At 42.1% G+C, this 487,587-nt stretch overlaps 16 protein-coding genes across 27 annotated transcripts; 12 read left to right on the top strand and 4 right to left on the bottom strand.

The window, feature by feature from the left end:
- Positions 1 to 7,748: 7,748 nt before the first annotated feature.
- Positions 7,749 to 10,557, bottom strand: LOC106569222 (putative G-protein coupled receptor 141). Of its 2 annotated transcripts, none has more exons than XM_045694129.2 (3): positions 10,284 to 10,557; positions 9,909 to 10,003; positions 7,749 to 9,803 (listed from the first exon to the last, which is right to left on the bottom strand). In XM_045694129.2, the coding sequence occupies exon 3, from the start codon at positions 9,779 to 9,781 to the stop codon at positions 8,876 to 8,878; it is 906 nt and encodes a 301-aa protein (XP_045550085.1). In that variant the 5' UTR covers positions 9,782 to 9,803; positions 9,909 to 10,003; positions 10,284 to 10,557; the 3' UTR covers positions 7,749 to 8,875. The 2 variants fall into 2 exon arrangements, with proteins under 2 accessions (XP_045550085.1, XP_045550084.1); XM_045694128.2 differs by having other exon boundaries at positions 7,749 to 9,806.
- Positions 10,558 to 26,394: 15,837 nt separating this feature from the next.
- LOC106569221 (retinol dehydrogenase 12) lies at positions 26,395 to 30,380 on the top strand. The gene is made up of 7 exons (XM_014140368.3): positions 26,395 to 26,579; positions 26,857 to 26,972; positions 27,115 to 27,270; positions 27,420 to 27,524; positions 27,677 to 27,886; positions 28,267 to 28,459; positions 28,593 to 30,380. The coding sequence occupies exons 1-7, from the start codon at positions 26,557 to 26,559 to the stop codon at positions 28,693 to 28,695; spliced, it is 906 nt and encodes a 301-aa protein (XP_013995843.2). The 5' UTR covers positions 26,395 to 26,556; the 3' UTR covers positions 28,696 to 30,380.
- A 7,796-nt stretch (positions 30,381 to 38,176) lies between these two features.
- Positions 38,177 to 40,384, top strand: LOC106569220 (protein transport protein Sec61 subunit gamma). 4 transcript variants are annotated; one of them, XM_014140367.3, is made up of 4 exons: positions 38,177 to 38,360; positions 39,294 to 39,405; positions 39,814 to 39,916; positions 40,055 to 40,384. In XM_014140367.3, exons 2-4 carry the CDS (start codon positions 39,312 to 39,314, stop codon positions 40,062 to 40,064), a joined length of 207 nt encoding a protein of 68 aa, XP_013995842.1. In that variant the 5' UTR covers positions 38,177 to 38,360; positions 39,294 to 39,311; the 3' UTR covers positions 40,065 to 40,384. The 4 variants fall into 4 exon arrangements, with proteins under 4 accessions (XP_013995842.1, XP_013995839.1, XP_013995838.1 ...); XM_014140364.3 differs by having other exon boundaries at positions 38,186 to 38,360; positions 39,291 to 39,405; XM_014140363.3 differs by lacking the exon at positions 38,177 to 38,360 and adding an exon at positions 38,620 to 38,890 and having other exon boundaries at positions 39,291 to 39,405.
- Positions 40,385 to 56,153: 15,769 nt separating this feature from the next.
- Positions 56,154 to 143,085, top strand: LOC106569219 (contactin-associated protein-like 2). Of its 2 annotated transcripts, XM_082960879.1 has the most exons (25): positions 56,154 to 56,645; positions 86,689 to 86,799; positions 86,961 to 87,154; positions 88,675 to 88,822; positions 91,315 to 91,518; positions 91,976 to 92,160; positions 92,960 to 93,103; positions 103,776 to 104,034; positions 119,577 to 119,726; positions 121,577 to 121,739; positions 123,200 to 123,306; positions 123,550 to 123,669; positions 123,932 to 124,047; positions 124,389 to 124,473; positions 127,596 to 127,752; positions 127,957 to 128,084; positions 128,220 to 128,390; positions 130,633 to 130,851; positions 131,203 to 131,439; positions 131,632 to 131,862; positions 132,269 to 132,402; positions 133,147 to 133,240; positions 135,436 to 135,666; positions 138,834 to 138,908; positions 139,000 to 143,085. In XM_082960879.1, exons 1-25 carry the CDS (start codon positions 56,564 to 56,566, stop codon positions 139,197 to 139,199), a joined length of 3,945 nt encoding a protein of 1,314 aa, XP_082817005.1. In that variant the 5' UTR covers positions 56,154 to 56,563; the 3' UTR covers positions 139,200 to 143,085. The 2 variants fall into 2 exon arrangements, with proteins under 2 accessions (XP_082817005.1, XP_013995837.1); XM_014140362.3 differs by lacking the exons at positions 56,154 to 56,645; positions 86,689 to 86,799; positions 86,961 to 87,154; positions 88,675 to 88,822 and adding an exon at positions 89,865 to 90,448.
- A 767-nt stretch (positions 143,086 to 143,852) lies between these two features.
- Positions 143,853 to 159,844, top strand: LOC106569218 (cullin-1). 2 transcript variants are annotated; one of them, XM_045694131.2, is made up of 23 exons: positions 143,853 to 144,067; positions 144,943 to 144,996; positions 146,133 to 146,490; positions 146,680 to 146,857; positions 148,653 to 148,820; positions 148,921 to 148,971; positions 149,081 to 149,171; positions 149,285 to 149,448; positions 149,577 to 149,739; positions 154,970 to 155,100; positions 155,242 to 155,349; positions 155,468 to 155,574; positions 155,824 to 155,872; positions 156,122 to 156,253; positions 156,458 to 156,575; positions 156,777 to 156,853; positions 156,949 to 157,080; positions 157,310 to 157,402; positions 158,058 to 158,105; positions 158,242 to 158,324; positions 158,470 to 158,575; positions 158,794 to 158,907; positions 159,116 to 159,844. In XM_045694131.2, exons 3-23 carry the CDS (start codon positions 146,351 to 146,353, stop codon positions 159,194 to 159,196), a joined length of 2,334 nt encoding a protein of 777 aa, XP_045550087.1. In that variant the 5' UTR covers positions 143,853 to 144,067; positions 144,943 to 144,996; positions 146,133 to 146,350; the 3' UTR covers positions 159,197 to 159,844. The 2 variants fall into 2 exon arrangements, with proteins under 2 accessions (XP_045550087.1, XP_013995833.1); XM_014140358.3 differs by lacking the exon at positions 144,943 to 144,996.
- Positions 159,845 to 183,276: 23,432 nt separating this feature from the next.
- mcm6l (MCM6 minichromosome maintenance deficient 6, like) lies at positions 183,277 to 188,666 on the top strand. Of its 2 annotated transcripts, XM_014140472.2 has the most exons (17): positions 183,277 to 183,444; positions 183,529 to 183,675; positions 184,017 to 184,127; positions 184,229 to 184,478; positions 184,595 to 184,760; positions 184,910 to 185,058; positions 185,203 to 185,353; positions 185,438 to 185,579; positions 185,833 to 185,974; positions 186,095 to 186,202; positions 186,339 to 186,494; positions 186,619 to 186,747; positions 186,875 to 187,036; positions 187,269 to 187,374; positions 187,464 to 187,640; positions 188,141 to 188,280; positions 188,424 to 188,666. In XM_014140472.2, exons 1-17 carry the CDS (start codon positions 183,350 to 183,352, stop codon positions 188,544 to 188,546), a joined length of 2,454 nt encoding a protein of 817 aa, XP_013995947.1. In that variant the 5' UTR covers positions 183,277 to 183,349; the 3' UTR covers positions 188,547 to 188,666. The 2 variants fall into 2 exon arrangements, with proteins under 2 accessions (XP_013995947.1, XP_013995948.1); XM_014140473.2 differs by lacking the exon at positions 188,424 to 188,666 and having other exon boundaries at positions 187,464 to 187,705; positions 188,141 to 188,246.
- Positions 188,667 to 190,326: 1,660 nt separating this feature from the next.
- ahrrb (aryl hydrocarbon receptor repressor b) lies at positions 190,327 to 215,475 on the top strand. The gene is made up of 8 exons (XM_014140471.3): positions 190,327 to 190,388; positions 191,606 to 191,787; positions 209,245 to 209,378; positions 210,451 to 210,540; positions 212,131 to 212,266; positions 212,594 to 212,727; positions 212,993 to 213,195; positions 213,550 to 215,475. Exons 1-8 carry the CDS (start codon positions 190,327 to 190,329, stop codon positions 214,595 to 214,597), a joined length of 1,989 nt encoding a protein of 662 aa, XP_013995946.3. The 3' UTR covers positions 214,598 to 215,475.
- Positions 215,476 to 216,197: 722 nt separating this feature from the next.
- exoc3 (exocyst complex component 3) lies at positions 216,198 to 222,964 on the top strand. Its single transcript, XM_014140352.3, has 13 exons — positions 216,198 to 216,337; positions 216,872 to 217,036; positions 217,191 to 217,410; positions 217,547 to 218,228; positions 219,763 to 219,880; positions 220,084 to 220,209; positions 220,447 to 220,547; positions 220,690 to 220,800; positions 220,887 to 221,028; positions 221,135 to 221,257; positions 221,396 to 221,557; positions 222,005 to 222,126; positions 222,300 to 222,964. The coding sequence occupies exons 2-13, from the start codon at positions 216,893 to 216,895 to the stop codon at positions 222,502 to 222,504; spliced, it is 2,256 nt and encodes a 751-aa protein (XP_013995827.1). The 5' UTR covers positions 216,198 to 216,337; positions 216,872 to 216,892; the 3' UTR covers positions 222,505 to 222,964.
- Positions 222,965 to 223,986: 1,022 nt separating this feature from the next.
- LOC106569217 (zinc finger CCHC domain-containing protein 2) lies at positions 223,987 to 228,461 on the bottom strand. 2 transcript variants are annotated; one of them, XM_014140353.3, is made up of 3 exons: positions 228,064 to 228,461; positions 226,423 to 226,806; positions 223,987 to 226,094 (listed from the first exon to the last, which is right to left on the bottom strand). In XM_014140353.3, the coding sequence occupies exons 1-3, from the start codon at positions 228,155 to 228,157 to the stop codon at positions 225,817 to 225,819; spliced, it is 756 nt and encodes a 251-aa protein (XP_013995828.1). In that variant the 5' UTR covers positions 228,158 to 228,461; the 3' UTR covers positions 223,987 to 225,816. The 2 variants fall into 2 exon arrangements, with proteins under 2 accessions (XP_013995828.1, XP_013995829.1); XM_014140354.3 differs by lacking the exon at positions 228,064 to 228,461 and adding an exon at positions 227,052 to 227,455.
- Positions 228,462 to 240,140: 11,679 nt separating this feature from the next.
- si:ch211-106n13.3 (vWFA and Collagen domain-containing protein) lies at positions 240,141 to 264,391 on the top strand. The gene is given in 29 exon segments (XM_082960880.1): positions 240,141 to 240,272; positions 240,537 to 240,658; positions 240,856 to 241,416; positions 241,571 to 241,733; positions 241,851 to 242,082; positions 242,254 to 242,427; positions 242,591 to 242,669; positions 242,896 to 243,011; positions 243,158 to 243,211; positions 243,316 to 243,369; positions 243,463 to 243,516; positions 243,821 to 243,874; positions 244,177 to 244,227; positions 244,337 to 244,390; positions 244,978 to 245,031; positions 249,174 to 249,227; positions 253,778 to 253,822; positions 254,047 to 254,100; positions 254,736 to 254,789; positions 254,972 to 255,025; positions 258,539 to 258,610; positions 259,110 to 259,145; positions 259,245 to 259,289; positions 259,438 to 259,470; positions 261,608 to 261,754; positions 261,875 to 261,929; positions 262,487 to 262,681; positions 262,820 to 262,897; positions 263,111 to 264,391. Coding segments are annotated over 28 exon segments (2,904 nt in total). The 5' UTR covers positions 240,141 to 240,272; positions 240,537 to 240,564; the 3' UTR covers positions 263,299 to 264,391.
- Positions 264,392 to 264,543: 152 nt separating this feature from the next.
- Positions 264,544 to 266,987, top strand: ccr12a (chemokine (C-C motif) receptor 12a). Its single transcript, NM_001173762.1, is given in 2 exon segments — positions 264,544 to 264,633; positions 264,865 to 266,987. A coding segment is annotated over 1 exon segment (1,116 nt). The 5' UTR covers positions 264,544 to 264,633; positions 264,865 to 264,882; the 3' UTR covers positions 265,999 to 266,987.
- A 6,145-nt stretch (positions 266,988 to 273,132) lies between these two features.
- LOC106569213 (E3 ubiquitin-protein ligase HECW1) lies at positions 273,133 to 339,125 on the top strand. Its single transcript, XM_014140349.3, has 28 exons — positions 273,133 to 273,386; positions 284,673 to 285,006; positions 285,462 to 285,569; positions 288,240 to 288,334; positions 289,433 to 289,508; positions 290,635 to 290,804; positions 305,947 to 306,089; positions 306,428 to 306,528; positions 307,105 to 308,463; positions 308,556 to 308,657; positions 315,719 to 315,869; positions 317,565 to 317,689; positions 317,899 to 318,032; positions 318,254 to 318,439; positions 318,680 to 318,814; positions 318,964 to 319,069; positions 319,181 to 319,277; positions 320,097 to 320,180; positions 320,280 to 320,383; positions 320,544 to 320,658; positions 320,827 to 320,940; positions 321,231 to 321,383; positions 321,725 to 321,823; positions 322,727 to 322,856; positions 323,041 to 323,187; positions 331,032 to 331,146; positions 334,034 to 334,232; positions 334,427 to 339,125. Exons 1-28 carry the CDS (start codon positions 273,357 to 273,359, stop codon positions 334,536 to 334,538), a joined length of 4,824 nt encoding a protein of 1,607 aa, XP_013995824.3. The 5' UTR covers positions 273,133 to 273,356; the 3' UTR covers positions 334,539 to 339,125.
- A 12,078-nt stretch (positions 339,126 to 351,203) lies between these two features.
- On the bottom strand, positions 351,204 to 356,083 carry coa1 (cytochrome C oxidase assembly factor 1). The gene is made up of 5 exons (XM_014140348.3): positions 355,995 to 356,083; positions 352,731 to 352,884; positions 352,439 to 352,590; positions 352,251 to 352,327; positions 351,204 to 352,130 (listed from the first exon to the last, which is right to left on the bottom strand). Exons 2-5 carry the CDS (start codon positions 352,822 to 352,824, stop codon positions 352,013 to 352,015), a joined length of 441 nt encoding a protein of 146 aa, XP_013995823.1. The 5' UTR covers positions 352,825 to 352,884; positions 355,995 to 356,083; the 3' UTR covers positions 351,204 to 352,012.
- A 16-nt stretch (positions 356,084 to 356,099) lies between these two features.
- LOC106569211 (biliverdin reductase A) lies at positions 356,100 to 363,485 on the top strand. 3 transcript variants are annotated; one of them, XM_014140345.3, is made up of 7 exons: positions 356,100 to 356,237; positions 358,641 to 358,761; positions 359,909 to 360,028; positions 361,153 to 361,250; positions 361,418 to 361,525; positions 362,504 to 362,672; positions 362,865 to 363,485. In XM_014140345.3, the coding sequence occupies exons 2-7, from the start codon at positions 358,643 to 358,645 to the stop codon at positions 363,142 to 363,144; spliced, it is 894 nt and encodes a 297-aa protein (XP_013995820.1). In that variant the 5' UTR covers positions 356,100 to 356,237; positions 358,641 to 358,642; the 3' UTR covers positions 363,145 to 363,485. The 3 variants fall into 3 exon arrangements, with proteins under 3 accessions (XP_013995820.1, XP_013995821.1, XP_045550088.1); XM_014140346.3 differs by having other exon boundaries at positions 356,108 to 356,233; XM_045694132.2 differs by lacking the exon at positions 356,100 to 356,237 and adding an exon at positions 356,324 to 356,344.
- A 5,801-nt stretch (positions 363,486 to 369,286) lies between these two features.
- Positions 369,287 to 404,217, top strand: LOC106569210 (WW domain binding protein VOPP1). 2 transcript variants are annotated; one of them, XM_014140344.3, is made up of 6 exons: positions 369,287 to 369,636; positions 372,800 to 372,858; positions 373,068 to 373,132; positions 381,060 to 381,137; positions 402,864 to 402,994; positions 403,903 to 404,217. In XM_014140344.3, exons 3-6 carry the CDS (start codon positions 373,104 to 373,106, stop codon positions 404,100 to 404,102), a joined length of 438 nt encoding a protein of 145 aa, XP_013995819.1. In that variant the 5' UTR covers positions 369,287 to 369,636; positions 372,800 to 372,858; positions 373,068 to 373,103; the 3' UTR covers positions 404,103 to 404,217. The 2 variants fall into 2 exon arrangements, with proteins under 2 accessions (XP_013995819.1, XP_013995818.1); XM_014140343.3 differs by lacking the exon at positions 373,068 to 373,132 and having other exon boundaries at positions 369,355 to 369,636; positions 403,903 to 404,215.
- A 7,804-nt stretch (positions 404,218 to 412,021) lies between these two features.
- On the bottom strand, positions 412,022 to 471,906 carry LOC106569209 (TGF-beta receptor type-1). Its single transcript, XM_014140342.3, has 9 exons — positions 471,745 to 471,906; positions 431,895 to 432,149; positions 430,264 to 430,500; positions 427,936 to 428,166; positions 427,301 to 427,468; positions 426,928 to 427,084; positions 423,459 to 423,583; positions 423,014 to 423,144; positions 412,022 to 416,908 (listed from the first exon to the last, which is right to left on the bottom strand). The coding sequence occupies exons 1-9, from the start codon at positions 471,818 to 471,820 to the stop codon at positions 416,783 to 416,785; spliced, it is 1,506 nt and encodes a 501-aa protein (XP_013995817.1). The 5' UTR covers positions 471,821 to 471,906; the 3' UTR covers positions 412,022 to 416,782.
- Positions 471,907 to 487,587: the final 15,681 nt, after the last annotated feature.

Below are 487,587 nucleotides of genomic sequence, written 5' to 3' on the forward strand. Positions count from 1 at the left end.
ATGCTGGTATCGACTAACAACGGCTGGCTGGCTGCAACCAGAGTATAGCCCTATTCGCACAGGACTAGTAATATTAGAGAATGTTGGTCATGTACACACACTACCGTTCAAAAGTTTGGGGTCACTTAGAAATGTCCTTGTTTTTGAAAGAAAAGCAAAACAAATTGTCCATTAAAATAACATCAAATTGATCAGAAATAAAGTGTTGACATTGTTAATGTTGTAAATTACTATTGTAGCTAGAAACGGCAGATTCTTTATGGAATATCTACATAGGCGTACAGAGGCCCATTGTCAGCAACTATCACTCCTGTGTTCCAATGGCACGTTGTGTTAGCTAATCCAAGTTTATCATTTTAAAAGGCTAACTGATCATTAGAAAACCCTTTTGCAATTATGTTAGCACAGCTGAAAACTGGTGTGTTGATTAAAGAAGCAATACAACTGGCCTTCTTTAGACTAGTTGAGTATCTGGCGCGTCAGCATTTGTGGGTTCGATTACAGGCTCAAAATGTCCAGAAACAAAGCACTTTCTTCTGAAACTCCTCAGTCTATTCTTGTTCTAAGAAATGAAGGCTATTCCATGTGAGAAATTGCCAAGAAACTGAAGATCTCGTACAACGCTGTGTACTACTCCCTTCACAGAACAGCGCAAACTGGCTCTAACCAGAATAGAAAGAGGAGTGGGAGGCCCCGGTGCACAACTGAGCAAGAGGACAAGTACATTAGAGTGTCTAGTTTGAGAAACAGACGCCTCACAATTTCTCAACTGGCAGCTTCATTAAATAGTACCCGCAAAACACCAGTCTCAACGTCAAAGGTGAAGAGGCGACTCTGGGATGCTGGCCTTCTAGTCAGAGTTGCAAAGAAAAAGCCATATCTCAGACTGGCAAATAAAAATGAAATATTAAGAAGGGCAAAAGAACACAGACACTGAACAGAGGAACTCTGCCTAGAAGGCCAGCATCCCAGAGTCGTCTCTTCACTGCTGATGTTGAAAGTTGTTGACATTTATGCATGTTGCCTTTTATTATTTTGTTCAGTTTAAAAATGACCGACATGGCAGATTTGGACGGGACTTAAATGAAGGATGTTGTGATTTGTCCTCGTGCACAATCTCCCCCATTAAAACTAATCCTGTGCAAATAGGGCTTATGTCATCGACGGCACCGCATATATATACTCTTCGCCAAACCCACTGGCTCAAGGTCATCTACAAGACCCTGCTAGGTAAAGTCCCGCCTTATCTCTGCTCGCTGGTCACCATAGCTGCACCCACCCGTAGCACGCGTTCCAGCAGGTATATGTCACTTGTCACCCCCAAAGCCAATTCCTCCTTTGGCCGCCTCTCCTTCCAGTTCTCTGCTGCCAATGACTGGAACGAACTACAAAAATCTCTGAAACTGGAAACACTTATCTCCCTCACTAGCTTTAAGCACCAGCTGTCAGAGCAGCTCACAGATCACTGCACCGCACCTGTACATAGCCCATCTATAAATAGCCCAAACAACTACCTCTTCCCCTACTGTATTTATTTATTTTGCACCCCAGTATTTCTACTTTGCACACTCATCTACTGTCAAATCTACCATTCCAGTGTTTTAATTGCTATATTGTATTTACTTCGCCACCATGGCCTATTTATTGCCTTTACCTCCCTTATCTCACCTAATTTGCTCACATTGTATATAGACTTATTTTTGTACTATATTATTCACTGTATGTTTGTTTTACTCCATGTGTAACTCTGTGTTGTTATATGTGTCGAACTGCTTTGCTTTATCTTGGCCAGGTCGCAGTTGTAAATGAGAACTTGTTCTCAACTTGCCATACCTGGTTAAATAAAGGTGAAATAAAAAATAAATAAAAATATACTGCGCACTGTATTTTTCAAGGACGTGATTCGCATCAGAAATCCTGATCATGTTTGAAGCGGTCTTTTGAGTATCAATGATGGATGAAAGTTGTGCATCATCTGCTATAGACAAGCCCAAAAATGTGTGCAGCGAGTGCACCTTTACCTTATCTGTTTGAATGAAATGTATTATAGTGATATATTTTCTATTCATTGATTAAATTGTAAAATATCACCTACAAATCATTAAAAAAAGGATTGGCACCTTTTATTTCCCCTGCAAAGGTTTTCAGTCCAATCAATATAACTCACTCACACTTTATGACCTCCATCCCACTGATGTAGCTATAACTGATGAAGGCCTAGCAGCATACAAAATATAAAGTTTATTGCTGATTGTAACGACATTCAAGTCAATGTAGTACATATTTTCACTACTATTTCTTCAGTGTTGTGAATGACACTTGTGTTTCCTTGTTTTACGAGTGGCTATGTGAACATGTCAGTGATGACAGAAGTTAAAGCTGCGTGTGCAGACTTCATAGCCTTGTTGAACTGCATGATATCCTTCAAAGCTCCACTGACACAGATTCCTGGGATCTCCCCCTTAGCCTATCTCAACTAAACATCAACCCAACCGGTGAGTTATTCATTCAAATGTTCCTATTTCATTGGCTACATTATAGTGGTTATGCCCTATAGTGCACTACTTTTGACCCAGATTCATATGGCCCCTGGTCAAACAGTGCATTATATCGGGAATAGGGTGCCATTTGAGACGTAGCCATGATGTTTCAACACAAAGAGCTATCACCATTGTTTTTTTTACTATATCTCTCACTGTGTTGCAGCATGTAGATAACATATTCTTTAAATTCTCCATAATCTTTCTATTGGAGTAGGAGCTGACATGGAAGAAAGTCAAGGCTCCTCCTCAAGTGCTCTGTCAGAGCAGAAGTATAACAGTTAACTTTCAGGCCTGAACACTGAGCCTGGCCTGCACTCACCACCACACAGTCTCCCAAAGTCACATAAACTTGGTGTAAAAAAACTGGAGAGTCAACAGGAAAATTCAAAGCAATGGTTCCTTCAGCCTTTGGCTGGGACTGGGACAGACACCTGTTTTTAATATGGAAATTGGGGCAGGCATCATGGTCTTTAACAATGGATGACTCTGACATGGGCTAAAAAAAGCCAGACTGGTTGGCAAATTGTAATTTTTTAGGATGCATCTAACAAGAGGATGCAAGAAACTGAAAATAACATGTGAAGATCTGGTTATATGTTTCACGGAATCGTAGCTGAATGAGGACATGGATATACACTGCACCGGCAAGATAGAACAGCACACTCCGGTAAGACGAGGGGGGCGGTCTGTGCATATTTGTAAACAACAGCTGGTGCACAAAATCTAAGGAAGTCTCGAGATTTTGCTTGCCTGAAGTAGAGTATATTGTGATAAATTGCAGACCACACTACTTGCCTAGAGAGTTTTCAGCTATACTTTCCGTGGCTGTTTATTTACCACCACAGACGGATGCTGGCACTAAGACCGCACTCAGTCAGCTGTATAAGGAAATAAACTAACAGGAAACCACTCACCTAGAGGCGGCACTCCTAGTGGCCAGGGACTTTAATGCAGGGACACTTAAATCAGTTCTACCTAATTTCCATCAACATGTTAATGTGCAACCAGAGGGAAAAAAATTCTAGATCACCTGTACTCCACACATAGAGACGCATACAAAGCTCTCCCTCGCCCTCCATTTGGTAAATCCGACCACAACTCTAGCCTCCTGATTCCTGCTTACAAGCAAAAATTAAAGCAGGAAGCACCAGTAACTAGGTCTATAAAAAAGTGGTCAGATGAAGCAGATGCTAAACTACAGGACTGCTTTGCTATCACAGACTGAAACATGTTCCGGGATTCTTCCTATGGCATTGAGGAGTACACCACATCAGTCACTGGCTTTATCAATAAGTGCATTGACGACGTCGTCCCAACAGTGATTGTGGGGAAGCCATGGATTACAGGCAACATTTCCACTGAGCTAAAGGGTAGAGCCGCCGCTTTCAAGGTGTGGGACTCTAACCCGGAAGCTTGTACGAAATCCTGCTATGCCCTGCGACGAACCATCAAACAGGAAAACCGTCAATACAGGGCTAAGATTGAATCATACTACACCGGCTCCGACGCTCGTTTTATTTGGCAGGGCTTACAAACTATTACAGACTACAAAGGGAAGCACAGCTACGAGCTGCCCAGTGACACGAGCATACCAGACGAGCTAAATCACTTCCATGCTCGCTTCGAGGCAAGCAACACTGAGGCATGCATGAGAGCATCAGCTGTTCCGGACGACTGTGTGATCACACTCTCCGTAGCCAACGTGAGTAAGACCTTTAAACGGGTCAACATTCACAAGGCTGCGGGGCCAGACGGATTACCAGGACGGGTGCTCCGAGCATGTGCTGACCAATTGGTAGGTGTCTTCACTGACATTTTCAACATGTCCCTGATTGAGTCTGTAATACCAACATGTTTCAAGCAGACCACCATAGTCCCTGTGCCCAAGAACACAAAGGCAACCTGCCTAAATGACTACATACCCGTAGCACTCACGTCCGTAGCCATGAAGTGCTTTGAAAGGCTGGTAAGGGCTCACATCAACACCATTATCCCAGAAACCCTAGACCCACTCCAATTTGCATACCGCCCAAACAGATCTACAGATGATGCAATCTCTATTGCACTCCACACTGCCCTTTCCCACCTAGACAAAAAGAACACTTTTGTGAGAATGCTATTCATTGACTACAGTTCAGCGTTCAACACCATAGTACTCTCAAAGCTCATCACTAAGCTAAGGATCCTGGGACTGAACATCTCCCTCTGCAACTGGATCCTGGACTTCCTGACGGGCCGCCGCCAGGTGGTGAGGGTAGGTAGCAACACATATGCCACGCTGATCCTCCACACTGGAGCTCCCCAGGGTGTGTGCTCAGTCCCCTCCTGTACTCCCTGTTCACTCACGACTGCATGGCTAGGCACGACTCCAACACCATCATTAAGTTTGCAGATGACACAACAGTGGTAGGCCTGATCACCGACAACGATAAGACAGCCTATAGGGAGGAGGTCAGAGACCTGGCCGGGTGGTGCCAGAATAACAACCTATCCCTCAACGTAACCAAGACTAAGGAGATGACTGTGGACCACAGGAAAAGGAGGACTGAGCACGCCCCCATTCTCATTGACGGGGCTGTAGTGGAGCAGGTTGAGAGCTTCAAGTTCCTTGGTGTCCACATCACCGACAAACTAGAATGGTCCAAACACACCAAGACAGTCGTGAAGAGGGCACGACAAAGCCTATTCCCCCTCAGGAAACAAAAAATATTTGGCATAGGTCCTCAGATCCTCAAAAGGTTCTACAGCTGCAACATTGAGAGCATCCTGACTGGTTGCATCACTGCCTGGTACAGCAATTGCTCGGCCTCCGACCGCAAGGCTCTACAGAGGGTAGTGCGTATGGCCCAGTACATCACTGGGGCTAAGCTGTCTGCCATCCATGACCTCTACACCAGGCGGTGTCAGAAGAAGGCCCTAAAAATTGTCAAAGACCCCAGCCACCCCAGTCATAGACTGTTCTCTCTACTACCGCATGGCAAGCGGTACCGGAGTGCCAAGTCTAGGACAAAAAGGCTCCTCAACAGTTTTTACCCCTAAGCCATAAGATTCCTGATCAGGTAGTCAAATGGCTACCCGGACTATTTGCATTGCCCCCGCACATTGGCTAACCGGGCTACCTGCATTGTGTCCCACCACCCACCACTCGCCAACCCCTCTTTTACGCGACTGCTACTCTCTGTTCATCATATAGGCATAGTCACTTTAACCATATCTACATGTACATACTACCTCAATCAGCCCGACTAACCGGTGCCTGTATGCAGCCTCGCTACTGTTATAGCCTCGCTACTGTATATAGCCTCGCTACTGTTATTGTTCACTGTCTTTTTACTGTTGTTTTTATTTCTTTACTTACCTATTGTTCACATAATACCTTTTTTGCACTGTTGGTAAGAGCCTGTAAGTAAGCATTTCACTGTAAGGTTGAATTCGGCACACGTGACAAATAAACTTTGATTTGATTTGATATAATGGTGCTGGTTGACAGTGGGATCCAGGTAGTAGATTGTACAGTTGGGCTATAGTAAATGGGGTTGCTGTAGCGACAAAGGAGTTGAGTAAATTTGGATCTCCTACTTCCTTCAGAAACAATATCCAGACACGGCCCCATTTCTATTTTTTGGACCCTAAAATAAGTATATACGTTATACAATATATATCACTGATCACAGGTTTTTGTTGAACACCGTTGCCTAGGATCTAAAACGTCTGATACCTGATATCGGCATTATTTACACTAGGTCTGTCAACATCCTAATTTGTGCAGTGTTTCCTTACACACTTCTGCAATGTACTTTCACTATTTAATACATTTTGTGTGCTTTGTTTGGAGTTGTATTTTTCAACCGAGACTGTATCACTATTGATGTCAACCACAGATGTAGCAACCAATACTTTATGGCAAGTTAAGTTAAGTTAAGTTATACTTTATGGCAAGCAACTCCTCCGCTCTCTCCACTGGCTTCCAGTTGAAGCTCGCATCCGCTACAAGACCATGGTGATTGCCTACGGAGCTGTGAAGGGAACGGCACCTCCATACCTTCAGGCTCTGATCAGGCTCTACACCCAAACAAGGGCACTGCGTTCATCCACCACTGGCCTGCTGGCCCCCCTACCTCTGAGGAAGCACAGTTCCCGCTCAGCCCAGTCAAAACTGTTCGCTGCTCTGGCACCCCAATGGTGGAACAAGCTCTCTCACGACGCCAGGACAGCGGAGTCAATCACCACCTTCCGGAGACACCTGAAACCCCACCTCTTTAAGGAATACCTAGGATAGGATAAAGTAATCCTTCTAACCCCCCCCCCCCCCCTTAAAAGATTTAGATGCACTATTGTAAAGTGGTTGTTCCACTGGATATCATAAGGTGAATGCACCATTTTGTAAGTCGCTCTGGATAAGAGCGTCTGCTAAATGACTTAAATGTAATGTAAATGTTAATGTAACAGTTTGCAGTGCTGTTGTTGAAGCCAAGCACCACTGAAGTGGGAACTTCATTATGAACTGTGCATGCCTACTCCTTCTATGTAATGCTTTAAAATGTAGCTGATGAGCGTTTTCAATGATTGAGCAGTATTGCATTAATGGAAACCAAGACTGTTCTCAGGGCAGGTCTGCCGGTTTTGACTAGCATAAGTGACTTTTCGCAGCAGGTTAGGATAATTAACGTGGCAGGTTAGGAGAATTAGGTTAAGGTTAGGAAAGGGTTAGCTAAAATGCAAAAATAGTCCCAACGCCACTCAAACATATTTAGCTACATCCAGGCCTGCCCTGAGAACAGACTTGGTTTCCACTAATGTGATGCTGCACTAATTGCAGTCATACTATGTAGATTAATTCTTATTATAAACTGGGTGGTTCAAGTCATGAATGCTGATTGGTTGACAGCAATGGTATATCAGACTGTATACCACGGGTAATACAAAACATTTTTTTTACTGCTCTAATTACATTGGTAACCAGTTTATAATAGCAATAAGGCACCTCAGGGGTTTGTGGTATATGGCCAATATACCATGGCTAAGGTCTGTATCCAAGCATTCCACATTACATTGTGCACAAGAACAGCCCTTAGCCGTGGTATATTAGCCATATACCAAACCCCCTATGGCCTTATTGCTTAATTATATTATTCCTTTCTAAATAATATGGACATGTCTTCCCAAAAGGGAGGGAACTGTGAACACAAGAAACATTGAACAAACAAAGAGTAACATTTTAATCAAATATATGATTCACTTGAAAATGTAGTTGTAAAAAATATGATAAAGATTGCATGATTTATCAACATGTATATGTTTGGTACAAAATGAGCATAAAATAGATGTAAATGTAACAGTATGACACACTAGGTGACTGGTTATTTCGGAATCAGTTTAGCTAACATGTACAAACCCATCAATGTGGAGTGGAAGTGTGCAACTACTTTGTATAATGTTCCAGAACTTTACAACAGTTAGCAATAAACACAGTTCCACTATTTGTTTTCTTGTCTTTTCTGATTTGACCAGTTTGTAGAGCATGGCGTCCACAATGCCAAGATAGTGGGTTCAATTCCAGGGACAACCCATATGTAAAATGTATGCACACATGTCTGTAAGTCACTTTGGATAAAAACATCTGCTAAATGGCATTATCTTATCCTACTTAGGAAAGTGCTATAACGAGTAATTTACCTTTGAGAAGAGTTATAACTCTTTCGCTTTGAAGGATATCAAAGTATATACACTAAGTGTACAGAACATTAGGAACACCTTCCTAATATTTAGTTGCACCCCCTTTTGCCCTCAGAACAGCCTCAACTCATTGGGCATTGACTACAAGGTGTCGAAAGCGTTCCACATGGATGCTGGCTCATGTTGACTCCAATACTTCCAAAAGTTGTGTCAAGTTGGCTGGACATCCTTTGGATGGTGGGCCATTCTTGATACACACAGGAAACTGTTGAGCGTGAAAAACCCAGCAGTGTTGCAGTTCTTGACACACTCGAACCAGTGCGCCTGGCACCTACTACCATACCCTGTTGAAAAGCACTTAAATATTTAGTCTTGCCCATTCACCCTCTGAATGGCACACATACACAATCCAAGTCTCAAGGCTTGAACATATTTCTTTAACCTGTCTCCTCCCCTTCATCTACACTGATTGAAGTGGATTTAACAGGTGACATCAATAAGGGATCATAGCTTTCACCTGGATTCACCTGGTCAGTCTATGTCATGGAAAGAGGGGTTCCTAATGTTTTGTGCACTGTAGTTTTGTACATTTGGTTAACATGGTGCAAATAAGGTGCAAATAGAATAATATTTGACTCAATAATCAGTATTGATAATCATGGTACACAGCATATTGTATCACAGGGTCTGAATGACCCTCTCCCTATAAAAGTCAGCATGTCAAAACAGCTGAATGTTGTGACAGCGAGGGCAATCTCATTCTTTACCTGGAGATTGGCATTAAAATGACTCACATAGTAAATCCTGAATGCATTGTATGGAACAAAGCATACTATAATGGTCAGCATAAAGAAAATACTTTTGATCTGAGCCCAAAACTCCTGTTGCGAGAAGATCATCGCCCTGTGAGTCCGGTACACACACCACAGAATACACATCTGACAACAGGCCAGAGCTAATGTAAGTATGATGATGAGAGCACTGAGGATGTAGTTCAGCACAGCCACAGCATGCTTCTCATCAAAAATCGCTCCAAAGTTAAAGCACTGATTGTCACTGGTGGTTGTGTCACTTTCTGTAGATGATCCATATTTCACAGCAGTTAAAGGGACCACCACAATGAGAATGAGGCCCCAGACAGCAGCACTGGCCCCTAGGGCATGTAGCCTCCGGTAGAACACCTGCTTAGAACTCCTGAAGAAGTCGAGATAGCGGATCACCAGAATTATCACGTAGAAGATGAAGGCTAGGTACATGTGGGCGAGGATCATGGCACTGACCACCTTGCAGAAGTTAGGACCGAGATGCCACTCGCCGGCCGCGTAGAAGTAGAGGCGGAAGGGCACGGTCAGGAGAAAGAGAATGTGGACCATGATCAGGTTCAAGACGGCTGTGGTGGTCACCGAGCAGACGTTGGACTTGATGTTGTTGATCATAAGGGACATGCTGATGATCCCTCCAATAAGCACAATAGTGTATATTGACAGCAATGCATATCTGTATGATTTAGGTATGACATTGTCATCTATGTTGTCGCAAGATGTATTGCTCTCATTCCCCATCCTCTCGTCTTGGGGCTCTGAACTGCTAAATAAGGAGTAAGTTTGAAGTAAGACATTTAACACTATTATTTAGATACATAGAGTATGCTTATAAATTCACTGTTTGGTTAGTTGGTGGTCGTCTTACCTTAGTTGAATGCACCAACTGTGAGTGGCTCTGGACAAGAGCGTCTGCTAAATGACCAAAATGTGAATGTAGATGTAAATGTAGAAGATAAGAGGCTGTGGAAGAAAAAGTGTGTCAATAGTACAGTATTGAAATACTGTAGTAGGCAACTGTATAGAAAATGGACATTGATCTATCATACCCATATAATCTGTACATAGCTAAACAGCACTGACAAATAACAGTCATGATCTAAGTCGTCTGAAAAGCTCACTAAAGAGATCTGGCAAAGGGAATACATGAGAATATAGTAGAATAGACAAGATCTGAATAAATAGAAACACAAAATCAGCTGACCCTCTTCTGAAGCAACACATGAGAGAAACACAGTCATACCTTTGACATAACATAAGGTTGTCCGTTTCAGAGTATTCACTGGCTGCACACACACCTTAGAACTGGCCTCTCCAGGAGTCATTGGTTTGCAGATACGACCTGTCAGGTGGTACAATTGGATAATTATTGACTCCAATGACAATAGTTTTCCTGCGTGTGGCTTGTAGCCGATACTATGTGTGGAGATCTCATTTCACTGTTTATCAGATTTCTAGTAAAGTACAGTACAGGTCATAAGTTTGGACACACCTACTCATTCAAGGGATTTTCTTTATTTTCACTATTTTCTACATTGTTGAATAATAGCGAAGACATCAAACCTATGAAATAACACATATGGAATCATGTAGTAACCAAAAAAACTGTTAAACAAATCTAAATATATTTTAGATTTTAGATTCTTCAAAGTAGCCACCCTTTGCCTTGAAAACAGCTTTGCAAACGCTTGGCATTCTCTCAACCAGCTTCATGAGGTAGTCACCTGGAGTGAATTTCAATTAACAGGTGTGCCTTGTTAAAAGGTAATTTGTGGAATTTATTTCCATTTTAATGCGTTTGAGCTAATCAGTTGTGTTGTGACAAGGTAGGGGGATGGTATACAGAAGATAGCACTATCTGGTAAAAGACCAAGTCCATATTATGGCAAGAACAGTTCAAATAAGCAAAGAGAAACAACAGTAAATCATTACTTTATGACATGAAGGTCAGTCAATACAAAACATTTCAAGAACTTTGAAAGTTTCTTCAAGTGCAGTCGCAAAAACCATGAAGTGCTTTGATGAAACTGTCTCTCATGAGGACCGCCGCAGGAAAGGAAGACCCCGAGTTACCTCTGCTGCAGAGGATAAGTTTATTGGAGTTATGAGCCTCCGATTGCAGCCCAAATAAATGCTTCACAGAGTGGTCAAATTGCTGCAAAGAAACCACTACTAAAGGAAACCAATAAGAAGAAGAGACTTGCTTGGGCCAAGAAACATGAGCAATGGACATTAGATCTCTGGAAATCTGTCCTTTGGTCTGATGAGTCAAAATGTGAGATTTTTGGTTCCAACCGCCGTGTCTTTGTGAGACGCAGAATAGGTGAACGGATGATCTCCGCATGTGTGGTTCCCACCGTGAAGCATGGAGGAGGTGGTGTGATGGCGTGGGGGTGAGTGGCTGGTGACCCTCTCAGTGATTTATTTAGAATTCAAGGCACACTTAACCAGCATGGCTACCACAGCATTTTGCAGCGATATCCCATCCCATCTGGTTTGCGCTTAGCGGGACTATCATTTGTTTTTCAACACGACAATGACCCAAAACACACCTCCAGGCTGTGTAGGTGCTATTTGAACAAAAAGGAGAGTGATGGAGTGCTACATCATATGACCAGGCCTCCACAATCACCCGACCTCAACCCAATTGAGATGGTTTGGGATGAGTTGGACCACAGAGTGAAGGAGAAGCAGTCAACAAGTGCTCAGCATATGTGGGAACTCCTTCAAGACTGTTGGAATAGCATTCCTCATGAAGCTGGTTGAGAGAATGCCAAGAGTGTGCAAAGCTGTTATCAAGGCAAAGTGTGGCTACTTTGAAGAATCTAAAATCTTAAATATATTTTGATTTGTTGAACACTTTTTTGGTTACTACATGATTCCATATGTGTTATTTCATAGTTTTGATGTCTTCACTACTTTTCTACAATGTAGAAAATAGTACAAATAAAGAAAAACCGTTGAATGAGTCGGTGTGTCCAAACTTTTGACTGGTACTGTAGATCAATTTATCTACGACGGAAGTATAACCAAATACTTCCTATTACTGACAGGCGAGACATGAAAGTAAATATTGGCTGAATATCAAAGATAGGGTTACAGTAATTCCCTTTGGATTTATATAATGTCAATGCTAATTTACCAGTTATTGAGAGCAGGAGGAGGAGACTCTGGATGCAGTAAATCTGTCTGCCCGGAAGATACCCAACATTCTATGTAGATCATGACACTGATACACTCGTCTGAATCTTAGGAGACATATTTCATAATCATTTATTAGTGCAGAATAGAGAACTGAAACAAGGAACTAAAACACCTTTCTAATCTACAGCATCACTAAATGGAAAGTCAACAAATACCCTTAAATTTTCCTCCCACTGATAAAGCATGGACTGAAGAAACTCCAAACACTTCCTGATTCCTTTGTACTGCCTTTGTAAACCGGCTTAATTTAGCTATTGGTGGTACTGCATAAAAGTTATTTCCAACATTGCATCAATTGTACTGTATGCACAGCACATTCGCACAACCTCTTCAATTTTGAATTGTGTAGATATATACAGTACCATTTCATTTTTAAAGGCAATATAAAGAAATCAGGAAGTGTGTGGGGCTTCTCCAGTCCATGCTTTATCAGTGGGAGGAACATTAAAGGGTATTTGTTGACTTTCCATTTAGTGACGGTGTAGAGTAGAAAGGTGTTTCAGTTCATTGTTTTCGGTTCTCTTTTCTGCACCAATAAATGATTTTGAAATATGTTACCTGGAACCGGCTCCTGCACCTTGGGTCAAAGTGAGAGCCAGGTGAAACCAAGCTCCAGCACCTTACGGATCCGAAGAGAAGTAGGATAAAAAGGAGGATAAAAGTACGATAAACTAAGGTTAGGTCTAGGGTTAACCCTAGCTTCATGTCCACATCCTGGTTCAACCCTAACCTTAGCCTCAACCACAACCCTAAACCTAGCTTCATGTCCACATCCCGGTTAAAACCTAAACTTAGCCTCAACCCTAACTCTAACCGTAGCTTCATGTCCACATCCTGGTTCAACCCTAACTTAAGCCTCACCCACAACCCTAACCCTAGCTTCATGTCCACATCCCGGTTCAACCCTAATGTCCACATCCCAGTTCAACCTTAGCCTCAACCACAACCTGACCCTAGCTTCATGTCCATATTCCAGTTCAACTCCAACCACAACCCTTATCCTAATCTTGGCATAACCCTAACTAGGTTTGAATAGCAGGAACCGGGGTACAGATATTTTCCACCCAAACCCACTCCCCTTTTTCGGGATAAATAACTGCAAGAAACCGGTAAATTCTAATAAATTATTTATATTAACACTATGCCGTGAAATGGAACTGTTAAATGATATGTGATGTCTAAATCTGTCTTCTCTATGGACCACGGCCTACTCTCTGCTATCTGTATGATCAATCATCAAAGCTCAGGGTGGGGACAGACGGTGCATCTCAGTATAGAGCGCAGCACACGATGCATGTATCATCTCATCAGGGTAACTTTTTTTCTTATGAAAGGTAGGACTACATTTGCTGCAGCATAGCCTTTGCCGCAGTAATATAAAGACTAAATGCGCGTCTAATTTACATATCTCAATCTGGCGATTTGTTTTATTTTATTGCAGCTGCAGAGTTTTAAAACAGCATATCACGCAAATATTGTTGCTTTAAATGACTGCACTCTCACAATCTTTCTATCTCTCCATCAATTCTACTCAAATTGCTTCCAAAATGGACATTGATCTATCATACCCATAGAATCTGTACATAGCTAAACAGCACTGACAAATAACAGTCATGATCTAAGTCGTCTGAAAAGCTCACTAAAGAGATCTGGCAAAGGGAATACATGAGAATATAGTAGAATAGACAAGATCTGAATAAATAGAAACACAAAATCAGCTGACCCTCTTCTGAAGCAACACATGAGAGAAACACAGTCATACCTTTGACATAACATAAGGTTGTCCGTTTCAGAGTATTCACTGGCTGCACACACACCTTAGAACTGGCCTCTCCAGGAGTCATTGGTTTGCAGATACGACCTGTCAGGTGGTACAATTGGATAATTATTGACTCCAATGACAAGAGTTTTCCTGCGTGTGGCTTGTAGCCAATACTATGTGTGGAGATCTCATTTCACTGTTTATCAGATTTCTAAAATAACACATATGGAATCATGTAGTAACCATGTGCATCTAATTTACATATCTCAATCTGCTGATTTTTTTTTATTTCATTGCAGCTGCAAAGTTTTAAAACAGCCTATCACGCAAATATCGTTGCTTTAAATGAGTACGTATGCGGGGACTCTCACTATACAGTCGTGGCCAAAAGTTTTGAGAATGACACAAATATTAATTTCCACAAAGTTTGCTGCTGCAGTGTCTTTAGATATTTTTGTCAGATGTTACTATGGAATACTGAAGTATAATTACAAGCATTTCATAAGTGTCAAAGGCTTTTATTGACAATGACATGAAGTTGATGCAAAGAGTCGATGTTTTCAGTGTTGACCCTTCTTTTTCAAGACCTCTGCAATCCGCCCTGGCATGCTGTCAATTAACTTCTGGGCCACATCCTGACTGATGGCAGCCCATTCTTGCATAATCAATGCTTGGAGTTTGTCAGAATTTGTGGGTTTTTGTTTGTCCACCCGCTTCTTGAGGATTGACCAGAAGTTCTCAATGGGATTAAGGTCTGGGGAGTTTCTTGGCCATGGACCCAAAATATCAATGTTTTGTTCCCCGAGCCACTTAGTTATCACTTTTGTCTTATGGCAAGGTTCTCCATCATGCTGGAAAAGGCATTGTTCGTCACCAAACTGTTCCTGGATGGTTGGGAGAAGTTGCTCTCGGAGGATGTGTTGGTACCATTCTTTATTCATGGCTGTGTTCTTAGGCAAAATTGTGAGTGAGCCCACTCCCTTGGCTGAGAAGCAACCCCACACATAAATGGTCTCAGGATGCTATACTGTTGGCTTGACACAGGACTGATGGTAGCGCTCACCTTGTCTTCTCCGGACAAACTTTTTCCAGATGCCCCAAACAATCGGAAAGGGGATTCATCAGAGAAAATGACTTTACCCCAGTCCTCAGCAGTCCAATCCCTGTACCTTTTGCAGAATATTAGTCTGTCCCTGATGTTTTTCCTGGAGAGAAGTGGCTTCTTTGCTGCCCTTCTTGACACCAGGCCATCCTCCAAAAGTCTTCGCCTCACTGTGCGTGCAGATGCACTCACACCTGCCTGCTGCCATTCCTGAGCAAGCTCTGTACTGGTGGTGCCCCGATCCCGCAGCTGAATCAACTTTAGGAGACGGTCCTGGCGCTTGCTGGACTTTCTTGGGCACCCTAAAGCCTTCTTCACAACAATTGAACCGCTTTCCTTTAAGTTCTTGATGATCCGATAAATGGTTGATTTAGGTGCAATCTTACTGGCAGCCTTATATAGACTCTGTCTCTTGCACAAAAGAACCTGCGCTCCACTGGCCTCTCTCCTAAGAAAACGCTCCTTAACTCTTGGAGTCCCAGGAAAAGCTAGACTAGAATAGCTTGCTGAAAAATGTGTTTTTGCATTTCTTATACTAATAGACTATTCCAAGGGGGATGCAAGCTCTTGTTTGCTGAATGTTAAATACAGCAGCCAATATAACTCACAGGGAGAGAACCGCAATGGTGGTAGACTATAGCAGCTATTTATTCAGACCCATAACCATTCAATATACATGAAGAGAAGTGATAGCCATCTGCATCTTATTCTATATCATTACAATGATGAAGATAAGGACAATACATTTATTTCATTTAACTGTTGAAAGCCAGGAAGGAATGAAGTAACAATAAATATATAGAGAAAGAGGAGGTAGGCTATGCAAGTTGCACAACATTAGGGGAAATATTATGAAAGGTATATACAGTTGAAGTCGGAAGTTTACATACACCTTAGCCAAATACATTTAAACTCAGTTTTTCACAATTCCTGACATTTAATCCTAGTAAAAATTCCCTGTCTTAGGTCAGTTAGGATCACCACTTTATTTGAAGAATGTGAAATGTCAGAATAATAGTAGAGAGAATGATTTATTTCAGCTTTTATTTCTTTCATCACATTCCCAGTGGGTCAGAAGTTTACATACACTCAATTAGTATTGTTTAACTTGGGCCAAACATTTCGGGTAGCCTTCCACAAGCTTCCCACAATAAGTTGGGTGAATCTTGGCCCATTCCTCCTGACAGAGCTGGTGTAACTGAGTCAGGTTTGTAGGCCTCCTTGCTCGCACACACTTTTTCAGTTCTGCCCACAAATTTTATATAGGATTGAGGTCAGGGCTTTGTGATGGCCACTCTAATACCTTGACTTTGTTGTCCTTATACCATTTTGCCACAACTTTGGAAGTATGCTTGGGGTCATTGTCCATTTGGAAGACCCATTTGCAACCAAGCTTTAACTTCCTGACTGATGTCTTGAGATGTTGCTTCAATATAGCCACATCATTTTCTTTCCTCATCATGCCATCTATTTTGTGAAGTGCACCAGTCCCTCCTGCAGCAAAGCACCCCCACAATATGTTGCTGCCACCCCTGTGCTTCATGGTTGGGATGGTGTTCTTCGGCTTGCAAGCATCCCCCTTTTCCTTCCAAACGTAAACTTCTGACCCACTGGAATTGTGATAGTGAATTATAAGTGAAATAATCTGTCTGTAAACAATTGTTGGAAAAATGACTTGTGTCATGCACAAAGTAGATGTCCTAAACCGACTTGCCAAAACTATAGTTTGTTAACAAGAAATTTGTGGAGTGGTTGAAAAACAAGTTTTAATGACTCCAACCTAAGTGTATGTAAACTTCTGACTTCAACTATATCAGTTTACAAACAATGTACAATTTTTTATATATCATTGAGTTAATAAAGCCGCATACACACATGGTCTCTTTTGTTTTCTTGAGTAAGGCAGCTCCAAAATGCAGGTGTTTCAGCCTAGCTCAGTGCTTTCTGTGGTGGTGGTGCGAGCCAGCAAAAAATAGGAGCATTGCGCCGTGATTGGCTCCGAGTTCTGTTACTCATGGGGACACTACGTCATCGTGAAGTTTATGTCCTTAGTAAGGATAGACATCCAAAATTTCAGCCCTTTGGGTCCTGCCATAGAGTTATATTACAAGTGCCCTTCTAAGAAGGCTCAAGGTCATTGGCCACAGATAAAAGTATGTCAAATCACGTTATATGTACAGTAGCTTTGATTGGACTGATCATGTCAATATCTTACTTTCAAAGTCTTATCTAGCAGTCGTCATGAATCAAGTCGACAATCTACTGGCAAATCCTTTTTAATCCTTATCATATGAAGATAAATAATTAAGAGAAATTATAGATAAAACGTATCGGTGTTCATCGGCCATTGGACATGAAGATTACACAAGTTGGAAATCGCAAATTCAACAAGGCCCCAGTCGTTCATTCGATTAGTTTGATATGTATGGACGTGAAACCAGACATTCGTCCTTGATGTTCCATTGCCATGCTCGCTGGCAACATTCTTATCCCTTGCTTGCTAGCTAGCCAGTCACGACCTCTATAGAATCAACTCGGGGTTACATTATTTTCCAGAGAATGCATAGAGCTTCGAGTTGATTATCCCTTTTATACCATGGCAATAATTTAACACATTTACCAATATAAATGTGTTCATTTGCAGTTAGAAATGTTTTCCACATCCACTGAAGTAGCTAGCAAGTTTACTATATACCGTAGCTACAGTATTTGCCTTGGTAACCAAACAAACAGACCTGTTAGTTAAGCTAAGCAAACCATCAGTCCTGGCTTGCTATTATGAAAATCAAATTCAACAATGCCAATAATGTTTTTGGATTCGACTTTTGCTTTCAAAAGCAGCTCAAACATAGAACATGTAAGAATTAACTATAGCCATTCAATTCTACCGTGCTGATATACCGTGCGTTTTAGGTAAATAATGTACGCTCTAGAATGCCCTTCAAGCCAATCAGAAATTAGTATTCAATAATGCCACGGTATAAAACCAGATTAAGGGACAGTTGGGAAAGATAGATCCTGAGGGGCTTGTGCTGATTGTGACAGCCGGTTAAATGGCGTCCCTTGACAAGGCAAGAAAAAGATGTTTGTCAGGAGAAGTGCAGTATTATCATAAGGAGACGTATACTTGGAATATGGAGGAGTAATTGAGGGAAAAAGAGACGTCTACGACAGAAAGGGAGAAAGAGGGTAAGCTTGAGTCTGTTAAAAAAGGGAGTTGGTTTGCTAAAGAAGAATGGTACAAAGTGTAAGCAGAGTGAGCTGAAGACAGGAGGAGAAATAGAAGTGAATGAGGAGGAAGTATCAGGATAAAGATGAGTCTGTGACAGTAGGAGTGAAGTTTTTGGGAAAAGTGGACCCTTGCCTTTTGGGTGATCCATTTGTGGTTTCAGGGTGGGTGAAAACAGAGTTGGGTGCTGTGGAATTGGTGAGGGTAACCAGAAGTGGTCTTGTGATAATTGTTTGTGTTTCTGCTGTTCAGAGGGCGTAAAGTGAATGGGGGCAAGAGATGTGAATTGTTTTGCTCTCAAGAAAAGGGTGCCATTGAATGGAGTGATTACTGGGGTAGCGGTAAATGTGAAAGCTGACCAACTGAAGGGAAAGATTCCCAGTGTTTGTGATGCTCGTCGTTTGGTGCGACGCAGACAGGCTGGCGTGAGTGGTGAAACAGAAGAGTCGTTGTCTGTTCTTTTGAGTTTTGATGTTGAGTCTTTCCCGACAAAGTGATGTTAGGTTGTATAAGTTATGCTGTGCAAGCTTTTGTGCCGAATACATTACGTTGTTACAGGTGTCAAGCTTATGGGCATATGGCAGCAGTGTGTAGGAGAGAGGTTCCTAGGTGTGAGAAGTGTGCAGAAGGGCATGAAACAAAGGAATGTGTAGCATTGTGGAAAGTGGAAGAAGATGGGTCAAGTGGAAGGGATCCTGAGAGGAGTGTTGTAAGAAGTAGATCTGTACCAGTACAGCGGGATAACCCAACAAGTGCTATATATTCCGGTAAGATTGGATTTTTAGCATTTATAGTAATGGTTATCAACTGTATTGCAGGGATGGAACATAAGTCACAGAAAATTGAGGTTGTGGTGGCAGTTGCAGAGAGGTATTTGGATGTGCGAGACATGACGTCAGAAGAGTTACAGGGTGTGTTAAATGGTGGTGTTCCATCCTTTCAGGCTGTTGGCCTGAAGTACGACTAAATACATTTAAATAGTGGAGTATGGTGTTTTCCTTTGTGTGAGTGTAGTGTTAGATGGTAGGGTATTTGTTTATTATTATTGTTTTTTTTAGCAAAGTATAAGGGATAAAAAAATATTTTTAAAAGTCTGGTAGGTGGCGGTAATGCAACATTTATTGGATGCCAACCGCCGTTAAACCAAATCGAAGAAGAAGAAGAACTTGGAAAAGCTATCTGGCCGAGACACCTTGCAATCGTGACGCAATATGCGCCTGTAACCGATGTGAAATGGCTAGTTAGTTAGCGGTGGTACGCGCTAATAGCATTTCAATCAGTGACGTCACTCGCTCTGAGACTTGAAGTAGGGTTTCGGGCCGCGGCTTTTGTGGCGCGATGGGTAACGATGCTTCGTGGGTGTCAGTTGTTGATGTGTGTAAGGGTCCCTGGTTCGAGCCCAGGTTGGGGCGAAGAGAGGGACGGAACCTACACTGTTACACGCCTACACATGCAGAGACCATACTTAATACAAAGTTACAGAAAGCCAAACCAACAACTACACAAACTGAAATTGGATACATTGTAAACGCAGGTCCAACGAGGAAAGAACGGAGCTAGCATTGACTTGTTTTTGCAGAGACATTTCTTTGGAATACCTGGGATAGGATAAAGTAATCCTTCTAACCCCCCCCCTTAAAAGATTTAGATGCACTATTGTAAAGTGGTTGTTCCACTGGATATTATAGGTGAATGCACCAATTTGTAAGTCGCTCTGGATAAGAGCGTCTGCTAAATGACTAAAATGTAAAAATGTTAGGCATGCTGCAAGGAGGCATGAGGACTGCAGATGTGGCCAGGGCAATAAATTGCAATGTCTGTACTGTGAGACGCCTAAGACAGCGCTACAGGGAGACAGGACGGACAGCTGATCGTCCTCGCAGTGGCAGACCACGTGTAACAACAGCTGCACAGGATCGGTACATCCGAACATCACACCTGCGAGACAGGTACAGGATGGCAACAACAACTGCCCGAGTTACACCAGGAATGCACAATCCCTCCATCAGTGCTCAGACTGTCCACAATAGGCTGAGAGAGGCTGGACTGAGGGCTTGTAGGCCTGTTGTAAAGCAGGTCCTCACCAGACATCACCGTCAACAACCTCGCCTGTGGGCACAAACCCACCGTCGCTGGAATGAACATTACACCACGGCCTGTACTCTGGAGCGGGATCGATTTGGAGGTGGAGGGCCCGTCATGGTTTGGGGTGGTGTGTCACAGCATCATCGGACTGAGCTTGTTGTCATTGCAGGCAATCTCAACGCTATGCGTTACAGGGAAGACATCCTCCTCCCTCATGTGGTACCCTTCCTGCATGCTCATCCTGACATGACCCTCCAGAATGACAATGCCACCAGCCATACTGCTCATTCTGTGCGTGATTTCCTGCAAGACAGGAATGTCAGTGTTCTGCCATGGCCAGCGAAGAGCCCGGATCTCAATCCCATTGAGCACATCTGGGACCTGTTGGATCGGAGGGTGAGGGCTAAGGCCATTCCCCCCAGAAATGTCAGGGAATTTGCAGGTGCCTTGGTGGAAGAGTGGGGTAACATCTCACAGCAAGAACGGGCAAATCTGGTGCAGTCCATGAGGAGGAGATGCACTGCAATACTTAATGCAGCTGGTGGCCACATCAGATTCTGACTGTTACTTTTGATTTTGACCCCCCCCTTTTGTTCAGGGATACATTATTCCATTTCTGTTAGTCTGTGGAACTTGTTCAGTTCATGTCTCAGTTGTTGAATCTTGTTTTGTTCATACAAATATTTACACGTTAAGTTTTATGAAAATAAACGCAGTTGACAGTGAGAGGACATTTATTTTTTTGATGAGTTTACTACTACTACTACTACTACTACTGAAGGAGGAGAGATTACTAGAAACTATTAGTTTTCCCTTTTATCTGTGGATTAATTGTCAGAGTAGAGAACACACGATTTTGTCTGACTCAAAATGGGTAAAAATTATATAAAGATCCAGGAAAAAAATTGACCTTGTGCATTTCAGGTAAAATAACAACCCAATATTTATTTCAACCCGCATGTCCTGATTGCATCTGGTATGGATGGACAAAAATCAACATGCGTGCGATGGAGCATGTGGACACATGCGTGCCCGGTCTAGTCAGCATGTAACATGCTGAACACACTGCTCGCGTTGAGTGCGCAAGTTCTGCTAAATAAATTGACACGTTATTCAATTATTTCATCTAAACTGCTCACGAGCGTCTGTGTAGCCAGGCGCTAGATGCTTGACGCGCTGCAAGTCCCACCTCTCCCATCTCCTCATTGGTTTTTAGGAGCATATACCCACATGGGTGATTGGAAGATGAACTGAGGTCCACACTACAGTCCAGTTTGTGGTGGTAATGCACCTTAAAGTTGGTTGCCAACCGACATATAAAGTCCACAGAAGAAGAACACTACTACTACTACTGAAGGAGAAGAGATTACTAGAAACTAACTAGGTTTCCCTTTTTATCTGTGGATTAATTGTCAAATTCTATAAAGATCCAGAAAAAAAGGACATTGTACATTTTGGGTAAAATAACAACCCATTCTTTATATCCCAGGACAAATAGCTAGCAACAGTAAGCTAGCTAGCTAAATGACCATGAATGTTCCATGTGTTTCGACCTGTCCCCAAATTAATATAGTTGGTTCAAAGTTTTTTTTTTTTATATTTCAACCTGTGTGTCCGGTTCTGGTCTGGTGTGGATGGACAAAATAAACATGCTCACGATGGCGCAAGTGGACACACGCGCATGCCCGGTCTAGTCAGCATGTAATGGAACGAACGACTGGGTGCCTTCTCTTGTAAGCTAAAGATGACAGAGTATGAATTAGCTTATACACAGTGGCTTGTATTCATGGACTCAAGGGAAGCAAGGCTCCCCCCAAAACAATCTAAAATAAAATAATTTAGTCTCTCTGTGTTTCATAATTTTCCTTTAATTTGCAAGAGGCTGAATGTGTCTCAGGAGAAATCGCGTTGCGTTGAGTGCGCAAGTTCTGCAAAATAAATTGACACATGATCGAGCGAAACCGCGCCCCTCTGTCTCTCTACGTGTAGGCCATCTATCTGATGCTGTCTGGTCCAAACAAGTATGACATTGTTGGCACCCGTAGCATTGAATGTAACGGAAGCCAGCGAGCAATTGGCCTCGCTTGATAATAACAATAAATAAAAAATGCCAATCAGCGTTGAGCTAAACTGAGCAAGCTCAACTGTTTATGGTCCTGGCGCACCAAAGAAAAGTGTCAAGGGAAGCCAGCTTGGATTTTGGCGTCACTCCTATCAAATCGCATTGAGAGCATACATCATTGACAGAAACAACTTGAATTGTTGCATCTCGTTGTGTTGTTGTCCTCCGGTGGCTAGCTAAAATTGGCACTTTCCTCAATTAGCCATGGATGGAGCTAGGGATTTGGACTTGTGGTTTTACTTAATTCTTCGTACTGGCCAATGATTCTGATCCAACCATTAATTCCTACATTGTTGTGCCCCCGACCTGAGAGGATGGAAGTTCAATATGTAGCTTGATGGAGACGGTAATGGAAGTTAGGCTAGCGAGCAAGCATTTTAGCCAGGTAGACAAGGACAACAACAATTGTTGTCATTCTAGAGCGTGCAGTATTTCCCTATAACGCACAGTATTTTTGCACGGTATAATTCAATGGCTGTAGTTAATTTTTACATGTTTTCTCTTTCAGTATTTTTCTCCGCTAGCATGTGGTGGAACACACCTTCCACGTCGTGCATTACTTTCCAGAGAACGCATATAGCCCTTCGTTGACTATCCCTTACTTAAAGTATTTTCTAGAATGCAGTTATAGCCAATCAGAAACGCGTATTCTACAGCGCATGTGTTAATCAACGAGGAGCTATGCGTTCTATGGGAAATAATGCAGTGTGTTCCACGACGGGTTAGCATTATTTTCCAGAGAACGTATAGAGCCCCGAGTTGATTATCCCTTTTATACCATGGCTATAATTTAACACATTTGCAGCTCGAAATGTGTTTATTTGCGGGTAATTGTGTTCAACATCACTGAAGTGGCTAGCAAGATACGAGAGCTACAGTAGTTGCCGTGGTAACCAAACAAACAGACTTGCTAGTTTGGCTAACCAAACCATCAGTCCTAGATTCTTGCCATATGAAAACCAAATTCAACAATGCCAATAACGTATTCAATTCGACTTTTGCTTTCAAATGCAGCATTACAATCATACCGTGCGTTTTAGGGAAATAATGCACGCTCCAGTCAAGAATGTCCTTCAAGACAATCAGAAACAAGTATTCAGCATGATGCAACGCGAAGCGCCTGGATACAGCCCTTAGCCGTGGCATATTGGCAATATACCACAAACTTCCAAGGTGCCTTATTGCTATTATAAACTGTTTACCAATGTAATTACAGCAGCAAAAATACATGTTTTGTCATACCTGCAGTATGAGATGGCTTTCAGCCAATCATTATTCAGGGCTCGAACCACCCAGTTTATAATGAGGTGTAAAGCATATTTATTACTTATTTGTTTCTTTGGGATTCATTTAACTCAGGAAACAGCAGAGGGAGCAGCCCCCTATCCACATCGACAGGACATTAGTGGAGGTGGAAAGTTTGAAATTCCTCGGCGTACACATCACGGCCAAACTGAAATGGTTCACCCATACAGCAGCAGCGCCTCTTCAACCTCAGGAGGCTGAAGAAATTTGGCTTGTCACCAAAAACACTCACAAACTTTTACAGATGCACAATCACCGCCTGGTACGGCAACTGCTCCGCCCACAACCCTAAATTTCCGCTCTCTCCACTGGCTTCCAGTCGAAGCTCGCATCCGCTACAAGACCATGGTGCTTGCCTATGGAGCTGTGAAGGGAACGGCACCTCCGTACCTTCAGGCTCTGATCAGGCCCTACACCAAAAAAAGGGCACTGCGTTCATCCACCTCTGGCCTGCTCGCCTCGTGTCAAAACTGTTCGCACAGTTCCCGCTCAGCCCAGTCAAAACTGTTCGCTGTTCTGGCACCCCAATGGTGGAACAAGCTCCCTCACGACGCCAGGACAGCGGAGTCAATCACCACCTTCCGGAGACACCTGAAACCCCACCTCTTTAAGGAATACCTGGGATAGGATAAAGTAATCCTTCTAACCCCCCCTTAAAAGATTTAGATGCACTATTGTAATGTGGTTGTTCCACTGGATATTATAAGGTGAATGCACCAATTTGTAAGTCGCTCTGGATAAGAGCGTCTGCTAAATGACTTAAATGTAAATGTAAATGTAAAGCTCTCCAGAGGGTAGTGAGGTCTGCACAACGCACCACCGGGGGGCAAACTACCTGCCCTCCAGGACACCTACACCACCCGATGTCACAGGAAGGCCAAAAAGATCATCAAGGACAACAACCATCCGAGCCACTGCCTGTTCACCCCACTATCATACAGAAGGTGAGGTCAGTACAGGTGCATCAAAGCTGGCCCGAGAGACTGAAAAACAGCTTTTATCTCAAGGCCATCAGACTGTTAAACAGCCATCACTAACATTGAGTGGCTTCTGCCAACATACTGACTCATCACTAGCCACTTTAAACAATGCCACTTTATATAATGTTTACATACCCTACATTACTCATCTCATATGTATATACTGTATTCTATACCATCTACTGCATCTTGCCTATGCCGTTCGGCCATCGCTCATTCATATATTTTTATGTACATATTCTTATTCATTACTTTACACTTGTGTGTGTGTATAAGGTAGTTGTTGTGAAATTGTTAGGTTAGATTACTTGTTAGATATTACTGCATGGTCGGAACTATAAGCACAAGCATTTTGCTACACTCGCATTAACATCTGCTAACCATGTGTATGTGACAAATAAAAGTTGATTTGAACTATAACTATGATCTTGATTTGAGAAAAAAAAACACTATAGCTATTATGTTGAAACCCCACCTCTTTAGGAATACCTAGGATAGGATAAAGTAATCCTTCTACCCCCCCCCCCCCCCCTTAAAAGATTTAGATGCACTATTGTAAAGTGGTTGTTCCACTGGATATCATAAGGTGAATGCACCATTTTGTAAGTCGCTCTGGATAAGAGCGTCTGCTAAATGACTTAAATGTAAATGTAAATGTAATGTTAACCACTAGATGGTGTTCTTGGTCAGGTTTTTAACTAAACTAGGGAAGTCCAGATACTATTTATTTAATATTTTGTCTACAATAGGCTAGATCTAATACAATTTTTTATTGGATGCTGTAATAGTCTTGTTTGTCATCAAATGACATGGAGAGACAAACCTACAAAAGAATAACATTGGAAAGTAATAGCAGTATCTTCTGATCAATTTAATCAGTTTATTAATCATATTTTGTACTTATTCAACTATCCAACAATAAGAAGCATGTTTATTTAAATAGTTAATGCCCTAAACTTCAGCTCAAACGACATAACTCTCATAAATAATGACAAATATTCCTACATACAAATATATGTTTATTGTCCCTCTGCATTCCTGACTGTAATAAAAAATTGATTGTTTTGCCTCTACTTCTTTTGAGGTTGGTCTCAGGATTAGTACAACCCTAATCTCGGTTAACCTAGAAGGAAAATCCTGCATAAATTGGTCAGCTGTACATGAAGAGTCTGCCCACGGGATATTAGTACAAATCTCTTCATTCAAATAACCATTCCTTCTAGCTGGTATTCACTTGAACCTTTCCAGTTTTAAGAGTGTTGCGTTTATAGGTCGAAACAATATGAATTAACTTTTCTCATTCGTAGTACGTTATCAATGGTACAATATGTTACGTTGTGAAAATTTTCTTTTCAGTATCATTGTCATCTCAATGTTCTCAAAATAGTATTATTTTGCTTTCTTTAAAAAAAAAATATATTGATTCAGCATGCAGTCTAAAATCAGAGCTCAGTAGTTTTCAAGAATTGCTGATATATATTGAAATGGTTATATGCACAGGCTCCTGCTGATCCTGATTGGATCATGTGACAGAACTTTAGCAGATTATCTAGGATTAGTTGTTACAACCCCAATCCCACCCACTACAATAATCCAGTTCTCAACTCTAACATAGCATACACTACACACTTACTCGATCAGCAATTCAACTAGTGTAATTCTTTTGAGAAAGGACATGCTGTGAGACAACACGGTAGGGAGTCTGTGTGGCGGCCATCAGCTCTAGAATGTCAAACATTTATACAATAAGGTAGGCTGTGCATGCTCTACTATCTACTCATTCTGTTGTTGGCTTATGTGAATGTTGCTTTACTTGGCTCAAGTTGCTGCATTGATTGTACATCATCAGCCAGCTCAGTATGTAGGATAGTGATACAACATAATTAAGGGGGGTTACACCTCCAAAGTATTATTTGAAATGTATCAAAACCATTTTAAAAGCTTTACTTATTCCAGGTCTGATTTAGCAACATATGTCCTTTTTACTGTATCTGCTCACAATCACACGTGTTTCTATGTTTCTCTAGAGATATTCTCTGTGGTCAGTGGTCATCTAGTGAAAGACTAGATGGCAAAACAGTTATCATTACTGGAGCCAATGCTGGCATTGGCAAAGAGACAGCACTGGACCTGGCAAAGAGAGGTAAGTACACTTGCACCACCATGTTATTATACAGTACATGTACCACCATGTTGTGGTGAAAGGATGGGTAGCATGATGCATGTTTGTTGACATATACTGTACATACTTGACATATACTCTGACATTTTTCTATAATCATCAGGGGGCAGGATAATCTTGGCCTGCAGAGACTTGGGCAGAGCTGAGGCGGCACAGAGAGAGATCATTGAGAACTCTGGAAACCCCAACATTGTGACCAGAAAGATGGATTTGTCCGACACAAAGTCCATTCGAGAATTTGCAGAGTTAATCAACAGGGGTTAGTAGAGACTTGTCACTCATCCAATCTCTTTATAATCTCAATGTGAGGACTTTGTCTAATGTAGAAATACGATATGGAATATAATACAAAACACAATCAGTCTTAACTTCAGTAATTACTATTTTTATTTGGAAATACTCTTTCAGAGGAGAAACAAGTGAACATTCTTATCAACAATGCTGGGATCATGATGTGTCCATACTCTAAGACCGCAGATGGCTTTGAGATGCAGTTTGGAGTGAACCATTTGGGTGAGACAGAGCAACCTAACACAAATGAAGAGATTCAAATAGGGTGAAATTATATATTATCTATAGTTCTTAACCTATGAAAATATTAGTCAGTAATACATTGTACAAGTAATCTACTGTAGAGTAGCATGTTAGAATATCATGTCTTTTAGGTCACTTCCTGCTCACCTTCCTGCTGATTGATCTGATAAAGAGATCCAGACCAGCCAGAATCATCAACCTGTCCTCCATGGCTCACAAATGGGGTAGGATCCAGCTAGAGGACATCAACAGTGAGAGGATCTACCACTCCAGAAGAGCATATGGACAAAGCAAATTAGCCAACATCCTGAGTATACGGTCCCTGGCTAAGAGACTAAAGGGTTTGTGTTACAATTTTTTTCTCCCATATTGGTGTTGACATTATCAGTGGACCTGGGCAAGCAAAACAAACTGCATTGAAAACACTGTGGTTTATGATAGAAGCTTTGCAAGATTGGCTGGCTTTGCATCATAGAAGTTTTGCAGCATTGGCTAGCTTAAAGATAATACTTTTCTTAGAACGCCTTATCTTGTTCACTAATAAACTTTCTAGCACTGCTGTTCTTTTTCAAACATCTAAGAATGACCTTTTTATGAGATTGTCGATCCATTCCCCTAAATCTTGTTATTTTGTGCTTATTCAGTAAGATAAAAGGTAATATGTGATGCCTGCACTATTTAAAAGAGGTTTGATTCTCTACTTCCATTTTTCCTTTGTTAGACACTGGAGTGACAGTTTATGCAGTCCACCCAGGTATAGTGAGGACTGAGCTAAAGAGACACATGAATTTAGCCCTGCTGATATCCTGGAAGATTGTCAGACCTTTCACCAAAACTATTGTACAAGGTGCCCAGACCTCCATCTACTGTGCTGTGGAGCCAGAGCTGGAGACAGAGAGCGGTGGATATTACAGGTGAAATCACACAATGAAGTGAATTGTTTTTTAGACCACAGTGACATTTTAGATAAATCATAGGTTTACATAAGATATTTAGTATATGATACACATTTTATTTGTTACTGAATTGTATTTGCATTGTTCACAGTGACTGTAAACCCTCCAGCTGTACCAGGGCTGCCAGGGATGATGAGATGGCTCAGAAACTATGGGAACTCAGCTGCCAAATGCTTGGGCTAACATGGGACTGAACATCATCCTTGAATATCATTATAGATAGGCTAGAATATGTCAATTGTTTGAAAAGTGCTTGCCTTGAATTCTTACACAGTAGGTTATACTATGGTATCTATAGTTATACTATTGTTATGCTATGCATACTATGAATATGAATGCTGTATACGCAGAGCTTGACTTGGGATGAAATTGGTCCATTAGACTATGTTCACAGAAATTCCCAAATGGCATTAGCCTATGCTATAGAGACCTGATGATTCAGTGTTAAGGGTTCATACTCAGTTTGACAGATGGAATTTCATGACTTTTCCGTTACTTTTAACAAAATTACCATGACCAATAATTGCTGGTATCTCTATGTAGCCTACATGAGCATTTGGACAGAGCAAATTAGCCAACATTCTCCATCTGGAAAGCAACTGGGTGTGCAGGCTTTTGATCCAGCCCTGAAACACACTCGCGTCTGCTTATCAAGGTCCTGTTGAGCAGCTGATGTTTAGGCTACAATCCCACTGGACACAGACGTCAATTCAATATCTGTTCAACATCATTTTATTGAAATGACGTGGAAACAACGTTGATTCAAGTGTGTGCCCAGTGGGAATGTGGTGTGTTAGAGTGGGGCTCGAACAAAAGCCTGCACAAGACATTAACCTATACAAGATCGGTGCCCCCCCCCCCAGGACGGTTGAGCTAACGTGCACTAATGTGATTAGTATGACGTTGTAAGTAACAAGAACATTTCCCAGGACATAGACATATCTGATATGGGCAGAAAGCTTAAATTTGTGTTAATATAACTGCACTGTCCAATTTACAGTAGCTATTACAGTGAAATAATACCATGCTATTGTTTGAGGAGAGTGCACAGTTATGTCTTTGAAAATGTATCAATAAACTAATTAGGCACGTTTGGGCAAACTTGATACAACATTTTGAACCGTAATGCAATGGTTCATTGGATCAGTCTAAAACGTTGCACATACAATGCTGCCATCTAGTGGCCAAAATCTAAATTGTACCTAAACTGGAATAATACATTGTGGCCTTTCTCTTGCGTTTGAAATTGATGGAACAAAAAAACAAATGTTTTTTTCTTTGTATTATCTTTTGTGTTATATTCTCCTATATTCATTACAGTAGCTATCACATTTCCACAAACTTCAAAGTATTTCCTTTCAAATGGTATCAAGAATATGCCTATCCTTGCTTCAGGTCCTGAGCTACAGGCAGTTAGATTTGGGTATGTCATTTTATGCGAAAATTGAAAAAAGGGTCCGATCCTTTTTTAAGCCTTGAAACATTTGAGACATGAGCTGTGTTCAAATACCCATACTAACATACTGTATACTACATACTTAATTATACTATTGGTTCATTTTAGTATACTGTAAACGAACAGTATCCTTTCAGTTGAGCGTACTAGAGCTACGCCTGTCTACCTGAAGTTGATGCTGTTGCTTTGCAACCTCTTGTTAGAATAACAAATTACTAGGTAGATACTTTATGACTTCGGGTGTGTTCGTAAATTCAGTCTGGAGTGCCAATGTGTCCCTTTGTTCAGGGACACATTATTCCATTTGTTAGTCACATGTTTGTGGAACTTGTTCAGTTTATGTCTCAGTTGTTGAATCTTGTTATGTTCTTACAAATATTTACACATGTTAAGTTTGCTGAAAATAAACACAGCTGACAGTGAGGACATTTCTTTTTTTGATGAGTTTATGCGGTTCGTAAGGATAGCGTAGTAAACAAATAGTCAGCAAAGATAACGTGTAATGTAACTTATTTGAAAAGTCATTACTTTATTACATTGCTCAACATGTTCTTAACATTTGTAATAATTAGTTAACACAATGAATTTGTATCTGCTGTTGTCAGGCTTCGGCTGCATATTTTCCGCCATTTTCTTCAAATCTGAAAACATTGTGAAGCCACGCCCATTTTCTGAAGAATTTAATTATGGGCCCTAAAAGCACGGAAATAGTATCCACTGCTTGTATACTTCGTATTTTGGCGAATGTAGTACGACATCCAGGAACTTTTGACATACTAACTTTATCCATACTATGACCAATAAGCATACTACATACTCAATTTAAGTCATAAATAGTATGGTTAGTATGAGTATTCGAACACGGCTATGGATTATGTGTGCCATTCCGAGGGTGAATGGGCAAGACAAAATATTTAAGTGCCCTTGAAAGGGATATGGTAGTAGGTGCCAGGCACACTGGTTTGAGTGTGTAAAGAACTGCAACGATGCTGGGGTTTTTCACACACAGTTTCCCGTGTGCATCAAGAATTGTCCACCACCCAAAGGACATCCAGCCAACTTGACACAACTTTGGGAAGGATTGGAGTCAACATGGGCCAGCATGCCTGTGGAACGCTTTTGACACCTTGTAGATTCCATGCCCCAACGAATTGAGGCTGTTCTGAGGGTAAAAGGGGTTGTAACTCAATATTAGGACAGTGTTCCTAATGTTTTGTACACTCAGTGTAGCTAGTCTATCATTATTTTATAGCAGGGGTGCTCAACTACTATTTGAGAAGGTCCAGTGACACAAATATCCTAGGTGGCAAAGGTCCGGAGGGATATCGTCCTCTATCAGCGCTGTGGTATGGCTTAGTAACAAACATAGTTGTCTACGACTTAGGAAACATGTCGGTATAGAAAATGTTCATTAAATACATTCAATAAATTAAATGAGACTAATAACTTGAATTAATTACAACTTCTTTTGAATTTAAACGTTTAACATTGCATCAACATTGCTAAAGAACAAAAGTGGTTGGATAATTGTCTATGCAAAAAGTGCACTCTGAACCATTGTACATAGGCCTTGAATGAATTTTTTGTATTATTATTATAACAAAGGCATGTTTCCTGGAGAACAAAGGAGGGTTTAACAAACATAATCTGAATGCACAGAATACCACTGTGGACCATGCAATATTTATATATAAGTCACTCTGGGCCTTGCCATTGCATCAATGAGAGAAATTACACTTTCTGTCTCCTGCCAATGCATTGAACTTTGGCACAAATGGTGTGAGAGCCACTCTGAGACACTGGTGCAGGTGTTCATTGGTGAGCCAGGTGAGGTATTTGTTTTTAATAAAGTTCATTGTGGAGAAGGCTGATTCACAGCTGTTTGTGGAGCCAAATGGTCAGGATGTATAGTGCCAGTCTCTTGAGCACAGGGACATCAGCTGCAGGCACCATCTTTCCCCAGAAAATGACAGGGTCACAATCACCAGCCTGCACGTTCAAAGTCACATTTTCTTGCAGCTCTATCAACTTCATTTATGTGATGTAACATCTACCCATCTGAAGATCTGTTTTGCTTCTGACAACTTTGTCACATTTGTCACATGCATTTCATTAGCTGTGGATGAATCAACAGATAACACTGATAATGCCCAGCTTCTGTGATGCAAGGTAAAGGAGCAATAAAGGGTTTATTGTTGCTCCAACCAACAGCGTTGTGATTAATGCCTTTTTAATTAAACCATCTCACCCAGCATAGCCGTGGGAAGTAGTGGTGCTGTGGGGGCTGCAGCACCCCCTGATAAATCAGAATAAATAGAAAAATGTAATAAGAGGCAGCAGCAGTTCTCTTCCAACAGTGAAGTCATCAAAGCGAGCCTTGAAGTTATCAATCAGCTTCTGGATGAAATCTACATAGTTGGGAACGTCTTTGTCTCCCTGCGTTTGCACCAGAAGATTGGGGAAGTGGACAAGTTCTCCCTGGAGATCATTCTTGAAAAGCTCCAATTTATTCTGGAAAGCCTGGACTGCTCTTATTATATCACACACTGTGTTTAACCGTCTCTGCAGCTTAACATTCAGTTGATTAAGATGTGATGTAATCTCTGTCAGAAAAGCAACTGTTTTAATCTTCTCCTCATCTTCCAAAAAGTCAGAAAACTGAGTTGCCTCTTTTGCTCTGATAAGAAAGTTTTGATTTCCTCCTAAATGGTCTATAAGCGTTTCAAAACCCTGCCTTTGCTGAGCCATCTGACATTATTGCTAGTAGTAAGTCATCAAAACTGGCATTGGCCTCTGTCAGAATGCCTCGTAGCAGGCGATGTTGTAGGGATGATGTTGCTCTCAAAAAGTTGATCAGTTTCATCATCGTTGTCACGACCGCAGAATACTATTTTCCCAGACTGGCATACAGGACAGATTGATGGATGATGCAGTGATATAATGTCAGGTCAGGGTGGTCATCTTTAAAACGTGCAACCAGTCCCCTCCCTCTTCCTATTATGGCTGGAGCTCCATCTGTGGTGATGGAGACCACTGACTTCAGATCTCTCCCCATTTTTGTCAGCATCCCTTTGATGGCCTCATGGATATTCTCTCCCGTGTGTGTGCTTCTAGATGTGTTAAGCCCAACAGCTCCTCACAGAATTCCTTCTTTGCTTCATTATAAAATCTGACAAACACCAGAAGCTGGGCATTATCAGTGTTATCTGTTGATTCATCCACAGCTAATGAAATGCATGGTGCATTCTGAATGGCCTCGAATTGTGAAGTTAAATCTATAGCCAATATTTCAGTTCTCCTCATTGCTGTGGAATCTGACAGTGGGATCTGTTTGATCTTTTCCCTTATCTAATCTCTTTATTTACCTTCAAGGAAGTTGTCAGCAACTCCACACATGCATCATTTTACCATCTCAGCATCTGAAAATGTTTTTGGGCGTTTTCCCAAAACCCAGGCTATCCTCAGTGAACACTCCATTGCATGTTGTTGGGCTGTCAGGGAAGGACTGTTGGGCTGATTGGTAAGGACCTCTCATATTGTGATTTGAGTTGGTTAGTCTTGTTTGTTAACACCTCCGTGTTCAGGGGATATATCTGATCGAATTTAATATGCCTGGTGTCATAATGGCGCTTAACATTGTAGCTCTTGTGAAAAGTGCCAATCTCGCTGCATATCAGGCACATTGGTTTTGTGCTAATTGTGGGGAGAATGAATAATTACTGTTCCGTCCACTCGTCTTTGAATATACGGTTTTCAGAGTTAACTTTTTAATTTTTTAACAAAGATACTGGTAACGAAGCTCCTTCTATGTCTGATATTAACAGTTGAACCGCGGTCAAATCTTTCTGTTTCTTACTGCCTGCTTGTCCCAAGGTTCCGCAGAGGATATTTGGATTGATGTGATTGGGTAAGACGCGGCCTCTGGTATTTGCATATAACCATGCGATTGGATTAGACGGGGCACTAGAAGGTGGGCGTTTCTTCTTCTTCGAGAGAGGTTGCTGAGTTAAATCGGATGGCTAAATTAGACCGCTGCGCCCGGTTGATTTTTTAAAAAGCTGTCTAACAAATAATGTACTTTTATATAGCAAAATGTGTCACGGACGTCGTAGTGGAGAGAAGACCAAAATGCAGCGGGTATGTGGATACTCATTCTTTTAATGAAAAAACTCAAAAAAGCCTCCACAGGAAAAACAAACAATAAACAACACTTACGACCAAACAGTGTGGCAGGCTAAAACAGCAGTGCTCACAAACAATTACCCACAAACACACAGACAAACACACCCTACTAATATAGGACTCCCAATCAAAGGCAACACAACACACCTGCCTTCAATTGGGAGTCCCCCCAATTAACTATACATAGAACAACCCAACCTAGACAGGACATAGACACACATACAAAACACAACTCCCTCTGCTACGCCCTGACCAAAACTTATACACTTACTCCCTCTGCTGGTCAGGACGTGACACAATGCAATGTTGTCCGGTACGGATTGACACTTCTCTGGGTCCGGACCCGGACCACGGTCCGCCAGTTGAGTTTAGCTGTTTTATAGGTTACCTGATGCTGAAATGTCTCTTTCTCTCAATTCAATTTAAGGGCTTTATTGGCATGGGAAACATATGTTGACATTGCCAAAGCTAGTGAAGTAGATAATAAACAAAAGTGAAATAAACAATAACAATTTACAGTAAACATTACACTCACAGAAGTACCAAATGAATAAAGACATTTCAAATGTCATATTATGTCTATATACGGTGTTGTAATGATGTAGAAATAGTTAAAGTACAAAAGGGAAAATAAATAAACATAAATATGGGTTGTATTTACAATGGTGTTTGTTCTTCACAGGTTGCAATTTTCTTGTGGCAACAGGTCACAAATCTTGCTGCTGTGATAGCACACTGGTATTTCACCAAGTAGATATGGGAGTTTATCAAAATTGTGTTTGTGTTTGAATTCTTTGTGGGTCTGTGTAATCTGAGGGAAATATGTGTATCTAATATAGCCATACATTTGGCAGGAGGTTAGGAAGTGCAGCTCAGTTTCCACCTAATTTTGTGGGCAGTGTGCATGTAGCTTTCTCAATAGCAAGGCTCATTGAGTCTGTATATAGTCAAAGCTTTCCTTAAGTTTGGGTCAGTCACAGTGGTCAGGTTTTCTGCCACTCTGTACTCTCTGTTTAGGGCCAAGTAGCATTCTAGTTTGCTCAGTTTTTTTGTTAATTCTTTCTAATGTGTCAAGTAATTCTCGTTTTGTTTTCTCATGATTTGGTTGGTCTCTCTCTCTCTTCTCGGCCAACGCCCCACTCTCACTGGCACACACGCAGATGATACACAGCACACAGAAACACGCTGAAGGGTTGGCCTAATTCTGATCATGGCTGCTATGTCGATTTTTAAAGCTGCAATCAGCAGAAGAAACAATAACAACGTGGCCTCCCTGCCCATGGTTCGGTAAAAAGGTGAGGGAAGGGGCTGGAGAAATGTAATCACTCTCAAATTCATAGATATAGCTATGGATGCAAGGATTGACCACCCATGATATCCAAATTATAATTTTAACTATGTTGAGGCTGCATAGTGTTTGTTTACATTTTCTTTGTTTACAAACATTGGAGTAAAATAAGTGTATTTTGGGTTCTTATGGGGTACGACAGTTGAAATAAGCTCATGAGGAATTTATAAATTATATTCGTCAAAAATCAATGGGTAGCCAGTCCATAAACTAATGTAGCAACTGCTGATTGCCCTTTTAAGACATTGATAATATATTTAAAAAGCAAAACACAATATTAAAATTCCATGACTTTTCCGGGATTTTCGTGACCATAAGAACCCTAATTTGATAACTTGGAACAGCGCAATGTGCACATTCAGGCTGACACATTCTCAATCTGTGCAATTTCAAATTTCACTCTGCTCCATTTACATCGTGACATTTTTATTTCACTGAGTCTTGCCCCGCCACTGAAAAGACAAGTGAAGTGTTTGTAACACAAAATGGAGGAGAGCCTGTCTCTCATCAGAGATCGTATTTATTTGGGGAGATTGCAGAATATGACCTTTTCATTCAAGAAACATATTTTCATTTTCTTCTGTGGTTTGGTAACTTCCTGTTCTTCAACGGCCTCTGGTTGGACTGAGGACAACACAATTGTGGAGCCTCTGGAGGAATGCAGAGGCCAATTGAGCTCCGTAAAAAGCCAATTTATGCTTGATCTGAAAATGTGGTTGGAAGCTCCGTATGGAGGGGGTGACATTTGAAGAGCCTCTGGAGGTCATAATGAGCTCCAAACCGCATCAGTGTGTGGCTCCCAAATTTTGTAACATTGCAGAGGGCTCTGTATAGCTAGCTCCTCATTGACACAATTGGTTGACGGTAGGTGGGAGCGGGAGGTATTAACACAAAGTTACTTCCTTGACAATTTCCTTCACAACAGCTCTGCTCAGCGAAGGCAAGAAGTATAAATGCCCTGACTTCTGCTGAGGCCGTATCGCAGTAAATGCAAAGCCTTGTACAAAATTTGGGAGGCACACTGCAATGTATTATGGAGCTTGATTTGGCCTTTGCATGCCTCCGGGGGCTCAGCAACTGCGTCACACCCTCCATACGAAGCCTCCGACCACATTTTTGGACCAAGCATAAATTGGCTTTAGTATGCCCCATTCGTCTCGCTATGGAGCCTTCAACCACAGGGTGGCGGTGCATTTTCACTCTGTTGTGGACGTTTCCATTGAAATACATGACATTCAGTGCAACTTAACAGAGTGCTTATGTAATGTGAACTAGGCTGGCATGCTGGATTCACAGAATAGCGGCAAATAAACTTGAACAAAGCGGAATCAAGATATGAATGCCCACTCCATTACAGTGGAGGCTGGTGGGAGGAGCAATGGGAGGATGGGCTCATTGTAATGGCTGGAATGGAATCAATGGAACGCACATGTGGTTTTCATATGTTTGATACCATTCCATACATTTCATTCCAGCTATTACAATGAGCCCGTCCTCCTATAGCTCCTCCCACCAGCCTCCATTGCTTCATTGCTATTCAATGCAGATCCCACCTTCATTCCACTTTGATCAACCTTTTTTTGATGCTGTGTGTGAATCCGGGCCGGTGATAGACCACTATGTTTTATAGATGAGCTGGTACCCATTTCCCAAAAAATGTGGATGCAGGTACAGCGCTCTGGACAGCTCAAGGCATTTAAACTGTTTTGGCAGCTCACTTTTAAGACACTTTATGTTGGTGTTTCCTTTATTTCGGCAGTTACCTGTATGCACTTGTGATAAAATATAATCAACAGTTGTTTTTTTAACTATTGATCCTCTGTGGCTAAATTATGCTCTCTGGTGTATTTTGAACATTGAGAGCTGGCTCCTGTGGTTAGATAAAAAAAATACAAAAAAAATACATTTATTTATTATGCATTTATTTTAATCATATTTTTATTAACCAATTACCCAGTCAAGGCATGGCCCCCCAGTTACCCACATTGTGTATATATATATATATATATACTGTATATATGTATTATTATCTATTTTTGTTTTGCTGCCTCTGTGCCCCCTTTTGTTTTGCTGCCGGTGCCTGGACCCAGGGGCTTCAGCCCCGGTAAGCCCTTGCATTATTCTGGCTCTGGCTCCGGCCCAAGTCGAGGTCTGTGTATACAGAACCTTTTGTACTGGACATGTATAGAAACAATGACTCAAGGTCTTGAATAAGGGGTTTTCTGAAACTGCTGCCACTGTTGTGAAATAAGACAGCCATCTGCAGTACCTTGCTGCTATGTAGTGAGTGAGTGACTGCAATCAATCGCGTACTGCTTCAATGCCTATGCTTGAATGATTGCGTCTAGAAATGGATTTCCATACATTATAGGGGAATAAATAAGTGGATCTATATTTGATTTAACTGTGTCTGGATGAGGGCGGACCTTTAAAAAATATGTTATGTTGATTTAAAAAAAAAATCCTATCTGGACAGGAGGGGATTTTAATTGTATTCACACTAACTGCTTACCACAATAAAATGATTGTTTTTAAACAGTTAATAATGCCCTTTCTTTTTTTTGAGCATTATGTTCACAGATGTAGGCTACATCATTAAGACATTCGACATTATCACGGGCACGGTGGGCCAATTTTAAACCACACCCTACGCTTGCTATTATGGTGGCAGAGATTGTATCCGGGTTATGTTTGAGCGCATGCGTATTAATGCGGAAGATCAATTTCTGCATACTTTACATCTCCTCCACCTGGCTTGGTAACATATTGGTGGCCAAAAAGCAGGGATCCAATTTCTCCTAAAATCGTTCTCCCACTGGGGCAGAATCATCTCGGGTGGTGAGGCTCGGGAGACTTCACACCTGTCGCAGCAGGTACAATAGGCTTTATCATCCCCACTCTCGTCAGGTTCGATTACTGAGCATTCACCAGCAACCGTCTCCATTTTGAGGTTATCAGGGGAGCATGTAGCCTAACCATTCCTAGGCATTAACGTTAGTTTATTCATAATAAGTATAGGTTTGTAGCCCAGTCAAGAGATGAAGGTTTATACCAAAAAAATGGTTGTCGCAAGTTGCCACAGTCATAAACCCCGACTATTTCAACAATTTATTTTTAAAATCCGATTTAAACCTTATGCCTACTCCTAACCTTAAGACCAAAAGGCTACGTTTTGTTTTCAGAATATTTTTGTTACGATATAGCTAGTGACAACCAAAAACGGTTTACATTGCGCCACTTTTCCTGTTTGCTTGCATCAAGAGTTTGCGTCATACTTCCCAATCCCGTCCGGGTTAACCTTTTGCGCATGCGCATTTACACGAAGTCGACGTAGGCTTTCGAGTTAGAACATACGTGGTCTTTACACAGAGCAGTCACAAAAATAAGTATTCAGAAAACTCCGGTAAGTCAACTAGAATTGCCCTATCAGATTAATTTACGGATGTATTTTTGTTCTGTTAATAGTGTTATTTTAAAGTTGCGTCAAGTCGCGCATTGTAATATCTTTACCTTGTATTAAGAAGAACAGTCGTTACAATGTTATATAACTTTCATTGGCAGAGTAGCATTATCAGCTACAATGTAACATGAGTATTACATTGTCTTCACGAAATGTTAAACATTGTTACAAATCAGTGTTTTGAAACATTTACCCAAGGCTGAAGTTTAGGGGACTGGAGGGTTACACTGGTGTAATAGGCTACCTAAAACACTTTTTTTTTCTTCTAAAAGCTTATACTGTATTATGTATATAGGCTGCTAAGTAAACATTAATTTATACATTTTATTTATTGTTCCCCCAGTAGGACAAAAACCTTTTCAACATGGACCAGGTAATGCAATTTGTGGAGCCCAGTCGGCAGTTTGTGAAGGACTCGATAAGGCTTGTGAAGAGGTGTACCAAGCCAGACAGAAAAGGTAATCTATCCTATATCATAGATATCCTTATAATGAATTGACCTCTACATGATTGGCTGTTGTGAAGGGCTGATATCTTACTCAAACACTGTACCCTTTTACAGGAAATTAAATGTAGTTACGTTTGAGGTATTCTCAGAAGCCTCTCTCACTAGCATGATGTGTCAGTATAGATGCATTGAACTGACTGGGCATATATTTCTCTGTATTATACATCATTATCACTCTTTTCTGCTTTATTAATCAGTTGACTGTCCAAATTCATATATTGTTTACAATAACAATATTGTACATTTATTGTATTTATTTAATGATTTGTTAGCTTCTGGTTGACCTAACTTTGTAATGTAGCAGCTATCTGAATTTGGCCATGCAAAATCGGATTAAACTTTGTTCTTTCTAATTCAGAGTTCTCGAAGATTGCCATGGCCACAGCGATAGGTTTTGCTATCATGGGCTTCATTGGTTTCTTCGTCAAACTCATCCACATCCCAATCAACAACATCATTGTGTAAGTATTCATCGATAATCACCTAGTATTACTGTTAATCAACCACTGCACAATGATGATAGATGGCAGTGTTCCTCAATGGAGATAGCTTTTTATATGAATGACTTTGCAATTAATTAATATAATTTTGTCTTGCAGTGGTGGTTGAATATCTCCCCTGGCTGACTGACTACCTGCAACTGGACATGGGATAAAAGTGCTGAAGTGTTAACATTTTTTTGTATATTAAAGTTCATATTTGTTTGCTTTGTAAATAAATTTGGATTAATAAGAGATCAAATCTCATGTTTATTTCCTCTAAATCACAGAAAATATTAACTCCGATCTAGGGCGTTAGCATTGGGCATATTGTTTTGATTAACACATTATTTGTTATATTTCCTGTAAGGATTGACTGATACTGTCTTCCATGACTGATCTGATTCTGAATGGACTGATTAAATAAAGTTAATTATCTTCTGTTTTCCATTTAATCTCCATGTTATTTAGGGTAGAGTTATTCAGCCTCAGTTTGTTTTGCACAACTTCATATTATAGTCAGATAAGATACGCTTGCAGAGCTTCTGCTGCACTTAACCTTTCTCCATTTACTATGTTCACTTGTGTAGCCCTTGTTCCCTTATAAGGCTAGCAGAAAACATGACCTCCCTGTACACTGCAGAATCAGTGAGTATCTCTAGGGAATTCTAAAGGAGTATTATGTGAGCCTGTGTGTTCCACATTCTATGGCTTGGATTTTCCTCCCCTTTTACTGCTATAAATAATGCAACACACATGAGGAAAACAAGTAGAGCTTTATATTTATAGGCAGGAGGAAATTAATTTGTAATGTGGTGTGAAAAGGTTCAAAGCCCAGTGTGAGTGAATATATATGACATTTTTTTACCAGAAGGGAAACCTGTATGGATTACATTTTGAAGAGGTGAGTAAAATCGTAAGCTTCATGTAATGAAAATCATCTCCAAGTATGAATCATTGATGCTGAGGTTGCATTGTCTGTCACATCGCCATACAGTGGGGTTTCAGAGCAATGGTGTGGGAAAAAACAATATATAATATCCCCAGAAAATAAAATGCCATTAGATTTCTATTCAAATCAGGTCATACAAGTGGTTGACAGAGGCACAGGGAAGAGATAATCACACTTCGAAGATTAACATTCATCCATTCACTCCCACAGTAGGTGTATTTTACATATTAGGTTTGCTTCAGTGAGACAGACAGGCCTACATCCGTCATTTTTAATTTCCTAACATTTGAACACAAAGGACTTCTCTAGTCATATAGTATATAATTCGGACAAGTTGAATGATCTGATGAGGTAAAAAAGTCAAGATTGAGTAGGCTAGTGTAGATTTCTTTGAAGTGTGTGCATCCACTGTTTGACTAAATTACTCATGGATAATGGATGAAAACCTGAGGCAAAAACAAATTAAACATTTAAATTTGAATTGTCCTGCACATTAGTGATTATTCTATGGCACTGGAAGAAGTACAGGATGAGACTATTATTCCTAACACCTTGTAGTATTCACCTCTGTATACAGACTAGGCCAAAAGCTGTGGCCTGCAGACTGCAACGCAGTAGATGTTGTTAGCACATTATAACTATCTATACATGTTAAGTTATGTCATTTCAGTAGTAGGCTATGTTCAAAATAATTCCTTGAAATAGCACATTAGTAATGAAAATAACAGTGCCGACAACTCAACATAATCATTCCGGGTAGCCTATAATTCAGAGATACAGTTGAAGTCGTACGTTTACATACACCTTAGCCAAATACATTTAAACTCAGTTTTTCACAATTCCTGACATTTAATCCTAGTAAAAATTCCCTGTTTTATGTCAGTTAGGATCACCACTTTATTTTAAGAATGTGAAATGGCAGAATAATAGTAGAGAATGATTTATTTCAACTTATATTTCTTTCATCACATTCCCAGTGGGTCAGAAGTTTACATACACTCAATTAGTATTTGGTAGCATTGCCTTTAAATTGTTTAACTTGTGTCAAATGTTTCAGGTAGCCTTCCATAAGCTTCCCACAATAAGTTGGGTGAATTTTGGCCCATTCCTCCTGACAGAGCTGGTGTAACTGAGTCAGGTTTGTAGGCTTCCTTGCTTGCACGTGCTTTTTCAGTTCTGCCCACAAATTTTCTATAGGATTGCGGTCAGGGCTTTGTGATGGCCACTCCAATACCTTGAATTTGTTGTCTTTAAGCCATTTTGCCACAACTTTGGAAGTATGCTTGGGGTCATTGTCCATTTGGAAGACCCATTTGCGGCCAAGCTTTAACTTCCTGACTGATGTCTTGAGATGTTGCTTCAATATATCCACATAATTTTCCTGCCTCATGATGCCATCTATTTTGTGAAGTGCACCAGTGCCTCCTACAGCAAAGCACACCCACAACATGATGCTGTCACCCCTGTGCTTCACGGTTGGGATGGTGTTCTTCGGCTTGCAAGCCTCCCCCTTTTTCCTCCAAACATAACGGTGATCATTATGGCCAAACAGTTCTATTTTTGTTTCATCAGACCAGAGGACATTTCTCCCAAAAAGTACGATCTTTGTTCCCATGTGCAGTTGCAAACCGTAGTCTGGCTTTTTTATGGCGGTTTTGGAGCAGTGGCTTCTTCCTTTCTGAGCGGCCTTTCAGGTTATATCGATATAGGACTTGTTTTACTGTGGATATAGATACTTTTGTACCTGTTTCCTCCAGCATCTCCACAAGGTCCTTTGGTGTTGTTCTGGGATTGATTTGCACTTTTCGCACCAAAATACGTTCATCTGTAGGAGACAGAACGCGTCTCCTTTCTGAGCGGTATGACAGCTGCGTGGTCCCATGGTGTTTATACTTGCGTACTATTGTTTGTACAGATGAACGTGGTACATTCAGGCATTTGGAAATTGCTCCCAAGGATGAACCAGACTTGTGGAGGTCTACACTTCTTTTTCTGAGTTCTTGGCTGATTTCTTTTGATTTTCCTATGATGTCAAGCAAAGAGGCACTGAGTTTGAAGGTAGGCCTTGAAATACATCCACAGGTACACCTCCAATTGACTCAAATGATGTCAATTAGCCTATCAGAAGCTTCTAAAGCCATGACATCATTTTCTGGAATTTTCCAAGATGTTTAAAGGCACAATCAACTTAGTGTATGTGAAATTCTGACCCACTGGAATTGTGATACAGTGAATTATAGGTGAAATCATCTGTTTGTAAACAATTGTTGGAAAAATTACTTGTGTCATGCACAAAGTAGATGTCCTAACTGACTTGCCAAAACTATAGTTTGTTAACAAGAAATGTGTGGAGTGGTTGTAAAACTAGTTTTAATGACTCCAACCTAAGTGTATGTAAACTGTGTTATTATGGAAAGGAAGAGCGTGATATATAGGAAGAGGAGTATACACAGTAATTCAAGGAGTTTAAATCACTACTCTACTGGAGTTATCTTTACCCTCAACAGAGTGATACACTCCCTGGAGTTAATGTTGATAACTAGAGTTGATTGGGACTGACTACTTTTAAGGCCAGGCATCACAGGCTAAGATTACATTTTTGCATCTACTATCACATATTTTGATTTATTAATCTTAGTATTTTCAACAAAAAAGTCAGTTGATAAATGTATATTTTCGTTAATTTATCATACTACATAAGTCATGAATTGTAAGCACTTTTAAATGGACATCCATCCATAATTTCTAAGCTAACTGCATTGAATCGCACATCATGTAAAGGTCCATTTCATAGAGAATGTTACAAACGGGACTATATGTAGTAACGTACTTTGAAGAGATGGTGATTGTGTCGAAATAGGTGTTTGGTAGTCTAAATTCAGTGTACTTGTCTTCAACTGACATTTCCAGAAAGTCTGACTTTTTCCTCATCATCAGAAGCATCAGCATACACCATGTTGTGGGGTTATCCTTAGACGTATTCTCCAGATTTATACATAGGGAATTGTTGATGTTGTCCAATTTTTATTCTAGATGACATTTTCCAAGAAATCCACCTAAAATGCATTTTGCACACTTTTTTTGGCGCTTTACAGATAGAAATATGAAAAAGTATTTATCCACAATCTACAAAATGTCCAGTCCTGGAGTGTCTTAACAAAATGAAACAAAAATATTTAGGCTGACTTCATCCAGTGTCCAGATAAATGTGCATTACATATGCAAATGCAGTGCATTCAGAAAGTACTCAGACCCAAAATACTTATTCCACATTTTGTTGTCTCACCCATCTACACAAATTACCCCATAATGAAAGTGGAAACGTTTAATTTTTTTGCACATTTATTGAAAATGAAATACAAAACATCTAATTTACTTAAGTATTCACATCTCTGAGGCAATACTTTGTTGATTCACCTTTGGCAGCAATTACAGCTTTGAGTCATCTTGGGTCTGTCTGTCTATCAACTTTGCACATCTGCATTTGGGGATTTTCTCCCATTATTCCTTGCAGATTTTCTCCAGCTCTGTTAAATTAGATTGCTGTTCACCGCTGCTCCCAATCTTCATGTCTTTCCACAGATTTTCAATGTGATTCAAGTCTAGGCTTTGGCTGGGTCACTCAAGGACTTTCACATTCTTGTTCTGAAGCCATTCAAGCATTGCTTTGGCTGTATGCTTGGGGTCAATGTCTTGTTGGAACGTAAATCTTTGCCCCCAGTCTGTCGTATGCACTCTGAAGCAGGTTCTCATCAATAATTTGAATGTATTTGGCTCCATTCAATCTTCCTGCTGCTGAAAAGCATCCCCATAGCATGCTTCACGGTAACAATGGTGTAAAACAGTTTTTTTTTCAGACATAGCGCTTTGCATTCAGGCCAAAGAGTAAAATGTTTGTCTCATCAGACCGCAGAATCTTTTACCTTATGCTCTGTCTTTCAAGTGCCTTTTTGCGAACTCCAGGCGTGCTGTCATGTGCCTTTTTTTCTCAGGAGTGCCATCCATCTGGCCACTCTCCTATAAAGCACATATTTGTGAAGTGCTGTAGAGACTGCTGTCCTTCTGGCAGGTTCTCCCATCTCACCCAAGGAACTCTGTAGTTCTGCCAAAATGGTCATTGGGTTCTTGGTCACCTCCCTGACCAAGTTCCTTCTTGCCTGATTGCTCAGTTTGGTCTGATGGACAGCTTTAGGCAGAGTCTGGTTAGTTCCGTATTTCTTCAATTTTCCAATGACCGCTATGCTCTTGGAAACTTTCAACACTACACATGGTTTTATACCCTTCCCCAGATATATGCCTTATCACAATTCTATCTTAAAGTTAGAAAAACAATTCCTTGGACTTCATGATATAGTTTCTGCTCTGACAACTGTGGGACCTTATAAAACAGGTGTGTTTCTTTCTAAATCATGTCCAAACAATTGAATCGGCCACAGGTGGACTCCAATCAAGTTGTAGTGACATTTCAAGGATGATCAAAGGAAGTTGGATGCACCTGAGCTCAATTTGAAGTGTCATAGCAAAGGGGTGTGAATACTTACACTACTGGTCAAAAGTTTTAGAACACCTATTCATTCAAGGGTTTTTCTTTATTTTTTGTATTTTCTACATTGTAGAATAATAGTGAAGACATCAAAACTATTAAATAACTCATATGGATTCATGTAGTAACCAAAAAAGTGTTAAACAAATCCAAATATATTTCATATTTGAGATTCTTCAAAGTAGCCACCCTTTGCGTTGATGACAGCTTTGCACACTCTTGGCATTCTCTCAACCAGCTTCACCTGGAATGCTTTTCCAACAGTCTTGAAGGAGTTCCCACATATACTTAGCACTTGTTGGCTGCTTTTACTTCACTCTGCGGTCCAACTCATCCCAAACCATCTCAATTTGGTTGAGGTCAGGGGATTGTGGCGGCCAGGTCATCTGATGCAGCCCTCCGTCACTCTCCTTCTTGGTAAAATATCCCTTACACAGCCTGGAGGTGTGTTGGGTCATTGTCCTGTTGAAAAATAAATAATAGTCCCACAAAGCCCAAACCAGATGGGATGGCCTATCGCTGCAGAATGCTGTGGTAGCCATGCTGGTTAAGTTTGTCTTGAATTCTAAATAAATCACAGACAGTGTCACCAGCAAAGCACCCCCACACCATAACACCTCCTCCTCCATGCTTTACGGTGGGAAATACACATGCAGGGATCATCTGTTCACCCTCACCGCGTCTCACGAAGACACGGCAGTTGGAACCAAAAATCTCCATTGCTCGTGTTTCTTGGCCCAAGCAAGTCTCTTATTATTATTGGTGTCCTTTAGTAGTGGTTTCTTTGCAGAAATTCGACCATGAAGGTCTGACTCACACTGTCTCCTCTGAACAGTTGATGTTGAGATGTGTCCGTTACTTGAACTCTGTGAAGCATTTTTTTGGGCTGCAATTTCTAAGGCTGGTAACTCTAATGAAATTATCCTCTACAGGTAACTCTGGGTCTTCCATTCCTGTGGCGGTCCTCATGAGAATCAGTTTCATCGTAGTGCTTGATGGTTTTTGTGACTGCACTTGAAGAAACTTTCAAAGTTATTGACTGACCTTCATGTCTTAAAGTAATGATGGACTGCCGTATCTCTTTGCTTATTTGAGCTGTTCCTGCCTTAATATGGACTTGGTCTTTTACCAAATAGGGCTATCTTCTGTATACCAACCCTACAGTACCTTGTCACAACACAACTGATAGGCTCAAACCCATTCAGAAGGAAAGAAATTCCACAAATTACCTTTTAACAAGGCATACCTGTTAATTGAAATGCATTCCAGGTGACTACCTCATGGAGCTGATTAAGGGAATGCCAAGGGTGTGCAAAGCTGTCATCAAGGCAAAGGGTGGCGACTTTGAAGAATCTCAAATATAAAATATATTTTGATTTGTTTAACACTTTCTTGGTTACTACATGATGCCATATGTGTTATTTCATAGTTTTGATGTCTTCACTATTATTCTACAATGTAATTTTTTTTTTAATGGATAGAACTACAGATTGGTTTCCACTAGTTACCACAGCCACAAAGTCAAAATTGACTATAGTAAATATTCATGAAAACAACAATTTTATTTTTGGTCTTAACTTAAGATGAGGATTAGGCATAAAGTTAGCATTGTGGTTAGGTTTCTAATCACATTTTAAGAAGAGATTTAGAAATAGGCAGGGTTATTCTTTTTTCAACTCTTCAATCTCTGTCAAGTTGGTTGTTGATCATTGCTTAAATGCCATTTTCAAGTCTTGCCATAGATTTTCAAGCCAATTTAAGCAAAACTGTAACTTGGCCAATCAGGAACATTCAATGTCATCTTGGTAAGCATCTCAAGTGTATATTTGGCCTTGTCTATTGGTTATTGTCCTGCTGATAAGTGAATTTGTCTCCCAGTGTCTGTTGGAAACCAGGGTTTCCTCTAGGGTTTTGCCTGCATTTACCTCTATTTCGATTATGTTTATCCCCCCCAAAAACTTCCTAGTCCTTGCCGATGACGATCATATCCATAACATGATGCAGCCACCACCATGCTTGAACATATGTAGTGTGGTACTCTCACCATCCAAAGCGTTATTAATAACTTTGCCATGCTCAAAGGTGTATTCAGGGTCTGTTTTTGAAAAATAGTATTTTCACCCGTCTACCAATAGATGCCCTTTGCGAGCATTGGCAAACCTCCCTGGTCTTTGGGGTTGAATCTCTACTTGAAATTCACTACTCGCCTGAGGGACCTTACAGATAATTATATGTGTGGGGTACAGAGATGGGGTAATCATTAAAAAATCATGTTAACCACTATTATTGCACACAGAGTTAGTTTTTACTCGCTTTACCTTCGTTTTTTTTTTTTCATTTTAGTTTTTACTCCTTTTACTCCTGAACGTATTTAGGTTTGCCATAACAAAGGGGTTGAATACTTATTGACTGAAGACATTTCAGTTTAAATGTTTTTATGAATGTGTAAACATTTCTAAAAGCAAAATTCTTATTTGACATTGTGGGGTATTGTGTGTTGATTAGTAGCAAAATTCTAAATTTGATCCATTTTAAATTCAGGCTGTAACACAACAAATAGTGGAAAACATCAGAGGGGTGTGAATACTTTCTGAAGGCAATGTAACCCCCAAAATAGTGTTTTTTGACTCCAGAGGAGTTGAATTAACTCTTGCGATTATATTGTGAATAAACATTACTCTAAATAATTAACTCTAGAATAGGCCTACTGAACAACACTGCAAAAAGTTAAAGAAGTAACAATTATTTTTAATTTAATACTGTACAGAGTGAAACGTAATGATGCAACACTAAATTGAGCATATAGAACTCTGAAAATATAACTATGTATGCTTTACTCTTTTAGACTTGGACCAAATGTTATATGTGGCAGAGTAAAATGTTCTCCGCCTGTGCTGCCATCCTGTTAGAAGGTAACAAATAATTTTATTACAATGGTTAAGATGGATTTTCATTGTGTTCCATGATGTTATTTGTCCCCTAGTGGAGCTTTCTGGTACTTATAGACTGTACACAAACAGGAAGTAGAGAATTCGTTCTGCACTCATAGAAGCAGCTAAAAACAACGCTACGGTGCAGGCCTTTCAGTGTAGCTATTTCTTGTCACGCTTCAGCTTCGGAAAATATTTGTTTGTAAATTCGATTCAAGCATTTAGCTAGTGATGATAATCTTGTTATTGATAGAGTTGATTACATATCGATGTTGGTTGGTTGTATTTACTCACACAAATTGCAATGCTTTTCATGTATGCCGTCAGCTCTATTACTTTGCTCGTGCGTCATATAAACGAATTTTTAAACGTACAATACTGAAGTTTTGTTACTGTTTCTAGTGTAATATGCTTTGTTATTCTACAGAGATGGTTGAACATTATTAGAGTAATGAAAGGAGTTAGCCAATTACCATATGAGTAACAATTAGCTACATGGTTTGGCGTCATTCCAGATGCATGGTACCCTAGGCACGTGTTTGTATTTTCATGCAATTTCAACTTGAAATGTATCATGTACAGCAACAGTATGTCGATTTGAATTGAATACTAAAGTATATTATTTTCTGTATTTTGCCGTTTCAAAACATAAACGTTTTCAATATATTCCTTTCAAGAAAAGTCACGCCTTGGGAGTTTTATTGAAAACTTAGTTGTTAGATATCTGTCTAGTTTTGCATGGGAACGCAATTCAAGGGCAGAATAGTGAAAAAATATCATCACGGCGGGCTCAAGCACAAGAATAACCGCACACAGTGGTTATGTTTCTACGTTCATCAGCCAACAAAGCCTCTTATCCTAGGGAAGACCAGCAGTCTACGATGCAACAAGCAGAGCCAGGTGTTCAACAGAGAGAGATGGAGGACCCTCTTCAGCACATTGGGACCAAGTCTCAGTCTACAAGATCAAGGTCATCAAAACAGTCAAGCAGATCCTCAAAGGCGAGTTCTGCAGCCATCAAAGCACGCGCCAAAGCGGACGCAGCGCGTGCAAAAGTCTCCTATGCTGAGAAGGAAGCTTCTGTGATGAAGCAAAAAGCTGACCTCGATGCAAGTTTATATGTTCTCCAATTTGAGAGAACAGCTGCTGCTGCTTTGGCTGAAGCTGCAGCCCTTGAAGAAGCTGTAGAAGCAGAACGCAGAGAGCTTCGCAAAGAACTAGACACAGGGACACAGCCCTTAAGTCCAGTCCAACGTACTTGTGAGTATGTGCAACATGCTAGGCCCTACTTTGCTGAACTTCCATTTGAAGTAGAGAAACAAGAGCTTAGTGTTGACCCAGCTACGTGCCATAACCCAGAAAGTAGCAAACAACAGAGCATGAGCAGAGACTCTCCATTCAAAAGAAATGAACAGCAGCATGGTGGAAATGGAAAACAAGCCCACTTCCAGTCACACACACAAAGTGGCACCAGACCTCATCAAGTACCTCCTACGCCGTGAGATGGTGAGTTCCGGACTCCTGAAGTTTGATGATCGGCCTGAAAATTATTGGGCTTGGAAAGCATCCTTTCTCAATGCGACCAGAGACTTGAATTTATCAGCCAGGGAAGAGTTAGATCTAATTACAAAGTGGCTAGGGGCAGAGTCGTCTGAGCAAGCAAAGAGAATTAGATCTGTCCATATTTTCAATGCATCAGCAACATGGTCTGGCAACGACTAGAAGAGTGCTATGGTACACCTGAAGTGATTGAGAATGCACTGTTGAAGAAAATTGCTGATTTTCCAAAACTGGCTAATAAAGACAATCACAAACTAAGAGAACTAGGTGACATTCTTCTTGAACTGGAGTGTGCTAAAGTATAAGGGTACCTTCCAGGCCTCGCTTATCTGGACACATCTCGGGGGGTAAACCCTATAGTAGAGAAACTTCCATTCAGTTTACAAGAAAAATGGATAGCACAGGGATCCAAATACAAGGAGGACTATCGGGTAGCATTCCCACCATTCTCGTTCTCCTCGAGATTCATCAGGAACCAGGCAAAAACTAGAAACGACCCCAGTTTCACCCTCTACACCTCAACTAACCAGGTGTCTATGAAAAGTGAGAAACCTGCCAGGTACAGCAGCAAGACACCTGTGACTGTATACAAAACAGATGTGTCATCTGAGCCCTCAGACCACCAAACCAAACCCAGTAAGACAAAGGTTGAAAGTCCTGACCATCACTGCCCAATACATAACAAGCCTCATCCTCTTAAAAGGTGTTGTGGGTTTAGATACAAAACTCTAGATGAGAGCAAATCATATCTCAAAGAGAATGGCATTTGTTTCCGATGTTGTGGGTCAACTCAGCACAGAGCTAAAGACTGTAAGGTGTCAATCAAGTGCCCTGAGTGCAACAGCGACAGACATCTTGCTGCTCTGCATCCAGGCCCAGCCCCTTCAAATACAGACACCGCTACAGCAGAGAAAGAGCATGGCGGGGAGCAAGGTCACGATGCTCTTCTATCACCTCAAAGTGTACGGAGATCTGTGGTGAGGCAGTCAATCCAAGATCATGTTCAAAAATATGCCTAGTCAAAGCAAATCCAGCTGGGAAAAGAGAGAAAGCTGTCAAAATGTATGTAGTGCTTGATGAACAGAGCAACACATCTCTGGCCAAGACAGAGTTTTTCAATCTCTTCAACATCAATGATAACTCTGCTCCATACACCATGAAGTCCTGTTCTGGGGTAACAGAGACTTCAGGCAGGAGAGCCGTCAACTTCATGGTGGAGTCTATAGATGGACACATGCAGCTCACTCTCCCTACTCTGATAGAGTGTGACATGATGCCAGATGATAGGATGGAGATTCCCTCCCCCGACATTGCGTATCATCATCCCCATCTGCAACCAGTGGCGGACAGAATTCCAGCTGTGGACCCAGACGCTCCCATCCTCCTGCTCTTAGGACGAGACATCCTAAGGGTACACAAGGTACGAGAGCAAATAAATGGGCCCCACGACACTCCTTATGCACAGCGACTCGACTTCGGTGGGTCATCGTGGGTGAGGTCTGTCTGGGAACGGCTCACCGATCAGCCAATGTTAACGTGTTCAGGACAAACATACTTCAAAACGGTCGCACATCCTATCTGAGCCCTTGCCCTGACATCATCCAGGTAAAAGAGAACTACAACAGCGTAGCTCAGAAACACATCTCTCCCTCTACAGTGCACTCGAGAGATCCAAGCACAACTGTGAACACAGACAGCCTGGGATGTTCCGTGTTCGACATAACACAAGACGATGATAAACCAGCACCATCAGTGGAGGACAAAGTCTTCTTGGACATTATGGACAAACAGGTTTTCCAGGATGATGGAAACAACTGGGTGGCTCCACTACCCTTTCGCCCCACTAGACGTCGCCTTCCTAATAACAGGGAGCAGGCCATGAACCGTCTCACATCACTTCGCAGGACTTTAGACAAAAAGCCTGACATGAAGCGTCATTTTATTGACTTCATGCAAAAGATGCTGGATAACAACCAAGCCGAACCTTCTCCGCCACTAGAGGGAGACAAAGAACGCTGGTATCTGCCCATATTTGGAGTTTACCATCCACTAAAGCCTGAACAAATAAGAGTAGTATTTGACTCCAGTGCTAAGTGTCAAGGCGTGTCACTTAACGATGTTCTGCTCAGTGGTCCAGACTTAAACAACACACTCTTGGGTGTCCTAATACGCTTCCGCAAGGATTGCATTGCACTAATGGCAGATGTGCAACAAATGTTTTACTGTTTTGGTGTACGTGATGATCACAGAGATTACTTAAGGTTTCTCTGGTATGAAGACAACAACCCAGATAGAAACATAACTGAGTACAGGATGAAAGTCCATGTATTTGGGAACAGCCCCTCACCAGCCGTAGCCATCTACTGCATGAGACGAGCAGCTCTACAGGGTGAGAAGGAACACGGGTCAGAACCCAAGCAATATGTAGTGAGGAACTTCTACGTCGATGATGGGCTGACATCAGTAGCTACTACAGAAACAGCTATCAACATTCTAAGAAAAACACAAGCAATGTTAGCGGAGTCCAACATGAAACTACACAAGATTGCATCCAATAGCAAAACAGTTATGGAAGCCTTCCCTATGGAGGACCTTACAAAAGACTTAAAAGATCTGGACCTAGGAGTGGATCCTCTCCCCTTTCAACAGTCTGGGACTTTCCCGGAACCTGGAAACAGACAGCTTCTCATTCCAGGTGTCCCACAAGAGGCATCCTGTCCACAGTGAATAGTCTTTATGACCCCTTTGGGTTCGTGGCTCCAATAACAATGCAAGGTAAAGCCTTAATCAGAGAACTCTCTTCTGATCAGAGTGAGTGGGATGCCCCTCTTCCCACAGAAAAAGAAGAGGAGTGGAAAATGTGGAAGGAATCTTTGATGGAGTTGGAACATGTGTATATTCAGTGGACCTACAGTGCCTTGTGAAAGTATTCGGCCCCCTTGAACTTTTCGACCTTTTGCCACATTTTAGGCTTCAAACATAAAGATATAAAACTGTAATTTTTTGTGAAGAATCAACAACAAGTGGGCCACAATCATGAAGTGGAACGAAATTTATTGGATATTTCAAACTTTTTTAACAAATACAAAACTGAAAAATTGGGCGTGCAAAATTATTCAGCCCCCTTAAGTTAATACTTTGTAGCGCCACCTTTTGCTGCGATTACAGCTGTAAGTCGCTTGGGGTATGTCTATCAGTTTTGCACATCGAGAGACTGAAATCTTTGCCCATTCCTCCTTGCAAAACAGCTCGAGCTCAGTGAGGTTGGATGGAGAGCGTTTGTGAACAGCAGTTTTCAGTTCTTTCCACAGATTCTCAATTGGATTCAGGTCTGGACTTTGACTTGGCCATTCTAACACCTGGATATGTTTATTTGTGAACCATTCCATTGTAGATTTTGCTTTATGTTTTGGATCATTGTCTTGTTGGAAGACAAATCTCCGTCCCAGTCTCAGGTCTTTTGCAGACTCCATCAGGTTTTCTTCCAGAATGGTCCTGTATTTGGCTCCATCCATCTTCCCATCAATTTTAACCATCTTCCCTGCCCCTGCTGAAGAAAAGCAGGCCCAAACCATGATGCTGCCACCACCATGTTTGACAGTGGGGATGGTGTGTTCAGGGTGATGAGCTGTGTTGCTTTTACGCCAAACATAACGTTTTGCATTGTTGCCAAAAAGTTCGATTTTGGTTTCATCTGACCAGAGCACCTTCTTCCACATGTTTGGTGTGTCTCCCAGGTGGCTAGTGGCAAACTTTAAACGACACTTTTTATGGATATCTTTAAGAAATGGCTTTCTTCTTGCCGCTCTTCCATAAAGGCCAGATTTGTGCAGTATACGACTGATTGTTGTCCTATGGACAGAGTCTCCCACCTCAGCTGTAGATCTCTGCAGTTCATCCAGAGTGATCATGGGCCTCTTGGCTGCATCTCTGATCAGTCTTCTCCTTGTATGAGCTGAAAGTTTAGAGGGACGGCCGGGTCTTCGTAGATTTGCAGTGGTCTGATACTCCTTCCATTTCAATATTATCGCTTGCACAGTGCTCCTTGGGATGTTTAAAGCTTGGGAAATCTTTTTGTATCCAAATCCGGCTTTAAACTTCTCCACAACAGTATCTCGGACCTGCCTGGTGTGTTCCTTGTTCTTCATGATGCTCTCTGCGCTTTAAACGGACATCTGAGAATATCACAGAGCAGGTGCATTTTTATGGAGACTTGATTACACACAGGTGGATTCTATTTATCATCATTAGTCATTTAGGTCAACATTGGATCATTCAGAGATCCTCACTGAACTTCTGGAGAGAGTTTGCTGCACTGAAAGTAAAGGGGCTGAATAATTTTGCACGGCCAATTTTTCAGTTTTTTATTTGTTAAAAAAGTTTGAAATATGCAATAAATTTCGTTCCACTTCATAATTGTGTCCCACTTGTTGTTGATTCTTCACAAAAAATTACAGTTTTATATCTTTATGTTTGAAGCCTGAAATGTGGCAAAAGGTCGAAAAGTTCAAGGGGGCCGAATACTTTCGCAAGGCACTGTACATCCCAGTCTCTTTGTCTACCACTCAAAGAAGAGAGCTACACATCTTCTCGGATGCCTCTACAGTAGCCATAGGAGCGATAGCCTACCTGAGAGTTATTGACTCGGAAGGTCAATGCCATGTTGGATTTGTCATGGGGAAATCAAAATTGGCCCCTCGTCTGGCCCACACTATCCCACGGCTAGAACTGTGTGCGGCTGTGCTAGCTGTTGAGATGTATGAACTAATTAGAGACGAAATGGACAATGATGTAAATGCGGCCAAGTTCTACACAGACAGTAAGATAGTTCTCAGTTACATTCACAATGTCACCAAAAGATTCTATGTGTATGTTGCCAGTAGGGTAACTCGCATCAGGAAGTCTACCCATCCAGATCAGTGGTGTTATGTAAACACTGACAGCAATCCAGCAGACCATGCAACCAGGCCCATACTAGCTGCGCTCTTAAAGCACACCAGTTGGTTCTCAGGTCCACCTTTCCTGACCCAAGCAAACTCAAGTGAGCCTGAGTCCATCAATTTTGACCTTGTAGAGCCTCACACAGATGCAGAGATTCGACCAGACATCACTGTCTTCGCCACTAAGGTTTCTGGAGCTCAACTCGGCTCTCATCGCTTTGAGAGGTTCTCAAGCTGGAAAGCTCTCAATCGAGCCACAGCACGACTCATTCATGTTGCCAGATCCTTTCATGACGGTGCGGACAACGCCAGTTGCAGAGACGCAGAAAATGGACAGCAGGCGCACAGGAATGACTGGCCAGTCGGGCTTGTGGTCAAAACCTTTACCAGTAATGACAAAAAGGTTAGGAAAGTAGAACTAAAAATTGTCAAGCAAGGAGCTGCTAAGGTTTTTCTGAGACCAATCTCAGAGATTGTTGTTCTTCTTTCTAAAGCATCCTAGAGACAAAAGATAAGAATAAAAGGACATTATCTGTTCTTAATACATGTTTTATTTCATAGTGGCACAATTTCATTATGCCATGCGGGGAGTGTGCTGCCATCCTGTTAGAAGGTAACAACTTTTTATTACAACGGTTAAAATGGATTTTCATTGTGTTCCATGGTGTTATTCGCCCCCTAGTGGGGCTTTCTGGTACGCAAACAGGAAGTAGAGAATTCGTTCTGCACGCATAGAAGCAGCTTAAACAACGCTACGGTGCAGGCCTTTCAGTGTAGCTATTTCTTGTCACGCTTCAGCCTCGGAAAATATTTGTTTGTAAATTCGATTCAAGCATTTAGCTAGTGATGATAATCTTGTTACTGTTTCTAGTGTAATATGCTTTGTTATTCTACAGAGATAGTTGAACGTTATTAGAGTAATGAAAGGAGTTAGCCAATTACCATATGAGTAACAATTAGCTACATGGTTTGGCGTCATTCCAGATGCAAGGTACCCTCGGCACGTGTTTTGCATTTTCATGCAACTTCAACTTGAAATGTATCATGTACAGCTACAGTATGTCGATTTGAATTGAATACTAAAGTATATTCTTTTCTGTATTTTGCAGTTTCACAACATAAATGTTTTCAATATATTCATTCAAAAAAAGTCACGCCTTGGGAGTTTTATTGAAGACTTAGTTGTTAGCTATCTGTCTAGTTTTGCGTGAGAACGCAATTCAAGGGCAGAATACCGCCGTAAATTTATTTCACCGACGCGTGTCCCCTTGTGTATGTTTGGTGGACGGTACCATCACCGAAATAAAGGGGAACAGCAAGACCATTTCCAATTCAGTACTTGGACAGCGGCGACTGTTTGTCCGGTCATAATTAGCAAGAGAGTATACGTCAATGCAGTTAGAGCTAATGGGGCAGTGCAGTGAAAAAACATGGTTCGTGAGGATATTCTTTGAAAAAGAGGACCGTTTTTGTCTAGTGTTTAGTTTTGCTGGGTGACACTAGAGGTAGCGAATAATGAGCACCAGCGTGTAAGCGAGCCATTGCTTGGTAGCAGCCACTTTCTATATAGCTAATAAAGCCCTATCTGGATAGCTGTCTTCAGCTTGCTTCCGCCTAGAGAGGCGGGTTACTATACGAAACATCCATAGGCAACGGAAAACAACAACTTGCCACAATTTTCTTTGTTTCAAGGTCTAATTGAAGATGCTTCCTGGACCGGAGTTAACATTACTGCTCTGGATCTTCAGTTGCATCAGCAGCCTCAGCTCAGCATCTTCAACACCCAGTAAGTAGGCTAACACACACTATGATATGTCCTGAGCTTCGTTGCTTTGTGTCCGTCTTGTGCAGGACAAGGACCAGGGTATTCATTGCAGGCTGAGTGTTATGCGTCAAAGTGTTTAACACTTCGACATCAGACCTGCTTGGAACATATGGCACTAGAAGAATACCGGTGTTTTCAGTGCTTATAACCGATAATCGTCTGTTATTGTATTTATTTATGGGGGATGGGGCTATGCTGCTTATTAGGCTACATTTGACCTGACTCCTTGTGTCGTTCGTAGATCCAATAGATGATTCTGAATGGCAGGCTACAGTATAGGCTACGTTTGGTCTGTGTCAAAAGAATCCCTTGATAGATGTTTCTGCAGTTTTGTTTCGGGAGAGTGCGGTTTTTATTACAGTGCACTGCAATATAGTTTATTTTTACTGAAGGCACATTTTAAGTCTCCAAAAAGTTTATTTAAAAATGCAATTTAAACGGTATAGATCAGGACACCTACTGTCGTTTTATTCTGTGATAAATCATGAATTAATTAAGCCTAATATTTAACGTGCATAAACACATGAAGGATAGCTATCGTAACAGCATGTGTTTTAGGAAGTTCTCTTTGCGTGATTTACTCTTTATTGCTAATCTAGTCTAAGCCAACATAGCAGGCATAAAATTAACTGGATTGACACAGCTGTATTGATGGCTGGGTGAGAGTGCTGGTCCCATGTGACATTAACTTTAAATGGAACTGTTAAACATTAAGATCTGTACAAGCAAAGTCATTATTTAACCAATATATCTATACTGAATAAAAATATAAATGCAACATGTAAAGTGTTGGTCCCATGTTTCATGAGCTGAAATAACGTGTTTCTCTCAAATTTTGTGCACAAATTTGTTTAAATTCCTGTTAGCGAGCATTTCTTCATTGCCAAGATAATCCATCCACCTGACAGGTGTGGCATATCAAGAAGCTGATTAAACAGGTGCACCTTCTGCTGGGGACAATAAAAGGCCACTCTAAAATGTGCAGTTCTGTCACACAACACAATGCCATAGATGTCTCAAGTTTTGAGGGAGCAGGCAATTGGCATGCTGACTGCAGGAATGTCCACCAGACCTGTTGCAAGAGAATTTAATGTTAATTTCTCTACCATAAGATGCCTCCAACATCGTTTTAGAGAATTTGGCAGTACGTCCAACTGGCCTCACAACCGCAGACCACATGTAACTATGCTAGCCCAGGACTTCTACATACGACTTCTTCAACTGCTGTCACGTCCTGACCATAGAGAGCTCGTATTTTTCTATGGTAGAGTAGGTCAGGGCGTGACTGGGGGATTTTGTCTAGTTAAATTTTTCTATGTAATGTTCTAGTTTCTTTTTTCTATGTTGGGGTTTTCGTATGATTCCCAATTAGAGGCAGCTGGTCATTGTTGTTTCTAATTGGGGATCATATTTAAGTAGTTATTTTTCCCACTTGTGTTTGTGGGAGATTATTTTTGAGGTAGTGCATGTTGCACCTCTTCGTCACGGTTTGATGTTTTGTTTATAGTATGTCTTGCATAGTTTCACATATAAATAAAGATGTGGAACGATACCCACGCTGCGCCTTGGTCTCCTTCATATGACGAACGTGACAGAATCTCCCACCACCAAAGGACCAAGCAGCGTGGACATGGGAGGAGATCCTGGACGGCAAGGGACCCTGGACGCAGATTGGGGAGTATCGCCATCCTAGGCAGGAGATAGAGGCAGCAAAGGAGGAACGGCGACGCTACGAGGAATTAGCACGGCAACAACGGAAGCCTGAGAGGCAGCTCCAAAAATGTTTTGGGGAGGCACACGGAGTGGTCGGCGGAGCCGAGGGTGAACCAGAGCCAGTTAGGGAGTCGAGTGAGGAACTTGACGAAAGATTCCAGAGAGAGGTGTTGGCGTTGAGAGCGCTGCAGAGTGGGCGTGCTTACCGTGGGGAGCGTGTGACCAGTCAGGCACCGTGTTATGCGGTGATGCGCACCGTATCTCCAGTGCGCATTCATAGCCCGGTGCGCACTGTGCCTGCGCCCCGCATTTGCCGGGCTAAAGTGAGCATTCAGCCAGGACGGGTTGTGCCGGCTCAGCGCTCCTGGTCTCCAGTACGCCTCCTCGGTCCAGGATATCCTGCGCCAGCTCTACGCACTGTGTCGCCAGTGCGCATTCACAGCCCAGTTCGTCCTGTGCCAGCGCCCCGCATTTGCCGGGCTAAAGTGAGCGTTCAGCCAGGACGGGTTGTGCCAGCTCTACGCTCCAGACATCCAGTGCGCCTCCATGGTCCAATATATCCTGCACCGGTTCTACGCACCAGGTCTCCAGTGCCCCTCCACAACCCAGTACGTTCTGTGCCTCCTCCTCGCACTCTCCCTGGAGTGCGTGCCCTCAGTCCAGTACGTCCTGTGCCTGCTCCTCGCACTCGCCCTGAAGTGTGTGTCACCAGTCTGGTGCTACCTGTCCCGGCTCCATGCACTAGGCCTCCAGTGCGCCTGCCCAGTCCGGTGCGTCCTGTGCCTGCTCTCCTCACTCGCCCTGAGGTGCGTGTTACCAGTCTGGCGCCACCTGTGCCAGCCCCACGCATCAGGCCTCCAGTGCGCCTTCCCGGTCCGGAGCTTCCTGGCGACGGTCCCCGGTCCGGAGGATGAGAGGGTTCGTCGTCCTGCACCAGAGCCGCCTCCTATGCCTCCAACACTAGACACCCCCCTAACCCTCCCTTTTGGTTTCAGGTTTTGCGGTCGGAGTCCGCACCTTTGGGGGGGGGGTGTACTGTCACGTCCTGACCATGGAGAGCTCGTATTTTTCTATGGTAGAGTAGGTCAGGGCGTGACTGGGGGGTTTTGTCTAGTTTAATTTTTCTATGTTATGTTCTAGTTTCTTTTTTCTATGTTGGGGTTTTCGTATGATTCCCAATTAGAGGCAGTTGGTCATCCTTGTTTCTAATTGGGGATCATATTTAAGCAGTTGTTTTTCCCACTTGTGTTTGTGGGAGATTATTTTGAGTTAGTGCATGTTGCACCTCTTCGTCACGGTTTGTGTTGTTTATAGTTTATTGTATGTCTTGCATAGTTTCACATATAAATAAGATGTGGAACGATACCCACGCTGCGCCTTGGTCTCCTTCATATGACGAACGTGACAACTGCGGGATCGTCTGTGACTAGCCACCCTGACAGCTGATGAAACTGAGGAGTATTTCTGTCTGTAATAAAGCCCTTTTGTCAGGTAAAATTAATTCTGATTGGCTGGGCCTGGCTCTCACCATGGCTGCACCCCTGCCCAATCATGTGAAATCCATAGATTAGGGCCTAATGAATTTATTTCAATTGACTGATTTCCTTATATGAACTGAACATCATTAAAATGGCTGAAATTGTTGCATTTATATTTTTGTTCCGTATATTTTGTGTGTGGATGTGTGTTTACACATGTACATGTGCAAGAGAGACATTAAGATGCCCTGAAATGAGTGCATAGATGTCCCAGGACAGCAGTAAACAGACAACCAGATCAACTGAAATAAAACAAGAAATGGATAACATAACTCAGTGATATTTGGCTATTTAACAGACACTACATAGTGGTGTACGTCTTCGCCACACACCCCTCCCTTCTTGTCTCAACATTTTTTATTATACACAAGATACTTTATCTTCATGCTTTTCACTGACAGCTGCAACTCAATAATAAGCTAGTCCTACATTTGCCGCATGCGCTGCCCAAGGGGTCTGAATACGAATGCACTGTAGACGGGAGTAATTAGGAATTTTGGCAAATGTATTTCCCTATTGGAGGCGCCGCCTATGCCTGTCTGTGATGCTTGGCCTTAGTGTAACGGTAACCCATGATCATATTTGAGGAACAGAGGAAGGGGTATTACATGTCATTTCTGTCATACTCTATAACTGCCAATAGTCTGCTAAGAGGGAAAGATGATTAGCTCCTCCAAATTAAGCCATAAAATTCTCTGTCACTGTCATTTCTGTGTATTCAAGAGGTTGTGTACATTGTGGTAAAGTGTTCAGACGTTATGCCCTCGGCATTCATTCAGTGCGCGAAATAAGTTTGTTTCAGTGGCAAACTATCTTATCATGCCTGATAGAAAATAGAGAAACACACAGACAAATTAGAAAAACTATGCCCAAACTCGGTGAACACAGCCTGACCATTGACACGACTTCACAGGCAGAGCTGACTGCAGGCTGAGCTCACTGAGGTAGACACTAGCGGTTTTGGGGGTGGGGGGGGGGGGTGACAAGACAACAATTGTGACAACAATTTTGGAGCCTGTTGTGGCCCCCCTAAATGTGGAGTATGAAATAATTTTTACAAAGCAAATTTTTGCGATTGTTCTTTTTTTACATCCGTTATTAGACAGTGGCAACGCGGAACATGGTCTTTTACCTGCTAATGCCTGAAATGCAGTGAAGAAAACGATATGACAACAATAACGTCTAATGTAACTGGCCCCTCTAACAGTACAACTGGCCCCAGCTTGCCCCCCCAGTTGAAATGGTCTAGAACCGCCCCTGGAGGTAGTGACCTCACTAACACTGTTTGAAAACTCTCTTGCCACACCATAAGGATACATTTTTCTTAACTCCAAATATACACGTCTTGTTATCATTATCGTCACAACTTGTGTTTGCAATGTTCCTTCAGTTTTCATAAATGAAAACGGAGGGGGAGAGAGAAACGGAGGGGAGAGGGAAACGGAGGGGGAGAGAGAAACGGAGGGAGGGTTTGTGTGTTTTTGCCTATTAGAGCTACGAAACACATTATTTAATTGCTTTCCTCCAGCCTGCACTGACCTTTCACTATTTGTATGAGTGGAGAGGCAGAAAGTTTAGATTTAATGAAGGTTGGATTTCACCATTCTGAACGTCTCAGATCAGATTAAGCTGTAACTACCTGGTTACGTTCTCTACATCTTTATACCGATTGTGTTAGACTAGATAAACATTGAAAGCCAAACTTCTATGGAAATACTATTGGATTTCAATTGTAGTGGTTTCCCTGACAGATGATCATGTTATTTAAGTGACTTACGTGGTTAAATAAGGGTTAGTAAATTAACACGGTTAAACCAGATTAGTTATTGTGCTAGTACCTTGTCAGTAGCTATATTTCCATTCATTTGTCCAGTATTTTTTTTTTTTCGACATTTAGAAAGTTTGCATAGAACATAGATGCGACAATTGCTTTCTAGGATGTGTTTACATTTACCCATCTTGTGTCAGTAAAAACAGCTGGACGTAATGACGTCACACCTAAAAAGAACACTTTCGCAAAAACGTACAGTGTCAAATAAAAATGTAGTGGTTGAAGTGTTTCCATTACTCATTTAGGCAAATTGCGCATTAATAAATTGGCGACAGCCTGTATGCCCTCCCACCTATCTGTTTCATGTCTCAGGTTGCCCGGGAAAGCCAGCATGGGTAGAATGCAACAATTTACTAATATTTGCCATATATTCTAATAATTATCCTGTGCCAACGTAACGCCACGGTCCGTGCCATGGTGAAACTTACACTCCTGTAGATCTGAATTAATTGGATGGTGACACTTGCCAGCCAACCAGAAAAGCAAGGCGATGCAATTCAGGCATTCTTGAAAGTCAGGACAATCCTTGTCCTGCAAAGAAAACATAATTTTGGTAGTTTTTATTTTGCAAGCACTAGACATTTGGATTGAAATGTGGAGTGGAGATTTATAGTTGTGGTGACATCACCATCAAAATGATTTGGCAATCATAATTTATTCGCATTTGTCTCAATAAAGAAAGTTACAAATCCATCCATGTCGAACAGATAAAAATTTATATATTTAGAAAATGTATCCTGTATCTGCTGTTTCCATTACATGACGCAATTCATTTTGCAACATTGCTTTTGTTGAATAAACCTGGGTCAATGGAAACCTGCCTAATGAGAAGAGAAGCCAGGGACCAATCGCCCTTGACTTCCATTGATGTCTCTGTGTTGACCTTTTGGTATTTGTAGTGACTGGGACATAAAGACCGACTCATTGTGGCCATGTGTCACATTTGTGTGTCAATGATTTCCTACAGTAAGATTCCATTTAAAGGTCATGAACAGTCAATCATGTTTTTCATGAAATTGGTTATTTGAAGGAAACCAGATCAAAGTATGAAAAATGACTGTTGCTTCTACATTGATAAAATTGATCATGAGGTTACTGGTCCCCTCCCCCATGTCAAACACTTGGATTCATTATTAGGAGGACAAGGTGACATCACCTTAACTCTCATTTTAATACACCAATGGTAACATGATATTCTCTTACCTAATTTAAATAAGTACTGCCTTGTAACCAACATCGGAGAAGGTGTGTTTGCAGAGGGGTGTGGTTTATATACTCGCTAGATAGCAACTCTAATGGTGCCAAAATTTGACTCTAGGGGGTCGGCAAATATAATTCAAAGTTTACCCTATTCATCTATGGCAAAGATACTTATACCGAACAAAAAATGTAAACGCAACATATAAAGTGTTGGTCCCATTTTTCATGAGCTAAAATAAAAGATCCCAGAAACAGGGTTTGTCCCACATGTACCTCCTTAGTTTAGAGGCAATGGGGCCACACTCAAATGGGTGCTGAGGAGTATTTCTGTCTGTAATAAAGCCCTTTTGTGGAGAAAAATTCTGATTGGCTGGGCCTGGTTCCCCAGTGTGTGGGCCTATGCCTTCTCAGGCCCACCCATGGCTGTGCTCCTGCCCACTATGTGAAATCCATAGATTAGGGCCTAATTAATTTATTTAAATTGACTGATTTCCTTCTATGAACTGTAGCTCAGTAAAATCTTTGAAATTATTGCATGTTGCGTTTATATTTTTGTTCAGTATATATGTTTCTTCTTTCAGCTGTGTCGGGTGTTAGCTAGTTACTGGCAAGCTATGTCTTCAGATAGCATGGAACAAAAGGGGGGGAAGGGTTGTTCAAAACTTTGCAGTTGTCAAGTCAATATCCGTCAATGCTGCTGTGAACTGCATCACAAGAGACATGTAAAAAAATATATAGATATCATAGGTGCAATTTCAGTGTTGTTTGAGTTGCTTTGTGTATCACCAAATTAGCCTGGGATGATTTTAATGCAACATTGCAACCAAGTTGCTTGACATAGGCGTTTCAAAGAGCTGGTCAGTCAAGGCAAGCTCATAAATATAAGTTCTCCACCCACTCGGCCTGTCTTTTCAAACTTCCTGGTAGTTAGACATGAGCGAAAGTTATTTTCAGAATGACTGTTCAGGACCTTTGAAAAAGTGGATTGATCAATAAAAAATGCAATGTATAGTTTAAATTCTTTATTTTTTTACACAAGAAATTAAATCTTAGACCTAATCGCTTAATTCATCAGACTCAATGTACTTTCCCTGGCTAAAAGATTTAAATAAATCTGAGTAATACAATTTGGCCAATTAAATAAGTAAATCCAATTGAAAAATGAACCCAGTCAACCCTCACTAAGGTAGCTTAAAGACCTGCATAGAGAAGTCATAGGGAATAGACTTAAACAAATCAGGTCTCTTTAGTTCACCAAACGAACTATAAAAACAGATGAATCATGCATATGAGGCATAAATACCTGCAATGGACTGTACAATAAACATATGGCACATATTACTATGTCTGAAAGAGAGACTACTCCTTACAAATGCTGTATGGATTTTATACTTGTGACCCTAAATAACTAAATGTTAACAATAATATTGAACTGAAGCTGCTGCGTGGGTCATGTAAGTAGAGGAATAATGATTGCGTCTCCAGATAATAATCTTGCTGCATATCCCATTTTGAGAATGAACCTCTAGATTGGTGTTTTTTTGTTAGGCAAATGAGAAAGCTCATTAAGATTCTAGACACCTGCCACCATCATTTGTCAAACCATGTGACGACCCTTACCGTGACCCTCCCCCCCATCCTCCAGGATCCTCCTTTTGTTCACTCTTGGTGGACACCTCCAGAACAAAGACCTGCCCAAAATCATCCCCCAAAATAACAATACCACAATGAACCACATTAAATCTCTAGTAAAATGTGGCCGTTATTCCACTGTCACTGGCATTGCACATATGGAGACAGCTTGGCCTCATGGCCTCTATACATGCATATCTGAAATGTTTACGTATTTATCACATTGTTGTTTGCATTTGGATTGAGATGGGGGATTAAAACCGTAGGAAACACACTCCCAGTCACAATGTCTTGCCATGGCTGATTGCTGGTCACAACTCTCTGTGTGTGATTGTGAAGTGAATCATTGGGGTTGGAGTCCCAGCAAGAGAAGATTAAAAAGGAAGCACTCATGCACCCGCTTTCAGGCAGCAGACCTCCCCGCGGATCACCAGCTTTTGACAGACCATGTTTTCGTAAAAAATCTGTATTCATTTGTGAGCAGTGCGGGCAGATGCTGTGTTCAGTATGATTGGGTCGAACAAAGAGAGGGAGCCGAGGAGGGAGCTATTCAAAGCCTAGCTCAGTCATTACCACTTGATGGGGCTGTGGGTTGGAGAGGCATAATTGACAGCGTTCACAACAAAAGTAATCACCAGTATTAACTCAACATATGGAGTGTCGGTCAGTCAGACTCCCAAGATGACGCCCAACACTGAAATCTGAGATTAAAATCAAAACTTTTTATCATTTTAGGGAGGTTGTAAAAAAATATGTTTTTATTGTAATTAGCTCCAGTTGAGTTAGCTAAATAGTGGAAATTGAATAGCTTTGTTTACCACAAGCTTCAGGGGCTTAACTTAAAGCCAGCTCCTGCTGTGAATAGAGGTATCCAAAAACATGGCCTTGTATGAAATCCATGATCAAATATAGCATGCACAATGATGTTGAACTGTAGCCGTTGTGTTCAGTATGATTGGGTCTGTATTAAACATGATCCTGTTTGGAACATTGTATCTATGCTACAGTGGGGATAGTTGAGTGTGTTTGAGTGTGGCCCTATTGCCTCTAAACTAAGCAGGTACATATGGGACTAACAATGTCTCTGACAGATCTTTAGGCACAGAACTCTTTAAAGCAACTGCTCTGGTTTACTGTTAAAAACAACCTGTCTCATTAATCACTGTCCCCTTTTTATTGCACATTTTAAACCAAATGTTGTTCATACTGTAGCAGCAGCATAGTAGTTTAATGTGATGCAGAAGTGGGCTATTTTTTCTATTCTTGTGTGTTAATAGATAGTTAAATGATGCATACAGATAATTGTATGAGAAGATGGTAATTATAGTTTGAATTTATTTTGTAGTTTTTGCACATCTAGCATTGGATGGGGGGCAAAATAAACGATAACTGAAAGAAAACATTCATTGAGCTTGCAAGACGGGGGTTCCCAAACTTTTTAACTCAGGCCCCCCTTCCAGTATTGGGGAACATACCGCACCCACCACGTTCATGACACAAACTGTTAACACGCCTCGTTGGTGGAGAGAAAAGTTTTACAGCTTTACCTGTAAAGCTTATTTCCTGAAATTCTACACATTTTATCATGGAGTGCAGAGAAAATTATGCAGTTTTAAAGCTCATTTTCTTGTAATTCTCTACATTTTGCCATGTCTAATGTGTGTTCATGTGATATTTGAATGACTCAACCATTACAACAAAATCTATGGTCCCCCGTGCCGATTTCCACCCCCCCCCCCCACCCCCGCGCCCCACAGTTCGGGAACCACTGATCTGAGATACTTAATGAGATGACTGTACTTGGTATAAACCTTGTCATATTTCTCTATTTAAATGAGCTTTTTGATTCACCTCTCCTCATATCCATTCAGACTCATATTCACTGATATCTCCCCCTGCATTACTTTCGAGGAGGAATTCATATTAAATTTAGACCCACCCAATTTATGTCTGCGATATTAACATAATTATTTTCCTGGTTATTCCAGTTCTTAGAAGGCATCCATTATTGATCAATGTCACATCCATTTCTCTGGCAGAATATCACCTGTAAATCAAATCAAATTTGATTGGTCACAAACACATATTTAGCAGATGTTATTGCAGGTGTAGCGAAATGCTTGTGTTCCTAGATCCAACAGTGCAGTAATATCTAACAATTCACAATACACACAAATCTAAAGTAAAAGAATGGAATTAAGAAATATATAAATATTAGGATGAGCAATGTCGGAGTGGCATTGACTAAGTGGCATTGACTAAAATACAGTAGAATAGAATACAGTATATACATATGAAATGAGTATGGTAGTATGTAAACATTCAAGTGACCAGTGATTCCACGTCTATGTATATTGGGTGCAGCCTCTAAGGTGCAGGGTTGAGTAACTGGTAGCCGGCGAGTGACGGCTATTTAACAGTCTGATGGCCTTGAGATTGAAAAACAGCTTCTGTCTCTCAGTCCCAGCTTTGATGCACCTGTACTGACCTCGCCTTCTGGATGATAGCGGGGTGAACAGGCTGTTGCTCAGGTGATTGATGTCCTTGATGATCTTTTTGGCCTTTCTGTGACATCGGGTGCTGTAGGTGTCCTGGAGGGCAGGCAGTGTGCCCCTTTAGGTTATGTCCTTATGGAAGTACTGTACATGAGAAGTAATGTTACCTATACCTCATGTGATATGGACGAATTTTAACTCCTTGGCAGAAGAATTGGCCTCATCAACTCAAAGTAGACATTCCAACAACTGTAGGTACAGTATAGAGTACCTATATAGCAGCAGTTACTGAATTCAGATGTAACAAATGTATTACCACTCCTGCAAATAAAGTCCTGTGTCTAAATTGGCAATGATCGAATGGTGTTTGTGCATCTAGCGTTGTGGTGTTAAGGAGCAGCATCTTGAGTTATTTAAACACTCAAAAATACCCATTTGCTTTGAAGGACGGCAGTAGGTGGAAGGAGCGTGTTTAATTTGATGCTTGGTTACTCTCTGCAAATCTCACAGGGATGGCTTCTGAAAGCTTGTTGCTTTTGTTCAAACTAATCTAAAAGGCAAGGAAATGTAAATATGTCAATTTGACTGACATGTAACAGAGCAATATGTCATTTGAAGCAGAATTGCTCCACCGTGAATAAAAATGTGTAAAATTGTGATTTGCTGCCACATTTCAATTTGGTATCACTGTTCTCTGATGTTTTAACGTGTTCTACAATACAGTTCAACATTCAAACATCACTCTATCAAACTTCCCAGCAGAATAAATTATTTAGCTTCTATAATTTCCCACTCAGAGAGCTAAGACTTGGTGCTCAATGAGTAGTAGCTAATTCATTATCACAGCAGAATGAAAGTACAGTAATGGTCCCACTGAGAATAATTATTCTTAGAGCTTAATTTGCTGATATAGTGAATTAAATCTGCTCCAACACTTTCTTTTTCTGCTTTTATATTCATCCTGTGAGCAAGTGTCCTTGCGACACTCATCGGCTTTGCAGGGGCCTACTGTACAGTTTAGTATTGTCTGCACGTGTGGCATCATAGCTCCATTCACTCATTGTTGAAAAATAACAGGAAGAGAAGGACAGAAGCCTATAAGACAGCTAATTTCCACTCTCTCTCCCTCTCTGGAATACCATCAATACAATAGCTACCTAGTTTGACTCAGGAAAATCTTTGAACAAGGTCAATATACATAGCCCATGTACCGCTGCATAGATCCATATCATTGAACACATACATTAGAGGTGACAAAACATGCCATTCCATTAGTTTAAGCGGAGGCTATGCTCCAATAACAGCTCAGCTGCAGCCACTGCTTTGGCTGTGCTAATAAGGCCCAGAAAGTCAGAAGCTCCAAATGTGACATTGAATCTAACCCATGACTTTTGCAGTGGTATAAAAAGTACCCAATTGTCATACTTGAGTAAAAGTAAAGACACAGTACCTTAATAAAAAAAAATACTCAAGTAAAAGTGTAAGTCACCCAGTAAAATACTATGTAAGTCAAAGAATTTGATTTTAAATATACTTAAGTATCAAAGTAAATGTAATTGCAAAAATATGCTTCAGTATTAAAAGTATAAATCATTTCAAATTCCTTGTATTAAGAAAACCAGACAGCGCTAGTTTCTAGTAAAAAAAATAATAGTAATATGGATAGCCAGGGGCACACACCAAGAATTTACAAAGCATGTGTTTAGTGAGTCTGCCAGATCAGAGGCAGTAGGGATGACCATGGATGTTCTCTTGATAAGTGCATGAATTGGACCATTGTCCTGTCCTGCTATGCATTTAAAATGTAACAAGTACTTTACACCACAGTACTTGTGTTCCGGTGTGACCCGTAATAAAAAAACTATTAGACTATTGTCTAAATACTGTAGTATTACTATATTGATTTACTATTCACTGTAGTGTTTCTGCAGACTTTACTGTATTGTTTTTGCAGATATGACTAGTATACTGCAGTATTTACTGTAGTGTTTTTGTAGACTAAGGGGTGTTTTTATACATTCCCTGCATGTCCTCCCCTAATAAGGGTTCCGAGGGAAACACTGAGAAAACCTTTGGTTCCTATCCGGTCACTCAATATTCTTCAGTTACAAGATTGTAACGATTGAGGTTTAGGGGAGAGTTCTGGTGATGCCCATCCACTGTGGGACTCCAGTTAAAGAGCAGGCGGAGGCAGTAATGCAGTTCAGTTTGAGGCTTTATAGACTCAGGCACTGAGATGATACATGGAATGATTTAGAGTTGAGACTTGTCTTGAGACTTGGTTGGCTTTGTATGGAGTATCGTTGATCTAAAAAAGAGACACAGCAAGGTACAAATAACATGCCATAACAGCAATGAACATTGTCCATTAATGTCAATAATCAATGACAATATGCAATAAGCATATACATTTGGAAAACTATGCATAAATATAGCAGCAATAAACAATGAATTTCAGAAAGGGGTGCAGTGGCATGCTGCATGGTAGGCCGAAGTTATACAGTAGCAGGATAGTTTAATCAATGGCTACATGCATAGCATAACAAACAATATAAAGCTAACAAAAGTGGCAAGCATAGCCATAAATCAGGCCAAATAAGCATAACAAAAGGCAATGCACAAAAAGTGCAAAACTTAAGCATGTGTCTATTAACACTACAAGTACCAAAGAGAACAGAACTGTGACTGAGCCGTTAGCATTTCACAGCCGTTAGTGGCCGATATGAACTATACAAAACAAACAATGGCGAGAGAGTCCTCTTTTAAAAGATAAAAGGCTTGTGCTCACATTTCGATGACACGTACTGGTTGTTCTTTGTGAGAGTTGTTTGTCGTGCTCAACTACTCAGCTCTGTCTGGGTGAAGGACCCGGATTGCACCTTCGAACATGCCCGTATAAATACCTTGCCATAGAGTTTTATAGAGTGCCCTCTGTCCTCCTGTGACTATAGAGAGGGTTAAGGGCACACCTGCCACGAATGCCCTCCCCCACATCCATGTCACAGAGCAAGGAATTCTGTACAAAGATTAAAAACCAACCGGCAGTTCATTTTGGCTTTACCAGTATAAATAATCAACAATCACCAGACAACCAATAATACATACCCAGATAGTGGCTAGCTCAACTTTTTTTTTTTTAACTAGGCAATCATACAATCATAAATATGCAAAGTATTTAAAATTATCCTCTTTGATGAAATGATATGTGACTTGAAGTCCTAAGTATTTATGATTGTCTGAGTAGAGCAAGGTGTTGTCTGGTCCGTTGCATTGCTTAGAACTGTTGACCCAACTCAATAGGTGGTCTGTCAAGAACCTGTGTCTTATGTTCTTGTCTGGTTGAGATGTTCCCCTCATTAAACAGTAACTCGTATAGTCTGGTAGTTATGCCATTTTAGTTAAACCTAGTCGGCAGGTGTTACAACAATATACTAGTCATGTCCGCATAACACTACAGTGAATACTACACTATACAGTACTACAGTCATGCCCACAAAACACTATAGTATACTAGTCATATCATAGTAAGCATTACTCAATCGAGGGATACTACAGTGGGTAGTATAGAACTCTCCAGTATACTACAAAATTATATAGTTAGCGCTACACGTTTGAGGGATACTACAGTGTGTTGCATAGAATTATATAGTATACTACAACATTATAAAGTAAGCACTACATGACTACAATGTGTTGTATAGTATTATACAGTATACTACAACATTCTAAGGTAAGTACTACCCATGATCAAGGGATAGTACAGTTTACTACATAATTCTATAGTAAGTACAATAGTTTTCTATAGTAAAATGAAGTCTTTTTTTATGTGGGCGAGCGAGCGGTCTGATTAACATGCCACACTTCTCAGGGTATTACACTGACCTTGGCGCAGCAAAAAGACATGGGTCATCAACAAATTAAAGGAGCATTACATGGTGGACCCAATTCATTAGCCTATCCCCATCAACATTGTCTTGCATATTTAGAAGGCTTCCGGCTTTAAATTGCTTCATAAAATGAAGAAATGTTGTGTCTGACTATAAGCCTTAGGCCTAGCTTGATGACAGCTAGTGGGTGTGTGGCTATAGTCACCAGTAACCACATTACCACTCATGTTTTGTGTAGATAGATATGTAATATAGGCCTAGTTCCATGTGACGTAAATAGAATAAACTGCCTATTCTCCACTAAAACAAAACTCAGCAGCTCATGCACTGTTAGACAAGAAATTACCAATAAGGAAAACATGCTGATGTACAGAATATCCAGTGGCCATTTTGAAACATTAGCTCCCCTGTAGTCATCGCGCTCAATTAATTTGTTTTCATGTAAGCCCAATGTTTGTTAATGTTGTGCTACTATAGCCACAAGGCTGCTGGAATTATTCTCCCTATGTTTAAGGAAAATGTGTACTGCCAGTCCTAGACATGAGATGAGTGGGCCTTGCTGCTGCTGATATTGAAGGTCTTCGTTGTGCTCTTAGCAGAAATGAGGCTATCACAGGAGACTGCACTTAGGCTCTGTTGCCAAATCAATAACATTGGACTGTCTACATCAGAGATGGGGAGATCTGGGCTCAGCCCACAGCTACAGTAGATGAACAGCAGTCTGAGAAATGAGCTGTCAGCATCTAAGCCATGCCTTTATGCGCCAAGGAATTCATCTGGTTCACTTAATGTATGTTCAACCATCTGGGACAATCTCACTACAACAGACGGTCATGATACAAGACTTGTCTCGGGGTGTGTGTGTGGTGGTGTGTGTGTCTGTGTGTGTGTGCATACAGCACAATATTTGCTCACAGATGATGAGTAAAACTCAGTCAACACTCAGTGTATGACTAATCTGGTGTATAGAAAACTTTCGTAATGCCAAAGCTACAGTATTGTGATGAAGTTCTCCCACTTTCAAGTTCTGCTCTCAAAACGTTGACAAAATCTGTCTTGGAAAGCAGTGGGGTATTTTCTAAAACATGGCAGTGTGTTTCAACATTTTCATCCACAAATAATTGTTAGGTTTCTTGGGTCTTAGAAAGTGTTTGTTGTCTGGATACCTTTATTCTGTTGTGAGGGGCTACACATTCCCTCTCCACCTGTCAAAATACAAAGAGGAAATTACGTGTTTGTTTGTTCTTTTGCATTTCTATCAAACAAAAAGCATTCCTTCTTTGTCAGTCTGGGCAGACACTTTGATGGAGGCAATTTTCTGTTAAATGTTAATTGAGGCAAATGAAGGGAAAGTAACAAACAATCAATATAACTCCGTAGGCACTCAGTGGTCCAGCAACATTCTTACTGTAGGTGATTCAGATGTCCACAATCACATTGGTCCTTGTCTAGTGTCATAAACCACGTTTCCATCCAGTTTTTGTGAGTAAACTCATATCGTATAAAATATATTTTATAAATGCCGACATCATTTGTTTGTTGGACATGGTGGGATCTTTGTGTCAGTCAAATTAAGTATACAAGAAATGGCGGTGGAAACGCCGCTATGCGCAAATATTCATATAATAACCATTATATCGAAGTAAACTTGGAGTCACGAGATGATATTGTGTGTGGTCCTCCCACTATGACTCGGGAAACCATGCAGTTTATTAGTCTACAGATGACATATCTTATGAACTTCACAGGGCGGTGAAAGTGCACGGCGATCTTGATGCTCCTTTCCAATAAATATTGAGGGTCTTATTCTGGTGACATGATGATTGATGCTTGACCGCCTTTTGACAAATAAAAATATTCTCATAATGTAGACTACCCTACTCGCACAGCCTACCCGCAATGTATCTACTATGTACGCACTGTATCTGCTGGCTAGAGCGCACACGCCAAAACCAGACACATTTGCTGTAAACGCAACAGTTTTTGTGACTTAACTATCCGTAGAGTTCAAAATGCAATGGAAACGCATTGAACTTTAGATTTTTATTCGGTATATGAAAAATTAAGCGAAAAAGTACATTTTGTATGCACTACATCACGCAAAGCCTTTTATCAAGTCAATTTGATATTGGCACTATTCTTGCATTATTTACCAAGCAGTTGGTTTGGTGTTTAGGGAAACCTCAGGAATGTAGACAGCGGAGTTATACAGATAGTTCCTCTATAACAAATTTGGTAGGAGGTAGCTACATCGTTAAAATCTGAATCTACATGTCATAGTTTGTTAGTAAAGGAGCAGTGTAATCTTTCCTTAAGTCTATAACGTTGCTTTTGAAGTCTATAAAATGTATCTGGCTTATGGCTACAGATTCAAGAGTGATAATTAACTTTTGGAAATGATGTTGACCTCTGCAGCTCCAATTAAACATGAGTGCATGGTGCATGTTGATTTGGAGGCCTGTAGTTAATGAGATTGTAGAGTGTGCAGTGAGTTTTGAAATGCAGCCCCGAATTCTAACCGTTGACCTCTGTAGCCAAGCAAGATTGAGCCATTAGCAAAAGTTACGCTAGGAGTCTGTTAGACAATAAGATGGCGCCTGAGAAGAAGGCAGACGTTTTACGTGTCCCCAACCGATTGTGTTTTTTGTTTGTTTATTTGCATTGTTTAAAAAAAAAAAAATCTATTTTATTTTATGGAATATCCGAAGCATACAATATACTTGCAGAGAAGCCACTCAACAACTACACCATACCAGTCATCCAACAGACTCCCATTCAGAGCGACACACAGAAGCATCCAGGTCAATGCCCTGCTCAAGGGCACGTTGACAGATCTCCCACCAGGCCAAAAAACGTGAACCCGAACCCTCCAAGATCCCCCCACAGTTCCCCAATAGCTGTCCCTCAACCATTTGAGACCCCTCCCACAGTCCCCCCCAAGAAGAAAAAAAAAATAAAAAATACAATTAATTCCATTCCCCACCCCCAATGCACCAACAACCAAGAGAATGAACTAAAGGGAAAAAAGAAAGTCAGAAAAAAGCAGCAAACAACAATGCACATTTTTTTTAAATTAAAAAACAAAGGACATCAAGGACAACTAAAATCATAACAGAAATGCCAACTGTATATGTTTGTGTGCATGTCTGGCACTATTACATGTATGTGTGTGTTCTTGTATGCGTTTATTAGAATGATGGTGTGTATATATGCACATGTTGAAACACCTGCACGGCATCAGCCTCAGGCAAACCAGCATTAGCTGTAAAAACACTGCCCATCAGTGTCATTCAAAGACACTTTTAATTCTGTTTTATTTTTTACTTTTATCTTTGACCATCATCTCCAGCAACTCCACTCAATCTCCAATTCCACATCCCAAACCTCAGCTTCCCTCAGCCCATCCCACCTATCTCTGCAGTTCACCCTCTTCGGATTTCTACGTAACATACATCTTTCAACTATGCTGTGATGTTTAACGTACAAATTCAATCTATCTAATCGAATTATTAGAAATTGTACGTTAAACATCACAGCATCCACAGATCTCAGAATCCACAGATTGCGAGTTGAAGATAAATACTTTTACTAAGAGTATTAGTAATTGACTGACCCGGTCTCTCCAGATCTCATAACAGTACTATTTCTAGGGTCAATTTTAGATCAATGCTATGCATTTTCAGCCATTCCTGAACCTGAGATCTTCATTCAGTGGGGGAGGATAAGACGGAAAAGAGAACATCTGCCTAAAATATTTAGCTTCCTCTTTTAAAATATAATTTGGAGGATCATAGATGTTTCCGTCTACAGTAACGAGCTCCTGCAAATTCTTTTGTTATCGTTCCTGTATTGGAGATTCAGGAAGAATTTTGTGCATTGTTCTCCATATTCCATCCAGTTTGATTTATTTTTGTAATAGATTACATTAGATTGTTCTTGAATAAGTTCCTCAAGTTCTTTGTTTTTCCTCTAACTTATTTTGCATCTATGTAGTATCGTTTTTATTGCTATCTACCTGTACTATTAGTTCATGGATTTCCCTTGTTAGTCTTGTCTCTAGCCAGAAACTGCTTTTTTAATTATTGATGAATATTGAATTGAATGACCTCTGAAGGTACATTTTAAAGGTATCCCAAACAATAAGGGGATTTCCTGAACCTATATTATACTGGAAAAATTCAGTTATAAATTATTTTGTCTTAGTTAAAAATAAGTTGTCCTCCAGTAAACTTTGATCAAATTTCCAATATCGCCGTCCACTTGGAAAATCTATAAGAGTTATGTGAATGCCAATTAGATGATCCAATCGCATTCTGTCTCCTATTAAAACTTTTTAAACCTTTGATGCAAGAGAGAAAGAGGCAAGAAAGTAGTCAAGACGACTAGTTTGATTAAGTCTCCTCCTAGGTTGGGGTTTTTTAGTCTCCGAATATCCGCTATTTCTAATGTGAACATAATATTTGTGAATTCCTTAAGGGCACTGTGATAGTTTGTAGAGTGATTACCTTTACAGTCCATTGAGGTACTTAACATTGTGTTATAGTCTCCTTGTCAGGGATTTCCTCGTCGGAGGACGATATAGCGAAATCATCGTCAGAAAAAGATGACCAAAATGCAGCAGGGTTGTGATAGTTCATTTTTGAACATTTTAATAAACTCAAAAAACGAACATACAAAACTCACTCACGATTTACAGACAGTCCTGTTACGCTTGCACACGCTAAACACGAAACAATCTCCCACAAATACACAGACAAACACACCCAACTAATATAGGACTTCCAATCAAAGGCAACACCACACAGCTGCCTTCAATTGGAAGTCCACCCCAATTAACTCAACATAGAAACAGATCAACCAGACTACACATAGAAATACATCAACAGACCATAACTCAAAACCCGGAAATAATAAATCAAACGCCCTCCTAATTAACACACCACCCTGAACCACATAAAACAAATATCCTCTGCCACGTCCTGACCAAACTAAAATGACAATTAACCCTTATACTGGCCAGGACGTGACACTCCTACCATAATGATATGATAATGTGTTGCCTGTAAGTTCAATAAACTTGTATAAATGTTTTCGAAGAAGTATGGATCATCCTGATTTGGACCATATAGATTAATGAGCCAAATCTTTTTTTTGACCACTTTCATATTCAAAAAGATCCACCTTCCTTACAAATCATTCCTGACTATTTGCACATTCAGATCGAAATTTAATATCACACCTTTTGAGTTCTTTGTCCAGTACAGAAAATTATTTCACCACCCCATTCCTTTTTCCACACAACTTCATCTAAGGATGTAGAGTGAGTTTACTGTAAACAGTATATGTTATATTCCTTTTCTTTTAGCTATGTAAAGACTGATCTTCTTTTTTAATAATCCGCTAAACCGTTACAATTATAACTGGCTATACTTATTTCACCCCTTACCATAACTATATACTATTCTCAGTCTAAATTGACCATAATTAGTGCTTGTAAAGTTACTGCCATCAGAGGTATTATGACGGTCAAAATTAGAGCTTTCAAATGTCTGATATTTAAAATTCAAGAAATAGGTTCGAGCAATATTTGTTTTATTCCCTTGCCTGTTTGCCTGTGCAGCCAGGATGCCACAGATGTAAGAACATTGAGACGAGATATTATGTGTGTAGTAAATCTGAGTAGGTTGATGTGTATGATATTGGATATGATTTAGTGAGAGTGTGTACGATGTCTGTATAAGAGTAAGACTATAATGTGTGCTGTCCAAATTAGAGGTCAACCGATTCTGATTTTTTTTTTTTTCAGCGCCGATACCGATTTATTGGGGGACCAAAAAAAAATAGCCGCTGCCGATTTAATAAATAAATGTTTTATTTGTAATAATGACAATTACAACAATACTGAATGAACACTTATTTTAACTTAATATAATACATCAATAAAATCAATTTAGCCTCAAATAAATAATGAAACATGTTCAATTTGGTTTAAATAATGCAAAAACAAAGTGTTGGAGAAGAAAGTAAAAGGGCATTATGTGCCATGTAAGAAAGCTAACGTTTAAGTTCCTTGCTCAGAACATATGAAAGCTGGTGGTTCCTTTTAACATGAGTCTTCAATATTCCCAGGTACGAAGTTTTAGGTTGTAGTTATTATAGGAATTATAGGACTATTTCTCTCTATACAATTTGTATTTCATATACCTTTGACTATTGGATGTTCTTATAGGCACTTTAGTATTGCCAGTGTAACAGTATAGCTTCCGTCCCTCTCCTCGCTCCTACCTGGGCTCAAACCAGGAACACATCGACAACAGCCACCCTCGAAGCAGCGTTACCCATGTAGAGCAAGGGAACAACTACTCCAAGTCTCAGAGCGAGTGACGTTTGAAACGCTATTAGTGCGCACCCGCTAACTAGCTAGCCATTTCACATCGGTTACACCAGCCTAATCTTGGGAGTTGACAGGCTTGAAGTCATAAACAGCGCAATGCATTGCAAAGGGCTGCTGGCAAAACGCACGAAAGTGCTGTTTTGAATGAATGCTTACGAGCCTGCTGGTGCCTACCATCGCTCAGTCAGACTGCTCTATCAAATCATAGACTTAATTATAACATAATAACACACAGAAACACGAGCCTTAGGTCATTAATATGGTCGAATCCGGAAACTATCACGTTTATTCTTTCAGTGAAATACGGAACCGTTCCGTATTTTATCTAACGGGTGGCATCCCTAAGTCTAAATATTCCTGTTACATTACACAACCTTCAATGTTATGTCATAATTACGTAAAATTCTGGCAAATTAGTTCGCGACGAGCCAGGCGGCCCAAACTGTTGCATATACCCTGACTCTGCATGCAATGAATGGAAGAGAAGTGACACAATTTCACCTGGTTAATATTGCCTGCTAACCTGGATTTCTTTTAGCTAAATATGCAGGTTTAAAAATATATACTTCTGTGTATTGATTTTAAGAAAGGCATTGATGTTTATGGTTAGGTACAGTCGTGCAACGGTTGTGCTTTTCTTTCGCAAATAAGCTTTTGTTAAATCATCCCCCGTTTGGCGAAGTTGGCTGTCTTTGTTAGGAAGAAATAGTCTTCACAGTTCGCAACGAGCCAGGCGGCCCAAACTGCTGCATATTCCGTGACTCTGTTGCAGAGGTGACACATTTTCCCTAGTTAAAATAAATTAATGTTAGCAGGCAATATTAACTAAATATGCAGGTTTAAATATATATACTTGTGTATTGATTTTAAGAAAGACATTGATGTTTATGGTTAGGTACAAGTTGGAGCAACGACCCTCCTTTTTTACGAATGCGCACCGCATCGATTATATGCAACGCAGGACAGGCTAGATAAACTAGTAATATCATCAACCATATGTAGTTAACTAGTGATTATGATTGATTGATTGTTTTTTATAAGATAAGTTTAATGCTAGCTAGCAACTTACCTTGGCTTCTTACTGCATTCGCGTAACAGGCAGGCTCCTCGTGGAGTGCAATGTAAAGCAGGTGGTTAGAGCGTTGGACTAGTTAACCGTAAGGTTGCAAGATTGAATCCCCAAGCTGACAAGGTAAAAATCTGTCGTTCTGCCCCTGAACAAGGCAGTTAACCCACCGTTCCTAGGCCGTCATTGAAAATAAGAATGTGCTCTTAACTGACTTGCCTAGTTAAAAAAAATTAACCATTTTTTTTTACAAAATCGGCAAATCAGTGGCCAAAAATACTGATTACCGATTGTTATGAAAACTTGAAATCGGCCCTAATTATCATTGAAAACATTACATTTTACATTACATTACATTTAAGTCATTTAGCAGACGCTCTTATCCAGAGCGACTTACAAAATGGTGCATTCACCTTATGATATCCAGTGGAACAACCACTTTACAATAGTGCATCTAAATCTTTTAGGGGGGGGGGGGGTTAGAAGAATTACTTTACCCTATCCTAGGTATTCCTTAAAGAGGTGGGGTTTCAGGTGTCTCCGGAAGGTGGTGATTGACTCCGCTGTCCTGGCGTCGTGAGGGAGCTTGTTCCACCATTGGGGTGCCAGAGCAGCGAACAGTTTTGACTGGGCTGAGCGGGAACTGTGCTTCCTCAGAGGTAGGGGGGCCAGCAGGCCAGTGGTGGATGAACGCAGTGCCCTTATTTGGGTGTAGGGCCTGATCAGAGCCTGAAGGTATGGAGGTGCCGTTCCCTTCACAGCTCCGTAGGCAATCACCATGGTCTTGTAGCGGATGCGAGCTTCAACTGGAAGCCAGTGGAGAGAGCGGAGGAGCGGGGTGACGTGAGAGAACTTGGGAAGGTTGAACACCAGACGGGCTGCGGCGTTCTGGATGAGTTGTAGGGGTTTAATGGCACAGGCAGGGAGCCCAGCCAACAGCGAGTTGCAGTAATCCAGACGGGAGATGACAAGTGCCTGGATTAGGACCTGCGCCGCTTCCTGTGTGAGGCAGGGTCGTACTCTGCGAATGTTGTAGAGCATGAACCTACAGGATCGGGTCACCGCCTTGATGTTAGTGGAGAACGACAGGGTGTTGTCCAGGATCACGCCAAGGTTCTTAGCACTCTGGGAGGAGGACACAAGGGAGTTGTCAACCGTGATGGCGAGATCATGGAACGGGCAGTCCTTCCCCGGGAGGAAGAGCAGCTCCGTCTTGCCGAGGTTCAGCTTGAGCTGGTGATCCGTCATCCACACTGATATGTCTGACAGACATGCAGAGATGCGATTCGCCGCCTGGTTATCAGAAGGGGGAAAGGAGAAGATTAATTGTGTGTCGTCTGCATAGCAATGATAGGAGAGACCATGTGAGGATATGACAGAGCCAAGTGACTTGGTGTATAGCGAGAATAGGAGAGGGTCTAGGAGAGGGTCTAGAACAGAGCCCTGGGGGACACCAGTGGTGAGAGCGCATGGTGCGGAGACAGATTCTCGCCACGCCACCTGGTAGGAGCGACCTGTCAGGTAGGACGCAATCCAAGCGTGGGCCGCGCCGGAGATGCCCAACTCGGAGAGGGTGGAGAGGAGGATCTGATGGTTCACAGTATCAAAGGCAGCAGATAGGTCTAGAAGGATGAGAGCAGAGGAGAGAGAGTTAGCTTTAGCAGTGCGGAGAGCCTCCGTGACACATTGAAAACATAATTGAAAAACACAATCCCAGCATTTCCATAGCAATTGACGTTTCACATGATCATGAAAGAGACCTTGCATTACTCTAGAGACGGCTTCACTACAGTACAAATGTATTCCGTACAATATTTTATTATTCCCCAATGCCGCTATTCTGATATCTTTCCCTTTCTTGTTGTAAACATATATAAACGTGTAGACAAATAAATAGACAAATAAGAAACATATTAAATTATAAAACAGTTCTCGACAATAGGGAGAGTGAGAGAAGAGAAAAGAGAGAGTGAGAGAAGAGAGCGAGATCAGGTGTGTGTGTATATATAAGTCCGTATGTGTAAGCGAGCATGTAATTGAGTACGTGTGTGTTCATATCCACTTCATAGTGTTCAGATTGTAACCTGAAGTCCCTGTAAAATGTAGTAAAGCGATGGTGTTATGGAGCTGTCTCGGAATAGCTGTCCATCTATAAAGAGTTTGTCCACATTGAGAAAGGCACACTTAACCTTCTCCCTCTGTTGCCTTTGTACCGGATACAGTCTCTTACGTCGTTCGTTTATCTCCCTTGGAAATTGGTCATTGAGACCGAATTTGGTCCCTTTAAACTCCCTTCCCCTGCTTTTGATCAACTCCTTTTGTTGGTAGTGTTCAAATTTTGCGATGATCGGTTGGGGACCCTTGGTCTTGTCGCTCCGATCTCCAAGTGTGTGTACTCAGTAGAAAGCCACCATGTTTCAAGGCGGATTGCTTGAATTCTCTGATCGCGCCCTCTGGATTATTGGATGTGTCCTCAGGAATCACAGAAAAAATATATATTTTCACGCTTGGTATGACTTTGTATGTCTAGTAGCGACTTCTTAAAGTCCTGTTTTCCGTGAGTAGACAATCCATGTTGGAATCGTTGATTTTTACCTTGGCTGTGAGTGCCTTGTTCTCGGAGAATGAGAATTTCACTCTGGCTAAACTCAAAACTCCCCCGCAGCCCTGCTACCTCCTCACACAACTTTTCCAGTGTTGCATGGATTCCAGCCAGAGCACTAGCCTCTACTTCAACAGTAAGTAAATTGTCCGTGTCTGTAGATTAATCTGTTTTTCTTTTTTGGGGGGGGGGGTTAAAGTTATTTTGAGGTAGTCGGATCTTTCCATGATGGAGTATGTTGTTCCTCCATAGCGTAAAGCTGTTGGTACTCATCGATTTCCCTCAGGATCTCCTTAGTGTCCAGGTTGGCTCTTTACTGCAACCAGTTGTTTTACGAAAAGATAAGAATGAGTCTTTCTCATGACAACGACAGGTGTCTGTAGTACAGCCAGCTAGCACTCGCGGAATCCACGCAAAAAATGGAACACAAACTTGCAGTCCCAGATGTAAAGGATAACCGCGCCATGGAATCCTTCGCAACAAAAATCGATTTAATGAAAAATATTTAATATAAACAACAAACCAAGTGTAGACAGTACAATGTTCTGTTGCGCGCTCTGATGATGTATATTGCATGTTGATGTCACCTTGTGTTTCTTGGCCCAGTTTATTTGCGTTGTTTGTAACTTATTTCTTTACTGATTTTGTACATAATGTTGCCGCTACCGTCTCTTATGACCGAAAATAACTTCTGGACATCAGGACTGCGATTACTCACCACGGACTGGCAGAATCCTTTTTTTCCTTTAACGTGTCTGACGAGACCGACATGAGCGATATACTGCTTTCTTGGAAACAGGACCAGATAACCGTGATTTGCGTGAAGAGGCGGAGAAAAGGGGGCCGTAGGGTGGGCTGCCTTCTGAGAATTCGTAGGCGATTGAATAAACCCCCACTTCCTTCCATTCTGCTAGCAAACGTGCAATCTTTGGACAATAAAATAGATGACCTACAGGGAAGATTAAACTACCAAGGGGACATTCAAAACTGTAATATCTTATGCTTCACGGAGACGTGGCTGAATGACGACACTATCAACATACAGCTGGCTGGTTATACGCTGCACCGGCAGGATAGGACAGCGGCGTCTGGTAAGACAAGGGGCGGCGGGCTATGTTTTTTTTCTAAATAACAGCTGGTGCACGATATCTAAGGAAGTCTCAAGCTATTGCTCGCCTGAGGTAGAGTATCTCATGATAAACTATAGACCACACTACCTACCTAGAGAGTTTTCATCTGTATTTTTCATAGCTGTTTACCTACCACCACAGTCAGAGGCTGGCACTAAGACAGTATTGAATTAGCTGTATTCTGCCATAAGCAAAAGAGAACTCTCACCCAGAGGCGGCGCTCCTAGTAGCCGGGGACTTTAATGCAGGGAAACTTAAATCCGTTTTACCAAATTTCTATCAGCATGTTAAATGTGCAACCAGAGGGAAAAAAACAGGACCACATTTACTCCACACACAGAGACGTATACAAAGCTCTCCCTCGCCATCCATTCGGCAAATCTGACCATAATTATATCCTCCTGATTCCTGCTTACAAGCAAAAATTAAAGTAGGAAGCACCAGTGACTAGGTCAACAAAAAAGTGGTCAGATGAAGCAGATGCTAAGCTACAGGACTGTTTTGCTAGCACAGACTGGAATATGTTCCGGGAATCCTCCGATGGCATTGAGGAGTAAACCACATCAGTCATTGGCTTCATCAATAAGTGCAGCGATGACGTCGTCCCCACAGTGACTGTACGTACATATCCCAACCAGAAGCCATGGATTATAGGTAACATCCACACTGAGCTAAAGGCTAGAGCTGCCACTTTCAAGGAGCGGGACTCTAACCCGGAAGCTTATAAGAAATCCCGCTATGCCTTCCGACAAACCATCAAACAGGCAAAGCATCAATACAGGACTAAGATTGAATCGTACTACGCCGGCTCTGATGCTCAGCGGATGTGGCAGGGCTTGCAAACCATTACAGGCTACAAAGGGAAGCACAGCCGAGAGCTGACCAGTGATACGAGCCTACCAGATGAGCTAAACTACTTCTATGCTCGCTTCGAGGCAAATAACACTGAAACATGCATGAGAGTACCAGCTGTTCTGGAAGACTGTGTGATCACGCTATCCGCAGCCGACGTTAGTAAGACCTTTAACTTTTTGAGGCTAGCGTCCCACCCACCGTGCACACTATTCAACAGCCAGTGAAAAATCAGAGCGCCAAATTCAAAACAACAAAATGTCATAATTCAAATTTCTCAAACATACAACTATTTTACAAAAGGCTTTATGGCGAAAGCATAAAGTTCGATTATGTTAGGACAGTACATAGACAAAAAATTACACACAGCCATTTTCAATGCAAGGACAAGCGTCACCAAAAGCAGAAAACCAGCTAAAATGATGCACTAACCTTTGACAATCTTCATCAGATGACACTCCTAGGACATTATGTTAGAACAAAAAATGCATGTATTGTCTATCAAGTTCATATTTATATCCAAAAACCCCATTTTACATTGGCGCGTGACGTTCAGAAAATGTATTTCCTCCAAAACATCCGGCACAACAATTTACAAAAATACTCATTATAAACGTTGATAAAATATTAAACTGTTATTCAAAGAATTATAGATTAACATCTCCTGCATGCAACCGCATTGACAGATTTCAAAATAACTTTACTGGGAAAGCACACTTTGCAATAATCTGAGTACTGCGCTCAGAAAAATACATCAGGCAATTACAGATACCAGCCATTTTGGAGTCATCTAAATGCATAAATAGCATTAGAAATATTCACTTACCTTTTAATAATCTTCATCAAAAGGCACTTCCAGGAATCCCAGGTCCACAATAAATGTTGTTTTGTTCGATAAAGTTCATAATTTATGTCCAAATAACTCCATGTTGTTTGCGCGTTCAGTAAGCTACTCAAAATGTAGGACGCACGAGGAAAATGTCACGACGAAAAGTTTTTAAAAAGTTATATTTACGTTCGTTCAAACATGTCAAACGTTGTATAGCATCAATCTTTAGGGCCATTTTAACGTGAAACTTCAGTAATATTCCAACCGGACGATTCCATTGTCTTGAAAAACGTTTTGGAACACAGCTAACTCTCACGTCAATGCGCGCCAATGAACTGATGTCCTTCCCTGGGTCACCAACTTCTCCACATTCTTGTTCGCTCTCTGTTCATCATAGACGCCTCAAACAACTTTCTAAAGACTGACATCTAGTGGAAGCATTAGGAAGTGCAAAATGAACCCTAACTCACTGTGTGTCAGATAGGCAATCACTTGAAAAAACTACAGGTACCACATTTTCATTTCCTGGTTGTATTTTTCTCAGGTTTTTGCCTGCCATGAGTTCTGTTATACTCACAGACACCATTCAAACAGTTTTAGAAACTTCCGAGTGTTTTCTATCCAAATCTACTAATAATATGCATATTCAGAGTAGTAACCTGTTTAAATTGGGAACGTTTTTCATCCGGCCGTGAAAATACTGCCCCCTAGCCCATACAGGTTAAACAGGTCAACATTCCCAAGGCCGCAGGGCCAGACGGATTACCAGGACATGTACTGCGAGCATGCGCTGACCAACTGGCAAGTGTCTTCACTGACATGTTCAACCTGTCCCTGACTGAGTCTGTAATACCTACATGTTTTAAGCAGACCACCATAGTGCCTGTGCCCAAGAACACTAAAGTGACCCTCCTAAATGACTACCGACCCGTAGCACTCACTGTAGCCATGAAGTGCTTCGAAAGGCTGGTGGCTCACATCAACACCATTATCCCAGAAACCCTAGACCCACTCAAATTTGCATACCGCCCCAACAGATCCACAGATGATGCAATCTCCATTGCACTCCACACTGCCCTTTCTCACCTGGACAAAAGAAACACCTATGTGAGAATGCTATTCATTGACTACAGCTCAGCGAACAACACCATAGTGCCCTCAAAGCTCATCAATAAGCTAAGGACCCTGAGACTAAACACCACCCTCTGCAACTGGATCCTGGACTTCCTGACAGGCTGCCCCCAGGTGGTAAGGGTAGGTAACAACACATCCGCCATGCTGATCTTCAACACGGGGGCCCCTCAGGGGTGCGTGCTCAGTCCCCTCCTGTACTCCCTGTTCACTCATGACTCCACGGCCAGGTACAACTCCAACACCATCATTAAGTTTGCCGATGACACAATAGTGGTAGGCCTGATCACCGACAACGACGAGACAGCCTATAGGGACAGGCTATATCAGAGACCTGGCCATGTGGTGCCAGGACAACAACCTCTCCCTCAATGTGATCAAGACAAAGGAGATGATTGTGGACTGCAGGAAAGAAAGGACCGAGCATGCCCCCATTCTTATCGATGGGGCTGCAGTGAAGCAGGTTGTGAGCTTTAAGTTGGTGTCCACATCTCCAACAAACTGACATGGTCCAGCACACCAAGTCAGCCGTGAAGAGGGCGCAACAAAACCTATTCTCCCTCATGAAACTGAAAAGATTTGGCATGGGTCCTCAGATCCTCAAAAGGTTCTACAGCTGCACCATCGAGAGCATCCTGACTGGTTGCATCACTGTCTGGTATGGCAACTGCTCGGCCTCCGACCGCAAGGCACTACAGAGGGTAGTGCGTACGGCCCAGTACATCACTGGGGGCAAGCTTCCTGCCATCCAGGACCTCTATTCCAGGCGGTGTCAGAGGAAGGCCTTAAAAATTGTCAAAGACTCCAGCCACCCTAGTTACAGACTGTTCTCTCTGCTACCGCACGGCAAGTGGTACCGGTGCGCCAGGTCTAGGTCCAAGAGGCTTCTAAACGGCTTCTACCCCCAAGCCATAAGTCTCCTGAACACCTAATCAATTTGCTACCCAGACTATTGCATTGCCCCCCCCCCCCCCTTTACACCGCTGCTACTCTCTGTTGTTATCATCTATGCATAGTCACTTTAATAACTCTACCTACATGTACATATTACCTCAACTAACCGGTGCCCACCACACATTGACTCTGTACCAGTACCCCCCTGTATATAGTCTCACTATTGCTATTTTACTGCTGCTCTTTAATTACTTGTTACTGTTATTTATTATTCTTAGCTGTATTTTTTTAAACTGCATTGTTGTTTAGGGGCTCGTAAGTAAGCGTTTCACTTTAATGTCTACACCTGTTGTATTCGGCGCATGTGACTAATAACAACATTTGATTTGATTTTGATTTGATCTTTGAAAGTTATTCGTCAAGATTGAGTGTGTCTACCAGGAACATGACAGGCTGAACGTTTGATTTATTTTTCAAAGCTATTCATGTATCGCTATTGATGTGTTCAATAATAACCAAACCAGACAGAAATTGGCCTTGCCAGTATTCATATTGTATTGAATGGCCTTTGCTTCCAGTCATTACCACCACAGGCCTGCTATAGAAAAGGATGTGAATGGTAAGAGACGTCACATGTGCTAGTCTCTCCAAAAACCTGTCTGTGGTAAGGAGCAGTAATGTAAAATACAATTGTAAGGAAGAAAAGAAAACTTAATCAAATACATTGTTAAAACACGCTGAAGTGTCATTTTATGGGACGATGACTCATTCCTCCATTGTCTGTATCTTGTGTTTTGTGTTGCCCTCCAGGGAAATGTGATGAAGTGTTGGCCACACCACTCTCTCACACAGCTTTTACCAGCTCCTCAGTGTACTCCGGTGGATATGGGGCTGGATACGCAAAGCTCAACAGGAGAGGAGGTATTAACTAAAATAATTCAGAATGAAAGCTTAACATCTCAATATTTTTATCTTTTGATTATTTTAAGCTGCAGTCTCATTCACTTCACTCACATATGTTTTGCCACATAGAAGCAGAGGATACTAACAGTTGCTGGTTTGATTGTTTCTCTCATCTCCAGGTGCTGGAGGCTGGTCTCCGGGGGACACTGACCGTTACCAGTGGCTGCAGGTGGACCTGGGCACCAGGAAGCAAGTCACCTTCATTGCCACACAGGGCCGGTACAGCAGCTCTGATTGGACAACCCAGTACAGACTCCTCTACAGTGATACAGGAAGAAACTGGAGACCGTATCGGCAAGATGGCAACATATGGGTGAGTGTGTTAGTTGTAAATTGTGTATCAGAAATGCCTACTTAATCAGCAATCATTTCTAAATGTCTGTACTTTGTTAATATAATTATAGCCCAAAGAGAACAATAGTAATGGCGTATTTTTGTAGGCACTAACGCCATGGTTTGTTGAACAAATCCTATGGGAACATCTTTTGTAGGGTTACTGGATAAATGCGGAAAATAAGGTCTGTGGTGAACACATGCTTAGGAGATCTTATACATTTTGTTCTATGAGATAATCTTCATCAGCTGATGGCACTTTTTGTAAATCTTTAAGCATTTACTGTATGTAATTTTTTTAAAAGCACATAAAAGGCTTCATAATTAATGAAGGTCATGTTAACTGACTGATATTACCTCATAGAACAAAACATATAATAAAAAAAAAAAAACTATACTTTCCCCATTCATTTTCCCCATAGCAATTGCTGAATGTACCAGAAGTAACTAATTTCCGGTTTTTAGGACGACAAACTTTTTGGTTGTGCACCTGTTATACCCCTGGAAGGGGGAAATATAGAAATAAATCACACAGATGTAGCTTCAGCTTCAAGTCACTTGTAATGAGTGTTTTTCATATAAAATCAACCATTTACATAGGTACAATATATATTTTTTTTACCAATGCACAAAATATATTCTCTTCAAATTACATAGCTGTTACAATTGTTCAATAAACCAATATTGTCTCATTTATACATTGCAATGGCTCGATTAATCCTTTATTATCGCTCTTTAAATTGACATTGAAATGCATGTATTCCACTATTTATTATCACCATTGATTATCCTTGTATATACTGTTCTTATATTTATTAGACACTGTATGGATGAATTCCTATCAGCATGCAAACTCCTCCTAATAACAAAAACATGTATAACCTTGAATTAATTCATATTTGGTGCTTTAGATTACAACAACATTCACATTTTCCCAAAGTTTTCCATTGTTCCCAATCACCAACCACACACACAGGAGCAGTGCTCGGTCTCTCTTGGGCACGCTCTGATCACGAAGTCACCTCGTGTCAGTGAGCAGCCTTCTAGCAAGCTAGCTAGCAAAACGGCTAATTTCAATGTGGTCTAAACATACAAATAACACATTTTATGTTTTAAACACCTTTGCTGCTGACTAATTAACACACAGTAACATTCTGACATAAACGAATATATTCAAAATCGCATTCATACCTGATAGGGGGAAATATAGAAATAAATCACAGAGATGTAGCTTCGGCTTCAAGTCGCTTGTAACGAGCGTGCTGGGAAGCCCCGTGCGCCCCTGTAGGAATTCCTAGGAATTCCTAGGTATAGCCTATCAAACTCACATCAGACAAATGAACAGCATATGACTTATTGGTCCACATTATGATTCTGTATTATTATTTCGTTATTAAGGCACTTTTAATTCTATCACACACCATCTAAAATGCTCCCCATGAACAGTAATTGGCTTCAAAATGTGGAACCTAAAGGTTATGTTTCTGTTTGCTTTCCAAGGCATTTTCAGGCAACTCCAACAGCGAGAGTGTGGTCCGCCATGATCTGCAGCATGCAATCATAACACGCTACGTCCGCATCATCCCACTTGAGTGGAGCGAGGAGGGGAGGATCGGCTTGAGAGTGGAAGTCTATGGCTGTTCTTACTGTGAGTGTACGACACTGTACATCCATGCACATCTCACACTACTGTACAAGAGATAGTATATGGGAACATCCTTTAACAGAAGAACATAAAAAGGAATCTCTTAATTCAAAACATCCTTTATTGTGTGCAGTTTGGATAATTTCTACATGAAGAAAATATGAGAATAATCAGGTGTTGGCCAATATGGGCTTAATTAATATGTAATACTGAAGGTTTTAATTATCTTGGTATCATATATCATATTTGTCAGGTGGGTGTATTAATATGCTCAGTAATGTAGATTCATTGAGTTTAAATAATTACATTACTGATCTATGTGCCAACAGCGACATTCACACAGCTACAGGTTTTTGATAGAGTAGGAGATAGAGAACAGCAGTTTACCTTGGCTGGTTTCTGTTGTTACCTTCTACTACAGAAAAACACGCTTTACTGATCAATTTCTTTCTTCCAAGCTTTCACCTGCCACACAACCGTTTGCTGTGTCCATCGTATGCTGTATTACACACTGTAGAAACTGATAGACAGGAAAAACTGACCAGGAGAAACTTGTTTGCCCTAGTCATTGAACAGTCTAGTTCCCCCTGGCCACTTGTCCTTACTGGAAGTACTCCATCCATGCCCTTAAGATTGAACAGCAAATAGATGTCGCCGACTGTCAGACCATTGAACAGCAAATAGATGTCTCCGACTGTCAGACCGGGTAAAGAGATGAAAGGAGAAAGTTGCCACAGGGTGATATCACAATGCCATGCTGCTGTCTAAAGACACGTAGGCTGGCACATCTCAACAGACAGAAACGTATTTGAAGTAGGCTTATATACCGTATACCGGGGTATTTCAATACCGCCGGAACTGTTTCTTTTAAGTATATTTATTTAATACATTTGAATATTTGTAGTTATTTTTTTAAGTAAAGAAGATTGCGTTCTTCATTTCACCTGTCACATAACTTTCCATAATGAAGCTTACCGGTAGTCCCCACTCACGTTGTTTGTTTACAAGTACAGAACGATGAGAGACCAGAGCCTTGTGTCACTCACTCTTGTGCAGCACGCGCCAGGTAGTTACAGTATGGAGTTCACAACTAAATGTTTGCCAGCTAGATATCTTATGACTATTACGTTAACTGTCTGAAATGTGCTGAATGCTTTACATTTGTGCATTTGGTTTGCTCATTTAATACCTGGTTAGCTATTAAGCTAAGTAGTTAGCTCTTGATTATGACTGTTCCATTCCATTACACATAAGTCATTGGACGAAGGCGTCTTCTCTTCGGGGGAGTTTTGTTAAGATCCCTGACGCTCAATCTGAAGATTAACACGCATCGCCTGCGGTAAAATGTTGGTAGAATAAGGACCTTATCTTTCATATCAGCAAGAAATAATAACAAAGAAATTAAAGGTTAAATTGATACAAATCTTGATAGGGTTAGTGTTCCCACACGGCCATAAGTCAATGTTGCAGCCCGTGTTTACGAAAATCAGACAGAAGACAAGAGGTGACCACCTGTACTAATTGCTAACTGGTGTGCTCTGAACAACTGTGTGTAAGCATAACTCGGGAAGTGTAGTTTCGTCAGATGGAGGCATCCATAGCTGTATGGAGATGTGCAAAACTGCTACAGTAAGTGTATATTTTTTATTTGAAGGATTGTTTCTCACTGATGAACGATAAGGCCATATGTTTCAAAAGCCGTACAGCAACGATGATTGTTGAAATTTCGAAACTTTAAAACGGCATCGGGATTGTAGTTCACATGAGCCAGTCGGAGACGAAGCTAATGGTTGAACATTTTAGGGAGAAGTCAGAATGCCGCCTAGAGCTTTCGAGAGCTAGCTAAGTGGTTAGCCTTCCAAAATCAAGCTTCACTTGGTAACAGCAGAGAATCCCCTCCTAAATCAAGAGCTTTGCTGTCTAATATTTGTTTTGTGCTTGCAGCAAACTGTGAGTAGCATTTTTTATGTTACTTGTATAACTTTATGAGCTGGGATGTCGTAATACTTTGTCAGAGACTGTATAAAATGTTCGCAATGCACTCATTAGCATTTAGATAGCATTCTCTATGGGATTTTAGCATGTACTTGTTAGCATTGCTAATTTTCGGATTAGAGTCACAGTGGTGTTTGAAATTAGCGCAATTTGCTTGTGTTCAGTGCCGGTATTACCGGATATCCCGATATGGCACACGGTCGGTATGACAATCTGGATACTGCCCAAGCTTACTTTGCAGCCATGGTTATATGTATTAGAGACTAAGTCATTTCTCCCTCAGTTGTTCTTTTCCTCCAATTATAAAAAGAGAAATCCGTATAAACTGCCTCACCTTTTTGACATGGCTTGTGATTGCAGTAGGTGATCTCTAAAGGTCTATAGGTTTGTCTCATTAACACTCATATTACCTTTTATGTCAAAAGCCTTGACACAGGACAGTAGAGGTAATTGAGGGGATATTAAGCTCTGTAACCTTTATCACTGTTCGGTGACCTCAGGGGCGGATGTGATCAACTTCGAAGGCCAGGGTGTGATCTCCTACCGCTTCAAGATGAAGAAGATGAAGATCTTGAAGGACGTCATCTCCCTGAAGTTTAAGACCACAGCCAGTAACGGTGTGCTCCTGCACGGGGAGGGACAGCAGGGAGACTATATCAGCCTGGAGCTGAAGAGATCCAAACTACTGCTCATGATCAACCTGGGTAATGGACCATTATCCGATCCTGTCTATGGGATATCTGGGTGCGTCCCAAATGGCACCCTATTCCTTATTTAGTGCTCTACTTTTGACCAGGTCCATAGTGCTCTGGTCAAAAATAGTGCAAGATATAGGGAACAGAGTGCCACATGGACGCACACCTACTGTAGTCGCTGATTAATATAGCTTCTTATGGCAACTACAGACGGCAGTTGATGAAACTTGATACAATTCCGGCATATTTGCTAATATGACTGGCCCTTATGCATTAATCATCTTCAGTTTTTATGTGATGGATTTCAGTAATGGTTGTTGTCAGAAAGATAATTATTCATCACAGTAGCCTACACAAATGAGCATTTGTAAAATGTTATCTCACTATGTCAGACTGTTGTTTATAGGAAAAATGTCGCCTTAAGCATTTTCTTGAATTCAATCTGTTTATGTCTTGTAAACTTCAGGCAGCAATCAGTATGGCTCCATCCTCGGGCACACCTCCGTGACAAGTGGAAGTTTATTGGATGATGACCATTGGCACTCTGTAATTATTGAGCGTTACCGACGGAATGTCAACTTTACCCTGGATCGCCACACGCAGCACTTCCGCACCAACGGTGAATTTGATCATCTTGACCTGGACTATGAGGTAGGCCACAGTTGTATTGTGTATTGTCTTAGGGAGGGACGCAAAAAGCGTCCCTCCCTATCAGGGTTGGGGTCAATTCCATTAAAATTTAAGTCAATTCAGGAAGTACACTGAAATTAAAGTTAAAATACATTTTCAATTCGGAAAATGTGACATTTTAATTTGATTCACTTTCTAAATTAACAGGAATTTTAATGACCCCAATCCTATGTAATTTGTATATTGTCATGGTTAATTTCTCTATCCATTCCTATAAAATTGTATTGTATATTGTCATTGGTGCATTTGTACAACCCTCCCAATAAAGTTGTATTGTATATTGTCCTGGTTCATTTTCTCACATACCTCCCTATCTCTACGAGGAGAGGGGATATGAGAGATTATTTAATTAGATCCTTTGGCTCCTGTGAGTCAGGTTACTCAGAGGTCTGTGTGAAGATGTGTTAGTTCACAGATGCCAAATCGGAGCAAACTCTCTCTGTACTGCGGCTCCCCTGTGCTTACAAAGCTCAGCTTTTAGGTTTGTCTGTGTAATTATCGGTGTGCGATACCGAAGGAAATTACTTTGGCTCCGCAGGGAAAGAGAAGGAAAAAAACACAACACCATACATACATTAATTATAAAGTGGAGATTAATGCAATCAGGCACAAGCGAAAACCAATATACTCTCTGAAGGGATGTATGCTGCTGTATTGATTTGATTCAAAGCGACAAATTGCTCTGAGGTGTGGCTCGTGCTGCAGAGCCTCTTCAAATAATACTTGACCCCTTTTCCTCTTCTCCTTCTGTGTCCTCTAGATCAGCTTTGGAGGCATGCCCTTCTCTGCCAAGCCCAGCTCGGGAGGCAGGGAGAACTTTGTTGGCTGCATGGAGGGCATCACCTACAACGGAGATAACGTTACCAACCTGGTCAAGAGGAAGAAAATTGATACTTCAAGTTTTGTAAGAACCTTTCTCTGTCATGTTTTGTACATCTGAGTAGCATCTTTTCTAGGTGGTTTGTGATTCACTGGTATACCTTGAAAACATACACGGTAGGAACAGCCATGTATTTGTGATTACTTACTTGGAAAGTCCAATGTTGCAACACCTCATTTCAATATAATGATCCTTTTTCACTGAGGCACTACAATAAAACAGTATAGTGCATCTATCAGTACACTCACTGTAGCATAAATCAGAAGAGAAGAACTTTTACCTTGTGGTGATTATGACAGAAAACAAATTAATTTCTTAGAAGTCACCCTATATGGAAACATTTTTAAAGTATTTTTAGCTAAGTATTTTAGGATATATGTGAAATATTTTAAATTGGCCAAATAATGTATAAAAACATTTTCATTCATACATTTTAAATAAATTACAACATATATTATGGAATGTATTTAAAGGCCTAGTGCAGTCAAAAATATTTTGTATATATTTCAACACTGAGGTCGGAATAATATTGTGAAAATGTGACCGACCAGCTCGATTCGGTCTTATCTAGCAAAATTTGAAATTATGTTTTTTACATTGGATAAAAGTAGACACTCCAAGCTAGAAAATTGTATATCATACATCACAGTTGAGGAACAATGGGAAAGTAATTCTGCTTTGAAAGTTGATAAACTTCTAACCTCACTTTTGAGAAAATGGCCATTGAATTTTTTGGTAAACCACTTCTTTCTCTACACCCATTCAGCATCGTTCACACCCTCCTAAGCCTTAGCCCCACCAATCTCTTTAAGGATTCACATGTGAACAACCAAAGATTTCAAGACTAAAGGCTGGTTTATTTTTATTTTTTTTCACCATTATTTAACCAGGTAGGCTAGTTGAGAACAAGTTCTCATTTACAACTGCGACCTGGCCGAGATAAAGCAAAGCAGTGCGACACAAACAACAACAGAGTTACACATGGAATAAACAAACATACAGTCAATAATAAAATAGAAAAAGTCTATATACAATGTGTGCAAATGAGGTAATACAAGTGAGGTAAGGCAATAAATAGGCCATAGTGACGAAATAATTACAATATAGCAATTAAACACTGGAGTGATGGATGTGCAGAAGATGAGTGTGCAAGTAGAGATACTGGGGTGCAAAGGAGCAAAATAAATAACAGTATAGTGATCAGGTAGTTGGATGGGCTATTTACAGATGAGCTATGTACAGGTGCAGTGAGCTGCTCTGACAGCTGGTGCTTAAAGCTAGTGAGGGAGATATGAGTCTCTAGCTTCAGTGATTTTTGTAGTTCGTTCCTGTCATTGGCAGCAGAGAACTGGAAAGAAAAGGTGGCCGAAGGAGGAATTGGCTTTGGAGGTGACCAGTGAAATATACCTGCTGGAGCGCATGCTACGGGTGGGTGCTGCTATGGTGAGCTGAGATAAGGTGGGGCTTTACCTAGCAAAGACTTATAGACGACCTGGAGCCAGTGGGTTTGGTGACGAATATGAAGCGAGGGCCAGCCAACGAGAGCATACAGGTCGCAGTGGTGGGTAGTATATGAGGCTTTGGTGACAAAACGGATGGCACTGTGATAGACCGCATCCAATTTGCTGAGTAGAGTGTTGGAGGCTATTTTGGAAATGACATCGCCGAAGTCAAGGATCGGTAGGATGGTCAGTTTTACGAGGGTATGTTTGGCAGCATGAGTGAAGGATGCTTTGTTGCGAAATAGGAAGCCGATTCTAGATTTAATTTTGGATTGGAGATTCTTAATGTGAGTCTGGAAGGAGAGTTTACAGTCTAACCAGACACCTAGGTATTTGTAGTTGTCCACATATTCTAAGTCAGAACCGTCCAGAGTAGTAATGCTGGACGGGCGGGCAGGTGTGGGCAGCGATCGGTTGAAGAGCATGCATTTAGTTTTACTTGCATTTAAGAGCAGTTTGGAGGCCATGGAAGGAGAGTTGTATGGCATTGAAACTCATCTGGAGGTTAGTTAACACAGTGTCCAAAGAAGGCCCAGAAGTATACAGAATGGTGTCGTCTGTGTAGAGGTCGATCACAGAATCACCAGCAGCAAGAGCAACATCATTGATGTATACAGAGAAAAGAGTCGGCCCGAGGATTGAACCCTGTGGTACCCCCATAGAGACAGCCAGAGGTCCGGACAGCAGGCCCTCCGATTTGACACACTGAACTCTGTCTGAGAAGTAGTTGGTGAACCAGGCGAGGCAGTCATTTGAGCAACCAAGGCTGTTGAGTCTGCCTATAAGAATGTGGTGATTGACAGAGTCAAAAGCCTTGGCCAGGTCGATGAATACAGCTGCACAGTATTGTCTCTTATCGATGGCGGTTATGGTATCGTTTATGACCTTAGGCGTGGCTGAGGTGCACCCATGACCAGCTCGGAAACCAGATTGCATAGTGGAGAAGGTGCGGTGGGATTCGAAATGGTCGGTGATCTGTTTGTTAACTTGGCTTTCAAAGACCTTCGAAAGGCAGGGTAGGATAGATATAGGTCTGTAGCAGTTTGGGTCTAGAGTGTCTCCCCCTTTTGAAGAGGGGGATGACCGCAGCAGCTTTCCAATATTTGGGGATCTCAGACGATACGAAAGAGAGGTTGAACAGGCTAGTAATAGGGGTTGCAACAATTTCGGCGGATAATTTTAGAGAGGGTCCAGATTGTCTAGCCCGGCTGATTTGTAGGGGTCCAGATTTTGCAGTTCTTTCAGAACATCAGCTATCTGGATTTGGGTGAATGAGAAATGGGGGAGGCTTGGGCAAGTTGCTGTGGGGGGAGCAGGGCTGTTGACCGGGGTAGGGGTAGCCAGGTGGAAAGCATGGCCAGCCGTAGAAAAATGCTTATTGATAGTCTCAATTATCGCAGATTTATCGGTGGTGACAGTGTTTCCTTGCCTCAGTGCAGTTGGCAGCTGGGTGGAGGTGCTCTTATTCTCCATGGACTTTACAGTGTCCCAGAACTTTTGGGAGTTTGTGCTACAGGATGCAAATTTCTGTTTGAAAAAGCTAGCCTTTGCTTTCCTAACTACCTGTGGATATTGGTTCCTAACTTCCCTGAAAAGTTGCATATCGCAGGGGTATGCCACAGGATGTTTTTGTGCTGGTCAAGGGCAGTTAGGTCTGGAGTGAACCAGGGGCCATATCTATTCCTGGTTCAATTTTCTTTTGAATGGGGCGTGCTTATTTAAGATGGTGAGGAAAGCACTTTTAAAGAATAACCAGGCATCCTCTGACGGAATAAGGTCAATATCCTTCCAAGATACCCGGGCCAGGTCGATTAGAAAGGCCTGCTCGCTGAATTGTTTTAGGGAGCGTTTGACAGTGATGAGGGGTGGTCGTTTGACCGCAGACCCATTATGGACGCAGGCAGTGATCGCTGACATCCTGGTTGAAGACAGCAGAGGTGTATTTGGAGGGCAAGTTGGTAAGGATAATATCTATGAGGGTGCCCGTGTTTACGGATTTGGGGTTGTACCTGGTAGGTTCATTGATAATTTGTGTGAGATAGAGGGCATCAAGCTTAGATTGTAGGATGGCCGGGGTGTTAAGTGTGTCCCAGTTTAGGTCACCTAACAGCACAAGCTCTGAAGATAGATGGGGGAAATCAATTCACATATGGTGTCCAGGGCACAGCTGGGGGCAGAAGGTGGTCTGTAGCAAGCGGCAACGGTGAGAGACTTGTTTCTGGAAAGGTGGATTTTTAAAAGTAGAAGCTCAAATTGTTTGGGCACAGACCTTTATAGTAAGACAGAACTCTGCAGGCTATCTCTGCAGTAGATTGCCACTCCGCCCCCTTTGGCAGTTCTATCTTGTAGGAAAATGTTAGTTAGGGATGGCAATTTCAGGGTTTTTGGTGGTCTTCCTAAGCCAGGATTCAGACACGGCTAGGCAGTGAATAAAACAAACTTGGGGAGGTGGCTTCTAATGTTAATATGCATGAAACCAAGGCTTTTACGGTTACAGAAGTCAACAAATGAGAGCGCCTGGGGAGTGGGAGTGGAGCTAGGCACTGCAGGGCCTGGATTAACCTCTACATCACCAGAGGAACAGAGGAGGAGTAGGATAAGGGTACGGCTAAAGGCTATAAGAACTGGTCGTCTAGTACGTTCGGAACAGAGAGTAAAAGGAGCAGGTTTCTGGGCATGGTAGAATAGATTCAAGGCATAATGTACAGACAAAGGTATGGTAGGATGTGAATACAGTTGAGGTAAACCTATGCATTGAGTGACAATGAGAGAGATATTGTCTCTAGAAACATCATTTAAACCAGGTGAGGTCACTGGATGTGTGGGAGTTGGAACTAAAGGGTTAGCTAGGGTGTATTGAGCAGGGCTAAAGGCTCTACAGTGAAATAAGGCAATAATTACTCCCCAAAACTGCAATGGACAAGGCATATTGACATTAGGGAGAGGCATGCGTAGCCGAGTGATCATAGGGGTCCAGTGAGTGGCTCAGGCGGCCGGAGACACGGCGATTCCGGCAGCTAGCGGGCCGGGGCTAGTAAGCTAGCAGAAGGGCCTTAGAGGGACGTCGCGACGGAAGAACTACGGGTGTGTTCGTAAATTCAGTCTGGAGGGCCAGAGTGTGCTCTGGGCTTTTGTAAACTCAGAGCGTTGTCGGATTGTCAGTTCGTAAATTCAGAGCATTTTGCTCTTGGCGCGTTCAGAGCGCACACTGGACGCTCTGGCAGAGGAGTAGGGTTTATCCGAGATTTCTGACCAAACAGCAGTCAAGCGCCCAAGCTAACGTTGGCTACTTCCAGACACAAACATTTTACTCACCCTAGCAGAGCTGGTTAGGCTGTTTTTATGTTATCCAGAGCGTTGGTGACTGTAACTATGCTGCTGGCAACAATTGAATTATGCTTTTTTTTGCCAACGTTTACTGACACCGGCCATATTCAACGGGTGTTGAGCGTTCGTAACTTCGTCAATTATTCTGCGCTTTAGCACACTCAGACAAGAGTGCTCTGAAATCGGTGTAGATAGCCAGAGCAAATTGACCAGCTACGTCAATCGACAGTTGTTTATTTATTTATGTTTATTTAACCTTTATTTAACTAGGCAAGTCAGTTAATAACAAATTATTGTTTACAATGACGTCCTACCAAAAGGAAAAAGGCGTCCTGCGGGGATGGGGGCTGGGATTAACAATGTAAAATAAACAAAAAATATAAGACAAAACACACATCACGACAACAGAGACAACACTACATAATACCACAACATAGCATGGCAGGAACACATGACAACACAGCATGGTAGCAACACAACATGACAACAATATGGTAGCAACACAACATGGCAGCAGCACAAAACATGGTTCAAACATTATTGGGCACAGACAACAGCACAAAGGACAAGAAGGTAGAGACAACAATACATCACACGAAGCAGCCACAATTGTCAGTAAGAGTGTCCATGATTGAGTCTTTGAATGAAGATATGGAGATAAAACTGTCTAGTTTGAGTGTTTTTTTGCAGCTCGTTCCAGTCTCTAGCTGCAGCAAATTGAAAAGAGGAGCGACCTAGGGATGTGTGTGCTTTGGGGACCTTTAACAGAATGTGACTGGCAGAACGTGTGTTGTATGTGGAGGATGAGGGCTGCAGTAGGTATCTCAGATATGGGGGAGTGAGGCCTAAGCATCAACCAGTGGGTCTTGCGATGGCTATACAGAGATGACCAGTTTACAGAGGAGTATGGAGTGCAGTGATGTGTCCTATAAGGAGCATTGGTGGCAAATCTGATGACCGAATGGTAAAGAACATATAGCCGCTCGAGAGCACCCTTACCTGCCAATCTATAAATTCCGTCTCCGTAATCTAGCATGGGTAGGATAGTCATCTGAATCAGGGTTAGTTTGGCAGCTGGGGTGAAAGAAGAGCTATTATGATAGAGGAAACCAAGTCTAGATTTAACCTTAGCCTGCAGATATGATATATGTTGAGAGAAGGACAGTGTACCAGCTAGCCATACTCGCAAGTACTTGTATGAGGTGACTACCTCCAGCTCTAAACCCTTAGAGGTATTAATCACACGGATGGGGAGAGCGGTATTATTCTTACCAAACCACATGGCCTTTTGTTTTGGAGGTGTTGAGAACAAGGTTAAGGGCAGAGAAAGCTTGTTGGACATGAAGAATTTTTGTAGAGCGTTTAGAATAAAATCTGGAGAGGGGCCAGCTGAGTATAAGACTGTATATAAATGGATTAGAGAGCTTCCTACTGCCTGAGCTATGTTGTTGATGTAAATTGAGAAGAGCGTGGGGCCTAGGATAGCGCATTGGGGTACTCCCTTGGTGACAGGTAGTGGCTGAGACAGCAGATGTTCTGATTGTATACACTGCGTTCTTTGAGAGAGGTAGTTAGCAAACCAGGCCAAAGACCTCTCAGAGACACCAATACCCCTTAGCTGGGCCACAAGAATGGAATGGTCTACTGCAGTGGTTCCCAAACTTTTTATAGTCCCGTACCCCTTCAAACATTCAACCTCCAGCTGCGTAGCCCCTCTAGCACCAGGGTCAGCGTACTCTCAAATGTTGTTTTTTGTCATCATTGTAAACCTGCCACACACACACACACACACACACACACAATACGATACATTTATTAAACATTAGAATGAAGTGAGTTTTTGTCACAACCCGGCTCGTGGAAAGTGACAAAGAGCTCTTATAGGACCAGGGCACAAATAATGATATAATAATCAATACTTTTGCTCTTTATTTAACCATCTTACATATAAAACCGAAAATTGTGAATATCGCACCACAGGTTAATGAGAAGGTTGTGCTTGAAAGGATGCACATAACTCTGCAATGTTGGGTTGTATTGGAGAGTCTCAGTCTTAAATCATTTTCCACACACAGTCTGTGCCTGTATTTAATTTTCATGCTAGTGAGGCCGAGAATTCACTCTTACATAGGTACAGTGTCTTAACAGCGCGATTTGCCAAGGCAGGATACTCTGAGCACAGCCCAAACCAGAAATCTGTCAGTGGCTTCTGATTTAAATAACATTTTCGGTAAGGCTCTCTTGTTCAGATATTGGTAAGTGGACTGGAGGCAGGGCATGAAAGGGATAACGAATCCAGTTGTTTGTGTCATCTGTTTCGGGAAGGTACCTGCGTAATTGTGCACCCAACTAACTCAGGTGCTTCGCTATATCACATTTGACATTGTCCGTAAACTTCAGTTAATTTGCACACAAAAAAATCATACAATGATTGAAAGACCTGTGTGTTGTCCTTCTCCAACTTCTTAATCATAGCCTCAATTTTGTCCACCACATTGAATATAGTTGTGGAGAGTCCCTGTAATCCTGGATTCAGATCATTCAGGTGAGAAAAAACATCACCCAGATAGGCCAGTTGTGTGAGAAACTTGTCATCATGCAAGCGGTCAGACAAGTGAAAATTATGGTCAGTAAAAACTTTAAGCTCGTCTCTCAATTCAAAGAAATGTGTCAATACTTTGCCCCTTGATAACCAGCGCATGTTGTGAAAGCGTTACATGGTCGCTGCCCATATCATTGCATAGTGCAGAAAATACACGAGAGTTCAGGGGCCTTGCTTTAAAAAGTTAACCATTTTCACTGTAGTGTCCAAAACATCTTTCAAGCTGTCAGGCATTCCTTTGGCAGCAAGAGCCTCTCGGTGGATGCTGCAGTGTACCCAAGTGGTGTCAGGAGCAACAGCTTGCACGCACATTACCACTCCACTATGTCTCCTTGTCATGGCTTTTGCGCCATCAGTACAGATACCAACATGAGCAATGGCTATGTTTGGCTACATACGGACCGTTAGTGGAATACCCGCGAGAGTAACGGCTAATGTGATTGGATGTTAATTATTTGACTAGGCTACCTGTATTTGACATTGTGTTTTTATTTTGCTGAACACTAGATGGTTTAATTTTATTTTTCGCAGTGAAACGAGGCAAGGAAAAAAACTTCACCCAAATGTATAGCCCTGTTGGAAAATATAAATGGACTGTTTGAAAATGTGAAGAAATATATATATTTTTTATTGTTAATAAAAAAAAATGTGAATCACATTTTTATTTGGCGTACCCCCGATGGCATTGCATCGTAGGAATAACTGGTCTACCATATCAAAAGCTTTGGCCAAGTCAATAAAAATAGCAGCACAACATTGCTTAGAATCAAGGGCAATGGTGACATCATTTAGGACCTTTAAGGTTGCAGTGACACATCCATAACCTGAGCAGAAACAATATTGCATACCAGAGAGAATACTATAGACATCAAGAAAGCCAGTCAGTTGATTATTGACAAGTGTTTTCCAACACTTTTGATAAACAGGGCAAAATAGATATTTGCCTATAACAGTTAGGATCCGCTTAATCTCCCCCTTTTTAAATAAAGGATGCACCATGGCTTCCCTCCAAGCAATGGGAACCTCCCCAGAGAGGAGAGAGGCTTTGCGATGATTGGGGCATCATGAACATTCTATTGAAATGGTTACTTGCATATTGGAGTCCTTAAATGAAAATGACTTTCTGACAAAATTAGAAACGTGTAATATCTGAAAATGTAGCTAGCTAGACTATCTTACCCGTGTACATGGATAGACGCTTCTTCCTCTCTGTCACGGATGCCATGGTTGCCCTTTAGTTTGAAGATGTAATCTGGAGACAGGTGTTTTATACAACAGCTTTCTGTGTGTTCTCTTTTCGATTCCTTTTGCATATTTACAATCAAACGGCAGAATGTCCTCCATCTCCCTAGCTATCATACTCTAATTCCACAGGGCATTCCACTAATTTCAAAACTCTGTCTTCCAGAAAGTGGAGAGCAACATTTTTGCAATTCTACTATGTTATATATTTTTAAAAAAGCACTGTTTACCGAATTACCTACACATACTGGTCAGCTCATGTTACATGGCAGACCAATCCGAACTCATCTTTCGGCATGCCTCATTATCTCAGACAATCATGGCTTAGCCTTTGTTATTTTGTTGCTTTGACAAAGTTATTTCGGGAAGATTATTATTAATTTAGTGTGATTAGTTAGTGATTAGATTCATTTACGTCTATCTCTCATTTTAAGGTCAACCCTGTTACTCAAACTAAACTCTTTCATGTGGTGAAACTATTTATTTTAAAATATTTATTTCAAAAGAAATATTGAACATCTACAATAATAGTCAAAAGAGTGTAAAACCAGGTCAGCTGGTTTTACTCTTTTTGGCCATTTTCTGGTGTTTTGTGGTAAAAAATATGAACGGGTCGAGCATAACACGTCAACCCATAGACAGGCAAGACATTTTTTAACAACTATGTTTTTGTGGTAAATCTTGCATTAATTTGCCCCTCCTTGTTGCATACAACAAGCTTTCAAGGGGATTCATGGCTGATTTAACTAGTAATTACCCGTTGGAGGGCCGTTCAAGTGGATTTTTCCCGTATGTGGTAAATTCCCACTTCCCACTTGGTTACGAATGCACCATAACACCGGTAAACCATCCACCGTAGAGCCGTATAATACACTCATTGGAAGCGCAAGATCTAGATCTACACTTTGACATATTGTGTCTTTGTTTAAATCGATAACTAACTAAAATAAAAACATATTAGGAAAAATCTCTTGAGATTGGACATGTCTTTTATTAAGTTAGACATGTGCTCTTTATGACAGAATGTTAAAATGAGGTGAAATCAAATGTAAAAAAATAAAAACATCGCTGGCTAAGTTTTGGCTTGGTGGCCCCAAAAAAAATTCTCCATTGATCAATACATAATTTAAGAAGCCGAATTAGGAACCACTTTGGCAACCCTATAGACTAGATGTCATAGCCATGCATTTCTGGAATATTGTCTGGCATGCATATGAGCAAAGATGCAAATGTATGTACATGCATCTCTGGAATACATTTTAAAGCATTACATTCATTTTAGCAAAGATGCAAAAATATTTATTACGTGTCGTTAAATATATTGCAATGTTTTTTTTCCTTTTCGTTTGGGAAATGTTGAATAAAAAAGTATTCCATGCAATGGGATCGAACCCACTAAATGTATCAAGCTTCAGAAGTCCTCAGCGCTTGGCACAGGACAATTACTGCTCAGTTGTCAATGGTATGTGATGGTGTGTGAGCCATTACTGTGCTGAAGTATGGATCCAACCATTTATTATTGATTTCACTTATGTGCCTCTTAGCTTTTTTTTATTTTTTATTCCTGTGAGCAAGTTCCTTGGTGTTGAATTGCATGCTTTGTGTTCAGCACAAGTAGCAGGAGAAAGGTCAGCTTTGATGATAAGAAAAGCCAAAATTGTTTTTTGTCAAGTGCTGCTGTATGATGAGTGATTTTCTGTGTCGCTCTGAAATAATGCAGGCGTGTGCATTTTCTCATGCATTAAACCGCAAAATGTACATTTAAAAAGCACCTTAGGTTTTCTGATGTTTATATGGTTGTGCCAATGTCTTGAGCTTAAATCAACAGGGAAAATCTACCCTAATTTATAGACCTGTTTGCTATCTAAAAAGCACCTAAAAAAGGGTATATATGCAAAATATATGCTAGCTTTGTTTATACGTTGTGTGAATAACATTTTTGTTGTTGTTGCTAAAGTCAAGAAGGAAAAGCTGCCCTAATTTGTAGACCCATTTACTATTATACTTCCTATTCACCTTACAGAGGAACCTGACATTCTCCTGCAGCGAGACACAATCCTTCCCCTTGTTCTTCAACGCCACCAGCTTCCTGCGTCTTCCGGGGCTGCTGGACAGTGACACCCTGTCGGTCAGCCTGTCCTTCCGAACGTGGAACCCCAGCGGTCTGCTCCTCTATACGGCACTGGCTGACGGTGTGGTGGAGGTGGGCCTCACCGAGGGGAAGGTCACTGTCTACATCAACGTCACCCAGAAGAAAAACACGCGCATAGACATCTCCTCAGGTACAGTCTAGTTCAGGGCTCTCCAACCCTGTTCCTGTCGGTTTTCAATCCAATCCCAGGTGCGCTAGATTAGGGTATGAATGAAAACCTACAGGACGGTAGATCTCCAGGAACAGGGTTGGAGAGCCCTGGTCCCGTTAGTACTGCCATGCTGGCTAATGCACTACAGTAGACCTGTTAATTTAGCATGAAGACCTTCCCCTCCCTTGAAAGCATTAATTGCTTCTCTCTCTTGATCTGGGGAGGCCCACCCCAGGAGGGACTTCTATTGCTGATTCTCTGTCTGTTAGGCCCTGTCTGTTGGGCCCTGTCTCTTAGGCCCTGTATATGTTTGTATTTTTGTCTTTAATATTATAGATAGACTGAAGGTTCTGTAAATTTCATTGTTTGCATAATTTATTTTCTCTATACATTTTTCCTCCTACCCTACCATCCATACCCTAATTGGAGTAAACTAACAACAATATTTCTACTGCTACTTACAGCTATTTTGCTCACATCTACGATACCTGTAGTTCAATAATTATACATATATTCCTAATATCCTTTTTCTTCAAGTGCTGGATTTTCACGCACAGCGGGCAATCCACCATTTTTATTTAAATTTTAACTCCAACCCTTCAATGTCCACAGATTAAACCATCTGTCCAGTATAATGCAATTTTGCTATTTACTTTTGCAATACAACTCTCCATTTTACTATCTCTTACAAGGCTCCTGAACCTTCCTATTTGTAACATTTCTACCGATATTGCCCTAAAAATAAATACTTTACCCTAGAGTATAATGATATTTCCCACTGACTGATTGTGGTTTTTCAGATCCCCTAACAATATGGTTTGCAGGTCCATCGGAACCCTGATATTGACATAACAACCATTCCTGGACCTGACTCCAAAAGCGAGCCACCAATGGAGAGTACCAGAAAATATGTTCTAATGATTCTGTTTCCTTGTGTCTGAACAGGGCTGACTGTTCAATGCCCCATATATTGAACATTATTTTTTGTATGTGTCTGCAAATTTTTGTTTTACAGTGCCTTCAGAAATGATTAACAGCCCTTGACTTTTTCCACATTTTGTTGTTTTACAGGCTGAATTAAAATGGATTTAATTGAGATTTGTTGTCACTGGCCTACACACAATACCCCATAATGTCACGTGGAATTATGTTTTATTTTTCTTCAGTCAATAAGTATTCAACCCCCTTTATGGCAAGCCTAAATAAGTTCAGGAGTAAACAGTTGCTTAACAAGTCACATAATAAGTTGCATGTGTTTTAACTTTATTTTTGAATGAATACCTAATTTCTGTACCCCACACATACAATTAACTATAAGGACCGTCAGTCGAGCAGTGAATTTCAAACACAGATTCAACCACAAAGACCAGGGAAGTTTTCCAATGCCTCGCAAAGAAGGGCACCTATTGGTAGATGGGTACAATTTTAAAAAAGCAGACATTGAATATCCCTTTGAGCATGGTGAAGTTATTAATTACACTTTGGATGGTTTATCAATACACCTAGTCACTACAAAGATACATGCGTCCTTTCTAACTCAGTTGCCCGAGAGGAAGGTAAGCGCTCACAGATGGTGACTTTAAAACAGTCCCAGAGTGTAATGGCTGTGATAGGAGAAAATTGAGGATGGATCAACAACATTGTAGTTACTCCACAATACTACTCTAATTGACAGAGTTAAAAGGAAGAAGCCTGTACAGAATAAAAATGTTCAAGCATAGTGGTGGCTGCATCATGTTATGGGTATTCTTGTAATCGTTAAGGACTCAGGAGTTTTTCAGGATAAAAGAATAAGTGGAATAGAGCTAAGCACAGGTAAAATCCTAGAGAAAAACCTGGTTCAGTCTGCTTTCCACCAGACACCGGGAGATTAATTTACCTTTCAGCAGGACAATAACCTAAAACACTGGAGTTGCTTACCAAGAAGGCAGTGAATGTTCCTGAGTGGCTGAGTTACAGTTTTGACTTAAATCTGCTTGTCTAGCAATGATCAACCAATGTGACTGAGCTTGAAGAATTTTGAAAAGAGCAATGGGAAAATGTTGCACAATCCAGGTGTGGAAAGCTCTTAGAGACTTACCCAGAAAGACTCAGCTCTAATTGCTGCTAAAGGTGATTGTAACATGTATTGACTCAGGGGGTTGAATACTTATATTGGTGGGGGGTTATTATATGTATTTTTCTTCCACTTTGACATGAGTATTTTGTGTAGAACATTGACAAAAAAAAGACAATCATATCAATTTTAATCCCACTTTGTAACAACAAAATGTGGAAAAAGTCAAGGGGTGTGAATACTTCTGAAGGCACTGTATACTGCAGTTCGTTGACCTGATGCCAAGGATTTGAGACAACAAAAAACCAACTGACTTGAATAGTATACGGTATTGCTGTCAAATCTTTACACTTTAAGTTAAACAAATATTTTGTATTTATTTATACTAAGCCATTTATGGTTTTTATTGGGTGGCACACTAATTCTTAAATTTCTTCTTTCATCAATTGTCTCTTCCAAATTTGTGGCTGAGCTTGGTTATAATTTTGTATTGAGCATACAACTCCATACACTGTTAGTTGCTTGTGTGCCAATTTACTGTTCTCATTTACAATGGCCTTCATAAATATTATTGTACATTTAAAACATTTATTTGTATTTTTTCTCTATCAGTATATTGGAGTTTAGACATATAATTTGTTGTAAAACTAGATCTGCCTTTTCTGGAGGAGGACATTTTAATTGTAGACAACTCTGTATGTGTAATGAATACTCGGGGAGAAAAATGTATAGATTCATGCGCAGAGGGCGGCACATGTTTATTAAGCCTTCGCCGAAGGCAGGAATCGTGGTCACAGGCAGGCAATGATCAAACACAGGTAGGCAATCAAAAACGGACAATACCATACAAACAGAAAGAACTGAACTAGATAGGGAGCTGATGAGACCAGGTGAGAAACGAACACAGGTGAAATCAATGAAAAAAGAAAAACAAATGTTGACTAAGAAAAGAAAAGCAGAACCTTACAGTATGACTTCATTTTAAAAGGAGCATACTTTAAACAGGGATCCATTGTCGATCCACTGAAAATGTAAGGTTTTAATCTGCAAAAAGGCAAAGAGCCCACTCTTAAACATAGGATGGACCTTTCTTAGTGTCTTGCTAGAAAACCAATTTGAATCTAGATACAATGGAGGCTTTGAGAGGTTTAATGCCTTAATATTAAATAGTTCTACCTTCCAAACTTATGTTTGTTATATAAATATGCTCATTTAACTTTATCTGGTTTGCCATTCCAAATAAAGTGAAAAAATAAATCTTGCATGATTTGAAAATGGATTCCCCTGGAGTCAGTAGAGCCATGAGTAAATATGTAAACTGCGATATCAGCAGAGAATTAACCCCTGTGCGGCCTGACATCCAGCGAAAAATCCTTTCGACATTAGCATAACCATTTTTTTGTCTTTTTTTTTTCTCCAAATTATATCGTTTTATAGATACACCTCTCCTGAATCGAACCACGTTGTCCGATTTCAAAAAGGCTTTACAGCAAAAGCAAAACATTAGATTATGTTAGAGGAGTATATCGTAAAAGTAGCCACATAGCCATTTTCCGACCAACCACATGCATCACAAATAACCAAAAAACAGCTAAATGCAGCACTAACCTTTGACAATCTTCATCAGATGACACACCTAGGACATCATGTTACACAATACATGCATTCTTTTGTTCGATAAAGTTCATATTTATATATAAAAACAGCATTTTACATCGGTGCGTAACGTTGACTAACTATTTTCCCTCAAATGCATCCGATGAAACAGCGCAACAATTTACTAAATTACTATTCGAAAACATATTTAAAATGTAATATTGTCATTATAAGATTTATAGATGAATATCTCTTGAAAGCACCTGTAATGCCAGATTTTAAAATAACTTTACTGGGTAATCACACTTTGCGATGAAAGGGGATGCGATACTCAGAACAATAGGCTAGCAATACAGGTCAGTGCCATCTTGGAACAATCGCATATCAAATCTAGTCTTGTATACTATTGTCAATAATCCCTTACCTTTGATTATTTTCATCCTTAGGCACTTCCAGGAATCCCAGGTCCACAACAAATGTATTTTAGTTCGAAAAAGTTAATCCTTTATGTTCCATTAGCTTGTTGTTGTTAGCGCGTTCTGAAGGCTGCACCAAAAGTTCCGACGTGCGCGGGGCTACTCTTTCATGTTCGTTCAAACATGTCAAACGTTGTATAACATAAATCTTTAGGGCCTTTTTCAACCAGAGCTCCAATAAGATTCAAGGGGGACGATTGCATTGTCTTTATAAACGTTTTGAAAGGGGAGGGTAGCCAGTGGCGCCGGCGTCATAATGGTGATGGCCCTCTCCGTGTGACCACGTTCCACAGCGTGTCATTCTGTCAGTTTTCACAGTAGGAGACTCAAATCACTTTGTAAAGACTGGGGACATCTAGTGGAAGCAATAGGAAGTGCTCAATGAACCATAGCTCACCGTGTGATTAATAGGCAACGTGATGAAGTTGAGTCCGCAATTCAGAATTCCACTTCCTGTTTCGATCTGTCTCGGGGTTTTGACTGCCATATGAGTTCTGTTATACTCACAGACACCATTCAAACAGTTTTAGAAACTTTAGGGTGTTTTCTATCCACAAGTATTAATTATATGCATATCCTAGCTTCTGAGTTTGAGTAGTAGGCCGTTTAAAATGGGCACGATTTCTTTTCAAAATGCGCTGTGGCGCCCCCTATCCTAGGCGACCGTCAAGAGGTTAATCAGGGTAAACTTCCTGTAAATGGATAAGTGTTTCCCTCTCCAGGGTTTCAAGGTTCTATATTTTTTTGCTAAGTTTTTGAACAAAGTTAATTGTTGCAAGATCGCTAAACTTTTCCTGGATATGTACATCGACTTCACCATCCGCCCATTTAAATCGGGAGACCATATGGCAATCTAATGTTTATCTTTTAGACACCCAATATGTAATATAGTACACTTATCATAGTTTTAGTACAGAGAAACTAGAGAAATTATCCAGGTCTTCATTGAGGCCCTGCAAGGTTGAAGATTGAGGATTCAAGAGAATCATCGGCGTACATTGATACTTTTGTCTCTAATCCCTTAATAGTTTGCCTCTTAATGTTATCATTAGATCTGATTTTTAAAGCTAACAATTTAGGGGGGTACCGAGTGGTCTAATGCACTGCATCTCTGCATCTACAATCCCTGGTTCAATTCCAGGCTGAATCACATATGGCCGTGATTGGGAGTCCCATAAGGCGGTGCACAATTCCTCCAGGTTGGATCGGGGTAGTCCATCATTGTAAATAACAATTTGTTCTTAACTGACTTGCGTAGTTAAATAAAGGTTAAATAAAATGTCCATAATAAATAGGTAAGGTGACACAGGGCAACCTTGTTTTACACCTGTTGACAATTCAAAGTTCTCCAAGAAGTAACCGTTATTTGTTATTTTACATAAAGGATTGTTGTACGTGACTTTTTTACCCATTTTATGAAAGATAATCCAAAATTGAAAAAATCCAGGCACTTATAAACAGATTCTAGACGTACTGTATTAAATGCTTTCTCAAAATATGTTAAAGGGATTATACCTGGTTTACTTCTATTCTCATAGTTTTCCATTATTTTTAGTAGTTGTCTAATGTTGTCTCCAATATATCTTCCTTTTAAGAATTCCGTCTAATTGTGATGAATAATGTCCGGTAGGACCTTTTTTATTCTATGAGCGATACATTCAGCCAAAAGCTTATTTCTCTCTAATTTTGTGCACACATTTGTTTATATCCCTGTTAGTGAGCATTTCTCCTTTGCCAAGGTAATCCATCCACCTGACAGGTGTGGAATATCAAGAAGCTGATTAAACAGCATGATCATTACACAGGTGCACCTTGTGCGGAGAACAATGTAAGGCCACTTTTAAATGTGCAGTTTAGTCACACAACATTATTCCCCATACAGTGAGGGAAAAGAGTATTTGATCCCCTGCTGATTTTGTACGTTTGCCCACTGTCAAAGAAATTATCAGTCTATAATTTTAATGGTAGGTTTATTTGAACAGTGAGAGAGAGAATAACAATAAATCCAGAAAAACGCATGTCAAAAATGTTATAAATTGATTTGCATTTTAATGAGGGAAATAAGTGTTTGACCCCCTCTCAATCAGAAAGATTTCTGGCTCCCAGGTGTCTTTTATACAGGTAACGAGCTGAGATTAGGAGCACACTCTTAAAGGGAGTGCTCCTAATCGCAGCTTGTTAACTGTATAAAAGACACCTGTCCACAGAAGCAATCAATCAATCAGATTCCAAACTCTCCACCATGGCCATGGCCAAAGAGCTCTCTAAGGATGTCAGGGACAAGATTGTAGACCCACAGAAGGCTGGAATGGGCTACAAGACCATCACCAAGCAGCTTGGTGAGAAGGTGACAACAGTTGGTGCGATTATTCGCAAATGGAAGAAACACAAAAGAACTGTCAATCTCCCTCGGCCTGGGGCTCCATGCAAGATCTCACCTCGTGGAGTTGCAATGATCATGAGAACGGTGAGGAATTAGCCCAGAACTACACGGGAGGATCTTGTCAATGATCTCAAGGCAGCTGGGACCATAGTCACCAAGAAAACAATTGGTAACACACTACGTCGTGAAGGACTGAAATCCTGCAGCGCCCGCAAGGTCCCCCTGCTCAAGAAAGCACATAAACATGCCCGTCTGAAGTTTGCCAATGAACATCTGAATGATTCAGAGGACAACTGGGTGAAAGTGTTGTGGTCAGATGAGACCAAAATGGAGCTCTTTGGCATCATCTCAACTCGCCGTGTTTGGAGGAGGAGGAATGCTGCCTATGACCCCAAGAACATCATCCCCACCGTCAAGCATGGAGGTGGAAACATTATGCTTTGGGGGTGTTTTTCTGCTAAGGGGACAGGACAACTTCACCGCATCAAAGGGACGATGGACGGGGCCATGTACCGTCAATTCTTGGGTGAGAACCTCCATCCCTCAGCCAGGGCATTGAAAATGGGTCGTGGATGGATATTCCAGCATGACAATGACCCAATACACACGGCCAAGGCAACAAAGGAGTGGCTCAAGAAGAAGCACATTAAGGTCCTGGAGTGGCCTAGCCAGTCTCCAGACCTTAATCCAATAGAAAATCTGTGGAGGGAGCTGAAGGTTCGAGTTGCCAAACGTCAGCCTCAACCTAAATGACTTGGAGAAGATCCCACCTGAGATGTGTGCAAACCTAGTGGCCAACTACAAGAAACGTCTGACCCCTGTGATTGCAAACAAGGGTTTTGCCACCAAGTACTAAGTCATGTTTTGCAGAGGGGTCAAATACTTATTTCCCTCATTAAAATGCAAATCAATTTATGACATTTTTGACATGCATTTTTCTGGATTTTTTTGTTGTTATTCTGTCTCTCACTGTTCAAATAAACCTACCATTAAAATTATAGACTGATCATTTCTTTGTCGGTGGACAAATGTACAAAATCAGCATGGGATCAAATACTTTTTTCCCTCACTGTATGTCTCAAGTTTTGAGGGAGCAAGCAATTGTCATGCAGACTGCAGGAATGTCCACAAGAGCTGTTGCCAGATAATTTAATCTTAATTTCTCAACCATAAGCTGCCTCCCAATGTCGTTTTAGAGAATTTTGCAGTACGTCCAACTGGCCTCACAACCACAGACCACGTGTAACTAAGCCAGCCCAGGACCTCCACATCAGGATTCTTCACCTGCGGGATCGTCTGAGCAGGGGTGGAGGTGCTGCGGAGTGTTTGTCTGTAATAAAGCAAACTGGATGGAATATGGGGGAAAATGCACCAAATGATTTTAAAATCTTTAACATAGAAATGCTACCAAATTGTTTTATTGAAATTTGTTACAAATGATGGAGTCTCGCATAATTCACAGAACAATATTTTGATAGAGGAAGTAAAGTACTTTAAGGATATGCTTTCGTTTCAGTCTCCTCCATCTCCACTAACCGAAGCTAATTGTATGGATAATAATGTAAAATTAACATCTGTACAGAAAGACTCATGTGAAGACCAAAATACAGAGGAGGAACTTCTTGATGTAATTAAAGCCTTTAAATCTGGGGAAAACTCCAGGGCTGGATGGCATATCAGTGGAAGTATACAAACTTTTTTGATATACTCAGAGGACCATTATTAGCATGTTTTAACCACTCCTATGTAAACGGTAGATTAACGGACACGCAACAAGAATGTCTGATTTAATTATTACTGAAACAGGATCCAAGTGGTGTATATATAAATATCCAGTCCGTTTAAAAAAATTGGAGGCTTCTTACACTTCAGTGTTGTGATGTAAAAATTCTAGCTAAATGCTTGGCACATAGAATTAAAAAAGGTATTGTCATATCATTAATCCTAATCAGACAGAATTTTACATGGATGATACTTTGGAGATAATAGAATACTATGAAATATTGGGGAAACCAGGCCTGGTTTTCATAGCTGATTTTGAAAAGGCTTTTGCTAAAATACGACTGGAGTTTATATATTAATGCCTGGAATATAAACATTTTGGAGAATCTCTTGTAAAATGGGTTAAAGTTATGTTTAGTAACCCTAGGTGTAAAATAGTAAATAATGGCTACATCTCAGAAAGTTTTAAACTGTCAAGAGGAGTAAAACAAGGTTGTCCACTATCGGCATATCTATTTATTATTGCCATCGAAATGTTAGCTGTTAAAATTAGATCCAACAATAATATTAACCTCTATGGGCAAGCGTCCCACCTACTCAACAGCCAGTTGAATCCTGTGGCGCGTTATTCAAATACCTTAGATATGATATTACTCCAATTTTTCAAAAATATGACTATTTTACACCATTTTAAAGATAAGACTCTCGTTAATCTAACCACACTGTCCGATTTCAAAAAGGCTTTACAACGAAAGCAAAACATTAGATTATGTCAGCAGAGTACCCAGCCAGAAATAATCAGACACCCATTTTTCAAGCTAGCATATAATGTCACATAAACCCAAACCACAGCTAAATGTAGCACTAACCTTTGATGATCTTCATCAGATGACAACCCTAGGACATTGTTATACAATACATGCATGTTTTGTTCAATCAAGTTCATATTTATATCAAAAACCAGCTTTTTACATTAGCATGTGACTAGCATGTGACTAGCATTCCCACCGAACACTGCCGGTGAATTTACTAAATTACTCACGATATACGTTCACAAAAAGCATAACAATTATTTGAAGAATTATAGATACAGAACTCCTCTATGCACTCGATGTGTCCGATTTTAAAATAGCTTTTCGGTGAAAGCACATTTTGCAATATTCTCAGTAGATAGCCCGGCATCACAGGGCTAGCTATTTAGACACCCAGCAAGTTTAGTACTCATCAAAGTCATATTTACTATAAGAAAAATGTTATTACCTTTGTTGTCTTCGTCAGAATGCACTCCCAGGACTTCTACTTCAATAACAAATGTTGGTTTGGTCCAAAATAATCCATCGTTATATCCAAACAGCGGCGTTTTGTTCGTGCGTTCTAGACACTATCCTAAAGGGTAAATAAGGGTGGCGAGCATGGCGCAATTCGTGACAAAAGAATTCTAAATATTCCATTACCGTACTTCGAAGCATGTCAACCGCTGTTTAAAATCAATTTTTATGCCATTTTTCTCATAAAAAAGCGATAATATTCCGACCGGGAATCTGCGTTTAGATAAACAGACAAAGGAAAAGAAAGCATTCGGTCGAAGCGGGCACGCGCCTAAGCCCATAGTACTCTGAGTGGCCACTTGCCAAAAGCGATAAAGTGTTCCAGCCAGAGCCTGCCTCGATATCGTTCAACTTTTTCCCGGGCTCTGAGACCCTATGGAAGCCGTAGGAAGTGTCACGTTATTGCACAGATCCTGAGTCTTCAATAAAAAGAGCCAAGATGAAACACTACTTCTCAGACAGGCCACTTCCTGCTTGAAATCTTCTCAGGTTTTGGCCTGCCATAGGAGTTCTGTTATACTCACAGACACCATTCAAACAGTTTTAGAAACTTTAGGGTGTTTTCTATCCAAAGCCAATAATTATATGCATATTCTAGTTACTGGGCAGGAGTAGTAACCAGATTAAATCGGGTACGTTTTTTATCCAGCCGTGTCAATACTGCCCCCTAGCCCTAACAGGTTTTAAGGGATTAGAAATCTGTGGCTTAAAAACAAAGGTGTCAATGTACGCTGATGATTCATGTTTTCTTTAAAACCACAATTAGAATCCCTCCACAGCCTCATAGAGGATCTAGATACTTTTTCTAACCTTTCTGGATTACAACCAAGTGTACAATACTATGTATTGGGTCTCTAAAAAATGTAACTTTTACATTACTGTGTAGTTTACCAATAAAATGGTCTGACGGGGATGTGGACATACTCAGTATACATATCCCGACAGAAAGAAATGCTATCACTCCAATACATTTTTATAGAAAGTTAGTAAAAATGGATAAGATCTTGCTGCCATGGGAAGGACAATACCTGTGTCACGACTTCCACCGAAGTCGGTCCCTCTCCTTGTTGGGGCGGCGTTCAGCGGTCGATGTCACCGGCCTTCTAGCCATCGCAGATCCACTTTTCATTTTCCATTTGTTTTGTCTTTGTCTTACACACCTGGTTTCAATCCCCCAATTACCTGTTCATTATTTAACCCTCTGTTACCCCATGTTTGTTTGAGTGATTGTTTCTATGTAGGAAGGTCCGTTATTGTGGGCTCTGTTTTTGTATTGCATTTGTTATATGTTGAGTAAAATACGGTTATTTACTCATATCTGCTGTCCTGCGCCTGACTCCTATACACCAGCTACACACAGACTTCCTTACAACCTGTATATTTGTGGAAAAATCACCCTGATTAACTCTTTAGTCATATCACAGTTGACCTCTTTCCTTATGGTTTTGCCTACACCTAGTGACCTGCTTTTTAAGTTATATGAACAAAAAATATTCCATTTTATTTGGAATGGCAAACCAGACTAAATTAAAAAGGTGTATTTATAAACTTTTGAACGGTGGTGTGTATATAGATATACAGTGGGGAGAACAAGTATTTGATAGACTGCCGATTTTGCAGGTTTTCCTACTTACAAAGCATGTAGAGATCTGTATTTTTATAATAGGTACACTTCAACTGTGAGAGACGGAATCTAAAACAAAAATCCAGAAAATCACATTGTATGATTTTTAAGTAATTCATTTGCATTTTCTTGCATGACATAAGTATTTGATCACCTACCAACCAGTAAGAATTCCGGCTCTCACAGACCTGTTAGTTTTTCTTTTTAGGAAGCCCTCCTGTTCTCCACCTGCACCTGTTTGAACTCGTTACCTGTATAAAAGACACCTGTCCACACACTCAATCAAACAGACTCCAACCTCTCCACAATGGCCAAGACCAGAGAGCTGTGTAAGGACATCAGGGATAAAATTGTAGACCTGCACAAGGCTGGGATGGGCTACAGGACAATAGGCAAGCAGCTTGGTGAGAAGGCAACAACTGTTGGCGCAATTATTAGAAAATGGAAGAAGTTCAAGATGACGGTCAATCACCCTCGGTCTGGGGCTCCATGCAAGATCTCGCCTCGTGGGGCATCAATGATCATGAGGAAGGTGAGGGATCAGCCCAGAACTACACGGCAGGACCTGGTCAATGACATGAAGAGAGCTGGGACCACAGTCTCAAAGAAAACCATTAGTAACACACTACGCCGTCATGGATTAAAATCCTGCAGCGCACGCAAGGTCCCCCTGCTCAAGCCAGCGCATGTCCAGGCCCGTCTGAAGTTTGCCGATGACCATCTGGATGATCCAGAGGAGGAATGGGAGAAGGTCATGTGGTCTGATGAGACAAAAATAGAGCTTTTTGGTCTAAACTCCACTTGCCGTGTTTGGAGGAAGAAGAAGGATGAGTACAACCCCAAGAACACCATCCCAACCGTGAAGCATGGAGGTGGAAACATCATTCTTTGGGGATGCTTTTCTGCAAAGGGGACAGGACGACTGCACTGTATTGAGGGGAGGATGGATGGGGCCATGTATCGCAGATCTTGGCCAACAACCTCCTTCCCTCAGTAAGAGCATTGAAGATGGGTCGTGGCTGGGTTTTCCAGCATGACAACGACCCGAAACACACAGCCAGGGCAACTGAGTGGCTCCGTAAGAAGCATCTCAAGGTCCTGGAGTGGCCTAGCCAGTCTCCAGACCTGAACCCAATATAAAATCTTTGGAGGGAGCTGAAAGTCCGTATTGCCCAGCGACAGCCCCGAAACCTGAAGGATCTGGAGAAGGTCTGTATGGAGGAGTGGGCCAAAATCCCTGCTGCAGTGTGTGCAAACCTGGTCAAGAACTACATTACATTTTAGTCATTTAGCAGACGCTCTTATCCAGAGCGACTTACAGTAGTGAATGCATACATTTCATACATTTTTTTTTCTGTACTGGTCCCCCGTGGGAATTGAACCCACAATCCTGGAGTTGCAAACACCATGCTCTACCAACTGAGCCACACAGGAAACGTATGATCTCTGTAATTGCAAACAAAGGTTTCTGTACCAAATATTAAGTTCTGCTTTTCTGATGTATCATATACTTATGTCATGCAATAAAATGCAAATAAATTAATTAAAAAATCATACAATGTGATTTTCTGGATTTTTGTTTCCGTCTCTTACAGTTGAAGTGTACCTATGATAAAAATTACAGACCTCTACATGCTTTGTAAGTAGGAAAACCTGCAAAATCGGCAGTGTATCAAATACTTGTTCTCCCCACTGTACATATTAACCACGAAAATATATGGAGTGTTGGAAATTATGCAGACAATTACATTGCTGGAAGCAACACTCTATCCTCAATATTAAAGTTGATCCACCACCTCAAAAGAAAAGAAGTAGGGGTGCTATACAGAAGATAGCCCTATTTAGTAAAAGACCAAGTACATATTATGACAAGAACAGCTCGAATAAGCAAAGAAAAACGACAGTGTATCATTACTTTAAGACATGAGGAACTTTGAAAGTTTCAAGTGCAGTCGCAAAACCAAACAAGCGCTATGATGAAACTGGCTCTCATGATGACCGCAGAGGATAAGTTCATTAGAGTTACCAGCCTCAGATTGCAGGCGAAATAAATGCATCACGGAGTTCAAGTTACAGACACATCTCAACATCAACAGGGCTCCTGAGTGGCGCAGTGATCTAAGGCACTGCTTCTCAGTGCTAAGAGGCGTGACTGCAGTCCCTGGTTTGAATCCACGCTGCATCACATCTGGGAGTTCCATAGGGCGACGCACAATTGGCACCAGCATTGTCCTGGGAAGGCCGTCATTGTAAATAAGAATTTGTTCTTAACTGACTTGCCTAGTTAGATGGAGAGAAAAATACATAAACTGTTCAGATTTGCATTTTTTGGTTCCAACCGCCGTGTCTTTGTGAGACGCAGAGTAGGTGAACGGATGATCCACAGCATTCTGCAGCGATACGCCATCCCATCTGGTTTGCGCTTAGTGGGACTATCATTTGTTTTTCAACAGGACTATGACCCAAAACACACCTCCAGGCTCTGGAAGGACTTTTTGATGGAGTGCTTCATCATATGACCTGGCCTCCACAATCACCCGACCTCAACCCAATTGAGATGGTTTGGGATGAGTTGGACCGCAGAGTGAAGGAAAAGCAGCCAACAAGTGTTCAGCATATGTGGGAACTCCTTCAAGACTGTTGGAAAAGCATTCCAGGTGAAGCTGGTTGAGAGAGTGCCTCGATTGTGCAAAACCTTCATCAAGGCAAAGGGTGGCTACATTGAAGAATCTAAAATAAAACTTTTTTGGTTACTACATGATTCCATATGTGTTATTTAATGGTTTTAATGTCTTCACTATTATTCTACAATGTAGAAGATAGTACAAATAAAGAAAAACCCTTGAATGAGTAGGTGTGTCCAAACTTTTGACTGGTATTGTATTTTTCAATTCATATATCAATTTCTCCATTATCATGCCTTAATTGGGCAAAATTAAATAAGAAAAAGGAAGGGAGAGAGAGAGAGCAACGGAAATAAAAGTACAGCGTGCTTACAATTTCAGCGTCTTAGGCTCTATAACATTTTATCTCTCCCAGTCTTTTTTCATATTTGGCCATTTAAATTCATCCCATCTACTCAGGCCTTTATAGCCTGTCTGCGAAGGGAACATTACATTTTTTTTTCTTCAGATCATAGCAATCATCATGTTGTCCTGTTCCCTTGTCAGTTCGTTACATAAAGAAATAGATCATGTCTATAGCCTACCAATGAATGGGTTGCCATTTAGGCTGCATAGCCAATAGTCATTGAAGTGTTATTCATTTAGACAGATCGCTTGAGTGGTACTGTGTTTGTCTTTTCAATAGGTGTGTGAGTGAAGGCATTAACAACACATACCTTTCTGTTTTGTGTTATTGAAATGACTAGTGTTCCATTATTAAAGTGGCCAGTGTGTATGTATATAGGGCAGCAGCCTCTAAGGTGCAGGGTTGAGTAGCCGGGTGGAAGCCGATAGAAGCTGTTTTTCAGTCTCTCGGTCCCAGCTTTGATGCATCTGTACTGACCTCGTCTTGTGGATGATAGCGGGGTGAACAGGCCATGGCTCGGGTGGTTGATGTTCTTGATGATCTTTTTGTCCTTCTTGTGACATCAGGGGCTGTTGGTGTCCTGGAGGGCAGGTAGTTTGCCCCCGGGGTTGCGTTGGGCAGACCCCACCACCCTCTGGAGAGCCCTGCGGTTGCGGGCGGTGCAGTTGCTGTACCAGGTGGTGAGACAGCCCGACAGGATGCTCTCAATTGTGCATCTGTAAAAGTTTGTGAGGGTTTTAGGTGCCAAGCCAAATTTCTTCAGCCTCCTGAAGTTGAAGAGGCGCTTTACCATACTGTCTGTGTGGGTGGACCATTTCAGATTGTCAGTGATGTGTACAGTGTGATTTTAAAGGTTATTAAGCCAATTTCAGCCTCCTCCACACGTTTGCCCAGTTCAGTCATGTCAGTTTATATTTTTTTGACATTGGATATTTTCTTCATATGCTTAGACAGTTTCTCATTGCCAGTGCAAATTTCTGTTCGTAGTGACTCTAAACTCACTTTAGTCGAGTCGGTAGCTACTTGGTCCATGGTCGTGTTGTTTCGTTGTGTTTGTTTGTCTCCATTTCTCAATATTTTGTTTGCAATAACATGCAGTTGCCAACATAACATTTCAGTTATTTCTGAACTTTAGAGTCAAGTTCTTTCATATTTAAGAAGGATGTTTTAGTAAAGAGAGGGAATGCCAAACAGATCTTTATATCATAGTCTTTCTCAGTTTTTCTGATGTTTCAGTAATTGCAGTTGTCTGCTTATCACCCACCGTGACTGTGATTCATGAAGCCATATTGTGGTCACTGTTAAGGTTCGGGGCTCAACGACGGCCAGTGGCATAACGTCTATCTCCATGCTCTGGAGAACTGCGCCATGCTGACCATCGATGGTGACGAGGCGTCCACGGTCAGAACGGTCATTCCCATTCAGATTAGAACAGGGGGCCAATACTACTTTGGAGGTATTTACACATATTGTCTATAACAGAACCATATAGCTCTATACCGGACAGGTATATGGCTCTGGGCCCGATTTCTCAAAAGCATATTAAGGCTTAATTCATCGTTAGAACCTTCGTAAGAGCATCTTTACATTCTCGAGCCGTTTCCCAAAACCGTATTTATTAAAGTTTCCCTTCATATCGCTTGTACTCTAACGCCTGCCTCAGACCACTTGTTGAACAGTTTAGTGCATCGTTAAATCCAGTTTGTCCTCCCTCGTTACTTTACACACAGGAAATATCTGCTAAACATAGCATGAAGATGTTTATCTGTCTCTCTGTGACCGCCGAAAACTTCCTAATTGAATATAAATAGCCTACAAAGTGTACATATAGATGCAGAAAGCATTATGCATTAGATATGCACAACTGCAACGCGTTTCGACTTCTAGTCGGCATCTTTCAGGCAGCGTGAGGAAGATTCTAGAAGTCGAAACGTGTTGCCGTTGTGTATCCTGATGTGCACTGCTGACTGCTCCTAAATGTATTATTTTGTAAGTATATTATGTTAATAGTTCACTAAAGTTTGTTGCAATGTAGTGGCCGCATACTCGTCTTTCTTGGATTACCTGCCATTTAGGGGCCTACCGCCCCACTGCCATATCTCACCCTGCGATGCATCGTTAAAACACTCGTAAGCGATGGAATTTAGGCTTACAAGTGTTTTAACAATGCATCGTTACTATAACGAACTCAGATGCATTTCCCAAAACACCTCGTAGTGAGAACTTTCACTTTCGTACAATCTTGTTTTGATATTGATGGGATTGAAACAGCGCTGCTATCAGATCAGCTGTCTTCATTCACATTAGAATTATTGACTATATGGCTGCAAATATTGAGACAGTTTATTCCAATGCTTAGCCTACCCTATAATAATAAACTATCGTAGATTTGGCATATGATTGTGCACATGTTGTTACAAATTAAATATTAAGGGAAACAACGACAGCCTACAGTTAGCAAAATAGAACCCAATGAAATGAACATGAAATTGATTTTAATATGATTTCAATATTGTCCTATGTAGCCTATAGTCCTAATGTATTCAACACTGCATTCATCTGTTTTTATTTGAAGCATGGTATTATCTTTTGCTAGTTTGTAACAATTGCAAAGACATTGGCAACTTTGTATTTGTAGTCAACTTCGTTCTGAAGGTATCTGCGGTCACAGAGAGACAGATACACATCTTGATTCTATGTTTAGCGGAGATCTTATGTGTATAAAGTGACAACACACTTAGCTGTTCTACGAGTGGTCAGAGGCAGTCGTTAAATAACACGCTTTTTCAAGTGCAACTTTAGTTAAGATGGTTTTAGGGAAAAGCTCTGAGATTTAACAATGCGCCTACGAAGGTTCTTACGATGAACATACTCTTTAAATGCTTTTGGGAAACCAGGCCCTGGCCTATAATGTGTAAACCCTCGTAGTGGGCTTGTTACTTACTTATTCATGATGACATTTCTATAATTCAGTCTGACAAACAGTCTTGTGATTTGTTGAGTGTACAGTACATGTTTTTTTGTGTTTGATGTCATGCTTTGTATGAAAATCCTCTTTGTTACTTTTGATTGGTTGCCTTTTTGTTTTCTTTGTGTTTTGTTAGCCTTTGAAGTTGTTTCCTTTAAGACAGTGTCTTAAATATTGAATGAAACTCTTCCCTAATGATTCAAACCAAAACACAACACTCAGAATTAATGTTGGTTAATAGTTGTAATGTGTCTCTGGAGTTTACTTTTCAAACAGAAAGCTCTGTCTTGATCATATGGTTAACTTTGGAACTCTTTGTCCCTCTTGTCCTCATGCAGGCTACTTCCTGCGTACCAACACTCCCCCTGCCCAGCGCTCCTTCCAGGGCTGTATGCAACTGATCCACGTGGACGACCAGCTAGCTGACCTGGTGGCGGTAGAGCAAGGCAACATGGGAACCTTTGAGAATGTCAGCCTGGATATGTGTGCCATCATAGACAGGTAATATTCTATACCATTCCCCAAAGATCTGATTGAGCTTGATAAACTAAGCAGCCTTTTTTCTTTGCTGTTGATCATGAAAGTGAACGTATAAACACCTACTGTGACATTACCTGAGGGGCTGGTTGCTCATGGGCATGCATTACACAGTCTTTTCATAAAGACGGTAGGTGGCCCATCAAGATCAAGAAAGCATCTCACACAGCGACACAGCGAGAGGCAGGAATCAGAGGATCACACAAGGCTTTGCTAGTAGATGTCTTAGTGTGCAATCTCTGTGCTCCTGCTGGTAAATGCCTGTGTACACCAGCACACAGCCAAACAGGCACACATCCCCAATGCAAAACTCATCAAAACAATGAAGTGGAAAAGCTCTGTTGCTTCTCCCGAGATATGGAAATGCAATTTTAGCAAAAGGTTACTCAGTCCGCCTAGAGAATTTGGACATGCGCTTACATTCTTATCAAGATAAGCACATAAAATGTATTCTCACAGTATGTTGGTTCACTCCAACACATGGTTCTGGTTCATAAATGGAATCTTATCTCTGCTTCTTATTCTCCGTTAGTGATTAGGAGTCAAACTGTAGATCCTGTTATTCCAACCTTTTGTGCTGGAATTGTTAACGACACCCTTTGTAATGTCAGAGGAAGACATTTTCAAGACCGCAAAAAAAAGTTCTGGACGGTCATGCAGATTTGTTTTCAGCTTAACGTCCTTAGTCAAATCAAACTATATGATTGTTCTAGGGACATTTGTGTAATATGTACGTATGATAAATCCATTTATGGTTGAATACTCTTGATGTGTAGTTCATTTGACTGATCTATTATGGCAAAGGTTATCCGATACACCAGATTTTCTCTCCCATTAAATAGGAACGTTCCAACATCTCTGCCCTGTGTACATTTAAAGGATTGTGGTGATGAAATCCTCATTCTAAACTATGATAGCAGGCGGGGGTTCAACTAACTTCAAAGGGAACTCCATGTTACCACAGCCCTGTGATCACACCAGCAGCTTTAAGGAGGTCCTGCACTGGAAATGGACTAAGAGAGTACAGTGATACACCCTAACGTTCACCATGAAGTGGTATCAAAAGTACATGAAACAAAGGTCACGAACCTCCTCACAGCACCGTGTGTTGGCTGATTACTGTCATGACACGGCGACAACACGGCAACATCCTGTTGTCTCACAAAGGTCAACATATTTCAATTAGATGTCTTCTTGTTGAATTTGATTTGAAGAAGTACCAAATGAATGTATCCATTCATTTCCAATGAATTTGCTTTTTAGCGTAAATTATATTTGAAATATGCACTCTATGAAAGTTCTTCCTATGTTGTCCTATCTATTCTCTTCTGACCCATCTGTAGTTTCACAAAGGTCAAAGTAGTAAAATTAGAGGTCACTTCTGCTTCTTCTTCATGTGAGAATGATCTCCCCCCCACACACAGATGTGTCCCTAACCACTGTGAACATAGAGGCCGCTGCTCTCAGACCTGGGATAGTTTCAGCTGCTCCTGTAACGGGACAGGATACACCGGGGCTACATGCCATACCTGTAGGTATCCTCCCCTTCCTCCTCCTCCTCCTTAGCCTATCAAGACATCTTCATCGATGGTCTGTCATTATTCATACCCTCAGGGACCCATCTGAAACATCACTCACATTTTTGCACATCATTCACCTCCCTTACAAATGGGGAAACACCTGGATTTGTAATGATGAATAAGTCATTCTACTGCAATGTCAGCTTCATAATACATCTAGTTTCCTCTCTCGCGTGTGTATTTCTCCTCTCCAGCCGTGTATGAACAGTCCTGTGAGGAATACAAACACCTTGGTAAAACATCTGGCACATACTGGATCGACCCTGATGGGAGTGGTCCTGTTGGCCCCTTCAAAGTCAACTGCAACATGACTGGTAAGAGTACCTCTCAATAAGACCCAAGATGAAAATCAACCTAACCTTCTCTGCGTCTGATAATTCTGTCCCATCCCAGCGGGCCAATCATGTTAAAATGACGTCATTATAACCAGATTACAACCAAATCTGGTATCTGGTTGGAATGATGTCATTGCAACCAGTTTTGACTGCTGGGATGGCTGACCCACATTTAATTATTCCCCTGTAAATATTGTGCACGGCTGACTGGTTTGTTGATGGTGTTGTTGGTGTGTTGCAGAGGACAAGGTGTGGACGACAGTGAGAAACAACCTGTCTCCCCAGACTTCAGTGACTGGCTCAGACCTGGAGGGGAAGGCTGTGCTGCAGCTCAATTACAACATGTCCACAGAGCAGGTAACCTTATGACCTTATGACATCTTCACCCATTGAATCATTCATGAAGGAACCATCTCAATGGGAAAGAAATCTGTATTTTATCAGTGGGTTTAATGGACCCGGATTAAGCCTAGTTTCATACAAAAAAACAATACTCAATGGAGAAACTCTATATTTTCAGTCTAGAGAAACCAGCCCTATGTGTATTTTCTATGTATTTTGATGTTACAGCCGAAGACACTAGCTAGCTACGTTGTTTATTAAAGGTGTTCTCACTGTATTTTCACTCAGCTCCACTAATATTACTAAACGTTATGCATTCTGCATTGCTTAAACCCTATTTTCTCTCCCTACGACAGGTGACAGCCATCACAGGCAGTGCGGAGTACTGTGAACAGCATGTTGCCTACGCCTGCCGAATGTCTCGACTGCTCAATAAGCCAGGTAAAGAGGACATTGGTGTTTGTATGTTAATTGTTGTGTACATCTGAGAATATTTTAAGGATCTGTTTCTATTGGACAATACTGTAGTATCCTTTCCAACAAAGACACAGAAATTTAGGCATCTGGAGAGAGAAAATGGCAATAATATGTTGTCTTCTCTTTCCCCTTCCCAGTGTTTGTTATTGATGAATGTCCATTTAGGTGTTGCTAGATTGTTTAGCCGATTGTTATTAGCATTATGACTACACGTGACGAATACTCTTATCTATTTGATTTGGCAAGTGTTTCACGAGATGTGTAGGCGAGCTGGCATACATTAGACAGCTTGTCGATGTCGTACATTAGACAGCTTGTCGCTGTCGTGCATTAGACAGCTTATCGCTGTCGTACATTAGACAGCTTGTCGCTGGCGTACATTAGACAGCTTGTCGCTGACGTACATTAGACAGCTTGTCGCTGACGTACATTAGACAGCTTGTCGCTGGCGTACATTAGACAGCTTGTCGCTGGCGTACATTAGACAGCTTGTCGCTGGCGTACATTAGACAGCTTGTCGCTGGCGTACATTAGACAGCTTGTCGCTGGCGTACATTAGACAGCTTGTCGCTGACGTACATTAGACAGCTTGTCGCTGACGTACATTAGACAGCTTGTCGCTGGCGTACATTAGACAGCTTGTCGCTGGCGTACATTAGACAGCTTGTCGATGTCGTACATTAGACAGCTTGTCGCTGGCGTACATTAGACAGCTTGTCGCTGGCGTACATTAGACAGCTTGTCGCTGGCGTACATTAGACAGCTTGTCGATGTCGTGCATTAGACAGCTTGTCGCTGGCGTGCATTAGACAGCGACAAGCTGACGTACATTAGACAGCGACAAGCTGGCGTACATAAGACGGCGACAAGCTGGCGTACATTAGACAGCGACAAGCTGGCGTACATAAGACAGCGACAAGCTGGCGTACATTAGACAGCGACAAGCTGGCGTACATTAGACAGCGACACAGCAGTTGTCATCCCTTGTCATTACTCATAGAATTGAGCCAAGCGTTTATTGCAGCGGCTCTGAGGAATACTACCTGTGATAAATGGAACTGGTTTATTCCCTTAAGCCAACCATAGGGAATATTAAAACTGAAATTCCATGACAGCCACAGAACCTAAAAGCTTGTCAGTTTCTTCCAACAATGTAGTGTTTTATTTTTTACCTTGTTTGATTTTTATCTCATCTGGCGTTATCAAGCAACAGCCGTTCCCCCTGAGGGTCCATAGAGTTCTGAGCCTGAGGTTTTGTCAGCAGCAGGGTAGCCCCAGCTCCCAGCCTCTAGAGTAGACACTGATTTGTGCATCACTCGGTGTATATGAGCAGCATAACAAGCTTTCATCATGTCCTTTGGATTTGTTAGGATCTGAGACAGGGGCCTGACTGGAGACGTTGACAGATAAAACCCACACATCATTAGTGTTCTGGTGAGCTCTGTACACCTTGCTGCTCGACAGCCGTTTAGCATGGTGAAAGGGAGCGTGTTGGTTGGCAGGATCAGTGAGCTGAAAGAGAAGAGGAGTCAGAAATTCCTGGTCAGAGCTGCTGGTCGGTGGTAGTACCTCTCCCTCATTTGGTAGTCTTATTGTGTTGGCCCCAGTGGTGCCCATTCATCCAGTATTGAGGAATATAAGCTTACTCTACCTCCCAGTATCACCGCTGCTGGTTTGTCTCTCTCCCCTCACACAGACGGGAGACACTTGGCCTCCAGGCCCTCAGCTTAGCCTGTTTCCCTTCTCATCACCATAAAGAACCTGAATTATTGATTACTCTATAGCCAGGGAATACCCAGAACCCCACAATGGTCCATACTGCTCCCCACAATCTCTCTCTCCATCCACCCCCTCTCTCTGTCTCTCTCTCTCCCTCTCTTCACCCCCCCCCCCCCTCCCCCTCCCCTGTATGTGGACCAGTGTGGAACATGGGTACCTTGCAGGGGAACAGCCTGTGTAACAGCCTTTGTTCTCTCCCTGGAGCCTCACCGCCTCACTCTGTGTCCCCTTGGCTTTTACCGAAACATTTTTAGCTGATTTCTGAGGCATGTGATGAACAGACTACCCCTGTGGCTACAAACAGCAGTCCCATTGTCCTTCCACTATTATTTCCCCATTGATGTAAATATTTCACTGTCAGTGGTTTGATACCAGACCCCTTCGATAATGTACTACCAGCCAATTATTATTTTTCATAAAATTATTATTTGTCATTCACTGGAGGGCAAATTCAGCCAGGTGCTGCTGATAAGTAACAATGACAAGATGGAAAATGGCAAATGAAATTATATTTTCTTGTCTTTCCCAAATTACCATCGTGTAAACATTTGTTTTTACCCACTGATTATTGTTAAGCATGCCTGTTGTTTGACTACTTGAAATTCAAAAGCATAATTCACATTGTAAACAGCAAAACACAAGAGTTGTTCAGAGATCCCACAGTAGTCAGTCTGACTACACAAGCATGGTGGAGATGTTGAACAAGAACAAATGCCCTGGGGAGTGTTTGTCTTGATAAATGATCTTGTTTGTCCATCTATACAAACAGACATTTCCACTTGATGTGATTCCTCACACCAGTTATTTTCCTGTTCCTTAGAGCAAGTCATTTTTGATTACCTGGAGTGCTGAATAACACTATCGGTCTGTGCTGCTGTTGGTGTGGGGGTGGAACAGGATGAATAGCTGATTAATAGACCACATAGCTTGTCTCAATCAATACAAAAGTAAAGTGTCAAATAGAGTGAAGGGAAATGGATCAGCTGGTTACACTCGTTTAAGGATCTTAACGTAGGACTGCACATAACATAAGCAGTATATGACCTCTGACGTATTCATCAATATGCATCAATAGACTCTTCATCTCCGTTTCAAGGCTATTTGCCATGCGAGTTTGGCATCAACAAAGGTAGCATGTTATTGTCTGTGTACCAGTAGAGCAGAGTACATAAAAAAAACTGCTTAGACTATCTATGGTCATTTGTTTACTGTAGATATACACAAATATTGTAGCATCATGCTTATGTATTGAGTATGTTGTTGTTTTGGTATGTTCTGTGCTGATTCATGTTGTTGTTATTTTGCAGAGGGATCTCCATTTACATGGTGGGTTGGCAGGGCCAATGAGAAGCATTTTTACTGGGGTGGTTCAGGCCCAGGGATCCAGAAGTGTGCCTGTGGAATCGAGAGGAACTGCACCGACCCCAAGTACTACTGCAACTGTGACGCTGACCAAACGCGGTGGTGAGTGACTGAACAAGACCATAGATTCGATGTTACAGTATTAAAACGTAGTTTTATAATCTAGTTATCCTGAAATGTCATCCATGAAGTTAATCAAGATGTAATACATTGTAGCACAAAGAAAATGTTACAATCTTACTGTTGTGCCTTTTGTAGTGAAAATATTCCTCTGTATCTCACATATTTGATTTATTTTTAATATAGGAGAGAGGACGCTGGTCTCCTGGTGTATAAAGACCATCTGCCTGTGAGTCAGGTGGTGGTTGGTGACACTAATCGTGCTGGCTCTGAGGCTAAATTGACTGTGGGTCCACTGCGTTGTCAAGGAGATGGTGAGTTTGTTATAATTTCCACACCTATGGTAGTATTTTGGGCCATCATTCTCTGCTTTGTATGACAAGAATGCACAATCAGTGATGTGGATAGGCAACACGCTGAGTGATTCATGTTTCCTGTCTGTTTCCCAGGTAACTACTGGAACGCAGCATCCTTCAACACGCCTGCATCCTACCTGCACTTCCCTACCTTCCAAGGAGAGACCAGTGCTGACATATCTTTCTATTTCAAGACTTCCTCCTCTTATGGCGTCTTTCTGGAGAACCTTGGCAACGCTGACTTCATCCGCCTGGAACTAAAAGGTGAGTATACCACTACTCAGTAACAGGTCGATGTACACTATCTGTAGACTTATATTATGGAGGTGTGTCTGTGCAGTTCAGTATCAAAGCTCTGGGTCCACATCTGCAAAAAATGATCCCATTACAATATATAATGTATAGATGCAGTATAAATTCAGTGGTTTTGGACAGTGTTGGTAAGGCTTATTCACAGTAGATATCGACTTTGACTTTCCACAATGACTTTCCACTATATAAAAAGGATCTTGTCTGTCTTGTGGCCACAAAACAAGAATCTCGTGTTCCTACTAAAAACAAACCACCAGCCACTAAGCAATTGTCACCTGCCATGTTCCCTGAGAGCTACCATTCAGTTCTTAGTACAGCTCCTCAGTCAACTCTTGAGGACTGTAACAAGATGGTAGATTGAATTTTGGGGGACAAGTGTGCGAGTACTGTAGAGTCTCAGTCTAAGAACATTGTGAAGGTGAAACCTCCCAAGGTAGCTCTAGGGCTCTCCATAAAGGCTGCCATCCATCTCATCGATCGCAGTCCATTCTTCTCTCAGCTTATATTCAACTTCAGTGCTTTGGAAATCTCCACTTAGAAATGGCTGGAAGTCAGTATTAACTTAAAGTTCACCAGCACAGTGGGAACCCTGTTTGGAAATGGTATTGTTAGATGAAATTGGTTTCCAGTGACATTTAAGCATGATTTGTGAGCTGGTGGGAGAGCAGTTTCCTTCCGCTGGGAAAGATCAATGGTCAGAAATATCTTTGAGCTGCTTCCGTCGCCTCAGAACCCATTGTTATTGTTTCTGACCCTTTTTCTCTGGCAGGTTTGAAGCTTTACTGACGCCATCTTTTGGTGCAATGCGTTGACAGTATTTGAGCAGTATTATTAGTGATTCAGTTGCTCTGAAGAAACACGGTCTCTTCTTTGGAGACAGAGACCGACAATTTTCTGTAAAAAAGACATTTCATATTTAATATTTTCCCCCCATTTTAATATTCACAAAGTATAGTATTAGTCTGCCAAGGGAAATAGATTTACTAAGCCTCTGGTGAGCTTTTGTATTTTAAACAGTTTTAAACACTCTTGAGTACTGGTACACATTAGAATTTCTCTTTAGAGCTTGGCACTGGCAGTTGTTTTAATGAGACTTGGCTCCACTTCAAAATTCCGCTCTGAGCTTCAGAATGTTCTCTGCCAGTCCTGCAGGCCAAGCATCTGCTCTGAACAGGTGGATCTATGATTGACAAGGCTCCCCCATGTCATCTCCACAGCTTCAGTACATGCTCTGAATGGAGAACAAATGCAGTCAGACAGCTCCTTTTAATATAGATCTATTGAGTCGGTTGGGAAATAAAATCAAATAATGATTCTCCCAATGTGGTCCAGGGTGAGACCCCTGGTAAGTGGAAAAGAGCTCAATCACAATCGCTGTGAAATCTCATTACTCGATGGCAGCCTGGAGTCTGTGATTTATGTGGATTAAGCAATCGGACAGGGTGTTGGGTGATTAGACAAGTTGTCAGTATGTAACGTACGTCTGTAGAATTGGACCCAACAAGGGGGTATGATGATACCTGTCAACAGGGTTTCAATAAAGTAAATGATGATAGAGGCGGAAATGAGAGAACTGTGTCGTTGTGAAAGGGAGAGCAATCTCACTGCTCCATGAACTATTTGTCTGCGTTAGACATTTATAAGTGTTAGTTGATAGGTACTTGTCAAATACACATCTAGAAAGTGATCAGTTTTTCAGAGCTGTGAATTATACATACTGTCATTCATTTTTATTTTGAAGTCATCATGATTTCAACATGAATATTTCAAATCATCATGATTTCAACAAGGATATTTCAAATCATCATGATTTCAACAGCAACGGAAATTATATAACAGTTTCCTTCGCATTCATGGGAAAAGTCAACACTTTATGTAAGCAGACTTTCCATTTCGGTAAAAAATGCTTGTTAGCTTTTCAACCACTCCGAAACAGACCAAGGTCTTTCAAATCTTCTGTATAGCCCAAGCCTAATCCTTGTTTCAAAAACGACCTCGCTGACACACATTTCCACCTCTTAATTCAGTTGATTCGCACCGAAAATTACTGACTTACACTCTTACTTACTTATCCTCTTTGTGCCCACCTGCTCATAAGAGACAAGACCTCTCCACTTCTGACGATCCAAAGCCTGTTTGGCAGCACCCAAAACCTTGTTATCTAACTCCTTGCCCTTTCTCCCCTCCTGCCCAGCTGCCACGGTGGTGTCCTTCTCCTTTGATGTGGGCAACGGTCTGGTGGAGCTGAGTGTGATGTCGTCCACTCCTCTTAATGATGACCAGTGGCACAGGGTGGTGGCTGAGCGCAATGTGAAGGAAGCTGTGCTGCAGCTGGATGGGCACTACAAGGAGGTTCGCCCTGCACCCACACAGGGTCACACCCGCCTGGAGCTATACAGCCAGCTCTACGTGGGTAAGATATCCTGCCTACCTGCCTCCCACCACATAGCTTAATGATGATCCAGTTTATATGTCTATGTGGGTTAGACTACTGCTGCTCAGCTCATGGTGTTTTGACCCGACTTATACAGGCTGCACTGTTGGATACAGGCCCACACAGTTTTCACATTGCACACAACAACAATGTCAAAAGGTATAAGGATGTCAATTCAACAACTTCAACAACAAAAAAACTTGCATTTAGGATGAGTTTAACTGTTTGTTTTTTTTTTGTTTTTTTTTTACCAGAAGTGTACTTTGTAACATACGTTGTTGTAAACCAAAATACCTAATACAACTTCTTGTCATAAACGTTATCATTCAGGTGCATCTGGTGGCCAGAGGGGGTTCCTAGGATGTATCCGTGCCCTGAAGATGAACGGTGTGACACTTGACCTGGAAGAGAGGGCGAAGGTCACCCCAGGGGTTAAGCCTGGCTGCTCTGGCCACTGCACCAGCTATGGGCAGCACTGCAGAAACGGTGGCAAGTGCATGGAGAAATACAACGGTTACTCATGCGACTGCACCTTGACTGCCTATGATGGGCCCTTCTGCACTGAAGGTAAAATACAGTCACAGTCATGTGAGAGAATAGTAACTGAATATGTCCGGGTATTCTTTTCTCAACTTTACACTGTGGTTCAACTATAACTTTACACGGTGCTTTAGGGAGGCTAATATCGATTCGCTTGTCAATCTCTCAAACTTATGCTGATGTTTTGTATTGCTGCCAAATGTCTCCTGTGTGTATCAGATGTGGGCGGCTACTTCGAGAGTGGAACACTCGTTCGTTACGACTTCCTTCCCGAGAGGGGCCTTCCAGCCATCAGGGATGTGAAGAGCCTGTCTCCCTTGCTGCCCACGGAGGGCAACCTGACCCAGGAGGAGCTGGTGTTCAGCTTCAGCACCTCCAACGCCCCGAGCATCCTGGTCTACATCAGCTCTAGGACCCAGGACTACCTGGCTGTGGTGCTCAGACACAATGGTGAGAGAGAAACTGCTCAAAGGGTTTGAAATGCTTGAAAGAACAAGAGAGCAACCCTGGCCGTCCGTTTATAGGGTTTGAAACGCTTGGAGGGTGAAGTTAATGGCTCGGTCAGCAAAGAACCACAGAATGTACTGTAAATTAGCTCAATAGCTAATTATATAGTGCAACACACAGGTTGGGCATGGTCCCAGGCACATACATATTTCACTGAAAAAGCAGAAAGAGAGAGTGATAGTCAATTTAGTATTTGGCAATGTAAAACGTCATTTAAAATACAATTTCCACTTGAGTTTGATACTCTTACCATGTTACTAAGCCAAACAGAATATGGACTGACAACCATATGAATTACGATGGTGATGGAACATTAGGACTGACTGTCCATTCCATCTCCCTCTGTCAGGAACACTTCAGATCCGCTACAGCCTGGGAGGCCTGAGGGAGCCGTTCACCATCGACCTGGACCAGCGCAACATGGCCAACGGGCAGCCCCACCACATCAACATCTCCAGGCAGGAGAGGAACATACGGCTCCAGGTAATAATAATGAGAACAGTAATGTGGTTTTATATCTCTATATAGCACTTTTCAGCTGCAGGTCCAGTATGACCCTAGTGTTCCCATGTCACAAAGGGGGATCTGACACACAGTGGGATTTGCTGAAGTCATGAAATTCAAAACGATATGTTTTATTTCCTCTCAGACTACGTTAGGCCGCAGGTAAAAATCATACCAATGATGTAGCTTTATTTAAAGAACTATTTTCATCAAGCAGTTGAAAGGTTGGACTTTAATGTTCTACTTGTCCCAGGGAGGGCACTGCTCTCAGTGGGAGATTTGCTGACGTCATGAAATCCAACAAAATCCAACCTTTCCCTGTACTCTGACTACATTAGGCTGATTGATAGCTACGTAGACAATAGATGAAGCACTTCATTAAGGAGTTGAAAGGTAGGACTCTAGTGCTCTCAGGAGGGGAGGACACCACTCTCAGTGAGAGTGTGCTGTCCTCTCAGACTGCGTTAGGCTGTTGACACACCTGACCCACCTTGTCTGTGGAGATGGTTTTTAGTGCAATGTGCTATTAGCACAGTTTCTTTCTCTGTGTATCTTATTTGGCCAATGAATGATACTGTGCACTGGCATCAGCTCGGATTTTCAGAAAGAGACTCTCTAAAGTCGACCACTAGGGGGCAGTAATAACAATACAGTACAGCTGAACTGGGTTTATAACTGACTGGAATACATCATGATTCATGACCATATGGTATTATTTTCCAGTTGGATCATTACCCCCCAGTCAGCTACACTCTGCCTGATGACTCTGACACCCAGTTCAACCTGGTCAAGACCATATTCCTGGGGAAAGTCTTTGGTAAGTGCAGATATAATCCATGTATTACTGGAGTGCAAATATAAGAAATGCCATCAGAGGTATGTGTACAGATCTCTTAGAATTCGCCCCTAAGTAATTTTAGGACTTTGCTTCTGTGTGTTCTGATAAAAATCAGAACCATAATTTGTGTTGCCCATCCGTGGCTAAAAAGTGATGAGTCCTGGTTTAGTCCAGGTGTATTAATATATGTAATGAGGGTATCAGTATAGATGGTAAAGGTGATGTTGCCTTGACAGAAAATCATGTGTTGATACAAAGACATGTACATGTATTTTAGTGGCCATATTGTCTAGGTCTTAATCTGACTGATGTAGTACACCTCCCCACACCACTCAGAAAAGCGCAGGACAAAACGCCTGTATCATAGGACCATCAGGAACCACAACACAACAGTATTCTGTAACCAGACGAGGGATGGAATAGGAACTGGAATAATGTGATGTGGCGTGGTGGGAGGGAGCAGTACTGTGTCTGCAGGAGTCAGACACCAGTACACTTGTACTGTTCTGAGAACAGTAGAATGCCACATTCCGCCTGGCTGGTAAAGCCTTACGACTCCCCAGAGTGCTTTGCTGCTGCACTCTGTGAATAAATTAACAACAGACCCACCGATCTCTGACATCATCCTCAGGGAGGGAGGGAGCACAGAGGCCCGATCCTGATCCCCCATCTTGCACTCCTGTACGCACATCCAGGTTTTCTCTGAGCCGCGCTGTGAATGTATTAGCTCACTGATCCATGACATCATATTTTCTCCATGTCTTCTCTGGTCTGGCTGTGGGGAAGGTAGGGAAAGGAGGTGGACTGAATCACTCGGGGTGCATTCATATTCAGAGCTCGCTGGCTAACCAAGGCTGCAGGCACGTAGACACCCTGGCAGGTACATAGACAGGCTGACAGACAGGTATACACACAGGAAAACAGACAGAGAGATTGATAGATGTATTGGCAGGAAGCCAAATAGACTACTAGCTGGCAGGAAGGCAGCGAGGCAGATACAGAGGTAAATGGACCTGGTGACAGACAGACACGGACAGACAGACACGGACGGACAGACAGACAGACAGACAGACAGACAGACAGACAGACAGACAGACAGACAGACAGACAGACAGACAGACAGACAGACAGACAGACAGACAGACAGACAGACAGACAGACAGACAGACAGACAGACAGACAGACAGACAGAGACAGACAAGATCATAGACAGGTGTACAGCGGCCAGTGGTAGCACTGTATAAGGCAAGGACTTGTGCTCTGGATAGAGGGTCTGCAAGGTGGAGGCAGAGCAAGCATCACTACATTCAGGGAGGACAACAGGGCAAACAGGTACCACTCTTCTGTATTTGACTAACTTGAGGTGGCATAGTGTTTTGGATAACAACATAACTGTAACTACACTAAATACATAGGTATTGGGGAGACTTATTGTAAACCTTGACCTTGTGATTTGTGGCTGCAAGATTTGTTTTAGATTGGCATTTCCTATACAGGATATACTGTAGGGTAGGTCTATGTTGCTTTTAACAAACCTTGCCACTGTAGTTTTATCATTGGTTTAAGATGGTGAATTTTCTTCTTGTAGATATTGGGATGTGTTCTCAAAAGTAAAGATCATGAATGGCACAATGCATGGCTAATGTTCCAAACTGGGTGTGTTTTGTATTTTTTTTAACCCGGGGGCATATGAAACATCCTTCTTACAAGTAACCTTAAAATTGTGAAATTACTCTTCTTTAGCCGCCTTTGGAGAATACGGTATTGCAGTAGAATTGGATACTTTGTTTTCCCTGGTCTATTGGGAGTATATATCTGCGGTAGGACCTTGTACAGTAGCTGCCTGTCTGTAATGTAGGGGGAGACTAGGGATTGGGAATACAGGATCACCAACCAGAGGCTAGATTCCAGTGAACATAAATCAAACTGGAGAGGCTTACAGTATTGCAGTGTGCTGAGTAGTAGTGCATCATGGTGGTAGAACAGTATTAAGTGGTCAGATAGCATCAGTCAGCAGCTCCACACAAGCAGAAGATGATAAAGCTCTACTGTGCACTGATACACTCAAGGTCTATACATTTCACATAGGTTGACAGGGATACCATAAGGAAGAACTCCTATCTAATCCAGAACTGCTGTTATGTTTTAAATGAATTTGTCTTGGTTTTGATCAGAAACTGGCCAGATTGATCCAGTCCTCATAGAGAAGTACAACACTCCAGGGTTTGTGGGCTGTCTGTCCAGAGTTCATTTCAACAACATCGCCCCTCTGAAGGCAGCACTGAGGTCTGGCATCGTTGCCCCGGTGACCACCCAGGGCATTCTAGTGGAGTCAAACTGTGGGGCGTCTCCTTTCACGATCTCACCAATGGCTGCTGCCAACGACCCCTGGCACATGGACTCAGGTACAGTAAATCATTGTGTATCTATCTATCTATCTATCTATCTGTCTATCTCCTTTGATTGTCCGACCAATGGAACCATTTATTCATAGTGTCATGGGATTTGATTCTATTCTTGTGGTTTTACGTCTTGTTCCATCATCTTGAATACTGCGTTTTTACGGTAAGCACTGTAAGGCCTTTACAGTATGTATAGTAGATGAATTGTCAGTGGTCAACTGGCAGCACCAGCGGTCCACTCAGTTCTCCAAAGAGATCTGATATTTCATAATAACTTCAAGCCGTTATATTTAATGGTGGTATTTTTCTTCTTCTCCAGCTATTGTACCATTTAAACCCATGTGCTGTGCTGTTTAGCTCCTGTGGATAGCTCTTCAGGGTGGTTATTACTGGGTCAGTGTATTGATCCTGGGTGAGCTTTTCCAGATACATGAGATATATTGCTGGGAAACACAAGATCTATCTCCTGCCTGCTCTGAGAATGGTCTGCTCTGTACTAGGGTATGAAACTCCATCTCTCAGGGACTCTGTGACTATGCTGTATGTCTAACCTATGGAGGCATATGTGAGGTTTCAATAGGTCAGATAAATCATTTTAGTGATACTGCTTTGGTAAGGATTAATATTAACAAGTTCAGTTGTCCTACAGCTAGGCCTAATGGAAGTAGTGGGTTGATCTTTTCAGTTATTGATTTTTACACCACAGTTAGTAAAAGACTAATAGAATTTTAGATAAAATATGAGAATAAGATCATTTGATCTTAGCCTTGCATAGTGCTCCAAAGGCGACAAATCAGCCTTTGTAAGCTCCCTGTGAGAGGCATCTGTGATCCCTGCCCCACGTGTGTGTGTGTGTGTGTGTGTGTGTGTGTGTGTGTGTGTGTGTGTGTGTGTGTGTGTGTGTGTGTGTGTGTGTGTGTGTGTGTGTGTGTGTGTGTGTGTGTGTGTGAGAAAAAAAAACAGTCTTTCATGAACTAATTCTTGCGCTTGATTTTTCCCCTACTAGCTCTGATTTTGCTGATAGCTACTTTATTGAAGAACAATGTACTTACTATGACAGATATGTGGTTGTCCCACCTAGCTATCTTAAGATGAATGCACTAATTATCTTAAGATGAATGCACTAATTGTAAATCGCTGGGAAGATATTTTTGATGTACCGATTCCATGGACAAGGTGTATGAGTTGATATATAAAACAACGCAAGATTCAAGACTTCATGCTTTTCAGCTAAAATAATTGCACAGAATTCTTGCCACCAACAAAATGTAGAATATTTGGGGCATACAATCATCGCAGCCCTCCAGATTTTGTTGTGAGGATACAGAATCAATAGACAATTTGTTTTGGTATTGCACTTCAGTAGCCTGTTTCTGGTCTCAGGTTCAGGAATGGCTGAAAATGCATAACATTTATCAAAAATGTACCTTAGAAATAGCATTGTTGAGAGATCTGGAGAGACCTGGTCAGTCAATTACTAATGTACTAATACTCTTAGTAAAAGTATTTATCTTCAACTCGCACTCTGTGGATTCTATTCGATAGATTCAAATTGTATGTTAAACATCACAGCATAGTTGAAAGATATATGGTGCGTAGAAATCTGAAGAGGGTGGCCAGCAGAGATGGGTGGGATGAGCTGAGGGAAGCTGAGGGTTGGGATGTGGAACTGGAGACAAGTGGAAGTGGAGTCGCTGGGTGGGGGATAGAATGATGGTCAAGGATAAAAGTTTTTTAAAAATAGTCAAAATAAAACAAAACAAGTTTGAATGACACTGACAGGCAGTGTTGTTACAGCTAATACCTGTTTGCCTGAGGCTGATAGCACACAGGTGTTTGTACACATGCATATACACACATACCGTCACTCAAACGCACACACACACTTGTAAATAGTGCCATACATATTCAGTTGGCCTTGCTGTTATGATTTTTGTTGTCCTTGATGTCTTGTTTTTTGCATAGAAGTTTTCTGTTTTTCTTTGTCTTTCTCTTCGCTTTTGTTCATTTTGTTGGTTGTTGAGGGGCTGGTGTCTTGGGGGAAAGGAATTATTTTATTTTATGATTTGTTTTCTCCAGGGGGGCACAACTATGGCGGGGTGGGGGTTTCTCAGGGAACTCTGTGTGTGTGGGGGGGTCTTGCAGGGGTGGTGGCCTGGGGTTGGGAGCTCAGTCCGGGGGCTGGTAATTCTCTGGTTCAGGTCCCCGTTTTTGACCTTGTGGGAGGTCTGTCGACGTGCCCTTGAGCAGGGCGTTGACCCTGGTTGCTTCTGTGGGTCTCTGGATGGGAGTCTGTTAGATGACTAATGTGATGTAAATGTTGAGCAGCTTCACTGCAAGTAGATTGTATGTTTTAATATTTAATAAGAAGAAGAAATACAATTTTTAAACTAAGTCGCTCTGGATAAGAGCGTCTGCTAAATGACTAAAGTGTGTGTGTGATGAGGGATTTTCACGGATTCTGCAGGATCCACTCAAATGGACTAGTGCTCACAGAGATGTCAGCTGAAAAGATTAGACTGCCCCTTTTGACTCTCAGCCCAAACCTACTTCCCCCATAGACTCACATACTGTGCATATACTGCATGCTATACACACAGTGTATACCAAACATTAGGAACACCTTCCTAATATTGCATTGCGCACCCCCCCTCCCCTTTTGCCCTCAGAACAGCCTCAACTTTTCGTGGCATGGACTCTACAAGGTGTTGAAAGCGTTCCACAGGGATGCTTCCCACAGTTGTGTCAAGTTGGCTGGATGTCCTTTGAGTGGTGGACCATTCTTGATACACACGGGAAACTATTGAGGGTGATAAACCCAGCAGCGTTGCAGTTCTTGACACAACCTACCATACTCCGTTCAAAGGCACTTATGTTTTTTGTCTTGCTCATTCACCTTCTGAATGGCACACAATCCATGTCTCAATTCTTTCAAGGCTTAAAAATCCTTCTTTAACCTGTCTCCTCCCCTTCATCTACACTGATTGAAGTGGATTTAACAAGTGACATCAATAAGGGATTTCATCTGGATTCACCTGGTCAGTCTGTCATGGAAATGTTTTGTATACTCAGTGTACATCTCCTGTCCTTTACATTTTTTTTAGCATTGTTGGATTATTTTGGGGTGGAGATATTTTGTAGCTGAGATTTGTTTTTGTTTACTTTTTCAGCTGGTGCTGTATTCCCATTCAATGAGGAAAGAGTTAGCCGGGATGGAGTTGATCAGAACTCTGCAGTTATCGGAGGTGAGTAGGAGCAGTAACCAACTCGCCTACTATACAGGGTTGTTGATGTTTTTAAAGGTCAAGTTGCTGATAATGGCCGTTGTACTTGCAGGTATCATTGCTGTGGTCATCTTCACCATCCTCTGCACCCTGGTGTTCCTGATTCGCCATATGTTCCGTCACAAGGGCTCCTACCACACCAACGAGGCCAAAGGGGCGGAGTCTGCGGACTGTGCCGATGCAGCCATCATTGTCAATGACCCCGCCTTCACAGAAACCATCGATGAGAGCAAGAAGGAGTGGTTCATCTAATCGGACATTCACATTTTGGTACTGGGCAGAGGTGTGCCCATTGCTCTTCGCTGTATGAAGGCAAGGCTTTCTTTGATGAGGGATGAATGATGTGTCATTGTGGACTAGGGAGATGTTCCCATGGACTAGATGTGTGCTTTGGCTGGCTTGTCTATAATGTATTTACATTGAGTGAGGAGTTTTGTCAACATGATATCAGTCATTCACATGGAGCCATTATTTCAATTACTGCATCCACTGAACTGAGAATGAGGGGAGATAAAGTTATTACTTTATTGCTTTTTGCATTACAGTTGATATGTCTTAATGATTTCAGCTTTGATTGTAGAGATGTTTATGCCTGCATTTAGTGGGTCAAGCACAAACTGTATACTTATATTTCCTTTGCTGCCAAAATGAGACCAAATGAGTTGCTTAGAGACAAGAATATCCCTACACAGTTTAAAAAACACAAAACGAAGGTTTATGTCATAGACATTGACATTTGATTGTATTGTAATGTGTTAATTTGATTGCACTGCAGTCCTTTTTTGTGTGTATAATACAATGGCATGCTTCAAGATAATGGCATCCCTTCATTGCACCATTCTACACAGTAGCACTTGTATTTCCTCACAAATGTGTCTTTTATCTTGCAAATGTTTTTTTTTTTGTACCAAATTATTCAGCGTGCTTTATCTGTTTTGCCCAGTCTTGCTACATGATGGTTCTTCCTGGAAAGATTGTAATCTGGTATGAGATGACAGGTTCACATTTGGGGACATTGTGACTTTTGAAAGGGAATCGCTGTAATATTGTTGTGAAAAGGTTTATAGCACAAACAAGCATATCAGTTATAGAAATGACAATATCTGGCTTAACCCAACGTGCCTTCAGGGTTCAGCCACTTAGCCTTCTGTTTTGGACTATTTCATTATGGGCCCAATATCTAACAATAGAAATACTAAGGCCAATAGGGACGTATTTATGATGGTTGCTATTTGCTAAAAGGAAAATTAAAGTACATGGCTTAAGTTCAGCTGTCTCCATGGACAGTGATACACTGCAGTCGTGGCCAAAAGTTGAAAATGACACAAATATTAATTTTCAAAGTTTGCCGCCTCAGTGTCTTTAGATATTTTTGTCAGATGGAATACTGAAGTATAATTACAAGCATTTCATAAGTGTCAAAGGCTTTTATTGACAATTACATGAAGTTGATGCAGAGTCAATATTTGCAGTGTTGACCCTTCTTTTTCAAGACTTCTGCAATCCGCCCTGGCATGCTGTCAATTAACTTCTGGGCCACATCCTGACTGATGGCAGCCCATTCTCGCATAATCAATGCTTGGAGTTTGACAGAATTTGTGGGTTTTTGTTTGTCTACCCGCTTCTTGAGGATTGACCACAAGTTCTCAATGGGATTAAGGTCTGGGGAGTTTCTTGGCCATGGACCAAAATACCGATGTTTTGTTCCCCGAGCCACTTAGTTATCACCTTTGCCTTATGGCAAGGTGCTCGATCATGCTGGAAAAGGCATTGTTCGTCACCAAACTGTTCCTGGATGGTTGGGAGAAGTTGCTCTCAGAGGATGTGTTGGTACCATTCTTTATTCATGGCTGTGTTCTTAGGCAAAATTGTGAGTGAGCCCACTCCCTTGGCTGAGAAGCAACCTCACACATGAATGATCTCAGGATGCTTTACTGTTGGCATGACACAGGACTGATGGTAGCGCTCACCTTGTCTTCTCCGGACAAGCTTTTTTCCGGGTGCCCCAAACAATCGGAAAGGGGATTCATCAGAGAAAATGACTTTACCCCAGTCCTCAGCAGTCCAAAATCCCTGTACCTTTTGCAGAATATCAGTCTGTCTATGATGTTTTTCCTGGAGAGAAGTGGCTTCTTTTCTGCCCTTCTTGATACCAGGCCATCCTCCAAAAGTCTTCTCACTGTGCGTGCAGATGCACTCACACCTGCCTGCTGCCATTCCTGAGCGAGCTCTGTACTGGTGGTGCCCCGATCCCGCAGCTGAATCAACTTCAGGAGACGGTCCTGGCGCTTGCTGGACTTTCTTGGGCGCCCTGAAGCCTTCTTGACAACAATTGAGCCGCTCTCCTTGAAGTTCTTGATGATCCGATAAATGGTTGATTTAGGTGCAATCTTACTGGCAGCAATATCCTTGCCTGTGAAGCCCTTTTTGTGCAAAGCAATGATGACGGCACGTGTTTCCTTGCAGGTAACCATGGTTGGCAGAGGAAGAACAATGATTCCAAGCACCAGTCTGTTATTTGAACTCAATCAGCATGACAGAGTGATCTCCAGCCTTGTCCTTGTCTACACTCACACCTGTGTTAACGAGAGAATCACTGACATGATGTCAGCTGGTTCTTTTGTGGCAGGGCTGAAATGCAGTGGAAATGTTTTTGGGGGATTCAGTTCATTTGCATGGCAAAGAGGGACTTTGCAATTCATCTGATCACTCTTCATAACATTCTGGAGTATATGCAAATTGCCATCATACAAACTGAGGCAGCAGACTTTGAAAATTAATATGTGTCATTCTCAACTTTTGGCCACGACTGTATACACACTCTTAATTAATGCCTGAACTTGTATGGCTTTGTTGGCATCATGTGGTACTATATGTAATATTTTACTGTATATGATAGAGTACAGTGACAAAATGTATGTTTAATGTCTAATTTGATTTCCTTATTTATTTGCTTATTTTCAGAATGCCCCACAATATTAAACGGTTCTCCCTTACAAGTGCCAACAAGACTCAAGTATGGTTTCTATGTCAGCCTTTCTCACGTTAAGATGCTCAAATTCACATCATGTGGGTTTGGTATTTATGTGATTAATTCAGAGGGGCATAACACAGACAACACAGTGTGTGCGGAAGACAAGAACTGGAGGATTAGAGAAGCTAAGGGGAATGTAGACAGCATGAGAGAGAGTAATGAAAACCTGTGCAATGAACATGAAATTATTAGCGGTTACTGCTGAAGGCTGTAACAGCATTCTGCAAACTGAAGGCATCCCTCCTTACATATAATGTCAGCGTTCCACATGCCCACAGCAATTTTGCACCACTTATTATTTGGTAATTGCTTCATTGTTTCTTTGTTGTTGATATTTTGTCATGTAGGCTATTATGAATCAACACAGAACCCTCTGCATCTCACAAGGGTACAGTTTGGTTTATTGTTGTAAAGGGGAGCAAAACTTTGATTGTGCTTCAGATAGTTTTGCTCATTTGAATTTGGGTATCACATACTTTATGTAGTAATAGTCAAGTTGCAACTGTATCACAATAAAACGTACTATTTTATAAGCTAAAATAGTCAGACATCATTTTACTGTAGAGCAACACTATGACAAAGCATGAGCTCACGCCAGACTATCTAACACTTCAATATTATAGCATACTGATATAGAGAATACACTTTTTATTTATGTTGCATTACCCATAGCATATGTGTTGCTGATAACCACTTTTGTCAAATGAAAGATTGGCATTGGATTTCAAATTTCATTGTTTGATTACAATTTTTTACTTTCATTTGCAGCATGATATGTAAACTAAAAACAGTACCACATTGCAGTACAATATATTTTACATTAAATATTTTGTATGTTTCTATCTGAGGGATGATGTGCAAAAGCCTTTTTATAATATATTTTAATTTATTTCATTATAATTAAATGGCAGTTTTCTTTTTATTACATTGTGTGAAAAACATAAATTGTAAAAAATTGTCTTTTACAGTGGCTTGAGATCAAGTCCCCCAAAATGCATTTAATTTATTGTTATTTATGTTCAGTATTGTATGTTAGGCCTGAGATTTCATACGTAATGTGATTTTGTCTTAATATAAATCATTAAACAAGCCTTGCCATACAAAGAGTGTGGTTGCTTTATCATCAGATGCCTCCCCATCAGAACCTTCCTCCCACTGACATTTATGGTAGACACTAGCCTGGTCCGTCAAACTATGCCGGACCTAGCCTTTTCTGCAATTCTATACATTTTGCCATGGGGCAATGATAAAATGTTGTAATTTTATAAAAATTCCTACAATTCTACCCATTTTACTATTGAGGGGATAATATATTTTTTTTCTTCAGTTTTAAGGCAAATTTCCTGCAATTCTACACAGTTTGCCATGACTTATACCATGTTAATATAATATGGAGTGAGAGTGACCAACGTGCCCGGTGGGTATTTGGCTATGATTACTATACATTTAGATAGCTGACTAGACTAATTTACCAATATAAACATAGTTAGCTGACATGGTTAATTGAGTGACTGACAAAGAAAAAATGCTGATACACAACCAAATGTCAGAATTGCACCTTGTGTATTATACTATTCTTACTCTCACTAGTAAGTTAAGACCGGACTGAATTCCTAAAATGAGGGGCCCTAATGTCACTTTGTGCTGGGGCCAGCCCTGCATAAAACCAATACTAATATCATTAATTGTAGGATGTTTCAGAATATAAGGACAAATTGTTTTCTGTTGTAGTCGCATGCATGATTATCAATCAGTTTTCATTAGAACCTTGACCTTCTCACAAATCATGCTGTTCCATGCACAACATACAGTATGTCCGTTATATATGTCCGTGTCCGGAACTTTAAATTCCACTCAAATTCCATGGGACATCTTTCTGCAAACACATTTGTAAAGTGTTATTTCTATGCACTGCCGCAGCTATTGTTGTGGCAGTGAAAAGTAAATAATTTAGAGGTAAACGGGGATGCGTCTTTGAAAAGGAGTATTCTAATACTTTACTCAGATTAAAAACGTAATATTTGTTTCTAATTGGTACTGTTTTGTTTCATTTGGAGCCAAGAACGAGCACTACTACTACACGATGGTAAGCTAACGTCAGCTAGCTAGTACAGTAGCTGAACTGACTGGCTAGCTAAGCATAACGACAAATCACCAGCTAACTTGGATATTATTCTAGCTAGCTAGTTATACAAAACACGGAACACACACACGACTATTGTGTGTTGTATTTATACAGAACACTGCAGGGCTGTTTATCCGTAACGTTAATTGGCGTCTGTGGTCAGGTAGCTTAAGTTAGCTCTAGCGTTGCGCCTGAACAACAGGCCTTATTTCTCACGGTAGTTAGCTAACGTTACCCTGATAGCTCACTGGCTAATACCATGTTAGCTAAGTTGGTTATAACGTTTGTCAATCCAAATTTGCAGTTTGTATTATCGACTATTTGGTTTATGTTGCTAGCTAACAGTACACCTAGCAAATAATGCTAACGTCAGCTAGTCAAAAACATTGCTAACTGCTATGTTTGCTTACACTGCACCACTAACCAGGTGAATATTTCACGTTTAGCCATGGCATGACAAAGCTAGATAGCTAATGTTAAGTTCAGAAGCTTCCTTGGCAAGCTTGTGCATGGAGACTACAGGTGTAGTAGCTAGCATTATTGCCAGATAAAGTTCATATTTACTGTACAAGATATTGCCTTGGGCTAGTTAGCTATCAATTTTAAGTTTTTCAAATAACAAAGCTAGCAATATACAGAGAATAGGTATGTAATGTTGGATTGCAAGCCAGGCATTACAGTCCCTCAAAGATTGCTACTGAGCTGGTGGCTAACAATCATTTTGGCAAAATATACTGTCCCCATCGTTGTAGCTTCCTCTTTGCTCCCCACTGTTAGGTTAGGTTACCTCTTTTCAGTGTGTTTGCTGCTTAATCTGCATATTTTGCCTTGGTTAGAGACAACACTGTCCCTGTGATAAATTGATGAATACTTGGGCCTGGACTGAAATGGTAATTATCTTGAACAGTTGGTTATTTAACAATTAGCCCCAAAACGTATCTTACCATCTCATGTTTGTCATTCATGCACAATACTTGCAGTATTCTCATAAGATATTTTTGACTTCACTATCCAAGGATATCATTATATACACTTTGGTTAGCCTATATCAGGGGTAGGCAACCCTGTTCCTGGAGTGTCGCAGGTACTGCAGGATTTTTTTTTCTCCCAACTAGGCACTAGATTTAACTACTTAACTAAATTATCAGTTCAGTGATTGCCTAAATTCAAACCACCTGGTCTTCCAGATCAGTTAAATCAAAAACATGAAGTGCCTGCTCCAGGACCAGGGTTGTGTACCCCATGTCTATTTTATGTCTATGGTTGTATTCTAAGACTTAGTAGAATCTAAGTTAACATATTTACATATAAACACGTAATGAAACAAGGTCAGGTTAGGCCTCATCTTGAAATCATAATTCTGCACTCTTGTCTACCCTTAAATTATTTATTTTTTTCTTTGTGATTTCTCAATCTTCAATGTATTATTCAATATCACTTGAATGATCTCCTGCTCCATGCCGGAAATCAGCCCTGCCTACCCTGCACAGGTTTAACAACAGAAGCCGAGGGCAGTAGGGTTTAGGTTTGAAGCTGAAGGAAAGCCAAATCCAGTCAGCCGTATTCCCCCAGCCAGGCTGCACTGGAGTGGGCAGACACACTCACTGACACTGTAATGTAGTTACAGTATTCAGGACCAGTGAAGGTCAGATCTCAGGCCCAGCTGTTGGGTCTTGATCAAGGGGAGGCTGGAGTCAATATAACACTCACTAGACTAATCTCTAACGATATGCCATACATTAGCACCTGGATAGCAGATACTAGCTTTATATGGCAGGGGAACTGTTCCAATCATTTTGCTGTATACTGTAGTCTACAATGGAAGCAGTTTCAAGTGCAAATATTGATGAGCTAGATACAATACCTGTTTTTGTCTAGCCAGGTCATGATTTTTTTCAATTGAATGTCAACATCAATTATTGCAATCCCAACATTCTACAATGCAAGATTTTTGCTTACACTTCAGGGCCTGCACTATGTGACTTATACAATGTGTTCTCCTTTCTTACAATGTGTTTGTTTGCAGGGTTCTTGGCAGGATGCTCTCCTGATTGCTACTTGAAGGGGGTCTTCCAAGATCGTCTGCCACTCCGAAGAGAAGACCCCACATTGTCCCTGTGTTACATTGTGGCCTCTCTCTTCATCACCTTATGGAGGAGTAGCTCTTGACGGTTTCATTACAAGCAATAAAAGAAGACGTGGCACGGAGCAACTGAGAGGAGAGCAACAACAAGCAAAGAGACAATGTCATCCAATAGAAGCCAGAACCCTCATGGGCTCAAGCAGATTGGCCTGGATCAGATCTGGGATGACCTGCGAGCAGGAATACAGCAGGTGTACACCAGACAGAGCATGGCCAAATCACGATATATGGAACTGTACACGTATCCTTCCACATAAATACACTCCCAGGCTTCTCTGTCTGTGTGCTTCCAAGTGTGTCTCTTTATTAAGGGCAGTTTTTATGGCTGACACCAGCACAGGTTTGCCTCAGTTTAAAGCATATTTGGGATAATCCATTGTCAGTATTTTAAGTTTCTACATTTATGTTGTTGCCTTTACCCACCACCCAGACATGTTTATAACTACTGTACCAGTGTGCATCAGTCCAATCAGGCCCGTGGGGCAGGGCCCCCTCCATCCAAGCCCTCCAAAAAGGCCCCCACCCCAGGAGGGGCCCAGTTTGTGGGCCTGGAGCTCTACAAGAGACTCAAGGAGTTCCTCAAGAACTACCTGACCAACCTGCTCAAGGTAATGCTCTGTTCTGTGCCTTTTTTAAACGGACTGAGGTCAATGAATCGATTAAATGAATTGGCCTGCTAGTTAATTCTCCATTAGCCCTTCCAGTAGAGGTTAAAAGGAAGCATATCAAATGTCCTACCATGTTTGCATGCTGATCTCTAACTACAGTGGTATGTGAACCCTTTTGAATTACCTGGATGTCTGCATAAATTGGTCATAAAATGTTATCTGATCTTCATCTAAGTCACAACAATAGACAAACACAGTCTGCTTAAACTAATAACACACAAACAATTATAATTGGTCATGTCTTTATTGAACACACTTGGTAAACATTCACATTGCAGGTTGGAAAAAGTATGTGAACCCTTGGAATTAATAACAGGTTGACCCTCCTTTGGCAGCAATAACCTCAACCAAACGTTTTCTGTAGTTACGGATCAGACCTGCACAACGGTCAGGAGGAATTTTGGACCATTCCACTTTACAAAACTGTTTCAGTTCCACAATATTCTTGGGATGTCTGGTGTGAACCGCTCTCTTGAGGTTATGCCACAGCATCTCAGACGGGTTGAGGTCAGGACTGACTGGGTCACTCCAGAAGGTGTATTTTCTTCTGTTCAAGCCATTCTGTTATTGATTTACTTCTTTCTTTTGGGTTGTTGTCCAGTTACATCACTTATCTTCTGTTGCGCTTCAATTGGCAGACAGATAGCCTAACATTCTACTGCAAAATGTCTTGATAAACTTGGGAATTCATTTTTACATTGATGATAGCAAGCTGTCCAGGCCCTGAGGCAGCAAAGCAGCCCCAAACCATGATGCTCCCTCCACCATACTTTACAGTTGGGATGAGGTTTTGATGTTGGTGTGCTGTGCCTTTCTTTCTCCATACATAGTGTTATGTGTTCCTTCCAAACAACACAACTTTAGTTTCATCTGTCCACAGAATATTTTGCCAGTAGCACTGTGGAACATCCAGGTGCTCTTTTGCGAACTTCAGACGTGCAGAAATGTTTCTTTTGGACAGCAGTGGCTTCTTCCATGGTGTCCTCTAATGAACACCGTTCTTGTTTAGTGTTTTGCGCATTGTAGACTTGTCAACAGAGCTGTTAGCATCCTCCAGAGATTTCTGTAAGTCTTTAGCTGACATTCTAGGATTCCTCTTAACCTCATTGAGCGTTCTGCGCTCTGCTCTTGCGGTCATCTTTGAAGGGCGGCCACTCCTAGGGAGAGTAGCAACAGTGCTGAAATTTCTCTATTTCTAGACAATTTGTCTTACCGTGGACTGACTTTTAGAGATACTTTTGTAACCCTTTAAAGATTTATGCAAGGAAACAATTCTTCATCTAAAGGTCTTCTGAGATCTCTTTTGTTCGAAGCATGGGTCACATCAGGCGATGCTTCTTGTGAATAGCAAACTCAAATTTTGTGAGTGTTTTTATGAGGCAGGGCAGCTCTAACCAAAATCTCCAATCTCGTCTCATTGATTCGACTCCAGGTTAGTGGACTCCTCACTCCAATTAGCTTTTGGATACATCATTAGCCTAGGGGTCACATACTTTTCCCAATCTACACTGTGAATGTTTATATGATGTATTCAATATAGACAAGAAAAATACAATAATTTGTGTGATATTACTTTAAGCACACTGTGCTTGTCTATTGTTGGGACTTAGATGAAGATCAGGTGAATTTTTATGTAAAATGTTTGCAGAAATCGGGTAATTCCAAAGGGTTCACATACTTTTTCTTGCCACTGGAAATATCACTCTTCTCCTCCCTCTGTCCCCATCATCTGCAGGATGGAGAAGACCTGATGGATGAGAGTGTATTAAAGTTCTACACACAGCAGTGGGAAGACTACAGATTCTCCAGCAAAGTGCTGAATGGCATCTGTGCCTACCTCAACCGACACTGGGTCCGCCGCGAGTGTGATGAGGGGCGCAAAGGGATATATGAAATCTACTCCGTAAGACGCCACTTTTATTTTTATTTTTTTACCATTTAAGAATATGAGATGTAGGTTTTCTCAATTGAATGCATTGCCTCATCCTTTCCTCTCCTTTCAGCTCGCATTGGTGACATGGAGAGAATGCCTTTTCAGACCTTTGAATAAACAAGTGAGTATCCGCTCAGATCAGCTGTGGAAAAGTTATTCCCAGTCTTAGTTGATTATGATACATTTTGTTGAAGGCATGATCCTAAATGTGCCCCCCCCCCCCATCTAAGGTCACAAATGCTGTATTAAAGCTCATTGAGAAGGAACGTAACGGAGAGACCATCAACACTAGGCTTATCAGTGGAGTCGTCCAGTCCTATGGTAGGTCCTGGCATATTTTAATGGTGTGTTGTTCAACCAATATGAAACTGTTGTGAGACGTGATGTCATGGCTCTGAAATTATGTTGGTTGACAGAGGTTGTGTGTCTTTCAGTTGAGTTGGGTCTCAATGAGGATGATGCCTTTGCCAAAGGTCCCACGTTGTCAGTCTACAAAGAGTACTTCGAGACTCAGTTCTTGGCGGACACCGAGCGCTTTTACACACGAGAGAGCACAGAGTTCCTGCAACAAAATCCAGTTACTGAATACATGAAAAAGGTGGGTTATGAAACCAGTGTATTGAGCCAAATAGATGTATCAGTAGCCTTTTGTTTAGTGTAAAAATTTACAGAATCCCTCTCTCTCTTTCGGTCTCTCCCTCGGCTCTCTTTCTGTCTCTCTCTCAGGCTGAGGCGCGTCTGTTGGAGGAGCAGCGGAGGGTGCAGGTGTACCTCCATGAGAGCACGCAGGACGAGCTCGCCCGCAAGTGTGAGCAGGTGCTCATCGAGAAGCACCTGGAGATCTTCCACACAGAGTTCCAGAACCTTCTGGATGCTGACAAAAATGAAGGTATGGAGGAGAGTCCAAATGACAATTGCCAGCCAGACATGCCTTTTTGCTATTGCCAGATTTGTGCTTTATGTACTTTTCGTAAATGTATACATTGCCTAGAGAAATTATTCATACCCACTTATTTATTCCACATTTTCTTCTTACATCATGAATTCAAAATTGATAAAATCAATTTTTTTTTACCCATCTACACAATACCCCATAATAACAAAGCGAAAACATGTTTTTAGAATTTATTGAAAATTAAATACAGATCTCATTTACATACATATTTACACCACTAAGTCAATACTTTGAAGAAGCACATTTGGTAGTGATTACAGGTTTGAGTCGTCTTTGGTATGTTTGTATTAGCTTTGCACATCTGTATTTGGGGATTTTCTCCCATTCTTCCTATCAGATTTTCTCCAGCTCTGTTAAGTTAGATGGGGAGCGGCGGTGAACAGCAAGTCTTTCTGACGATTTTCAATGGGAATTAAGTCTGGGGTTTGGCTCAAGGACGTTCACGTTCTTGTTCTGAAGCCATTCAAGCTTTGCTTTGGGTCATTGTCCTGTTGGAACGTACGTTTTCACCCCAGTCTAAGGTCGGTTTCAAGTTTTAATGTCACATGCACAAGTGCAGTGAAATGCCTCTGAAGCAGGTTTTCACTCTGAAGCAGGTTCTCATCAAGGATTTGCCTGTATTTGGCTCCATTCATTGTTCCCTCTATCCTTATCAGTCTCTGTCCCTGCTGCTGAAAAGCACTTATTTTTTTTCTCCAGTGCCATGATGTCCTTGAGCAGATTCAATGCATGAGCAGCACAGCCAATGGGTGTGATGTGAGGGTAGGACTCCTCCACTTTAGACCAAGCAGACTTCATGTTCGCAGCATTGTCTGTCACCAGTGCAAATACCTTCTGTGGTCCAAGGTCATTGATGACTGCCTTCAGCTCCTCAGCAATGTAGAGACCAGTGTGTCTGTTGTCCTTTGTGTCTGTGCTCTTGTAGAATACTGGTTGAGGTAGTAGAAATTATGTAGTTAATTATTCCTTGCCCACGAACATTCGTCCACCCATCAGAGATGATTGCAATACAGTCTGCTTTCTCTGATTTGCTTGACCTTCACTTGAACTCTGCATCCAGCAAATGAGTATATAAAGCATGCCTGGTTGGAGGTGTATGCTGGGCAAGGAACATTCAGAATTCTCTTCCAATATACATTGCCTGTGAGCATCAGAGGTGAACCAGTTGCATACACAGCTCGAGCAAGACATACATCAGCATTTCTCTGACTATGTTCCTCCATTGAGTAAAAAAAAACGTATGATTCCAGGAGGACCATGAGCTGTTGCTATCGATAACGTGTCTGATTCATCATTTTCACCTGGAATAGAAGTAGAGGGACTTTTGTCAGAGGTTTCTGGTGAGCGCTGAGGGAACTTTATGCCCTTGGCCAGATGATTCTGCATCTTTCATTATTCACATATGACTTGGCACAGTGTTTGCAAATGTACACAGCTTTTCCTTCTACATTAGCTGCAGTGAAATGAAATGACATCAGATAGTGCCCGAGGCATTTTCCTGTAAAGATTAGATTTTTTTTGTAAAAACCCTAACCCAAATACAATTCCATGTACAGATAAATAGTTACAGTTAGATTAAACAACTCCTTTGTAAGATAAATGTTTTAAAATGAAACGCATATGGAAACAGGTGAATTAACACTCCTCAGTTAGCAGGCTCAAGCAAGCTAAAACCCACATGGTAGCAAGAACTAACTAGCAGAAATTGTTAACAAGTTAAAAATGATTTAAACACACTTTGCTGTAGGATACTATTTACTAGTTAAAAAATCATGTATGTCATATAAAATAAATTCACCCCGCCCAGTATTGTGTTTCAAAACTTACCATAAAGCATGTGGTCCTTGGCTCAAACAGTGTAGTAGGTTGGGCTCCATAGCATCTCATTAGTGTGCAAGATCTTGAGAATCAGCTGTATATGTGAATGGAAGAGTGCACTGCACATGTGATGGAAGAATGCACTGTGCATGCAGAGGGTTGCAATTCCATTGAATTGGGGATAGTTTAACCAAAATATGCCTCAAGACTTAGAATTGCCTTGTGTATCCCACAGAAAAGGTTCACTGTTATAAGCTAACTTTTTTGATGAATTTAAGAAGAATTCCCCAAATTCCTTGGCTTAACTTCCCATGGAAAATTTTGGAAGAAATCCAGAGATTTCCCGAAACGTTTCCAACCCTTTGCAACCCTAACCACAACTACCCTCGATATTATTGGCCAACATGCAATCATTGGAAAACAAACTGGATGATCTACGATTAAGACTATCCTACCAATGTGACATTAAAAACTGTAATATCTTATGTTTCACCGAGACTTGGCTGAATGACGACGTGGATAATATAGAGCTGGCTGGCTTCTGTGTTTCGGCAGAACAGAGCAGCAACGTCTGGTATGACGAGGGTCGGGGGTGTGTGTATTTGTCAATAACTGCTGGTGCGTGATGTCTAATACTAAAAAAGTCTTGAGGTAATGCTCACCTGAGATAGAATACCTCATGATAAGCTGTAGACCAAGAGTTCACATAAGTATCATTTGTAGATGTCTATTTACACCACAAACCGATGCTGGCACTAAGACCGCACTCAACTGCTGTATAAGGCTATAAGCAAACAAGAAAATGCTCATCCAGAAGCGGCGCTAGTGGCCGGGGACTTTAATGCAGGCAAAATTAAATCCGTTTTACCTCATTTCTACCAGCATGTCACATTTGCAACCAGAGGAAAAACAAACCTAGACCACCTTTACTCTACACACAGAGACACATACAAAGCTTTCCCTCGCCAACCATTTGGCAAAGCTGACCATAATTCCATCCTCCTGATTCATGCTTACAAGCAAAAACTAAAGCAGGAAGTACCAGTGACTCGCTCAATACGGAAGTGGTCAAATGGCGCGGATGCTACGCTACAGGACTGTTTTGCTAGCACAGACTGGAATGTGTTCCGGGATTCATCATTGAGTAGTATACCACCTCAGTCACCGGCTTCATCAATAACTGCATCGACGACGCCCCTCCCCTGCCGCTTACAAGGAGCGGGACACTAAGCTGGATGCTTATAAGAAATCCCGCTATGCCTTCAGACGAACCATCAAACTGGCAAAGCATCAATATGGGACTAAGATTGAATCCTACTACACCGGCTTTGATGCTCGTCGGATGTGGCAGGGCTCGAAAACTATTACTTACTACAAAGGGAAACCCAGCCACGAGCTGCCAAGTGACGCGAGCCTACCAGATGAGCTAAATGCCTTTTATACTCGCTTTGAGGCAAGCAATACTGAAGCATGCATGAGAGCACCAGCTGTTCCGGACAACTCCGTAGCCGATGTGAGCAAGACCTTTAAATAGGTTAACATTCACAAAGCCGTGGGGCCAGATGGATTACCAGGACATGTAATGGCAAGTGTTTTCACTGACATTTTCAACCTCTCCCTGGCCGAGTCTGTAATACCTACATGTTTCAAACAGACCACCATAGTCCCTGTGCCCAAGAAAGCGAAGGTAACCTGCCTAAAATTATTACCACCCCGTAGCACTCTCGTCGGTAGACATGGAGTGCTTTGAAAGGCTGGTCATAGCTCACATCAACACCATCATGCCATGAACCCTAATCCCACTCCATTTCGCATACTGCTCTAACAGATCCACAGATGACGCAATCTCAATCGCACTCCACACTGCCCTTTCCCACCTGGACAAAAGGAACACCAATGTGAGAATTCTGTTCATTGACTACAGCTCAGCATTTAACACCATGGTGCCCACAAAGCTCAACACTAAGTTAAAGACCCTGGAACTAAACATTTCCCTCTGCAACTGCATCCCGGGCTTCCTGACTGGCCACCCCCAGGTGGTAAGGGTAGGCAACAACATATCTGCCACGCTGATCCTCAACACTGAGGCCCCTCAGGGGTGCGTGCTTAGTCCCCTCCTGTACTACGTTCACACACGACTGCATGGCCAAGCATGACTCCAATACCATTAAGTTTGCTAACGACACAACAGTGGTAGGCCTGATCACCGACAACGATGAGACAGCCTATAGGGAGGAGGTCAGAGACCTGGCAGTGTGGTGCCAGGACAACAATCTCTTTCTCTCTCTCTCTCTCTCTCTCTCTCTCTCTCTCTCTCTCTCTCTCTCTCTCTCTCTCTCTCTCTCTCTGTCTCTCTGTGTGTGAGCAAGACAAAGGAGGAACGTGGACTATAGGAAAAGGCAGGCCGAACAGGCCCCCATTCTCATTGATGGGACTGAAGTGAAGCGGGTCGAGAGTTTCAAGATCCTTGGTGTCCACATGACCAACAAACTATCATGGTCCAAACACACCAACACAGCTGTGAAGAGGGCACAACCATGCCTATTCCCCCTCAGGAGACTGAAAAGATTTGGCATGGTTCCCCAGATCCTCAAGTTCTACAGCTGCACCATCGAGAGCATCCTGATCTGTTGCATCGCTGCCTGGTATGGCAACTGCTCGGCATCTGACCGTAAGGCGCTACAGAGGGTAGTCCGTACGGCCCAGTACATCACTGTGGCCAAGCTTCCTGACATCAAGGACCTATATATTAGGCGGTGTCAGACGAAGGCCCAAAAAATTGTTTAAGACTGCAGTCACCCAAGTTATAGACTGTTATCTCTGCTACCGCACGGCAAGCAGTACCGGAGCGCCATGTCTAGGACCAAAAGGCTCCTTAACATCTTCTACCCCCAAGCCATAAGACTGCTGAACAACTAAACTAATCAAATGGCCACCTGAACTATTTACATTGACCCCCCCCACCCCCACCCCCCCCCCTTTGTTTTTACACTGCTGCTACTCACTGTTTTATTATCTATGCATAGTCACTTTACAAATTACCCCCACACATTGACTCAGTACCTGTACCCCCTATATATAGCCTTGTTATTGTTATGTAAATGTATGTTACTTCTTGATTAATATATGCATGTATGTATGTATATAGATATATATATAGATATAGATATATATATCTCTATCTCTATATCAATATATATATATATATATATATAATCTATATCAATATCAATATTTCATTAACTGCTTAACTTCTTGAACTGCGTTGTTGGTTAAGGGCTTGTATGTAAGAATTTCAGTGTTGTATTTGGAGCATGTGACATGCATCGCCATTCTCTGTCTGTAGACCTTGGGCGGATGTACAATTTGGTGTCCCGGATCACTGATGGATTGGGAGAGCTGAAGAAACTCCTGGAGACGCACATATACAACCAGGGCCTTGCTGCTATAGAGAAGTGTGGAGAAGCAGCTCTCAATGTAAGAACTACAATGGATTTAATAGTTAAATGTACGCATTGTGTTTTACCGGTTCACATCTTTATTAGAATAATCTGAGACCGTCCTCTCTCCAGTTCACTAGGGTGTTCCTTGACTTTGTTTTCATTTATTTCACCACAGGATCCCAAAATGTATGTCCAGACCATCTTAGACGTCCACAAGAAGTATAATGCTTTAGTAATGTCAGCGTTCAACAACGATGCTGGTTTTGTTGCTGCTCTGGACAAGGTATGTTCATATTTTACTATATTTTGTGGTGTTAGACATTTTCAGACGGTGTCACACACGCACTTACACTGTTGTTGTTCTTGTTAACTTTGAACACCCATTTTTGTTGTCTTCACAGGCCTGTGGACGCTTCATAAACAACAATGCTGTGACCAAGATGGTGCAGTCATCCAGCAAATCCCCAGAGCTGCTGGCTAGATACTGTGACTCTCTGCTGAAGAAGAGGTGTGCCTCTGCTCTGGCACATTCACTCAATGCATAACTCAGAACCACAGTTTGATATTCAAGTCTACGTACGGCTGAGACCAGTAGCCAGCACTCCAGTATTGCTATGGACATTTGTTCTGAAATGGTTCACATTGACTAGAGTCAATACGACATTTACTCTTCTTGTGGTTTTAATAGACACTGCTAACATACAAGAGCAGGATGTCTGATTTTAAATGAAATTATTTTATTTCTTTTTTTGCACAGCTCAAAGAACCCAGAGGAGGCAGAGCTAGAAGACACACTAAACCAAGTGGTGAGTTGGACTGATTAAAAAAATATATATATATTTTTTTTTCTTTTTTCTTTCTCAGCTGCCACACTGGTACTGCATTTTATACATTATCTGGTTGTCTGGAGTCGACAGGATGAAAAGTGGAGCTTCTGCACTGGCTGCCTTCCATTGTAGACCCAATCTCCTCCCCCTCCTTCAGCCCGGCGTTGTATTTTACGAGATGTAGTCTCTATTCACAACTCTCTAACTTTTATGTGTTCTCTTCCCTAGATGGTGGTTTTCAAGTACATAGAGGACAAAGATGTGTTCCAGAAGTTCTACGCCAAGATGCTGGCTAAGCGGTTAGTCCATCAGAACAGCGCCAGTGATGATGCTGAAGCCAGTATGATCTCCAAACTAAAGGTACTATACCACAAAAAATGACTTTACCTCCTCATGACCATGTTTTTAATTTGGCATTTTCAATGTGATATTGACATTACATTGTGATTGGTAACTAGAGTTGTGCAGTTTGTTTATTGTACAAATCTGGTTGCTCAGTCTTTGGACTGTGTTTTACCTGGGATCATCTGTCCTAATGGCATGTCCTGCCCTCTTTCCCAACAGCAAGCGTGTGGCTTCGAGTATACCTCCAAACTCCAACGCATGTTCCAGGACATCGGAGTCAGCAAAGACCTAAATGAACAATTTAAAAAGCACCTCACCAACTCTGAGCCTTTGGACTGTGAGTATATCTGTCTGGGACTCTGACATTCTGGGATTCATTATGTGATGACAGAAAGGAGTTTCTTAATCTCGGAAACCCGGTTACCTGGATTGATTTAGTAGGTCCCTGGTTTTTCCTAACCAAACTTTAAAACGATCACATTGAAACAAATAACTATTATAAGATTGCTCATCTGTTTTCTGTGTGTGTGCGTCTCAGTGGACTTCAGCATCCAGGTCCTCAGTTCTGGTTCCTGGCCCTTCCAGCAGTCCTGTACATTTGCCTTGCCCTCTGAGGTGAGAGACTAACTGATCCACTCCACAGTGACTCAATTTACTGATCACTGATTTACTCACTGTTCTCTCTTTTCTTCTCTCCTACCCTCATTCAGCTGGAGAGGAGTTACCAGCGGTTCACTGCCTTCTACGCCAGCAGACACAGCGGGCGCAAGCTGACCTGGCTCTACCACCTGTCCAAAGGAGAGCTGGTCACCAACTGCTTTAAGAACAGATACACTCTGCAGGTGATTACAGGTGTTGTCTGATCAGATAAAATATGAATATTTCCTCTCAGACTCTCATAAATTAGGGATTTTCATCAACCATCACTGTTGAACAAACATACTGGTGTATGCTGACTATTAACAAGAAAAAATGAATGAATCAACAATATGCATGTAGCGGAGTTGACATGGTATCCTCTACTATTGAATGGTTTTGACGTATTCCCTGTTGCTCCTCCTGTCCTCCCAGGCTTCTACCTTCCAGATGGCCATCCTATTGCAGTACAATGCTGAGGACGTCTACACAGTGCAGCAGCTCGCTGACAGCACACAGATCAAGATAGTGAGTACTGACAACTCAACGGTATCTAGTTGGCTACAGACAGAGAGACTATTCTCTTTGATCGATGGTCTTTCAAAGGAAGACTTTATGCTCTGATGGGAATAAAAAACATTAAGAACACCTGCTCTTTCAATGACAGACTGACCAGGTGAAGCTATGATCCCTTATTGATGTTAAATCCACTGATTGTAGATGAAGGGGAGGAGACGTGTTAAAGAAGGATTTTTAAGCCTTGAGACAATTGAGACCTGGATTGTGTATGCGTGCCATTTTAGAGCGTGAATGGGCAAGACAATATTTAAGTGCCTTTGAACGGGGTATGCTAGTAGATGCCAGGCACACCGGTTTGAGTCAAGAACTGCAACGCTGCTGGGGTTTTCACGCTCAACCGTTTCCCGTGTGTATCAACAATGGTCCACCACCCAAAGGACATCCAGCCAACTCAACATGGCCCAGCATCCCTGTGGAACGCTTTCGACACCTTGTACAGTCCATGCTCCAACCAATTTAAGGCTGTTCTGTGGGTAAAGAGGGAGAGGTGGGGGGTGCAACACAATATTAGGAAGGTGTTCCTAATGTTTTGTATACTATGTGTTGAAAGCAACAGCCCACTATCTGCCTTATACGTTGCCTGTTTTGTTTTTGTTCTCCCCAGGACATTTTGGTGCAGGTGTTGCAAATCTTGTTGAAGTCCAAATTGCTGGTAGGTTTTATGCCTCTTATTTTCAGATAATCTACCAAACAACTCCAGTTGCTAGGGTGCCATCAATTAACTATTCTGCACTGTGGATTTTCTCTGAAAGTTTCAACTTTGACCCAAGCAATGTTCTGTTGTCTAGGTCCTGGAGGATGAGAATGCAAATGTGGATGAAGTGGAGTTCAAACCAGACACCTTAATAAAACTCTTCCTGGGATACAAAAAGTGAGTAATTACACACACCATGTAATCAATATAGATCACAAACCTGCAAATTGTGGAACCAGATATTCCAAATTGCTATGATGTTACTGTACTGTAATAGATTCCATGAACTGTTGCTGATAGATTTTGATTTGAATCTATACAGCAAAAAACTTCGGGTGAACATTAACGTGCCAATGAAGACAGAGCAGAAGCAGGAGCAGGAAACCACTCACAAGAACATAGAGGAGGACAGGAAACTGTTAATACAGGTACACTGTACATCACGCTATTCTATTTTTTCCCCTGATCTAACTCACACTACATGCTGCCACTGTCAACATTACTCACCTTGTCAAGCATTCAGTCACACTCACAAAAATCTGTCTATTGTCTAGCGTGCACAAACAACCTCTCTGGTCTAGAATATTCACCCAGGATCATTTTGGTCTAAACCTGCTGTGTTCTCTCTTTCTCTACCCTGCTGTAGGCTGCCATTGTGAGAATCATGAAGATGCGCAAAGTGCTGAAACATCAGCAACTCCTGGCAGAGGTGCTGAATCAGCTGTCATCCAGGTTCAAACCAAGAGTCCCCGTCATCAAGGTAAATTAGGCCACGTTAGATGGAAATTTACCATACCCCAGAGGATTTCTGCCATGGTAGGAACCGGCTTTTTTGTGTCTTTCAGAAATGTAAGAAATCTGTATTCTGTTTTTACAATAAGGGTTATTTCCTGTAGGTTTATGGAAACCACTTTCTGTATGCAACATGTGCCATGTTAGTAATGGTCATGTATGTTTTTGTCTTTCAGAAATGTATCGACATCCTGATCGAGAAGGAGTACCTGGAGCGTGTCGACGGAGAGAAAGACACTTACAGCTACTTGGCTTAAAACCTTTTCATTGTTCTCCACCCTCCCTCCTTTCTTTTTTTAAAAGTTGTCTCTTGAGTAATAAACATCATTCCTTTTGACATTTGGCCAATGTTGTCAGGAATGCGAGCACAGAAGGAGAAAAAGAAGAAAAAAGTTGTCAATCATCATCAAGGTGGTTGCGAAAGCTGGACTTCCCTTTAAACTCTGACATTATGGGATAGCTGCTCGCCCAGTGTTTGTTTGAAGATCCCATCTGAACTGCTCAGGATCGACAGATACATTTTGATATGTAAATATGGACAGAGACCTTTACCTCTTTACTTTTATCTTGCAAAGTTAATAACATACAAAAAAAAACTATCAAAACCCTTCACACCGAGGGTTGCATGCTACTGCCTATCTGCATTTAAGAAGCAAAAAGACGTAATAGATGAGAAGCTATTAAGACACTGCTGCTTTATGTGGCAGTAGCAAATTAAGAACGTATGTTTAAAAAAAGATGAGTGCAATTTTAGCTGCACTTCCAGAAAGCGATCTGTGTTTGAAAAAGGCCCTTAGAAGTGTAATCTGCATTGTTACCAGCTACCAGAAAAACATTTGTATAGTGTGGTTCACTTTTTTTTTTTAAATGTATGGTAAATAAAAATTAAAGGTTTCTGTATTCCCTCTGATGGTTTTTATTCCTTCAAAGCTGATGTGAACGTTGGGCTGAGATGTTTACACACGCATCCGAATTCTAATCTATGTTCACTAATTGTTAGTGAAAAAGATCTGATGTGATTGGTCAAAAGACCAATTAGAGGGGGAAAATATCAGAACTGTGCAGCCTGTGTAAACGCAGCCCTGGATATTATAGATCATTGCTGGTTTCTTGATGTTACAATCCATGAATGACCTACTTAGCTGTTCATTGCCAGTCATTTGTAAACTGTAAAGCTTGTCAACAAGATGTATTGTGTGGGTATTAGAGCCGAAGGTTGCTACTTTCCCATGATCAGTTTTAATCAGAGTGTACATTAATGGCTGTGTTTAGACAGCCAGCCAATTCAGATGTATTATTTTTTTTACCACTAATTGGTATTTTGACCAATCACATCAGATCTTTTTTTTTTCTGATTTCTCAAAAGACACATTTTTGAGAGAGGAAAAAAAAAAAATCAGAATTGAGCTGCCTGTCTAAACACAACCTAAATCACTGAAAACGTTCACATCGTAGGCAGGATGCAGGCAGAAAATTTATGAGATTGGATCTTGGGGTTCTCTTGCCTATTTCAATAAACATTGTAAATTAGGCTATCATAATGCTGTTATTTTTACATTTTTTAATTATTTTATGAATGCAGACCCATTTCAACATACATTTGGATGACGGTTTGGCGGCGTTAAAGCCTTGTTCACATAGGTCTTACTGCTCAAATCAGTTTGGTTTTTCAAACATGTTTTGGAATACTAACTATCCAAACAGCAAATGACCAAATCAGATTTCTGTGTGTTCAGACAGCAGTCATTTGCTGACATGGCTATGCTATTGTCATAGTAAATACGGTTGTGTGTGCAGTGGTGGTGCTCGTGCTTACTATCACCAAAGATTATGGATATACTGACAAGATACATGTCTCTCTGGCCTAACAATGGGAGTCGTTAGGCACGGCGGGTTGTCTAGCCCCCACCTATCCTTTCTTTGGATTGGTGGATACATGTCATTATTGTAATCCTTTTTGAATATTTGATGAGGGTTGTTGACATCAACTGCCTGTAATGGAGAGATATGCTTTGCTATTAGCCAAATGCCAAGAATATACATAGCCATCTCGAGACAACTTCTATATAAAGTGTTTTTTCTCAAATTTGCCGAGATGTCACGTGTCCTACTTATATCAGTGCACTTGTAACAACTTAGGCATTACGAACTTCTATTTGTTCAAATAAACCTTGTGTAGCAAATAAGTCATACATTTTTTTGTTGACCAAATTCGACACTTGCATTGACCTCCGTACAAAAACGCCTTGCTTGCTGGGTGAAGCAACAACAAAAAATGCCACAAGCTGGAGGAAGACAGATTTTCTGCAGAGTTGGGCCTCTCTTCCTCTCTGAAATCACTCAGAAGTGTAGCAAGCTAAGGTGACAACAATGCCTGCCATTGAGGTTTCCCAGTTGCTTTGAATGTTCAAAATCATAGTGTAAGAACACTTTTAAAGCCTCAAAGGACAAAATGATCCAACTTTCAATACGATTCATTTTTGGCTAGCCACAGTAGTCAACTATCTAGCTAAGTAGCTGTTTAGCTAACAGAGTAGGTAGCAAGCAACAAGATGTGTCAAATAACCGTCTAAAAAACACTGGAGGGCAAATAAATCACATTTGACCGTTCAGACACAGGTCGCATGGCCAGGAATTAGATTTGAAATGTGGCTTGAAATCTGATTCCATGCTGTTTAGACTGCAGGAACAATAACAGAATCTAATCGGATATACAAATCCATACAGGAAGATTATATAATGGAATTTATTTAAAAAAACATAAACATTTTAATATATCAGGAAAATGTATTTATCAAATATATAATTCAATTAAATATATGTACTTTTATATGTACTTTTATATATATATATACAGTATGTGTAAAACACACACACCTCACAACCTTCTCTACCCCGATTATAATTTTGAGTCTCTGTACCTTATGCCTAGATCACACTGACAATGTCATTGCGCAAAATAGTATGCAGCATCATCTGGATATGTGTGCAACAAAAGTTTAACATTCACCTTCTGCTACCATTTCTGTCAAGCCCTCTATCCATACAGTTAGATGCATACATTCGATAAATCCAACATGTGCGCCACACAGAACGCACTGGAACTGCCTCTGCAACTCAATGCTGCAATGCTGACAGGCAAACAGAGCGTTCCATTGGAAAGGAATGTACTTCAGGAGTACCAAAACGCAATGACTCTGTGGGTGTGATCAAGGCGTAATCCAATGCTGCAAGGCAAACGCAGCGTTCCATTTGAAATGAATGTACTTCTGGTGTACCAAAACGCGATAACCCTGTCGGTGTGATCGAGGTGTTAGCATTTGAGCCAATTTATGCTTGATCCGAAATGTGGTCAGAGGCGCCTTATGGATGGTGTTATGCCATTGCGGACTCCAATATTTTAACCTTTTTATTTATTTATTTTATCAGGGAGTCATACAGAGACCAGGGTCTCTATTACAGATGAGTCCTGAATTACATACATTACAGAAAATACACACATCAATATAAATACAAAATGAAAGCAGAAAAACAAAACATTAATCAGTAATAAGGTCCTCAATCAGCCTTTTGAATTGCCCTAGAAGCACCAAAACATCAAATTTAAGAACAGTTTGAAGATTGTTCCTGAAATAAGGTGCAAGAAAACTAAAAGCTGATTTACCTAACTCAGTAGATAGAGACTGTCGTGGAAAATTGCAAGATTACGTTATAATGCTTGTATTGTATTATAATGGTTGTTTTATTCGACAGAATAGAGTATTCTGTTAACTATTGTGTCTGTTTTACTGAGGATGGGCCTCTATGAGATAGCACTGACAGAGGAGATTTACGATGTCTTTGGATGATAAAACCTAAAGAGCATTCCAGAATAACATGAGGTAATGTTTTTGTGCTATAAAGTCCCAGGAACGAGATTAGAACCTCGTCTTAGGGACCAAACTGAACGATAATTTATAGTGAATGCTATCTGGCTATGGGATACTCCTCTCTCAAGTAAAAGTCTTTCTTTGTGAACTGTTCCTAAGATCTGTGGTTCGTCATGTACGTTGAGAGGGGTGTATCTTGGCTATAAAAGATCTTAGTACTTTTGTGTTGTCACTTTTCAATGGCGCATCATTGAAAGTCAAGTGCTATTGCAAAGCTCTTATTATTAAAGATGTAGTTTAAGTATAACTCTGACTGGTGTGTGAAGTTTGTAACTCTCCCCATTTGGTAATGCAGAAATTAGCCACCACAAGACCAAAGGAATTTCCAGAATTAACCATCCCTGAGACCGGGTGTAGTAATTCCTATGTCTAAAGTTTAATAAAGATGTTAGGTACAGTGGCAGTTTTTGTAAAATGGCTATATAAATGAAAACATAACAATGTATCAATCTACGTGACGTCAAAGAGGGCCAACCAACTTTCTGCTAGAGAATGCAGTGATGAGTACTTAAACTGTCCCCCATAATAATGTGCAGTGCGCTGTGATAAACTGCATCTAATGGTTTAATGAAGTGGCAGCTGCATTCCTATAGATGAAGTCGCCATAGTCTAGGACCGATAGGAACGTAGACTGAATAATCTGCTTTCTACTATTTAGTGAGAGGCAGGACTTATTTCTATAGAAGAAGCCCATTTTCATTCTCAGCTTCTTAACTAACTCATCAATATGTTTTTTAAAAGACAGCTTTTCATCTATCCAGATGCCCAGATATTTGTAAGCAGGGACACAATCAATGGACACCATGGATACCATCTAAAGTACATATGCTTAAATCATCAAAGTTATTTTTATGCACTGTAGAGAACAACATATACTTCATTTTACCTGCATTCAATACTAACTTCAGGTCAATAAAGCTTTTCTGTAATACAATGAAGGCAGACTGACGTTCAGATAGAGCCTGGTCAACCATGGGGTTAATAGCGTCCACAACAGTATCATCGGCATACAAGTTTCTATTACAGTTTTTTGTCGATATTGTTAATGTAAACAGTAAAAAGTACAGGACCCAGAATCGACTCCTGCGGTTAGCTGAGAATTGATCAAGGATTGTAATATTTTAGCTAGGCAAGAAAGTTTAGAAATAGGGTTATAATTATTTAGGTCACAAGGGTCACCACCTTCGTGAAGATGGAGTACATGGGCCGCCTTCTAAATCTTGGGGATAGTACCAGATATAATCATCATGTTAAAAATATGGGTTAATGATTCAGCAATCGGGGGCAGAAAGCTGCAGCAAAAATGGATCAAGCGTATCAGCCCCAGTGTATTTTTTTTACATCAATATTAAGCAAAGCATCTAGCACATCACAGATAGTACATTGTTGAAATGAAAACAAAGATTCACTAGAAGTTGATAGGTTAACCGTTGAGTCAGCTAGAGGCTGGCAGAGGGAAGAGCCCTCGATTGACTGACCAGGGTCAATTAAAGCACCATTTCTCTCAAATAAAAAGCCTGCCAAGATAAAAATGATGATTAAAAGCAGCACTTATTCCATTCCTCTCAGTTATGATGCCAGAGTTAGACAGAACTTTCTTAGGCAGGGAAGAAGGGGAATTTGTACGCTTCCGTGCATTTACTGTTTTCCAAAATATTGTTTATGGATACATCTACAACCAAGAGCTCAAATTTCTTGCGAACAGAAATATTTAAAGATTGGAACGCCATCAAATTAGATTTTACATGTATGGCCACTCCTCCCCTTCCTGTAATCTGTCACATCTAAATTCATTAGAATAATTTACTTCAATGTCTTCATCAGATACAGAACCATTTAACAATGTTTCAGAGAGAACCAGAATGAGTCCTGTACCCAAATGTCAATTGTATCCATTTTTAAATCAGATTTCGTACATTTAGGTGCATTAGCCCAAGCCCCCTACAATATATAAAGTCAGAGGGGGAATTCAGCTCATTCCCATAAGAGCATAGGGTCATCTGCAGCTATTTGTTGAGTGAGCTGAGACTTTGCCAAGGTCCATGCCAAACACGTGAGAGCAGAGTAGATTGAGCATTTGACAGACTTCCTTCAAGTCGCTGTATGCAGTGGCTGGGGCGGGAACTGGGAGAGCAGTGTTGGCAGAGCTCTGTCCACCCAGCTGAAGCTCCTGCCAAAAGAGTGGAGCTGCTGCAGGGGATCGTAATGGCTGCCAATGCTCTATTCTGAGTGTGCACAGGAAGCCTTGGTGTGGCTCCTGTTGCAGGGTGGGGCTGCCATAGGGGGAAGGAGTGTCCCAGGCCTGTCCTGGGGATGGGACTGTCTGGACTGAGAGTAACCAAAACTAGCCTGGGAGGGAGGTTGTGGGGGGACTTGAGGAGGGTGGTGTGGAGGGCAGTGTGGCTGGTGAAGCTCCAAACTCTCAGAATACGAGGGCTGATGATGTGAATGATACATGGTGTGGACTGCATCATGTGGTGCACTACCCTCAACAGTGTTTTGCCAGACCCTAATGTAGTGGTCGGTGCTGTGTAGAGCTGGGCTGAGTTGAGGTGGGCCTAGTCTGAGAGAGCTGTGCTGTGATGGGCCGGGTCTGTTAGAGATGTGTTGTGTTGTGATGGGCCGGGTCTGGTTGAGCTGTGCTGTGATTGGCCAGGTCTGGTAGAGATGTGTTGTGATGGGCCGGATCTGGTTGAGCTGTGCTGTGATGGGCCAGGTCTGGTTGAGCTGTGTTGTGTTGTGATGGGCCGGGTCTGGTTGAGCTGTGTTGTGATGGGCCAGGTCTGGTTGAGCTGTGTTGTGTTGTGATGGGCCGGGTCTGGTTGAGCTGTGCTATGGCAGGCCTGGTCTGGTAGATCTGTGCTGAGGCGGACCTGGTTAGACCACCACCAGATGCAGGTCTAAAGGAGTGTTTGATATGTCTCAGGGAGTTGGTGGCTGTTCTGTTGCTCCTGTGGGGTGAGGTGGACTGGGAATCCTTTAACGTCCTGGCAAGGTGGGGACTGCCTCTTTGTAAAGGTGTGCATTGTCGTGAAGACAGTCCAGGCTGAGGGTGGGATGGTGGCTCCGTATGGCTCTCCATTGACAAGGTTGGTTGACGGTAGGTGAGGGCGGGAGGTCCTGTATAAACACAAAGTCAATTACTTGACAACTTCCTTCACAACAGCTCTGCGCTGCTCAGCGAAGCACAAGAAGTATGAATGCCCTGACTTCTGCAGAGGCCATATCACCATAAATGCTGCACGGCCAATGCAGACGTCGGATTGAAAATGTAGCGCCTTTCACACCTCAATGACAACTACAGCATTACGTTATTAGAAAAGGATACACCACATTATCTGGATACATGTGCAACAAAAGTTCAAAATTCACCTTCTGCTACCATTTCTGTGAAGTCGTCTACGTATACAATTTGATGCATTCATTCGATAAATCAAATGTATACACCACAGAGAACGCACAGCAACTGCTTCTGCAAAGCAATGCTGCAAGGCAAACGCAGCGTTCCATTAGAAATCAATGTACTCTATTTTTAAATGTTGATTACTTCACCTTTCCATTGTCAATCACCTGATGAGAAGATGTAAAAAAAAAATGTGTTATGTATGATGGGGTCCCTGGGTCGCCCGTTTCCTGGGAGGGGGTTCCTGAGCAAGGAAAGGTTAAATACTCCTGATTTGTCATTTTCACAGGAATTATACTATTGACATATTTTCACCTATTGACATATTTTCACCTCATCACTCCCCCAGTTAGGGGGAGTGATGAGCTCTACAGCAGAGTCTCACAACTCAATCGCTGGTTGAAAACTGTGTTCTGCCCCTCCCAAAAGATAGAATTTGTAGATAATTGGCCCTCTTTCTGGGACTCACCCACAAACAGGACCAAGCCTGGCCTGTTGAGGAGTGACGGACTCCATCCTAGCTGGAGGGGTGCTCTCATCTTATCTACGAACATAGACAGGGCTCTAACTCCTCTAGCTCCACAATGAAATAGGGTGCAGGCCAGGCAGCAGGCTGTTAGCCAGCCTGCTAGTTTAGTGGAGTCTGCCACTAGCACAGTCAGTGTAGTCAGCTCAGCTTTCCCCATTGAGACCGTGTCTGTGCCTCGATCTAGGTTGGGCAAAATTAAAGATGGCGGTGTTCGCTTTAGCAATCTCACTAGTATAAAGACCTCCTCCATTCCTGCCATTATTGAAAGAGATTGTGATACCTCACATCTCAAAATTGGGTTACTTAATGTTAGATCCCTCACTTCCAAGGCAGTTATAGTCAATGAACTAATCACTGATCATAATCTTGATGTGATTGGCCTGACTGAAACATTGCTTAAGCCTGATGAATTTACTGTGTTAAATGAGGCCTCACCCCCTGGTTACACTAGTGACCATACCCCCCGTGCATCCGGCAAAGGTGGAGGTGTTGCTAACATTTATGATAGCAAATTTCAATTTACAAAAAAAAAAAACAATGACGTTTTTGTCTTTTGAGCTTCTAGTCATGAAATCTATGCAGCCTACTCAATCACTTTTTCTAGCTACTGTTTACAGGCCTCCTGGGCCATATGCAGTGTTCCTCACTGAGTTCCCTGAATTCCTATCGGATCTTGTAGTCATAGCAGATAATATTCTAATTTTTGGTGACTTTAACATTCACATGGAAAAGTCCACAGACCCACTCCAAAAGGCTTTTGGAGCCATCATCGACTCAGTGGGTTTTGTCCAACATGTCTCTGGACCTACTCACTGCCACAGTCATACTCTGGACCTAGTTTTGTCCCATGGAATAAATGTTGTGGATCTTAATGTTTTTCCTCATAATCCTGGATTATCGGACCACCATTTTATTGCGTTTGCAATTGCAACAAATAATCTGCTCAGACCCCAACTAAGGAGCATTAAAAGTCGTGCTATAAATTCTCAGACAACCCAAAGATTCCTTTTTGCCCTTCCAGACTCCCTCTGCCTACCCAAGGACGTCAGAGGACAAAAATCAGTTAATCACCTAACCGAGGAACTCAATTTAACCTTGCGCAATACCCTAGATGCAGTTGCACCCCTAAAAACTAAAAACATCTGTCATAAGAAACTAGCTCCCTGGTATACAGAAAATACACGAGCTCTGAAGCAAGCTTCCAGAAAATTGGAACGGAAATGGCGCCACACCAAACTGGAAGTCTTCCGACTAGCTTGGAAAGACAATACCGTGCAGTATCGAAGAGCCCTCACTGCTGCTCGATCATCCTATTTTTCCAACTTAATTGAGGAAAATAAGAACAATCCGAAATGTATTTTTGATACTGTCGCAAAGCTAACTAAAAAGCAGCATTCGCAAATGGAGGATGGCTTTCACTTCAGCAGTAATACATTTATGAACTTCTTTGAGGAAAAGATCATGATCATTAGAAAGCAAATTACGGACTCCTCTTTAAATCTGCGTATTCCTCCAAAGCTCCATTGTCCTGAGTCTGCACAACTCTGCCAGGACCTAGGATCAAGGGAGATATTAAAGTGTTTTAGTACTATATCTCTTGACACAATGATGAAAATAATCATGGCCTCTAAACCCTCAAGCTGCATACTGGACCCTATTCCAACTAAACTACTGAAAGAGCTGCTTCCTGTGCTTGGCCCTCCTATGTTGAACATATTAAACGGCTCTCTATCCACCGGATGTGTACCAAGCTCACTAAAAGTGGCAGTAATAAAGCCTCTCTTGAAAAAGCCGAATCTTGACCCAGAAATTATAAAAAACTATCGGCCTATATCGAATCTTCCATTCCTCTCAAAAATTTTAGAAAAAGCTGTTGCGCAGCAACTCACTGCCTTCCTGAAGACAAACAATGTATACGAAACGCTTCAGTCTGGTTTTAGACCCCATCATAGCACTGAGACTGCACTTGTGAAGGTGGTAAATGACCTTTTAATGACGTCAGACCGAGGCTCTGCATCTGTCCTCGTGCTCCTAGATCTTAGTGCTGCTTTTGATACCATCGATCACCACATTCTTTTGGAGTGATTGGAAACCCAAATTGGTCTACATGGACAAGTTCTGGCCTGGTTTAGATCTTATCTGTCGGAAAGATATCAGTTTGTCTCTGTGAATGGTTTGTCCTCTGACAAATCAATTGTAAATTTCGGTGTTCCTCAAGGTTCCGTTTTAGGACCACTATTGTTCTCACTATATATTTTACCTCTTGGGGATGTCATTCGAAAACATAATGTTAAATTTCACTGCTATGCGGACGACACACAGCTGTACATTTCAATGACACATGGTGAAGCCCCAAAATTGCCCTCGCTAGAAGCCTGTGTTTCAGACATAAAGCAGTGGATGGCTGCAAACTTTCTACTTTTAAACTCGGACAAAACAGAGATGCTTGTTCTAGGTCCCAAGAAACAAAGAGATCTTCTGTTGAATCTGACAATTAATCTGGATGGTTGTACAGTCGTCTCAAATAAAACTGTGAAGGACCTCGGCGTTACTCTGGACCCTGATCTCTCTTTTGAAGAACATATCAAGACTGTTTCAAGGACAGCTTTTTTCCATCTACGTAACATTGCAAAAATCAGAAACTTTCTGTCCAAAACTGATGCAGAAAAATTAATCCATGCTTTTGTTACTTCTAGGCTGGACTACTGCAATGCTCTACTTTCCGGCTACCCGGATAAAGCACTAAACAAACTTCAGTTAGTGCTAAATACGGCTGCTAGAATCCTGACTAGAACCCAAATTTTTTATCATATTACTCCAGTGCTAGCCTCCCTACACTGGCTTCCTGTTAAGGCAAGGGCTGATTTCAAGGTTTTACTGCTAACCTACAAAGCATTACATGGGCTTGCTCCTACCCATCTTTCCGATTTGGTCCTGCCGTACATACCTACACGTACGCTACGGTCACAAGATGCAGGCCTCTTAACTGTCCCTAGAATTTATAAGCAAACGGCTGGAGGTAGGGCTTTCTCCTATAGAGCTCCATTTTTATGGAATGGTCTGCCTACCCATGTGAGAGACGCAGACTCAGTCTCAACCTTTAAGTCTTTACTGAAGACTTATCTCTTCAGTAGGTCCTATGATTAAGTATAGTCTGGCCCAGGAGTGTTAAGGTGAACGGAAAGGCTGGAGCAACGAACCACCCTTGCTGTCTCTGCCTTGCCGGTTCACCTCTCTCCACTGGGATTCTCTGCCTCTAACCCTATTACAGGGGCTGAGTCACTGGCTTACTGGTGTTCTTCCATGCCGTCCATGGGAGGGGTGCGTCACTTAAGTGGGTTGAGTCACTGACGTGGTCTTCCTGTCTGGGTTGGCGCTCCCCCTTGGGTTGTGCCGTGGCGGAGATCTTTGTGGGCTATACTCGGCCTTGTCTTAGGACGGTAAGTTGGTGGTTGGAGACATCCCTCTAGTGGTGTGGGGGCTGTGTTTTGGCAAAGTGGGTGGGGTTATATCCTGCCTGTTTGGCCCTGTCTGGGGGTATCATCGGATGGGGCCACAGTGTCTTCTGATCCCTCCTGTCTCAGCCTCCAGTATTTATGCTGCAGTAGTTTATGTGTCGGGGGGCTAGGGTCAGTCTGTTACATCTGGAGTATTTCTCTTGTCTTATCCGGTGTCCTGTGTGAATTTAAATATGCTCTCTCTAATTCTCTCTTTCTCTCTTTCTTTCTTTCTCTCGGAGGACCTGAGCCCTAGGACCATGCCTCAGGAACCCTGACCTGTTCACCGGACGTGCTTGTTGCACCCTCGACAACTACTATGATTATTATTATTTGACCATGCTGGTCATTTATGAACATTTTAACATCTTGACCATGTTCTGTTATAATATCCACCCGGCACAGCCAGAAGAGGACTGGCCACCCCTCATAGCCTGGTTCCTCTCTAGGTTTCTTCCTAGGTTTTTGGCCTTTCTAGGGAGTTTTTCCTAGGGAGTTTTTCCTAGCCACCGTGCTTCTTTCACATGCATTGCTTGCTGTTTGGGGTTTTAGGCTGGGTTTCTGTACAGCACTTTGAGATATCAGCTGATGTACGAAGGGCTATATAAATACATTTGATTTGATTTGATTTGACTGGGTGTTTTCAGCTTAATCTGTGATCAGTTGGACATCTCTTTTCTCCATCTCTAAAATCAAATAAGGGCTCTTCCATTATCTCTATTTACTACTAAACACCACATTTGAGTCCTAAAACACACATCCCCCAGCAGTGGGTGGGTATTGGCAGGTTACGTGCATGAGTGCAGTCCATCTCACTCCGATCTGAAGGAGGAATGTGAGGCCTTCAGATCCTTGTCCTTATTCCCACACACGCTACACACTTAAGCTTTTTACACAGGCAGAACAATTCAGTAATTCAGTCGTTTTTTTGACAGATCTGAAAAAAATCTGTGATTTGTCAAATGACCAATTAGTGGAAAAAATATCAGAATTGGACAGCATGTGTAGACAGCCTTACATGAGCAGAGTTCAGGATGGGGAATGATGTTTGTGACTGTGATGCTGGTGATCAAGGTTATACTAATGCTGGTGATCAAGGTTATACCAAAACGCAATGACACTGCCGGTGTGATCGAGGTGTTAGGTTCCCTAAGTGGCGTTTTGCATGTAAAAGTTTAATCATTGAGTTGATATGAAAATAACCAAAAATATGTGGACACCTGCTCGTCGAACATTTCCTTCCAAATTCATGGGCATTAATATGGAGTTGGTCCCACCTTTGCTGCTATAACAGCCTACACTCTTCTGCGAAGACTTTCCACTAGATGTTGGAACATTGCTGTGGGGACTTGCTTCCATTCAGCCACAAGAGCATTAATGAGGTCGGGCACTGACAAACCATTTCTGTATGGACCTCGCTTTGTGCACGGGGGCATTGTCATGCTGAAACAGGAAAGGGCCTTCCTCAAACTGTTGCCACAAAGTTGGAAGCACAGAATCATCTAAAATGTAATTGTATGCTGCAGCATTAAGATTTCCCTTCACTGGACCAAGGGGCCTAGCCCGAACCATGAAAAACAGCCCCAGACCATTATTCCTCCTCCACCAAACTTTCCAGTTGGCACTATGCATTAGGGCAGGTAGCATTCTCCTGGCATCCGCCAAACCCATATTCATCCGTTGGACTGCCAGATGGTGAAGCGTGATTCATCCCTCCAGAGAACTGCTCCAGAATCCAATTGTGACGAGCTTTACAACACTCCAGCCGACGCGTGGCAGATCTTAAGCTTGTGTGCGGCTGCTCAGCCATGGAAACCAATTTCATGAAGCTCCTGGCGAACAGTTCTTGTGCTGACGTTGCTGCCAGAGGCAGTTTGGAACTCGGTAGTGAGTGTTGCAACCGAGGGCAGACGCTTCAGCACTCAGCGGTCCCGTTCTGTAAGCTTGTGGTCTACCATTTCCCGGCTGAGCCGTTGTTGCTCCTAGAAGTTTCCACTTCACAATAGCAGCACTTACAGTTGACCGGGGCAGCTCTAGCAGGGCAGCAATTTGACAAACTAACTTGTTTGAAAGGTGGCAGCCTATGATGGTGCCACATTGAAAGTCACTAAGCTTTTCAGTAAGGCCATTCTACTGCCAATGTTTGTCTATGGAGATTGCATGGCTGTGTGCTCGATTTTATACACCTGTCAGCAACGAGTGTGGCTGAAATTGCCGAATCCACTAATTTGAAGGTGTGTCCACATACTTTTTTATATACAGTGAATTCTGGGAAGTATTCAGACACCTTCACTTTTTCCACATTTTGTTACATTACAGCCTTATTCTAAAAGGGATTAAATAAATACAAATCCTCATCAATCTACACACAATACCCCATAATGACAAAGCAAAAACAGTTTTATAGAAAAGTTTGCAAAATAAAAAAATACCTTTATATAAGTATTCAGACCTTTTGCTACGAGACTCGAAATTAAGGTCAGGTTCAGTTGAAGTCAGAAGTTTACATAAACTTAGCTTGGAGTCATTAAAACTCATTTTCAACCACTCAACAAATTTCTTGTCAACAAACTATAGTTTTGGAAAGTCGGTTAGGACATCTACTTTCTGCATGACATATGTAATTTTTCCAACAATTGTTTACAGACAGATTATTTCACTTATAATTCGCTGTATCACAATTCCAGTGGGTCAAAAGTTTACATACACTAAGTTGACTGTGCCTTTAAACAGCTTGGAAAATTCCAGAAAATTATATCATGGCTTTAGAAGGTTCTGATAGGCTAATTGACATCATTTGAGTCAATTGGAGGTGTACCTGTGGATGTATTTCAAGGCCTACCTTCAAACTCAGTGCCTCTTTGCTTGACATCATGGGAAAATCTAAAGATATCAGCCAAGATCTCAGAAACAAGTCTGGTTCATCCTTGGGAGCAATTTCCAAATGCCTGAAGGTACCACGTTCATCTGTACAAACAATAGTATGTAAGTATAAACACATGGGACCACGCAGCCGTCATACCGCTCAGGAAGGAGACGTGTTCTGTCTCCTAGAGATGAACGTACTTTGGTGCGAAAAGTGCAAATCAATCCCAGAACAACAGCAAACGACCTTGTGAAGATGCTGGAGGAAACAGGTACAAAACTATCTATATCTACAGAAAAACAAGTCCTATATCGACATCATGTGAAAGGCCGCTCAGCAAGGAAGAAGCCACTGCTCCAAAACCGCCATAAAAAAGCCAGACTATGGTTTGCAACTGCACATGGGGACAAAGATCGTACTTTTTGGAGAATTGTCCTCTGGTCTGATGAAACAAAAATAGAACTGTTTGGCCATAATGACCATTGTTATGTTTGGAGGAAAAAGGGGGAGGCTTGCAAGCCGGAGAACACCATCCCAACCGTGAAGCACGGGGGTGGCAGCATCATGTTGTGGGGGTGCTTTGCTGCAGGAGGGACTGGTGCACTTCACAAAATAGATGGCATCATGAGGGAGGACAATTATGTGGATATATTGAAGCAACATCTCAAGACATCAGTCAGGAAGTTAAAGCTTAGTCGCAAATGGGTCTTCCCAATGGACAATGACCCCAAGCAAACTTCCAAAGTTGTGGCAAAATGGCTTAAAGACAACAAAGTCAAGGTATTGACAACAGTCAAGGAGTGGCCATCACAAAGCCCTGACCTCAATTCTATAGAAAATGTATGGGCAGAACTGAAAATGTGTGTGCGAGCAAGGAGGCCTACAAACCTGACTCAATTACACCCTCTCTGTCAGGAGGAATGGGCCAAAATTCACCCAACTTATTGTGGGAAGCTTGTGGAAGGCTACCCAAAACATTTGACCCAAGTTAAACAACTTAAAGGCAATGCTACCAAATACAAATTTTTACATTTTTACATTTACGTAATTTAGCAGATGCTCTTATCCAGAGCGACTTACAAATTGGTGCATTCACCTTATGATATCCAGTGGAACAACCACTTTACAATAGTACATCTATATATTTTTGGGGGGGGAGGGTAGGGGGAGGGGGAGGGTTAGAAGGATTACTTAATCCTATCCCAGGTATTCCTTAAAGAGGTGGGGTTTCGGGTGTCTCCGGAAGGTGGTGATTGACTCCGCTGTCCTGGCGTCGTGAGGGTGCTTGTTCCACCATTGGGGTGCCAGAGCAGCGAACAGTTTTGACTGGGCTGAGCGGGAACTGTGCTTCCGCAGAGGTAGGGAGGCGAGTAGGCCAGAGGTGGATGAACGCAGTGCCCTTCTTTGGGTGTAGGGACTGATCAGAGCCTGAAGGTACGGAGGTGCCGTTCCCCTCACAGCTCCGTAGGCAAGCACCATGGTATTGTAGCAGATGCGAGCTTCAACTGGAAGCCAGTGGAGTGTGCGGAGGAGCGGGGTGACGTGAGAGAACTTGGGAAGGTTGAACACCAGACAAGCTGCAGCGTTCTGGATGAGTTGTATGGGTTTAATGGCACAGGCAGGGAGCCCCGCCAACAGCGAGTTGCAGTAATCCAGACGGGAGATGACAAGTGCCTGGATTAGGACCTGCGCCGCTTCCTGTGTGAGGCAAGGTCGTACTCTGCGAAAGTTGTAGAGCATGAACCTACAGGATCGGGTCACCGCCTTGATGTTAGCGGAGAACGACAGGGTGTTGTCCAGGGTCACGCCAAGGCTCTTAGCTCTCTGGGAGGAGGACACAATGGAGTTGTCAACCGTGATGGCGAGATCATGGAACGGGCAGTCCTTCCCCGGGAGGAAGAGCAGCTCCGTCTTGCTGAGGTTCAGCTTGAGGTGGTGATCCATCATCCACACTGATATGTCTGCCAGACATGCAGAGATGCGATTCGCCACCTGGTTATCAGAAGGGGGAAAGGAGAAGATTAATTGTCTGTCGTCTGTGTAGCAATGATAGGAGAGACCATGTGAGGATATGACAGAGCCACTAATTGAGTGTATGTAAACTTCTGACCCACTGGGAATGTGACGAAATAAATAAAAGCTGAAATAAATCATTCTCTCTACTATTATTCTGCCATTTCACATTCTTAAAATAAAGTGGTGATCCTAACTGACCTAAGACGGGGAATTTTTACTAGGATTAAATGTCAGGAATTGTGAAAAACTGAGTTTAAATGTAGTTGGCTAAGGTGTATGTAAACTTCCGACTTCAACTGTACATCTTGTTTCCATTGATCATCCTTGAGACATTTCTACAACTTTATTGGAGTCCACCTGTGGTAAATTCAATTGATTGGACATGATTTGAAAAGGCACACACCAGTCTATATAAGGTCCCACAGTTGACAGTGCATGTCAGAGGAAAAATAAAGCCATGAGGTCGAAGGAATTGTACGTAGAGTGCCGAGGCAGGATTGTGTCGAGGCACAGATCTGGGAAATGTCTGCATCATTTAAGGTCCCCAAGAACACAGTGGCCTCCATCATTCTTAAATGGAAGAAGTTTGGAACCACCAAGACTTCCTAGAGCTGGCCACCCGGCCAAACTGAGGAATCGGGGGAGAAGAGCCTTGGTCACTCTGAAGGAGCTTCAGAGTTCCTCTGTGGAGATGGGAGAACCTTCCAGAAGGACAACCATCTCTGCAGCACTCCAACAATCAGGCCTTTATGGTAGAGTGGCCAGACAGAAGCCACTCCTCAGTAAAAGGCACATGACAGCTGTCATGAAGTTGTCCTTTTGGTGAGGTTTATGACCCCCAAAATACCTTTCTCCCTTTTCTCTCTCTGCTCTACAGAATGGACTCTTGGAAAGCCCTTTGTTAACATAGAGAGAGTATGGTAACATCAAAAGGTTGGGAACGGAACAATATTTCGGTAATCCAACCAGTTGAAAGTATCCGTTGGTACTTAAAAAATATGATGTCAGATCAGTTGTCGTCGGAGACATTATTACTGATGATAGGACGACATAAATTGTATCTTGGAAAGTCTACACATTCTAGTTCACATGGAATTGTTGTGCAATTTAAATGTTTAAATATGAAACTATTTGTGAAAAAATGATATGTAATTTTATCTTTTAAAATGGGAGAATTGTTTTCATAAGTAAAATATGCTCACTCAGTGGCCACACCCACGTGAATAGGCATTGGTTGGAAATTATGAACCAACCCCTTTTCTACATTTCTATAAGAGACCCCGTGACCCAATTCACAGTGGACCAAACCAACCTCAGTGTGAGCTCTGGTTGCGAATGACTACAACCTTACGAAGTTAACATTGTGTTCCCGATGATGTGAGGACTGATGTACATACGTTTAAAAGGGCTAATATCAACTACAACCTTATGAAATTAACATTGTGTTCCCGAAGACGTGAGGACTGGTGTCCATACGTTTAAAAGGGTTAATTTCAATATGGAGGTGACGATCGCCACGCTGGAAGGATGAATTTCGACTATACCAGCCAGAATATAGCATGAGCTTATTATGGTAACTTGGTATGAACGTTGAACTCTTATTCACTAAAGAAGTGATACATCCTAGACGTTGAGTTATCAGCAGCAGCTGTAAACGTGCGTGGCCTAGGAAAGGACAGACAATCTCTTCAGAACGACAGGGTACTACAACGTATCCGTTCTACCACACGACGACAGGGTACCAAAACGGAACCGTTCTACGACTCAACGACAGACTACAACATATCTGCCCAGAAATATTCTTCAAAGGACAAGGGAGAGCTTTGCTAGGCAACCCAGCCTTCCATCTTCGACCAATCTATCGAAGCGCAGCTCAGAGTAAATATATTTCTTGCATTTTCCTTTTCCGAATGGGCAGTTATTTATAATACATACGATTCTGTATTTACGATAGCATAGCTTTATAAGGTCAGATAGAGAACCCATCCTTTCGTTCCTCAGTCTTCCCGCTTTTTCATTCAAACCCAACCCCCTTTCTTTGTGTAACCAGCCGTCATATTGGTTTTGTCCGCTAGGGACGTTTTCTTTTATGACATAATTAGTAATCAATGTTCCTTCCTGTGTATATGTAATTCTATGTGACTATTTAGGTATTTAGTAAATAAATAATTACACCAAATGTTGTATTGCTGATTCAACTTGTTAGCCAGGGTTCGTGAAGATAACCAAGATTTTTTACGACGTTCAGATGAGAATAAGGTGACGATTATGAGGTGGCGATTAAGGTGACGATTAATTTGACTGCTATTGATATAAAAGATCAGGTAATATTAATTACAGAGAATTGATTTTATAAAATGGCATGTCATATCATTTAATCCATAGTAAAGACACGACACAGCCTACTTTAAGTTTTCCAAAAGGCACCTAAAGGACTCTTAGACCATGAGAAACAAGATTCTCTGGTCTAACAAAACCCTAATTGAATTCTTTGGCCTGAATGTTTAAGCTTCACATCTGGAGGAAACCACATCATGCTGTGGGGATGTTTTTCAGCGGCAGGTACTGGGAGACTAGTCAGGATCGAGGGAAAGATGAATGGGGCAAAGTACAGACAGATCCTTGATTAAAACCTGCTCCAGAGCACTCAGGACCTCAGACTGGGGTGAAGGTTCACCTTCCAACAGGACAAAGACCCAAAGCACACAGCCAAGACAATGCATGAGTGGCTTTGGGGCAAGTCTCTGAATGTCCTTGAGTGGCCCAGCCAGAGCCCGGACTTGATTCTAATCAAAAATCTCTGGAGAGACCTGAAAATAGCTGTGCAGCGATGCTCCCCATCCAACCTGACTGAGCTTGAGAGGATCTGCAGAGAATAATTGGAGAAACTCCCCAGTGTGACGACCCTCCCACTCTGTCTGCCGTATTTTCTCTCTTTGTTCTTGTTTCCTTATTAGGATGCCGGTGGGCGGAGTTGGAAGGGTCGTCAGCTACATGGGAAACACCTGGGCTCGGGTGTGTTCCAGGATAAAGGCACCTCTTCCACATTCATTGGGGAGACTCTCTCCACGTAGACACCTTGTTGTTTTTGGTTGTGCTAGTTGTGGTATCTAATAAATATATATTTTTGATACTCCTTGTCTCCACGTTGTCTCCCTTTTGTTGCGAACTCTGAGCCGGTTTGTAACACCAGATACAGGTGTGCCAAATTTGTTGCGTCATACTCAAGAAGACTTGAGGCTGTAATCGCTGCCAAAGGTTCTTCAACAAAGTACTGAGTTAAAGGGTCTGAATATGTAAATGTGATATTTCAGTTTATTTGTAATTCATTTGCTAACATATATAAAAACCTGCTTTTGCTTTGTCATTATGGGGTATTGTGTGTAGATTGAGGGAAAAAACAATTTAATCCATTTTAGAATAAGGCTGTGTCATGACTGTCCTGTGAGGATCAAATGGCTCAGATCAGCTTGCAATGGTTGACAATAACCAAACCCTCTCCCACCCGCAAAGGGGGGAAGGAGGGAACTGCTGGGTTGACTGCTCACACTCGATTGTAAATGTAACTAGACTTTAACGTCCAAAACCTGAATACCGGAACAATATTTCTAACATAACAATGTGGAGAATGGTCAGTGGGGAACTATGGAAATGTAATGTAATAATGATTTTCATATTGTGATTTCATTAAAAACTGCATAACGGAAATACTGTAACTTGAAAAGAATATCCCCTTAATCTGTCAAGTTTTCATCCAAAATGTTGTGCATATACTACAGGGGCGAAAATCTGATATCAACTTTGGAGGGGACAATTACATTACATTTTCTCAAGAGCAATTCCTGAGGGGGACACCAAAAGTAGTGCTGTAACACATAGCCTACTTTTAATATGGTAAATGTATATTGAGGAACCAAAGAAATAAGGTGTTTGCCGTACTCCTAACTACCGGTACCCAAAACTACACAACTAATCACAACAGCAATACCATTGCCTTTAACAAATCTTAGTTCAGTCACCAGTTTAAGTTGAGAGTGGGGGTATCCATGGCATTTTCCAATTATGTTCCTATTTTACAAGTTAAAAAAAATTGAGAACCTTTCATAATGTTGCCAAACAAAGACTCAACAAACTTACCTGAGACTCCCTGTCTCTGCCAGTCTCTCCCTGCATATCTGTCCCCAACTCTGCTGTCTGTGTGCCATCTGTTGCCTGCTCTGCCGAATGACATCATTGTGAAACATTTCCATTATAATTTCATTTCTTTCTTATGAACATTTTATCAACTAGTCTTTGAGATATTAGGCTACTAGGGTTCTTACTTTGCGTTTTGGTGTACTGAAAAATACTCTGATGTCCGTCTTTTTTCTGCCATTTTTCTACCTGGTTGGCTACACACACACAGTATGTAGGTTATTTACAGTAGGAGATGGGCTTCTATCATCTTATCTTCTATCATTCTATATGGGCTTCGATCTAAAAGGTAGCTAGCAAATGTGAAACGGATTGCAGTGACAAGAGTTGACAGCTGTATGAGTTCACCATTTACACAACATATGCTGCAACCTTTTGTAATTTTAATCGTTTGTTTCATATTGGCTGGCTTCCAACAATAGCGGAATTTGCAAAGCTAGCGAGCACCAATTCAGTGGTGTTTGCTATTATCTTTGCTACCCGGGTTAAATAAAGGTGAAATAAAATATACAAACAAAAGTTCCCTTGCGACAATTTAGCTTTTGCAACGAGACCATTAAATATATTTAAAACAATGGTAGAAGAGAGTGTAGTTCTGTTCAGTTTATCGCTAACCTTATCACAGGGACTTTGAAGCACTAACTTACATGCATGCTGATCTTGGAATAAATTGACGATAGCAAAGATTCCATCTTTGACGACGCCACATAAATGGAATAGGTACTAGCTAGCTTAATAGTTAATATTTGCGCGCTAGCTCTGCATATTCAGCTAGTGTGTGTGCGCGATTGACTGGATTAACCTCACGTCAGTTACGTGCATTGAGTGCCTTTCAGACAGTAGATACGACCTCTACGTTACCTCGCAAGCTAAGGAACTGGCAGTGGATCAAACCATTGTGAGGCAAAGGGTGGGGGGGTCGCAATCTTTTGAAACTTAAAAACGAGCTATTAAGTGTCTATAATCAGCACAATTGCTTTCATTGCGTATTATTAATATTATTTAAATTACATAGTTATGTTTCAGTGATATATTGGGGGGGACAAATCATATTTTTCCCAGGATGGGGGGGTCGTGTCCCCCCCGTCCCCCCCGGGATTTCCGCCCCTGATATACTATGACAAATGAATAGAATATTTTTGTTAAGATAGTAATGTGTGTGGAAGAGAAATCAACCTTTAGACCAAAAAAGTGTGGAGCGGTAGCTACATGTTTGAAATTGTTGGAACTTTGAACCTCAACACAAGGTGAAGAAATAAACTTACCTTTCTTTAGATGTAGAAGACTCGAGCTGCAGTTCATGTCTCTAGTGGTTAGAACCCTGAGAATCAAGACGAGGTGGAGACGATAACTTCGCCTCCCTAACAACCACAGTTACAACTGATTAGCTGTCGGTATCTAGGAAAGTACGGTATCTAGGAAAGTGAATTTAAGTAAGACCATCCTATTACTCTCTTCAAACCATCATCTACTACACTGCTCTCATCACCCCACTGGGGATCATCGACACGGCTTATTAGCCTGTCTTCAGAGGACCAATCTTCCAGAACGAGTGGAAGTTCTGCTCCAGACTACATGACAAGTCATTGAAGCCATGGACAACTAAAAAGGACATTGTGACCTCTTGTGGACAATCCGAGCCTTACAGCTCATGTCCATTGTGGTCTGAATCCTGAACCCTGAATTATCAACATGAGGAGGAAGAGGCGACAAACTCCCCTCTCAGACAATCACTGGTACAGCTGATTAGCTGTCCTGAGTCAAATATCTTGAACTTTTCAAACCATCCCATCCTACTAGGAGTCTCAAATAACCATACACTACTCTCATCACCCCACTGGAACCATCGGCACGGCTGGCTTATCTTCAAATAAGCAGCTTCAGGAGCAAATTGAAGAGTGAACTCTGTAGTTCTGTTCAGGACAACACGACGGACAAAGCCAACCATACATAAATACATTAATGATTTCTTTTTCCAAATGGTTTGTGTGCAAAGTATATGATTAATGTGAGAATAGTTATAGAATGTCGACGATAAGTGTCTTCTTCTCTCTCATTCTATGTCGTTGGGTAAAATGCTATATTGTGTCAATCCGCTAGGGACCTTTGTCTCATGTAGTAAGTGTGTGTGTTTGTATTCTGTGTTATTATTTCATTAGCTAGTAAATAAATAATTAAACCAATTTGTGTAATACTGAATTATGAGTGAGACTGGGGATTTTGCAGATCCAAGATGGTTACGACTGTTCGGAATTATACGACAAAAGGTAACGAACAATACTTTGACTGTTTTATGGATGTGATAGGTAAAGACCTTTAGAGTTTAATTCTTTAAATTCTTTGCCCCAAATTCCTAATGAGTTTATTGTTATCTGATTAATTTGATCAGCTAACAATTAAACATAGTTACTGGATTAAATAAATAACAGTCATCAGATTAATGAAAGTAAAGTCCCGACAGTTGTAACGTAACAAAAATGTAAAAAAAGTGAAGGGGTCTGAATACTTTCCGAATCTGTGACCGACAGATGCATATCTGTATTCCCAGTCATGTGAAATCCATAGATTAGGGCCTAAGGAATTTATTTCAATTGACTGATTTTCTTATATGAACCGTAACTCAGTAAAATCTTTGAAATTGTTGCATGTTGCATTTATATTTTTGTTCATTATACAATGTTGTTGATCCATCTTCAGTTTTCTCCTCTCACAGCCATTAAACTTGTAACTGTTTTAAAGTCACCATTCGCCTCATGGTGAACTCCCTGAGCTGTTTCTTTCTCCTCTGGCAACTGAGTTAGGAAGGACACCCGTATCTTTGTAGTGACTGGGTGTATTGATACACCATCCAAAGTGTAAATAATAACTTCACCATTCTCAAAGGGATATTCAATGTCTGCTTTTTTTTTTTTTTTACCCATCTACCAGTAGGTGCCCTTTGCAAGGCATTGCAAAACCTCCCTGGTCTTTGTGGTTGAATCTGTGTTTGAAATTCACTGCTTGAGTGAGGGACCTTACATATAATTGTATGCGTGTGGTACAGAGATGACATAGTCATTTAAAAATCATGTTAAACACTATTGCACACAGAGTGAGTCCACTTATGTGACTTTAAGCAAATGTTTACTAAGGAACGTTAGGCTTGCCATAACAAAGGGGTTGAATACTTATTAACTGAAGACATTTCAGCTTTTCATTTTTAATTAATTTGTAAAGATTTCTGAACATAATTCCACTTTGACATCATGGGGTATTGTGTGTAGGCCATTGACACAAAATCTAAATGTAATCCAATTCAGGCTGTAACACAACAAAATGTGGAAAAAGCCAAGGGTTGTGAATAGTTTCTGAAGGTATCGTACACAAGGCTCAAACATATATTTAAATATCTGTAATTTACATACACGTAAATACATGTACATGTTAAAATAATGTATTTGTCAGTATTGACTGTCTGTTGGAGGCTTGAAATACTCAAAACTTTTAACTCTGTCTGAAAATCATAGTCTAGACTCCAGATCATATATCTGTATTGTTTGATTCTTGTTTGTTTTGCTTTTTCAAGCACTGTAAATGAACAGCATCATAGAAGTTGAGTAAATTATTATTATTATTATATAATTTTTCATATGAGAAAATAGTATTTGAGTCACTTCAATCTGCCAGTGTGAACAAGGCTTTAGACAGGCAGCCCAATTCTCATATTTTTTTCACTAATTGGTCTTTTGACCAATCAGATCAGCTCTGAGAAACATCTGATATGAAAAGATCAATTACTGAAAAAAAGATCAGAATTGGGCTGCCTGTGTGAACGCAGCTTTAGTTTTTTCTCCTCAAGAGGTGCAGTTGTGGGCGGAGCTAAATGCCAATTATACTCGATGGCACACCTGTGTGCATTGTTTCTCCATCAGCTTGCAGGTGAGGTTGGCAAGTGAAGTTCCCTCTTCCATCAATAGAACTGTCATAATTGTTCAGGATGGAGCCTGCAGCTGAGACCAGCACTGCAGGATTTTCAGTAAAAGATGACCTTTCAGAAAAATGTCAGAAGTTATTTCTTGAGTTCTTGGAGGAGTAAGTTGTTTGGACGAGCCCAATAATAGTGCTTAATATCAGTGATAATCAATGCGTAAACTCACCCCTCACTTTTACACACAGGTTTCAGGACACAAACGGGGAGATTTTGTATCAACCTGATGCTGAGGAGCTCATTCGACCAGAGAGAAACACACTGACTGTGAACTTCACCAACATTGAGCACTTCAATCAGCAACTAGCTACCACCATTCAGGAGGAGTATTACAGGTAATTGAAATTCTAATTCGGTAGGCCTGGCCAAAAAACTAATTCTATTTCTCCACTGAACCAGCAAGTTACTGAACATTTCAATTTTGTCCAGTCAATCCTCGAAGGGAATACAATTGATCTTTCATTTTCACACGCCAGATAGATGCAGCGAAATTTGGTGTTTTACAGTGTCTGCCATAGTAGTGTGCCCCTGGAGCAAATGAAGGTTAAGTGCCTTGGTCAAGGGCGCACAGACATTTTCACCTTGTTGGCTCGGTTATTCGAACCAGCGAACCCTTTCAGTTACAGGCCCAACACTCTAACCACTAGGCTACTTGTCCATGTTTTGTCATCCCCAGGGTATACCCATTCCTATGCAGAGCAGTGCGTTGCTTTGCAAGAGATCATGGGAACATGCCAGTAGCCAAAGAGTTCTATGTGGCCTTCTCTGACTTTCCATCAAGACAAAAGTAATGCTCAAACTACTGAACCAGATCTCTCTGAATACATTACACTTAATGAGATTATTACTTACCTTAAGTGTTAAGTTGATTGTATTGTCCCTTGACAGGATCCGAGAGCTCTCCACGGCCCGGATCGGGTCCCTACTGCGTATCAGTGGCCAGGTGGTGAGGACACACCCAGTGCACCCTGAGCTGGTCAGTGGTACCTTCCTGTGTCTGGAATGCCAGTCGGTTATGAAAGATGTTGAGCAGCAGTTTAAGTACACCCAGCCAAACATTTGTAAGAACCCAGTCTGTGCCAATCGACGTCACTTCATGCTGGACCCCAACAAGTCCCGTTTTGTGGACTTTCAGAAGGTACGAAGAGGTTGGACTGCATGAGTCCACCAGGCTAGATTGACCCTCCAGCAGATAAGAAAACCATAGCATGATATATCAGGTCTCTAATTGTGTATGCATGTGTGTTCATATAGGTGCGTATCCAGGAGACCCAGGTGGAGCTGCCTCGTGGCTCCATCCCCCGCAGTGTGGAGGTGATCCTGAGGGCAGAGGCTGTGGAGATGGCTCAGGCAGGGGACCGCTGTGACTTCACCGGCACACTGATCGTCGTACCAGACGTCGCTGCCCTGGCTGTGTCAGGTGAGGAACTTCCCTCCACACACCATGCCTTTTCATACACACAAGATGGCCTTCTGAGGGTCAGTCATACCTGACCCTGAATAAAAACCATTGTGATGGTTCATAATAGTAACATTCTCCCCTGTACTTTCTCCATATATGCACTGCAGGCACCAGGGCAGAGACCAGCAGCAGAGTGACTGGGGGGAGGCAGGGCTTTGATGCAGATGGGATCCAGGGACTGAAGGCTCTAGGTGTCAGGGATCTGTCCTACAGACTGGCCTTCCTAGCCTGCTACGTGGCCCCCACTAACCCTCAGGTTCATCCATTAGTTAAACATTTATTTAGATTTATTTAAAATGGATTTAACATGGGAAGATACCTCAAGTTGGATACCTCTAGCGAGGGAGATGGATCTAGAGGCTATGTATAGTAAACCACTGAACTGTGTTCCTGTGTGTAGTTTGGTGGTAAAGATCTCTGCCAGGAAGACCAGACTGCAGAGAGTGTGAAGAACCAGATGACTGTTCAGGAGTGGGAGAAAGTGTTTGAGATGAGTCAGGACAAGAACCTCTACCACAACCTCTGCACCAGCCTCTTCCCCACTATCCATGGTGTGGAAATTGAATAGATTTGTCATGTAAACTGTTAAAACATCTGTTTTGAAATGCACTGCCTAACCTGAGAAAATATTTCAGGGAATAATGAGATCAAGCGTGGAATTCTATTGATGCTCTTTGGCGGTGTTGGCAAGACGACCATGGAAGGCACATCTCTGAGGGGGGATATTAATGTTTGCATCGTTGGGGACCCCAGTACCTCCAAGAGCCAGTTCCTAAAGTAAATCACCAAGCACTATCCTATTTGTGTAACCTACATATGTTGTATTTGAAATTGAACTCAAACCAGTTTGAAAAAAAAAAAGTTTTAACAGAAGCATTTCGAGTTGCACAGCCTGTGTTGCTAGTCTCTGGAGGTCTCATTATTCCTCATAGCAATGTAGCCTACTACATGATGGAAGCAGGAGTGGTGTGGCTGTTTTGATGGTAAAGGTTGGTGTTTAACTCTGGATGTGTGGTATGCCCTACCTCAGACACGTGGAGGACTTTGCGCCCAGGGCAATCTACACCAGTGGGAAAGCCAGCAGCGCGGCCGGATTGACGGCAGCTGTAGTGAAAGATGAGGAGTCCCATGAGTTTGTCATTGAGGCTGGGGCCCTCATGTTGGCGGATAACGTAAGAATTGTGTTCTAGTACGGGACAGTCATCTTATGCGTTTCAGTTCGTTCATATGTCCTCTGGGGGGCACTGTGCGCTTTGATCTAACTTTGTCCTGTTCTTTATCACCATCCACAGGGAGTCTGTTGCATTGATGAGTTTGACAAGATGGACCTGAAAGACCAGGTAGCCATTCACGAGGCCATGGAACAGCAGACCATCTCCATCACTAAGGCTGGAGTGAAGGTATGCTATGTGGGAATAGTGCTGTAGCTGTACACAATTTATTTCCCTGTTATAATTCAGCAAGACTTATTAATACTCAGCGCAGAGGGAGTATCAGTGGTTTGAGTTGTGAGCTGTTTGACTGTGTTGTGTTCAGGCCACTCTGAATGCTCGCACCTCCATCCTGGCAGCTGCTAACCCCATCGACGGGAGATACAACCGCTCTAAGTCTCTGAAACAGAACGTCAACATGTCAGCACCCATCATGTCCAGATTTGACCTCTTCTTCATTCTGATTGATGAGTGCAATGAGGTAAGAGGGAAAATGGAGGGTTTCACTAACTTTTTCAACTCCTACAGTAAGCCCATATTGAATGGAAATGTCTGTTTTGGAAACTTGACACATTTTGCATGTTCACCTTTGTCTTGTGGTCTAGGTGACAGATTATGCCATAGCCAGGCGTATCGTAGACCTGCACTTTAGAAACATGGAGTCTGTGGAGCGAGTCTACGCCACTGATGAGATTCAGAGATACATACTGTTTGCTCGGCAGTTTAAACCAAAGGTTATAATTTCCCTTGTTGCATTGGTGTTCCTCGTGTCGGGCTGCTTAGATGCAGCGTTCAGTAAGACCTACCTACCGTAACATGCTTTCTGTTCCCTGTCGTTGGTGTGGTGCACTTTGACCCCAGATCACAGCAGAGGCAAAAGAGTTTGTGGTGGACCAGTACAAGCGCCTGCGTCAGCGGGACAGCAGCGGCAGCACCAAGTCAGCCTGGCGTATCACCGTCAGGCAGCTAGAGAGCATGCTCCGACTATCTGAGGGCATGGCCAGGCTCTACTGCTCAGATGAGGTTGGTCAGACACCTACTACTGAAGTATACATCCCCATGTGGGCCCCTATACATTGTAGAATAAAACTGTATTTTTGTCTTCATTACTTGTTAAAAGCTAATAATTATGGTTGTTTGTGTAACAGAGGTGGTTCAGCAATTTTGCTCATGTAATGAATAAGCTTGCCTGATCTCTGAAGTTAAATTGACTGTACAACACACATCTTAACCCTTTCTTTTGTCTTATTTAAAGGTGCATCCCAAACACGTTAAGGAGGCCTTCCGGCTATTGAACAAGTCTGTCATCCGCGTCGACTCCCCAGACATCAACTTCGAACAAGACAATGGGGAAATGAATGGTAAGAAAAGGTCACTTTCACCTTTGTGCAATAATATATTTATTGAAAGTGATACACGTATACATTAAATTGACACCCTCACTCTCCAGATCAGAACGACATGATGGGCACTAATGGCAGTCATGCAGAGGAGGCTATGGACACAGAGCATGGGGCAGGCAGACCGGAGACGACCAGCACTGCCAAGCCTGCCCTCAAGATGACCTTTGCTCAGTACAGAAGGGTCTCCAACCTCATTGTTTTGCACATGCAGAAGATGGAAGATAGTAAGAGCTTAAAGGGGCCATCTACAGTTGAAAGAATAACAGAGCTCCATCCTGCCACTGTTTTGGTAAAAAGCTGAGGGATGGGGATGGAGAAATGTAACCACTCTCGGAATTCATAGAAATAGCTATGGATGCAAGGACTGACTGACCAAGATTAAGACAAAATGATATATAGATATAAAAAATACAGATTAAGAATGTTTTGAGGATATACAGTGTTAGTCTACTACAATATATTACAAATATTGGAGTAAAACAAGCATATATTTTGGGTTCTTATGGAGTGACATGGAATTAAGCTCATGAGGCATTTCTAAGTTATATACTTCAAGAATCAATGTGTGTGTGTGTGTATATCATTAAGTCAAAAAATAGATGTCTTAACTGCAGATTAACCATTTTAACAAACTGAAATGTTACTTTGCAAAGTTTTTTTTTATATCATGAATTCAAAAAGATACTCGTTTTGCCAAGGTTTAACAAATGTTTCACTCTTACAGTTGATGAAGAGTCATCACTGAAGATGAGCGAGCTGATTAACTGGTACCTGAAAGAAATGGAGAGTGAGATCGAGTCAGAAGCTGAGCTTGTTGCCAAGAAGAATCTTATAGAGAAAGTGCTTCACAGACTAATCCATTACGTAAGTAAAGCTTTGGAAACGAGACACACCAAGACCATAAAATATTTGACTGTTTGAAGAACATTTATGATTTTGATCTGACAACAAAGCAGTGTGTTTTGTAAAATTGGTGAGTGACATGCTCTGTACTGTGTTCATTTCAGGACCACATTATCATAGAGTTAACGAAGACTGGGCTGAAGAAAGTTGGTGATGAGGGAGAGGAACCTGTGATTGAAGAGGACCCTTTCTTAGTGGTCAACCCCAATTACATCCTGGAAGATTAGGTAGGGTCCACCTCAGCCATAGATATTGTGGAAGTAATTGAACGCAGGCTTATCTGTAAGGAATTTGTGATTGCAGCTACAGTAGCCTACTGTCAACTTGTTTTGCTGGCATGTTGCTATTGACTATCAATGTACTGTCTCTAAAAAAACATTGAACACTTGTCATACTGCTCATGTCTATGCATTTCAATAAATATATTTTTTGCAATGGTTGTGCTCACTAAATGTTGCACTTTCCCCTATCATTGTACTGGTGGCCCAGAGTTCAGGCCAATGGTTCATGCTCATGTCAGTGGGACATTGAGGGGAGCGTTTTTATTATATGCAAGAATATTAGCATTTTTATTATTAATTGCCATTGGTTCTAAAGAAGTATTAGTACGAAATTCTCTTGTTATTGATGACAGAATATTATACCCTGAATAACATTATTTTTGTATATTTTCTTAAGGAAGGATTTGTCTTATTAAGAACCCATTGAGCCTAATTCTGGGTACATTCATGCAGAGTTTAGGCATAATTCTACTGTCCCCCTCGTTTGATCTCGACTATGCAATACATTGAATAGACTTTAGCATATCCTAGATGCACGCACACACACTATTTTAAGAAGTTATCTTTAACAGAAGTTCGTTTACATTGGCTACAATAGCAGTAGCCCATACATAGACTCTATATCTCCGTTAGTACATTCTTGGGCTACAGTAGCGCATCCAATGACAATTTTGACATTTATTCCAGAAAAATTGGCTACTCACCCTGTATTTAATTCGGTGTCTTGTACCGTCCTCTACATAGGAAAGTGAAGTTACATTTTTATTTTATGTGAGAACATGAGAATGTTGGCTATTGTCCTTCCGGAAAATTGCTGCGGCTCTTTCCATTCCTCTCCCTTTCCAAACGTCAAAATGAATGCTAATGGTGGATATAACCTACATTAATACTATTTCGTTTGTAAATGAACGTATGCCATTATATGTAAATATGAAATAATATCCATAATAAGAGACCCTCGCTCACTGGCTTAGGCTCTGAGAAGTGCGAAACTGCTTGTGGGTCCCAGTCCTGAAGAGCATCCCGGAGAGTTGCGTGCGAAGGGCATGCCAGGTCATTGGGATGAATCCGCCACCTGAAATAGCCTACGTGGAATTTAACGCCACCCAATCGGGTATATAACATCAACCACATCCCTGACAAGAAGACCGCCGACTGATAAAGCACATTTACTGAGAGCTGTATTGTATGCAATAGTTTAGTTTAAAAAAAAAAAACTTTATTCACAAATTGTACATTTACGGGGCTCTAGACGGTTGATGACTGCCTATTAACTTGGATTTGCAAATTGATTGGAACAGCCTTTAGGTGAGTTGTTACATTTGAATACAATATGTAAGCTAGTAGATGTGTTAACTTCACTATTTTATCAGCAAAGGTAATTTCACTTGAATCGATGGTTTACTATGCCTGCGCTTAGGCTACTACACATTACACTTTTCAACGCTATTATGCCATTGGTCCCGAAATGTAAACAAAGGTACGCAGGTTGATGCGTATATTGTGAAATAACGGGATGCTAAATTCGTTTTTTCATTGTGGCACAACTTGCCGTTGTTTATTGTGATAGATGAATGAATAAATATTAAACACTAATCAGTATTGTAGCTTGAAGGGGACTTGTAGAATTATATTTTAATTGTCGACCTCTTTATCGTAATATGCCCTTTGTGTAAGTGTTGTCTTCGTGAGACCGGTAATGTATTCATGTTAATTGACTCAGATGATGATTCCACCTGGGGACTGCTTATATGCCGGGAGGAAGAGAAGGAAGCCTATCCAAAAACAGTTGAGTACCACTACCAGATATTGTCACTTATGTATTGAATGTTTTATTTTATTTGATAAATTAAATCATCATTGACCTATCTTATCAAGCTATATCATTGGAATAATGCAACCATATTTCTCATCTGTTGCACACTACTGATCATGAATGAATGATTCTAATTGACATGTGCAAAACTGGTGCAAAAGTGACTTGTTACATTCAATAATATATTTTTTTTAAATGTATTTATCTAGGCAAGTCAGTTAAGAACAAATTGTTATTTCCAATGATGGCCTACCAGAAGGCAAAAGGCCTCCTGTGGGGATGGGGGCTGGGATAAAAAAAATATATAATAAAAATATAGGACATAACACACATCACAACAAGAGATACCACAACACTACATAAAGAGAGACCTAAGACGACGACATGGCATGGCAGCAACACATGACAACACAATAGTAGTCATGAGTTCTTAGAATCAACCTATTTGATTTTAGTAGTTCATCTCACATGAAATGCATACCTGTTGATTACATGTGCAAACTAAAATATATTCTACAATGACAACCTTGTTCATAGTCTGGCATTGATAGATATTCCACACATTTGTAAATTAATTGACCAAAATAATTTATGTTCAAACATAAGCTACAATTTAAACAGAGCATCAAACCCAAAAGCATTCATTGTTATATTGTGTTTATTTCCAAGGGTATTTGGTTACACTTTGAATTGTGGTGCTAATACCATGTATTTACATTGTTATTACATTGGCGAGTAAGATTTGGTACAGTACACCTATTATACCAGTTTATTTGATATAGTTCATTTTCAACTGTGAGCATTTGTCTCTTCAGCATTATCCTGTTGAAGGACCTGCAAGCTACAGCTACAGAGATTTCCCCTCTTCATTATTTAGTCATTATTGTTTTGTTTACTTTTTACTCAAGGAATGTACTGTTTCTCAGACCCCACAGACCACCCCTGACCTTTCTCAAAATATCCCCTTAGACATGATACAGGTTCCAATAACAATTGATTAATATACCAGAGGAGACCAAATGGGATTGAAATGTCATTAATGCATGCTTGCTTATTGAATAAACCAGTCATCATTGGGGCAATAGCACTGTATTTTTGGCCTCAGGAGATTGATCTAATACTTCCTAGATTGTTACTTTTTCATAACATCAATTAACCTTGCTAAATTATTTGGCTCTATATCCGACAGAAAACAGACAGCGGCCAGCCAGAAGACCAACCCATCTAAGAGGCACCGTGACCGTCTGAATGCAGAGCTGGACCGGCTGGCCAGTCTCCTACCCTTCACCCCAGACATCATCTCCAAACTGGACAAGCTCTCAGTGCTGCGTCTCAGCGTCAGCTACCTCCGGGTCAAAAGCTTCTTTCAAGGTACGGACAGCACAGCGTCCCTATGTGGTGCAGTTGCACCCTATACAGTCTCTCGTGACAGCAGTTACACCTTATCGTGACAGCGAGCATGTGGGATTTGCCCCTGAATGCTAAGATTACAACTTATAGTGTAGTATGAAAATGATTTATTTTTACTGCAGGAACTGTTGTATATTAGATGTCACACTATATGGTGCACTAGTATACATTCTATATCATATGCATACAGTACTGTGCAATTCATTATCACAACCTTACAAAGTTTATTTGTTTTTATAATGAAAATATTGGTTTATACACTTGAGGTGCATCACATCCACTGTGCTGCCACACTTATTTTACCCTAGTGCTGCTTCCCTGCCATGAAGCTATAATTCTGTTAACATTATTAATGAGAACATTTAGACAACATTTTAGACAACATTGAGACAGCTGAAAGAATGTTATTTATCATACATGGATCAAAGTAGAAGGCTGGTATGAATCATCAGGCTGGGTGTAACACATTCAGACAGCTAGATAGATAAGAGCTGAAGTTTCTGAAGTAGTGCTGAACTAGGTTCAACATGTGCTCTACTGTTTATCTCATGGACCGCTACAGCAGGCAAGACATCACGAGCCTATTGATGTTTTCACCACGCACACTCCTACCTCTCTCCTACTTTTCTACGTATTTGACAAGGTTTATTACGTTGAGAAAAATGAAAATGGAAAACATGACCAAACAGAGATTTTACCCATGCATGACACCACTGTGGCACCCTTGATCATTCAACCAGTTTGTAATGGATCTACGTGCCTGGTAGCCTATATGAACTATTGCAATATACTTATTTATATGTTGGTTAAATGTACCTTATTTTTTTCTGTGTCATTTCCAGTCCCTTCTGTAATTAAATATGGTAGGTCAAGGTGGTGTTGCAACATGTGTTAAGTTAATTTGATTATCTGATTCAGAACAGGTTTTGACTCAAATGGACACATGTCAAATGAGGTGTCAGCCATCAGCTATTTATGTCTTCTTTGCAATATACTGTACATCTTTATAGCTTTGAATTGCATCAAAGGCAAAGCTCAAACTGGAGGTAGCTTACCTGTTTTGAATATCGAAAAGGATAGATATGCTTTCTAATGAAGGAAATTAGTAGCTCTGCTCTTTTCACTACTATCAGTAGCTACAAACTTAAAGTAATTGTATTGTCCAATTGAAATCTCCCATCTACAGTTACAGCACAACAGAAAACAAATATTAAAGCATTTTCCTTCATTAGAGATGTAATGAGCTTGTCTCTTTCTGTGGGTATCTTTGCATGAATAGTCTCACGTCAATAATTGCGTAGATTGGCACTGCACAACGAAAGGCGTGAGTGGCAGACCCCAAACCACCAAATATTTTGTTCCAACAAGGGCAAGCTGAGAGCACAGCATGCAGCAGAGCGAAATCCTTTGTTTTCCCAACACTATTGTTGGACTGTTGTCGGGCACAATTACGCTCAAATTTGATCACCCAGAACTTAACTCCCCGAGTTGATCACCAAGTCTGATTTTTTGACCCCTGGATAAGACTAAACGAAGCACTACAAATATTGGTTAAGATTTGACCCTCAAACACAAGAATATATTCCAGTTTCAACAGGTGGTTGTTTTTTATAGGTCTTCAGCACCCTACAAACCTTCAAGTTTAGAGCAGATGTTATTTACAACTACAGGCAATGAGACAATGCTGTAGCTGTTACACCACTAACACAGGATGTGTGCCAGAACTGTGGTTTTCTTGTTTTTCAGTCATCTCTCATTTTGTGTGCTATTTGCTAAGTACATTTGTGAATAATCTGATGACGTATCTCATTCAGCTGACACAGTGTATGAGTAAGGAGGATCGATGCTGTTCTTTTAAAGGATACTGTATAAGGATATTTTATAAACTGGCTGGTTTGAGCCCTGACTGCTGATTGGCTGACAGCCGTGGTATATCAGACCGTATTCCACGGGAATGATGAAACATTTATTTTTATTGCTCAAATTACGTTAGTAACCAGTTTATAATAGCAATAAGGCACCTCAGGGATTTGTGTTATATGGCTATATAACCCTCCCCCCCAGGCCTTATTGCTTAAATATATGCAATTTAGCAGACACTTTGATCCAAAGCGACTTAGTCATGTGTGCATACATTTTTATGTATGGGTGTTCCCAGCGGGAATCGTAAGTCCCATGCTCTTCCGACATAGCCACACAGGAGCATAATAACGCTGTAAACCCCTATGGCCTTATGAATGGGTGTGCAGTACAAGTTGTGCCATGTACTGTTCCTCCTTTTTGTCAGCGGCTGTGGTTCCCCTTGCCAGGTTCCGTTCATCAGGCCCATTTAGATATCACGCACTCTTGTACGGTCTTCACTGCTGATCGCAATAAGCTCACAGAGTGGTTAATAGGATTGAGGCATGCACTTCACTTCATTGCATTGAGCTCAATTATAAAAGGGCAGGTAAAGTGATGGGGTGGCAGGTAGCCTAGCGGTTAAGAGCATTGGGCCAGTAGCCGAAAGGTCACTGGTTTGAATCCCTGAGCATGGGATGTGCCCTTGCGCATGGCACCTTAACATAAATGCTCCTGTAAGTCGTTCCGGATAAGAGCGCCTGCTAAATGACTAAAACTTCAATATAAAACGATAGAACTAATACAAACTACACGGCTCACTATGGTTTGAGGTACGTGTCCTTACAGGTAGGATCACAGTGTCAATGGTAAATAATACCATGGTTCTGATACTGCCTGTTGCACATTCATCATGAAAAGGCTTCTCTTTGAAGTGATCAGACAAGAATAGGATGTGATGTATTCATAAGAATCCCCAAAAGTCCATAGAAATCATGTCATTTTCCATGCTGCCTGTTCCTAAAGTGTTACCTGAAGCTTAATGTGTGCTGAGCGTCTTGTCAGCGCCAGCTAACTTGCCTGTTTGATTTCTATGAGCCGACATGACAGTGTATTTCTGTGGAATACAGAGTAACGGAGGAAAAGATCATGAAAGATATTAGGAAGCTGTGATGTGCTCCAGCACATGAGGGAGTAATTGTGCACTAGTGAAAGTGTCAGGGAAGGCATAGTCAGATCAGAGAGTTAATGAATGCTCCACTTTCTCCCGAGTGCATCGCGTGACTGCTCCCCGGCAAGGCCCGGGGCCGCCCTCAGGGCTCATTGTAATGCACAAGAAAGAAAGGTATGTATCAAGTGCACTATGCCACAATGTTGGGTTTTATAGATCAGATTTGCTTGGTCGGAATCTTGATGACTTCACATGACACGAGGAGGAGGCTGTGTGTGAATATGAATGCTGGATTTCAAATGTGATTATTTTCTGATTTTGTTTATGATCTATCACGTATTGTAAACACAATTTGAATTAGTTATAATCAAATCAAATAATAATTATATACTGTACCTAAAATGTTGAATCAGAGCCGACTTTCAGGGAATTATATCCCAGATGTGGCCAAATTAAGTAATTAAAATGAAGCTAATCCGAGCTAATGTATTTGAGACGCTGCCAGGTGAGTGGATTTGACCACGTGAAAGCAAGAGAGGTAGACTGGGTAATCGTCCATAACCTTTAAATGCTCTTCTGGAAACGCACTGTATGTACAGAGTGATTGTCTTCATAGGGAAATGCAGAAAAGGTTCTAGGGTTGATTTAATGACATTGAAAGTGATGAGTGACAAAGGTTTTGAAATGTTATACAGTTGGTACAAAGAGAGGCAAATTATGATGTACCATTGAGAAAGCATTACTTTAATGTAAAACCTTTTGGTGTAAGTATTGTAAATTCTTTGAATTGTGCTGTTTCACAGTGCAGTCTGGCTACAGTTCCATATTTCCCATTCCAGTTACATGCAGTGTTTATCATCAAGGGGCTAAAATGGACACAGTAAACAGAAGAGGTCTTGAGTTCTCCCATCTCCATGTTTACTGGGTGCTTTGAGTATAATTTTGAAATTGGCCCTCGGAGGGCAGAGTGTTACACTGCTGTTCGGCAGCTGCAAAACCTTCTCTGGCAGATTTCCTTCAGCTTGCGTGCAGAACGGGGAAATTCCAGTTCCCCCTTGTTTCTAGTCATCATGTTTGAATAGACTGTTTTTCAATAAGGATCAGAAACATTCCTTCCAATGGATCCAAGCAATTAACTCCTGATTCTAATACGGGCCAGGATAATTTACAATCATATAGATTTTCTCATCCCATTTGTTATTACACTTAATCCAGAAAGCTATTGTTCCCTTCATTTGTTTTTAGAAAAAGGGTACAATTAATTTAGCTTGTTCTGTTTGTACCACATCATAATTACTATCATTAAAAACGATTGATCTCATTCTTTACAGATGTCATATGATATCATATAGTATGTACAGTATGTTTGATCCAGTGAATGTCTTTTTTGTATGCTTACTGCTTTTCACTGATATTCAGTCACCAGATTATCGGTTAAAGTGTTCAATCAGCTCAAAGGCGACGTTCACGGAGCGAAAATATATACTGATTTATCTGCACGCAATAGCGTGAGGTAGTGACCCCAATATGTCATAAGGCAGGGGAACTACTCTTGGTCTTATTGCACAGAGACTGCAGTGCTAACTGATTTGGCACAAGCCCTTTTTGTCTAAACTGTGATTTTTAACGTGACATCAGATCATAAAAAACATTCCATCAACTTAATCTCTAATCTCACTCTTTTAAAAAGCATTTTCACCACTGATATTGTGATGCAATTTGGCATGATAACAATGACAGCTGCAAGACAACAAATGTGTTAATGGGGTCCCGTGTGGCTCAGTTGGTAGAGCATGGTGTTTGCAACGCCAGGGTTGTGGGTTCGTTTCCCACGGGGGACCAGTACGGAGAAAAAAAAAGATAAAAAAATGTATGAAATGTATGCATTCATTACTGTAAGTCGCTCTGGATAAGAGCGTCTGCTAAATGACTAAAATGTAAAATGTTAATGGAAACAGACAAATAGACAAATGTTCAAAAGTGAAGATGACAGGGGTTGATAATCTGTAATAGCATACAGTAGTAGCATACATTACCATCTTCAGGGCTTCTAGTGCTACAACGGACATGCTTTTCTACAACAACAAATCCAACTGCTTTTCGGACTAGTCACTCTACCACTTGTCACTTCATATAAAACACTATTGACTCAAGAATGTAATCTCTCATCCCCCCACAAAGGCTATTGTCACCAAATTATTTTCATGTGAACTCGCACTCCAAGCTTTGTCTATAGCAGCACCGTCGTTGATCATCAATGCACTAGACACGATCTCATGGCACAACATAGCTAGCACACACAGCCCTGGTCACGCAGGTCCATAAGAAAAGACAGACTGTTTATTAATGATCCCCCCTCTCTTTTAATCTAGGGGTTAGAACTAAGACGATAGCTAAACCTTTCACCAGCTCTGGCGCCCTCGTGAGACAGACGCACAATTGCTTCCATCAGCTTGAGTGTCACTTTGGCCTGTAACCTAATTGGTGTTGGAAGAGCTACCATTACTAGGGATACGTTGTCCATCTGCAGACTGCAGGACAGCACCATATGTATAGACGTGAACAAACCCCTGAAAACTGAAAGATAAGATCTCGGACTGGGGATTAGTGGTCTAAAGAGGGTTTAGGCAGTAACAATTGAGTTGAATTAATTTGTTAATGAAGCTTTTAAATTAGGCAGGCATATTATTTCATAGGATGTAGTTTCAACATGGCTGTGAAAGTAAGTAGTCTTATTTAGATTTCAGATTTCGCTCCTCAAGTAACTTTACTGATGTTTATATAGGCTACTCTTTATTTTGGAGATTTGTTTATTGATTTAACCTTTTATTTAACTATCCAAGTCAGTTAAGAACAAATTCTTATTTACAATGATGGCCAAATCCTAACCCGGATGACGCTGGGCCAATTGTGCACCACCCTATGGGACTCCAAATCAATGTTGTAGTACAGCCTGGAATTGAACCAGGGTCTGTAGTGACGCCTCTAGCACTGAGGTGCAGTGCTTTAGACCGCTGCGCCACTTTTCTTGAGATTCCCAGTGATTTATCCTCTCCTCTGCAGCTTATTTATCCTCTCCTCTGCACCTTACACTGACCCTCTGAAGACTTGCATTACTGTAGTAGCTACTCACAGTAATGTCAATCAGCAAGGGTGAAATGTTGCAGGTTGACATTTATTGGGATGAGTCTAGTCCTGTAGGCAGAACTGAGTGATTTCCGCTATATGGGCCAGCTGCAAAGTCAAAATTGGATATATTGTAAAAATGAAGGAAAAAAAATGTAAGGTTATGTTTAGGTTTAAAATCCGATTTTACAACTTTGTGTCTGTGCCAGCTAGTGACCACTGCAGAGCTGCCTCCAGAACAAGATTCATGACGAAAGACACTAACCTACAAATCAGTCCTAGAAATGAAAACCTACTCCCTGCCTCTCATCTAGTTCACCTCACAAAACCCAGTGAAAAAAAAATACAAGTACAAGAGGTGAAAATGTTTGCTCTTAGAGCAATTGAGGAGGAAAACCGCACCGTGTTAGTAACAGTAGAGCCCTCCTGAAACAGGTAAGTACTGTAACTACTTGTGACTGAGGAAGGACTTTTAGCCTCTTAGGAAATCGGCACACTGTCTCTTTAAGAGGCTCTTCGTGTAGTAGTGGTGTAGTTAAGCTCACCAGCCGAGCTGTTGCGTGACTGCAGCAGACTGGGTTCTGACCTCAGAAACGGTTATGAAAACGATCTGTAGATCAGTGCAACGAGTAGAAGACCAGCTCTGCAGAAATGAGTGACCCTTATTGCCTTTACAGCACTACAGAGAGACCAGGACATATGTTTTTACAGATGTTAAGATTGATTCACATACCCAGTCTAGAGGTGGTATGGAGCAGGAAGCTCCATTGACTTCAATGTGAGTTATTATACTGTACCTTCCCTATAAGCTTTCTATGACATTTATAGCGTAGTTAAGTCAGAGTTTAGAAGGTTGATATATTTATTTGGTGTCCTTGATGTCATTATTTCGTATACGTATTACCCCTCCATAGCCACCCAGACCTTTGTGCTTTGTGTAGTACTGCTGTATACATGCTCCAAGCCAATGAAATTAAAGAATTAAAGGCTCTGGTCTGAATGCATTAGTCATGGCATTGCTTATGCTTGGCAGCTGCATATTCCTCTTGTCTCATTCACTTCTCTACCTCATTACTCTACTGGCAGATGTGTTTTAGAGAGAAATGCTCGTGGGTAATTGTTATTAGCCTACATTTGCTGGTTTGTATGACAATCTTTTGAGATAAATCTTGCTGTTTTATACTTACAACTGGGTCTGACAAGACAGTGTGACAAGGTCAATTGAATGGTATTAGTCAATATGCGGAGGGAGAAATCCTGTGTATTCTGCACCAGGATCAGGGAACTCCCGTTATACATGGGACACCACTCTGACATGTTTGCAAAGGTAGCCCCATTACCACCAGACAAAATGGCGATTAGGCACAGTATCTGTATTGGCTGGCAATGACAATGAAAGGTACACATTGCTACAGTATATTAGTAGAACACTGCTTCTATGGTATTATGTAAAGGGTTGTTTATTCTACATGGACCTGTTCCTACATTTGAAAGTTAGCAAAACACTTAGTTTAGAATATCTACATAAATTCAACAATTACATTTTGCTCATATTAATCTGTAGGCTATTGACCTATTCAAAGATCATTTGCTGTCATTTGATTGCTGTTTTGTTTCATATTGTGTTTGATTGTTGCGTTGCTGTAATCAGGGCACCCTTGTGAATAAGACCCTGGTATCAATGAGAGTGTCAAATTTGGTTAACACAAAATGTAATGGCTTATTTGCTGCGTGTGGCCTATTTGATCAAATAGATGTTTCATAATGCTTAAGTTGTTACAAGTGTACTGAATGCCCCCACCTGATCTTGCCTCCTCCCGGTATAGCTAGGGCTTTTTAGTCTCAAACACCCGTGACCTTTGAATGCGTTGGGGGCGATGAAACAACAGAGCCCTACTCAATGAAGGGACGCAAAGTGGAGCTTGGCAAAAGGGGGCATGATTTGTTGACATTATTGTAATCCACACCCATCCTTAACTTACTCGTTGTGACGCACTGAGATTCTAAACTCTGTTTTAGACAAGTCTGACTTCATACCAAAATTATTTTATTTATACTTTTTGGTCAATTTTGATACTAGAATAAAGGTTTCTGACTCAAATCGATGCCACATAAGCCATTTTCAAGAGATTAGTTGGTTTCAGGGGCAGTCGCTCTTTAAAGGTCAGTGGGTTTATGTTGGATTTGATTAAATGCCCAGTGCAGTCAACAATATGATTTTCCTGTGATTTATATACACTGAGTGTACAAAACATTAGGAACACCTATTTCTATGACATAAATTGATTAGGTGAAAGCTATGATCCTTTAGTGATATCACCTGTTAAATCCACTTCAATCAGTTTAGATGAAGGGAAGGAGACCGGTTAAATAAGGATTTTTAAGCCTTGAGACAATTTAGTCATGGATTGTGTATGTGTGCCATTCAGAGGGTGAATGGGCAAGACAAAAAATGTTTGTGCCTTTGAACGGGATTTGGTAGTAGGTGCCAGGTGTACCAGTTTTTGTGTCAAGAAATGCAACACTGCTGTTTTTTTTTCACTCAACAGAGGTTGGAATAATATTGTGAAAATTATGATAAAGCCCTTTTAGATAAGAGCTGTTTGAAAAGACTGCCTGAAATTATAGCCTGTTTGGGTGGGATGGAGATTTGGGCTGCCTGGTGACATCACCAGTTAGTTCAGTTTCCCCCTCCCCACTCAGACCACTTCCAGACAGTCCAAACAAAATTGCTTGAAAAACTGTTTTAGTTTCTTTTTGACAATTTTAATTGAAAACAATCACAGTAAGGTACTTACCCAGGAATTATTTCATGTTGAGGTAAAAACTGCTGCATTGGACCTTTAATGCAAGGTGGGACAAACACATTCTACTCCACCACGGCTTGGTTTTTTGTGTGCTCAGTTTTATTTTGCATGCAGGCAACCATACAGAACATCACATAAACCAAGATTGGTATTAAGATTATTTTCGGCTCTTCTTTATGACTCCCATGATGTCACTTGGCTTTTATGCAATCTGCTCTATGGCTAAATTGCTGTCTCTCAAACATAAAACCTATAACAATGGCATTATAAATAGTTAATGGAACAACTACGAGGGCCTGCTGGCCTGGAATTCTGAAGACTGATTTGGAAAGTGGAATGGAATTGAGGGTATATAATTTGGGTAATTGTACTCATAGTTGGTTGGCTATAGCTCAAAATCTGATTACATAAGCAAATGAGATCGCTAATAGTTCCAAAACCTACAAAGGCATTATTTTGGGAGTAGGTGTCCGTTGCTCTCCTTGACTCATTGTCAGTGGATTAAAATGATTGCCTTGAATCCAGAATTGAGAGTTTTTTCCCCCTTCAAAGGTTGGAGGTAAAGAGTTATGATGGTCAATGTTAGTCCAATCACCATGGTTCCTGAGATTGGTTTGTAATTCTCATGTTTTTAATATTACAAAAATATGTTTTATAAAAAGATCATGAACCAGAGCATTTGGCAGTCTTTCCATTCCCGCCGACACCATTTCCCCTGCATAAACACACATCTGGTTGTAAATTTAACGTTGACTGTCTGTCAGGGGAGTGTCTGGGTTTGGCTGAGGAGCGTCGCTGGGGGCTCTTGGCTGGGGAGCGTCGCTGGGGGCTCTTGGCTGAGGAGCGTCGCTGGGGGCTCTTGGCTGGGGAGCGTCGCTGGGGGCTCCTGGCTGGGGAGCGTCGCTGGGGGCTCCTGGCTGGGGAGCGTCGCTGGGGGCTCCTGGCTGGGGAGCGTCGCTGGGGGCTCCTGGCTGGGGAGCGTCGCTGGGGGCTCCTGACTGGGGAGCGTCGCTGGGGGCCACGGGCTGAGGAGCGTCGCTGGAGGTCCGATGCGTGGGACTGGCATAGGTGGCGCCAGACTGGTAACACGCACCTCAGGTCGAGTGCGGGGAGCAGGCACAGGACGTACTGGGCTATGGAGGCGCACTGGAGGGACAGTGCGAGGAGCAGGAATCGATCTCACCGGACTGGGGAGACGCACTAAGGGCCGAGTGCTCACTGCAGGCACTGGCTGTACCGGGTTATGGATGCGCACTGAAAGGAGAGTGCGAGGAGCAGGCACAGGACATACTGGACTATGGAGGTGCACTGGAGGGAGAGTGTGAGGAGCAGGCACAGGACGTACTGGGCCGCGGATGCGCACTGGAGGTCTGGAGCGTATGGCTTGCACAACCCGCCTTGGCTGGATGCTCAACTCAGCTCGACAACTGCAGGGTGCGGGCACAGATTGCACCGGCCTGTGAATGCGCCCTAACAACACAGTGTGCATCACCGCACAACACGGTGCCTGCCCTGTCACTTGCTCTCCACAGTAAGCACAGGGAGTTGGCTCAGGTCTCCACCCTGACTCTGCCAAACTTCCCATGTGCCCCCCCAAAAGGTTTTTGGGAATGCCTCTCGTGCTTCCTTCGTTGCCTTGCCTGTTGATCTCGTCGCTGTATTTCCCTCGCTGCTTCCACCTGTTCCCATGGGAGGCGATCCATTCCGGCCTGGATTTCCTCCCACGTCCAGGATCCTTTTCCCTCCAGTATGTCCTCCCATGTCCACGACTCCCACTGCTCCATTCCACGCTGCTTGGTCCTTTGTTGGTGGGTTATTCTGTCATGGATGTTTGAAGGAGCGGACCAAAATGCAGCGTGTTCGTAGTTCCACATCATTTATTAAACGTGAAACTGAATGCAATACACTTAAATACTTGAAAACGTAAAAACAACAAACCATGACGCAGAGATGACAACACACTACTCAAAAGGTAATAACCCACAAACAACAATGAGAAAAACCCCTACTTAAATATGATCTCTAATCAGAGGCAATGAGGATCAGCTGCCTCCAATTAGAGATCAACCCCAAACAATCCCAACATAGAAATAGAAAACTAAAACTTAAACATAGAAATAGAAAACACAGAACAACCCAAAACACCCCCTGTCACGCCCTGCCCTACTCTACTATAGAAAATGACATCTTACTTGGGTCAGGACGTGACAATGTGTATTTGGAACCAACCTTTTTCTGTGGGGAAAAATATTATTTTCAACCACAAATTCAGATACTGTTGAAATTAACAATGAACTATGCAACTCTTCAGTTCAGCGACATTACTTAGTGGTCCTCTTTGAGTATTTTTACAATAACCTGTAGGAATTTTATTTGACAGTTGCTGAACTGTCCTCACTATTACAACAACGGCTCTATAACTGAAAACATTCTTGTTGTATTTTACTCTTTATTTAAAAAGATGCAGCATTTGGATGTGCAGCATGCCCCTATAGTAACGAAGCTTGGTTTATGGAACTTTTGTTTTCATTTGTTCCGTGGCAATGCGTGAAGTAGCAGACATCTGCTTTCCTTTTAGACGACAGATTTCAAGATTCTCTCCACCGTGTTTTTCCAGTCAAGCACTGAAAGCTGCACTGGCTCCAGTCAGTGGATTGCGTGTAAATTACAGTATGTATATGTGTGTGTATATGAGCCATTGTCTGCTGTGAAATTCTCCCCATTTGGGCTCGGAAACACAGCACAGGCGTTGAGTGTCATGAGGGTGACAGATTAAAACGTCTGAACACTGTTGGGTCTGTCACACCGCAGGCTTTTAACCTGAAGTCTTCAGGCCTCATTGACCCTGTCAGGGCCTGTTGTGGAGTGATGCTGCACACCACAGAAAAGTGTTGGGATGTTACTGAAAGAGAGCACGCTCAGAGCCAGGCGGGAGGAGAGCAGGAGCGGGAGCCGCCAGAACCCCCCTCACGCAATGCCTGGGATTCCGTGCAGGTGAAGGATTTACACAGCACGCTTTGGGAATCCCACAGCTTCACACTCTCTTCCCCTCCTTTTACCTCCTAATTCCCTGCTCTGTTATTTTCTGTTCCCCTCCCCATTCTTGATAGGAAGTATTTACTCAGCTGACACAAAACAGGTGAAATCACACCCACACATTCTTCTGTTTCTCTCACACTGGTACAGCAGAGGCAATAGTCATGCAATGATGTGGCTTGCTATCTCTTTTTTTTTCTTCACTCTCTATTTCTTTCCTCTTTGACTTATTCCCATAGAACAAAACACTTTTGAGTTTCCAAATCCCCTATTCTTATATCACCAGGTAGCTTTGAGTTATTATGGGGTGTTAGCTCAGGTCAGCAATGACATAGTTGAAGCTAGTGGGGAAGGGGTCCGTTGTGTGATGGTAGACAATAGGATTCCTCTGCTACTCAGCAAACCGCTCAGACAATCTTACAACCGCTTCAATGTTCATGTATAAAGGATGGTATTGTTTTTCAGACACAGTCAACGTGTCATCAAGTCCTGGCACAGAAACTGTGGGATCCAAGCGTGCTTTTAACATCTTTAAATGGGTTGTTTGTATTCTCATATTTTCTAGTTTGACCTCAACAGTTTCACCATGTTAACATTCAGCTGAATTAAGTCCGGTCCACTAATAACAATGCCTTCATTTTTATGGTCTGTGGACAATTTACTTTGTCCTCTTTTGTTTCTGGTGAGAGTCTGCCAGTATAGCAGCAGTGACCACCCCATGTCAATAGTCACCAGAGGGACATTTTGGCAACTAAGAGTACAACATCCAGCCATAGATATTGTACCTCTTAAGACTGTGTTAATATTGGAGCTTCCTAACACAAGTGCATCATTAGTTTTCCTGCTATTTCCTCCAAGGCAGCATCACATCAACATTAACATGGATGCTATTGCTAGCTACAGTCATTTGACTTACAGTACCCCTCAAAGGTTTGGACACTCCTACTCATTCAAGGGTTTTTCTTTATTTTGTATTATTTTCTACATCGTAGAATAACAGTGACGACATCAAAACTATGAAATAACACATATGTAATCATGTAGTAACCAAAAAAGGGTTAAACAAATCAAAATATATTTTATATTTGAGATTCATCAAAGTAGCCACCCTTTGCTTTGATGACAACTTTGCACACTCTTGGCATGCTCTTAACCAGCTTCATGAGGTAGTCACCTGGAATGTATTTCAATTAACAGGTGTGCCTTGTTAAAAGTTAATTTGTGGAATTGATTTCCTTCTTAATGCGTTTGAGGCAATCAGTTGTGTTGTGACAAGGTAGGGGTGGTATACAGAAGATAGCCATATTTGGTAAAATACGAAGTCCATATTATGGCAAGAACTGATCAAAAAACCAAAGAGAAATGACAGTCCATCATTACTTTAAGACATGAAGGTCAGTCAATCTGGAACATTTCAAGAACTTTGACCATTTCTAAAAGTGCAGTCGCAAAAACCATCAAGCGTTATGATGAAACTGGCTCTCATGAGGACCACCACAGGAAAGGAAGACCCAGAGTTATCTCTGCTGCAGAGGGTAAGTTCATTAGCGTTACCAGCCTCAGAAATTGCAGCCCAAATAAATGCTTCACAGAGTTCAAGTAACAGACACATCTCAACATCAGCTGTTCAGAGGAGACTGCGTGAATCAGGCCTTCATGGTCGAATTGCTGCAAAGAAACCACTGCTAAAGGACACCAATAAGAAGAAGAGACTTGCTTGCGCCAAGAAACATGAGCAATGGACATTAGACCAGTGGAAATCTGTCCTTTTGGTCTGATGAGTCCAAATTTGCGATTTTTGGTTCCAACCGCTGTCTCTTTGTGAGACGCAGAGTAGGTGAACGGATGATCTCTGCATGGACGAGGTGGTGTGATGGTGTGGGGGTGCTTTGCTGTTGACACTGATTTATTTAGAATTCAAGGCACACTTCACCAGCATGGCTACTGCAGCATTCTGCAATGATACGCTATCCCATCTGGTTTGCACTTAATGGGACTATCATTTGTTTTTCAACAGGACAATGACCCAACACATGGCCAGGCTGTGTAAAGGCTATTTAACCAAGAAGGAGAGTGATGGAGTGCTGCATCAGATGACCTGGCCTCCACAATCACCCGACCTCAACCCAATTGAGATGGTTTGGGATGAGTTGGACCGCAGAGTGAAGGAAAAGCAGCCAACATGTGCTCAGTATATGTGGGAACTCCTTCAATACTTTTGGAAAAGCATTCCAGGTGAAGCTGATTGAGAGAATGCCAAGAGTGTGCAAAGCTGTCATCAAGGCAAAGGGTGGCTACTTTGAAGAATCTCAAATATAAAATATATTTAGATTTATTTAAGTAGATGTTTCCAAACTTTTGATTGGAACTGTATATGTCACGCTATTCTGAAGTCCTAAGCAGTGGTTGCCTGCCCGTGCCCACTCCCCACAGCCTGGGAGTGTTGGACAGAACAGATGGAATGGCTGGTGATGTGAGTGGTGGTAGGTAATTGTTGGCTTGCCACTTGCCACTGCTTGACTCCATCTCCAGTCGTTCATTCCTTCCCCTCCACAGCTACACATCCCTTCTTTCCTCTCTCTCTCCCTCCTCCTCTAGCAGGTGTATGCCTTTGCCTCTGCCTGATTGCTGGGTGGGTGGGATGTTCTGTGGCCTTTAAGGTGATCTGTAGTGGTGGTGGATGCTGGGATCCATTCAGCAGCAACCCCACCCCTCCTACCCCAACCCCCACGCACCACTCCCAGATTCCCCCTTCAGGCTTGCGTGATGAAAGCTGCCGTTTGTATTGATGATGGTGAGCCAAACCTCCAACTAGAGCACGTGATAATGAAATCATGCCCTGGATTAGCGTGCTGATTCGCCCTGCAACCGATCCCATGAGGAATCCTTGCGATGAGTCAGATTTCCATGGACTGTGGAGGGAACATTCATTAGAAATACCGTGTCACAGGCAGACCGATGAAGTCAACTCTATCTGCTTGAATCACGCCATGAGACGAGCTATAGAGAGAATAAACTACGTGGAGTAGAGGGAATAGCATCCAGGCGATTCAATGTCACAGTCAATTTGGGTGTACTTTCAAAAGCTTCAGTCTCCTGATGAAGAGTGATTGGTGCTGTGATGTGGTTATGAACCAGAGCCACTTTAGTGGATTCCATTGTAAATACATCAGTGTATTAAGAACTAGCGAGCACACCATGTACTCTTCCGTTGATGGTAATAGGTCCATTTTGGGCATACCTAGTTAACTAGTATGGCTCCTCTCCATCTCATGTAACAATGCGTGAGTGTACCTTTGACAAAGATCACTCTCTCCATATGATCCATTTGATCATACTTATTGTATACAGTCACATGCAGTGCTTAGTGTTCATCTCATACAAGCTGCTGAATAAAACATCTAGAACAGATCCAGTAGATACTCATCACAAGCCTCTGAAGGAAGAGTACAGTAAACGTGATTAAAGAACGAAACGTCATCTGAATGATTTATGCCTTGCCCTTGCTGTGACTGTGAGGACAACAGAAGCAAATATGAATGACTCATTGTGTGTTTGAGGGCAAGTGTATTAAAGGAAGCTTGTGTTTACATTTCACTGGATCAGCTGTGATTGAGGCGTAATGATCATTGACTGTAACAATGGCACTTCTCCCATTGAGTTCCTGTGGTCAGTTCAAGCAGTTTGTCTGAATGTGGAAATGTCAAACCAGTGGTAATCTAACTGGACATATTGTGCAAACAATTTTCTCTTGTTTTCACTGGTTCTTCCAGATGAGGCTCAGATGCTTTGTACTGTATGTGGTATCATTATCTTAGGAAGGACAAAGATGTGCGTGCTCTTCATCATTGCCCTTATGTAAGTTGTGACCTCTGTGTTGTAAGTGAGCATTAACATCCATTGTGAGTGGGAATGATATTGAATGTGCTTTCTATGAAACATACCAAGTTGTCAGTAGTAATTCCCAGCAAAGCATATGCTGGCTGTTTCCGACCAATAGGGAATGGCTGGAAGAGGAGTTGTTGGCACGATTGCGATTAATACTATTCTGGGTTTTTTCATATCATCCCCGGAGGTGTGTGTGTGTCTGCCACCAAGCGTGTGTGTGTTAGCTCATGTTCGTGCATGTGTTTGTGGGTGTCTCCATTAGCTCACTCCTAAAAGTGGAAATAATACAATTGATAGAGTGCATTTCCATGTTATCCATGCTTTCACCAATGCAGTTGTCATGGCATGCAGTATAGGCTGTTGATGCTAAAAGGTATATCAACATAAGGACATGATGTTTGTACAATTCCATATGGAATAATGCCATGGATTTCCCGCAGTCTTAGTTATTACCTTGACAGCGTATGTTTGTATGTGATACTATACATATAAATGTAACTGCATGCATTATTTATCCCATCTACTAGGTATGTTGTTTCAGTTGCATTGTGGGCCTTATGTTTAGGCAGAGAATTCTGTGAAAGTTAGGTGTCATCAATATTTAACCGCTGTAGGTATTATGAAATTCTTTGTAGGCTAATATAGCTTGCCACCTTACATGCAATGGCTTGAACAGGCGCCAGACCACTGTTAGGGATATGGAGGAGATTGACAGACGTTTTAGTTGCGTGACAGTGTCACCTCAGCCAGCCAGCTCCTACTCCCTTGCTTTTTCTCTCCCCCTCTCTCTCTATCCATTTCTCCCTTCCTCCCTCTGGTGATCCTGACTTGGATTTCCTGGTTTAGTCATGGAGGGGGCAGCCAGGGAGCCAGGAGGGTGGGAATACGCTAATAAGGTGGCTCGGGGCCAATTTCCCGCCCATTTTCCTCCCCGACCCCCTCGTGCCGCTGGTGAATATACTGTATCTTTGTGCTGTGAACACACAAAGGCTGTCAGACAGCAGGGACTCTCACACGCACTCTGGCCACAGTCACTTCTGCTCTGTGCTCTCCCTCCCTGGCCAACCGGAAGATGCCACAGCACAGGGAAGCAGCAGAGCGGACCAGGAGCAGGGGCAGCCTGGTACTGTACTGCCTCTCTCTCCTCTGTGGTTCCCAGGGAGACAGGTGTAAACACTGCCTCTCTCTGGACACAGAATGTAGGAGCCACACACCATTTAATCATAGCTTGAAGAAAAAGGGAGATGGGAAATGATGCTGTAAAAAAGTTAAATACTTCATCAACTGAAAATATGAACCCTTTAGGAACATGTCACCACAGTGTGTGTGTGTACTGTACTGCCTCTCTCTCACTCTCTGTGTGTGCATCTTGCAGTAATGAGTTCATATCAGTATGAATTGAAATCTGAATTGTGAGAATTGTTCTTTTGGAATGGAGAATGTTACCTTTTAAATGTACCCTAATCGACCGATTACTTATCATACACTCCACATCTACAGTAGTAAACCTGTTAGTCCCTTGAAAGTTTTGTCTTTTTTTCTCACATCCAGCCATCCAGGAGAAGCCATGCAGAAAGCACATCATGGAGCCACCTGTGAACCACCAAGATACCAGGAAAGAGAGCCTGTCCATGGGGACCCCGGGGACCAGCAGCAGCATGGTGGAGAGTGACCTCTTACTGGAGGTGAGACAGAGTGGAGCAGAAGTGTCAGGTTGTGGTTTGTCCTCCCAAGAGATCACCGATGAGAGTACTGATACGGCTGGAAAACAGAAAGGAATGGGACATCGTAGTCTTGTGCCCAATTGGTGAAAGACTAACAAACCATAAATACAACATGCTCATTAAACAGAATTAAAAGCAGTCTGCCCTGACTGTGTTTTTTCTTAAAAGACACAATAAATAAAATTGTTGAATGAAAAAGGACACAAAGTTGAATTTAGCCACATTGATTATTTGAGGTTCAGAACATGTCTTGATGATATCGTGGCACAAAAGTGGAGCTGCTTGGATGATGAGTAAGACCAACCCTCAGCCCTCCCTGTCTCTGAATACCCCTCCTCCCCAAACCTCCGCCCTCCCCGAACTCCTGCCCTCCCCTCCCACAATAGCGTGACACCAAAGCAGCCGACCATGATGCTGCTGAATGAAGATGGTGACACGGTTAGGTCAGTATCACACCAGAGAGTGGGAAAAGAGGGCCCAGCTGACCTGGGCTGACTTGAATTAGACCGGAGGTGACAGGGCCTGCCAAGGAGCAGGCCAGAGTCACGACAATGTCAAACACAACAGCTCCAGCACCAGCCAACACATGGAAGTCAATGAGGAACTCTGTGTGTTGTTTCCTCCCGTTCTCCCCGTTTTTCTCTTCCAATCAGGAGGCATGAAGAGAATATTTTGTATGTTTCATTCCGATATCCATTCATTATCGGAAATAGTGATGTTTTATCAAAAACATGTATCAACAAACTACTCATCAATCAAGTGCAACTGAAGTTCGTCCCCTGTGTGTTCTTAGTACATACATACAGTATGAATGACATTTATTATTTAAGTTTTAAGGCAAACAAAATGTTGACTTTGGTAATACTGAAAGTTTTGGAAAAGTATAAGAAATACAGAAGACAAATATACAGAACATTTTCTGATTCAATTAAGAGGTGATATCCTGAATTCATGCTCAGGCATTTAACATTACTGTTAATGCCGTTGTGTTGTGTATTAATTAACATGTGGGCCTGCCTCTTGTCTCTTCTAGTCCCTGACTGGGTTTGCTTTGGTGGTGAGTACAGACGGGTTGATCTTCTACACCTCCACCTCCATTGTTGACTACTTGGGCTTTCATCAGGTATGTTTCAATCACACCTTGTATTCTCAAAGTCATGATAAATCAGAATTCACTTTGTTATTGAGGGTCAATGATCAATCAAGCTGTAATAAAGGTAGTTGAAATACAGTACCATTGTACAAGCCTTTCATAGAAAATGACATTCTGTGGAAACGTTATACAGCCTTGTAAACTGTTTTATAGTAAACCACCAACAAAAGAAAACAAAACAAAATGTACATAGAATTGTTTTTTAATACAAGGCCATGCCCTTTTAGTAATTAAATGAAACAAAACAGATATCAAACTGTGGTTGTATAAAAGATTCATATGACCATCCATGTCAAAAGTTGAAAATAGCCAATTGCGTAGTTCACTGGAGTTTAACAACTATTTTTTTGTTCTAGAAGCAAACAGAGTTGGAACTTTTCCATTTAATTTACTTTGCAAGTTTGTAACTGAATAGCTTTCTATTAGGCCTAATTAAAGCTGGGGTTTTAAGATGGGAAGGAGACTAAAGAGACAGTTGATCGTTCCTCTGATGGGAATTGAGATGGTGTTGCTGTGTGTTCAACAAACGGGGTGCTTCACAGGGCAAGTGTTCAAAGCGTTGCATGCAAAAGAAGCGGATATTATGGGAAGGTTGAATATTTTAGTGTTAGTCTGTCGTTTTATGAACAGAGGGTATAGCTGAGATGGAAAAAAGAGAGGAATTACGAGTGTGGGGTTGCAGGGTTTTTCATCAGGATAGTGTTGCGTCTGTCCTCGTGCAAGCAGCTCTGGTGTCACGCAAAGCACAAACAAGGCAGTGAGGAGGGCCGCCCATCATCCCACCGACTGAGGAGAGGGGAGGCCGGTATCTATATTATACATGCAAACTGCAGGGAGTCATAACTCATTACTCACCGATTCAACTGTTGTCACCAATTACCCTGCTGTGATACACATTGTATACAAGTCATTACTTAATGCTTTCACTATTTACTCCTCAGTTTTATTGATTTAAGTCATAATTTATAGATCTTTGACTGGCAAACAGTTAAACAAAGCAGTTTGAAATGTTTCAATCACACCTTGTATTCTCAAAGTCATGATAAATCAGAATTCACTTTGTTATTGAGGGTCATAATTTATAATAATGATGATAGCACAGTTACAAAATCTTTATACATTCTGACTTTCCGTTTCACATCTAAGCTTTTCTTCTACAAAAACAATTATTTGGAAAAAAAAGTTTATGCCATGTTTAGAATCAAGATCTCCCACATAGAGGGAGGGATGCTGATTGAACCGAGTCAGTCACAGAAGGTCCTCCCTCCCTCCCACACCCTCCTGGTCAGCGGTGGGAAACCGAAAAACCGAAGCGTTAAGTTCTCAGTGGGCTCACTGCAGGCTGACACTTGCGGTGTCTGTCTAGAAACCTCCATGGCGTCTGACCATAGATGTGTTTCACCCGACCGTGACACAGGTTAAGTGGGGAGGTCAATGCGTTGACCAAACACAATGGACGGGTAACTGTGGGGTTTAATTGGTTGGAGGGCTGAATGTTTGATGACTCGTTTCTCCTCCGTTCCTCCCCGTCTCCTCCCCTCTGCCTCTTCTCCTCCGTAGACGGATGTGATGCACCAGAATGTTTTTGATTATATCCATGTGGAGGAGCGGCAGGAGTTCAGAAGACAACTCCACTGGGCCATGAACCCCGGGACCCAGGGGGCCTCCCTGGACCAGCACTCAGCCACAGGAACTGGTGTGTAGATCATTACTATCAACAGAACCTTTGTCACTCTGTGGAACTGCTAAAGGATGCAGGAAAGCCCCTCATCATCACATGCAACTTGTCATTTACATTAGTTTCCATTCATGACCATTTTGTAGAGGGACAAAGGGATTAGTACATTAGTTGCTGTATACAAGACACAGAAAGAAAGAAAGGATACTGTATTTTATTTGTAATTTGCAATACTATCTTAAAACCCCTCACTGTAATATTGGTGGTTAGAAGACCAAAACAAATTTAAAGTAGGGCATTTATTACATAGGTTGTACTAACAGAAATGCTGTGGCTGTCCTGTAGGTGATGACTTTGTGATGAGCAGTCTCTTCCACGCCCAGGAGCCTGATGGTGTTCCTCTAGAGCGCACCTCCTTCCTCACTCGCTGTTTCATTTCCCGTGTCCGTTGCTTGCTGGACAGCACCTCAGGCTTCCTGGTGAGTGAGTACCTCGGCTCACACAAGTACCTGACAATATCGTTTTACAAACGGCATTAACCGTTATGCTCCACACAGTATGAAGTCAGTTCTGATTTGTGGGCGTTCTATTCAGTAATGTATGTGCACTTTCTCCTTGGGGGTCTAGGTTAGGTTACTGTTACTGTGAAGCACAAATACTGTGAAGATATCTGTTGACATAAAAAGGGCTTTATAGTTCACTTTGATTGATTGATTGATTAGTTGATTGATGAATGTTTGGCAGAGCATGCAGTTCCAGGGCAGCCTGAAGTTCCTGCAGGGCCAGAAGAAGAAGACAGACTCTGGGGAGCTGCTGCCCCCCCAGCTAGCCCTGTTCTGTGTGGCCGTGCCCCTCATGATGCCCTTCATCACAGAGCTGAAGATGAAGAGCATGACGATCAGGAACAAGAATAAGGGCCCCGTCATCCCCACACCAGATAAGCACAGGTAAGCAGTACTGTGGGAGTGGTGAGCATGGGGAGAGCTGAGCAGTGAGCATTCTTTTTTAAATACTGTGTGTCTGTCTATATCATGGTTTTACTAAACACTTTTTGAAGGAGCCAGCCATGTACACCCTTTAGTTTACAATCAATTTACAATTTAAGACACAGGTTTATTACAGCATCAGTTTCAGAATCCAATCACTAGGTATGCAGAATTCAGGCAAATTACTACTTCATACTGTAAATGTACACAACTAAAAGATTATATGATGCATAAATGACCATGGATATATTTTCCTTAGCCATTTTCCTAAATAAGGGAATGCTGTCTGTAATATCTTTGTTTGTGTTCCCACAGTGACAAAAGGCATCGCTCCACCAGAGGTTCATGTGACAGCAGTGACTTACTGCTTCTGAATTGGTCCAGCAGCTCAACCAGAGATCCCTGCCACTACACCCCATGGACACCCCTCTCCAAAGACGGCATCAGGTATAGGAACAATGGTTACTACACCCAGGAGGAGCCCATCAACTTCTGCCTGTCTTCCATGGGTGGTGGGCCCAAAGCTCAGAGCGTGAATCATCCATGGAACATCCGCACCGGGCCCACCATAAGAAAGGACCCCAGCAGCAGCTACATACCAGGCAGACAAAGCCAGTACAACAACCTGGGGAAGTCTGGAGCTTACAGGATGTCTCCAGGATATCATGCTAAAAGACAGGATGCCTCTCAGAACAAACTGTATGGAGGCCTCCACAGCCCAGAAGTGGAGAGCTTCTGTGAGGACGGCATGAAGGCAGACAACAACTACATTGGCGGCCATCTTGACTGTTACAATGGCATGGTGTTGCCTGAGACAGCCATAAAGACAGAGCAGGATTCTGACTCTGAGAACGGTTGCAACATCTACAGCATGCCCCACAACGGAGCCTGGGTGGGGAACGAGAAGCGCTACAGCATGGGCTACTCAGAAGAACCACAGGTGAAGTCAGAGGCTGACTACTACGACCAATACACCACCTGCCAAAGGAACAAGTCCAGCATGAGCCCAACGCTCAACGGATACCACAAATACTTATATCCAGTGGGGAGCAGGGCTCAGAAGGATCATAGGATACCTCACTCAGACCCTCTGTGTAGCAGTCAGGGAGCAAACTGTATGGACAGCAATGTATATGGGAATGGTACTGTGGAGCATAAAGGCTACATGCAGCAAGACAACAAACTGAACTACAAGTTCAGGAATCATCTGGTCCACTCTATAAAGAGGGAACCCATGGACTCACCTCCTTGGTCTGACAATGGACATGACATTAGACAAATACCCCTGCAGAGAAATATGATTCACAACTGTGCATTGACTGATATTGTACACAAACCAAACCCATATATCTACATGCAATGAGGTCAATGGAAAATCTCATAAACCATCTGGGCACCACCTTGCTTCTTTATTGTATTGATGCATAATATGGCAGGGTGGGTAGTTATTTATACTCAACTCAGGTAATCAACAGTGTTACAAAGCGAAAATATATGGACGCAAGGAGAAGTGTTTTTATAAGGACTTTGTACATAAGACACACAAGATAAATATAACTTTTTTCAGATTTACAGTACCAGTCAAAAGTTTGGACACCTACTAATTCCAGGGTTTTTCTTTCTTTTTTACATTGTAGAATAATAGTGAGGACATCAAAACTATGAAAGAACACATATGGAATCATGTAGTAACCAAAAAAGTGTTAAACAAATCAAAATAGATTTTAGATTTTAGATTCTTCAAAGTAGCCACCCTTTGCCTTGATGACAGCTTTGCACACTCTTGGCATTCTCTCAACCAGCTTCATGAGGTAGTCACCTGGATTGCATTTCAATTAACAGGTGTTGCTTGTTAAAAGTGAATTTAATTAATTATTCTTTGATAGGTTGAATTCATGTATTATTTTAACAGTGAGTTTGTCATTTGTGTTTTAAAGACAGTGTTATAAATCGAGATTTAACAAAGCGTCACTTAACAGCTATTTACACAGATTAATGTCTAAGATGGTATTTGAACATAATAATGTCCAAATGTATTGCACAGCAATACTGTTAATTTATGTTCGTGGTCCATTGTTATGTTTTTGTAAAATTGTAGTACATTCAAAAGAAATGTTAGGAACTGTAGTTCTGTTTTATGAAGCCAATGTTTTATTATATTTTGAAAAGATTGAAAAAAATACAGTATGTTAAATTATGACATGTTCCCTTACATATTCCCTAGCTGCACAGCTGCAAAATTTATACAGCATTCCATTATGCCGTTTTTAAAATAAATAAAAAATCTGTAAATTAATTTATTTCTTTCAAAACTATTCTACAAATTGTAATAATTTAATTGCAGACTTGTTTCTAAACAACTTTTGGTAACACTTTTTATTGTGTATTTTTTATTACTGGTCTGAAAATTGACCAGCCCTTCTGGCATTTGCCCAGATGGCCAGTCCAACCGACATGAGTGTAACAATAAAAGATTTGTAGTGATACAGTGTAACAATGAATAAATACAACAGCCTACTTGTTGCACTGTAGGCTACATTTTTCAGGAAGGATTACAGTCATACACATGTTTCAGATATCAATTAAATTCAATAGGCATCTAACATAGAATATTACGCTATTTGGCACAATATCATAAAACGGATAATACTCTTATTTGAACACTGAAAACAATATTGTTCTCAGTGTTAAAATAAACGAAATAGTATCATCTGTTTTATAATTTCATTGTGCCAAAAAAATAAAAATTGTATGTTAGACGCCTATTGAATTTAATCGATGCTGGATGCCGGTCTAGAAAGCGATGCTATTTATTATGAGAATGTGTCTGCAAATAAACTCTTTGCATTTAGTGCTTAGTACAGTTGGGGAAATAAAAACATTTTATGCGCCTACACATAGTAGCTACTGACTTGTAGAAAAATCAAAGGGATCATAAAATGAAGTATTGAGAAATTGCATAGTCTGCCAAAAATTGCACACAGATGATCCTCTCGAGCGCGCGCTCGGGAACTGTCAACCAGGAAGAGCAGTTGGTGGTGTTGGAATTAATATCATATTAATCGAACGACTTCTTACTCATTCAAACGGATTTTTGGAGTTGGTAAGATATTGGATTTGTTCATTTTACATCTCAAATGTGTTTTGTACACGGGATAGCGTTGTGTTTACTGATTGGGCCGTGTGTGTCCTTCCTCTCGTCGACCTCGGTAACGTTAGTTAGAAAGCTAGTTGTCTTGCTAACGTTAGCTAGTTTGGCTGCTAGATGGCAAGCCTACCATGATTGCAAATGGGCCGCTGCTTGCTAGGTAGTCAATAGTTACTGTACTCCAGTAAAATACATTTTATGAGAGACAGTTGTCTTTGCTTCCAGCTTGTAGTAGCTAGCTAACGTTTTGCTGACATTTTATACCAGCAATATTAAGTAGCATTAGCCAAGGCTGCTAGCGTTAACAAGCAGGCTAGCTAACTGTTGGTCTAGCTAACGTTACCCTGCTATGCAATGAGCACCCGCCCCACACACTGTCAGTACCAACGGATTAATAACGTCATCGACCTATCAACAGGGCGTTTCAACATTTTGGTCGTAATCACAACGTGTAAAATTCAGTTTCGTGAACATCTTGATCTTTGATAGACACAACTTGCCGTCGTTGTCATGGAGGAGACGAACAGGGAGGCGGTTGCTACGGCCGTGCAGAGAGTGGCAGGGATGCTGCAGCGCTCAGACCAGTTGGACAAAGTGGAGCAGTATCGCCGGCGAGAGGCCCGCAAGAAAGCTTCAGTAGAAGCCCGACTGAAGGTAGAAAATGATGACTCTAAGAAGACATAATACATTCTGTACTGCTCTATTATTCATAAAGCCCTAACTATTGTCTGAATGAGAGATGTATATTTATTGTAAATACATGGCTCTGGCCTGAAGCACCTTACATGGTCTGTATCACTCTCCCCAGGCTGCCATCCAGTCCCAGTTGGACGGGGTCCGCACAGGTCTCAGTCAGCTCCACAATGCCCTTGGGGATGTAAAGGACATCCAGAACTCCCTGGCAGACGTCAGTAAAGACTGGAGGCAGAGTATCAACACTATTGAAAACCTCAAAGATGTAAAAGACGCCGTGGTCCAACACAGTCAGCTTGCCTCAGCCGTCGAGAACTTAAAGAATATCTTCTCAGGTACGCTACACAACTACATACCTCAGAGATACCACTTAATTAGAAACTGTTATTGTTGTCTCGCTGTGCATTTGTGTAATTACTGACTGTATTGTTACAATATCTAATTAATGTATATCATCCCCTTCCTGTGCAGTGCCTGAGATAGTGGCAGACACCCAAGTGCTGATTGAGCAGGCCGAGCTGCTAGAGGCCCACCGTAAACTCATGGATCTTGAGTGTTCGCGGGACGACCTCATGTACGAGCAGTACCGAATGGACAGCAAAAACACTCACGACATGAACCTGATCCGCAACTACTTTGGCGCGGTGCAGGGCCTGTCTGACGACCTGGCCAAGCAGCTGTGGATGGTGCTGCAGCGCGCCATGGGCACGGTGCGCCGCGACCCCACCATGCTGGTCTCAGTGGTGCGCATCATTGAGCGTGAGGAGAAGATTGACCGGCGCATGCTGGACCGCAAGAAGCAGACAGGCTTTATCCCCCCGGGCCGGCCCAAGAGCTGGAAAGAGAAAATGTTTGAAGTGCTGGAAGGCACAGTCACCACGCGCATCGAGGGCAGCCAGTCGGTGACGCGCGAGGCAGACAAGATGTGGATGGTGAGGCTGCTGGAGATCACCAGGAAGTACGTGCTGGATGACCTGATTGTGGTGAAGAACCTGATGGTGCAGTGCTTCCCACCACACTACAACACCTTCGACAGGTTCTTTAAGCTCTACCACAATGCCGTGTCCATGCGGGTGCAGGAGCTGGCTGCAGAAGACCTGGAGGCCAATGAAATTGTGTCTCTCCTCACCTGGGTCCTCAACACATACAAAAGGTATCCTGTCTTGGCCTGTGTTTACAGAGTTTCAAAGTAGGAGTGCTGATACATGATCAGTTTTGCCTTTTAGATAATAGTGAATAAGATTATATGGACAGGGGGAGCCTGATCCTAGATCAGCATGCTTTTTGAATACAGGTGAGGCTCTGATCTTCCATCTCTGTGACTGCTGTCGCATCAGTGATAACTGGGCACCAGTCCAATCATAGCTGAGTGCAATATGCAGGAGTTGTAGTACATTAGCTCTGTGCTGCTGCAACCAGTTTAGGCTGCTGAATATCTTTATGGACCTAGTTGTCATAGTTATACTGTTCATTCCATTGTAGGAATATCTTGTTTGAATTTACAATGTGAAGAGTTGAACACTAAGGAGAGAGAGGAGGAGGTATTCCCATTGTAAAAATGTTGGCCTGCACCATTTTAACCTCTCTCCTCATGTGTCTATGGAGAGGTAACTTGTGTCTGTGTGGAGAGGTAATTTATCTCGCGTGTGTGTGGAGAGGAAACTTATTTCACTCTCTGTCAAAATCATTAAAATGATATAGGGGGAACATAGTCACGGAAATACTGTTGAACTCTCCTTATATGAGAAGGACTTGTAAGTGCTGCAAAGAGCAATTAACTCAATATTTAAAGCTAAAGTCCCCAGGCACAAGAGGTAGGGCATGGCATGTGATTTAAGCAAAACTGGTGTGGATAATCCAATGAATGCACATCGCATGCAACAACAGAATTGAACAGAGAAAGATTAATGAACAGCTAGCTCCCTTAGGCACATTCAAAACACAAATAACTAGCTTTCTATCCAATTATGACTTGAGCATCAGCCTGCTGTGCATTAGGCTACCATGGAAACCACAACCACCGATTGGCTGATGCTGTTTTAATTATAGATATTCACTCTGATTTTCTGTGAATTTGTGTGTGTTTCTGAGTATGTGTTTATGTGTGACTGCTTGTGAGTAGCCTATATTTATGGGTATCTGTGTATATCATTTATATTCAGGCATTGTCGTAAGTCAGGGATCGTCAACTAGATTCAGCCAAGGGCCAATTTTAAATTTTTCTGGAGGGGATGGTCAGGGGGCCGGAACATAATTACAAATCATTTGTGGACTGCAATTTGTCCGCAAGAAGCCCAAACAGATATAATGTTTGATTAAAACATAGTCATTTCAAATCTTGCTTACATTTGTATACGGTTACGTCTCTATTATGCGTGCGAATACTTGGGAACAGATGTCTTAAAATTAAAATCACTTGGAGCTGATTTCTTGGTGTTTTTACAGTCTTAAAATGTCCGACAAATAAAAATTGCACATTGTTCAAAAAACTTGGGGGGGGGCAATTAAAACCATCCCCGCCAGCCGCCAGGTATGTGCACGAGCATGCCATGGTGTGTAGGTCTGTCTGTAGCTGTCTGTCGGTCTGTTACGTTAAAAGACATGCAACATATGAATTTCCACGAACAGTATAGTACAGTCAGGGTTCTCTTGCAGTATTCCTACACCCCACTGTGTTTGTGTTCCAGTGAGGAGATGATGGGTCACCCAGAGCTGCTGACAGAGTATGACATCAACCTGATGGATCCTCTGCTGCCTCAGGAGGTGGTGGATGAGCTGCTCAGCAAATACCTCCAGACCTTCACTGTAAGTCCAGACAACACACTATGATAACAGTGACATACTCTACGACAGCTCTTGTCAGATATACAACCTAGTCTCCGCGTCTGTAAACCTGGATTTGCCATTCGAAGTCTTTACAAGGGAATCCGCCTTTAATGAAATGTTTCATGAATTGTTAAAGACAAAGGTAACAGGGCTCTGGCTGACCCTCTCTCACCCTTCAACAGTCCAACATCACTGGCTGGCTGCGCAAGGCTCTGGAGACAGACAAGAAGGACTGGTTTAAAGAGACAGAACCAGAGGCGGATCAAGACGGGTACTACCAGACCACCCTCCCTGCCATCGTCTTCCAGGTATAACCAGTATCCACCTCTCTGGGGCATCACCCTGAGTCCAGTTGTGGGTTAGAGGTTAAGTGGACTAGTTGCTACTACAGTAAGGTTACTATACCAGACAATGTGTGTATATAACAAAATTGGGATCTTAGAATTGGCTGAATAAATACTACAGTGAGTCACTAGTGTGTACTTTAAGTCTATTGGAAGGGGGGGGGTCATCATCTGACGTGTTTGTTCTTCTGTCCTCATCAGATGTTTGAGCAGAATCTCCAAGTGGCAGCCCAGATCAATGAGACATTCAAAGAGCAGGTCCTGAAGCTCTGTTTAAAACAGATGAATTCATTTCTCGTCAGGTAACGAGGGTTTCATAATGTTGTGTTAGTAATTGTGTAGTGTTTAGTCGTTTACATTGATGGCAGTAAAGGTGCGTTACAAAGCATTCCATCCCTGATATACTGTATTTGACATCTACAATTGTCTTGTATTTCTGTTCAGGTACAGGGAAGAGGCGATTGCCTACAAGGAGGACCACTTGAGAGACCGGCTGCTCCCTCAGTGCTACGTCCAATACATGATCGCCATTATAAACAACTGTCATACATTTAAGTGAGTCCCATTGATATTTCTCTGTAAATATTTCAGTCTCTAACCTAATGTGGCTAATGTGTACCTAACCATACTTCTGCTCCTAGGGAGTCTATTAACAGTCTAAAGAAGAAATACTTTAAATCTACGGAGCCCACCCAGAATGACGCTGCCATAGAGAAGACCCTGAACGACGTGGCCAAAGATGGCTGCCAGTTTCTATTGGATGAAGTCTTCCTAGATTTGGAGGTCAGAACTTAGTCTAATATTTATAGACTGTCAGAATGTTTGCCATGAATCCGGTTATGTTGTATGTAGATGTTGGGGTAACGTTCCATGGTTTTGATTTCAATAGCATCATCTCAATGAGTTGCTGACCAGGAAGTGGTTGACTGGGACCCATGCAGTGGACACTATCTGTGTGACAGTCGAGGATTACTTCAACGATTTTGCCAAGATCAAGAAGCCTTTCAATACGGTACATGGTGAAATCAATCAATTGATATCATCAAATTAAAGGCTTGGCCAATTGATTGATATGGAGAAATCCATACCGAGAGAAGTTTGGCATGTACATCCTGTGTATGTGACTGAGTGTGTTGTGTGATATGTTTAGGAGATGACCAGCGAGGCCCATCGCAGGGTGGTGGTGGAGTATATCAAGGCTGTGATGCAGAAACGGATCACCTTTAAGAACGCAGATGAGAGGAGGGAGGGAGCAGACAGGATGATTAAGGAGGCTGAGCAGTTCAAGTTCCTCTTCAGGAAACTCACTGCTGTGAGTGGTTTTACATCAACCTGCTACTGGAAGATTTTTTCCCCCCTAAAGAAATCTGGATTAGAAATCACTGGCATCTTGATACTTTTTTAGTCAATTATAACCCTGGTCCTCCAGTACCCCAACAGTACACATGTGTTTTGTAAAGCTGGACAAGCACACCTGATTCAACTAATCATCAAGCCCTCAATGAGCTGAATGAGGTGTGTTTGTCAAGGGCTACAAAGAAACTGTACTGTTGGGGGGACTCCAGGACCAGGTTTGGGAAACACTGAATTAGAGTCCTAAATTCCCTGACTCTTGATGTTTTACTGTACGTTTCATTCCTTCAGTCATTTTGATGTAATGAAGACTACTTTTCTCTGATAATTTCATCCACTGTTACAGTAATTAGTATAAAAGTGTGTGTTTGTAATGCTTTGAGTTACTGTCTCTGTCCTCTTCCAGGGTGAGGAGACTGACCGGCTGTGTGATGCCATCGCTGCTATAGCCGAGGTGTTCAAACTCACAGACCCCACCCTGCTCTACCTGGAGGTCTCCACGCTGGTGTCCAAATACCCTGACATCAGGTCAGATCATACCCATCTAGCCTGTGTGTTCAGTGGGGTATCATGGTTTTCGATAGAACAATTTTGGCTGTAGTTACTCCAGACGTATACGATGTTTCGTTACTACTATAGATTTTCTATGATAGCCATTGCTATCATAGGTGTCTGATTGTCTGTCCTCTTTTGGCCCATAGGGAGGAGCACATCGTGGCCTTACTGGCGATGAGAGGGGATGCCAGCCGAGATATGAAGCAGATGATCATGGAGACGCTGAACCAGAATAAGCCTACCTACGCTGGGATCACCCAGCCCATCTTCAAGGACATCACCGTCCCCACCGTGACCATGACCTCCATGTCCTCCTCTATGGCCGCCACTGCCAACAAACTGCTGAAATAAATGACCAGTCTGGAGAAAGATGGAGAGATACACCTGGGTCGTATTCATTAATGCACAACGTAGCAAAATGTTTTGCAACAGAAAACGAAAACAAGCATTCCTTTTTGGACAAGTTCAGATAGTCCCTCCCGGTTTGTTGTTTGGTGCCTAGAGATTACGACCCTGGCTCACAAGGCACAAAGACTGCAGAAAATCACCGAATCCAGATTTGTCACTTTTTGCACTTGTGAATCCGATTCCACTGACATCCGATGAAAGGCTTGGACTGTAGTCCTTGAGGATCTGTAAGCGTATGATACTTGATGAAACAACCGTCGAACACTAACAAGCGGTTTTGTTACTGAAATGGGAACTTACCACCCACCCCTCCATGTACAGAAATTGTTCCAGTAAGAAACGTTGTCAGTGCGTGATGCTGAATGTCTGTTAGAACATCTGTTAAATAAATCCTTTCCCGTCAGTCTGTTTTCCTAATTTACTCTTCTGTCAGGGAGAGGTGTTAACACGCTGAAACATGCCAAACTACTGCACAGTGCACTCACACATGGAAACCCTGAATTGGTTGGCTGAGCTCATTTGAGGCCCGCTGTGAAAAAGCTTCAGTTAAGACATTACTTTGCAGAAGCACCTGTCTGCCTGCCCTACTGCATCCTTCCTCACAACAATACGATCGAGATCTCATTCATTAATCTTGCTCCCTCTCCGTGTGTGACTCTGTTGCAGCATGCTGCCTCTTGATTTAAGAGGTATGGGTACTCTTTCCCTGCCTGTGTAATATCTCTAAATGTTTAATCAGGCTGCACGCTATCTGTTGTGACTAACCGAGCAGCAGAAGGGGAAAGGCACAAACAGCCAGAGGGGACACATCACCCTGGGTAGGGTGGCACATCACCCTGGGTAGGGTGGCACATCACCCTGGGTAGGGTAGAACATCACCCTGGGTAGGGTGGCACATCACCCTGGGTAGGGTGGCACATCACCCTGGGTAGGGTGGCACATCACCCTGGGTAGGGTGGCACATCACCCTGGGTAGGGTAGCACATCACCCTGGGTAGGGTAGCACATCACCCTGGGTAGGGTAGCACATCACGCTGGGTAGGGTAGCACATCACCCTGGGTAAAGGTAGCACAGCCTAGTGGACGGAGAGGTGGGAACCACAGTGACAGCTGCAGGGGAGGGGTGGGGCCAGCTTTTCAGTGGTGTTAGTTATCCCATCAGAATGTTGTGTGACCATTCCTAATTACTATGGGCTCTGTCCCATTGGCTCTGTGAGCTTAGAAACACCCATTCCAAGCTGTGATTGGTGTTAGATTTGAAACGGGTAACTTTGTGATATTGAGATATAAATGTCATTTGTATACTTCCATTAGAATTAAAATGAGGTTGTCCCACACTTAACATTAAGTTTACAGTTGATACGGGATCAGGTATGATGGGGATACTAAACATGTCTTTCCGTTTCCTCCATATGCTTCAGCGTGGTCCAATAAGAGGGCTGTGTTTGCCATGCTGTGACTGGAAACAAGACTATGCAGGGCTGCAGCTGACTGGAGCACGCCAACCTGTGCTCTTGCATGGCACACGCATCAGCAACCCGAAAAACCCTGGATGACATACACGCCGGGTTCAAACGAGACTACTGGGCCGAACGTTCTCGAACGTTGCAGATAGAAAGGCCATGAATAGAGCTGATGTGATTCTTTACTCTACATAGCCTATTTCTATCTGAACGTTCCATCCTGCTGAACGCGCCCCTGGCAGCTCTATCACGGAGTCATCAGTCACTCAACTGATCCACCACTCTTCTTTACACACTGCCAATGGCTGGCTACTAAAACCTTGCTTTGACTTGAGTATTCCAAGAAAATCTCCTAGTGCTAACAGTATACTGTGTCTGGTCAACAGGGTTTCACTGGCTTCAGTCATGATCTAAATAGGCTACAACAGATGAATTTAAGTGACAGACGAAGCATGATCAATGCATTTGGTATACAGAATACATTTTCAATGGTTGGCAGGTTGATTCTGTTTTCTGCTTGTTACATTGAATTGTTGCCAATGTAGTGAAATAAGTAATAGCCTTAGTTATATCTAGATGTCTCTGGCTTACACATTTTACTATGCTCCATAAATCTGCACAGAATATTGAATATATGGGATTGTTCTGAGATTAAATAAGATTTCTTCCCCTAGACATTGATGATTTGATATAGTTCTATGCAATGTTAAAATGCAGAAACCCCTCTTTCTGATCAGTATTATTTTCAACCTGGACTCAATATAAAAAAAATAATTACTGCTCCTACTATAAATACTGTTCTCATCAAATACAGGTTCTTTAAGTACAACATTGATATCTACACTTGACATACACTGCCACCTTCTGGCCGGTGACTACAGTTGATTTGGACCTCAATAAATCTCTTCCTAGAGGAGAGACGCTCAAGGGATACAACCACAAGAGTCCTCTCATTGCCTGAGAGCATTGGGGACATGACCCACTCACATACACACAAATTAGTGCATTTTTGCCCCCAGGAAACAAACCAAACAGCAGTAGCATTAACATCATGAATGAGACATGATTGACTTAATACACGCTTCACATTATATCAAGTGGTAACAAACGGCAATAAAACTTACTTTTTTCAAACAAAATTTCCCTCAAATGGAATACCATTAGCTTGTAAAACAAATCAAATACAGCATTCAGCATATTCTGTCAAAAACCTAATTATGACATACATACTTTATCTTATAAACCATGCATCATTTCCCCGCTTTATGACAATCCCCCAAAAATAAGAGCGTGAGGTTCTTCACATATTTTGTTCTCAAATAAATAAAATGAAAATTAGCTGGTTAACTAGGAGCTGCTTTGAAACTGTATCTTGCATTTTGAACACCTATGAGATAATACAAAAAAGTAAGAAACTGTATGTCGCGCTGGATAAGGCCGTCTGCTGAATGACTCAAATGTAAAACCCTCTCCATCTTTTCTCTGTGAGGCACTAAGGTATTGTCCAACCACCTTTTCTACCTTCCCTCCCATTACAAGTGCTAACCTATGAAAGAACTGACAGGGGGAACCGAGACTTGAAGACATAAAATGCTTTTGGTGATATAGGCTACTTAGCCTAACGTATAATGACTTGAACCAAAGGCAGATTCTGTAAGAATTGAAATGTACTAAAAAGACCTGCTTTGAAATGTGGATATAACAACCTTCAGTCAATCCATTAATCCTTATTAAATGCAAGTTTACCACCACACCATTTAAAGACGTGGGTCTCTTTCTTTAAAGAAGTGGACTAGTCTGAAAACGTGAGCCTGTCTTGTACTTGTCTCCAGTGCAAAATACCACCGTCCTCTGAAAAGTCTGAGAATGATACAGGATTCCATTCTCTGCAGAGAAACAAGTCAGCATATTTGCAAAGTAATACAATTGGTGAAAAACTCAACCCATGAAAACATTTTCTGGAATCTTTACTGTAGTGAGAAACAAAGCATTGCCTCGGTCCCCTCTCATGTCCGTCAGTTTGGTCTGCTTCAAAGGAGTGGGGGTCCGTGTACTTCAGCCGAAAGTCACCTGAAACACACACACACAGGAGTCTGTCAGTGTCGCATGCCTAACAAGTAACCTAAAGAAATAAATGTGATGTCTATAGTCTATGCTAGTCTTTCAGATTCAGAGTCAGTCCTATCAAAATATGGTTTAACACTTGGCCTGGGTATTTAGTAGAGCTCATTCAGACAATCCAGCTTCAGACATAAAAATGTTGGACAGTGCAAAACGCTGTGTAAAAAAAAAACAGGTTACCAAATAAAGCTTTGCCTTCCTATGCTGAAACTAAGGATGAGGAATCTCCGTGAGAGACTTCACCTCCTCTCTCTGCCACTAGCCTGGCCAATATTACCTTGCTGCCAGGCGTCCATGGAGGGCTGTTTGCAGTCCTGGGCATAATGCCCGCTTAGTCCACAGTTATAGCAAGAGACGTTGGCACTGCTCTTCATCGTGCCCGTGCCCAGTCCCAAAGAGAACATGGGCATGTAGAAGCTGTTGAAGGGAGCAGCTGTCATCTGCTGCAGGTTGTATCCAGCCTGGGTGGCCAGCATGTGGTGGGAGTGGCGTGGAGGTGGCGTGGAGGTGGCCGTGTGAGGTGGAGGGGGGTAGAAAGGTAGCTGGGTGGTGGCGTGGCTCTGGTGTTGGACCTGGCTGTGGTGGCTGGGATATCCAGTGCTGCACATGGATGGGAGGTGGAAGAGAGGGAGGTGGCATTGCTGAAGACCTGGCGCCCCAGCTGGGGAGGGAAGGAGAAGTTGGGGTTGGGGGCAGCAGAGTGGCTATTACCATCATAAGTATGCTTTACTAAACACACATCTGATACATTGCTTTTGACAGCATGATGCAATAGAGTACCACAGTATGAGTCATAATACCCATAAAACCTAGCGGTCAAATATGGAAATGGCTCCAATCATACATTTTTCCCATAGTGTATTTTAGAAACACTTAAAGTAAAGTCTGTGTTTCATGTAGGCTTACCCTGGTGTGACGTTTTCATAAGCGTGTAAATCTCTCTCGGACAAGGTCACTTTTATCAATATATTCGGCTCTATTTACTCTCAGATTTGAAAATACTAATTAGCATTAAAGTAGACCATGCAAAACTACAAATCCCTGCAAGCTCCTGCACGTAATCTCTAGCTGACACCTTTGCTAACAGGTATTGTGTCAATTTAAAAACAGCTCTTTCACAGACTGGCAGTCTCTACTCTACCCTGTACACCACAGAGTAACAATATTTTTGGTTATGGAAAAGATATTTCCCAGCGGTATAGATGGTACAATGATTCTCTACACTATACTTGCTTGTTTGATCACATAAACGGAAATCAGGCGAACTATTAGAATTTTAGCATCCAGGAAATGGCTGAGCGATTTCTGCATAGTGCATCTTCCAAACAAAGTTGAATTACTGTTTAACGGATGCCCTACCTCACTTTTCTCTACACACCAAAAAAAAAACATTATAAAATATATATATATATATATATATATATATATATATATATATTATTTTTTGGCCAATATATGCGTCTCTTTGTTTATAATGCACTGTCTGCTCTCCCTTGAGGCTTTCCCAATTTGATGCCCAAGAGACCAAACGGCCTCAGATCATGTTCGAGCCTGGGATTGGACAGTGAAACACACGCTCGCACCTGCAGGCGACGTGCAGAAGTTTCATTTCTCTCTCATGCAGTCATGGCTGAAGCCAGCGCAAATTCCTACTATTTGTGTGTTCAGGTTAAACGTCCCTCATTATAAACAAACAGTCGGTTGAATTCATGGTTATTGCATCATTTCAGGTCTATTAGAAGCGATTAATAGACGAAACAACAATGTCATTTAACCAATTGACTGGCCAGAGATCAGGACAATCAGCAGCAAAGACGCAGTGCAAGCTGATAGTATTTTGGACAACCAAATTGAACTAAAAATGATTGATGATATCAAAGTGTGTCAGCTGTATGGTGATTTACGATTCATAACTTACATTTTACCGGTACTACTAGTAGTAGTAGGCCAACCGATAACACCACGACGGAATGCGTTTGAAGTGATGATGTGCCGCCGAAAACAGCTAGCATGTCCGGCAAAGTACATCCCCAGTGGCACGCACTGTGAGAGGTAGCCTAGGCTTAGTAAATAGACAAAGCCTAGGCTACCTCTCACAGCATTGTTTTACACCAAACTCTGTAGAGCTCAGCACAGGCATGCTCTAGTTGTACAGGCTACTCTCAACACAACACAACGAAGATTAGCCTGTACAACTAGGGCAGGCCTAGAGTAGACAGAGTGACGTGCATCCTGTGCTGAAGATCATGTTCTCGTCTCTTTAACATACTAATACACCATGCCCAGCGGAGCAGATGGCACTGCCCAGCAAGCCACCCCTCTCTCTAGTGTGTGTTTGTGTGTTTCTAGCACTGGCTGGCAACATTTTATCACTGTCCCCTCCCCTTCCACATTTCAGCCAAGAATGTGCCAGTTGATTTCTAACACAGGCTGTACAGTGCCTCTTAACTGCTATATTAGTGCATCCTTTTCAAGTAGGCTATAAGACAGTAGGGTTCAATAACATTTTAAACCCTACTACTTCTATACCACCCATAAAAACTGGAAAGCGAGGTTCTATCTACGCCCTGTTGGACACAATCCTCTCGACTGACAAAATGTCTTTCCCATAGACCAAGGGAAATCCCCTATAAAAATCCCTCACTTCATTCAGCCCATCCACATAGATAGACCATCATCAACTAGCTTCGACATTCATATCAGTGACACACCTCCACACAGTCACACTAGTGCACACTCAGTACCACTGTCTCTGTAGAGCAGACTAAGCAGAAAAATAAAATTCATTATTATTTTGCATCACGACACAAAATGCATCATAAAGGGATGATTTCTGTATTTTGAAAGTTGTACATCTTCAACTTGATTGGTGACATACAAAAATGTTTGGGACTATGTCAACAATGGATTAATGAAACAAATACCAAAATATAGTTTTTGTGTGGGCTTTTCCTTTAACTGGTGTTATTCAGAAGTCTCCTCAATATAGCCTATCTTGCTATCCACATAACGCAGATCTGATCTGAACCGTTTAGTTTGTTCTAGCTACTCAACAAGCTACATGACTAGTCCACAGATAAGGACAACCTTGGTCAGATATTAGTCTATTTTATTACTACTACGGCTATCTGAGCGAAAGCAGTCAAGATGACCCCTCTCATGAGTAAAATCTTGGAGCTAACCTCAAGTCCTTCAACCCTCTAGTCTAAATTGAAGACTTTACGTTTTTACAGGCTGATATGATGCCGCCGCAGGCTTGTAAAAACAGTCACGGCAGATGTTTTAGAGTGGCAAACGATCTAGGACATATTTCCACCAGATTGTGTTCTCATGCAACGGAGGACAGCATGCGAATAGGAGGGTGCAATCCTTCCTGCTGTCCTATTTAACCTGGCTCTCTGTCTTGCTCTCATCCTCCCCCTCACGGATTCCTCAGCACAGTCCTGCCTGACATAATGATGCCTGGCCATACAGTCCTGACTGTTGATTTTTATTTGACCTTTATTAAACTAGGCAAGTCAGTTAGAACAAATTCTTATTTACAATGACGGCCTATCCCGGCCAAACCCTAATCCAGACGACGCTGGGCCAATTGATTAAGGGCCAGGCAAAGTCTTAGATCTCTGCCTGTCCAGATGTTGTAAGAGAACGTTGCATGATTTACAGAGAAAAAAAAATACCCCAAAAATATACAATATTGCATGAACAATCTGAAGCTCAGGACAAACGTTTTGTCAGTGCCATCATTTGAATGGGAGGGAGCACGAAGTAATCTGGTGGCCCACCATATATACGCCTAATAAAAAATAAAGTATACCTAGATCCTTCAGCGGGTATGCCTCAAAATGTATAAGAATAAAATACACAGGAAAATAACATACCAAGGCACAGAGTCCAAACACAAACCTACAGTAAATACCTCAATACTGTATTCACTGTTTACTCGGTTCCAAGATATCCTCTTTAGCACAATCTTGTCAATGTGAACTTCTGCAAGAAGAGAGAAGACCAGGGTTATTTTCTTGAGCAATTAATTGCTGTTTATCCATACACCTGCAAATTATCTTTAAAATTACATGTAAAATATTCTCTCAGCCTCATGGCAAAATGTGTAAAATAGCATGAGATTAGCTATAAAACGGACATTTTTGGGTCCTGGGCTTCAGATTGCCATGGGGCATAAAATATTGCATGAACAATAAAAAACTTTTTTTTGCAGGAAATTTGCTTTAAAACAGAAACATTTTGCAAATTTTTCTCTTTGCCCCATGACAAAATGTGTAGAATTGCAGGAAGTTATCCGTTTTCCACAAAACTGCAGTATGCCACTGTGTTCATCCAAATGTCATTTTGATTACTGTTCAAAATACAGAAATGTAAAATGTATCCTGTCTATTGTATCATATCTGATAGTTTGGGTCTCTTGTTTCACCTCAAATGCACTAGGCTCAAATACATCTTGCTTTGAACACTCCTCTCAACATGGGAATGAGAGACCTCAGAGGACACCATGACAAACAGGATTGAGACTACCTTCTCTCTGGGATGATGTCCTGTTGGGGAGCTGATTGGGAATACAGCAGGCCGACTGACCCATGTCAGTGCTCCTGGGGCTGAGATCCTGCCTTCGAAGGGCATGCTGCTTCTGCTGCACCCAGGAAAGTGAAGAGATTGATGGTTTAGCATGCAATTGTGCTTTCTCCCCCAATCAAGTTTCAATGTCACATGCACAAGTACAGTGAAATACCTTTCAAACATAGTCCCACCAAACAACTGTCCCCTTACAGCACTGAACTGGAACCAATACTAATTTCCTCCTCTCCGCATGCTTTGAGAATAACTTTTTCTTTTCAGTTTAATTTCTATTCATAAATCATCTCCATTTGGATTAGAAATACTGCCAATCCACAGGAAAGTGTAGGCTAACTAACTGTCTGAACGAGACAAGTCATTATGCTGATAGCCAGCCAAAACGGAATTACAGAATGCCCCTTTAAGAGAGCAGTCAGCCAGCCAGACATGAGCAAGAGGGTGTGTGTCTCATTAAAACTCTTGGCTTTTTCACTGGATGACAGAGAGAGAGAGGTTTCTCCAACACAATGCAAAGTTAGATCACAATGCAATCATAAACAAGAATGCTGGGTGTTCCCATTCATATAGGCTACTGTAGCTAGCTGCTGTGGACAAGATGACAGAAGACACAGTAGCCATGGCCAGAATGTCTGCTAAAGCCAGATAAACTCTCTCTCTATTCTCCTGGTGCACAAGGGGCAATTACACGGTAACGGAATTACAGAGTCAGATGTTTCACTTTAAAATGTATACCAAACCAACACCATTGATTTCAAAGTTTAACCAACCATACAACTCTATGCACAAGGACTACTTTTGACAATTTCCACTGAACATTTTACAAAAACACAATTACAGAAAGAACTGTGATACAAAGTTTGGTAACAGAATAACAGAGGGATATTTTACTGCAATTCTGTTAACTTTTTTGGGATAGGGGGCAGTATTTGGAAGTTTGGATGACTGAGGTGCCCAAAGTAAACTGCCTGTTACTCAGGCCCAGAAGCTAGGATATGCATACAATTGGTAAATTTGGATAGAAAACACTCTACAGTTTCCAAAACTGTTAAAATAATGTCTGTGAGTATAACAGAACTGATATAGCAGGGAAAACCTGAGAAAAGTCCATCCAGGAAGTGGGATATTTTTGATGTGTGTAGTTTTCTATTGAATGCCTATACAGTATGTAATGGGTTAGGACCCAGATTGCAGTTCCTATGGCTTTCACTAGATGTCAACAGTCTTTAGACATTGTTTTAGGCTTGTTTTCTGAAAAATTAGGAAGAATGAGACCATTTTGTAAGTGGACTGTAGAATGAACCAGAGCTGGTTCGCGCACGCGACAGATGCGTGCCGTTCGTTGTTTTTCCTTTCTATTGAATACGCTATTGTCCGGTTGAAATATTATCAATTATTTAGATAATTGACAACCTGAGGATTAGTTATAAACATCGTTTGACATGTTTCGATGAACTTTACCAGTACTATTAGGATGTATTCGTCTGCCCGTTGTGACCACCTTTGAGCCAGTGGATTACTGAACAAAACGCACCAACAAAACGGAGTTATTGGGATTTAAAGATGGACTTTATCGAACAAAACGAACATTTATTGTGTAACAGGTACTCTTATGAGTGCAACCATATGAAGATCAAAGGTAAGTGATTAATTTTATAGCTATTTCTGACTTTCATTACTCCTCTACTTGGCCGGAAAATGTTTGTATGCTTTTGTAAGCGGGGCGCTGTCCTCAGATAATTGCATGGTATGCTTTCGCCGTAAAGCCTTTTTGAAATCTGACAAAGCGGCTGGATTAACAAGAAGTTCATCTTTAAACCGATGTATAACACTTGTATTTTTTATGAATGTTTATTATGAGTATTTCTGTATTTTGAATTTGACGCTCTGCAATTTCACCGGATGTTGTCGAGGTGTACCGCTAGCAGAACGCCTAGCCATAACATTAACAAACTTTGCATCTGCACAGTTTTTCCAGTAAATGTTTTTGTTTGCTTTACTGTGTAAATTGTTCAAATTAGTCATTGTGCATAGAGTTGTATGGTTTTGTTAAACTTTGAAATCAATGTTTTTTGTTTGGCAAACATTTTAAATTGGTAAATCGGAGTCTCAGCATAATTCCATTATGTGGAATTGCCCCAAGGCAAATTGAGAAAGTGCTCTTCATTCAAAGTCTATGGTGTCTGTCCTTTTTTGACAGCGCAATGAACTCAGTCTGTAGTCATATGGCCATGCATTCAAGACTGTTCTTGGAAATGAAACAGTACTTTGCATTACTACTTGGCATGAAAGGTTTGAACTTCTTTACTAAACCTACAAGCCTATTCACAGTACATGTTATTACAGTATATTCCTACATCAATTATTTGGCCCCACTTTACCAGGAATAAAATGCTACATTGTGCCATCTAAACTAAGATGGCTGAAATGGAGAATATTTGATTCTATTTAGACTAATTAAAACGTAATCTGTTCATTCCTATGGCTAAAGTGGCCAGTAACATTTTAGAAAAAGGGGTGGTCCTTGTTTAATAATACATGTAGTTAATTCTTGTCAAAGTAACTGTCGAGAAAGTCTTGAGGCCCCCAGGGGATGCATCTCAATAGTCACAGTACCAGTGCCTTCACTGGCTTTCTTGTCGTTTCCTCACCTGTAATGATCTAATGACATTGGATAGTAAATGTGGTGGAAGCCAATCAGGAGTTAGCTACTTTCACCTGCCCAGTTACAATCAGGGCCGTGACCATAAGGAGTGAGGTAGCTAAGAAGCTAATTTAAGGAGAGGTGATAAAATGAGGAAGCCACCTTCAATTCACTCTTGAGCTGCACTTCAGTCAATCACGGGAATACGCGTAATCCGGAGACTATTAACTCTAATTACAAGACAGCCCCCCCTCCCGCGGTCGCAAACACTACGAGTTTGTTTACAAAGGCGGTCACTATAAACATGCCACTGTCAAGTGGTGTTTACCTGGAAACTCATGCCTTTGTGGCAATCCATTCTCTCCTCTATGACCAGTTACACATTATCCAACTGGTGTCTGACAGTATCCCTCTGCTAAAAAGGCAACGCAGGGTATAGTGAGGCCATGGTGAAAAGCAGCGCCAAGTGCTCCAGGGAACCCGACTCTGTCTCCAGTGGAGTCCCGCTGGGATGCACCAATCTCCCAGACTCCATTCCACCCTCGCGAAGGCAGTGTTGATCAGGTCAATTCTCAGTGTTCCCACCACGTGGAGATAATGGAACGCCATGATAAGTATTTAAGTATAGCACTGGATCTATATGGCTCAAAGCACCGTACAGTGTGTCCGCACATTCTGTTTCCAGATCGCAAAAGTGACAGATAGACAAGTAGTTTGGAACGCACAACAGGGTCGCCAACGTCCTTAAGGAGGGCCAAGTCGGTTTGACAGTTTGCTGTTATCTCAAAGTCCCGGAAGACGTGGACCTCTTTCCGTGCAAGATCCTCAAGACATGATCCCAAAAAGCGAATCTCAAGTGGTTGACACATATGAAGTAGTCCGTACATAAATTATATCCGCTTCGCTGGGCTGAGGTGCAAGCTGAACCACTCAAACACAGCCTTGTTGTCAATTTGCCACTGGCGATTTGACTCCCACGTTGAATGTTTGAACCTCACACCACAATATGGAACCGAATCAACAGTGTGACTGCTGCAATCGGTATTTTCCTGCTCGTCTTCAACGGTATGGTCTCCTTCCGCCGTTCGAATGGGACGCTTCATTTTCAGCATGATCAACTCTCCGGCAGGACTTGTTAGCAATTATCAATTCATTCAAATGTGTCAGAACTTTACATAATCGTTCAGTTCGCATCCGTACATCGCAGGCGAGTGGTTATGTGATATTCGACGAGATTATAGCAGGCTCAGTAATTCATTTTCAAGACTAGTATTCTGCCAGCAGCACAAACGATGACGTCACTTTGTACTTTAATAAAATCCTTCAGATTTTTAAAAATGTATTTCACCTTTATTTAACCAGGTAGGCAAGTTGAGAACAAGTTCTCATTTACAATTGTGACCTGGCCAAGATAAAGCAAGCAGTTTGACACATACAACAAACACAGAGTTTCACATGGAGTAAAACAAACATGCAGTCAATAATATAGTAGAAAAATAAGTCTATATACAAAGTGAGCAAGGGAGGTAAAGGCAAAAAAGGCCATGGTGGCGAAGTAAATACAATATAGCAAGTAAAACACTGGAATGGTAGATTTGCAGTGGAAGAAAGTGCAAAGTAGATATAATGGAGTGCAAAGGAGCAAAATAAATAAATACAGTAGGGGAAGAGGTAGTTGTTTGGGCTAAATTATAGATGGGCTATGTACAGGTGCAGTAATCTGTGAGCTGCTCTGACAGCTGGTGCTTAAAGCTAGTGAGGGAGATAAGTGTTTCCAGTTTTAGAGATTTTTGTAGTTTGTTCCAGTCATTGGCAGCAGAGAACTGGAAGGAGAGGCGGCCGAAGGAGGAATTGGCTTTGGGGGTGACCAGAGAGATATACCTGCTGGAGCGCCTGCTACAGGTGGGTGCTGCTATGGTGACCAGCGAGCTGAGATAAGGGGGAACTTTACCTAGCAGGGTCTTGTAGATGACCTGGAGCCAGTGGGTTTGGCGACGAGTATGAAGCGAGGGCTAGCCAATGAGAGCGTACAGGTCACAGTGGTGGGTAGTATATGGAGCTTTGGTAGACTGCATCCAGTTTATTGAGTAGGGTATTGGAGGCTATTTTGTAAATGACATCGCCGAAGTCGAGGATCGGTAGGATGATCAGTTTTACGAGGGTATGTTTGGCAGCATGAGTGAAAGATGCTTTGTTGCAAAATAGGAAGCCAATTCTAGATTTAACTTTGGATTGGAGATGTTTGATGTTTACAGTCTAACCAGACACCTAGGTATTTGTAGTTGTCCACATATTCTAAGTCAGAACCGTCCAGAGTAGTGATGCTGGGCAGGTGCAGGCAGCGATCGGTTGAAGAGCATGCATTTAGTTTTATTTTATTTGTATTTAAGAGCAGTTGGAGGCCACGGAAGGAGAGTTGTATGGCATTGAAGCTCGTCTGGAGGGTAGTTAACACAGAAGGGCCAGAAGTATACAGAATGGTGTCGTCTGCGTAGAGGTGGATCAGAGACTCACCAGCAGCAAGAGCGACATCATTGATGTATACAGAGAAAAGAGTCGGCCCATGAATTGAACCCTGTGGCACCCCCATAGACTGCCAGAGGCCCGGACAACAGGCCCTCCGATTTGACACACTGAACTCTATCGGAGAAGTAGTTGGTGAACCAGGCGAGGCAATCATTTGAGAAACCAAGGCTATTGAGTCTGCCGATGTGGTGATTGACAGCGTCGAAAGCCTTGGCCGGGTCAATGAATACGGCAGCACAGTATTGTTTCTTATCGATGGTGGTTAAGATATCGTGTAGGACCTTGAGCGTGGCTGAGGTGCACCCATGACCAGCTTTGACACCAGATTGCATAGCGGAGAAGGTGCGGTGGGATTCGAAATGGTCGGTAATCTGTTTGTTGTCTTGGCTTTCGAAGACTTTAGAAAGGCAGGGTAGGATAGATATAGGTCTATAGCAGTTTGGGTCAAGACTGTCCCCCCCTTTGAAGAGGGGGATGACCGCAGCTGCTTTCCAATCTTTGGGAATCTCAGACGACACGAAAGAGAGGTTGAACAGGCTAGTAATAGGGGTTGCAGCAATTTCGGCAGATAATTTTAGAAAGAAAGGGTCCAGATTATCTAGCCCGGATGATTTGTAGGGGTCCAGATTTTGCAGCTCTTTCAGAACATCAGCCGACTGGATTTGGGAGAAGGAGAAATGGGGAAGGCTTGGGCGAGTTGCTGTGGGGGGTGCAGTGCTGTTGACCGGAGTAGGGGTAGCCAGGTGGAAAGCATGGCCAGCCGTAGAAAAATGCTTATTGAAATTCTCAATTATAGTGGATTTATCGGTGGTGACAGAGTTTCCTATCCTCAGTGCAGTGGGCAGCTGGGAGGAGGTGCTCTTATTCTCCAAGGACTTTACAGTGATCCAGAACTTTTTTGAGTTTGTGTTGCAGGAAGCAAATTTCTGCTTGAAAAAGCTAGCCTTGGCTTTTCTAACTGCCTGTGTATATTGGTTTCTAACTTCCCTGAAAAGTTGCATATCACGGGGGCTATTCGATGCTAATGCAGAACGCCACAGGATGTTTTTGTGTTGGTTAAGGGCAGTCAGGTCTGGAGAGAACCAAGGGCTATATCTGTTCCTGGTTCTACATTTCTTGAATGGGGCATGCTTATTTAAGATGGTGAGGAAGGCATTTAAAAAAAAAAACAGGCATCCTCTACTGAAGGGATGAGTTCAATATCCTTCCAGGATACCCGGGTCAGGTCGATTAGATAGGCCTGCTCGCTGAAGTGTTTCAGGGAGCGTTTGACAGTGATGAGTGGAGGTCATTTGACCGCTGACCCATTACGGATGCAGGCAATGAGGCAGTGATCGCTGAGATCTTGGTTGAAAACAGCAGAGGTGTATTTAGAGGGCAAGTTGGTTAGGATGATATCTATGACGGTGCCCGTGTTTAAAGGCCCGCATTTCTAAACATTACAATGTGCCTCATTATACTGATTAAAAATATAAACAATATGCATCAATTTCAAAGATATTGCTGAGTTACAGTTCATATAAGGAAATCAGTCAATTGAAATACATTCATTAGGCCCTAATCTATGGATTTCACATGACTGGGCAGGGGCCCACAAAAGGGCTTTATTACAGACAGAAATACTCCTGAGCAACCACCTGCCTCCCCATCTGACAATCCCGCAGGTGAAGAAGCCAGATGTGGAGGTCCTGGGCTGGCATGGTTATACGTGGTCTGTAGTTGTGAGGCCGGTTGGACGTACTGCCAAATTATCTAAAATGAACTTGGAGGCGGCTTATGGTAGAGAAATGAACGTTCAATTTTCTAGCAACAACAACTCTGGTGGACATTCCTGTAGTCATTATGCCAATTGCACATATATTGCATTTATATTTTTGTTCAGTGTAATTCAAAAGATATTACTTTTTTATCAATGTCTGTTTTTATTGCGCTTATAAGCAAATGCAAACAAATGCAAGAATGACTTTATGGAAACAATTACAAATATGTTTCTAAAAACATTTAAGATCACTATCGAAAATACAATGTTCATATTGTTATGTTCACAACATTGGACTGTAGAGAGAACTATTCTATGTGCTGAGGTAAAAGTGGGGTTGGGAATACTCAGTAGAATCTATATGTGGTGTTATTACTTGCGGGACTGAGGTCTAAATGCCCAATAGCACTTTCTACTCCACCAGTTCCATTCACTGCAATGCAATACATTATAGGCCTATACATTACATATTGGCTTATAGAGAAAAATAATTCTACTACTGATTATTCCCAACCCCACTTTTACCTCTGCACAGAATATTTTTTTCTTCTCTATAAACAAATATGTAATTCCATATACATTGTATTGTATTGCATGGAATGGAGTGGTGGAGTAATGAGTCACCAGCACATTGTATTAAACCCTAATTTAAGTTTTGCAGACTCTATTGAGTTATTCCAATTACATATATTTGTATTTTATTACAATTATTTATTTAAATATAGCTTACAAGATAGCTTTCAACATACCAGTATTGGTGTAAACTTTCTAAGGACATTCTGGTATAAATTAATACAATGTCAAGTCATCAATAACGTTTTTCAAAGGTGGTTGCAATCACCTTTGAAAAAATGTATGGGTAATTTGACATACTTTTTATATTGTATTATTTATATCAGCATATCTTTAGAAAGTGCAAAAATAAATGTGATATTCCCAGTCTAGCATGTCTTTGCAGGGGGACTCTTTTTTTTAAAATTTATTTTTAACAAAAATCAGCGATCGTGCTGCCAACATAATATCCTGCTGCGAGGAGAACGGTAATATTTACGAGCGCTCATGACTATACCACTCGAATTTGCATCGCTGACTCCTCCCAACTTTCATTAGCTGCTGCTGGGTCCTAACTTCATCTAGCAGGACAACGGGTGGTGATAATGGTGCACCCTACCTCATTGCACCCAAGTTAAGTTCTCTCATGAACGCTAATAACATATTTTTTAAATAAATGTTTCAATACATTATTATTCCGTTCTATAATATTTGATTGTATTATATTTGCTATATGTGGCATGAAACTGTTAAACGTGCAGTTCACTGAAATATATTCACACAATATTGCTCACAATGTAGTTTTCAGATTCAATAACTAGATATAGTTCATGTAAATAAATTGGGTTGTATTATTCTGCATGAGTTTTCTTATCTTTGTCGACAGATGGCGGTATTTCATTACAATCCACTAGGCCCTGTAGTTTGCTTCAGTAGATTACACCAAACACTGTGTAGACCTACCATTTGAATAAATGCGTTATGAAACACTACCAGGTAATTTACAAATTTCTGCCAAAATGTGATCATTTGGTATAGACTAGGAATCACTGGCCACTTTAAAGAATGGAACACCAGTCACTTTAATAATGTTTACATATCTGGCATTACTCATCTCATGTGTATATGCTGTATTCTATACTATTCTACTGTATTTTAGTCCGTATCGCTCTGACATCGCTCGTCTATATGTATATAGTCTTAATTCATTCCTACTTAGATTTGTGTGTATTGGGTATATGTTGTGTAATTTGTTAGATATTACTTGTTAGATATTACTGCACTGTCGGAGCTAGGAACACAAGCATTTCGCTACACCCGCAATAACATCTGCTAATCGCGTGTATGTGACCAATAAAATGTGATTTGATAAGTGGATAGACTTTTGAACTAAAACACAAATATTTTACAGATGGGATTCGCACCTCAATGATGGCCCAGTTGGGTATGCCAGCAGCAGGTTGTGAGAGGTGCTAATGCTAAGGTATTGTTGTAATGTTATATGAATCATCATTTTAAGTTATGTATGATCTACTAACTGCAGTACGAAAATGTATGCGCTCACTACTGTAAATCGCTCTGGATAAGAGCGTCTGCTAAATTACCACAATGTAAAATGGGAGCTTTGGATTCAGCAGCAAGGGCTTTTGACCATCTGTTCCACAAAATGGAACCAGATAAACAAGCAAGTATGTTTGACCTATAAAGCAGCATATGAGTTCAGCAGCAGATTTGACGCTACAGTACCTCTCACAGGTGGCTGCAGACAAGCATGCTTCCGAGGCTGGGTGTAACCACTCCCCTATAATCCACATCCCAACCCAAAGCCACTAGGTCCTCATTGAGAAGTCTCAGGTCCACGTCACAGTTTGGTTTGGTATAAAAAGGCTTCCAGGAACATCTATTCATGTCTGCTAGCTATGTTACAGCCTGTCATCTTGTACAGCAGGGAGTAAGTAGCCTGTTTCAGTAAATCTAGACACGCTGTGTTACTGCAGGACTGTTTGCATTTACATTGATGAGTGGTATATTGGTAGCTGATGAGTAAAGAGTGAAGGTAAGATAACTGTCTTAACAATTGTTAAAGTTTCTCCTAAAAATGTACTGGAGTAATGGGCAAAAGTCAAATCAATATTCCTGGAAAACATGTACAATCAATGTGCAGTTTTGGTTACAACATTTATTTAGCATAGAACTTTGAAAGTCATTTGACATGTTTTGCTATTATTGGCTTAATCATGTTTTGCTAGCTTATTACATATTTACTAAAATATGGATTTTGCCATTTTGTTTGTATCCTCCATCTTCATTTTAATTCAAGGAGGACTTTGCAGTACTGTTGATCAACAATGAAGAAATGGATATTAGGATCAGTATTAACATGGATGTTCCTTCCACATCTGAGGGGAGATAATTTAGTGGAAGATGTTGACGTTCAAGCGGGTAAATACATTTTATACATTTTTATATATTGCAATTAATGATAATTATCAACATTGTGCCTGCAATTTCTAACTAATATTACTACTGTACCCAGGCCTATAATGTCAATATTGTCATATTAATGCAGATTTATAAAGACTGGTTTTGATGTCGGTAGCCAGCGAGGTGGGTAATATTTCTTCTTTCCTTGATTCCAGGCTGTAGCACAGCATCAAACGACCTGGTTTACATAATCGACGGTTCCTCCAGCGTGGGCACTCCAGACTTTGACTTGGCCAAACAATGGCTGGTCAATATCACCAGAGGCTTCGACGTGAGCTCCCGTCACACCCAGGTGGGCGTGGTCCAGTATAGCGACACGCCCCGTCTGGAGATTCCTCTGGGCAAACACCTGAGCAGCCAGGAACTGGTCGGCGCCATCAACACCATCGGCTACCTGGGGGGCAACACCCAGACGGGCAGGGCCATCAAATTTGCCACGCAGCACGTCTTCCCGTCCTCCAACCGCACACAGCCTGCCAGGAACCGCATTGCTGTGGTGCTGACGGATGGCCGTAGCCAGGACGACGTGGTGGACGCGGCCGTGGAAGCCAAGGCCCAGAATATTATCCTGTTCGCTGTGGGCGTGGGCAACGAGATCCCCAACTCCGAGCTGGTGTCCATGGCCAACAAGCCCCCCTCTACGTATGTTCTCTATGCTGAGGACTACAGCTCCATCGCTAACATCCGAGACGCCATGGAGCAGAAGCTGTGTGAGGGTGAGTCTGGGATCCTGAGGCTAATGATAGCTTAGATAGCTTATTTTGAGACATTTCCATAATGCACAGTGCATGTGTCATGAACCTCCAAGATGAAATAACTGTGGTCTAAACTGACTTGCTCTCTATGTCTGTCTGTCTGTCTCTCTCTCAGAGTCTGTGTGCCCAATGCAGATCCCTGGAACAGCCAATGTAAAGGGATTTGAGCTGCTGTCTAGAATGCAGATCGACATGAAAGCAAAGAAAGTCCAGGGCTCGCTGATGTCAGAGACTTCCTACTTGCTTAGCCCCCGACTGGACCTCACCGACAGCACCAGGTAGGGGGACTGACCGTTTATATACACACACTCTGACAGTAAACTCCTTACAGCTCACATGAGATTTCTGTAACACACTTCTACATACAGTATAACCCATTTTTATTGATCCTCCAGGGCCATCTTCCCTGAGGGTCTGCCTCCCTCCTATGTGTTTGTGGCCACTCTACGCCTGAAGAGCCCCACCAACCATGTGAAGTTGGACCTGATCAGAGTGCTCTCTCAGGACGGGCTGAAACAGTTCGCTGTGACCCTCAATGGACTGGACAAGTCTGTCACCTTCACCAGCACAACCACCAGTGTCAACAAGAAAGAACAGTGTGTCATTTTCAATGACAGAGGAATTAAGGTCTATAGAAATACACTGACATAACGACCCCCAACACCTTTGGACTGGTTTCCTGGACACATATTAATCCTAGTGCTGGACTAAAACACATGTTAAATGTGTCTGTGGAAACCAGCTCTTCATGTTTTGAAATGGTAGTTACCTACTCAGCAAGTTTTCCTTTTTCTACAGAGACTCTTTGACTCAGAGTGGCACCAGTTGAAGCTGCTTGTTAAACCCAGACGTATCATCTGTTACCTGGACGACATGCAGATAGAGGAGCAGCTACTAGAACCTGTATTTCCCATCTACATCAAAGGAAAGATACAGGTCGCCAAGAAGGTCAAGATGGAAGCAACTGTTCCTGTGAGTAACAATGGGTGTTGTGCAAACTTGAAGAAATGCAACAACCATATATGTAAAAATAATGGTTTGCTTTAATTTTAGGGGAGCTTCTATGTTTAGATGAACTTTTTTGACTATAATGACACAGTAACATGACTATGTTCATCTTGTAATCCTTCTTTAGATCGAGATACAAAAACTGAGGCTTTACTGCGATCCCGAGCAAAGTGAGAAAGAGACAGCGTGTGAAATATACTCTGTGGTGAGTGTAATGATACTGTAACTACGAGACTCATAATTTACTTCCACATGTCACTGAAGGTTTCTGTTGAAGGCGGGGGGGCCAAAGATAATTTCATCTTCATATCATTATCTCTCTCTGTTTATTTCTATACAGGAGGATGACAGGGTGAGTATGCTTGTTGGTTGTCTATCTTTACATTACATTGTAATTATTACATTACATTTGTAGACTTGTTGGGTTGTTCCTGTTATATTAAATGGTTTTCTGCTCCCAGTGTCCTCTGGACAGACAACCTGCAGCAGTGGAGAGCTGTAACTGCCCTCAGGGGAAACCTGGGCCTTCTGGTCTTCCTGGGCCTATGGTGATCATTAAATCATAAATAATTCAACCATAAATTGATTGAGAGATTTATGACAAAACAGCTGTACAGAACAAAATGCCAACTCCATCAGATGGATGACTGTATGTAAATCTCTAGTTCATAGCTTGTCTGTTTGAACCCTGTAGGGCTTCCGAGGTGAGAAAGGGAGGGAGGGGCCACCTGGTCCTGACGGTAAGCCTGTGAGTACTGGCTATCTATCTTAAATATATCTAATTTCAAAACATGAGGATCAATCATACAGTATGGTGATTCTGATTAATTATTGTTCATTTTCTTTGTGAAGGGGAAGCCAGGTGAACATGGAATACCAGGAGAACCCGGGAAGAATGGGAACAATGTGAGTGAAATATATGTCACTACAATTTCTGCATTTTGCTGATTATACTTACTGCCACTTTGTTTGTACTGTTGGTTTCATTATTCAACTTAGGGCGAAGTGGGCATACCAGGGCATAAGGGCGAAGCAGGACTCAATGGGGCCAAAGTAAGCATCATGAGATAGGTTCACAATATACTGTAACAAATTATTTTCATATCACATATTTCTTTGTATGGCTCATCATGTTAGGTTAGATTACTTGTTAGATATTACTGCATGGTCGGAACTAGAAGCACAAGCATTTCTCTACACTCGCATTAACATCTGCTAACCATGTGTATGTGACAAATAACATTTGATTTGATTTGATCTTGCTATTAGATCTAAAGGCCCCAGGCTTAAACCATGTTACTGTAGTTTTGAATTGAGGTCATGTCTTTGTGATTGAGCTGATTCATCCTGGCTGCAGGGTGACACGGGAGCACCAGGCCTTGAAGGCAGGCCTGGCCCTCCAGGACCTACGGTGAGTCATGACCCTTTAATAAAGTGTAATTATAGAAACACACACACACACACACACACACACACGCGGCTGTGGGAGCAGCCCAGCGTAATAGGCAGACTACTAAGCAGGTGCAAGTAGTGTAGACATGAATGATAAAAACAAAATGCCAATATCCAGTTTAATTTAGTGTTTGTAGACGATAGACGTATTCTCAGACTACCTTAATAACACACTACATACTCAGAGGTAGTCAGGTCTCAAAGACCATGTAATGGTGGCGGTGCCAATGGACAAGGGTTTTAAGACTATTTCCATTGTAGGGACTTGAGACACAACTTAAATTGGAGGCCACAGGAATTCCAGGAGAAAAGGTAAGAAACAAACCTTTTCAGAAATATTTTATGGCAATTGAATGTAGTGCTATATTTTGTTGACCCTTTAATGCAGACATTTTTTTCTCCAACATTATCATATGTACAGGGAAGTCCAGGTGAAGCAGGAGCTCAGGGACCACCAGGGGAGCATGGACCACATGTAAGCTTGTATACACCTATTATGTATGCTGACCTTCATGTTCATATCTGTGTAAGGTGTGGAACTGTCTGGTATTCAACAGCATTTTCTTCATCGCTGTATGAGAAGTGCTATTTATCCTGTACTAGGGTTGGGCGATATCTAAGGAGACCTCTTCTACGATATATTGTGATATCCGATGTAATAATCTTGCACCGTTAATGACTAGATACTTCCAGACTGCAATTGTTGTGCTTATTTTTATATTAAAGTCACATTCTCATTAAATAACCTCAGTGTGGTGAAAAAAATAAAGCTTAGTTGATTCATTTAGACTTCATTTTCAACATATAGATACACCCTAACTGATAAAACTGAACAGTTTTTTGATTTGTAAAGTTCAAATAGAGTAGTCTTGCACTTAACGCCAATATAAAATATCACAATATTGGATTTAATCATGTTTTAATCATGTTGGCCCAACCCTATTCTGTACAACAAAATATCCAATGACAACAGTACAGTATCAGTTTGCTTGTTGGTCAGATGGAAGTCCAGGGTTACTATACAGCATTTTATAACTGAAATGATGTTGTTTTTCTGTGCAGGGGGACACAGGGCCAGTAGGAAAGGATGGTTTTGTTGGACCAGCTGGAATGAAGGTGAGCTGAGATTTCATTTCACATACTTTCATAAACAAGTGACATGGAATAGTCTTGAGGCGATGGCAGATGTGACAAGCAAGTGACATCTTGTTAGAGATGATCTTCCCACAGATGTTCCAAGATAGGACAAACATATCTGTGGGTTTTTGGGGGGGGGGGGGGGTTTCAGAGGGAATATTTCTGGTTAATCTTTCCTTTTCCTTTAGAGTTGGTGGTTCCATAGGAGGAGGTTTGAAATGTTAGGGTTTCACTCATAGTTCTATATAAAGACACTTCCACAAGCTAGTCTAGGTGGCAGAAAGTCTGCATAAGCTATTTCTAGAGATGAGGTGGTGGGTGCAGGAGGTAGGAACATTGTTAGTTCACTTGTAAACATTGACTAAAGTATATTTGATGTTATTTGCCTTGGTTGGAAAGAACAGGAAGCAGGTTACCCAGATTTGAACTGTATATATGTTCAGTTATTTTGTATATTTTTTTAATGGATGGGGATCATTTCATTACCCCATTTGTGGATAATTACTTTTTTAGCTACACCCTATAACCCTGTGTTTAATTAGATGTTGAACTGATGATGCTTTCAACTACATACTGTAATGCAGGCTATATTCAATGAATACTGACCTAGTAAACTAGCCTTAGACTTAAGAGGTTTATTTTTCCTGAGGGAACTTTGTGGTGTGTGCGCTGGATCTGTAGTGGATCTAGGAGATCCAGGGACACAAAGGATCGTTTCAGCTTCCAGTAGTAGTATGTGTAACCTGGCTCGCTGCCTGGCGTGAGTTTGGTGTTCTATAATGAGGGGTGAGCGCTGCAGAGCGGAGCGTGGCTTCTGTTCCTGCAATCTATTTTCAGAGCTCTGCATCTGCCCCAGCATCTGTTTATCGCCCAGGGAACATGTCCCTTCCTTTTGGAGTGGTGGAAATTAGTGACACCCTACCATTTACCGGCTTATTAAACTATGCACACTTACCCGTAAAGTAGCTTTGATAAAGGTCTTGGCTCAGTAAGATGTTTGTTCTCGTCTTGCAATTGGGAAAGGAACGGTTTTGTGAGGGATATGACATTTGCGCATTGTAACCATGAAAAGTACAAGTGAAACCTCAAACTGGTTTGCTGAAATTGTAAAACACCAGGGATGCCACCATTTGATTTAACTGTAAAAAGCTCCTGTACACAGATAATATTTATCTTGGTGGAGTGACAGATTATTTTGAGTGTAGTTTGTAATTGCAGTGAGTCACTGTCATGGCTAATGGTCATCCTCTTGCTCAAATTAATTGAATACATACTTTTTTTGGAACTCCTTGGCTTATTATCAGCTAAATGTGTCCAAAATATGTATATTTTTTTTAAATATTTTTTTTCTCCCCAACCTTCCCTCTCATTTTGGATTAGAAGCCAAGGTCCACAAATAATTCTTCAAGCAAAACCCCAGCTTTTCCATCCCAGCTCCCCATCCCCAGTCCCACCCCCAGTTCTAGCCTGCTGGTCTGGATCCAGTACATGATTAGCTAACCGACGGTTTGATGTGGTGGCCCAGATGAAAGCCTGTTCATTGGGCTGGGTTTTCACAGTGCAGCATGGCGCTGCAGCGGGCTTGGCTGCTGCACTCTGTAATCACGGCCCTGAAGCTCACAGGACACAGCAGCTGTAAAAACAAGCCACACCATACTTTAGATGTCGGAGAGGTTTGGTTTAACCAGCCAGCGTACTTGCCTTGACAACAATAGGAAAAAAAGTATATCAGTACCAGACTACACTTGGATCAAAATGCACAGGAATGTTTTGAGACGCATGCATAAAATTCCATGTAAAACTTGAATGAAAGTTACATGTCAGATGAAGTCTCATAAAGTTTTGGGTAATTGCTATCCTAGATGAGTAAAAAATGGTTGTGTGGAAATAATTTCGTAGTTTTAAGTTACAAAGGATTCCTGTTGTAATTCAGAAAACAGCTTGGTGTGAGGTCCTGTATCAAATAAGTTCTCGTGATTTTTCATGCACGGGAAGGAACAATGTTTCTCCCCATGTGGAACGAAGCATTCTATTTGACATGGATGTTTAGGCAAGATTGTGCAAAGATGAGTATTCTGCTCTTGCTTTTGAGGCTGTGCCTTACTCTAAAGCAGGGCTCTCTAGCCATGTCCCTGGAGAGCTAGCACTTCTGTAGGTTTTCAATCCAACCCCAGTTGTAACTAACATGATTCAGATTATCAACCAGCTAATTATTAGAATCAGCAGAGAGGAAGAGGCAAAGCGAGAGGGATAACTGGGCCCAAAATATGTTTTCTCCAACAGGTGCAGTTTTTTGGTTTGTTTCACTCAAGGAGTTTTTGTTCAATGAGAGAGTGTTGAATTTAGTCAACAAAAAACACAATGGTTTATTTGCAACATGAGGCTTATTTGATAGAATAGAAGTTTCGTAATGCTTAGGTTGTTATGAGTGTACTGATATAAATAGGTCACGTGACATCCTGGCAACTTTGAGAAAAAACACTTTATATCGGAGTTGTGCCTGTTGTTCACACTCTGCCCTCTCATTTGCTAGAAAGGTCTTGCCTCCTCCCGACTGCTTTTCATTTTTGAAGATATTTGTTTAAATTGTTAGAGCGGTCACTGGAGTATCTGGTTAATATAATGGATAATCTGTGGAATCAAGTGCTCTAGATTAGGGTTGGAATGAAAACCTACAGAAGTGCTAGCTCTCCAGGAACATGGCTAGAGAGCCCTGCTTTAGAGTAAGGCACAGCCTCAAAAGCAAGAGAAGAATACTAATTTCTGCACAATCTTGCCTAAACATCCATGTCAAATAGAATGCTTCGGAACATTGTTCCTTCCTGTGCATGAAAAATCACAATACTTTGAAGAGATTAGAAATCTTGGAAGAAGTACCTAAGTGACTCATGCTCAATCAAGTTTTGACCACGACGTGTGATTGATGTGATACACATTAGCATTTTAAACAGTCTTTCAGACTTTCATTTTGCATAACCAACGTTTAGATTAAAATAGACAGATTCCGTGTATCGACATGAAAGGTTAAGTTGATGACTGACTTGTGTGAACTTTGCAGTTAACATACATTTAAGGTTACACAATTAAAACACAGCTGATTACAGAACATATTCATTCTGTATGTGAGTACAGTAATCAATGCTATATTTAAAACGCACAAGACAAGAACACAATTCAACATCCAACACCCTTTTTACTAAGAGTGTTCCAAAATAGGATTCCAGTGTCTTAAAAATGTAACTAATGTCTTGTAATTTGGCGAATCACATGAGTAAAATTGTGATATAGTATACAGTATTCAATATAGCATTTTTTGGGTGCTATGTAATTTGAGATTTTGATAACAGGGTTTTTCTTGATTTCATGCCTTGGTTGCAGTTTTAATTTCTGAGCTTTTATGTAATTGAACATGCATTATTGCAGAGATGTAGAACACTAAATGGACTAATTGTAGTTAACGTGGCTAAAACTGAGGAGCATTCAATAAGTTTGACGGTAGATACTAACTCTTTTTCTAGATAACATCTCCCACACTGTGTCGGTTACACATTTTGAAAGCCATAATCAACACTTGTCATCCTCAATATTTACAGCCATTACAGTTTTACCATGTCTTTTTATAAGATCATACAGACCTCTTATGTTGCTAATGATAGGCTCTTTGTCGCATGTGTGTCTGTAAGATGTTCAGGAAGGCAAAGCACTTCAAAAGCAGCCCTCTGTGTGTCAGGACCTATAAACCCACAGCTTTCCCTGCTTACCTCCTTTATTATTGAAAACCTGACTGAGCAGCGTGTACTGTGGTCTGTGGTTTATATCATAAACCTATGTTGGAGGTGTATGAGTGTTTGAGAAGGATCATCTCTTCTCTCGTGCACTCTGTTCTACTGCTGCACTACACTCACCTTGGAAAATGAATAGTGTGTATGTTGTGTTAGTGAGGATTTAGAACACATTTTTTGTTAAGAGGGACTTTTGTTAAGAGTGATAGTTTTAAACCTCACTGATGGGCTATGGCAATCATCTGTCTCAAAGCTCAATGGATATTTTCACATGTTACAGTAGCTACTTCAGAGTATATCAAGTGTGTGAGTATCATACTCCTGTTTTATTATGTTTAGGGTGAGAAAGGAGACGTTGGGGTCCATGGTGGTGATGGACAGATTGGAGTTCCGGTGAGTCTTCATTGTTCAAATGAAACGTTATTTCTTAATAAAAGCTGGACACATTCACTAAGCCAGTCCATTTACTCATCATCCTCATCCACTCCTATGCATTCTACTACCTGCTCCCTTTAAACGATTATAGCAACTAAGTTTTTCCAATATACACTAAAACCATGGATCGTTTATAAAGTCACCTAAAAAGACATTAAGGACTTTTAACTCAAAATAGTCATGGTGTTTGCGTAGATTTTTCTCCAAATGTGGTGTTCATCCAACCGCAGTGTTTGCTAACTCCAGGATCGGTAACACTTTATTTGGACAGTCCATCTGTAGATACTCTACAGACTATCAGTAACATTTCAACTAACTATCCACTATCCCTAACCCTAGCTCTAACCCTAAACTTAACCCTCTTGCCCTAACCTTTATTCTAAGCTTTACCCTAACCGTAACCTTAGCAAGCAGTTGCTTATCAACAGATAGTCAGTTGCTTATCAGCAGGTGGTTTGTTGATAGTATGCCCATCTGTAGAGCATCTACAGATGGATTATCCAACCAGGATCCAGACTTGATGTATATATGACCCCAGGATCTACACTTGGTGTATAGAAAACTATTTATATGATTAAACATAAGAACATGTATAAGCTTATTTGTCTATGCTAATCATCTGACAGAAAAATTAAAATACAGATTGATTTAACACATAAAATAATAAACATTCTCCCTACCCTGTCCACCAAAAAATATTTTAAGCCACATTTCCTCCTTGTCCACAATAGGAGCATGAAAACCTTGAGAAATATATACAGCTAATGTTTTAGTGTGGTACTGTGGCCCCTGGCCAGAATCTGAACCAGCTGGCTGAGGAAGCACCAATAACCACCCCCATCTGGGTAGAGTCTGTCTTTGGGTTAAACCTTTCACAAAAAATAATTTTGACCAATTGCTAAAAAGACCTGATAGCATATGTGTGTAATCCATATGTAGCCTACATCCACTAACTACCTTGTTTCTACTAAAGAAGATTAAGTGTTGATCTCTAACAACCTTAATTTCCTTTTTCCAAACCATAGAAATATTATGAGAACCACTATGATGTAATAATCAGTCTCCTCTTTCATAGTCTTTGGAAATACTGCGTACAGTGCCTTCGGAAAGTATTCAGATACCTTGACTTTTTCCATGTTTTGTTACGTTACAGCCTTATTCTAAAATGGACTAAATTGTTTTTTTTTCCCCCTCATGAATCTACACACAATAACCTATAATCTACACACAATAACCTACAAAGCAAAAACATGTATTTTTATTTTTGTAAATGTATTTAAAAAAAATAAGAGATTACCTTATTTACTTAAGTATTCAGACCCTTTGCTATGAGACTCGAAATTGAGCTCAGGTGCATCCTGTTTCCATTGATCATCCTTGAGATGTTTTTACAACTTGATTGGAGTCCACCTGTGGTGAATTCAATTGATTGGACATGATTTGGAAAGGCACAAACCTGTCTATATATGGTCCTACAGTTGACAATGTATGTCAGAGCAAAAACCAAGCCATGAGATCGAAGGAATTGTCCGTAGAGCTCCGAGACAGGATTGTGTCGAGGCACAGATCTGGGGAAGGGTACCAAAACATTTCTTCAGCATTGAAAGTCCCCAGGAACACAGTGACCTCCATCATTCTTAAATTGAAGAAGTATGGAACCACCAAGACTCTTCCTAGAGCTGGCTGCCCGGCCAAACTGAGTAATCTGGGGAGAAGGGCCTTGGTCAGGGAGGACTCCGTTCCATTATTTCCATTCCAGCCATACTATGAGCCCGTCATCCAATGGCTCCTCCCACCAGCCTCCACTGCTCCATTGAGTTAACAAGGTGTATATGAGATCAAATGAATGATTAATGCAGAAGTACACCTAGTCCTAGAGGCTAATCAAAAATACTTTAGTAACTACCAGTTCTCACCTCAGTGAGGTGGATGAGGTAAACATTGGGACGTTCTTTCCTGTTTTCAACCTATTTAAAGAGACCACTAAAAGGCCACCAGGTGGAGACAGACGATTATATTAACAACTGTATTTGTCTATCTGGTCTCTGTCTAATGCAATGCAAGCCTTGGTTTTTTAGAGCATTTCACAGACAACATTGAAATTAAGCTGGTCTGTTTGAACATGAATACAGCAACTCATGTGCTTACCAAAAATAGCAAGAGGAGTTTGATAAATATTATACCATGAAATATTGACCCCCCAAAAATGTACGAGTCTGTAGTCTGGCTCTTGCACATCATGAAACCCTGTGGCTCGACATGTAGCTAATGTAGCCAGTGCCCTCGCATGCCATTCTCCAATCAAGCTCAAAGTATTTGAAAGAAAACATACTATTTGAACTTAGGTGTGGTGGCCAGTGCCCTCAGATGCCATTCTGCTGTGCCACTTTGCCCATAATTACAATGTTCCTGTTGATGGGGAAATCAAGTAAAATCTAACTGTATTGAAAAATGAATGAAAGTCCTAATGAGCCAGTCAGCCAAGCCATCCTACAACTGTGACTTAAAAGCCTGCAATGCATCACGAGGAGTGGAACTAACAGTTTATGTTGTCCTCTCTGCTAACTTTAATCATCATCATGGCTCCCTCCCTAAGTCCCATGAGTGTCATTACTTACTGTAGATAATGGGTGAAAGCTCTGACTGGCTGTAAACTAGGTTGATATTGTGGTCACCGCCAGCCGGGTAAACATGGGAACTGGAAATAGAAAGTGGGTCTCTAATTTCATGTGCACAATATCATCATCATCATCATGATACAGCTTTCTTCCAGTTTCCAGGATATTTCAAGAGCAGTAAGGGACCCTCAGCTGTGCTGAAATAGAGCTGTAGAAATGATACTGTACATGTTTATTGATATACAGTACTAGTCAAAAGTTTTGACACACCTACTCATTACAGGGTTTTTCTTTATTTTTACTATTTTATACATTGTTGAATAATAGTGAAGACATCAAAACTATTAAATAACACATATGGAATCATGTAGTAACCAAAAAAGTGTTAAACAAATCAAAATCTATTTTATATTTGAGATTCTTCAAAGTAACCACCCTTTGTCTTGATGACAGCTTGGTACACTCTTGGCATTCTCTCAACCAGCTTCATGTGGTAGTCACCTGGAATGCATTTCAATTAACAAATGTGCCTTGTTAAAAGTTCATTTGTGGAATTTCTTTCCTTATTGCGTTTGAGCCAAGTAGTTGTGCTGTGACAAGCTAGGGGTGGTATACAGAAGATAGCCCAATTTGGTAAAATACCAATTCCATATTATGGCAAGAACTGCTCAAATAAGAAAAGAGAAATGACAATTCATCATTACTTTAAGACATGAATGTCAGTCAATCCGGAAAATGTCAAGAACTTTGAACATTTCTTCAAATGTAGTCGCAAAAAACATCAAGTGCTATAATGAAACTGGCTCTCATGAGGACCACCACAGGAATGGAAAACCCAGAGTTACCTCTGCTGCAGGGGATAAGTTCATTAGAGTTATCAGCCTCAGAAATTACAGCCCAAATAAATGCTTCACAGAGTTCAAGTAACAGACACATATCAACTGTTCAGAGGAGACTGCATGAGTCAGGCCTTCATGGTTTAATTGTTACTGCTGCAAAAAGGACACCAATAAGAAGAAGAGACTTGCAGGAGGACAAGAAACACGAGCAATGGACATTAGACCGGTGCAAATCTGTCCTTTGGTCTGATAAGTCCAAATTTGAGGTTTTTGGTTCCCAACCGCAGTGTCTTTGTGAGACGCAGAGTAGGTGAATGGATGATCTCCACATGTGTGGTTCCCACCGTGAAGCATGGAGGGGGAGGTGTGAGGGTGTGGAGGTGTCACACAATCACACTGTTGGTGATTTACTTAGAATTCAAGGTACACTTAAACAGCATGGCTACCACAGAATTCTGAAGCGATACACCACCCCATCTGATTTGGGCTGAGTGGGACTATCATTTGTTTTTCAACAGGACAATGACCCAATACACCTACAGGCTGTGCAAGGGCTAATTGACCAAGAAGGAGAGTGATGGAGTGCTTCATCAGATGACCTCCACGATCACCCAACCTCAACCCAATTGAGATGGTTTGGGATGAGTTGGACCGAAGAGTGAAGGAAAAGCAGCCAACAAGTGTTCAGCATTTGTGGGAACTGCTTCAAGACAGTTGGGAAAGCATTCCAGGTGATGCTGGTTGAGAGAATGCCAAGAGTGTGCAAAGCTGTCATTAAGGCAAAGGGTAGCTACTTTGAAGAATCTCAAATATATAAAATATATTTAGATTTGTTTAACACTTTTTTGGTTACAACATGATTCCATATGTGTTATTTCATAGTTTTGATGTCTTCACTATTGTTCTACAATGTAGAAAATAGTAAAAAATAAAGAAAAACCCTTGAATGAGTAGATGTGTCCAAACTTTTGACTGGTACTGTAGATATTTGCCTATGTTTTTTCATAGTTCTCCTGAGTGTGATATCTCTGTTTTTTCATAATCTTCATAGGGAATCCGAGGCCTTCCCGGGCAGATGGGGCCTGCTGGACCTCGGGTAATAAACAGATCAAACTTAGACAATATAATCCAGTAGTTGGCCATGGCGCAATCAATGACTTGGTTGGCTCACCCTCTGTGTCATCATGACATTTTCTTTGCCTCCTAAGACAGGAAATGACTAATAAAATATTCAGTGGAAGAGTAACTGTAAAACCTTGTGTGTTGACAACAATGTAAAATGCATTTTTAATACATTTGATTTGACCTTGTTTTTACAAGGGGGAGAGAGGCCCACCCGGACAAGAGGGGCTGGTTGGACCAAAAGGACCTCAGGTAGGTGACGGATCGGACCTGAAAGTACAGTATGCTTGATGTTCATTACATATTTTCTTCTCTTTTCTTTTCACCCTATTGAAAATGAAATAATTATTTTGCTGCTCCATAACACTCCTCTGCAAAATTCAGAGTGAGATCCTCCACAAAATAGGAATGTACATGTAAGCAGGAACTGTACTGCACATTCAAGTGTCATTGCTGAACCTCAACTTTGCTGCCCTCAATTGGAATGTCAAGATATTGCAACTCTGTGGTTGAATTTAACTGAGGTTCTTCTTGAGCAGCTAACTTGTGGCTTCTATCCGACTTGTGGCTTACATGACCACTTTAGAAGAACTGAAAAGCCAATGAGGACATAGAGGCAATTGTATTGCCATGTGATTTCAAATCATTCTCACATTCTCACCATTGTATTCACCAATTGTTTTCTGTCTATCTTTCAATTTGTTTTTGTCCCTATATCATGTGGTGTGATAAAAGTAACTATTTGCCTCGCCTTTGATCTATAATAAAGTCTAGTCCTCAGAATTTAACATGATTTAAAATCACATTATTTTCATGAGGTTCATTTCATTATGCCTTACAGATGATTAAGCCATTGTTTTAAAAACTGAATTTTCACTCATGTACAGGGTCTTCAGGGTCCGATTGGTTCACCTGGAACTTATGGACTTGAAGGTTCAAAGGTAACTAGTGAAGTCTTGCCGCTACTGCATATCCCCTATCCTTAGTGAGTGTGTGTGTGTGTCTGATCTGCATATACCTTGTCTGTGTATGTATTCTGTTATGTACATGTGCTTTTCGTGATGTAGTTTGTGTGTGTTCTGGGAGTGTTAATGTATGTGTTAACACATATCTACATGTTTAGGGGGCCCAAGGTGCGCGTGGATCAGAAGGACATCCTGGGACACCTGGACTGAAAGTAGGTATTTTTCAGCTGTTTGGGGATAGGTGAAAGATGCTATACAGTTGAAGTCGGAGGTTTAAATACGCCTTAGCCAAATACATTTAAACTCAGTAAAATTCCCTGTCTTAGGTCAGTTAGGATCACCACTTTATTTTAAGAATGTGAAATGGAGAATTATTTATTTCAGCTTTTATTTCTTTCATCACATTCCCAGTGGGTCAGAAGTTTACATACACTCAATTAGTATTTGGTAGCATTGCCTTTAAATTGTTTAACTTGGGTCAAACGTTTTGCGTAGCCTTCCACAAGCTTCCCCAAATAAGTTGGGTGAATTTTGGCCCATTCCTCCTGACATAGCTGGTGTAACTGAATCAGGTTTGTAGGCCTCCTTGCTCGCACATGCTTTTTCAGTTCTGGCCACAAATTTTCTATGGGATTCAAGCTTTAACTTCCTGACTGATGTCTTGAGATGTTGCTTCAATATATCCACATCATTTTCCTTCCTCCTGATGCCATCTATTTCATGAAGTGCACCAGTCCCTCCTGCAGCAAAGCACCCCCACAACATGATGCTGCCACCCCCGTGCTTAACGGTTGGGATGATGTTCTTCGGGCTTGCAAGCCTCCCCCTTTTTCCTCCAAACACAACGATGGTCATTATGGCCTAACAGTTCTATTTTTGTTTCATCAGACCAGAGGACATTTCTCCAGAAAGTACGATCTTTGTCCCCATGTGCAGTTGCAAACCGTAGTCTGGCTTTTCTATGGTGGTTTTGGAGCAGTGGCTTCTTCATTGCTGAGCAGCCTTTCAGGTTATGTCGACTCGTTTTACTGTGGATATAAATACTTTTGTACCTGTTTCCTCCAGCATCTTCACAAGATCCTTTGCTGTTGTTCAGGGATTGATTTGCACTTTTCGCACCAAAGTATGTTCATCTCAAGGAGACAGAACGCGTCTTCTTCCTGAGCGGTATGATGGCTGCGTGGTCCCATGGTGTTTATACTTGCGTACTATTGTTTGTACAGATGAACGTGGTACCTTCAGGCATTTGGAAATTGCCCCTAAGGATGAACTAGACTTGTGGAGGTCTACAATTTTTTTTCTGAGGTCTTGGTTGACTTTTGATTTTCCCATGATGTCCAGCAGAGGCACAGAGTTTAAAAGTAGGCCTTGAAATACATCCACAGGTACACCTCCAATTGACTCAAATGATGTTAATGAGCCCATCAGAAGCTTCTAAAGCCATGACATCTTTTTCTGGAATTTTCCAAGCTGTTTAAAGGCACAGTCAACTTAGTGTATGTAAACTTCTGACCAACTGGAATTGTGATACAGTGAAATAATCTGGTCTGTAAACAATTGTTGGAAAAATTACTTGTGTCATGCACAAAGTATATGTCCTAACCGACTTGCCAAAACTATAGTTTGTTAACAATACATTTTTGGAGTGGTTAAAAATTAGTTTTAATGACTCCAACCTAAGTGTATGTAAACTTCTGACTTCAACTCTATATACAGTATTTTAGTACTGGTGGCTGCAAATGGTGTTTTTCCTTACAGGATTCACCTCAGGCAGAAGACTTCGAATTGGGATATATCTCTCAGCATCATTATAACTCACAATACATATCATTATGTTTTACTGCTGTAGACCTATGGTTCATGTGCTTTTGGCCTTGTGCCATTCAGTACTAACAAGTAGAAGTCCCCCGAGAAAAAAATACAAATTGCACTACTGTACATGGAAAGGAAATAAGTAATGATCTGTGTGTGTGGCTCATTTTGCTCTCTGTCACAAAGACGGAATCTAACTACTTGAATGCACAGTGCCTTGCAAAAGTATTCATCCCCCTTGCCGTTTTTCCTATTTTGTTTCATTACAACCTGTAATTTAAATAGATTTTTATTTGGATTTCATGTAATAGACATACACAAAATAGTCCAAATTGGGAAGTGAAATGAAAAAATGTACTTGTTTCAAAATATTCGATTTTTTTTTTTACAGAAAAGTGGTGCGTGCATATGTATTCACCCCCTTTGCTATGAAGTCCCTAATTAAGATCTGGTGCAACCAATTACCTTCAGAAGTCACATAATTAGATTGCACACAGGTGGACTTTATTTAACTAAGTGTCACATGATCTCAGTATATATACAACTGTTCTGAAAGAGCCCTGAGTCTGCAACACCACTAAGCAAGGGGTGCCACCAAGCAAGTGGCACTATGAAGACCAAGGAGCTCTCCAAACAGGTCAGGGACAAAATTGTGGAGAAGTACAGATCAGGGGTCGGTTCAAAAACAATATCCGAAACATCCCACGGAGCACCATTAAATCCATTATTAAATAATGGAAAGAATATGGCGCCACAACAAACCTGCCAAGAGAGGGCCGCCCACCAAACCTCAAGGACCAGGCAAGGAGGGCATTAATCAGAGAGGCAACAAAGAGACCAAAGATAAAGCTGAAGGAGCTGCAAAGCTCCATAGTGGAGATGGGAGTATCTGTCCATTGGACCACTTTAAACCCTACACTCCACAGAGCTGGGCTTTATGGAAGAGTGGCCAGAAAAAAGCCATTGCTTAAAGAAGAAAAAAATTGCAAATATGTTTGGTGTTCACTATAAGGCATGTGGGAGACTCCCCAAACATATGGAAGAAGGTACTCTGGTCAGATGAGACTATAATTGAGCTTTTTGGCCATCAAGGAAAATGCTATGTCTGGCGCAAACCCAACACCTCCCATCACCCCGAGAACACCATCCCCACAGTGAAGCATGGTGATGGCAGCATCATGCTGTGGGGATGTTTTTCATCGGCAGGGACTGGGAAACTGGTCAGAATTGAAGGAATGATGAATGGTGCTAAATACAGGGAAATTCTGGAGAGAAACCCTTTTCAGTCTTCCAGAGATTTGAGAATGGAACGGAGGTTCTCCTTCCAGTGGGACAATGACCCTAAGCATACTGCTAAAGCAACACTTAACTGGTTTAAGGGGAAACATTTAAATGTCTTGGAATGGTCTAGTCAAAGCCCAGACCTCAATCCAATTGAGAATCTGTGGTATGACTTAAAGATTGCTGTACACCAGCGGAACCCATCCAACTTGAAGGAGCTGGAGCAGTTTTGCCTTGAAGAAAGGGCAAAAGTCCCAGTGGCTAGATGTGCCAAGCTTATAGAGACATACCCGAAGAGACTTGCAGCAGTAATTGCTGCATAAGGTGGCTCTACAAAGTATTGACTTTGGAGGGGTGAATAGTTATGGACGCTCAAGTTCAGTTTTTTTGTCTTATTTCTTGTTTGTTTCATAATAAAAAATATTTTGCATCTTCAAAGTGGTAGGCATGTTGTGTACATCAAATGATACAAACCCCCCAAAAATCTATTTTAATTCCAGGTTGTAAGGAAAAATGCCAAGGGAGGGAATACTTTCGCAAGCCGCTGTACATGTATGATTGTTATACAGTAGTGGAATTGTTATATTTTGTTGAAGCCATTATGAAGAATGGGTTTCCTGTTGATTCTCCAGGGAGTGGAGGGAGTGCAGGGGATTCAAGGGTTACCTGGTGACCGAGGACTGCCAGGGTTCAAAGGTCACAAGGTAATGAATTACAAAATGATAAACACTTTCACATATGCTTGATTCAGTAAGTACTTACGTATAAACTACATTACAAAAGTAACTTAACTAGAGTAGAGTATGGCTTTTTGGTTTATTAACTGTTATCAATTGGCGCAGCGGTCTAAATCAAATTGTATTTGTCACATATGCCGACTACAACAGGTGTAGACCTTACAGTGAAATGCTTACTTACAAGCCCTGCATCACAGGGCACTGCATCTCAGTGCTAGAGGCGTCACTACAGACACCCTGGTTCAAATCCAGGCTGTATCACAACCGGCCATGATTGGGAGTCCCACAGGGCGGCGCAAAATTGGCCCAGGGTCGTCCGGGTTTGGCTGGTGTAGGCCGTCATTGTGAAATAAGAATTTGTTCTTAACTGACTTGCCTAGTTAAATAAAGGTTCAATTTGTAAAAAAAAATATATAATAAAAAAATCATATGACTGACTCGAGATAACGTCTGTCATTGTTTTCAGGGGGAAACTGGCGAACCTGGTCCCAAAGGAAGCCAGGTATAATACAATACAAGAAATCTGAAATGTATGTTATATTATGAGCAACAGCATTGAATGGTGTTTTTCATCACCACCCTTACCCTCCTGTTTCTCCAGGGTGAGAGAGGCAACAATGGAGTTCCTGGGAACACTGGGGCAAATGTATGTAACATTTAACCTTTCACCTCTTAACTCTGTTTAGGAGGCATGCATCAATGATACTGTAACTAAAGGATATTCATACTGCCTTTTAGGCCATCCATTTATTTCAGTGTTTTTATCCTCGTGTTGTGTATGATTGCCACTGCAGGGAGAAGCTGGACTCAAAGGAAGCAAAGGAGAGGTGAGTTTAATTAGTTTGATCTGATTCATTTCATCTTATAGTTGATGTTCTACTTTATCCTTTCATTTGACATGGGTCGAAGTTCAATTTACAAATGTAACTTCTCAGTTGTACACTGAGTAATTGAGAAGTGCACCTATAGTACAGAAGGTGTATTTAGAAGACGATTTGTCCTACCATGCTAACATATAGAAACAAATTCTGATGAAGGGAAGGGACATGTATCTAGTAGGCAGTTCTGCATTCTCTACTCTCTCATGAGAACCTCATGGTCTATGAAAACAAACAGACATCCACTACCGTTCAAAGGTTTGGGGTCACTTAGCAATGTCCTTGTTTTTTAAAGAAAAGCAATTTTTTTTGTCCATTTAAAATAACATCAAATTGATCAGAAATCCAGTGTAGACATTGTTAATGTTGTAATTGACTATTGTAGCTGGAAACGGCAGATTTTTTTGAATATTTTTTTTAATGGAATATCTACATAGGCGTACAGAGGCACATTATCAGCAACCATCACTCCTGTGTTCCAATGGCACGTTGTGTTAGCTAATCCAAGTTTATCATTTTAAAAGGCTAATTGATCATTAGAAAACCCTTTTGCAATTATGTTAGCACAGCTGAAAACTGTTGTTCTTATTAAAGAAGTAATAAAATTGGCCTTCTTTAGACTAGTTGAGTATCTGGAGCATCATCATTTGTGGGTTCGATTACAGGCTCAAAATGGCCAGAAACAAAGACCTTTCTTCTGAAACTCGTCAGTCTATTCTTGTTCTGAGAAATGAAGGCTATACCATGCGAGAAATTGCCAAGAAACTGAAGATCTGGTACAACGCTGTGTACTACTCCCTTCACAGAACAGCGCAAACTGGCTCTAACCAGAATAGAAAGAGTGGGAGGCCCCGGTGCACAACTGAGCAAGAGGACAAGTACATTAGAGGATCTAGTTTGAGAAACAGACGCCTCACAAGTCCTCAACTGGCAGCTTCATTAAATAGTACCTGCAAAACACCAGTCTCAACATCAACAGTGAAGAGGCGACTCCGGGATGCTGGCCTTCTAGGCAGAGTTGCAAAGACAAAGCCATATCTCAGACTGGCCAAGAAAAATTAAATATTAAGATGGGCAAAAGAACACAGACACTGGACAGAGGAAGATTGGAAAAAAGTGTTATGGACAGACGAATCGAAGTTTGAGGTGTTCAGATCACAAAGAAGAACATTTGTGAGACGCAGAAAAAATTAAAAGATGCTGGAGGAGTGCTTGATGCTATCTGTCAAGCATGGTGGAGGCAATGTGGTGGTCTGGTGGTGCTTTGGTGGTGGTAAAGTGGGTGATTTGTACAGGGTAAAAGGGATCTCGAAAAAGGAAGGCTATCACTCCATTTTGCAACGCCATGCCATACCCTGTGGACAGCGCTTAATTGGAGCCAATTTCCTCCCACAACAGGACAATGACCCAAAGCACAGCTCCAAACTATGCAAGAACTATTTAGGGAAGAAGCAGTAAACTGGTATTCTGTCTATAATGGAGTGGCCAGCACAGTCACCGGATCTCAACCCCATTGAGCAGTTGTGGGAGCAGCTTGACTGTATGATACGTAAATGCCCATCAAGCCAATCCAATTTGTGGGAGGTGCTTCAGGAAACATGGGGTGAAATCTCTTCAGATTATCTAAACAAATTGACAACTAGAATGCCAAAGGTCTGCAAGGCTGTAGTTGCTGTAAATGGAGGATTTTTTTTGACGAAAGCAAAGTTTGAAGGACACAATTATTATTTCAATTAAAAATCATTATTTATAATCTTGTCATCATCTTGACTATATTTCCTATTCATTTTGCAACTAATTTCATGTATGTTTTCATTGAAAACAAGGACATTTCTAAGTGACCCCAAACATTTTAATGGTAGTGTATGTGGTTTGGAAATTCCCCCTCCGTCTTCACATTGAAAATATTCAATTAAATAAAAAAGATATTGAACAGAATGACACCATCCTATGCAGACATTGCTTTCAAAAGTCAAGCGAATTCAACAGACTGCTGTCTAATTGTTTGCATACTCGTCGTATGTTTGCAAACATACAACAATACACCAACTGTATTGTGATGTGATGTGATGTTGTCCCTCACCAGAAAGGCCTATCAGGAGATACTGGAGCCAGAGGGCCGGAGGGGAGGAAGGGGGACGTGGGTCTGATGGGAGCTGCTGGGCCTCGCGGCTCTCCTGGACAAGATGGGTTACCAGGGCAACCAGGAGAGCTGGGATACCCAGGCAAACCTGTAAGTGGACCACATCTGTTCCTCTAGACTCGAGTCAAAGCCATTTGCCCGAAAATGTCAATAGAGTCATTACCAGCTCATTAACTACCAGCATACTGATGTGAATGTGTTGTCTTTCAGGGGAAGCCACCAACTGATGACCACTTGATGATGCTTTGCGCTAATGTTCTTCGGAGTATGTTTCCTGCTATTTTATTTGATGCATGACCATTATCTGTTGTATGGATTCTTGAAGATTTCCGGCTGTTAAAAATTATAAACTTCAAAATCCTTGCTAGGAATTTAGGCAATCATCCATTGTTTAGTTTTTTTCACCAAGTGCACATATCAATGCCGTTTCAAAATAGTGACTATGTTGGTAAATGTAGGTCTATGCATTCAGTAGTATCCTGTTGAACTATATGTACAGCAGCACGCCTCCATCTAGAGCACCAATGCAGATATCAGTTCTTCAATTTGGTGACAAAAGTGCATCCTCTGCAATGTGCCTGATTTCCTAATCACTGTGTCTGGGCATGAGTCAGAACAAGTTGCTATTTTTGACACTCTTGGAGAGATTTCACAATAACATACCGACATTAGTCCTGAAAATTAGGATCTGGCTCCAAACTAAAGAAATGTCATAGGCTTACGGTACATTGCAACGATGTACTTACTGTATGTCAATACAGAAACAAGACTAGCTAGTATTGTGTGCTGCATACAGAACAAATGCTCATTTCCCCTATCCAGATCAGCTGCCGCAGCTCCTGGCGTTGATGGCACCAAAAAGTCAATGTGGGCAGTGTGAGACAGTGAAGGGGCCACCTGGTGAGGCAGGCCCTGCTGGCCCCAAGGGCCCCAGTGGAACGCCAGGGTACCCTGGCACGCCCGGTTTACAGGGTTACCCAGGACAGCCAGGCCGGATGGGGCCTCATGGGCACAAAGGTAACACAGTGGGTTACAGGGATTGACAGTCAAAGAATTTGACTTCAGTCTATGTAGTGCTGTTGATGTAAATTGCAATTCCATGGTTTTGGGATTAAGTAACCTTGCTGACTGTTTTTGCTATGCTCTTATGTGCAGGTGATATTGGACCAATGGGGTTAAAGGGGTCCAAAGGAGATGGAGACACAGGGTTGACAGGTCCTCCGGGCCCAGCAGGTAAGAATCCCCCACGTCTTGTAGGAATGTTGAGTGATGCTATTCATGTTTTCACAAACAAATTTATACCAGTAATCTACAATTGAATACTGACCAACATACTGTCTGACCAATTGATCAACATGTGTAGGAGTCTGTAGATTGTCCCTGTGGCTTTCAGGGATATGTGATAAAGACACACAGAGTGGAATTGTTTATCTTCCACCTCTGCAGGTCTCCAGGGGCCCAGAGGCAGTGACGGACACGGTGTCTCAGGGCCTCCAGGTGAACCAGGGAAGTCAGGAATCCCCGGCATCCCAGGGAAGCGTGGCCATCCTGGGGCCAATGGCATATGTGACCCCACCTCCTGCTACCAGGCTATTCTCAGAGAGGAACGCTACAGCAAAGGACCCAACTTCTAGGTCTCACAAGGAAAGCAGGACATTTTAATTTGACATTTTGAGACTAAGTCAAGGACTGCTCACTGAAAAATCAAGGGCTGCTGGAGTGAGTGAGTTAACCCTTTGTTTCATGTGGGATGATCCACTCAGACTTGAGATAAAGAAACAGAGGATATAGTGCAACAAAGTGACGCAAATTGGTATCCAGCCAAACAGGGTTGTTTGACACTGTCTTCAGGCCAGGGGTAATTCAGAGAACAGGCAGAAGTGATGAGGACAAGTGGTGATTAGGGATATTATTACCCCATCACTGGCTCATAACATCCGAGTGACAATGTTGTTTTTACTGTCTATCAGTGTCGAGGAGGTATAGAAACTTACAATGAGAATTGCACTGCCTTAGTTAAACTACCTCTTTGTTGGATCCAAAGCATTAAACATGATCTGGAGTGACAGGTAGCAATTGTGAAAAAGTTTTCTCCCAAATGATTTACGGTATGTTCAAGAGCAACACTAGGAACATACGACTCTGCATCAGAAGTCTTTCACTTTAAACTACTAGCTCTTCACTACAATGTATTTTTAAGTAAGTACTATATTTTTTACATGTAGAAATTACTTTTATAAGTAATTTATTTTCCTTTTCAATCAAGCTTGTTAGTCATTCATTTGCTTCACTTCTACGGGTATAAACATATTTATTGTCCTAGTCCTCATAGATATGTTTATTGTTAAACAACTGCATTTTCCCCTCAGTGCTCAGTGAACCTATTGCTGGATGGAAACTAGCATGTTTACTGTCAGTATGCGTCGTCTGTCTGTAGTAACCATGAACAGTTTTACCTGATTTAACTTCCATCTATCTTATTTTGAAAATATTTTTTGAGTTACATTTTTATTCTTCCCCACAATATGTTTTAATATATCAAATGGGCTATTTTGATACAGTTTGTAGTATACTTTTGAAATATTGTTGGCCTGTTACAATTGACTTTCTTATTTTGATTTCCACATTTCAAAACAAATGTATACATTTCTCCATGTATTTTCTTATCAGAGAAAGCACTGTTGACTGTGAAGTCTTTTTTGAATAAACTTCTGTTGTAGTCTTGTAGTTGAATCCCATGTTACAACCTTTTTATGATTACAATGAATATGGTTCCTCTATTGAACAGTGGCAAGACAGCCCCTTGTTTGGGAGGCTCTTAGGCTGGAGTAGATCACATATCTCTAGCAGTACCAACCCCTCTCGCACACAAAGCTTCAACCTACTGTACTAGCAGTGACACTTTTTAACAGGAAAACAACACTTCCTTTCTGACTATCACAACACCAGGACCTAGAAAAGTCACACTGGTAAGTTGTTAACGTATTGCTTTAAGTATACAGTCCACTTGCAGATTGTAGGGTATTGACTGAGAAGTTAAGTAGTTAAAATGAGTAGTTTCTGGTATTTACTTAATTTTATTAAAGAAATGAAAGCATATTTACCAGCTAAATATTGTGTAACTACCTGTTTATCTTGCAATCTGCAAATACTAATAATAGCAGACCAGAAAATGAAACATATTTACAACCTTTAAACAGGTTACGAGACTGACAACCATGGCGGAGTACAAAGACTTCTTGGATTTGTTCAGCGATGAAAATGACATGGATTATAACTACACAGACCCCATCTATGTTGTGGATAAAGTGGTGAATTTTTGTGTCACAGCTGATGTGAACAGATTTGGAGCCAAGTTCACCCCAATATTGTACACCATCAATTTCCTGCTGAGCATCATTGGGAATGGGCTGGTTCTGTGCATTATTTACAAATATGAGAAGCTCACTTGTGTCACCAACATCTTCCTCCTCAACCTGGTCATCTCTGACCTGCTGTTCGCCTCCAGTTTGCCCTTCTGGGCCTTGTACTACTTCTATGGGTGGATCTTTGGCCCGGTCATGTGCAAGCTAGTGGGTAGCGTGTACTTCATAGGATTCTACAGCTCCATCCTCTTCCTCACTCTCATGACCTTTGACCGGTACCTGGCTGTGGTCCATGCCATCAACGCCGCCAAACGGAGGAGGAAGATCTACGCCTGTGTCTCCTCGGCAGTCGTGTGGTGTATCAGCCTGCTGGCCAGTGTCAATGAGTTGGTTCTATACAACGTCTGGAAGGATCCTCATGTCGGACACCTTTGTGAGGAGACGGGCTTCTCCAATGAGATCATGATAAAATGGCAGCTGGTTGGTTACTATCAGCAGTTTGTGATCTTCTTCCTGTTTCCCTTGGCTATGGTCATGTACTGCTATGTTAGAATCACGGTCCGAATCATGTCAACCCAGATGAGAGGGAAGTGCAGGGCAGTCAAGCTGATTTTCGTGATTATATTCACGTTTTTTGTGTGCTGGACCCCATACAATGTTGTAATTCTGTTGAGGGCCCTCCAGATCTCCACCAGTGATGATTCTGATCCATGTTTTGAAGTGCTTAACTACGCTCTGTATGTCACTAGGAATATAGCATACCTCTACTGTTGTGTGAGCCCTGTCTTTTACACGTTTGTTGGGAAAAAGTTTCAGAGTCACTTCAGGAAACTACTTGCAAAGCGCATCCCATGTCTGAAGAGACATATACCGACTAGCCAAAATAGCAACAGTAGAATAACGTCTCAGAAAAGTCCACATAACACGTATGAATATGAGAAAGGAACTGGTCTTCAAACCAGAGTATAGGTTCCGGTTTTGGATGCCGGTACTGTTTAAATGTAGGTGCAGGAACTCTACAATACGTTTGAGCTAATATTCTATTTTTTTTTTTTACCCCCTTTTTAAATTACGATCTTGTCTCATTGCTGCAACTCCCCAACGGGCTCGGGAGAGGCAAAGGTCGAGTCATGCCTCCTCCGAAACATGACCCACAAAACCGCGCTCCTTAACCAGGCTGTACCAATATGTCGGCGGAAACACAGCTCATCTGAAGATCCCGGCCAAACTCTCCCCTAACCCAGATGGCCAATTGTGCGCCGCCCTATGGGACTCCCGTTCACGGCCAGTTGTGACACAGACTGGGATCAAACCCAGGTCTGTAGTGACGCCTCAAGCACTGAGATGCAATGCCTTATATGCCTGCATCACTCAGGAGGCCCCTTGAGCTAATATTCTATAAGAGGAACAGGAGCTCAAGCAATAGAACATTTCAGGTGCCGGTACTTACAGTAGCTCTGGTGAGCTCCTGCCAGGTGAAAAACATGCCATTTAGCAGACACTTTTATCCAAAGTGACTTACAGTCATGCATGCATATATTTCACATATGGGTGGTCCTAGGAGTTGAACCCACAATCCTGGCATTGGAAGAGTCATCCTCTACCAGGTTGAGCTACAGCAGACAAACTGTTGATATGGTTTGTAAATGATGTACAAGATGCCTGATAAGGTTTATGTTTTCCATGATGTTTAGCTTTGTTTGCATGCTTTGAGAAGGGCTTTATGTTAATGTTCTCAGGGAATTTCAGCACAACTCAATGTGTACATGCGATTACAATTATGTGTAGTTTTGCTTCTGACTTGATGTACTCAACATTTGTTGCTAAATTCTAAGTTACAATACAAATTACATTTTAAATCATTTTTTTCTATACAAGAAAGTGTACATTTTATTTGCTTCAGGAACTTGAGATGTTACTATCTTTGAATCTTTGCATTAAATTGTTCATAAAATAAATTAAGAGTCTTGAAATCAAGTATTTATTTATCTGTGCCTTGTGGCTCTGAATGTTGAGCAACTGAATATCGGTCTACCTGTTGAGAAAGATGCATATTCTATGCTCTATCATACTCTATGTACTGTAGGCCTCTATCATACCATCTTCTAGTTGCCATAACTATGGTGAAAGAAAACCAACAATTTATCCACAATAGCTATTTTCAGAGCAGCCTGTTCTTGGTATTACTCAGAACTTCCCTACTCACACTTCTCTTCTCAGAAACTGGTTGGAGAGCATCCTATTAGTCATCCTATTATTCATATTTCACTTTGTTTAACATTTAGGGACAGTTTTCCCAGACAGAGATTAAGCCTACACTCTTAGAAACAAGGATTCTAAAGGGTTCTCCCCATAGGTTAACTATTTTTGGTTCTAGGTACAACCGTTTTGGGTTCCATGTAGAACTCTCTGTGGAAAAAGTTGTACATGGAACCCAAAAGGGTTCTTCAAATGGTTCTCCTATGGGGACAGCCGAAGAACCCTTTTAGGTTACAGATAGAAACAATTGTTCTAGCAGTGTAGCCCTGGACTAAAAAGCATGTTCAATGAAGGTTCTCCATTGAACATGTTTTTAGTCTAGGACTAGGCTTAATCTGTGTCCGAGAAACCAGCCCTAACAATATTACAAAATCATTCTTCAGTGGAATTGTATACCAGTCATTTACCAGATGCTTTGGTGGCAGGTAGCCTAGTGGTTAGAGTGTTGTACTAGTAATTGTAAAGGTTGCAAGATCAAATCCTTGAGCTGACAAGGTAAAAATCTGTTGTCCTAAACCTGAGAATTTGTTCTTAACTGACTTGACCTAGTTAAATAAATGCTTAAACTGCATTACAATATGTGTGTTCAACTATGACAGGTGAGAAAACACATACCCTTATCTTTACAAACAGAGCCTCCTTTAAAAAAAGGTCTGAGTGTAGCAGTCACAGTGCAAGAAAGCAAGCGAAAGCCAGCACTCAGATGGCGGAGGTAAACAGGCTTCTGTGAATGTCAGAAGCACAAGTTACTTCAGGTCTCAGGGAGGGTGATGCAACACGTAATGGGCACATGGTGGCACTATTCATCACAGTACAAAGGAAAGTTTTCCTGGGACCCAGAGTTTTTCCTGATCTGGTAGGCTAACCCAGTGGTTCTCAAACCACTCTTTGGGGACTCCCAGCCAGTTCATGTATTTGATATATTCCAAAACTAGCACAGCAGATTCAACTCGTCAACTAACCCTTGATTAGGTGAATCTAGTGAAGTAGTTAAGGGCTAAAATGACATTTTGAAACATCTGGGGGTCCCTGAGGAGAGGTTTGAGAACCCCTGGGCTAACCTAACCAGGTCAAATCTGGACCCTGGTTGGAGGGTCTGACATAGTAATAAATCAGCTGTAAAACGGTTTTATATGACAAGGGAGGCTAGTTGAGAACAAGTTTTCATTTGCAACTGTGACCTGGCCAAGATAAAGCAAAGCAGTTCGACACATACAACAAGTGCTCCAGTGCTCCCCCACAGCCCAGTTTATCCTGTGCCTCCTCCTCGGACCAGGCCTCCAGTGGGTCTCCCCATCCTGGTTAAGCTTGTGCCTCCTCCATGGACCAGGCCTCCAGTGGGTCTCCCCATCCTGGTCTCTCCTGTGCCGCCTCCACGGACCAGGCCTCCAGTGGGTCTCCCCATCCTGGTCTCTCCTGTGCCGTCTCCACGGACCAGGCCTCCAGTGGGTCTCCCCATCCTGGTCTCTCCTGTGCCGCCTCCACGGACCAGGCCTCCAGTGGGTCTCCCCATCCTGGTCTCTCCTGTGTCGCCTCCACGGACCAGGCCTCCAGTGGGTCTCCCCAGTGCCTGCGCCCAGAGCCAGGCCTCCTTCATGTCTCCCCAGCCTGGTGAATCCTGGGCCAGAGCCGCCCGCCAGTCCGGAGCCGCCAGAGCTGCCCGCCAATCCGGAGCCGCCAGAGCCGCCCGCCAGTCCGGAGCCGCCAGAGCCGCCCGCCAGTCCGGAGCCGCCAGAGCCGCCAGAGCCGCCCGCCTGTCCGGAGCCGCCAGAGCCGCCCGCCTGTCCGGCGCCGCCATCGCCGCCCGCCAGCCGGGCGCAGCCATCGTCGCCCGCCAGCCATACAGGGCATCTGAACACACAAAATACATTTAGATGATTTTCATTACATTTTGGGTGTTTTATTTAACTTTTGTACACCTGTTGTGTTCCCGGTCAAAAATGACCAGTCATTAGAAATGAATGGGTGAGACTACAATTAGCGTATAAAATTGAGTTCAGGCACATGCCCATTCATCAGAAGGAAACAATTCCTCTCCAGACCCCCGCATGCATGTGCGTTTGAGCACACACACACACACACCTCACTTCCCTTCTTGGCTTCCATGGCAACCCCCAATAGAATCTTTCCCCCATGGGAACCACACCTGTTGGCATTCTCATAAACAATCTCAACATTGTTTCAATAATATATAGAACTTGTCTTGCAGCTCTGGTATATAAAGCTTTTTTGAGGCCTTGCTCTGTTGCAGCACAATGACCAAACAATATACTGTATGCGAGGCTCTTGATCATATCTTTGATCATGAGACTGGTGAGGAGGAGAGAGGCCAGGAAACTGACAGTGAAGTTGTCTCTGATGAATAGCACAATATATCTCAGCTGAGTATTTGTTATAGTCAAAATAAAAACATTTGAACTCAAAAACGATTTGTATGAGTGTAACGCCCTGGCCATAGAGAGGGGTTTTTTGTTCTTTATTTTGGTTAGGCCAGGGTGTTACATTGGGTGGGCGTTCTATGTTATTTTTCTATGTTTTTGTATTTCTTTGTTTTGGGCCGTGTGTGGCTCCCAATCAGGCACAGCTGAGGTTCGTTGTTGATTGGGAGTCACACATAAGTGCACGTTTTTCCGTTGGGGTTTTGGTGGGTAATTGTTTCTGTCATTGTGTTTCACCTGTCAGGACTGTTGGCTGTCAGTTTCTTGTTTTGTAATTGTATAGTGTTCCGTTTAATAATTAAATATGATGAACACTAACTCCGCTGCGTTTTGGTCCACTCTCTCTCATGGCAGTCGTTACAATGAGCTCAGGTCAATGAGCCCTACAGGCCATAAATAGCAAAGTTCAAAATGTGTAATGTTCACAAGAACTTAAGATGATAAAAAGATCTAACACAACATTAGGGGATAATATATGTATTATTATGGATTTATAATCAGCTATAATGGGGCGGTCATTTTGGACTGAGAACACAGAATGAATTAACATGAAATGAGCACAACAGGAGGAGTAAAGCATTGTTGGTTAAGGGCTTATAAGTAAGCATTTCCCTGTAAGGTTTACACCTGTTGTATTCGGCGCATGTAACAAATAAAATGGTATTTATTTGATTTTATTTGTTGTTCCTTCTTCACCACACTGTCTGTGTGGGTGGGCCATTTCAGTTTGTCTGTGATGTGTATGCCGAGGAACTTAAAACTTTCCACCTTCTCCACTACTGTCCCTTCGATGTGGATAGGGGGGTGCTCCCTCTGCTGTTTCCTGAAGTCCACGATCATCTTCCTTGTTTTGTTGACGTTGAGTGAGAGGTTGTTTTCCTGACACCACACTCCGAGTGTCCTCACCTCCTCCCTGTAGGCTGTCTCATCGTTGTTGGTAATCAAGCCCAGTAATGTTGTGTCGTCAGCAAACTTGATGATTGAGTTGGAGGCGTGCATAGCCACGCAGTCATGGGTGAACAGGGAGTACAGGAGGGGGGTGAGCACGCACCCTTGTGGGGCCCCAGTGTTGCGGGTCAGTAAACTGGGGATGTTGTTTCCTTGTGCATGAGTTGACAAATCATGAGGCAAATCAGTCTAAACAACAGTATTGTTCCTTTTTTTAACTTTTTTTACTTTGTGTCAATATTTTTTTATTCAACCGAATCTAAATTGTTGGGGCAAATACCAGCTCTCCACACGTTTGCGGTGCTGTGCTGAACTTTGCAAGGTGGATAGATGGAAATTGCCACGTAATGCTACAAATGAAGAAACATATCCTATACGAATGTTCTACTATCTCGATATTTCAAGTTAGTATCTCTTCAAGGTAGTATCTCGAAATTTTGACTTAGTATCTTGAATATTTGAGATAGAATCTCGAAATGTTGAAATAATATCTTGAAAGGTTTACTTATGTATCTCAACATTTTTAGATAATATTTACATTTTGAGAAGAAACAAAAGTGGTGGGGGAATGGGCTTCCATACTATGGACATACTGTACATTTGTGAAATGACCCTGTCTTTCAAAGATAATTCGTAAAAATCCAAATAACTTCACAGATCTTCATTGTAAAGGGTTTAAACCCTGTTTCCCATGCTTGTTCAATTAACCATAAACAATTAATGAACATGCACCTGTGGAACGGTCGTTAAGACACTAACAGCCTACATATGGTATGCAATTAAGATCACAGTTGTGAAAACTTACGACAGTAAAGAGGCCTTTCTATTGACTCTGAAAAACTCCAAAAGAAAGATGCCCATGGTCCCTGCTCATCTGCGTGAACGTGCCTTAGGCATGCTGCAAGGAGGCATGATGACTGCAGATGTGGCCAGGGCAATAAATTGCAATGTCTGTACTGTGAGACACCTAAGACAGCGCTACAGGGAGACAGGATGGACAGCTGATCGTCCTCGCAGTGGCAGACCACATGTAACAACACCTGCACAGAATCGGTACATCCGAACATCACACCTGCGGGACAGGTACAGGATGGCAACAACAACTGCCCGAGTTATACCTAGGAACGCACAATCCCTCCATCAGTGCTCAGACTGTCCGCAATAGGCTGAGAGAGGCTGGGCTGAGGGCTTGTAGGCCTGTTGTAAGGCAGGTCCTCACCAGACATCACTGGCAACAACCCACTGTCGCTGGACCAGACAGGACTGGCAAAAGTGCTCTTCACTGGTGAGTCACAGTTTTGTCTCACCAGGGGTGATGGTCAGATTCGCGTTTATCGTCGAAGGAATGAGCGTTACACTGAGGCCTGTACTCTGGAGCGGGATTGATTTGGAGATGGAGGGTCCGTCATGGTCTGGGGCAGTGTGCCACAGCATCATCAGACTGAGCTTGTTGTCATTGCAGGCAATCTCAACGCTGTGCGTTACAGGGAAGATATCCTCCTCCCTCATGTGGTACCCTTCCTGCAGGCTCATCCTGACATGACCCTCCAGCATGACAATGCCACCAGCCATACTGCTCGTTCTGTGTGTGATTTCCTGCAAGACAGGAATGTCAGTATTCTGCCATGACCAACGAAGAGCCCGGATCTCAATCCCATTGAGCACGTCTGGGACCTGTTGGATCGGAGGGTGAGGGCTAGGGCCATTCCCCCCAGAAATGTCAGGGAATTTGCAGGTGCCTTGTTGGAAGAGTGGGGTAACATCTCACAGCAAGAACTGGCAAATCTGGTACAGTCCATGAGGAGGAGATGCACTGATGTACTTAATGCAGCTGGTGGCCACACCAGATAATGACTGTTACTTCTGATTTTGACCTCCCCTCCCCTTTATTTAGGAACACGTTATTCCATTTCTGTTAGTCACATGTCTGTGGAACTTGTTCAGTTTATGTCTCAGTTGTTGAATCTTGTTATGTTCATACAAATATTTACACATGTTAAGTTTGCTGAAAATAAACACAGTTGACAGTTAGAGGACGTTTCTTTTTTTGCTGAGTTTATATACACTGAACAAATATATAAATGTAAAGTCTTGGTCCCATGTTTCATGAGTTGAAATGGAAAATCCCATACATTTTTCATAGCACGAAAAGCTTGTTTCTCTAAAATTTTACTGAGGAGTATTTCTGTCTGTCATAAAGGCCTTTTGTGGGGAAAAGCTCATTCTGATTGGCTGGTCCTGGCTCCCCAGTGGGTGGGCCTGCACCCCTGCCGAGTCATGTGAAATCCATAGATTACGGACTAATTGATTTATTTCAATTGATTGATGTCCTTATATGAACTGTAAAAGTGTTGCATGTTGCGTTTATATTTTTGTTCAGTATAAATACGTAATTCTGATATGCGTGCGAGTGCCTTGCTAAGCGTGGGCTTTTAATTTGTGCGTGATGCGTGCATGGGCGGGGGCAGCGAAACAGAGGCTAAATTGATGCAAAATGGTCCGCTATTGGTCGAAGCATTGTGGTACCCAAGAGAAAGACCACTGCACAGCAGCATCGCCCTACGAATGTTCAGAAAATCGTCCGACAAACCTGGAACATGGCTCAACGGAGGATGTGCGATGTCCTATTCTTAGAACACCCAAACATGAGAAATGCCATAAGAATTTGAAGTTTCATCTAGTATGATTCAAAGGCAGGTGACACTGACCCAGGTACGTTTAGATACATTTATTTGTCCATCTGTGAATAAGATAGTCGTGGCTAAATTGATACGTGCTCGTGTCTGAATCGATCTCTAGTTAATTTTGATTTATGGGATCACGAGTTCTATGTGCTACAATATAATACTGACTGAGGTTGACGCCTCGTATTTTCTCAAACAACGAGATTGTTTCCATGGATGCGCTAACAAATGGCCAGCCACTAAAATTCACCCCTGTACTGTAGCTTACTACTATGGCTGACTATGAAAGGTCTCGCAGTGTTTGTTGATATTAGAAAGTGAGTATTGATTTAGGCATTCCATTCGTAGGGTGTGTTTTCATCGAGTCTGTATAACCAAGTCAGAGTAGGTCAATCCTATAGGGATGCCCCACCATAATATGAGAGAGAGAGAGAGAGAGAGAGAGAGAGAGAGAGAGAGTCTTGTTCTGTTTGAATTTAAAATACAACACTACATAGAATGGAGTGGTGAGATAAGGAGGAAGGCAATATTTGTAATTTACTAAAGTACTACTATAGTACTACTGCTACCATATTAGTACTGCTACCATAGTACTACTGCTACAATAGGCCGCCTACAACACACAGGCTGTTCCAGCCCGATGAGCACAGGGAGATAGAAACTGTTTTCATCATAAAAGGCAGTCAGTGCCCACGAGTAGCAGTAATAGCAGTAATCCTGATCAGTAGCAGAGAGATTGACCAGATTACTATTGATTCACCTGTAACTGCCAAAGACTCAAGCTACCATGTAGAAGGGGGACCCGCAGTCTATTGATCCATGTTAAAATCACCACTGTGGAGGAGACAGCTTGTTCACTGTGAAAGGTCTATGAATACAAGAAAGGCACATATGGAAAATCAAGCTAATATTCCTGCTACAGTTTCAGTGTCTGTTGTCATATTGTCGATCAAGGAAAGTAAAATGTAATACATTTTATTTGAGATGTGTGGGTTGCCCCATAGACAATATTTTATGAACTGGCAATGTTGCTAGACGTTTATACAGCATTTTCTTTACTTGGTTTTACTCAGTGTAAATCAAGTGGGATAGTTCAGTGTAAAGAAAATATAGTAAAACTGCCTGGGGCAAATTATGACAGAGACACTGACCAGAGTTGCTGATTTATTAAAACAACAAGGAGACATAACCACAGAATACTCTGTTTTATCCTACCTCTTATCTCTCCATATCCTCGAATTTCTGGTTAAACTCTCCATGTGGATTTGTACCAATTCACACTAATTTGAACTATTTCTTTGTTTGTTCCTTAAGCTTCTTCAGGCTTTTGTCTAGTCAGGATCTACTTGTAAACTCTCTGTTCTCTGCTGCCTCCAATACTCACTTATCTCCCAGCCTCATAAAAGTTGGAGAGGGATTGTATTTCCCTGCCTGCCAACTGTCTGCAACCATTATACACTTACATTTGGAATGGATTTGAGGGCCTAATTGATCACCCCTGCCGCCTCTTAGTGGCTGGTATATATTAGGCCTACTATACTGTCATGTATTTGAAGGACAATTAATCAATTTGATACACCTTACTGAGCACATTTAATCAATATGTATCTATTGTCTTCCTCAAGTCTCTGAGCATGGAGTAGTAACAGTAGAGCCTCTGAATGGATGAGAGAGGGGAGAGCACTTTTACAAAATCCCCCAAAATGCACCTCCCTGCTCCAGCCCTGCTTGGTTTAGCCCTGTGGATTTAAATGAGCAGAAGGAAGTATAATGCTGAGCCACTGCTCAATACATAGTTTAAAAATGCATTGAGTGAGTCATCTAACCAACCAGCTAGCCAGCCCCAGTGCAGAGCTGCATTAGGAGGACTGAACATTGCTCCTTTGACTGGAAGGATATTTATGATGTTGCTGCTAATCTAGTGCCGTGAATAAGACACAGTATCAGGATCTCAGTATCTGGATGCAACAGAATGCTATATAGACTGCTTTTAGACAGGCAACCTATTTCTGCTATTTTTTCCACTCATTTGTCTTTTGACCAATCACATCAGATCTTTTCACATCAGATATTTTTCAGAGTTGGTCTGATTGATCAAAAGACCAATTATTGAAAAAAACATCATAATTGGGCTGCCTGGCTAAATGCAGCCATATTGTCCTAACTGCGTTCCCATGGTTGCACACTGCACGCTGCGATCAGCTATGGGGTTTGTTTAGCCTCACGCTGATTCGCTGTAGTGTAATTTGTGATGCCGGGATGATAGTGCACCAGGTCCTATTCTTCAGATTCATCTCAGGGAGTAAATCCAATTAGATTAAAATCATGAGCTTTATGTAGAGGTAGTTAGCCTACAGTATGGGATTCATTACAGTGGGGCATTTCCATGCATCATGCTGGCAACTGTCCAACCTTGTAGAGGCATCTTTTCTTTTTATAGCAAGACTTCTCCACAAAACTTCTTTGTATTTCACTCAACCTTTTTACTGTATTTAATCACAAGGGATTTACAACTCTCCTTCATTCTACTAGTATGGTGATATTGTTACAATGAGTTGGCAGCCTTTAAAGGTGATAAGGAGGGTAATTATACTGTCTGCATCTCTGCATGTATTAATTGGTTGGGAGCTCATGTGAAAGAAGAGCTATGTAGGCCTGGCCTACTGTATTATGTAAGTGGACTAATGTCTTCAGTTGCTGCACAGTGCAGATAGTTCAGGGAAACTGATGATCACTGAGCCAAGTTATCTCATATGGCTCCTAAAAGGAGTTAACTAATAGGCCAACTCAGAGATAGACAGAGAATAAACCACTGTACTGTAGTATTTTCTCTGTCTGGTGTTTTAATATGAAGCTTTTATTGTATACCTTAACCTTTTTTTTTGACCTCGCTTATTCACCATTTTAGTATTTTATCTACTCAACTATTCTATCTACCCAATTTTTCTACTTAACCTGCACACACAGCAGAGAATGACAAGTGAAATTGTCACATTCCTCCGTGCTCTTCCCTTTCTATTTTTACTTCTGCTCAAATATGTCTTAAACAGTGTGTGTTGTGTATGGTGGCATTCCATCCATACAGAGGTTGTATCAAGGCAGACAAGTGACCTTGTTGCTGAAGAACAGTGGCAGAGTTGTTGAAGAGGATGCTTGGCAGCTGCATGTACTTCCACACTGGAGGGCCAGAGAGTGGCTCTAATGAGACAGGCTATTGAGGGGTCATTGTGTTGGTGGATTGTTCTCAGCGCGGAGTGGGGGTCTTGTCTATTGTGTTGGCCAGCTGCCCGGGCAGACTAACAGACATATCTTCGTCTTTCACTTGGCCAGCATTGACTGAGTAGTGACTGAGTAGAGACAATGTGTGTGTATGTGGATGTGTGCACTAGTTCAACCGCACCTGCCCGAAATTGCTAACAGCCACCTGACTATACAGTGCCTTCAGAAAGTATTCAGACCCCTAGACTTTTTCAACATTTTGTTAGGTTACAGCCTTATTCCAAAATTGATTAAAAAAAAAAATCTCATCAATCTACACAGGATACCCCATAATGACAAAGCAAAAACAGGTTTTTAGAAATTGTTGCTAATTTATAAAAATATATAAAAAAACTGAAATATTACATTTACATAGGTATTCAGACCCTTTTACTCAATACTTTGTTGAAGCACCTTTTGCAGCGATTACAGCCTTAAGTCTTCTTGGGTATGATGCTACAAGCTTGGCACACCTGTATTTGGGGAGTTTCTCCCATTCTTCTCTGCAGATCCTCTGAAGCTCTATCAGGTTGGATGGGGAGCTTTGCTGCACAGCTATTTTCAGGTCTCTCCAGAGATGTTCGATCGAGTTCAAGTCCGGGCTCTGGCTAGGCCACTCAAGGACATTCAGGGACTTGTCCGGAAGACACTCCTGCGTTGTCTTGGCTGTGTGCATAGAGTTGTTGTCCCCTTGGAAGGTGAACCGTCACCCCAGTTTGAGGTCCTGAGCGCTCTGGAGCAGGTTTTCATCAAGGATCTGTCTGTACTTTGCTCTGTTCATCTTTTCCTCAATCATGACTAGTCTCCCAGTCTGTGACACTGAAAAACATCCCCACAGCATGATGTTGCCACCACCATGCTTCACCGTAGGGATGGTGTCAGGTTTCCTCCAGACATGACGCTTGGCATTCAGGCCAAAGAGTTTAATCTTGGTTTCATCAGACCAGAGTATATTTTTTTCTCATGGCCTGAGAGTCTTTAAGTGCCTTTTGGCAAACTCCAAGCACGCTGTCATGTGCCTTTTACTGAGGAGGGGCTTCCGTCTGGCCACTCTACCATAAAGCCCTGATTGGTGGAGTGCTGCAGAGATGGTTGTCCTTCTGGAAGGTTATCCCACCTCCACAGAGGAACTCTAGAGCTCTGTCAAAGTGACCATCGGGTTCTTGGTCACCTCCCTGACCAAGGTTCTTCTCCCCCAATTGCTCAGCTCTAGGAAGAGTCTTGGTGGTTCCATACTTCTTCCATTTCAGAATGATGGAGGCCACTGTGTTCTTGGACCTTCAATGCTGCAGAAATGTTTTGGTACCCTTCCCCAGGTCAGTGCCTCAACACAATCCTGTCCCGGAGCTCTACGGACAATTCCTTCGACCTCATAGCTTGGTTTTTGCTCTGACATGCACTGTGAACTGTAGGACCTTTATATAGACAGGTGTGTGCATTTCCAAATCATGTCCAATCAATTGAATTTACCACGGGTGGACTCCAATCAAGTTGTAGAAACTTCTCAAGGATGATCAATGGAAACAGGATGCACCGGAGCTCAATTTCGAGTCTCATATCAAAGGGTCTGAATACTTATGTAAATAAGGTATTTCTGTTTTTATTTTTAATGTATTTCCAAAATTGTCTAAACCTGTTTTTGCTTTGTAATTATGGGGTATTGTGTGTAGATTGCTGAGGATTTTTATTTATTTAATCTATTTTAGATTAAGACTGTAAGGTAACAAAATGTGGAAAAAGTTAAGGGGTCTGAATACTTTCCTGTATGGGATAAAGTGAAAATCTGAGGCCTGCACCCGACCCTAATGCGCTAATATAGAAAATGCGCTGTAGTCTACAGTCAGAGATGGCAGTCAACTTGTCTATCATTAGATACTGTATATGGAGCTTCTCTTCTGTCATTATATGTTGCCCTAGAACACTAAATAAACCCTTGCTCACCAGAATAATGCCATAAATTGATAGAATGAATGCTTCAGTCTAGTTGACATTGGTAAAGTTTTCTTTGTCATCTCTGCTTCTTTCACATAGCAAAGATGTTTAGGAAACAGGGAGAAAATACAAGAACAAAAATACTGGAGTTTTTCTGTGCAACATTTCCAAATGACATCAGTTTGACCACTTGTAAGAAAATAGAAAGCTGTGAAAACAACCCAACGTGTTTCTGATAATATTTCCGTTTGGCTTGAATGCATATTTGATGTGATTGAAATACTATCAGCTTTTATGATGCTGATAAAGATAACACCTCTACAGAACCTATCTAACTGTGCATTAGCTTTCTCTCAAGATGCTGAAAGAAATCATATTTCGCCACTCCTGACCCTGAGTCCAAATTTTGCCTGCATCAAATAAAACAGGTGTAGACTTTACTGTGAAATACTTACTTACGAGCCATTTCCCAGCAATGCAGAATTAAAAAGTAAGAAAAGATTAGCAAAAACACAATAAAATAACAATAATGCCTTGTGTACATTAGTACTCTGTGCCGCTTGCCGCTCCGGCCGCCCAGAGTGGCTCACTTGTGGGTGTGCTGGCAGCATATAGCAGCACGTTCAACTGTGCATCAAGAATTCAGCATAGCAAGTTTGTATGAAGGTCTGGTTAGTAAATAGTTTAATCCATTCTTTATTTCATGAATTTATTCACAGGTAAATAGTAATATGCTCTAAACCGCTCTGGTGACAAACAAACTTTGCTGCGCTGTTTCCAATCGTTCACATGGCTGGGAGAACCTATTCAAGTAAGTAAATACAGTAAAAAAAGTTTTTTTTAAACAATGTATTATTAGCTAACTAGCTATAGTGCAGGCTAACTCAAATGAACTGCTAAAGTAGCAGCTAGCTATCTAGCCAACTTTACAAACTGTATATCTAAGTTAATTAAATATCACCAGCTACCTAACTTAATTTTAGCTAGGTGTCTTGATGTATTTATCATTGTAAAAACAAACTCCAAATGCATTTGTAGGTAGCTAGGTAACAGCCATTAAGAAGGGTGAGTAGGCTATTCTGGATAGGGCAGGTACTTTTGTGTAGTTCCAGTCCCTAGAAGTGAGAACAGAGATATAGAAACATAATATTCAGTGCTGTCTAATTTGAGTAAAATGAAGTCTGTTTATTGCAATGTTTTATGCCCTCAGATACAGAGAGCTTTGAAAGCCTGTGTGCAGATGAAGAGGTCCCAATGAAGAGCAGTGGTTCTCAGTCCTGGACCTGGGGACTCAAAGGGGTGCACATTTTTGTTTTTGCCTTAGCACTACACAGCTGATTCAAATGATCAACTCATCATCAAGTTTCAAGTGGTATTTATGTACAGTTGAAGTCGGAAGTTTGCACACACTTAGGTTGGAGTCATTAAAACTAGTTTTTCAACCACTCCACAAATTTCTTGTTAACAAACTATACTTTTTGCAAGTCGGTTAGGACATCTACTTTGTGCATGACACAAGTAATTTTTCCAACAATTGTTTACAGACAGATAATTTCACTTATAATTTACCGTATCACAATTCCAGTGGGTCAGAAGTTTACATACACTAAGTTGACTGTGCCTTTAAACAGCTTGGAAAATTCCAGAAAATGATTTCATGGCTTTAGAAGCTTCTGATAGGCTCATTGACATCATTTGAGTCAATTGGAGGTATACCTGTGCATGTATTTCAAGGCCTACCTTGAAACTCAGTGCCTCTTTGCTTGACATCATGGGAAAATCAAAAGAAATCATCCAAGACCTCAGAAAAAATTGTAGACCTCCACAAGTCTGGTTCATCCTTGGGAGCAATTTCCAAATACCTGCAGGTACCTCATTCATCTGTACAAACAATAGTACGCAAGTATCAACACCATGGGACCATGCAGCCGTCATACCGCTCAGGAAGGAGACACGTTCTGTCTCCTAGAGATGAACGTACTTTGGTGTAAAAAGTGCAAATCAATCCCAGAACAACAGCAAAGGACCTTGTGAAGATGCTGGAGGAAACAGGTACAAAAGTATCTATATCCACAGTAAAACGAGTCCTTTATCAACATAACCTGAAAGGCCACTCAGCAAGAAAGAAGCCACTGCTCCAAAACCGCCATAAAAAAGCCAGACTATGGTTTGCAACTGCAAATGGGAATAAAGATCATACTTTTTGGAGAAATGTCCTCTGGTCTGATGAAACAAAAATAGAACTGTTTGGCCATAATGACCATCGTTATGTTTGGAGGAAAAAGGGGGAGGCTTGCAAGCCGGAGAATACCATCCCAACCGTGAAGCACGGGGGTGGTAGCATCATGTTGTGGGAGTGCTTTGCTGCAGGAAGGACTGGTGCACTTCACAAAATAGATGGCAGCATGAGGAAATGAAAAGTATGTGGATATATTGAAGCAACATCTCAAGACATCAGTCAGGAAGTTAAAGCTTGGTCGCAAATGGGTCTTCCAAATGGACAATGACCCCAAGCATACTTCCAAAGTTGTGGCAAGTGGCTTAAGGACAACAACGTTAGGGTATTGGATTGGCCAACACAAAGCCCTGACCTCAATCCCATAGAAAATTTGTGGGCAGAACTGAAAAGCGTGAACGAGCAAGGAGGCCTACAAACCTGACTCCATTACACCAGCTCTGTCAGGAGAATGGGCCAAAATTCACCCAACTTATTGTGGGAAGCTTGTGGAAGGCTACCCAAAACGTTTGACCCAAGTTAAACAATTTAAAGGCAATGCTACCAAATACTAATTGAGTGTATGTAAACTTCTGACCCACTGGGAATGTGATGAAAGAAATAAACGCTGAAATAAATCATTCTCTCTACTATTATTCTGACATTTCACATTCTTAAAATATAGTGGTGATCCAAACTGACCTAAGACAGGGCATTTTTACTAGGATTAATGTCAGGAATTGTGAAAAACGGAGTTTAAATGTATTTGGCTAAGGTGTATGTAAACTTCCGACTTCAACTGTATTCATTTGTGATGCTATCCTTGATATGATCCTGCTATTGTCACGTGCTACACATGCCCATGTGTGTGCACATGCATCTGTCTATCCAATGTTATCATGATTTGTTTAGGAGATATTATACTTTTGAAATCCACAGTGACCTGGTGATGTAAAAGTCTAATAATGACTATCTTCCATATTCCTGCAGATACCTTGCAACTGGAGATTCCTTCAAAACGATTGCCTATAGTTTCCGTGTAGGGCACTGCACGGTTGGGTGACCAGGGCCTTCTGGGACTGCCTACCTGTGTCCTGCATAACTTCATGAGGATGTACATGAGGACCAGGAGGGGATCTGCAGCTCGCTACCATGTGCCAGAGGAGAGGTCTGCTGCTCTGCAGGATTTTTCAAGGATGGGGGCAAACAATGCAGCACAGGAGGCAATCCGTGTGCGGGAGATCTTCACCTCCTACTTCTTCGAAGAGGGTGCTGTTCCCTGGCAACACCATAGACTCAACTACAGTATGCACAACCAAAGGCTCTTAAGAGCCATCCACATTGCAATAAGATAATTCTTCCATTTACTTCGCTATGTCAACTGCATTTATTCAATTCACTGTTTAGGTAACGGTAATGTCTGTACAAAAACAAAACAGGCTCCTTTAAGAGTCACCCATATTGAAAAATGAAGAACAATTAGACACCCTATAACCCACAGCTACACACTCGTGTATCAATCTGATTGATGGATTGTGTTGTGCAGTAAGCAGGCTCAGGTGTATAACTGTGGCTCCTTCCACCTTCAAAGAACAGGCAAGAGGGCCAACCATGGAGAATAGTAAGACACGTTCTTTATTTCTATTTATGTAGAAAATAATGTAGAAAACACTATATTGTTTGTCATCGTGTGTCTGTACATGTTTTTCAGTATAAAGTACTCTTCAGTCACTTAGTGTGGACAACGGGTGAGACACACACAGATTCCTGGTGAACACTGTCTCTTCAACTACCTTATTTTCTCAATATCAGTCTCTCTCCTTCACTTCATCCCTCTGCCCCCCTTCTGCCTAAATCCTCTAGGTTATATCAGCTGTGTCGGTGAACCCCTCCCGCATCTGAACTGGCTACATAGAGGGCACAGCATGATCAGAGGTGAGAGGTCCCTTGGTCGGGTCAACAGGAAGTATTATTAAAGATGCTTTACATTGAAATACAGCTAGAGATGTAGTAGTCTCAGAGTCAATGATCCAAGGTCAGTTTTGCATTTCACCCCCTGATGATTATGATGACTGACAGTGTTAGCATGATTAAGCCTTGTGTTTTTTGTGTTTTATCTCTCTCTCCATCTGTCTCTCGTCTGCAGGTATGTTTTGATGTGAGAGAGGATGCCAACCCCCAGTCCCGTCATCGCCACCTCACCCGCTCTTAAGATAACCTTCGGGCCAACTGAGGCGACACCGCGAGAGACACTATTATCCAATTACGATGAACTGAGAGAATTTTACGTTTAGTCGCACTGTAATTCATGAATCATATGCTGTCATCCCTGCTCCTCTTTTCCTTTTTGTCTTTTACACTCTTTCTCACACCTCTCTCCTCACCTCCTCTTTATTTTTATCATGCACACCAGATGTACATTGAACTACAGATTGAACTTCTATTTATAATATAAGATTACAATTATAATATTTATAATGCATGTATTATGTATTTATAACACTTGGATAATGAACTTCTTTCAATAAAGCATTTCACATTCTCTCCTAGTTGAAATTAAGTCTCTCATTTGATTAAATTCTACACCTATCCTGTGTCCTCAGATCAGTGCAGATGATAGAAAGTAGATATTAAGATGAACTGGTTTTAGAGTATTTACATAATGCATAGGAAGTGTAGTGTACTATCATTCAATTCTGTTTCTGTGTATATGAATTACAAATCAGCCTTTAACTAGTTAAATCATGTTTCTAGTCTATTGCGTAGTTATGTGTAACCATTGCGGCCCCATGGGCAGGATTGGTAAACACTGTTGAAGTGTATAATTTAGGGGTGCAACTTTCACTTTCTGAAATTGCATTTTCGTCCCCCCCCAGTTTTATCACTGGAATATTATTTTTAAAAACGAGGCAACTGTGTGCTTTAGGACCATGCGGATGCCTCCAAGCAGTCGGGAAGGCTATTTGGAGTGATTATCCGACTGGATAAAAAAAAGATATACATATTATGCCCCCCCACTTCTTGCGCCGCTGGTATGATTGTAATACATACATGCAGACACAGCATCAAAGACTGGAGTTTGATACTCCTGGTATTGGATATCACTGTAAAGGAACGTCTCACAGACATTCATACCTGAACCACACCTTTATTTGCGACGGTAAAGTACATGATTAGTGAATACATTCAATGTACAGTCTACAATGTGGGAATCTCATGCTTGATAGTAACTACATGTAACTACATGCATCCTTGGCGCAATAAAGTTATATTATATTCTACTCAATCCATAGGCTTCATTAAACCCATTCAGACTGTTTTGAACACTCTCCATTCCTTTGGAACTTTGTGAGTATCATGTTTACTGTTCATTATTTTATTGTTTATTTAACTTTTGTTTATTAGCTATTTCACTTGCTTTGGCAATGTAAACATATGAGAGAGAGAGAGAGAGAGAGAGAGAGAGAGAGAGAGAGGCCTCTGAACAGTCTGAGCAGGACAGGGCCCTGGAGTGTTCCTCACTCATAGCACTGTGCTGCTCCCTCTTCACTAACTAGGTATTGTTGTCTCTCCTCCCACTCAGAAGTTATTGCTACATAGTGGAGAAACTTCCGAAGGATCTTGGGATTATATTTCCTGCTGGCAATATTCCCACTGTAGCTCCACTTTCTCTGCAGGATGGTACAAATCACTACCTCTTAGTCTGCCAGAATAAACCAACTGAAAAATACACCTGCAATGTTCTTAAAGATGGCGATGAAAGTTTTGATTGGACTTCATCTACAGTATGTATCTCAAAAACGCAGAAATAGCAATGCTAACATTTGGCCTCCCTAAACTCTCTCCAGTACTAGCTCTCCATCCTCCCCATTCACAGTTTCTCTCCTTCTTTCCTCTCCTCTTCTCCAGAACTTGGACCAGAACAGGTTTCTCGGACTCGGACTAGCAGCAATGGCATCCCCGTCACGTTCGTCCCAGAACCGCCGGCGCTGTAAGCACCCGATCCGCCACAGCTACAATCCCGAGCAGTTCCCAAACGTCAACTTCCAGAATGGCTTTCCCGAGGTCGTGGCGACTATGCACCGCTCGACCAGCGACACAGACCTGGTGACATCACACAGCCGTTCAACGCTCACCGTCAGCACCTCGCTCTATGCCATCGGTCAGACCCAGGACATCCTCATCTGCTGGGACATCAAGGAGGAGGTGGACGCTGGGGACTGGATCGGCATGTACCTCATCGGTGAGCACTGCCATAACATTGATTTTCATAGAAGGGACCAAAGCAATACGTAATAGTAGATGATAGTGAGGCAGCTAGAAACAGTGAGATGAAGTGCAGTTTATTTCCAATCTTGTAAAGCTGTTACACATACTGCATGTGATCTTCTTTGAAGTTAGCTTGTGGGGAAGAGGAAGAGGTGTATAGGACAAAAACTAGAATGTGTTCATTAAAGTCTACAGTATTTGAAAGGGACTGTGTGTACACTACATAGAGAGCAATGCGATGACTCAGGTCATGTTAGGTCAGGTCATGTCCAGTCTGCCTTCCCTTATCATTTGAGGTAATCTAAAGGTGGTGTTGTGGTGCTCAGACACAGTTAATGTCACATATCCACAGGTAACTGACAATGCTTGTGTGATAATGTAATGGGACTTTGTATCTCACCTTACCTCCCTCTCTTTCGTCTCTCTCAGAAGAAGTTTCGTCTGAGAACTTTCTAGACTACAAGAGCCGCGGAGTGAATGGTTCGCACAAGGGCCAGATAGTGTGGAAAATTGAGGTCAATTCCTATTTTGTGGAGCGTAAGTGCATTTCTGGAAATACATCCAAAACCAGGTACATTACAGTACACTACATCCCCCACACACTGAGAGAGCTGTTGTCACGGGCGTCGTAGGGATTGGACCAAAACGCAGCGGGAACGTGTAAACTCATCTTCTTATTTTATTAAAGAAGGAAAACAAAAGAAACACGTATACAAAAACAACACTAAACAGTCCCGTCAGGTGCACGAACACAAAACAGGAAACAACTATCCACAAATCCCATAGAAAAAACACCCCTCTTAAATAGGACCTTCAATTAGAAGCAACGAGGAGCAGCTGCTTCCAATTGAAGGTCCACCCAATAAACACCACATAGAAATAGACATACTAGAACTAACATAGAAATAGACTAACAAGAACATAGCCCAACAAACCCCGAAACACTATAAAGAAACACCCCTCTTAAATAAGAACATAGCCCAACAAACCCCGAAACACTCTAAACAAACACCCCCTGCCACGCCCTGACCAAACTACAATAACAAACAACCTCTTTTACTGGTCAGGACGTGACAGCTGTTTTATAATGGATGTAGCATCTAGCACTCAGAACAGGACACTGCTTCATCAGTGCATATTGTAAATCTTTACATAACACTGAAACTATCTCATAACTATTTTGTTTCTCATTACCATTGTGACCATTTTGTATCTTCAGACTTCCATACGTTTCAGGATTTCCCTTTAGAATCACAAATCCTTCTTATTCTGCACAGATTATAGCAAGTCTATTTGGAAGAGATTCCCATAAACAAAATAATTGACATAATTTATACAGCCAAATGATCCCATTAGTTCCTCTAGACTAGAGAACCGACACTGACTGTACAGTACAGTAGGCCCCGTTGTGGACAGCTCTGCTTAGACACAAAGTGGAGCTATGAGTAACTACCATAGTGCTACCCTCCTCTCATCTGGTTCTGATAAAGTAATATATTGTCATCTGTGGGTGATTTTGTTATTTAGCTAACACTGCTTATTGTTTATTTACCTAAAGTAAGACTCATCCCTCAAAGAGCTCCTCCCACCTCATCAGTAGGGACAGCTCATTCGCAAGAATCAGATATCTATCTATCAATCAATCACATTTATTTATAAAGCCCTTTTTACATCAGCCGATATAAAAGAAACCCAGCCTAAAACCCCAAACAGCAAGCAATGCAGATGTAGAAGTACGGTGGCTAAGAAAAACTCCCTAGAAAGGCAAGAACCTAGGAAGAAACCTAGAGAGGAACCAGGCTCTGAGGGGTGGCCAGTCCTCTTCTGGCTGTGCTGGGTGGAGATTATAACAGAACATGGCCAAGATGTTCAAACGTTCATAGATGACCAGCGGGGTCAGATAATAATAATCCCAGTGGTTGTAGAGGGTGCAACAGGTCAGCACCTCAGCAGTAAATGTCAGTTGGCTTTTCATAGCTGATCATTCAGAGTTAGAGACAGCAGGTGCGGTAGAGAGAGTCCAAAACAGCAGGTCCGGGACAAGGTAGCACGTCCAGTGAACAGGTCAGGGTTCCATAGCCGCAGGCAGAACAGTTGAAACTGGAGCAGCAGCATGACCAGGTGGACTGGGGACAGCAAGGAGTCATCAGGCCAGGTAGTCCTGAGGCATGGTCCTAGGGCTCAGGTCCTCCGAGAGAAAGAGAAAGAGAGAGATAATTAGAGAGAGCATACTTAAATTCACACGGGACACCGGATAAGACATGAGAAATACTCCAGATATAACAGACTCACCCTTGCCCCCCGACACGTAAACTACTGCAGCATAAATACCCGGACAGGGCCAAACAGACAGGATATAACCCCACCCACTTGCCAAGGCACAGCCCCCACACCACTAGAGGGATATCTTCAACCACCAACCTACTACCCTGAGAAAAGGCCGAGTATAGCCCACGAAGACCTCCCCCACGGCACGAACCTGAGGGGGTGTGCCAACCCGGACAGGAAGATCACGTCAGTGACTCAACCCACTCAAGTGACGCACCCCTCCTAGGGACGGCATGGAAGAGCACCAGTATGCCAGTGACTCAGCCCCCGTAATAGGGTTAGAGGCAGAGAATCCCAGTGGAGAGAAGGGAACCGGCCAGGCAGAGACAGCAATCAATCTTTTGGCCAATACCATTCGCTGGTGCCTGTGTGCCACCCTGTAGGCTCAGTGGTGTTGATTCTCAAGCATTTCCATTTAGCTACCACAGTAGATTAGCAGCTTGGAAAGCAGCGCTGAGATTCTTATCTCTCTGTGTAATTAAAGGGATAGTATTATCTCTCTGTGTAATTAAAGGGATAGTATTATCTCTCTGTGTAATTAAATGGATAGTATTATCTCTCTGTGTAATTAAAGGGATAGTATTATCTCTCTGTGTCAGACTCCCCGATGCTAATAACCATGTAGCTGAGGACCGTCTGCTCTCTCTCCCCCAGTTTATTGGCATGCTGCTCACAACAGCTTTCTTAGGTCACACTGGTCTGTCTCTGGCCTGTTTTTGAGAGCTTTCCAACTGTGAAACCTGATAAAGGTGCCAATAAACAGAGAAATAGTGTATAATGCAAACAGTAGGTCATTCTAAAAAGATAGGACAATCTCTCTCCTGTTCTTAAACTAACTTCTGTCCTCTCTTCTGTCATCTGTCTCTTCTTTCCTCTCAGTGGAGACCAAGATCTGTTTTAAATACTATCATGGTGTGAGCGGGGCACTACGTGCCACCACCCCCAGTTTGACTGTGAAGAACCCCTCAGTTCCGGTGAGCGTGTAGGACTACTTAGTCCCAACCTGGTATTAGTGCTACTGTACATGGGCTCTATGTGTTCATATGGGCTTCTCAAGGGGCACTGAAGGGAAGAGATGGTGAATTACAACGGATCTACTGTATGTCTTTCCATCTAAAGGATATATTTTTCCATTGTCTGGGTTGAAGCTTATCACTAGAGCCAAGAGTGGTAAGAAAAGAATCCTGACTGTTCCAGAAAGGAGTTAGCATGTCATCTGTTGTCCAGTGTTACCTGGATTACTAGGGGGTTATCAGACATGATGTAAAGGGCAGATATAATGGGTTTAGCAATCCATTAGATTGGTTACCCTTCTTTTCTCATTGACTGGAAAAGAAAATCCTGAAATTTAAAGTGGTGCTAAGTGTAAATTATTATATGCTTATTGGCTGGATGACATTGCCTGTCTTGAGAGAGATCACGCACAGACAGACAGCAGTCTGAGAGATAGACAGACAGATACGCCACAGCCAGAGGTGAACAGAGAGGGGAATCAGATAATGTCCTTGTGTTGTCCCTGTGGAGTATACTGTAGTAGAGGACCCCTGTGGGCACTCCAGCTGTCTGCTGGAGGCCCACTGCAGCCAGGGAGTGAAATGCTTTAGCCCAGGCTATGCAGGTCCTGCCCCCACAGCCTACATACCCCCACACTGCTATAATGACCAGTCCCTAGTCCTCCTAGAGATCACACCCAGAGGAACAATCTCAGAGAAACACATCAATGCCACAGCCTGTCAAAATGCCATTGTATTGTTACTGCTGTGATGGTGTGTGTGCGGCGTTTGCATATGACCCTTATCCCCCACCCCCATCTCTCAGTGGCCCTTCATCTCTCAGTGGCCCTCCATCATCTCTCAGTGGCCCTCCATCATCTCTCAGTGGCTATTTTCCACAAATCCACCTGCCTGCTGTAAAGACCCTTAGGCAGGCTTACACCTGTGGAGGAGGAACAGAGTGGAGTGGTGCTGTAAAGGCGGGCGCTGATGGGACTTTCTCTCTCTCTCTCTCTCTCTCTCGCTCTCTCTAACCCTCTCTTTCTTTTGCTCTCTCTTTCTCACCCTCTCTCTCTGTAGGTGTTTAAGCCCGTCACCAATGAAGAAGTCCCCCAGAGCACAGGCAGCAGAAGACTCATTAGCTTCTCCCTCTCAGGTGAGCATGCCCCCCCCCCCCCCCCCCCGCTCCCTACCACCACGTTACCTTGGCAACGCGTCTCTACAGGGTTGGGCCAGCACACGTGCCAGCATCACTGTGGAAAAGGGCAACACACAGCTTGTGTCTCCATAGCAACTCATCCCAGGATTCAGATACAGTACTATCATCCATCTGGAGTACATCATGTGCATTACAGGAAGGAATGTTCTGTGCCAACTGGCATGATACAGAATGCTAGCAGTTAGAGAAATATCGACAAACCCACACTTACATGACGGTGATGAAAAGGATTCCTTTCTCCTAAAACGTCCATACTTAAATGGGGCTGTTTCATTCTCAAACACTGCAGGAAGAAATACATCACATCTGTAGAAATGTCACAAAAACATCCTAACAAGTGAGGCTCTGACTCATCATAGGAAAAGCACAGTGAGTCTATTGTGCTAAGTGTCTCTGACAGTCCTGAGTTGAGTTGGATTCCTAACTGTGAGGGATGCAGCAGCAGTAGAGGCGGTATGATCCAGTTCCACCTGATTCACAGTGAGGTAGTGCAGATGAAAGGTGGGTGTGACAGCTTGCTAAGTCGTGTATCCAAACGATTCTCTCCCCGAAGGCTGCATGGGAGATGTCAGGGGGAGGCAGATGGGATTTCAGACAGCAGCTCTTCCCCCTTCGTCTTCAGCTTTGATCAACACAGGCTTACATATACTGAACAAACATACTGACTGTAGTAGTCCCTGTCTGGTCCCAGATCACTGGAAGGCTATGCTACTGTATGACATGGCTGTCACAAATATTACAGAGCAGAGTTGGAGAGAAGTTCAAGTTAAATGCAATGCTATGCAAAATAATAATTCTGTCTAGACATATTTTTCAGGGTGAGTTATTATGTCTCTGCTCTGCTATAGTAGAACATACTACTACTATTGTAGAAGTACAGCATACTGTGGCAACACAGGATATTGAACTGAATTGGTTTGCAGAGCTAAAAGGAACACTCCTGCTGCCTGCACTCTGCTCCTCTTTGTCAGAAGTTTGGGATTTTCTTAAGCCCTTAAAGGTGTAATTTTAAAGCCTTTTATCCTCATCGTCTCCTCCTCTATGCTCTTATCGTGTCTGGTAGATTTCCACGCCACAGGGCTGAAGAAAGGGATGTTCTTCAACCCTGACCCCTACCTGAAGATCGCCATCCATCCCGGCAGGAACAGCATCTTTCCAGCGCTGCCACACCACGGCCAGGAGAAACGCTCAGGCATCGTCTGTAACACCATCAACCCCCGCTGGCAGAGAGAGGTGAGAGGAGGGCCCTGACAAGGCTTTATATTCTATGTGTTCCAGGACAATTGTTACTATCTGGCTCGAAGGACTATGAAAAAGCGAGCAACCTTGAGTATGCTCTCTGTAACAGGGCAATAAAGTCAGGCAGAGTGGCAGTCTTAGGGAGCTTTATACAATATGTTATACAGGTACTGTTTACCTGGAACCATATTGAAACACTAACTGGGATGTACAGAATTTACACAGGTTTAACCAAAGTTGGTTTTCTTGTTATTGCTCAAGAGAACAAGTGCTGAAAATGGGTTACAACAGTTGTGGTTTGGATGTGATGAGTTGATAGCACTATCCCTGCAATATACAGTGCACTCAGAAAGTATTCATACCCTATTATATTTTGTTTTTTCCTCATCAATCTACACACAGTACCCCATAATGACAAAGCAAAAACAGGTTTTTAGACTTTTTTTGCTGTAAATATCACATTTACATAAGTATTCAGACCCTTTACTCAGTACTTTGTCAAAGCACCTTAGCCTCTCTGGGGTAGCGTCCCACCCGCGGGACACACTATTCAACAGCCAGCGAAATAGCAGGGCGCCAAATTCAAAACAACAAAAATCTCATAATTCAAATTTCTCAAACATACAACTATTATATCCCATTTTAAAGATACACTTCTCGTTAATTCAACCACATTGTCCGATCTCAAAAAGGCTTTACGGCGAAAGCATAACATTAGATTATGTTATGACAGTGCCAAGACAAGAAAAACCACACAGCAATTTTCCAAGCAAGGAGAGGCGTCACAAAAAAACAGAAATACAGCTAAAATTAATCACTAACCTTTGATGATCTTCATCAGATGGCACTCATAGGACTTCATGTTACACAGTACATGTATGTTTTGCTTGATATAGTTCATATTTATATCCAAAAACCCCATTTTACATTGGCGTGTAATGTTCAGAAATGTTTTGCCTCCCAAAACTTCCGGTGAATGAGCACATCAATTTGTTTCGATAAAGTCCATCCTTTATGTCCAAATACCTCCTTTTTGTTCGCGCGTTCAGTCGAGTTATCCAAATCCACTGTGCTCGCGCAGTTAGTTCAGACGAATAGTAAAAAAAGTTATATTACAGTTCGTAGAAACATGTCAAACGATGTATAGAATCAATCTTTAGGATGTTTTTATCATAAATCTTCCATAATATTCCAACCGGACGATTCCTTTGTCTTCAAAAAAGAAAAGGAACACAGCTAACTCTCACGGGAGTGCGCGCCACTGAGCTCATGTCATTTTCTCAGTCATCTGACTCCATATGCTCTTATTCTCTCCCCATTCACAGTAGAAGCATGAAACACCGTTCTAAAGACTGTTGACATCTAGTGGAAGCCTTAGGGAGTGCAAAATGACCCAGTTGACACTGTATACTGGATAGGGAATCACTTGAAAAACTACAAACCTCAGATTTCCACACTTCCTGGTTGGATTTTTTTCTCAGGGCTTTGCCTGCCATATGAGTTCTGTTATACTCACAGACATCATTCAAACAGTTTTAGAAACTTCAGAGTGTTTTCTATCCAAATCTACTAATAATTTGCATATCTTAGCTTCTGGGACTGAGTAGCAGGCAGTTTACTACGGGCATGCTTTTCATCCGGACGTCAAAATACTGCCCCCTACCCTAGAGAAGTTAAGCAGCGATTACAGCCTCCAGTCTTCTTGGGTATGACGCTACAAGCTTGGCACACCTGTATTTGGGGAGTTACTCCCATTCTCTGTAGATCCTCTCAAGCTCTGTCAGGTTGGATGTGGAGCGTTGCTGCACAGCTATTTTCTGATCTCTCCAGAGATGTTCAAGTCCGGGCTCTGGCTGGGCCACTCAAGGTCATTCAGAGACCCGAAGCCACTCCTGCGTTGTCTTGGCTGTGTGTGCTTAGGGCCCCAGTCTGAGGTCCTGAACATTCTGGAGCAGGTTTTCATCAAGGATCTCTCTGTACTTTGCTCAGTTCATCTTTGCTGACTAGACTCCCAGTCCCTGCCGCTGAAAAATGGTGGTGCCAGGTTTCCTCCAGACATGACGCTTGGCATTCAGGCCAAAGCGTTCAATCTTGGTTTCATCAGACCAGAGAATCTTGTTTCTAATGGTCAGAGTATTTAGGTGCCTTTTGACAAACTCCAAGTAGGCTGTCATGTGCCTTTTACTGAGGAGTGGCTTCCATCTGGCCACTCGACCATAAAGGCCTGATTGGTGGAGTGCTGCAGAGATGGTTGTCCTACTGGAAGGTTTACTCATCTCCACAGAGGAACTCTAGAGCTCTGTCAGAGTGACCATCGGGTTCTTGGTCACCTACCTGACCAAGGTCCTTTTCCCCTGATTGTTTGGCCGGGTGGCCAGCTCTAGGAAGAGTCTTGGTGGTTCCAAACTTCTTCCATTTAAGAATGATGTAGGACACTGTTCTTGGGGACCTTCAATGCTGCAGACATTTTTTCATACCCTTTCCCAGATCTGTACCTCGACATAATCCTTTCTCGGTGCTCTACGGACAATTCCTTCGACCTCATGGCTTGGTTTTTGTTCTGAAATTCACTGTCAAATGTGGGACCTTATATAGACAGGTCTGTGCCTTTCCAAATTAATGTCCAATCAATTGAATTTACCACAGGTAACTCCAATCAAGTTGTAGAAATATCTCAAAGATGATCAATGGAAACAGGATGTACCTGAGCTCAATTTTGATTCTCATAGTAAAGGGTCTGAATACATTAGCAAAAATGTCTAAAAACCTGTTTTCGCTTTGTCATTATGGGGTATTGTGTGTAGATTGCTGAGGATTTTCTTAAATGTAATCCATTTTAGAAAATGTCAAGGGGTGTGAATACTTTCCGAAGGCACTGTATCCTTTTTTTAATAGTGCACAAAACATTAGGAATACCCACTCTTTCCATGACGTAGACTGACCAGGTGAATCCAGAGCTGTGTTCAAATACCCATACTGTATACTACATACTTAATGAGTATATACTACATACTATTAGTTCATTTTAGTATACTGTAAGCGAACGGTATTGTTTCAGTTGAGCGTACTAGATCTTCGCCTGTCTACTGGAAGTTGATGCTATGCAACCTCTTGCTAGCTTGTTAGCATAAAAAATGAGTAGCTAAATATTTTATGATTTTTGGTGTGTTTTTAAATTCAATCTGGAGTGGCAGAGTGCACTCTGGGAGTTCGTAAATCCAGAGCATTGTCAGATTGTCCGTTCGTAAATTCAGACCGTTTCGCTCTCGGAGCGTTCAATTGCAGTCAAGCAGCCCAGTTAACTGGCTAACGTTGGCTATATACTTCCAGAAACAAATGAGAAAACACCTCACTCTAACCATTTTACTCGCCCTAGCAGAGCTGGTTAGGCTGTTTTCATGTTATCCAGATCGTTGTTGACTGTAACTGTGCTGCTGGCAACAATGTAATAGCTTTTTTTTTGCCGAAGTTTACTGACACCGGCCATATTCAACGGGTGTTAAGCGTTCGTAAATGTATCAGTTATTCTGCGGGAGAGTCTTCTGAAATCTGAGTAGATAGCCATAATTAACAATGTCCATTTAAATGCAAAATGACTATACCACTTAGCTAAGAATTGTGTGAATAATCAAGTCAATAAACGTTGGGTAGTTATTTAGATAGCATATAGTTAATATACTGCCTGGCAAGTTCGATGTATTAGTAGCCAACTAACGTTAGGTAACTAGCTAACATACCGGTAGATGTTGCTGTAATGCTATGCGGTTCATAAGGATAGCATAGCTAACAAATTGTCAACCAACATAACATGCAACGTAACTTATTTGAAAGTCATTACTTTATTAAATTGCTCAACATTTTCTTAACATTTGACATAATTAGTTAAAATAATGAGTTTATATCCGCTCTCGTTGGACTTCTTTGCTTAGGCTGCCTATTTTCCCCCATTTTCTACAAATCTGAAAACGTGAAGCCATGCACCTTTTTTGATGAATTGCATTATGGGCCCTAAAAGCACTGAAATAGTGTACACTGCTTGTTTACTTCGTATTTTGGCGAATTTAGTTCGACATCCGGGAACTTTTGGCATACTAACTATGTATATCCATACTATGACCAATAACTATATACTCAATTCACTATATACTCAGTTCACATCACAAATAGTACGGTTAGTGCAGTTAGTATGAGTATTCGAACACAGCTCAGATGAAAGCTATTATCTCTTATTGACATGTTTAGTTAAATAAAGGTTAAATATAATAAATAAAAATGTAAATGATTGATGTCACCTCTTAAATCCACTTCAATCAGTGTAGATGAAGGGGAGGAGACAGCTTAAAGAAGGATTTTTAAGCCTTGAGACAATTGAGACATGAATTGTGTATGATTGCCATTCAGAGGGTGAGTGGGCAAGACAAAAGATTTAAGTGCCTTTGAACAGGGTATGGTGGTAGGTGCCAGGCGCACCGGTTTGAGTATGTCAAGAACTGCAATGCTGCTGGGTTTTTCACGCTCAACAGTTTCCCATGTGTATCAAGAATATTTCCACCACCCAAAGCCACCCAAAGCCAACTTGACACAACTGTGGGAAGCATTGGAGTCAACATGGGCGGGAATCGTTGGAGTTAACATGGGCCAGCATCCCTGTGGAACGCGTTCACACCTTGTAGAGTCCATGCCCGACGAATTGAGGCTGTTCTTATGGCAAAAGGTGTTCCTAATATTTTGTACACTCAGTGAGTGTGTATGAATGTAACAGTGTTGTTTGGTGAGCGATATTGACTTGAGGAACAATGTGTATTGTAAGGGATGCTGAGATCTCATTAAACCCATCCGCTGTGTTCCTCCTCCTCATCATGGGGGATTTACATTTACACTGCTAATGAGGAGAGTGCTTTGGAGGACAGACAGTCGGAAAATGGGTCAAACAGGCAGGCATGCAGGCAGGCGGAGATAGACAGAGAGGGAGCGAGAGAAAGAGAGAGAGAGAGAGAGTAGAGGAAGGTAGATGGGGTAGGAGGATGAGTGGGAAAGAGGAGGAATTTTATTTTACATGTCTCTTGGAGAGAGGGAAGGGAAAAGACGTTTGAGGGACTGGCAGGCAGTAGGCTTATTAACATTTTACTTGATTAGGGAGGAATATTCCCCTCCCTGCCTGTATCTCCTCCTCCTAAACACAGCAGTACTCCCTCCCTCCCTGCCTGTATCTCCTCCTCCTGAACACAGCAGTACTCTCCCCCCTCCCTGCCTGTATCTCCTCCTCCTGAACACAGCAGTACTCTCCCCCTCCCTGCCTGTATCTCCTCCTCCTGAACACAGCAGTACTCCCCCCCCTCCCTGCCTGTATCTCCTCCTCCTGAACACAGCAGTACTCCCCCCCTCCCTGCCTGTATCTCCTCCTCTTGAACACAGCAGTACTCTCCCCCTCCCTGCCTGTATCTCCTCCTCCTGAACACAGCAGTACTCCCTCCCTCCCTGCCTGTATCTCCTCCTCCTGAACACAGCAGTACTCCCTCCCTCCCTGCCTGTATCTCCTCCTCCTGAACACAGCAGTACTCCCTCCCTCCCTCCTTCCTTCCTTCCCTGCCTCTTTATATTCTTCATCATTACCCTTCTTCCACTTCCTCTACTCAGCAGACAGTGTCTCCTGATTCAGGGGCTTTGGTTTCGAAAGCTATTTCAAGGACAAGAACAGTCAAAATGCATTATAATTTATAATGTATGAATTATACATTTACACCATGACTCAGAGTTTCCTCATTTGATAATCCTCTTGTATTACCATGCTGGTAAAAATTACCTCTCTCTCCCTATAATAGGCTATTACTGGGTTACCGGTACTCATTTAGCTAAGGGTTCAATTATGTGGTGTCGCCCTGAAAGGGCAGGAAATGTGTCACAGACCCAGCTCTGTTTTAGCACAGTATCAACACCCCTTCAGTATATTGAGGGGAAGGATATAGCAGCGCCACTCTGTATTCTTGGAAATGATCAGTATGGATAAGGGGAGGTATGACACCTGCGGTGATGGTTTCTGCAGGCTTCATGCTGGATCTGACTGTATAATGAAGAGTTTAGCTAATAGAGTAGGACCCTCCCTCTTCGTGTCTCCCTCTTGTACCTTGAAATTATCCAGGGCTTCTGTGAGGAAGGCTGAAGGCAGCGGAAAAGTGCACCCTACTCCCTCACCCTCCCCTGTTTGATATTCAGATCAGGCGCAGCCTTCCTTCGCTCCCTCAAGACTCCCTGACAGAGAGAGTCATGGGAGTACAGGTAAGGGCACACATCAGTACAGGCCAGGGTTATATATAAACCACAGCACCCCACCACCACCACCAGCTTTCTGCCTCTCAGACACACTGTGCATCCCAAATGGCACCCTATTCCCTAGTGCACTACTTTTGACCAGCGCCCATCTACTATATAAGGAATAGGGTGCCATTTGGGATGTAGACAGCCTTACACCATCGTCATGTTCTATTCTCAGCAGCTGAAACACTTTTCAATAATAGATCTCCCTCTCTGTCTCCCAAATAGCACCCTATTCCCTTTATAGTGCATTTATTTTTACCACGGCCCACTCTGGTCAAAAGTAGTGCACTATATAGGGACTAGGGTACTATTTGGGATGTAGCCACTCTATGTTCCTATAGGGTTCCAGAATCACATCACATGTATGCTGCAATCACAAATTAATATTTATTTCTCATACCATTCTTCTTTCTTGCATAAACATAATGCTGAAACTGAGTTTTATTTCTGGGTGTTGTTCATGGGGCAGCAGCACGAGGCAACCCTCGTTTCCAAAGGTTAACGATGGGTACCGGCTGTGTCGCTTCGATTAATTGATCCATTATTAAGGCCTCTTTATAACATGTGCTGTGTTCCATCCAGACACATACAGTGCCTTCGGAAAGTATTCAGACTCCTTGACTTTTTCCACATTTTGTTACTTTACAGCCTTATTCTAAAATGGATTGAAAAAAATTATAATCCTCAGCAATCTACACACAATAGCTCATAATGACAAAGCAAAAACCGGTATTTAGATATTTTTAGCACATTTTTTGCTAATTTATTTACAGTTGAAGTCGGAAGTTTACATACACTTAGGTTGGAGTCATTAAAACTAGTTTTTCAACCACTTCCCAAATTTCTTGTTAACAAATTATAGTTTTGGCAAGTCGGTTTGGACATTTTTCGAACAATTGTTTACAGACAGATTATTTCACTTATAATTCCCTGTATCACAATTCCAGTGGGTCAGAAGTTTACATACACTAAGTTGACTGTGCCTTTAAACAGCTTGGAAAATTCCAGAAAATGATGTCATGGCTTTAGAAGCTTCTGATAGGCTAATTGACATAATTTGAGTCAATTGGAGGTGTACCTGTAGATGTATTTCAAGGCCTACCTTCAAAGTCAGTGCCTCTTTGCTTGACATCATGGGAAAATCAAAAGAAATCAGCCAAGACCTCAGGAAAAAAAATTGTAGACCTCCACAAGTCTGGTTCATCCTTGGGAGCAGTTTCCAAACGCCTGAAGGTACCACGTTCATCTGTACAAACAATGGTAAGCAAGTATCAACACCATGGGACCACGCAGCCATCATACTGCTCAGGAAGGAGACACGTTCTGTCTCCTAGAGATGAACGTACTTTGGTGCAAAAAGTCCAAATCAGTCCCAGAACAACAGCAAAGGACCTTGTGAAGATGCTGGAGGAAACAGGTACAAAAGTATCTATATCCACAGTAAAACAAGTCCTATATCGACATAACCTGAAAGGCCGCTCAGCAAGGAAGAAGCCACTGCTCCAAAACCGCCATAAAAAGCCAGACTACGGTTTGCAACTGCACATAGGAACAAAGATCATACTTTTTGGAGAAATGTCCTCTGGTCTGATGAAACAAAAATAGAACTGTTTGGCCATAATAACCATCATTATGTTTGGAGGAAAAAGGGGGATGCTTGCAAGCCGAAGAACACCATCCTATCCATGAAGCATGGGGGTGGCAGAATCATGTTGTGGGGGTGCTTTGCTGCAGGAGGGACTGGTGCACTTCACAAAATAGATGATATCATGAGGAAGGAAAATGATGTGGATACATTGAAGCAAAATCTTAAGACATCAGTCAGGAAGTAAAAGCTTGGTCGCAAATGGGTCTTCCAAATGGACAATGACCCCAAGCATACTTTCAAAGTTGTGGCAAAATGGCTTAAGGACAACAAAGTCAAGGTATTGGAGTGGCCATCACAAAGCCCTGACCTCAATCCCATAGAAAATTTGTGGACAGAACTGAAAAAGGGTGTGCGAGCAAGGAGGCCTACAAACCTGACTCAGTTACACCAGCGCTGTCAGGAGAATGGGCCAAAATTCACCCAACTTATTGTGGGAAGCTTGTGGAAGGCTACCCAAAACATTTGACCCAAGTTAAACAATTTAAAGGCAATGCTACCAAATACTAATTGAGTGTATGTAAACTTCTGACCCACTGGGAATGTGATGAAAGAAATAAAAGCTGAAATAAATCACTCTATTATTCTGCCATTTCACATTTTTAAAATAAAAGTGGTGATCCTAACTGACCTAAGACAGGACATTTTTACTAGGATTAATGTCAGGAATTGTGAAAAACTGAGTTTAAATGTATTTGGCTAAGGTGTATGTAAACGTCCGACTTAACTGTACATACTGTAAATATTCCGACCCTTTGCTATGAGACTCGAAATTGACTCGAAATTCATCATCCTTGAGATGTTTCTACAACTTGATTGGAGTCCACCTGTGGTAAATTCAATTGATTGGACATGATTTGGAAAGGCACACACCTGTCTATATAAGGTCCCACAGTTGACAGTGCATGTCAGAGCAAAAACCAAGCCATGAGATCGAATGAATTGTCTGCATTGCATCATTAAAGGTCCTCAAGAACACAATGGCCTCCATCATTCTTAAATGGAAGAAGTTGGGAACCACCAAGACTCTTCCTAGAACTGGCCACCCAGCCAAACTGAGCAGTCGGGGGAGAAGGACCTTGGCCAGGTAGGAGACCAAGAACGCGATGGCCACTCTGACAGAGCTCTAGAGTTCCTCTGTAGAGATGGGAGAACCTTCCAGAATGACAACCATCTCTGCAGCACTCCACCAATCAGGCCTTTATGGTAGAGTGGCCAGACGGAAGCCACTCCTTAGTAAAAAGGCACATGACAGCCCACTTGGAGTTTGTCAAAAGGCACCAAAAGACTCTCAGACCATGAGAAACAAGATTCTCTTGTCTGATGAAACCAAACTCTTTGGCCTGAATTCCAAGCATCACGTTTGGAGGAATCCTGTCACCATCCCTACGGTGAAGCATGGTGGTGACAACATCATGCTGTGGGGATGTTTTTCAGCAGCAGGGACTGCGAAAATACTCAGGATTGAGGCAAAGATGAACGGAGCAAAGTACAGAGAGATCCTTGATGGAAACCTGTTCCAGAGCGCTCAGGACCTCAGACTGGGGCGAAGGTTAACCTTCCAAGAGGACAATAACCCTAAGCACACAGCCAAGACAACGCAGGAGTGGCTTCGGAAAACAAGTCTCTGAATGTCCTTGAGTGGCCCAGCCAGAGCCCGGACTTGAACCTGATCGAAGATCTCTGGAGAGACCTGAAAATAGCTGTGCAGCCATGCTCCCCATCCAACCTGACAGAGCTTGTGAGGATCTTTGGAGAAGAATGGGAGAAACTCCCCAAATACTGGTGTACCAAGAGTGTAGCGTCATACCGAAGAAGACTCAAGGCTGTAATCGCTACTTCAACAATGTACTGAGTAAAGGGTCAGAATACTTATGAAAATGTGAAAATGCATTTTTTTTTTATATCAGCAAAAAAAAAGAAACTGTTTTTGCATCGTCATTATGAGGCATTGTGTGTAGATTGATGAGGAAAAAAAACAATTTCATAAATATTAGATTAAGGCTGTAACAAAATGTGGAAAAACTCAACGGGCCTAATACTTTTCCAAGGCACTGTATATACGTACATACTATCTGCAGAACATGGACATCAATTTATGTTAGCTAGCACAAAGTCACTGAGACAAACCTCTCTGGTCCCAATATGCCTTATGCCTAAGATTTGCCTGATTGGTCTACTATCTGTTGACAGATCTGTTGTTTTACTCATGTTTTTAACACTTTTCCCAGGTAATTTGTGTGTTTGTAACAGCCAGATATCGCTAGTTTAAAACGGACTTTTATGGGGAGTTTTTTATTATGCTGATTCGATATCCGCGGGGGTGCGGACACTGACTCTAGGGGTTAAATTAAGGAATCTCTTTTCACTTGTGACTCATTGTTTGAGTTGAACAATTAGTCTAGACCAGTGGTTCTTAACCTTGTTGGAAGTACTGACCCCCACCAGTTTCATATGCGCATTCACCGAACCCTTCTTAATTGGAAAAATATAATTCAAAACATAGGTATATATTTTACTGGTGCACAAAAGGAACCGTGCATCAACATCAGTGTTCAAAGAACAAAACCATTAAAACATGATTTTCACACAAAAACAAAAACATAATAATGAATATTTACTGCAAATCAGTGTGACTTCTGCTGTTGCCTTTCAGAGACCAGTTCAGAAATGCGCGGCTTCACCTTGGCAAGTGCCACTCTCATGTCATTTTCGCAACAAAGTCTGTTCCTTTTCTTCGTTTTTATGTCCAGCATCCTCGAAAAGGATTGCTCGCAAAGATATGTTGTAACAAACGGTATGAAAATCTCCAGAGCTTTCTTAGCAATAACAGGGTACGTTACCATTTGTTGACACCAAAATGTTGAGAGCGTTGTTGTTCTGAAGAGTTGCTGTTGAACCTGGCTCTGCTGAATTTCAATGATTTCATCGAGGTATTCATCATTGACATCTGTTGTCTCAACACTAAACGTGAACGGCTGTCTCACCCATGCTGGATATGACTCTCTTGTAGGGAAGTATCCGTCGAGAGACTTTGCAAGCTCATCTAAGTGCGTGGCAATTGCTTGCTTCAGTTCCGCGGGTACAGAAATGTCTCCGATTCCAGATACATCTTCGATCTTACTTACACAGTCGTCCAGCAGGGGAAAGTTTGCGAAGTTATCGTTCTCTGTTCGTCGTTTCCATAACGGTAGCTTTTTTTGAAAAGCCTTCAGGTTTTCTTCCGCTTCGATGATGTTAACTCCACCGCCCTGCATCTGTTGATTGAGATGATTGAGAGCTGCGAAGATATCAGCCATGTATGCTAAAATGAGAATGAACTCAGAATTTTTTAAGCAATCTGCATGACGATGTTGGTGCTCTTGCAAAAACAGGGCTAATTCCACACGCACGGCAAAAACACGATTCAGCACCTGTCCCCGGGATAACCACCGAACGTTAGAATGGTACAGAAGTACCTCGAATTCAGAGCCCATTTCTTTACACAGCTCACTGAAGATGCGGTGCCTCAGAGCACTATTTCGCACATAGTTCACGCATTCCACTACAATTTTTAATACTTCTGCCAGTTTTGGAGGCAAGGTTTTTGTTGCCAACGCATGCCTGTGCAGAATACAATGCGTAACAATGATGTGTGGTGCATCGGCTTTCATTAGCGCACCAAAAACAGACTTTCTTCCCAGCATGACTGGAGCTCCGTCCGAACAAACTGCAGAAACCATATCCCACGAAAGATTGTTGTCTTTGAAGAAGTCATCCACAAGTTTCTTCACATCGGCTGCCTTAGTTGTTGTCGTAAGAGGCTTACAAAATAAAAAATCTTCCTTTATCACGTCGTCTTTCACATAGCGCACAAATACAGCAAGCTGGCTTAGATTGGAAACGTCTGTGGTCTCGTCGAGTTGAAGGCTGAATTTTGCCGGGCTTGAAATCAGATCTGCAACTACTTGAGCCAAGATGTCTTTGCTCATGTCCTCTATTCTGTCGCTAATGGTGTCATTTGAAAGAGGAATCTGGGATAACTTAACTTCAGCCGCTTTTCCCAGCATGATAGTCGCCATCTTCAACACAGCTGGTTTTATGAGTGTTTCACCAATGGTGTGTGGTTTGCCCTGCTTTGCGATCAGGTAAGCAACTTCATACGATGCTGTGAGGATCGGTTTGTTGATGGGTACAAAGCCGAGAACAGGCAGAGTAGCCTTTTCATCGAATCTGGCTCTCTTCACCTTGAATTCAGCGAGCGTTGTGTTCTTGTATTGTCCATCTCCATGCAGCTTAAGGAAGTGTTCTCTTAGTTTTGCCGGTGCTAGACTAGAATTGCTCAACTTGGCATTGCAAATCATGCAGTTAGGACGCTGACTCTCATCACGTTCCGTTATACATGTGAATCCATATTGTACATATTCGTCCGACCACTTTCTTTTTTTGCTCGACATAGTTAGTATGAAGGGATTAAAATATTAAGAAAGAAATCACACGACGTACCATCACGACAGTCACAATTCGACTACTGAGCGCGCCAAATTCCCTGCAGCACAGATAGGCCAAGCGATGTTGCGTGATCACCTGCAGCCAATGATGGCCAAGCGGGGCGTGTCATCACGAATCATATGAGTCGGGTGTGTGTCTTGACCTCCGCCGAACCCCTGAGACTGACTCACCGAACCCCTGGGGTTCGATCGAACCCAAGTTAAGAACCACTGGTCTAGACTCACCCAGCCATTACATTACAGCCTGTGGCCTACAGTAAAAGTGAAAGTTAATCATCCTGATAATAACTAACACAGGCCCATTCCCCTACAGTCATTGGCCCATACAGCTAGGCCTCTCTACTTGTGATGATGCTGCAGGCTGCAGGTTCAGAACACACTGACTTTGAGTCATCACACTAACACACTAGTAACTAGGAGAGTGGTGGTATAATCCATGATTAGTATGACAACCGCACAGTGGCAGTCGGTGCCGTTTAAGATGAGGCGGATGATACATTTTTTATGAGCATGGTCTTATTTCTATTACAGCATATTGGATCACTCATTCATATTCCATTTACCCAGCTTAATGTAACATGGATAGGTTTAGGCTACTTACTACATGATAATTTTCCCTATACCCATCATGAGGTTGCTACAACCTAGCCTATGAATCAAAGTTTACAATGTAGAGGCAGAGAAATTTGAGTAATCAAGGTGACAGACATGGACATACTCAATACCGCCTTGCACAATCTTGCCTGCATCTAGCTGATTTAGGGTGTAATCATTAGTCCAACAGTTGCAAACGAGTTTCTATTTGACAAATTCAGGTATGTTTATCTCCGTTTCTTTCTGTTTGCTTCCTTTTAAGAAACGTTTTTCAACAGAATCGGTGGAATGAATCACATGCAAACACAGTTCACTTTTATAGCAGCCAGATTGTTGTAAAATTCCTTCTCGCATCTACGCTCTCTCCTCCTCTCACCTTTTCGCTTCGCTTGTGGACTTCAGTGCACAACACGTCAATTGTCTGTGTCCAGGCATTAAAGCCTTTCCAAGCCAAACCTTCATATCATAATTGCCACACACAGCCTACATCATTGTCACCATATTAGCTGGCGTCAAGTCAACAACATAGCTACTAGAACTAACGCGTTAGTAAACCCGCTACAATCATGCAGTACAGTGTACAGTTTGCAAGCAGTTTAGCAGTTTTACCGCCGGGCCATGGTGGCAATAAATTAATAAAACGTAAAGCTTACCTTGATATGGAAGAGCTCCAGTGTTGGATAGCCATAGCGAGCTAGGTAACATACTGTAGCATCCCTCTCAGTTTGAGTAGGCTAAACTAGCTAGCTAGCTGCATTTGCTAGCTAGGGGAAAGTAAAAAAAATCTCTCTCTCTCTCTTTCTCTTGCTTCTGCTTCATTTTTGAGGAATTGTATTTGTTAAAAACTGTTCCACTATTGTCTTTCTCTCTCTCTCTCTCTCTTTGGGTCAACTACGCACCACATTTTATGCACTGCAGTGCTATCTAGCTGTAGTTTATGCTTTCATTCTCTGATCCTTTGATTGGGTGGACAACATGTCAGTTCATGCTGCAATAGCTCTGATAGGTTGGAGGACGTCCTCCGGAAGTTGTAATAATTACTTTGTAAGTCTATGGAAGGAAGTGAGAACCACGAGCCTCCTAGGTTTTGTATTGAAGTCAATGTACCCAGAGGAGGATGGGAACTAGTTGTCCTCCGGCTACACCATGGTGGTACCCTACAGAGTGCTTTTGAGGCTACTGTAGACCTTAATTCAAAACAGTGTGTTTTAATCAATTATTTGGTGACGTGAAAATATTTAGTGTTGTTTTATCTAAAACTTTTTTAATGTTTCACTATTTTCATTTTTATGAAATTCACTGAGGATGGGCTTCCCTTTCCTCCTCTGAGGAGCCTCCACTGCTACTGCCTCTTCTACTATTGCTACTACCACAGATCCTATATCTATTGTATGTATACATTATGGACTACTTTTACATCCCTTTACTATATGACCTGCAATTTAGGACAATGATTAAAAAAAAGTATGCAAACATGCTCGCTGTATGCTTTAGGCAGGCAGGGGGTTAACTGCATACATATATTGTACATACTGTAATACTGAGCCAGTGATATCTGATCCACTCATGTTCTGTTACAAGTACAGAACAGCACAGAACAGAACAGTACAGAACAGAACAGTGCACTACAGAACAGTACAGTAAGCTACAACCATAGAGGTCAGTTCATGTAGAGATATAGAGATACATGGAGGGATGCCAGTTCATAGCTCATCTGTCATAGAGATCACAGGGTGAATAAAAAAAAAGATTTCAATTAAAATGTCCAATTTACAGAGGTTTCATTTTTTTCTTTACCTTTACATTTTGGCATCACTGTCATTTGAGGTTACACAGGGTTGGGTAATGCATTGTTTCATATGTATTATTCCCTCCATTCCAAAGTTATACTTAGTCTTACTCGTTTTACTTTGAGTTCAGCACCATGGATAACTCCCTCTTTGTTTCCTGTTGCTGCAAGTGTTTTCAGTAGTACTAACAACTACACAAGCATCTTACAGTGACACCCATCTCTAACACTACACGCATACTTACACATAGCCCTTATACAGGCATTTAAAAATTGATTCTATGTCTTTCTCTCTCTCCTCAGCGCTTCAACTTTGTGTCTCTGCCCACGGATGTTCTGGAGATCGAGGTGAAAGATAAGTTTGCCAAGAGTCGTCCTATCATCAAACGTTTCCTGGGCAAGCTGTCCATGCCTGTGCAGCGGCTACTGGAGAAGCATGCTATTGGGTACGGCTCAGGAATAAACAGGACGCTCATAGGATTATCAGGATAATGAAATGCTTATGAATTGATATTTTGGAAACCCTTTACAAGAGCCCTCTAAAGCAGGGCAAACACCAAAACGTGGGGGGGGGGGGGGGGTTGAATCATAAAGTAACACGTCTCTCTTGAATTCCCCCACCCCCTTCTCCCTCATCGCTCACCCTCTGTTCACCTCCCTCTCTTTCTCTTCCTTTCTCCCTCTCTCACCCCACTTTTCTCACTCTCATCCTCCCTCTCTTTATCTCTATCTCTCACCTCTCCTCTCTCCCTCCCTGTCCTTCCCCTCTTTCTTTCCTCCATAGTGACCGTGTGGTCAGCTACACACTGGGGCGAAGGCTGCCGACGGAATATGTCAGTGGACAGCTGCAGTTCAGATTTGAGATCACTTCCTCCATTCATCCAGGTTCCTCTTTCTCTCATACACATCATCTCACACACGTCCAGACCTGGGTTCAAATAGTACTAGATTCCTTCAAACACTTTAGCTGCACTTGATAAAACTTGCCTAGCGTAATGGAGCTAAGGGAATAGTCCCAAAGTTACAAACCCCACCCATCTGGTTCTCTCAGCAGGCTCAATCAAACGCTCAAAGTTTTTGAACAGAAACACATAGTATTTCAACCCAGGTTTGTTCACATCCTGTTTGTCTTCTTCCTCTCATTTAGGTTCAATTAGTCTATTTCTTAATACAGAGGTAGGACAATTATAATATATAATATCTACTGTATGTCTGTAAATATCAACTGTCATATCTAGGTTTGGACAGGCAGATATTAAGCATTGATTATTCTGGTATTGACATGTGCCATATTGTCATGCTGCTTCGATTTATACAACATTTTATATTTATTGACATACCATAGCAGAAACAGAATAGTCTATTAAGAGTTAAAAGAGTGTGAGTTAATGTGGATATGCCCCACTGTGTGGTAGCCAGGCCCCTGACTGTGAGATAATGAGCTCTGTTCTCCCCCTGCAGATGATGAGGACATGTCTCTCAGCACGGAGCCGGAGTGTGCCACTGTGCAGGAGAACCAAGGGGAAGGCCAGTCCTCCCAGGCCCAAGGCCAGGCAGAGGACACCCTGAGCCTGGGTCCGGGGGCTCCTGAACTCCCCATGGATGAGGGGGAATATACTGGAGCTCCAGAACTCCCTATTGGAGGGGATACAGATACTGACACTCCCATGGAGGGGGATCCAGCAAGGCCTTCGAGTTCAAAGCAGCCCACAGATGGAGATGGAGACTCAGGGCCTGGCAGTTCCAGAGCTGAGGCCCTAATAACAGAACCAAGCAAACCAGAAGTCCATGGTGCTCACGGGGAGGCGGTTGTGGCTGTAGCTGTTGCTGCAGAGAAGCTACCCACGGTAGAGGAGAACAGTGAGGAAGGGGACCAGCAGACCCCCACTAGTCCTCAGCCTGCTGTCCCAGAGGAGCAGAGGGCTATTGGGCAGGAGGCTGAGTGGGCAGAGGGGGTGGATAGTGCCCCAGTAGAGGGTCAGTTCAGCTCTGCAGTACACTCTGCTGTAGTGCAGGACATGGAGAGTGCAGCGTTTGGAGCCTCTCGAGGGCCAGCAGAACAGCAGGCAGTGGGGCAGGAAGAGGGGGACGAGGACTGCTGCTCCCTGCGCGTCAGGACCACTCCTAGGCGTAAGAACCGGCCCTGCTCCCTGCCTGTGTCCGAGCTGGAGACAGTCATCGCCTCGGCTTGCGGGGAGCCTGAAACCCCTCGCTCACACTACATCCGCATCCACCACCTCCTCCACAACCTGCCCTCTGCCCAGCCAGAGACCCAGGAGGACGGGGAGGGAGAGCAGGCTGAGGCTGAGATGGAGCCCGACTCGGACCCAGACCCAGACCCAGACCCAGGCCCTGACCAGCTAATCCCCAGAGACCAGGATGGCTCAGAAGAGGATGAGAAGGCCGAGCCCCTGACCCCTGGCCCAAGGAGGACCCTGCCCCGCAGCCTGTCCATCGAGCGTCTGTCCGACCTGGCCCTGCTGCTGGACAGCGAGGGGCGCCACCCCCAGGGCCAGGTCAGGGGTCACCAGAGAGTGTCCGACGAGGATGACATGGAGCCCTGCTGTAGTAACTCATGCTACGAGGGCCGAGTAGGCCACACCCGGGGACCTCTACTGGCTGCAAGCAGGACATCTGAGGGGAGCAGTGCATTCTCCTCCCAAGAGGATGAGGACATGGAGGTGAACGGAGCAGAGAGCAGGGAGCCAGGAGATGGGATGCCCCAATGGCAAGAGGCCCCATCCACGCAGGTCCAGAGCCCCCAGAGCTTCATGGGAAATGGAGAGTCACCCGTGGCTGGGCCCAGTGGGAGGATAGGACGTGAGTTCAGTTCCTCACTGAATACTAACTTGAGATATGGAGATGTAGTTTTGATAACTTAGGGTAGACTGACCTGTTTTGTCATCCCATAGGAGATTGTCCCTTACCTTCAAGTCATCCTCCAGTTAGCCAGCTTCCTGCTCTGCGTCCTGATTCCCATCACTACCCCACCATCGATGAACCACTGCCACCAAGTAAGCATTTGGTATAAATGTTGTCTGAGTCAAATCATGCATATTCCTTGTTGATAAACAAGTGTACTGGAATGGGAGAAGGTCTCCAGAGATCTGAGATCCAGAGGTCTGGAGAAGGGAGGAGGGGATGGTGTCAAGCGGGCAGGTTGTCGGGCGGCCAGACCTTACTAGTTGCATGATGTCATCCGGAGAGAGAGGGGAGAAAGAGTTCAAGGCGTAGGGTAGTTCTGTGTGAGTGAGACCAGTGGACTCAATAGGGTAGCAGATGTTGTCAACCTTTTTTTCAAAGTGGTGACAAAGTCGTCCGCAGAGAGGGCGAAAGGATGGAGGATTAAGAAGGGAGGAGAAGGTGGAAAAGAGTTCCCTAGGGTTAGAGGTAGAAGCTTGAAATGTTGAGTGGTAGAAAGTGGCTTTAGCAGCGGATACAGAGGAAGAGAAGATAGAGAGGAGGGAGTGAAAGGATGATAGGTCCTCTTGCAGCCCTGTTCTATAAGCTCGCAATAGGTCACTCAGCCATGGAGCAGGAGGGGAGGCCCAGCCGAACAGGAGGAAAGGGAACAGTGCGTGTCATAGGATACGGAAACAGAGGAGAGTAGGGTTGAAGAGGCAGACTCAGGAGACAGGAGTGAGAAGGATTTTTATCAGAAGGGAGAGATGGTAGAATAGAAGAGGAGAGAGTAGTGGGAAAGAGAGAGCGAAGATTGCGACAGCGCATGACCATCTAGTGTTTAGCTGAGTGTTTAGGGTTGGAGGAAAGGGAGACAGAAAAGGAAACAAAGTAGTGATCAGAGAATGGGGGGGGGGGGGGGGGGGGTTGCAGTGAGATTAGTAGGCGAGCAGCCTCTAGTAAAGATGAGGTCAAGCGTATTGCCTGCCTTGTGAGTTGGAGAGAATTGGGTAAGGGTGAGGTCAAAAGAGGCAAGGGGGAAAGAGAGAGTTGGAAAGAAATTAATCGAAGGCAGACGCCATCGTCAGGAAATTAGCTTATCAAAGTGTCAAGCTCATTGAGGAACATTCCAAGGGCACCTGTTGGGCGATAGATGACAATAATGTTAAGCTTGAGTGGACAAGTGACAGTGACAGCATGGGATTCAAATTAGGACATGGACAGGTGAGAGAGGGAGAAAAGAGAAAATCCCCGCTTAGGAGAAATGGGAAAACCTGTGCCACCACCACGACGACCAGATGCTCTCGGACTATGAGAGAAAACATAGTCAGATGAAGAAAGAGCATCTGTTGTGTTCTCTGGGGGACCCATGTCTCAGTCAGGGCCAAAAAGTCAAGGGACTGAATGGCAGCGTAGGCTGAGATGAACTTGTCATTCTTGACCGCAGATCGGCAGTTTCAAATGCTGCCAGGGACCCGGAATTCCACATGGTTGTGCGTGCAGGGTACACTAAATTAGAAGGGTTGCAGCCAAGGTGTGGAGAGCATCTGTAAAGCCTACAGGGAGAGGTGTGAACAGGTATAGAAAACACACACATAGTTGACAAAGATACAAAAGAGAAATGGGATAATCTGTAAATAACTGCGTAAGATACTCAAGTGAGAGAGTGGTGTGGAGCCTTCCTTGAATAACTCTGCTGAACAGTCTTTGTTTTGGCGACGGTCATGTTGCTTACAGTTGCCACTGAGAAATCAGGGGAAACTGAAGAATTAACACTAATTGTTAATTGCCTAGCAGAGGTAGAGAGCACACCTCCCTGTAGGTATTGCTGATTGCCTAGAAGAGGTGAAACAACTCCCGGTCCAATACAGCTACTGATTACCAAAACAATTTACAAATTGCCCTGCCCTTTGATCCTGGTTGATGTGTCACAACTCTCTGTAAATTATGAGCAGTCAGCAGTTCACACACCTCCCTGTAGGTATTGCTGATTGCCTAGAAGAGGTGAAACAACTCCCGGTCCAATACAGCTACTGATTACCAAAACAATTTACAAATTGCCCTGCCCTTTGATCCTGGTTGATGTGTCACAACTCTCTGTAAATTATGAGCAGTCAGCAGTTCACACACCAAGTAGGCCACTGGGAAGACATGTAGCACTTAAAGTACTAGCTAGCAAAAGACAGTACTAGACCACAACAGATATAAGACAAAATAAATTATACTTACCACTCCTGGAGATATCAGGAGTCCTCTAGCTATAGAATGAAGCACTCTGAGATGGAGCCTGAGAAGCTGGTGAAATACACTCAGAAAATAAATGAAACCACTCCACCTCCGATACAGCCACTGACTACCAAAACAAGTCACAAATGGCCCTGCTACGGAGAGCAAGAGAACACAGTCGTCCAGAACAGCTGGTGCTCTCATGCATGGTTCAGTGTCGCTTGCCTCGATGCGAGCATATCAATCAAATGTATTTATAAAGCCCTTTTTACATCAGCAGAAGTCACAAAGTGCTTATACAGAAACCCAGCCTAAAACCCCAAAAAGCAAGCAATGCAGATGTAGAAGGAACCTAGGAAGAAACCTAGAGAGGAACCAGGCTCTGAGGGTTGTCCAGTCCTCTTCTGGCTGTCCCGATGGAGATTATAAGAGTACAAGGCTAGATTGTTTTTCAAGATGTTCAAACATTCCTAAATGACCAGCAGGGCCAAATAATAATCATAGTTATAGAAGGGATTTAGCTCATCTGACAGGCTTGTCTCACTTGGCAGCTCGCGGCAGGGCTTCCCTTTGTAATCAGTGATAGTTTGCAAGCCTTCCACATCTAACGAGCGTTAGAGCCATTGTAGTAGGATTCAATATTAGTCCTGTACTGATATTTGAGGGTTTAATGGCTTGTCGAAGATCGTAGCGGGATTTCTTAGTGTCCCGCTCCTTGAAAGCGGCAGCTCTAGACTTTAGCTCAGTGGGGATGTTGCATGTAATCCGTGGCTTCTGGTTGGGATATGTACAGTACCAGTCAAATGTTTGGACATACCTACTCATTTCAGGGTTTTTCTTTATTTTTACTATTTTCTACATTGCAGAATGATAGTGAAGACATCAAAACTATTAAATAACACATATGGAATCATGTATCATGTATTAACCAAATCAAAATATATTTTGTATTTGAGGTTCTTCAAAGTAGCCACCCTTTGCTTTGATGACAGCTTTGCACACTGTTGGCATTCTCTCAACCAGCTTTGAGGTAGTCACCTGGAATGCATGTCAATTAACAAGTGTACCTTAAAAAGAAAGGAGGACCAAGGCACTCTTCATATAATTAATTCAAATGCCTTTATTTGTATTGCATGTTCTATAGAAACAACGTTTTTAAAATCTGACGCATTTCGGCTGCATGGCCTTCGTCAGGGGGTACAAAGAAATAATACAATGTCCTCTTTTAAAACAGCTTTTCCAATTAGCCCTAATTTGAAGAGGGACTGGTTACAAAATTGATTGGACACACCTAGTAAGCAATACTATATACATTAAAAGTGAAATACTGTACCTATGTTATCAAAAGATTAAACTCCAAACTAGAAGTATCAGAACGCCTAGAAAGGTAGTTCTAACCTTAAATATGACTGGGAGAAGTGTTAAGAATAAGAAAGCAATATATTCCATAGTACACTAGAACACAGCAAACATGAACAACAACAGTCTAAACATAGCTTAGGGCAATTGTGCAAAATGTCCACTAGATGACAGCAAATGGACCTATCACGACCCTACAGGAAGGGTGAGAAATCCATATCTTAATTTAAACCATGGTACTTAGTGGCCTGTAGTTTGTAAATCCCAAAACTTTCCCTTTGGTTTAACTGTTTAAGACAGTCCCTTTTTCTAATTGAGGCCAGAACATGATCAATACCCATAGCTTGTAGGGAGGCAGGGTTGCCATGGTGTAAGGACTTGTAGTGCCTTGCCATGGGGTAGTCTTCATTGCCTACCCGTATGGCGCACTTGTGTTCCGCTAAGCGGTCTTGAAGGCGTCCTTTGTCCGTCCAATGTAGAACACCTTGCACTGTGGACATTCCAATCTATAGATGACATGAGTGGTTTTGCAGTTAATGAAATGCTTGACTTAATACTCCATTTTAGAAGCTGTCTCAACAAAATACTTTTTCTGTGCAATATTTCTGCAATGGTTACATTTAAAAGAGCCCTTGGGTTTGTGGTCAAGCCAAGTTTTTTGAGAGTCACCAGGAAGATAGCTGTGGAATAATTTGTCATTTAGAGTAGGACATCTCTTAAAGCTTATGACTGGTGGCTCAGGGAAAACTTGGCGTAGTAGCGAATCACTTTGGATGATTCCCCAATTATTTTTAAGGATTCTTTTAATGTTCTCTGCTTCAGTGCTGTATTTTGTAACAAAATACATTCTCTCTGATGTATCACGAGGCACTCCCCTTCGCAACACGTTCTCTCTGTCAAGTATTCCAGCCCTTATACCTGCATCTTTCAGGATCTGAATGCTGTAGCCCCGATTCAAGAAGTGATTCTCCAATTCAGCAGATTTGACACTGTAGTCTGTTTCCTGATCTTCTGTATACAGTCGTGGTCAAAAGTTTTGAGAATGACACAAATATTAATTTTCACAAAGTCTGCTGCCTCAGTGTCTTTAGATATTTTTGTCAGATGTTACTATGGAATACTGAAGTATAATTACAAGCATTTCATAAGTGTCAAAGGCTTTTATTGACAATTACATGAACTTGATGCAAAGAGTTAATATGTACAGTGTTGACCCTTCTTTTTCAAGACCTCTGCAATCCGCCTTGGCATGCTGTAAATTAACTTCTGAGCCACATCCTGACTGATGGCAGCCCATTCTTGCATAATCAATGCTTAGAATTTGTCAGAATTTGTGGGTTTTTGTTTGTCCACCCGCCTCTTGAGGATTGACCACAAGTTCTCAATGGGATTAAGGTCTGGGGAGTTTCCTGGCCATGGACCCAAAATATCGATGTTTTGTTCCCCGAGCCACTTAGTTATCACTTTTGCCTTATGGCAAGGTGCTCCATCATGCTGGAAAAGGCATTGTTCGTCACCGAACTGTTCCTGGATGGTTGGGAGAAGTTGCTCTCGGAGGATGTGTTGGTACCATTCTTTATTCATGGCTGTATTCTTAGGCAAAATTGTGAGTGAGCCCACTCGCTTGGCTGAGAAGCAACCACACACATGAATGGTCTCAGGATGCTTTACTGTTGGCATGACTCAGGACTGATGGTAGCGCTCACCTTGTCTTCTCCAGACAAGTTTTTTCCGCATGCCCCAAACAATCGGAAAGGGGATTCATCAGAGAAATGACTTTACCCCAGTCCTCAGCAGTCCAATTCCTATACCGTTTGCAGAATATCAGTCTGTCCCTGATGTTTTTCCTAGAGAGAAGTGGCTTCTTTGCTGCCCTTCTTGACACCAGGCCATCCTCCAAAAGTCTTCGCCTCACTGTGCATGCAGATGCATTCACACCTGCCTGCTGCCATTCCTGAGCAAGCTCTGTACTGGTAGTGCCCCGATCCCGCAGCTGAATCAACTTTAGGAGACGGTCCTGGCGCTTGCTGGACTTTCTTGGGCGCCCTGAAGCCTTCTTCACAACAATTGAACCGCTCTCCTTGAAGTTCTTGATGATCCGATAAATGGTTGATTTAGGTGCAATCTTACTGGCAGCAAGCCCTTTTTGTGCAAAGCAATGATGACGGCACGTGTTTCCTTGCAGGTAACCATATTTTACAGAGGAAGAACTATGATTCCAAGCACCACCCTCCTTTTGAAGCTTCCAGTCTGTTATTCGAACTCAATCAGCATGACAGTGATCTCCAGCCTTGTCAACACTCACACCTGTGTTAACGAGAGAATCACTGACATGATGTCAGCTGGTCCTTTTGTGGCAGGGCAGAAATGCAGTGGAAATGTTTTTTGGGGATTCAGTTCATTTGCATGGCAAAGAGGGACTTTGCAATTAATTGCAATTCATCTGATCACTCTTCATAACATTTTGGAGTATATGCAAATTGCCATCATACAAACTGAGGCAGCAGACTTTGTGAAAATGTATATTTGTGTCATTCTCAAAACTTCTGGCCACAACTGTACTACCCCTACCTTGTCACAACACAACTGATTGGCTCAAACACATTAAGAGGGAAAGAAATTGCACAAATGAACTTAACTAGGCACAACTGTTAATTGAAATGCATTCCAGGTGACTATCTCGTTAATAGAATGCCAAGAGTGTGCAAAGGCAAAGCTTGGGAGGCAAAGCTTGGCTATTCAAGGCAAAGCTTGGCTATTTTGAAGAATCTCAAATATAAAATATATTTTTTGGTTACTACATGATTCCATATGTGTTATTTCATAGTTTTGATGTATTCACTATTATTCTAAAATGTAGAAAATAGTAAAAATAAAGAAAAACCCTGAGGTGAGTAGGGGTGTCCAAACTTTTGACTGGTACTGTACATATCCCAACCAGCCATGGATTACAGGCAACATCCCCACTGAGCTAAAGTCTAGAGCTACCGCTTTCAAGGAGCTGGACACTAATCCAGACACTTATAAGAAATCCCGCTACGATCAAAATAAAGAAAAACCCTTAAATGAGTAGGTGTGTACAAACTTTTGACTAATATTGTACATACAATCACTGTGGGGATGATGTTGTCGATGCACTTATTAACGAAGCCGGTGACTGATGTGGTAAACTCCTCAATGTTATTGGATGAGTCCCGGAACATATTCCCATCTGTGCTAGCGAAACAGTCCTGTAGCTAAACATCTGCTTCATTGGACCACTTCTGTATTGAGCGCATCACTGGTACTTCCTGTTTGAGTTCTTGCTTGTAAGTAGGAATCAGGAGGATAGAGTTATGGTCAGATTTCAGATTTGCCAAATGGAGGCGAGGGTGAGCCTTGTATACGTTTCTATGTGTGGAGTAAAGGTGATCTAGAGTTTTTCACCTCTAGGTGACATGCTGGTAAAAATGAGGTAAGACCGATTTTAGTTTCCTTGCATTAAAATCACTGGCCACTAGGAGTGCCGCCTCTAGATGTGCATTTTCTTGTTTGCTTATGTGTGTGTGTGTGTGTGTGTGTGTGTGTGTGTGTGTGTGTGTGTGTGTAGACTGGGAGGCACGTGTGGACAGCCATGGTCGTGTGTTCTATGTGGACCACATCAACAGGACCACCACGTGGCAGAGACCCACTTCAGCAGCCACGCCCGACGGCATGAGGCGGTCCGGATCTGTTCAGCAGATGGAACAGCTCAATAGAAGGTGAGTGAAGGGGTAGAGGGTAAGAAAGAGAAGAGAGCTAGGGAGACAGTGTCTAAAACACAGTTCTGTAGTCATGTTGTAGTCACTACACTTTTTTTGTAGTCACTACGATACTTTTGGGATTGTTTCTTCATTTTATGTTCAAAAAGCTCAACTGAAAACATACATTATATAGGGCCATTTGGTGGTTGTAGGAAGAATGTAAAGCCTCTTTGTTTTTTGGATGATTTTCATAGGTTCAGTTCTTTATGAGTATTGGGGAGTTTTGTATTAAGATGAAATTATTGAATCTCTTTGATACCAAAATATTTTGTGTGCTGAACATTTGGTATGTGCTGTGGCTGCTTGCTTTGTAAGGTGTGATTTTTGTGGGGGCTTATATTAGAGCCATTACTAGAAGAACTCTCCATCAAATGCCTGAGATATTTTGGATAGAGAAAGAATTACTTGACAGTAAAAATCAAATGAGAAATGTGCAGAACAGGCTGTGAATAAGTGTTATTGCATAAGTGTTATTATACAACTGCAGTGCATGAAATCTCTTAACGGGATTGGGGAGACAGAAAGCGATGGAGGAGAAATTCATTTAAATGGTTATTGCTGCGCTGGTGGAATTCGCTGTATGTGTCTGGAATGAGAAGCGTGTCCAATTGGAAGCATGAGCAGTGGACAGTGTCGGGGCTGTGTCAGAGATCTTTTTCATTGTCAGACTTCACATGTGTAGAAGACTATTATGGTGGTATAATCCATTGATCAATGGTCTCAAATTCAATTCCTTTCTCTCTGGGGCTTTGTGAGTATAAGATTGAGTTCTGACCCTCTTCTCTGGATGAATTAACATTGAATTCAATAACAAAAGTCAATAGTCAATGGAATACAACTGTATTTTATCCCTTTACGGGCAATTAAGAATCTGCACTAAATATTACTGGCAGACAAATTATGACATTTCAAGCTGGATTTGACTGCATAAACTCAATGAGTATGGTTACATGCACACAATAATGCAATTATTGTTGATAGTCAGATTAATATAATAGTTCTATTAAAATGTTTATACATGCTTTGTAAGAAGAACGATTTCCCTCATAATCCTGTTTACATGGTCAGATCTGAAATCAGGCTACTGAAGGCACTCTGATAAATGCAGAAAATCACCAATCAAAATAAACGTTCTACCACAGCGTACATGTTATTTTTGGGAAGCATATTTGATTCTGAGTTTGGACATATAAAGTTTGCATGTGAAAACTACTTCTAAGACGCATACATTCAGTTGTTTCCGAACTCACTTCACTCATGCTAAAGAGGGAGGCTCGCTCGGCTGGTGCTAGCCCATACACAGATCAAATACACGGCTGGAACACAGATGAAGGTGTTAACATGTCCTAATAATTCTAAAGATTGCTCAGAAAACCAGGTGTTTTAATCTGCGTATGTTTACTTCGATGTTGACCTTATGCATATTAAGATAAGCAGAGTAAGGTGTTTACATGATTACTGCATAATCTGCCTACTGCCATAGTCAGTTTAGAATCAAATTATTACTGTGCATGTAAACGTACTCAGATAAGAGATAGTATATGATAAGTCGTGTTCACTGGTTTCTTGCAATCTTAAAGAATTGGTCTATATGCAGGCAGCGCTGCTCTGATTTCTGGATGTTTGGTAAATGTGTGCTGGTGTGTTTGTCAGGTACCAGAGCATCCAGAGGACCATGGCCACAGACAGGAGTGAGAATGAAGGAAGCAGAAGCAGGAGTGAGAGAACAAGCCTCAACAACAACAGCAGTGAGACTGACTCTCCTCCAATGGCTAATGGTGAGTAGGACCACACCACAATGTCACAATTACAGAATGCAATAAGCTGATGTGCAATTTAAGTGTAGTCTTGCTTTGTAAAACTAATGGGTCTACACAGATCCTGTTTAGTGAGAGACTTATCAAAGTACTACATACATACAACATTGTACATGACAGTCACCATTCAGTGAATTTAACCTTTATTTTCTCCTGGTCTGTGTGTGTAGAGCTTAGAAGAGACAGCTCCTCCTCATCGTCATCATCTCCAGTCAACAGTCAGAAAATCACAGCTCTGCTACAGAGCCCAGCGGTGAAGTTCATCACACACCCAGAGTTCTTCACTGTCCTCCACGCCAACTATGTGAGTCGCTGTCTCCCCAGTGGACGTTTATAACTCTACACAGTCAGCATGGCTCATCTGACAAATAAGCATAATTTCCCTTTGAACAGCAATATCAATGCTTAGTAACATATTGTAGTCTTCAGTAACAGATGCTGAATATTCTTCCATTTTGGTTCAGATTGGTTGCATATGGTGTTTCTAGTTTCCATGGTCATGCCGAGCTCTTCTTCTCTTCTCAGGGGGCCTATCGCATGTTCACCAGCAGTACGTGCCTGAAGCACATGATCCTGAAGATTCGTAGAGATGCTCGTAACCTTGAGAGGTACCAGCACAACAGAGACCTGGTCACCTTCCTCAACCGCTTCTCTGACGCCCAGCTGGAACTGCCCCGGGGCTGGGAGATCAAGACTGACCCTCAGGGAAAGGTGCAGAGACAAAGATCCTCAGTTCATCCACAGATAACTCACCCACCTATTCACATAAGGGCTGATTGTACCTTGGTTGAAAGATGGAAAATATGTGGGAAAAAGGAGGGGGTGGGTTGGTCTGAATAAGTATACTAATGATTCTATTGATTTGGTATTTGCCTTCAGATCTAGCAGTGTTTAGATTTGTGTTTCTAACTTTGGTAAGTTTTTACCTGTAACATCTTCTCTTTGGTCCAGAACTTCTTTGTGGACCACAACAGCCGGGCGACCACGTTCATTGACCCCAGAATCCCCCTGCAGAACGGTTGCCTGCCCAACCACCTGACCCACAGGCAGCACCTGCAGAGACTACGCAGCTACAGCGCAGGAGAGGTCAGGACACAGCACACAGAAGACATTTCCTTGTTTTTAAGTGTAGTAACTGTTTAATTGGGGCCATTCATGTATTAGAATGATGGAAATATGGAATTGATGTATTTGCTTGTTTATAACTGATCCTTTTTTCATATGTATTTTTTCAGGCCTCTGAGGTCTCCCGTAGTCGAGGTGTGGCCTTGTTGTCACGGCCAGGGAACAGTGTGGTGGCAGCAATACGAAGTCAGCATCCCCCAGACCCAGTGCCACAAGGTGTGTACTGTACATACACAAAGAACACAGTCATAATTCACATTTACCATATAGTTTCTGTTGCGTAAGTCTAACTGTCTTCTGAACTCAATGTCTTCCTTCCACTCACAGCTTATAATGAGAAGATAGTGGTCTTCCTGCGTCAGCCTGGAATATTAGAAATTCTAACAGAGCGCCAGCCAGCCCTGTCCAGGAACCATTCCCTGAGGTAGATACCACTGGGGGATGAATTGGATTTGTTTTTCAAATAAGGACCTTGTAGATTCAGAGAATGTGAATATTTCTCACTCACCACTGTATTGGTTCCTTTGGGAAAAATAAAGGGTAACGCCTTACATTAGTGCCCTTATTACTGTGTAACTACTCATGTAATTACAGTGTAACAAGTCTTGTAATTACTCATTATTACTTATAGCAGTAACCCTAACCTTACCCCTAACCCTAGCGTTATGTTCACATCCTGGTTCAACCCTAACCCAAGCCTCAACCATAACCCTAACCCTAGCTTCATATCCACATCCTGGTACAACCCTAACCCCAGCCTCAACCACAACCCTAAACCTAGTTTCATGTCCACATCCTGGTTCAACCCTAACACAAGCCTCAACCCTAACCCTAACCTTAACCCTAGCTTCATGTACACATCCCGGTACAACCCTAACCCCAACCTCAACCACAACCCTAAACCTAGCTTCATGTCCATATCCTGGTTCAACCCTAACACAAGCCTCAACCTTAACCCTAGCTTCATGTCCACATCCTGGTTCAACCCTAACACAAGCCTCAACCTTAACCCTGACCTTAACCCTAGCTTCATGTCCACATCTCGGTTCAACCCTAACCCCAGCCTCAACCACAACCCTAACCCTGAAGTAACCCTAAGTACGGAGTAATAATGAGTACTTGTTACACTGTAATTATAGGAATAGTTACACAGTAATAAGGATTATAAAGTTATTCTATGTCAGGTTTGATAAAACACACCTACCCAGTCTAGTCCAGATTATAGTGTCATGTGTGCTTGCAGGGAAAAGATCCACTACATCAGAACAGAGGGCACCCAAAGACTGGAGAAACTGGCATGTGATGCAGACCTGGTGATACTACTGAGGTAGGATGCAACTGTTCATATTACCCCTGAAACACATTTGTTTTGTGTTGTAGTATTGTAATTATTTTCATTTTTGTAACTTTTTGGTTCTCTATACAGCTTGTTTGAAGAGGAAATCATGTCATATGTTCCACCCTCCTTCCATCCTGGCTTCAGCTTCTCTCCTCGTTGTTCACCTGGGTCTTCACCACAGAGTTCTCCAGGTGGGTTTGCACTAATGACAAATGGAGAGATAGTGGGTTGAAAATGTACACACAAGAACATTTGGTTAATTCACAAGAATTGGTCAAATAAAAACGTCACAGATGGTTATCCTGGTGTGGTCTGTGTGTCATGTCATGGAATGAATGCGCTTGTCAACAGGAATGTCGAGAGCGAGAGCACCTGCCCCGTACCGGAGAGACTTTGAGGCCAAGCTACGCAACTTCTACAGGAAACTGGAGGCTAAAGGCTATGGCCAGGGTCCAGGAAAAATCAAGTAAGGAAAACTGTCCAGCAACATGATCACTCACACCTTTTTATGTAGTTACAGCTCTATACAACCCTACTGTTTCTAAGAAACTTTAGGGTTGTGTGTGCAAATTAGCACCATATTGTATATCCATGTCTGTGTTGCTCAGCATCCTATGATGTTGTTGTGTTCCAGGCTTATTGTCCGGAGAGACCACCTGTTGGAGGGTACCTTTAACCAGGTCATGGCCTACTCACGCAAGGAACTACAGAGGAATAAGCTCTACATCACCTTCATAGGAGAGGAGGGGTAAGCCAAAGCTGCTTCTATTGACTTGAACACAGACATTACAACAAAGAGGGACTTTGATCCGTAGAGTTCAACCATTGCATGAAAGTGCATGTCTTTACAATTATTGAATTCAATTCAGTTACTTGAAAAAGTAATGCATGTGTCAAGAAAGAACCCCCTCTCGTCTTTTAAAGAATGAACTGCTAGTTTTTGGGCGATATAGAGGATAGTGCATGTCTGTTTCATTCTTCTGGCATCACTGACTGCTACTGACATAACTCTGGTCTCTTCTCTTCCCACGCCGTCAGGCTGGACTACAGTGGGCCATCCAGAGAGTTCTTCTTCCTGCTGTCTCAGGAGCTGTTCAACCCCTACTATGGCCTGTTTGAGTACTCAGCCAACGACACGTACACCGTCCAGATCAGCCCCATGTCCGCCTTCGTAGAGAACCATCTGGAATGGTGAGGAGAGCATCTGTTCGTCCTGTGTTTAAACTTCCTTCAAACTCATGAAACCTGGGTTGTGTTCATTAGGCACCAAAGGGAAGACAACTGACTAACTGGGAGGGACGACCTTGACTTGTCAAATAAGAAACACTCTTTTTGTGTTCTGTTGCAAAGCTTTTTCAAGTGTTTTCCATTGTCCTAATGAACATGACCATGGGCTTGTTCTTATTTGTTTACTTATTGGAGACAGAAAATGAATGGGTTTCATGGAAGTCTCATGTGATGAGACCTAAACAATTTCATTGCATTGGATTTGTAATTGTGTGTGAGACCTGTCTCTGTGTGTTTTTGTGCAGGTTCCGGTTTAGTGGGCGTATTTTGGGACTGGCGTTGATCCACCAGTATCTCCTGGATGCCTTCTTCACACGGCCCTTTTACAAGGCTCTCCTCAGACTGTGAGTTTGTCTGCCCGCACGCCCGCCTGTCTGTGTGTAACCGATGTGAAATGGCTAGTTAGTTAGCGGTGGTGCGCGCTAATAGCGTTTGAATCGGGTGACGTCACTCGCTCTGAGACCTGAAGTACTTGTTCCCCTTGCTCTGCAAGGGCCGCGGCTTTTGTGGCGCGATGGGTAACGATGCTTCATGGGTGTCAGTTGTTGATGTGTGCAGAGGGTCCCTGGTTCAAGCCCAGGTTGGGGCGAGGAGAGGGACGGAAGCTATACTGTTACATTGATGCTGTTGACCCGGATCACTGGTTGCTGCAGAAAAGGAGGAGGTCAAAAGGGGGGTGAGTGTAACCGATTTGAAATGGCTAGTTAGTTAGCGGTGGTGCGTGCTAATAGCGTTTCAATTGGGTGACGTCACTCGCTCTGAGACCTGAAGTAGTTGTTCCCCTTGCTCTGCAAGGGCGCGATGGGTAACGATGCTTCGTGGGTGACAGTTGTTGATGTGTGCAGAGGGTCCCTGGTTCAAGCCCAGGTTGGGGCGAGGAGAGGGACGGAAGCTATACTGTTACATTTGTCTGTCTGAATTGAAAGAAAAATTATCCAGAATGATTAGTGCGCAATCAGGCATAAATGTTGCCAGTAGTTTTAGACTTAACACAGTCAACCCAGATTGACTTTCTAGCGTGATAACTAAATACAAGTCTCTCCAGATAGGATGATGATAGGCTACAACAACTGACAGAATCAGCATTCTTTACATTTACTCACAAAGCAAATGTACGTCAGGCTAGTGAGTGCGTTAATCACTCCCCTTAATTGACTTTAAGACTGTAATATGGATTGCTTTGTGCAGTAATAGCTAGTGAACCCCACAGAAGTTCATGTGTGAGATAAATATGTTTACCTGTGCAGAGCCACTGACCTGAGTGATCTGGAGTATCTAGATGAGGAGTTCCATCAGAGTCTACAGTGGATGAAAGACAATGACATCACTGACGTGCTGGACCTTACCTTCACTGTGAATGAGGAAGTCTTCGGACAGGTATGTGTGAAGTACTAATACGTACAGTGTCTAAACACATAAACCCATAGCAAGCTGAAGCACTGTATAACATGTTATTTTTTTACAGTGTATATACTTCAGTATACTGTACACTTTCATGGGGACTTTTCCATTGTAAGATTTGTCTGTATTGTTATATGGATATTACTCTCTTTGTGGGCAGGTAACAGAGAGAGAGCTGAAGTCTGGAGGGGCCCACATTAATGTGACAGAGAAGAATAAGAAGGAGTACATTGAACGCATGGTGAAGTGGAGGGTGGAGAGAGGAGTGGTCCAGCAGACAGAGGCACTGGTCAGAGGCTTCTATGAGGTAGAGCAAACACTCTCAGGGCAACAACCATTGGCCATGGCATGATTTCCCCCCAATATTTCCAATTTGGTTTATTGTTTTTCCAGCCTTGCTATGATTTAAGAGGTTTTTCACTTTGTAATTCAAATATGATTTCTTAAAGTTTCTTAGAATACAATAGAACATGACTGTCAAATGAAATCAACAAATCAATGATGGGAGCAATGTGTCTAAATATGTGACCCGACCGGCTCGGGTTACATATTCGAAACAATTATTTGAAATTGTGTTTTTTATATTGGATAAAAGTAGAAACTCAGAGCTAGAAAATGGTATATCATACACTGCAGTTGAGGAACAATGGGAAAGTAATTCTGCTTTGAAAGTTAATAAACTTGTAACCCTACTTTTGAGAAAATGGCCCTTGAATGTTTTGGTACACCTACTGGAGAGCTCTTCTTCACACACCCTTAAGACTTAGCCGCACCCATGTCTTTAAGGATTCACATTTGAGACCATGTGCTAAACAGAGTGAGTAAGGTAGTGTAGTAAACTACCAAAGATTTCAAGAATAGCAATGGTGAAAGAAGTAGCAAAAATACACTATCTATTCCTTGGCCTATATCCTAATCTGACTTTGGTGCAGGTCATGTTGTTCTTCAAATTACCGTCTCTGACAAACACAGACTATATCAAATAAAATCTAAGTTTATTTGTCACATGCACAGGATACAAAAGATGTAAACGGTACAGTGAAATGGTTACTTGCATATTTGCATAGTAGCAATATCAAAAATAGAAAGTGCCCAGATAAATATTTTATAAATATTAAATGATTCTTACCCAGACACACTTGTCTAAATTGATGGGTCGTGTGAAAGAAATGCTATAACCACCCCCCAGCCACATCTAGCTGAGTAGATGGGTCACTATTGTCTAGACCAGTGGTTTCCAAACTTTTTAATAGTCCCGTACCCCTTCAAACATTCAACCTCCAGCTGCGTACCCCCTCTAGCACCAGGGTCAGCGCACAACACAATTTAGTTTTTTGCCATCATTGTAAACCTGCCACACACACACACACTATACAATACATTTATAAAACATAAGAATGAGTGTGAGTTTTTGTCACAACCCGGCTCATGGGAAGTGACAAAGAGCTCTTATAGGACCAGGGCACAAATAATAATAATCAATAATTTTGCTCTTTATTTAACCATCTTACATATTAAACCTTATTTGTTCATTGAAAATTCTGAATAACTCACCACAGGTTAATGAGAAGGGTGTGCTTGAAAGGATGCACATAACTCTGCAATGTAGGGTTGTATTGGAGTCTTAAATTATTTTCCACACACAGTCTGTGCCTGTATTTAATTTTCATGCTAGTGAGGACCGAGAATCCACTCTCACATAGGTACGTGGTTGCAAAGGGCATCAGTGTCTTAACAGCGCGATTTGCCAAGGCAGGATACTCTGAGCGCAGCCCAATCCAGAAATCTGGTAGTGGCTTCTGATAAAATTCAATTTTCACAGAACCACTTGTTGCAATTTTGATGAGGCTCTCTTATTCAGATATCGGAAAGTGTACTGGAGGCAGGGTATGAATGGGATAACGAATCCAGTTGTTTGTGTCATCCGTTTCTGGAAAGTACCTGCGTAATTGAGCACCCAACTCACTCAGGTGCTTCGCTATATCACATTTGACATTGTCCGTAAGCTTGAGTTCATTTGCACACAAAAAAATCATACAATGATGGAAAGACCTGTGTATTGTCCTTGTTAATGCAGACAGAGAAGAGCTACAACTTCTTAATCATAGCCTCAATTTTGTCCCGCACATTGAAAATAGTTGCGGAGAGTCCTTGTAATCCTAGATTCAGACCATTCAGGCGAGAAAAAACATCACCCAGATAGGCCAGTTGTGTGAGAAACTCGTCATCATGCAAGCGGTCAGACAAGTGAAAATTATGGTCATTAAAGATAACTTTATGCTCGTCTCTAAAAAAAAAAAACGTGTCAATACTTTGCCCCTTGATAACCAGTGCACTTCTTGTTGTAAAAGCTTGTTGTAAAAGCATTACATGGTTGCTACACATATCATTGCATAGTGCAGAAAATAAATGAGAGTTCTGGGGCCTTCCTTTAATAAAGTTAACCATTTTCACTGTAGCATCCAAAAGATCTTTCAAGCTGTCAGGCATTCCCTTGGCAGCAAGAGCCTCTCAGTGGATGCTGCAGTGTACCCAAGTGACGTCAGGAGCAACTGCTTGCACGCGCGTTACCACTCCACTACGTCTCCCTGTCATGACTTTTGAGCCATCAGTACAGATACCAACATGAGCAGCAGCTACGTTTGGCTACATACGGACCGTTAGTGGAATTCACACGAGAGAGTAACGGTTAATGTGATTGGATGTTAATTATTTGACTAGGCTACCTGTATTTAACATTGTGTTGTTATTTCGCTGAACACTAGATGGTTAAATTTTTATTTTGGCAGTGAAACGAGGCTACTCAGGCGGGAAAAAAAACTTGCCTAAATGTATAGCCCTGTTGGAAAATATAAATGGACTGTGTGAAAATGTGAGAAAAAAAGTCAAAATCACATTATTATTTGATGTACCCCCGACGGCATTGCACGTACCCCTGGGGGAATACCTGGTCTAGACATGTACACATGTTCAGGAAATACAATAGATGACCGTAATCACCCCTAGACACAACTGGCTAACTTGATGGGTCATCTAATCATCTGACAAAGGGGAGTCTTTTGTTTAGACATGTAGCTTCAAAAATCAAATCAAATGTATTGGTGTCATGCGCTGAATACAACAGGTGTAGACCTTACAGTGAAATGCTTACTTATGAGCCCCTAACCAACAATACACTGTAAAAAAATCTGGATAAGAATAAAAGTAACAAGTACTTAAAGAGCAGCAGTAAAATAACAATAGCGAGACTATATACAGGGGGGGCACCGGTTAGTTGAGGTAGTATGTACATGTAGGTAGAGTTATTATAGTGACTATGCATAGATGACAACAGAGTAGAAGTGGTGTAAAGAGGGGGGCACTGCAAATAGTCTGGGAAGCCATTTGACTAGATGTTCAGGAGTCTTATGGCTTGGGGGTAGAAGCTGTTTAGAAGCCCTTTGGACCTAGACTTGGCGCTCCGGTACCACTTGCTGTGCGGTAGCAGAGAGAACAGTCCATGAGTAGGGTGGCTGGAGTCATTGACAATTTTTAGGGCCTTCCTCTGACACCGCCTGGTATAGAGGTCCTGGAAGGCAGGAAGCTTGGCCCCAGTGATGTACTGGGCCATTCGCAATACCCTCAGTAGTGCCTTGCGGTCGGAGGCCGAGCAGTTGTGGCAGTGGTGCAACCAGTCAGGATGCTCTCGATGGTGCAGCTGTAGAACCTTTTGAGGATCTGGGGACCCATGACAAATATTTTTGAGTCTCTTGAGGGGGAATAGGTTTTGTTGTGCCCTCTTCACAACTGTCTTTGTGTGCTTGGACCATGTTAGTTTGTTGGTGATGTGGACACCAAGGAACTTTAAGCTCTCAACCTGCTCTACTGCAGCCCTGGCAATGAGAATGGGGGCGTGCTCGGTCCTCTTTTTCCTGTAGTCTTGATCACGGTGAGAGAGAGGTTGTTAACCTGGCACCACACTGCCAGGTCTCTGACCTCCTCCCTATAGGCTATGTTGTTGTTGTTGTTGTCGGTGATCAGGCCTTCTAGTGTTATGTCATCTGTAAATTTAATGATGGTGTTGGAGTCGTGCCTGGCCATGCAGTCATGAGTGAACAGGGAGTACAGGAGGGGACTGAGCACGCACCCCTGAGGGGCTCCTGTGTAGAGGATCAGCGTGGCAGATGTGTTGTTACCTACACTTACCACCTGGGGGCGGCCCATCAGGAAGTCCTGGATCCAGTTGCAGAGGGAGGTATTTAGTCTCAGGGTCCTTAGCTTATTTATGAGCTTTGAGGGCATTATGGTGTTGAATGCTGAGCTGTAGTCAATGAATAGCGTTCTCACATAGGTGTTCCTTTTATCCAGGTGGGAAAGGGCAGTGTGTGGTGCAATAGTGATTGCATCCTCGGTGGATCTGTTGGGGCGGTATGCAAATTGGGGTGGGTCTAGGGTTTCTGGGATGATGGTGTTGATGTGAGCCATGACCAGCCTGTCAAAGCACTTCATGTCTACAGACGTGAGTGCTACAGGTTGGTAGTCATTTAGGCAGGTTACCTTAGAGTTCTTGGGTATAGAGACTATGGTGGTCTGCTTAAAACATCTTGGTATTACAGACTCGGACAGGGAGAGGTTGAAAATATCAGTGAAGACACTTACCAGTTGGTCAGCGCATGCTCACAGTACACGTCCTGGTAATCTGTCTGGCCCTGCGGCCTTGTGAATGTTGACCTGTTTAAAGGTTTTACTCACATTGGCTGTGGAGAGCTTGATCAAACAGTCTTCCGGAACAGCTGGTGCTCTCATGCATGTTTCAGTGTTGTTTGCCTTGAAGTGATTTTAGAAGTAGTTTAGCTCGTCTGGTAGGCTTGTGTCACTGGCCAGCTCTCGGCTGTGCTTCCCTTTGTAGTCTGTAATGGTTTGCAAGCCATGCAACATCCGACGAGCGTCAGAGCCGGCATAGTACGATTCGATCTTAGTCCTGTATTGACGCATTGCATGTTTGATGGTTTGTCGGAGGGCATAGCGGGATTTCTTATAAACGTCTTATAAACGTCCGGGTTAGAGTTCCGCTCCTTGAAAGCTGTAGCTCTAACCTTTAGCTCAGTGCGGATGCTGCCTGTAATCCATGGCTTCTGGTATGTACGTACGGTCACTGTGGGGACGACGTCATGACTGACGTGGTGTATTCCTCAATGCCATCGGAGGAATCCTGGAACATATTCCAGTCTGTGCTAGCAAAACAGTCCTGTAGTTTAACATCTGCTTCCTCTGACCACGTTTTTATTGATCTAGTCACTGGTGCTTCCTGCTTTAATTTTTGCTGTAAGCAGGAATCAGGAGGATAGAATTATGGTCAGATTTTCCAAATGGAGGGTGAGGGAGAGCTTTGTATGCGTCTCTGTGTGTGGAGTATAGTTGGTCCAGAGTTTTTTTTCCTCTGGTTGGACATTTAACATGCTGATAGAAATTTGATAAAAACGGATTTCAGTTTCCCTTCATTAAAGCCCCTGGCTACTTGGAGCGCCACCGCCTCTGGGTGAGCGTTTTCTTGTTTGCTTATGGCGGAATACAGCTCATTCAATGCTGTCTTAGTGCCAGCCTCTGACTGTGGTGGTATGTAAACAGCTACAAAAAATACAGATGAAAACTTTCTCGGTAGGTAGTGTGGTCTACAGCTTATCATGAGATACTCTACTTCAGGCAAGCAATAGCTCAAGAATTCTTTAGTTATCATGCATCAGCTGTTGTTTACAAAAATACATAGTCCGCCGCCCCTTGTCTTACCAGACATCGCTGTTTTATCCTGCCGGTACATCGCATAACCAGCCAGCTGTATGTTGATATTGTCGTTGTTCAGCCACGACTCCGTGAGGCATAAGATGTTACAGTTTTTAATGTCCCATTGGTAGTTTAATCTTCCGCGTAACTTGTCGATTTTATTCTCCAAAGATTGCACGTTTGCTAGCAGAATGGAGGGAAGTGGGGGTTTATTCGATCACCTACGAATTCTCAGAAGGCAGCCTGACCTTCGGCCCGTCTTTCTTCGCCTCCTCTTCACGCACATCATGGGGATCGGGGCCTGTTCTCGAGGAAGCAGTATATCCTTCGCGTCGGACTCGTCAGAGTCATGAAAGGAAAAAAAGGATTCTGCTAGTGAGTAATCGCAGTCCTGATGTCTAGAAGTTATTTTCGGTCATAAGAGACGGTAGCATCAACATTATGTACAAAATAAGTAAAAAAATAAGTTACAATCAACACGAATAAATGAACAACAAAACAATCTGCTGGGGGCACGTAAAACGTCAGCCTTCTTCTCCGGCACCATCTTATCAGGTAGCTAACATTAACAATGAACCTAATGGTGCTTTCAAGACAACTGGGAACTTGAAAAAATACAAGGTCAAATCATGACATCAGTGATCTTCAGGTCGGAAAGTCAGGGCTCTAGAAAGACGCCCGGGTTCCCTACTTGGAATTCCGTGTTGGATGACAGTTCAAAATGATTTTTCCCAGTTGTCTTGAACGCACTGAAGTTGTACGTCTGAGATTTCCCGAGTTCCCAGTTGTTTTGAATGTGGAAATAATATCAACCCATACCGATTGTCATAGCTAGCCACCATGCATAGCTAGCTAACATTAGGCTATAACCTGCAATGCAAATAGATTTCTGAGATGCAAATAATATTACTACACAGATCATACATTTAACATTACCTAGCGAGCCAGCCAGCCAGCTAACAGTACGCTTTAACTTGCAGTGAAAAGGACTTGCTGACAAAATTAGAAACATATAATATCTGAAAATGTAGCTAGCTTGACTCTTACTTGTATACATGGATGAACGCTTCCCCCTCTCTGTCAGATGTCATGGTTGCCCTTAGTTTGAAGATGAAATTCGGAGACAATTGTTTCATACAACAGCCTTCTGTGTTCTCTTTTCGACTCCCTCCGCATATTTGCAATTGAACAGCAGAACTTTTAACATCTCCTTAGCCATCATACTCTGTTTCCATCGGGAATTCCACAGATTTTTTCCCCCCAATCACTGTCATCAGAAGACTCTACAATATCTGATTCAATGAAAATGGTTTTACCTACATCAGGGATTTCCTCATCATCTGATTCATTTTCAGAGTCAGAGAGAGTCAGCATGGCACAATCTTCTTCCAGAAAGTGGAGAGCAGTAGCAACGCTTTTGTACTTCTTCATGATATCTTTCAAAAAAGCCGCGGTAGAAAGGATTATCTACACGAGTGGCAGTCAGTGCCGAGGGAGTATGATTATTTATTTTATTAGCATGGCCTTATTTCTATTACAGCATATTGGATGGCTGTCATTCATATTCCATTCGCCCAGCTCAATGAAACATCGATAGATTTAGGCTACTACATGATACTCATATTTTCCTTGTACCCATCATGAGGTTGCTACAACCTACAGTATAGCCTATGAATTAAAGTTTACAACGTAGGTGCACAGGTCAAGAGAATCTTTAGTAATCAAGGTGAAAGACATTTACACATTCAATACCGCCTTGCACACTCTTGCCTGCATCTAGCTGATCTAGGGTGTAATCATTAGTCCAGCAGTTGCAAATGTGAGTTTCTATTGGACAAATGTTTGTATTTTTTTATCCCCATTTCATTCTGTTTGCTACCATTTAAGAAACGTTTTTCAACAGAATCGGAAAAAATAAATCCACCCCTGATCAAACGCAAACACAGTTCACTTTCATAGCATCCAAATAAAAACAGCATGACCACTTTGCTCATTGTATATATATAATTCATTCTCGCAACTATCTACGCGCTCTCCTCCTCTCACCTTTTCCCTTCGCTTGTGGACTTCAGTGCACAACACATCAGCTGACTGTGACCAGGCGAAAAACCAAACCTTCATATCATGACCGCTACACACAGCCTACATCGTTGTCACGTCATAGTCAACATAGCTACTAGAACTAACGCGTTAGTAAACCCGCTACAATCATGCGGTACAGTGTACAGTCAGAAAGCAGTTACACCGGCAGGCCCGGGTGGCAATGTTCAAATGCCTCTCCTGTGAAGTAGTGATGTGCGACATACGCCTGGTTACCTGAAACGAGTCACATACAGTATGTACACTCCTACATCGTTTTTAATGTTCTATGTTCCTGCAATATTTCTCCAGGTGGTGGACTCACGGCTGGTGTCAGTGTTCGATGCCAGAGAGTTGGAGCTGGTCATTGCTGGGACAGCTGAGATAGACCTCAACGACTGGAGGAACAACACAGAGTATAGAGGAGGTGAGCAGACTGCAGTGAAGCACATCACTGGACATTAACTAATGGAGAATCTTCAATGAACATGCCTAGTGAAATAAACGTTAAATACATTTTTTTTAAACAGTCTAGGACTATGGTGAATGTAGTGGGTACGGGAATCTAGCCCAACATGTTTTTATGGGTAATATGTGTTTGTGAAGTTTACATACACCATAGCCATGTAACGGTTGTCGTCGGGAATGGAGGACCAAAACGCAGCAGGAATGTGGATGCCCATCTTGTATTTATATTCAACCAAGAGAACACCAAAATAACAAACAAAGAACTCACAAACAACAAAACAGTCTTGTCATGCTCACACACGCAAAACAAGAAACAATCTCCCACAACACCAAACAATTACCCATATATAGGACTCTCAATCAGAGGCAACGAGAAACACCTGCGTGAGAGTCCAGCACCCAAACCTAAACATAGAAAACCTAAACTAGACAGACTGCAGAAATACAACCTAGAACATACTAACCTAGAACATACACCCAAAACCCAGGAACACATAAATCAAACACCCCTCTACAACACACACAAAACCCCCACCATACAAAACAAACATCCCTCTGCCACGTCCTGACCAAAATACTAAACAACTACTCCCTCTGCTGGTCAGGACGTGACAAGCCAAATACATTTAAACTCAGTTTTTCACAATTCCTGACATTTAATCATAGTAAAAATTCCCTGTCTTAGATCAGTTTGGATCACCACTTTATTTTAAGAATGTGAAATGGCAGAATAATAGTAGAGAGAATTATTTTTTCAGCTTTTATTTCTTTAATCACATTCCCAGTGGGTCAGAAGTTTACATACACTCAATTAGTATTTGGTAGCATTGCCTTTAAATTGTTTAACTTGGGTCAAACATTTCAGGTAGGCTTCCACAAGCTTCCCACAATAAGTTGGGTGAATTTTGTCCCATTCCTCCTGACAGAGCTGGTGTAACTGAGTCAGGTTTGTAGCCCTCCTTGCTCGCACATGCGTTTTCGGTTCTGCCCACAAATGTTCTATAGGATTGAGGTCAGGGCTTTGTGATGGCCACTCCAATACCTTGACTTTGTTGTCCTTAAGCAGTTTTGCCACAACTTTGGAAGTATGCTTGGGGTCATTGTCCATTTTGACAACCCATTTGCGACCAAGCTTCAACATCCTGATTTCTTGAGATATTGCTTCAATATATCCACATAACTACCTCATGATGCCATCTATTTTGTGAAGTGCACCAGTCCCTCCTGCAGCAAAGCAGCCCCACAACATGATGTTGCCACTCGCGTGCTTCATGGTTGGGATGGTGTTCTTCGGCTTGCAAGCATCCCCCTTTTTCCTCCAAACATAACGATGGTCATTATGGCCAAACAGTTCTATTTTTGTTTCATCAGACCAGATGACATTTCTCCAAAAAGTACGATTTGTGTCCCCATGTGCAGTTGCAAACTGGCTTTTTTATGGCGGCTTTGGGGCAGTGGCTTCTTCATTGCTGAGCGGCCTTTCAGGTTATGTTGATATTGGACTCGTTTTACTGTGGATATACATACTTTTGTAACTGTTTCCTCCAGCATCTTCAGCACCTTGCTGTTGTTCTGGGATTGATTTGCACTTTTCGCACAAAAGTACGTTCATCTCTAGGAGACAGAACATGTCTCCATCCTGTGCGGTATGACAGCTGCGTGGTCCCATGGTGTTGATACTTGCGTACTATTGTCGGTACAGATGAACGTGGTACCTTCAGGCGTTTGGATTTCATGGTATCCAATTGGTAGTTACGGTCTTGTCTCATCGCTGCAACTCCCGTACGGACTCGGGAGAAGTGAAGGTCGAGAGCCATGCATCCTCCGAAACACAACCCAACCAAGCCAAGCCGCACTGCTTTTTGACACAACGCACATCCAACCCGGAAGCCAGCCACACCAATGTGTCGGAGGAAACACCGTACACCTAGTGACCTGGTCAGCCTGCACTGCGCCCGGCCCGCCACAGGCGTCGCTAGTCCGCGATGAGACAAGGATATCCCTGCCAGCCAAACCCTCCCTAACCCGGACGACGCTGGGCCAATTGTGGGTCACCCCACGGCCGGCTGTGGCAGAGCCTGGGCTCGAACCCAGAATCTCTGGTAGCACAGCTAGCACTGCGATGCAGTGCCTTAGACCACTGCGCCACCCGGGAGGCGGTGTTTGGAAATTGCTCCCAAGGATGAACCAGACTTGTGGAGGTCTACAATTTTTTTTCTGAGGTCTTGGCTGATTTCCCCATGATGTCAAGCAAAGAGGCACAGAGTTTGAAGGTAGGCCTTGAAATACATCCACAGGTACACCTCCAATTGACTCAAATTATGTCAATTTGCCTATCAGAAGCTTCTAAAGCCATGACATAATTTTCTGGAATTTTCCAAGCTGTTTAAAGGCACAGTCAACTTAGTATATGTAAACTTCTGACCCACTGGAATTGTGATACAGTGAATTATAAGTGAAATAATCTGTCTGTAAACAATTGTTGGAAAAATGACTTGTGTCATGCACAAAGTAGATGTCCTAACTGACTTGCCAACACTATAGTTTGTTGACAAGAATTTTGTGGAGCGGTTGAAAAACGAGTTTTAATGACTCCAACCTAATTGTATGTAAATTTCCGACTTCAACTGTATGTGATATAAGGTGCACATTTAATTGTCAATCTTGTTAGATGGACTGAACACACAGGCCACATTCCCTTGTTGAACCAGCCCCCCTGTAGCCCCTGGTCCTAAACTGTATATGCTGTAGCCAACTTTTCTATGGCATTGCAACAAGAAAGGAGTTGGCTACTGCACATCCGGTATGGGACCAGCTACCACCTCCGTTGGCCTTCTCCATTGCAGGCTACCATGACAGCCACATAGTGATCCGGTGGTTCTGGGGGGCAGTGGAGCGCTTCAACAATGAGCAGAGGCTGCGTCTGCTGCAGTTTGTGACGGGCACCTCCAGTGTTCCCTATGAGGGCTTCACCGCACTACGGGGCAGCAATGGCCTGCGACGCTTCTGTATCGAGAAGTGGGGCAAGATCACCGCTCTACCCAGGTAATATACAGTAAACTCTTTACCCAAGACTATAATTGTATGATTAAATTCTGCTATTATAGGTCTGTACATGCTTTGGATTCCAACTTTCCTAATTATGTTATCCTTCAAACCCCTGCATAACTTTCACATACAACGCATTTGGCGAAAAACTATTCTGTTGATGTGGTTGTCTAATGCTGATGATCTTCCAGGGCACACACATGCTTCAACCGGCTGGATCTCCCTCCGTACCTTTCCTACACCATGCTCTATGATAAACTGCTTATCGCGGTGGAGGAGACCAGCACCTTTGGCCTTGAGTGAAGGAGAAAGACGTTGTGCATCCCAAATGGGACCCTATTACCTATATAGTGCCCTTAGTATTGCACTAGGGCAGGGATCATCAACTAGATTCAGCCTGTGGACAATTTTTTCTTGAGCGGATGGTCAGGGGGCAGAAGCATACTGTAATTACAAATAATTTGTAGACTGCAAATTGACCGCAAGAATCCCAAACAGATATAATATTTCACTAAAACAATCACTTCAAGCCTTGCTTACATTTGTATATGATCACAATATCTCTCTATTATGCGTGGGAATACTTTGGAACAGATTTTCAAAGTTAAAATTACTTGGAGCTGATTTGCTGGTGTTTTTAGTCTTTTATGTCCATGTAAATAAAATCACGTGCGGAACCCTGCACTAGGGAATAGGGTTCCATTTGGAAAGCAGTCAAGATCTTACTGTCGGATCCTGTGCCTCAGGACCGGGGATTCTACTGTATGCAACACTCCCTTTTTACTGTACATTTCAAGACAACAGCCAGAGGACTGTATGTTTCTCTTTTTTAACAATCTATGTACAGTGTACAAGCAAAAGGAAAAGCCAACCACCACCGCATGCATTACTCACCTGTTACAATGTACCTTTGTTAAGGGGATATTGCATAAAGTAACCAAGCTGTATGCAATAGCTCTTATTTGACCTCAGCCTATAACAGTACTCAGGGCCTTGACTCAACAAATCACACCAACGAATCGGCTAGTCCATCTCTGCACCAACAGCCTCAGCTAGCATTGTCACATAATCTATCACCAATCACAACCACAATTATCACTAAAGAAATCCCTCAATTCACATTATAAGAGGGAGAAAAATGCCTCAAAAACTGTCAAGTGAAGGACCACTACAACCAACATTATATCAAAACGTTGTGTTCCAACTTCAGCAATTCCACTTCAAATACTGCTGCGACTAGGATTATCCCAGGATAGGACATCAGCAAAGGACTGGCTCATCATCATCTCTCAAGGAGAAAATGGCTGCTGAAGGGTATTACTACTAAAAGAATAACCAAAGCATATTGTCCATAAAGAACTTAAAATAAATAATTTTTACCAAGATTTTGTGAACATTGTGATATACACTGCACAAAAAAATAAAGGGAACACTTAAACAACACAATGTAACTCCAAGTCAATCACACTTCTGTGAAATCAAACTGTCCACTTAGGAAGCAACACTGATTGACAATAAATTTCACATGCTGTTGTGCAAATGGAATAGACAACAGGTGGAAATTATAGTCAATAAGCAAGACACCCCCAATAAAGGAGTGGTTCTGCAGGTGGGGACCACAGACCACTTCTCAGTTCCTATGCTTCCTGGCTGATGTTTTGGTCACTTTTGAATGCTGGCGTTGTTTTCACTCTAGTGGTAGCATGAGACGGAGTCTACAACCCACACAAGTGGCTCAGGTAGTGCAGCTCATCCAGGATGGCACATCAATGCGAGCTGTGGCAAGAAGGTTTGCTGTGTCTGTCAGCGTAGTGTCCAGAGCATGGAGGCGCTACCAGGAGACAGGCCAGTACATCAGGAGACGTGGAAGAGGCCGTAGGAGGGCAACAACCCAGCAGCAGCACCGCTACCTCCGCCTTTGTGCAAGGAGGAGCAGGAGGAGCACTGCCAGAGCCCTGCAAAATGACCTCCAGCAGGCCAGAAATGTGCATGTGTCTGCTCAAACGGTCAGAAACAGACTCCATGAGGGTGGTATGAGGGCCCGACGTCCACAGGTGGGGGTTGTGCTTACAGCCCAACACCGTGCAGGACGTTTGGCATTTGCCAGAGAACACCAAGATTGGCAATTTCGCCACTGGCACCCTGTGCTCTTCACAGATGAAAGCAGGTTCACACTGAGCACGTGACAGACGTGACAGAGTCTGGAGACGCCGTGGAGAACGTTCTGCTGCCTGCAACATCCTCCAGCATGACCGGTTTGGCGGTGGGTCAGTCATGGTGTGGGGTGGCATTTCTTTGGGGGGCCGCACAGCCCTCCATGTGCTCGCCAGAGGTAGCCTGACTGCCATTAGGTACGGAGATGAGATCCTCAGACCCCTTGTGAGACCATATGCTGGTGCGGTTGGCCCTGGGTTCCTCCTAATGCAAGACAATGCTAGACCTCATGTGGCTGGAGTGTGTCAGCAGTTCCTGCAAGAGGAAGGCATTGATGCTATGGACTTGCCCGCCCGTTCCCCAGACCTGAATCCAATTGAGCACATCTGGGACATCATGTCTCACTCCATCCACCAACACCACGTTGCACCACAGACTGTCCAGGAGTTGGCGGATGCTTTAGTCCAGGTCTGGGAGGAGATCCCTCAGGAGACCATCCTCCACCTCATCAGGAGCATGCCCAGGCGTTGTAGGGAGGTCATACAGGCACGTGGAGGCCACACACACTACTGAGCCTCATTTTGACTTGTTTTAAGGACATTACATCAAAGTTGGATCAGCCTGTAGTGTGGTTTTCCACTTTAATTTTGAGTGTGACTCCAAATCCAGACCTCCATGGGTTGATAAATTGGATTTCCATTGATTATTTTTGTGTGATTTTGTTGTTAGCACATTCAACTATGTAAAGAAAAAAGTACTTAATAAGATTATTTCTTTCATTCAGATCTAGGATGTGTTGTTTAAGTGTTCCCTTTATTTTTTTGAGCAGTGTATCAAGAGAGATTCAAAAGTATAGCAAGACCCTCCCACAATTTCAAAATGACTGTTCGAGGATTCTAAGGATATTAGTTGTTATACTGCACTGTAACTAAATTCAAAACAATGTGTTATCGCTAAATATGTGGAATTGATGTAAACCTTGATGTTGATTGGGAAATTAACACAAACCACAGTTTCACTGTAAGTCATTAGAGTGAAGGGAGGTGAAGAAACCCACTTTATCACCAATGTCTGATCAGAAGAATAACTGTTTTGATGTGCTCCATGTGAAAACGTATTTTTCCCCTCTTGATTTTGAGAACCATTTGATGTTTACATGAGGTGCGTTTTCTCTTGTTTCAACACACTTCAGTCAGGATATTATGAATGTTTCATTATCACAAAATATATTTGTTTCATCTGTATATGGTAGACTGTGAATAACACCACACATTATTTTGGAAGTTTAAAAAAATATATTTTCATGTGTTTTTTACATGATTTTTTTCAAGCATGGAAAACACAACATGACATATTGAAGTTTTTTGTTAGAATTTTCAAACACCAAGAGAGAGATGATTTGAAGTACATTTGCGGGTATTGTGTTTAGATTGTACTGGATCTTATTCTTCCTGAATATTTGTTGCACTTGTAAGGATTTAACACTTAGTAAATTCACCTGAAATATGTATACCACTATTCAAACAAAAATCGATTCTATTTTTAAATGTTTATAAATGTAACACCACTTGCAAATATAGTTTTTGCTGGAAGAAATACAGTAGCATACAATGCTGTTGACCTGTTACCGCTTGTGTTTTAGCAGAGTTAACATGTTTGATTTTGTTTCAGTTTATGCCTGTATGGCTACCCTTGCCCATAGCCATATATGCTATGACATGATGAAAATGTAATTGACTCAAAATGGACGTCATGTTGGAGTGTCTTTTGTCAGTTCCAGGTTGCCATGCCACACCCTTTAGGACAGACCCCACAGGGTTGCTTTATTAATTTACCCTCATGTTGACATTTAATGCACATATGCTATAGCGACTTTATCATAATAGGATATGACAGCTGTTATAGTCTGCAAATGCCATGCCTTAACATGAAAACACTGTATATGACAACATGCCACTGTCACACAGACATAAGCCTATAACCGAGTTGATTGCAGACCAATTCAATAATTGTTTATGTCCTATCTTTTCATGTGCATCGTTATAGTTTGATATTAGAAGAGAGACACCAGAAACTTACATTAAATACTACTGTACTTACATGACTTATGTTTCTAATCCAATCTGTTCACTTTATCTCATGTTCCTTTCCTTGGAAAATTAAGATTCTGGAATGTATAGTGAGTGCATTTATAGTTGCCATTATAAAATTGGAAGGCTGTAAGATATACAGGAAATGTATAACAATTTCTAATATACTCAGTAAGATGTTCCTGAAATCATTTTGAAATGACAAAATGTCAGATATACAGTACAAGATTGAAGGGAGTTAATGTATTTTTATTTATTTATTTTCTACACTGTTTTTATGCAGTATGTTTAAGTTACTGTTGAAAATATGTCTCATGCTATGCACATTTTGTGTGGCGAAGAACAAGCAATGCAATTTTCAAACATCAATCTGTTGCCTATTTTGAAAATATCTGACATGATATTTCCTCTTTAAGAGATGGCAGCTAGTGAACGTTTTACAACCATTATTTTGTTCTCAGAAACCCTCTCAGAGGTCTATATGTTTCACTGTCTGTCCCCACTGTCCTCCTAGATTTTCTTGGCCCGACAGTATTCTTTGGTTGTCTGTTGGGCTCACATGCAGTAATTCTCAGGCTGCGCTTTCAATTCAAGCAAATATACTGTTAATGAACGTCAATAAAAAAATCACTTCGTTGAGCACCTACTTTCTTCTACTAGTTTTATGAGTGTCAAAGAATAGTGATATGTCCCCAGTATATGTTAAATGCTGTTATCTTTTACCACTAGAGAGCACTGTGACACATCCAAAGTGTGGCAGAGCCACTGACACTACGCTCAGAGATTATTAGAACTAATAATTATAACTTTCATCTGTGGTAAGGTCATAGTAATCTCATATGGGAGTGGATTTGATTTACAAAGACTTTTGAATTGACCTATGCCTGCAGCAGAGTGTCTGCATATAGAAACACCCTTTTAAAATGCCTCTTAAAAAGGTTCAATGCAGCTGTTTTTATCTCAATATCAAATCATTTCTGGGTAACAATTAAGTACCTTACTGTGATTGTTGTCCCCCACTGTGAAATCAGGGAAGGGACAGTGGATCTGTCTCCTTCCGTACGTTCGTTTGTATGTTTATTAGTCAAATGCAGTATCTCAGACAGCACTGGGCCAATTTTGACGAAACTTGAGTGAATGATGTGTCTTGCCATAGAGATCTGGCATTTACACAATTACAGTGATTGGCTCAAGGTGGGAGCTATAGTTGTTAACTGAACTTTAATGCGATATCTAAATTGGCCCAGGGTGTGGGGGTGAGGGGGGCGCTGCATCCTTGACATGTTTACGGTTGCCTTGTTTTCAATTAAAATGGTCAAAAAGAAACATAAATAGCTTCTTAGAAATAATTTAGCGAGGACTGTCTGGGAGTGGTCTGAGTGAGGGACCTAATTGAAGGAGCCTAATGGGAGGGATGTGTAACCTGAAAGCTAGGCAGCGCCCCACCACTTTTGATTTGGTTTAATAAAAAATGTGGACGCGAAAGCTTTGAAAATAGGAACAAAATAGGCCTACTGTTTTTTAGACTAACTTGCCTTCTAATTTGTTAACTTGTGCACTATTGCCGCGTTCACGTGCTAGTCGGAAGTAGAAAACTCAGAAATGTCCGACTTGCTAACTGGTTGTAGTTATACACATGCTGCGTTCAAACAGTTAGCAAGTCACAAATTTTGGAGTTTCCTAATTCCGACTAGCATGTGTGGGTCGGGCATGGCGCACCTCAACAGAAAGCAGAGCAATCTTTCCACTTTCTTCCAGTATTATTTTAGCAATGGGAAAATAACTCACTCCAGACACAAGCAAAAACTCTTTACAGAAAAGTTGTAGCAACCCTTCACCTAAACATTAGCGATCTGACATGCTGTATCAGTCTGATCAACTGTAGGTCTAACCATAGCTGCAGGAAGTAGGGGTGCTTAGGGTGGTGCAGCACCCCCTGAAAAATCATAATCTAAAGACCTGCCTTAACAAAATAATAATGCATTTATTTGTGATGGTGCATAACACTTGAATTGTGGTGTTTTATGGTTTTTAGTTTTTACATATAGCATGGGGTGTTTTTTTTCTTCGTATTCTAAAAGGTTGGTCTACCTAAAACCCTCAAACACAACCAAATGATGAGTTTTTGCATTAGCATATATGAAATGTATTTATTACATTGTTAGAATGCATTGGCTCAGAAATGGATTGGAAGATGCCTAGCTTTTCTCGTGTTAATAGTCAGAGTAGAGAAACACCCGATTTTGTACGACTCCGGACCAAAATTTGACAAAGCTCTAGCCAAAAAACGTGTGTGCGATGGCGCGCACGAAAGCATGCATGTGGCCAGTGTAGTCAGCATGTAACTTTTGCCGAGTGCAAGCCGCTCCTATTCATGGGCGTGAGCGCACTGGCTCCACTATTAATGACAACAAAACCTTGGCCAGATGGCACCAGGTCCATTAGAGGCTTGCTCTACTGAAGTGTAAAATGGTGCTCTGGTTCTATTTTCAAGATCTCAATGCGCAGCTCACGTCTGACTGGACTGCACACTAGAGATGGTGGAATGGGAGGGGGACTCTTGGGGATGTGAGACTGAGTGAGGGAGCTGAACAGTTCGGGACTAAAGTTGAGCAAAGCTGATATTGTGGCAGGAGTAACCAATCGAAGTTCACCATAGCTTCCAACAGTGTAGCAGGTTAAAAATAATCTACGTCTTTTGCAATGCCCCTACTGGAATGCTCTACAGTTTGGTTGTTTTCATTTTTTTTATCCCCTGCCCAATAGGACAACCACAGAGCAGGCTCAACTTGCCCGACTGCCACAAATGCCATAAATTGTCATTCTTTCACTTAAACAATGGGGATGAGCCAGAAAGATCAGTTTTAGAATACGCCTACTGGAATTCCTTACAGTTTTGTTGTTTTTAGTCAAAATAAATCACCTGGGGCAACTTTAGAGAAGGCTCAACTTGTCCGACTGCTCAGTTCACTTGCCCCAGGCAATAGGGCAAACTTTACAACTAGGTTCCTGAGTTTTACCTGGTTACCATCAGGAGACCTGTGGTGCCACCTCTGCTGCCTGGTGATATCACTCCACCCATGCAAAACGAGCTGAAATTTCAGCTCTTACACTGAAGGGTATTATCATAATTTTCACAATTTCATAGTATAATTCCAGCCTCACAGTGGGGAAATATAAAACACAGGAAATCACATTTTTGACTGCATTGCCCCTTTAACTAAAGTGAATTGTAAGCCATTTCGATTGAGACGTTTTATTTTGTCATTGAATACAATAATAGGCTGATTTATAGACAAATAAAATATCATTTTCTCATATTTAAAGAACATAAACAGCAATCAGCTATAGCTAGTCATCAGCCTAAGAGCATTACTTGACTCAAAGTCAAATGTGTGACTTTTTAAAAGTGAATAAAGAAATTGTTAATGCTTGTTCCTGTGACCATCAATCCTATGTCATCTTTCAGTAGTGTGTAGTGTTTCAGTGGCATCCCTTGAGGCTATTCAAGCTGGGCTACCTACATAATGAGCTCAAGGTGGGAGTTCTATTAGACTGAACCGGGGTAAACCGGGATATGGCTCCTCACCTCACTGTGCAAGAAATCGGTGAGGGAGGAGCACCGGGTCAAATCGACCATCACCGGGCCATAATGTCAACAAAACAGCATGATGCATTGTTCAGAAACATCAAACATGCATTTTCTATCAAATTGGCTATACATTAGGCTACCATTTTTGTAGTTTTCCTTGGGAAGGCAGGTAAAGCGATATACGTTTTAATAAAGAGCAAACGCTTATGCATGTGAAAACACTGAATCTTAACTCATTACTCCACGTGCTTGACATACCTCACTTTTGTTTCCAGCCGACTTCGCCGTCTTTGACAGGGGCACCCGGCTCACTTGCGGGAGGCAGGCCGGTTTCAAAATGAATACAATCAATGCTAACCCCGTTCACAAGGGGCATGCCTGGGACATCGAATTCCTTCCATTTCAAGACCCCGCCCTGCTCCTTTAACTCGGAAATGTTTCGTTTTCCAAGATTGCCCAAAGTGGGTGGAGATTTTATTTTACGACCAATGGAATGGTCTAAAATGAGCCAGCCCCGTCCAACCGGGGCACCGGGCGATGCAAAAATGATTCGCCCATTGTGCGTTCTGGTGAGCTATTATCAGCCACTGCCTCAGAGCTATAGTGACTTTTGTCAAGAGGGTTATCAGAGCAGCCTGTCAAACAACTGTTTCTCTGCCTGACTGCTTTAGAACTGCGGATAACATTTGGGTATGTTCTTATACACAGGGTGATTGGCTAGAATTACATTTGTAAATTTGGTCAGAAATGCCCTAACTGGAAAACTTCTCCAAAACGCAGTAAAAGAAAGGACACTTTGTTACGCTCCCAACAGCGCACATTTCTGTTGACAGAGTATTCATCAGGTTAACCAAGAATGATTCCACCAGCCAGTCCACGGATCATCAACGTGAGAAGCCGCCGTCAGGTCGAGACAAACCGAGGAGCCACTGCGCTTCTTCTGGACAGCATCAAAACCCCAATCAGGACCGAGCCATTTCAGGACGTGTACAACGTTATACCTGGCAAAGAGGTTGGGGGTTATTAAAAAAGCTACAGGCTATTTTCTGCCTGGTGTATAATATTCTAATCATGTTCCTAACTTGGGATTCTTTCAATCATAGAGCATGGTTGTCCTTTTCAATCAGTGTTTAATGTGGTAACAACTTCAGGCACCATCAATTGGATGTCCATCTAATAATTTACTATAGATCAAGGACCATTTTGTTTTTAACATAGATTCAGGTATTTGACATTGCACTAGACAGCAAACCAACTTCCCAGCTGTAGTCGCTGTTTTCAATTTAAAGATTTCAGGATGACAAAGAAATACAATTATATATCCCCATTGAGTAGTCACTTTCCCCAGCTGTGAGTGCAAGACTGGCAAGTGAATCTAGCCATTGACATACCGAACATAAAGAGAACTGAAGTCACAGGAGATTTGTCATGCAAAAGCATCTAATCTATTCCAAAACCATGGACACTCTTTGATTAGCACTCTTATCTATTTATCTTTTTTCGTGGTTTATCTGGACAGCTGAGACAAGTTACAGTATTACAATCTTTTCCAGTGCATAACTTGTTGAATTGTAAACTACAGTTGGCCAGGTTCAGTACTAGTGAGTTAATTCCCTTAAATAATGTAATTAGTCAGCATGGTATCACTAACAGAGAGCCATCACTAACACAGAGAGTCTGCTGCCTACATACAGACTCAAATCATTGGCCACTTTAATAAATGGATCACTAGTCACTTTAAATAATGCCACTTTAACAATGTTTACATATCTTACGTTACTCATCTCATATGTATATACTGTATCTTATACCATCTATTGCATCTTGCCTATGCCGCTCGGTCATCGCTCATCAGTATATTTATATGTGCATATTCTTATTCCATCCCTTTAGATGTTTGTATTAGGTAGTTGTTGTGGAATTGTTAGATTACTTGTTAGATATTACTGCACTGTCAGAACTAGAAGCACAAGCATTTCACTACACTCGCATTAACATCTGCTAACCATGTGTATGTGACCAATAACATTTTGATTTGGTCAGTGCAACAGAGGAGTAGGCTAAGCCATGCTAATTGGGCTGCCAAGCTGTCTGTGATTCAGAGGTAATATGTTGTAATCCAGTTTGAGCCAGACCTCCCGTAGCTGCATGGCCATACCTTTAACCTGGAGATGTTGGGGAAACACACTAGTGACTTATCATTAGAGCTCTTCTGTGCTAGTTTATCAAAATGTGTGTGTCAAATCAAATCACATTTTATTGGTCACATACACATATTTCGCAGATCTTCTTGCAGGTGTAGTGAAATGCTTGTGTTGCTAGCTCCAACAGTGCAGTAGTATCCAACTGTGTGTGTGTGTAGGAGTGACCATGTGTGTAGGTGTGACCATGTGTAAAATAGCTTGTGGGAGTTTCATTTTTATAAGTTACAAGTCACACAGGCTTTATAACATGAGTTTGAGTGCTGATATCAGGCCTCTTGGGAATATGCTGAATTTAGTCCCTTGCCTGGGCCAATTTTGTCCAGGTAGTCGTGTAAACACTTAGTCAGGTAAATATATATACGTTTTTTTTTTTTTCAAGATTATTAATTTGTGGTGAGAGTGATCCTGTTTGGGCTGAGTGTCTTCTCACCTTAACCCACCTACCCTCTGCTTTATAATCCCTTTCTCATATGCACACAGCAGAGAGCCCATGCACCTGGTCCTCGGTGTGACTCTCACCGAGGACATGAATGGGTTTATCAGCGTCAGGGTTTACAACGTCAGCCAGGGCTAAAGGCTAGAGACATACCGCTGTGAATAACTGGATCGAGGCATGGATGGCACTACTCGGAACCTACTACTACTAAGACACTTATTTACAACAGTTGGAAAACATCTTGTAATTATGTTAAAGTATTGGGCATGGCCTTATGCTAGATAGTTTAGATAAATGTTATAGTCCTTACGTGTGTATGTATGAAGACTTGATTTGCTGACTCCTGAATATCACTGCACGTGATAAACTCTGAGGGTAGACAGTCATTGGAGCCTTAATGTCACGGCTCACTAGAGTGATGGGGGGTGAAGTCAGGCGCAGGAGACCACATATACGGAGTAGGATGTTTATTATCCTAGTTCCAACAAATCCAATAGGAAAATGAACAAGGAAAAACGTACCACACCAAAAATAACAATGTCCGCCTCAAAATGGTTGGAGCGCAGTCCAGCAACAAAATAAACGTCTTCTACAAAAATAATGTAGAAAACTAAAACACCCCACGACAGGCAACAAACGAACAATCCCGCACAAAAACCTAAACCCAGACAGCAAGACTAAATACCCCACTAATTACATAACTCAAAACAGGTGTAACACAAAACCAGACAAAACCAAACTAAACGGAAAAGAGGATCGGTGGCAGCTAGTAGGCCGGCGACGACGACCGCCGAGCGCCGCCCGAACAGGGAGAGGAGCCACCTTCGGTAGACTTCGTGACACTTAAGCCGGGAGCCAAAATGTGACATCGAGCCAGCCAATAATACTGCATGAGGTCATTGATGAACCCAGGCTCTCTTTCTGGGCACTAAAGTGGGTAATTAAAAGCAATGGTTGAGTGAGCTTGAAGGTCGCATTGGTTTAATAATGATTGAATGAAGAAGGAATGCAGGGAGACAAAGACTTATTCAGTGACCATGACAACAATTGATGGTCTGTGCCACCTTATTGCCCATTTCCCAATCATTCAATTTCACTATACATTTCTAATCAAGGGAAGACAGACTAGTTGGATGTAAATAACAATCTTGATTATCCACCAAAATGCATAATCAACATTAACAATCACTATCATCACTATAGTTAGCCTTCTCTAAGACCTATTAATAAATGGTTTATCACGTTGTAGTCCTATGTGTTTTGATCCTGTTGTAAGGGGCAGTGTGCTCATTATTAAGGCATGTCCTTCAACGTTAAGTCCCCTATCTTTCTCCAGGGGGAAGTTTGCCATAGTGAAGAGGTGTGTGGAGAAGAGCACAGGGATGGAGTACATAGCCATGTTCCTGAGGAAGAGGAGGAAAGGTCAGGACTGAAGAGCAAGGTTCCTCCTCCAGCTTTGCTCTGCTGAGAACAGTACAGAGAAAGTTACGAAAATGTATGCACTCACTTCTGTAAGTCTCTCTGGATAAGAGCATATGCTAAATTACTAAAATGTAAGCGCTGAGGAGAGTCAGCAACTTGCAGAAAGTTGCCACTCACATTCCGAACAGTAAATACCCCAAGCCCCACTGCAGGGAATGGGGGATTTATTGTGCAGTGAGTTGGAAAGACTACCTGTCTCCCTCTGCCTGAGTAGGAGGGTAAACAAGCTAACCCTAAACCCTGCTCTAGCATCTGAAACGCCTCGCTGACTAGAGTAGAGCAGGCTAGAGGGATGGCAGAAAGCTGCGGCTTCTTACTACCATTAGGACCAGCTGCTCATCTACTAACTATATGCACTAAAGTTACTAATTTCATTATTAGTCCAATGACTTCAACGTTGTATAAAGCTCAAGGCATTCCAGACATTGAATAGCTTGATGGTCACCATCTTAACATTGAACTTTGCCTTGAACTTTCCTGTTCATTTGAAACCGCATGTGCAATGATGCAATATGTTTGTTCACAAATGACTGTAGCCTAATTCCTGACAAGTCTAATCAATGACTGCACAAATACTGCACAAGTCTAATCAATGACTGCACAAGTCTAATCAATGACAACATAAGTCTAAGAAAGGATTTTTGAAATGTTTATTGAAAATGGAATACCATCAGAGATGTGGAATTGTAGGTGAATATTTGTGTTAATAATTGTGTTGGGGCTGCTGTATGTATTTCTGTGCTTTAGAGATGATTGCTGTGTAGGTCAACGGCAGTACTCATTCTTAGAGATTTATAGTTCTGACCATATAACATTTTGTTTGTGTTACATTGTATTCATGTTTTCATCTCGATTTTGAAAGTGCCCAGTGAGTGATATCTTGGCTAGCTTGGCTAGTAGCTCTAATCTAGGCAAATTGGAATGTGAGGGAACGTGACTTTGAAGCATCACTCTCTGCACTATTGAGTGGTCCGTCAATGCACGGGAGACAAAAACCAAACAGAAATGCTCTGAAAAAAGGTCATCATTGTGAATTGAAATTATCTCATACTATTTGGTCAGAGACATCTACAATACAATAGATAATGAGCATTTTCTCACTTCGGTAGTAAATAACGCGGAACTACCTTTTGTCTGGTATTAAAGCAAATCAAAATCAAATCAATCAATCAAATTTAATTTGTCACATGCGCTAAATACAACAGTTGTATACTTTTACTGTGAAATGCTTACTTACGAGCCCTTTCCCAACAATGCAGCGTTAAAAGTAAGAAAAGAACATTCCAAAAAATAATAACACAATTGATGTCAATAACAAGGCTATATACAAGCAGTACCGGTACCGAGTCAATGTGCAGTGTAAAAGTGTGTGTGTGTTTTTTTGTTTAATTATCCTTGTAGAAGTCCTCAAAGGAAAATTCTGAGAACGAGGGTCATTTCACCAGTCCCCATGAGGAAAAATGATGTTTTAGGCTCAGGTTCTTAAAAAAACTGTGACCAATAAATTTGATTTGATTTAGGGTTACAATTAGGGTTAAGGTTGGAGGTTAGGTTTAGAAGTTAGGCCTAGTATAGTGTTAGGCTTAGGGAAAATAGGATTTTGAAAGACAAAACTAAACTATGTGTGAGTGGTGTCAATATGCATGTGTGCATGTTGGAGAGTCAGTGTAAGTATCTGTGAGTAGCAATAATCATTTAGACAGGTTACCTTGGCGTCCTTGGGCACATGGACTATTGTGGTCTGCTTGAAACATGTAGGTATTACAGACTGGGACAGGGAGAGGTTGAAAATGTCAGTGAAGTCACTTGCCAGTTGGTCAGCGCATGCTCCGAGTACGTGTCCTGGTAATCCGTCTGGCCCATGGCCTTGTGAATGTTAACCTGTTTGAAGGTCTTACTGACATCGGCTACTGAGAGCGAGATCACAGTCGTCCAGGACAGCTGGTGCTCTCATGCATGGTTCATAGTTGCATGCCTCGAAGTGGGAATAGAAGGTATTTATCTTTCCTGGGCAGCTTGCGGCTGGTTTTCCCTTTGTAATCCGTGATAGTTTGCAGCGCTGCCAAATCTGACGAGCGTCAGAGCCGGCGCAGTAGGATTCAATCTTAGTCTTATATTGATGCTTTGCCCGTTCGATGGCTCGTCGGAGATCGTAGCGGGATTTCTTATAAGCATCCAAATTAGTGTCCCGCTCCTTGAAAGCGGCAGCTCTAGCCTTTAGATCAGTGTGGATATTGCCTGTAATCCATGGCTTCTGGTTGGGATACAGTGCATTCGGAAAGTATTCAGACCCCTTCCCTTTTTTCACATTTTGTTACGTTACAGCCTTATTCTAAAATTGATTAAATAAATGTTTCCCTCAATCTACACACAATACCCCATAACGACAAAGCGGAAACAGGTTTTTAGAAATGTTTGCAAATGTAGTAAAAAAATAAAAATTGAAATGCCTTATTTACATAAGTATTCAGACCCTTTGCTATGGGACTCAAAATTGAGCTCAGGTGCATCCTGTTTCCATTGATCATCCTTGAGTTGTTTCTAAAACTTGATTGTAGTCCACCTGTGGTAAATTCAATTGATTAGACATTATTTGGAAAGGCACACACTTGTCTACATAAGGTCCTACAGTTGACCGTGCATGTCTGAGCAAAAACCAAGCCCTGAGGTTGAAGGAATTGTCCAGAGCTCTGAGACAGGATTGTGTTGAGGTACAGATCTGGGGAAGGGTACCAAAACATTTCTGTAGCATTGAAGGTCCCCAAGAACACAGTGGCCTCCATCATTCTTAAATGGAAGAAGTTTGGAACCACCAAGACTATTCCTAGAGCTGGCCGCCCGGCCAAACTGAGCAATAGGGGGAGAAGGGCCTTGGTCAGGGAGATGGCCACTCTGACAGAGCTCCAGAGTTCCTCTGTGGAGATGGGAGAACCTTCCAGAAGGACAACCATCTCTGGAGCACTCCACTAATCAAGCCTTTATGGTAGAGTGGCCAGACGGAAGCCACTCCTCAGTAAAAGGTACATGAAAGGCCGCTTGCAGTTTGCCAAAAGGTACCTAAAGGACTCTCAGATCATGAGAAAAAATATTCTATGGTCTGATGAAACCAAGATTGAACTCTTTGGCCTGAATGCCAAGCATCACGTCTGGAGGAAACCTTGGCACCATCCCTACGGTGAAGCATGGTGGTGGCAGCATCATGCGATGGAGATGTTTTTCAGAGGCAGGTACTGGGAGACTAGTCAGGCTTGAGAGAAAAATGAACAGAGCAAAGTACAGAGAGATCCTTGATGAAAACCTGCTCCAGAGCACTCAGACTGGTGTGAAGGTTCACCTTCCAATAGGACAACGACCCTAAGCACACAGCCAAGACAACGCAGGTGTGGCTTCAGGACAAGTCTCTGAATGTCCTTGAGTGGCCCAGCCAGAGCCCGGACTTGAACCCGATGGAACATCTCTGGAGAGACCTTAAAATAGCTGTGCAGAGACGCTCCCCATCCAACCTAACAGAGCTTGAGAGGATCTGCAGTGAAGAATGGGAGAAACTCCCCAAATACAGGTGTCCCACGCTTGTAGCATCATACCCAAGAAGACTCAAGGCTGTAATCGCTGCCAAAGGTGCTTCAACAAAGTATTGAGTAAATGGTCTGAATACTTATGTAAATGTGATATTCCCCCCAAAAATTATACACTTGCAAAAATGTCTAAACTGTTTTTGCTTTGTCCTTATGGGGTATTGTGTGTAGGTTCAGGCTGTAACGTAACAAAATGTGTAAAAAGTCAACGGGTCTGAATACTTTCCGAATGCACTGTATACGTACGGTCACTGTGGGGATGACGTCGTCGATGCAGTTATTAATGAAGCCTGTGACTGATGTGGTAAAATCCTCAATGTTATTGGATAAATTCTGAACATATTCCAGTCGTTGTGTAGCAAAACAGTCCTGTAGCTTAGCATCTGCTTTATCGGACCACTTCTGTACCACAGTGGTACTTCCTGTTTGAGTTTTTGCTTGTAAGCAGGAATCAGGAGGATAGAGTTATGGTCAGATTTGCTGAAGGGAGGGCAGGGGAGAGCTTTGTAATCATTTCTGTGGCTGGAGTAAAAGTGTTCTAGAGTTTTATCGCCTCTGGTTGTACAGGTGACATGCTGGTAAAAATGGGGTAAAACTGATTTCAGTTTCCCTTCATTAAAATCACTGGCCATTAGGAGCACAGCCTCTGGATGTGCATTTTCTTGTTTGTTCATGAGTTGATAGTAGTGGCTGCCTACACCATAGGATAATGCAGAGCGACGATGCCCGACCCCGAGACTGTCTCAGGATGCGAAGGCCGTCTCCAAGCGGTTCAGGTTTGAGGAGCCATTCAGTTCCCTACAGAAGATAATCTTCTGATAGATGGGTATGAGCATTCCTACTGTAGATGGACTCTTTACTGATTGTATATTGTTTACCACACACCACACTGTCTCTACTCCACAAGCCAAACTATATCTCTGTTTGCCTGCATTGCATTTTAATGAATTAAACTCCTGACGTTGTTTGTTTGGTGCCATTCTTTCACTTTCTGTTTAATGTTGTGGTTCATGTTTAGCTTGTTTGCCATTCTTTTCCTAATGTTCATACAGTATGTTCAGAATTCACAAGTACAATGTATGTATTTTGCTATCATAACTTGTATAAAGCCATATGACTGTTTATTTCCACGTTTATTTCCCACATTTTACAAATCTAATTTTCACTGTAAAATGTCACATCTGAATAAATCAATCTGAAAACATAGAACAATACCTCCTTTTGAGGGTTGGGAGAACATTTCTGGTTGTTCAGATACTGTACAGGTCAACTGGAACCATTGTCTAAATGTTTCTCAAGTGCTGGATATTAAGATATGGCTTTGGACTAAGCATTTACCAGTGTCGGGGTGTACTGAACTAAATGTGGTTCAGTTAGTAATTAAACTACATTTTGCACATTGTGGTAGTTCAACTAAATTCAAATATTTGTAGTGTTTTCAATAGTTAATGACTTTATTGCCATCTAGTGGTGTAGGTAACTAATGGAACGAAACACTACTTTTTTTTGCAAAAATAAAATATGGGTGAAGTAGGCAAGAATTTCCCCCAAAAATGTTGGTCATCAGACCTGGCTAATTCTCAACTGAAACAAAAAAGTATTGTTAACAGAAAAAGTTCTGTTAACATCATAGTACAGAGTTATCTGTTCTTGCTATTTGTATTCTATGACATTGCAGATTGAGTAATATCGTTTACTTAACATCTTCCAGTGTGAAGTAATTGGTGGCTGGTAAACTCTTTTCAGAGTAGCTTCCCCAACACTGCCAATTTACATTGTTAATCTGGAGAACTGTTCATAAGATGCATTGTATTAGACTAGGAATATGTTGTTGTTTTTTACCACTGCATATGACACAATTGCTGCGCTGTCATTGTCCTTTCATTCTCCCAAGTAGGATGAACATTTTGCTCAGGACTGAGCAAAATGAATATGCATGACATTTTATGGACGTAGCACTTTTTTCATTTTCCCTGTATGTAAATGTCATGTACACAGTAGCATCAAACATTGGTCAAATCATCAACATTACTGTGGTTATTCCAAACCAAGAGGCAGCTTGTGTATGCCCTTTTGTCTAAATAAGTGTCCAATGGTGTGCACTGCACTCTGGTGCTTTTTTTTCAAATATGACTATCTACACTTAAATTCATAAAGCTATGGCGACGCAATGCCTGATGACATGGGGACACTTGCAGCAGTTCTACCTACATCACACTGTAGTTTTGGTGACTGGTGAGCAGATCAGGAGGACCAGCTGCCTGTCTCAAGTCCCTCTGTCTTATTTGACGGTGGTGTGAAGGTGAGAAGGTCAATACGCTGACCCTCTCTAAGCTGCAGCACTGCCTGCGTTAAATTCCACCTAGTGCCGCCAGGGAAAGAGAGGGTCAGAAGATGAACAACAGCATTCAATTGCATTATATGGATCAATCAATTTCCTCTAAGAGTGTATTTATATAGAATAATATTGATGAGTACCTACCCAAGTGTTTGGGGGTCTCTTACTGAGGATGTGTAGAGGTAGCCACCATCTTTAGATCCTGTCACTGGGATTTTGATCTGAAACATAAAAAGTAATATTAATATCTTGCAAACAGTGATGGATAATGGCAATGCTGGTGATGCTCCTAGTTGGTTCCCATACAGGAGGAATGACCCCCAGAGAGCTACCTCAGCGGTGTAAGGTTCCACCCGGTTGTGTCGGTCAGACAGGTGGATGTTGTGGACCTTCAGGGGTGGTGCTCCCAGACTGTCCATGGCTGTCTGGTTGGCTTTCAGCTGCTCCAGGGCTAGACGGTGGTAGTCCGACCGCGAGAAGTTCTCTAGCAAAGAAAACAAAGAGTGGCAGGCAGAAAATACTTACATGAGCACATTTTGCTTTCATTCACTTTATTACATTCACTCTCTAACATTAAAGAACAATGAATGATTCATGGAAACACCTACACTGAGTGATACTTACTTTGCAGAAGGTAATACATTGTGCCGCAGCCAGCACCAGTCAACAAGGTGGTGTAAATGGCCATCTGCTGGAGTTTGCTTGTTGAGACCCTCATGATTGTTGCTTAGAGTAGCAAACTCACAGTACCAGTGACAAGAATACCCTGGGGAGTGGACTGTATAACAACAGATATACAATGTTATAAAGACGTTCTCCAAAATGTACAAATTCCACAAAACACATCTTTTTTTAACCAAAAACCATCCCACATTTCATCAGAATCTTTGCGTCAAAAGGAGCATATATTCAGATAATTTGCACAATTGATCATCCAACTCATGAAATAATCATATTTCTATTGGATCTGTTACTCTTTATTGTCGTCTTTATCAAATCTGTTTTGTTAAAGGGATAGTTCACCCAAATTACATTGGTTTCCTTACCTTGTAAACAGTCTATGGACAGCAGTCCATGCTTTGGTTTTGTTTACTTGGCCACTGTTTTAAATGCTAGCTTTTTAGCATTTTTGGCACAAATCCAATGGAAATCAATGGTACCTATTTTAACATTTCCGTGCTTCATGTCTACATCATCTGTAAGTAACTTCATTGAGTTACACAATACATTTTTGTTGATACTTTAGGATGATTTTGACATGAAGCCCAAATTAAATCAAAGCATGGATTTGTGTCCTACCTTGTCCATAGACTGCTTACAGGGCAAGGAAACCAATATATATATTTTTAATTAGGGTGAACTATCCCTTTAAAGCTAAGATCTTTAGTTGAAACAATAACAAAGGGTCGCCCCGCCTGTGTTTTAGTAAAAAGCTGAGGGATGGGCCTGGAGAAATGTAACCACTCTCAAATGTATAGACATAGCTATGGATGCAAGGACTGACCATCCATGATAAACATAATTATAGATTTAACAATGTTTTGAGGCTATACAGTGTTGACATTTACATTGTTTACAATCATTAGGCCTAAAACAAGCTTATATTTTGAGTTCTGATGGGGTACGACCATTGAACTAAGCTCATGAGGCATTTATAAGTCATATTCCTCAATAATCAATAGCCTTAGTCCAAAAATGGATGTAGCAACTAAGGATTCTAATTGTAAGGGTAGGTCAAACATTAAAATGACAATTTCCTCTTTTACTGACCACATTCTGTGTGACTGGGTGCCGTAGGTCTATAATTGTACAATGAAAGAATGAGGTTTGGGTAGGGCATTATTTATATATATTAAAAAAAGTAGACAGGTAGATAGTAACAGTCCAGTGTCTTGGAGCAGAGAAAGCCAAGAAAAAGACTACTTAAAACACAAGACTACCCTGAAAACCCACTTAATACCTCACACAGGTACAAATTTGCACATATTACAGTGCCTATAGAAAGTCTACACCCCCTTGAACTGTTTTCAAGTTTTTCTGCCTTTAATGAAATCTAAAAAGGGATTACATTAGATATTTTTCTACACAACCTGCTCCACATTTTCAAAGTAAAAGAAAGTTATGGAAAATGTTCCCCAGTCCCTGAAGGTGACAAGCATACCCACAATAATACTTAAAAAATACATAGGGATCAACACCTTTGCATTAACTCCATATTACTGGCCTGTATGACAAAGTGAAAAGAAAGACACCTGTGCATCTTACATTACAAAGATATTCATGCCAAAGACACACCAGAATGGCTTTCCAATAGGTGTTGAGTGTTCCTGAGTGGTCCAGTCTCAGTACTGACTTAAATTTGCTTGAAAATAAAGAAGGTTTGAATATTGCCATCTATCAATGATTCCCAACCAAATTGAATGAGCTTGAGCAATTTTGACAAAAACAATGGATATATGTCGCCCTAAGAGTTGTGCAGTTGGTAGAATTTTTATAAAAATTATTCACAGCTGTGACAGCTGCCAAAGGTGTTTCCACCAAGTACTAATTTTCCAATTTGGAAAATGTTCTATGACTTTCTATCACTTTGAAAATGTGGAGTAGAGTAGGTTGTATAGATCTGTATGAAAACAAATGTAATGTAATCCTTTTTAGATTTAATTTTCTGACAGCAAAATGTAAACAGTTCAAGGGGGTGTAGACTTTCTATAGGCACTGTATTTCTTAAAATGATCCCCTACAGTATATTCATATTAGTGTCAATCTATACTGATCAAAAATAGAAATGCAACTTATAAAGTGTTGGTTCCATGTTTCATGAGTTTACATCCCTGTTAGTAAGCATTTCTCCTTTGCCAAGATAATCCATCCACCTGACAGGTGTGGCATATCAAGAAGCTTATTGAAACATGATTATTACACAGGCTCACCTTGTGCTGGGGACCATAAACGGCCACTCAACACAATGCCACAGATGTCTCAAGTTTTTAGGGAGTGTGCAATTGGCATGCTGACTGCATGAATGTCCACCAGAGCTGTTGCCAGACAATTTCATGTTAATTTCTCTACCAAACGTCATTTTAGAGAATATGGCAGTACGCCCAACCGGGCCTCATAACCGCAGACCACGTGTAAGCAGGCCAGCCCAGGACGTCCACATCCAGCGATCACCTAACGCCTACGGGATTGTCTGAGAACAGCCACCCGGACAGCTGATGAAACTGAGGAGTATTTCTGTCTGTAATAAAGCCCTTCTGTGGAGAAAAACTAATTCTGATTGGATGGGCCTGGCTCCCAAGTGGGTGGGCCTATGCCCTCCCAGGCCCACCCATGGCTGCGCCCCTACCCAGTCATGTGAAAACCATGGATTAAGGCCTAATGCATTTCAATTGATTGATTTCCTTATATGAACTGTAACTCGGTAAAATCTTTGAAATTGTTGCATGTTGCGTTACAATTTTTGTTCAGTAAGGTTAGGCTTCTTGTGGCAACATCGCCATCTAGGGTATTCAACGTGCAATTAGAGTATTTTGGGGGTAAGTGCAACCAAGGATAGCACTGTAGCGCAGCCTTGGAAATTCATTCAAGCAAAACGTTATTTTAGTCTGGTGTAGGCATTTCGTTCGAAGACTTTTACAACTAAATTACATTTAGAGGAAAATGCACTACTCTAAAAATATAATTCAGACTGTCATCTACAACAACAGTTCAAGAACAGACTGAACTGAGGACATTCATGCTGTATTTATGGGTGTCGCCATATTGCTGCCTAAACCTAAATCTAACCTAAAACTGGCTTGGGCTGAAACCAGTCATTGGCTGAAACACATCCATACATTTTAAAATACATGTAAACGTTATGTAAATACACGAAAATATAATAATTACCTAATGTCGTAATTTGTTTTTATAGCAAAAAATGCAACCACATAAGAGGCGAGACGTCCATATCACGTGATGAGACTTCACGTTCTATGTACACGTCACACGCAAGCTGTCTAGAAAAAAAACGGTGTTATGAAAGTTGTTACACAGTTATATCACCGCGACAAGAGCTCGACGGAAGCATTTTATTCACATAACCGAGTCATCTGCGTCAACGGTCGTCGAGGGCAATACAGAAAAGAGTAGGTAAGGACATCAAGCTTGTATGTAAACCAGTTTTAATTATTGCTGATTGCAGAACTCATTCAACAAGGACAGCATTGCAACATAGTTGCCAGGAAATTCGTTAAGTTGTACGTGTGTTACTGTATTTGTTCTTTATGTCATGCAGAACATAGACTTACCATTTTCATGTCAATTATGAAATTCTTTGTCTAGTCTTTAAGTTACTTGTGTAAATCAATGGAGACCTCGAATGTTCCTATTATTTGTAATGATTTGCATTTGTAATTTGTAATGATCACCACCCCACCCTAGTTTTAGTTTATATATCTGTAATATGGATACCTTGAGATGTATATAGCTATCGCGGGGTTGAGTTTACTAAGCTACACCCTATCCATAACAGTGCATCCCACCATGATATCTAACGTTAGTGTACTCATTATGACACTGCACCATTTTAGGTCTGATAGGAAGGAAGCCTTTATCAACTGTGCACATTGCACAAAGACCCAAGATAAGTCCTGGACATACAGTGCATTCGAAAAGTTTTCGGGCCCCTTGACTTTTTCTACATTTTGTTAAGTTACATCCTTATTCTAAAATGGATTAAATACATACCCCATAATGACAAAGTGAAAACAGGTTTTTAGAAATGTTTGCAAATGTATTCACACACACACAAAAAAAACGTATTCAGACCGTTTGCTATGAGACTCAATTGAGCTCAGGTGCATCCCTTTTACATTGATCATCCTTGAGATGTTTCTACAACTTGATTGGAGTCCACCTGTGGTAAATTCATTTGATTGGACATGATTTCGAAAGGCACACACCTGTCTATATAAGGTCCCACAGTTGACCGTGCATGCCAGAGAAAAACCCAAGCCATGAGGTCGAAGGAATTGTCCGTAGAGCTCTGAGACAGGATTGTGTGGAGATACAGATCTGAGGAAGGGTACCAAAACATTTCTTCTGCATTGAAGGTCCCCAAGAACACAGTGGCATCATTCTTAAAGGGAAGAAGTTTGGAACCACCAAGACTTCCTAGAGCTGAGCAATTGGGGGAGAACGGCCTTGGTCAGGGAGGTGCCAAGAACCCGATAGTCACTCTGTCAGAGCTCCAGAGTTCCTCGATGGCGATGGGAGAACCTTCCAGAAGGACAAGCATCTCTGCTGCACTCCACCAATCAGGCCTTTATGGTAGAGTGGCCAGACGGAAGCCACTCCTCAGTAAAAGGCACATGACTGCGCACTTGGTTTGCCAAAAGGCACCTAAAGGACTCTCATACCATGAGAAACAAGATTCTCTGGTCTCACGAAACCAAGATTTAACTATTTGGCCTGAATGCCAAGCGTTATGTCTGGAGGAAACCTGGCACCATCCCTACGGTGAAGCATGGTGGTGGCAGCATCATGCTCTGGGAATGTGTTTCAGGGACTGGGAGACTAGTCTGGATCAAGGGAAAGATGAACGGCGCAAAGTACAGAGATCCTTGATCCCTGCTCCAGAGCACTCAGGACCTCAGACTGGGATGACCGTTCATCTTCCAACAGGACAACGACCCTAAGCACACAGCCAAGACAACGCAGGAGTGGATTCGGGACAAGTCCCTGAACAAGTCCCTGACTTGAACCAGATTGAACATCTCTGGAGAACCTGAAAATAGCTGTGCAGCGACGCTCCCCATCCAACCTGACAGAGCTTGAGAGGATCTGCAGAGAAGAAGGGGAGAAACTCCTCAAATACAGGTGTGCCAAGTTTGTAGCGTCATACCCAAGAAGACTCGAGGCTCTAATCGCTGCCAAAGGTGCTTCAACAAAGTACTGTGTAAAGGGTCTGAATACTTATGTAAATGTGATCTTTCAGTTTTGTATTTAATACATTTGCTAAAATTTCTAAACCTGTTTTCACTTTATCATTATGGGGCCACTGTGTTCTTGGGGACCTTCAATGCTGCAGAAATGTTTTGACATTACACAATCCTGTCTTGGGGCTCTACGGACAATTCGTTTGACCTCATGGCTTGGTTTTTGCACTGACATGCACTGTCAACTGTGGGACCTTATATAGACAGGTGTGTGCCTTTCCAAATGATTTCCAATCAATAGAATTTACAACAGGTGGACTCCAAGTTCTAGAAACATCTCAAGAATGATCAATGGAAACAGGATGCACTTGAGCTCAATTTCGAGTCTCATAGCAAAGGGTCTGAATACTTATGTAAAATAAGATATATTTTTTATTTTTAATACATTTGCAAACATTTCTAAACACCTGTAATGTAACAAAATGCGGAGAAAGTCAAGGGGTCTGAATACTTTCCGAATGCACTGTAGGTTGGATTTGACAGAATTGAAAGGAGCAAGACACTGGTTTCTTTCTAACCATTTCCTTCCCAACTCCCTGTTCCTCTCTGCTGTCAGTCATGTTTGGTTCAGTAGTGGTGGGCGTTGGGACGGCAGGCTTTGTGAGGATCAGAGACATGCTAGCCCCTCTGCCTTCCAGTGCAGCTGAGAAGCTCAGTGTCAAAGGCTTCATATCCAGGTGAGGCACCAAGACATCTCATTGTTTGCTGACAGTAAAAAAAAAAAAAAAAAACACGAAAAAACAATGGTTACAATATACGAAATAAATAGAAACCTTGTGCACAGCAGTGTGTCCAGGTGCTGGTTTTGGCAGCTAGTATTAAATAACAACAGTAAAAAGCACACGCTGAAAAACGATGGCCGACCTTGATTTTAGTGCTTATTTATTTTATACACTGAGTGTACAAAACATGAACAACATCTTCCTAATATTGAGTTGCACCCCCTCCTTTTGCCCTCAGAACAGCCTCAATTCATCTGCGCGCGCATGGACTCTACAAGGTGTCAAGTGTTCCACAGGGATGCTGGCCCATGTTGACTTCAATGCTTCCCACAGTTGTGTCAAGTTGGCTGGATGTCCTTTGGGTGGTGGAACACTCTTGATACACACAGGAACCTGTTCGGTGTGAAAAACCCAGCAGTGTTGCAGTTGTTGACACAAACCAGTGCGCCTGGCACCGACTACCATACCCTGTTCAAAGGCACTAAAATATTGTCTTGCCAATTCACCCTCTGATTGTCACACATACACAATCCATGTCTCAAGGCTTAAAAATCCTTATTTAACGTGTCTTCCCCCCCCCCTTTCATCTACACTGATTGAAGTGGATTTTACAAGTGACATCAATAAGGGATCATAGCTAGCTTTCTCCTGCATTCACCTGGTCAGTCTGTCATGGAAAGAGCAGGGGTTCTTAATGTTTTGTACACTCAGTGTATATTTGCAGTGCAATGACCGTTGTTGCACTGAAAATATGAAATAGATGAGCACTAAAGTCAAGGTCAGTCGCCTGTCATTTTTCAGTGTACGCTTTTTAACTTTTGTAATACTTCAATATTGTAGAGTGAAGCTCCAGGCGATAAAATCATATTACGTGATCTTGTTTAATGGTGATATATAGTCACTGACCTGTCCTGTACTCGATCAGAGGCAGCAGCTGGGGTGTGTGGATGACTTTGTTGCCTGGGTCGTGCACACTGTAGCAAACCTTTACGCAACGGAACATTTCAACTGTGCTCTTGACAAGTTCATGTAGTCTGTGTTTCACTCCATTTCAAATCAATTTTCCCCTACTGAATACAACTCTGGCGCCGTCTTCCCATAGGAGGACCCTAGAGGAGCAGCAGGGAGTGAAACAGATCACTGTCGAGGATGCCCTGAGGAGAGATGACATAAAGGTGGCATTCGTCTGCACTGAAAACGCTGCGCATGAGGAAAACATCAGGTAAAACTCTCTCTCTTACTGACCCCATGTCTCTGACGGTCCTCTGTGGTAGTTGTTTAGTTATCCCTTCATCAGTTTTGTTTCTGTCTGACGTGCTCTTACACAACAGAGCTGTAGTTTCACCATGTTACAAATAACCACTAGGAGTCAGCACTGGAGCACGTGTCAAGCTTCAGTACACTGTTGCTTTTCTTTCTCAGTCCACTGAGGCTCAGTCTGTAGGTTAATTAACCATTCATTGAGCCTGGCCCATTTACCAGGCCCTCAGACAAACTATCTAACAGTTGTAGTTCATAAGCTATGTATTATACAACGTTGGGACACACAGTAACACGACAGTGTATCAACAAATGTCGCCCGGGGGGCTCCTCTGGCATTCACATTATCCTGAGCAGTCTCCTCCCTCTCCCACAGCTGATTACAATATGTGTAGCTGTTTGATGTCCACCTCTCAAACCCTGGAGAGCATGACCAAGGCTACTGCTCTCTAATGGCCCTCATTATGACTGCAAACTGTAGCGAAAACACACTCTTAAATTATGCTTTCCACTCTCCCTCTCACTGCTAAATGTTAGGAGTGTACAGAGAGGCAAAGACAGGCTGTTAAAGAATGGAGAGTTATTTTAGGCTGGTTAATGAGGGGTGTTGAGAACATAGCCTGGAACTGTCTAGCAGTGAAACATGATGGCTAACTGTCTAAATGGAACAGCAGGTACTGCCCTTCATACTGTAAAGGAAACGGAAAGTAAATGGGGGGGGGGGGAAATCCCTGAAATGTTCTTGAACAACTTTTTCATATAGGATACTTCATTATCTTCTTTTGTTGTCAATTTAATTGGAAGCAATGTTTTTGAGAAAGTTACAAGGAGTTCAAGAGTGGTCAATGTGAAGTTCTCCAAACTCTGAACACCCTGGGTTATTGAAACATTGACCAAAGGCTCTTACTGGGAAGTTTGGGATATTAAGTTACATTTGAGTTGTGCATCTCCCTAGTACAGAAGTCTTTTAAATCTTCATAATTTTTACTAATGTTCTGTTGAAGCAAGGTCTCTTTGACACCCTTCTTGGCTACTCAAACAAACTAAATTATCCTATACTATTTTGCATGTTCTAACGGAGCACAGGACATTTCTGGAAGCTGGGAAGCATGTCTGTGTGGAATATCCTATGGCCATGACACACAAGACTGCCGTGGACCTCTGGGACCTGGCTCAGGAAAAAGGTGAGCTGGACATAATCATTGGGAGAGATTTATTTTTGTTAATTCGAAGTGTATAGAGAAGACATGGTGAAGTATTGATGACATTAAGGGGAGGATGTAGTAGACGCGGATCTTAACTAGTACTCATCACCTATGTATTTAATGTTCTTTGTCTACTATGTACCTAGGAGTGGTCCTGCATGAGGAGCACATAGAACTCCTGACAGCTGACTTTAAGCAGCTGAAGAAGGACATAGCAGGGAAAAAGCTGAAGGAAGGATCCCTTCACTTCACAGGTGAGAGACAGAGACTGGAACAGAGAGTAAAGCACAAAAATCCCAGCACCATTGATGCATCACCTCAAATACAACACTGATACATCACCTAAAATACAATACTTGCTACAGAAAATAACTGCATCACATGTATCAATTTGATGTACATCGTTCAGGGCACAGGGTTCGGAATGAATATTTCATTCCAGAGCTTTTGATATAGTATAGCTTCCATCAAAGTGACTTGTAAAATGTTTTCTCAGTCTCCACACTACACCCATTGGGGTTGATGTGAAAGAGAGCCAGCCTGTGGCGTGAGGCAGGCAGACAGGTCTCTGGTGTGAAATACAGCAGGGTGTTTTTGATGAAGTCTAGAGGTGCATGTCAAACAGCACCCTATTCCCTACATAGTGCGCTATTGTCATTGGTAGTGTACTACATAGCGAATGGGGTGCCATTTGGGATGCGGACTAGCTCTGTTCTATTTCATCAGAGCACTGCTGGGGAACAAGTTAGTTAATGCATATGAATGGGCTTCTCCTAAAGCAGCTGTGACTGAATAATAAATCATAGTTATCAACTTGAAATGCTCCACACAACCTCAGATGACAGACAATATTTTATAGCGGCTGACTTTGACTAAGAATCGTAACGGAGAGCGAGTGGAGGAGCCAGAGGGAGTCGTTTCTGACATTTGAGTCAGGGCAGTTTTAGGAGTTGGACTGTAGGAGGCAGCAAGCACCAAATGAAATATAACTATCTGTTGGGAAATTCACTTCAATGGTTCATGTTCATTTTATGCTTTATGGTGTTATATATATATATATATCTCTAACAGCACCACAACAGTGTATGTACTGTAATGTGATGAGTACAAAAGGCAAAATGTGTGCTAACCAGTCCTAAACGTGACCAGATGATGATTGACAATGAGCCATTGGATTACATGTCCCTTTACAACTACTTCTGACTGTAGTTTTCCTATGTGTCGTCTGATAGGAGGTCCTCTGAAGCCGGGCTTTGGGTTCCCAGCTTTCAGTGGCATCGCCCGGCTTACCTGGCTGGTAGATCTGTTTGGAGAGCTGTCTGTCACCGCTGCCAGCATGGAGGAAGACCAGGAGAACAAGTACATGAAGATGACCACTCAACTCATGACTAAAGAGCAGAAGTATGTACTGTACATTAGAATCAAGTAATATTATCAGATAATGTGTCGTTCACAACACCTCAAACCTAGCTATTCAGTCAGCACCAAACATAATTGCCTTTATTACATCTAAAAAAAAAAATACTGGTAGTCCAGCCCTGAAACTTTGGGTTAACTATAACCTCCTTGTAACATCTTATGGTTTTAATACAGGCCTCTCACGTGGATTGAGGAGCGGGGTCCTGGCCTGCCCAGAGTGAAGAATATCAACTTCTGCTTTGACTCATGCACCATGACCCAGCTTCCCCCGGCTGCCAGGGAGCCGGTGGGTCTCTTCATGCAGGACCTGGTGCTCTTCAGTCAGAAGCTGCTGGGCCAGGTGCCCCGTGACCAGCTCCATGCCGAGCGCCACAGGGTCCTCCACTGTCTGGAGCTGGCCGACCGCATCCAGCAGCTGAGCCAGCAAGGCCAGGGATCAGCCCAGGACGCCTAGAGACACAGTGGGGTCCGAGCCTACCGGGGGGCCCCAGCAAAATTACAGTAACTTTTCCAAAATTCCCAAGTTTTCCAGAAATTCTGTTTTTCTTTTTCAACCCTAAGCCTACTGGTAGATGTCCAAGTGCACAAGATCCGGCCATAAATAAGCCTTCTAGAGTACAGCTACTGTAACATGCTGTACTACTGACAGATGCACTTGCAACATCTTTGAAATGTTAAGGGATTTTATTCATAAATGAGGGAAAGGAGATGTGCAATGCCTTTCAGAAAACAAATAGGTCTCTAAGGCATGTCAGCTTATTATATTAGGGTTAGGCTGTTACTCACAACAGACCTCACATGTACTACATCTTCACATTGATGAAAGGTCCGTTAATGGTTTGATGTTTGCATTGTTACTTATTCAAGTTAATCTACATTACATGTACTATAACATTCTGGTGGTTGAACACAGCTCACGATGCATTAGCTGGTGGTGCTTTTATATGTTCATGACTTATTTATCTCATATGACATTTATTGACTTGTGTTGTTTAGCTACCGTGCACTCAGAAGTGGAAAGCAAAACCGTGTCATACCGATCCTTGCATGTTCAAATCATTCACGCTCTACAATAGGTGTTTGCCTGATACCTCAGGTAAATATTGCACTGATGAATATTTAGATAGCTCTGGCAGGTGAAAGTGTGTTATTTACACTGCAACTTCAAAGTTGTCAAAATGTTGTTAGACTGCAATTGGCACATCTGTTTTGAAGTATTATTTGAGTAATGTTCATTACTTGGAGAGGGAGTGTATTATCATGTGATGACAAATTGACAGTGTTGCTTTATTCTATTTATTCAACCATAAAGCGCCGTTTTCATTTACAAAGACGTGACGCCACGGCTGAAAACACTTCCCTGGTGTTGGCACTAAATAAATCACTCTTGTGATTGTTCTTGCAACGCGCTTCCCTTCCCCTTCCTCTCTGTTTCAAAACTACTTCTGCATGGCTGATGGTCACGAAACTTAAAGACAAAATCTTCTTTGTGTATGTGAAAAATTGTACTGTACACTCCAAAAAGTCTTAAGGTTGCAATTCGATGGTAGAACGTCTCCCCAGTGACCATCCCTCTGAATGGGGCCACAACAGAAACCAGTATTTCAACCATCTCCAAATTAGTGTTGTATTTAATTCCGGGATGCTGACAGACTGAATTTGTGCCTTAGTGGCCTGCTCAGTTCCCTCCATCGTTAACATCCAAGTCAGTCCCATCTAATGATGTCTATGGTTCCATCCCGTGTCACACAAGTACACACTACCCAGTGTGGTTTGGACACTTTTTTAACTGGGTGTCACTTGAGTGTTATTAGCAATTTATAGGGAGAGAAAATGACATTTCTTTATCAGTTGAAGAGGGAGAATTGTACTGTTATATTGGATTATAATGCCTGAATGTTTACATGTTTTGAGTGTATTGTAACTGTATAGTTTGCTATAATATTCAGAATTTGCTGTTATCCATATTAATAAAGTGTGCCTGATTGATCATCTTGCATGATTCTGGCTTTACATCCTTGATGAAATAGTCACAAGGTGTCATAATAGTAAATGGGACTTATAGAGCGCTTTTCAAGGACCCAAAGTCACTACAAAAACAAACAAATTAACAGGAGTCAAAACATCAGACGAAACAAGAACATGAATAGAGGGGCTCAAGGAAGGGAAAGAGTGTGATGTATTAGTGTATGGGTTGGGATTTGGATACTAACACGGTTTAGGGTAAGGCTTTGGGTTAGGTGCTGCTCATTATGGTGAAGAGAGGAGGGTTTTTGTAGTGTATTTCTTTGTGTGTGGGGGGGGGGGGGCTTAAGGGTAGGCTTTGTCAAAGAGGTGGGGCTTTGGGATGGACTGAAAGATGCTGATGGACTTAGAGCCACAGATTACTGGAGGGAGGAGCAACCCTGGAGAAGGCCCTGCCGCCCAAGCTCTGGAGCTTTGCCCTGGGGATGACGAGGTGGCCTGCTGTGATGGAACAGAGTGCGCGTGTAGGTTGGTAGGGGAGAAGAAGGTCTGAGAAGGTTTTTTATTTATTATGGATCCCCATTACTCTTCCTGGGGTCCAGCAAAATGAAGGCAGTTATACACTAATCTACTACCACATATCTTCAACACAAAATCCATGTGTGTGTGTGTATAGTGTGTGTGTCTCTTCACAGTCCCTGCTGTTCATATAAGGTGTATTTTTATGTTTTTTAAATCTGATTTTGCTGCATGAGTCACTTGCTTTGGAATAGAATTCTATGTAGTCGTGGCTCTATGTAGTACTGTGCACCTCCCATAGTCTGTTCTGGACTTGGAGATTGTGAAGAGACCTCTGGTGGTATGTCTTGTGGGGTATGGGTGTCTGAGCTGTGTGCTAGTAGTTTAAACAGACAGCTCGGTGCATTCAACATGTCAATACTTCCCACAACAAAAAGTTGTGATTAAGTCAATCTCTCTATTTTGAGTCAGGAGAGACTGACATATATATATTATTCATGTTAGCTCTCCATGTACGTTTAAGGGCCAGCCGTGCTGCCCTGTTCTGGGCCAATTGTACACTCACTACTTTACATTGTAGTAAAGTGTAATTTCTTCAGTGTTGTCACATGAAAAGATATACTCAAATATTTACAAAAATGTGAGGGGTGTACTCACTTTTGTGAGACACTGTATATATTTATTAAAACAATTCCATATAGCTATGTAGTACCACCCTCTCATCCTTACAAACCCTTGCTCCCCCAAGCCAAGATTATCACCACCTCCCATCCTTGTCTTCTCTTACCCACCCAGGCCTAGTTAATCACCACCTCCCATCCTTGTCCTCTCTTACCCACCCAGGCCTAGTTTATCACCACCTCCCATCCTTGTCCTCTCTTACCCACCCAGGCCTAGTTAATCACCACCTCCCATCCTTGTCTTCTCTTACCCACCCAGGCCTAGTTAATCACCACCTCCCATCCTTGTCTTCTCTTACCCACCCAGGCCTATTTAATCACCACCTCCCATCCTTGTCTTCTCTTACCCACCCAGGCCTAGTTAATCACCACCTCCCATCCTTGTCTTCTCTTACCCACCCAGGCCTATTTAATCACCACCTCCCATCCTTGTCTTCTCTTACCCACCCAGGCCTAGTTAATCACCACCTCCCATTCTTGTCCTCTCTTACCCACCCAGGCCTAGTTTATCACCACCTCCCATCCTTGTCTTCTCTTACCCACCCAGGCCTATTTAATCACCACCTCCCATCCTTGTCTTCTCTTACCCACCCAGGCCTAGTTAATCACCACCTCCCATTCTTGTCCTCTCTTACCCACCCAGGCCTAGTTTATCACCACCTCCCATCCTTGTCTTCTCTTACCCACCCAGGCCTAGTTTATCACCACCTCCCATCCTTGTCTTCTCTTACCCACCCAGGCCTAGTTTATCACCACCTCCCATCCTTGTCCTCTCTTACCCACCCAGGCCTAGTTTATCACCACCTCCCATCCTTGTCTTCTCTTACCCACCCAGGCCTAGTTAATCACCAGCTCCCATCCTTGTCTTCTCTTACCCACCCAGGCCTAGTTAATCACCAACTCCCATCCTTGTCTTCTCTTACCCACCCAGGCCTAGTTTATCACCACCTCCCATCCTTGTCTTCTCTTACCCACCCAGGCCTAGTTTATCACCACCTCCCATCCTTGTCTTCTCTTACCCACCCAGGCCTAGTTAATCACCACCTCCCATCCTTGTCTTCTCTTACCCACCCAGGCCTAGTTTATCACCACCTCCATCTTTCCCCCCCTCCCTTCTTCTCAGACACATTTACACCCCTCTATACATTTACTTACTGATCCATTCACCTTCAATCACACACAACATATACCCTATACCTCCGCACACCCATTCTCTCCCGCCCGCCCTCCTACACATATTCATATTCACCCTCCTTCACTCTCCCATTCATATGCACATACACCACCTACACACACACACCCACTCACAAACTCTCGCCCACACACACACACACACACACAATTATTTACAATTAGTGACTTACGTGCTTATATTTCCTCTTTTATATTTTCTTTTTGTGTCCATGTATCTCATTGGCAACGGCTAATTCTATCATTACCTCCTAGAGAAGAACAGTTACTTGGGGACAATAGAGTATAGATTGTATTGGGGGGGGGGGGGGGGGGGGGATATTGTCTCAATTTACAATTAGCTGGTCCTGGGCATCACTGTATGTAGCCCAGTATACTTATCGCTTTTTCTGTGCTCCCTTTCATACCCATAGTACTGTCGTGAATCGGAGTTGAGACTTGGTACCTTTTTTCTCTAGTGACTGTCTGATCGGAATGGATCTCTGGTGTTTTTTCCTCAGCTTAGCAGACAGGTCCTGGAAGAATCTAATGGACTGACCATGGATTTTGATTTCCTTTCCCTCCTGTGCCTTCAGAATGTTGGCTTTGGTCTTACAGTTCCACAGCTTAAACATGACCATAAAAGGATATTTAGCGTTCTTCTGTTTCACGCTGATCCGATGGCATCGCTCCAGATTCTACGTTGATACATCCATGTCAATCTCCTCCTATATCAGCATGATCACGTAGCTGGAAAGGTCTCATTTTTCCTCATCTCCTAGTATGAACAATATTCTCATATTATTTTGTCTCATTCTGGTTTTAGAGAATTTGAAGTTAGGATAACCAAGTTGGTCTTGTAGCTTGTAGGGGCTGGGCCATTTAGTATAGCAACCACTGTATTTCTATGGTTGTCATTCAAACCAATGTTAATTTATGCCAATTTAAAATGTATAGTTCCAAAAGTATACATAGTATCATATATCCTTTGACAAGAAATCTAAGTTGGGCCAGTCTGAACATCTCAATGTTGGTTTGGTGTTGATAGCTTAAATGGTGTATGAGAAAGGTCCCAGAATTGTAGCTTTTTTTGACCATCCAAGTCTATAGGCCTTTTTTTTTTTACATTGAAATGCATTGGTAGATCATTTAAATGTTGTTATAGTTCAAAAAGCTTCAATTCTATAAAAAAAATCTCAAGCAATCTGAGTTGGGGCAGTCTTAAATCTTTAAACTCCAGAGATTTCAGCTCTAGAGCTGGCTAAAGAAATCTAATAATAATGACTTTGTAAGAAATCAAGAGTTGTGCCATGTGTTCAGCAAGCACATCTAATGAGTAAACACTGCTACTAAACAGGTACCAGAGAGAAGTGTCAGTCAAGCATGATGCCAGCAGACACTCTTGCCCGGGAATGACATTGCGCTAATTGCCAGTGACAATCTCAACTGTGAAGAACAGATCAGCTCCAATTGCTTGACTGTCTGAAGCCACACCGATTGACAGCGCATGACTTTAAGCAGGCAACCACCAATAATAAAGCATTGTAGAGGCCTGCATGAGAACTATTCTGTATTGATGTTTCACAAGCACACATAGCTAGCTGTTGCAACCCGGACCCAGGGCAATGATAGTGGTCTGATCTGAGATATATGGTTGCCAGGCGATGGACATGCGTGTTGCTCCTGCATGCGCCATCTACTTCTGTTGTGAGACTTACAGAGAGTAACTGATGGTGATCAGAGAGAACACTATGGGTTACTCATGAAACATTTAGACAAGATGGATACACACCCACACCAATAAGATCAGAAAATATCTTCATGTATTAAACCCTTCATTCATTACTCATTACTCTTACAAATGACAAAACCTATATAGCAGAGGTATTCAACTCTTACCCTACAAGGTCCCGAGCCTGCTGGTTTTGTGTCCCAGGTCTAAATCAGTCCCTGATAAGAAGGGAACAAAGAAAAAGCCCAGTGGAACTGGCTTTGAGGTGCAGAGTTGAGTTTGGGGGCTCTGTAGCATTGCGTTGCATACTGCATATGATTTGTGTGATCTAAATGTTGTGACACAGAAGTTATGACAGTGTGGAGTCATAGCCTGTCATTGGTTAAAAAAACAAATGTTCTGAATGAATGGTCTGCGAGCGCTTTCAAGCAGTGCTTCTGCGTCCTTGAGTGCAGTGTTCCTAGGGATACTGTAGGGGCGTGTCATGTGGATCATGATCATCTTTACGTGTATGTGTACAGAGGGAAAAGCCGTACGTTTGTAAAGATAATATGTACAATACGATTTGATGCTAAAGCTAATTGCCAGTGACAAACTCAACTGTGAAGAACAGATCAGCTCCGATTGCTTGACTGTTTGAAGCCGCACCAACCAATGGCACCGATTGACAGCGCAAAATAAACATAGAACAGTCGTGGCCCGTGTCTCGCCAAACTCCAAACGCACTATGCGACGAGATGGACAAAGAATGATTTCTATGTCTTATGAATTTTGGATTATCACGGTGTTTAGGTGAACAAGGCTACTGTCCGGTGTTGACATCTCGTGAATTATGGCAGTTCTGTATGGAATCATATTTCTGTTTTGGTTAGTGGATGAGGTGAGTATCTGATATTTATAGTCATAAATTCAATCAATGTGAAAATGAAGAATTATTGCCCTCTTTTTGCTTCTGTCTCGTTGGTCTCTCAAATATGAATTAAAGCCCTGGGGTTTATTGAATGTCAACATAACAATGTGCCTTGCTGCTGCAGAAATTGTAGGCTATTGAAAACTATTAAGGCCTATGAAAGTTAGGCAGTTATGTAAGGTTACATAAGTCAGTGGTATATCGAAGGCTATTCTGTAGTAATGTATTAAGATCTATTTTATGTTCTTGAAATGAAACATTATTTTGAAAAATTCAACATTCATAACAATCTTACTGGGCTCATATTTACATCAGCCTGGATCATATCATACCACAAAATGAATTAGTTTGCCCTTGTCTTGCTGCTGATCATTTGGTTCCATCAAATAAGATACAACACACACCAGTGGTGGTTGATGACGTTTAAGATGAGGAAGGATGATTTTTGTTTTATGAACATGTCCTATTACAGCATATTGGATGACTGTCATTCATATTCCATTCACCCAGCTCAATGTAACATCGATAGGTTTAGGCTACTACATGATACTCATACTAGGTTGCTACAACCTAGCCTATGAATGAAAGTTTACAACGTAGGTGAGAGAATTTTGAGTAATCAAGGTGACAGACAGTGCCACATTCAATACCGCCTTGCACACTTTTGCGTGCATCTAGCTGATCTAGGGTGTAATCAATAGTCCAACATCTGCAAACAAGAGTTTTGAGTGGACAAATTCAGATATAGTTATACATGTTTTGTTCCGTTTGCTTCCATTTAAAAAAAGTTTTTCAACAGAAAAGGCACAATGAAAACACCCCTGATCACGCACAAACACAATTAATTTTCATAGCAACCACATACGAACAGCTTCTTGTATATATAATTCCATCTATCTAGGTGAAAAAACCTTTCCAAGCCAAACCTTCATATCATGACCACTAACCGCTACACACAGCCTACATCATTGTCACGTCATAGTCAACATAGCTACTAGAACTAACACTTTAGTAAACCACAACAATCATGCAGTACAGTGTACAGTCTGCAGCAAGCACTTTAGCAGTTACACCGGTGGGCCCTGGTGGTAATAAATTAATAAAACCAAAACGTACCTTAACTTGGAAGAGTTCCAGTGTTGGATACCCATTGCCAGCTAGCTAACATAGCATCCGACCCTGTTTGAGCCGGGTGTTTGAGTAGGCTAAATTAGCTAGCTGCATTCGACGCTAGCTAAGTAAGTGAAAGTGAAAAAGATATATGCTGTGAAATATAGTTAACTCTCTCTCTCTTGCTTCTCCTTAATTTTGAAATTAATTAATTTGTTCAAAACTGTTCAACTATCGTCTTTCTCTCTCTTTGAGTCAACTACTCACCACATTTTTACACTGTAGTGCTATCTAGCTGTAGCTTATGCTTTCAATACTTGATTAATTCTCTGATCCTTTGATTGGGTGGACAACATGTCAGCTCATGCTGCAAGAGCTCTGATAGGTTGGAGGACGTCCTCCGGAAGTTGTCATAATTACTGTGTAAGTCTATGGAAGGGGTTGAGAACCCTAGGTTTTGTATTGATGTCAATGTACCCAGAGGAGGACAGAAGCTAGCTGTCCCCTGGCTACACCATTGTGCTAGCCTACAGAGTGCTGCTGAGACTACTGTAAACCTTTATTGCAAAACAGTGTGTTTTAATCAATAATTTGGTGACGTAAATATATTTAGTATAGTTTTATCTAAAAAGGATCACCTTCTTTAATGTTTCACAATTTTTATTTTTATGAAATTTGCTGAGTAGGATGGTCCTCCCTTTCCTCCTCTGAGGAGCCTCCACTGACACACACACTAACACACACGAGGCAGCTCTTCCTCTGCTAACCATTGTTAATTGTCACTGAGCTGAAGCAGTGACAAACAGCTCTTTGTGGTCCTTTCCGTGACCACAAAGGCAGGCTCCAGTCCTGCTCAGGGGCTGCCTTTGTGTCTCCCTGCCATGACTGTATTTGGAAGGGACACCCTGCTAGCTGCAATTGACCGTGGACACAAACATCCACCTGGCAGGCTGGTGTGGAAAAAAGGCTGGAGTGTTTCCCACAATTACTCCCATCAAACAAGGGCCAATGCTAGCTGGCTCGCCTCACAGGTCACACATGCCTTAAATGGTGATGGAAGGACATCAAACAAAGTGGATGTCTCATCATCATACAAGCCAGAGCCTCAGAAAAGAACACAGTGGAATAGTTTGTGATTATGCCCAGTGAGGACAGTAATAGTGAGTCCACAGCCTGTTTTTCTCCAGGACCTCATTTAGAGGCTTGTTATACACAAAGCCCTAGGCCTGGTCTGACAGAGGCTGCATTGTATGTGTGCAGAGTGGGTTCTGGTCTCGTCTGGACTTTGCAGTCAGTGGTTCACAATCATCTTGAGTTGGCCTCTGAACATAGAGCATGAAATAGAAGTTTGGTTCATGAAATATGAACTTTGCTTACAGTAAGTGATATTTATAATACCAATGTTAAGGACAAGACAACCAAGTCCTGTTTGGTGGTTACATTTGGCACATCACAGAGAAATTCAACTACAAGGAATTAGTAAGGGCTGTCTGAAGAGAGAGTGGACCAAAACGCAGCAGAGTTAGTGTTCATCATATTTAATTATAAAATGGAACACTATACAAATACAAAATGAGAAACTGACAGCCAACAGTCCTGTCAGGTGAAATACTGAACAGAAACAATTACCCACAAAACCCAAAGGAAAAACATGCTCCTTATGTGTGACTCCCAATCATGAACAATGAGCTTCAGCTGTGCCTGATTGGGAGTCACACACACGGCCCAAAACAAAGAAATACAAAAACATAGAAAAAGGAACATAGAACGCCCACCCAATGTAACACCCTGGCCTAACCAAAATAAAGAACAAAAACCCCTCTCTATGGCCAGGGCGTTACAGAATTCACATGGTTGACATGTTTACATGCCCAACACAATGGCCATTCAACATGTTCTCTCATTTATTATCTGCCTTTCAAGATGATTTTATCATGATGCTTCATTTTCCCTCTGAGATTGCTCTTTGATTTCATACCAGCAACTATAAATCACTGACCAGTTTTCCTTTTCTCATATACAGTGCACAGCTTCCAAGAAGTACTGCTGGTATTTTGAAGGAGGCTACCCGATCTATTTCATGTAAGTATACTGTTCATACACATGGGTAACATAATTCATCTGGACAAAGACACAATTACATTGCAGCATACTGTATATTAATTGTTAATAGTAAGACATTTAATATTTTACAAGACATATTTATTCGTTTTCAACCTTCTGCCATTCAGATTAAACTGTTTGTGAATTTAAAGAGTGCAGTCTATTGATTCCCTCTGGCTTGTTTAAAGGCCGGGTGGAGTTTGGTTAAAGAAAATGGTCCCTGGATGTGGATGAATACAGAGAAATCACCCAGGTTGGTAACGTTATTATGAGTCAATACCAGCCTTTGACTCACTCCACTATCATAGCAGACTCATTTTGGCAGTCATTCAAAAAGCATGCTGTCGAAGCGGCGAGGGGAAATAATGAGTAAGCTGTAGCTTTTGCAAATCCAATCATCAAATCCAACACAGCATCTAGTCTCGAGGACCTGACCCTAGGCATCACAGTAATTAGGGTCTGGTTTCTATGATGGACTCTTTTGGCATAGAATAACTACGTCACTGCCTACATTGATAAGGTGAAAAAAATCTGGGGACTCCCAACAAATCACGAGGCAGACATGCCAGAATGTCGGGATTCAAAACCAAAGTTTGCAGGCAAAACCTTTGCAGTGGTTTTAGTTAAGGTAGTTGATGCAAACTAGCCACTTGCGAAATGCACTCATTAAAAATAACCTCTGTCATCTCCATCTTGCTAGCTACTATTTAGTATTTTATTCAAGTTGAAAGGTAGTGACGTAGGCTGTGACGTAGTTCCTCTATGCCTAAAAACTCCATCATTGAAACCAGACCATAGTCACTGTGTTGCCGAGGGTCGGGTTTTTGAGACTAAACAGCATCCACTGGGTTGAGAAATCACATTGGAGAAGCTCTTTGACTTCTATCTAAATCATTTAACTAATGGGCTAATAATTAGTCTTATAAAAACATGTTAGCCACTAGGCTGGCTGTAGAATTCTACCACTTGCTTTTAGAAAGGCCTCATTTTCAATGTATGAGGAGCTTTTAAAAATGCACTACAGTGGTGGTGCATCAGTAGGAGTTATAAAAAATGTAAAGCCTAAGGATGGAGTTGGAGTTATGGTAGGAGAGAGAGAAGAGCATTACTGGGAGTTAGCATGCTGCAGTGACTGGGGGATTTGGATTGAATTGCCTCTGTAAAATAGTGCACACACAGATCTAATGAAATACAGTATATTGCAGGGCGACTGTGGAATTGAAATAGTGCACTATTAAGAGAATGCTGGCTCAGCTCTATGCCCTCTCCTAGCGCTGTGCTGCTAATGACTTGTGTAATGGATGGCCTTAATGCTGAAAGCCGGAAATGCAGCTCTCACACTTATAGTACTGCTGGTTTAAAATACAGTACAAAATACTGACAGAAGGAGAGGGGGAATATTTCAAATGTTGAGGAGGATTTGTCATGGAAGTGGATTGCCGTCTATTTAGCCAGAGGATTTGGATGTTCAGTGCAGATCAGTGGATGATGAACATTTCTCTGAAATCTGTAATGATGGCATAAATCATCTCTCCTCTATGTTTAAAACTGAAGCTGCTATCTGCCCTTGAAAAACATCAGATACCCCGGCTCTCGGCGCATTGAAGATCTGAAGCCTGGAACTGCCAAATCACATCTCTGCCTCACACAATAAGCACTGCCCCATCACCATAGACAAAACTATAAAAGTAATTTGTTAAAATTAATGAGTTTCTACTTACTTTAATGACAAAGTATGATTCATTCTTACCTAAAAGTTCCTATATTTGACATATAAAACATTTTGTGTGTGTGTGTGCGTGTGTGTGTGTGTGCATTTGTGTGTGTGCGCACAGAGTTGTCAAGTCACAATGAGAGCATGTAGAAAAAAAGGAAGGGAAGTGCTGCTAGGGTAAACAATAGTAGGTCTTTGTAGATAGATGTTCTTTGGTAAAAGGGGTAAATTGGTCATCAAAAAGAAAGGAGGACCAAGGCACTCTTCATATCATTAATTAAAATGTCTTTATTTGCATGGCATGTTCAATGGAACCAAGACTTGAAAACTCTTGGTTCCGTTGAACCTACCATACAAATAAGGCATCACAATGAGAGCCATTCATCATCAGCTCTCCTGCATACAGATGCTGACAACTGATCAGCAGGGGGTTCAGATACAGTTGAAGTCGGAAGTTTACATACACCTTAGCCAAATACATTTAAACTCAGTTTTTCACAATTCCTGACATTTAATCCTAGTAAAAATGCCCTGTCTTAGGTCAGTTAGGATCACCACTTTATGTTAAGAATGTGAAATGGCAGAATAATAGTAGAGAGAATTATTTATTTCAGCTTTTATTTCTTTCATCACATTCCCAGTGGGTCAGAAGTTTACATACAGTGAGGGAAAAAAGTATTTGATCCCCTGCTGATTTTGTACGTTTACCCACTGACAAAGAAATGATCAGTCTATAATTTTAATGGTAGGTTTATTTGAACAGTGAGAGACAGAATAACAACGACAAAAAAATCCAGAAAAACGCATGTCAAAAATGTTATAAATTGATTTGCATTTTAATGAGGGAAATAAGTATTTGACCCCCTCTCAATTAGAAAGATTGAAAGGGAGTGCTCCTAATCTCAGTTTGTTAACTGTATAAAAGACACCTGTCCACAGAAGCAATCAATCAATCAGATTCCAAACTCTCCACCATGGCCAAGAACAAAGAGCTCTCCAAGGATGTCAGGGACAAGATTGTAGACCTACACAAGGCTGGAATGGGCTACAAGACCATCGCCAAGCAGCTTGGTGAGAAGGTGACAACAGTTGGTGCGATTATTCGCAAATGGAAGAAACACAAAAGAACTGTCAATCTCCCTCGGCCTGGGGCTCCATGCAAGATCTCACCTCGTGGAGTTGCAATGATCATGAGAACGGTGAAGAATCAGCCCAGAACTACATAGGAGGATCTTGTCAATGATCTCAAGGCAGCTGGGACCATAGTCACCAAGAAAACAATTGGTAACACACTACGCCGTGAAGGACTGGAATCCTGCAGCGCCGCAAGGTCACCCTGCTCAAGAAAGCACATATACATGCCCGTCTGAAGTTTGCTAATGAACATCTGAATGATTCAGAGGACAACTGGGTGAAAGTGTTGTGGTCAGATGAGACCAAAATGGAGCTCTTTGGCATCCACTCAACTCGCTGTGTTTGGAGGAGGAGGAATGCTGCCTATGACCCCAAGAACATCATCCCCACCGTCAAACATGGAGGTGGAAACATTATGCTCTGGGGGTGTTTTTCTGCTAAGGGGACAGGACAACTTCACCGCATCAAAGGGATGATGGACGGAGCCATGTACCGTCAAATCTTGGGGAGAACCTCCTTCCCTCAGCCAGGGCATTGAAAATGGGTCGTGGATGGGTATTCCAGCATGACAATGACCCAAAACACACAGCCAATGCAACAAAGGAGTGGCTCAAGAAGAAGCACATTAAGGTCCTGGAGTGGCCTAGCCAGTCTCCAGACCTTAATCCCATAGAAAATCTGTGGAGGGAGCTGAAGGTTCGAGTTGCCAAACGTCAGCCTCGAAACCTTAATGACTTGGAGAAGATCTGCAAAGAGGAGTGGGACAATATCCCACCTGAGATGTGTGCAAACCTGGTGGCCAACTACAAGAAACGTCTGACCTCTGTGATTGCCAACAAGGGTTTTTCCACCAAGTACTAAGTCATGTTTTGCAGAGGTGTAAGGGCTGTCGTCGTAAGAAAACCAAGATGCGCGTAGGATGTGTATTCATTTTAAAGATTTAATCAAATGAACCACTATAAACAAAATACTCGACAGAAACGACAGCAAACAGTCCTGTCTGGTCCTACATGAACAAAACAGAAAACACTAGACAGAAACAATCACCCACAAAAACCCAAAGGAATAACAGGCTACTTATGTGTGACTCCCAATCAGCAACAACAAACTACAGCTGTGCCTGATTGGAAGCCACACGGCCAAAATCAACGAAACAAACCAACCTAGAAAAAAGAACATAGAACGCCCACCCAATATAACACCCTGGCCTAACCAAAATAAAGAACAAAAACCACTCTCTATGGCCAGCGCGTTACAGTACCCCCCCCAAAGGTGCAGACTCCGGCCGCAAAACCTGACTCTGAAGGGGAGGGTCCGGGTGGGCCCTCTTACGGCGGCGGCTCAGGTGCGGGACGTGGCCTCCGCTCCACCCTCGGCGTTGCCCACTTAGGTGGCGCCCCTGGCCGTGCCGGAGAACTGGTGGGCGACCCTGACTGCGCCCGGCTGGCGGGCGACCCTGGCTGCGCCCGGTTGGCGGGCGACCCTAGCTGCGCCTTGCTGGTCGGGCGATTCTGGTTGCGCCCGGTTGGCGGGCGACCCTGGCTGCGCCCGGCTGGCGGGCGTCCCTGGCTGCACCCGGCTGGCGGGCGACCCTGGCGGCTCCGGTGGCTCCGGGCTGGTGGGCGGCTCCGGTGGCACTGACCCAGGATTCACCAGGCTGGGGAGACATGAAGGAGGCCTGGCCCTAGGCGCAGGCACAGGACTCACCAGGCTGGGGAGACATGAAGGAGGCCTGGCACTGGGCGCAGGCACAGGACTCACCGGGCTGGCGGGCGGCTCTGGCAGCTCCGGACAGGCGGGCGGCTCTGGCGGCGCCGGACAGGCGGGCGGCTCTGGCGGCGCCGGACAGGCGGGCGGCTCTGGCGGCTCTGGACATGCGGGCGGCTCTGGCGGCTCCGGACTGGCGGGCGGCTCCGGACTGGCGGGCGGCTCTGACGGCTCCGGACTGGCGGGCGGCTCTGACGGCTCCGGACTGGCGGGCGGCTCTGGCGGCTCCGGCGGCTCTGGCCCAGGACTCACCAGGCTGGGGAGACATGAAGGAGGCCTGGCTCTGGGCGCAGGCACTGGACTCACCAGGCTGGGGAGACCCACTGGAGGCCTGGTCCGTGGAGGAGGCACAGGACTGACCAGGATGGGGAGGCCCACTGGAGGCCTGGTCCGTGGAGGAGGCACAGGACTGACCAGGATGGGGAGACCCACTGGAGGCCTGGTCCGAGGAGGAGGCACAGGATAAACCGGGCTGTGGGGCGGCACTGGAGTTCTGGTACATAGGCTCTTTACCCACACTCCAGGCTGAATGCCCAATTTGTCCCGGCACGGGCGGAGCGCAGGCATTGGGCGAACTGGGCCCTCCCAGCGCCCTGGCAACACAGTGCGCAGAGCCGGTGCAGGATAACCTGGACCGAAAAGGCGCACTGGAGACCAGACGCGCTGAGCTGGCACAATCTGTCCTGGCTCGATGCCTGCACTCGCATGGCACTTGCGGGGAGCTGGCCTATAGCGCACCGGGCTATGAACGCGTTATGCTTCACAGCATAACACGTTGCCTTACCAGTACCACGCTGCTTCCGGTAAGCACGGGGAGTTGGCTCAGGTCTACCGCCTGACTCCGCCAATCTCCCCGTGTGCTCATGTCTGCTGCGCTCCCTTTCCTCATACCAGCGCCTCTCAGCTCTCGCCGCCTCGATCTCCCACTGCGGGCGGCGATAATCCCCAGCTTGAGCCCATGGTCCTTTACTGTCCAGGATTTCCTCCCAAGTCCACGATTCTAGATAGCTCCTCTCCTGGTTCTTCTCCTTGCGCTGCTCCTTTCTCCGCTGCTTGGTCCGTTTTTTGGTGGGTGATTCTGTAAGGGCTGTCGTCGTAAGAAAACCAAGATGCAGCGGAGGATGTGTATTCATTTGAAAGATTTAATCAAATGAACCACTATAAACAAAATACTCGACAGAAACGACAGCAAACAGTCCTGTCTGGTCCTACATGAACAAAACAGAAAACACTATACAGAAACAATCACCCACAAAAACCCAAAGGAAAAACAGGCTACTTATGTGTGACTCCCAATCAGCAACAACAAACTACAGCTGTGCCTGATTGGAAGCCACACGGCCAAAATCAACGAAACAAACCAACCTAGAAAAAAGAACATAGAACGCCGACCCAATGTAACACCCCGGCCTAACCAAAATAAAGAACAAAAACCCCTCTCTATGGCCAGGGTGTGACAAGAGGGGTCAAATACTTATTTCCCTCATTAAAATGCAAATCAATTTTTGACTTGCGTTTTTCTGGATTTGTTTGTTGTTATTCTGTCTCTCACTGTTCAAATAAACCTACCATTAAAATTGTAGACTGATCATTTCTGTGTCAGTGGGCAAACATACAAAATCAGCGGGGGATCAAATACTTTTTTCCCTCACTGTACACTCAATTAGTATTTGGTAGCATTGCCTTTAAATTGTTTAACTTGGGTCAAACGTGTTGGGTACCCTTCCACAAGCTTCCCACAATAAGTTGGGTGAATTTTGGCCAATTCCTCCTGACAAAGCTGGTGTAACTGGGTCAGGTTTGTAGGCCTCCTTGCTCGCATAAGCTTTTTCAGTTCTGCCCACAAATCTTCTATGGGATTGAGGTCAGTTCTTTGTGATGGCCACTCCAATACCTTGACTTTGTTGTACTTAAGCCATTTTGCCACAACTTTGGAAGTATGCTTGGGGTCATTGTCCATTTGGAAGACCCATTTGCGACTGATCTTTAACTTCCTGACTGTTGTCTTGAGATGTTGCTTCAATATATCCATATAATTGTCCTTCTTCATGAAGCCATCTATTTTGTAAAGTGCACCAGTCCCTCCTGCAGCAAAGCACCCCCACAACATGATGCTGCCACCCCCGTGCTTCACGGTTGGGATGGTGTTCTTCAGCTTGCAAGCTTCCCCCTTTTTCCTCCAAACATAACAATGGTCATTATGGCCAAACAGTTCTATTTTTCTTTCATCAGACCAGAGGACATTTCTCCAAAAAGTACGATCTTTGTCCCCATGTGCAGTTGCAGACCGTAGTCTGGCTTTTTTATGGCGTTTTTTGAGCAGTGGCTTCTTGCTTGCTGAGCGGCCTTTCAGTTTATGTCGACATAGGACTTGTTTTACTGTGGATATAGATACTTTTGTACCTGTTTCTACCAGCATCTTCACAAGGTCCTTTGCTGTTTTTCTGGGATTGATTTTCACTTTTTACACCAAAGTACATTCATCTCTAGGAGACATAACGCGTCTCCTTCCTGAGCGGTATGATGGCTGCGTGGTCCCATGGTGTTTAGACTTGCGGTCTGTTGTTTCTACAGATGAACGTGGTACCTTCAAGCGTTTGAAATTTGCTCCCAAGGATGAACCAGATTTTTAAAAAATTTTTCCTGAGGTCTTGGCTGATTTCTTTTGATTTTCCCATGATGTCAGGCAAAGTCGCACTGAGCCTGAAGGTAGGCATTGAAATACATCCACAGGTATACCTCCAATTGACTCAAATTATGTCAATTAGCCTATCAGAAGCTTCTAAAGCCATGACATCATTATCTGGCATTTTCCAAGCTGTTTAAAGGCACAGTCAACTTAGTGTATGTAAACTTCTGACCCACTGGAATTTTGATACAGTGAATTATAAGTGAAATAATCTGTCTATAAACAATTGTTGGAAAAATTACTTGTGTCATGCACAAAGTAGATGTCCTAACCGACTTGCCAAAACTATAGTTTGTTAACAAGGAATTTGGGAAGTGGTTGAAAAACGAGTTTTAATGACTCCAACCTAAGTGTATGTAAACTTCCGACTTCAACTGTAGCTATCCAACTTCAGCTCAGGGACTCAAGACAAACTGAAATTATAATGGAACTAAACCTAGTGCTCCCTCAATAGTTTACTTAATATTCACCTTAGACTGCAGAGCGTTTGTCATCTGCTTGGTATGTCTATTCCCTTGGGCCTCTTGGGATTTGTGTCAGACTTTTGTCTCAGTACTGTGCATATGAGAACTGCCATTTGTCTGAATGTGTTTTGAGAGGGTGGTTAGAGGACTGTACTGTTTATACAAAAGCCTTCTCTCTCAGTATTGTAGATGCTGGTGATTGTAATAAAAGCTTCCCCTCTCTCTTTCTGTGTGTGTGTGTGTGTGTGTGTGTGTGTGTGTGTGTGTGTGTGTGTGTGTGTGTGTGTGTGTGTGTGTGTGTGTGTGTGTGTGTGTGTGTGTGTGTGTGTGTGTGTGTGTGTGTGTGTGTGTGTGTGTGTGTGTGTGTGTGTGTGTGTGTGTGTGTGTGTGTGTGTGTGTGTGTGTGTTGTAGATGCCGGTCGTATGAGGACTGTTGTGGGACGCGGTGCTGTGTCCGAGCTCTCTCCATACAGAGACTATGGTACTTCTGGTGAGTTCCCCCAAGACTAGACTGCCAGTCTAGCTTCTCATCCTACTCTCTTTAATATACTCCCTCCTTCCTCCTACTCTCCTCCCTGCTCTCTCTCTCTCTCTTTCTCTTTGTCTCTCTCGCTTTCTCTCTCTTACACTCTCGCTCGCTCGCACTCTCTCTCCTCTCTCTGTCTCTACCCAACGTAGCCCCTGTATGTACTTGTGTGCATTTATGCATAAGACACTGGTTTGTTCATGAAGTTTATGGTCCTATGGGAGCACCTTTGTTTTTGCTTAGACCATGCCCCTCACATGAGGCTTTCTTGCTGCAGCTTAGAATAGCTACACTGGCTCACAGTGAAATGCTTCCCACTGGGCACAGACGTCAATTATACATCGATGCCACGTTGGTTCAATGAAATTTCATTGTGGAAACAACATTGATTGACCAGTGTGTGCCCAGTGGGTTGATTGTTATGACATGATCTTAATATGCAATTCAGTCATTGTAGAAACTGCTCTGTGCATGCATTAGGGCTGTCCCAACTAAAACAAATCTTGGTCGACCAAGAATCATCTGTTCTTTCACCAATCGATTGGTCGACATTTTTAAACGTATATTTTCCATATATTGACACATCCTATGTGTTTTAATCAAATCAACAATATTCACTGAGCTTGTCTGATGCTTTAAGCACACAGTTTGATTAAATAATGAAGACACACAAATGACTAGCAATTGATTTGATAGTGCTGGGCCAGGCTCGGACTTGCTGCGCTGTGTTAAAAAAACAAAAATATGGAGTGACTGTGACTAGCATCCAGTTGTCTCTTTCTCCTCCCTCCTGCAGCGAACACCACAGAACATCAAAGTGTTTATTGCGCTGTCCATGTTGCTGAAGGTGCAACATAATTAAGCTATTTCTGACTGAAAAGTTATGTTTCCGAAATCCCTAATTTGTTTAGGGAAAACAATTTCAACATGTCCAGGTGATAGGTAACTCGAGCTTGGTTCCCAAGTTTCTAAACCATACCAAACCATCTTTCCTACAGTGTTGCCATAATATTTGAATTGAGGAAGTGTGATCATAATCATTAGCATATTTTAGTGATCCACAGTACGTCCTAAAACTAATTCCGTCAGAATAGGGCACAATAAGGCTTGACCTATAGCCAGGGCCGGTCTTTGCCATTCTGCTGCCATAGCCAAGACCAAAAAATGCATCCCCCTGCAAAACTAGAATAGTCCCAGTAAGCAGAATTAAGTTGAAAAGATGTCTAAAATACATATTTTCCTGACGGTGAAGTTAGGTTCAATTTGGGTTCTGAATGAAGAGTGAAAGGTATTTTCTGTATGTTCAAATGTATATTTTCGAGGACGCTGAAAAGGCATATTTTCCAGACGTTGAAAAATATGTACTTTCCAGACGTTAAAATTTGTTTCATTTTCGGTTTTGAATGAAGGTTGAAAATACTTATTTTCCGGATGTTGAAAATACGTACCGTAATTTCTGGACTATAAGCCGCAACTTTTTTCCCACGCTTTGAACCTCGCGGCTTAAACAATGACGCGGCTAATATATGGATTTTTCCCGCTTTCAATTTTTTTTTACAAAAAAACACATTCTGTGACGTGCTCAGTTTTTTGGCGGCATGAAGCTTTCATTAGACCAATGAAATTGCCGAACTGGTTAAGGTCAAAACACTTTTTTGTTTACTGTTTAGATTAAATCGAGGGCTCTCAAACTTCCCATCATTCTGATTACGGTAGTCATTTTGTCACCCTCATCATGGCAAAGACACGGAGAAATGCATATGATGCAGCTTTCAAGTTGAAGGCGATTGATCTGGCTGTTGGAAAAGGAAATAGAGCTGCTGCACGGGAGCTTGGTCTTAATGAGTCGATGATAAGACGTTGGAAACAGCAGCGTGAGGAATTGACTGAGTGCAAAAAGACAACTTAAGCTTACTGCAAATGTTTTATTTTTTGTTACAAGCCGTGTTTCGTTAAAGCCTATTTATTTTTGTTACAAGCCGTGTTTCGTTAAAGCCTATTTATTTTTGTTACAAGCCGTGTTTCGTTAAAGCCTGTGTAAAGTTAATTTGTTTCAATGTACATGCGGGTTCTAGACATGTGCGGCTTATTTATGTACAAAATAATATAATTTTTTTAATTCAGTGGGTGCGGCTTATATTCAGGTGCGCTCAATAGTCCGGAAATTACGGTACTTTACAGACGTTGCAAAAATAAATGGGTGTTTTTTGGGGGGGGGGGGGGGGGGGGGGTGTTGAAATCAGGCTCATATTGGGTTCTGAATGAAAGTTGAAAATACATTTTTGAGGTTCAATAAATTTTATTGTTGAACAAACACAATGCTCTCAGTCAATCCAAAATGTTATTGAACCTCAAACCTGAATGTTTAACAAAGGAAAAGTGAGTTTTGGCTTTCTCAGGGAAATATACTGCTCAAAAAATAAAGGGAACACTTAAACAACACATCCTAGATCTGAATGAAATAAATCTTATTAAATACTTTTTTCTTTACATAGTTGAATGTGCTGACAACAAAATCACAGAAAAATAATCAATGGAAATCCAATTTATCAACCCATGGTGTTCTGGATTTGGAGTCACACTCAAAATTAAAGTGGAAAACCACACTACAGGCTGATCCAACTTTGATGTAATGTCCTTAAAACAAGTCAAAATGAGGCTCAGTAGTGTGTGTGGCCTCCACGTGCCTGTATGACCTCCCTACAACGCCTGGGCATGCTCCTGATGAGGTGGCGGATGGTCTCCTGAGGGATCTCCTCCCAGACCTGGACTAAAGCATCCGCCAACTCCTGGACAGTCTGTGGTGCAACGTGGCGTTGGTGGATGGAGTGAGACATGATGTCCCAGATGTGCTCAATTGGATTCAGGTCTGGGGAACGGGCGGGCAAGTCCATAGCATCAATGCCTTCCTCTTGCAGGAACTGCTGACACACTCCAGCCACATGAGGTCTAGCATTGTCTTGCATTAGGAGGAACCCAGGGCCAACCGCACCAGCATATGGTCTCACAAGGGGTCTGAGGATCTCATCTCGGTACCTAATGGCAGTCAGGCTACCTCTGGCGAGCACATGGAGGGCTGTGCGGCCCCCCCAAAGAAATGCCACCCCACACCATGACTGACCCACCACCAAACCGGTCATGCTGGAGGATGTTTCAGGCAGCAGAACGTTTTCCACGGCGTTTCCAGACTCTGTCACGTCTGTCACGTGCTCAGTGTGAACCTGCTTTTATCTGTGAAGAGCACAGGGTGCCAGTGGCGAATTTGCCAATCTTGGTGTTCTCTGGCAAATGCCAAACGTCCTGCACGGTGTTGGGCTGTAAGCACAACCCCCACCTGTGGACGTCGGGCCCTCATACCACCCTCTTGGAGTCTGTTTCTGACCGTTTGAGCAGACACATGCACATTCGTGGCCTGCTGGAGGTCATTTTGCAGGGCTCTGGCAGTGCTTCTCCTGCTCCTCCTTGCACAAAGGCGGAGGTAGCGGTCCTGCTGCTGGGTTGTTGCCCTCCTACGGCCTCCTCCACGTCTCCTGATGTACTGGCCTGTCTCCTGGTAGCGCCTCCATGCTCTGGACACTACGCTGACAGACACAGCAAACCTTCTTGCCACAACTCGCATTGATGTGCCATCCTGGATGAGCTGCACTACCTGAGCCACTTGTGTGGGTTGTAGACTCCGTCTCATGCTACCACTAGAGTGAAAGCACCGCCAGCATTCAAAAGTGACCAACACATCAGCCAGGAAGCATAGGAACTGAGAAGTGGTCTGTGGTCCCCACCTGCAGAACCACTCCTTTATTGGGGGTGTCTTGCTAATTGCCTATAATTTCCACCTGTTGTCTATTCTATTTGCACAACAGCATGTGAAATTTATTGTCAATCAGTGTTGCTTCCTAAGTGGACGGTTTGATGTCACAGAAGTGTGATTGACTTGGAGTTACATTGTGTTGTTTAAGTGTTCCCTTTATTTTTTTGAGCAGTGTATATAAGTGTGCACAATTATTAGGCAACTATTAGTGTGCAGAATTATTAGGCAACTAAATTACAAAAATAATTTCTCTCAACTCACTTGTTTATTCTCAATTGTTAGAGTAACTGTAACAGATAAGTAACACAAAATGACAATTATATAACATTTGTGGCCTTTCAAAAATATTCAGTGACCAATATAGCTACCCGTATTTTCAATAACTGCCATGAGCCTTCCATCCATGGAGTCTGTCAGTTTCTTGATCTGTTCACAATCATTTTCGCTGAAGCAGCAACCACAGCCTCCTAAGTGCTGTTCAAAAAGGTGTATTGTCTTCCATCACTGTAAATCTCACGTTTAAGAAGGGCCCACAAGTTCTCAATAGGATTTAAGTCAGGTGAGGAAGGGGGCCAGGTCATTATTCAGGCATCTTTGAGGCCCTTGCTGGCTAGCCAAGCAGCGGAGTACTTGGATGCATGTGATGGAGCATTGTCCTGCATAAAGATCATGGCCTTCTAGAATGCTGAGGACTTCTTCCTGTACCACTGTTTGACGAAAGAATCTTCCAGAAACTGGCAGTAGGTTTGGGAGTTGAGTTTCAGTCCATCTTCAACCCGAAAAGGTCCAACTACCTCATCCTCAATGATAGCAGCCCATACCAGTACCCCTCCTTCACCTTGCTGGCACCTGACTCAAAGTGGTGCCCTGTGTCCATTACTGATCCAGCCACGGGCCCATCCATTTGGTCCATCAAGAGTCACTTTCATTTCATCTGTCTATAAAACCTTTGAAAAATCTGTCTTCGGGTATTTCTTTGCCCAATCTTGACGCTTGTGAATCTTATTCAGTGGTGGTCTTGTTTCAGTCTTCTTGACCTTGGCCATGTCTCTGAGCACTTGACACCTTGTACTTCTGAACACTCCAGGTAGGTTGCAGTTCTGGAATACGGTGGCACTGGAGGATAATGGGTTCCTGGTAGTTTGACATCTAATTCTTCTCAAGTCTTTTGCAGTTAATTTGCGCCTTTTCTTCCCCATGCATTTTTTGCGCCCCAGTTGACTATTCACAACAAAACGTTTGAATGTCCGGTGGTCACACCTCAATAGTTTAGCTATTTAAAGAGTGTCGCATCCGTCTGAAAGGCATTTTACATTTTTTGGCTTTTCAGTGTCAGTTAAATTTCTTTTTTGGCCCATTTTACCTGAGGTAATGAGGCTGCCTAATAATTATGCACACCTTAATATAAGGTGTTATTCACTTTCGCCACACCCTCCCTTATTACACAAATACATATCACCTGAAAATGATTAACTCCAATAAGCATTCAAGTTTATATGGTTTGGAGTTCGAAAATGTGAATAGAAACAATGATAAGATCAGATTACTCACTTGCCTAATAATTGTGCACGCAGTGTATGTTTAGATCAAAAACCAATGTCAGTGGATGTGGAAATCAAGGCCGGTCTGGAACTGCACCAAGAAAAGATGTCCAAAAGGCGTCGGTGTTGGTCCATGTTTACTGAGGCGTAGCCTACAGTGTTGCCTGAAATAGAATTTTATGAATTCCCATCTATGTGGTAAGCCTACCATTTACAAAACACCAAAAAACTAAATCCGGACAATACCAAAAAAAGACATCCAAAAGATGTCTGCTTGTGCTTACTAGGTTGTAGCCTACCATGTCGGCCCAAGGGCATTTTATGGATGCCCATCCATGTGGTAGGCCCACCGTTTGTAAAACAGGCCATTGTGTTGGCTTTATTAGTCCTGATTCCTGTGACTAATCAATTTGACTATTTATGCACTGAGTATTAGTTACCCAACTTTATGAGGATTTATCGTGAGCCTATTTGCAATGTGTTTACACAGCGGGTAATGCAGAAGCAAATTTTTCTCGCTGTAATCAGCTTGTCAAAAAAATGTAAAGAAACAAACTTGAAACCACTGATCATGACGATGGGGTGAAACCCCTGGACAACAGTCGTGATTGTCCATTCCATAATGTCCATTTTACTTTGGCCTGTTCTGATTTTAGGATATGTTGTTTGTTAACATGACAGTTCACATTTTATTTGATTGTGCCCATATAGGTTAGGCTGTTTGATCTGAGAAACCTGCATGATGTAAAAAGTGTCCTTCTCATTACATTGTCATACATTTTATCTCCAGCATGTAGGCTTCAGAAAAGGCCACATACTCTTTCTACCATATCCAATATCTGCTACATTTTTTATATATTTTTATTTCAACTTTATTTAACCAGGTAGGCCAGTTGAGAACAAGTTCTCATTTACAACTGCGACCTGGCCAAGATAAAGAAAAGCAGTGCAACAAAAACAAAAACACAGAGTTACACATGGGATAAACAAACGTACAGTCAATAACACAATAGAAAAATCTGTATACAGTGTGTGCAAATGAAGTAAGGAGGTAAGGCAATACATAAGTAATTACAATTTAGCAATTAACACTGGAATGATAGATGTGCAGATGAGGATGTGCAAGTAGAAATACTGGTGTGCAAAAGAGCAGAAAAACAAAATCAATTATGGGGATGAGGTAGGTAGTTGGATGGGCTATTTACAGATTGGCTGTGTACAGCTGCATCGATCGGTAAGCTGCTCTGACAGCTGATGCTTAAAGTTAGTGAGGGAGATATAAGTCTCCAACTTCAGCGATTTTTGCAATTCGTTCCAGTCATTGGCAGCAGAGAACTGGAAGGAAAGGCGGCCAAATGTGGTGTTGGCTTTGGGGATGACCAGTGAAATATACCTGCTGGAGCGCGTGCTACGGGTGGGTGTTGCTATAGTGACCAGTGAGCTGATATAAGGCGGAGCTTTACCTAGCAAAGACTTATAGATGACCTGGAGCCAGTGGGTTTGGCTACGAATATGTAGCGGGGACCAGCCAACAAGAACATACAGGTCGAAGTGGTGAGTAGTATATGGGGCTTTGGTGACAAAACGGATGGCACTGTGATAGACTGCATCCAATTTACTGAGTGGAGTGTTGGAGGTTATTTTGTAAATGACATCCCCTAAGTCAAGGATCGGTAGGATAGTCCGTTTTAAGAGGGTATGTTTGGCAGCATGAGTGAAGGAGGCTTTGTTGCGAAATAGGAAGCCGATTCTAGATTTAATTGTGCATTGGAGATGCTTAATATGAGTCTGGAAGGAGAGTTTACAGTCTAGCCAGACACCTAGGTATTTATAGTTGTCCACATATTCTAAGTCCGAACCGTCCAGAGTAGTGATGCTAGTCGGGCGGGCGGGTGCGGGCAGTGATCGGTTGAAGAGCATGCATTTAGTTTTTACTAGCATTTAAAAGCAGTTGGTGGCCACGGAAGTAGTGTTGTATGGCATTGAAGCTCGTTTGTAGGTTTGTTAACACAGTGTCCAAAGAAGGACTAAATGTATACAGAATGGTGTCGTCTGCGTAGAGGTGGATCAAAGATTCACCCACATCAAGAGTGACATCATTGATATATAACAGAGAAAAGAGTTGGCCCTGTGAATGAACCCTGTGGCACCCCCATAAATACTGCCAGAGGTCCGGACAACAGGCCCGCCGATTTGACACACTGAACTCTATCTGAGAAAGATTCACTCACATCAAGAGCGACATCATTGATATATAACAGAGAAAAGAGTCGGCCCTGTGAATGAACCCTGTGGCACCCCCATAGAGACTGCCAGAGGTCCGGACAACAGGCCCGCCGATTTGACACACTGAACTCTATGTGCGCCACCCCATGGGTCTCTTGCTCGCAGGCGGCTGCGACAGAGCCTGGACTCGAACCCAGAATCTCTAGTGGCACAGCTAGCACTGCGATGCAGTTAGTGAACCAGGTGAGGCAGTCATTAGAGAAAAAAAGTCTGCCGATGAGGATATGGTAATTGACAGAGTCGAAAGCCTTGGCCAGGTTGATGAAGATGGTTGCACAGTACTGTCTTTTATCGATGGCGGTTATGATATCATTTAGTACCTTGAGCGTGGCTGAGGTGCACCCGTGACCAGCTCGGAAACCGGATTGCACAGCGGAGAATGTACGGTGGGATTCAAAATGGTCAGTGATCTGCTTGTTCTCTTGGCTTTCGAAGACTTTAGAAAGGCAGGGCAGGATGGATATAGGTCTGTAACAGTTTCTGTCTAGAGTGTCTCCCCCTTTGAAGAGGGGGATGACCGCGGCTGCCTTCCAGTCTTTAGGAATCTCAGATGATACGAAAGAGAGTTTGAACAGGCTAGTAATAGGGGTTCCAACAATGGCGGCTGATAATTTTAGGAAGAGAGTGTCCAGATTGTCTAGCCCAGCTGATTTGTAGGGCTCCAGATTTTGCAGCTCTTTCAGAACATCAGCATCAGCTGTCTGGATTTGGGTGAAGGAGAAGCGGGGGGGGGGGGGGGGGGTCTTGGGCCAGTTTCTGCGTGGGGTGCAGAGCTGCTGTTGGCCAATGTTGGGGTAGCCAGGTGGAAAGCATGGCCAGCCGTAGACAAATGCTTATTGAAATTCTCGATTATCGGGGGCCTCCCAAGTGGCGCTGTTGTCTAAGGTGCTGCATCGCAGTGCTAGCTGTGCTACTAGAGATTTTGGGTTCGAGTCCAGGCTCTGTCGCAGCCGCCCGCGACCGGGAGACCCATAGGGCGGCGCACAATTGGCCCAGCATCGTCCGGGTTAGGGGAGGGCTTGGCCGGCAGGGATATCCTTGTCTCATCGCGCACTAGCGACTCCTGTGGTGGGCCGGGCGCAGTGCACGCTGACACGGTCGCCAGGTGTATGGTGTTTCCTCTGACACATTGGTGTGGCTGGCTTCCGGGTTGGATGGGCATTGTGTCAAGAAGCAGTGCGGCTTGGTTGGGTTGTGTTTCGGAGGATGCATGGCTCTCGACCTTTGCCTCTCCCGAGTCCGTACAGGAGTTGCAGCGATGAGACAAGACTGTAACTACTACCAATTGGATACCACGAAATTGGGGAGAAAAAAGGGGTCAAAAAAAGAAATTCGCAATTATTGTGGATTTATCGGTGGTGACAGTGTTTCCTAGCCTCAGTGCAGTGGGCAGCTGGGAGGAGGTGCTCTCATTCTCCATGGTCTTTACAGTGTCCCAAAACGTTTTGGAATTAGTGCTGCAGGATGCAAATTTCTGTTTGAAAAAGCTAGCCTTTGCTTTTCTAACCGACTGTGTATATTGGTTCCTGACTTCCCTGAAAAGTTGCATATCGCGGGGACTATTCGATGCTAGTGCAGTACGCCACAGGATGTTTTTGTGCTGGTCAACGGCAGTCAAGTCTGGAGTGAACCAAGGGCTATATCTGTTCTAAAAAAAATTAAAGGGGCATGCATATTTAAGATGGTGAGGAAAGCACTTTTAAAGAACAACCAGGCATCCTCTACTGATGGGATGAGGTCAATATCCTTCCAGGATACCCGGGCCAGGTTGTTTGACCATGGACCCATAACGGACGCAGGCAAGGAGGCAGTGATCACTGAGATCCTGGTTGAAAACAGCAGAGGTGTATTTAGAGGGCAAGTTGGTCAGGATGATATCTATGAGGGTGCCCATGTTTACGGATTTAGGGTTGTACCTGGTAGGTTCCTTGATAATTTGTGTGAGATTGAGGGCATCTAGTTTAGATTGTTGGATGGCCGGGGTGTTAAGCATATCCCAGTTCACCTAACAGTACTCTGAAGATAGATGGGGGGCAATCAATTCATATATGGTGTCCAGGGCACAGCTGGGAGCTGAGTGGGGTCTATAACAAGCGGCAACAGTGAGAGACTTATTTCTGGAGAGATGGATTTTTTTGAAAAGTAGAAGCTCGAACTGTTTGGGCATATACCTGGATAGTATGACAGAACTCTGCAGGCTATCTCTGAAGTAGATTGCAACTCCGCCCCCTTTAGCAGTTCTATCTTGACGGAAAATGTTGTAGTTGGGGATGGAAATGTTAGAATTTTTGGTGGCCTTCCTAAGCCAGGATTCAGACACGGCTAGGACATCAGGGTTGGTGGAGTGTGCTAAAGCAGTGAAAAAAGCAAACTTAGGGAGGAGGCTTCTGATGTTAATGTGCAGGAACCCAAGGCTTTTATGGTTACAGAAGTCAACAAATGAGAGCGCCTGGGTTATCCTCTACATCACCAGAGGAACAGAGGAGGAGTAGGATGAGGGTATGGCTAAAGACTATAAGAACTGCTTGTCTAGTGCGTTGGGAACAGAGAATAAAAGTAGCAGATTTCTGGTCGTGGTAGGATAGATTCAGGGCATAATGTACAGACGGGTATGGTAGAGTACGAGTACAGTGGAGATAAACCTAAGCATTGAGTGACGATGAGAGAGGTTGCATCTCTGGAGGCACCAGTTAAGCTAGGTGAAGTCTTCGCATGTGTGGTGGGTGGGACAAAGGAGCTATCTAAGGCATGTTGAGGGGACTAGGGGCTCCGCAGCAAAATAAAACAATGAGAGCTACCCTAAACAACAGTATCCAAGGCATTTTGACATTAGAGAGAGGCATAAAGCAATCACAGGTGTTGATTGGGAGAGCTAAGACAACAAGGGGTAAGACAACAACGGGTAAACAGCTAAGACAACAACAACGGGTAAATGGCTGATGAATGGGCAGAGAGGGTCAGTTAGCTACACACAGGGCCTGAGTTCGAGGCTGGGGCCGACAGATAAACAAAATGAAGTACCGTGTTAATGAACAATCCAGCAGGCATCAGCTGTGTAGCCGAGTGATCATAGGGTCCAATGAGCAGCAATAGATGAAACAGGGACCCGTTCGGTAGTCGTTACTATGCTAGGCGAGAGGGAGACACAGCGTTCAGAAAGCTAGCGGGCTGGGGCTAGCAGATGGGTCTTCACTGACATCCACGACGCAGAGGCCGGTTGAGAGCACATCGGCCAAATTACGTCAGCAGACCAGTCGTGATGGATCGGCAGGGCTCCGTGTCGACAAAGGGTCCAGGCCAATTGGCAAGGTATTGTAGTTGGTGTACTTCATTGGCTAGCCGGGAGATGAGGCTAGCTCAAGGCTAACTGGTGCTTGCTTCTGGACAGGGGTGTTAGCCACAATAGCCACTCGATAGCAGCTAGCTAGCTAGCTTTCTCCTCTCCTCATTCTGCTGCTGCCTCCGGCATTGTTCTCAACACCAGTAAGCTGGTTAACTTTGCTATTATGCACATAGCAACATGGTCTAGGAAAAGGCGCCAATTCAACAGCGCTCTGATGTGTTTCAGAACCGTGGACAGCGACCGACCACTATCCAATGAGGGAGAAAGCGCATTTGTTATAAAATAATATAATTGTTGTTAGTGTTGCACCATTGTTCTTATGTTATATAACCATATACAATGTCAGTAGCACGTCTTAGACTGTGTGCCATCCACACGGCCTCCACAATGGATCAGTTTTTTTGCTACTGCTCAACTAAAGAAATCTCGGTCGACCAACAGCCTATCAACCAAACAATCGACTAGTCGACTAAATGGGGTCAGCCCTAGCATACATGCATGTTAGTGATGCGCGGGTTGACTCATAAACTGCAGTCCCCGCAGTTATATCCACAGGTCAGGCATGTTTAGGGTCATTAAATATTGTGTTTGAAGCGTGGGTTGATTAAAGAGGAAACAGTAGCCTACCTTAAAAAAAGCCATGAATGTATAATTATTGTGCAATTTATATCTATAGGCTACATTGAGGTTTTTCTTTAATTATTCTAGGCTATCTGGCATTAGTGCGTAAGCCTTAGCTTTAGGGTCTAACTGTACGCTTGTCTACACGCCATGGCCAAATGCTTTTAGGAACAGGCAGAAAAAATGTACATCGATCCACTGAGGCAAAAAGGACAATGTCAGAATTTAATTCAAATAGAGAGTTGGAAATAAAGAGAAGGGAGGGACAGAAAAGTAATGTTTGGGAAAGATTATGTGTGATGATTGTGAGGTGCTATACAAATTCGACAGTCACAAGAAGGTGACTTCAAGTAGGCATATGAGATGTCAAGGAAACTGTATGTAGCCTACTCTTCAGATCAGAAACTGAACATCTGGACACTGACTGTAGGGCTATAACCTATTTTTTTTTATTGTTTAACCTTTATTTAACTAGGCAAGTCAGTTAAGAACACATTCTTATTTACAATAACCTTTATATTAACTCCTGCAGAATTAGGCATTTCTTGTAGTAAAATGATACACCAAATGTAGGCTACATTTTGACTCTGGAACAGGAGTGGAGAAATATTATTTCTTTCTTTCAGCATCCTGAGAGAATGCAAATGCACAATTAGATACCTTCTGTAAAGGCGTTATCTTTATCAGCATCATTAAAGCTGATACTATTAAAACCACATCAAATATGCATTCAAGCCAAACTGAAATATTACCAGAAACATGGGTTGTTTTCACAGCTTTCTATTTCCAATACAACTGGTCAAACTGATGTCATTTGGACATTTTGCACAGAAAATCTTTCCATTTTTTGGGGTTGAGTTATTGCATTTTCTCCCCGGTCCCTAAACGTCTTTGCTCCGCAAAAGTAGAGATGACGAGAAAAACTTTACTGATGTCAACTATATATACTGAACAAAAATATAAACGCAACATGTAAAGTGTTGATCCCATGTTTCATGAGCTGAAATTAAAGATCCCAGAAATGTGAGCATTTCTCCTTTGCAAACATAATCCATCCACCTGACAGGTGTAGCATATCAAGAAGCTGATTAAACAGCATGATCATTATACAGGAGCACTTGTGTTGGGGACAATAAAAGGCCACTCTAACATGTGCAGTTTTGTTACACAACACAATGCCACAGATGTCTCAAGTTTTGAGGGAGCAGGCAATTGGCATACTGACTGCAGGAATGTCCACCAGAGCTGTTGCCAGAGAATTGATGTTCATTTCTCTACCATAAACCGCCTCCAACGTGGTCTTAGAGAATTTGGCAGTACGTCCAACCTGACAAAAATTCACAGACCACGTGTAACCAGGCCAGCCCAGTGTAACCAGGCCAGCCCAGGACCTCCAAGCCGGCTTCTTCACCTGCGGGAACGTCTGAGACCAGCCGCCCGAACAGCTGATGAAACTGAGAATTATTTCTGTCTGTAATAAAGCACATTAGTGGGGAAAAACACATTCTGATTGGCTGGACCTGGCTCCCCGCCCAGGCCCACCCATGGCTTCCCCCCTGCCCAGCCATGTGAAATCCATAGATAACCATAGATTAGGGCCTAATGAATTTATTGCAATTGACTGATTTCCTTATATGAACTGTAACTCAGTAAAATCTTGAAATGTTTGCATGTTTCGTTTATATTTTTGTTCATCCTAGATTGAAGCATTCATTCGATTGATTTATGATATTTGTAATGAACACGAGGGGAGACAGAGAGCTGGTTTCAAGCGCATGGTGCAGCAGGTGTTTTATTTGTAAAGGACCACAGGAGGAGGCAGGTAGCTGGGTCCAGGGGCAGGCAGAAGGTCATACACTGAGGGTCCATAAAGGCAACAGTACAGGCAGGGAAAAGGCTAGTAACGTCGTCCGGGAGATCAGGCAATAGGTTGATAACAGGAAATCCGATAAGCTAAGGTACAGGCAGGGAATAGGCGTCGTTAGTGAGGTATGCAAAAATGATCATACACGGGAGGATTAAATCACGGGAAAAACAGCGCGCCGACTAGAAGTGCGTCACAAAACGAACAACACCTCACAATGATCGGGTGCAAAGAACTGAACTAACTAGTGTGTGATAATGACATACAGGTGTGTGACCAGGTGATAAGAATTCAGGTGATTGGGATCTGGAGAGTGAGCTGCGTTCAGGGGATCTACGTGTTTGAGAGTGTGAGCTGGAGAGTGAGCTGCGTTCAGGGGGATCTACGTGTTTGAGAGTGTGAGCTGGAGAGTGAGCTGCGTTCAGGGGGATCTACATGTTTGAGAGTGTGAGCTGGAGAGTGAGCTGCGTTCAGGGGGATCTACGTGTTTGAGAGTGTGAGCTGGAGAGTGAGCTGCGTTCAGGGGGATCTACGTGTTTGAGAGTGTGAGCTGGAGAGTGAGCTGCGTTCAGGGGGATCTACGTGTTTGAGAGTGTGAGCTGGAGAGTGAGCTGCGTTCAGGGAATCTACGTGTTTGAGAGTGTGAGCTGGAGAGTGAGCTGCGTTCAGGGGATCTACGTGTTTGAGAGTGTGAGCTGGAAGCAGACGTTACCAATATTCTGGTGAGCTAGGGTTTATTTAGTCTTCTATGGAAACATATAATGACAAGAGCAACTACAAGTATCTAATTATAGACAAGTTGACTAAGAAATAGCCTACCAAAAAGTCTGATTTTATAAGCAGAAACGTACACTGATTGTACAAAACATTAGGAACACCTTCCTAATATTCAGTTGCACCCTCTTTTGCCCTCAGAACAGCCTCAATTTTCGGGCCATGGACTACAAGGTGTTGAAAGCATGCTGGCTCATGTTGACCCCAATGCTTCCCACAGTTGTGCCAAGTTCGCTGGATGTCCTTTGGGTGGTGGACCATTCTTAATACATACGGGAAACTGTTGAGCATGAAAAACCCAGCAGAATTGTAGTTGTTGACATACTCAAACTGGTGCTCCTGGAACCTACTACCATACCCCGTTCAAAGGCACTTAAATCTATTGTCTTGCCCATTCATGGATGGGTTATTAGCAATTACAAGTGGGTGCGGGTGAACAAACTAGTGCATGCATGACTGTTCATGCTTCAGCGTAGAGGTTCATCTTGACTTTGGTTTGTTCTTTAGTTCAGTACACCTGTTTGAGAGAAAGGTCCTTATACTATATTTTACAACAAATCCTTCACATCAAATCAAATGGTATTGTCACATGCTTCGTAAAACAACAGGTGTAAACTAACAATGAAATGCTTACTTACGATACCTTCCCAACAATGCAGAGAGAAATAATAGAACAATTATAGCATGAGAACTAAATACACAATGAGTGGGCTAACGATAACTTGGCTTTATACACTGAGGACCAGTACTGAGTCGATGTGCAGGGGTATGAGGTAATTGAGGTAGATACAGTACCTACAGTACCGTATTCACACATTTTGTTATTACAAGTTGGGATTAAAATGGATTGACTTGTCATTTTTGATCAACCATCTACACAAAATACTATAACGACAAAGTTGAAGAGATTTATAACATTTTATAAAAATGTATGAAAATAAAACACTAATATATCTTGAGCAGATAAGTATTCACCCCCTTCAGACAATATATGTTAAACACCTTTGGCAGCGATTACAGCTGTGAGTCTTTTTGGGTAAGTCTCTAATAGCTTTGCACATCTACAATATTTGCCCATTACTCTTTAAAAAATGATTCAAGCTCTGTCAAGTTGGTTGTGGATCATTGCTAGAAAGCCATTTTCAAGTCTTGCCATAGATTTTCAACCCGATTTCAGATAGAACTGTAATTAGAACAGTCAGGAACATTAAACGTCATCTTGGTAAGCAACCCTAGTGTAGATTTGGCCTTGTGTTTTAGATTATTGTCCTGCTGAAAGGTGAATTCGTCTCCCAGTGACGGTTGGAAAGAAGACTGAACCAGATTTTCCTGTAGGATTTTGCCTGTGCTTATCTGTATTCTGTTTATTTTTATCATCAACAAAAAACTCCCTATTCCTTGCCGATGACAAGCATACCCATAACATGAAGCAGCCACCACCATGCTTGAAAGTATGAAGAGTGGTACTCAGTGATGGGTTGTGTGGGATTTTCCCCAAATTAATGCTTTGTATTCAGGACAAAAGTTCATTTCTTTGCCAATTGTCTTTGCTGTATTACTTACAGTAAGTGCCTTGTAAACAGGATGCATGTTTTGACATATTTTTTATTCTGTACAAGCTTCCTTCTTTTCACTCTGACATTTAGGTTAGTATTGTGGAGTAACCGCAATGTTGTTGATCCATCCTCAGCTTTCTCATTTCACAACCATTCAACTCTGTAACTGTTTTAGAATCACCATTGGCCTCATGGTGAAATCTCTGCGCAGTTTCCTTTCTCTCCGGCAACTGAGTTAGGAAGGATGCCTGTATCTTTGTAGTGACTGGGTGTATTGATACCCCATCCAAAGCCTAATTAATGACTTCACCATGCTCAATATTTTTTTAACACACATCTACCAAATTCACTACTTGATTGAGCGACCTTACAGATAACTGTGTGTGGTACAGAGATGGGGTAGTCATTAAAAAATTATGTTAACCAATATTATTGAACACAGAGTCCATGCAACTTATGTGATTTTTTTTTTTTTAAAGCACATTTATTCTCCTGAACTTATTTAGGCTTGCCATAACAAAGGGTTTGAATACTTATTGACTGAAGACATTTCATATTTTTATTTTTTATGAATTTCCCAAAAATTCTACAAACAAAATTCCACTTTGACATTATGGGGTATTGTGTGTAGATAAGTGACACAAAATCTAAATGTAATCCATTTTAAATTCAGGCTGTAACCCAACAAAATCTGGAAAAGTAAAGGGGTGTGAATACTTTCTGAAGGCACTGTATGTACATATACAGTGGATATAGAAAGTCACCACCCACTTTCAAAATGTTCACATTTTGTTTCCTTACAGCCTGAAATGAAAACACATAAAATTTGACTTTTTCTGGCTTTATTTACACACACTTCATTTTTTTATCTGAAAATTAATTAAAATTAAAACAACAAAATACCCTATTTGGATAAGTGAACACCACCCTGAGTTAATACTTGGTGGAACCACCTTTTACTTGAATTACAGCCATGAGTCTCTTTGTATACGTCTCTACTAACTTTGCACACCTAGACTGTGCAATATTTGTCCATTCTTCCTTGCAGAATTGTTCAAGCTCAGTCAAAATGCATGGTGACTGCTCATGGACTGCATTCTTCAAGTCATTTATGTCAGGGCTCTGACTAGGCCACTCAAGGACATTCAAGGCTGCAGGTTCTCCTCAAGAATCTGGCGGTATTTTGCACTGTCCATTTTTCCTTTTATCCTGACAAGTGCTCCAGCCCCTGCTGAAGAGAAACAACCCCACAACAGGATGCTGCCACCGCCTTGCTTTACTGTAGGCATGGTGTTCTTTGGGTGGAAAGATGTATTGGGTTTTCACCAGACATATCGTTTTGCGTTCAGGGCAAAAAGTTACACTTTGGTCTCATCTGACCACAGCACCTTTTGCCACTTGGCCTCGGAATCTACAATGTGCATTTTGGCAAAGCTCAAACAAGACTTAATGTGGCTTTTTTTTAGGAGTGTTTTTTTTCTTGCCACCCTCCCATAGAGGCCAGATTTTTGGAGCACTTGATATATTGTGGTCATATGCACACATTGACCAGTCTTTGCCATATAGGCCTGAAGCTCCTTCAAAGTCTCCATTGGCTTCTTGGCAGCCTCTCTGATCAGTCTCCTCCTTGCCTGGCCATCCAGTTTGGAGGGACGGCCTGATCTATTTAGGGTCTGGGTGGTGCCATACGCCTTCCACTTCTTAATTATGGTCTTAACTATGCTCCGAGGGACAAAGGATTTGAAATCTTTTCATATCCATCCCCTGACTTGTGCCTTTCCACAAATGTATCTCGTAGATCTTTTGAAAGTACCTTTCCACCCATAGTGGATTATTTGCTTTGAATTGTGCTACTAAGCAGTGGAGTCCTCTATGAACAACTGTTTTAATTCTGAACTAACCAAAGTCACTACTATCATAGATGGAAGCCAATTAGCTTGATTTGTTCACTTATCCAAATAGTGTATTTTACTGTTTTACTTGTAATTCATTTTCAGAAATGTTTTTGATTTTAGATTTCTTTCACTGGGATATGGTGGATTACTGTGTGTAAATAAAGCCGGAAAAAGTCAAATTTGATGTGTTTTCATTTCAGGCTGTAAGGCAACAAAAGGTGAACCTTTTGAAAGGGGGTGGTGACTTTCTATACCCACTGTAGGTAGGGGTAAAGTGACTAGGCAATAGGATAGATAATAAGCAGTAGCAGCAGCGTATGTGATGACTTAAAGTTGGTTCAAAAGGGGGTCAATGCAGATAGTCCGGGTAGCTATTTGGTTAACTATTTAGCAACAATATGGTTTTGGGGTAGAAGCTGTTCAGGGTCCTGTTGGTTCCAGACTTGGTGCGTCGGTACCGCTTGCCGTGCGGTAACAGAGAGAATAGTCTATGACTTGGTTGGATGGAGTCTTTGACAATTTCAAGGACCTTCCTCTGACAAAGCTTGATAAAGAGGTCCTGGATGGCAGGGAGCTCTGCCCCAGTGATGTACTGGGCCGCACGCATTACCCTCGGTAACGCCTTGCTGTCGGATGCCAAGCAGTTGCCATACCAAGCGGTGATGCAGCCAGTCAAGATGCCCTCACTGGTGCAGCTGTGGAACTTTTTGAGGATTTGAGGGCCCATGCCAATTCTGTTCAGCCTCCTGAGGGGGAAGAGGCATTGTCCTGCCTTGTTCACGACTGTGTTGAGGTGTGTGAACCATGTCAATTCCTTAGTGATGGGACACAGAGGAACTTGAAGCTCTTGACCCTCTCCACTACAGCCCTGTCGATGGGGATTGTAGTGTGCTCGGCCCTACGTTTCCTGTAGTCAACGATCAGCTCCTTTGTCTTGCTGACGTTGAGGGAAAGGTTGTTGTCCTGGCACCACACTGCCAGGTCACTAACCTCCTCCCTATAGGCTGTCTCGTCGTCGGTGATCAGGCCTACCACCGTCTTGTCGTCAGCAAAGTTAATGATGGTGTTGGAGTTGTGCGCGGCCACGCAGTCATGGGTGAACAGGGAGTACAGGAGGGGACTAAGCACACACCCGAGGGGTCCCCATGTTGATGATCAGCGTAGCGGATGTGTTGTTGCCCACCTTCACCACCTGGAGGAGGCGGTCAGGAAGTCCAGAATCCAGTTGCAGAGGGAGGTGTTTAGTCCCAGGGTCTTGAGCTTATTGATGAGCTTGGAGGGCACTATGGTGTTGAACGCTGAGCTGTAGTCAATCAACAGCAATCTCACATAAGTGTTCCTCTTATCCAGGTGAGAGAGGGCGGTCTGGAGTGCAATAGAGATTGCGTCATCTGTGGATCTGTTTGGGCAGTATGCGAATTGGAGTGTGTTCAGGGTGTCTGGGATGATGATGTTGATGTGAGCCTTGACCAGCCTTTCAAAGAATTTCATGGCTCCAGATGTTAGTACTATGTGGCGATAATAATTTAGACAAGTTACCTTGGCGTTCTTGGGCACACCATAGGGACTATGGTGGTCTGCTTGAAACATTATTACAGACTGGGTCCAGATTAGTGTCCCATTCCTTGAAAGTGGCAGCTCTAGCCTTTAGCTCAGTGCGGATGTTGCCTGTAATCCATGGCTTTGGGTTGAGACATATACGATCACTGTGAGGATGATGTCGTTGATGCACTTATTAATGAAACTGATGGTGACTGATGTAGTAAACTCCTCAATGTTATCGGATGAATCCCGGAACATATTCCAGTCTGCTTGCGAAACAGTCCTACAGCTTAGCATCCGCTTCATTGGACCACTTCTGTATTGAGCTGGTAATTCCTGTTTGAGTTTTTTCTTGTCAGCAGAAATCAGGAGGATAGAGTTATGGTCAGATTTGCTCAAGGGAGGGCGAGGGAGAGCTTTGTATGCATTTTGTTTGTGGTGTAATGGTGATCAAGAGTTTTGTCGCCTCTAGTTGCATAGGTGACATGCTGGTAAAAATGAGGTAAAACGGATTTCAGTTTCCCTGTGTTAAAATCACCGGTCACAAGAAGCTGCATATGCATTTTCAAGTTTGCTTATGGCCCGTTGAGTGTGGTCTTACTGCCAGCATCAGTTTGTGGTGGTAAATAGACAGCTACGAAAAATATAGATTAAAACTCTCTTGGTAAATACTATGGTCTGCAGCTTATAAGGAGGTATTCTCAGGTGAGCAAAAACTTGAGACTTCCTTAACATTAGAGATCATGCATCAGCTGTTGTTAACAAAGAGACACACACCTCCTCCCTTCGCCTTACCCAAAGCTGCCATCCGGTCTAGACGATGCGTAGAAAAGCCAGCGAGATGTATATTATCCATGTCCCGTCTTTGAAGTAGATTCAATAACACTATTATACGGACGTTTTGGAGACACAGAGCTGCTTTGAAATATATAGTACCAGTCAAAAGCTTGGACACACCTACTCATTCAAGGGTTTTTCTTTATTTTTACTATTTTCTACATTGTGGAATAATAGTGAATACATCAAAACTATGTTATGTTTTGACAAGGTCGGGGTGGTATACAGAAGATATCCCTATTTGGCAAAGACCAAGCCCATATTATGGCAAGAACAGCTCAAATAAGCAAAGCAAAACGACAGTCCATCATTACTTTAAGACATGAAACTCATGAAACATGAACATTTCTTCAAGTGTAGTCGCAAAAAACATAAAGCGCTATGATGAAACTGGGTCTCATGAGGACCGCCACAGGAAAGGAAGACCCAGAGTTACCTATGCTGCAGAGGATAAGTTCATTAGAGCTAACTGCACCTCAGATTGCAGCCCAAAGTAACACATACATCTCAACATCAACTGTTCAGAGGAGACTGCGTGAATCAGGCCTTCATGGTCGCATTGCTGCAAAGAAACCACTACTTAAGGACACCAATAAGAAGAAGAGATTGCTTGGGCCAAGAAACATGAGCAATGGACATTAGACCAGTGGAAATCTGTCCTTTGGTCTGATATTTTTGGTTCCAACCGCCGTTTCTTTGTGAGACGCAGAGGAGAACGGATTATCTCCGCCTGTGTGGTTCCCATCGTGAAGCATGGAGGAGGAGCTTTGCTGGTGACACTGTCAGTGTTTCTGCAGCGATACGCCATCCCATCTGGTTTGTGCTTTGTGGGACTATCCTTTGTTTTTCAACAGGACAATGACCCAAAACACACCTCCAGGCTGTGTAAGGGCAATTTTACCAAGGAGAGTGATGGAGTGATGCATCAGATGACCCGGCCTCCACAATCACCTAACCTCAACCCAATTGAGATGGTTTGGGATGAGTTGGACCGCAGAGTAAAGGAAAAGCAGCCAACAAGTGCTCAGTATATGTTCTTCAAGACTGTTGGAAAAGCATTCCAGGTGACTACCTCATGAAGCTGGTTGAGAGAATGCCAAGAGTGTGCAAAGCTGTCATCAATGCAAAGGGTGGCTACTTTGAAAAATCTAAAATATTAAATATATTTCGATTTGTTGAACACTTTTTTGGTTTTGATGTCTTTTTTGATGTTTTCATTATAGTTCTACAATGTAGAAAATAGTAAAAATAAAGAAAACCCTTGAATGAGTAGGTGTGTCCAAGCTTTTGACTGGTACTGTACATGATTGTCCAATTTATATCGATACTGGGCTATTGGGATATTATTTTACTTGTGTAATAAGAGTCCAGACTGTCAAGGATGAACTCTCTAACGCCATTAAATTGAGCATATAAGGTCTTTCAAAGACTACCATTGATGTCAGAGGACTCAATGCATGGAGGTCTCTTTCCCTCATAAGGTCAGAAAATCTTCCTTCCAGCTCTCTCTTTCTTTCATGTAGCTCATTCTGGCTGTAAGGCTATGTACATATTGCATTGGAGTTGACGGAGCTCGTATAAAGTTCTGACTAAACGTTCATGTTTTGCTGTCTGTGTTTGCAGGCTACTGCTGATGATGGGCGTGTTGTTCTGCTGTGGGGCAGGGTTTTTCATCCGCAGACGCATGAACCCCTCCCCGCTTCCTGAGGACACCTTCAATGTGTCATTCACCAGACATCCAATGACAGCTTCAGGTGAGTCACAGTCACACCAACCGCCTTGTGTCATGTCCTCTTCCTCCACTTCCTCCTCTTCATAATATACTTCTACATGCACTCCCTCTCCCATTCTCCCTACCCTCACTATATATCCTATTTCTTTCCAAGTATACCTCCTTCATTTTGTCATTCAACTCCCCACTCCCACATCCTCTCTCCAGATCTCCTTCACTTTATCTCCCACTCCCCCCCATCTACTCATGTCCTTGTCTCCTTCTCATTTCATTGCTAACTATTCCACAGTAATTTATACACAGCAGTACAAAGGAACTTCTCTCAGATGGGACCTGTGTCTCTGATCTCATACAGTACAGTGATTGACTCTACTACTGATTATGGAGCTGCGTCCCAAATGGCACCCTATTCCCTCCTCCTCTCTCTCTCATACACACACACTCTCCTCCAAGCCCCTGCAGTCACTGACCTGGAAATATTGGTATTAATATTTCATGTTCTGGCTCTGGAGGGAATTGGAGTAAAACATAATGGTGCTAATATTCCATATGTTATGTGTTGAGGTGTAAAATGTAATATGTTCCAGTTCAGTGCTGCACCATAGTCCATCCTTGTCCCTGAGTGGACCAATGGAAACTGAGCTGTTGGAGAGAAATGCTGCTTATTCATATTCATGCCTGTAACACATACTCTCTAAACCCAAACATCACTCATCAACATCATCAGTTCAGCTTTCACTATAGCAGTCAGAAAATGTAGCAGTCACAATGCAGAAGTCTAGAGGATAGTGGTATTGTGTGTATTGTGATCTGCTTTGCTGGCAACTTTATTTACATCAACCTTACGAAACAAAATATGACACAATACACCGTGCATAGATGGTGACCATGGTAAATTCCATTAATTTCTCTACTCGCTTTGTCCTCTAGAAATGCAGCAGCCCGGCATGCAAAACTATGGAGCCTCAGGAGGGATGATCCTCACCCCTACATACCCCATACAGGCCCATCCCCACCCGGTCCACCCCTCCCACATGGCAGCACCCTACCCACACCCTCCCCCTCCCGCCTACTGCAACCTCCCTCCTCCACCCTACGAACAGGTGCTGCAGGCTTCGGAAAAGAGGTAACCAGGAGGAAAAGGACATTGGAATTAATTAAATGATTTCAAACTCTTTAGAGTTCTCAACCCTGCCACAACTGACAGCAGAGATGGGTCACTGGCCCACGTTCGAGTAGAAAGCTAGTCTGGTATGGTAATAAAATAGCTTCTCGATGGTAAAAACATCCATGCTCATTAAGGGCTGGTTTCCTGGACACAGATTAACCCTGATCCTGGACTAAAAAGTATGCATTGAAACATGTATTATAATAGCTTTTTAGTCCGGGACTAGGCTTAATCTGTATTTGAGAGCAGCCTCAGTTTGAATCACAATGGATCGGACTCAGTGTTTGTTTTCATGCCACCTCTCTAAGATGTCGACCAGAGGTGAGACCCAATGGTATAAAACAGACATGGATCCAGACAGTTTGTCTATTAACAACTAGCCTGCCTGCCTGCATGGTGCTCTGTCAACAACACTGTGTCAGCTGGAGGAGTAGCATCTATCTGAGCATAACTCAGATCACCCACTCAGGATACTGTATTATCGCCCACTATCTGTTATGTTTTTAATATCACTGCTGTCGGAGCATTTAGTATCTCTAGTACAGATCAGCAGCCTAGTACAGATCAGTAGATTAGATCAGATCAGTAGCTTATAATACTGTGGACATACTGTAGAAATACCAACTCTGTTTCCCTTTGTGTCCCTCAAAATGCATTTTGTGTATGTCTTCCAGTGGAGGCTGCGGAGGGGAGAATGGAGCAAATGGAATGGCATCAAACACATGGCAACCATGTTTGATGTATTTGATACCATTCCACTGATTCCACTCAAGTCATTACCACGAGTCCATTCTCCCCAATTGAGGTGCCACCAACCTCCTGTGATGTCTTCTATATTTTATTCAAGTAGTGTAGCCAATAATCTATGCAATTTGCTAATGAATTCAGATGTAGATTGTGGTTGTTGTTTCTCACAATGTTTTCAAGTTATCCTGAATTAGCATAGTACACAGTTAACATGTATCACCAGCTCGCCTAATAAAGTTTGGCTCTGGGGGAAGTGATTTATCTGGAAATGTATTGTGTTTCTTCCAAATGGTTCAAGATAATGCCACTACAATGCTCTGTACACAGATTCCAAATCTAATATTTCTCATCACAAGTTTCTAGTGTTCACTTTTCTCATTCAACAATAATACTAATACATTACTTTAAACCACCAGGTGTCAGTCAACATCTGTGTCTGATTTTCAAGCATGATCCAGATATTTTATTCTGTACTCTGGAGGCAAGCTGTTGGGCTGAACTGATGTAGAACACAAACCATTGATTTCAGTATCACGTTAGTTCACTCATTTCCAATGGATTGTCATTTTAAGTGGATGCCACACATCAAATCCTATAAATGGGTGTTATGTACGCATCCTGCAGAGCTTTTTTAATCAATTATTTAAAAAGCTTAAAACATGTTAAATTAACCCTTTGTTTATTTCCAACAACTGGTAATACAGAACTAAATTAAATTACTGTAAACCACACTTGTTACCGAAAACGGTTATTTTAATGGAGAACTACAGTGAGTGTACACTATAGACATTGCAAGCACTGACAGGCTGACTTTCTAGAGATGTATTTTCCTAGTGTGCAGCAGCAGCACAGCAGCAGTCAGTGGCTCACAGGATTACTCTCTTCCCTGAATACAAAACCCTGCGGATATTAGCATAATGCCACGATTACATGCTATTTATCCAACATCCTGAATGTAATCCACCGACTCAAAATATTTGTTCACAGTAAGAGCTCTCTGTATCACAAGACACTGTTACACAATGATGCTCAGTAGTCCATACAACTTGTGTGCGCGTGTACCCGCACTACATGATTCACATCATCTACTTTCAAACCTTACCTAATAAATGTGCTCTGACTGAGGCACCTTCAATCTAGATATACTGGTTTCTTGTGAGTGCACTTTTCTCCGGGTCAATTCTCAGTTTTGTGAGAAAGCTATCGCTGCTCTATACAGTGGCTTGCGAAAGTATTCACACCCCTTTTCATTTTTCCTATTTTGTTGCCTTACAACCTGGAATAAAACATTTTGGGGGGTGTTTGTATCATTTGATTTACACAACATGCCTACCACTTTGAAGATGCAAAATAGTTTTTATTATGAAACAAACAAGAAATAAGACAAAAAAACTGAACTTGAGCATGCACAACTATTCACCCCACCAAAGTCAATACTTTGTAGAGGCACCTTTTGCAGCAATTACAGCTGCAAGTCTCTTGGGGTATGTCTCTATAAGCTTGGCACATCTAGCCACTGGGATTTTTGCCCATTCTTCAAGGCAAAACTGCTCCAGCTCATTCAAGTTGGATGGTTTCCGCTGGTGTACAGCAATCTTTAAGTCATACCACAGATTCTCAATTGGATTGAGGTCTGGGCTTTGACTAGGCCATTCCAAGACATTTAAATGTTTCCCCTTAAACCACTCGAGTGTTGCTTTAGCAATATGCTTAGGGTCACTGTCCTGCTGGAAGGTGAACCTCTGTCCCATTCTCAAATCTCTGGAAGACTGAAGCAGGTTTCTCTCAAGAATTCCCCCGTATTTAGCGCCATCCATCATTCCTTCAATTCTGACCAGTTTCCCAGTCCCTGCCGATGAAAAACATCCCCACAGCATGATGCTGCCCTTACCATGCTTCGCTGTGAGGATGGTGTTCCCGGGGTGATGGGTTTGTGCCAGACATAGTGTTTTCCTTGATGGCCCAATAAGCTACATTTTAGTCTCATCTGACCAGAGTACGTCCTTCCATATGTTTGGGGAGTCTCCCACATGCCTTTGGCAAACACCAAACGTGTTTGCTTCTTTTTTTCTTTAAGCAATGGCTTTGTTCTGGCCACTCTTCCGTAAAGCCCAGCTCTGTGGAGTGTACAGCTTAAAGTGGTCCTTTGGATTACTTAAACAAGTAATTTTTTTCATTTCTCTTCACCAGTTTTGACTATTTTGTGTATGTCCATTACATGAAATCCAAACAAAAATCAATTTAAATTACAGGTTGTAATGCAACAATATAGGAAAAACGCCAAGGGGGGTGAATACTTTTGCAAGGCACTGTATAAAGTACTGCCCATTCAGCTACTGTATAATACAGACTAGAGTATAAAAAAGTGTATTTACTCATGCCTCAGGACTGCTGGCAGTGCAGTTGTGGGATGGCTATGTGTTAATTCATGTGTCATCCTGCATCCTCCAGTATGCATAATATTACCCAGGTTAAAAAGGGAGTGATAACATTTTACATAGCTTATATTTTTCACTCTTGATGTACTCATGCCTTTTGGTGAGTTGATCCACTGTTGCATGATTGAACAGAGATGGGCAGTATTTCTGTAACGGTACATGTTTTTGAAATACAAAATACTCAAGAGCAATTGAATTGTGTATTTCACTGGCCTGAACTACAATGCAATGTATTTTGTAATTATTTACAATTTAAATAAAACATACAGTACTTTTCTATAAAAAATGTTATAGCGTCTCACAATTTTGTGGCCCCCTATCACCCCAAATTTACTGCATTGGTATCAGAAGTGTGATGCCACTATGGTGTGATAAAAATGTCTGCTAAATGACAAATGTTGTGTGAAAATGAACATTTGCAAAGCACACTGGGTATTACTCTAATGATCTCCATCCCCAAAACAATATAAATGATACTGAACAAAAATATTAACACAACATGCAACAATTAACGATTTAACTGGAGTTACAATTCACATAAGGAAATAGTAAATTGAAATAAATAAATGAGGCCCTAATCTATGGATTTCACATGACTGGGCAGGGGCACAGCCATGGGTGGGACTGGGAGGGGATAGGCCCACCCACTGGGGAGCTAGGCCTAGCCAATCAGAAAGGCTTTATTACAGACAGAAATACTCATCTGTGTCATTGTCTTGTGACAAAACTGAACATTTTAGAGTAGCCTTTTATCATTTACATTTTAGCAGACGCTCTTATCCAGAGCGACTTACAGTAGTGAATGCATACATTTCATTTCTAAGCATTTTAGTTTTTTTTTCTGTGCTGGCCCCACGTGGGAATCGAACCCACAACCCTGGTGTTGCAAACACCATGCTCTACCAACTGAGCTACAGGGAAGGCCAAATTGAAATAAATAAATGCGGTTTAATCAGCTTCTTGATATGCCACGCCTGTCAGGTGGATAGATTATCTTGGCAAAGAAGAAATGAAAACTAACAGGGATGTAAACAAATGTGTACAAAATTTGAGTAATAAGCTTTTTTGTGCATGTGGAAAATTTCAGGGATCTTTTATTTCAGCTCATGAAACATGGGAGCAAGATTTTACATGTTGCGTTGATATTTTAGTTTTTTGTGCCAATTTTGATTGAAATTGGTTCAGTGGGGACTGAGGGAACATAGGGTGGACCCCACTGGGGAAGAGCACATGATGTGACAGAATTGACTTGCAGTCGAGCAATTTGTCAAGGAGAACAGAGACCATCTGTTTGGCTTTTTTTAAAACCAAGGAATCTTGTCGCACAAAGTCTTATGAAAATTAAGTACATTTGTGGTATACAGTGCATTCGGAAAGTATTCAGACCCCTTCACTTTTTCCACTTTGTTACGTTACAGCCTTATTCTAAAATTGATTACATTTAAAAAAATCCTCAGCAATCTATACACAATACCCCATAATGACAAAGCGAAAACAGGTTGAGAAATTTTAGCAAATGTATTACAAATAAAAAAACAGATACCTTATTTACATAAGTATTCAGACCCTTGACCTCAGGTGCATACCGTTTCCATTGATCATCCTTGAGATGTTTCTACAACTTGGAGTCCACCTATGGTAAATTAAATTGATTGGACATGATTTGGAAAGGCACACACCTGTCTATATAAAAGGTCCCACAGTTGGCAGTGCATGTCAGAGCAAAATCCAAGCGGTTGAAGGAATTGTCCGGAGCAAAGTACAGAGAGATGATTGATGAAAACCTGCTCCAGAGTGCTCAGGACCTCAGACGGGGGTGATGGTTCACCTTCCACCAGGACAATGACCCTAAATAAACAGCCAAGACAATGCAGTCGTGGCTTTGGGACGAGTCTCTGAATGTCTTTGAGTGGCCCAGCCAGCAGTGGTGGAAAAAGTACCCAATTGTCATACTTGAGTAAAAGTATAGATACCCTAATTGAAAGTTACTCAAGTAAAAGTGAAAGTCACTCAGTAAAATAGTAGTTAAGTAAAAGTCTCAAATTATTTGGTTTTAAATATACTTAAGTATCAAAAGTAAATGTACTTGCTAAAATATAGTAAAAGTGTAAATCATTTCATATTCCTTATATTAAGAAAAGCAGACAGCAACATTTTCTTGTTTTTTAAATTTACGGATAGCCAGGGGCACACTCCAACACTCAGACATTATTTACAAAAGCAAATGCATGTGTTAATAAGTGAGTCTACCAGACCATAGGCAGTAGGGATGACCACGTGTTCTCTTGATAAGTGATCTAGGCTGTATCACAACTGGCTGTGATTGGAAGTCCCATAGAGCGGTGCACAATTGGCCCAGCATCGTGTAGGCCATCATTGTAAATAAGAATTTGTTATTAACTGACTTGCCTAGTTAAATAAAGGTTGCCCTGCTAAGCATTCAAAATGTAATGAGTACTTTGGGTTGTCAGGGAAAATGTATGGAGTAAAAAGTACAATATTTTCTTTAGGAATGTAGTAAAGTAAAAGTTGTCAAAAACATAAATTGTAAAGTAAAGTACAGATACCCCCAAAAACGACTTAAATAGTAGTACTTTATTTTTTACTTAAGTACTTTACACCACTGTCAGCCAGAGGCCGGACTTGAACCCGATCGAACATCTCTGGAGAGACCTGAAAATAGCTGAGCAGCGATGCTCCCCATCCAACCTGACAGAGCTTGAGAGGATCTGCAGAGAAGAATGGGAGAAACTCCTCAAATACAGGTGTGCCAAACTTGTAGCATCATACCCAAGAAGAATCGAACCTGTAATCGCTGCCAAAGGTGCTTCAACAAAGTACTGAGTAAAAGGGTCTGAATACTCATGTAAATGTGATATTTCAGTTTTTTCATAAATTTGCTAACATTTTCTAAAATGCTTTTTTTGCTTTGTCATAATATTGTGTGTTGTGGCAGACCAGGGGGTTTGGTCAAGACGTTTACCCATATCAGACACAGACAGAGAAGGATTAGCTCAGTTTCAAGGGTGTTTATTTAAATAATAGATAAAAAAGAAAAGGATAGGTCTCCCCTATGAGACCCTAACCAGGATGCCGTCTTCTGGTATTCCGGGTCTGGCTGTATCCTGTTGGCACAAAACTGAACTCCATCTGCAACCATCAACCATACTACGGGAGTCCTTTCTTCCCCCATTCCTCCTGTGTGCCGCTCTTCTGGCAGCTTTATGGGCCTTGCACAGCTGGTGAGCAATCCGCCCTTGATTACACACCAGCTCCCAATCAGCCCCAATTAGTCCCGGCTGGAGAGTCTGTCGAGACCAGGCACGTCCAGCAGATGGAACCATCACCTCGTGATGTATGCTCCATCTGTAACCAGGCCTCGATGTACATAGATATTTTTCTTTTCATTTTTCCCTTATCAATTTCAGAATATGGCTGTAACATGACTTTTTCCAAATACTTTCCAAATGCACTGTATGTTGTTATAAAATCAGCGGAAGTAGGCCAAGCCAAGGCATGGAGAACTAGAACAAACGGGAGGGGAAATCAGACCAACTGTCAGAACATAACTTTCCCCAGAATGGAAATAAAGCAGAAAATTGGGTTCCAGAAGTGAATTACCTCTTACCTACGATCATATCACCAGAGCGTGTATCAGCACACATTTTTCAGATGGCAAATGTGTCTCCCTGCTTTCACTGTATTCCCACTGACCAACATTATCAAGCTTTCTAGAAATATAGCAATGTGGAATTGATGAATGGCTGAAGAGAGGAATAAAGAGGGATAAAGAGATTAACTTGTCCAAACCCAGAAGGGTGATTTTATTTTATTTCATTCCAGACTTGATTTATTCTCTCCCTGTTTTGAAAATGTTCTTCCCTTTCAAATAGCATGCAGTCATTGGTAAATCTGTTACAATTAAAAATGTTCAGCACCTATGGAAACCCATCATGCTCATGTCTCCCCCTTCAAAAGTCCAATTACTGATTTTTCAAGTTTCACACTATAGAATTCCAAAACTCACCACCTTGGAACCCTCAAATTGGATTTGACAAATGAAGGAACACTGCATTGATGTCTGGATGAAATGTCAAGAGGTAAAAGATAGCTTGATGTTCTCAGTCTGGCTACAATGGGTCAGAACAGAGGGATCTCCTACAGCCAGACAGGGTCTCCAGGGAATGTCTAGACTCTATAGACAGTCAGACCCTTCCTTATTTCCCCCTGAACACATTACTTATTTACATTCTAGACGTCGTAAAAGTTTGAACACCTGATGGGTCACATTGAGAAATAAGGAAACCCAACTCCTAGTGGCATGGAAACCCAAACCCCTAATGGCATACCAAATGTTAGGAAATCAAAGTCAAATGGATGCATTTACAGTACTAGAATCTTTGAATGTGCAATCAGGTATGGAAGTAGTGTAAAGCTGGCAACTCATCACACTAGATGCAAGAATCCCTGTGGCCATGTACTTTTAGGCAACACCACCATCTGTTGGTGGGAGAAGCATGGAAGGGGCAAATGTGGTCGACATTACAATAATTTCACAACACCTACACCACTTATATTAAAGCGTTTATATTCAAACTATTGGATACTTCAATACCAATTGAATGACTTGGCCGCAGTGCCTTATGAATTCACCAACAATAGAGCACCTTTGAAAGAGAGCGGAAAAGTCAGTAGGTAATAAAATGTGTATATATTTATTCACAAAACATCTTACTTCACTATACATGAACTTGAAATAATGGTCAATGTCCTCTGAATTCCTATGTCAAGCGCTCATTCTTTTAAAACACTTTGTAAAAGGTAAATATCTTGAGGAGAGAATGCCAACCTCAGAAGTGGTGCAACATAACCCACCTTCATACAACTGGCACAAATCATAGATACTGCCTTTCTATACAACTCTGCAGAATTCTAAAAGAGAAAACATTCTCAGATTCTGGTTCAGTCAATAGGATTACTTCTTACACATATGGGACAAACAGTACACCGACTACCACTGTCAAATAAAGAAATATACTTTTTTATTATTAGACATTTCATAGAAATAAAATGTAAAACGTGGTTGATAAAGTATTATGTACATTGAGGTAAATTATAATTGAAAAAAAACATTGGTCTGTTGAGGTATAGTTAATATTTTGAGATTGTGTTTTTACTTTTGAGTCAAACTTCGCATTATTTCGTTTCCTCCCTTTTCAGCAGAATCATGGGAGCACAAATGGTGGACTTTGAATATGGTTCCATATAATATTCTAGAGAAGTCAAAAGTAGGCATTGTGAGAAATTAGAAGGCTCTTTTGTACTGGAGCCAGCATGTAGTAGCACATACTGCAGCTACTTGACACTTAAAAGCTACTGTAGAACATGTGATAAAAGGTGTCAAGGGAACTGTAGTGGAAATTCTAACCATAAGGGAAGAGAGACTAAATTCTTCAAACTATTTTATTATAAGATTTGCAAAAATGGAGCGGTCAACAATCCACTCAACAGTGCAGTTAAAAGCCCAACGAACAGTGGCTCTCAGCTTTTAGAGAAAAGTCCATCCTCTTTGTCTATGTGGCAGTTAGCAGATGTGTGCAAACAGGGGTGGGGAACATGGTGTATAAGAGGCGTTTAGCTTGTCTGTGCGGATTAAGATAGCTGACGTTGCCACCATTGTCTGTTATTTCCTGCAAGTTAACACCCAAAGGAGTTCCTGCAGATAGTACAAACGGGATGTCACATACTGCAGTTGCACCCAGCTCTTATCTGTACACCAAGACAAGGCTGCATCAGCAAGAAAAACACTAGCATATAACACATGGACAATTCTAAGTAAAACACAGGATAGCATGACTGATTTTGTAATTTTCCACGACAGAACTTTCAGGCTGGATCCCAATTATCAAATACTGTACGTTTCACAATGATTTGCTTACCAGAAACATTTTAAAAATTCTGTTTCACAATCTGTACTACACAGCAGAGCTTAATATCAATTTCCAATTTTGCAGTTGCATCAGAAGCCCACTACTAAATATGAATGCCTTGCTGCCAATCTCACTGGTCTTTTTCCCCTTCTGCTAATCAGAGCATTTCATTCAGTACACAACTGCAGGGCACTTCCTCGTTTAGTGCTTGAGTTCAGGTCAGTGACAGCAGTAATCATGCCTGTATAATGATGGCTACATACTGTATCACTGGCAGAATGGGGAATTCAGTTACACACACACTAGTTAAACTAAACTAATGGGGAATGGTACAGTATACAGGTATAAAGCACCATACATGACATACAGCACACACCACATTTGTAGATTATAGAACAATTGGGAAAGGAAATATCATAAAACATTGACATTGGAGGGGGTAAATACAAGGTTCCTGGTGAACACTAGACTTGCAGATAGTGAGCATAGTTAGTGGAGTGCTGCTGATAGGGACTCAGAGGCTGTTGATGTTGCTGAGAGGAATACCTGGATGTTTCTAGCTTCAGAAAAGTGAAATGCTGCTTCAGAAAGTGAAAGGCTGCTGGTGATTTGAGACAGAAAAATGCGGTAGAAAGTAACATTTTTGGATGAGTAAATGACAACGGTTGCATCTTGTGTTCCACTGTAAAATAATAATACTTTTTTTGGTTCAACATAAACAGTATATTATAGCAGCAATATTCTTCACCTCAAGTCTGATGAATGTGACCAAAAAACACAATCTATTGTTTTTCATCCACATGGCCGGTTGATCAATTCCACATTCTATGTATGGCACAACATTTAAAGGGTGTTTTGGTTGGTTAAAGCAGGTTATGCTGTAAACGTGCTGAAAGACAAAAACCAACACAACACAGTAGCAGATATGAATACATGTGCCTTTGTTAAAAAAAAAATATAAATTAAAAAAAAAAAAAACACACACACACACACACACACACACACACACACACACACACACACACACACACACACACATAAAAATAACACTACTCGTCAAACAAAATGCCATGGCACTTACTGACGAGCATCCATCTGAACTCTTCATCTACTCCTGTTATTTGGGATTCAGATTTTTTATCATGTAAGGCAACAATGCCCAAAAGTGCATTCCTTACTGCTGAAGCGATACGAAACGATGTCTACACAATTTCCTTTACTCGCTTAAATTCATGTTTACTGTGTTTTGTCCTATTGGAAAATAAGAAGTGAGGTCACATGATCAAATCTATAAGTTTAAAAGCATAAGGATATTACCAACTAATAAAGTAACATTTTGTTTTTTCTTTCATGTCAACAATGAAAGATAAACTACAGGACCTGTATAGGTCTCAAGGGGCTTTCTCACGGTCAAGGTAGAGCTGTACACATCTCTAAGATATATAAATGTACATTCTTGTTTGAAATGTTACGCCCATAGATATGTGAAAACTCATTGACATAAAAGCAATACAAGTATACAGGAAATAAAAAAGCCTACATAATGTAGCTCCATCAATGCTTTCCCTTAAAACTATACAGGATGTATTACTGCTAAGAAGAGTGACAGGTAAACTGGTATCATGGTGCTGCTTAGGCCTAATGGCAACCCTGGGTTTTATTCATTAGTGCACACCTTAGCAAAATGTTTAAAAACTACCTTATTAGATACATTTAGTCCAGGTAGACCCATCCTGTTTCAGTCCATTTTCTTCCGTTTGGTGCCTAATGAATATGACCTTGATCTCCACTGCATCAATTCCTATGGCAGTGGGAGGAGCCATTTGTTCAGAGAACCTCCTGCTACTACATTAACATATGATTGGATGACTGATTCAGAGAACTTCCTTGTTATGGTTGAAATAAAAGAGCAGTTTGTATTAAATAGAGGTACATGTATATCTATCAGCGTACATGTACTGCATGTACACATACAGAATGTACACCTGTATACACACACACACACACCAAATGCATTGGAATAGAGTACACCCATTCATATACAGTGCATTAAGAAAGTATTCAGACCCCTTGACTTTTTCCACATCTTGTTACGTTACAGCTTTATTCTAAAATGGATTAAATACATTTTCCACTAACCAATCTATCTACACACAATACCCCATAAGAACAAAGCAATCTTGGTTTCATCTGGCCACTCTACCCTAAAGGCCCGATGCATATATATGCAGGACTCCACCAAATCAGGCCTTTAGGGTAGAGTGGCCAGATGAAACCAAGATTGCGTCACATCTGGCGGAAACCTGGCACCATCCCTACGGTGAAGCATGGTGGTGGCAGTATCATGCTCTGGGGATGTTTTTCAGTGGTAAGGACTGGGAGACTTGTCACGATCAAGGTAAAGATGAACAGAGCAAAGTACAGACAGATCCTTGATGAAAACCTGCTCCAGAGCGCGCAGGACCTCAGACTGGGGCGACGGTTCACCTTCCAACTGGACAAGGACCCTAAGCACACAGCCAAGACAACGCAGGAGTGGCTTCGGGAAAAGTCTGAACGTCCTTGAGTGGCCCAGCCAGAGCCCGGACTTGAACCCGATCGAACAATTCTGGAGAGACCTGAAAATAGCTGTGCAGCAACACTCCCCATCCAACCTGACAGAGGTTGAGTTTTTTTTTATACATTTGCAAACATTTATATAAAAAAAATTGCTTTGTCATCATGGGTAGTGTGTGTAGATTGATCAGTGGGAAAAAAAACAATTTAATCAATTTTAGAATATGGCTGTAACGTAACAAATGTGGAATAAGTCAATGGGTCTGAATACACTGTAAACACTTTAAGGAACATATATATACACACATAGCAATGAACAAGATATTGCATATTTCACTGAATATTTGATGAAGCTTAATGAGGTCATGTCCTGTTTTGCTTGACAAAACACATACAAAAATATGGATCTGGCATCTGTAAAATAAACGTTTTAAGGTGAAAGATCTTAAGTGAAATAAAGAAATTCATATAAGTAACACTTAATCATGTTTAAACAAAACACTTCAATAGACACTGACCTTGGTACTTTGAGAAATGACCAGAGAGAGGTATATCAAAATTTAGAATTTCTTTCAATGCATATTTTCTTTGATTCAGAATATTTGCAATGGAATTCCTACAGGAGGTCCCAATAAAGTCCAGCGTTTCTTGCATGGGGTAAGAAAGAAGGGATGGATACAGACAGGCAAAACAACAGGAGGGACAGGGGGTTGTGTCTCTGCATCCAGAGTCTAGAATGTTATCCAGAATCTACCCATGTCCTGATGCAATCTCAGAGGAGAACAGAGAAGAGCAGAGAAGCAATCTCTCCCATTCCTTCAAGGCTGATTGGACATTGAAGGTACACAAACCCACCTGAATTGTACTATCCCCTCCCTCCCTCTTCAGAGAAAGAGATGTCGAAGAGAGCAGCACATAGCGATGGGGACAGAAAGAAAATCCAGACAGACCGGTAGTCTTGACCCTCTAGTCTACATCTTGATGCCCTCTTGCTGGCTGAGCTGGGACAGGGACTTCTTGATGCGCAGCGCGGTGAGGCGGGCCGCTCCGTTGGAGTACCAGCACTCCCTCATGATCTTAGCCATCACCCGCAGCACCTGGGGAGGGGACAGTGGCAGGGGAGAAAGTGGGTCAACATCACAAGCAGCAATAACACACCCATACTTTGTTTTGCAAGTTGTTGAGCACTGAGATAGTTTCTGCCCCCACCAATCGTTGAATATACACCACGTCTGTAGCAATGTGACAATTAGAGTTGCAAGGCTACTGGTAATTTACCAGAATCTTCAGTATTTTTGGTAATCTATCATAACTTTGGTCATTTGTAATTGAATAACTTAAAAAATATATATATTCATATTTGGTGTTTATTTTTTATATCTGTGTCCACATCGACCATGAATTTCTAGTAGATAGACCATATGGTTCCAGAGAAAATAGCCTAATTAATGAAAAACATTCATTAGGAATGGAATTATTTTCAATTACCTCTGAAACTTGTCCAACTATTTTCTTTTTTCATAACTGCCACCAGTTTGAAACCAAAACATTGACAAATGCATATTGACAACGTAAAATTAATAAGTGTCTAAAAATATTAAGCATATTTCATGCAGAATCTATCATATTAAACATCAATGGTATTCACTAAATTGATAGTTTTACAGCTTTTTCATTTTAAATCTTGGTTTAATTATTTCATATATTTTACATGTGATAAAGCCACAGAGAGCCAGCGATAATTACCTGTGATAATCTAAAGTACAACAAATGACCACTAGATGTGATAAATTACATAAAATCCTTGGAAGATACCAAAATGCTGGTATTTTACTGGTAAACTTCTGGATATATACCCAGTAATATACCCTCCCTTTGCAACCCAAGTCACAATGTCATTCTTTGAAGTAGAATCACTGTTGTTGTGAAAGAACTCATGAGCGTGAGAGAGATAAACAGTGACAGAGACTCAGAGGCATGGTGTTGAACCTGCAGCAGAAGTCTGAACTAAGACTTCAACCCATAGTCTGCACGTCTCAGCAAAGACAACGTTACCCTGTAAGTAATGGAGACACAATGGAGCTCTGACGTGAAGAGGCTGGTCAGATTTACAACATCCAGGCCACAGCCACAAGCCTGAATACCAATCCACAGCATCCCTATTTATCAATGCCCCAATCGCCGCCAAAGGTCCTGGCGGTCCTGTTGATGTGTCAGTGATTCTACGGTGTTGAATGCAGGGCTGTAATCAGCAGTATGCCTGGACACTGAACGCCTACTGTGAAGCATGAGCCGAGGCAGCGGATCGGACAGTGAAGGACGAATTGGCCAATAGACTTTAGTGCAAAAAATAACAGACAGGACATTGACATAACGACTTGGATAAATCAAAGATATTCTCAGTAGTTAATAGACAGAGTTGATGCCTGAAAAGTTTAAAACAAAACTTCGGTATGGCTCTACTATTGCCAACCTGTTACCTGCCCTCTCTCAGGAAAAGGCCAAATAAGCACCTAAGTAGGCCTAAGCAATAGCCCAAAATACATTTAAACCATAAACACATCATTTTCCATGGAAATATCAACGCATCATAAACATTATTCCCATCAACCAATACATATTCCTTGAAGACTCGCACATGACGCAAATTATTCTGCAACGGCACGCCAACAGGGATACAGTGCAGAGCTTCAAACAAACACATCGTTAGGTTAAATAAAAGCTATAATTATTCTTCAACCAACACTTTGATTGTTCTTCTAATAACATATTTCACATTGCTAGAGCATGTACTACTAAATGGGCAGCTTTAAACACAGTAGAAAGAAACATGGTTTAATTACTGCCCTGTGCAACAAACAACTTTGGCGACTTTATGTCAAAGCATTGTCGGCACACGGAATGCACAACTCTAACCAGAATGTTCTCTTTTGTTTCAGGATTCTTGAAGATACCTGGCAGCATAGATGCGGTAAAGAAGTCAATGAAACTCATCACAAAAACTTCCATGGAAATGCGAGGTGGAAAGATCCCGAATCTCCTCATTGCCCCACAGAAAAATGTGCCTACATTTAGGCTGTTTATTTCACACCGTTGTGGTTAAAATCAACATACAACGCTTGTATGGATGTCAACCCCAATACATGTTCATGTCATCGTCGCCAATCAACTGCATTGCAGTTAAAACGAATGACTATCACCGGGGTCCACCAATGTTTCCCGGGCCCCATGTTCCCACTGAAATAATTTCAATCAATCAAAATTGGCACAAATGCTTATGTCCAAATCATTTGTATTGTAATAAAATGTGGCCTTGTTTGGGACAGAGATCATTAGAATAATACCCAGTGTGGTTTGCAAGTGTTCATTTTCACCTAACATTTTGTTAATTTAACAGAAGCTTTTATCACATCATAGTGCCATCGCACTTCTGACACCAAAGCAGTACATTTGGGGTGACAAGGGGCCACAAAATTGTGAGCCGCTATATAAAAAAAATGGTATAGAAAAGTATTTTGTATTTTGAAAGTGCGCAAAAATGTTCTAAATACATTATATTGTAGTTCAGGCCAGTAAAATACAAATGACAAATTTGTAAGTCGCTCTGGATAAGAGCGTCTGCTAAATGACTTAAGTAAAATACTCAGAAGTAACTGAAAAACACATTTCAAAAACGTAACGGAAATACTGCCCATCTCTGTTCAATCACGCAACAGTGGATCAAAATCACCAAAAGACATGTTTACATTAAGGGTATGAAAAATAAGCTATGTAAAATATTTGTTATCACATTTGTTCTCTATGCTAGCTATGCTACTAGCTTACAGTGCCTTCAGGAAGTATTCAGACCCCTTGACTTTTTCCACATTTTGTTTCGCTACAGCCTTATTCTAAAATGTATTAAATCGTTTTTTCCCCCCTCATCAATCTACACAAAATACCCCATAATGACAAAGCAAAAATAGGTTTTTAGAAATGTTTGCAAATTTATTAAAAATCCGAAACGGAAATATCACATTTACATAAGTATTCATACCCTTTACTCAGTACTTTGTTGAAGCAACTTTGGCAGCGATTACAGCGTCGAGTCTTCTTGGGTATGACGCTACAAGCCTGGCGACCTGAATTTGGGGAGTTTTTCACATTCTTCTCTGCAGATCCTCTCAAGCTCTGTCAGGTTGGATGGGGATCATTGCTGCACAGCTATTTTCAGGTTTCTCCAGAGATGTTCGATCGGGTTCAAGTCCGGGCTCTGGCTGGGCCACTCAAGGACATTCAGAAACTCGTCCTGAAGCCACTTCTGCATTGTCTTTGCTCTGTGCTTAGGGTCGTTGTCCTGTTGGAAGGTGAACCGTCACCCCAGTTTGAGGTCCTGAGCACGTTTTCATCAAGGATCTCTCTGTACTTTGCTCCCTTCATCTTTGCCTCGATCCTAACTAGTCTCAATGCCTCTGAAAAACATCCCCAGAGCATGATGCTGCCACCACCATGCTTCCCTGAGGGATGGTGACATGTTTCCTCCAGACATGACGCTAGGCATTCAGGCCAAAGAGTTCAATCTTGGTTTCAACAGACCAGAGAATCTTGTTTATCATGGTCTGAGTCTTTCAGTGCCTTTTGGCAAACTCCAAGCGGGCTGTCGTGTGCCTTTTACTGAGGAGTAGCGTCCGTCTGGCCACTACCATAAAGGCCTGATTGGTGGAGTGCTGCAGAGATGGCTATCCTTCTGCAAGGTTCTCCTATCTACACAGAAGAACTGCAGAGCTCTGTCAGAGTGTGACAGTCGGGTTCATGGTCACCTCCCTGACCAAGGCCCTTCTCCCCCGCTTGCTCAGTTTAGCTGGGAGGCCAGCTCTAGGAAGAGTCTTGGTGGTTCCAAACTTCTTCCCTTTAAGAATGATGGAAGTGTTCTTGGGGACCTTCAATGCTGCAGAATTTTTTTGGTTCCCTTTCCCAGATCTGTGTCTCGACACAATCTTGTCTCGGAGCTCTACAGAGAATTCCTTCGATCTCATGGCTTGGTTTTTGCTCTGACATGCACTGTCAACTGTGGGACCTTATATAGACAGGTGTGTGCCTTTCCAAATCATGTCCAATCAATTGAATTTACAACAGATGGACTCCAATCAAGTTGTAGAAACATCTTAAGGATGATCAATGGATACAGGATGCACCTGTGCTCAATTTCAAGTCTCATAGCAAAGGGTCTGAATACTTATGTTAATAAGGTATGTTTTTTATTTTTAATACATTTGCAAAAATGTAAAAAAAAGAATCTGTTTTGGCTTTGTCATTACGGGATACTGTGTGTAGATTGCTGAGGAAAAACCTTTATTTAATCAACTTTATAATAAGGCTTTAACGTAACAAAATGTGGAAAAAGACAAAAGGGTCTGAATACTTTCCGAAGCCACTGTTTATTAACGGGAGTCAGCCTTTAGCATTCAACTTCTTCTAAACTTGAAAAGGGACTACTTGTAAATGTTATGTAGCAAAAACAGCCAAATATCGAAATGTAACATTAGTAACCACATTGTGGGCCTGTTACAATACATCACTGATGATGGATGACCAATATCCAGTGGTGTAAAGTACTTAAGTAAAAGATACTTTAAAGTACTACTTAAGTCGTTTTTTTGGGGTATCTGTACTTTACTATTTATAAATTATTGACAACTTTTACTTCACTACATTCCTAAAGAAAATACATGTACTTTTTACTCCATACATTTTCCTTGACACCCAAAGGTACTCGTTACATTTTAAATGCTTAGCAGGACAGGAAGATGGTCCATTCACACACTTATCAAGTGAATACGTGGTCATCCCTACTGCCTCTGATCTGGCGTCTCACTAAACACACGATTCGTTTGTAAATGATGGCTGAGTGTTCGAGTGTGCCCCTGGCTATCCGTACATTATAAAAACCAAGAAAATTGTGCTGTCTAGTTTGCTTAATATAAAGAATTTGAAATTATTTATACTTTTACTTTTGATACTTAAATATATTTTAGCAATTACATTTACTTTTGATATTTAAGTATATTTTACTCAAATAGTATTTTACTGGGTGACTTTCACTTGAGTCATTTTCTATTAAGGAATCTTTACTTTGTACTCAAGTATGAAAATCGGACACTTTTTCCACCACTCCCAATGTCACATTTGTTAGATCAGATTTGTTGAATGTGCACCAATCCGGCGTCTTTCTATCCCCCACGGTCTGCGTTCCATTGACGTCTTTACCGCATCTTATAATAAACAGAGTTCCTGAACCAACACTGCGTTTCATTGTTGAGAAGTCACGGACATGTGCTCCGCTTCAGAACCAGCGGTCTGTGTGAATGCTTTGCTTATTAGAGGAGACAGCTACACAACATGACCCTGGCTGGAACAGACCTGTCTAGACATCCAGATAAACTCATTCTCTTAACTAAAGGCTGCTGCTACTTGTATGTATGTATGTATGTATGTATGTATGTATGCAGGCGGCTCGCACCCACGCAGCCGAGCTGTGGAAATGTTTATGACTTTTAACATTGGCAACATTATAGAGAGAGAGAGAAAGCTCAGCACTGCTGAAAGAACACCAGTCCATCTCCAGATTTAAAGTGAGGAGCAGCATAGACAAGGGCAGAGAGATGAGTCTTCTATTCATCTCTTTGAATATGTCCCTGATGTGCTATGAGTGATTTAGACTGATGGGCCATTTAATATTCACAAGCTTGGCCATCAATCCAGTGGTTTGCTTTACAGCTGACCTGGGATGCTGATGCTCTGGCAGCAGCCATTGTAACCTTGCAGGGGATGATGATTCGATTAGGAGGCTTTATTACTGCAAATTGGATGTAATCTAATTGTCTGTTCTCCAGCAATAAAAAGTGCATCAATAAAGACAGAGGAGATCTAGTGATGATGAAGTGGGAAGGCTGTTTGCAGGAGACCGAAAGGAGAATAGAGACAAAACAATGGAGAAAGATAGCGAGAGAGATAGCGAGAGAGAGAGAGATAGCGAGAGAGAGAGAGAGATAGCGAGAGAGAGAGAGAGATAGCGAGAGAGAGAGAGAGAGAGAGAGAGAGAGAGAGAGAGAGAAGAGGTAGACAGTCCAACCGACAAACAGAGAGAGGGAGCGAGAAACAAAATGGATGATATTCCTAAGGGCAGTGAAGTACAGCAAGGCAAGAAGTGCATGGTGTAATACCTCGCAGCTCTGCCACCTGTTGGGGATGTTGGCCCGTAGTTTCTGGTCACACACCACCCTCCTCATCTCCTCCACCGAGGGGTCTGGCTGGACCAGGTCATAGTAGGGCAGCTGGTAGTCCTCGTGGATACCTTGGGGGCAACAGACACAGGATTGGATTAGACAAACGCTTACACAGAATAAAGGCCAATGCTAATCTAAGAACACAGGCCAATGGCAATCTACGATATAATTCTGACAGAAAGTGTTGAAAATACTAGAGAATGACAAATATGATGACACCAAGCCTTAAAGGGACAGATGAGAGAAGAGTCAGAGTCCCACAGATCCAAAGCCTTGTGTCAGTGGCTGGCTGCACTGTGTAATGGACTTGATGCTTCAGAATTAGCCAAGGTCCTTGGGGCCAAAACAACTCGGAGCTAAAAGGAGCATAGTGTTAGCTCACCTCCTATTGAGCATCTCCGTGCGATCTCCCAAAACACCAGGCCCATGGCGTAGATATCTGCCCGCTTGAATGACTCAAAATGCTTCATGTTTATGGAGTCATCCAGGACTTCAGGGGCCATGTACCTGAGGAGACATTCATCAGACAGTTCCCTTTAGCCTCTCAGACAGAGTGACAACATTATTCGCAGAGTATCTTGAGTGACCCTGTACACTCTCAAGGCTATTGTCCAATCATTCACTACGTGATGATCTCATCGAGGTGAGCCTTGCAGTGTTGTCAGGAGAGTGGGAAAGCAGGAGAGGGAAAGCGGGAGAGAGAGAGCAGGAGAGCGTAAGCAAGACTGAGCGAGCGAGAGGGGCTGTAGTAGGTTAGAGTTCACGGTCCATCACAGTGTACATGAAATGACAGGAAGGGCAGAGTGTGGCAAGAATACAAAGCCAGGCGACACATTAGCACACTGTCACAGACTGCAGCGCCGCCTGGTGGGGGGAACATGTCGTTGGAGGCCCCAGGGGACAGTGGTGGTGAGATGGGGGGGGGGGGGGGGGGAAGAGTTGGTTCTTCTGTCCTTGTGGGGACCTAAAATCCTCAACGCCCCCACAAGGATAGTAAAACAAGGAACATTTCCCGAGGACAAAGGCTATTTTAAGCTTAGAGGTTAGGTTTAGGTTATGTGTTGTTAGGGTTAGGTTTGGGGTTCATTTTGGGGTTAGGGAAAATAGGATTTTGAAAGGAAATTTAATTTTAGGTCTCCACGAGGACAGAAGAACATAACGTTTGCACACGTCAGTGTAAGTGTGCATGTATGTGCGCGTGTGAGCTTGTCTGTGTTGGAGTGGGGTTGACAGCACACACAGAAAGACCGCATCAGTGAAGCGGATTAGCTGGTGCCTGCTGGTGACCGCTGTGACCAGCCAAGCCCCCCAGCACTGCTCTACATGCCCCACGCTGCAACACTTCAGCTTCAACCTTCCTCCTTCACACGACAGTCTTCCTTCCACACTTCCCCTCACACCCCCTTCCATCCCGCTGTACAGCATTAGCCGGATACATTGTTTTACACGTGAAAATGGTTACGTCCTCGTCTACTCTTTTACACATCGTTGTCCATTCCTTATATCATTGTGGGAACGACACTGGACACTGTCCTCTTAATTATGACACCTACAGTTGAAGTCAGAAGTTTACATGCACCTTATCCAAATACATTTAAACTCAGTTTCACAATCCCTGACATTTAATCCCAGTAAAATTCCCTGTTTTAGGTCAGTTAGGATAACCACTTTATTTTAAGAATGTGAAATGTCAGAATAATAGGGAATTATTTATTTCAGCTTTTATTCATTTCATCACATTCCCAGTGGGTCAGAAGTTTACATACATTCAATTAGTATTTGGTAGCGTTGCCTTTAAATTGTTTAACTTGGCTCACATGTTTTGGGTAGCTTTCCACAAGCTTCCCACAATAAGTTGGGTGAATTTTGGCCCATTCCTCCTGACAGAGCTGGTGTAACTGAGTCAGGTTTGTAGGCCTCCTCGCTCGCACAAGCCTTTTCAGTTCTGCCATCAAATTTTCTATGGGATTAAGGTCAGGGCTTTGTGATGACCACTCCAATACCTTGACTTTGTTGTCCATAAGCCATTTTGCCACAACTTTGGAAGTATGCTTGGGGTTGTCCATTTGGAAGACCCATTTGCGACCGAGCTTTAACTTCCTGACTGAGGTCTTGAGATGTTGCTTCAATATATCCACATCATTTTCCTTTCTCCTGATGCCATCTAGTTTGTGAAGTGCACCAGTCCCTCTTGGAGCAAAGCACCCCCAAAACATGATGCTGCCACCCCCGTGCTTCACGGTTGGGATGGTGTTCTTTGGCTTGCAAGCCTCCCCCTTTTTCCTCCTAACATAACGATGGTCATTATGACCAAAAAGTTATATTTTTGTTTCATCAGACCAGAGGACATTTCTCCAAAAAGTATGATCTTTGTCTCCATGTGCAGTTGCAAACCGTAGTCTGGCTTTTTTTATGGCGGTTTTGGAGCAGTGGCTTCTTTCTTGCTGAGCGGCCTTTCAGGTTATGTCGATATAGGACTCGTTTTACTGTGGATATAGATACTTTTCTACCTGTTTCCTTCACAAAGTCCTTTGCTGTTGTTCTGGGATTGATTTTCACTTTTCGCACCAAAGTATGTTCATTTCTAGGAGACAGAACGCGTGTCCTTCCTGAGTGGTATGATGGCTGCGTGGTCCCATGTGTTTGTACTTGCATACTATTGTTTGTACAGATGAACGTGGTACCTTCAGGCATTTGGAAATTGCTCCCAAGGATGAAACAGACTTGTGGAGGTCTACAATTTTTTTTCTGAGGTCTTGGCTGATTTATTTTGATTTTCCCATGATGTCACGCAAAGAGGCACTGGGTTTGAAGGTAGGCCTTGAAATACATCCACAGGTACACCTCCAATTGACTCAAATGATGTCAATTAGCCTATCAGAAGCTTCTAACGCCATAACATCATTTTCTGGAATTTTCCAAGCTGTTTAAGGGCACGGTCAACTTAGTGTATACAAACTTCTGACCCACTGGAATTGTGATACAGTGAATGATATCTGTCTTAACAATTGTTGAAATAATGACTTGTGTCATGCACAAAGTAGATGTCCTAAATTACTTGCCAAAACTATAGTTTGTTAACATTAAATTTGTGGAGTGGTTGAAAAACGAGTTTTAATGTCTCCAACCTAAGTGTATGTAAACTTCCGACTTAAACTGTAAACAATGAACATTAGTGATAAATGGCATTACTAACGCAAATAAAAGTAATGCAGGCAATACCTTAAAGCGGTAATCAGCAGTAGAAACAATAACAAAGGATCCGTCTCACCCCTGGTTCAGTAAACAGCTGAGGGATTGGGCTGGAGAAATTGAATCACTCTCAAATTCATAGACCGAGCTATGGATGCAAGAATTCACCATTCATGATATCAAAATGATCGTTTGAACCATGTTTTACACTGCTACCCGAGAAGTGTAATGGACCAATCGGATCAGATAGCGATGCTTTACCAACACGCTCCTTCCACTGAGCGGTTTAAGATTTCAGAGATAATGCTGTATCCACTCAGCAGTCTCTCTCGTCATCACTCCTCCGCTCTCTCTATCACTCACAGGCATCCAATGTCAACCGGTCCAATGACTCAGATGTCATTTTCCCTGAGCCTCAGCCCAAGACAGACTCAATACTGACAGCACACCATTGAGGGCATACACAGCCGTGTGGAGTAAGGGACCCGAGCAAAATAATGTAACCTAATTGAGGTCTACCTAATCTTAAGTAGGTGCCGCATTACGTGAGGTTTCTCTCTGTCTGTGTGTGTGTGTGTCTGTATCCGTTTCTGTGTATGTGTGATTCTCCCTCTGTGTGTATCGCAGACACATGTTTCTCTGGCCGTGCAGGCAGTCACCTCTTGGTTCCAACTCTGTGATTGGGGGCGATGTCGATGGTGTCAGTGGCAGAGTCATGGCGGACAGCCAATCCCAGGTCAGCGATGCAGCAAGTACCATTCTTCTTCACCAGGATGTTCTTAGACTTCAGGTCGCGGTGGGCGATGGCAGGTTTACCTGTGGGGAGGAGAACAGGGGGAAGAGGGTAAATGGAGAGAGAGAGCGAGAGCGAGCAGAAAAGGGAGAGAGAGAAGAGGAAAAGGAAGAGATGCAGAGAAAGGAATATCTGAGTGCAGAGTAAAACCACTACATTTCATAACTATGTGCATGTTATGTGGATACATATGCTATACGAAGTACATTAAGAGACACATTTTGATTGGTCCTCCTCACCTTGCGTGCCAACAATCTCCATGTGCAGGTGAGCCAGGCCGCTGGAGGTGGACAGGGACAGCTTGATCATGCCCTCCACTGTCACCGTGTACCTGTTCAGGTAGTCAAAAAGGGAGCCGTGCTCATGGTAATCTGATACCAGCCACAATTGGGTCCACGTGCCGTTATCTGAGAGGAAAGGAGAGAGAGAACAGTGAGTGAGTGAGTGAGTGAGTGAGTGAGTGAGTGAGAGAGAGAGAGAGAGAGAGAGAGAGAGAGAGAGAGAGAGAGAGAGAGAGAGAGAGAGAGAGAGAGAGAGAGAGAGAGAGAGAGAGAGAGAGAGAGCAGTTAGGTGAGCTACACTTTACACAATGCCTGCATTTACAACAGATCAGAGAAACTCAATGAAACGCTGCCTGCTAGTATCCTGACTCTACTATCTTGGTCCCAAATACACAGTTCCAACTGCATGTCAAATTAAGAGCATCATAGGTCATAGAAAATAGGATCAATACAGAGTCATGTTCAGTAGGGCACACTATCAAAACATTTTCCTACAGAAAATGAAAATCTGGGCTCTTATTGGACAAGTACCTCCCTGTTTCAAAAATGTTTCTCCCTACTGAACACTACCCTGTTCCAATATTCCGTAGGACCTTTGTTGTCAGCGGCAATGAAGCCCAGGATGTTTTCGTGGCGAAGCATGACTGTCTGGTAGATTTCGGCCTCGCGGAACCACGAGCGCTCCTCCCGGGATGAGAAGATCTTAACGGCCACCTCCTCTCCTCGCCAGCGGCCCCGCCACACCTCCCCGAACCTCCCCTTTCCGATGCTCTCCTGCAGGATGATGGTCCTGGCTATGGTCCTCTGCACCAATAGGGGCAGACCTGCAGGGAGGGGGGGGGGGGGGGGGGGTGTATGGAGAGGGAGCCCAGTTATTATGAGGCCCTTTTAGGATAAGTTTAAAAGCAGTTTGATACAGCAAGGTGAGAGGACCTTGCAACTGTGATAGTGATTGTGTGGAAGAGACACTGAAGACACGGATTAAAAGCAGGCCATTGGATCCAAAAATGGAATGAAGGAAGACATAGTAGGAAGACATCAACAGTCAGACCTGCAGCTACTCTCTGTTTCAAAGACGTCAAACAAAATATCTTCTGAAAATAGAACAAATTAAACACTGTCTGAAGAGTGTCAGTTTTGACAGTATCCTCTCATTCTGTACCTTGGAGGTCCTCCATCTGTCTGGTTTTACCTGGTATATCGTACATGTACAGTGGGGGAAAAAAGTATTTGATCCCCTGCTGATTTTGTACGTTTGCCCACTTACAAAGAAATGATCAGTCTATAATTTTTTATTTGAACAGTGTGAGAGAGAATAACAACAAACAAATCCAGAGAAACGCATGTCAAAAATGTTATAAATTGATTTGCATTTCAATGAGGGAAATAAGTATTTGACCCCTCTGCAAAACATGACTTAGTACTTGGTGGCAAAAACCTTGTTGGCAATCAGAGGTCAGACGTTTCTTGTAGTTGGCCACCAGGTTTGCACACATCTCAGGAGGGATTTTGTCCCACTCCTCTTTGCAGATCTTCTCCAAGTCATTAAGGTTTCGAGGCTGACGTTTGGCAACTCGAACCTTCAGCTCCCTCCACAGATTTTCTATGGGATTAAGGTTTGGAGACTGGCTAGGCCACTCCAGGACCTTAATGTGCTTATTTTTGAGCCACTCCTTTGTTGCCTTGGCTGTGTGTTTTGGGTCATTGTCATGCTGGAATACCCATCCACGACCCATTTTCAATGCCCTGGCTGAGGGAAGGATGTTCTCACCCAAGATTTGACGGTACATGGCCCCGTCCATCGTGCCTTTGATGCGGTGAAGTTGTCCTGTCCCCTTAGCAGGGGGGGGCAGGACAGTTAGTTTTTTTACCCTAGTACTACATGGATGATTTAAATAACCAACTCGTCATCAAGCTTTGATTATTGAATCAGCAGTGTATTGCTAACGCAAAAAAACAAAACGTGCACCTGGGGGAGAGACATGAGAGGTGTTTGGGAAACCCTGTTCTAGAGCGTGCTTCTGCCCACGTTCCAGCTGCATGGGTGGCCTACATTTTTTTACCTTCTCTTAAACCTGGACATTAAACTCAATGAGCAGGGAGAATAACCATTAAGTTGGTGCCAGGGCAGAGAAAAACAAATACTGTCACGACCTCGCTATCAATAGAAGGCTGATATCAAGTAGCTGAATAACTTTTCATCTCCAGTTCTATGGACAGTTCATGTTAAAGCCATTATGGAATGATGGCCACAATTCTATTTTTCTGACTGAATTCGATGAATACGATTCTGATTTCATGATTGAATGATGGTCCTTGACTGGTAGCTGTATGTCAGTCTCACCGGCTGCTAAACGGATGAATTACTGATGAAACACTCAGGTCTCTTAATCATTCGCTGAAACATTCATAGCCAAGAACATTTACAGCAGCTTATTGGCTCTCATTTACATCTTGCGGATCACTCCATAGAAAACCACAGTATTGAAGAACTTCTTTAATACAACCCATTTAGTATGAGAAACTGTAAGCGTTCCCAAGGTCAGTATTGCAGCTCTATAGAAACAACTTCTAGGCATTTTCAGAACTTACATAACCCTGTCAGTAAATGTCATTTGAAAGTGCCTACACCAGACTTTGTGCATTGGGCTGATATAGCATCCCAACTTAAAATAGATGGAATACGTAAATCTATCCTAAGGGAGATTCTAGCACCCCGAGGTGCGAAAACTGTATTGGTAGGGATGTTATGTTAACTTTAGGAACATATTTATGAAGATAAAACTGGACATCTTGTACAAAGCTTTATCGGTACCATAGCAGAGCATGCAACACCTCCTCCATTAAACTCAATCTGTTTAAAACGTATCTCCCAAAGGGTGTGATGAATGTACAGTAGTACATAGAACTACAAAATCCACCTGATCCGGAGCCTGAGGTGGTCATGTCGTAGATGAGGTTTTTGAGGGTGTGGCCATCGGCCAGGAAGGGGTGGTCCATGGCAGGGTCTTCCTCGTTGGGCACGCGGTGGTGGACGACAGAGCGGCTGTGGCACACATAGAACACCAGCAGCAGCACGAAACACAGCACACACACCGGTCCCGCGATGACGGCCGCCAGGGTCACTGGGCTCAGTGGAGGGGTACGGGCTGTGGGGACTGGAGGGGGGACGAGACTGGGGTTAGTGTTGTGCCATACTAACACACATGCATGGGACAGTGATACAAAAAAAAGCAGGAACTGATAGAGTTCCTTTGAAAACATTGCAACGGCCCGGTTTAAATTCAAATACATTTCCTGATACTGGCTAGACTTTCTCTAATTGACTTGCTGATAATCAGAGGAGTCTGATCTGAGACGTGAGGGTGATCAAATATTAATGGAACTTTAAGTCAGACACTTTCAGCTCTCAGAATAAGAGCTGTCGTGGGATTTCATTATGAAGCATCAAAAGTTGCTTCTGGAGCTTTTCAATCATCCAACTGCCGCCTGGCGACTACAGGCTGTCAAATGTTCCCAATAGTCACAGCTGCACACAGAGGAAGGCTTACGAACGGCCCTGCTATTACTGAATGACAGTATGGTGAGAGGAAATCTGCTGACTATCATACTGAGAAGCACAGCATGGAGGCAGTTTCAGACCCATGATCAAGAATGGGAGCAGTGAGGTGCTTCTTTCTGACCACAAGAGCAGAACCCGACAGCATGTCCAAGCAGAGACATTGCTTCAGATATATTCAACGATATTCAGTGACATATAGTGCCAGTTTGATGAACACAGATTAAGACGGTCTTAAACTAAAAAGCTTGTTGAACGGGATGTGCGTCCGTGTCCAGGATACCGGGCTTAAAAACTGCCATTGTGACTTTCCCGCATGAGTGAGAGTGCTATAAAAAGAAACAGGTAGAGCCTTGCGGTGTGAAAGCAAATAACTCATGAAGAAACATGGGTTGTTGCTGGGAGAATAATATCACTAACAATCACCTCCTGTTCTTATAAAAATGACCTAACATCCAATAAATCAGAGCTGAAAAATGACTTGGGCCTGTGGCCTGTATGTATGGGTTCATATTTCACAAAGCAGGCGACAGAAACTGAAAGAGCAGAATGGCGGAAAGATTCAATTGTACGTATGCATAGCGTGCACACACACAGTAACACAGACAATTCTGTGACATATTTTCAAGGTCCATGGTCCAAAAAAGTACAGGGAATGCTTTGTGCAGGAGACACCCTTATTCTATTGTAGAATAGTGAATGGAGGATCAAACATGCTTTAGAAATATATTGTCTCGCCATCAGTTCTCTGCTTCACTGTTTAGATTGAGTCACCCAATATATTCCTAGCACCTAACCCCAAAACATTTTTTGTACATCTGAAATGATTAGGAAAGTATATGGTAATATGATGGGCAACATTTTCATATTATGACTTCCTCCTTTCAGATGAACTGCACATTAGGTAGTTGCCTATGAGCTAGTAGCCAAATTAGGACATGGCATGCGAGTGTGTGAAAGATGATAGAGACCCAAGACATATCAGACACTTACATGTCTCCGAGTAGTCTTCTGGGTTGAGGTCTTTGTTACACATGTCTCTGTTGCAGCAGACAGGGACAACACCGGTGTTCTCCTTCTTGGAAGGGGCGCAGAAGAATGGCCTGTCTTTAGGGATGAGGTCTGCCTCCAGTAAACACCTGCTCCCCTGTGCCACCATCTTACTGCCCGACTTGACAAAGGACACAAAGCACAGGCCATCTGTGTAGCAGGTACTGTTACTACACCACTGGCAGTCGCACTGCAACGCTGAAAGAGGAGAAAGGGGATGGGTTTTAGTGAATATACAGAATATAGAAACAGAATCTGGTCAAAAGAAAGAAGCGCTTGTTCTGATAAAAGGTACATCTGGTAAAAAAAAAAGAAAAGCATAGCCAAGTCAACACCGTAACATTTTTCAATATGTCTGGAATATACACCAGCTCTGTAATATGAAAATTGTCACTCTTCGTGCACAACAGGTAGGGATGTTTTTTCAGAGCAGTAATTGCAGGATAAATGTGATAAGAGCAGATGTGGTTTGTAAGTACACAATGTGATTGATACTGGGTTGCAACTGAAGACACCATAGAACACACAGTAAGGGCTCAGACACACCAATAGCGGTTTCTGGCCGAGAGGAATTAGCACCTCAGTTTTCTGAACATAATTTGTGAGCAGAGTTTTTTTACATGTTGAATCGGGCGAAAAATGGCATCAGTCAGACATCTACAGCGGGTTGTCACTAAAACACTGAACGATCGGCAGATGAAGGCTAGATCCAAATTCTGTGCGATGTGTGTGACCCTTAAGTAGAAGGAAAGACTTGCTAATGTCTTCACAGCAACAGGAGAATCCAGACTAGAGAGTTGTTATTGCTCAGCCTTTGGCCCCATAGCTCAGGTTACACAGGGATGGCTGGGGGGTGTGTATATGTGTGCGTGTGCACAAACGTGCCATCATGCAGAGCTGCAGCCAACACAAGCCAGATGTAGTGGGCCTAGCACTACACCCAGCCTGCAGCAAGTGACTCAGCTCCTGTGATCTTACATATTAGAACATTTGAGATCTGAATTTTAACACCAACAGTGTTAAAATGCAACACTTTCTTCGAAATTATATGTGAACCACCAAAATAGTGTTAAACTAACACTTTACAAAGTGTTGACAAACTAACAACCCTACTATAGCATTGGTCCCTAACACCATGGCTATTAAAGTTGATGCTGGTACACTTTCTCAGTGTCAGGCAATAACACATTTAGTTTTACAGTTTATTTTTGGGGGCGGGGGGGGTAAAGCCTTATTTACATATTTCCCAGCATGCCTTTTGAATAAATGTGAGCAATACCCACCCCTGTGTTTGTTAGTGACAGAAACATGGTGGTGGTTGCATTCAATAAATTCTGCCCAAGTGAATGTGTTTGAATGGGCCACATCAGACCTGCAAGTCACAATATGCTGGCTATAATTAAAGGTCTTATCAAATGTATAATATATATAGTCAAAGAGTTAACGGAAATTAACTCAACAGTCGAGTAACAACACCACGCAGAGGTGATTCCACTGGGATTCAAATAACGTGTTAATCTCACTGGTGTTAACCCCACTAGAATCCCTCGGAAACACTCACAACACTTACTGGATCTCAAAACCAAGATTTACACTTGCAAATGTACTGTGTAGGCTAGACACACTACACACACCGCAAAGGCACTCACAAAATACACACACACACACACACACACACACACACACACACACACACACACACACACACACACACACACACACACACACTGGAGGTCCAACCTAAAAACGACCTCTCACCAAACCACAGGCTACAATTAAAGCAGTGTGGGACAGCAGGCCGTCTAGACGGCCCTCTAGACCTCTGGCTTGAAACGAGCCCAGGGAGGGAGAGAGAAGGCGGCCATTAAAGGAACACTATCCGTAAATGAACTCTGCTGCATTCCTAGAGAGAGAATCTGGGGTAGGGACTTGAGAGGGAGATGTAATGGCAACAGTACGGCAGAGAGAGTCAGGAGAGGAGAGTTGTTTTGTGAGAGAAAATTGGCAGGGGCAGAGTGGCAGTCTGATCATTTATCCTGTAGCACTGACTGAAGCATCCATCTATCTACCGCTCTCTCCATCTGCTTGGCAGAGACTGATGAAAACATAAAAACAGAAGTATCGACCTAAATCTCCAAGCTCAAAAGAGAAAAGTTAGGATAAGTAGTTTTTTTCTTCAAAATTGCTTTTTCGATCCATTTATCAAACGCTTAACATTGTGCCATTATACGAAAGAGATTCACAGGGGAGTGGGGTTTCAATAAATATTGGGTTCTGTACTAGACCTTCAACTATTTAACAAAGGAGCTTTCTGAGGATCACGCATAGCCTTCAACATCTAATTGAAACACAGGCCTAGACCATACAACAGAATTGATCCAGCACAGCCAACTCTGCTTGATTTGGCCTGCATGCATGTCCTACACATGACATGTAGCCTCTAAATTGGTGTGAACATCATCACACATCCAGGGCGGTGTGAGGAATGAGGATGAACCCTGCATGGCTCGCTGAGTCCATCCTAAAATGGCACGATATTCTCTCATACGGGCCCTGATCAAAAGTAGTGGACTATTTGGGATAAACCAGTCCACTGGAACAGGCAGGCACCCAGGAGACAGATACGAGGTGGCAGGTACTCCGAGTCGCTCAAAGTATAGCTGCCTAGAGTGCTTGCCTAATTCATTTGTGGATGGCCTGGCCTCTCCACATACCATCATTTACTGTAATCACCAGCCAGTTTCTCCTCCCTTCCTCAGACTCCTTCCTTCCACTCTGCACTCTTCCTTCCTTGCCTTGGTTCTTTCACTCCCCCACAACCACCTTACTTACCCAATCTCTAGGGGTTATTAGACAAAAATCAGTCAAAAACTCCTTATTCTCTCCCACGGTTTGTCCTCTATCTGTATCTGGCCAATCAATTCTCTATCAGCAGTGACAGGAGCTTAAACCTGGCTGGCCAATCAATAGAGGGAAATGCACCGCTGATGTTTTGACACCCCTGATGTCAGCACTGATCAAAACGAGTTACACTTCAAAGCAAGCAGTTGAAAAGCACCAAAAGATCTGAAAAAGGTGACTAGCATCAAAATATCTTTACGTAGCTGCTTTCTAGCTTCAAAGTAGCCCATCTTTCCTACCGTTTCCCAAAAGGTATTGGAGATTCACATATGTAACAGTCAGACAGTGGGCTTGGCAGACAGAGTGAGTGGGGATGATTGACAGCCCCACTGGAACAGGATAATCACTAAGGCCCAGCTACAGCAGCACTAAAAATACTTTAACTCCAAAACACACAATGAACAAAACCTAGTACGAGCAGGATTACTCAAAAAATGACAACCCAATTAATCCACTGCCTGCTTTTATACCAGGGTTACTCACTAAAGAGTAATTCCATACAAAACCAGGACATTTTTTCCCCACAAAATTGGATCCATAGAATGGTCATTTGGAGGAAGAATTGTTGACATACCTAAAATCATGATATAGAAATAATTCAAAGTTGGCATATTTATGACACTGTAAGACTCCATGTAAGACTGAAACTGTAAGACTCCATAATGCTTCATCTGTAGGTGCTAAAAAGCTCAAATGTGTCATATGAAGCTTTACTGCTTGCTCCGTTTGATATCAATAAAACAAAATACTTTACATTAAATTTATGAATATAGAAAAATAGAAACATGAATATTGAAAAAAATATTTTGATTTGGCATATTTTGTTTATCTTAATATACCTCCACAGTCCTATCAAAGTCCCAGGTTGGAATATCTGCACGTTTTTTAGTTACATGTGTGTAAAAAAAAATGTGTGTGTATATGTGTGCAGAAATCGCTCTGCCACTTCCTTGTTGCTAAAATTCTAACAGTTCGCTTAATTTCAGTTTGTGACAAAACAAGCAAGTATAGTGTAAAGAACAATTGTACCATCTAAAACGCTGTGAAATATATTTTCCATAAGCAAAAATATTGTACTTTCAGCTGGTGTACAAAACAAAGTAAAAGATGCAAAAACAAAATTCAGCAATGGAAGTGTAGAAATATTGCACATAGAACAAATCTACAACTTCTTAGAGTTGCTTTCAATGAGAATGACAGATCTATAATTCACGTTTCTATGCAAATTTGGTCAGGTCACCCTAAAAGTTATATATTGCAGCTTTAAAAAGCTTAAAATATAAATCTGCCAACTTTAATAACGATTTCCATCCTATGGATACAATTTTGTGAAAATTCTCAAAATCATAGTATTTTTTGGTTCTGGTTTCATATGGAATCACTAAAAGGCTTTAAGAGAGAAAAGAAAATTGATTGCGAGTAGCATCAGCAGGTTGGAGCAGACAGACAGACAGATGGAAATGCCTGGGTCTAAGCACACAGCCAGAGGAAATTATGGAGTGGGGAGCGGTAGAGAGCGGGAGTGAAGGTATGTGAGATGTCTCCACCAGCTGAGGGGTGAGGTAGGGCCTGTAGAGCCAAGAGCCCTGTTGCTGCAGCAGCTCTTAATAGTCAATGGCCTCGCTGGACAAGGCTTCTCTCAGGTCCAAGAGAACACTTCAGGGGCCCTAAACAGTGGCCAATGGTCACACCAAGGACACTAGCCAGCTACCACCCGATACTCTACCTTGCACCTTAGAGACTGCTGTCCTATGTACACTGCTGTGAAAAAGTATTTGCCCCTTTCTGATTTTCTCTATTTTTTCATATTTTTGATACTGAATCAGATCTTCAACCAAAACCTAATATTAGATAAAGGGAACTTGAGTTTACAAATAGCCCATTTTATTTATTAAATTAACAAAAGTTAAGCAACACCCAATTCCCCTGTGTGAAAAAGCAATTGCCCCCTTACACTCAATAACTGGTTGTGCCACATTTTATTTTTTTAATTGAACCTTTACTGAATTAGGCAAGCCAGTTATGAACTAATTCTTATTTACAATGACGGCCTACCCCGGCCAAACCCTAACGATGCTGGGCCAATTACGTGCCGCCCTATGGGACTCCCAATCACGGCCGGTTGTGATACAGCCTGGAATCAAACTAGGGTCTGTAGTGACGCCTCTAGCACTCAGATGCAGTGACTTAGACCGCTGCGCCACTCGGGAGCTGCAATGACTATGGAGGAATCTTGGCCCACTCTTGCATGCAGAACTGCTTTAACTCAGCAACATTTGTGGGTTTTCAAGCATGAACTGCCACAACATCTCAATTGGAATTAGGTCAGGACTTTGACTAGGCCATTCCAAAAATTCAAAATGTGTTGCTTTTTAGCCAATTTCATGTAGACTTGATTGTGTGTTGTGGATCATTGTCTTGCTGCATGACCCAGCTGTGCTTCAGGTTCAGCTCACAGACGGACGGCCTGACATTCTCCTGTAGAATTCTCTGATACAGAGCAGAATTCATGGTTCCTTTTATTAAGGCAAGTCATCCAGGTCCTGAGGCAGCAAAGCATCCCCACACCATCACACTACCACCACCACCATCAGAATCGGCTTTCTATTTCGCAAGAAAGCCGCCTTCACTCACGCCGCCAAACTTACCCTAGTAAAACTGATTATCCTACCGGTCCTTGACTTCGGCGATGTCATCTACAAAATAGCTTCCAATACTCTACACAGCAAATTGGATGCAGTCTATCACAATGCCATCCGTTTTGTTACCAAAGTGCCTTATACCACCCACCACTGCGACCTGTATGCTCTAGTCAGCTGGCCCTCGCTACATATTCGTCGCCAGACCCACTGGCTCCAGGTCATCTACAAGTCTATGCTAGGTAAAGTTCCGCCTTATCTCAGTTCACTAACAACATCCACCCGTAGAATGCGCTCCAGCAGGTATATCTCACTGGTCATCCCCAAAGCCAATACCTCCTTTGGCCGCCTTTCCTTCCAGTTCTCTGCTGCCAATGACTGGATCGAATTGCAAAAAAAATATATATATATATAAAATCGCTTTAGCTGGAGACTTATATTTCCCTCACTAACTTTAAACATCAGCTATCTGAGCAGCTAAATCGATCGCTGCAGCTGTACGTAGCCCATCCAATCTACCTACCTCATCCCCATATTGTTTTAATTTACTTTTATGCTCTTTTGCACACCAGTATTTCTACTTGCACATCATCATCATCATCATCATCTATCACTCCAGTGTTATTTTTCTAAATTGTAATTACTATGCTACTATGGCCTATTTATTGAAGGGGTGGATATGTTGTGGTGATTTCCATGTGTGGCAGAGAAATAACAGGTCGGGCACTGACTGACAGCTGTCAATGAACCTAACTAGCATGCTAAACTTAGCCAGCTAATGAGAGCACCACTTGGGGAGCACCACTTCAGTTAAAAATAATTATATAAATCTTGTTAGGGCTAGGGTCCTTTTTTCTCAATTTCCACCTGACTGATGTACCCAAAGTAAACTGCCTGTTGCTCAGGCCCTGAAGCCAGGATATGCATATAATTGGTACCATGGGAAAGAAGACACTTTCAAAGTTTGTAGAAATATTAAAATAATGTAGGAGACTATAACACAATAGATATGGTAGGAGAAAATCCAAAGAAAAACCAACCTGAATTTTGATATGGGGCACCATCCTCAAACAATCGCATGGCATGCTTTTGCTGTAAAGTCTACTGTAAATCGGAGAGTGCAGTTAGATTAACACGAATGTAATATTTTAACCGATGTAAGACACTTGCAGCCGCAAATCTGCCATAGAAATAAAAATAACATAAGCTCCGGTAATATGGATAGTATAACCACTGAACGGTTTGGAGCAGGTATTGAAATAATGGGCAAGTTCGATTTGCATGGACCGGTGCCCCGGATGGGTGGAGATTTTTCTTTAAGATCAATGGAAGGAGCCAACTCTGCAAAAGGAATTGGCCTAAAACATTATCGGTCAAAACCATTCATCTTGGGGCGACAAGGGGAGCGGCGTTCTAAAATGCAGTCAGATCATGCAATTTTACCATTTATATACATTTTTCCAAAAAAGTTAAATAAAAACAAAAAGTGAAATTTGATGGATCATGAATTATGATCATTTGCATGTAATAAAGGAGAGGGGCCAAAACAATTTGCACCCTATTTTAATTGGCTCCATGGCAAGGCGGCCAAGTGTAGGGTCGTCACACGGTCACAAAGTAATACATTTCATTGATCTTAAAGAAAAATCTCCACCCAAATCTCTTAAAAATTGGATTTTATACCTAACTCAACTTAACTGCACGGCTAACCTTAGCATATCCTTTTTCTTTTCATAAAATTTGTATGATTTAGCGAATTTTGACTTTGTGGTTGTTTTAGCTAGTGGAAACTAAGGCTACAGATGACTTGAGAATAGGAAGAACTTTGCAGCAGGTGTTTCTGATTAATATATAAAACCCATCCCTGAAACGTAGGCTGAAAATAATTTGCACATCTCATAGAAAAAGACAGGCAAGACTCCCGGAAACATCCGAAGTCACACATTTGGATTCGGCACTTCAAGCCTGAATATATCACACTTTGACTAAAACTATTACTTACATCGTTGTGCAACATTATGCGTAAGCTCTGGCCATCGTCTTTCAGCTCGTAAAAGTTGATTTCTACTGGCGTGGATGTTTAAAATGTAATTGAGAACGTTTTTGGGAAAGCCTTTCCATCTACCAGAAGGTAGAGCATCGCAACAGCATGACGCTGCCACCACTATGCTTTATGGTAGTGATGGTGTAATGACAGGTGATGAGCTGTGCCTGCTTCTCCAAACACAGCACTTTGCATTTAGGCCATAGTTCAATTTGTCTTAGACCACAGAATCTTTTGCCTTATGCTCAGAGGCTTTCATGTGCCTTTTTGCAAACTCCAGATTTGCTATCATGTGCCTTTTTTTCCCCAGGAGTGGCTTCCGTCTGGCCACTCTCCAATAAAGCCCAGATTGGTGAAGTGCTGTAGAGACTGTTGTCCTTCTGGCAGGTTCTCCCATCTCACCCAAGGAACTCTGTAGTTCTGTCAGTGGTTATTGGGTGCTTGGACACCTCCCTGACTAAAGTGCTTCATGCCCAGTTTGGTCAGACAGCCAACTCTAGGCAGAGTCTGGGTAGTTCCATATTTTTTTCCATTTCCCAATGGAGACCACTGTGCTCTTGGAAACTTTCAACACTAGAAATAGTTTTATACCCTTCCCCAAATATACGCCTCATCCTGATTTATCTCAGAGATCGGAGAGTTCCTTGGACTTCGGGGTATAGTTTCCCCTTCGACATGCACTGTCAACTGTGGAACCTTATCTAGACAGGTGTTTCTTTAGGACTGTCCCCGAAAGAAGAAAAAAAAAATTGTTCAACCGAAAATCACCTGCTCTTTCGACCAATCATTCGGTAGAAAAAAAAATGGTATGTGTATTTTTCCATATATTGACACACCTTATGTGTTTTAATAAAATCAACTATATGCATTGAGCTTATCTGATGCTTTAGGCTTACTGTTTGATGAAATAAGATGAGAGCCAGAGATCTAGATAACCAGAAGGAAAAAATAAAAAAAATTAAAATAATTAACCTGACCAAAACAAACAAACAAACATCCTCCTCCCTCTCCTACTGGCTTTCACAGATTCTGTCACTACTCTCCTGAAGTTGCCGGTAATAGGCTACACGAGGAGTCGGTAAGCTTCTTCATGTGGAATGCGAATTTATGTTACCATTTCTACCGATCTGCGTGCCAGATATGGTTTTCATATGCACATTTTTCGTGGAACAGTTTCATTTCATTTATAATAGTCTTCATCTCAAAATCATTGTCGTGGTTAATCAAAATTCTATCCAAACCTAAATTAAAATGATAAACCTAAAAAGTAACTTCTATTGCCAAATGTGTAGCCTACATAAAGCCATAAATAGCCTACTTTATGTAGGCTATTTATGTAGGCCAAATAGCCTACATAAAGCCAACAAATAAAAACAGCAGCCTGCAGGTATCCTATAAATCACATTGGCTTTGCATGGCCTGAACTTGAAACATTGTATCAACTATTAGTGAGTCCCTGAAGCTTGCAAGAATATGCAACATTGTATAAAATATTGCTGAACTTGCAACATTGTATAAAATATTCTGGGCCCTCAGTTTCCCACACCAGTGAGCTCCGGACAGACACAGCTGTGGGCTATTTGCGCAAGGGATAAGAAGCAGTGCTTGACTTGGACAGGAGCTCACCGGAGCAGAGTATCAACACCTCAAATGTTCTACTGTTTGAGCTCCAGTTCCTCTTATAGAATATTAGCTTAAAAGTATTGTGGAGCTCCTGCACCTAAATACAAACTTTACCAGCACCCAAAATGAGTACCAGAACCTATTTCTCTCCAAGTTAAGCACTAATAAGAAATAATCAGGTAGGCTTATTTTATCAAATTTCCACTGGATCAGAGCATGACATTTTCCCCTTTCACACTGAGTGGTTATGGAAAGGGAGAGAGCTGGAAAGATTTTACAACTACATTGATGAACTATTGTCAATCTCAATGGATGTAAAAACAGACTTAGTTTGCTTGCCGTTTGCAGTGAAGAAAATATTACTTTGAGAAGCTCCACAGCTCATTAGTGGTGGTATGTTAAGCCAATCAGAAATATTATCAGTTCCCAAAATGGGCACATTTAATGCCTACAATGGCACGCTTGCCAGGTAGCCTATAGGCCTACTTCTAGGCGTCCTTACTCAACATTGACAGGAGCGCTCCAAACAAAAGAAAATGACTAAATTGACAAAACTCGTAAAATGGAATGAAATAAACCAAAACTGTTTTATAGGTTGTCGCTCTGCAAATAATGTATCCACTCTGATAATGAGAACGGTTAAAGGCATAATAATATATATTGAATGCATTAACAGAAATTACCATAACCAAACTCCATTACCTTTGATTCACAGAAGTGACAATCAAGAATACCTATCTACACTGATGATTCTGGAATCTCATGGACAATGGACATTGAGGTAATTGTGACACACGAGAGTTTTAATCTTAATCTGACGCTGTTGTTGTGTTGGTCACACTGATCAGCTGCTGCTCCCTCCCTGTGTGTCTGACGCCACTGAGCTGACAGCTCTACATTCATTTCCATAGTCAGGTCACAGCCCTGCTGCTCTGCTTCATCACCCTGATTGAAGCTCTTTTGTCCTCACCAGTGTGTGTGTGTGTGTGTGTGTGGGGCAAGGCCTGATTTCAGCAGATGTCTGGTCGTGGCCTGTTCCTTGCCCATTCATGACTTTAGGGACCTCAGTAATTCAGTAGGTCTGAGCCTATTTGGACTAGCTGATGCTAGTACACTGAGATTACCTAATTTAACACAAACCTAGATAGATTTTAGAGCTGGAACACAAAGCCAAGTGTATAGCTTTTGACTTGATGTACTTCAATGGACTCTGTTGGTCTTCTGCTGAATGTGTTTTCTGCTGAAGCATTATTCAATATGCCTGCTCTGCCTGTAGAGGAAGTGACAGACAGCCAAGTCTGGAGAAAATAAAATAAAAAGTCAGCCTAATACAGACACTGGTCTGCTCCAAATCCACCCTGTGAGTCACACTGAACTGGAAGACAGCCACACATATGGAGAAGCCACTCCAAAACAAGCTTTCAAAAACACATGTTCCTCCATACACCCTCTAGACAGTGGTTTCGGGAGAAAACAATGGCTTTATAAGTATTATTGGGTGTTTGTCAATATGCATACTACCATGCTCCGAGTGCATTCATCGAGGATGTTCTCTTGAGTATGTTCTTGTGAGGGCGAGAGAGTGTGGAGAACGCATAAAACATTACATTTGAGAAGAGTGGAGGCTGCTGAGGGGAGCACGACTCATAGTAATGGCTGAAATGGAGTTAATGAAATGGTATCAACCACATGGAAACCACATCTTTGATACAATTCCATTTTCGCCATTCCAGCCATTACTATGAGCCGTCCTCCTCTCAGCAGCCTCCACTGTTGGAGCAGCACCTACTATATTACCTCACACTGCATCTCCCCATTTACTGAACCTTCTTCTAGCCAAGGCAATGGCAACAATAGAGATGAAACAAGATATACGCAAAACAAAAGTTCTACTTCATAATTATCAGCTAGCTATATGTGAATCATAATCTAGCTAGCTAAAATGACCTAAAGCTAAGGTTATGCAAGGTAGATGTACATTTTTCGTAGGTAGCTAGCTAACCAGCTAGTTAGCCCTGTTGACTTACTACGGACGTACCCATTCACTGAACCTTCTTCCAGCTAGGAAAATTGCAATAAAGACTAAACATGATATACAGTACACAAAGCAAACATTTTACTTCATAACTTTCAGTTAGCTACAATATTACGATTAAAATATAGCTTACCAGATAGTTCAACATGAAAAAAATGACCTAAAACTAATGTTATGCAAGTTAGGTATGTTAAATCTTTGTGGGTAGCTAGCTAAGAATTATTCATAGTCATCTGGCTAGCTAACAGTAGGAGCTAGCCAGTTAGCCCTATAGACTTACTATGATTTGGACTCATACTCCGACCCTGCTGTACTCCAATTTGCGTGTTCAGAGCACGGTAGTATGCATTTCGAGAAACACCCAATGTTTTGCCCTTAGCTTAGTGACTAATTGCGTTGTCAGTCTCTAAAGAGCAGTCTTTGCTCCTCTATAAATATTTTATATGAATCGATAATTCATATAAAATTGCTTTGCTCATGGGTAAAATGATATTTGACTACTGTGGAATCCTACAATGCCAACAATGTACTTCTGAGATCACGTTTGTGTTTCCACTTTCCCCTGTCCTGGCAAACCATATTGTCCTTATAGCACACCAACCAACACAACCAATTTCAGAGGAAACATTATTTCCCGAGTTGGCCCAAGTACAATAAAAACCCTAACCTGCTTAGTTTAATTCATTTTTTTGCGAGCAGAGAAATGCTGAGCTGTAAGGCACTTGTACAGAAATGTGAAACTAAATAACATTTGTCAGTTTACCTTGTTATAGTTGTTGGCAGTGCAGACGGATGGTCTCGATTCACAGGCACCACTTATGAATAAATCTGGAATAACATGATTAAATATTTATCCAGCTGACAAACTATGGCACCATATTTCCTATAAGGAATAGGGTGCAATTTGGGATCTGCCTGCACACTCAGGTGAGCATTTCAACTGAGAACAAGAACAGGTCTTTGTAAATCAAAACACTATTACTGAGCTCAATGTAGTTCTACACACAGAGAATAATCCAGAATATGGAATGTCAGCCAGTCTTTTTCCCCAAGAGACAAAAGCTATTGAACAGAGAGAAACTAGATGAAAAGTAACACCAGGCTGGGAGCAGTGTCAAACTATCCTGTCCTTCTCTCTATTTGAATAATTAGAGACAGGGAAAGTAAATGTAAAGTTTTATCCAGAACAGGGATAGAGTATTAAAATGTCATGATGTGGATAGCGAACGTGAGTTGTGAACACAGGAGTTCTTCTCAGCCCACCGTTTTCTCCCCCGCTTTCTCACCTGCTCATTTGCTTAACAATAACCATTCCTGGCAGCTCGGTTCCCCATGACCTGCGCCATGTTTGAAAACACAATTCTTGAAAACAAAAAGCAAGTGTGAAAATCACAATTGTGTGTCTAAAGCCATATACGGCAGTGACTGGATCACTTAGCGATGGATATGTGAATTGCTGCTTCAAGAAACAGCGCATTGTATCCATTGTCATACGAAATTACTCTGGGCAATCAATCACACGCAACTTCTGTAGTCTTTGCGTTGAGGAAAAAAAATAAGAAATTGGCAGATTAGCCAACAACACAAATATACCCCACCCACATGGAACACCCCTAACCGCTCAGTCATACCCAACCCCTTCTCACTTGCACTGGGTGTGTTCAAGTGGGCTAACTGTAGTTGAAAGTCGGTGAATATAGTCAGGGGAAGGGCATCTGCGACAGCCGAAAGTGCTGTAGTGGTTTTCCAACAGCAAGGCTCAGATCAACATATACTACATGATCAAAAGTATGTGAACACCTGCTCGTTTAACATCTCATTCCAAAATCATGGGCATTAATATAGAGTTGGTCCCCCCTTTGCAGCTATAACAGTCTCCACTCTTCTGGGAAGGTTTTCCACTAGATGTTGGAACATTGCAGCGGGGACTTCCTTCCATTCAGCCACAAGAGCATTAGTAAGGTCGGGCACTGATGTTGGGTGATTAGGCCTGGCTTGCAGTCAGTGTTCCAATTCATCCCAAAAGGTGTTCAAGTTCTTACACACCGATCTCAACAAACCATTTGTCTGGACCTCACTTTGTGCACGGGGACATTGTCATGCTGAAACAGGAAAGGGCCTTCCCCAAACTGTTGCCACAAAGTTGGAAACACAGAATCTTCTAGAATGTCACTGCATGCTGTAGCGTTAAGCTGTTGTGGATAGGGGGCAGTATTTTCACGGCCGGATAAAAAAATGTACCCGATTTAATCTAGTTACTACTCTTGCCCAGAAACTAGAATATGCATATAATTAGTAGATCTGGATAGTAAACACTCTAAAGTTTCTAAAACTGTTTGAATGGTGTCTGAGTATAACAGAACTCATATGGCAGGCAAATACCTGAGAAGATTCCATGCAGGAAGTGCCCTGTCTGAGAATTTGTAGTCCTTCTGTTGCATCTCTATCGAAATTACAGTATCTGTGCTGTTACGTGACACTTTCTAAGGCTTCCATTGGCTCTCTAAAGCCTTCAGAAAGTGGAATGACGCGTCTCCTGTCTCTGGGCAGATAACAGGAGCAGAGTTTGTAAGTGGTCTGCCTGGGGACAGTGAGACTGGAGATGCGCGTTCACGAGACCTCGCCATTTTTTTATTTTCCTCTTTGAATGAATACAACGTTGTCCGGTTGGAATATTATCACTATTTTATGAGAAAAATAGCATAAAAATTAATTTTAAACAGCGTTTGACATGCTTCTAAGTACGGTAATGGTATATTTTGAATTTTTTTGTCACGAAATGCGCTCGTGCGTTACCCTTCGGATAGTGACCTGAACACACAAACAAAACGGAGGTATTTGGATATAACTATGGATTATTTGGAACCAAAACAACATTTGTTGTTGAAGTAGAAGTCCTGGGAGTGCATTCTGACGAAGAACAGCAAAGGTAATCCAATTTTTCTAATAGTAATTCTGAGTTTAGGTTGCCCCAAACTTGGCGGGTGTCAAATTAGCTAGCCGTGATGGCTGAGCTATGTACTCAGAATATTGCAAAATGTGCTTTCGCCAAAAAGCCATTTTAAAATCTGACATACAGATGCATTCGCTATCTATAATTCTTAAAATAATTGTTATGTATTTTGTCAACGTTTATGGTGAGTAATTTAGTAAATTCCCCGGAAGTTTGCAGTGGGTATGCTAGTTCTGAACATCACATGCTAATGTAAAAAGCTGTTTTTTTTATATAAATATGAACTTGATTGAACAAAACATGCATGTATTGTATAACAATGTCCTAGGAGTGTCATCTGATGAATATCATCAAAGGTTAGTGCTGCATTTAGCTGTGGTTTTGGTTTTTGTGACATATATGCTTGCTTTGAAAATGGCTGTGTGATTATTTTTGGCAGGGTACTCTCCTGACATAATCTAATGTTTTGCTTTCGCTGTAAAGCCTTTTTGAAATCGGACAATGTGGTTAGATTAACGAGAGTCTCGTCTTTAAAATAGTATAAAATAGTCATATGTTTGAGAAATTGAAGTTATAGCATTTTTGAGGTATTTGTATTTCGCGCCACGCGATTCCACTGGCTGTTGACTAGGGAGGTTAACTAGGCAAGTCAGTAAAGAACAAATTCTTATTTTCAATGACGGCCTAGGAACAGTGGGTTAACTGCCTTGTTCAGGGGCAGAACGACAGATTTGTACCTTGTCAGCTCGGGGATTCGATCTTGCAACCTTTCGGTTACTAGTCCAACTCTCTAACCACTAGGCTACGCTGCCACCCCACATTGAACACTTACAGAATGAATGTATATGTTAGCAGCACTCACAAATATAGTGCAGTGACTATTTCTTATGTTTAGGCTATTTCATAACAGCAGTGTCAAGGATACAACAGCCCAGACAATGTTTTTTTTGTTGGCTGAAATATTCTAGCTTTGTGGACAGCTAACTTTGTGAAACCAAAATATGTGTCCTTGAGGCTGGTGTTACGAAATAAAATGTAAGAAATTCTATACATTTGTGCTGGCCCGACCATCTTTATTCAATATGTGGAGCAGAAGCATTCACTAACAAAGCCTTTGATGATGAGAAATATTGGTTGTCAATTGATGTGAAAACTGTGTCGTTTCTTCTCAAAAAACACAAGGATTGACACCCACCATCATAGTTTTTTTTATATTTTGTAGACATTTACTGCATTGATTACTAGGAAAATAAGCATTTCGCTGCACCCGCCACAAAACCTGCTAAATTGTATTTGATCTCAGATTGTTCTGAAATAATTTCTGCAAGAAACATAAGATTAGCATTCTTGCAACATTATTTTGTTGAAATATCATTTTTCTCTGGTAAATTAAGCCAAATGATTGTGTAACAGGGTTGGTTATGTTTCCACTTGCCTCTAAAGAAATGTGTACTTAATGTTCAAGCATTCGTATTGGTTGGTTCAACTGATGACAATAAGGTGTGTTGTGATTGGCCCCGCTTGCAGATAGGGGGAGATCGCGAACATCAGGTCTTCCCAGTATGAAATTGTGATGCAAGGGATTTTGCCATCGACAGCCATCAGTATCATTAAGCCCTACACAACTACCGTGCTGTTTCTCATTTAACAACAGGAATAAATTATGCTCAACTGGGACCACTGGCTGATGTGATTTATTAGGAGAAAACACAACGCAAGGAGAGTACGATATACATCTGTTACACTGGTGCCGTGACTCGTCTTCTTGTCTTCGCCGGACGTCACGTGGAGGGATCCGAGACCTGGCTTCAAGAAGGACTGTGGTTGCTGATGCACGCCAGAGGCCTAGGTTTCGCAGTCTGCACAAGTGGAATTCTCAGGGAGCTCCTGGTAGCATGAGTGAGTGGGGGAAATATAATGTACTGGTATGTGGTGATGCTATGATTATTTAGTGATGTAATTGTGCTGTTATGCTAGTAACCTTCCGAAGCCAATTAACGTGAGGGCAATGCCATTTTCTACCACACGGTGGCGACAACTATTTATGATGGCGTTTGTTACTTTTGTGTTGATTCTTGGTCTTGTTAGACATCTACTACTGAACATTTGTTTTGAGTGGATTATGTTCATTTTGATTTGATAGAATTGTTCTTATTGATTGTGATATTTTTGTCTTAATATTTACATTAAAAGAAATAAATAAATAAATAAATATAAATAAATAAATATATATATATATATATTATTTTAATTTTAAAAATGGAACGTTTTGGGAGAGGTAGGGGAGTTTTCATGTTTAACCCTTCACCGCCAGTGGGTAGGGGGGGCAGCTATTTCTCCAGTTACTTCCACACCTCTGGCCAGGCCAACTGCACAGGCAAGTGTGCGCTTTCCACATGATTTAGAGCTACCTCAACTCAGTGCATTCGAGCCAGTTTCACCTAGTCCTAGGAAGGAGGATGTGTCTATGGATTTCCTGGCAGACATTGTTAAGCAGATAGGTCACTCCATAGGTGAAAATATTGCCTCTTGTTTGGAATCAAAGGCTATGGGAGATGGGGTAGGACAGAAGGTCGATTATGTTGGTGGTACCATGGCTGGGGCCAGCTCTAGTCTAAATGTAGTGGTGAAAAATGATGTCAGGGAACCAGTGTGTTTCAGGGGGGATGGTTCAGAGAAATGCACAGTGCATGAGTGGGAGGAGACCATGTTAGCGTACATGCAGAAGAAGGGCTATGGTGGGCAGGAGAGGTCAGATAAACTGTCAGGGCGGGCACGTGACGTGGTAAGAGTAAGCCTACGCAGTAACCCAGTTAACTTAAGCCAGGACCCTAGACCAGTTTTTGACATTCTGAAGCGTCACAGTCAACTCCGACATGCCCCTAGCTGATGTTTATTCTACGTTGTCAATGGAAGGGGAGACTCCATTTGATTACTGGATCAGACTGAACAGGGCCATAGAGGTGGCAGAGGACTGTTTGAAGAGGCATAACAAGGAGCTAGACAATCCATCACGTGTTCTGACTGTCATGTTCATCAAGCACTGTCCAAACCCAGAGCTGTCATTGATATTCATGTGCAAACCATTGCATGAGTGGACGGTTGCGGAGGTCCATGGCAGGCTGGAGGAGTACCAGAGGAAGTGCAAGGCTCCACGTCCCTTGCGGCTGGCCCCACTGGTCACCACACTGTCGCAGGAAGTAAGTAGGCCAGTGTTGGCTATTGCAAACGGTCCGGACCCCTTGCAGCAGCCCACAACTGGCTCATCCGAGGCATTGGATCGGGTGATTGGCATACTTGAACGGGTCTTGGAGCAGAGGCCACAGCAACCTGTAGGCGGCTATGATAACCATTTCCATGGGAGGCCCAGGAGAAGGGAGAACCCGTCTTTGCAATGCAAAGTGTGTGGTGATGCGAATCACAGCACAATGGATCATTGTTATTCTAACCACCTATGCTTCCTCTGTTATGCAGCTGGGCACACACACGTCAAGAATGCCCTCGCACTTCATCGGTAACTCCCGTCGCTCCATCAAACAGCAACACGACACAGCGGTAGGAAAACTAGCGGGCCCGCACAGGATGGGGGGGGGAAGTGCTGGGCCTTGTGAGGTGCCCCAATCAGTTAGTGGTGTAGATTTAGAGTCAGTATATTCAAGTGTTTGTGATGAAGTCAAGTCGAACGAAAAAGTCGTTATGCAAAATACACAGAGAGTGCTCCACAACGATGAACTCTTCTATACTAGTGTGTTACTGGGGGATGTTATAGAGGTGAGCGCTATGATTGACAGCGGTTCTATGGCATGCACATTGAGCTCAACAGTGGTGCCACGCCTTGAGAAAGCAGGTGTGCTCAAGAGTGGCTCCCTCAATCCAACTGAAGTGGTGTTGGTTGGCTGCAGGGGGTTGAAGACCAAGCCTGTAGGTGTGTGTGAATTGAATCGGTCTGTATGGCAGCAGTGTCTCTGTCCCTGTTCTAGTAGTGGATGGCCAACGTGATGAGCTTATCCTAGGCAGCAACGTGATTAAACACCTCATCAGGGAGCTGAAGACGACTGGTGACTTCTGGGAGAAGATGTCATCATCTGAACACAATGGAGATGACAAACTGTTCCGTCTGCTGGCTAATGTAGAGAGATGGAAAGGGACCGAAGTGCCAGAAAGAGTGGGCACAGTAAGGCTGAAGCGGGCGGTCACATTGGAGCCTATGCAGGAACATTTAGTCTGGGGCCGGCTGTGTACGCCTCAAAATGTATCCGCGGGCAGTGCTGTCGTTATTGAGCCTACGAGGGCACGCTCAAGACCAAAAAAACATTCTAGTGGGGAGAACAGTAGCGACATTATGGAGCGATGGCTGGGTCCCTGTCAAAGTTATCAATCCCTCACCAAAGCCAGTAACAGTGAGACGGAATGCCAAGATAGCGAACGTTTTTCCTTGCATGGCATTAGAGGACTTTGACACTGACTATATGGATGGGCCCACTGTCAAACCGGTCCCCCTGGTGCAGCAGGTACACAAAATGGATGACAATCCAGACTTTGACAATGGTAGTGGAGATAGCTTGACCGTTGACAGTACCGTCAAACCGCACAGAGTGACAAGTGAGGTGTTGCACGAGTTAGGGCTAGGTGACATTGAGTCCACTCAGTTGTCGCAACAGTGTAAGGCCAGGCTAGTTCAGCTTATAGCCCGCTACGAGTCTATCTTCTCCCGGCACAAACTAGATTGCGGGAAGGCTACGGGATATGTCCATCGCATCAGACTCCGTGACACTAAGCCTTTTAGGCTACCTTACCGTAGGCTCTCCCCTAACCATTATGACAAGCTCAGGCAGGCCTTGGATGAGATAGAAGAGACGAGAGATAATCAGGAAATCCAGCAGTGAGTATGCCTCCCCACTCGTGCTGGTCTGGAAGAAGTCTGGTGATCTGAGACTGTGTACAGACTTCCGATGGCTCAATGCTCGCACCGTAAAGGATGCCCACCCTCTACCTCACCAAGCTGATGCTCTGGCGGCCCTGGGTGGCAATGCCTTCTTCTCTACAATGGATTTGACCTCTGGCTACTACAATGTGGAGGTGCATGAAGACGACAAGAAGTTTACAGCCTTCACTACTCCTTTTGGGTTATATGAATATAACCGTCTTCCACAAGGACTATGCAACAGCCCAGCTACATTCATGAGGATGATGTTGAGCATTTTTGGGGATCAACATTTTTCTAGCCTCCTATGCTACCTGGACGATGTGCTGGTTTTTGCCCCGACTGAAGAACTTGGATTGCAACGCTTGGAGTCAGTTTTTGAGCGTCTCAAAGCCCATAATATGAAATTGTCTCCAAAGAAATGCCATTTCATGAAGAGGTCAGTGCGGTTCTTGGGGCATGTCATCAGTGAAGGAGGTGTGGCCACATACCCAGAAAAAGTGACGGCTATTGCAGGGATGACAGAGAAGGATCTCATGGAGGATAACACGGACGTGCCCTCCCAGTGGAAGATTCAGTCCTTTCTCGGAATGATAGTCTATTACCAGCAGTTCATTGAGGGGTGCTCCACCATCGCTAAGCCGTTGCATGGGCTGACAACGGGGACGAAGGCACCACGCCACGGGAAAGGCAAGAGGAAAAGAGGGATACATAGGAAACTCACAGCAGCAGACTGGACTGGTGAGTGCAAACAGGCCTTTAGTCAGTTGAAACAAGCTCTCCTCGATCAGGTCATGCTAGCCCACCCTGATTTTAGTAGACCTTTCTTGCTGTCTGTAGACGCATCTAGTAATGGATTAGGTGCTGTCCTTTCCCAGGTGCCAGGGGATGGGTCTGCAGCCAGACTGGTAGCATTCACCAGCAAATCACTTACTTATGCACATTCAAAGTATCCTGCCCATAGGTTAGAGTTTTTTGCTTTACGGTGGGCTGTCTGTGAGAAATTTAGTAATTGGCTTAGGGGCAAGCCTTTTACTGTATGGACAGACAACAACCCATTAACCTGTCATGGCTAGGGGGCAGTATTTTCACGGCCGGATAAAAAAACGTACCCCATTTAATCTGATTATTACTCCTGCCCAGAAACTAGAATATGCATATAATTATTAGCTTTGGATAGAAAACACTCCAAAGTTTCTAAAACTGTTTGAATGGTGTCTGTGAGTATAACAGAACTCATTTGGCAGGCCAAAACCTGAGAAGATTCCATGCAGGAAGTGCCCTGTCTGACAATTTCTTGCCCTTCTTGATTATCTCTATCCAATACAGGGGATCTCTGCTGTTACGTGACACTTCCTACGGCTCCCATGCGGCAAAAAGCTGAATCGTGGCTTTGCAGGCTCTGGCTGAAAAACATTAGCGCGTTTGGATAGTGGCTGGTCACAGTACTGTGAGACTCAGGCTCGTGCACGAGTTGACTCCATGTTTTATCTTTGAACGAAAACCACCACTCCCGGTCGGAATATTATCGCTTTTTTACGAGAAAAATGGCATAAAAATTGATTTTAAACAGCGGTTGACATGCTTCGAAGTACGGTAATGGAATATTTAGATTTTTTTTGTCACGAAATGCGTCATGCGCGTGACCCTTCGTCACCCTTGGATAGTGTCTTGAACGCACGGACAAAACGCCGCTATTTGGATATAACAATGGATTATTTTGAACCAAACCAACATTTGTTATTGAAGTAGCAGTCCTGGGAGTGCATTCTGACGAAGAACACCAAAGGTAATCAAACTTTTCTAATAGTAAATCGGAGTTTGGTGAAGGCTAAACTTGCTGGGTGTCTAAATAGCTAGCCCTGTGATGCCGGGCTATGTACGCAGAATATTGCAAAATGTGCTTTCACCGAAAAGCCATTTTAAAATCGGACACCTCGATTGCACAAAGGAGTTCTGTATCTATAATTCTTAAAAGAATTGTTAATGCTTTTTGTGAATGTTTATCGTGAGTAATTTAGTAAATTCACCGGAAGTGTTCGGTGGGAATGCTAGTTCTGAACGTCACATGCTAATGTAAAAAGCTGGTTTTTGATATAAATATGAACTTGATTGAACAAAACATGCATGTATTGTATAACAATGTCCTAGGGTTGTCATCTGATGAAGATCAAAGGTTAGTGCTGCATTTAGCTGTGGTTTTGTTTTTTGTGACATTATATGCTAGCTTGAAAAATGGGTGTCTGATTATTTCTGGCTGGGTACTCTGCTGACATAATCTAATGTTTTGCTTTCGCTGTAAAGCCTTTTTGAAATCGGACAGTGTGGTTAGATTAACGAGAGTCTTGTCTTTAAAATGCTGTAAAATAGTCATATGTTTGAAAAATGGAAGTTTTTGTATTTTTGAGGAATTTGTCATTCGCGCCACGCCTATCATTGGATATTGGAGCAGGTGTTCCGCTAGCGGAACGTCTAGATGTAAGAGGTTAACCTCTATGGGCTAGGTGGGACGCTAACAGCCACTTGCAGCCTGTGGCGCGATTTTCAAAACCTTAAAAATCCTATTACTTCAATTTCTCAAACATATGACTATTTTACAGCCATTTAAAGACAAGACTCTCGTTAATCTAACCACACTGTCCGATTTCAAAAAGGCTTTACAACGAAAGCAAAACATTAGATTATGTCAGCAGAGTACCAAGCCAGAAATAATCAGACACCCATTTTTCAAGCCAGCATATAATGTCACCAAAACCCAGAAGACAGCTAAATGCAGCACTCACCTTTGATGATCTTCATCAGATGACAACCCTAGGACATTATGTTATACAATACATGCATGTTTTGTTCAATCAAGTTCATATTTATATAAAAAAACCAGCTTTTTACATTAGCATGTGACGTTCAGAACTAGCATTCCCACCGCAAACTTCCGGGGAATTCGCTAACATTTTACTAAATTACTCACGATAAACATTCACAAAAAGCATAACAATTATTTTAAGAATTATAGATACAGACCTCCTCTATGCACTCGATATGTCCGATTTTAAAATAGCTTTTTGGTGAAAGCACATTTTGCAATATTCTAAGTACATAGCCCAGGCATCACGGGCTCGCTATTTAGACACCCGGCAAGTTTAGCACTCACCATAATCATATTTACTATTATAAAAGTTTGATTACCTTTTGTTGTCTTCGTCAGAATGCACTCCCAGGACGTCTACTTCAATAACAAATGTTGGTTTGGTCCAAAATAATCCATCGTTATATCCGAATAGCGGCGTTTTGTTCGTGCGTTCCAGACACTATCCGAAATGGTAAAGAAGTGTCGCGCGCATGGCGCAATTCGTGACAATAAAATTCTAAATATTCCATTACCAAACTTCGAAGCATGTCAACCGCTGTTTAAAATCAATTTTTACGCCATTTTTCTTGTAGAAAAGCGATAATATTCCGACAGGGAATCTCCTTTTCGGCAAACAGAGGAAAAAAAATCACAAAGGCGGGGGCGGTCAGGTCATGCGCATAAGCCCAGAGTCCCTTGATCGGCCACTTGAGAAAGGCGATAATGTGTTTCAGCCTGGGGCTGGAATGACGACAATCTGTTTTTTCCCGGGCTCTGAGAGCCTATGGAAGACGTGGGAAGTGTCACGTTAGAGCAGAGATCCTTAGTAAATGATAGAGATGGAAAAGAAGTTCAAGAAATGGTCAGACAGGCCACTTCCTGTAAAGGAATCTCTCAGGTTTTGACCTGCCATTTGAGTTCTGTTATACTCACAGACACCATTCAAACAGTTTTAGAAACTTTAGGGTGTTTTCTATCCATATGTAATAAGTATATGCATATTCTAGTTACTGGGTAGGAGTGGTAACCAGATTAAATCGGGTATGTTTTTTATCCAGCCGTGTCAATACTGCCCCCTAGCCCTAACAGGTTAACATACATCCTGTCCAAGCCCAAATTGGACACCTATGAACAGAGATGGGTTGCTAAACTTGCTCCATTCGAGTTTGACATCAAGTACATTCCCGGTTCCAAAAATGTCATTGCTGATGCACTCAGTAGACAGCCATTTGTGCAGCCGAGTGCTCTCCACCGCGTCACAAGGGTTCCATACAAGGCCTTGCTGGAAGAAGCTGCGGGAGTACGTGCTGAGAAGGTGCAAGATGTGTTCTGCTGGTCGAACCACCCATTCGACCTCGAAAGCTGCTCACCGTCAATTGAGGCAGATGCCTGTGAAATTGTCATGGACTGCCAAACTACCTCCTATCCTTCTCCTGGTTCTCTGTCAAAGGAAGTGGTGTCAGCAGTCCTGAGGTCGCAAGGGGAGGCTGGTCTACAGAACTGTGCGCTGCTACTGCCTCAGCTCACTCAGTCACTGGTGCCATCTGAGATGTCAGATGTGAGAGTGCTATCCCGTGACGACCTGATATCAAAGCAGCGACAGGATGACGCTCTCGCCAGAGTTGTCTTCTACGTGGACAGGGGCCGTAGACCTAGGAGGGAACGTGGCCATGAACCACTCGAGGCTCTGCGGATTCTGAAGACCTGGGAGAAGTTCACTCTGAAAATGGGTGTACTGTATCGCGTTACCAAAAATTTGCTGTCAAAGAAGAAGACGTACCAGTATGTAGTACCCACCTCCATGAGGGTGACAGTTCTACGATGAAGCCGGTCATCAGGGGCAACAGCGGACGTTGTACTTGACGAGACAGCGGTTCTTCTGGCATGGTCTGGAGTCGGATGTCAGAGAGCATGTCAAGACCTGCAAGAGGTGTGTGTTCAGTAAGGCCCCCGAGCCAGAGGCCAGAGCTCCACTGGAGAACATCATCACGACTGAGCCCCTCGAGTTGGTGTGCGTGGAATTCTGGTCTGCTGAAGACTCCAACAACAAGTCCTTGGATGTCCTGGTCATCACTGATCATTTTACTAAGATGGCCCATGCCTTCTTGTGTCTGAACCAATCAGCTAAAGCAGTGGCCCTTCAGCTATGGAACAACATCTTCTGTGTGTATGGTTTTCCTCGTCGTATCCACTCTGACCAAGGGGCCAACAAATTGATGGCTGAGTTGTTGAGTGCTGCAGGAGTCCAGAAGTCGCACACAACTCCCTACCATCCAATGGGGAACGGGGGAGTCGAAAGGTTCAATAGAACGCTGGGAAACATGATCAGGGCTTTACCTACAAGAGCAAAGCACAGGTGGCCTCAGAAGCTGAAGTCGTTGACCATGAAACCATAGCCCATGAAACCACGGGCTATGCCCCTTTCCAGTTGATGTTTGGGAGAACCCCACGTATGCCTGTCAACATGATGTTTGGTACTGTGCTGCAAGACTCAGAGGGTTGTAGACTATGACGAGTACATAAAGTCCCTGACGAGCGACCTGAGGGAGGCCATGGAGACGGTACAGGTGTCGGCAACCAAACAGCTGAAGAGGCATGCGGGCCTCTACAACAGGAAGATCAGAGGAGCTCGGTGATCGGGTGCTGCTGGCGAATAAGGGTGAACGTGGAAAGAGGAAGCTGGCAGATCATTGGGAGAACAACCTCTATATTGTTACGGAGAAGAATAGCGTTATCCACATCTTCAAGATACAGAACATGTCGACTGGCCAGGAGAAAACAGTCCACCGTAATCTGATAATGCCTGTAAACTTCTTGCCTCTACCTGACACTGCCTTGGAGACACCTAATACGGGAGACCGTGAGGATCCAAGTGAGGAGATGGAGGACTCATCCGTGAACGATACACCAGAAATGGACATTGGTGAGAGGACTAGTGTGTGGGTATCAGAACAGACCTCGGGGGAAGCACAGCCGGAGCACTCTGAAAAAGAAACCCCAGATGTGCTGGAAGATGGGCCACTGGCGAGGGACCCTCAGAACTCGCCACATTCTGAGGGTGCCGCTGGTGGCACAAGCGTGTCAGAGCTAACCTTTGGAGAAGAAATGTCCGAAGCCTCTGAAGAAGAAAGGCATTCTGAAGATGCCGCTGGTAGCACAAGCTCCAGCAACAGTCACAGACCCCTTGACCTTGACTATCCACCAACTGTGGAAAGTGACCCACCAGTGGTGGTTGTAGGTGAACAGGTTAAACGTAATAACTCTGTTAGGCCTGTCAGGTCAGGGGCTGGTCGGGTTAAGAAAAGCCCAGTGAGACTCAGAGACTATGCAGACACAGAGGGTTTTTCATACAGAATTCATTAGAATACCTGTGTGGGTGTAGGATTAGAATCCAAGTCTGTAGCCCATTTCTTTTTTTTTTCTCGTTCAAGAGACCCCATGGAGGTCATGGGTCAGAGGTCAAGGTTTTTCTGTCTGAGGTTCTTATTGTCACTGAGTGTAGTGAACATGTAACAGGCATGTTTTCCTACGGGGTCTTTGAATTCCCCTAATTCTCTTTAGAGAATAGTCTTTGCACTGGAATATTTGGTGACATATGTATTGCATACCTCATTTTGTTTCTTTATAGTATGCAAGTGTAATTCTGCAGGGGAGAATGTAACAGGGTTGGTTATGTTTCCACTTGCCTCTAAAGAAATGTGTACTTAATGTTCAAGCATTCGTATTGGTTGGTTCAACTGATGACAATAAGGTTTGTTGTGATTGGCCCCGCTTGCAGATAGGGGGAGATGGCGAACGTCAGGTCTTCCCAGTATGAAAATGTGACGCAAGGGATTTTGCCATCGACAGCCATCAGTATCATTAAGCCCTGCACAACTACCGTGCTGTTTCTCATTTAACAACAGGAATAAATGATGCTCAACTGGGACCACTGGCTGATGTGATTTATTAGGAGAAAACACAACGCAAGGAGAGTACGATATACATCTGTTACAATTGCCATTTTAAATTAAAGGATTCATATAATATTCAATAAATATTAAAGTACATAATATCTGATTTGGATCAACAAAAATATCTAACAATAGATATGTTTCCATCCAATTGACGGCAGATTTCCATGTGAATATTCTAAAATCCGCATAAAGAAAATTTGCACATTTTCCAAACAGTGGTGCATTTCCACCAAACGCGCTTGTTCTGGATAAAAATCAGTGCGTGATGACATGGTGTACACAATGTACTTTTCACTTAAATTCATGTTCCATAATTTAAAGTTGTTTCCATTGTATTTTCAACACTAACTTGTGTTAAATACAGTAGCAGGTGCTCTCTAGCCAACAGCTTGCATATACATCAAGTAGGCTAGTTTACATGGATGAGATTACTATGGAAAAGAGCAAGAATATTTTTGTCATACGGCATTCAAGCATCGATCATGTCACCAGAATAAGACCCTCGATATTTATAGGAAAGGAGCATCAAGCTCATCAACGTGCACTTTCGCCACCCTGTGAAGATCATCATAACTTATTTAATCTGTAGCCTAATAAACCACATTGTTCCCAAGTCGTAGTTGGAGGACCACACACGCACACCTTATGACATTACTTCGATATGATGGTTATTATATGGCGTTTCCACCGACATTTCTCGCACAATTCATTTTTCTGACACAAAAAGATCTCAGCATGTAGAATCTGAATTCCATCACAGCCGTTGTGATTTTTTTAATACAGTATGATGTGGTTAATCAAATCAAACTTTGTCACATGCGCCAAATACAACAAGTATGGACCTAACCGTGAAACGCTTACTTACAAGCCCTTTACCAACAGTGCAGTTCAAGAAGAGTTAATAAAATATTTACCAAATAAAGCAAAAAAATATAAAACGCAATAACGAGGCTATATACAGGGGGTACCGGTACCGAGTCAGTGTGCTGGGGTACAGGTTAGAGGTAATTTGTACATGTAGGTAGGGGTGAAGTGACTATGCATAGATAAAACAGCAAGTAGCAGCAGTGTACAAAACAAATGGAAGGGGGAGTGTCAATGTAATAGTCTGATGGCCATTTGATTAGTTGTTCAGCAGTCTTATGGCTTGGGGGTAGAAGCTGTTAAGGAGCCTTTTGGTCCTAGACTTGGCGCTCCGGTACCACTTGCCGTGTGGGTGACTGGACTTTTATGCGCTATCCTCTGACACCGCCTATTATATAAGTCCTGGATTGCAGGAAGCTTGGCCCCAGTGATGTACTGGGCCGTATGTACTACCCTCCGTAGTGCCTTACGGTCAGATGCCGAGCAGTTGCCATACCAGGCGGTGATGCAACCGGTCAGGATGTTCTCGATGGTGGGGCTGTAGAACTTTGAGGGTCTGGGGACCCATGCCAAATCTTTTGTCTCCTGAGGGGGAAAAAGTTTTGTCGTGCCCTCTTCACGACTGCCTTGGTGTGTTTGGACCATGATAGATCGTTGGTGATGTGGACACCAAGGAACTTGAAACTCTCGACCAGCTCACTACAGCCCAGTTGATGTTAATGGGGGCCTGTTCGGACCGCCTTTTCCTGTAGTCCACGATCAGTTTCTTTGTCTTGCTCACATTGAGGGAGAGGTTGTTGTCCTGGCACCACACTGCCAGTTCTCTGACCTCCTCCCTATAGGCTGTCTCGTCGTTGTTGGTGATCAGGCCTACCGCTGTTGTGTCGTCAGCAAACTTAATGATGGTGTTGGAGTCGTGTTTGGTCGTGGGTGAACAGGGAGTACAGAAGGGGACTAAGTACACACCCCTGAGGGGCCCCAGTGTTGAGTAATGAGTAAGATATGAGGATTCCAAAGAAATGGTCAAAAGCCACCCACCCCAATCTGTTTGCGTGATAATATAAGTACCATTGACTTTTGGGCTGTCCCAAGTAGAATATATCCTGATAAAAATAAATACCTATAAATCGCATTGGCTATGACTGGCCAGTCTGCAACAAACTTGAAATGTTGTATCAACTATTAACTTGGGCCTGGCCTGAAGCTTGCACTAGCAAACTTGCAACATTGTATAAAGTATTCTGTGCCCTCAGTTTCCCATGCCAGTGAGCTCCTGACAGACAGACACAGTTTTAGGTTATTTGAGCAAGAGATAAGAAGTAATCAGATAGGCCTTTTTTTATTACATTTCCACTGGATCAGAGCATGACATTTTTTCCCCCTTTCATGCTGAGTGGTTATCGAAAGGGAGAGAGCTGGAAAGATTTTTCAAATTGACAATAATTCCTCAAGACTTTCTCAATGGATTTACTTGCTTTTTGAGGCAAATAAAAAATTACTTTGAGAAGCTCCACAGTGATGGTGAGTTAAGACAATCAAAAATAGTATCAAATCCCCAAATGGGCACATTTATGAGCCTACATTTGCATGCAGGCCAGGTAGCTAAGCCCTAGTTCTAAGAGTAACCAGGTGAGTGTCCTTAATCAAGATTGACAGGAGTGCGCCAAACAAAAGACAATGAATAAATGAAATGAAATAAAACCAAAACTTTTTCCTCACAAGTGTAGCCTAGGTTGTGCCCTCTGCTTCACAACGTGTCCACTCCTACAATGACAACGGTAAGACTGTAATAATAATAATAAATAATAATAATAATAATAATAATAATTTGAATGCATTAACCTCTCTAGGCTAGGCGGGACGAATTCGTCCCACCTACGTAACAGCCACTGCTATCCTGTGGCGCGATTTTCAAAACCTTAAAAATCCTATTACTTCAATTTCTCAAACATATGACTATTTTACAGCCATTTAAAGACAAGACTCTCGTTAATCTAACCACACTGTCCGATTTCAAAAAGGCTTTACAACGAAAGCAAAACATTAGATTATGTCAGCAGAGTACCAAGCCAGAAATAATCAGACACCCATTTTTCAAGCCAGCATATAATGTCACCAAAACCCAGAAGACAGCTAAATGCAGCACTCACCTTTGATGATCTTCATCAGATGACAACCCTAGGACATTATGTTATACAATACATGCATGTTTTGTTCAATCAAGTTCATATTTATATCAAAAACCAGCTTTTTACATTAGCATGTGACGTTCAGAACTAGCATACCCCCCGCAAACTTCCGGGGAATTCGCTAACATTTTACTAAATTACTCACGATAAACGTTCACAAAAAGCATAACAATTATTTTAAGAATTATAGATACAGACCTCCTCTATGCACTCGATATGTCCGATTTTAAAATAGCTTTTTGGTGAAAGCACATTTTGCAATATTCTAAGTACATAGCCCAGGCATCACGGGCTCGCTATTTAGACACCCGGCAAGTTTAGCACTCACCATAATCATATTTACTATTATAAAAGTTTGATTACCTTTTGTTGTCTTCGTCAGAATACACACCCAGGACTGCTACTTCAATAACAAATGTTGGTTTGGTCCAAAATAATCCATCGTTATATCCGAATAGCGGCGTTTTGTTCGTGCGTTCCAGACACTATCCGAAATAGTAAAGAAGTGTCGCGCGCATGGCGCAATTCGTGACAATAAAATTCTAAGTATTCCATTACCGTACTTCGAAGCATGTCAACCGCTGTTGAAAATCAATTTTTACGACATTTTTCTCGTAGAAAAGCGATAATATTCCGACAGGGAATCTCCTTTTCGGCAAACAGAGGAAAAAATCCCAAAGGCGGGGGCGGTCGGGGTCACGCGCATAAGCCAGTGTCCCTTGATCGGCCACTTGAGAAAGGCGATAATGTGTTTCAGCCTGGGGCTGGAATGACGACATTCTGTTTTTTCCCGGGCTCTGAGCGCCTATGGACGACGTGGGAAGTGTCACGTTAGAGCAGAGATCCTTAGTAAATGATAGAGATGGAAAAGAAGTTCAACAAATGGTCAGACAGGCCACTTCCTGTAAAGGAATCTCTCAGGTTTTGACCTGCCATTTGAGTTCTGTTATACTCACAGACACCATTCAAACAGTTTTAGAAAATTTAGGGTGTTTTCTATCCATATGTAATAAGTATATGCATATTCTAGTTACTGGGTAGGAGTGGTAACCAGATTAAATCGGGTATGTTTTTTATCCAGCCGTGTCAATACTGCCCCCTAGCCCTAACAGGTTAAAAGAAGTTACCGGAACCAAACAAACATTGTAGATTAGAAATTATGTACTACTGCTGATACTGGTGTGCTACCCTCACGGCCTCCGCAATGGATTAGTCCACTCAGAAAGGCGGAATTCCCTAAATTCCCATCAAATTCCCTAAGTATGCATTACATAGGATGAATAGAAACAATACTACGAGCCGCAGCTCCATACTACTTGTCAGACAGAGCTGATACTGTATGCTCGTTGATGGGCTGATACTGTTTACAAATCAGATGTGTACTATATTTAACCTCTTGACAGTCGCCTAGGATAGGGGGCGCTACAGCAATTTTTGAAAAGAATTCGTGCCCATTTTAAACGGCCTCCTACTCAAACTCAGAAGCTAGGATATGCATATAATTAATACTTGTGGATAGAAACCACCCTAAAGTTTCTAAAACTGTTTGAATGGTGTCTGAGTATAACAGAACTCATATGGCAGTCAAAACCCCGAGACCAATCGTAACAGGATGTGGAATTCTGAATTGGGGACTCAACTTCATCACTTTGCCTATAAATCATACCGTGAGCAATGGTTCATTGAGCACTTCCTATTGCTTCCACTAGATGTCCCCAGTCTTTACAAAGTGGTTTGAGTCTCCTACTGTGAAAACTGACAGAATGAGAGGCTGTGGAAAGTGGTCACATGAGGAGGGCCATCACCATTATGACGCTGGCGCCCCTGGCTACCCTCCCCTTTCGAAACGTTTAGAAAGACAATGCAATCGTCCCCCTTGAATCTTATTGGAGCTCTGGTTGAAAAAGGCCCTAAAGATTTATGTTATACAACGTTTGAACAAACCTACATTTAAAAAAAATGCATTTTATTGAAAGAGGAGTCCCGCGGCCGACGGAGCTTTTGGAGCAGCCTTCAGAACGCGCTAACAAGAACAAGCTATTGGGACGTAAAGGATTAACTTTTTCGAACGAAAATACATTTGTTGTGGACCTGGGATTCCTGGAAGTGCTTTCTGATGAAGATAATCAAAGGTAAGGGATTATTGACAATAGTATACAAGAGTAGATTTGATATGCGATTGTTCCAAGATGGCGCTGACCTGTAACGGTAGCCTATTTTTCTGAGTATCGCATCCCCTTTTATCGCAAAGTGTGATTACCCAGTAAAGTTATTTTTAAATCTGGCATTGCAGGTGCTTTCAAGAGATGCTAATCTATAAATCTTAGAATGACAATATTACATTTTAAAAATGTTTTTGAATAGTAATTTAGTAAATTGTAGCGCTGTTTCACCAGATGCATTTGAGGGAAAATAGTTAGTCAACGTCACACGCCGATGTAAAATGCTGTTTTTATATATAAATATGAACTTTATCGAACAAAAGAATGCATGTATTGTGTAACATGATGTCCTAGGAGTGTCATCTGATGAAGATTGTCAAAGGTTAGTGCTGCATTTAGCTGTTTTTTGGTTATTTGTGATGCATGTGGTTGGTCGGAAAATGGCTGTGTGGCTACTTTTACGATATACTCCTCTAACATAATCTACAGTTTTGCTTTTGCTGTAAAGCCTTTTTGAAATCGGACAACGTGGTTCGATTCAGGAGAGGTGTATCTATAAAATGATAGAACATAGTCCTATATTTGAAAAAATATATATATTAAATTTTGTTATGCTAATGGCGATAGGATTTTTCGCTGGATGTCGAGCCCGACCAGGGGTTAAAAAAAAAAATATTGAACCTTTATTTTATCTGGGAGTCATACTGAGACCAAGGTCTAACAGATGAGCCCTACATAACATACCCAAATCAAAGATATATACACACACAAAACACATTCCTCGGTAATAAGGTCCTCAATCAGCTTTCTGAACTGCCCTGGAACAAACTAAAAGCTGATTTACCTAACTCAGTAGAGGTGTGGTAACTCGTATGTCTAAAGCAGGGTTCCCCAACTGGCGGCCTGCAAATTGTGGTTTTATTTGGCCTCCTAAGTTCTGAGTAAAGAAAAACACACCACACACACACACACAGTGCATTCGGAAAGTATCCCTTCCCTTTTTCCACATTTTGTGATGTTACAGCCTTATTTGAAGAATGGTGCCGGAGGGGATGGCTGAAGTTTTACGTGCTCCTAACCAACTGTTAATTTTTCCGCATTGTTTGTAACTTATTTTGTACATATTGTTGCTGCTACTGTCACTTATGGCCAAAAATAACTTCTGGACATCAGAACAGCGATTACCCACCTCGAACTGGACAAATACGATTTTTTTCTTTAACAAGTCCACGTGAATTATCTACTTATTTCTCGGGAACGGGTCCAAATCCCTGTAATTTGCGTGTAGAGAAGACGGAGATAAAGGGGGCGGAGTTCGGGCTGCCTTCTGAGAATTCGGAGGCGAGTGAGTGAACCCCCTCTACCATCAGTCCTATTAGCCAACGTGCAATCATTGGATAACAAAATGGATGAGCTCCGATCAAGGACATCCTACCAACGGGACAACTAATATCTTATGTTTCACTGAGTCGTGGCTGAATAACCACATGGATAACATACAGATGGCAGGGTTTTCGGTCCATCGGCAAGATAGAACAGCTGCCTACGGTAAGACAAGGGTTGGTGGTCTGTGACTATTTGTAAATAACAGCTGGTGCACAAAATCTAATATTAAGGAAGTCTCGAGGTTTTGCTCACCTGAAGTAGAGTATATCATGATAGGCTGTGAAGCACACTATATACCAAGAGTTTATCTACAGTTGAAGTCGGAAGTTTACATACACTTAGGTTGAAGTCATTAAAACTAGTTTAACCACTCCACAAATTTCTTGTTAACAAACTATAGTTTTGTCAAGTTGGTTAGGACATCTACTTTGTGCATGACACAAGTAATTTTTCCAACAATTGTTTACAGACAGATTATTTCACTGTATCACAATTCCAGTGGGTCAAAAGTTTACATACACTAAGTTGACTGTGCCAGCTTGGAAAATTCCAGAAAATAATGTCATGGATTTAGAAGCTTCTGATAGGCTAATTGACATCATTTGAATCAATTGGAGGTGTACCTGTGGATGTATTTCAAGGCCTACTTTCAAACTCTTTGCTTGACATCATGGGAAAATCAAAAGAAATCAGCCAAGACCTCAGAAAAAAAATTGTAGACCTCCACAAGTCTGGTTCATCATTGGGAGCAATTTCCAAATGCTTGAAGGTACTACATTCATCTGTACAAACAATAGTACGTAAGTATAAACACCATGGGACCACGCAGCTGTCATACTGCTCAGGAAGGAGACGCATTCTGTCTCCTAGAGATTAAAATTAACGTACTTTGATGCGAAAAGTGCAAATCAATCACAGAACAGCAAAAGGACCTTGTGACGATGCTGGAGGAAACCAAAAGTATCTATATCCACAGTAAAACGAGTCCTATAATTGACATAACCTGAAAGGCCGCTCAGCAAGGAAGTACTGCTCCAAAACCGCCATAAAAAAAGCCTGATTACGCTTTGCAACTGCACATGCGGACAAAGATCGTACTTTTTGGAGAATTGTCCTCTGGTCTGATGAAACAAAAATAGAACTGTGGATATATTGAAGCAACGTCTCAAGACATCAGGCAGGAAGTTAACCTCTTCACTATAGGGGGCAGTATTTTCACGGCCGGATGAAAAACGTACCCAAATTAAATGGCCAACTACACGGGCCCAGGGACTAGAATATGCATATTATTAGTAGATTTGGATAGAAAACACTGAAGTTTCTAAAACTGTTTGAATGATGTCTGAGTATAACAGAACTCATATGGCAGGCAAAAACCTGAGAAAAATCCGAACAGGAAGTTTGACCTCAGATGGCTGTAGTCATTTCAAATGAAGTTCTATCTAAAAATACAGTGTCTGTGATGTCATATTGCACTTCCTAAGGCATCCACTAGATGTCAACAGTCATTAGAACCTAGTTTGAGGCTTCTAGAATACAATTTCATTGAATAACACCCGGAACAGTATGTGGTCGGGCTGGGGTCATTGCCTTACCTCGTGCGCGTTCACGAAGGATTAGCCATTTTTCTTTTGTAATGAATCTGCTATTGTCCGGTTGGAATATTATCGCAATTCTACGATTATAACACCCTAAAGATTGATTGTGAACATGGTTTGACATGTTACTACAAACGCTGAGGGAACTTTATAACTTTGTCGACGGTGGAAAGATGCATTTTGGAATGGGGATCTGGACGCGCCATCAAAGCGGATTTATTTCGACATAAATGATGGACTTTATCGAACAAATTAATATTTATTGTGGAAGTGGGAGACCTTCCGAGTGCATTCAGCCAAAGATCAGCAAAGGTAAGATAATATTTAACATATTTCAGCATTTTGGGGATGCCGTGGCTGGACGGCTAACTGAATAGCATGGTGCTCAGTAGAATATTGAACAATGTGCTTTCTACGTAAAGTTATTTTGAAATCTGACACAGCGGGTGCATAAAAGAGTACTGTATCTATAATTCTTAAAATAATTGTTATGTATTTTGTCAACGTTTATGATGAGTATTTTTGTAAATTCACCGGAAATTTTGGGGTGAATACATTTTCTGAACTTCACGCGCCAATGTAAAATGTTTTTTTTTTTATATAAATATGAACTTGATGGAACAAAAAAATGCATGTATTGTCTAACATAATGTCCTAGGAGTGTCATCTGATGAAGATCGTCAAAGGATAGTGCATCATTTTAGCTGGTTTTGTGCTTTTGGACGGCTAACCTTGCTTTGAAAATCGCTGTCCTTGCTAAGAAAATGGCTGTGTTGTTTTTTGCTGTGGTTGTATCCTAACATAATCTAATGTTTTGTTTTCGCTGTAAAGCCTTTTTGAAATCGGACAATGTGGTTGGATTCAGGAGAGGTTTATCTTTCAAATGGTGTAAAATAGTCGTATGTTTGAGAAAATTGAATTGTGGCATTTTAGTTTTTGTATTTCGTGCCATGCGATCCCATTGGCTGTTGGCTAGGGGTTCCGCTGGCGGAACGGGGTTCTGTTAAGCTTGGTTGGAAATGGGTCTTCCAAATGGGCAATGACCGCAAGCATACTTCCAAAGTTGTGGCAAGTGGCTTAAGGACAACAAAGTCAAGGTATTGGAGTGGCCATCACAAAGCCCTGACCTCAATCCCATAGAAAATGTGGGCAGAACTGACAAAGCGTGTGCGAGAAAGGCGGCCTACAAACCTGACTCAATTACACCAGCTCTTTCAGGAGGAATGGGCCAAAATTCACCCAACTTATTGTGGGAAGCTTGTGGAAGGCTACCCGAAACATTTGACCCAAGTTAAACAATTTAAAGGCAATGCTACCAAATACTAATTGAGTGCATGTAAACTTCTGACCCACTGGGAATGTGATGAAAGAAATAAAAGATTCTCTCTACTATTATTCTGACATTTAACATTCTTAAAATAAAGTGGTGATCCAAACTGACCTAAGACATGGCATAGTCTTCCCTGTGGCTCAGTTGGTAGAGCATGGTGTTTGCAACACCAGCATGGTGTGTGCAACGCCAGGGTTGTGGGTTCGATTCCCACGGGGGGCCAGTACAACATATATTTTTTTTTAATATATGCATGTAATGTATGCAATGTATGCATTCACTACTGTAAGTCGCTCTGGATAAGAGTGTCTGCTAAATGACTAAAATGTAATGTACATTTTTACTAGGATTAAATGTCAGGAATTGTGAAAAACTGAGTTTAAAATGTATTTGGCTAAGGTGTACATAAACTTCTGACTTCAACTGTATATTTTTCGTAGCTGTCTATAGCTGTCTCACACAGAGGCAGCGCTCCTAGAAGCCGAGGACTTTAATGCAGGGAAACTTAAATCTGTTTTACCTCATTTCTGCCAGCATGTATAATGTGCAACCAGGGGGGGGAACAAACTGGACCACCTTTACTCCACACAGAGACAGGTACAAAGCTACCTCGCCCTCCATTTGGCAAATCTGACCATATCAAATCTGATTCCTGCTTACAAGCAAAAACTAAAGCAGGAAGAACCAGTGATTCGCTCAATAAGGAAGTGTTCAGAGGACACAGATGCTAAGCTCAAGGACTGTTTCGCTAGCACAGACTGGAATATGTTCTGGGATTCTTCCAATGGCATTGAGTACATAAGTCATTGGCTTCATCAATAAGTGCATTGATGACGTTGTCCCCACAGTGACTGTATGTACATACCCCAACCAGAAGCCATGGTTTACAGGCAACATCCGCACTGAGCTAAAGGGTAAAGCTGCTGGTTTCAAGGAGCGGGACTCTAACCCGGACACTTATAAGAAATCCCGCTATGCCCTCCAACGAACCATCAAACAGTCAAAGGGTCAATACAGAACTAAGATTGAATCGTACTACACCAGCTCCGGCGCTCAGATGTGGCAGAGCTGTCGGGGCGGTATGCAAGACAGATCCACAGATGACGCAATCTCTATTGCACTCCACACTCCCCTTTCCCACTTGGACAAAAGGAACACCTACATGAGAATGCTATTTATTGACTACAGCTCAGCGTTCAACACCATAGTGCCCTCAAGGTTTATGACTAAGCTAAGCATCCTGGGACTAAACACCTCCCTTTGCAACTGGATCCTGGACTTCCAGGCAGGCCGCCCCCAGGTGGTAAGGGTAGGTAACACATCTGCCACGTTGATCCTCAACACAGGAGCCCCTCAGGGGTGCGTGCTCTGTCCCCTCCTGCACTCCCTGTTCACCCATGACTGCATGGCCAAGTACGACTCCAACACAATCATTAAGTTTGCTGACGACACAACAGTGGTAGGACTGACCACTGACAATGATATAGACTGACCTCCTCCCTATAGGCTGAGACCTGGCAGTGTGGTGCCAGGATAACAACCTCTCCCTCAACGTGATCAAGACAAAGGAGATGATTGTGGATTACAGAAAAAGGAGGGCCAAGCACACCCCCATTCTCATTGACGGGGCTGTAGTGGAGTAGTGGAGTAGGTTGAGAGCTTCAAGTTCCTTGATGTCCACATCACCAACAAACCATCATGGTCCAAACACACCAAGACAGTTGTGAAGAGGGTACGATAATGCCTATTCCCCCTCCGAAGACTGAAAAGATTTGGCATGGGTCCTCACATGCTCAAAATGTTCTACAGCTGCACCATCGAGAGCATCCTGACTGTTTGCATCACCGCCTGGTATGGCAACTGCTTGGCCTCTGACCGAAAGGCACTACAGAGGGTAATGTGTACGGCCCAGTACATCAAGCTTCCTGTAATCTAGGACCTCTATACCAGTCGGTGTCATAGGAAGGCCCAAAAAATTGCCAATGACTCCAGCCACCCTAGTCATAGATTGTTCTCTCTACTACCGCACGGCAAGCGGTCCCAGAGCACCTAGTTTAGGTCAAAAAGGCTTCTTAACAGCGTCAACCCCCAAGCCATAAGACTCTTGAACAGTTAATCAAATGGCTACCCTGACTATTTGCATTGTCCCCACATCCCATTTTTACACTGCTGCTACTCTGTTTATTATCCATGCATAGTCACTTTACCTCTACCTACATGTACATACTACCTCAATTACCTCACCTAACCAGTGCCCCCACACATTGACTCTGTACCGGTACCCCCTGTATATTAGCCTCGCTACTATTCTTTTATTGTTGCTCCTTAATTATTTTAACTGCACTATTGGTTAAGAGCTTGTAAATAAGCATTTCACTGTAAGGTCCACACCTGCTGTATTTGGCACCTGTGACATCACTTTAGAATAAATCAATTTGGATTAAATATTAGGTCTGGGCCAATTGAGGAAAGTCTCTGAATTAGCATATGAATCCTATAATTTAAAAATGGCAAATTTGTGTGGAATCAATTACCTTAATTTATCAGAGATCAAATTATATTTCAACAAAATATAGCAGGAATGCTAATCTGATCTCTTTCTAACTACAGATACAATCTGAGATGGTGGGCGTCGTGGATGGCTGAAATGACATGGAAAGACCCATCTTCAATTGGTTCACAGAACTCCATCCCTCTGTGCACACTGTGGAATGGCTCTGAGGAGGGTTTATTCCCTATGGTGGACTATAGGTTTGTAAGTGACATTATGGAAATTACATATAGACCTATTCACATCTCAGCACAGTACACTGATAGGCATGGACCAGATGAGATCTAACCATGCAAAATAACATTACTCATTTATGAACCTATGACATATTACAGCAGAAAACTAGATCATGTTTCTGATCATGTCCCTGCTTTCCTCTCCTCTTGTCATCCATTACAAGACACCCTACACAGGGATGCTTGTGCTGGAGAATTTGTGCTCTCTGTACATTGAAGGTATGTATGGATGAGCCGTTCTCAGCTCTGCCCATCAGTGGACAAATGGAGCCCATCACCATTCCTCATACAGATGGGATGCTTTGTTTCCACGAGCCTACTCCGTGAATTGGATTGCGATTAAGATTAAACACGTTATGGCTTCATTAACTATAACCTTCTCATCTCTAGACTACATCTCCTATCCATCCGTTAAAAAAAACTCCCTGCACAATTTTAGAATTGGAACTCGAGATGACTATACTGTGACAAGGTAATTTTGCTATAGCAAAGCTTCAATGGAGAAGCTGAAAAATATATAAATTGTTGCCTCGGGCAACAACTCGTGGGTTACAATGTCAATGTAGGCTACATGCGCCTCCAGCATCCATGGACGCTTCAGCAGGCACGTAGAGTATGTTTGGTAGCCTAAGTAATCATTCCTTGTTAGTCAATTATCAGAAACACCACGTCTTGAATCGATACGCCTCCAATATTCTGTATCAAAGCATACGATTTGTATCTGGTAAACGGGTCATTCGGTAGTCAGTTATTTGCAACAGTGTATCTAACGTTAAATAGCCTAAAGGGGCTTAGCCTAGGCTACATATTGATCTACCTACGTGAGTCCTTATCAATAATCGACTATTTAGACATTTTAGATGATAATGTGCTCTTTGGACTAATGTATTCAGATAGCACTTGTCGAATACAACGAAAGAAGTTATGACGAGCTTTTTCGATCTCTAGAGACACTACATATCTCAGCAGACAAGCGGATGCATTGTATGATCCAATAGACTACAATGTCGCCTCCCTATCACGCTTCCATGATAATAATTATCTGGAAACTGTATCACATTGTAACAAGTATAAAACTGTCACGTTTTCAACAGTTCATATGTGCCGATCCTATTCATTCGGTTCGCTTTGCTCGTCCTATGACTCAAACAACTATGTTGACCAAAAAGAATATATACTGGACAAATCGACTTCACCGCGCGCGATGTCACAAATGGACCAAGTACCCGAAAGAGAGCAATTGTCGAGTCTCTCTTTTGCTAGACAACATATCAGCCACTTCAACACATCGGGATATAAATGTCTGGCCAAGGCACCTCCTAAACTATAGGCAACTGAGGCCATTTTCGTGCAAGTGACTTTTTATACGTTTTCTCCCCCGCTTTCTCGCCTGGTCATTTGCTTAACAATAACCATTCCTGGCAGCTCGGTTCCCCATGACCTGCGCCATGTTTGAAAACACAATTATTGAAAACAAAACCAAGTGTGAAAATCTAACTTGAGAATCATAATTCTGTGTCTAAAGCCATATACGGCAGTGTCTGCTTCACTTACCAATGGATATGTGAATTCCTGCTCCAAGGAACACGACCAAAAATATGAAATTACAGCGTATTGTATCCATTGTCATAACAAATTACTCTGGGCAATTTCTCACCAACTTCTGTATTCTTTGCTTGGAGGAAGAACAAAAAAAATGGTCTGATTGCCAACAACGCGAAAATACCCCGCCCACATGGAACACCCCCAACCGCCCTTAAAACCCCTTCTCACACTGGGCGTGTTCAAGCATGCAGACGGTAGTCGAAAATCAATGAATGAAGTCAGCGGAGGTGCATCTGCGACAGCCGAAAGTCGGACACTGTAGTGGTTTCCCAACAGCAAGGCTCAGATTAACATGGCAGTGTCAACATACGCTACATGACCAAACGTATGTGGACACTGCCTCATCTAACATATAATTCCAAAATCATGGGCATTAATATGGAGTTGGTCCCCCTTTGCTGCTATACTATCCTACACTATTCTGGGAAGGCTTTCCACTAGAACAGTGTTGTGGGGATTTGCCTCCATTCAGCCACAAGAGCATTAGTGAGGTCGGGCACTGATGTTGGGCGATTAGGCCTGGCTTGCAGTCGGTGTTCCAATTCATCCCAAAGGTGTTCGATGGAGTTGAGGTCAGGGCTCTATGCAGGCCAGTCAGGTTCTTCCACACCGATCTCGACTAAACCATTTCTGTATGGATCTCGCTTTGTGCACAGGCACCACTTCTAAATAAATAATCTGGAAATAACATGATGAAATATTTATCCAGCTGACAAAATATGGCTGCATCCCACTCCTAAATGAAACCCAATTTCCTATATAGTGCAAGTCCTTTGACCAGGGCTCATAGGGCTCAGGCAGTACATCTGCCTGCACACCCAGGTGAGCAATTCAGCTGAGAACAAGAATAGAAGGTCTATGTAAATCAAAACACTATTACTGAGCTCAACGTAGTTCTACACACAGAGAATAAAACCTGAATATGGAATGTCCTGACAGCTTGTCTTCTTCCTCAAGAGACAAAAGCTATTGAACAGAGAGAAACTAGAGTACAGAGCCTGATGAAAAGTAACACCAGGCAGGGAGCAGTCAAACTATTCTGTCCTACACTCTATTTTAATATTTCGAGACAAGGAAAGTTATTCTCAGCCCACCATTGAAGTGAAGGGGGCGGGGGAGACAGCCAGATACATTACATGACCAAAAGTATGTGGACACCAGCTTGTCATATTCAATGGGGTTCAGGTCAGGGCTCTTTGCAGGCCAGTCAAGTTATTCCTCACCGATCTTGACAAACCATTTCTGTATGGAGCTCGTGTTGTGCACGGAGGCATTGTAATGCTGAAACAGGAAAGAGCCTTCCCCAAACTGTTGCCACAAAGTTGGAAGCACAGAATCGCCTAGAATGTCATTGTATGCTGTAGTGTTAAGATTTCCCTTAAATGGAACTAAGGGTTTTAGCCTAAACCATGAAAAACAGCCCCAGACAATTATTCCTCCTCCACCAAACTTTACAGCTGCACTATGCCTTGGGACAGGTAATGTTATCCTGCCATCCGCCAAACCCAGATTTGTCCGTCGGACTGCCAGATGGTGAAGCGTGATTCTTGCCTCCAGAGAACACATTTCCACTGCTCCAGAGTCCAATGGCGGCGAGCTTTACTCCCCTCCAGCCAACACTTGGCATTGCGCACAGCGCTAAAGAAATTTGACGACCTGACTTGTTGGAAGTCACTGAGAAAGTCACTGAGCTCTTCAGTAAGGCCATTCTACTGCCAATGTTTGTCTATGGAGGTTGAATGGCGTGTGCTCGATTTTATACACCTGTAAGCAACGAGTGTGGCTGAAATAGCTGAATCCACTAGTTCAAAGGGGTGTCCAAATACTTTTGTATATATAGTGTAGCTGCTATTGTTTGTAAAAGTTTCTGTATAAATGTCTAAATAAACTTTTCTATACCCCATATCACAAACTAACAAACTGAAAACATACAAACTGAAAACATAATATGTGCACAATTAATTGGTTAGAGAGAGGTCTCAAATATAATTTTCAATTCTATCCCGATCATGTTGGTTCCTGTTTCAGTCCCGTCTATGTTCATTTGAGTGGGTCAAACAAAAACACCCTAATGATTGGTTGACAAATATTGCCTCCAACAATGCAAGTGAGGGCTGCATTCATGGTGCAGTTAGTGAGAATAGAGAGGAAGAGGTGAAGTGAGAGGGATAACTGGGCCCAAAATCTGTCTTCTCCAGCAGGTGGCGATTTTTCATATTTTTTTTATGGAGGTCAATGAGAGAGAATGACTAATTTGGTTAAAGGGGAATTTCAATCTAGGGGAATCTGGGCTTGTTTTCATCATGTCTGAGGCGTATCTACGTCAGTGAGATGTGTTTCACACATAATTTCCCAGAAGGAACAACAGGACAACAACCCTAAGCACACAGCCAAGACAACGCAGGAGTGGCTTCGGGACAAGTCTCTGAATATCCTCGAGTGGCCCAGCCAGAACCTGATCGAACATTTCTGGAGACCTGAAAATAGCTGTGCAATGACGCTCTCCATCCAACCTGAGAGCTTGAGAGGATCTACAGAGAAGAATGAGAGAAACTCTCCAAATACAGGTGTGCCAAGCTTGTAGCGTTATACCCAAGAAGACTCGAGGCTGTAATCGCTGCCAAAGGTGCTTCAACAAAGTACTGAGTAAAAGGGTCTGAATACCTATGTAAAATGTGATATTTCAGTTAAAACATATTTTTTTTTTACTTGCAACATTTCTAAAAGAAGTTTTTGCTTTGTCATTGAGGTAGTGTGTAGATTGATGAGGATTTTTTAAAATCCATTTAAGAATAAGGCCGTAACGTAACAAAATGTGGAAAAATGCACTGTAAATCGACAATTCTATTTTTAGTAACAGTGTTTCCGGACAAGGGTGGAATAGATGGCTAGCAGATTGAGTTACTCTTATTTGCTAATGTTAGCTAGCGTTAGTCAATTATAGAATGAACAAACAAATATTTACTCTGCTGAAGGTAGCTACCAGTCTAGCAGTGACTACCATGGCATAGGCAAAATTGATTGACAGTGTATAGCCAAAAGATAGCTAGCTATATGATTTACAGGACTGTAACATTAGCTAGCTAATTTACTCAGTCCAGCTAGGCTAGCAAGCTAGCTAACGTTACCTCTAATCGATAATCTTCTGTTTTTTTGTGAATGAAAAACGGTTTCTCATCACTTCTCAGCTGTCGTCAGCCTGAAAATCCGTCTAGACTTTAGTCACCGGATGCATCATTCTTGATAGTCGCAGCATTGGGCAGGGATGCAAACTAGTCACCTTTCGGCGAAATTCGCCGTTTTGAATCCAAAATAGGTGACCTATGTGATTCGTGTAGACCCGATAAGAAAAGTTTGTGCGGGGTCACTATTGGCTGTATGCGAAAGATTGTTGGGCTTTTGGAGCAATACTGGCTGTATCCAAGGCTCAGCCAATCGTTCGCATAACAGAATGCAGCACGCGACTGAAGAGAGAAGAGACAACCAATGTGCTAGTTACAGCATCAGCACGCGCTGAGAGAGCGGAGAGTTGAATGGCAGCAACGTGTCCCCAGAACGATAACGGTGAGGTAGGTGAGAAGCCTGACCAGAGACTGGGGTGAGAAGGTGATGAAGCATACTTCATGAGCTGTAACCGAAAAACAACTGGCATTTGGGAAGTTTGAGGTGAGGGAGAAAGTGTGGTGGAACAAGTATTGTTAGCATTGTTAAGTATTGTAACGACCCTGGGTTTATAAGTGCGGCTATCGACTCAGCTGCTCGAGCATGCTTTTGCGGCACAGTCGATAGCGCGCAGGACTTCGGGCTAGAAGGTCAAGGGTTCGAGACCTGCTCCCTGCCTGTTTCATTACAGTGTCTTGCTACAATAGCTGGATCGAATTCTCCGTTAGCTAGCCAGAGAAATGTTGAGCAACATTAGCCAATTTAACTTCTCTAGGAGAGTCTTGTCTTTAAAATGGTGTAAAATAGTCATATGTTTGAAAAATGGAAGTTTGGGGATTTTTGAGGAGTTTGTAATTCGCGCCACACTCTATCATTGGATATTGGCGAGGCGTTCCGCTAGCGGAACATCTAGATGTAAGAGGTTAATGTACTTTGATGCGAAAAGTGCAAATCAATCACAGAACAGCAAAAGGACCTTGTGAAGATGCTGGAGGAAACCAAAAGTATCTATATCCACAGTAAAACGAGTCCTATATCAACATAACCTGAAAGGCCGCTCAGCAAGGAAGTACTGCTCCAAATCCGCCATAAAAAAAGCCTGATTACGCTTTGCAACTGCACATGCGGACAAAGATCATACTTTTTGGAGAATTGTCCTCTGGTCTGATGAAACAAAAATAGAACTGTGGATATATTGAAGCAACGTCTCAAGACATCAGGCAGGAAGTTAACCTCTTCACTATAGGGGGCAGTATTTTCACGGCCGGATGAAAAACGTACCCAAATTAAACGGCCTACTACTCGGGCCCAGGAACTAGAATATGCATATTATTATTAGATTTGGATAGAAAACACTCAGAAGTTTCTAAAACTGTTTGAATGATGTCTGTGAGTATAACATAACTCATATGGCAGGCAAAAACCTGAGAAAAATGTAACCAGGATGTCGGAAATCTGGAGCTTGTAGTCCTTTCAAGTCATTGCCTATCGAACACAGTGACGTAGGGTTCATTTTGCACTTCCTAAGGCTTCCACTAGATGTCAACAGTCTTTAGAAATTTGTTTGAGGCATCTATGATGAACAGAGAGCGAACAGAGGAAGTTGGAAGTTGTTGACTCAGGAAAGCACATGAGTTCATTGGCGCGCATTCACTTGAGAGTTAGCTGTGTTCCAAAACAATTTAAGACATTGGAATCATCCGGTTGGAATATTATTGAAGTTCTAAGTTAAAAAGGCCCTAAAGATTGATGCTATACAACGTTTGACATGTTTGAACGAACGTAAATATAACTTTTTTTTACTTTTCGTCGTGACATTTTGGCCGCGCTTCCTACACTTGGAGTAGCTTACTGAACGCACTTGGAGTAGCTTACGAACAACAAGGGGGTATTTGGACATAAATTATGGAGTTTATCGAACAAAACAACATTTATTGTGGACCTGGGATTCCTGGAAGTGCCTTCTGATGAAGATCAAAGGTAAGTGAATATTTATAATGCTATTTATGATTTTAGATGACTCCAAAATGGCGGGTATCTGTATTGCCTGATGTATTTTTCTGAGCGCAGTACTCAGATTATTGCAAAGTGTGCTTTCCCCGTGAAGCTTTTTTGAAATCTGTCACAGCGGTTGCATAAAGGAGATTTTCATCTATAATTCTTTGAATAACAGTTTAATATTTTATCAACGTTTATGATGAGTATTTTTGTAAATTGCTGTGCTGATTCACCGGCAGTATTGGAGGCAAAATATTTTCTGAACATCACGCGCCAATGTAAAAATGGGGTTTATGGATATAAATATGAACATTATCGAACACAAAATGCATGTATTGTGTAACATGATGTCCTAGGAGTGTCATCTGATGAAGATCGTCAAAGGTTAGTGCATAATTTTAGCTGAATGTGGTATTTGTGACGCCTGTCCTTGCTAGGAAAATGACTGTGGTTTTTCTTGTGTTGTACCTGTCCTAACATAATCTAACTTTATGCTTTTGCCGTAAAGCCTTTTTGAAATCGGACAATGTGGTTACATTAAGGAGACGTGTATCTTTAAAATGGTGTAAAATAGTCGTATGTTTGAGAACTTTGAATTATGACATTTTGTGGTTTTGAATTTGGCGCTCTGATTTTTCACTGGCTGTTGAATAGTGTCCCACCTGCCCAAGAGAGGTTAACTGATCAACTACTTGAGTTTATGGTGTGAAAATCAGCTGGCTCAGACAGCTAAGGTCACATGGCTAACGCTAGCTAATGTTACAACATCAGGTTAACTAACCTTAGTAACCTAACCATTCGCTATAGTATTAACTGGTATACGACTCCTTGCCATTCCTCAAGTTATAATGCGTTAGTTGCTTACAGGACCCTTGCAATCTGTGTGAAATGTTAACAAGTTAGCTAGAGTACTATCTGTGAACTGTTTTCCCTCTACAGTTTGTGGTAAAAAATTTTTAATGAAAGAATTAGGTGAAAATGAGGCATTGCTTGTTAAACAAGTGGATTCAGGGATCAAATGTAGTTGGAGCTGTGCCTGGCATAAACTGGAAGCCACTATAGAGTTGGAAGGAACACCACACTTTCCCGCTCTCAGTTTTTCAATACAGTGGATAAAAAGGGGTATGCCAGGTTTACTCTCTGACTGAAAGAGATCAATTATGCCAACAAAGGGTATCATGCTGTGCTGGCACATTGTAGAATAGATGTCCACAGGCAGAAAGTGTAAGATGTAATAATGTGCAGTGGAGCCCAAATATATTGTTTTTGTGTTTAACTTGACAGTGACACGTGAGTGAGGAGGGATTATTTAATTTTTATGAACGTTATTTTTGCACACATGTAGCCTTGTGCACTTGATCGACATCAACCATAGTGGCCACTATAATAGCACAAAATGGAATACCTGTTTGTTTCATTCTATTTCTACTTTAAGATGTGAAAAAAACAAGTGCTATATTTAATGTGTGTGGTCACACGCGTTCTATTATAAAGGCTGTCATGGCTAACAGCAATATTAGTGTATTGTTTTTTATCAAGACTTGAGTGTCATTTGCAGTAAAGTCTAGGCAACAAATAACATTGGATTGCTGTCTTTACATTTTTTTTGCTGTGAGTTTGGTTCACATTAACCACTATTTTACATACAGACTGATCATGTAGATCATATTCTTTGTTGTTTAATTAGTTAAAACCTGCATTTCCCCCTAGCAGGGATTTCTTTGCATGTTTCAGTCCAAAATAAAAAAAAGGTCACCTTTTTGGGCCCTCACCAGTTTGCATCCCTGACTGGGGTAAATCTCTGGTAGGTAGAATGGTGAACGATAACACATTTTCGCGCTTGTTTGTAATTAGCACAGCCAGACACAGAACACCACATGGGCATGATGACAAATGTTAATGAAAAAATAAAATCTTGCCTAGAGAAGTTCTGAGATTACTGTGTGTTGATAGTTCGATGTAAACAACGCCATCAACCAAGTTTGTGGGCACGCCCCATCTATCTAACGATGAATGCCGGGCTTTGTGGTTCACTATGAGCAGACGAATAGACAGGAAGTCGAAACATCCGAATTCTACCAGGGAAATGAAAATGAGCTCGTTCTAGCTTGTGGTTTGGATAATGTTGACGTGTATGACAAAACGTAATGTTGTTAACATACTAATGACTATATACCGTGGCAGAGCCAGGGTGAAATTTCCCTTTAACAAAAATTGTAATGGCTTTTTTGCTACTTGTGGCTGATCGAAAATAAGTTTGTAATGATTAGGTTAAGAGTGTACTGATATAAGTAGGACACGTGAGATTCCGGCAACTTTGAGAAAAAAACCCCCACTTTATATCAGAGTTGTGCATGCTACTACTACCAATGTTAAAGTCATAAACCCCCACAATTTCTCTTCATAAAATGTGATTTTAAACCTAACCACACTGCTTATGCCTAACCCTAAATTAAGTCCATAAAACACATTCTTGTTTTCATGAGTTTACAATATAGCCAATTTTTACCTTGTGGCTGTGGAAACTAGTGACAACCAGGAAAGTGTTATAATTGAAAAATACTGTTGGCTGTTAAACCCGGTTAAAAACAGTGTACAGTAAGGGTATATTTTGCATTAGTGAAATTATTTAATGTAATATGAAAGTAAAGGGCTTTGTTTCTAGAACCATATTCCACTTGATTACAAATTCACTTTTAGATGGAGTATTTGGCTGTTTTGGCTGCCAGAGCCAGTCCTCAGACAATGGTAGGCTTGCCTAGACTCCATAACAGTAGGCTACATTCTTGGGCTAATGTAACCTATTTAAAGGACATCACGCTGCTTGCTTAGCAAGTACCACTTCTTCCTGATTCAGCTCACCCAGAGGCTCAAACCCAGGACCTCTGCCTTGCTAGCACATGTGACCGCCCTCCTGAAGCGTCTTCCCAGTCAGCGCCACCACTTCAGGATGAGGAGTAAGTGTCACATATCCCCATGTGCTACACCTATGTGGCATATATATTGTAGCGAGTGGCAGGGAAGCGAACCCAGGTTGCTGGTGTGAAAGGCAAAAACCCTATTCATCGCACCAATCGGGTTAACCCACTTGATGGGAATTGTAATGTGGCTCAAATAGCAGGATCGCTACAATGCCCCCTTCGAACCCCGCGCTTTGACTACTCAGCTCTCACTCGACGGGTCATGCGTTCTGATGGCCATTTAATTTCTGACACCAGTGTATCGAACGACAGGGCAGGGAAGCAAACCCAGGTTGGTGGTGTGAAATCCAAACACTGTATGCATGGCGCCAATAGGGTTAACACACTTGCTGGGAATTGTAATGTGGATATTGTGAGGATAGCTTCAATATAAATCAATAACAAGACTTCAACATTGAATTATGATTTGTCCCACCTACCACTGGATGTATGGGTCCACATACAAAGAGTGATAGCTAGCTATCTGACACAGAGTTAGCTGTGTTCCTTTTCTTTTCTGAAGACATTGGAATTGTCCGGTTGGAATATTACTGAAGATTTGTTTAAAACATCCTAAAGATTGATGCTATACATCGTTTGACATATTTCTACGAATGTAAATAGAACTTTTTGACTTTTCGTCGTGACATTTGCGCGCGCTTCCTGCATTTGGAGTAGTGGACTGAACGCGCGAACAAAAGGAGGTATTTGGACATAAATGATGGACTTTATCGAACCAAACAAACATTTATTGCGGACCAGGGATTCCTGGGAGTGCATTCTGATGAAGATCAAAGGTAAGTGAATATTTATAATATTATTTCTGAGTTTTGTTGACTCCACAAAATGGCGGGTTTGGTTTCGTGTCTGAACGCTGTACTCAGATTATTGCAAAATTTGCTTTCGCCGTAAAGCTTTTTTGAAATCTGACACAGCGGTTGCATTAAGGAGAAGTGTATCTATAATTCTTTGAATAACTGTTGAATATTTTATCAACGTTTATGATGAGTATTTCTGTAAATTGATGTGCTCATTCACCGGAAGTTTTGGGAGGCAAAACATTTCTGAACATTACATGCCAATGTAAAATGAGGTTTTTGGATATAAATATGAACTTTATCGAGCAAAACATACATGTATTGTGTAACATGAAGTCCTATGAGTGCCATCTGATGAAGATCAAAGGTTAGTGATTAATTTTAGCGGTATTTCCGTTTTTTGTGACGCCTCTTCTTGCTTGGAAAATGGCTGTGTGGTTTTTCTTGTTTAGGTGCTGTCCTAACATAATCTAATGTTATGCTTTCGCCGTAAAGCCTTTTTGAAATCAGACAATGTGGTTGGATTAACGAGAAGTGTATCTTTAAAATGGGATATAATAGTTGTATGTTTGAGAAATTTGAATTATGAGATTTTTGTTGTTTTGAATTTGCCGCCCTGCTATTTCACTGGCTGTTGAATAGTGTGTCCCACATACCCCAGAGAGGTTAAGGTCACTGATTGGAACTCTCCTCACCTGGTAGTCTAGATCTTAACCTGTTGGGGTGTAGGGGGCAGTATTGTCACGACCGGATGAAAACACATACCCAAATTAAACAGGTTACTACTCTTGCCCAGAAACTAGACTATGCATATTATTAGTAGATTTGGATAGAAAACACTCTGAAGCTTCTAAAACTGTTTGAACGGTGTCTGTGAGTATAACAGAACTCATATAGCAGGCAAAAACCTGAGAAAAATCCAACCAGGAAGTGGAAAGTCAGAATTGTAGTTCTTTTGATTCTCTATCGAAACTACAGTTTCTGTGGGGTCACATTGCACTTCCTAAGGCTTCCATTGGCTGTCAACAGCCTTCAGAAAGTTCTTTCAGCATTCTCCTGTCACTGGGCAGATAATAGGAGCTCAGTCAATCAGTGGACTGCCTGTGGACAAAGGGATGGATATGCGCGGTCCCGCAAGCGCGCCGTTCCTTCTTTTTCTTCTTGAATGAATATGCTATTGTCCGGTTGGAATATTATCGCAATTTTATGTTGAAAATACCATAAAAAATTGATTTTAAACAGCGTTTGACATGCTTCTAAGTATGGTAATGGAACATTTTGACTTTGTCTCTGGTACCGCGCTCGCGCGTTATGCCTTTGGATAAGTGATCTGTACGCACGAACAAAACGGAGGTATTTGGACATAAATATGGATTATTTTTTAACAAAAACAACATTTCTTGTGGAAGTAGCAGTCCTGGGAGTGCATTCTGACGAAGATCAGCAAAGGTAAGAGAATATTTATAATACTAATTCTGAGTTTAGGTGACCCCGAACTGTAATCTGACACAGCGGTTGCATCTAGGAGTAGTCTATCTATAATTCTTTAAATAATTGTTATATATTTTGTCAACGTTTATGATTAGTATTTTTGAAAATTGATGTGCACATTCACCGGAGGTTTTGGTGGGAATACATTTTCTGAACATCACGCGCCAATGTAAAATGCTGTTTTTGGATATAAATATGAACTTTATCGAACAAAACATACATGTATTGTGTAACATAATGTCCTCGGAGTGACATCTAATGAAGATCAAAGGTTAGTGCTTCATTTAGCTGTGTTTTGGGTTTTATTGACACATGTCCTTGCTTGGAAAATGGCTGTGTGATTATTTTTGTCTATGTACTCTCCTAACAATCTAATGTTTTGCTTTCGCTGTAAAGCCTTTTTGAAATCGTACAATGTGGTTACATCAGGGAGAAGTGTATCTTTAAAATGGTGTAAAATAGTTGTATGTTTGAGAAAGTTGAATGACATTTTGAATTTGCCGCCCTGATATTTCACTGGCTGTGTCCCGCAGGTGGGACGCTAGCGTCCCACGTAGCCCATAGAAGTTAATTGAAAGGAAAACCCCAAAAACAGCAGACACTACCCACTGGGCACAGACGTCAATTCAACATCTATTCTACATTGGTTCAACGTAATTTAATTAAATGGAGAAAACACACACTGCCGCATGAGAAACTGTCCTCTGTCACAGGTGAAATAAGGTAAGCTCCCCCTGACTCCCAAGTCAATGCACTTCTTGAACTGGAGATGATTACTATGGATGCTATTGATTTTATGAGGGATGAAAGATCCAACTTGAGAAACACATTTACATTTTAGTCATTTAGCAGACGCTCTTATCCAGAGCGACTTACAGTAGTGAATACATTTCATACTTTCTTTTTTTCCCCCTGTACTGGTCCCCCATGGGAATCGAACCCACAACCCTGGTGTTGCAAACACCATGCTCTACCAACTGAGCCACACGGCATCAGGTCTAACGGTTGTCTCGCGCCGAACTGGGCACGTGCAAAATAAAGCCACCCCTTTGATATAAAGTTGTTTTTGACATGAAAACGTGTCAGTTTGCCACTCACGAGGTTGGAGTAATAACGTGTTCAACTACTTAAGACATTGGCTGGAATCTAGGTTGTGCCTTTACATTTACAGAAAATTAACAACCCAGGGAGGAACTTCTCATTGCCTTCTCAAAGCCCAGCTTGGTCTGTTTCGCAAGTGTTCCCGGAAGTCGCGCAATGTTTCGCCTCTGCGTTTGGTCCGTGTTAAAGTTGACATTTAAAATGGTTAAGGTAAGGGTTAAGGTAAGGGTTAAGGTATGGATGTCCCAAGGATCACAGGGAGCACTGACCCTCTGGGTTTAGAAACTTTGTTACAGTAAGTTTTAAATTGTCCTTAACTCTTTCTGTGTGTATATAACTTAACTTTGAATATATTTTAATTGAAAAGGAATTTTAATTGAAAAAGGTCAATCCAAAAGTGCATCCTGTTCTCATAAAGAGAGAAAGGCTCTCACAGAACTCCAGCTTTGTCTAGAGCAGTGGACAACTGGTCGATCGCGGTCGACTTCTGTAAAAAAGTTAAACCTTGTGTTCCTATTTTTATTTTTTATTTGTCTTGCACTGTTGGCGGTAGGTGCACCCGATTCAGCTCTCTCGCATGGCAGGTGGGCAAGTGTGCTCTCATTTTGAGCCATTTCATGTCTGCAGGTACAAACTGCCTTCCCAGCGGCCCGGGGGAGCAAGTCGAGTACAATATGGGTCTACCACTGGCCAATCGGTTGGCTCAGATTATCGTGTCTGCAGTAATGTTGCAGTCATAAAAGAACGCTACAGCAAAGTTGCTACTGTGAGATTTGACATTTTTTAAAACCATGACTAGAAAGAGACTGTCAACAGATAAAAGAGCTGCAGTTTTTATAAGTTAGGTCATGTTTAAGTTTACTCAGCACTGTCAACATTCTATTTAACACTTTTATATACCATAAAATGGGCGACCTCTGTACTTCCATTTGCACGACAACCAGCATTGCAGCTGCAATGAATAAATAGGAAAGTATATCGATAGGCTTGCGATATTTTTAGCGGATTGGGTCTTTTTTAAATGTTGAGGAATATTTCACTTTCTCTGGTCATAGAAGTAACATTAATTTGTGCATGAGGCAGAAATAATGTGGTGCGACTTGAGTTAACACCATCAGCTGGAAGACGGTGTCCCTTTTTGGTCAGCGGAGGAAGGAAGGGAGGCTGAGACTAACCATCAGATGCAGGCTCCAACAGCCCAGTAAAATAAAACAGCAAATCACTCAGCTGTACTTCACAAGTACTACAACAATTGATCTATTACCGGTGTGATCATAATAGCCTACCTCAAATGTTGACATAGAAAAAAAAAATATGGTGTGAGAAGAGCAATGCATTGGCAGGGCAATTCAAGCAAAGCCGATATGCGGTGATAATGTTTTGGGCCTATAGCCTACTGTACAAACCTCATTACTACAGTACTGTTTTTAAATTGGTTAATGTTGCATACGCTTACTTTTTTCATGTGATAAGAAAAAAAAGGGTAGATCTCGGCTTGCATTTTGACTCAGTGTTCGACTCAAAGGTTGGGGACAACTGGTCTAGAGGACAATAATGTACAAAGCAGCGCTGTGTGCCACAACCATCAAGGCTATAAGGGCACAGGGCGAGACCCAGATGCAGATGGTTCGAGTCTCTGTAGCCCCAAATTTAACAGTAGTAGAAATGAGCAAACCCCAGAAACCGTTGTAGGTGCAACCGGGACTGGGGCCAATCCACGACCGCTCTCACCTTTTCCGGATCCATCTGAACTAAAGGTCGACCGATTAATCGGAATGGCCGATTTCAAGTTTTCATAACAATCTGATTTTTTTTTTACACCATTATTTAACTAGGCAAGTCAGTTAAGAACACATTCTTATTTTCAATGACGGCCTAGGAATGGTGGGTTAACTGCCTTGTTCAGGGGCAGAATGACAGATTTTTACCTTGGGGATTCGTTTTTGCAACCTTCCGGTTACTAGTCCAACACTCTAACCACCTGCCTTACATTGCACTCCACGAGGAGCCTGCGTGGCAGGCTGACTACCTGTTACGCGAGGGCAGCAAGAAGCCAAGGTAAGTTGCTAGCTAGCATTAAACTTCTTATTAAAAAAACAAACTACACATGGTTGATGATATTACTAGTTTATCTAGCGTGTCCTGCGTTGCATGTAATCGATGCGGTGCCTGTTAATTTCTCATCGAATCACAGCCTACTTCGCCAAATGGTTGTTGTTGCACCAAACCTAACCATAAACATCAATGCCTTTCTTTAAAAATCAATACACCAGTATATATTTTTAAACCTGCATATTTAGTTAATATGGCCTGCTAACATGAATTTCTTATAATTAGGGAAATTGTGTCACTTCTCTTGCATTCCGTGCAAGCAGTCAGGGTATATGCAGCAGTTTGGGCCGCCTGGCTTGTTGCGAACTGTGTGAAGTCCATTTATTCCTAACAAAGACCATAATTAATTTGCCAGAATTGTACATAATTATGACATAACATTGAAGGTTGTACAATGTAACAGCAATATTTAGACTTAGGGATGCCACCCATTAGATAAAATACGGAACGGTTCTGTATTTCACTAAAAGAATAAACGTTTTGTTTTCGAAATGATAATTTCCGGATTCGACCATATTAATGACCAAAGGCTCGTATTTCTGTGTGTTATTATGTTATAATTCTATGATTTGATAGAGCAGTCTGACTGAGCGATGGTAGGCAGCAGCAGGCTCGTAAGCATTCACTCAAACAGCACTTTCGTGCGTTTGCCAGCAGCTCTTCGCTGTGCTTCAAGCATTGAGCTGTTTATGACTACAAGCCTATCAAATCCCGAGATTAGGCTGGTGTAACTGATGTGAAATGGCTAGCTAGTTAGCGGGGTGCGCGCTAATAGCGTTTCAATCGGTGACGTAACTCGCTTTGAGACTTGGAGTAGTTGTTCCCCTTGCTCCGCAAGGGCCGCGGCTTTTGTGGAGCGATGGGTAACAATGCTTCGAGGGTGGCTGTTGTCGATGTGTTCCTGGTTCGAGCCCAGGTAGGGGCGAGGAGAGGGACGGAAGCTATACTGTTACACTGGCAATACTAAAGTGCCTATAAGAACATCCAATAGTCAAAGGTATATGAAATACAAAGGGTATAGAGAGAAATAGTCCTTTAACTACAACCTAAAACTTACTTGGAATATTGAAGACTCATGTTAAAAGGAACCACCAGCTTTCATATGTTCTGAGCAAGGAACTTAAACGTTAGCTTTTTTTACATGGCACATATTGCACTTTTACTTTCTTCTCCAACACTTTGTTTTTGCATTATTTAAACAATTGAACATGTTTGATTATTTATTTGAGGTTAAATAGATTTATGTATTATATTAAGTTAAAATAAGTGTTCATTCAGTATTGTTGCAATTGTCATTATTACTAAAAAGAAAAAAGAAAAGCGGACGATTAAATCGGTACCGGCCTTTTTTGGTCCTCCAATAATCGGTATCGGCGTTAAATCATAAACGGTCGACCTCTAATCTAAACATTCCCTTTAGCGATGATGTATCCCAGAAAGGAGCGGTGGAACTCAATTCTCAGCTTTTACAAACAACTGATTTTCCAGGAGGCACTGAAGGACCTGTCGAACATGGGAGAGTGTTCCTGGGCAGAACAAGAGAAAAACAGGATGTCAGAGGTAGACAAAAACAAAATGATTCAACTTGTCCCGGAGCACATCGTTGACCAGGGCCTGGAAGACACCGGGTGCGTTGGTGAGTCCAAACGGCATGACCAGGTACTCAGTGTCCACTGGCAGTGTTGAAAGCCGTCTTCCATTAATTTGCTTCGTGTATTCTCACAAGGTGGTAGGCATTCCGAATGTCCAGTTTAGAAAAGATGGTAGCCCCCTGGAGAGGCTCAAAAGCCAAGGAGAGGAGTGGTAGAGGGTACCAATTTTTTTTATCGTAATGTCATTGAGACCCTGGTAATCAATGCATGGACGCAGGGTCTTGAACTTCTTTCCCACAAAGAAGAATCCTGCACCAGTAGGAGAGGCAGAAGGACGAACACTCCCAACAGCCAGAGAGTCCTCGATGTACTCCTCCATGGCCTTGGTCTCAGGACCAGACAATGGAGTGGCCGTCCAGTGCCCTGGCATCCATGGGAACGGAGTTGAGTAGGGATACTTAGTTCCGATACGTTTCATGGACGCTACCCTGGTATCTGCACCAGAGTCAATGAGCACCCAGAGAGACTTTGGCTGGTCTCCCCATAGCAAGATCACAT

Source organism: Salmo salar, chromosome 14 (assembly GCF_965601325.2).
Source record: "Salmo salar chromosome 14, fSalSal1, whole genome shotgun sequence".
Classification (NCBI taxonomy): Eukaryota; Metazoa; Chordata; class Actinopteri; order Salmoniformes; family Salmonidae; genus Salmo; species Salmo salar.

Bases quoted from the DNA above. Each gene is read 5' to 3' on its own strand.
- LOC106569222 (XM_045694129.2), bottom strand. From the start codon at position 9,781: ATGGGGAATGAGAGCAATACATCTTGCGACAACATAGATGACAATGTC.
- LOC106569221 (XM_014140368.3), top strand. From the start codon at position 26,557: ATGTCAAACATTTATACAATAAG. The intron at 26,973-27,114 runs GTAAGTACACTT...TATAATCATCAG, and splicing joins ACTGGACCTGGCAAAGAGAG to GGGGCAGGATAATCTTGGCC. The intron at 27,525-27,676 runs GTGAGACAGAGC...CATGTCTTTTAG, and splicing joins GTTTGGAGTGAACCATTTGG to GTCACTTCCTGCTCACCTTC.
- LOC106569220 (XM_014140367.3), top strand. From the start codon at position 39,312: ATGGACCAGGTAATGCAATTTGTGGAGCCCAGTCGGCAGTTTGTGAAG. The intron at 39,406-39,813 runs GTAATCTATCCT...TTTCTAATTCAG, and splicing joins TACCAAGCCAGACAGAAAAG to AGTTCTCGAAGATTGCCATG.
- LOC106569219 (XM_082960879.1), top strand. From the start codon at position 56,564: ATGCTTCCTGGACCGGAGTTAACATTACTGCTCTGGATCTTCAGTTGC. The intron at 92,161-92,959 runs GTAGGCCACAGT...TGTGTCCTCTAG, and splicing joins ATCTTGACCTGGACTATGAG to ATCAGCTTTGGAGGCATGCC. The intron at 131,440-131,631 runs GTAAAATACAGT...TGTGTGTATCAG, and splicing joins TGGGCCCTTCTGCACTGAAG to ATGTGGGCGGCTACTTCGAG.
- LOC106569218 (XM_045694131.2), top strand. From the start codon at position 146,351: ATGTCATCCAATAGAAGCCAGAACCCTCATGGGCTCAAGCAGATTGGC. The intron at 158,106-158,241 runs GTAGGTTTTATG...TCTGTTGTCTAG, and splicing joins TGTTGAAGTCCAAATTGCTG to GTCCTGGAGGATGAGAATGC. The intron at 158,576-158,793 runs GTACACTGTACA...ACCCTGCTGTAG, and splicing joins ACAGGAAACTGTTAATACAG to GCTGCCATTGTGAGAATCAT.
- mcm6l (XM_014140472.2), top strand. From the start codon at position 183,350: ATGGAGCCTGCAGCTGAGACCAGCACTGCAGGATTTTCAGTAAAAGAT. The intron at 185,059-185,202 runs GTTCATCCATTA...TCCTGTGTGTAG, and splicing joins TGGCCCCCACTAACCCTCAG to TTTGGTGGTAAAGATCTCTG. The intron at 187,037-187,268 runs GTTGGTCAGACA...TCTTATTTAAAG, and splicing joins GGCTCTACTGCTCAGATGAG to GTGCATCCCAAACACGTTAA.
- ahrrb (XM_014140471.3), top strand. From the start codon at position 190,327: ATGATTCCACCTGGGGACTGCTTATATGCCGGGAGGAAGAGAAGGAAG. The intron at 210,541-212,130 runs GTATGTTTCAAT...TCTCCTCCGTAG, and splicing joins ACTACTTGGGCTTTCATCAG to ACGGATGTGATGCACCAGAA. The intron at 212,728-212,992 runs GTGAGTGAGTAC...AATGTTTGGCAG, and splicing joins ACAGCACCTCAGGCTTCCTG to AGCATGCAGTTCCAGGGCAG.
- exoc3 (XM_014140352.3), top strand. From the start codon at position 216,893: ATGGAGGAGACGAACAGGGAGGCGGTTGCTACGGCCGTGCAGAGAGTG. The intron at 220,210-220,446 runs GTATAACCAGTA...TGTCCTCATCAG, and splicing joins TCCCTGCCATCGTCTTCCAG to ATGTTTGAGCAGAATCTCCA. The intron at 221,558-222,004 runs GTGAGTGGTTTT...GTCCTCTTCCAG, and splicing joins TCTTCAGGAAACTCACTGCT to GGTGAGGAGACTGACCGGCT.
- LOC106569217 (XM_014140353.3), bottom strand. From the start codon at position 228,157: ATGCTAGCTGTTTTCGGCGGCACATCATCACTTCAAACGCATTCCGTC. The intron at 226,807-228,063 runs GTAAGTTATGAA...TTCCCTCCCCAG, and splicing joins ACTAGTAGTACCGGTAAAAT to CTGGGGCGCCAGGTCTTCAG. The intron at 226,095-226,422 runs GTAATATTGGCC...TGTGTGTTTCAG, and splicing joins CATGGACGCCTGGCAGCAAG to GTGACTTTCGGCTGAAGTAC.
- LOC106569213 (XM_014140349.3), top strand. From the start codon at position 273,357: ATGATTCAAAGGCAGGTGACACTGACCCAG. The intron at 308,658-315,718 runs GTAAGCATTTGG...GTGTGTGTGTAG, and splicing joins CGATGAACCACTGCCACCAA to ACTGGGAGGCACGTGTGGAC. The intron at 320,941-321,230 runs GTAAGCCAAAGC...CCACGCCGTCAG, and splicing joins ACCTTCATAGGAGAGGAGGG to GCTGGACTACAGTGGGCCAT.
- coa1 (XM_014140348.3), bottom strand. From the start codon at position 352,824: ATGAGGGTCTCAACAAGCAAACTCCAGCAGATGGCCATTTACACCACC. The intron at 352,328-352,438 runs GTAGCTCTCTGG...TTTATGTTTCAG, and splicing joins TGGAACCTTACACCGCTGAG to ATCAAAATCCCAGTGACAGG. The intron at 352,131-352,250 runs GTAGGTACTCAT...TGGCGGCACTAG, and splicing joins AGAGACCCCCAAACACTTGG to GTGGAATTTAACGCAGGCAG.
- LOC106569211 (XM_014140345.3), top strand. From the start codon at position 358,643: ATGTTTGGTTCAGTAGTGGTGGGCGTTGGGACGGCAGGCTTTGTGAGG. The intron at 358,762-359,908 runs GTGAGGCACCAA...GTCTTCCCATAG, and splicing joins GTCAAAGGCTTCATATCCAG to GAGGACCCTAGAGGAGCAGC. The intron at 361,251-361,417 runs GTGAGCTGGACA...CTATGTACCTAG, and splicing joins GGACCTGGCTCAGGAAAAAG to GAGTGGTCCTGCATGAGGAG.
- LOC106569210 (XM_014140343.3), top strand. From the start codon at position 369,589: ATGGCAGTTCTGTATGGAATCATATTTCTGTTTTGGTTAGTGGATGAG. The intron at 369,637-372,799 runs GTGAGTATCTGA...TCTCATATACAG, and splicing joins TGTTTTGGTTAGTGGATGAG to TGCACAGCTTCCAAGAAGTA. The intron at 372,859-381,059 runs GTAAGTATACTG...TGTGTGTTGTAG, and splicing joins GGCTACCCGATCTATTTCAT to ATGCCGGTCGTATGAGGACT.
- LOC106569209 (XM_014140342.3), bottom strand. From the start codon at position 471,820: ATGACAATGGATACAATACGCTGTAATTTCATATTTTTGGTCGTGTTC. The intron at 423,584-426,927 runs GTGACTGCCTGC...ATGTCTCCTCAG, and splicing joins CACAGAGTTGGAACCAAGAG to GTACATGGCCCCTGAAGTCC. The intron at 423,145-423,458 runs GTGAGCTAACAC...GTTGCCCCCAAG, and splicing joins ACGGAGATGCTCAATAGGAG to GTATCCACGAGGACTACCAG.